Source organism: Acipenser ruthenus, chromosome 22 (genome assembly GCF_902713425.1).
Source record: "Acipenser ruthenus chromosome 22, fAciRut3.2 maternal haplotype, whole genome shotgun sequence".
In the NCBI taxonomy this organism is placed as follows: domain Eukaryota; kingdom Metazoa; phylum Chordata; class Actinopteri; order Acipenseriformes; family Acipenseridae; genus Acipenser; species Acipenser ruthenus.
The window spans coordinates 11,336,893-11,913,608 of NC_081210.1; the positions used below are offsets into that span (position 1 = coordinate 11,336,893).

At 40.0% G+C, this 576,716-nt stretch overlaps 2 protein-coding genes across 3 annotated transcripts; one reads left to right on the plus strand and one right to left on the minus strand.

Moving 5' to 3' along the window:
* Nucleotides 1-77,853: 77,853 nt before the first annotated feature.
* On the minus strand, nucleotides 77,854-82,614 carry LOC117431709 (transcription factor SOX-8-like). The gene is made up of 3 exons (XM_034052974.3): nucleotides 81,896-82,614; nucleotides 80,804-81,042; nucleotides 77,854-80,053 (listed from the first exon to the last, which is right to left on the minus strand). Exons 1-3 carry the CDS (start codon nucleotides 82,312-82,314, stop codon nucleotides 79,320-79,322), a joined length of 1,392 nt encoding a protein of 463 aa, XP_033908865.2. The 5' UTR covers nucleotides 82,315-82,614; the 3' UTR covers nucleotides 77,854-79,319.
* Nucleotides 82,615-88,786: 6,172 nt separating this feature from the next.
* Nucleotides 88,787-330,161, plus strand: lmf1 (lipase maturation factor 1). Of its 2 annotated transcripts, none has more exons than XM_034052850.3 (11): nucleotides 88,787-88,886; nucleotides 95,333-95,642; nucleotides 108,590-108,600; nucleotides 153,999-154,147; nucleotides 188,590-188,655; nucleotides 271,945-272,112; nucleotides 291,111-291,282; nucleotides 299,122-299,275; nucleotides 300,706-300,889; nucleotides 316,706-316,818; nucleotides 328,742-330,161. In XM_034052850.3, the coding sequence occupies exons 1-11, from the start codon at nucleotides 88,862-88,864 to the stop codon at nucleotides 328,914-328,916; spliced, it is 1,527 nt and encodes a 508-aa protein (XP_033908741.1). In that variant the 5' UTR covers nucleotides 88,787-88,861; the 3' UTR covers nucleotides 328,917-330,161. The 2 variants fall into 2 exon arrangements, with proteins under 2 accessions (XP_033908741.1, XP_033908740.3); XM_034052849.3 differs by lacking the exon at nucleotides 88,787-88,886 and adding an exon at nucleotides 89,702-89,942.
* The last annotated feature ends 246,555 nt before the right edge of the window (nucleotides 330,162-576,716 follow it).

Here is a 576,716-nt window from a genome sequence, read left to right on the forward strand (position 1 = left end):
TTCTCACATGTATTTTACAGGGAGGAATTTAACCCCCTCCCTGCCAATCCAAAACAAACAAGAATTCTAAGAAAAACAACAGTAAAAATAACAATAATAAACACAAATTATAGGAGCGCGCTGGCACCCCATCACAGTCTGGCTGATGTAACACCCACAAAATTAAAACATTTAAATACTTACCTGAAAGAATAATGTAATGCTTGTGAAATATCTGAATATTTTTTTTGTGTATACTAAAGTCCTGTAGTCTGGCAGGCAGCCTGTTGGTGGCGCCGTCTGAGGTAGACGGATATAGACTGGTGTTGTTGCTTGCTCTTCAGAACTTCACTGACCTCTGAAGCAAAAGCAGCAATACCAACTCTGTCTTTTATGGACTTATATCCAGATAATTAATCTGCGACGAGACTCGACAGTCTACGCAAGGACCCATAACACTGATCCTCACGGCAGGGGTTTCAGTTTAACAAATGATTCTCTGGTTTTATATGAGAGTTTGTCCAGATCAACAGGCATATTATCATTTAAGCAAATATAAAGTGTACTTTTCTACATTACATTGTTTAGCAGTCTTGCAACTACACTCTCCAAAATGACGACTTCCTGTTCCATCCTACCATCGAGTCGGCCCATCCTTGTGAAGGCGTACCACCAACCTTACTTAGCGCCCTTCCTGGTCGGGAGGTAGACTTGCAGCTCAGGCTCCTTCTCTCCTTGTCACAACCTGTAACACTGTAAAGACTTAATCTAAATTGTCCTTTTTTCAATACAATCTTATTTTTCTTCATTATGTTTTATTGTTGCTTTCAGTTATTATATATATAAAAAATACATAGAATGTCTTTGCTCTGGACTGCACCCACTTGGGACTCGGGCTGCGGCCCACAGTTTGGGAACCCATATTCTAACTATTTCTTCACTTGTTTGGCTTGATGGCAAGGGGCTCTGTCATCTTGGAAGTAGAAATCACTGTTGGGAATATGGTTCTGAGCCATAGGGAGGTGGTGTTCTTGGAGTGTTTTCAGGTACTAGTCCTTGTTCATAGCTATCCCCTTGGGTAGAACGTGTAGGGATCCTGTGCCTTTGGCAGAAAAGCATCCCCCAGATATGGACTGTTTCCGGATGCTTTGTCATTGGGACGGTACACCCTGGCTTGTATTTTTCTCCTTTGTGCCTTTGAACTCTTAATGAACCTCAGTTTCCAAAACAACTAAGGGGACTCGTGAGAGAAAATTACTTTGGCCCAACTTTGGTCCAGTTTGTATGTAGGACCAAAGTTCAGATGATCTCAGATGTTTTTCTTGTTCAGAAGGGGATTCTTAGCAGGCCTCCCTGACACCAAACCATTCTCCAAGAGACACCTTCTCATGGTGCGTGCAGACACCTCTCGCAGTAAGTGGACAATGCTCTCAAACTTGAACGGCATTGGTGATCCTGGGCATCCAGACCTGGGGGCAGCTTTACAGCTTCCAGTCTTCTTTTATTTCTGGATGATCCTAGATACTGTGCTTTGGCTGGCATAACCTCTGCTAAAACCTTCCTTATGAAGTGCAGTGATGGTCGAGCGTGTTACTGAGGAGGTATGGCTCTTCCCCATGGCTTGCTCTGAAGTTACAAAATCTATGTAAAAATCCTGCTTATACAGATTAAATCTACTCGTTACCACTTCTAATTGTCACCTTTTGATTACTTCTAATTGAGTAACACATGTCAAGATTTGAGACGTCTTTTAAGAAATTGTATGTTTTATGTTAGATTTCAAAATGTCAAATGAAATGTTTGTCAGTTTTCTGTTAAGTATATGGAAAACTAAAAAGTGCTATGTAATATAATATGCTAACGTGGCATTATTCAGCAGATTTCATTTGCTTTATGAAGCAAAATTAGATAATTTTAGGGTGATGTAAAACTTTTGGTCATAGCTGTAGAGTCACAAACCCACTCCGCTGTCAGAAAACAATCCGTTGAGCGAGAAGCAGACATCTGCAGGGCTGGCTTTTGCCCACCTGGAGTCTGGAGCTTGTTGACATCCATTGTCAGCTACTGGATGTAAAGAGGTGACTGGGTTGCTCGTGAGATCGGATGCCTACTGAGCTGTTGTGGCGACTGCTGTGGGGAGGGAACATTCTAAATTGAGGAGAAAATAAATGAGCACAAATTTAAAATAAACAAATTAAATAAAATAATAAAAACAAGCATGACCGAAAGAATTCTCTGCATATACTTGCGAGTTTCATATTCAATGCAGTCACAATAATGAAATGTGATTAGGCCAGATGTTGGACAGGTCTATTCAGTTGCTTGTTATGGTTATAGAATGTAAAAGAGATACAGCATGTTAGGCAATGAGCCCAATCCTTCAAGAGTTTAAAGGAAAGCAGGGAAAAGATTAGCCTGTTTTTACCTAAATGTGACATAACAACTGCCCGACCACGAACACAAATTACAGCAATTATCACAAATTTGAGCCTTTGATTACAGTAAACTGCAAGTATTATATTCTTTACCTGTCAGGAAGACAAGCAAGCTCTATGTTTCTACCACATGGACTTTTCTAATAGAATTTGAGGGGCGTGTATTTTTCCCTTCAAGGGCAAATCCGTCTCGTGTATTTCTTTACAGATTTCACCTGTTGCTGTTCAGTCACTTTTCTTTAAAGCTAAACATTAGGGAAAAACCTGGGCATGGCTTGTGGGAAATCCCTCAAGTGATTATAGTATTTCGAAGTTGTGGGAGGAATATTTTTTTTAAACTCAAATCCTGCAGACAACTGTGTACCGTGCAATGTTATTTGATACTGAAGCTGAAAGCAAACTGTGAAATTTCAATTGAGTGTTCTGTAAATTCTCTCTGAGAATCCTGGGGGCTTATTGGAAAAGGCCAAAAGACACAGAACCAATGTGTCCGCGGCTCAGGCCAGCATTACTGTGTAAGATAATGTTCCAACGCAACTGCATTTCTGTTTTTTTAAAGGAGAATATTTGAGGTAACATGTGTTTTTCTATACAAAATGATACCCTGTAGTTAGAAACTGGTTGATACAGTTCAGTAAGTTATTGCTTTTTTTAAGGGCTCTTTTTAAGGTTATTAAAAACTAAATTGCTGTTTATTTTTGTTACCGATTAGTTAATAAATGCTGTAGGGATAAGCAATTTCAAAGATGTTACAGTAGTAATGTTTAGCAAATCGAAATCAAGTTCGATTTTATTATACCTATATACTTTATTAATTTATAAATAGATTGATACATATTTATTAGGAATTGTTACAAAATGAACAACAATGTGTTAGTGTGCGAGTAAGCTGCTTGTTAACAATTACTATACAACAGTAGAACCGACTGCCCCTCTTACTTAATACAAGTCCTGTGATCCCCAGCACAGCTCAGACTCAATCCTGCAGTTGATCCACAGGCCTCCTTAGGTCCTGTCTGTCATTTCCATGAAACTATACTGGTACTTGAATTCAAATCTGAAAAATAACTGTGTCTTTGTTTAAAATGGTAAATCAAACTGTCACAAATGGCTTGTGACTGCATAGCATCAGGAATGAGACTCAGCTTTGTAATTTTGGGTGGGCCATGTCCTTCACTAAATTAACCTCCAACTCTTCCAACAAACCTCCATTTTATACCACGTGGCTGGGAATTGATTGATGACCAATTAGCCAACCAAGACCCAGCCACATTCCCCACGTGGATTTGGCAGGGATGAAATTAAAACAGCACAAATGAGTCTGCCTTATAATCATGCAGACCCTTCCTCACAAGACCTGCAACAGTATCAGGTGACAGTGCTTTTAAAAAAAAACAAAAAACAAAACGTAAATCGTCCTTTGTTATCCGGGTTTGTGAGGTATCCATGCCAGATTTGTGCTAACGCTTCACAATGCAGGGCACAGCAGAAGAGATTATACCATCGTACCTGGAAGAATGTATGTGGAGGGAAAGGTACAGCAGGAATTGTTAAGATGCCTTTATAAATATTCTGCATCTCATCACACAGCTGCGCATGGGGTGGGACCAGTGGTAGCAGGCAGAACAACCAGAGGAGAACGGACAGACCAGGGTGCCATTTAACCACCAAATGCTCTTTAAAAAAGCTGAGAGTTTAAGATATTTTTTAAAACTATTTATTTTCAGATTGGAATAGGGAAACACTGTAGTTCACGGAGAAGTAGCAGAGAGCGATCAGAATGTCGAGTTTTGAATGGATTTGAATACTTTTGCTTTTTTTCACTACTTTAATTAATCATTGGTGTCCTATTCAGACTCATTCATTATCTCATCTACACTTCAGTTTCCCAAAAGGTCAACATTTACATAAATCTCGTCAGTCATGTTTATAACAAGTTTATTACATGTTTTTTTAAAAAAAATGTATTTCAATACAGAGGATTTATAACTTTATTAATAAATGCATAACTCTTTTACAATACATATTTTAATAAATGTATACACATTTATATATTGTTGAACACTTTTTATGACAAGGGAGTAGAGATATTCTCAAACATCGCAATACTGAATATGTGAATTTAGCTTTCATCTGGATACCTGCAAGACACTGGAGCTGTCTAGGAAGGTGTTGCCATAGTAAGAAATCTGAAAAATGGTTTCTCCAAAGAGTAATGACTTTTACTGAGGTATTTGGCAGGACATTTTGGTTTTAAACAATATCACTTACCTTTCTCTTGTATCACACAATTTACCTTGACATTCACAGGATGTTTTTAATCACATTTCTCCTGCCAAATGACACTGTAAGCAGAGCCTGTCAGTCTCAGATTGAGGACCATTCAGAATGGAAAAGCCCTTCAGAATTATAGGGATTAAAAGCTTTTCTGGAACAGGTTCAAAAACTGCTGACAGAGCAAGACTAAACAGCATTATGGCAGCTGAAAGACCTTCACATGTGGTAGTCTTTTATTCCGCTGGGAGATCAGGTTTAACGGGGGGTGGGGGGGGGGGGGGTGGGGGGGGGGGTTGTTATGGTTGAATATGTAACGTGATTTTCAAGGGTTTGGATGCTTGTGAGCCAAGCAATTCAGTTACCGTGTTGAAGCAATTGCACTGATGTTCTTGTTATGGATTAGGAGCAGTGGCGGGCCATGACAAAGTCCAATACCCATCCAACCCCCCGTTCTGAATCTTTTTAGAGGTACCTGAGAATACTGTGGCTGTTGACAAGTGATTGCTTAACATGCTGTCGTAGTCAGAAATCACAGAAAGTAATTCCACAAGATTACCTCTATTTGAGGAAATGGTGTCTTCATTGTGCCCTCTGAATGCCAGTTCTTGCTTGCCAAGGTAAACAACAGAATCAATCAAGTGTTGCTCATTGTGATGTATTGTGTCCCTATGCTTCTGCTCCATCTAGTTGAATATGAATCCGGGTTTGTCTCAAAGTTTTCAGTGTAACAGTGGTTCACAAGTGACTTTGGGAAATCACATGTTTTTGTGCTGACTTCGTTAGACATCCCAGATTGCTGTAGACAAAAGACAGTTCCGGCAATGTTATTTTTAATTGATAGCTACCGGTAAGCCACGGATACCTTTCATACTTTGAATTTTGGAAGTGACGAGTATATCCCTTCCTTTCCTGTGTCAGTTCGGGTATCTGTGGTATACACCTCCCTTTTTTTTAACAATCTCCAATTTCTCTGAGAAAGTTCTTCTTGAAAATTGATTCATAACCAAATCAACTATGATGTCTCCATTGTCGGATGACATTTTAATTTAAAAAAATGTGTAAAAAGCAATTTGAAATATTACTTCGAAGTTCTTAATATAATTCTCAATTACGGTCTCTATAATAAACAATATCGCATGAAATTCAGCTATTCTTACACTGCTTATAATCATATTTATGTTCCGCCTCTGCTCACTAATGATTGGACAGCTGCAAAACCAAAGCAGATCTTTGACTTTCCCATTGGTTAAACTAACTCAAGACCTTCAACCGAGGCAGAGAATAACTTCAAATGTTTACGTCCCGCCTCCACTCACTTATGATTGGACTGCTGCGGAGAAAATGCAGGTCTTCTATTGGTTGATCACATCACAGGCCCTTCAGGAAAACATTACAGTATGTTTCGAAGCATATAAGCGAGCACTGTAACTTGATTGCTCTCGACAGTTTAGTTGGCGATGTCTGGGCAGCAGAGAATACCTTGAAAGCACTGACGGTACGCCACTGGTTAGGATCCAGTGTTGATCTTGTTTAAACAATGGCAAACCAACATGGAGAAAATAGACTTTTTAATTATAGTTGCTAAATCATTATCACATTCAATTCTACTTTGAAAAATGTGACAGGAATCCAGGATTTAAAGTTATTGATGATCCTTTCAATATTACAATAAATTCAGAAAAGACATTTGTATAAATTACATGTTTTTCTCCATGTAAACATGGAATTTCCTATTCTGAATGCTCACATAACGATAGCCATGTTGCTGTTATATGAATGTAGTTATTGTTTCACTGTTGTATATCAAGCCAAATGTACAATTGCCAATAAAGAAAGGGGTTTGTTCCTCATAAAACAGAAGGTCTATGATAATGGACTTCTTTATAAACACACGTGGAACTGTCTATTTTCAAAACTAATGGAAAGTGGGTGTATACAGCAATGTATATTGCACACAGTGTGACACGTGTGCAGCCCATAAAAGAGAACTGCTAATTGAGGCTTGCCGTAGTTCTAGGAGCAAGACTCAGCTCTCTACGCTAATCCTGTAGGTTCCTCAACCTATATAGTCCAGGCTCACCTTCCAATACTTGTTCTGCAAGCCTTTCTCCTCCACCTCCCCACCACCTCCTTAACAACTGTATCTCCCTTTGGGGGTCGGTGGTCCATCACCCGACCTTGGTGACCTCTGACCAAAATCGGAGGTCGCACTTCAAACAAGGGCGTCTACTATTGGTCCAGAAGGCAAGATCCTGGGCCGAAACAGTCAATCGTCCCACACTACACTTTACATCTTACAATGCTGAGTGTCAATCTTTGAACTAGCATTCATATTATAATACAAACACAAATAGCAGGGCCTGTTAACTACAGTGTGGCTCCCCACTAAAGGGAGAGCAATGTTCGAACAGGAGAGCCTGTTCCTGGCAGTCACGTATTTATTTATTTCCAACTTTAAATAATAATTAACTGCCCAGTACTGCTGAACCTACATCCATTAACTACTGATATGATAAACTGGTTTCTCTTCCCTACATTTATCTGATATCGAGTTGATCAGGACTAAAACAGGTGCTGCTGTGTTAGTTTGTTTTCTTTCAGTTCCCCATTCATCCTTCTTCCCTCTTTTTAACAGGTTCTTCACCATGTGCACAGCAGTTACCAATCACATGTTAGCATACTTTTCTCTGTAGTTTTTTCATTATTGTCTCATTTTAAACTAAAGAACAACCTAAAATGTGTTTCTTATAAAGCCAGTTTATTACTGATGAGCACGAACCTGAAGCCTAAATCAGAAACCTGAAATCAAACCGAATTTGGTGTATTTGGGAGCTTACTTATATTTGGGTGTTGAAACAACCCAGTTATTTATATTATGTTCTTAAACCATTTTTTAGTTTTTGTTGCATAAAAATCGAAACAAACCATTGCAAATCAAACAAAATCGTGGTATAAAAGGACTTCCCATAACACAGTTCAATACTTTTGTTCTAGTGATCTAATTCTTTTATCAGATTGCACAATATTTAAGACCAGAGCAACTAGTATTATACCACTAATTACATGGACACTGTGATGCAGAAGTTAGAAACTCTCTTCATAAAATATATACTTTAACCAGTACTTGAAGTGAAGGTTATTAAACAGTGCTCCCTCTCTACAGAGCACCCTTCACGGTCCTGCCTCACTTTTACCAGTGTCTCAGTTGCCAGCCTGTGGTCTGCAGCTTTCTTTCTCTACTCATGGTTAGTCTGTCTCAGTCTCTGTCCATAATGGAGTGTCCGAGTGCTCGCCTAAATGTCAGTCACATCTAGCCTGTGCAACCCCATCACACAATGAGACACCTGACCATTAACATGGTTCACCCAGAACTGGCAATAGTTTAGTTTATTAACCATGGCCAGAAAATAGCACAACAGTCAAAAAGATAAACAGCTTACTGAATGTCTAGAAAGAACACATCACTCAGGTCATTGTGCCATGGATGACAGGGAATGCAATCCAATGGTAGAAGGGCCAAGGGGTTATTTTTTCAAGGGGCTATTTTCTTACTCAAGGCAGTCGAACGTTAGGTACAAAGTATTTAGGTATAATACCTTATTGTGTTTTTCATTTGATAAATGACTATTACTCTGTTAGGGAACCTCAAACTTGCTTTCTTTCTAATTTCCTACATTCTCTTTTGTCAGTCTGGCATTACATTTGAATAAGAGTCTCTATTTTTTGAATAAGGGACATAAAAATGGAAACAATTTGAAATCCATTCTTCTCCCCTTGAATACATGGGAGACGTTTTTAAAAGGCATGTTTCCAGAATTGTTTACTCTATTAAATATAAAAAACATGTTTTTTTTTGTTTTTTTTTTTACTTTAGAATTCTAGTATGTGTTCTATGCACGGGATATACTGAAACTTTGACAAATCCTTAGAAATTAATACACCATCTATAATGTCTATTAAAATGCTGAAGTGATTTCCTCTGATTTTAAATGTATTACACACCCAGTATATTGCATTGGCTTTTATTAAATATTCCCCTGAAAATGACAAATATAACTAAACAGCATTTGGAGACGTATCCAAAGAAATATGTTGCTTACTTTCTTTGTTTGCTAGAAGCATGCAGTATCTGGAGCACATGAGGGGAAATGCATAGCTAGCATGTCTTTGTTGAGATGTTCTGGCATCATTGAATGGTTCTGTTAATGAACCATTTGTATGCAGAGGTCCCTAGTTATCTTGGGTGTCATACCAAATCAAATGACATGGGGTTTCTCAAAAAGTGCAGTCAACCAAAAACCTGACAACAGCTTAGCAGAGAATGGGCATTGCTCATTCATATACAGTGCCTTGCGAAAGTATTCGGCCCCCTTGAACTTTGCGACCTTTTGCCACATTTCAGGCTTCAAACATAAAGATATGAAACTGTAATTTTTTGTGAAGAATCAACAACAAGTGGGACACAATCATGAAGTGGAACGAAATTTATTGGATATTTCAAACTTTTTTAACAAATAAAAAACTGAAAAATTGGGCGTGCAAAATTATTCAGCCCCTTTAAGTTAATACTTTGTAGCGCCACCTTTTGCTGCGATTACAGCCTTAAGTCACTTGGGGTATGTCTCTATCAGTTTTGCACATCGAGAGACTGAAATTTTTTCCCATTCCTCCTTGCAAAACAGCTCGAGCTCAGTGAGGTTGGATGGAGAGCATTTGTGAACAGCAGTTTTCAGTTCTTTCCACAGATTCTCGATTGGATTCAGGTCTGGACTTTGACTTGGCCATTCTAACACCTGGATATGTTTATTTGTGAACCATTCCATTGTAGATTTTGCTTTATGTTTTGGATCATTGTCTTGTTGGAAGACAAATCTCCGTCCCAGTCTCAGGTCTTTTGCAGACTCCATCAGGTTTTCTTCCAGAATGGTCCTGTATTTGGCTCCATCCATCTTCCCATCAATTTTAACCATCTTCCCTGTCCCTGCTGAAGAAAAGCAGGCCCAAACCATGATGCTGCCACCACCATGTTTGACAGTGGGGATGGTGTGTTCAGGGTGATGAGCTGTGTTGCTTTTACGCCAAACATAACGTTTTGCATTGTTGCCAAAAAGTTCGATTTTGGTTTCATCTGACCAGAGCACCTTCTTCTACATGTTTGGTGTGTCTCCCAGGTGGCTTGTGGCAAACTGTAAACGACACTTTTTATGGATATCTTTAAGAAATGGCTTTCTTCTTGCCACTCTTCCATAAAGGCCAGATTTGTGCAGTATACGACTGATTGTTGTCCTATGGACAGAGTCTCCCACCTCAGCTGTAGATCTCTGCAGTTCATCCAGAGTGATCATGGGCCTCTTGGCTGCATCTCTGATCAGTCTTCTCCTTGTATGAGCTGAAAGTTTAGAGGGACGGCCAGGTCTTGGTAGATTTGCAGTGGTCTGATACTCCTTCCATTTCAATATTATCGCTTGCACAATGCTCCTTGGGATGTTTAAAGCTTGGGAAATCTTTTTGTATCCAAATCCGGCTTTAAACTTCTCCACAACAGTATCTCGGACCTGCCTGGTGTGTCCCTTGTTCTTCATGATGCTCTCTGCGCTTTAAACGGACCTCTGAGACTATCACAGTGCAGGTGCATTTATACGGAGACTTGATTACACACAGGTGGATTCTACCTTTTTGGTATCATCATTAGTCATTTAGGTCAACATTGGATCATTCAGAGATCCTCACTGAACTTCTGGAGAGAGTTTGCTGCACTGAAAGTAAAGGGGCTGAATAATTTTGCACGCCCAATTTTTCAGTTTTTTATTTGTTAAAAAAGTTTGAAATATCCAATAAATTTCGTTCCACTTCATGATTGTGTCCCACTTCTTGTTGATTCTTCACAAAAAATTACAGTTTCATATCTTTATGTTTGAAGCCTGAAATGTGGCAAAAGGTCGCAAAGTTCAAGGGGGCCGAATACTTTCGCAAGGCACTGTATACAGTATGCCGCATTCTGGAAGAACGGCAGTGTATTATACTCCCTCACAAACTGGAAAGATGTTTTTATCCTAAATAAGACAGCTAAGGGAATGTTAGTTTGCTCTAAAATATTGGCTGATGTTTGTCTTTTTACATCATGATTAAGGTTATATTTTTTTGTAATATGTAGTTCCCCCTAAAAAGTGACATTTCCAAAAAAGTAGTATACATATACATATCTTTTTTTATCAAAAACAAATACAACAAACTCTTGTCTTATTTACGCTCTACCTGTTACACCGCATTTAGGAACTTGGCAGCCAGTTTAGTTTGCTTTCAGTAAATGATTGAACAGACTGCATAGAGCTGCATTATTTCTTTAATAAATGTCTTCAATGAAAAAGACACCAGCTGCATCAAAGATTGGAAATATTTCTGCTAAAGATCGCTCTGTCCAGTTCAAGAAGTAGACATTTCACATGTCTGTTGTTGTTTTTATATTTATTTATGTTTTTATTTTGTTTTCACCGATGGTGAAAATAGAATCTCTATAGAAGCATTTAAATATTTAGGAACAATTGTTTTATAGAGAAAATTATCAATTTTGAATGGGAAAACACAATTTTTTTCTGCTTTAATGAATAATATGTTAAATCATTAAATATCTTGACATACCTATTTTTAAACCATGAAAGGCAATTAAATAAGCAAGTCCCTGGGTAAGAAATAATATCTGTTTCAAAACTCTCAACATATACCAGAATGCCATTTTAGTAAGTGGGATGGGAAGATTCATTCTAGATCGCAACTCATATCATTATATATAGTATGCTCATGAACCACCACATCTGCAGTTCTGCTGTCGAAATATATTTTTTAAAAATACATATGTCAACATTTCCAATGTCTTTTCTTCCCTCTTTACATATAGTTACTATGGCAATAATGGTCAACTAATCTTTAATTCCCCAGATCAGCTCCCACTGATTTAACTCTTTTGCCAAGAAAACACAGCAGCCTTGCCTTTTTAGCCTCTTGTTTGAAGGAGTTTAAAAATATTCAAAGTAGGCTTTTTGTACCTCTGGGCCTTGCATTTGGTTCCATAGCAACTGACAGTTCTCTTCAATAAAAGCCCCCCAGAATGAATGCGGCCTTCTCAGGGATATCATGCGACAGAGCCTGTGAAAGCCTTTTATTAAAAACCTTACTTCTAATGGGATAATTTTACATATCAGGTCACATAATCCCTTCCCATGATGCTCAGCCAGGAAATGAAAAGGGACCCAACCTGCAGATTTTTGTGTGAAGAGCCAGATTTTCAGAAGATGACAGGATTGATATGTTTGTCGCTGAGATTTTAAAAAGACAGTACTAGAACTAGCATGGACACTTAATGTATCTTAAGTTACAGTACACACAAGAGAATACTTTACAAAGGCAATGCTGAGCGAGCACTTTAAACCAATAGGCTGTTTACAGGGTTTATAGTTCAGAACTTAAAGGGATTTGAAGAGCTAACGTGACCTATTAGTGTCTTTAAGCATGGTGTTTGAATTACCCAATATCCAATGCTGAAGCAGGTGATGAAAAGCAGGAAGGGATGGAGGCCAGGTGCAGTTTGGAGACGAATGTAAAAAATACAGAGTTCCATTATCCAGTTATCTGTTTATTTAGTTTTGCTTGCAGGCCCCCAAGCAGGAATTTTATGAAAGCACACTACTAAAGTATTTTAGTTTCAGGTTGCTATTTGAAACTAGTATTAAAAGATTCTTAATTATGTTTTGATAGGGCTTCAAGAACAACGGAAATATATACCTATTAATGTTATTACATTTTATAAATATAAGGTTAGCCATTTAATCCTAGCTATAGCCTTTTAAAACTTTCCCACAGTTAAAGCATAGCAAAGTTTAATAAAGCATCGTGAAAGCACAAGTAAGCACTGAAAAGCACAGAGATATGTATATGTACTTCAGGCAGAAATACATAAATAAATAATAATAATAACAAAAAAATCCCTCTTTGACATTTGACACTCTGTGCAATGCCACTTTTTACAAAATGTTTTACAAATTAACCCCTGGGCATTATCAAATCAGTTTTTTTTTCATTTTACATTCTAAATTACTAAAGACTATATATTACAAAGACATTTTCCTAGGTTTAGCGGCAGCAAAGTTCTTTATCAAATCTGAGTATTCTAAATTCTTGGCAACTTCGATCTCGTTTGACAGTATGGCTAAATTTGACAATCTTTTTTGAGTCCTCGTTGAGCACCTGTCACTGGAATGATCTGTCGGCTCCTCTGTTTTCATGCATGTGCTGCAGCATTTTCACAGGACTCATACCTGCAAGGGGCCGACATGATGAGCTGCAGCCACAGCGTTAGGGGTGCAAATCATTTAGAAAATTGTTTTCAAAGTTTAGCACCAGAGAGCCTACTGTTGCTAAATTATCAACACCACCATCATATATATTACTTCTACTCTAAACTACATGAATACATTTTAGTTAATCATTCTTAATTTCTTCAATAACATCTTATCTTGTTTTTTTTTTCTTCAAAATTAAAAGTAAGGTAGAGTTACTGAGAACTTTGTTTTTTGGACTGGAATCTAAATTATGTTACTAGTAGCTGAAGATTTCTGTGGTGATCTAATATATTCAGATTAAAGTTTAATCAGTTATACTCGATATACTTTACAGGACAGGACATTTACCAATTTGTATTCATCTGTTAGAGCCTAAAATAGAGAAAAGATGCATTTACACATCTGTGTGTGTGTGTGTGTGTGGCAAAAGTATAACAAGAGTCTTTTCCATTTAAAGACGTCTATTGAGCATCATCTTGTTTTTCAAACAAGCATTAACTTGTTCCAACAGCAGCTCTCAGTAACACTGGAAGTTGCCATAAGGTTTTTTGTCACAAAAATAATTCAAAGTTGACGGCAGGAAGGGAATAGTGGCACAAGGTCATGAACGGATCCGAGAGCCCTCGGATCAGAATGAGAGGGTGATTCAATCTACAGCTATGGACAAATGTTTTTAATCACCTACAATTTTAGGACTGAGACATAATCTGAATATGAACATAATTTAGATATTTTATTTAACAACATGTAATCAAAGAAACTACAAAATGATATCGCAAAAGTCTACTGGAAGCCAAAATAGTATTGCAGTATTTCATGTTAAGTTTAGAAAATGCCACATTTTTCAATTTTTGTCAGTTTTTCTTTAAGTGTATAAGGATAACTACAAATCAGTATGTAATTTGTCAATAACTGTTGTCAATAAAACATCACACCAGTTTATTTGAATTTAACATTGGGGATCAGTTCCATTTAACATTAAGGGTTAAAAGCGTTGATTACTTGTATGCTTAAATCAAGTTGTGCTGCAGGTTCTTTTTATGTTTGTAAAGCTCTTATTAAATCTTTTGCAGTTGGCAGTAGGAGAAAGCAGTATTTCCAGTGCTTCGCTGGATAGGTCAGTTTTTTGTGCTCATTAATGATACTGCTAACTATTCTACTCACCAGCTGCACTGTGTATATACCACTTGTGAAGAATAGGCCTTCCCTGTCCCAGATAACACAACTCCAATTCCCAAGCAGATTCCGACAGTACCAGGAGAAAGATGACATGTAAATCTCTCCAAGGGTCAGGGTTCAAGCACATTGCATTTAATGAATGCCTAATAATCAGACAGGAAGTGCTAGTGTCACAACCCCTGCTTGTTTCACCTACTTCTCATCTTCCAAACAAGGCCTTGAACTCCCACATGGTGACATCATCATCAATTACATCATTCACGCTCACTGTCAATTTCTAATTTCCCCATGTGACCTCTGAATCGGCGGTTGCTATGCAGGTGTGTGGAGGAGGCCTTGTTTCAGGCTCCATGTCCTGATATCTGCTGTTTACTTTTTATCAGACTACGTGTCATTTTGTAAAAGTAAAAAAAGTCTTTTACTTTTAAAATAATAGGGGCTTTCCTTTAGCCTCTGAGCCTGTTTCTTTTTTTTTTATCTTTTTTTAAAAAAAATTATTTATTTATATATTATATATTTATTTATTATTTAGTCGTTGCCAATTATTTTACCTCGGTTTTCACCCCAATTTAGCATGCCCAATTATTATCTGTATCCTCGGCTCACCACTCTCAACCACCCTGCCAACTCGGGAAATGGAGGCTGGAACACGCGTCCTCCGAAACATGCTCCTGCCAAGCCGTCATTTTTCGCACTGCAGATCCACAGCAATGCCACCAGACCTATAGTGCCGGAGGTCAACACAGATCTGGCGGCTACACTGCAGAGCCACAGGTGCCCTATCGGCCACAGAGGTCGCTGATGCGCAGTGAGCCGTGGAATCCCCTGCCGACCTAAGCCCTCCCTACCCGGGTAGCGCTCAGCCAATTGTGCGCCGCCCCCTAGGAACTCCCGGTCATGGTTGGATGTGACATAGCCTGGATTCGAACCTGCGATCTCCAGGCTATAGGGCACATCCTGCACTCCTCGCGGAGCGCCTTTACTGGATGCACTACTCGTGAGCCCCTCTCAGCCTGTTTCATACATTTTCAAACCTTACGTCATCCTTTACAAGCTATACTGTGCTGCTATTGGCTAACATGCCCACACACTTCTATAACCTGCAATCACCCTCTGTCAATTTGCTGTATTTCTATTGGCTAACATGATTGATATAATTATAACCCATTTTGAGACTGGCCACCACTTTTAATTAGACATACTCTCGACATGTCTGTTACTAGAATGTTATATGGGTCCCGTGTGGCTACTCTCTTTGAAATCCATGTCCACTGCAGTACGCTAGTTGTTGCATATTTTTTCAATGAGCAATGGCTGATGGCGAAAACGTCACCAATTTTTTATCTCATATGTAGGGCGTCTGATTTTTGGATTTTACCTGATTTAATATGATTTCCCCCCCCCCCCCCGAATGCTTTTTTCAGCATTCGGGTTAAACCCAAAAACTCCCTGAATAGGCACATACTGTATATGAATAAACGCATGTGCAGTTGTCTTTGATTCAAATGCAGACAGACTTAAAGAATTGAATCTATTCAGTCTTGAACAAAGAAGACTACATGGCGATCTGATTCAAGCATTCAAAATTCTAAAAGGTATTGAGGGTCTGGAACACCCTGGGATCCTTCAAAAAGCTGATTGATGAGATTCTGGGATCAATAAGCTACTAGCAACCAAACAAGCAAGATGGGCTGAATGGCCTCCTCTCGTTTGTAAACTTTCTTATGTTCTTATGTTCTTAACAGAGCAGAACTGGCGCAGATGACGGTAAGCTGATTTACCTATTCGACAAATGTGGCTTCTTAGTGTAATATATATACACACTTTTTTCTTCCCAGTTATTTGTTTCAGGAGTGTGTGATTAAGCCAAAAACAGCATGGAGTAAAGTTGTTTAGTTTTCCCATATGTTCTGTGTGCAATTATACTTGCAACTCCACTACAAAATAAAACTTGATTGGAATGGAGAAATGCCTCCATATACAGTGTGTGTGTGTGTGTGTGTGAGAGAGAGAGAGAGAGAGAGAGAGAGAGAGGGGGAGAGAGATACATGTTGTCAAAAGTTTGCATACCCCAATGTGTGGAAATATACATATGTTGGGGATTTAAACTGTTGACGACAACGTTGTTGTCAACACTTTGTGCTTAAGCATTAGTTTATTTCTTCCTAAATAAAATCAGATTTCTACCCGAATATTTATTCTTTCTTGATATATATATACAGTAGATATATATATATATACAGTACTGTGCAAAAGTTTTAGGCAGGTGTGAAAAAATGCTGTAAAGTAAGAATGCTTTCAAAAATAGACATGTTAATAGTTTGTATTTATCAATTAACAAAACGCAAAGTGAGTGAACAGAAGAAAAATCTACATCAAATCAATATTTGGTGTGACCACCCTTTGCCTTCAAAACAGCATCAATTCTTCTAAGTACACTTGCACACAGTTTTTGAAGGAACTCGGCAGGTAGGTTGGCCCAAACATCTTGGAGAACTAACCACAGTTCTTCTGTGGATTTAGGCAGCCTCAGTTGCTTCTCTCTCTTCATGTAATCCCAGACAGACTCGATGATGTTGAGATCAGGGCTCTGTGGGGGCCATACCATCACTTCCAGGACTCCTTGTTCTTCTTTACGCTGAAGATAGTTCTTAATGACTTTCGCTGTATGTTTGGGGTCGTTGTCATGCTGCAGAATAAATTTGGGGCCAATCAGATGCCTCCCTGATGGTATTGCATGATGGATAAGTATCTACCTGTACTTCTCAGCATTGAGGAGACCATTAATTCTGACCAAATCCCAAACTCAATTTGCAGAAATGCAGCCCCAAACTTGCAAGGAACCTCCACCATGCTTCACTGTTGCCTGCAGACACTCATTCGTGTACCGCTCTCCAGCCCTTCGGCGAACAAACTGCCTTCTGCTACAGCCAAATATTTCAAATTTTGACTCATCAGTCCAAAGCACCTGCTGCCATTTTTCTGCACCCCAGTTCCTGTGTTTTCGTGCATAGTTGAGTCGCTTGGCCTTGTTTCCACGTTGGAGGTATGGCTTTTTGGCCGCAAGTCTTCCATGGAGACCACTTCTGACCAGACTTCTCCGGACAGTAGATGGGTGTACCAGGGTCCCACTGTTTTCTGCCAATTCTGAGCTGATGGCACTGCTGCACATCTTCCGATTGCGAAGGGAAGTAAGCATGATGTGTCTTTCATCTGCTGCAGTAAGTTTCCTTAGCCGACCACTGCGTCTACAGTCCTCAACGTTGCCTGTTTCTTTGTGATTCTTCAAAAGAGCTTGGACAGCACATCTGGAAACCCCTGTCTGCCTTGAAATTTCTGCCTGGGAGAGACCTTGCTGATGCAGCATAACTACCTTGTGTCTTGTTGCTGTGCTCAGTCTTGCCATGGTGTATGACTTTTGACAGTAAACTGTCTTCAGCAACCTCACCTTGTTAGCTGAGTTTGGCTGTTCCTCACCCAGTTTTATTCCTCCTACACAGCTGTTTCTGTTTCAATTAATGATTGTGTTTCAACCTACATATTGAATTGATGATCATTAGCACCTGTTTGGTATAATTGTTTAATCATACACCTGACTATATGCCTACAAAATCCCTGACTTTGTGCAAGTGTACCTAGAAGAATTGATGCTGTTTTGAAGGCAAAGGGTTGTCACACCAAATATGGATTTGATTTAGATTTTTCATCTGTTCACTCACTTTGCATTTAGTTAATTGATAAATATAATCTATTAACATGTCTATTTTTGAAAGCATTCTTACTTTACAGCATTTTTTCACACCTGCCTAAAACTTTTGCATAGTACTGTATATATACAAAAGCCACCCGATTTTTTCATTAAATAATTCTACCCGATTTTTAAAAAAGCATTCACCCGAATTTGGAAAAAAATTTCACCCGAAAATCAGATGCCCTACTCATATGCCATTTTCCTTGCTTTCAATCGAGGGAGAAAATATTAGTAAAAAAATGAAGGTCGTCTGAAGCCTAAACTAGAGCTTCTCAACAGGAAGGACTGAAACAAAATCTCCTTTTTAATTGCTCATGCTAAACAAAATGGTTGACTGCTAGTATTCAACAGCACAAGCTACTGACATTGTTTGCCAAAATTGCATGAGCTGGCATCTCTAAATTATAATAATAAGAGACATCCTACATATGACATATTAACTTATACAGTCCTTGAAAAAATAGAACTACATCTTAAATAGAATTTTCCCATGACTATGCATTTCCCATAGTTTACCCTGGTTTTCCATGTTTATTAATGTGTTTTACCTGACCGTGCTTGTCTTTACAATGTGTATTGCTTACCTATGCTTTATCATGCTTTCACTCTGCTTTTACTGTGGAGACTTGTATAAGGGTTCTAAAGTCCAATATCAGTTAAGAAGAAAACCTTGTGTTTACGAGTCGGCTGAAGTCAGATCCAAGTTTGTTGTTCGTTTTTTGATTAATGAAAAACAAACAACGAACTGGTTCTTCATTCGTTGTTCAGTTTTTGAATAACAAAAACGAACAAGGAACTGTTTTTTTTTTTCATTTTTCATTTTTCAGTTTTTGAATAAAGGTAAACAGTTGTTCATTTTCAGTTTTTTTTTTTTTTTTTTTTTTTTTTATAATTTTGGTAGTCGGCAATTATTTTTGATTATTTTCTAATTATTACTTAGGCTCAGCTCACCGCTTCCACCCCTGCGCTGACTCGGGAGAGGCAAAGATGAAAACACGCTGTCCTCCGAAGCTTCTTTTCACACTGCAGACTCACCATGCAGCCACCTCAGAGCTACAGCATCGGAGGACAATGCAGCTCTGAGCAGCTTACAGGCAAGCCCGCAGGCGCCCAGCCAGGCTACAGGGGATGCTGGTGCGCGGTGAGCCGACCTAAAGCCACCCCCCCAGGCCGCGCCCCCTGGGAACTCCCATCCACGGTCGGCAATGGAATAGGTTTTTTTTATTACCTCTCAAGTAAAACATGTCAGCCTCGGTTTTTGGGGTTGATGGCATCTGTTATTATTATTATTATTAGTAGTAGTAGTTTTTTTTTATATAACAAACAACTGTTTTATTGATTTCTCAGAGAACACTTGTGCTCTAGCTGCTCCAGATTTAGGACCAATCGGCCGTGGTCCTGCCCCATTCGGAAGCCAGGGCAGTGGGAGCAGCTGACCAATCCTCAGTGGCGGGCTGAGCACTCCAATCATCTGTGAAGGTCTCTGGGGCTGTGACTGGAACTCCTTTAGCTGGGGCTGCAGGCAGGAAGTCGAGATATCCACATATCTCAGAGGGAGGTTCGTGTTGCACAGCACGATCGTGGGGGATGAAGCGGCCAGCGAAGGTCGTGGCTCTGGATGCAGAAGCAAACTTCAGCACAGCTCTCTGCCCAGTGTTCCTGGAGGAGATACACACATGCCGGCTGGGTTTTTCAATCAATAGTAGTAGCAATATTTTTATTTAATTTTTTTTATATCCGTCCAGAAAAACTGTTCTTATTACATTTCTTTTACCTCGCCTTCTCCGATCAGCGGCTATGGACAAGTCAAAACCCCACTGATCTTAGCTAAGAGGCCAAGAAGCAATACACTTTATCTTAGTAGTAGTCCAATTAAAGAACATCTATGCAGTAATTCATGCATTAACTATTGCATTAATTTTGGATAATTCTGGAGAACACTGCCCTTCTTATGAGCTTCATCACCAGTGCATATCGTAGTGCAAATTAAAGCTGTCTCCACCTTGCACAGCAAACACCAATGACTGAGACTTTGAAGTCCAAACAAATAAAGCAGACACTTTATTTAACATTAGACACGTGTCTTTTCCACCCATTTAGGCAAAATATGATGTCCGTATTACCAAACATAACCTTTCGGTTTCTTATAGTGTAGCCTGCCTATTTTACAGAAGGCGTATTAATAATAATAATAATAATAATAATAATAATAATAATAATAATAATAATAATAATAATAAATGTTTGCCCCAACATGGATATTTGATTAGCTCATCCATATAGGGTTTTCACATTTTTCCTGCTTTTTTCTTTTCATCTTTTAGCAAATGATGGAATACTTTGTCAATACTAGCTTTTCCATAATTCTTGCAAAGCCCTGCCATTGAGTTGATGCAGAACATAGTTTTTAAAAAAGTGAATAAGTAAGCCCTCACTCAAGCTGTTGCATGGCAATTCAGCATGAATGCTGCACTTAACTTAAACAAACAAACTCGTTTTTTAGGAGCAACAATGTCAACCGTTTTTGTTTAAGTGAATTTTATTAACAACTGAGCTGGGACACATTTATTACAAGTGAGACAAAATAACTTCTTAATTTTAATTAAAGATAGTCAAAAACATTTCTTACTCTATTTATTCTTTTTTGACTAAAAAGTTATAGTTTACATTATTGTGTTTAAATAATTGTAAATCAGCTTTTGAAAAACAAACTGTTTTGTTGTTTGTTTTTTATTGTTCAAAAACTGCCAAACGAAAAACGAAAAAAGAACCAGTTCAGTCAGTGCTCACCTGCTCACTTACTTGCCTGCTGAAGAGCAGTATGCACTGCTGCCACTCCCTCCCGGCTCTGTCTCAGTTTCTCTCCCAGTCCCTCAATCACAAGTGCCATTTATAAATGCCTGACCCGTCCCAATGGGATTTGTCATTTCATTTGTAACCAGTTGTTTTTCTATTATTTGAGAGTTGAAAAATAAAAAACTGAAAATGAACCACTGTTTTCCTTTATTCAAAAACTGAACAATGAAAAATGAAAAAATAACCAGTTTGTTGTTCATTTTTCTTTATTCAAAAAACGGAACGACGAAAAACAAAAAACAAACTGGTTCGTTGTTCGGTTTTCAAAAATTGAAAAAAGAACCAGTTCGTACAACGAACTTGGATCAAACTTCAGCCTCTCATGTTTAAGTTACCTGCATTTACTAGCCAGTATAAACTCCTCAAATATATTTAATTGGAAACGTAGTTGTATTTCTGAAAGGATAAACCATCAGCTAATCAAATATGTAATCATTGAACCATATAAATACCCTCTTTCATCTATGGCCCTTATCGTTCAGTGTTTGTTTACTCTAGGGGGATAGATGGCCTTGGGTGCAAATTCTCCTGCCCGCTGGCATTAGTTTTCATCTAATTCATATATTTAATTTATTATAGTTTTGCCAGTGTAGCTCCAATGGGCAAGGCCATGGGCCAAATTCAAATAACGTAATCATTTACAGGCATGTTCATCTGTCAATTCAATAAACCATTCATTTAATTCCATTAGTGGTTGTCTCCTATATGTATATATATATATATATATATATATATATATATATATATATATATATATATATATATATATATATATGGAAGAAGGCTATATTTGCATCCTGAGCCATTCGAAAAAAAAGTGATAATGCCACAGTAGTGATGTCAAAAAGTGATAATTCCTCTAGAGGAAAATATACTTGAACTTTGACCCATTCGACTCCTCTAGACCATCACTTTCAATTCAAACACAAAATGTCTACTTTTCAATCACTCGACAACACCCACAGTACAGAAATGTTAAGCTGGTACATTCGTATCTCAGAGAAACTAATGGATAACGACGTAGAACGTCTGGACAGCACTGAAAAACACTATTTAAAAAACAAAAAGGAAAATGAAAAAAAACCCAGAACTGTACTGCTGAGCCTCATCTTCTTTAATATTAGCATCACAAGGGTATCATTATAAAAAATAATAGATGGGCCTCTTCAGTGAGTTACAGGAAAACAATTCCATCTCTGGCTTCTATGACAGTTTATAAATTACTCGACCGTCGTTATACATGCCAACAGTCCCTATATGGTCGGGACAGTCCCGATTTCCTAGCAAATGTCCAGTGTTCCGATGCATAAGAAGAAAGTCCCGATATTTACACATTGAAAAAAATTCATTTATTCTGCACAGTAGAGTTAGTGAAAACCACACCCTGTGCTCTTCATGCAGCTGACACATCTGCTGATCACTAACTTACCGGTATACCAGTGTAAGAATGCTTCATTGTGTCTGTGTTTACTGTCATGCTGGTCGTGCAGTGTTGAGTTGAGGGGATACGTCTATTATTATATGAGTGTTTTTTGCGTATGACCCCTCCCATGTGTGTGATGCATATATCCTCCCCCCCCCCCCCCCAGGGGACGAACGTCCCACTGAACAGTTTCCAATGTTGGCAAGTATGGAAACCTTGGATGAAATTATTTTCCTGTAACTCAATGAAGCCCATTTATTATTCTATATATATTTGATATAAATGTGATTATGACTAAACATTTCAGCAATTAGTTATTAAAGGAATGTAAATCACAAGCATGCTTTCAAAAACTATGAATCACTTTTCCCTTCCAACCCTAATCCTGTACTAATTACATTTCTGTGAAATGAAAGTAATACCCCACATTCTGAAGCTGCTGCTGCGGATTTTAAAACCACTGACCTTTGGCTGAGTCTAACTGGCATATTAATTGTATAATCCAAATTAAGGTGACTGTTTGGTGAAACAGATTACTTTTTCTTTTCTTTTGTTTCAAACTGTGACCCCCAAGTTAGTCCTAAAAATCATTTGTTATTGTCCCCGTCAAAAACATAATTGGGGAATGTATTGGGGCATAAATGACAGGCATAATTATAATTTGTTTATCCATGGCAATATGCCCATCCGTCTATGAGGACAGATTCCAATGCATTGCACTGCAGTGTTGCAATCACTGTGAAGTTAGGTAATCCAAGTCTTACTTGGACTATACTATGAAATGAATGCCACTATCATCCAATATAGCACAACATTAATATCCATAATACTGTAGCGTTTGCGGGAAAATGAAGCAGGCTCATACAGGTTTTGCAAGTTCTCGAATGCACGTTTTATTAAGCCAGGACTTTTGACACTTGACAGGTAAAAGCGTGTTGCTTCATCAGCCAGTGGTACAAATACAGCTGAGCAGTGTAGTGCTACTCAGACTGTGACAAAAAAGTCCAAAGCACACTGTTGCGGCCGTGTGCTACAGCCAGCAAAGTGCAGTCTCTGGTTTCTTTCCTGCCTGTTCTCCAATCTTTCTCTCAGTCCAACAGAAGCTCATTCGTTTCGGCAGCAGCCTGTTCGTCTCTCTCCTCCTCCCAGTAGCAGCAGCCCGTTACTTATCCCCACGTCCAGGGCACCCCCCCCCCCCCCCTGTGCACCAGCCACCAATCCTAAGCAGACATGGCTTCCCGCTCTCAATCCATTGATGGTTGCAACATCTCATCCCTTGGTTTGTGACAACAATGTTGCAACCGGATCCTGCTCGCGCGGTAGGCCAAGCTTCTGGTTGGTGGTGATTCTCCCGTCTCTGACGTCCCTGAACACCTGCTGCCATTGAACTGTTGACCATGGGTCACAGAACCTTCCCGACACGGTTACAGCAGACCCAGGATCGTTAAAATACTATGGTAAGTGGGCAAAACATTTACAATTGGCTGTATTTTTTTATTGAAAGCCTTGAAGTGTGGTACTAGTGGACTAGTGAATGTCTCTTCTCTACAGATTTTACATTTCAAACTTTAAGTTTATACCCTGTGATAGCGAGAGAAAGGATCGATGCTGTAAATCTCCCTCCCGATTAGAAAGGGCGCTGTGTAAGGGGGAAGGTAAGCTGCCTCCTAGATCTACTACCTCGGTGGTAGCTGGAAACCGGAAGATAACCATATTAGGAGGGACGCGTAGCTGCAAGTACTCAGGACGATTCCATTGCAGTCAGCTGCGGGGCAGCCCTCTATTGGAGAAACCAGGCGACGCGTTGACTGCAGGGAGGAGTTTGCTGGGTACAAAGGGGAAGCAGCTACATCAAAACCTCCCCTTGCGCTGAGGTAATGAAAGCGACCGGCCAGAGCCGATGTTTGTTTTGTATGTATTACGTGTTTATGTTTTGTCTGTTAATAGAGGAGCCGGAGGACAGGAGGCTGTAGCCAGCGAGCCAGCACTTACCCTAGCGCACGCCCCTCATCACACAGCACTACACTGCACAGCGCACGCACCACAAGCATCGGAGAAGAAGAGCACATTTTCATGCATGGAGGACTGTGGTTATCGGAGTGTCTGTTTATTTTCGTTTGTTTGAGTTTGGACCCTGGCGTGTTTTGCCCCAATTCCATCGCTGGTAGTGGGGCTATTTATTATTTTCCAGTGTGGATTATTTTTGTACTATTTCTGTTTTTTGATTAAAAGTTGATTATTTTTGGGAGACAACAGTCTGGACAGCATTCATCTCTTGCACTGCACCATTCATCATGTCACAGTTGGTGATCAGAAGAGGGACTCGGGATGGATGCTGCCGCATTAGGAGCAATATTGGAGGCGCAGGAGCGAAGACACCAGGAGGGAATGGCAACCATGATGGAGCGGATGCATACCATGTTCCTGGAAGCCAATCGGGGGGGACCGGCGACAGAACCAACGCCACCCTTACCGATGATAAGGGTGGTAAAGATGTCGCTGGAGGATGATCCTGAGGCCTATCTGGTAGCGCAATGGCCTCGGGATTGGTGGGCTACCCAGTTGGGGCCCAATTTGAGTGGGGAGGCCCAGGCAGCCTACCAAGCCTTAACCAATGAAGATGCCCTCAATTATGATAGAGTGAGGCAGGCCATTCTCCAGCGACTCGACATCACGGAGGAAACCCACCGTCGCCGGTTCCGGGAATACCAGCGACCCCCAGGACTGCGACCTCGCGTGGTGGCACAACAGCTGGTGGACCACGTGACCCGGTGGCTCTGCCCCGGCACCAATAGCGCAGAGCAGATCACCGAGCTCATTGCCATATAGGGGCCTGTATGAAGGGCTGCTACTAAGCACTTGTTTCTTTTCAAGAAAGAACAGCATGAAGTCTGTATCTTGTTTATTTTTGGTATTATTTGTTCATTTTCAATAGAAGTGCACGGCCCTGTGTCTGCTGTTCTTGTGGTTCCTGCTTGCCTGTCTGACCATCAGTCAACCTGTTACACAGTTCCTCATCCAAAACAGGTTACATTAACCTGAGGTGATAACCCTTTAATGCAAACATTGCTATTAGTTTCGCAGATTAAACATTAATTTCCGTTTACTTAGTTCTGCTAAACGACACTCTATATCAGTTATTTTCTATAAGGGTTTTTTTTTTTCTTAGAGAATTCCAATAAAGTTTGTTTTTGATATTTCTTGGTTCCTATTTTCTGATCCAGTTTGTAACTACCCTTTTTCCACACATGACACAGCATTCACTGAAGCCAAACGCTAACAAAAGAGATCAAGGCCCATTTACTCAAATACGTTTCCATGTGGAAAAACATGAATCTGGAATCAAATCCATCCAAATTTTGTCCCAAAGTGGTAATATTTACATATTACAAGATGTGCAATACTGTGGCAATGAGTCCTCATTTTAATTTCCATTAATCACCATTGTGACAAGGCAGAGGCCCTGCACACTGGGGAAGGTGTTTTGTATAATTGTTTAATTGTTGTATTGAGTCACGATGGGAATCACCTGGCACTAATTTAATGAGGGACACCTGCCTGGTAATTAGGCAGCTGTATAAACCAGGTCTGAGGCCTGAAGAAGAGACCTGTATGCAGACCGTATGAAGAGCTATGATAAGACTTGAAAAAGTATATGTGGGGTGGTGGGGTGGTGGGGGGTACCGGTAAACTGTTTCTGAGTTCAGCTGTGGTCCAGAGTTCTTCATTTTAACTAGAAGACGAGTGTTAAACATCCTGAAAGTGACAAAGCTTACCCCACTTTGTAACACCATGTAATTATTTCAAAATCTAACAGTAATTATATTTTAATCATTTATAGTTAGCTTGTTTTGAAAGACTTGGGGACTTCAGAAAGGAGACACCCAAAATGATTCCAAGAATAAAGCAAGTATTAGATATTGGAGGCAAGCCTCCCCGCTCTTCTTTGCATATAAGGTATAATGTATTTTGTTAAACTGTAGAAAATCAAGTTTGCACTGTGTGGGTCTGCTGCTACCTATTCTGCCAGCAAAGATGCCGGAGAGCCTTCCAGCTTGCTTGGTGATTTACATGTGACTCCTCTTCTAAACTGTCTTTTTGAATTTGCTTTTATCTGCTTATTTGGTTTGCTACTATCTTTTTTATTCACATGTTTTTGTATATTTATATATTTTTTTGGACGTAGTAACCCCCTGCAAAGAAGATATAGTAGAACCGGTCTATCTGTGCACTTCATACATTTACACAAATATCTGCAGAACCACTTATCCAATTAAAACCTGGTATTAACATTATTTAGCTTAATTTATTGGGAAAATGAGATCCTGGGGATAAATAGGAGTGTCTGTCAGTCTGGAAATCTGTATGTAACACTCACATTTGTGCATATGTTTAGAGAAGTGCGTATCTAATTGTAATGAAGCTAGATGACATTATTATCTTATTGAGAATATTGGATTCTGGGGGATATAGTGGGACATCTGTATGTCTGTTCATTCAGCCATCTGTATGTCACACTTTTCCATTACCTTTTCAATTGTGATGAAACATTTCATTGCTAATTCTTATTCTATTGTTTTCTGTAATGCTATATGTCATGGACATCAACTTTGTCATCATACTGATAGCTCTAATTTTGAATTTACAGCCGTGATTTTATGTTAATGACATAACATAAAATGTATTTGAAAATAAAAATGGTTATATTTAGTGTTTTAGGTTTTTTCTTAAGTAGATTGCTGGAAGATTCTCAGATTAGTCCATTTCTTTGCATGCTGTATTTTAAAGCCACCTCCATTATACCCAGCAGGACCTCGTGTTTTTTTTTTAAAAAGACCACACTTAATTTTGGAAGTTGCACACAGTTCAATATTTTAACAATATATTTATATCAAGGCCTCTCATTGGCACCATGTAGTCAATCGGTTTCAGCAGCCATCAAAACCATGTTTACTCTATACTCTAGGAAACATAAAAACATCAAGCATAAGGAAACATTGCAGCCAGCAAATCACAGTACTCAGCCTCACAAGGTGATAAACCTATTCAATGCAAAAACAAGTGTAAGTGGAGTGATTATATATGGTGATTTATAACACTAGAGGCTAGATGAGTGTGTCTCCAATCCAAACAGTTACTGGACCTCAAAATCAAAGTGAGCCTCATTAACTTCAAAAGACATGAAAAGATGTTTTTATAATGCCAGTGTTTGGATTGATATCAGCTAATAACCTCTCATCAACGGTCCTATTATAACTTTTGTACGCCAGAAATAAATCACAATGATGCTAAACTCAGCATTAGAGAAACACAGCCTCCTCACGCATCATCCTCAAACTTACCAACCCTCCTACATTTAAAGAACAAACCACGAATGGGGACACTTTACAAGGTGTCACTAATTACTGTGTATTTACATAGTAGTTACTTAGTAAATACATGTGTACTTACATATAATTACTATGTTATTACGCAGTTATAATGTACTTAATGCGTAATTTGTTTTTGCACGATATAACCCCTACCACCCTAACTCTAACTATATGCCTAACCCTTTTCTGATACAATTGTGTACTTAGATATATCATGCAAAAACATGTACACATTAAGCACATTATAACCATGCATAATAACATTGTAATTATGTGTAAATACACATGTATTTACTAAGTAACTACAAGATTTCTGCTTAAATGGGACACAACTCTGGGAGACGGTTCTTCCCAATGCTATTTATGTTATTTAATTAGGACGTCGCTTTGTTTAATTGGGATACAGTATTTTCAAATGATGAACTGAGATCACTTTTCTAAGCAAGACAGTTTCATGTAGCACAGTGCAGTGAGTATGTGATTACACTGTGACTTGCGTAAATTGCATAAACTCTTGAAGGAGCTGGAGTCTCCTGTGGTTTCTCAGGCTGCTGTTGCAAAGGAAGTTAGCGTGTCAACATTGCAGGTGCCTCGCTTTGTGATAAGATGTGATTGAATTATTTTTCATTTCATGTAGAAATAAAAAACAGTGATTAATTTTGTTTAGGAATAAAAAAAACAATTGGCTCGTATTTTAAATTATGCATTTAACATTTAATGGTAATGTGATGTGATTTCATTCTTTTTCTTTTCACTAAGGTCATCTCAAATGCCTCTCGTTTAATTGATACAGCCTCTTATTGGGGATATTTTTTACTTCTCCAGAGGCGACCCGATAAAGCGGTGCCGACTGTACAATGTAAAAAAACAGTAACAGAGACACTTAACATAGTGTACGCTCATGAATCAAAATATAATGAACACATATTAGATCCACATTTCCTAGATAATCATGACACCCACTTCATTCACAATCCTGTATTCAAAATGCTTGTGCATTATTCAGATGATGTAAATAAGCTATTACTGGCAACAAAATAACACAAAAACTGATTATATTTTGCAACAAATTCAAAGTCCACGGATAAATATTTCCTAAACTGCTTATTCGCTAAAATGAAACCACGTCAATATTTTCTTTTAAAATCCTTTTTTTAAAGATTTATTGTAGTTTAGTTTAAATCACTTCTAAAATAAAGAAAAGCTAAACAAAAATGGAACAAGCTGTAATTCCAACCAACAAAACAGGCTATCCCAGTCACGGCCATCCCAGGATAACCCAGCACTTTCAGAATAGAAAGGAACAGTCTCACATCATGGAATAAAACACCCTTTACTTGAATAGAAGACTGCGGGTCCATACGAGTTCAGCAACCTTATAGACAACTGTAATGCTCTCAGCAATATCTGTTTGCAGATAATACGCTTTATTAATCTCCTCAAAGATATAGTACACAGTCCCAGTGGCATAGCTAGGGGAGTGGTTTTAGGGGTTTGAAGCCCTTTGAATCTAAAGCCTGATTGGCACAGGACTAAAAATCACCACAAACCCGTGCAAACAATCCATCTCTTTTTATCCCAGATAATTTTCTCAGAGGTCCTCTGATTATTTTAAAGGACATCGGGACCTTCTGTAAAAATTAAAACTCAGACGTCCTCTGTCTTTTTACTCCTGTGCGAATCGACCATGTCAGTGTTATCTTACAGTTGATCCAGCATTTCCAGGGTATTCGCCTCAAAGCAATACCAGCCTTCACAATAAACCATAACATAATATTAAAATTGGTATGACCTGTCCTTAGATTCTACAGTTCAGTAAAACACAATGATTGGGCTTAACCAAATTGGGGAAGGGCAAAAATACAAAACACAAAATTTATGCTTTTTTAAAAAAAAAATATATATATTTTATTATTTTCTCCCAGTTTGGCATATCCAATTATTTTATTAGGCTCAGCTCACCACTACCACCCCCGCGCTGACTCGGGAGCGGCGAAGACGAGCACACGCTGTTCTCCGAAGCATGTGCAGTTAGCCGACCACTTTTTTTTCACACTGCACACTCACCGTGCATCCTCCTCAGAACTACAGCATCGGAGGACAACGCAGCTTGGGGCAGCTTACAGGTAAGCCCGCAGGTGCCCGGCCACTACAGGGGTCACTGGTGCACGGTGAGCCGAGGACACCCTTGCTTGGTGATTTACATGTGACTCCTCTTCATAATTGGCCAAGCGGATTCGAACCGGCGACCTCCAGGCTATGGGGCGCATCCTGCACTCCACTCGGACTGCCTTTACCAGATGCACCGCTCTGGAGCCCTCAAAATGTATGCTTTTACAGTGCATTTGAAGATATGTATAGAAATACATATCACTCTAACGACAAAATGGTTATTGTAGCCTTTGGAAAAGAAGGTACAAAATGAGTTCTTTAAACCTGGTTCATTGTTTACAAACCATGCACAAAAGCGCCTTCTCTGGCCACAACATGGCATTTCATTTTGAATTTGCTGACTTTCATTGATAAAAACGAATCCACGTCTGGGAGGTTACTAAACATCCTCTGCTTTTGACCAACTCTGAGGACACCAGTTTTTTAGCCCTGTGTGAATCATGCTTTAAATGGCTGTGTCACAAAGACTGCCGGAGTGGGTGGCGTCAGACCAGAAGCAGGAAATAAACAGACAGAGAGGTGTGGTTTGGTGAAGCTGAGCGAATGCTTTCGCTCAGCATTTAATAAACAGAACAGAAAATAAAAGGTTTGTAACAAACAAAACACAGGGCATGGCACTTGAGGCCAAAATAAATAGACAAACAAAACGAACTAAACAGTGCACAGACAGACGAACAAAACACGGTGAGCAGATTTAACTACTATTACTTTCCACAAATACCTCCGTCTCCAATCCCGTTCTCCACTCACCGAACACCCAACCCCGACTGAATGAAATGTGCATCTATATATACTGTTGTGCTGGGATTCAATTACTAATTAATTATTCACTTGAATCCCAGCACGTGAATTAATTCTGTGCAACCCCGTGCTCACATATTACATTTAACCAGCACGTGAAGTGACTTGTGCCCTCCTCGTGCCTAAATATAAATCTACCTTTTTAAATCACACGTGAAACACAGACCCGTTTATATCCCGTGTACCAATCTATACACCAACATTAACACACGCACGCAACATACAACACATAATATGCACACAGGGGCGGGACACATTTACATGACAAGTTTGCAATTAAAAGCAGGAGGATGGACTTGGAGATCTAACCTGTTATTTAATGTGTATGTTTGATAACTGCAGTAGTGGTAATAAATGTGATTGTAAGGTCAAACATCACGGTTCTTAATAGGGCGATTTCAAGTTCATTGCAAGTTCGGAGCGTAGTTAATTGTTATTTAGAGAAACATTTTTATAAATTATTGCCCATCTGAAAAAATCTCCACCTAAAACAAAATCCTGGCTATGCCACTGCACAGTCCTCCTCAAGCTTTGAGAAAGAACAATATTATACTAAATAGTTTGAACTAATTCAATGTAGGCTATATACTGTAGTTACTAATATACAGAATTGCTTTTAAGCAGTTTTCTTCTTCTTCCTGTTAACTCTGAGATGTAATTGCTTCACCTGCCAGAGCCTCTCCCACTAGCTAACTCCTTTGACAGTTTACTAATTGGTAGAATTGGCTAGCAGTATATTGTTTTGCAATTTGTTTGCTATTTTTTTCCTAGGGCCACTACTCATTTTGAGTACAAAGTATACCTATTAGCAGTGCCGACCACACTCCCCCGATGAGATTATTTTAATGTCATTGCTGTTATTCCTTTTAGTAAAAGCTTGCGCACAACAACTGCACATTCTTGGAATGTGAGGGGTAATTAACGGTAATATTTTTGCTCATGGTAAGAATGCAGGCATTCATTTTTCCTCTTAGCTGTAAATAAATTGGCCAGTTCGGGCCCCGTGGAATGCCCGGGCCTGGGACAAAAGTCCTTGTTGTAGCAGCCTGTGGGCGGCACTGCCTATCAGCATAAGAACAAATTAGAACAAATTAGATCTTGTATAAATGTGTTAAATCAATACATTTGTACAATTGGCTCTAAAGAAAAAAAAATATCCACAACTAGGCCGGAATTTTATAGATTTACAGTGAAGCCCGTTTACCATCACTGTTAATGTCCCCCTCCTCTTATTATTTTCTGTGGTTGGGGAGGATGGACATTCGGGCATACGCTGAGTCAGTTCTAATATTTGTACAGGCTTTAGTTAGTGACAGTAGTTTTCCAGAAGGGCTCCTCACTAGGAGGAGAGTGCACACCGCCCTTGTACAGCACACTTTAGTTTTATGTTTCTGTTTGCATGATTTTGTATGAGTCGTGTGAAGTATGTGTTGCCTGCTGCCATTGCTGGTTCCCTAGCAACCATGTAGTGCATGCTACTGCAAGCAGATTGCTACACACAGTAAAACCCTTCCAATGACATTTTCGATTTTCAGAATGTTTTTTTTTTTGCCAGATCATTGGTAGTCCTCATAAATAGTCCCCATTTTTGCTCAGTTCTTTTGAAGTTCAACAGCACAACAAAACACACAAAAATGCAGTTATATTAAAAGTGAGAGCTAAGAACTCTTTATTGTTTGTTGTTTTTGAAATGTTGAAATTTGGACACCTGAGACTCAGTAGCCTGCAGCTTTCTTGAGATAATGTTTTTTTTTTTAAATATAGTTCTTCTGGTAACCATCCTGCGGTAACCAGGGAAGCTGACAGAGTAATAAGATAAAAACATGTTTGTTTTATGATTACAAAAGATTTGAATACCTAACTGAGTACTGCAAACCCAAGCCACTGGTACCCGGGCGCTGTAACCTCAATTTGCACCATAATATTCTATCTGCAGTGTAAATCTTATCAGACATTACCGAAAGGTCAAGGATTATGTATATGTAACACATATTTGTATAACTGTCATTTATTAATCTACCTTCATTTTCATAATATAACGCACTCCCTGTGCACTTGTATGCATGACTGAGCAGTTTCACTTAACGTGTCATAAATAAGATGCACCCCTTGGCCCAGATGTATAAAACTTATCATCTCCTTATCATGCCACTAATAGTGTTTAACATGACAGTATTTCATTGGGTGGTTCATAAAAGCCATTTACAATTAAAAAACATCACTCATGATTCATGAAGCTGTATGGTGCTGTTAATTGACCCTTACCGGCATCATAATTAACATGTGCCTCAGACCAGGCGGAGAATGAGATGTGTCTTAACATCTAGCATCATTTCTGGTTTGGAAACATCTATTTAAGCCAGTAGTAACATCAATAGGAGGGAGATATATATAGTGCCTTGCAAAAGTATTCTGACCCCTGACCAATTCTCTCATATTACTGAATTACAAATGTTACATTGAAATTTCGTTCTGTTTGATATTTTATTTTAAAACACTGAAACTCAAAATCAATTATTGTAAGGTGACATTGGTTTTATGTTGGGAAATATTTTTAAGAAAAATAAAAAACTGAAATATCTTGCTTGCATAAGTATTCAACCCCTGTGCTGTGGAAGCTCCCAGTTTACACCGATGAAAGAAATTGCCCTAACGAGGACACAATTACCTTACCATTGGCCTCCACCTGTGAACCATTAAAGTTGCTGTCACATTTTCTGGATAAAAACCCCACTTTTAAAGGATCATTGGTCAAGCTGTGAATCTGAAGGAAAATGAAGACCAAAGAGCATTCTACAGAAGTTAGAGATAACGTAATACAAATGCATAGATTAGGGAAAGGGTACAAAATAATATCCAAGTGTTTGGCTATCCCAGTGAGCACAGTTGGATCAATAATCAGGAAGTGGAAGCTGCATCACACCACCTAGGCACTGCCAAGAAAAGGCTGTCCCTCAAAACTCAGCGCTCATACAAGAAGGAGACTTGTGAGAGAAGCCACAGAGAGGCCAACAATCAATGGCTGGGAGTGGAGTAATGGTGCACCAGTCAACCATATCAAGAGCTCTGCATAACACTGGCCTGTATGGGAGGGTGGCAAGAAAGAAGCCGTTACTCAAAAAGTACCATCTGAAAGCATGTCTGGAGTTTGCCAGAAAGCATGAGAGTGACCCAGCTGCGAAGTGGGAAAAGGTTTTGTGGTCAGATGAGACCAAGGTAGAGCTTTTTGGCCAAAACTCAAAGTGCTATGTGTGGTGCAAACCTAACACTGCCCATGCCTCAAGACACACCATCCCTACAGTGAAGTATGGTGGTGGCATGTGGCAAAGTGCCCCGCCCCTGTGTGCATTTGTGTGATCTGTGTTGTATGTTGGATGTTGCGTGTGTTAATGTCGGTGTATAGATTGGTACACGGGATATAAACGGGTCTGTGTTTCACGTGTATTTAAAAAGTGTAGATTTGTATTTAGGCACGAGGAGAGCACAAATCACTTCACGTGCTGGTTAAATGTAATATGTGAGCACGGGGTTGCACAGAATTAATTCACGTGCTGGGATTCAAGTGAATAATTAATTAGTAATTGAATCCCAGCACAATAGTATATATAGACGCACATTTCTTGCACTCAGGGTTGGGTGTTCGGAAGAGGAGAACGGGTGAGAGAGAGAGGAGAGTTAAAATCATTAGAATAATTATAAGTGTGTTGTACTCACCGTGTTTGTTTGTCTCCGTGCACCGTTTGTTAAGTGTTTAGTCGTTTTGTCTGTCTGTTTATTTTGGCGTCAAGTGCCGTGTCCTGTTTTGTATTCCATTGTTCAAACCTTTTATTTGTTAATAAACGCTGAGTGCAGCCATTGCACTCAGCTCATCATCACCACCGTCTGTGTTTGAATTCCTTCCTGCTTCCGGTCTGACGCCACCCACTCTGGCCGTCTTTGTGACACGTGGTGTCATCGTGGGATAGCCGCGCCTCCAAGCGTCAGACCAGGAGGGGTCTGGATTAAAAAAAAAAAGATTACAAATATTGTTTTGGGGGAAAAAAACAAAACAAAAAAAAAATCAATGGCAGAAGACGCCATCAAACTGCGGGGCTGGTTCCTGGAGAATGCTGGGCTGGAGGCCCAGTCTCTGCCCATAGTCGTCCGGGTCCTGTGGATGATGGACAGTGAGAGATGGGAGGCATATCAGCAGGAACACACCCCAAACACCTTGGAGGAGGGTGTGGAGTTTGTCCTCAACTACCTGGAGGCAACCATAAATGGAACAGCAGCCCAGGTAGCAGGACCACCAGCAGAGGAGTACCTGCTGTCCCCATCTCCACCAGCAGAGGGTGAGTACCTGCTGTCCCCATCTCCACCAGCAGAGGGTGAGTACCTGCTGTCCCCATCTCCACCAGCAGAGGGTGAATGCCTGCTGGTTTTGCCTCCACAGCCCAAATGGGAGGAGCCTGAGCATCCACAGCCCAAATGGGAGGAGCCCAAGCGGAAGGAGCCCGAATGTCCTACGCCTGAGTGGGAGGAGCCCGAATGTCCTACGCCTGAGTGGGAGGAGCCCGAACGTCCTACGCCTGAGTGGGAGGAGCCCGAACGTCCTACGCCTAAGTGGGAGGAGCCCGAACGTCCTACGCCTGAGTGGGAGGAGCCCGAACGTCCTACGCCTGAGTGGGAGGAGCCTGAACGTCCTACGCCTGAGTGGGGGGAGCCCGAACGTCCACAGCCCAACAGGGAGGAGTCGGGGCGTCCACAGCCCAACAGGGAGGAGTCGGGGCGTCCACAGCCCAACAGGGAGGAGTCGGGGCGTCCACAGCCCAACAGGGAGGAGTCGGGGCGTCCACAGCCCAAAAGGGAGGAGTCGGTGCGTCCACAGCCCAAAGGGAGGCAAGTCGGGGCTTCCACAGCCCTGGGACCCAAGCCACCAGCAGAGGGAAAATGCCTGCTGGTTCAGCCCCAAGAGCCAGAAGGGGAGGAGTTACAGGCTCAACCCCCTGAAAATTTTTGGGGGGGAGAAGGGCAGGATGCTGGTGTCCCCCAGCAGCCTCTCGCTATGCTGCTGAAGGCAGCATGGCGTGCACATGCCCAGCCGCCACAGCAGAGGGAGCCAGCACCGCCAGGAGCAGAGGAGCTGGAGCTGCCTCTACCTCCACCACCTCCAGGAGCAGAGGAGCAGGAGCTGCCTCTGCCTCCACCACCTCCAGGAGCAGAGGAGCAGGAGCTGCCTCTGCCTCCGCCACCACCACCGCAAGGAGCAGAGGAGCAGGAGCTGCCTCTGCCTCCGCCACCACCACCGCAAGGAGCAGAGGAGCTGGAGCTGCCTCTGCCTCCACCACCACCACCGCAAGGAGCAGAGGAGCTGGTGCTGCCTCTGCCTCCACCACCGCCAGGAGCAGAGGAGCTGGAGCTGCCTCTGCCTCCACCACCGCCAGGAGCAGAGGAGCTGGAGCTGCCTCTGCTGCCCGTACCTCCGCAGGGAGTACGGTGGCCGGAGCCCCAGAAAGGGGAGCTGCCGGCCACGAAGAAGGGGGAGGAGGTCTGGAGACCACTTTCCCCAGCAGCAGTTTCGCTGCAGGAGTTCTTGTGGCCGGAGCCCCACAGGAGGGAGCTGCCGGCTACGAAGAAGGGGGAGGTCGGGGGACCACCTGCCCCCGCAGCTTTTTCGCTGCAGGACGGGACCAACAGGCTGTCAGCCGTGCCACTACCGGCAGGGGTGCTGACAGCATTGCCAGCCAAGGGCCCACTGAAGCCTCCCTTCCCAGCCCGAGACTTTGTTCTGGACTGCTGGGTTTTTAAGGGGGGAGGTGGCCGTTGAGGCCATGTGTGCTGCGCACAAGGGGGGGTATATGTGGCAAAGTGCCCCGCCCCTGTGTGCATTTGTGTGATCTGTGTTGTATGTTGGATGTTGCGTGTGTTAATGTCGGTGTATAGATTGGTACACGGGATATAAACGGGTCTGTGTTTCACGTGTATTTAAAAAGTGTAGATTTGTATTTAGGCACGAGGAGAGCACAAATCACTTCACGTGCTGGTTAAATGTAATATGTGAGCACGGGGTTGCACAGAATTAATTCACGTGCTGGGATTCAAGTGAATAATTAATTAGTAATTGAATCCCAGCACAATAGTATATATAGACGCACATTTCTTGCACTCAGGGTTGGGTGTTCGGAAGAGGAGAACGGGTGAGAGAGAGAGGAGAGTTAAAATCATTAGAATAATTATAAGTGTGTTGTACTCACCGTGTTTGTTTGTCTCCGTGCACCGTTTGTTAAGTGTTTAGTCATTTTGTCTGTCTGTTTATTTTGGCGTCAAGTGCCGTGTCCTGTTTTGTATTCCATTGTTCAAACCTTTTATTTGTTAATAAACGCTGAGTGCAGCCATTGCACTCAGCTCATCATCACCACCGTCTGTGTTTGAATTCCTTCCTGCTTCCGGTCTGACGCCACCCACTCTGGCCGTCTTTGTGACATGGCAGCATCATGCTGTGGGGATGCTTCTCATCAGCAGGGACTGGGCATCTTGTTAAAATTGAAGGAAGAATGGATGGAGCAAAATACAGGGAAATACTGCAAGAGAACCTGCTTCAGTCCGCTAAAAAACTGAAGCTTGGGAGGAAATTCACCTTTCAGCAGGACAATGATCCCAAGCACAAGGCCAAAGCAACATTGGAGTGGTTCAAGAACATAAAGGTGAATGTCCTACAGAGGCCCAGTCAAAGTCCTGATCTCAATCCCATTGAGAATCTGTGGCACTATTTGAAAATTGCGGTCCACAAGCGTCGTCCAACCAACCTGAACAACCTGGAGCAAATCTGCCAAGAAGAATGGGCCAAAATCACTCCGACACTGTGTGCAAAGCTGGTACATACTTACCCCAAAAGACTTAAAGCTGTTATTGCAGCGAAAGGTGGCTCTACCAAATATTAATGTGTGGGGGTTGAATACTTATGCAAGCAAGATATTTCAGTTTTTTTTTTTCTTAAAAATATTTCCCAACATAAAACCAATGTCACCTTACAATAATTGATTTTGAGTTTCAGTGTTTTAAAATAAAATATCAAACAGAACGAAATTTAAATGTACCATTTGTAATTCAGTAGTATGAGAGAATTGGTCTGGGGTCTGAATACTTTTGCAAGGCACTGTATATATATATTTATATATTCATTCCTATATTGATCACTGTCCGTGTGCAGAAAGCAGGTAGTACTTAGCTTTACATATGTTTCATAGCATTGCATCTACTGAAGAGGCAGCTCAAATCATTTTCAAGTAAATTATATTTTATTACAAGTCCCCCAACACTACGTGTGTTTACTATTTATATTGAAAAATACATATTCGTGTCAAACAGGATCGTATTCTTGTAGGTTTAGTTAGATTAAGAAGCTGTATTTTAGTAACTACCAATACAACTGCAAGAAACATGTAGCATTTTCTAATCTAAATTCACTGTGAAACCGAGTAGTATTGTGTGACAGACAGGATTAATCAATCTAGCTGTATTTATTTATTTTAGTTTAAAAGAAGCTTTTTGTTTGTTAATGTGTACTGTATGAGAAACATGTGTGTAGATGTATTGTTATTGTATGTATTGTATTTGAATGAATTGTGCTGTTATTCGCAAACTGAGGAAATACAGTAGCAAATAAAAACATTTTTTTCGTCATTTAACAATGAATGGTATTTGAATGTAACTGTGCGGTTCTGTCTTTCTGTGCCATTTAAACATATCAGAGAAATAACATCACACCATCATGTTTTGCTGTGCCACACCACCAGCTAGCAGGGGTGGGGGGGGGTTGGTTGCTAGTCTGTCTAGGCTCACCAATCCTGGACATGCATTTGCATCCCCAGAATGCTGGCGGGAGATCTGGGGTCCAAATGGCATGCTGTGGCGGAGTGTCCCGCCCCTATTTATTATTATTTGTATTTTTGTTTAAAAGCGCCGCATCTTTTATTATTATATTTAAAAACCCCGTGAGGATGCATGGCTGATCAGCTACTGATTATTTAACTAGCTGACAGTCATGCATCCTTACCAAACGCACGCAGACTCTGGCCGAGGGGTAATAAGATAATTAACAACTAGTTAATCCCTCGGCCAGAGTATATAAACCTGCAGCTCTCTGCACTCGGGGTTGAGTGTAGAGAGGAGAGTACGGGGAGCGGAGAGAAGGAAGGACATTTAAAAACAATTGCTAAAACGTGCTGGAGTATCCAGCACGACACTTACTTGTTTGTTTGTTTATTCATTTGGCCCTTGTGCCTTTTTGTTTTGTGTTTTGTTTAAATCTTTTGTTTGTTAATAAATACGCTGAATGCAATTGCATTCAGCTTCACCCGCCCATCCACTGTTGTTTGGTTTCTGTACTTCCTGGTCCGTGACGTCATCACCACTGCGAGCCAGACTGTCACACATGCCCGGGATTGATTAAAGTGGATGGAGGGGGCGGGTTAATGCAAAGGAATAAATAGGAGTGCATACCTGAGTGCGAGGAGAGTTGTGAGAAGAGAAGACAAACAAAATAAAGACAGTCACCTGGCGGAGTGACGGAGTGACTGAACAAGAGATTTATTTCCGACTCTGTTGCCCTGATAATAGAATTAATTCACAGCTCTCTGTAGTTTAAAAGACATCCTTCATATTAGACATCATTAGATCATTTCCACCATCAATTTGACTGAAGAGATTTAATTCTGCCAGCCTGCAATGAAAACTGCGGCTTAATTTAAATGGGTTTGATATAAGATAAGGACAGTGCAGGTGGCAGATTGAAAGGTGATTAAATGCAGCTAATTAATAGTGTGCTAAAGAGTCCAAAAGTGCTTCACAACTTTGCAACCCTTAGTAAAACATAAATGCATCACATCTGTCAGGAGATTGCTGTTGATACATGTGTAACCACGCACTTGGTGCCAGCTTTTCCACCCAGGAGCTAAAGACATTTCAGCTGATTCATGAACCATAAGGACTTTATTTTCTGGAACAGCAAACATTTGCTAGCTATTTATTTTATCTGCACCATACAAAATGTGAAAGTTCTTAAAGCTAACATATCCCATTTTTGACAGCACACCGGACGCCTCTTTAAATGCACAGCTTTAAAACCTTTTAACACCTACTGTGGCTGCTTATGCCAGGAAATGTAACCTGTTCCAAATGCCCTAGATCACCCACAAATGCAAGCAGTCTATGGGCTGTGTTCATGACACTCGCCGTGGGTTTCAGCAATGTGCAAAACTCTTATCAGCTTTATATTATTTTAATGGCCTGCAAATTGTTATATTGCAGAGCAAGCTGAATTTTTTTTTACAAACCATCCTCAGTTGCAAAAATAGAAAAGCGTATTAGTATGTTCGGATTTCACTTTTTTCTTTATTTTTAGCTGATAGTTCTTAAAGAGCAAGTAGCTACAATGGTTTAAATAATGTACTGTGACAGGGTCTTGCTCGTGTCATGTGTGTGGGTAGCCACTGTTCAAGCAATACAGAGACAACTGAGGTGGAGTTGAAACGCCGGCACAGGCGCGCAGGATTTAGTAACAAAAACAGAAACGAAAGTAAAGGTGGTCATGTGACGTTACCAGCCATGGTAACGCACAGAGGACTGTGACAAAGAGAGAATGAATTCTTGTTTTAGATCTCCCTTCCGACCGGTGAGGGCTGTGGAGAGGAGGAACAGGCAGAGCCACGGTGCGCAACGTCATCAACCCAGACGGGGAGCGCTGTGGCAATCGCGCATTGGTCAACGGCGATTGCCCACGCTGCCCAATGGGAGCGGGACGGAGCGTACAAAAGGGGGCGTGGCCCGGGGCTCTGTTCCTTCTGGCAAGGTACGGTGAGAGACAGAGAGCGAGAAAGAGAGAAAACAGTGGCAACTCAAACGGAGTACAAATAAAGAGGGGAAAAGAAATAAGAAGGACGGTTGGTTGGCACAGAGGTTCCCTGTTAACCCCCTTGTTTTTATTTTACTTATTAGAGCACTAACGGGACGCTCGGGAGCGAGACGGGAGGAGCGAACCCGGAAGTGTTACGCTGGTCCCGCCCTGTTTTACCTCAGGGGAAGGAGGAAGGACGGACGATTGTTTTGTTTTGTTATTTTCCGTCCTCGTTGTTTTTGGTTCTTTTTTGTGAAGTTCTTTTTTCTCCCCCCCCCCCTGTTCCTTTTGCTTTGTGGTTGCCGGGTTACACATCGTTGTGTATCCCGGCTCCATTATTATTTCTATTGTGGCCAAATAAAGCCGGGCAGCAGTAAAAGTGAAAATCGAGACTGGTTTCTTTTATTTCCCTATCACCCACTCAGCTACCTGTCACACGTGGTGTCCAGAAGTGGGATGGACCCCGCTGCTTTATCAGCGATTTTGGAGGCGTTGGACAGCCGGAGGGAGGCTGAGGAACGGAGGAGGGAGGAGCGGTACACAGCCCTCATCGAAAGGGTCGGGATGGGGATGACGTCGGCGGCAACCGGCCCCGTGATGGTGGCCCCGAAGGCCCGGGCTCAGAAGATGACGGCGGAGGATGACCCCGAAGCCTACCTCGTAGCCTTCGAATGGCTGGCTACCACCGCAGCTTGGCCCCGGGAGTACTGGGCAAGCCAACTTGGCCCCTGCTTGATGGGAGAAGCGCAAGCAGCATACCGGGCCATGACTGATGAAGACGCCAGCCAGTACGAGTTGGTGAAGCAGGCTATCCTCCGCCGCCTTAATATCACGGGGGAGACCCACCGAGTCCGCTTCCGGGAGTTCCAGCGACCAGCAAACACCCGGCCCAGGGTGGTGGCCCAACGATTGTGCGACCACATGGCGCAATGGCTGAACCCCAGCCAGAAAACTGGGATCCAGATGGGGGAAGCCATTGTAATGGAACAATTTTGCCATGTGGTCGGGGCGGAGACGCAAGCGTGGATACGCCGGCACAATCCCACCACTCTGGAACAGGCCGTGGCCCTGGCGGAGAATTTTGAGGACTCCCTCGTGTCCGCCCGCACCACGTTGCTGGACTGCACCCCTCCCTCCTCTACTAAAGGACCACCACCGAACCTCGCTCCCGGACCACGACCCAGCAAATCACCAGCCCCGTCGGGTCATCCAGCCCCCTTACCGTGGAGGCAGAGGTTGGCCCCCAGCTGGGGTAGAATGGCTCCCCCTGCCCCGCTGACATACCAACAGCGGGACAGATACGTACCACCCTCACCCTCTGCCCCTCCAATCTGTTTCAGGTGCCAGCAGTCGGGACACATCGCGAGATACTGCCCGGCCGCTATGGAATGCGATGTGGCTGCGTGTCACCTGGCGTCTGAGACGGGTAAGAAATGGGGAAAGGGTCGGGAGGGCCCGTGTATTGTTGATGTGGCGCTGGGGAATGTGAGTACCCACGCATTAGTGGACACAGGGTGTGAGCAAACTCTGATTCGAACAGCTCTCCTTGGCGGTATGTCGTGGCAGCCACAAGGCCAGGTGGCGATCTCCTGTATCCATGGGGATACGGCGACATACCCCACTCTAAAAGTATATTTATCGGTAGGTCCGATAAAGCGCCACCTAGTAGTGGGGGTGGCCGAGAAGTTACCACACCCAGTTATTCTGGGTCGAGACTGGCCGCAATATAAAGATTTACTAAAAGTATCAGCAGCCTCGACCACACGTGTAAACCACGGAAAGGAAGTCATTGGTACCGTTTTTCCTTTCCACGCCGAACTGTTTTCTCCCCTTTTCCGTCCTAGGAAAACACGTAAGGAGAGACGGAAGGAAAAGTGGGAGGGCGCATCGATGAGACACGGCTGGGGACTGGCGGGGGAAGGTTCTGATGGTCCCAAACGAAGGGGGTGGGGACACAGTGTGACCGGGCGGGCGAGGTTACTGGACCCTCGAGGGCAGAGACTGCTCCAGCCCCCGTCGATATCCCGGACGTGTGGGCCTCAAGCGCGGACCTAGTGTGGGAGCAAAACAACGACCCCACACTGGTGCACGCTTGGGAACAGGTCCGGTCTATTGAGGGTAAGGATGTTGATGGCATTGGGGCGCTGGTATATCCTCATTTCGTTGTAGAGGGGCACTTGCTATATAGAGTAAACCCCGCCCCGGGCACAGGACAGCCTGTCAAACAGTTGATGGTTCCCCGTCCTGTCGACCAGAGGTCATGAGGCTGGCGCATGACGTCCCCTTTGCAGGACATCTTGGTGTTGACAAGACGAGGGACAGGATACTGGCTCGATTTTATTGGGCAGGGCTCTACACCGAGGTGGCGAAATATGTAGCTACCTGCCCGGACTGTCAGAGAGTAGCGCCGGGTCGAGTGCGCCCCGCCCCTTTGGTCCCACTGCCCATTGTCTCCATTCCCTTTGAACGCGTTGCAATGGACATAGTTGGGCCAGTGCTGCCTTCTGATTCCGGGTACACACACATATTAGTAATGGTGGATTATGCGACGCGGTACCCGGAAGCAGTTCCGCTGCGGTCCACTAGTGCCACTGCAATTGCGAAAGAGTTAAGTCAGATTATGGCTAGAGTAGGGATCCCAAAAGAAATATTAACTGATCATGGAACAAACTTTTTATCGAAAACGCTACAGCAAGTGTATAAAATTCTAAAAATACGTCCCATCAGGACATCGGTTTATCATCCCCAAACGGATGGACTGGTGGAACGTTTTAACCAAACTTTGAAGCAAATGTTGAGACGGTTTGTGAGTCAGGAGCAGAAACATTGGGCTACTCTTCTTCCTTATCTCCTCTTCGCAGTGAGAGAGGTGCCTCAGAGCTCAACGGGATTTTCCCCCTTTGAGCTGCTGTATGGCCGGCAGCCACGGGGCATCCTCGACCTGTTGAGAGAAGGTTGGGAAGAACACAAGGGCTCCTCTAAAAATGTAGTGCAGCATGTGCTCCTACTGCGGGATCGCCTCGATTTAATTGGTCGATTGGCTCAAGATAATCTTAGATCGGCTCAACATCGGCAACAGCAGCATTACAATACTAATGCACGAATTCGAACCTTTCGGCCAGGAGATAAAGTAATGCTGCTTCTTCCGTCATTGGAGTCGAAACTGTGTGCTAAATGGCAGGGGCCATATGAAGTGATACGGGCTGTAGGAGTAGTGAATTATGAAATTAGACAGCCCGATCGCCGTAATAAAACAGAAATTTATCACGTCAATTTATTAAAGCCCTGGAAGGCAAGGGAGGTCTTATTCATAGCCCCAGGCGAGGTGGAGGATGACTTAGGACCCTGTATAGAGGCCCCTAGCCCCAGCCAGATTTCAATGGGGGAACAGTTACTTCCAGATCAGCAAATAGAATTGCGTAAGTTGATCGGGAAATTTGGGGATGTGTTTTCTGATGTGCCCGGCAGAACTAACCTTACCAAATATGCTGTTATTACTCCGCCAGGGGTCACTGTTCGGGAGAGGCCCTACCGGATCCCAGAAAGCCGGCGGAGTGGCGTCCAGAACGAGGTGAGGGCGATGCTTGAACTTGGGGTCATTGAGCCTTCCAGAAGCGAGTGGTGCAGTCCCATCGTTATAGTGGCCAAAAAGGACGGCACTAATCGCTTCTGTGTTGATTTTCGAAAGGTCAATGCTATCGCCAAGTTCGACGCCTACCCCATGCCTCGGATCGACGAACTCCTCGACCGACTGGGAACGGCCAGGTTCATCTCAACTCTGGACCTGACGAAGGGATATTGGCAGATCCCTTTGACCCGTGATTCATGTGAAAAAAACGGCATTTTCAACTCCGGATGGGCTGTTCCATTTTAAAACCATGCCGTTTGGGCTACATGGTGCGCCCGCCGCCTTTCAGAGACTGATGGACGAGGTGTTACATCCCCATCGTGAGTATGCAGCAGCGTATATTGACGATGTGGTTATATATAGCTCCACCTGGAGAGAGCATGTAATTCGACTCACAGCCGTCCTTCAGTCTCTAAGGGCTGCCCGGCTGACAGCTAACCTGAGGAAATGTGCGTTTGCTAAATTAGAAACGCAGTATTTAGGATTTATCATGGGAAATGGACGGGTGAAACCTGTAGCCACCAAGGTCCAGGCTTTGGTGGATGCAGCTGTCCCCAAGACCAAGTCCCAGGTGAGGTCACTATTGGGATTGGCTGGTTATTACCGCCGCTTTATCCAAGAGTATGCCACCGTGGTCAATCCCCTGGTGGACCTCACTAAGAAATGTGCGCCAAATTTAATCAAGTGGTCAGAAGAGTGTCAGGGGGCATTTGAGACCATTAAACAAAAACTATGCCAGGCTCCTGCGCTGATAGCACCAGACTTTAGCAAGAGATTCCTCCTCCATACCGACGCGTCAGAAGTTGGTTTGGGGGCGGTCTTGTCCCAGAAAGTTAACGGGGTGGAACACCCCATTCTCTACATCAGCAAAAAAATGCTTCCTCGGGAGCGCAACTACTCGGTTGTGGAGAAGGAGTGTTTAGCCATTAAATGGGCAACTCACTCCCTCAGATATTACTTACTGGGACATTCATTTGATCTGGTCACGGACCACGCCCCACTCAGATGGTTAAGCACTATGAAGGATAGCAATGCTCGAATAACTCGGTGGTATTTGGCATTGCAGCCTTATATGTATCATATGGTGCATCGTGCGGGGAAAGATCACCAAAACGCAGATTATTTTTCCCGGGAGGGGGGAGTAATGGGGATGGTAGGTTTGGCCGAGTGTTCCTTCGGCTCCACTCTGAGCGGTGGGATATGTGACAAAGAGAGAATGAATTCTTGTTTTAGATCTCCCTTCCGACCGGTGAGGGCTGTGGAGAGGAGGAACAGGCAGAGCCACGGTGCGCAACGTCATCAACCCAGACGGGGAGCGCTGTGGCAATCGCGCATTGGTCAACGGCGATTGCCCACGCTGCCCAATGGGAGCGGGACGGAGCGTACAAAAGGGGGCGTGGCCCGGGGCTCTGTTCCTTCTGGCAAGGTACGGTGAGAGACAGAGAGAGAGAAAGAGAGAAAACAGTGGCAACTCAAACGGAGTACAAATAAAGAGGGGAAAAGAAATAAGAAGGACGGTTGGTTGGCACAGAGGTTCCCTGTTAACCCCCTTGTTTTTATTTTACTTATTAGAGCACTAACGGGACGCTCGGGAGCGAGACGCTCGGAGCGAACCCGGAAGTGCTACGCTGGTCCCGCCCTGTTTTACCTCAGGGGAAGGAGGAAGGACGGACGATTGTTTTGTTTTGTTATTTTCCGTCCTCGTTGTTTTTGGTTCTTTTTTGTGAAGTTCTTTTTTCTCCCCCCCCCTGTTCCTTTTGCTTTGTGGTTGCCGGGTTACACATCGTTGTGTATCCCGGCTCCATTATTATTTCTATTGTGGCCAAATAAAGCCGGGCAGCAGTAAAAGTGAAAATCTGTACAAAAGGCAAAATACAGTACAAAAACTACAAATAAAAGGTGCCACAGAGGGCGAGCGCGAGGCGTCCCGCTCCAGGATCCGGCTACACTATATAACCCTCGCTATATATCACATGGGATGACTATCCCCTAAACTAAGCTACTGATGAGCCGGTATTCATACAACGACTCCTGCTGCTTCATACGGCCTTGGCTGGGCATTGCCTTCACAAGCACTGCTTGCAGTCTCAGGGTTGCGTAGCGGTCGTTCCTGCAGCGCGACCCTCTCCTCCCGAGTATACGCCGCTCCCCTCTGGCATGGCGTTGCAGTCGCCCCGAGCCATCTCCCGCAGATGTTTTTGAACTGACGGACACTCTGTCAAGACCCGCCCACCTGCTGATTGAGGACCAGCACAGCCAATCACTTGCTGCCCTTCCCCTCAGCCAAACCTAGAAGGCAGCAAGTCTCAATCGAGCGCCCATCTGTAAACAATAATTCAATCATACAAATCAACTCCAAAACGATACACAATAAACCCATTTCCCCATACAAATTATACCAACACTAATTTACACATGTGCAGGGCAATCGCCCTGCTACACGTACCTGTAATTTTTATTTTTATTTGTTAACATCCTGACAACATTTTACACTTATTTAGTCTGTTTCAAAGCTCTTTTTGAAAATGTCTGCTCTAGTACACTGATAGTGTAAGGATTATTGCCCACATTGTCAAACAGGTAACACAGCAATAATGATCCATGATGTGGTATGGAACAGAAAAGCCAGAGCACTACTTATTATGTTTTTTTTAATACATTTTTTTTATCACGCTTCCTGCAATGATTTAGAAAACAGATCTCAAACCCTAGTGCACTAGAGCGGTCATTTGGAAAATACATCTAATATCGGGTTGGACCACCATTTACTCTGATCACGGACTTGACATGATGTGACTTTTAGGCTATCTGGTCCGGTGGTTAAAGAAAAGGTCTTGTAACCAGGAGGTCCCCAGTTCAAATCCCGGCTCACTTACTGACTCACTGTGTGACTCCGGAAGGTGTCATGAGGGATGTTAATCCATTCCGTCATTAATATTTCACACTCCACAAGCCTTTTTCTGCTGTCTGTCACAAACTTTGGCCACAGCTGTCTTTCGTGGCCACAAATTTCCCTTTGTTTTTCCCTAAACGTCCAATGTCTTGGAGCAGTCTAACCAACACGACTGTCCTTGCTGCTGTTGCACCTGCTCCAGCATACCTCTTTCCAATAGCGTTACGTGGCTTTTCCGCATTACTGGTAGACTGTTTGCAATTGTGCTATTCCCACAGCGCTGTAGGGATCACATGTCACATCACATGATTAACCTAATTTGCATCTCTATCAGGGAAATGCCAAAGCCAGGTTCTAATAATGTAGAGGCAGCATATAAATAGTGTTTAATAATATACAATACAGTGTTCTATAATGCTTTCAGTGTAATATTTGATTTTGGGTAGGTTTATAAATCAGTCCTGTGAATTTAGTTGCTAGATACTTCCATTCAAAATGAACCAGCATGTCAATGGTTCTGTGCTGAGCTCCAGCGTGGTACCAGGGTGGTAGAGATTCTAAGCGGTATTACACAAGTGTTCAGATATTTCTAGTTCAATTGCGTCAGAGATACCAGAGGCACAGTCCCTCTGGGGAGGGAGAGGGTTCTATTTCTAGTATTTTATCAAACTAAACTCCATTTCTAATCCGATTTTCGCTAGCCTCAATACAATTTAATGCAGCTTGTGTAAGTCAAAATGCATTACCTCTGCGCTTTGTTCTGTTCAGAAAGGTCAGTTTTAAACATTTCAAAGTTTTAAATTATTTTTACTATAGTGCCTTGGGCCCCCCACCCAGCTCTCCTCTCATGGTATTTCTATGGGATTACTGCATGGCTTGGTGCCCCCCTCCCAGCTCTCCACCCATGTTATTCCTATGGGATTACTGCATGGCTTGGTGCCCCCCTCCCAGCTCTCCACTCATGTTATTCCTATGGGATTACTGCATGGCTTGGTGTCCCCCTCCCAGCTCTCCACTCATGTTATTCCTATGTGATTACTGCATGGCTTGGTGCCCCCCTCCCAGCTCTCCACTCATGGTATACCTATGGGATTACTGCAGTGTCGTGGTGCCTTTTGGGCAGGCAGCTCCTCCTCTTGATCTTGGAGGGGGCAGCATACCACCATGTGCCCGAACTCCCCGCAGCCAAGGCACCAATCTTGATCCTCAAGGTAGCCAAGGTCTTCCAATCTGCATAGGGGCCCTTCTCTCGCTTTTGGTCAGGCAGCAGGTCCTCCCTTGTTTCCCTCAGCAGTGCCTTCAGTGGTTGCTGAGAGTTAACTGCTGATTGTCTTTATCCCCCGGGGGAGCTTCGCTCCTTCACCAGGGGATGCTACAGCGATGTCTTCTCCCCCAAACACTGCCCCAAACACTGCCCCAAACACTGCTGTTGCTGTTCTGGTCCATCATTTTTTCTTGCAGACCTGCTCTGGGTCACAAGGGGACACTATCCCAGGATATCTGTGGCAGGATAACATCACAACCCAGGCTGGGTAGGAAGCAGACCCAGAGGCGGAAAGATGCAGTTTAAAGTGCTAATGTGCACTTTTATTAACAAAGCAAATAAAATAAACAAAACAAAACATGGGAACAAATAAAAGGTTTGAACAAAACAAATCAGTTAACCCTTTCAGGACCAAGCGTTTTTCAGTGGGATGCTCCTCCAAGACCAGATGTTTTTCAGAGGGCCGCTCCCCCAGGACCAGACTTTTTCAGAGGGCTGCTCCCCCAGGACCAGACGTTTTTTAGAGGGACGCTCCCCCAGGACCAGACATGTTAAAACACATGAGACAGAATAAATGTTTTAATATAACTATGTCAAATACATTGGATTTACAGTGTTTTTCCGTGTCTTTTTTAAGTGTTACACGATCACGGTCCTAGAAGAGTTAAACAAGCTCTAAATAAACACACCCTTATTTGTTCAGGCTGCACAGTCGCCTTCACTAAAGTATCTCCGAACTCCATCAAACAAACTCTGGTTCCCTTTATATAGCATGTGGGGCTTGATTGATCTTCAATTGTTCAATTAAGGCCCCAGCCACATTCTCCACATGGATTCTGGCAGGGATGGAATTAACCCCATCCCTGCCAAACTTAAATACAAAATAATAACTCTTTTATTAACACACAACACACAATTTACATGGGCAGGGCTTCCGCTCTGCCACACTCATATTGAGAACAGACTGTATAGTCACATACCAGCTCCTACTGTAAGTATTATTAGAAAACTTCACAACATTCTTTTGGAACTAGAGTGTAACAAAGTTCATTAAAATGAATTATGATCCATTAAAAATGATTAAAATTGCTCTTTCAAAAGAGGAAATGTAAGTGCATGAACTCACAAGAAAAACAGCCTGTGGATTATGCGAAATTGTATGGTGATTCTTGAAATGCAGAGCACACCACATGTCTATGCTCATGCCACCACACTGACTTATGTGCTTGAAGACAGGCTCAAACTTCCCATTCAAGGCATTTACAAGGTTCAAGATCATGAATCCCAATGACTGGCCATTTGCAGGACTGCATGAATGTACAATGGAGTCATTGCTTTTAGGGTTTTACAGAGCTCTATCTGGCCTACAGCAAGGACCCCTGAATATTCTCTGTCATTTATGATTAATGGCTGATTTAATTATGTTTTAACAAGGATGAAACTGAGGCTCCACCACCAACAGCTTGAACAATTAGCTGCAGACAAGCTCCAAAGACATTTGTTGACCTCTGACTGCTTGGCTTTCAAATCTTCCCTACTTAAAGTGTGTCTAATTAGGAAGAATTGAACCCTTTCATAATTATATCACTGATTTCTTTCATATGATACAGTAATATCTTTATTATGCTATATTATATGACAGACCTGTCTGCCATTTACTTTAATTGTAATTTTTCTTATCTTGTGATAAACAGCTTAGATGTACAAACGTCATGAAGCATTTACTGACAGCTGTTATCAAATGACTGATGTGGCTGACATCAAACTCAGAGAAGAGGTAGCACTTATCTTTTCAAAACCAAGACCTTACAAAAAGGAAAGTAAAGGACTTGCTACATAATCCAGTAGCTCTAACTAGGAGCTGCATGTGCACTTGTAGATAACAGTCTCCTTTGCTGGTATGACATCCACCTGGAAGACTGTTACAACCTTGTCCACTTCATGCGTCCTGTAGTTTTAATATGCTTTCATTGTTAACCATACAGTTACCACCACCAATGCTGTGATTCAATCATGCTGCACAATGCAGCAGACACTTCTAGTCATTTCTAGGTGTAACTAAGATGAAGGTGTTTTATTTTTTATAATGAACATGGTTATAAAAGATTAATGCAGCAAAATTGTAAAAGCACAGATGAGTAAAAGCATAGTGAAATTGTGATACAGGTAAACATGGTATAAAAACATGGTGTGGCCCGGCAAATATGTGACATAAGCACACCAAATTACAATGGTAACTTTTTGCAACTTTTTATGAGGGACATAGTGAATGTTGTCTGCTAAGGGAAGTGTATACAAGTTGTATACAGGAATTGGATATACATTCTAGAACTAGAGTTATAGCATAGCTGTGTCAATTAAAAAGTATGTGATTCATTCATATCCACTAAAATTGCTCTTTTGCTTCATTTCCAACAGAGAAAATGTAAGTGAATGGGCCCACAACACCAAATGATATAGTGATATACAGTAGGGTCCATTTTTTGTTTTGCAAACACTATTGAACTATACCTGTGCCAGTTGCTCTATTTTTCAATATTTTTTCAATTTGCAGCTGCAGCTACTTTTTTGGGTAACAATATGTAACCAATATGAAACAGGTGGCTACTCCTCCCTGTGGCTTTATTAGACAGCAATTATCTATTTTCCTCACAGCTAAGTAAATGCATTTTCCTCTTTTATTTACCCAGTGGAATGCAGTTCAGCATTTGAGCAACTGAATTGAATATATATGAGCTGCATCTTGAAATGAACTCCTTTCCATAGCCAACAGCTGCTTTTACTTACCCAGCAACTGGTAAAATATGAGGTGCTTGAGATCCTGTCTGTTTTTGGTCTGGAAAATAACAGGGTCTTTATGATGGTGGCTATTGGGAAAATAATAATTTTTGTTCATATTATAACCACTGATTGGAAGTTTAAAATTAGGTGTGTGGCGTCATGTCTCTGCATTGATCACTATTGGTATTGCAGTTTACACCTTATTAGCTTGTCCTTATTATGATATACTTTATTCTTTTTACAGTACTGTTATAAATGGAAACACTTCATGGGCCCCGTGTCCGTAGCGACTAAGGGATTTAAGCATGCATAAGCTGTGTGTTTAGTCATTTAGACGGGTGACTTGTGTGTGCAAATTTCGAACGTGTAAGTTCAGGTGATTCCAAACATTTACTCATTAAAGTCATCCGTCTATTTTAAGTTATTCACAGCTAGTTAAATTAGCTGACATACGTCTACGTGGGATTGCCAAAGCATTTACATGTCTATTATTAGCTTTTAGGAATTTCCAAGTTACACCTGCTTCTACTTGGTGTAATTTTAGTAATGCTATTGTTTAAAAGATAGAAACTATACTACCCGATAGAAACTATACCACCTCACGGGTCTGGAGTGCCAGTGGAGAAGGGGTATGACTACAGGTTTCAAAAATAACACCTACATTGACACGTCTAAATCCAATGTTACCTGCAGGAGACAATTTAGTCATCTAGACTAGCATAAGTGATTTAGATGCTTAAACCCCTAATTAAACCCATAATGTCATTTATGAAAATCGGGCTATATCGCCCTGACTACACCTGCCTAAAAAATATAACTTTAGTCAATTTAGTCACATACGAAAAATAGGGCCCCTTATGTCCATATATTGTATGTAGGGTGTCACTTACTGTTAAGAGTTTTCCCATGCAGTTTGGACTGTGAAACATAGCTGAGGTTAAATGTCTCTTATAATAGGAGATCCTCTAAACATTACATTTAAGTTATAAATCACAGAAACGCATGTTAAACTTAAAATAGTATTTTATAAAGGTGAAAATTCTTTGCACTGGATGACATTTATACACAGGATAAGATGTACTGTCATTTTTTTATTTCTTGTACATGATTTATCGTTTGAATGTGTGGCTGCATGTTTTTGTGTGTGTGTGTTTCTACTGTGCAATGTCTAGTTTCTCTTGGTGGTCTGTTTCCTTTCCACTTTCTATAGTTCTTAAACAGCTTGAATTATGCCACACAAATGTAATGTTGATGACAATATTTCACAATTCCCACATAATTCAATGCAGTCTCAGTAGAATGACTTGCATCTAAAAAGGAATCCTCGTAACTTCAGACCAGGGATGTATGCCCATGATTAGATGTAGGTCTATGATCGTTATTGAGTTAATATAAAAAAGCTGAAAGTACTACTTTACCAAGCTAATGCAGATGCTGGGCTGCATACAGACGGATATAAAATATTCCTTCACATTTTTGACTAATATTCCTTTAAATGCAGCCCTTTGTGCGATTTTTAACCACAAAGAAACATTTACGATACTTATATATTTGTTCACATAAACACAAGATAGCTGAATAATTAATAACGAACCTTACTCTGAATGAATTGAACAATTCATAAAAAATAAAGTGAAGATAAAAAGGCTAGATGAAATTCCCTGTGAAGGGGATATAAAGGAGGTAGTTGTAGGTACGTACGTCACACTGCACAAAATTCTGCATACCTGGAAAACCTCTTATCCAATGGTCACTTGGTATCAAACTGATTTAACATAAGTTATGGAACATGTGTGGCAAAATGGGGGTTTCTTTGTCACTTTTGGGACCTTTTCCCCTGCTTTTCTGTGTAAAAGAGGTACTCAAACAACAGAGGGTTAAACAGGGTAGTATCTTTAAGTTTATTCATAAAATAAAACAAAGCAAACAAAAGCCTAACTCCAAGTTGGAGCACTTGTTAAACTTTAAAAGATCCCTGTCTCCCACTCGGATGGCTAAACCGTTTAGCAGTTCAACAAAACACTTTTTGTTTTAAACACCAGTCTGCACATTACCTTCTGCACACACAATGTATATTACCTAATTTAGGTAATTACCTGGTCTTCCAACAGGCCTTAGCCTTCACACAGAACAGGAGCAGGTGCCAATCATCCCAGCTATAATTTCAAACCCCAGGGTATTCTGAGGGATGTAGTCATGCTACCATGCTACCATGCTACCATCTCCAGGAGTATGTTTAAATTATCCTCCCCCTACTCTGCCACACTTGGTAGTAACATTATTTAGTTTCATTTATGGAAAATATCAGATTCTGGGGGATATAAGGGGTCTCTGTGTGTCCATACATGCATCCATCTCAATGTCACACTTACATTTCTGCATCTATCTCAAGAATGATTTATTAAATTGTCATAGCTGGCATGCTAGAATACTTTCTTGATTTTCCAATTAAGCAATGGAAGCCTGATCAGAGGGCATTACCATCTGTTAGTTGATCCTGCAAGGTAAGAGCACTACCGTCCAGACAAGCTCAGCTACCAGAGTAAAACCCGAGGGTTGTTATAATTAGCATCTGGTAAACAGTGGCATTATTGTTATTTTAAGTATTATAATTTACTTTTCAGTGTTTTGCTTTCCTTGCATTTCACTTCTTTAAAACAACATGTTCTACACTACCATGTGGGAGTTCTGAGGTTTCTACTGCTAAATAACAAAAGGAGTTTTTCAAAGCAATAACTGCAGCAAAGTTTAGATCATTTGTATACTTAATTTTTTGTTTTGTTTTATCACATGTGTAATTGTGATAAAAAAAAATAATCAATCCTCCTCTCTGAGCATCCAGGCTGTTGTGCTACAATTGTAAGAAGCATTTGCTTCCATATTTGTGAAATTGAAGTAAGATGCTTGCTTAAAAATGGCGCCAGTTGGATGTGGCGCTGCTGGCCTCTGAAGCCACACTAGATTTAGTGGTTGGTTTATTTCTGCTGTAATGAGTCTATAGACATCTGAAAGGCAGTTGTTTCCCCTTCCCATAGTTAGTCTGTCACTTCAAACTCCCCCCCTCCCAAAGCCACTACTGTCAGATGAAATAACAAACAGATACCGCCGCTGCTATTTTATTATTATATTCTGCAGTTCATTTTTTCAGGAGTTACTGCGATTTGGACATGCTGTTTGTATGCAGATCATGTGGAACCCTTATGTAAAGTTCAACTATGGAATGTTAGAATATTCTATCATTATTTTTGGAACATTTAAGAAGATCTTGGTCTGTCTTGCTGCAAGGTGTCGCTTTAAGTTGAGGCTAGGAGGTGCTGCAGAGATGTCAACACATAGATTGACTATTTAAAACATCAAATTATTTGACAGTGATATAAAGTTCAAATAAAACGCTGTTTCTAAAATAGAAAAAAGTTTATTTAAGCATGTAACACAAACAATAAAAACAATAAAGTAAAACATACATACTTCAATTAAAAGTTAACCCATTGTGTTATTATTTGTTTATTTAGCAGACGCCTTTATCCAAGGTGACTCACAGAGACTAGGGTGTGTGAACTGCAGAGTCACTTACAATTACGTCTCACCCGAAAGACAGAGCACAAGGAGGTTAAGTGACTTGTTTAGGGTCGCACAATGAGTCAGTGGCTGAGGTGAGATTTGAACCAGGGACCTCCTGGTTACAAGCCCCTTTTCTTTAACCACTGGACCACACAGCCTCCTATACAAGACCAGACATATAAACCATGTCTGGTCTTCTACCCTTTATTTACTCTAGATTACCCCTCCCTGGTCTTTTAGAAATATCACTTAGTTAGTTTGCAATAAAGTAAACCTGCGAGACAGAGGTTCCGCTGCATTATTTTTTTGTATACGAAATATAACGACAAACATGCAATTCCACCCCTTCCAGTCACTGTAGTATTACAATTTTATACAGTCCTTATATTTTACAATGCACACTCGATTTAAATGTTCTTCAAAGACTGAGACCTTAAATTCAGTCTACTAGATACATTCCTATTTACTCTTTAACAACCCAGTTTTGATCTGTGACTTTCTTAATTGTTTACATACTGTACTTCCACCCATTTGAGAACAAAGTCAATTTGCAAAGGCTTCTTTTGTTTCTCTTTTCCCTGTTATCTACTAATCATTGCATTTAAAAAATAAAATAAAACATTTAGGCCTATCCACATTTATTATAAACTTGACATCAAAACATATATTTTACTAGAAAGTATAGAACAATCCCACATAATCGCATAATATGTAACATATACAGTGCTTACCTAACGTGATGTAGGATCTTAATTTTCAATGCTGAAACTGGCATGCCTGGAAGCTGATCGCTGGATGAATTGATTTGCCACTGCGTTGAGATCAACCTCCCAAGAAAGGTGTGTGTGACCATGTAGCAACTTTACATGGTTCAATCTGGCTTGTCCCATGGTTGATCGAAGGTAGGTCTTAATCCTAAGAAGGGTTGAGAATGACCTTTCTGATGTACAAGAGGACATTGGGATCGTAAGTGCAATCTTTATCAGTCTGACCAGCTCCGGTAGTGGTGGTCGCAAATGTTCACCTTGCTCACAGCTCAGGAGTTTTACTGCATCCTCAAATGCTGACAGGTGAATGCCACATTCTTTTGCAAAGTCAATAAGCATATCGCAATGTAGTTGCAGTCAATCAGTGTCAAAGTCAGCCTTATAGAACTCTGCAATGTGATTGCTGCCGCATCCCCAGTAGCACACTTTTCAATGCTTGTCATGTGTTCCCACACAGCAGACTTGAACCTGTTGCACAGTCTATAACACTGTGGTAACTATGCTAGCAGAGTTCCTCAGGAGACTGAATTGAATGTGTCGACAAACTGGAGAGGAACCTTTCTAGGTCTTGGATGAGTGGGACTTTCCAAATCCAACAATTCTGCCTCAAGATTTATTTTCACCCAGAACTGATTAAATCTGTTGTGGTGCTGACTTTTACTACTTTTAAGCAAATTAATAGTTAACTCTGCTTGATGAAACTACATGTTACAACTTTGCAAGGCAGTATTTGCCGTTTCCACATGAGTAAAAGCAACTGGAGAGTGAAGTAAGTGCCAAACTTGTGGAGATGTACAGTGAATCCACTTGCTTTCCCTCCAGCATCACTTTTATCATGACTTGATAGATCTTCAGAAACCCGTTTCATTCATTGTAGTTGGAGACCACTGACTGCAGTGAAGATGCTCAGAGTGTCCATCTTGGAGACCACTGACTGCAGTGAAGATGCTCAGAGTGTCCATCTTGGAGACCACTGACTGCAGTGAAGATGCTCAGAGTGTCCATCTTGGAGACCACTGACTGCAGTGAAGATGCTAAGAGTGTCCATCTTGGAGACCACTGACTGCACTGAAGATGCAGTAAGGTGGAAAAAGGTGATTTGTATTTATACGGGATGACAGGGACAATGATACTAGTCCAAAATGTCTTCGGAATTGTGCCCATATCCTGAGGGAATGTACCACTAAGGGGTTAGTGATAAATTTGGAAGTGGATAGAGGAAGGGAAGAACACACCAGAGCGGGTAGAGATGATAGTTTGCAGGAGACTGCCTCTATTTGTAACCAAGCCGGACTATTCTGACGCGAGTTGGACTGAAACCAATATAATATATAATATAGCCGTTGGCTGACCAATAACAGAACTGGAAATTAGGCAAGGACAGACCACCCAATGTTTCTGGCCTTTGGAGATACGCCTTACGAATTTCTTTAAATAAAGGATGTAATAAACTGATCTAGTGTATTGAAAAATGCTTTTGGGATAAAAACTGGGATACACTGAAAAGGGTTTAAGAATTTGGGAAGGATATTCATTTTAGGCATTATGAGGTAATGTATAGAAATTAAAACAAAAACGTAAACTTGTAACTGTAACAGTGCTAGAATAAATAACAAATATAATACAATAGGGTCAGTAAATGTTTTTTTATTTATGAAAATATTTAAGCAACGTGGGAGCTAACGGATAGTGCATCCTACTTGCTCATTGCTCAGCAGCGCCCCCTCTTCGCTTCACTTTAGTAGAGCCGTTCAACGTCACTATGTTATGTACCCCTAACAACAAGCTTTGTCACATGATGTGTTATCAATAAAATATGAATAAAGCAGGAATCTGCTCAAATTCAGTCAAATTCAGATGTCAGCCCAACATCTGAATTTGACTTTTTTGGGGAAATTACAATTAGGATAAACCTGACTTGAGAGATCACTGCAATACGAAAAACAATCTAATCAGAATTTAAGATGGATTTAAATCAAACTTGAACTGATAAATAGCTATGAACACAACTGAAACTTCTTCAGTATAGACAGCAAGAAATATTGAGAAAGTGCCTTTTCAGTTTTTCTTTCATATTTTAGAAGACTAATGATTGATGTGACAGCAGTCAGTTGAAATAACCACTTAAATATGGAAAATTATTTTTTTTTAAACTATTAAGACGTTTTTTTTTTTTTTTTTTAACTAAGCCAGTATTTAATTACTACAGCATGGTCTCATACCAATAAGGTGTACAGTTAATCAAAATCGTATTAAAATTCATCAAAATCCCAAGGGGGGCTGAGCCCCCTTTTTTAAATTCCGGTGGGGGCTGGGGACCCCAAGCACCCCCGTAGTCGCCGGCTATGCGTTCTATGTCCCCACGTGTTGCTACAATTGTTTAAATAACGGACCTGTAATTTTTCTTTTCATTGTTAACAACATGTGGCAGTGAGTTCTTCAGTGGTGACGTCAGACCAGGGAAATGAAACCAAAAACACAAAACATTCAGGGTGAAACTGAAGCGCTATGACTGCGCTCAGAGCGTTTTATTAACAAGAAAACAGTTGAACAAAATACACAAAGAAAAGGGCACTCTGGCCAAAGTAAAACAAAACACAAACTATAAATACACTTTTAGTAAAATGAGTACCTTGGTTCGCTTACTGGTAGCATTCGCTCTCGTTCTCGATCTTACTCCTCTAAACTCTCTCTTCAATGCAGCTAGACTGCAGCTCTTTTATAGTTGTGACCGAGGGACTAACTGGCTAACAATTAACTTATTGTCCCTCGGTCACATTTTGCACGGGTTAACCAAGGATGTGTGACTGTCAGCTAAGTATATACTTGGTAGCTGATCAGTCACGCATTCCCATGAGGTAATTACAAAATAAAACAATACTACATACTTAACATGGTGGACGGCACCTCGCTCGTCCTGCATTTTAAAACATACATAATACAATAATAATATAGGCTTCTCGCCGGTCATACATAAATAATAATAATAATAATAATAATAATAATAATAATAATAATACATATTATGCACAGGGTCCCCATCACACAACCTGACAACTTTTTACACTTATAACTTTAAAGTCTGTTTCAAAGCTTTTTTCAAAATGTCTGCTCTAGTGCACTGGGGGTTGAGATCTGCCCTCTAAATCATTGCACTGTACTGATTTAAAAAAACCAAAAAACATATTAACAAGTGCTCAGGCTTTTCTGTTCCGTACCACATCATGGATCGTTATTGTTGTGTTACCTGTTTGACAATGTGGGTAATAATCCTTACACTATCAGTGCACTAGAGCAGCCATTTTGAAAAGAGCTTTGAAACAGACTTCAAAGTTATAACTGTAAATAGTTGTCAGGATGTTAACAATAAAAAGAACAATTAAGTAAGTTATTTAAACAGTTGTAGCAACACATGGGGACAGGTAACGCTATATTTTTCGGAACCCCACTACTTACTCTAACACAACTAGAATAAGAGATTATCTGTAAACACAACTAGAATGAGTAAAAGATTATCTGCTTTGAAATGAAAGTAAAATTTATGATTCAAAAGCCCATTGAGTTGTGTTTACAGATAATCTTACCATTCTAGTTGTGTTTACAGATAATCTCTTATTCTAGTTGTGTTGACAGATAATATCTTCCTCATTCTAGTTGTGTTGATAGATAATCTCTTACTCATTCTAGTTGTGTTTACAGATAATCTCTTACTCATTCTAGTTGTGTTTACAGATAATCTCTTACTCATTCTAGTTGTGTTTACAGGTAATCTCTTACTCGTCTAGTTGTGTTTATAGATAATCTTTTACTCATTCTAGTTGTGTTTATAGGTAATCTCTTACTCATTCTAGTTGTGTTGATAGATAATCTCTTACTCATTCTAGTTGTGTTTACAGATAATATCTTACTCAGTCTAGTTGTGTTTACAGATAATCTCTTACTCATTCTAGTTGTGTTTACAGATAATCTCTTACTCATTCTAGTTGTGTTTACAGATAATCTCTTACTCATTCTAGTTGTGTTTACAGATCATCTCTTACTCATTCTGGTTGTGTTTACAGATAATCTCTTACTCAGTCTAGTTGTGTTTACAGATAATCTCTTACTCATTCCAGTTGTGTTTACAGATAATCTCTTATTCTAGTTGTGTTGGGCCACCAGAGGGAGACAGGCTGCCATTCCCGCCTCCGCCACCAGAGGGAGATGGGCTGCCGTTCTCGCCTCCGCCACCAGAGGGAGACGGGCTGCCGTTCTCTCCTCCGCCACCAGAGGTGCCACTAGCGCTGCTTCTGCTGGAGGGTCCAGGTACCCTGCCAGCATTCGTGTGCTTTGAAGGTCCGAGGCCCCCGCCATTGAAGAAAGCTTGGGGGATCCGACCTCAACCCCGCCCACCACCGCCTGCTGAAATAGCCCACCCAAGGGACATAAGGGGACTCTTGGGTTCAAAGGGGGGGGGGGGGGAGTCTGGCCGATCGCGACCTGTGTACTTTGTACGTGGGGGGAGGTGTGTGGCAGATTAGGGCTCTGCCCTTGTAAATATTGGCAGGGATGAGGTTAAATTCTCCTCCCTGCCCAGGTTTATTGTGTGGGAATCATTAGCAATCAGTTAGCACCCAGCCACCCGACATAAAATGAGGCCTCAGCTCCTCAGTAGGGAGAGGTAGCTGTTTTTTTTTTTTGGAAATTTTGCAAATACAAATATCAATATCATTGTATACAAGCTAATTGCATATAATTGTTATTTATTGATACCACCCATAATTAAAATTCCATATACAAAAAAATGTTTAGAAACTATTAAAAACTATTAAATTATCCATAAAATTATAAATATTAATTAACAAAACTGTATACACAGCGGCAAATGATGGCAAGTGTGTTGGGAATTGGAACATATAATTGATTTCTGTCTGGATACTCATCAGGTAACATTTCCAATGATTACATTAGGGTTATTGTTGTGCAGACAATAACTGGTTGACTTTGCACATTTGCAGTAAAGGGACAACATTAAATAAACGGGCATGGATACAAAGTTTGGTTTTAGAAGAAAGGGAGGGAGAGCAAGATGAAAAGCATGAAGAAATGTTCCTCCCACATAGCATTGCAAGACCATGTGAATGCCCCATGCTATGTGAATTTCAATTAGGCAGGAGCTAAGTGTGGGTGAAGTGGGGTTTTTCTAAACTATTTGAATTACTGAAAACATCCAGCATATTTGAATTAGCCAGTTCAAGCCAGTTTTACAGTTATATCCTCTTGATAATGTGGCCTGGTTGAGCTGTGCTCTTTCTCGTTACTGTTTAGGCAATAGTTTTGAAGGGTTGATACTGTTTATTAGTGTTTTATATCACAGTTAATCTAATGGACAATAGCAGCTATATATATATATATATATATATATATATATATATATATATATATATATATATATATATATAATCACAATTACCTTTTTTACAGTCAAGGCATGATTCAATGGAAAAAATACAACTCATGCTATTACTTTCAACCACGTGAAGACAATTGAGACATCAATCTTCACCAAACGTTTATAATATAGTCCAGCGTTTTGATTGCATTTATCTATAGTCTGACAGACCTTTCAGGTCCTGTGCAGTTAGTATGTGATTATAAGGCAACTCTGTGTGTGGGCACTGCTTACCTTTGTATGATGTTTGGAACAGTGGGTCTTAATGAAATTACAGAAATACAAGCACATTTTGAGAAGTGTGTTAAAGTTCTTTCACCTGAGTTCTGGAGCTGCTCTTCAGTTCTAGTCGCCTGCCATAGATACATGGGTATGCTAGATCAGCCAAAGTCCCTTTATGGAAGTAAGAGACAGCACCATCTACTGATTTTTTCAGAAAGGAGTTTAAACATTGACACAGACATTTAAGAGCAGATAATATGTATGGTAACCTGAAATGAGATATCATCGTGCAAGCAGATAGAAGAGCAGATAATATGTATGGTAACCTGAAATGAGATATCATCGTGCAAGCAGATAGAAGAGCAGATAATATGTATGGTAACCTGAAATGAGATATCATCGTGCAAGCAGACAGAAGAGCAGATAATATGTATGGTAACCTGAAATGAGATATCATCGTGCAAGCTGACAGAAGAGCAGATAATATGTATGGTAACCTGAAATGAGATATCATCGTGCAAGCAGACAGAAGAGCAGATAATATGTATGGTAACCTGAAATGAGATATCATCGTGCAAGCAGACAGAAGAGCAGATAATATGTATGGTAACCTGAAATGAGATATCATCGTGCAAGCAGACAGAAAACACATTTGGCTCGATTTAATCAGGAGACTGAGCCTTAATTAGAGGTGAAATTACCCCTCCATTGTAAAATAAAAGACTCTTTCAATAATAACGATATGGGTGGTCTTCGATGTCACAGTTCTAACATAGACCAGAGAAGAGAATCAACTGCCATATATTAAATATTCAGGGAGCCAGTCCATGACAAATTCCACCATTCGATACCCGCTACTGAAGAACCTGGTAAATACATGTTGATTCTGTCTGGTCAGTTGTTTTCATTGGCGACTGCGGTGTGCTAACTGAGGAGACTGCAAATGCTTGACACAGTAGTTTATTTTAGAAAGAGCCTTCTAGAGGAAATAATTAAATAAGGGTGGAACAGCAGGCAGCAATGTGCTAATATTTACTATGGCGTGCCTAAAGCCAGAGTATGAGGGATTGTAGATCCTGCACAGGGGCTGTTTGATTTGTAAAGTTTCAGTCCTACAGAAGCCTGATACTTCGGCCATGACCACTGGGCTATCTGAGGCTGGGTTTCAGTCCTACAGAAGCCTGGTACTTTTGCCACGACCGCTGGGCTGACCTGGCTTGAATGTTAAAAGGATGAGTCTATCTATAAAAAATGTTGCCTGATAACGCTGGAATGCTATGCTTTCTGATTGGATTTTAGGCTCAGTTACTTTATACAGTAATATATAACTTTTTAAGGTCACCTCACAATTAGGGGTACCTTTTTAAAGTCCTGTTGTTTATATTGAAAGCAATATACCTTCAATATTAAGGCCACTGTCGTATTCACTATTAAGGTCACCCTGTGCAGCCTGTGCAGTCCCAAATGTATCAAGCATACACTACTGGTCAAAAGTTTTAGAACACCTCCATTTTTCCAGTTTTTATTGAAATTTCTGCAGTTTAATGTCTCAATGTACTCTGAAATTAAAGCATAGAACAAATAAACAATTGGAGATAAAAAAAGAAATCATGGAATCGTTTTGTTTAACAAAATTTAATCTAAATTTTTGACTCATCAAAGTAGCCACCTTTTGCAGATATAACAGCCGAACACACTCGTGGCATTCTTTCTACAATGGAAATCAAATATTGTTCGGAAAGTTCTTCCCAACACTGTTGCAGAAGTTCCCACAAATGTGTTGCACTTGTAGGTTGCTTTGCTTTCACCCTTCTGTCCAGTTCATCCCAAACCAGCTCGATGGGTTTTAAGTCTGGAGACTGTGCTGGCCATTCCATGATTTGAAGCCTACCGTCTTGTTCTTTTCTTCTAAGGTAGTTCTGACATAGCCTGGAGGTATGTTTTGGGTCATTATCTTGCTGTAGGATGAACCCCTGACCAACTAGGCGTATACCAGAGGGTATTGCATGGCGCAGCAAAATGCTGTGGTAGCAGTTTTGGTTCAGGGTGCCACTCACTCTGTGCAAGTCGTCGACTCTGGATCCAGCAAAAGAGCCCCAGACCATCACGCTTCCTCCTCCATGTTTGACAGTTGGTGTCACACACCGAGGAACCATCCTTTTGCCTACTCGACGGCGTACCAAAACCCTGCGTGATGAACCGAAGATTTCAAATTTTGATTCATCGGTCCATAAGACCTACTTCCAGTCTTCAGTAGTCCACTGGCGGTGCTTCATGGCCCAGGCAAGCCTCTTTTTCTTATTTTGCCATCTTAGCAATGGCTTTCTTACTGCCACTCGACCTGTCAAACCTGCAGCTCGAAGTCTTCTCTTCACAGTTGAAACTGAGACTTGCTTACTTCGACCAGTGTTAAGCTGTGCTTGAAGCTGTTGTCCTGTGAGCCGCCTATCACGCAAGCTGTTGACTCTCAGAAACTTGTCTTCTGATTCTGTTGTGGCTTTGGGTCTGCCAGACCTCTTCCTGTCAGAGTTTCCTCCAGTTTCCAAGTGCCTTTTGATGGTGTAGGAAAATGTACTCACTGACACCTTGGCTTTCTTTGCAATTTCTCTAAAGGAAAGACCTACACTTTTAAGGGTTATAATGGTCTGTCTGTCTTCCTTTGTTAATTGCCTTTTTCTCACCATTATGAGAGCAATATACTACTTCCTGGAGTACAATACTGTCCAAATAATGCTTAAGAGGGTGTAGTAACACAGTCTGTTCCAACACTGCTTTTATACAGACAAAGGGTTTGTAAGTAATCAACAAAAGTTGGGACACCTGTAGGAATTGTTAGCATCAACTGTCAAGGCTTAATTTACTTCCATTGCTGCAGAACAGCTGTAAGTTGTTAACCCATTACTTGTTCCCTGAAAAAGGCCTTTTTGTATAACTCTGAAATGTACATTATTTTTCAGTTTTTGGTAACCTAAACTTTATTTTTTTAACCTCTGGCAGTTTACCGCTTACCTTTGTACCATTTCAGGTTATTCACTGGACTCAAATTTCAATAAAAACTGGAAAAATGGGGGTGTTCTAAAACTTTTGACCGGTAGTGTATATATATATATATATATATATATATTATTTAATGTATCACGCATATATATATATATATATATATATATATATATATATATATATATATATATATATGCGTGATACATTAAATAATATATAGAGAAGAGGTGACAGCTCTCCTGGTTTTCAAACCTTTGCCAGCTGCTGCAAGGCCAACCCTGGGAAATTCCGCTGTGCCTGGATCTCCTCAGTTAGGCAAAAGGCACCCTCTGGCACTCAGAACTGGGCAGGCTCCAACTGTGTCCCCTGAATGGGACCGTCTGTCCACCTTAGGGCTCTCAGATGCAGTCATCAGTACAGTGCAGAATGCTAGGGCCTCCTCCACAAGGTCGTTACATGCCTACAAGTGGAGGTATTTTCAAAATTGGTGTAGAACCAGAGGTCATGACCCCATCTATTGCCCTATAGCAATTATTTAGTTTCTGCAAGATCTGCTAGAGGCGGGTAGGTCCCCCTCTATGCTGAAAGTGTACCTAGCAGCTATATCTGCATGCCATGTCCCCATTGACTCAGTTACCCGGGCGCTCATTTTCTGGTGACCCGTTTTCTAAAGGGTGCCCCGTTTGAGCCTATACATTCCACAGAGTTGAAATATCTCTCTATGAAGACAGTCTTTTTGTTAGCAATCACCTCCGCTAAGCAGGTTAGTGAGCTACAAGCTCTGTCAGTGCACAGTGTCTGTATGCGTATTTGGGATGATGGAAACGGTATTGTTATGCACGAACTCCGCTTTCCTCACCAAGATGGTTACGGTTTTCCACTTGAATCAGTCAGTGGAGCTAGATGTTTTCCATCTCTCTCCATTTTTTTCGGAGGAGGATCGGAGATGAAATGTCCTCTGTTCTGTTCAGGCACTGAGAGGCTATGTACATAGGACGAGAGCGCTGCGTCAGTCTAACCTGCTCTTCATCTGTCATGGTGAAAGGACCCTGAACTAAATACCTGACCTGTAGCAGGCATATCAAAAAAAGGAACTTTTCTGTCCTTTACATCCTTTTGATTTTTTTTTTTTTTTGTAGCGAGAGAAACAAACACTATGGACTTAACCGTTCTTGTCGGCTACATACAGCCACATTTGAATTTCCTTCAGTCTCCTGCCTTTTTTCTAAAATTCCAACACCCAAATGAAAAAGTTCAAGAGGCATACTGTGCACATTTGAGACTGGACAGGTTTTTAAATTGGCCCTAAAACTGAAATAAATGAATACGTAAATTGAGCCTGATTCATATATTTTATCCTGCAGACTGATGCCAGGAGTGAAATTCTCAACAAAAAAGTGCAGGTACAGCCAGTTGTAAACATTTTAAACAATTTGAGTGCCAATGAATAAATACCTAAGTCAAACAATGCACAATAGGGGCTAAAATACCCCTCAAATTTATTATGTAACAGGCACTACTACTACTAATGATGTTCTTGGCCATTTTAATCTCCATAGTATTCTCTGAAATCATCCCCATGCTTTCCAGACCCTGGGTATTTACCTACAACAGGACCTGGCCATGCCTATAATAATAGCCTTGGATTAGAACATATATCCCTGTTTCTTTTATTTATTTTGTACTTATTACTTATCTTACAATAATATGTCATTGAGGTTTCTGCACAAGAAACAAAGTGGCAAAGACACATTTTCATAAAGTAATATTGTTACTGTGGTTCACTCCTTTCTTTTTTTTTTTTAGATGTGCACGCAAGTGAAAACTCACATTTAACTTAAATAAACTCTTCAAAATATTTTAGAAAAGGGGCATTGTACAAAGAAAAAACACCTCACCGTTTAGGTTTTTGTTTATTACAGTCCTCATAACAGAAAATACTAGGATCACAACAAAACATAACGTTGATCACTATGTTTAACATGCACCTTGCAAGTTGGGCCAGTGTTTGAAAATCGTGAAGCACACCTACATCTGCATCCCAATTCCGACTCGCTTACCAAATCTGAAGCTGCAAATTTCTGTGGTAAATCGGTGCAAGGCAAAATGCGTTATGATAATTGTTTCTAATATTTCTCAACTATGTCATTTATGACGAACACTGACATGGATTTTTGCCTTCAGATTTATATGCAGCAATGTTTGTTTAGAATATTTCAGATAGTTTCTCCGCCACACTAAAGAAAATAATTATGATGTCATAATAATGATAATTACTGGGAGCCCTACGCTATAGTGTAATTTGCGTGTAGGTTAATCCAGGGTGATTAGCAGAGAATGAAACCCAGCACTTAGCAGAATTGAGCACAACTTACCTCCATTAAGAACAAGACTCTAGCATTACCACAAAAGACAAAACATTGTTGTTTTTTAGACTATATTTTTAATAATCTTTACTAGAAAAACAAAGATAGAAAAGGCATTTATCACATTTGAAATCCTGTGCAATTTGGCAGCTTCAGAAATACAATGCACCTGCTGAACACAGACGTGATAAATAAAACATGATGCTACTGGATTCACAGAGAATAAAGGTAATTAAAGTGGTTTTATCAGACAATCAGAATGGCAAGTGAATTTGAGTCAGGACCAGTCCATGTCTTGGTATTGAGTGTTATTTACACACCATTTCCCTTGCAAATCAGCTGTTGGTTCCCAGAGTCCCTTTTAGACAGCCAAGTACTCATTAAAAGAGATGAGCCTATGACTGGTACACTGCGTTTCTCCGGAACAATGAAGGAGCAGGGACAGTAAGCATTATTCACAAGTTCATCCTGTTTCATTATGTAATTAGACCATTTCCATTGCATTCTTCTTTTGCACTGCCTACCATTTCTTATGATATCGACAGAAATAGAAAATATACAAAATATTTAGTATAGGATATGCTTGTGATTTAGGAGATACCAAAAAGAGGCCAACTTCCCTATTTTTATCCTGAAAACACACGTCCATACTCTTTCCTAAGGCCATATACAATGGATCCCATGGCTTACCATTTTGGATCCCAGCCCTTTCAAGAGATAGGGTTTAGATTTTCTACATAGACCACAGCCAGTTTCAAGAAAATATATTACAACAAATGACACCATTATACCTGCAGGTACTTTAGATACATACAGTAGTCTCCGGCTAAGAGAACACCCCTCGGGAAGCAAACTACGTGCTTTAAGACGGAGTTGACCACCAGATACATGTCATAATGCACATGCATTAACATATGAAATGAACAGAATAAGTAAGAGAAAAGCAACAAGCAAGTGTATGTTAATAACTATAATAATAAAATAACAAACAAACTAAAGTTAATAAACTAACTGTCAAACTAAATTTTAAAAAATGCATCAGGAGTTCTAGATTAATCAGTGTGCCTCAAGACACCCTCGCGATGACAAGTCACATTTGAAAAGATTGAATAAACCATTTGAATTTAAGTTGAATGATATCAGGTTACAAAACAGTACTGTATCAATTGTGAACGAATCGTTGCCAGTGCCAAAAAGGTGTTCTTTTAAGCGAAGTTCCTGTTCTCTTAGACAAAGTGTTCTCTTAGGAGGTGCTCCTATAAACTGAGACGACTGTACCTTGTTTCTATGTATCTAATCAGCTTCAATCTACCTGATTGAGGAGTTTCTATATTTCTGCATGTAAACCAAGGTAGAATCAAGTTGGGGATTAAATGGGTTCAGATGCTTCACCTTGTGCCTCACATAGACACCCTGTTGTGCTATATACCAGAAGATAACATATTGCAGGATTTGAATTTTGAGTTTTTTTTTAACAGTTTCACTATTTTTTCCTGCTATTGTTTATTTTATTTTCTGCAAAGTGTTCTAATTTTCGATTTTCTAATGAAATTCGCAAATCATGTTGCATTCAAGTTTTCAGAGAGTTTTGTTTTTTTTAAAAAAGGCATTCGGTTTAACTGACAGGTGATTGTGGTTTGATACATTTGGGACTGCTGATAATGAAGGTGACTTTACATGGCTGTAGCTGGCACTGTAAAGAAGTGGCTTAATTACGAAGTGGTCTTTTTACTAGGTGACCCTAAAGTCAGGTTTTACTATCTGCTATTTCAGTTGTTTTTCTTAAATGACTTTAAGAGAATATAAACATGTCCAAAGTTTTACCGTTTTTTCAATTTGAATACAAAATATGAAGTATAAAAATCGACATAAAGAACTCCAACAGTTATACATGAAAATACACTGGTGAGCTTGTAATAATAAAGTTGCTCTTCCAGTTTAGGAATGAGGAAGAGGTCCATGTTGTCTGGGGGATTTTGCAAATTACCCTTTCAGTGAGCTGATTATGTAAAGAAGCAGCTACAGATCTGTGAAGACCAGCAGAAGTTTCTCATTTATACAAATGTCTATGTAAATAACACAGCGAGTGCAGCTGAATGACTAAACTAAATTAATACTAATAAAAAGGGTGTGAGAGACGACAGCATTCATTTTCCAAGGTTTTATTTAATGTGATGCTTGAAAGTTTATGGAAATATTGGAATTTGCATTTTTTTCTGATCCATTTAAATGAATTTATAAGGACAATTACATCATGCAAGCAGTTATATTCTTCAAGTTATAAAAGGCTAGATTCTGCACTGAAGTAGACCAGTGATTGATCTAAAAAAAACAGATCTAAATACTATCATACTAGTAAACATTTTTCATAGTTTTTATACATAGATTTTTTTTTTATTTGATCCCGTTGATTCACCTTTCACAAGAATAGGTGAACCAAAAATATTTCAAACAATGCACAGTTAAACAAAGCAGACGTATTTGTCCACAGTCATGTGCTCCCTTCCACTACCCAGCAGCAAGTATCTAGGTTTCTGCCAGAGTAACATTGTAGGAAAGAATACTCAACTGAATACACAGAAGTCCAGACTTTTCAGAAAGCCTCAGTTTATTTTCAGTAACATACATTGTTACCCCGTCCTCACATTCGGCTACATAAGACATAGATAGTCGATATATACATAATATAGTAAGAGTTCCCCGTCGGGCACCAATAGAGTAAGGATTATTGCCCTCATTGTCAAACAGGTAACACAGCAATAACGATCCATGATGTGGTACGGAACGGAAAAGCCTGAGCACTTGTTAATGTTTTTTGAATAATTTCGCTCTTCTGCAGTGATTTAGAAGACAGCTGCCAAACCCCAGTGTACTAGAGCACTAGGACATTTTAAAAAAAGCTTTGCAACAGACTTTAAAGTTCTAAGTGTAAAAAGTTGTCAGGATGTTAGCTTTTAGCAACACATGGGGACGTATAATGCTATATTTTACGGAACCCCACTACTCTTACTCTTTAAGGATAGTATAGTTGGTCACAATCAATACATTTCCAAATAAGACCATTTTGAGTGTAGGGAAGTGAAGAAGTTATCACACAGACTAAATACAGAGTATATGGAGTGTATTATCTGAAGCCCAGTCTCTCCATACACCATGTTGAGACATCAGGCATAGTACTTGCAGGTTTCTTCCTTCCTTAGAAACTGTGAGTAAAAACATGACTGCTGGAGGTCATTTGATATTCACAGAATGGTGTGATTTTATCATACTGAGATGATTGTGAAACACAATCTGGGTAATGTCCAAATCATGCACTGGATGAGTAATTGACTGTAAGGCAGAACACATGTGGCTGTCTTGTCAGTGTTTTCTTTCTTTTACATTTAAGAAGTATTTGGGAGCATGTGTTTGGGAGCATGTGTGTTTCAGGTTTACATTTTAAGAACATGACCAGTTTTGGAACCAGACGAGGTTTAGCTCATCCAAGCTCGTTTGGAACGAGACGAGGTTCAGACCATTCAAGCTTGTTTGGAGCAAGACGAGGTTTAGCTCATCCAAGCTCGTCCCTTCTTCGCACACCATTGGTGGCTATCAAGGAGATCTCGTTTCCTAGTGTTTTAGATGCGACTACTTTACCTGGTAGATTTACTCTCTTCGGTTCGAAACTTCTAATCAGCTTCCATTTATGCCTCTCATCCTACTAAAGTTTAACTAGCGACTTGGATTAACTTGGATTATACTTTTTAGGACTTTATACACAATTATGTTTCCTTCCTTTTTTCTACGATGAAGAGATTTAATTATTTTACCTGTCCTCGTAGCCCATGCCATAAATCCTGGGATCAGCCTAGTTCTCCTTCTCTGTACCTTCTCCAAATGCAATATTGTATTTTTTTGTCGTGAGGTTAACAAAATTGGACGCATTATTCTAGGTGGGGGCTTGAGAATGTAAATGACAATGCTTTAGTAAGGAAAGGGGGTGAGACATTAAAGCCTCCACCTTTGTTATATTTGCCAGCTCACTCCAGACAACAAAAAACAATACAATTTAGAGCCTTATTAAAACTTTACCAAATTGCCTGAGGGATTAGGAATGAGTGCCGTCACCATTGAGACTACAGGGAAAATAATTAGACATTTGTGTTGTACAACGTTAGTGACTCAGTTCATAATATCTGCAATTCCTGATATTTACATTTTTGAAGCCTGTAGTACGTATACCCCCCCCCATTTAATATCCAAGGATGTGGCTAACTATCAAACCATTTTAATACATTTAATACATTCCTACTTTAGTTTGTTTCATTTTACCGCACAAGTACACCAGGGTGCCAAAAACGTGTACAACTCAAGCCCATAAACTAGGATTTGTTTTTAGTTGCCTTTTGACTTTTATTGTATTGATTTAAAATAATGAACAAATTGCATTTTCATCAAAGGTTACCATGTTATTTTAAAGCTATTTTATTACATCACAGAAGGTGAAATACTGCATTGTAAGTCACCCTGGATAAGGCCGTCTGCTAAGAAATAAATAATAATAATAAAATAATACATCTCTTTTAAAAGTCTGTGTGTACCAGTATGCATTCTGATTTAAATAACAACAACAAACAACAGGCAGTATAATAAAGAGCATCGAGATAAAGGCCATTCCGGGACTGCATACACAATACAGAGTGTCCATTCCTTTATTATTCTTCAAGGCCTTGCTGAACAAGCAGGAGTTGAAATTCCACCTCCATGTGCATCTAACCAGCCATTCAGAACCCTTAATGACTTGTCAGTTGTATGCTCTGCCATTTTCTGTCCAATTAATTCTTTTATTGTATACCGGATAAAGGGAGACAAAGGGCCTTCCACGCAATAATGAATCATTCAAATTCAGCAGCTCTTCTCTTGTGCACTTGGCTTCGTCCCAGCGACACTGGCTGCTTTGCATTCATATGTGAGCAGTGTTTAGAATGTTCCCTACTGATACTGGGGCCAATACGTTCTCAAGAGGTTTAACTCTCTCTGGGTTCCAAGTAAGTGCTGTGTCTCTGAAGAGACGGAAACATTTTTAATACCATGGCCACACAAAATGCAGATATTATACCTTCCGCCCTCCACACTTTCTGACACCAGACAGATGTTTTATGTTAGTTCAAGCTGAGTAACCTTAAATAGAGGCTTTTATGCAGCTGTTATTATACTGTTACTCCATACAGATACCAACAGAGGGATATCAGGGGTCATTTTTTTCAGTTGTAATAATTTTAATTAACTTTTATTTATGCACAAAATTCAAACTTTAGTGCTGCGAAATGGTAAACAAATGGCTTGAGAGTTCTATCGAGATCTTGAGTTATATTACTGTGTTGCTTGTTTCTAGTTGAGAAAAATCAACAGGTGTTTTTTCTCCTTTAAAAAAAGTATTCATTATAAATCAAATGCTTTAAAAATTATAACCAGAGGTTATATGATAAAGTAAGGTAGATGTTTTGGCTAATGCCCTCACCACTGTCTTGACCAGCACACACATTGAAACGTTTCAGCTGCAGCCCAGGACATGATGGGGTAGCAGGAAGCAGCCTCTTCAATCTATAGAGTGGTACTTCAAAAATTTTCAAATCTAAAATTGCACCCAAGTTTGTTTCTTGTTCTTTTAAAAAGACTGGGTTCTATTCACAAAGCTAAAATGCATGACTTGTTTAAAGAATGTTTTTTCAAAGTCTGTTTTTAGGAGTACCAATATGTCTGATATCTTGACTAATAATAGTTTCATTAATAACAAAAAAGAACATTTTCATAAATTTCAAAATTAATTTTATTCTTAAAACCAGACTTTGAAAAAAGGGCCCTGTGACAGGCTGCTTGCGTGTGTATGCGTGCATTCACTGCTGAGTGACAGGCAGGAGATCGAGACGGAGGTTGAATTTTACAGGCTCGCAGGCGCACAGGTTTTATTTACAGACACAGACAGAACATACAGGAACCCATACGGCCTGGAGTACAAAAGGCAAAATAAAACACTGTACAAAAACTATAAAAGGGGCCATGAAAACGGCATGTGCTACTCCCTAATGTGTGGAGGTCCCACTTAGACACCTTGCTATACTTTTAAGAGAACCTGCAATCCCTGAACTAATATTCCATTTATTAACAAACACTGACTCTGGCGACTCATATGGTCGTTGGCGGTTTTGGTTTATTTATGTTCTGATCCAAGGTCTCTTTGTCTGGGTAACGTGGACGGTGTTCAGCCCATTGTCTTTGGCTTTGCAGCAGCCCTGAGGATAATAAACGGGACCTTTATATACCTGATGCCCTGCTGGAACACACCTACCTGCTAATTAAATTCCACAGCTGGTAATCACACACAGCAGGCAGGCTCTCCCAGGAGCGTCATGTATTAATAACAATAATTACATATATTTTACACAATACTGTTTACAATATATACACACACACAACCCACACTTCATGTGCAGGGCTCCTGCCCTGCCACAGGCCCATTAACATTGTGTCTTCTGCATTGAAGAGAACAGGATGGCAAACATGAAGCTGTTTTCATGTCATTAACAATAAATGAAATAGATACAATTCTAATAATAATGTGTGGCTACCTGCTAATATTAGCAGTAAATGCGAGTAAGCGTGTTACTAGGTTGTGCCATAACAAAACAAAACACTGTGCTTAACCCCCTTTGACTCGTGCAAATGACCTGAACTAGGTAGGTTATAGTGGTGCACTCAGGTTAGCCTTTACAGTAATAATTCGTCATCATAAAAACATTTCTGTGTGACGTCACTCTTTGATCCTTTGATTGATTCATTCAACGAATCTTCTAACTAGAAGTGGCCTTGTGGCTTTGAAGAGAAGGAAAGTGCGGGGCAGATATTGTTAATGAACAAATCCAGTTTTTGCTACGAACGTTAACAATACCAGTCAAAACAATTCAACACTTGGAAAAGCTTGCAATTTCAGTTTAGCACTTCATATTGCTCGCTAAAAGTAATTTAATCATACATTGGCAATAATGTAAAAAAAAAAAGTTTAATTACAAATTATGACCAAGCTTCTTTGTTTATAGCGTAACTCTGAACACAGTTCTGGGTTCCTACTGTCTTTGGTGGATAAAGCATGCTCGACAACAAAGGGTTTAAACAGGACGATACCTGTATGTTATTTCCGAGGTGTCTCTTATAGTTGGAATATGGCTTCTTTTAACAAACAATACAAAACAAAAATAAATCCTAGCTCCTGTTTTGGAGCACTAACTAAACTTAACAGGATCCCTAACTTTCAGTCAGACGCTAATCCAGTTTACTGGCTTTAAATATATATTGTAGCGTTTTCGTCAGGTTTATGAAGCAGGACTCACGGAGACAGTGTGGAACTCTCGGTCTCGAATTTTTATTTTAATAAACAGAGAATTCCTGTCAGGGGCCGGAATTCACGCCACTAGAACAACAAACCCTTCTTTATCCTCAATTGCTATCTCTCTCTCTAGTCGCTGTCACTCTCTCTCACTCCCCGTCTCTCCCCCCGCTGTCACTCATCCACCACCTTATATAACCTCCCCTCATCTCCCGCCACTGTCCGGCTCAACCAATCGACCCATGGTCTGCAGTCCCCCTTTTCCCGCTGCCAACTAACGGCGTGACCCGTTCCCCTTACAATACACATAACATAAAAGATAGACAAGACAAACGGGACAGACAACAAGTCCTGCAACAATACAATTGTCCGGGTCGTTACAATATTATAGAATGCGTCAGGTTCGAGTGAAACAGGACTCAGGAGACAAGGTAGGATAACGAATAATACCGGTTTATTATTCTGATTGAAACCGATAAAAACAACAAATCTCGGGTTGGGATTCACACAAAAATAAAAGTAAAAGAAATCTTAACTAGCTATCTCACTCTCTCAAAACCATTCCTTACATTATCACCCAACTCTCACGCTCTCGTTCCCACTCTCTAGACATACCCCTTTCTTTCAGCCTGTCACTCAGGTTCAAGTCTTTGCGCGGTCTGCCCCTCTTATATAACCTTGGTTGGGGTCCCGCCTACCACCCGGATCGACCAGTTAGATCCATTCCCTATGACCCTCCGGCTCCCGCCAATTGTTGACAGATCCGAAGAATGACTCTGGGGGTTCAGCCCTCAACAGCAGGCGAGACCTTCCCCCACACACATATTCTCTCCCCTTCCCTACTCTAATGGCGTGACCCATTCTCTCACAATGCATGTAACGGATAGGACAAGACAAACAAACGAGACAGACAAAGAGTCTTGCAATGATGCCATTGCCCGGGTCGTTAGAATATTATTCACAACTCACAAATTGAATATACTTTATACACCATATTCAGGTCTATACACAGACCCTTGCCTTCACAGACAGCTATTGTCTTTGAAACCTGTCCTTTTATACCTGCCTGGCTTGTTAAATTACAAAGAGGTGTAACTGACTACCATTCAATCAGTGTGCTTGGATAGCTATGGTATTTTGGGAGATGTAGTTTTTCATTCTTCGTTTAAACAGCAAGAACTACATTTATTTTATTCCACCCATCTCCATCAATTTCTTTCCTGGCTTTACTTAGGTCTTTATCTGTTTTAGGTTTGGCAAAACAATTAAAAACTTTACCACTTTTTAACGAGTACTTGAAAATAAACACTACACCGGTTCATCTTCCTGTTTTTTTTTTTTTTGCATTTTATTTGCATTTTCTAATGACACTTTCATGTTCTACACCTAAAAAACATCGTCAGTATCTTCACTAACAACAGACACGTTTGCATGTGTAAACGGGATTTCAAACTCAAACTCCGAGGAACTCATAACAATCTTAACAAGTAACAAAAAACAAATCCAATTCCCAAATTAACAATCAATTGAATATCATTATTGAACAAGTATCAATTGCGAATAAAAATTTTAAATGGCATTAACAAATCTATATGTTGAATTAGTAAGAAAATAATCTGCAGTTTCTCGTGCCAAACGGCACTCAAAACAGTGAATTATTTTTTTAAAGATTCAGCACTTATCGTTGTTTATCCCACACATAATGGTACAAGGTACAACATAATGCAAAAGTTTTGGTTTTTTTTTTTTAATTGGTGCACTCTTAAAGGAAATTCAAATGCACCAATGTACAAGTGAGGGAAGGGTTAATTTTTTTTTCATAGCGTTCAGGGTCCTGTCTTCCTGCAACTAACTGACAAAATAACAAATGGCCCGCTAGAGATGGACATCAGTTGTATTCTGCAGTTGTAGTCTTTGATCCATTAGAGCACTGTAAATCACCGACAGTGTCTACTTCAAAAGTCAAATATTCGTTCTGCAGTTCGCAGCAGCTGTCCTGTGTGGGCAAATAGACTGCAGGAAAAGTTTGTTATGAGACTGCATTGCATGTGTGGGCTCTGCTGTAATATGCTATGTGCTATATTGTTTTCAGCTTATCGGTATGTGTGGAGATGATATCGTTAAAATGTTATAATTAGGAGCTGGTGTAGAAACTGTGGTAAATTAGATAAATTGGCCTATAGATATGACAACGAGAGGTAAGCATTTGTAGCCGAAAGGTAAATAGCTTTAAATGTTCTCTCAACTCCTAGTACCATAAAGATTAATGAACAGTAAGCGATTCTAAATTATATATGCGTCTTTCATTATATGTATTGCAGTAATACTGTATATTGTAATGAACTGTATAGGGTTTTATTTAAATATTTTTTAACGTGGTATAAAGTTTAATACAGCGATATGTATACTATAATTATGGATTAGTAATATTACTCATGCAATAACGTTTGCACCACTTTCAATAAAAAGAGGTGCAAACTGTGCTTTAACATAATATAATCCGGACCCTAAAATATTTTGTTTTCACAATAAGGTAAATTCAATAACCAGGCTAATTTATAAAGTTACCTTCAGAAGCGACGTGTTCAATTTAGGATGTGCAGTATGAAGTAAGTTATTTAATATTTTTTGTCGCTTCAATATGGGCCTGGGCTTGTCACTGGCGCCTTTGGGGAGGTTGGCTCAGCTGCAAGAGGATGTTAGAAGAAGAAAAATAAAATATTAAAATCAAGGCGATCATTTCTTTTGCAGCTCATCTCAGAATCGGGACTGAGCAGGGGCTCATCATAACCTGCATGTCTTCAAATGCAGACGCCTGTCTGGCCTGTGATCCAAACTGCTCCAACATTCAACATTCATTGGATTGTTGCTCCAGTTTCTTAAGATATAACAAAGAAAGTAGACAAACATTTCGGCTTGTGTCTACATCAGTGACATCCCAATTTCATTTAGCAATAATGCATCTGAACTTTTTTTAATTAACCAAGTAATTTAATTTTTTTTACAGCCATCTCAAGATTATTATATTAATAAAGGTATTAAATAAAAAAAAATCTATGTCACAAATATACATTTAATTACTGTAAAATGATAAAAAGAATATATGAATTACATTTTCTAAATTTTTAAACCATTACATAATTGATATATGTAACTAAAGTAAATATAACAAATTGAATTTGTTTAATTTTAACCTCACCCACAACGCATTTCATTTTTATGTCAAAATAAAGCAATCGCTTCTATTTAGTTTCTATAATATCAGAACAAAGAGAGGATATGTGACAACTCCCAGTGGCATTTGTGAATTCTCAGAGGACCCCTGACCCTGTAGCCTTCGTTCAGGTCGCAGTAGGCAGGATGTCAAAAAGCTCCTTAACAGCATGGAATTGGGAGGACAGTAAGGGACTGTGCAGTGATGCATACAGCCTGGGGATGTCTCAATACCACACAGAAATGTACCAATAATACCAAAACTCAAACCCGTGCTGGGGCAGGGATATTTTTATTTGTTGTTTTGATTGAGATAAAGTCTAGATGCATTTATTTGCACCCCATGTAAAGGTTGCTTAAGCCAATGCAGCCCTCCCCCCAAAAAAATTTCCATCCACATCAAGTATTTAATATTCCCAGAGCAGGAGTGTTATTGCTAAGGGAATATTCCCGTGACAGGCTACCTTAAAACAAGGCATGCTGAAATAAATAGCTTTCGTAACCCTGGTATGATTTATTTAATTTTGAATATTTAATAAAATACATGTTTGCTATAAGGTGTGCTTTCAACACATGTGAGATAAGTATAGTAAACAGATGTGCACGACGGGTTAGATTGGAGGAATTCTTTTAGTAGCTGTAACATGTTTAAGGGCTCTATTTACAAAGCATTCCGAAATCTGCAGTGTATCATCCAGAACGCTTAATAGTGCCGAATGTTTACATACCTAAAGAAAGACTAGAAGTCTTTCTCAATGTACCTCTTTTAAAAATAATAATAATAATTTGCCATATACTGTTTCCTTTCCATGTGGTTCCTTCTGAGGTTTTTTAAATTTTAACCAGGCATAATTGTAATGAGCTGTTACAAGCTGATCTTAAGAAAAGACAAGATTAATGATTCAAGGTTTTTTTTTCCCATTTTTTTATTTTTCACAAAATTGGCTGCACAACATAGCAGTCCTTAGTGAGAATTGTATAAACACAGACTGGTAAAGTTACAGTTGATTTCGTTCAAACTTTATACAGAAAAATAGATTGCATAAAAACAAGTTTCTGGCATCCTTTATATAAAAAACAAACAAGAAAAATATCGGCAAAAATAATTTTAGGAAAAATGGGGAGTAGAAAAAATATTTTGGACTTGCATAATAAGTTGAAAGCACAAGCTAGCATTACATGAGTAAGACGTTATTATATGCTCAGCATACAATAGTAACAGTAGAAATATAACACATACATATATTAGTCTAAAACTAAGGCTTGTAGTCATAAAACATTAGCATGCCTTAAAGAACGCTGTAGTCCTATATGATTACCAGCATGCTAATGCTTCCTGAATACAGTGTTGTCTAACAATTTTGTGGAGTTTTAGTTTCACAGTTTCATGAACACCACCTGGTCCCTGCTTGCACTAATGTTGAAAAAAACCAGCTAAATTTGACTCTTTCATAAAATCTGTCTATCTTAGTAAAATAAACAGTCCTGGTTCCTATAGTGTGTAACAACTATTTGATTTAACACCTCACAGACCAGCTGGCCTGTCAATCTCAAGGAAGTGTTGTGCACTACCTTTCTATATCCACTTATGTTTCCAAATAAATACTTTTTAATGTGTCCAAATTCTGCTCAACATCTGGAAGTTTCTTTATTTGAATTATCTTGAAGGAATGTGCGGGCTGTAACTTTTATCAGCCATTATGAAGCCAAATCACTTGAAAGTGGTTTAGAAAAATACAGGATGACAAGTTTATAGAAAATTGTCCACTATTAAATGACATTAGATTTGATTTCACAACTCTATTTCTAACTCTGGTACTTCATTAATTAAGAGCGAAACAATAACATACATAAATACATATTTGAACAAACTCCAAAAATAAAAACCCTCAACTTCAGAAAATAGCATTTACAGTCAACCCTTGTTTCAAAGAAATGTCATGACAAATTAAATAGGTCGGTCCCCATTGTAGGTCTCCTTTTTACTGGAATTATGGTTAAATTGGGTAGCATATCGGTCCCAGTAACAAAAGTGTGCCTCTTTCCAGAGCACTGTAACCCTATATAAAAAAGTGTCATTCAAAGCGCTGAACTCATATAAATATTTATATTTGTTTAATATTTTTGCTAAGTCCTCACAGAGGATTAATACATTTGTCCTTCACAAACAACATTTCATAGCCTTTTCTTCACAGAAAAAACTGTTAATTTATCTTCATTAAAAGCACAGTCTAAGGATCGTGGGGTTTTACTTCACTATTTGCTGGTGTCCTTCTGTAATTAGGAGGCACTTAAGAAATTGGCACAGTTCCTTCATTAGTGCATGTAGCTGTGGAAGACTTGGAAGTCTAAGACTGAAGTAAAGAAGTGTCTCTCTAGGGCCGGCTAAGAGTTGTGTAAACTGGCTGGTCCCAGTTGGTTGTAGGGCTGTGAGCTGGTGGAATGGACAAGCTATTGAGGATAGGCGTTGTATATGGCCGACGAGAGGAATGGAAATATGGGTACTGGTAAAGACTAGAGGGGTACCCGGAATAGGGGTTGTAGTAATTGGAGCTTTGCAGGTCTGTGTAGTCACACTGAGAGCTGGAGAAGGACGAGGCTGTTGTAGCTGTCGTCGTACAGGCTTGGGCACTGTAAGAGCTGTACTCAGAATGGGAGGGAGAGCTGTGAGACTGCTCACTGTAGTGGCTTGGGCTTAGCTGTTCAGTTTTGATGTGTGGCCTCTGCTGGCCGACCTCGTTGCTTGAGGAAGATGAAGATGACGTGGTGCTTTTGTGGCTCCAAACCTGAGCTGGCCCCCCACTTCCACTGGAGTGGGTGTAGGAGGCACTGTAGGCCCCTGCGGAGGAGCTCTGCCCATGGCCGTGGTCTGAAGGTAGGGCTGCGTGGCCGTTCAGTGGCAAGTACTGGTCAAACTCGTGAACGTCAAAGGCCTCCATGTTGCTGATGACATCACTGCTGAGCTCTGAGATGTCCACGTTGCTGAAGTCGATGTTCTGGCGGCCGCTTTCGACAAGGCGCCGGCCCTCATGCTTCAGATCCTGTTTGTTTCCATGGTGAAGGTCTGTTTTAGGAGTGGTGGGTGGAGTTGGTGGGCCGTGGGTTTGACCTACATAAAAAGTAAAGATGTGTTTGTTTTTTTTTTGTCTAATGCAATGGTTTAAACATTCCTTATAATGTATTGGGTCTATGAAAACGGACAAAAAAATAAATAATTACCAGCCGAATATACTTTTTGAAAAAAAAGAGCTAATGAATTGTGCAAGCTAATCTAGTTTAGTAAATTATGCATTAAACATTTGACTTTTTACATTGGTACCAGTCATATGGAATTGCTGTTTAAATTATATTCCATATTTGAGACTGTAAAGTAAAACACACAAAAACAACTAAAACTACAGAACCCCATTAATAGACCCATATTAGAGCCAAACATTTATTAGCAGGGGACCACAACTTTAATAAATCTTTCTCCCTGCCAGTGCTGATGCTTATGCTAGGTGCCTATTCATTTTAACCAATTTAGTGGTCTGAAGGAGTCAAATGAATGCAGCTTTTGTCCACTGCATCGACAATTACAGCAGTCATGGTGTAGTCATAATTTTCCCATAGCTATTAAGCAAAACATTACGAGAAAAACAGTTTGTATGTTTCATATGATGTATGCAACCTATCCAACAAAAATAAAAAAAATAAATACAAAAGTGGTTTCAATCACTAAACTACAATATGAGTATATTGGCTAGTGTGAGAACTAGAACAAATTAAATTGGTGAGACTGTATAGCTTGTATTTTATTTGACCAATTGAATCGCTCCGTAATTTGAATTATTTGTCCTAGCGGTTGGTGTTTCTGTACCTGCATGTTCAGAGTGATGAAGCCCTTCTCCCAAGCCCCCCATCCCGGGCTCTGCCTTGTACAGCTGCCCGGCTGGGTGGTGGCTCAGTTCTGCTCCCGAATCGGAGTCGCTCTGCCCAGCCTTCACACTCTTTCTCCTCCTAGGTTGATATTTATAATCGGGGTGATCTTTCTTGTGCTGGACCCTCAGCCTCTCCGCTTCTTCCACAAAGGGGCGCTTCTCACTCTCGCTTAATAAACTGTTCAAAAAAAGCAACAAACAAATATGTATTACTTGTGATTTTAAACACTAAAATAAATAAGAAAAGTGAACCTTAAACATATTAAAGTTTCAAAAAGTGAACATAGTGTATTAATTTCTGGGACATTTCAATTAATTATACCCATTGTGCTGATATGAATAAAGATTTTGCACAAACCCAGACAGAATAGCATATGAAATTCCTGTACACTCCATTGTGTTGTAGAAAAGGATACTAAACCCAGAATATTCAAGTATAAGGCTGCTATAAAAGTGCCTTGCATCACATTTGCTTGTGGCTGTTCTGTTTCATTCTGACATTCTCACACTAAACACAACGCAAGGATTCAATTAAACGGGGCACACTTGGTCTTTTTTAAAACTGACTGTCCTATGCCTTTGATAATGTTAAAATTGATCTGCATTTTAATAAAGTAGCCCTTTAACTTATGTATGGATATTAGTCTATTTAAATAACTTTCTGTACTGTAGTTAGTGGTTATTTGGACAAAACAATCACAATTATTTAACTACAGAATCCACACATATACAGTAGCCTACAGTCAATAAGAACAGTCATATATTATATTTAAAAATAATAACAATATAAAAGCTCCATATTTGACATGGAGCGTACATGCAGAGAGTCAAATGGTAAAACCGCACAAATTACACTGTCTGTGCTTAATGTATGAGATTCTGTCATGCATAGAAAACTCAAGGAATATGTCATGGGAATTCAAAACTAGCTAGACAACAGTCTAGTCTACGTAGCAAGGTCAATCAATCGCAACAATGTATAGATAATTTGCACAATATCAGTGAAATAAGCTTAAATTTAATAAACTTACCGCCACAGTTTCCCGAGAGTCTTGCTGAGCTCTGCGTTGTGCAGATGCGGGTACTGGTCTGCCAGCTTCCTCCGGGCAGCTTGCGCCCACACCATGAAGGCATTCATCGGTCTCTTGACATGAGGTTTGTTTTTCAGGGATCCGTTTCCACGGACTGGCATTGGCACAAGGGACCAGTCATAGCCTTTGAGGACTTGGGATACCGCGTCTCGGATGCAGGCTGGGAAGCGGTCGTCTTCATCGCTGTCAAGTTTTTTCCCGATGCCAGGGAGGCTCTGGGGTCCGTGCCCGTCAGACCCCGTTGGCGAAGACGGGGCATCGGAATCCGAATCTTCTTGGGACAGGGAACTAATGGTCCCCGTGGGGCTGCAAGGTTGATCGGGGAGGGTTTTGTCCTGCTCCTCGGTCATGTTGAGCATTTGTTGTTGAAGCAAAATCCGAACGCGTGTAAAATATAAGATACTATCACTTCAGCACTAAAAATTAAAAAAAGTAATGATTACTACAGATTGATCAGATGCATATACCCAAGAACATTAGGGTACATATTTATTTTATTTCTGCAAACAAATGATAGTATTAAAATCAAAACAAACTCGATTCCAGTAAGTTCTAAACTTGGTTATATTTTGTCAGCTCCAGGCGTTTTAGCACAAACGTGAAACACTCCAATATAAAACTCTGATCCCTGCTCTTTGCTGTACTGCTGTTTTGACTCGATTACCAGCAACTTTCTTTAAGGATCCTCTGCTTTGCTCCACCCCAGCTGATCGGTCAAGCACATCTATTGTGCCTCATTGGTTCTAACATTATGTAGGCGTGGTATTCTGTTAAATAGCCCAAATTATGATAATGGTTTATTTTCTTCAGCAATAGAGTTTTAATACCGATACACTCGAGACGTTTTGAAAAAACAAAACAAACAAACAACAAAAAACCATAAAAACCCTGCTAATCCTCTAACTTTTGTCAGTCTTGAACCTTGGACTATAATGGAATGTATTGAGACGAGTTATATAAAACAAAAAACAGCTTCAGTTTTGAAACAGTTGGTATAGACTGAAGAAGGACTGCATGGTTTGCTACATTACTACTGTGTTTGTTTGCAGAGTATTCAATGGGTCAAAGAGTAATTAAATGTTACATTTTACATCTACTTTAATTTGTCTTTTTAGTAGCCTATTCTAATATATCCAATTTATTTCTAATGATGCAATACATCAACTGATCAATTGAAAATGAACGTAGTCTGGAGATAATATTTTTTCGATAAAGTTCAACTTGGAGCAAACACTGTAATAATATACAGTTCTAGAAACAATGAACGGGAGAGAAGTGGAGGGTTACTCGATTTGCCTGCATCGCGGCTGTGTTACTTACTCCTCCTCTCCGGACTTTGAGTTAAACCACACGGACTTTTTATAGTTAATTGACTACTGTATATGAACCTGTTTTAGAGCCGTATCACTAGTGGAATTCTAGCTGGTAAGAGACATTAACACATTGTAATAAACAGTGTCTGGAAATGGATTAACTGATTGAATGAGAAGCGTGAGCTCCTTGGCTGTCTGCATAATCAGGATTTATGCCTATAGCCGATTATTATACATGCGATTTGATATCTGTTCTTGTATGCTGTTTTTGTAGTAGATATTAATTCAATTAAAAAAAACGAAAAAAATGAATTGTGTTGTTGGTTGTGCTTTACAAAATGTAAATAAAATAAAATGACATTTGTTTAATCTATGTTCTAGGTGTATAATTAGCCAATATCCCTACAATTTAAATTAGGTTTTTATCAGACCAGTACCGGTGTAGGGTCAGAAAGTGGCGCATCATCAGAATGTGGTACTCGTCAGAAAATGGTACGATGTCAAAAAGTGCTACATTTGTATTCACCTTTTTTAATGCATGTGCCAGTTCATGTACCAGTTCTTTTTTTCGTTTTTCAGTATATACACTGATAGCAGTATAGCCTACAGTACAATGTTAAGCAAGAAAGTACTGAATAGGCTACTGATGTATGCTTGCTTTAAATATATGCATTTCAGAACCATTAGTTGTGTTCATAAGTTGCAACAGACCTCAACATTGCGTTAAAACAATATGCAGATTTAAGCACGTGGAATCTACCTTATTTCCAAATGTGTACATGTGGTTGTGTTCCCTCATTTAAACAGATGGATAGAAGCTATAATAATTGTATTACACGTATACCAAGGACTCAACATTGGATTTACGTTGGCTATAGCTCGATAATAAAGTGTGGAGATAAAATAGGTTTGCATTATAGCTATTCACTATAGGAATGTTACCATGTAAAGGTGAGCTATGTTAATATTTACAGTTGACCCCGGCTCTAATGGTATAAATGTGTAATTAAGTGCGACGAAGTGCCATTCCTTTATCATCAGGGAAGTCTGGTGGGTATGTTTCCTGACTCCCCTCACATGAGATTATGTCATAAACGTGACTGAGGCGAGTCATCGAAATTTGAAACCAAATCAAATGACCCTCCTTCTTGACTTTTTCTGGATCCTTCACTTTATGAAGCCTAATCAACATGGTGACGGCCCGCTGAACATCACTGCAGCCCAAAATACCAAAACATTAAGAAAACATCCGTACAATATTTCCATTACACACATTCACAATAATATACACCATAACGCCAAAGACGGTATCAGTTGTAAGTATTGTAATCGCGCTAGAGTATAGTACAAATATTGATGCATGCAATGCGTAACAAAAAAGGAAACATATACAGAATAGTAAAATGTTTGCAGAACTGCAGTATTCTCTACTGCATCCCTATGATAAAAACAAACAAACAGCAAAACATGTGTGGACTCCACTTGGAGAATTACTGGGAACTATTGCGTGTGGTTTGCAAGAAATAGAGTTAGGGAGTCTCCTCATCGGAATAAAAACAGCATGCCACTAATATATAAGAGGTATTTACCATTATTTCAAATTAAAAAATAAACACAAAAATAGTACTATTTCACACTGATTTTGACTTTTGTTTTAACAACGTTCGGTTCAATACACTTTTATAAAATGCTGTTATTTTTCAGTATAATAAAATAAAATAAATAATACAAATAAACACCTTTGTTGATACCATCCAAGACATGCAGGGGTAGAACAGTCAAGAAAATTGGCATGGCAAGGCATTTTACATTGATTTTATCTGACCATGAACACGTATTTAATTATTACAGAACTGTATTTCATTAATTCCTACTCTAATTGTGTTTAAAAATAACACGCTTGGATTTGTACCTGTAATACCTATTACATTGTTGTTGTTTTTTTCGATTGGTTACCATTCTTTAACTGTATTGAAAGGAAACACTGCATTATTCAGCGTCATGAGCGCGTTTTCTTTTCCCTTCTGCGCCGTCGTATTTCAGCTGTTACTGATAAGTGTGTTGGATCAATTGACTTTGCCTGGGACCGTATGGGAAAGGGACACCTGTGGGAACGGGGTATTAAAAAGATCCTTTTCATCAAAATTTCATTTATCTGTTTAGCAGATAAGCCCAGATTTACTGAAACAAAGCAGCGACTTGTATTTCTGAAACATTTTAATTATATTATTAAAGAAAAGCAATCAGAAAAAGTTTCAGATTATCTTAAACTGTACAGAAACGTCCGTTTTAGGGTTTTCAGTATGCTTTTCATAAAATAAACCTTTTTTATTATTTAACACAAAGCATGTGTCTCCCTCATAGTAAGAATTTTTGTAAAACTTAAAAAATAAAAGATTTTCAATCAGTCAGAAACGCATGTAGTAAAAATGTTTAACTTTAAAATAACTAATCGTTTAAACCTTAAAAATACACAAGTATACAAATTACATCAATATAACAAATTAAAATAAAACATTTAATACAAAAACAAACACACACACACACACACACACACACACACACACACACACATATATGCTATAGACTATGTTGTTTTAAACATGTCCATAATATGATGAGGAATAACCAACATAAACTCGACACAAAAAATGTCCATTATTCCGTTTAAGTAAATGATCGTACACATTGTTCTTAATGTGTTGATCTTGTTTGCGTGATTGAATGCTAAACATACAGTTTTAAAGGCAAAGCAGAACATTAACAATTGACTTTAAAAAACCAAAAACGGTGTAACAAGAAATACGCTATCAAGTTGGAGCAATTGCAAATACGTGAAGGCAAATATATTAAAAGCAATAATTTTCGTCAAAAGGTGCAGAATCTATACAAAAGGCAAATTCAAGGACTATATGTGATAGCTGAAGGTTTAAAATACCAGTGTGACTATCGCTTGCTCTGATAGTGATAGATTCCACAGCAAACTCCATTCGCAGCTGAAGGGGGAGCTGCGTGTATATGAAGTATCCATGCAGCTTTCTTCAAACTGCATACATATTATTATACGAACTGAACTAACAGTTTGAAGAAGAACCATAACACTAATTTTATGTTGCTAAGCGGTTTTACAAGTGGAAACCATTATTTGCAACACCTGTGAGAGAGCACTGTTGTTCACTGCCGCCTCTTATATGCAGGAATATATGAAAAGTAAGCAATACAAGATGAACAGCATTAACTCACAACATTTGACTTGCAATGTTATTTTAAAATGGTTACGTTTAAATATTTGACACGTGTTTTCTAGGCTCTGTCCAATTCAATTCCATTATTTACTTGTTTTGATAATAACACTTCAGTTAACTAAATAAATGCAATTTGGAAATTTCATTGGTGGAAATTGAAAAAAAAAAATCTCACAGGCACGTAGATCAAAAATTCATCATAATAATTTTCCACTATATTCTTGGCAAACTTTTAAGAGCGATAATAGTTTACGATACAGAAATATAAGTTGGACCTTCTTTTCCTTCTTTCTTTCTAAAACCCATATCCACAGAAAAAAGTTTCTAATAATAATAATAATAATAATAATAATAATAATAATAATAATAATAATACATACATACATACATACATACATACATACATACATACATACATACATACATACATATACGTTTAATGAATGGTTTTTTTTCTCTTAGTTGTAGCAAAGTTTATCGTAGGTGATAGTTAAAAACACAAAACAGCAACATTCCCAAAAAGCTGAATTTTAATTGAAGTTAAGGTGAAACATATTGCAAAAGTAGGCTATAGCACTTGAACGAGACGCTGCAGAAAGATCAAAGATTATTTTCGCTTACTACCTCGCGCGGCCGTATGCATAGTTGGACTTTATCATTTTTTTTTCTCTGCAGCTTCCTAAATCATTCATTCTCTTAGTCGAGGTGTTGCTGAATTTATTACAAAAATGTCATGAAGACCTGACAGAGGAAATCATTAGTCAGCATGCTACTTAGTTTCATCTTAATGGAGAAGCCTATAAAATATCAGAAGCCCTCGACAAATAAGGCATCTCTGTCACCTGCAATGCGCTATAGTATCATGTAGTTTTAAAATTACAATAATGGACGTGCGGAGGAGTTATCATAAAACAATATTATTAATATACTATTTGTAATTGACGTATTTAAAATATTCAAGTATCTTAACACCAGTAGCCTACATCTATGTATTTAATCTGATTTTAGTATTAAGTATAGGCAGCCTAGTACCTGCCCACAGACCGGTTTCACCTGTAGGCCTGTTTAACTCCCGTTCCAACATATCTGAACTTGCTCAAAATAACGTCTGTTTACCTGTCATACTTATTAACGCATACCAACAACAACAAAAAAAGTATGCATATATTTAAACTCACGCACATGTGTTAAATTAACACAGATGTATTTGATTAAATGAATCAAACATTTTGTCTTATATTAGGCGCATACGGCACATCATATTTTGTTTAATTTATTAAATGTTCGAATCAGCAGAAATTAGATTTAATGTGCATTTGCCGCGATTTTTTTTTTTAAACATACCATTTTACTGAGATTTAGATTTTTCCCGAGAGCACGGTGTCTGCACAGTCAGAATGTCATGCTTCTGTCAGGTATGTTATATTACCCTGATACTGTATTCTAAACTAGACTATAAAATCAATATTTAATTACAATATAGAAACGATAAACAAACCCAGCAACTGCTGGTGAGCTGGTGACCAACTAGATTTAGGAATTGAAACAAACAAACAAACAAACAAACAAACAACAAGAACAAAAAAACACATGGTCAATTGCAACGAACTAAAACAAAAATGGTATGTTGCAGTGTAGCATATTTAGTCCACTTGATGTGTTAACTGGTGGATTAAACAGGTTTAGTCGATTTGATTGGACTAGTTAGTACTGTACACCTGCTAATCCCGATTGCATCATACAGAAGTTAATCACCACAAACGGATCATCTGCTAAATGAGACTAAACAAGATCCCGATGGCATCGTACTGCGGATGATAACACTACCTTGTTCGCTTGCTCGACCTAAGCATTTACTGCTTAAAATGTTTTGCACAGACAGCTGTATTTCCCACTGAAATGACTAGCACTGTACACCTGAAAACTTTATTCCCTACATTGTTACGCAGATTTCTGTATCCCGATAGAATTCTGTATCCCCTTAGATTTGACGCCTGTGTAGATCAAGATCGTTATACTTCAACGCTTGATGTTTCTGAACAGTATTTACATGTAATAAAATTAAAATGTGTTTTAAAAGAAATACGGTTTTATAAGGTTACTTTTATCAATAGTTTTATGTATTGAGTAACGCAGGAGGGTGAGCGTACTGTAGAAGTCAGTGGTGTTAAATGTGCTGTTTTATTTTGCCACAGAATTAGTTTGGTCTTGTTTTCAGTATTTGTTGCAAACTGCAGCAGAACTCAGTGGCAGTGCTGCTTGAGATAAGCTACAGCGGGACTCCGGCACAGGAATATCGCGCATCCACGTCCAGCTTTGAAAAACTGGATCTGCACAGGCATGGAATCATGCGGGGATACAGAATTCTATGGGGTACAGAAATCTGCGTAACACCGTCAGATCCGTGAGAATAAAGTCTTGCACTACCGTTTTCAGTTTAACACAATAACATTTCAGTGAATATGCTTTAACTACGGATAGGTCCATTATAAAGCAATTCAGCTTTTCTCTGCCTATGTAGCAATGTTGTGTATGAGCTGCCAGTTTAAAATGTGCACAAAAGAACATGAAATGTATTTTTACTTAAATATGTTTGATGCAATACAAATGTCTTTCTTTTTGTACAGGGGTAGCTTTATGTATTTATCTGACAATGACTTCCGCATATCGGATTAGTAAAGAAGGGTTTATACAGCTATGGCCAAAAATTTTAGGATCTAAACTTATGGACATAATTTAGATATTTTATTTAACATCATGTAATCAAATAAACTACATGATTTTCTAGTCTGCATTTTAGTCAGCTTGATGTCATTAAATCACTGGCACGATCCAGATGACCCACTGTGACTGCCAGTTTATATACACTTTTTTGTTATTTACATTTGTTATTGATTTTCAATAAATAACATTACATCTTATATGAAGCTACTAACACAAATTCATTCACCAAAGATTTATTAAGTATACTGTATGTTAATGCATATAAAAACAAACCACCCCCAGTTCTTTCGCAGTACACATATTAATACATTATTTTGTAATATAGCGTTTAAGGACCCTATTCTCACTTGGGTTACGCATTATTTACGCGCTGAAAGCCCTAAATGCACAGCACGGTCGCTGCCAATCACAGCGTGCCTTGTGTATAAACTGCTGGCTTTAAAGCGGGGGTCTGGGCAGGCGCACTGAGTACAGTCAAAATGGCAGCTGCCATGCAGGACATGCAAAGCAATACAAATGAGACTTCCACGTTGAGAAAAAGGCGAGCGGGCTCACCTATACACAAACAAGACGGTAGCCTTAAAGAGACGGACAACGATGAAAAGAAAGTCAGATTGAAATGTGAAGAGAAATTTCACGTAATACAAACCGGAACGTTCTGGCTGACAAGGGTTGTGCTACTTAGGTGTACCGCTTTTATTTACTGTGAGTTGTGAACTTCATTACATTTTTATAACTTTGCCGTGCTAACCAAGGTACTAACGACAACGGTGGCAAATCCTGACTTGCAGGTTTTGTTGAAACTTCGTTGTATACAAACACGCATATGTGTTGCCTTGTTAGTGTGACTATCATCATGCAGTAGCTACACAGAACAAGTACGACACTCCGCAGGCAAGTGAAGTGCCCTGTGCTGTGTCCAATTCAAAACGTAATGGAATTTACAAGCAGTGCAGTATTGTCATGGGGCGCTATTTTAAAGAAATTAACCCATAGCTGCAAATACACTCACGTCATCATTTTCTGATTAACAGAACATGCAACATGAAACACTGCAACTAAGACTATGTACATGCCAAATCAAAATGTATTCCCCTCGGGTGTTTAAACATACGTGGTGAGTTCTGAGTCTTGCACAGGACGGTTAGAAGGTGGTGGGACAAAAAAAGAAACACCTGCAATATAGTCAATTTCAGTCCATTTGTAATGTGTCACTAATAAGACACAGGCCTGATGCTAGTAAGTGAGATACATTGAAGAATGCACAACAATGACAAAGACTTATGTGGGTCATGTAGAAACTTCTGGGAATTTCTGTCCTCATTGTTTGGAATTTGAGAAATGGTCACATCCCTCCTTGGATCCTTTTTATTTGACACATTATAAAGTTTAAGGTAGTAAATCTATTCTTACATATAATGTTTAAACCTTTTTTTTAGTTTCACATAGCTTGCATTTGCATTAAAAAGTAGACGACTTCGTAATCCCCTAAATAAAAAAGTATACAATTTGTGATAAGTAGATCAAGATAATATACAGTCAGCACTCACACATTCCACCCTATAACATTTTGACTTCAGTGACGGTTAAACGCGTGTGACGCATATCTGATTATTTCATTTTGGCTCGTTCCAACCCTTGTCTGTTATTCAGGGAACACAAAAAAGATACAATGTCAAAAATACATAGCTGAAAGGACTGCATTTTAAAATAAGTAGGCTCCCATTTAGATGTACTGTATTGGTTTTGTTGCTACAGTACTATATTTAACAGAATAAATATTTTAATTCAGAAAGATGATTCTGAAAATATCACTTGCCAAAAGATGACACATGGACTGTAATACAGTACATACTTTTAAATCCAGTATGTAAAATTCCCTGTTAATGACCCAACAGAAAAATGAAATCAAAATATTACCCATGCACAGAACTGTGTACAATGTAAAGGTTAATGCAATTTTGTCAGGTGAAACTGGAGGAAGCACTGTGTAACTGCACAATAAAAACTGACTGATTTGGCATGCAGAGAGAGGAAAAAAAACGCGGGCTGTGACGGATATTCAAATCAATTGTAATACTGAAGAGATAGGCTTTGTATCAGAAAACTGGTGACAGAGTCAGAAACCACGTGCGACGGGTAAATGCATTAATTTCTTATATATATAATGGGGATTGATTTTACTCTTAATACAACGGCGGTAAAAGGTGACTGATGTGTGTCTGGGTAACGGATAGCAAGTGCTAACTAATAATGATTAAAAAAAAATCAATACATTATAACATTTTTAGTAAAAACTCTGTAGTCTAGGAATTTTCAATTACAGTTTTTGTTTGTCAATTACTGAAGGTATGTTTTTTTTGTAAGCCGTAGTTCTAGGTGAGGCATAGTAATGCCGCAAGCGAAACTGTGCCGCAATGCGTCAAAATGAATAGAAGATATACTTTTGAGAAGTATCTTTCACACCACAAGCGAAGCGACAGGCGGCACTGGAGCGATGTGAAATAAATAGGATTGAATCCTATTTTTTTGCCATTTGTCTTGTGTCAACTAGGGCATTGAGCAATCAGAACAGCTTCAATGCACGTGGTCCAGCAGGGTGAAGCAGCATTCAGAGTGACAGTTGCCATTGAAAAAATACCCAGAGCTTTATGACAAAGGTCATCACAATTATAAATATACAGATTTGAAAGACAATATATGGGTCTGTATATACAGTAGATGCCGCTTATTAGCAACCTCTCGGTTCCCAGCAAAAAGTTATTAACTGAACGTTGTTATTAAGCGAAAAGCCACATTTTCAAGTGTATGTATATGGAAAAACGATGTATACTATAGTTGTAGAAACAGCGCACTGAAATACATGTCTTGGTTCATTACAATGTTAAAAAATAAACACGAAAACCACCAAAAATCAGAACAAACAACCGTTTACTAATACTACACTGATGTGTAAAACAAAAAAGTACACAGTACTGTATTGTACACATAGTACTACAACAACGTACTATCAGTATCCTTAAAAACAGTAAACACTCTTGGTGTTCAGGACTTGCATTTAATACAGAAGCATCATTTTAAAAGAAGTAGTCCAATGTTGTTTGTTTGTTTTTTTATGATTCACCCTTGACCATGCAATACGCAGCCTATGGTTGAAATGGAAACCCCAGTCCCACTTGCAGCCAGTTCACTTTGAATATCTTTGGCTGTCAATCTCGGATTGTTATTAACCTTCCTCACAATTCTTCTACTTGTTCTTGGTGAAATAACCTTCTTTCTTCCAGACCGAGGGAGCGTTGTGACAGTACCATGAGTCTTGTACTTCTTGATAATCGAAACAATAGCTGAAATTGGGACACTCAAATGCTTGGAAATCTTCTTGTATCCTTCTCCAGATTTATGACAATAAAGGTCTTCAGATAGCTCTTTACTTTTCCCATATTGACTTATTGGTAATGACAGTGATCATCCTATGCCTACCCTTTTATACTCTCTATGAATGTTCACCATACAATCCAGTATTTTCTAGACATTTCTAGAATTAGGTTCTGCATTATCATATTGAAATCTGTAGCACCTTGTAGACAATACTATCATAGCATCAAAAGGTATCAATACTTTTGAATGAGCATTTTGGGAGTTTTGTAAAAAAATTGCTGAAATAAATAATTGTAGTGCTGTTTGTAACCTTTTTTCCTCATCCACAAAAGCAAAACTTTTGCTACAAAAGATTTTTCCTAAAATCCTTTGTTTTTGAGAAATTGCTAGAAACTATAAGTTTCCACTGGGGTATGTAAACTTTTTTGACTACAACTATCTATATATTAGAGGTTGGCACGGGTACCCAAAAACCCGGGTAAAACAAAGGTTTTAAATTATCCAACACTACCTGGGTCTCTTTTTACTACCTGGGTTTCAATTTATTAATGTGAGAATTTAAAGTAAATGTCTAAACTCTCATGGCTCAATCGTAATGTACTGTGGGAATATAGTTTATTGGTGTCCAGTGCCCAATGTTAATCGCACATTAAAAACTACAAATCCCATAGCCTGCCAATTTCACTGATTTATCACTCCGATGTCTACTTGTTTCTAGACAGTTTAAAAACTTGTCAAACCAAGATGAGGAAAATAACAAATTATTTTCATGTGATTGGAGAGGTTTCAAAATCAAACTGCGATGAACAAAATTCTGATATGTCGTAGTCTTTACAGGAAAAGAGCAATGAAGGTATTATTATTATTATTATTATTTTGATATTTCCAGTGCTGAAAATGTTACACAAGTCTACAAATCTGAAGGGACTAAATGTACATGCACTATATAGTATTTAAATATGTATCATGCACTTAAAACATTAATTTGATATGTATGTATGTATATATGTATGTGTGTGTATATATATATATATATATATATATATATATATATATATATATATATATAAAATAATCACAGGGTAGCATACAGAACTATGGTAAGGTAAATGATATATGATATATTGGGTATTATTTGACATTGCTACAGAGTACTGAAATAACCTGCTTTAATAAGCTACACATTTTCATGGCATCATAACTCTTGTTACCGGTATTTCATCTTGGCATGACAAAGGAAGCACACATACTTACTCAGTAATGGTTCTTTTGTTAGCTGGTAGCCACAGATCTACCAGTAAAAGGAAGCAACTGCATCCCAGACAGAAGCTGTTTGTGTGAGGAAAACAATGCACTTTCACTAAAATAAAATAGCCTCATTAATGAGGGCCAGTGGTGGCTGAGGGAGATAGGAGAGAGTGAGATAAGGAGAGATTACATCTTTTTTTTTGTCAAGACTTCTTTATATTCCTATATTGTAGGTTGATTTTTAATCATAATCCTTCATAGGAATGAAAAGGTACAGCTAGTGGAATGAGTGCTGCAAGAGAAGCCAGGAGTCTTGGACCTAGAAAGATCAATGCTGAGCATGTGAAGGGTTTATTTGTGGTGCAAGTTGATGAGGTTTTGAGCCAGTGAAAAGGATTATTTTAGGAGGCCGTCAGATGACAGAATAATTGGTAAGAGTACTGTATTTTTAATGAGGCTTGAAGATGTTAAGCCATTTTCTTTTTGAAAGATGTGAAACCATTACAGCATTGGCAGTGTTTTCACTGGTGGCGTGGGCTCGTTTTTCTTTTGTATTTTTTTTTTCTTGCAGTATTATTTTAAAGCTTTTTGTTGTTTTTTGCAGATTTACTGTTTCTGGATGTCTAACCAAGATTGAATATGATCAATCATTGTTGGCAAACTCCTGTTATAAGATAACATGTAGTAGTCTTAGCTCTGTGCCAAATGTGGTAATTCTAGTGATTTAGTTTTTTTACTTAGAGTTTTAAATATGAAGGATGTAAATAATTGAGATGTCTTGTTTGAACTGCAGAAGGGAAGGCACTGAATAATAAAATCAAACACAATTTAGATTTATTTAAGTATGTCTAACGTGTCTAATTTCTACAAGAATGATGTATAATCAATTGATATTGTACAGTATATTTCATTAAAATATATTACAAATTGTCAACCAAAAACAGCAGCAGACAATACATATCAGTGGAACAAGATTGATTTGTAATTGTAAAAAAAACAACTAAGGTTTGCTATTGCACAGTGATGCTAGCTGGTAAAGTAAGAAAAAAAGGAAATGGATGTACCCTTTTTTAATGTCACAATGAAGTGTTAAATGTGTACTTTGCCACTAAACTATAATGGTTCAAGTTAATGCAATATAATAAAGTAACAGATCTCCCTCTATTCGGGCTGCTTCTCTGGATTACTAAAGACTAACATCACTTAGTAAGTACCTGTACACATGTTATAAGGTGACTTTTCAGGCTTTGCTATCTGTGTAATTCTCTGTAGTGATAATTGTCCTAAAGGGAGAACATTGAGTCTGTGATATGAAATCTCCAAGTACAGTAGGTAGTTCACTAGGCAATTTTTTCAGGGCAATTATTATGCAGTAATGAACATGTTGGCTGTTTGTTCAATTAATTCAGTAGATTCTGAGATATACTGTATAATTCCAAGTTCATTCTAATATCTTTTTCTTCCCACAGTTGTGGCTTTCTTGGTTGCCTATGACCAAAACAAGCAGCTGATTGGAGAGAAGGGGCTGCTGCCATGCAAGCAGTATTTGAAAAGTGTCAAACGCTATGTTGGTGGAAAGATCGACATGAAAGCCTTGAGCTACACTCCTACTGTCCTGTGGTTCCTTGACTGGTCTGACATGGATGCCAACCTGGACTGCATTGCCCTGCTGGGCCTAGGTCTCTCCGCCTTCGTACTGCTCACTGGATGTGCCAACATGATAATCATGAGCCTGCTATGGATTCTTTATCATTCCCTGGTCAGCGTTGGACAGATCTGGTAAGTGAATAAAACATGTTTGGGGGATTGGTGTGCAGTCATAGGAACATTTCCCTTTTAATATCTCCAGCTAGAAGATTCAACTTTGAGAAACTGGGGGGCAGCGCTTTACAGGGCCTACTGTATTTGGCATACTACTTTAATGCCTTTTATCAATGGAAACTTGGGTTCAAATCCAGCTCAGGTCGCAAGTGGACTTAGTTTGGTGGTCTCTGCTGAGCCCCCAGTGGACATTAGACCATTTCACAAAGCCACCACACAGCCAGATCTCACAATGGTCAGTTTCTGCTTCAAAGAGGCCAGGACTGGCTGGGGATATTAGGGTTGACAGAGGTGTGCTCAGAGCTGTGAGGGACAGCTCTCATGACACATGGCGACACCATGTCTGACTCTAGCCAGTGCCTTTCATGAGCACTGAATTCACAGTTGCCAATATAAATGTACAATAGAAGCATTTGAGTTAAACCATTACATATGCAATTACTGTAATTTACGACATTGTTTACATGTTCTTTGGTATAGGGTTCTTTGTTTTGGATGTTGTACAAAATATTGTACTAAATAACTGAAACATATTTGTTTTTAGCAGCCTGGGGTTTTTCATTAAAACATCAGTAAACTTAAGTGAATGAGCTGAGTGGAATTTTTTATTTTTTCATTCACGGCTTGCACATTATGTCTATGTTATTATTCAATTATAATGTATAATTAGGGCTTCTGATTTTCGTATTTAAATGATAAAACACCCCCGATTTGAAATTGGTGTATAGCCAATAAACACCGAAAAACACTGGAAATGGTTACTCAATTCACGTTGACTTCACCCCTTTCCCATTTAAAAAAAAAAAAATAAATAAATAAAATACCTTTCCTAGTGCAGCTGGGCAATGTCCCTCCTTCCTGACTTATGTCTCACTCCAAACGCGTCACGGCAAAGCGTCAGCGTCCAATGTAACATTGTTTATAGAATACTGTACAGAGGCTTTCACACCGGCCGCGTAGTGCAAAACAGACGTCTGAAAGTCTGACTGTGTTCCTATTTCTCTGTGCGCGTCCGGAGTAAATGTACTTATTTAATATATATATAAAATATATTAGAAATTTCAAGGCAGACAGGGGTTTCCAGATGTGCTGTCCAAGCTCTTTTGAAGAAGCACAAAGTAACGGGCAACGTTGAGGACCGTAGACGCAGTGGTCGGCCAAGGAAACTTACTGCAGCAGATGACACATCATGCTTACTTCCCTTCGCAATCGGAAGATTTCCAGCAGTGCCATCGGCTCAGAATTGGCAGAAAACAGTGGGACCCTGGTACACCCATCTACTGTCCGGAGAAGTCTGGTCAGAAGTGGCCTTCATGGAAGACTTGCGGCCAAAAAGCCATACCTCCGACGTGGAAACAAGGCCAAGCGACTCAGCTATGCACGAAAACACAGGAACTGGGGTGCAGAAAAATGGCAGCAGGTGCTCTGGACTGATGAGTCAAAATTTGAAATGTTTGGCTGTAGCAGAAGGCAGTTTGTTCGACGAAGGGCTGGAGAGCAGTACACAATGAGTGTCTGCAGGCAACAGTGAAGCATGGTGGAGGTTCCTTGCAAGTTTGGGGCTGCATTTCTGCAAATGGAGTTGGGGATTTGGTCATAATTAATGGTCTCCTCAATGCTGAGAAGTACAGGCAGATACTTATCCATCATGCAATACCATCAGGGAGGCATCCGATTGGCCCCAAATTTATTCTGCAGCATAACAACGACCCCAAACATACAGCAAAAGTCATTAGGAACTATCTTCAGCGTAAAGAATAACAATGAGTCCTGGAAGTGATGGTATGGCCCCCACAAAACCCTGATCTCAACATCATCGAGTCTGTCTGGGATTACATGAAGAGAGAGAAGCAACTGAGGCTGCCTAAATCCACAGAAGAACTGTGGTTAGTTCTGCAAGATGTTTGGGCCAACCTACCTGCCGAGTTCCTTCAAAAACTGTGTGCAAGTGTACCTAGAAGAATTGATGCTGTTTTGAAGGCAAAGGGTGGTCACACCAAATATGGATTTGATGAAGATTTTTCTTCTGTTTACTTAGCATTTTGTTAATTGATAAATATAAACTATTAACATGTCTATTTTTGAAAGCATTCTTACTTTACAGCATTTTTTCACACCTGCCTAAAATGTTTGCACAGTACTGTGTGTGTGTATATATATATATATATATATATATATATATATATATATATATATATATATATATATATAGTGTGTGTGTGTGTTAGAAACAGGAATCAGAAAAAGACATTCTGCAGTGTTTTTATTAACACGCTTGTAAAAGCTGCATAAATGGATTTCTTATCTCACAGTTCACTTTATTGTTTTAGTTTAATGTGTCGCTTATTTTTCAGTATGTTCTTTTATTGTCAGTGTGAACATGTACCTCAATGCAGCAGTATTTGCAGCGCTATGCATCCTCTGCCTCATCTGACCCACTTCTGCTATTTTTGCTTTTTGTATACTTGGAAACATTGAACACTGAACTGTACATCTTTGTTTCTAGCCATGATATGTCCTATAGTGTGTAGTTTCTGTGGGTAACTAAAGACCACCAGGTAAGTTGCATTGTGTGGTGCACACTACAGGGGTTCATGGCGCTGTGCTGGAAACCATTTGACTCTAGAAAGTTAGTTTTTGGCAGCCACAGCATTATTTTGGTCCCTCATGCAGAACTTTGTATTTTTGTGTCTGCTGTAAACAGAAGTTTTAAAATATCAAGTTTAAGCAAAAAATCTCCTTCAGAAGAGACTGCCTGTCTGCTGTACATTTCTGCTTCAACCTCAAATTGTAGTAAAGTACTTGTTTTATAGCAGAATACCCTTGTAGGACCTTCATTCCCAGCTGTGTTCTTCAGTAGATGCAGATGTTTCAGCATTTAGTAAGTTCTGTTGACGTGACAATCGGCCAAACGCATTTCTGAGTACACTGCAGTGACCTATATTTTGTTTTTAATTGCAGCATTATAGTGTATTATCCAGCAATACTGTATTGCTGCATTCATGAAGAATGCAATTATGAGGCTTAAATGATTACTGTAGAACTCTGTTTCTTGTGCTACCTCAGAAAATTTGAGCAGTGATTTAAATACAGTAATTGGGCATCTTTTCTCATACAAAGACTGAATCACTGTTTTTGGAATGTAAATTTAGCGGTAAGTTTTATTTTGGTTTACTGTAGTTATTTATTCACAGCCTCAAAACAAGGTAGATGTGAAGGTTTGCTTTAGAAATATTGGACTGCTTAGTGGATAAAGCTATCATTTATAAAAATTCCAAGATGCACTCTTTTTTGTAATAAAAATGAACCATAGAAAAAAATCAGTATTCAGTAGTAACCATAGCTACACTACAACCCAGATATTCAGTAAATCTTGGTACTGTTTTGGACCATGATTGTTTTCTGCTCACTACATGCTATAACGTTGACCGTTTGTGACCATGTCCAATTAAGCTTGTATGAGCAGATCATGCTGCCATATACCAAGCGTGGTGTGACTAACCTTGGTAACAATGGCCAAATTAACAAGGATGCAAAACATGACACAAGGATGGGGGGGGGGGCACTTGGTTACACAAGTGTCCCTCCCCTTCTCTGGTCATTTCTCACTTCTCCCTCTTCTGTGTAACTTATTATTTTGAGTTATAGATGAATGTTACCTTATAGATATAGGCTCAGGTTATCACTGAAAGCCATTTCTCACTGTTTACAAACTAATCCACCTGAGATGTTTGTTATGGAGATGGAACTATCCTATGGTATGTACTTTCAGTGCTGCTTAATTTCTCACTTCATTGAATTTTGCTAAAAATAACCACAGAATGAATTGCTCTGGAATCTTTGCATCTTTGTTTTTTAAGACCAGAACAGTGGGTCATCATAAATGTACAAAAGAGGTTAAGAGTTTAGTTAAAGTAATTTACATCAACCTACATTCAAAATTAAATGAAAAAAGGCAGAGCGCGGGGGGGTGGGGGGGCCTTCCTTCCTGTCCAGGAAGTTGGCTTTGGAACTTCCTGTCCTGACAATTGAGAGTATCCATTTCAAAGAGTGCTGGCCATCAGATTTACTTAATGTTACATGCCAAATGTGACAGATATTAGAGCTTAGTTGGATGCAATGTGATACCGGGTTTTAAAAGCAATGAGGGATAAATAATCCTAACAGACCACTTGCTTTTGGAATACTTCATATCTGCTGTTTCAGTTTTAACCAACAATCCAAACAGCTGATTATACACTAAATAGCTGCAACCCTGCAGTATTCTGGACGTTTTAAAAAAGAAAATTGTATTTAGAGATGTTAATAAGTGGGTCAATATATCAGTCCTGTGGGAACACAGCGGTAGGATTAATGTAGAGTAAATGAAAAGTGGTAATAAGACCTGTCGCTCTTTAGAGTAACATGGACCAGAATAGGTTTTAATGATCAAGCCCAGTTAACCTGCAAGACTTCCTATAGGGGCCATTCTGCCCTGGCTAAGAACACAAGAGGCTAGTTTTTATCAGTGCAGGGTTGAAAATTTCAGCCGTCCGGGTCGTGGTGATAGAGTAAATCACACACCCTGAAATGCCTTTTTTTTAATTAACAAAAAAGTCATTTAGGTTGTGAACTGTGCATTATATGCATAGTCATTTACAATAGCACATTGATTTAACATCTTATTCGCAGGATGGAGCACAAGGAGGTTAAGTGACTTTCTCAGGGTCGCACAGTGAGTCAGTCAGTGGTGGGATTCGAACTGGTGACTTTCTGGTTACAAGCCCTTGACTTTAACCACTGGATCACACCGCCCCCTTTCAACAGTATTCCTTAAAATCCTGATGGTAAACAATGTAAACTGAATCTGTTTTACCTGGGATAGTTGTGGCCAGCGGTCAGCACCACATCGAGTGGTGACGGACACTTTAAAAAAATAAATAAATAAATAAATAAATAAATAACAAAATGGAAGTCCTGTACAGTTCCGCGTGTGTGTGTGTGTGTTCACTGCCATGGAAACTGATGACTCTTGCCATGGACATGCGTGTCCGTGTACAGACAATTTGCTGACCCCTGGTTGTGGCTGCTAAGAAGGTGGAATAGACTAAATAAATTGTGTTGACTCAAAACTTTATTTAGGCACTCTACGACTTGACTGGCGAAAGATAACGTTGGTTTATTAGAGTTCACAAATAATTTCTGAGCTTGATACAGTAACCCTTTCACTTACTCGTTTGTTTAATTATTGAGCTTTTTGCTGCATTACAGCCCTTCTTTAAATATATTTTCTTTATTTTCACTGCATTTTGTTAATGTCGCATGTCCAACAAACAAACCTTATGTGTATTTTTATTGTTCGCTGTTCGTGTTCCAAATTTCTTGAGTGCAACTGTTCATTTTTTAAGCTACTCACACGCGATTGGTCATCATCGCAACTGTTGCAAGAAACTGGGGAGACCGTGCTGCTCTACACTTGTAAGCACTTACTTTACCCCAGTGAATTAACTACAAAACAAAGGATGCCAAATAGCAGTTCAAGTTAAACATTGTTTTGTTTATTCCCAAAATAAATAGTACATAAAGATGACACTGCATTTATTTTATTTATTTTTTCATTCCTTCCCATTGCCATTTCTTCACAGTAAACAGTGGCCATAGACACGTTTTCACAAGGTTTACTCGTGCCTTTTTGTAGCTGAACAAGCAAACGGAAATTGAAATTTAAACTTTAAATGCGTCAAATAAAACAAACGTGGAAATGGCATTGTAAAATGAAGGTAAAAAAAAAAAAAAACAGTTTTGCTTCTCATTTTATTATTACATTCCACATAAGAGTAATGGAGCTAATGCAGTTCCTTGTCGAAATGTATTTTTATTTATCCTTAAGCTCTACAAGAATGCAACCATATCTGTCATCTAAGCATTTGCTATGCCATCAGTACGGTTAACCAGACTATAGACTACTTTCATACTGGTCAGCACCTCATCAATATCGAGCATTGTAGTGCACAAATGACCTTTCTTATATATGTGTGTGTGTGTGTAATTAGTTGTCGTTAAGGCAAAAGCTTGGGGGGGAATTGTAGACGTTATTGCAAAGGGAGTATTTATTTATTTATTTATTTTTTAATTTTTTAATTTTTTTAAAATTTAGTCGTTGCCAATTATTTTTTATTATTTTCTCCCAATTTGGAATGGCCAATTATTTTATTACGGTCGGCTCACTGCTACCACCCCTGCGCTGACTCGGGAGGGCGAAGATGAACACACGCTGTCCTCTGAAGCGCATGCCGTCAAGCCGACCACTTTTTTTCACACTGCAGACTCACCATGCAGCCACCCAAGAGCTATAGCGTCGGAGGACAACGCAGCTCTTGGGCAGCTTACAGGCAAGCCTGCAGGCGCCCGGCCAGACTAAGGGGTCGCTGGTGCGCGGTGAGCCGAGGACACCCTGACCGACCTAACCCTCCCTTCCCCCGGGCGACGCTCGGCCAATTGTGCGCCGCCCCTTGGAAGCTCCTGTCCTTGCTTTTCAAAGGAATAGCCTGGATTCGAACTCGCGACTTGCAGGCTATAGAGCGCATCCTGCACTCACGTGGAGTGCCTTTACTGGATGTGCCACTCGGGAGCCCCCCAGGGAGTATTTTTAACATTAGTTAGATTACGTTTACAATTAGATATGATTAAAAGTCGAAGGTAGAGCACAGTCACGCTAAAGAATCAAGAAGTGCAGTTAACATATTTATTGACTAGTGAAATACAATTCAAAGCTGCTGCAGTATGTCCACTGTTATTTTCACAGAATAAACAATACACCGTTATATATCAAATACACTTTGCTCAACAACATGCACAATGCATAATAAACTACTGCTTTATCGTCAGTAGAATAATATTAACAATAATAATCACAATAACAGGCTGTGGCAAAGTGGCTTGCAGTACGCAGGTGTAGTGGTGATGTGATTACAAAACAGAAGACAGACAACAAAGTTCACGGTGCAAACAATAAGTTTATTTATAATCCCGGTCTGGTGACCGCAAAGAATAATCCCAGTCAGTACACAGCAATGTGTATTGAACTGATCCAAAACAACAGGTTACAGTCCCGAAAGAATAAACACATTAGAACACACACACAATCGCAAGTCCAGAGTTAGTGCTAAAGTGCTACAAACAGTACACTTAGACTTGACAAACAAACAAAACACTCACAGTTAATTCACAGTTCTCCTTTCTTGGTTCAGCTTTATCATAACAAAAGGGACAGATCACCTAGCCACGGAACATCATTTGACAGCTATTTTAGTTTCTGCCAAGCCTCTGTATTCTACAGTGGTCGTTGGGGAAAGGTTAGAATGATGGTAAATGAAACCACTTATCTGCGTTCAAGATTCTGTTTGTTGTGGTTACAAATCTCCAAACTGGAATCCTCAGCTGTATAATTACAAGCTCCATTTTTCAAGCAGAGGTGGGGAAAAAAAAAGAAAGCAACTCAGAGGAAGTTTTTCTCCTTTTGGGTATTTGATTGTAAGGACAGATGGAAGAGTTTTTATAATCGAAGAAACTCCAGCGTGCTTTGGTAATTGGAGAAATGTATTGCCTTCCAGTGTAGAACTTGTTTTATACAAACACAGACCCACACACTACCCATGTTGGGTGTACAACTTTTCACAGACTGGGCTTCATCTCCCTCCTGACCTGTGAGGGCGCTAAGCAGCGAAAGGAGAAGTCTTTGGACGGGCTGACCTGACAGTTCTTTCCCCGGGCCGGGACGTCGGTCAGTATGGAAGAAGCCGAGACTGTGTTGCAGGAACGTATTGACCCGGAAGGTAAACGACGTAACAGCTGCAGACAGTAGACAGCTGCACTCGTTTATCAAGGGGTCATGCGTGATAGCATAAAGGGAACAGAGAATCGCACATATTTTCCTTCGCTTGGTTCAGGAAACAAGGAACTGGAAGGGACCGGGAGAAACCCCTTTTAAAAACTGAAAAGAGTTTGTGAGTGTTTTGTCGTTGTTAGTAATTGTCTTTTGTTTTGTGAATTCACTAGACGGCTAACACATCTCCGGAGCTGTCGCCTTGGGCCAGCACTACCCAGAACAACACTCCACCACAGTCACTGTTAAATTGTTATCACCCACCACCAACACTACTGCACGCACCCGGACTAGTGACCGTGTATTGTATTATTGTGGGGCGGATAACGCATATTATTATTTGGGACTGTAACCCTGTTGTAGTTATTTACTCTGTGCTCTACACATTGCTGTGTATTGCCTGGTATTATTATTTGGTCACCAGACCTGGATACAATTAAAAACTATTCCAAACTGGATTATAACTCTCTGTGTTTCATTACTGCACTGCATCACCCCTGCACCTGCATATTTGCAACTGTTGTCACAGGAACATCAAGCTGCTTGGAGATGGTCTTGTAGCCTTTACCTTTACCATGCTTGTCTATTATTTTCTTTCTGATCTCCTCAGACAACTCTCTCCTTTGCTTTCTCTGGTCCATGTTCAGTGTGGCGTATACAACGATACCAAACAGCACAGTGACTACTTTTCTCCATTTAAATAGGCTGAATGACTGATTACAAGATTGGAGACATGTGTGATACTAATTAAATAAACTAATTAGTTTGAAATATCACTGTAATCCAATTATTTATTATCTTTTCTAAGGGGTACCAACAAATGTGTCCAGGCCATTTTCGAATATCTTTGTAGAATAAGCAATAATTCATCTCTTTTCACAGCTTCTTTGCTTTATTCTATGACATACCAAAGGCGTGCAAGTATACATGATAAAATAGCTTTTAATTTCATCACTTTTCAGGAGGAATGAAGCATTATTTCAATGAGCTGTAAGGGTACCAACAAATTTGAGCACGTCTGTACATTGACTCAGTGACCCATATTGAAAAAATGAAATTAAGTGATGGGAGTATAGATTCTTGGGCTACAGAGGCAGAAGTTATGGCAGCTGTAGACCTCCTAAATAGGCCCATACACGTATACATAGACTTAAAGAATAAGGACTGTTTTAAATACGAAGGCACAATAGAATATATTAAAAATAAGAACGATCCAATTAATCTTTTATACAATAATAACCATTTCTCAGTTATTGTATTTAAAGACAATGAAACCGGAAGAAAATCAACTGTGGCATAATTTAAGAAAGATAATCAAAATAAATCTAAAACAGTAAAAATAAACCATGTTAAAGTAAATAATAAAATGCAAAATAGAGAGTTAAACATGAATAGGACAGAGAATTCAAAACAAAGATAGGAGACCCAAAAATAGACATGGTACCAAATACACAAAAGATAAGACAGAAGACATAGTATTCAATTTATCAAGTAAAACTTTAACCACATCCCAAAAAGCGGTACTGAGTAAAGGACTTCAGTTTATACCGACTAAAAGATACATCGATAAAGATAAACTGGCCACTGAATTAAAGGAGTGGGAGAGACGCATGAGATTAGCAGAATATTTTTTCAATGAAAATATCTCTGATTCAGAGGGTAATTATGAGCATGGGATTAAGTTTAATAGTTCAAGCACATGGACTCCTCCGGATGGAAGAGATAAATGGTTAGATATCTATATTGAAGTAGTTAAACAAGAAATAATAGTAGGACTAAAGAAAAGATGTAAACTTAATTTAACCAATATTGAAGAACAAGCTATGACTGAGTTGTTAAATGATGATGATATAATGATAAGACCAGCAGATAAAGGCTCAGGAATAGTGATAATGAATACAGATGACTATATGAAATCTGTAGAATGTGAATTAAATAATACATATACATATGAAGATGTTAAAAGCAATAAGATCAATCAATCGGTAAAAGAGGTTAAGGAAATTGCGGAGAGACTATACAATAAAGGCATTATATCAAAAGAATTAAAAAAATACATGCTACATGCAGCCACATAATGCAAGAACAGGCCTAGCAAGAGGAAATCCTAAAATGCACAAAGAAAATCACCCTATGCGAATGATAGTCATTACAATTGATAATCCAACACACATAATAGCTGAAATAGCAGAAAAACAATTTAGGTCGCACGTTGAGAAATTACCAAGCTATGTTAAGGATACAACACAATTTTTAAAAAGACTTGAATCAATAAAACACAACCTTCCAGAGAATACAATTTTATTTTGCATGGATGTAAAATCCTTGTACCCAAGTGTCCCTCGTAAAGAAACTTTAGAAGCTTGTCAAAAAGCACTAGATAATAGACTAGATAAATCAATACCTACAGCAGAGGTACTGAACATGATCAACATAGTTTTAGAAAACAGTTATTTTACATTTGTTGATAAGAATTACAAACAAAATGATGGTACAGCAATAGGAGCTAAATTAGGAATGCATTTTGCCAGTACATACATGGGGAAATGGGAAGAACAATTACTTAGAAAATCGGAAAGAGAACCTTTAGAATACATTCGGTTTGTAGATTATATTTTTGGGGTTTGGACACATGGAGAAGAATCTCTTTTCCAGTTTCATAAAATGGCAAATGAAATACACAGTAATATTAAGGTGGACCTTCGATGGACAAGGAAAGAAATATAATTTTTAGATACCATAGTAAAACTTGAAGAAGGTTCAATTGAGACTGACCTCTTCTGTAAACCTACTGACATACACCAGTATTTACACATGTCCTCTGCACGTCCGATACACACTAAAAGGGCAATCCCAAAGGGTCTAGGAATAAGAATACGAAGAATATGCTCAAAAGAAAGTTACTATGTAAAACAAAGAAATGTATTAAAAACAAATCTTAAAAAAAGAGGATACAAAGAAAGAATTATAGAGATGGAGTTAAGAAAAGTGGATAAACTAAAAAGAGATGATCTACTAGATTATAAAAATAGAGATAAAAAGGTCAAAAGAGTCCCATTAATAATGACTTACTCTAAACTTTTGCCCAATATTTCTAAAATAGTTTGGAAACACTTGCGGATTCTACATAATTCAGAAAAATTTAAAAAAGTATTTCTTAAGGCCCCAGTTGTAGCATTCAAAAGAGAAGCTAATTTAGGTGATATTTTAGTTCACAGTAAACATAAAAGAATAATTGACAAAATAGGTTCTACATGTGCTCTAGTAGATGTAAAGTGTGTAAATACATAGACAATGTAAAAATATAATTAAACATAATAACACCACATATCCACTAAAAACTAATACCTACTGTAAAAATAGCAATGTTGTTTATGGAATAGCCTGTGAAAATTGTGATGAACTCAAATATGTTGGAGAGACTGGAACTACTTTATATAAAAGAATTCAGAACCACCTTTCATTAATTAGAAATAAAAAAATGAATGAACCAATAGTACAGCACTTCACCAGTCAGGGACATGACATAAATGATGTAAAGTTTGTAGTATTAGAACAGCTCAAATTAGACAATGCGACATATAGAAGAATAAAAGAAAGTAAATGGATAAATAGACTGAACACGATTATGCCAGCGGGACTCAACAGAAAAGAATGAACTAATTAACTTCAATAAATATATAACATTTAAATAAATAAACAAAATTCATTCAAAAGTTGTGCATGCTGATGCGCTGGGGAGGCCAAATCAAGACTGATCCTCAGAGCCAGCATTGCATGATATAATAAAAATATAAGTTTATATAAAGTAGTGTTAATTAGAATTAATACAGATTCAAAGATAGAAGTAAAAATGATGTCACAATATATAGAACACCATTACATCATGTAAGAATAAATCATGGATTTGAATGTAAACAATAACAAGTAGTTGTCATGCCGTCAAAAACCTATAAATACCTCCAATGTTTTGATTCAAACACAGGCTTCCTTGAGAAAGATATGTACAACATATTGAAACGTTGGGCAGCTGGCTCTTTGAGATATATATATATATAATTATAATATTGAAGGTTATATTCAAAATAAAAACATGTATTATAAAAGGCAGTCAAAATGACGCCTCTGGCAGTTCTAGTTGGGCAGGCTTATAACTTCCTTATTTTCATGATCCTGCCTTTCAAACGCCATCAGGGTATTTAATACATGTATTTAGGAAAAGTCATAAACGGACAACCACATGACTTTGAGACACGCAGAGGAATTTAAATTTGAAAACTTCCTTGGCTATTGTTAAGGTGGTATACGTGAATACAGTGTTGTAACAACCCCTGGTTTTGAGGCTCAAAGCAGGAGACGGAGATGGGATTCAGGTGCTAACAAAACTATTTTATTAATTAAACAGGGTCCGTGTTAGGGTCAGGACCACACCACAAAAACAATAAATCCTACCTCCTGTCTCTATCCTAAAAACTCACTTTTTCGCTCGCTCTATTCCACACACACAGGCTCCGGGACTCTATCAGTCCCCTCACACACAGAGAAGAGAGCAGACCACTGCTGTCATGGGGGAGGGCAGAGCAAGGGTGTCTAGATGACATGGTCCGCACCCAACAGCGGCTCTCACACACATACACACACACACCCACACTACCGAAACTAGTGGTATGGTCCCACCCCAGAACAATACAGATAACGAGAAGGCACAGGACCAGATGAAACAAGACAAACAAACGAGACAAAACAAAAGTCTTGCCGACCTGAACTGACTGGGTCGCTACAATATATTGAATTTATATTCAAGTACTTGAGTAATAAATTCATGCTCGAGTAATTATAATTATTTATAATTAAACTTGAGTACTCTAACCCACCCCTAATTCATGTGAAGCTTTTAAAAAATAGTTTTCAGCAAACACTTCCAATTGTGAAGTAGGAAAATAAACTGTGATGGTTGGGTTGTGCTTAAATTACTGGTGATGTATAATTTTTCAACCACACAAGAATTACTGACACTGTTTTTTGTTTTTTTCTCTTTCAGGTACTCCTTTGGTAAGTGAACACATTTAAAAAGTATCAAGGCTCGTTATGGGTAGGTTGTCTGGTATTTTATAACAAAGCATGTTGTTAGGCATACTTTAAATTATAGCAGCGCAAAATAGGTTAGTTTAAGGTTATGGACAGCACACAGTTTTCTGAAGATGGACAATAGTTTTTGTTGTTTTCAATGGTAACCATAATTAGATTTATAGAATTGGATCTACATGTTTCTACCAAAGCTGGTCTTAAACAGAGGGTACTGGGACTAGGTCTTGTTGATAGAGTGTTATACAGTTCTGATGCTTTTGTACATGTCTATACATGCTGCACCTGTAAGTGTTAGTGTACTGAAAATTCAGAAGACTTGTTCAAAGTCTGTTTTGCTAAAGGACATTGAGAAAAGTTTGATTTATTGAACTTCCCGTGGTTAGGGAGAAAAAACTGGCAGGGACTGTTTCTCCTCATCGCGCTACAGCAGAACGTACCGGCCATGAGCCTGGGGAGCTCATCTGGACACCTGCTGGGCTGGACTGGGCTCCAGAGGCCGGTAGACATCCGCTCTCAAATCCCTCATGTGAAGAGGCAGTTGGCCTGGTTGTAGGATAGGAGGACGCCCACTGACCTTCAGTCAACCTGAGCTGTTGTGGGAAATTGCTGTGGCGAGGGAACATAATTGGTCATTCTAAATCGAGGGTAAAATTATTGGGCACAAGAACTAACTGGTAATGTTTCACATCAAGTAACATAGTTATACAAATGGCTTTGTTTTAAGTTTTCAACATCACCATTTCATTAAGTAAAATGTTGCAAGTACAGTACTGGAGTAAATGCTTTATAAATTTTGCTCAAAGTCTTTGAATAGATTTTCAAGTTTAAAAAAAAATTATCTGTGGCTGTTTATCACTTTAAAAAAACAAATAAAGCTTTAGCAAATCGGTCCTGTGCAGGTCTTGACCCACCCGGTCGATATCGATAAGCAGATTGAGGCAGCACCTGTACAACTGTTATCTGTACACTACATTGCTTGCTTCTTGTAGTATGCCTGGGTTATATCCCTGTGAGACATGCAAGGCCAGTCTGCCTATTGGGGACAAGCACGGTAGGTGCTCTTACTACCTGGGGCCAGAGCACATCAAGGAGGCACTGGCTAATCGCAGCTTCTGCCAGTTTTGTGCCCCTTTTTCCCAGGGCACGCTTGAGAAACTGCTATCCTGCAGCTCTAAGGAGTGGTCTGCATCCCTTACTCCTGCTCAGCGCATTTCTTCATCACCATCTCTAGAGATGTATCTGCGTCTTTACCCGGGAGAGATAGATCTTTGCCTCCCAGGAATCAATCAACTATCCCTTCTGATTCTCCATAATAGGAGGCGGGGACCCGCTGGCAATAGATGCCTTGGCACACCAGTTGCCGAGGCAACTGTTATATACATTCCCACATTCCCACAGCTCGATGGCTTTGGTACACTCGCCCTTATGGTAATGGTTAGATTTCGTATTTGAAAGGGAATGTTAGGTTATTAGCATAACCCTGGTTCCCTGAAATGGAAATGTAACCATTAACCTTCAAGGTCTTTGCGTCCATAATTGCAGCAGGCTTGAAGGAAAAATGATGCTGAGATGGTGCATGCAGTCACTTTGATCCCTCGGGGGCAAGCCATGACTGCGTCACAGGTTCACTGAGCAGGTTTGGTATACAATATTCAGGTTTCGGGTCTTTACATTTCTTTACTAGGGAAGGAATTACACAGTAAAACTTATTACAAATATATAATAGAAATTGTGTACAGTAGTTGTCATAGTCTTTTATTTAACATGATTAAATTAAACCCTCAGTTGCTGTGATTGAATTAGATCACAGTACTGTACTGTAATCCAGTGAAACGTCTGCAATGACATGGGGCTACCTTAATCTCCAGCCATTTTTTGACGGTGATTAAACGTTTTAACAATAAGGTGGAAACATCAGGATTGTTGGTCCATAGCCCAGACTCAATTTCAGAGTCTAATCAAGCATTGCAGGACCAAGTTGAAAAGGTTAATGAAAAGAAAGTCTTCATGTATAGTATGAACCAGTGGAAACTGTTGAGAAGAGTCATCTGGTATCTATGATAAATCCAAATGAGGTCATACCGAATTGTGATAGAGGTACACTGAGTGGATGTCAGTACTAGTGAACTTAAGAAAAGTTTGGGAACGAGAAGAGGATCAACCTGGCTTAGCACAAATTTGCCCCTACTTAAGGCATCTCATTTATTGACTTGTTATGGTATCCAAAAGGGAATGTTGCTGGCTGATTACTACTGGATTTTGCTTAATTGTTCCAGATGTTTACTCGCATAATAGTAGCACCTATAATTAGCAAGTTTTGTAAACTGGCTTTGTCAATTTTAATTTTGGGCAGAAGCTCCTTTTGAATTTTCATGCATAAATGAACATAAAGGCTTCCAACAAATGCTTTGATGCTTTTTTTTTTTTTTTTTTTTTTTTAATTATTTTCAAAAGTGGGCCCATGTTTTGAATACAACAACCCAGCTGATCTGTGGAATGAAAATATCCCTTCCACATGTCTTTTGTTTTAAACACAGCTGTACTCTTCCTCTGTTACAAAAGAAACCAAACGGAAAATGTCTTGTGAAGCCGTTATTTCTGCAGTCTTTCAGGCAATAGTAGTAATATGTCTTTATTAAAATTTATTAAAAAGAACATTTCAGACTTCAGCTTAGAAGTATGAAGCAAACAATAAAAAAAGCACAAAATGTAAGCTATTTGAACAAATGTACTGCTTTTAACTATGTCAGGATTTTTTTGTTGGTAATGTGATGTTACATTTCTGTTTCTCACTTGAGAGTGTGGTAAAAATCTTTGCTTGGCCTTACTAAATCTATTTTTCAGACTGCCACTTAGTTGGGCTGGTGTCGCCCTTGAATGTTTGTGGCCCAAACACTTGACTCTGATGTTTCTAATCACAACACTACCTCCTGACAGCCGTTCCACATTAAATCCCTCTCTGGACCTTTCACCTTGGTCCTCCTTAATTCATTCTGTAAAAACAGCTTAATGAGGGGTTTACTGGCCCAATTGGAAGTTTTATTTAATCCTATTAGTGGGCTTGAGAGTGGGGAGTGGAGGGGGGTGGGGTTCCTGAAGGAAACAATTAGCCCAAGTGACTAAGAGTTTAGTTGGCCTTGAGCCAGTCTTTGGAAGTAAATCATTTCCAGATTCTATTTTGTTTTAGTCTGACAAATGCTTGTCTTGTTAGCTAGTATTTATGCCTTTGTACGTTCAGCAGTTGTTGTTGTCTACTGTTCTGTTTATCCACTGCTTCTTATGAGTAGCAAGGTAATTCTTCAGTAGTGTTTAATTTTGTATTTTATTAAGAATGGTGGTAATCGGAATGCAACGACAACAATACATTTTAGTAATTTGAATAACCTATACTTTAAAACGCTACAAAGAGTTACTGTGTCCAAGGCAACATTCAGAATATCTATAACTCGCATTATGTAAAGCACACATACTGTAACTCCTTTTAATTCAGTTGACTCAGTTGTTTAGAAAGTACTGCTCCAACATGAGCAAAAAGGTAAAAATTGGAAAATGAATGTTGGTTATATTATGCATAACCCAACTATTAAACAGCATGTTGCTTTCATGGTTAAACCTGATTTTACCACGACTGACCATTGCCAGACCATGTTTGGTATATGGCACTACATAAAGAAAGACCACCTAGTTTCAGAATATGGCTGTACTTAACCAGTGATTGTTATGCTCCGAGTACCACAATTATAAACTGCAATGGTACCATGATTACTGAAGATCTGGGAGGTGGCTGTCCGTATGTCAGACATTTTTACATGGATGGGCTATACAATGAATGTAGGATGGTGATGAGCTTTTTCATTATATAGATATCGGCAGTACAATTTTAGTATACAGAATGGTGGGGATATAAGCTACTAACAGCAACATCTTCCTCCGAGGAGCTTTTCTGCCTGAGCTAGATTATTTGTTGATCAATTATTCACTGTTTTGTGTGCCTGGAACAGTTTTAGCTCAGTCTGATGCTGCAGTGTGTGTTTAAATCTAAATGTTTTGTATGATCCAGTGCAGTGTCAGGTAGGATCCCACAATGGAGAGTTTTGGCTGCAGAGAGAATGGTCTTTCAGCTGCATCTTAAAGATGGGGCAGCCAGATCCCAGTATGATGAGAGCACTGATTAAACAAGTACCTGGAGTGGAATGTGCACAGCTGAATCATGAGCTCATTCCATTTAGTTTGTACATCCCATTAATCACTCTGTCAGTGGCAACATGCTGTAGTTTCTCGGAGCCTTGTTAACCGTTTAAGCACCCGCATACTTGGACAGTCAGAACTGAAAGGTTTTCTATAGAGATGTGGATTAATCGTGACCCATCTTTAACATTAACAACCCACTAGGTAATAAAGTGTTGTTTTTAAAGTGTTAAAGGGTACTGTGTTTCTAACTTTCCAGATAATTGCCGTTTCCCTAGATAGAAAATGTGTACTCGGGAATCCACAACTTAGACATGTAATGAGAGATCAAGAAGACAAAAAGGTCCAGTTCATGTGTGCTATACTAACTCTTTTGTCTTTAGAAGTTCAACATAATGATGCCTCCCGGTTTTTAAAGTGTCACTTTAATTATCTGGCTTGTTAAAATTATGGATTTACATATTTTCTTTATCAGTTTTTTTTTCCCCAAACTAAAAGGGGGTGCCATCACAAATGCCTTGATCCTGTATCTGGAAGGTTAGTAATGATAAAAAATGTATAAATAAATAATGATTATGTACTATTGTATTAATTATGATTATGCGTGATTCAAAATTTGTGTAAAGTCTTCAAATATACATTAGGCTGTTTTAGTCTGTGCCCCCTGTGGCCATGGAGAGAATCTATTAAATTACAACAGTAATTTAACATGTATTCCCTGGCCTAGTTTATACCAATCCCTACCAGTATATTCAATTTCATGAAAATCAAGAGAACTATTTAATTGACAAAAATATACAAACTGTTATAAAACCAAGGTCTCTTAAGCACTGTCAAGTTGTCGATTTAATTTCGTAACTGTTTTTGTTAATTCAAACCTGGAGTAAATGCTCTGGAAAAAATACTTTGTTACATAAGGAGATTGGTATTGGAATAGTTGTAGCGCTGGCACATGTATAGCGTGAGGTCTGTTCAGTTGATCTAATCAGTGGATTTAATGAACACCATCATTTTAAATCATTAATATTAACAGACATAAATAAACTGAATACTAACTGTGGTTGTTTGATTTTCATAACCTTGGGACCTTTTTATACATTTTTCAAACAGATTTAGATCCAACCATTCAGATCAATTGAATAGACCCACTGTAGTAACTTGGAAGAAGTCACTGCCATTGATATGTCAAATCTTTAGAAAAAAGTCAAGTTCTGTAGCAAAAGTTAAGTAAATGTGTGTCAAAACAGTGCGTATGTTCTCGTTATTTTTTTTAAATCCTTCTTTAAAACGATCAATACACAATGAAAGACACCATTCAGTTTAGCTGAGTGGAGCATGACAATTAAATTAAAATAGTGTTAAAGGATTAAAACAATACAGAGGGGCAACTGGTAAGGATCAGCAGAAGTTCTACATAGCCAATTTAATAACGGAATTTGGCTTTTTATGTCATTCAGCATTCTTTCATCAATACATGTATTAAATATTAATAAAGAATATGGCCACAACAATTAAATACAATATTGCAAAAAAAACCCAGTTTTAACTATCACTAGTTTTCAATTTCATTGGTTAATTACATTTCATACATTATTTTGGGCATAAATGAATTGAAGGCTATGTTGTAAAGCTGCATTTCTATTCAAACTAGAAATGGGAGTTTTTCTCAGAACATAAAAAAGCATCCTCGTTGGCATAATCAAAGGGAATGTCATATCAGATCATCATTATCAGTAAAATATTGAGCATACAGATTTACTCTGCAAATATGAAGTCACTACCTCAAGTGGTTTCTGAGATGCAAAGCACTGTGGCAGAGAATTACAGAGTACAGCTGTGTAGGAGTCCATTAGGTCCATACTATCCAGAAACCAAGGTAACAGGACCCCATTTTCGTGCTCATCTGGGGTCAGACATAAAGTTGGCTGCTGAAATGGTTAATGAGATATGAGCAGTGGCAGTTGAGGGGAGAGGTTTGCAAAAGCATACAAGCTGCCCTCACAGGGAGGCTTGGACTAGTATTAGTGCTATTATGAACTCAAACACTGTGATGAACTAAGCAGATTGTATGTGAAACAAGGTTCTAGCATTAGACAGTAATCGCTGAATTCCATAAGGTTTACATGACCCTTTTTAAATCTAGTAAAATAAATAAACTAAATAAGTTCCCAATACATTGGGTGCAACTTGGGGTATAATGGAGGTGCCTGTCCATCTATTCGTATGCCACTTTCACATATTCTGTATCTTGAGTACTGCTTGTCCGGTTGTAATGCAACTTGCTTGGTAAGCACAAGATACTGACAATCTGGGGATACTGTTATGGAAGCAACTGTCTGTTTGTATGGCAGACTTACATTTTTATATATTACTAAAGAACTATTTATCCAAATGTGATATAACTTGCATAGCACGTTATTTACCACAAGTTACCGTATTTCTTTGAATTTAAGACGCCTTAGAATTTAAGACTCAGCCCAAATTTCCCACCCTCATTTAGATGAAAAAATAAAACATCAAATAAATATGCATTTACAAAGATACAACCTCAGTTACGCATATGGAGGCAGTTTGCGGTCGTCTGCTAATACAGAGCATTACAGTTGTGCTGCTTCTCATTTCCAGTCGTGATCACTCACATCTGTTTTTCTCCCAATTTGTGAACTGTGGTATTGCTTGGCATGTCGAAAAATACGGGGGTCTGATCAGCATTTCTGATCTATCCAAGCTGTACTGTTTGTTAGAAACGCTGAAATTGTAAAAGCTTCTCTTTGAATTCATCAGGAAGCTAATGATGCTTCTTTGAAAATGGCTGCCTGCATGTCATGGATGAGTCAAGATCGGGCAGTAACATTTTGGTTCGTCTTTTCTCAGTAGTAAGTCACGTTGCTGCTTGTGTATTCAGGCAGTGACGTCTTTGTTCGTCTTTTCTCGGCAGTCAGCCACGTTGTGTACTCGGGTAGTCACGTCTTTTTTTGACGATTTTTAATACACACATCACTACTGTACTCGAATTTAAGACGTAGGCTATTTTTGAGAAGCAAAAAATTATTTAAATTCAGAGGAATACTGGACTGATAGTATCATAATTAGGGGGATGTATGTAGATGTATTGTGTACTTTATTGATATCATTATTTAAGCTTCATTTGAAATGGTTAAATAACACCAGTGACCCGAAGAGTTCTGAAATGCAGCCTGTACCATGTCCCTTTTCTGACGGCGCTTACCATCTGTTTGTTATTAAGTACCAAGCATTTATGTAACATTGCTTTACTTTGGTACGTATCCAAAAAAGTGTATTTTATATGCAACTACAGTATTATGTTATGCTTGTGTCTAATTCCAGCCCTATTCTCTTGGTCACAAAGGTGATGCCAATCAAAGTGTCTGTCATTTCATTGCGTCGTAATAATAAAAAAAAAAAAAAAAAACCAATAAGTACATATTAATTCCTTTAAGGGAGATTGAATCCCAGCCGTATATGTACAGTATGGTGACTGTTTATTATAAGTTTTTGATGTATTTCTGTAGTTTATCCAGTTTCTGACTGTACGTTTATTACATTTTTTTTTGCATTTTTGCATCATTTTTTTTAATCCTTTTCTGCCTTTGCAAAAATGAAAATAAGATACAATCTGGACTTCATGTCGATGTCCTGGTTTTGCCGGTTAGATGGAACAGCCGTTCTTGAGCGGTGAAGACTATTAACTACAGGTGACATACACAGTCTCACTGTCTTACAGCAACTGGAAACTCTTTTATAGTTTTATACACCGGTAAACATTTACTAATAATAATGCTTGTCTTAGGAGAGAATAAATCAAATCCTTAAGGACACACGTTTCCTACAGTCTGAAACTTATTGTTTGTCACTTTATAATGGACAAAATATGCAACCCCTAGGGGCTCCCGAGTGGCGCATCCAGTAAAAGCACTCGCTAGAGTGCAGGATGCACTCTATAGCCTGGACGTCGCGAGTTCGAGTCCAGGCTATTCCACAACCAACCGTGGACGGGAGCTTCCAGGGGGCGGCGCTCAATTGGCCGAGCGTCGCCCGGGGGGAGGGAGTGTTAGGTCGGCCAGGGTGTCCTCGGCTCACCACGCACCAGCGATCCCTGTAGTCTGGCCGGGCGCCTGCGGGCTTTCCTGTAAGCTGCCCAGAGCTGCGTTGTCCTCCGACGCTGTAGTTCTGAGGCGGCTGCACGATGAGTTCGCAGTGTGTAAAGAAGCGGGCGGCTGACGGCACACGCTTCGGAGGACAGCGTGTGTTCATCTTCGCCCCTCCTGAGTCAGCGCAGGGGTGGTAGCGGTGAGCTGAGCATAATAAAAATAATTGGGCATTTCAAATTGGGGAGAAAATAATAAAAACTAATTGGCAATGACTACATTTAAAAAAAAAAAATAAAAAAAAAATATGCAACCCCTCTTATTATATAAAGTAGACATGTTAGCCTCCTCATTCTTTAAAATCCTGGGAACTTGAAATGTTAATTTGAAACTGTACCACTTAAATGGTACCGCTTAAAGTCCTCGTTCACTGTTCGGCAGCACATGTTGATAAACAATGGCCGAGTTTCCATGTAGTTTAGAAACTCCAAATTGTGAAACATATTTAGCTATGTATATTTTTTATTCTTGGAGTTAATTTCAGATGCTATAGAACTTTGCTGTTCTTTTCAAAGAAAGGATATTGAAGGACATTCTGTAACTTTTGTTGCATTTCCCCAAACAGATTTAAGAATGGCATCTCGTGTCACCTGCTAATAAAAAGCAACCAAACAACTCTTGGTTTCATCTCTACGGGTTACTGTAGAACACTGCTTGGGTCTTGTACCTGTCTCTTTTGCAGTATCTATTGTATGTTAGACTTAATTAATCATTTCTAATCAGCATTTAAATACTGGTCTTCCATTTGGACTACTGTTAAACCATAAACCGATCCACCATTTTTTTGAGTTTAAAATGAACAGGGACTAAACAAATCTTGTTAGTTGTTAATCTATACAAATGTAAAGTATTTTTTAGTTTTTCATACCTAAAATGTTATTGTTTTTAAATGTATGTCAACAGTGTCTAAGTAGCAGGAATAACTGAATTAAGTAAAAATAATCAGATGTTTATCACAAATATTAACAAATTAAAAATTGTCATACTTTCTGTACTACTGAACTATGTAAAACAAAAATAAAATAATGCTAAGAAATGTACTAATATGAAAGACTACTTCAATGAAATGTTGGGGCTTATTTCTGGATTTAATAGGTGCGTAAATATGGGTATCTTGTAAGGTTTTGTTTGTAATACTGTTGGGATAATGTGCCAAAAGTTTAGCATCTTCATTAAAATCTTGCGGTGATCACATTGCCTGTCACATTTGAGTTTTATACACAACCTGTGTTTCTTTAAAGTAGTTCACTGCCCTGGGGGGCTAAAGTCAGCTGAAATCATCCTATCGTAATTGTTAGTGCAAGTAACTAATAATTACTTTTATGCAAGTGAGAAGGGATTTTTCCTTTTCTGTATGCACAGCAAAGTGAAATAAAGCATTGTAAAGCACATAGAGGTATGGCAAACCATATTAATAAACATGGCAAACCAAGGTAAATTATGTTTATGCATTGTATAACCGTAGGAAAAGCATGGGAAGACACAAGCACTTCTTTAATTATATCAGTATTATTCCAAACTTCTCTTGAAAACCAGCAGTTTTTGTAATAACTAAGGCTCTTTGTGATAGCAATCTGGAGTCCAAAACCATGTTAGATGTACATCATTGAAATACACATGATGCTTATCTGACCTTCTGGCAAATAAACAGAGGTACATTAATGAACGGTTGGAACTGCTGAACTGGGCTGTTTTAAGCTGGGATCAATAAAAGCAGAGAAGTACCTGAGGCAAGACATTATTGTTTGTTGCGGTGAAATGGTGCCATGAGGGACAGATGCATCCTTAGTAGTAACTGCTTCACTGTGACACAAGATACACACTTGTATACACCATTCTAGTGCATAGAAAGAAATAATTTGTTTTTATTGTTTAAAGGATCATAAACCTAACAAGCTGTTGTGTAGCAAATATCTCTGTGCCATTGTGACAGAGCAAACACGTAGTAATAGATCTTCAGTTGTATCTACCAGTGTTTCTGTGTGTGTGTGATTACTATAGCAAAGATCATACTAAAAGCGTTCTAATTACTTAAACCATAATATTGGTAAAGTTCTATTTCAACTCCAGTTATGTTGGTATAAATTAAACCCTTCTCCAAGGTCCCAAATATTTGAGCCAATAATTGGTTGAATTGCTGGTTTATTTTCTATGTGTAATATACCCTACCTAAATAAATTGGCATTTACTTAAATCAATATACAATATTTAAAACATGACTATTGTGTGTTTAGGGTATATTTGATACATTGCCTTCAGTGTCTCCAAACGTATAGCATATTAATTTAATGCAAAATTTGCACCTCAATTAAAAATACAACCAATAAATGGATTGCTTGTGGCAGGTTCAATATTATTGACACCCTGTGGTCTTCAATGAACATTGAAAATGAGCCCAGAAAGCAGTCTAATTCAAAACCTGTTTTCAGGTTTAAGCCTTTGTTAAACCAGTTTAAAGAGTAAGTAGCGGGGTTCTAAAAAATATAGCGTTATACGTCCCCACGTGTTGCTAGAACTGTTTAAATAACGTATCTGTACTTTCATTAAACTTAAGTTTTTAAAGTCTGTTTTGAAAGCTCATTTCAACATGTCAGCTCTAGTGAACTGGGGTTTGAGAGCAAGGGTGTGTCCTCTGATCAGTGTCGGAAGAGTGATTTACAAGAGCTCTGGCTTTTGGGTCGTATTGCTTCGTTACCTGTTTGGCAAACTGGGCAATGATGATTATTATAGTCGGTAGTGTAATGATTATTGCCAACATTGCCAAACTGCTACTGTAACACAGTTGTAGAAACACGTGGGCACGTAAAGCACTATTTTTCGGAACCTCGCAACTTACTCTAAGTGGAATTTTGTAATTGATCCCAAGAGGTATGTGAGTCATCATATGGAAAAAAAATGTTTATAAAAGCCACTATCACATTTTTATAGAAATAATCATGTTATCTATCTGTCTATCTGTCTATGATTGAGACACAATTCTTTCACCATTGCTTCTGACATTGATTAAAACACTGAATTGTGTACTGCTTTTAGAATGAAACACTCACCTATAGGTACCAAAACTGACTTGTGTTACTGAATAAGAAAGGTTAGTGGTCCAGAGTTTATCTATAAAAGTGAGTATAATTTAGATGTATTTTATTATACAGTTAAATAAACTGTTATTGCAAAAGTTTTGTACAGTTGGTTATTAGTTATCAACGTAGAAAATGATGTAAAACTTAGAAAAACTGTATGAACCCTGTATTTACGATATCTGATTGAGTTAAGCAGATATTGTATATGATTTTTGCGGCTGAGGTTTTATAAAATTAATATGTGAATTGGGCATACATGTAAAAGGTTTTATCAGGTTGAGTTTGTCAAAATGATCACTGGCCACTTTCACCCGTGTGTGTGTGTGTGTGTGTGTGTCTAATATGTATAGATAGATAGATAGCGCAGTTAACAAAAGCGAGTGTGTCCGTTGTAGGAAATGTCGACCAAGTGGCAAGCTTAGCTATTACACATATAACAAACTCCTTATCTGCTATGCTTACTTGGCTTTATAAACCTAAACCTTTTGAATCCCACACTGTTAACTCTATTTAGCTTTAGAGTTACTGACGGGACAGGAAAAAAAACTCCTGGCTTCTGAAATGTTCCAGTGCAGCATACCTGTGTCTCAGAGTGATAAAGAACTGTCAGCCATGGAATCATGGTAATCTATGGCACCAGATTATACACAGTTTCTTATCTGTGAGTAGTAGTGTTTGTTAAAAGTGCGGGTAGGGGATCTTTGAGCTTAGATTGTGCAACGCACACATCCTATATTATGCATAACTTATGTTAAACATTATTTGATGCATTTGAGTACCTTGATGAAAGAAATTGGTCTCTTTCATAACTGATAATCTTTAAAATCTTTACTATTCGTTCTGAACAAAAAAACAACAACTTTTTCTTCTTGTTCTTGTTCTTGTTCTTGTTCTTGTTCTTCTTCTTCTCATCATCATCATCATCATCGTCGTTAATATAATGTAGTAGCATGTCAACAACTAAAGGAAGTTAATAACCAGAAAAACATTCCTACTGGGAAATTCCCTCCAAATTACATTTTCATTCAAGGTGCCCATATTTGCATGATGTGGCAGTGTTTTTGTGTTTATCTAAGGGAGTAATGGCAGTTGGCTATTATACAGTTTTTTCTACTTATTTACAGATCTTACCAAACTGGATTTTAATTGTATCAGCATAACATACATTGTGTGATTCCTCCTCTCAAAAAGGGGAATGCCATTTTTTTTTGTATAAAACGGTTCAAGGTGAATCTATCCATGTCTATCTCTAACATAACAAGAACAGCAAGTATGTCTCACAGCAATTGTCGAACCTTACAATAAATCATATACTAGGCAAATAAATAGTAACACCACACAAATTATTTATTTCAACCACATAATAACTCCTTCATCAGCTGTTTAACTGTAGGGCCCAGCAATAATACAAAATTAAATATAGGAATTTACCTTTTTTTTTTTTTTTTTTTTTTAATATATCTCAAAGAAGTACAATCTACGAGACGACTCATTCAAAAAGCCAAGGTTTGGAGCACTTCCTTGAAACACCTAAATACAAAAAAGTTAAAAGTTTTCCATAGTGAGTTTGTCATAGTTTATACTATTGCTATAGTTCCAAACATATTTAAAAGTGTTCAGAAAATCATCAGCTGCTATCTCCAGACAGCACCCGTCCTTTCCCTCGCTCTTTTAAAGCAGACCTGAACTTCTCAAATTTTAGTCCTCAGTCCCTAATTTGACAGATATCCCATATAAAAATATTAGTCTGTACTAATTATATTTATTTGCTTCCTCTCCTGCTACTTTTGTTTTTACAAATAAAAACATAAACACATTCCACACATATCAAATAAGAATGTATCCTTTTTCACAAGAACTATATCTCAAATTGAGTGATTTGTAAAATAAATTGAGCATTGCTCCACAAGGATTACTGCGTTTTAAATCTACCCATTGTTTAAGATCCAAACAAATGAAATAGACAACTTATGTTTTCTTATTTCAGAAATCACTGGGTGGTGGTTTGTTATCCTGTGAATATTTACAATCTAAATTGTACAGTTTGCTGTAGAGCTTGTTATGGCAATATATCACCAAAACTGACATATATGAACAAAAAATGCTGCTAAACTCAATGCAGGTATGTTGGCAGCATTTACAGCAAGACTGTTACATTTTCAGTGAGCACTACTGTCTTTGCTCAGTCTTTTATAGCCTAGATGAACTGAAGGAACTGTTTTTGTTTTAATTATGAAGGATGTATTAATCATGTAAAAAAAATAAATAAGTAGAGCTTTTTATATTCAGTTTAAATTTTTCCAGTTTCCTGTGAAGTTTTTTTTTTTTATTAAGAAAGGATTGAAAATTAGTTAAAAGATGACCTACAGCTTTTTTAAAACCTGGGAATGTTGGGAGTTAAGTAGCCTTGCAGATAAGGCAGTATTGCTTGTGATTTATAAGATTATGTTCAACAGTTTGCATCTAGCTTTTTAAATAAATTGAGGTTTTCCTTTTGCCTCTATGAATTTTGTAAAAAAACAAAAAGATCATTTTACAGAGTTTGGCGTATTAGTTCCTTATTTCATATGTGTTGATAATATTGATCCTTTCAGACAAGATTCTACATCTAGATCTTACAAGTCAGTCACACAGCCCATTACGGATGTCACATTGTACAGTACTTCAATACTGTATGTGAAAATAAATACAAATTAAATACTATAGTAATCCTTTTAGAAATACTAAAATAAACTTTGGAGGCCATAGGAAGACAAACCAAGGTGTCCCTGGCTTACCCTCAATAAGTTGAGTCAATGACTAGCTCGAAAGTTGGGAGCAAGCTTTGCTCTCCAAAGGGGAGACTGGCAAATTAATAGATTAGCATGAGAAACAAAATATAGTTATTTGGCCTCTTGGGGGGTGTTAACACGGCCTCTAAGATTGGGAAGTGAACTTCACTTACTCCCAACTGCACTACCAATGCAAAGAACAGAGAAAATTGTTAGTTAGAAAAGAAAGTTAGTGATTTAATTACAAATATTTGATTAATTACAATTATTATATATCAATTAATTTACCACTCGGCAGAGTGGAAACACCCCCCCTTTTCTGTGAGAGGAAACCTCTGGTGGTCCTGGCAGAGAGATAGCCCCCACTCCAGGCATGCTAGCAATACTTTGTTTAGTGGAATAATGTGCTGATGTTGCTGCACCTATATAGATGAATGGGACAGTGCAATTGGGGAGGAAGGACAGCTTGGAATGAGCTGAAGAGAAACGATTGCGAATGTATGACTTTAGTTGAAAACCAGTTAGCTGAATAGAGGAGTGGGTAGAGGGAAAGGTTGAGCTGAGAGAGCCAGATGTCTGAATTGTGCAATCTGAAAATGAGAAAGAGCGTCAGCAGTGTTATTAGTGATACCAGGAAGGGCTTTCAAAATAAAGTTATTGGTAACTGAAATCCATACTGGTTGCATAATTAGACAGGAAGAGGAACAACCTTTATTAATAATATGAACAGTAGATTGATTATCACAAAAGATTAAAATAGATTTTTTTTCTGCTAAAATGGGCCCAAAAGATAGGCTGCAATGACGAAAGGAAATACTTCGAGTAAGACTGAATTTAAGCTGACGAGGAAAATTGATTTTTGGAGGCCAGACATCTGAGAACCATTCATTTGGAAAAATTCCGCAAAAATTGATCTGGTATTTTGGTCTTTGGAAACAGTCAAAATTGGCTTTAGAGGTGGCTCAGTTGACAAATCAATCTTGAGAAGGGAAACTTTTGGGATATATTTTTTGAATTCTGTTGCACCACATGGCCTTAATGAAGACTTTAAATATGGGTGTTTTTTGTAGAATGTATGTTTGTATGTATATATACCTCCTGTTTATTATTCAAGTTGCAGAGTAAAAGAATATCTAGTGGTATAAAAAGTTTTGTGTTGACGTACAGATTGAGTGTTTTAAATAATATAAAAGTAGTATGGTTTTTGCCTTTTGTTTTCGTTTCTGTACCTAATTACTTCTTATTTTCAGTTGTTTTTGATTGTTCTGATTGTCAATAGAAGGTTTGTGACGTAAAGGTCATTAATCACCTTTATTGAGTGTATAAAAAATGGGGTGTTCCTCTGTATCAAATTAAGTCTACTTTGTGAATATGTGAAGAGAAAAGCTCAAATTAAAAAATAAGCATAATGGAAATAATGTGTTGAAATAAATTATTTTAGGGAAGAATTGGTTGTCTTTTTCACTGGAATCAAACCAGTAGAAAAACCATTAGTAAGGCCAGAAATTCGATAATTAACAAAAAAAGATCGGGTGATATTGAAGAGCATCTGATAGAGCCGGGATGTTGATGGGGATAGAGGTGATTAGTAATGATGACTGGCTTTTAGATGGAAGAGGGCAGATGGAACGTGAATGAGCTTCGCCACAGAAACTGCACATATGTAAAAACAAACAAACAAAAAAAAAAAACTGCATTTTCTTGGGGAAGAATAGTTTGAGGCTGATGAGGAGGCTGTGTTTGGGCACAGAGAGGTAACAATGGGTGGTGGAAGCACAAACTCCACAAGCGTTAGCACGGAGACCACTGAAGAATCTATTAAAGAGATCAGGATCGGGTTGTGACCAATCAATCGGTGTATTGTCCAATGTTAACTGAGAAGCTGGTTTGGCTGAAAAGGCTGTATGATTGTACTGCCATATCTGACTCAGAGATTAAGCATGTTAAATATCCAGAGTCCAGTTCTTGTCGTTGGTGAGCATAAACTTCACAAAGGACATCGAGAAAAACAGAAAAAGCAAGCATGAATTCTCCAAGAGTGAGTTTTTTAGACAGCTGAGGATCCTGAGATTTTAGAGTAACACAGATCTCCACAGTCAACTACACTGTGATCCAGAAATTCTGAGGTTGCAATAAGAATGGAGACCAAATTAACATCTTTGCATTCAATAATATTGCGTCTCAGTTGAGAGAGAGAGTTGCGATGACCAACTGAAGCAGAAGAAGATCCTGAACTAGAGGCAGTTGCTAGAGTGAAGATTGGGAGCTCGAGGGCAGGTGTGGGCATGGCTGAAGCAGCGGGAGAGGCAAGTGCTGCTGCTGGTGTCCCTGATGAGGATGAAATTGCTGCTAGTTCCAAGTGAGTGATTCTGTTATCAAGCGAATCAAGGCAAGCAGATACTCTAGAATTGGAGGTGGAAAGAGGATGAATGAGTTGCTTGATATTGTTAAAAATCTGAAAACGTAAATCAGAGCAAGGATCAGCTGTAATTGAAAGCTGAGGGGTTGTGGTAACTGAATCAGAAGCGAATGGAGCCTGTACTGCGGGGATGGAGCGTGAACTGATCTCTGCTGTGCCTTTTCAGGGGGAAAAACAGGCTCGGCTGATGTGGAATTGCAGTATGAAATAAATAAAGCAGCCCAATCACTTCCTACTTCAATGGGCAATACTTTTTTAAACAGGGCTTTCACGAGTTTGTCGATGGGCCAATCTGTAAAAAAATTGCGCTACAGAATCATCCTGAGTTCTGATGCATTTAGAGCGACACAGAGGAATGGCAGAACTGGATAAGCAGTGATTGAAGCAGCAGCATTGTCAGATGGAGGAGAAGCGGGATGGGTGGATTTGTTTGAAAGATTTTTCGGTGGATTATTTGTAGGACGAAGACTGCCAGAAGAGAGAAATTCTTCATCTGAGTCAGATGAAAATGAAAGCTGCCTCGGGTAAGTAGTCATTTTATCCTGATTGAAAACAAAGATTTGTTTAAAGGTTGGTTCTGCAAGTCTGCATAGTAACCGCAAACAGAAAAGCAAGATGAGAATTAGGAAGCTGGCTATGGTTTAAATAGGGTGACTGACGGGTAATTAAAGGTTGACTGACAGATGTTTTAGCAGGATAACACAGGAGAGGAGTCCCGGCTCCAGCCCCGCGAAATACACCAGGGTTCTACTAATTTTGGACCAGGTGTTATTGTGGAGAGCCTGGGAGGATTAACATAAATCCATGCATTTATTTTAGTGCATGTCTGATGCAGATCCATTCTCTGCTTTAGTACTAACAAGAAGCTGTCCAGAAATCACTTACTTCAACTCCAGATGTAAAAATGAAACCCCTTCCCAGATACCAGATTTTTAAAATAATAATAATAATGTTTTCAAACCTGTAATTCCTATAAAATGTTCACATATGATTAATAAAACACAAATAAATGACCTTTACAATGAAAACAAAAACACTGCTAATAACAATACTAATCAGTAAACAGTAATTATCAAATAAAAATCAAACAACATCAAAACGTGTGCCATTATTGACTTGCTTTGTGCCATTTATTGAAATGTTCAATACAACAGAACCCGGGGTTGCCTTCGCAACCACTGCACATTTTTCTTGTGTCCTTTTGTTTTCATTTTCGTATGCAGACCCTGCACCTTTTTTGCAGTCTCTGCTTCCATTGTATTGGAGAGAGAGTCACAAATGCGTGTACACAGCTACTTTGCACAGGCATTGTGATGGATCTGGCTGTCGCAGACGCCTGCTTTATTGCCTGTACCGAGTGCTGTGTTTTGATTATTATTTATTTCTTAGCAGACGCTCTTATCCAGAGCGACTTACAATTGTTACAAGATATCACATTATATTTACATACAATTACCCATTTATACAGTTGGGTTTTTACTGGAGCAATCTAGGTAAAGTACCTTGCTCAAGGGTACAGCAGCAGTGTCTCCCACCGGGGACTGAACCCACGACCCTCCGCTCAAGAGTCCAGAGCCCTAACCACTACTCCACACTGCTGCCCTTTTGATAGTATTTCGTCACAGCACAGCTTCCCGTTTGCAGCTGACTTACCTGTAAAGTAGCTGCATGCTCTTTTGTTTGTACAGTTTGTACTGTTCTTGGCTCCACATCCTCTTCATCATCATCGCTGAGTCAGCATCACTGTCGCTGGTATCGAAATCCTCCGAACCAACTTCACTCCCATTGCTCATTATAGAAAGACCACGTACGTTGCCATGTTTAGCTTTTGCTAAAATCTATAGAAACTATAACTAAACAAGTAAAACTAAACGCCCACAGGTAGATTGGAATCACTACATGACATGCACTTGGATACAAATGTCCCCCGACTTTCATTACACATGCCACAGTACTAGCACTGCCTTAGAGAATGAAATCTGAAATGCTAGACTGAGAAACCGATCATAGAATAGAATGGGAAACTTGGTACTGTAAGTGGGTTTTCATTTGATGGACGTGCGTACGTCATGGTGTTGAAGTGGTTAAGGCACAATATTATATACTTAATAGTCTTAAGCAGGAATGCAGTAACCCCAAGGAGCCGTGTGTTACAGGAATCTCAAGGAGCCATGTGTTCCATGAACCCCAAGGGGCCTGAATGTACTCAAACAAGGTCAATTCTGTGTTCATTTTGGAAAGCAAGGCATGTGGCACCTGTGTAGATCCAGGCAATGCTGGACATCTGCGAGTGGGAAGGTCGGTTGCCATGGGGACAGGGTGGTCACATGTATCATGGCAGGAGGCGAGTCCAACCGAGAGGTCATTCAAGTGGGTGTCTAGGTTACTCAGGTCATTTCCTGTTCACCCTGAATATCTCACAAATGGTTTTAAACATGAATAGTTGCTGGCTCATAACATAAGACAATACAAGCGTTACTGTTTTACTTTTGGATACAATAACAGAAAGGATAACGCAATGGCATATCTGCGCCTAAGTTCCTTCTACAGCTCGACATCAAAATATAGTACTGGTATGTTCATTATCTATGGGGTTCAAAACCAATGTGCAATTGCTTAGTGCAGGCCAAAATCTTTTCAGCACTTTTTTGTTTTTTGTTTTAGTGTTTCTTTGAGAATCCTTCTCTGCTCTTTGTTTCTTTAGTGTATACGTCAGAAGAGCGGGTGGCCTGGCTTTACAGTACTTTACCCTTGAGGTTAAATGGAAACCATGAAAAGAGGGTAGTTCGTATACAGTAAACACACCACTGAAGATGTAGATGACTAAACAATATTCACTATTAGTTTACAATGACATTTTAAAGGATACAATTTATTAAGGTTTTGTTGCGGTATAGCCAAGCCTGTTGATTTCAGGCCTCCTACAGTACATGCATCTATCTTTTGTTACTAGTTGCTACAAGACTTAACACTATAGAAAAGCCATACTGAAATACATAATGCATTTATTTTTGGTAGCAATGCATTAATATACAAATTATTTGCATTGAAACTGTGTTTGTGGTCTTTTGAAACATTCAGTACAATAGTCTCTTGTATATTTATGCATCTGTTGTCAAAAGGTAAGTGCTTTAATCATTGGCCGAGGACTAGATTCAGTGTAAATATCAACAGACGTGAAGGTACATTCATTGTCATTACAAAGCTATTATCACATGCAACTTTTCGTGTTCAATCAGAATAACTTTCCATGTAGTTATTCCTTTGTTTTGTACCAGTAAATTATTAAACTAGGCTGTATTTCCAAGAAAAGTTTTACGTTCTTGAAGAATATTTTTTTAACCCTGTATATTTCAGATTTCATTTTGAAATGTCATGCTAAACACACTAACTAAAGATTTCATTTCAGTGTTGTATTTTTTGAAGAACTGGAGCTGAATACTCCCTCCTTAGGGGCCCTGTTTTGTTGTATCATTCTTGCATGCTAAACATGCATTGTTTTCAGCAATGCTAAATAAATCATGGATGCAGGTACAATTTTTGGTTACACAAAACATGCAACTAGTTTAGTGACTTATTCCTAAAGCATGTTTGAAATTGTAGATGTGGCTTACTTAAATTCAATATAATTTGTTCAACAAGTCTTGATCTTTGTCCTTATACTACTAAATCAAAACATTACTCTAAAATATGCTAAAAATTGTCACATGGAAAAAAAAAATATATATATATATACACTACCGGTCAAAAGTTTTAGAACACCTCCATTTTCCCAGTTTTTATTGAAATTTATGCAGTTTAATGTCTCAATGTACTCTGAAATTAAAGCATAGAACAAATAAACAATTGGAGATAAAAAAGAAATCATGGAATCGTTTTGTTTTTGACTCATCAAAGTAGCCACCTTTTGCAGATATAACAGCTGAACACACTCGTGGCATTCTTTCTACAATGGAAATCAAATATTGTTCGGAAAGCTCTTCCCAACACTGTTGCAGAAGTTCCCACAAATGTGTTGCACTTGTAGGTTGCTTTGCTTTCACCCTTCTGTCCAGTTCATCCCAAACCAGCTCGATGGGGTTTAAGTCTGGAGACTGTGCTGGCCATTCCATGATTTGAAGCCTACCGTCTTGTTCTTTTCTTCTAAGGTAGTTCTGACATAGCCTGGAGGTATGTTTTGGGTCATTATCTTGCTGTAGGATGAACCCCTGACCAACTAGGCGTATACCAGAGGGTATTGCATGGCGCTGCAAAATGCTGTGGTAGCAGTTTTGGTTCAGGGTGCCACTCACTCTGTGCAAGTCGCCGACTCTGGATCCAGCAAAAGAGCCCCAGACCATCACGCTTCCTGCTCCATGTTTGACAGTTGGTGTCACACACCGAGGAACCATCCTTTCGCCTACTCGACGGCGTACAAAAACCCTGCGTGATGAACCGAAGATTTCAAATTTTGATTCATCGGTCCATAAGACCTTCTTCCAGTCTTCAGTAGTCCACTGGAGGTGCTTCATGGCCCAGGCAAGCCTCTTTTTCTTATTTTGCCATCTTAGCAATGGCTTTCTTACTGCCACTCGACCTGTCAAACCTGCAGCTCGAAGTCTTCTCTTCACAGTTGAAACTGAGACTTGCTAACTTCGACCAGTGTTAAGCTGTGCTTGAAGCTGTTGTCCTGTGAGCCGCCTATCACGCAAGCTGTTGACTCTCAGAAACTTGTCTTCTGATTCTGTTGTGGCTTTGGGTCTGCCAGACCTCTTCCTGTCAGAGTTTCCTCCAGTTTCCAAGTGCCTTTTGATGGTGTAGGAAACTGTACTCACTGACACCTTGGCTTTCTTTGCAATTTCTCTAAAGGAAAGACCTACACTTTTAAGGGTTATAATGGTCTGTCTGTCTTCCTTTGTTAATTGCCTTTTTCTCGCCATTATGAGAGCAATATACTACTTCCTGCAGTACAATACTGTCCAAATAATGCTTAAGAGGGTGTAGTAACACAGTCTGTTCCAACACTGTTTTTATACAGACAGAGGGTTTGTAAGTAATCAACAAAAGTTGGGACACCTGTAGGAATTGTTAGCATCAACTGTCAAGGCTTAATTTACTTCCATTGCTGCAGAACAGCTGTAAGTTGTTAACCCATTACTTGTTCCCTGAAAAAGGCCTTTTTGTATAACTCTGAAATGTACATTATTTTTCAGTTTTTGGTAACCTAAACTTTTTTTTTTTAACCTCTGGCAGTTTACCGCTTACCTTTGTACCATTTCAGGTTATTCACTGGACTTGAACTGCTTAAATTTCAATAAAAACTGGAAAAATGGGGGTGTTCTAAAACTTTTGACCGGTAGTGTGTGTATATATATATATATATATAGTTTAAATAGTTATTTTTTTTAATTAGATCAAGTTGGAAAATTAAGTTTGTATGACATGTGTCAGCTAATTGGGTACCTAACATGAGTTTTTTTTTTTTTTTTTAATTTAATAATTTCCTTATTGGGGAACAAAAAATAATAACTGTTAGCCAGTTGTGTAACGTCCGTCGTGTTTTTTCATAAAAAAGTTGTATTGCGGCTAAAGATAGACACTTACATTTTTAAATGCAAAGCAGATTTGTGGCTACCAACAGCTTGGTAAATTAGCTTGCATTTTTGTCTGTTCTTAATACTGTGTTTTGCTGTGACGGACGTTACACTGCAAGTTGTAACATCCGTCAGATAGGGAACAAAGATTAAAGCATGACACCTAACAAGGTTATGTTGCCGTCTGGTGTTAAACTTTCTAAAAAGACTTTAAAACAAGTCATGTGACTTCACACCAGGTAGAAATATGGTGCAAGCATGGTTTATGGAGCCAGAAATTTAAGATAGTTTAAAATCAAATCCTTTTTTTTTTTTTTTTTTAATGGCACAATTGGCATACATTTATGGCTTTTGTAGAAGTTTGGGTGACTTAATTACTTCAGATTAATTAAATATTAAAATCAATAATAATGCATCTGCTGTAATATTCTTTGTAAATACTATCATTCTCAACTGAAGGCTCTTAGAGAATTTTGCAAACGTTTTATTTGGAAAATAAATTATTTATTTAAATGAAGTTCTCCACAGCAAGTATTTTTAAATGGCTATTCTAAAGCTTATGGTGTGTTTTTTTATTGCAGTAAATAGAATGGCAAAGTTAGCAGCAGAGAGAAAGGGACTATCTAGGGAAAGACTAAGAGCTAATCCTGAAAAACCTGCAGTTTACAAGAGTAAGGATAGAGAACGGAAATGATTGCAGAGAGCCCAGGCAGAAAGTATAGAGAAAAAAAAATGTGACAAGATTCCAGGAGATGCGACCTAAATATGTGCTTCCAATATCCGAGCTCCCCGACGACTCATATCTGTGGCATTATCAAGAAAATATAAATCTCATGTTGCAAACCATCACCCCAAAATGTTCCTGGATTTCCATGCAAATCATCAGCATTGATTGAGAACATTGTTTGTGACAGGAGTAATGAATAAGTTTAGTGAGTGTGATGTGTGCAAGAATGCCCAGCTACTGGACCGCGCGTTTTCATTAGAAGAGTGCGAAGCAGAAGAAGCGCAGTGGCATGCGTGGCAGCCAGTCCAGCAGGAAACCAGTGGTTGTTCCAGGATGTCAAAGGTTGTTAAGAATGGAACTTTGGCTGACCTCACCTTAGATCTTAGAGTCCCTGCCATGTTTCCTTGTTCATGATTTTACTAAAGAAGTAATGAGTAGGCACTTTGAACAACAAAAAGCAAACAGGTGATCTGCTGTTGTACAGGTGGACTTTGCAGAAATTTATACCAGAATAAAATTCAGAATGCATTCTTCTGTCGTAAGCAGGTGACTGTTTTCACAGCTGTTGCATGGATTGAGACGCGATACTACCATTCTGTATGCTTTCATCAGCGATTACCTTTCACACGACAAATACGCAGTCTCAATGTGTATTACTGCGATTTATTAAAGATCTCCAGCAACGCACACAAGGGCTTTTTTTCTCAGATGGGGCTGCATCACAATTTAAGCAAAAATGTAATTCTGCAAACAACATTAATCAAGGATGAATGGAGCCTTGAGCACCTGGGCTGTGTAAGGTTTGATTTATTCTTAAAAATAGTAAGTCTCGTCTTTCGGTAATTCCAGTCAAAATCATTTTATTCAGCAAAGCAAAGGTAATACAACAGTGATCACAGGTCTCAGCTGATGGTATTCTGAGCTGGTTTTAGAACCAGTTTTGATTTGTTTGTGTATGGTTTGTACATATGCTCAAAACAGCTTTTTAAGCAGAAACAGCTTATGCAAAAACAAAGATTTTATCATCTGTCCGATGTCACAGCTGCAGTCTCAGTTATGAAAAGCCAGTTACTCCCTACAAGGCCAGGGCAATACATAGGCAAGAGTTTTAAAAGCCTTACAGTTGGAACTTCTTTGCAAGCAGTCAAAAAAAGGATGCAGGTTTGTAATGTTGTTGAAGCTGACACCCTGGGATCCTTCAAGAAGCTACTTGATGAGATTTTGGGATCAGTAAGATACTAACAACCAAACAAGCAAGATGGGCTGAATGGCCTCCTCTCGTTTGTAAACTTTCTTATGTTTTTGGCGATGGGGTTGAGGGCTGTGTTAAGAACAGAGTATGGACTGCAGTTTGGGCAAAGAAAGCTATGGTGAACAATGCCAGTGCATTTGCTGAGTGTGCTGTACAGAAAGGCTCTGGCATAGTTTCCAACTACAGTTTGAAAAACTTCTAAATGTTGTGTGCTAGTAACATCCGTTACATATGGTTTCACCCAAAAACATAAATGGGAAACTTAACATGGTACAATTCTACACGCAGTGACTGAAGGGGATATAGTAAACTTAATGTGACTAACTTAAATGATCAAACTAAATGATAATTAATCTTTCTATACCGAGCATCTAAAGAAACTTATCACCTATTATAACACTTTTATTCTTGAAAAAAAAGGAATATAAATGATGGACATTGACAAAATGTTTTTGGTTTTTTTTTTAATCAATCGATCATTCATCCTTGACCATGGCACGCTTGAGTGACTATGACTGAAGCATATGCACTTAATCACCTAATTAGTGAGACAGTTGATTGGACACTGGATATGGAGTCCTTTCAGCTGTTGAATTGCAAGCTTGAATAAAAGCAATAAAGAAAATCGCAGAAAAAAAACAATATGCCACGTCTGTCAAAGTACAGCGCCTTCGTGCAATCGGTATGTTGGAGGCTGCACTAGGGCAACATACTGTGCCTCGCCGTCTTGGGTGCTCACAGCCAGCAATTTCAAACCCGGCGAGACGGTATAACCAGACACACTCTGTCAATGACAGGCCATGAACTGGGAGACCAAGAGTCACAACATCTGCCCAAGATCGACAGATTATTTTGCAGCATCTTCGTGATGTCAGTTGTTACTCAGCACAATAAAAAGTCACTGCACCTGCTCTAAAACAGAGTTTGTCATTTTTCGATCACATCTAGTGAATTTTATCCAAATATAAGTGATAAGTTTCTTTTGATGCTCAGTTTATATTAGTGTTCAATTCCATATAGGTGGCAAATGCTTCTAACAAACAAATCTAAACTCTCCTTTTCACTGAGTTTATTTAAGCAACTGAAAGCAATGAGCTATCTCTAAGAAGGTGCCAATGGGAGTAGGCTTGTCATACTGCACAGTCTGCAGTATACATGTATTTGCATGAACATAGCAACGCCTAGTTTATTTTGGAAATTTCTTGACACGTTCCTCAGGCTTTGTCGTGCTGAAAACTAGATTTTAGCAACCTAAATCAAAATAACAATGCAACACTGACTTTGTTCCACCTCAAACTGTACAGTATAGGTCACAGAAAAGCCAGTACAGATGCACAGTAGATAGGCTGATTAAAACATTGTTGTCATGTGAACAGTAAACAAGAAAGTTAAGTGCTTTGGAGTATTTTATGTAGGACTTTTTTTTGAAGATGAAGATACATAGTTTGCGTTGCTTGCGGTGTGCAATAGTTCATTTAAATTAGGTTTCTTTTCTTTTTTTCTCCATACTAGTCCAGTATGCATTGGCCCCTAAAAGAGGTGAATTTCACAGTGACCCCTCAATTTCCCATTTAAATTTATATACAGATGTGCTCAAATTTGTTGGTACCCTTACAGCTCATTGAAATAATGCTTCATTCCTCCTGAAAAGTGATGAAATTAAAAGCTATTTGATCATGTATACTTGCATGCCTTTGGTATGTCATAGAATAAAGCAAAGAAGCTGTGAAAAGAGATGAATTATTCTACAAAGATATTCTAAAATGACCTGGACACATTTGTTGGTACCCCTCAGAAAAGATAATAATTGGATTATAGTGATATTTCAAACTAATTAATTTCTTTAATTAGTATCACACATGTCTCCAATCTTGTAATCAGTCATTCAGCCTATTTAAATGGAGAAAAGTAGTCACTGTGCTGTTTGGTATCATTGTGTGCACCACACTGAACATGGACCAGAGAAAGCAAAGGAGAGAGTTGTCTGAGGAGATCAGAAAGAAAATAATAGACAAGCATGGTAAAGGCTACAAGACCATCTCCAAGCAGCTTGATGTTCCTGTGACAACAGTTGCAAATATTATTAAGAAGTTTAAGGTCCATGGAACTGTAGCCAACCTCCCTGGGCGCGGCCGCAAGTGGAAAATCGACCCCAGATTGAACAGAAGGATAGTGCGAATGGTAGAAAAAGAACCAAGGATAACTGCCAAAGAGATACAAGCTGAACTCCAAGGTGAAGGTACGTCAGTTTCTGATCGCACCATCCATCGCTTTTTGAGCGAAAGTGGGCTCCATGGAAGAAGACCCAGGAGGACTCCACTTTTGAAAGAAAAACATAAAAAAGCCAGACTGGAATTTGCTAAAATGCATATTGACAAGCCACAATCCTTCTGGGAGAATGTCCTTTGGACAGATGAGTCAAAACTGGAGCTTTTTGGCAAGTCACATCAGCTCTATGTTCACAGACGAAAAAATGAAGCTTTCAAAGAAAAGAACACCATACCTACAGTGAAACATGGAGGAGGCTTGGTTATGTTTTGGGGCTGCTTTGCTGCACCTGGCACAGGGTGCCTTGAATCTGTGCAGTGTCAGAAAGCTCTGTCTCAGTCGCAGGTCATGGGTCCTCCAACAGGATAATGACCCAAAACACACAGCTAAAAGCACCCAAGAATGGATAAGAACAAAACATTGGACTATTCTGAAGTGGCCTTCTATGAGTCCTGATCTGAATCCTATCGAACATCTATGGAAAGAGCTGAAACTTGCAGTCTGGAGAAGGCACCCATCAAACCTGAGACAACTGGAGCAGTTTGCTGAGGAAGAGTGGGCCAAACTACCTGTTAACAGGTGCAGAAGTCTCATTGAGAGCTACAGAAAACGTTTGATTGCAGTGATTGCCTCTAAAGGTTGTGCAACAAAATATTAGGTTAGCGGTCCCATCATTTTTGTCCATGCCATTTTCATTTGTTTTATTATTTACAATATTATGTTGAATAAAAAATCAAAAGCAAAGTCTGATTTTTATTAAATATGGAATAAACAATGGTGGATGCCAATTACTTTTGTCAGTTTCAAGTTATTTCAGAGAAAATTGTGCATTCTTCGTTTTTTGTGGAGGGGTACCAGCAAATTTGAGCACGTCTGCATATATATATAAACATATTGGAATATGTGTAACCAATTTTACTTTTTATGATGCACTACAACATCAATGTGAACGAGACCACATGTGTACAACTTGGAAATTGTTTGAAAGTAAAATAAAAAAAACTTAAAACAAGAAAGTCACTATTTTCATCTGCACTTCTGTCCCAGTCTATACTCACTCTTCTTAAGTGTCTATTTCTGATTCATTAACAAACACCATGAAGATTTTAAATGGATTTTGACATGCAGGTGAACGGAGCTGTGCGTTGTGCATTCTAGAATTTGAAATTCACTTATTTTTTGCAACACTGTATCCTGCAAATGTTGTATTGTATATCATTGACTGGCAGCATAGCCATGCATTAAGATAATGATCTGGAAAAACTGAAACCAGACACCCTTAAAATATGTGTGAAGATCCTGAGTCACATTACAGGGAACCAACTGAAGCCTGTAAGCATCATTACCTGAATTCACTTTATGTAAAATGAATGTGATGTATACAGATGGAAATGTGCCTCAAAATATTCTCAGATTGTGATTTTCTAGTTTCATTACAATAGGTTAAGTGGTTCTTGAGTAATGTGTGGCATACTGAAGGTACTTAAGAACCTCCAGTATACCCCAGGGAGGGATTATAACGACAGAAGTCGGTATACATTGCTTATGCACACAATATCATGGAAGGTTCCAAAATAATAACTTCACCATTAAATCATCAGTCAGGTTCTGCTGAATTTTATTGTATTTCTTTCATGAAATTGCTTCAGTCTTTTTTCAAGATGGAGTGTTCCCAGTCTCTATGCTTTTACTCTGGTGATGGCCTGTCGAATCCCCCCTGGCTTGAGCACTATGTCTGCATTGACTGATTTAATGTTATGTTAACTGTTAAGTCACCCTGCTGTTACTTAAGTGTGCTTTAATGACAACCCAAGAGGGCAATTAGGCCTGTTTTAATGTCTGGTAGTAAATCTGTCACAGTTTAGACTTTAGACACAGTGATTAATATCACATTCACAATGTTGTTGACTTCACTGTGTGTATTGCACTGTTATTTATTAAAGGTACACTATCCAGACTTATGGCAGACTCCGAGCAGTTCTCTGGGAGGAGGGGTAAAGGTGCACACCCCCTATTTAGGAAAAAGAGACAGCAGAACCAAGGCTGCAAGACAAGCATCCCAGCGTAACTCAAGGTCGATATGGTAATGGGAGGTACAGGTGTGTGCTGACTTCCAGTAGCAGCCCTGCAGATTTCTGGATAGAAATGTCCCTGGAAGCATCCATTGAGGCAACAGTATATCTGGTGGAATGAGCCTTTAGCCCCGTAGCAGGCTCCCTACCAGCCAACCTATATGGTTATTTGAATGCTTTGAAATGCTAGAAAACTGTAATAGTGCATTGAGACATGTCAATTACTTTCATACTTGCATTGAGATCAAAACTTGCATGCAAATATAGTTCTATTTTTGTAAAGTTGATGCGGTTCTGCAGCCTGAAGTGGGTGTGTATGTATTGAACTGTACATGTACATCCATGGCTGCAGCACGGGTGGACCATGATGATGGCTGTCTCTTGTGTCATCTGGAAAGAGCTGCATGTTCTATGTCTTACCTGATGATGGCAGTCTGTGGTTGCTTGTGTTGTCTGCTTCCTTTGGCTGCTTGTGTGGGGGTGGGAATGGCAAGTTAGGGTTAAAAACCCCAACGCCACATTTCCTTGCTTTTGTGGCGATGAGTTCAACCCTAACTGCTGCATTAACGTAGTTTTTTGCAATGAATATGAATATATACACATATCATCATCATCATCTTCAGCCTTTTCCAGTTCACTGCTTGATGAAGGCCTCCCCAAGATTCTTGTCTGTCTGCCTGTCTGCTGCGTCGTTGCTCCGACGTGTTTCCTAATTTCATCTTGCCATCTTCCTAGAGGTCGTCTTCTTGGTCGCTGTATATCTCTTGGGATCCAGTCTAGTATCTCCTTGGTCCAGCGATGGTCTGTTCCATTGCAGTTTTTTTGCTCTTATAACATTGCATACTTTTGTTTGCGCTCTTATCCATTCCTTTCTTTTCCTGTCTCCTCTTGTTATTCCCAGCATGCATCTTTCCATACTCCATTGAGTCGTTTGTAATTTTTGAGTTATTTTTGTGTTGAGGGTCCAGGTTTCATATCTGTAAGTTAACACTGGCAGCACGCACGCATTGGTCGATGACTTTCCTCTTCCTTTTCAGAACCATGCTTAATCTTCCAAAGGCACTCCAGCCTATTTTTGCACTTCTGTTGATTTCGCACATTTGGTTCTCCATTGCCGAAACTAACTGTCCTAAGTATACATAGTTATTGACTTCTCCAAGCTTGATCCCATTGACTTCAGTTGCCTATGGAGTGGTATATTTATTGAACATGACTTGTCTTCTTCAGGTTCATTTTGAAACCCGCTTTGATGTAGCCTTGTGTAGTTCTTGTATTCTTGTTTGTAATTCTTCTGGGCACGTTGTAAATATGAGGATGTCGTCAGCAAATCGTAGGTGATTCAAGTAGGCTCCATTGATCTTCAGCCCCTAATTTTCCCAATCCAGTGTTTTGAAAATGTCTTCCAGGGTGGCCATGAAGAGCTTTGGGGAAATTGTATCTCCTTGACGAACTTCTTTTTTTAATCTTGATTTTGTCACTGTTTTACTGTGGATGTTGCATTCTTATATATGGTGCTGAGCAAGTTTGATCAAGTATGTTTTCTCAATTCCTTTTTTCAGAGAGCTTAATACAGATCTTGTGTAAACAGAGTCAAAGGCTTTTTCATAGTCCGAAGAATCCCAAGCAAAGTGGTAGTTCGTACTCATTGCTGGTTTGAATCACTTGCCGTACAACTTGAAGATGATCCATTGTGCTAAATCCACTCCTGAATCCTGCTTGCTCATTTGATTGTGCCGAGTCAAAATTATTTTGAAGTCTGTTGGTGAGTATTTTGGTAAAATATTTTTAGATTTATAGGAAGTAAGCTAATAGGTCTGTAGTTCTTGAGGTCTTATTTATCTCCTTTCTTATGTGAAAGTATCACTGATGTGACGTTCTGGTCGTTTGGTACTTTCTTTTGCTTAATTCAATCTGTAAAATGCCAATCGTTATGGAGGGATATATATATATATATATATATATATATATATATATATATATATATATACACTACCGGTCAAAAGTTTTAGAACACCCCCATTTTTCCAGTTTTTATTGAAATTTAAGCAGTTCAAGTCCAGTGAATAACCTGAAATGTTACAAAGGTAAGCGGTAAACTGCCAGAGGTTAAAAAAAAAAGTTTAGGTTACCAAAAACTGAAAAATAATGTACATTCAGAGTTATACAAAAAGGCCTTTTTCAGGGAACAAGTAATGGGTTAACAACTTACAGCTGTTCTGCAGCAATGGAAGTAAATTAAGCCTTGAAAGTTGATGCTAACAATTCCTACAGGTGACCCAACTTTTGTTGATTACTTACAAACCCTCTGTCTGTATAAAAGCAGTGTTGGAACAGACTGTGTTACTACACCCTCTTAAGCATCATTTGGACAGTATTGTACTGCAGGAAGTAGTATATTGCTCTCATAATGGCGAGAAAAAGGCAATTAACAAAGGAAGACAGACAGACCATTATAACCCTTAAAAGTGTAGGTCTTTCCTTTAGAGAAATTGCAAAGAAAGCCAAGGTGTCAGTGAGTACATTTTCCTACACCATCAAAAGGCACTTGGAAACTGGAGGAAACTCTGACAGGAAGAGGTCTGGCAGACCCAAAGCCACAACAGAATCAGAAGACAAGTTTCTGAGAGTCAACAGCTTGCGTGATAGGTGGCTCACAGGACAACAGCTTCAAGCACAGCTTAACACTGGTCGAAGTAAGCAAGTCTCAGTTTCAACTGTGAAGAGAAGACTTCGAGCTGCAGGTTTGACAGGTCGAGTGGCAGTAAGAAAGCCATTGCTAAGATGGCAAAATAAGAAAAAGAGGCTTGCCTGGGCCATGAAGCACCGCCAATTGACTACTGAAGACTGGAAGAAGGTCTTATGGACCAATGAATCAAAATTTGAAATCTTCGGTTCATCACGCAGGGTTTTTGTACGCCGTCGAGTAGGCGAAAGGATGGTTCCTCGGTGTGTGACACCAACTGTCAAACATGGAGCAGGAAGTGTGATGGTCTGGGGCTCTTTTGCTGGATCCAGAGTCGGCGACTTGCACAGAGTGAGTGGCACCCTGAACCAAAACTGCTACCACAGCATTTCGCAGCGCCATGCAATACCCTCTGGTATACGCCTAGTTGGTCAGGGGTTCATCCTACAGCAAGATAATGACCCAAAACATACCTCCAGGCTATGTCAGAACTACCTTAGAAGAAAAGAACAAGACGGTAGGCTTCAAATCATGGAATGGCCAGCACAGTCTCCAGACTTAAACCCCATCGAGCTGGTTTTGGATGAACTGGACGGAAGGGTGAAAGCAAAGCAACCTACAAGTGCAACACATTTGTGGGAACTTCTGCAACAGTGTTGGGAAGAATTTTCCGAACAATATTTGATTTCCATTGTAGAAAGAATGCCACGAGTGTGTTTGGCTGTTATATCTGCAAAAGGTGGCTACTTTGATGAGTCAGAAATTTAGATTAAATTTTGTTAAACAAAACGATTCCATGATTTCTTTTTTATCTCATATTGTTTATTTGTTCTATGCTTTAATTTCAGAGTACATTGAGACATTAAACTGCGTAAATTTCAATAAAAACTGGAAAAATTGAGGTGTTCTAAAACTTTTGACCAGTAGTGTGTATATATATACAGACGTGCTCAAATTTGTTGGTACCCTTACAGCTCATTGAAATAATGCTTCATTCCTCCTGAAATGTGATGAAATTAAAAGCTATTTTATCATGTATACTTGCATGCCTTTGGTATGTCATAGAATAAAGCAAAGAAGCTGTGAAAAGAGATGAATTATTGCTTATTCTACAAAGGTATTCTAAAATGGCCTGGACACATTTGTTGGTACCCCTTAGAAAAGATAATAAATAATTGGATTATAATGATATTTCAAACTAATTAGTTTCTTTAATTAGTAACACACATGTCTCCAATCTTGTAGTCAGTCATTCAGCCTATTTAAATGGAGAAAAGTAGTCACTGTGCTGTTTGGTATCATTGTGTGCACCACACTGAACATGGACCAGAGAAAGCAAAGGAGAGAGTTGTCTGAGGAGATCAGAAAGAAAATAATAGACAAGCATGGTAAAGGTAAAGGCTACAAGACCATCTCCAAGCAGCTTGATGTTCCTGTGACAACAGTTGCAAATATTATTAAGAAGTTTAAGGTCCATGGAACTGTAGCCAGCCTCCCTGGGCGCGGCCGCAAGAGGAAAATTGACCCCAGATTGAACAGAAGGATAGTGCGAATGGTAGAAAAAGAACCAAGGATAACTGCCAAAGAGATACAAGCTGAACTCCAAGGTGAAGGTACGTCAGTTTCTGATCGCACCATCCGTCGCTTTTTGAGCGAAAGTGGGCTCCATGGAAGAAGACCCAGGAGGATTCCACTTTTGACAGAAAAACATAAGCCAGACTGGAACTTGCTAAAATGCATATTGACAAGCCACAATCCTTCTGGGAGAATGTCCTTTGGACAGATGAGTCAAAACTGTACCTTTTTGGCAAGTCACATCAGCTCTATGTTCACAGACGAAAAAATGAAGCTTTCAAAGAAAACAACACCATACCTACAGTGAAACATGGAGGAGGCTTGGTTATGTTTTGGGGCTGCTTTGCTGCGCCTGGCACAGGGTGCCTTGAATCTGTGCAGGGCACAATGAAATCTCAAGACTATCAAGGCATTCTGGAGCGAAACATACTGCCCAGTGTCAGAAAGCTCTGTCTCAGTCGCAGGTCATGGGTCCTCCAACAGGATAATGACCCAAAACACACAGCTAAAAGCACCCAAGAATGGATAAGAACAAAACATTGGACTATTCTGAAGTGGCCTTCTATGAGTCCTGCTCTGAATCCTATCGAACATCTATGGAAAGAGCTGAAACTTGCAGTCTGGAGAAGGCACCCATCAAACCTGAGACCGCTGGAGCAGTTTGCTGAGGAAGAGTGGGCCAAACTACCTGTTAACAGGTGCAGAAGTCTCATTGAGAGCTACAGAAAACGTTTGATTGCAGTGATTACCTCTAAAGGTTGTGCAACAAAATATTAGGTTAGCGGTCCCATCATTTTTGTCCATGCCTTTTTTATTTGTTTTATAATTTACAATATTATGTTGAATAAAAAATCAAAAGCAAAGTCTGATTTTTATTAAATATGGAATAAACAATGGTGGATGCCAATTACTTTTGTCAGTTTCAAGTTATTTCAGAGAAAATTGTGCATTCTTCATTTTTTGTGGAGGGGTACCAACAAATTTGAGCACGTCTGTATATAGTTTTCAAAACAGCATTTGAATGATGGACATTCTCTGGTCAAAGGTGTTGTGGAGTGATGAAACAAAAATATAGCTATTTGGTCACACTGATAGCCAGTTACATTTGGAGAAAGTGGTCAGGCGTACAAAGAAAAGAACACCATACCTACTGTCAAGCATGGAGGAGGTAATATCCTTCTATGGGGGTGTTTTTCCTCTAATGGCACAGGAAGTTTAGTTCCAGTACATGGGAAAATGGATTCCATAGCATACCAAAAGATATTGGCCAATCATCTGAAACCCTTCGCTACAAAACTTGGTTTAGAGCTTCCTCAAAAAAATCATGCCAAAAGCTCACCGACAAATATCCTAATCGTTTAAAAGAGGTTATTATTGCTAAAGGTGCCTCAACTAGCTATTAATTTCATTTTCCTTGTCAGGGTATGAATACTTTTGAATTAACATTTTTGGAGTTTTGCAAAAAAATTGCTACAAAAGATTTCCCCTAAAATTCTTTGTTTTCGAGAAATTTCTTGATTAATTTGACTACATTTGTGTGTGTGTGTGTGTGTGTGTGTATATATAGATAGATAGATAGCTATATTACACACTGTATATGTGTAGCCTAACAGACTTGTGTGTAGGCCTACTGTTTTTTATAACAATTTTAATAACCAATACACATACATTTAATACAATATGAATCTTACTTATAATGAATAACACAGTATAAAATACATATATCTTTACATAGTTGGCTTACCGTTAATAATCAAAGCTCACGTGTAACAGTGATAATTAATTTGCCTCCTTAAGCAACCTTCATATTATGTTTTATAGGATGTCAAATGGTTCATAACTAGGGATTAGCGCAGTAACAATTATTCAAATAATTCCCTCTCTGTCTGCAGTCACCAGTACTTAAAAAGATAACAATGTTCGCACCTGCTAAAATGTGAAAAATGTACCTGTTACTTTTTGTTGAACCGCATTGTTTAGTCCAATAAAATGTAATAATTTACAGAAATCAATGGTGTTGATAAGAGAGGCATTTTTTACATTTTACTAAACTGCTTGCATTACTGTGAAGTGGAATAAAGCCAGACAGATGAAATGACAGTGTTTGGTCCGGTAAGATGTTGTGATGTCGTAAAAATATTTACCCAGGTGCTTGTGAGAGAGATTGGGGGTTCATGTATAGAGGCTGTACGCCTTTAAGAAGAAAGGCGTGATGGGATATCAGCTGAACACTTGTCACCTTGTGTTTGTGTTATTGCTTACTTGTTTTATCATTTCTGTTTGTAATATTTTAAAAGCTTTGGCAACACCAGAGCGTCATGCCAATAAAGCTCATTTGAATTTGAATTTGAATTTGTCAGCTGACATACAAATGCTTAAGTGCAGAGGTGCTGGATTATTACACTGCGGTTTCATGCAACAGTTATGATGGTGACCAAATGTGTACGAGTATTGTTATGTAAAACAAATGGTTAAAACAAACAGTTGCATTCAAAAAATGTAGAACAGCGAACAACTAAAATAGACGTGCATTAACAAAATGCCCAAAAAACTATTTAAATGAAGCAATAAGCTCAGTAATTAAGCTAAAAAGGAAGTGAAAAGGTAACCTAAGTTATCTTTCCCCAGTCAAATCGTAGAGTGCCTAAATAAGCACGGTAATTTACTATAATAAAAAAACAGTAATGAAAAAGAAAATGTAGGACATAAAAAAGAGCAACCAGATATAATCACCGATAGACAACACATTATTCCAATTCTTTGTCATATTATATATTTAAGGTGTTTATTTTTCCATTAAAAGTGCTCCTGGCTATAATGTTCTGCCACCCGGCTGTACAGAATTCCTGGGGAGAACAATGGACTGGTTAATTAAATTGCATTAGTTTCATTATTTTGTAGGTTAAGGATTTTTACCAGTGCAGTAGTTTTTAATAAGTTTGAAGTGAAACTGAAATATTAATGGCTGCTTTAAATTTAAAGTAATATTTAACAAGAAATGTATTATGGTTGTATATGATTTGTAGTCGTAAATTGTTGTCCTTTCTTCAGTCAAGACGTTAGCTCATTGCAACCCAAATACAAGAATGTGCACACTTCAAATGCTGCTCCAGGATCATATTTATTTAGACACAACAAACATTTAGGTTTTACATATTCTGAGGTTGTATTTTTAAGGGGCTTTTCAGACAAAAGACAAAAAATAAATTCGATTATGTATTCATACAAACTAGAAACACGTATTCTTCATTCAAGAACCAGTTTATGAATTACATTGAGCTATGTTGTGCTTTTAGTCTTGTATCACATTACAAATGACACATACCTCTGTTACGATACAATATATCCTGATGAATTGTTGCACACCTACAGCAATGCAAACTCTACAGACCATCTGGCTCATTGAATCCTGCCCGAGCAGAGTCACAGGTATTCTAGGTCTCAAAGTGTGTGTGTGTGTGTGTTCTGGTTGTCCATCTTTATGAGGAGCTGTTATGATGTGCAATACATGCCGGAATGGCTTCTGCTTATTCAAAATCTTACCAGGCTAAAAGTCGAAACAGTTCAATTCTTCTGAAATACACAATTCAATGATTTAATACGCAACAAACATTTCTTACAAGAATGCAAGAAAACACTATTTAAAATCTAATCTGGGTTTTAAAATCAAAATCAGTACAATAAATGATATGACACAAATGTCATATCATGCCAAGGAACCTTAATGTGCTCTTATATAGAATATGAAATAACTGCTCAGCCAACAAAGCAAACATAAATAAATAAATAAGTAAGTAAATAAAAAACCATCATCAGTGCCGCTCTCCAATAGGGAAGGTGCAGCGTGGATGAAGGCATTGTTACTGGTAAGGTCAAAGTTCCAGAATCTGAAGACAGATAGAATCAAGAGTTCTGAGAAGTAGCATAGAATGAGATTATATAGGGCTGGGTTGGTAGTATATTGGAATTGGTTCTACGCTATTCATGAAGTTGCATGTAGAAGTAGAAAAAGGACAGAATTTTCCCAATAAGGTCACTGGCTTTGCACCTCTGGGACTAAGGACACATGCCAATATACATTTGGTTTGCATTGCAGACTGCCTTAATGAATCAAGGTGTTATCATGGGAAATATTTAATGTAAATTGATTTTTAATTAAGAAGTTACTTTTACTTATGAGTATAATGAAATAGTTTCTGTAGTTTTCAAGGTTCGAAATTAGCACCAGATTTGGTCTAGGACGTGTAAATTTCACATACTAGCATGTCTCCCTGGTGCATCTGTATTAAGTTGCTGTTGTAAAAATCAATTTTAAAGGACCTGGATAAGCCTGGTGTGTGATTTATTGCCATGTGTGTTGAAATACCATCAAAGACATTCATAATTTCCACATCATGTTGTTGAATATGTATCATATATTGATCATAGTTTTGTCTAACATTTTTTCTTTTCTTTTTTTTTTTTAATTTAGAGTGAACAATTATTTTATTTTGTCCCCCAATTTGGAATGTCCAGTTATGGTTTTTCTCCTCACCGCAGCGAGTCCCCACAGTGCAGACGTTCTGATAGCATGTGAGTGTCCTCTGATCTCACAAGCCTAAAGTTAGAATCGCTTTTATGCTGAGCAATCCAGAGCAGAGGTGGGTGGGCTACCGATCCTGGAGAACAGAGATCAGCCTTGCTTTTTATCCACTGAATGTGCTCGGTGTCTGGCCAGTAGGGTTTGCTGTTGCGTGATGAGGAAAAAGAGTCCCTGCTGGTTTCCCATCCCCACCCCGGGAGCGTCGGAGCCAATGTGACGCCCCCTTTGGAGCCCCTAGCAAAGTTCTGCCTCTTTGCACAGCCTGCACACGAACCGGCGCCGTCCAAGCTGTGTGACTCATCCTGTGCTCCCAGCGGCAGCACTTTAAGTGGATGAGCCATTTGGGGACCCCAATAACAATTTTTAATAGTTTTATAGATTTGGCAGTTTTGAAACCTGTTGCATCGCCTCTCTGTCGCTTCTGGTGTGTGATCATGTCGCTGCGAAACTATCCTGTCGTCCAATGAAAAATCACATGGCATCTGTGTGGCAGCCTTTACTGTAGTATGAAGTGTTTTAATCATCACACATGAAAACTGATATACTAATATAAAGAGTAAGTAGCAGGATTCCGAAAAAATACAGCGTTATATGTCCCCACATTTAACAGTAAAAAGAGAAATTACAGGTATGTTATTTAAGCAGTTGTAGCAACACGTGGGGACATGTAAAGCTATATTTTTTTGAAACCTCGCTACTTACTCATGATTGAGTTACACAAGGTTCGTACGGGGCTTGAAAAACCTTGATTTTCACTTGGTAATATTCAAGGCCTTGAAAAGCCTTAAATTTGATTGTTTTTTTAGATTGGCCTGGAAAAGCCTTGGAGATTTTGGAACTGTTGTTCCATAGTGTTTTATTTCGGCTGTAATGCAGGGTCCTCTTTAGGGGTTGGTGGCTTAATGTCACAGGCTGAGATCGTCACAGGACAGAATTTGGACATTCAACAACTAGTGAGCATGAACGGTATCTGAAACTAGGATACAGGAGGTACCTTGATTTGAAGGCGAAGGATTTTAAACCCAATGGACAATGTTTTAGATGATATCAGAACTTTGAGATTTTGCCAATTTTAATTCAGACCATGTCTAATGATTTGCTTAGATATTTGTATCTAGGCCTGTTTTGTATCTGAAGTAAAGTTGCGGTGATAGAGCCTTCTTATAAATATGCTTTAATAAAAATGTCTTGATTTAACAAAGTATGTTGTTTTACACCAGTAAAGCTACATGAAAGAAGATCGAAAATATGCCAGCATTTAAAGATTGTCCACCCAGACCTGATTTATTTATTTAGTAAGTAGAGGTTTTTAATTTACTACCATAACTATACAAGTTTTTTTTATTCAATAAAAAATAATTTCAGAAATCCCTGTGAGTCATCATATAAGCAATTATTACATGTATTTCTAGTTATGTTCCATCTGTTTTTGCATCAGATCCTTGAAAAATGAAAAGGAATTTTGATCTGTGTGAGCGTATGCCTTGATATCCTGTATTTAAAAATAAAAAAAAAACCTGCTGCTGCTACGGTTAATCATTACTTAGCCACTGTAACACGTGTCAGATGAGCATACCCTTCCAAAGTGAACGGGAGCTGTTGGCGCCCTTTTTTGTCGTTGCATTTTATCCACCACTTTGCTTCAGGAAGATTACAAAGAGCCCCTTTGTACGGGAATGCAGCTGCTGAAATCTGACTAGATCCAGCTGAAGAAAAAGGAGCAGGTGGGTCAACAACGTGACCCTCCATTCCCAGAAATATCAGGCTGCAGCCCTGGCCCAGGGGAGAGCTTCCTGCAAGCTGACGCTTTAGATTCAAAGATGAATCCATGGTATTGGGAGAATCAAGTGGGCTTGCTTGCTTTGATTTACACACCAAATGTTGACCAACAGGAATAGAAACCTCAAAGTATGCACCATATTCACAAAGCATTCACCACAAGGGATGCGAACCAGACAGATGCCATGAGTGGTCTGATCCAAATCTATGGAAGTCCGGTACAGATCTGGTATACCTAAGGAATACTGATCCAAGCAGTGGTCCATCTTAAATATCATTTAATAGCTTTTTTCTTTGTAGCTTTTAAAATGGAGGAATACACGCAATTACATGGCTTTTTTTTTTAAATGAGATGTGGTTAAGGGCCGGGAGGCATCATATTACACCTGGCTTAGTTAAGTTTCATTGGTGGGGCAAAAAGTGCAAATGACAGGTTGGTTGAAGATTGGAAGGGGAGAAGCACTTAACCATGGTTAAAGTTGAATACTGGCACTGCTGTCCATTGAGTGGCATTAACAACAGTGTTAACATTAAATGAGGATCATTAACTACAGACAGACCCTGACACAGTTTGTGTTTGCATTGCTTGTCTAGTTACCACCACGCTGGTGGAACTGTCTGTATCAGTTTAAGTTGACTTTTCATTCATGTTCCAAACATCAAACATGTCTGTTGATTTCTTTTTTAGCTTTATTAGAAAGTTGGTTCCTTGCCAGAGGGTTCAAAGGGTTTCTTGCAGGACAAGTCTAATTTGCATGTCTTTTAAATAATCACAACTGACATTTTATACTTAATAATAACAAGTTTATTGACAGTACAGTTATGTCCTTCATGCATACATTTCAAATGACAGAGCATTAGAAAAGCTGTATGAAATAAAACAAATGAGCAGTACACTACACTGGGATCTTCTGGGGATAAACTGATGTAGGTTACACTGCGTGTTTATCTCAGTACGTGTTTTGAGAGATGTTACTTTGTATTAGTATTATTATTGGGATTCTAGCTATTTCTTATTTGACTCGCTGTCAAGTTAGCTGTCAAGCATTTGAATTGTTGTCTGAAAACTGGGTTAGATTTGATGGGAGAATCCTGCTTGAATAAACAGTCATGATTGCATTACTTTTGGAGATCATCTTGCTGTAAAAATACAAATGGGAAAGTTTTGTGTTGGTGAATATTGCTATTCTTTATGGCAATAAATATCATTTTTGGAAAGCCCTAAATATGCAGTGAAACCTTTTATAAAATGTCAACAACAGACTGGTATCCCTTATAAAGGTTTACCCTGGTAAATTTCCACAATATTTTTGCAGTTTCCTCATGTTTTACCATGATTTCCCCATGGTTGTACCTTGCATTTACTATAGATTTACCATGGTGTCAAGATGTGAGTGGTGTGGGAATAATGGAATGTCCAAACAGCGGGTGTATTTTCAAATAACTGGCCGTTTTTAATAATAAAGAACCCACCCTTAATACCAGTAGTGGAATGAGGGTAAAACAGCAGGTTTACATTCCCTAAACAAAAAGATTTCACAAAACAAATAATGTACAATCATCCACCAGTGCACAGGAAAGTGCCGCACGAAAGGTGAGTTTTCTGTTGTGCTGTGCAGGGGTAGTGATGCTTCCGGGGTTGGTGCTGGCTCCGTGGCTGCAGCTCCTAAGCTTCTACTAGTGTGCTACACAATAACAACAAACAAAAACACAGTGCTCGGGCGCGGTAGTACTTTCAGCATAAGGTACTGCCAAACTCCTCCCTGTGATCAGCCCGCCACCACGCTGTATCCAATCGTATCCAACAATAGATTTGTTTAGCAGTATTGCAACTACGTTCTTTCTCCAAGGTGGCCAACTTCCAGTTCCATCCTACCATCGAGTCGGGCCATCTCTGTGAAAGCGTACCACCAATCTTACTTGGCGCCCTTCCTGGTCGAGAGGTAGACTTGCAGCTCAGATTCCTTGTCTCCTCGTCATACATGGGTTGCTATGTTTTTAAATGTGCTTTACCATACCTTTCTGGGTTTTGCAGTGTTTACCTGTCTTACCATGCTTTCACTATACTTTATTACACTTTGCTATGCGTTTATTATGGGGAACTTCTATCACCAGAATGGACATCAGCTCGTCATATTATGATTATTATCACACTCTGGTTATTTTATATAGGCTAGTAATGTATTATATCAGTGAACACAGTTTGGTAATTTCTGTTGTGTAAATCTCTTTTATAGAGTAATTTACATGTGCTGTATATATGAATGTATGTATTTATTATTTCAATATATTCTTGTATGGGAAGTTATAGTTAAGGCAAACACTATAGTATACAATTGTTGGAGGTTCTATTTTACAGTTATTTAAAATCTGAAGGACTCCATAATCCTGACCACAGAAACGGAGTGTGATTTCCATATGAAAAGTTCAGCAACAGTAGCGCTCTTGTGTAAGTGACAGTAGTTATCAGCATTATCTAATGATATGCATAACTAGCACACTGCCTAAGGGGCTAGATGATTCACCTATCGCTGACTGCATCAGCTCTAAACAATAGAAGAGGCAGGCACAAATGAGTTGCCACTGGCAGATTGACACACAATCCTAATGGGTTAAAGTACGCCTAGTGACTGGAAAACAGTATACTTTGTTGTGAAAGACAGGGCTCTCTGAGCTGTGAAAACTGAAGTGTCTTAGTAAAACCATAGCACTGCTGTGCATTCCAGAATGCTGTATGTGAGGCTGTTGACAGCTAAAAACATGGTTTTAATGTTCAGTTCTATGTCCCGTTCTATTGTTTTAAACAATTTGGTTACATGCCCACAACAATTCTGGCAGTTACTGGAAAACGTTTCCTGAACATTAGTTACAGTTTAAAAAAAACTGAATATTTTTATTGGGTTAACTGTTCAGATCATGTAAATGAAGAGAAACCTATATTCTGATTTCCAAAAACAGCATTTTTCAGAAAACTCAAACTCCTGTTCATGAATTAACTAATACATTTTGCATTAACACCATTTTCCCCAAAGCAGAAAACACCAAATAGTTTTAAAGAACTCCTTCGGAGTAAAAAGCTTTGAAAACAACCCCCTAAATGACCCAGTATTTTTGAAGCCAACCCTGTTTGTCTCCTAAAATCAGCACTGCACACTATATAGTACACTTTATAAATAGCTTAAGTGTTTCTCTTCTCTGTGTCATATAGATCAAATGTAATTGAATACTAGGCTTTTAACATTTCCTGTATTACTGTATATTTTTATGTCTAAAACCTGTAATGCACTCTGGCCTGTTTGCGTGCACAATAGGGCAGAAAACACACTGGGTACAACAGCAATGAATGTTCCCACCTCTGGCCTTCAGTACTATAAAATAAAAAAAATAAAAAACAGTAAAATGACTGTTTTGAGAAGCACCTTTTCAATCTTGTCAAAGAGCAGCAATTGCGCTTGACTTCATTTGGAAACTACCTAGAAGACTTGTTCCCCCTCTGTTGAATAGCTGTGGTTTAGTACCTTGAAGTCACTGTATCGAAGGAGAGCAGTCACCTGAGGAATTTGGGAAGTTTGCTACTGAGCATGTCTGTGACAACCCACGCTGTGACATACAAACTCAAAAAAAAGTTAAAACAATATGTAATACAATTATGTACAGTATGCTGGCAGCATTAGGTATTTAAAAACTGTATGTAACCTTTTTTTTCTAGAGCACCATGGCATTTGAGGATTGTTCTGGGTATAATTTCACACACTGACCTAATTTACAAATAATAATGTGCTGGATGTTACATTTGGATCGAATGGTTCCCTTTATCATAGATAAACACTACTACATTTCAACTATTACTGACTGTACAGTGTCCTGCTGTTGTCGTGCCAGGACGTGGTAGTTTGCATTGATAAATTAACACCTCATCGTACGTTGTACTAGGTGTGATAAGATCGGGTGAAAAGAGTCTAAATTTGATTATTCAAAATATAGCCGCTCTCCCTTTTCCCAGTAACTTCTCCCTAGTGGTATTAATAATCAACCAGGTTGTTTTGAATTCAAAATAAAATGCAAAGTACTATTTGCATGCATCTCTCTTCGCTGTCATTGCAATATGTTTTTGAGAAATCCACATGACATACCGGAGTGTGCAAGTTTAATAATTGACCAGACTTTTTTCATCAGCAGGTATATATTAACAAAGTCATTTTTTTAAAAAATGTTCAATGAATGGATTTGCCAGTGTTGTGTGAAGCACTGCCATTAGAACATAAGAACATAAGAAAGTTTACAAACGAGAGGAGGCCATTCAGCCCATCTTGCTCGTTTGGTTGTTAGTAGCTTATTGATCCCAGAATCTCATCAAGCAGCTTCTTGAAGCTTCATTACGTATTCTGACCCGTCACTGAGATGAGGTAAAAGCTCTATGCCCAGGGATACAGACGAGCATGGCTCTTTTACATAGTGGTTAACATGCTAACTTGTTGTTTCCCATGCAGTGTGAGGGCCCAAGGACAATAAGCCAAATACTAGAAGTACCCTATAAAAGTTTACCAGCGTCAGTTTACCCAGTAATTTTGCTCATGCTTGCTTGTGCTTTACCATGCTTTCACTGTGCTTCATTACACTTTGCTATGTTTTTATTGTGGCAAACTTGGTTAAAAATATACAGATAAGTGTTACCAAGGTTACAGAAAGGAAGGTTAAGAAACTTCAACCTGAACTTCATGTTTGACATATAGGGTCAAACTGTTCTCTATATACAGTATTTATGTGTTTGAATTGTGAGATTGTGAGTACTTGGTCATTCTTGCAGGCTGGCTGTTCATCCACAATGGCACTCACATAATCACACTTTCTATAAACCTTAGCTATAAGTATAGACAAGCACATGTCTGTCTACACAGTATTGTATTAAGATATTGCAACCAGTATGTTGGGAACTTATAATTTATATAAAAGTAATCCTATAAATGATCACATGCATATATTTAAAGAGGAGACGATAACATATTCAGTGATACAAAGATATTTAGTAACGAAGTGACCTTGGTTAGGTATAGCAGGTTTTTTAAAATTTAGTCATCAGCAATGGTTTTTACCCCGGTTTTCTCCCCAGTTTGGAATGCCCAATTATTATTTTTATCCCGGTTCTCCGCTGCAACCCCCCGGCGACTCATGAAACGGAGGCTGAAACACGCATCCACCGATTAAAGTGCAGATCCACAGCGACAACACAGATCTGAATGGCTCTACTGCAGACCTGCAGGTGCCCTATCAGCCACAGGGGTCGCTGGTGTGCAGTGAACCTTGGATTGCCCTGCTGACCTAAGCCCTCCCTACCCGGGCGGCGCTTGGCCAATTGTGCGCCGCCCCATAGGAACCCCCGGTCACAGTCGGCAATGACATAACCTGGATTTGAACCTGCAATCTCCAGGCTATCCTGGATTCCACGCGAAGCGCCTTTACTGGATGCGCCACTCGGGAGCCCCCCCAAATACCTGTTTAAGAGAATGTACATCACAGGCTTTAACTATACTGCATTTTGAATGTTGCTAATTCAATTTTGAAGATATGTTTCTGTTATTGAAAGTATCAAAATCTAGGTCATGGTAATGGGTATATCCTTAGACCTGCTTTGACAAATTGGATTTTAACTCATGCAAAGTAACGGGAGTGTAAATGATGCAGCTGTAGTGAACTTATGTGCGTGGTTTACAATATTACAGGGGAGAACGTGAAAGTCAAATCATGCTACAGTACCGTAGCAACCTGCTTGAGGCTTCAGCGTTTTAAAACAATCCATTACCAAAGACAATGACTGCTAAACCAATACATATGAAAAGACTCATTGTAGTAATGCAAATTAAATATACCATGGACCTACCATTGATTTAACTACTATTAATAATGACTGTTGACATACATTATTTAGCGGTTCAAGTGCTTGTGATACTATATATTTTTACTTGTATTAATCTGGCTAATGGCCAACTCAATAATATTACTGCACTAACATGAGAACTTGATTCTGACCCAGATCTTTCATACCATTCAGTCCTGCAGAGACCATTGGGCCTGACTTTGTTTTGTGAGGCGGATTACAGCACTAACATGAGAGCACCACTCATTTCACTTCAGCAAATCCAGATTCAAAACCAGGTGTCCAAAGATTTTATTTCAAACACCTACCTCGGATTTGGTTATATATCATTTCCATGTCCTTTGTTTTTCAGGCTGGGAGTCCCAGCTCCTGGAAACAGGATTCCTGGGAATCTTCCTGTGTCCGCTGTGGAGCCTGCGGACTGTCCCTCGGAACACGCCACCCTCCCGCATCGTCATCTGGGCTTTCCGCTGGCTCATTTTCCGTATCATGCTTGGAGCGGTAAGGGACTACACAGCTTATGATAAATTACTTTGGAATACATTATACATACACTGTACACTTGGTACTGGGCCCCATTGACAATGATTAAGGCAACATTCTAAAAGTTTAAGACAAGATTTAACATTTTAAACTCTAAAACAATAGGTAACACCTATAGTGCTGTGTTTTGCCTGTTGCTTATATTAATGGTTTGTACAGCAGGCCTCCTGCTTTGAAGGGCGACCAGTTGTTATCTCACTTTGTTTTTATGAACAGTTAAATTATTAAGCACATTTGTAACAACAAACAGCACAGCAATTATTTCAACCTGGCACACCTGCAAAATGGGGAGACAGAAAAAAAGGCAGAGGGCTTGGGGTTCCCTTAAGCCTCCAGCAACAGTAGAATCTTATTATTGTATTCTGGTCTGAGAATCTATCAAATACACAAACTGTAAAGCAGTAGGAAGCCTCTAGTAAAGATACATCCCATTGATACACCACTAATATACCATGCAAATGTTATTGTCGTTTAACACATTATTATTATTATTATTATTATTATTATAATCATTATTATTATTATTATTACAGTGCTCCCTCGCTATAACGTGGGTCACGGGGGACACACACAATATGAGCGTTGTAACCGAAGAGCGTTATAAACGGGGGAGGGGGTGGGGGGGCGCCGCGGGACACATAACACACATCTGACTAAAATACAAAATAAAATAACTCCCTCTCTATATTGCACATATATGAAGCAAAAATGAAACTTTCCATGAATTAACCATGCATAAAGCACCATGTAACCAACGCTATATTTTTTACCAAAAAAACAAAAAGGTAACATTCCCACTCGTGGATCATTTTAATTAGCAGTTTTTAAACCTGGCTAAACGGCGGTCGGGAGTTCAGTTCGAAGCGACAGACAAGCAAACCAAGTGCGAGAAGAAGAGCGGGTCAGGCGAGAGGAAGAGGGAATGGGCTCGCCCCAGGTTCGGCTGCCGGAGCGGGGCTGAAGCTCCTCTTTTAGCAAAAAAAGTAAGTACATTAGGAAAGATATAACCACGTAATAGGCCGAATATTTATTTAGTTATAAAACAAATGCTGAATAAGATGTCAATAAGATGTTATAAAGTGCCAGCGCAGCTTTTCTTCAGTTCAGATACTGTATCAAAAGGGAGAGACAGAAACGGAATTTAGACTGAGAAGTTGTTTACAGTTTGAACAACACCGGTACTGTATTTACTGTAGAAATATTGCATGAATCACTAGTATAGGGAATTGAGGGACATGCTGTAGGAGCGTTATATTAGAGGTGCGTTATATCAGAGGTGCCTTATAGCGAGAGCACTGTATTATTATTATTATTATTATTATTATTATTATTATTATTATTATTATTATTATCGATAACTAAAAGGCAATAACAACGTATGCTTACAATGCTACAAGCTAAATTTGCCAAACAAAATGTTTGAATCCTAACCATTATTTAAATGAAAAACTTAAAGCTGAGTGACGGTGTACTGTCCGTACGTACACAGAATTGTCATACTGTATGCACAGTCTTTGACTATAATCTGTATAAAATACATTTTCCAGCAGAAAGACATTGCCAGTACAAAATCTATTTTCCCTGCCGTTGATGAAAAATGATAGTTAATTGTGCTTTAAAGTTGAAGTATATAAGCAATAAGACCCTCCACATCGGGCATTACCAGGCATTATACGACCGTTTGGTTGTAATAGCGCCCCCGACTTCGTCTCGGGCCCCATGACGCAAGTCGTATAATGCCTGGTAATGCCCTCTGTGTCGGGTCTTATATATAAACATCAGTGTACTTCTTCAGCTGTTTATAAACAAAAGTTTATATATATATCATTTTTCTTTTTCACTTTGAAATTTTGAGGAGGAACTCCCTCCACTGCTTTAGACCTGGTTTCACAAATTGGAAACACCTGTACTGATGCCCACTTAAATACCAGTATTATCAGACCTCAGGTATTCAATACGTTGTTCCAGGCAATTTATCTACAGTACTTGTTTGTAACTAGCTTTCTTTAAGTCTGCTTCATCTGGTAGCAGTGCTATTTGTTTAGCCACTGAGGCTAAACTTCATATTATTCTCTCTGTCAATCTTCATTAAAATTATGTGGATAGTTTGGTACAGTTAGTAAAAATTGTCACAAAAGGTCATTTTAAACCATGTGCGTTATTAGAGAGAGATGCTCACAAAAATTATAAACCTTAGTGGAATTCTTTTAAAGCTTTAGGAATAGCGCCCATTCTCTAATCACGGTTTCAAGTAAAATGCTATGCACACCCATTTTTCCCAGGCTACTGAAATGAGGATGAATAAGTGCTACTAATCAAGTACTGCTCAACCCAGCTGCTCCCCACATGGATGTCTGCATCTCACACATGCCTTTTAACAATAAAACACTACTGCATACCAACGTGCCCTAAGAGGGGGTTATTTTCTGTCGCCAACGGCCGAGACAGGCAGGAAATAACCAGTCCCCAAAATCAGTTAAAGATGTGAAAATGCAGTCAGTGGGGGTAACTAGTGATTCCCCATCAAGTACGAAATGTGACCATTACCCAATGGGTATTTATCTCCTAAAGACCCAGAACCTGAATAATATATCAAAGCTGCTCGTCAGAGACTGTGATGCAGTCATGCCCGGCCCCGAGGGCATATAAGGACTGCACACACACATCTCGTCATAATTTTTCCTTTCACAGGACTGAACCTAGAAGGAGAGCCATGGACAGATGAGTACTTGTTACTTTTCATCTGCTTCTATATTTCACAAATTGTGTATTACACAAATTAATACAATAAATATTTACGTTGTTTAGTTTTAGTTATTCACAATTTTTTTGCGCATAGCCTGTTTGTGATGTCCCGCAGCGGCCTTGTGCCCTGCATGAAGCCAGCAGCTATTGTCGCCCCTTCCTAGGGATCAATCAACTTCAGTCAGCTAACTTGTGCTCTCATTATTATTATTATTATTATTATTATTATTATTATTATTTATTAATAATAATAATAATAATAATAATAATAATAATAATAATAATAATAATGCTTTTGGGGTAAAATGAAGAACCTGCCCAGTCATCCTGCATTGTGGTTTATTCATGGATACCAGGATATTAATCAAGCAAAGGGTCTGAGTTTTGCAGTGATGCACACATGCAGCTTTCTAAGTGTTTTAATGACTGGATCACATTGTGTTGTCTTTTTTTTGCATCACTTCGCAAATAAAGAATGCCATTTTGAAAAACAAATAAATCGGTCCTCTACACAAAAAGAATGTACTACACATCCCAGGTACTTGTAATTGCTTGTCCAGTATTATATACATTATGTGAAGGACTTTTAGTCCTACTCTCCTCTCTTGTTGACTGTTTGGAATGGGTATTAGAAAGAGAAAGGCGCCTTTCGACCTGTACTACTGCAGGTTCATATGTACTGTAGTGAGAGCAATGCTTCGTACCAAGACTAATCCATAGTAACCCATGGTACCAGAGAGCCTGCAAGTACAATAGGTAGATCTTATTATTGTACCTAAGTCTTAAATCCTATATAGTACACGTTGGGGTCTGTTCAGTTGATCTAAACCATGGCAGATCTGAATACTCTTTATCGTTTTACATATTGAATTATGACCAGCCTTGTCATTTTACCTACTTTTAAAGACATACATTAAAGAGATAAACAAACTGTTATCAATGTTGTTGCTTTTTATTTTAATGATTTAAACGATGGAGATATTTACATCAATTGGAATAGATCACATTTACTAAAGTACCAATTTCAAATTCAGCACAGAGAGTAGGATATAGGGCAGAAATCTACAGTAGTAGTTTTGTGTGCAGAGACGAATAAAATACATGGAATACATTACTGGGTATTAATTACAGTGAAAAGTAAAACCCATAACTCTATAAGTTTGGGCACATGGTATGCTAGAAAATGAGAAAAAGAAAGGCAAACAAGTGTCATTTGTCAAAAGTGCCATGCAGCACCTTGAATAATGTTTTATACCGTAAATGTAAGAACATAAGAAAGTTTACAAATGAGAGGAGGCCATTCGGCCCATCTTGCTCGTTTGGTCGTTAGTAGCTTATTGATCCCAGAATCTCATCAAGCAGCTTCTTGAAGGATCCCAGGGTGTCAGCTTCAACAACATTACTACGGAGTTGGTTCCAGACTCCCACAATTCTCTGTGTAAAAAAAAAAAAAAAAAGTGCCTCCTATTTTCTGTTCTGAATGCCCCTTTATCTAACCTCCATTTGTGACCCCTGGTCCTTCTTTTTTCAGGTCGAAAAAGTCCCCATTGTCAATACCTTTTAGAATTTTGATTGCTTGAATCAGATCGCCGCGTCGTCGTCTTTGTTCAAGACTGAATAAATTCAATTTTTTTAGACTGTTTGCATATTACCTGCCTTTTAAACCCAGGATAATTCTGGTCGCTCTTCTTTTGTACTCTTTCTAGAGCAGCAATATTCTTTTTGTAGCGAGATGACCAGAACTGAGCACAATATTTTAGATGAGGTCTTACTAATGCATTGTACAGTTTTAACATTACTTCCCTTGATTTAAATTCATAGCTTTTCACTATATATCCAAGCATTTTGTTGGCCTTTTTATAGCTTCCCCACATTGTCTAGGTGAAGACATTGCTGAGTCAACATAAACTCCTAGATCTTTTTCATAGGTTCCTTTTTCAATTTCAGTATCTCCCATATGGAATTTATAATGTATATTTGTATTGCCTGTGTGCAGCACCTTACACTTTTCTCTATTAAATGTAATTTGCCATATGTCTGCCCAGTTCTGAATCTTGTCTAGATCATTTTGAATGACCTTTGCTGCTGCAACGGTGTTTACCACTCCCCCTATTTTTGTGTCATCTGCAAATTTAACAAGTTTGCTTACTATAACAGAATCTACGTCATTAATGTAGATTAGGAATAGCAGATGGCCTAATACTGATCCCTGTGGTACTCCACTGGTTACCTCGTTCCATTTTGAGGCTTCTCCTCTAATCAGTAATCAGTCTCCGTTTTTGTGGATCGGTATTAGGTTTGCAATTCTCCAGTCTGTCGGTACAACCCCTGTGTCAAGAGACTGTTGCATGATCTTGGCTAGCAGTTTGTTAATACCTTCTTTCTTTTCTTTGAGTACTATTGGGAGGATCTCATCTGGCCCAGGGGATTTGTTTAAGAGCTCCTAGTCCCTTTAACACTTCTGCCTCTGTTATGCTAAAATTATTTAAAACTTGATTTTGCGCCTCTAGTACTACATTTTTGACAAATAGCCATCCTTTTTCTGTGGATGTTTTCTCTATTTTACTCCAATCTACTTCTCTTCTCTGTTTCATTCCTTCATAGATTGCCTTTTTAAAATTGTAAACCTTAGCTTTAGTCATTACTTTTGGGGTTTTTAAAAGCACTTCAAATGAGACCATGCTGTGATCTGAGTTTGCCAGTGGTTCTCTGACCTCTGTTTTAGTTATTCTGTCTTCCTTATTTGAAAAGACTAAATCAAGGCATGCCTCCCCTCTAGTCGGTGTCTTGACAAATTGCATCAGGAAGCAGTCATTTGTCATTTCTACCATTTCAATTTCGGCTGTCATGCTCCCCACCGGGTTTTCCCATTTTATACGGGGGAAGTTGAAATCCCACATTAGTATGACTTCTCCTTTGCTACATGCATTTCTAATGTCATTATATAACAGATTATTTTCCTTGGTGTCTGAATTTGGTGGTCTATAGCATGCCCCTATTATTATGCCCTTTGAATTTTTTTCCCATTATTCTGACCCATATTAATTCTGCATTGTTTTTTTCTTCCAGATTTAACACCTGGGCTTCAAGACTATAATTTATGTATAGCGCTACCCCGCCGCCTCTTCTGTCTCCATCACTCTCAGATAACCAAGTTTCTGTAACACCTATCACATCATAGTTACTTGTTAGTGCAGTAGCTTCAAGTTCTAACATTTTGTTTTTGAGACTTCTTGCATTTAGATAAATACATTTAATGGCTATCTTACCCGAGTTGTTGCCCTTGTTTTGATGTAGTCTCTCTCCTGTTTTTTTGTTGATTTCTGCCCCCTTCCTTTTCAATTTAAATGCTTCTGAATCTCCTTGAGGATCCTTTCTCTGAGTAGATTGGTTCCCTTTTTATTTACGTGCAGTCCGTCCCGCCTATATAGATAGCCCTTGTTGTAGAATGTGGTCCAGTGTTCAAGGAAGGTGAAGCCGTTCTGTGTGCACCACGATTTCAGCCACGCATTTAGATTATTTATTTCCAGCTGTCCATATGGTCCTTTGCAAGGTGCTGGCAGTATCCCAGAAAATACCAGAGTTTTGGTCTTGTCTTTTAATTTCCTTCCTAGCTCTCTGAATTTGTTTTGCAGGGATCTTGGTCTGTCTCTTCCAATGTTGTTTGTACTGATGTGGACGACTACTACCGGGTCATCTCCTGTTCGTTCTAGGAGCCTGTCCACGTTCTCAGTGATGTGCATAACAAAGACTCCCGGAAGGCAGCACACTGTTGTAGTAAGGGGGTCCGGACTGCGCACTGAACTTGCTGTGTTTCTCAATATGGCGTCCCCAACAAACATGACCTCCCTTTTTTTTTTTGCTGCCTGGCCAGCACTGTTAGTGGGGTCCTGGATGTTGTTCCTTTTGTTCTCTTGATGCTGGATTTGATCATCTAAATTTTGAAGTGGGACAAATTTGTTTGATGTTTTGATTTCTGGTGGTTGTGTTTGACTACGTTTCTTTTTTTCCCTGTCTCTGCCTATCTGGACCCAGCTGTTTCGACCCTCTTCTATCTCCCTGGTGGCTTTCTGTCTGTTAGGGGCTCAAATAATGTAAATAAGTTGGACAGCTTGTCTGCCTTTTTTTATTGTTTCTGTGGTTGAGTCTGCCAAACAGGGCTCCTATGCTGCCCAAAACGTTTTTTCAATTAAGACTGTATGGGACCAGAATGGTTTACATGTGAGAAATCCGGTGCCAAGAATATAATTTCCTTAAGTGCTTGCAATTGTAAAAAAAAAATCAAAACTTGTTCTCGAGTGGAAACACAAGCGCATGTCCACGAGGCTCATGCAGTTTCAATGTCGGCCTCGTAACCGCGACCACTCGCCGCCCCACAGGATTCGTTGTGACTAGAGAATCACGTGTCTCGCAAGCCAGCATACATGCTAAAGCTATAATAACACAAAGATCAAGGACATTAAATGACATGTTTCAAACACAGGGGTCAGGACTCTTTCCCATTGGGCGCCACTGTAATGATTTGGTATTTCAGCCCATTTAATTGAATGGAAAACCAACTGCAAATCATACGGTTCAAAGACAAAGAAGTCACAATTGGTAGCAAGCTGTGTAGCTGAGAAGTAAGTACATGTTTTCTGCTGGTGTCAGTATTATTAACTTATCAGCCACAAGGAAGAGAGTCATTCCACTTAGCAATACAGAGCAGTCGTTCCCGACCCAGTACAGGGGTCTGACTGACTGACTTAGAGTTTCAGTGGACCGGTTGTATATAATGATACCTGGATTTATTTTAAGTGAAATATGCCACCCCTCCCCCATTTACATGAATTATTTTTAATTTTGCATGTGTATTTTTCTATTAAATCTTTAACAGCACTGAATTAAGAATATGTTAAGCACAGAATAACTACGTACATCAACATTTTGTGCTTTCTGCAGCAATATAAAATTAAAATAATCTTGTATAGTGATATATACAATAATTTGATAAATATATACATATTTCCTATAAAAAGCTGTATTTAACTGACTAATGACAAATTGTGAAAGAGGGAAGCCAGTTGTACCACATACCTTCTACAACGGTAACTCTAATTCGGTTTGGAATATATGGACTTAAAATCACAGGAAGAAAAATACAAACGTGTCCAATGTTTTGAACGTCCTATTTTCTTTCAGCGTTATCCATCGTGTGTGTCAGTGGGAGGCTTGAGCTTGTTTAAGACCAGTCTTCTTCACTACTCCCGACGGTAATTCTGTACATCTGGCATCTAAATAATACTGTATGTAGCTCATCAGTGTTCATGTGAAGATGATGAGCACATTTACAAGTAAGGATCATATTTCAAGAATGCTTGGATTTTTTTCTTTCATGATGTATGTGCTACTTTGAGCTAATTTGGACAGATTTCCGATTCCCCATTTGACTCCCACTGCAGAGCAGCCAGCTTGTATCCTTTGTTAGACACCCGAAAAAAGAAACAAAAAAAAACATTCCATATGGAACTTTAAGTTGTAGTCAAAAATAAAATAAAAACACTGAAAGGAGGAAGGCACACTTTAGCGCAACTGAATTTATAAAGGTATGTGAACTTTAACTTTCACAGGCATAGTCAATGGCAAGCAAAACTGACAACAATAAATGAATCGCCTAAATCAAAAATCACAGTACGATTATAAGTCTGCAAGGCCATTGCGAGTGAAGTGTTTTGTTTAGTGTACTGCAGAGCAACTGGAAGATCATCAATTAATTGATAAAATTAACGTTGGTGAAAAATAAACCTTTTAAAAGGTTCATGGTCACTATAAATATATGACCCCCTCTCTCTTAACGCTTGGTCACACCTTATTGCCTCCATTTGGTTTAACCCACGCCAGGGACAAATCCACACATAATTTAAACCATTGAGGCCAGAGAGTATAATGTAACAGGAATGTTAACCAAACAACAATTACTAGTAATTGTGATTTATTAAAAGGTATTATGTAATTTAGCATTATTTCATGTTACGACCCAAACCCTGCACTGGAAAACCAGAAAAAATGACAGCGAATTACTCTTCTAATTATTCTGTAATTCCTGTTTGCTTGAGTTTGAGTCATTCTGAGTTTGTGTTTCACCTCAGTTTGTTGGTTTTCTAAACCTCTAGCCATCCTGAAACACGAGCAGCTCTCAGCCTCAGGTACTGTTGTTAAACTAAAGGTGGGAAGGTCATTCGCAAACGGCTAATCCCAGAGAGCAGAGATTTTTGATTGATGGGCACTTTGACGTCACAGCCTGCAAGCTCAGCAGCCGAACACTTGTATCTTTCCTTCTTCTGTGGGGCGACCCAAATGACAGCCATGCAAAAGTTAGTTTAACGCATGAATCCAAGGTTTCCTCTTGCAAGCGTGACGGTGCACCTGTTTGAGTGCAGGGCCCCGGGAGTATCACACTAACCCTGGGGGAGCTGCTACGTGTCTTTGTAGACACAGCAAGGATTTCTTCCCATCTTGTGTGTTCTACTTTAAGAAATAGTTTTTCTGATGGTACAGTACTTTTTCAGTTTGGACACCAGCTTCCACTTCCTTTGTTTAAAACCTGCTTACGATATATTCATTAGTTACACTAAAAAATAAATTGGAACGGCTTCTTTGTCAATGTATTTTATGTGACATTGACAAAGTATTTATATTCTTACAAAGACTTTCTGTTGGAATATTTTTTCTAATTTTATAACAGTATATACAATACAGCTCTATTATATTATCCCAACTATTTGGAACCAGAGGATGTTCAAGAAATCAAGTTGTTCAGATAATCAAATGATTATTGCAAATTACTTTTCCTGTCCATAAACCTCCAAAGGTGTTTTAATTCCTTTCACTTTAAATGAACAACATAGAGAGGGCCGGTTAGCACATTTTGTCTGCGCGTAGGTTACAAATTCGCTTACACATTTTAAAGCCATTTAAAAAACTATATGGAGCACTAGCGGTATACTGTTAAAAGGGAATGCAGTAGTCTGGGACGAGGAATCCTGTGGCTACCACAGTTCATATCGTGGTTGTCTACCATGTGTACATAATTCAGTTTCCCATTTGAAAGAAAGTGAAACTTTAGTCGCCTAAGGAAGTTCAAAAAGGCATGGCTTGGGAAGCCACTTCAAAAATGGTAGCTTGTTTACCCCGAGTGGTTCAGTTCCATGTTTTATGACCCTTTTTACTAATTAAACCTGCACTAATGCAAGCCAGCACACCCTGCATTACTTTGTCATATTCTGCTAAATTAGTTCCTTCTGTGCTTTTTTTAAGGTCTTATTTTGAATTTCCCTTAAAAGTCTTCTCAATTTTAAATTGAATTAAAACTGCTGTTTCAGCAATTGTAATGTTTTGTGCGTGCTCCTTTTTATATATTCAAGATGGTAAAAGGATGACATTCTTAATCTGTTGATGGGAATTTACGCTGCTAAACCACAAATGCAGTTCTGTAAGAAGTAAAAAAAAAAAAAACATTAGCTGGCTAATTAACATTACACTGTATCGTAGTGTTTGTGTTTAATCTGTGAAATATAATAAAAGTAAAATTGACTTCTCATGACCCAGTGTGATAGCAATTACTGCTATTGAATCACCTTTGTATTGCATTGTGGCAATTGAGATATTAAAATGTGTGTAATGGTCTTAAACACACGTGTCTGGGTACAAGATGTTTTAACTAGGGATTGGAGTACTAATATGACTTCTAATTGGTTGATTTCAGCATTGCTTGCAGAGACAGGTAGCAGAACTGCCATTGTCATTTTTCCAGCAACATAAGGCAAGATAATTGTGACCGTGCGCTTTCAGAATATAGACAAGCCCTGTGGGTGTTGAACTTAATAGCAGCTTGGCATCCAACTTTTTAGCCATTTGAGGTCTCTCTATGTATTAATGCAGGGAGCATTTAACTTTATTTCTCAGCCTCATGAAATGAAAACTATTGCATTCTATAAGTAGAATAAACAGTTTGGATTGCATCATTTATTTATTTATTTATTTATTTGCAAAAAATTATTAGTGTTTTGTAACAACCTTAGCATTTATTTTAGAATTGCAGCTTGTTCAAAATCTATAAACACACAAGTTATTTTTATCACAGCAGTTTTTTTTCTTTTTTTTTTTTTTTATTTATTTGTTGTTGTTTTTAGTCCTTTATTAAGATAGCAGCACCATAAGTAAAACCTAACTCTAGGATAAGTTGCTTGTGTTAATAAACCGCTAATAATGCGTTTATTTGATTTTCCTCTTCAAAATACAGCCTTTGTTTTTAATAAAATGGCAATATATATTTGCCTAATTGCACATTCATGTTGTATTATTAGTTTTAAAAGAAAAAAAAATAATAAAACAAGGAATAAGGCTACGTTGGGTAAGTTAATGTAATAGATTCCAACAAGGTTTAAATGTTTATCATCAGCTTATAATGTATGTCCTGTTAGACTTCTTCTGTTTCCTTTATTACCAGTAAACAATATGCATGAGAATAAAGTTTCATACATTCAGTTATCTGAAACAGATTACTGATCAACATGTCAAGTACAGTTATTTATCTGTATGGTCTTTTATTTTCCTTCATTCACTGAAATGTAAACAGTGAAAAAAGTGTGCATTGTGAAGAATAGTTTGTGTTTTTTAAACAGTTTAAAGTGGTATCACTAAGTAGATCAGCCTCTGGCAAACAATAAGGTTTAAAACTACATATTATATACAAAGTAGAAGACTGAAGGCATGTTTTATAAAACATTTAAAACCTGTTGTACTGTCTTGTATCTGAGGACTAGGACCACAAACCACTGTATATGTGTACACTGCAACAGTGAGGAGAACTGATTTCATGACCTGAAATTTTGTACTAAATACAGAAATATAAAGACGCTCTGTGACTGCCTCTCTACTGCCCAAAAAAAAAACCAAAATAAAGCACAGACCAGTTACTCATCTCAGTCCCAATCTCACAGATTTAGATTTTCAAGTTATTAATTACATACAAAAGAAAAAACATATTGTTCCTATTTAGTTTGGGTTTTGGCTACTTAATGTTCTTCCATTTCAGGCTCTGGCAGTCAGCCACGAGATTGCATCAAGCAAAAGGTGTTAACCACTTCAACTCCAGATGTAAAAATGAAACCCCTTCCTAGGTACCAGATTTTGAAAATAATAATGTTTTCAGACCTGTAATTGCTATAAAATGTTAACATATGATGAATAAAACACAAATAAATGACCTAAACTGTGTTTTCATTAACCCTTTATGCTCCTGTTTACTACATACCCATGTTCAATATAGAGATAAAAACATGTTTTTTTTTAACAATGAAAACAAAAACACTGCTAATAACAATAATAATCAGTAAACAGTAATTATCAAATAAAAATCAAACATCAAAACGTGTGCCATTATCAACTAGCTCTGTGCCATTTATTGAAATGTTCAATATAACAGAAGCTGGGGTTGCCTTCGCAACCACTGCACATTTTTCTTGCGTCTTTTCTTTTGTTTTCATTTTCGTAGCTGACTGAACCTTTTTTGCGGTCTCTGCTTCCATTGTGTTGGAGGGATAGTCACAAATGCGTGTACACAGCTACTTTGCGCCGGAATTGTGATGGATCTGGCTGGTGCAGACGCCTGCTTTATTGCCTTGTACCCAGTGCTGTGTTTTGATAGTATTTCATCACAGCACTGCCATTTCAAACCAAACAGCTTCCCGTTTGCAGCTGGCTTACCTGCATGCTCTTCTGTTTGTACAGTTTTTACTGTTCTTGGCTCCAAATCCTCTTCATTATCATCACTGAGTGATAGATAAGTCAGCATCACTGTCGCTGGTATCTAAATCCTCCAAACCAACTTCACTCCTGTTGCTCATTATAGAAAGACAACGTACGTTGCCATGTTTAGCTTTCGCTGAAACTATATATACTTGTAACAGCTGAATGGCTTCCCACAATATATCTGAGTCTTCTAAACGCCCACAGGTAGATTGGAATCGCTACCAGACACGCAATTGGATACAAATGTCACCTGACCCTCCCCTGACTTTGCTAGACTAAAAAAACGATCAAAATAGAATGGGAAACTTGACGTACACATGTACGGCATGGTACTGTAAGTGGGTTTTCATGTGACGTATGTGTGTACGTAATGGTGTTGAAGTTGTTAAGTAGTTAAATGCAGTGCTTCTCAAACAAGCATCCAATATGCACTCATACTCCAGGGCTTGGGACTCGTCCTGAAGGACTCCCAGCAAGCGCTCCAAGAGCGACTCACAATCAAGGCACTTGCAGTTAGCCTGGCTTGACATTGAAAATAATGATTCATTGCTAGCTTTAAATATCACAGGGGTGAGGTACGTGTAGCAAGCTTCAAGCTCTATAAACCTTTAACTTGGAGAGGCTGCTGTATCAAATAAAGACCTGCCCCATAGAAATGCCTGCTGACAGACGCGAATAATCAAATAACCATCAGGGTTACCTCAGATCCTTCAAAGCTCGAATTGTTTGCTGTTTTTTAACGTGTTGTCTTTGCTTTTTGGAACATCATTTTCCAACTTACAGGATGCATTGGAAAGGTTTTCTTCATTGTTGAATGGTCAATCACAACAGTTTTAAAGTTAAATCACTGGTCACATTGCACTAATTATTACTATTACTTTTTTACTGGAGTTATGTTCTTCCACATTATCTAAAACATCACAGTAAATCACAGTCACTTAGTATTACATTTTGCATTCAACCTTTGCAATAATAAAGAAAACTACTAAATATATACTGTATATAAATAAATGAGATTAATAGCAAAATGAACTAATAGTTCTCCATGCAGTTGGATTCTGACAGTGTACATTTATTGCCAGTTCAACAGCTTCAGTGGAAGTAACCATCGAGAATAGCAAAAGTTGTGGTGATTGTCTACTTGGATATTGTTTTTAGAAATATGTAGAGAATATCATGAAATACAAAAAAATGTGTTCAGTGGATCACATGGCTGAATATATGATGTTGTAATTTCATTTGCATTTTCTAGTTTCTTTTTTTTCTACAGCAGCAACAGTTTCTGCCTCTGTAGCCCAGGTCTCTATGCCACCTACCTAATTTAATTTTCTTGATGTGTTCTTTTATAATCCTCATCAAGGTAACATTGTGCTCAGCAATGGAGTTGGCATTATTTCATGTTTTTCCATATGTTCATGTTTTTGGAAACATGCTTTGTATTTATGCTTTTTTGACAATTTAATTATAATAACATAGGTTTCCTTTTGAGTTTGAGCGTAACCCAGATCATATACATATTTACAAGAAATAGATGACAAATAATAGTTGCCAAAATAGTGAAATATGTAGACCTAAAAAAAAAAAAAAGAATTGTAGAAGTTATTAATGGGTTTTCAACATAACACCATAGGTAATTCATGGTAAAAATAACTAACTAGTACTGTAGCTTTTGTTTGATACCAGATGTTAGTTTTTTAAAGTGATACCTACTCTTTTGTAGACACATTTTTGGAAGTTATGTGTAGAGATGCCTTTGACAATAAAAAGTATCTATAAAGTTGTTCAATAAAGGCTGCTATTTTTACTGTTTAAGGCAGCACAGTTGTGTTACCATGGCTACTGATAACGAATGCGGTTTATTTAATTACTTATATGTTTTCAGTTGAGGTAAACAGCCTTCAATGAGAAATTTTAACTAAAACAGTTTTGGTTAGCCAAAGCCGGCTATAAATTTATTTGAGGGAGTATTTTACAGACATTAACTGAAATAATAACAATACTAGGTTAAAAAAAGTCTTTGAATAACTAACAACTTGTCAGCATCAGTATTACTGCTACATTATAACCATGTGTAAAAACGCTGTGCTAGCGGACTCAGCGACTTATCAGTGATACGTTGACAGCTAAAACTAGCTTCAGGCACATTTGTGGATATCTAATTTGCAGTTCTTTGGTTAACCCTTATTTTATTTTAGTGTTTCAGGATTACCATAGCTCCAGTAAAAAAAAATATATATTCATAACAAAAAAATGATTTATATGCCACAGTAGACAACAGTATGTATATGTCTGAGAAAAATTGGAACAACATTTATTTTCTCTCTCTCTCTCTCTCTCTCTCTCTCTCTCTCTCTGGCAGAATACACAGAATAGCTGCCTGTTACAGCTCTTTAAGGGTGCTCATGGTAATGAAGTTCCAGGAACTTGTGGGCTGATGGCACCCTAATTTGGGTCTCCTGTGCATGAGCCCTCTGCAAGCCTGGTTCAACAGCAGGGTTTTCCAGCCCTTGTTGAATCACGACCGCCTATTGACAGTGTCTCGCCACGGTCTAAAGTCACGCTCTTGGTGGAAACAGCCTGCTCATCTGTGCTTTGGCGTAGCGCTGGGCAGTGTCACCAGAAGGGAGATTGTCACCACTGACACAGCCAAACTGGGCTGGGGCGCTGTGTGGAATGGCAGGGGGGTTCAGGGGGTGTGGAACCCCCCTTGGCATGGTCACCACATAAATGTTTTGGAACTGCAGGCAGTTTACCTAGCCTTGCAGCAATTGTTGCAGAAGGCTTGAAGGGAGGCATGTGCTTGTCTGTGCAGACAACAACAGTGGTGGCTTACATCAACCACAAAGACGGCCTCAGGTCGCCCAATCTCCATCGCGTGGCCCATAAACTTTTGCTCTGGGCACACAAGAACCTACTCTCACTGCGGGCAGTACATCTGCCCAGGGTGAAAATACTGGGCAGTGGACCTCTCAAGGAGGGTCCCAGCACCTCTGAGTGGAGGTGAACCCCGAGGTGGTAGCCTTATTTGGGAGAGCAGATATAGATCTCTTACCCACCAGGAATCAACCCACTGTCCCCTCTAGCTCTCCATAATAGGAGGCGGGGACCTGCTGCCGGTAGATGCTTTGGCACACCAGTGGCCGAGGCTTCTGTTATACACCTTCCCACTGCTCGCCATGCTCCCACTGTGTCTGGAGAAAATCAGGCAGGACCCGGCCAAGGTGCTCCTAGTAGCCCCTTATTGGCCCAGGAGACTGGTTATCAACTCTGTTGCAGCTACTGAGGCGCCAGTCGTGGAGACTGCCCAAGTGCCGTAACCTGCTGAGTCAGGCACGGAGGACCTTATGGCATACCGACCCATCAAGCCTGTAGCTCTGGGTTTGGCCCCTGAATGGCTGCATGTGAGCCGTCTGGGTCTGTCCAGTAGGGTTATTGACACCTTACAAAATGCCAGAGCAGCAGCCACACGTTCCCAGTATGGGTACAAGTGGAGCATCTTACAGACATGGTGTCTGCCTCGTGGGTTCGACCCCACGACTTGTCCTGTGGCAGTAATACTGCCATTTTTGCAGGACCTGTTTGATGAAAGGAAACCCCCTCCGTGTACATTAAAGGTTTATCTGGCATTCATTCATCTTTCCATGTCAAAATGTACTCAGTTTTTCCAGGAGCTCAGCTTCCCAGTGGGGCTAATTTTTGAAAGGGGTTCAGTGGCTATGGCCAACTATGATGGACATTGTTCCTCGCTGGAGGTTAAACATCGTGCTCAATTCACTTGTGAAGCCTCCATTTGAGCCCATGCATTCAGCTGAGCTGAAATATTATTGCTCAAGCAACTGTTTGCTTATCACCTTCGCAAAGCGGGTGAGTGAGATGCAGGCTTTCTCCTTAGCAAAAGCCTGTTCATTTTTTACAGAGGTCAGAGCAAGCATTACGCGCCATATCAATCCTACCTTTTGCCAAACACTATCTCGGCATTCCATGTCAACCAATCTGTGGAATTGGAGGCTTCCTTCCAGTCTGTCAGGGAGCTGCAACTCCATAGGCTCTGCCCAGTGCCGGCACTGGCATACTATGTTAACGGGGCGAAAAGTTGGAGGCAGTACAAGCAATGTTTTGTCTGCTCTGGGACGAAGTCCAATGGTCAAGCCCTGTCTAAGCACAGGTTGTGCAAATGAATAGCAGACACAGGCAGGACTGCCTGTGAGCTGACCAACTTGCCTCCTCCAGAAAGCTCACTGCCCATTCCTTCAGGGGCATGGCAACTTTATTCCAGGGTGCATCTGTCAGTGACATTTGCAATGTAGCGGTGTGGGCTACTCCCCATACCTTCACTAGGTTCTACAGATTTAGGATCCTCAAAACCTTGGTTTTGGAACTGGAGTGTTAAGGGTGGCTTCTGAGTTGACCCTTATAACACAGACATAGAGAGGCAAGTTTCTCCATCAATTTTCTAGCTCTAGCTACTTGTTACTGGGGTTCTGTATGGTAACGCACAAGGCAGCCTCGGCTTCCTTGTAGCATTCCGGTCATGCGGCAATCTTGTCCTTGTGACGGCTTGGGTATACACCCATTCGGTAATGGCTACATTTCATACTTGAAAGGGAATGTTAGGATACTATCATAACCCTGGTTCCCTGAAATAGAAAAGTAACCATTAACCATTAACCAGTTTCTTTTTGTCCTCAGGGGTGGGACATGACAGCGTCACAGGCTCTGCGATCAGCTTTGATATATCTTATTTAGGTTTCAGGTTACTTTTTTAAGAGGTAAATACCCATACGGTAATGGTTACATTTTTATTCCGAGGAACCAGGGTTATGATAATAACCTAACGTTCTTTAGCCACATGAATCTCTCCATTGTGACTTGTAGCTTGCTGCAGTGTATCCTAAAGTGTCCTCATCTAGCTCTCTACATGACCAAGGACCTGAGGCCATGAGCAATGCATTTAGTGCGCTGAATCCTTTGGGGCCACCTACCTTTGGAACAATTGGCTTGACCACAATAAACCTGGTGTTTGAATTCAGGCGCTGGTTTTGGCCTCTGATATTTCACCGGTCTAGCTTTGTTTGGAAATTGTGAGAAGACAAAGCTATCTCTGTTCCTAACTGTGTGGATAGCTGCAGGACAAACAAATGGAGCTAGTTGTGAAATTCAATTTCTGGGGAATATAGAATGTCCCCAACATGCTCTTTAATTAAAATGGCTTGGTATTGTTTACAGTATATAAAACAAGTGTATATATATAAAAAAAAAAACCTATATAGCCAATTTTAGATTTAAACGCCAACCCATTTTTAATACCACAACTGAGCAACAAAAACTGATCCAGCATGCTCTAAATAGTTGCATTCTATATGATTTTCATCACTGTAATGGCATACAATTGGTGTTTTTTTATATGGGTTGATGTGAGCAACATTCCTATTCTTGTACAAAAACAATGAAGATGTACGTGTCCCCCCCTTGTGATAGCTTAGTGGACTGTATTTTGGAGTATTTTCTGGCCAGTGCGGGTACAACATGGTTATAGTTAAAATAACTAAATAGCCCCCATCAGCTCACCAAGTAAAGGAACTACCACGTGGAATGGGGGCGAGTGTGCAATTCGGAGCTTGCGGTGCAAATCCTGGTTAGACAGAGTTGCTGGTTGCTGGGGACACAATTGCCTTTGAACTTCAGCTGGCAAGGGAGAAAAAGGGGCTGTTTGGTTTGTCTCACCATGTCACAGTGACCCCTACTGGTCCAGATTGAGATCAGACAGGCCTGGTGTTGTCTCCAGGGCTCCGCTACACAGGTTCTCCTGTTTAAGTCCTCCTGAAATCGTTAAGTGGGTTGTAGTGATGAGTTTACATGATTGGTCACTCCTAATTATTAAAATTAAATTAAATAAATAAGGAAATTGCAAAAGTATATTTGAGACTATTGGTTTTCAAATGAGAAAGACTGCAAACTATTGTCAAAAATGTTTTAAGAATCTGGCTCAGATACAGGGTAGCCGGATAGGATGGAGTTTCCAATTATAAACAAATAACCTTTAGAAACGAAATACTTTAATGAAGTTACCCCGCATTCCTGGCTCTCAAACCATCCTATACTTTTTAAGCCACTTACCTGCATGGTGCTATTTTAAAATGAAATCCCTGATACATTTTTAAAAATAAAATGATAAAATGTAATTGTCCATGATTAAATCAGCTAAAAATGAAGTACACTATTTACTCAAGTACAAGAAATATTTCAACATGGCACTGCAACTAAAGGACACAAACATGTTTTTCTTCTCTGCTAAAAAGGGGCAAGTACAACATAAACATCCTTGCTTCTTGAATTAACTGTATAACTTCATATGCACTTAGATACATAATCTACATAGCTTTTTAAGCAGAACAAGCTTCACATAACATGAATGTTAAGTTTTCTTTTTACTGGTGTTGTAATATGTGTCGCCAATGCAAAAATGTTGTCAACTGGTTTTTGGGGTCTGTTTACTGGTGCCTGTTACACATACCTCTCCCTTTGTCAATATTTATTTATGAATGTGCTATGATGTCGGTCTGTAAAGAACTGATGTGTGAGAAGGACGTTAACAATCGGATCAAATAAAAGTGCCTGGATAAATGGTAAATAGTAAGTGGAACTCCTGTTTCATGCAACAAGAGTGATGGTGACCAAATGTGTGTGAATATTGTTGTGTAAAAATGTAGCTTGCCACAAGAACTTAAAATAAAGATTCTAAATAATTATTATAAAGGATTGAAATGCAGCAAAAAGGCAAAAAAACGAAGTAAACAGAAGCTTAAAGTTTTCTTCATGAACTCCAATAAACCTACACTGTCTTTCGCCAGTCAAATTGCAGAGGGCCTAATTTAAGTTTTGAGTGAACACAACAGATTTTTTTCATCTGTCGCATCATCTCTAGCAGCCACATCTATCCCAGATGTAATAGATCTGGTTATTGTTTACCATCAGGAGTTTGACGATGATTTAATTGCGCAGCAGCTTCCCTAGTTAGATGATTAACTGATTTCTCTTCAGCAAAAAAGAAGGCACAGCAATTCAATACTTTACCATATTGAAAAACAGTAACTTTATCTTGAGTGTCGTACTAAAGCAGGGTCAGCTGTTGCAGCTGACAATTTGAAGAACAGTGGTAGCAGAAAGTATAGAAATACTTATGACTGTAATTATGAAGTGTACACCTACAAGTACACCGATAGCTAGAGCAATGCGCTTCTGCTGAAAAATCGAAATATAAATGTGTTCAGTTAATTGCAGTCATCAGCTATGTAGATTAACCATTCAGCAAAATGAGGCAACAAACAGGTGAATACAGGCATTAAGTTACTGTTTTAGTGTCACTTTTGTATTTTAAGCAGTTGAATATGGTAGCAACTAACTTGCTCCTGAAGTGGTATTCAACAATTGCATTTGGCAGCACATTTTTTTGGACTAGGAGCCACTGGTTCCCAAGACGAAAAGTTTGTCTGGAGCCCTGTTCTGTGAACTATATCTTGCCTTTTAGCTTGTTTGTGTTTTAAATACACAGCCAAGCTTACGTTATAAGTAATAATAAGTGGCAGTTGTTACAAATGATTGTTGATACTTAGGCACTTTCAGTAGATGATTATTAGATGGAAATTACTTTTTCAACTATCAATTATCAGATACAAATGATCATGTTTAACTCATTACTTGCAACTTTCTCCTAAGTTCTTTCTCTCTCACACGCTCTTTCTTTTTTTTCTGTGATTCGTCGGCTCACAATAGAGGGATTGGCTCAGGATCAACACGTCTCAGTAGCAGGGGCACTAACCCTTTTTAGGTGTCTGCTACAAGATTATTGATGTTTGATAAGATTTCTCAGTACAATACTGTTATCAGGATAGTTTCATGGTAACTATTGTTCCAACCCCAAACTACACTATAAGGTAAACTGCGAGTCTTCAAACAGCATTGCCTATTTATGTATTGTGAAGGTCATAATTCCAGTTTGTTTTCCAACTAGTTTTTTAGGTGGACACCACATGAGGAAAAAGTTGTTGTGTTTTAATTCTCATTGCTTACTTAAATAAAATGTAAAATGCCTTTTATTGGAACAATATATTTTTTTTTATAGTGGTGTAGCAAGGAAATTGTAATTTTTGCTCTGTGGCACTGAAACGGTTAAAAAAGTAAATTTGTACAAGAAATAAATGCAACAGTAGTACCCATGGAAAACTGTCAATAAAACAACTGAGTGGGATCTTATTGTGGGAAATTGCATTTTAGATAGGCTGCATCTTATTTGGAAAAATGCTTAACAGGACTCTTTCATTAGCTCTAATGAAATACATGAAAGTATGTAGCATCCTCTGATAAACAGCAAAAGTAACAGATATATGTGTTATTCCCATCAATGTGTATTCCCCCATCATGGGTAATATGGAGAGTAATTGTTCTAATTTGTTTTATTACATTAGCATGGGTTGACTGGAAGAAAGCAGTCCTTTCTTTAGTGCCTTTCTTCTTACGCATATGGGAAGACATAGACAAGTCAGGCCTGTGACTCTTGAGTGCCAGGACTTCATGAGAATGTGGAGGAGATGATTTCCAAAACACCCTGACCTTTCACCTCCCAGCAGCAGCCCCAATCTGCAGCATTCTCCTGCTTGTCGCTTTTTGAACCCCCCTTTTGTCTTCCTTTGGCAGGGTGACTACATGTTGCCTCCGGTAGACCAAATGGCATAGAACCATTACTGCCAAGTTCCTTTTAGTAAATAAAGTAAATAAAAAGAATAGATTCAAATGAGTTTAATAGACTCTCAAATTACTTTAATTATATGTGATATGTGCAAAAGTAAGAACTACCAGATTCTCCTTATATAGAAAATGAAGCACACATTTGTATAGTCTAATAATTTACAGAAACAGAAGAATAGCATCATTTCCACCAGTTTGACTGTTATCAGTACATTCTGGAACCATTCTTGCAGCAGGTTAACCGTTGATACTGTATGTGTGTCTAGTGAAGTGCTTAGATAAAAATAATCATACTATTCTGTCATTCTAAAATCCTGTTCACTACCAACCATTCATTAGGACACATATAATATGGCTTTAGGTCACTAGCCGTTCTGTGTATCTGCTTTGACCCAGCCTGTCTGTACCACTTTCCCCATCCATTTTCCACCAAAAAAAAATCATGAAAGGCAGCTTTGTTCGTCAATGCTAAAAAAGAGGAGCAATCCGTGGAAAATCTGACATCTGCATTGTAAAAAAAAAAAAAAAAAAAACAGTTAATAGATTAGGAGGAATATAATTAACTCTTTTGAAGGATATTTTACATTTCCAAGCTTTTCATATTGAATTATGTCCTGAATTATTCTTATCATTTCAACATTGTCTTGCTTTTATCACTGGGAATGTTAAAGGAACTCAATGTCATGAAATCTTGAAAGGTTAATCTGATTATGTGCATTGGAATTACATGTATATCTGTCAGTATTGAAATGAATTGCCTTCTTTTTTCCTGTTAAAAATGTATGGAAACAGAATCATGGTTACATTTAAATAGGCACCCAGATAAAGTTATTAGTGAGCTTATTTACTAGATTCTCATTTAAAAAATGTAGAGTTGGATGATAATACATTTTACAATTATCGATTTATCGTCTAAAATTATCACAACAATTGATAAGACGATCATCTTAAACCATGTTTAGCTCCCATTAATTGCGACCTTATCCCTCGTTAGTAGTTTGTCTTCCACGCTCTCTTTGTTTTTATGCTTGTTGCCTTTTTTTAAATATAGCCACACTCCTAGGGCCCGTTACACAAAATGTCTTAAATGCTTTTAAGATCACTTATTGGACTTAGACTTAAAATTTAAGCCCAAAATAAATAAGACCTGTTGCACAAAAAGTCTTAATTTGAACCTGATCTTAAATGTAAGTCATTTTTTTAAGCCTCCCCTCACCAGGCTTAAATAGGAAAAAAAAGTATCTGTTGCTATAGAAGCCAACATGGCAGCACCATTGATAGCTTTTGCTGAATTTTTAAATGAAATGGCATTTCGAAGGGAAAGAGTATTTAAGGACATACACAATCCCGTAGAGAATGTAAATAACATTGTAGTTTTTGAAAGACTGCGTTTCCACAACGAGGACGTATTAACTTTAGTGGAAATGTTAACAGTTGACTTGGAGCCTGCAGCTAACACCGCAGTCATTCAAGTTTGTGTGGCAGTTTGTTTCTATGCCACTGGAAGTTTTTAAAATGTTGTTGGAGACTTCACGGGGATCCACAAATCGTCAACCAGCAGGATTAAAAAGCTGCAGTGGTAGTATCTGATTCATTTAATCCTATTTATGAATGTTTTCTGCACAACCACCCACCTCACCCTTGTCCAAGAGACATACACTATTGTAAACAAGTCAAACTTTGATACATGTATAAGGACTTAGTTTTAACAGTTAAACTAATCTGTATGTTTTGTTTTTTTTTTGCCCAGCTGAGGTCAACACAAACGTTAAAAAAATGCGCATGAAGCTTTTCACAAAATATAAACAAACTAAACATTTCAGTAAAAAACTGGGCTGTGAAAGTTATCTAAGTTACTTTTTTTTTTTTTTTTTTTTAATGAACTTCATTCCCTACTTGTCTGTAGTCACGTAACAGCCACACACACACATACGATGCTGTTACACAAAGTCATGATAAAAAATCTGATTTAAGAATACAATATTTTCAAGCACTGTATAACTCACGTTGATGGATAGATCATTGCAATAACAAGGATGCTACGATAATGTATATATGATTTCACTGCACGGTTCTACACAAAAAAAAATAAGTTGAAGTTTATGTATGTATTTATTGTATGTATTTACCTTAACCAAGTTAATACTGTTAAAATTAAGTGATTTCCAGATTTTTTTTAATTTAATTTATTTCACAAGACCTCCACTAGAACAGTGGGACTTTGAATATAAGAATACTAACGATTTGAATATATTTTAATTAAACGGTTTTGAAAATATTTGCACTAACTTAACTTATTTTTAATTTACCTGCTGTATTATCACTGTCATAATAAATCCCATCAATATCAAGTATTAAAGGAAAGTTTTTTCAAAAGAGCCGCCTACAGTTTCTGGTTTCTTTTTTTAATATTCTTTTTTGGCCTCAGCCAGCAGATTTTTCAGTTTGGGTTGATGGCATTTACCCCTTCAGTAATTTCTTTGCCAGGCTTGATTTTTGTCTGAATTTTTTAATGAGACCCCTAACCTCCCCAATATTGTTTCTTTTTTAATAATTGCTTCTCGTACAATTGCCAATTTTTCTTCGCTAAAATTAATTTTCTTCACTTTGCGCACACGCTTTTTTTTCAAACTCAGAAAAATAAGACGATCTTCGTTGCTTAGGAACAGTAGCTTAAGACCAGTCTTCCATAAGACCTACGAAGTTTTGCTTTGTGCAACAGACTTATCTCAAGGTCTTACGTTACACCAATTCTTCTGGACTTAAACTAAGTCTTAGACTTAAGACTTTTTTTTGTGCAACGGGCCCCTGTTCTCTTCCAAATTAGAGTGGTGTGGGGGGGTCTGAATTAATGATCCAATGCCTAATTCAATGTATAAATAAACATATCCATTGTCTACCACAAGCTACTGACCATTCCTGCTTGGCTTCAGTGTCCAGACTAAGACACGGTTTCCTGTCATCACAGAATGTGTGCAAGTACAGTACCAGAACAGAGTGGCGTGGTTACAGTTTTATCGTTTAACCTTCAGCCAACCTGTTGAAAGTGACAATTGGGGTTATTGTTTCTGTGATTCCCCTTTGGCTATGAAAATCTGAGTAAACATGTTTACAGTGTAAACCGTCCGGTCTGGTGGTTCTGTAACGAACCTGCATACATAATCACAGTGTTCATCACAGCAGTAAAAAGTAGTATTACATTTCAGAATGTAAAAAACAAGGGTTCTATGAAACAATCTAGCCTCCTAGTTATGCATGTAGATTTTTTGATAAAAATAACAGACTGATTTTTTTTAATCAGATTGTGTGCTTTGAACACAAAAGTTCCTAAAAAAAAAAAAAAAAAAAAAGTGTTTTTCTTTCATTGTTTTTAAATATGCACAGTAAGTTGTTTCAAAAGTATGAGTTAGAAGCTGGGTCTAATGTCAATGGTCACAACTGTATTAGGAAACTAGCTTAATACAATTGATATTTAGTCAAAAGAACAGTGGGACATACTGCATGTTGATTTTTCAACTGTAATCCATAAACTTTCGTAGTATGGTTTCTGCGCTTGAAAACTGTGTGGGAAAAATTAGCCCTTTTAGAATGGCCTTTGCACATAATCTTCAGTGGCAATCCAAAAGATAAAATGGCCATCAGTGTTGAACAAGTGATCAGAATGATATATCATTCTGATTCAATGAACAGTTAGCAATTATGATAAAACCACACATTAATTATTTTCAACTATAGTATTTTAAATACAATTAAAATTAACAAAATGAAAGAGCAATACAGAACTGTGACCAGCCTGTTAGGCAGACCAGCAGGAGTCACGTGCAATTAAGCTATATTATCGACTTAACAAAATAATGAAACTCGAAACTAACAAGCAGGTCCCCTATATCTTACACTAGAGTTGGATCTCTACCCTTCAACTTCTTAAGTATTGCACTGTTTGTAGGAGCATGCAGTATATGAAGCAGAGTTTCATGAGCTGACCCTTCAGCCACACTTTCATCACTGAGCTGCAAGAGGCCTTTTATATATCCAGCAGGTGGATTAATTTAGTCACAAACTGATTGTCCAACGAATCACCGCTGCAGATTCCCCAATTGCAGACAATGGCTGGAATGCAGGGAACAAAAAGGACCATTTGCATGCAGGAATAATGGTTTCAACCCTCTTTACAGAAGATATTTTTGTTGGGTCTTCATCTTGCCACATTAATTTGTTTAATCTGTAACAGAAATCTGTAATACTTTTTAACGACTTGATTATGTAAACACAGAAATTATGTTTTTGTGGATTATTTATATTGTTTCTGTCCCTTTCACGTAATTCGCTATTATTTATTTTGTATTTTTTTCTGCACACACAGTTTTTTAAACATCAATTAACCCTTCCCAGTTTTTATTTTGTAGACTAAAAAGATTATATTATTTAAATCTGTCTTCATACTCAGTGGTGGCCAATAAGTGGATTGCAAGATACTTTGTATTTTGATAGCACATCTTTTGGCAAATCTTGAGCATAATATCAATATCTGTAAGTTTTGAATAGGGCAGATTCCAGTGTAGGCTGATTCTGGTTCAGTAGATGTCATCTTAAAATAATCTTTTGTATGAAAAAATGGTCTATTTTTATTTTTTTTATTTATTTTCTTAAATCCATAACAATAATAATATAACATGCATTGCTGGTGGATCACATGTCATTAAGTCCAGCCCAATTGCCCCTCTCTGAAACTTCTGAAGTGAAAACCTACTAGCCCCTCTGACTGTGTCTCATTGTCTTATAACCTGCAATAATGAGGGCTATTCCGAGGACAAATTATTACAACTAAAGGTAATCTGTGGATGAATGACACAATATTTTTTATACACTAAAGTTTGTGGGATAAAAATATACAATAGCTCCTGGAACTGGGTTTGACATTTTGTTGCAACAAATTTAAAATAACAAAACGACGACTTCTTAGCACTAGCTATTTTAACTGCTACCTTTAAAAAAAAAAAAAAACAGACTATGTGACTTGCAGCAACGGTACCAGGATATCTGTAGCGTTACTAATGTGCATAACATGATAGCGTTGTATTTGAAAAGATTTGCATATCCTAAAAAAGATCCTCAGTAAAATAAAAAGGGGACCAGTAATTATTAATTAACTAGGTAGCTTTCCTTTTAAGGGTCCAGGGAAATGTAATGGTTTCATGGTAACAGATAACAGTTTTGTTGCCTTTATAACCTTAAGTGGCATCAGCCATTTTGTAGTTTATTTTTTCTCTTAACTACTTTACCAAGAAACAGGAGTCACCTGCTAAATAATCGACTACAGTGACAGTTCTAGCAGGGTCCAATAAGTAAAGAAAATGTCAACCTGTTTGTTTTGCTTTGTTCTGGATCTTATTCACAAAACAACTTAGAAAGTTGCTTTATAGATGTTTAATTGTATATCACAATGCTATTTATTTTATATTAGAAGTTTTAATAAAGGGCCACCCTTCCTCAGCATTGCATAACACAATTTTTTTTTTTTTTTGTTACATAATTTTATTTAACCCAAAGTTTTGCATGTCTCATGTTTTCATGTTTTTCAGATTATCCTAACTAACAGATGATTTGAAGATTTACCTGATGGCTGCTTTGCATAAAGCCACTACATGTGGTCTAAGTTTTAAACGAATACTGTACATTGTGATATTCCATGTTCTGCACCTTAGAACCTCTGGGGTTAATCAGATAGTGGTTAGCACAAGTGTCACTGAATCGGGATCATAGAGTTTCTGCAGACTGAGAAACATTTCAAATTGAGTTAAATGATGTGTTTTAAAGTCCCTTAACCAACCCCATATATTGTTTCCCAACCAGCAAGGTGCTTAAAATTGTTTATTAAAAATAATCAGTATAAGCATATACAATTCTAAAACTAACCAGACTCCTGTGTTCATGTTTTACATTGTAATAAGTGCAATTGGGAGTAAAAAGCTTTGAAAATCCAGCTCTAAATGTTGCAAAGAGCAATAATGGTCTATGGAAAGATCAATTAAAATACCCAATAAGAGACACATCAATCAAACCACAGTATAGCGGCAGTAAATTGCAGTCTGAAAGACCAAATAACAAAACAAACAGTGACTGCAGCAATTTTAAATAGTTTTTATTATGTTTGTACTTTAAAGAAAAAAAAGGATAAGGATAGTGTTAAAGTTAAATGACTATTGGTAAAAATGACCATTTGTCAACAGTGCCTTGAGTAGGGTTGTCACCTTTTCCACAGACCAAACCAGGACATATTTCTCAGTCAGCCAAGGTCTATCAAAACTGCAGTATACTGTAATACAGTTTAACACCACCAGATCTCGATACAAATCAATAATCATGCCTTATACACAGTATTGAGCTCTTAATATTTTAGCAATTGAACTTGCAAGCCAGGAAAACAGTATATATGTCATGGTACGTTAGTGCCTAATCTTTCTTGAGACAAGTAGCTGTGGTGATCAGTAACGCCGTGGCAAATCAATGCAATTTCTGAAGCGACGATGTCTACCTTTTTTTTTATTACTAATTTTTCCAGACAGTGACTGGATTTCTGAGCCTGAAAAGCCTGTTTGTGACGGTCAGAACTGTTTTAGAGCCATTGTGTCATGGCAAATTTTACCTCCTCCCCCCCCATAATAAATTTTAACAAATGTTATTAACAGAAGTTAAAAACTACGACACCACTGGCCATGTGTCTGTAAAAAGATACAAAAGAAATCAAAATGTATGCAAATTTGTTTTGGGTTTTTCACTGTTACTAATGGCTACCACTAAATATGCAATGCATATTATACATACACGCATATATATGGTTTAATTTAATTACCATTATATATCATAAGTAAACCATATTTTACTGTACTATTTAATCAGGTCAATGTAATGTAAAACATTATTCAAATGCTGGAGGCACAGTATTATTTATTTATTTCTTAGCAGATGCCCTTACCCAGGGCGAAAGTAGAATGTACAGATCAGTACTAAACAGTACATTTCTAACAGTGCCTGGACAAATATCTGAATATTCAAACGAATATTTTGTTTTATATAGTTTGTTGTTCTGTTCTGTGGAATGTAATAAACGAAAACCAAAACGGTGAGGTATTTTCCCCCTTTGCTTTACAACGCCATTTCCACATTTTGTTTTATTTGAAGTGTTTAAAGTTAAATTTCAGTTCTCTTTCAATTCTAAGACGAGCACCAAAACATTACTTATGGGGATATGCCTTCCTATTGGTAGGTATTCACTGAGCTCTTTATATCGGAGCTGCCGATAGGCCCCTTCCTGGGGTGACGTCCTCGGTCCCGCCTACCAGTTTTGTATTTCTACTTTTAATTTAAAAAACATTCAAATACATGTTTACTTAATTAAATGTGTCTGCTGAAACAGTGTCTCATTTACAGTAAGTGGTTATAGCATCTACAATGTCACTACAACAACCTGAGAACAGCAAAGAAGAAGGCCTTCTAAAAATGAGTTATCGTTCTTATACGTCCCTTCAATTTTAAGATATCAGTAATTGGAAAGGATTACTAACTGCAGTACACTTTAACGATAGGCATTTGCTGACTCTCAGTTTTAAAACTTAGCTACGGTTTGCATCATGAATTCCAGATTTCGTAAATCCATTGATGGAAATGTCCTGTCTGCTTTACGTTTTTTTAAGCAGATTGGCTTCATCACTCACTGCATTCTCATATTCACAACTGACACATTCTTTACCTTGTCCGGCGTGCGCTTCTTTAACCTGGGCTGCATACCACCAGTCTGTCAGACAGCGGGATCGCACACTGTATGCCACACTCTGATTGCTGGAAGTATTATTGTCAATCCAATCTAAACCGCCAATAAAGCCAAAATAAATTCCACTCCAAAATGTCCCGTTATAGGGTATGTCAAAGAAAATATTAAAGGAAGGTTGGTGTTTCTTATGCGTTTCACTTAAAACCAGACATTAGGGCGTCCGGTTTTGTTAATTCCTGCCACCCAGACAAAGATGGCAATTCCCTGACTGTCCGGGTCAAACCCAGACAGATGGCAACCCTAGCCTTGAGTGGTTCTTCTAGCAGTGTAGCCTTTGTGCAGTAATTCATTTGAACGGTTGTGTTATTGTTTAAATACAAAGCATTACCATTTCGAATGTACTACATATACTGTAGCTATCTTTAAACATTGTAATCATCTGTCATTTAGCATAAATAGATGAACTATGCACATTTCTGAGAGAAATACAAAGACATTCCAGTCATTAATATAGCTTGCTGTTTCTTACATTACTTTTATTTCTTAATTCAAAGGGAGTTCAAATGTAGTGCTACAGGTAGTGTTTGCTTTCTAACATTCAATACAAATGTAAAGAGAATTAATTTAATATGTTGGATTTTCCATGCTATAGCAATAACATTTATATTCCTCTATTTAAATGTATGCAATTTGAATGTCTCTTTAAATGCATGCATTTTGAATGACTGTTTAAATGCATACAGTTTGTAAGTTTTCAAAATCAGACAAGCTGTGATTTGTAAAATTGCTTCCATTGGAAATCGTATTACAGTTTATATACAGTGTATATATATATATATATATATATATATATATATATATATATATATATATATATATATATATATATATATATATATAGTATATATTTATTTTTTAATCTTATAAAACTGCTGTAGTAAGAAACAATTTTGCTTGCTGGAGCAGTCAGTTAATGTTCTTATTCGGTTTGGTGGTAAATACATGACGATAAAATAACAATGTGCTAGCATAGAAGAAATAACAGTCACAGTTATCTAACTACTGTATCTTTTGTATTTAATGAAAAGGAGGTCAATTACCCCTGGGTGAATACGTCAGCAGGATTATTATAGAGTTCATTAAACAGCCCCCATGGTCAAAGTGAAAGGGTACATCTTAATCAGGAGAGAGTAGACTGGATTATACAGAGTTTAATCAGGAGAGAGTAGACTGGATTCTACAGTTTAATCAGGAGAGAATAGACTGGATTCTACAGAGTTTAATCAGGAGGGAGCAGACTGGATTCTACAGTAATCAGGAGGGAGTAGACTGGATTCTACAGTTTAATCAGGAGGGAGTAGACTGGATTCTACAGTTTAATCAGGAGGGAGTAGACTGGATTCTACAGTTTAATCAGGAGAGAGTAGACTGGATTCTACAGAGTTTAATCAGGAGGGAGTAGACTGGATTCTACAGTTTAATCGGGAGGGAGTAGACTGGATTCTACTGTTTAATTAGGAGGGAGTAGACTGGATTCCACAGCTCTGGGGTCTGGGGGTTGTAATAAGACTAATATACATGTAATATGTGTCACAGTGTTACATTAGAGCACGGCAGCAGAGCGGAAGGTAATGCTGATAATCTCTTTTAACGTAACAGCATTTTTTCCGCACCCTGCTCACCGAGCCGTTGAATGGGCTGCCAGCCTGCATCCTGTGAGATATCCCAAGGCTCCGGGACACTGGCAGCTCAGCTCCATCCATTCATACTGGATATCAAAGTCTGTACACTTTCCAAGCACCCAAAGTATCAAGGAAAGGGTTCGCATTGAGTGTGCTCTCATTGGTTCGCCTTAATTGTCAATTGAATGCTAATGTATATCTGATTGTAGTGCATTTGCTTAACCTGGTGCTGATTAGCCCTTTTAAGTTTGGTTTTAATTCACCTAATACAATAGACAAAGTTGATGTGGGTGTGTTTTTTTTCATTGTGATGCCTTATAAATAACGTCTTAATCAAATCACATTAATATTTTTTAAAAATTTCAAATTCTCACTGTTTATTGTGTGCATTTTAAATGTCACCCCCCCACCCAGAAAAAGGTTACTTGAATTGAGTCCGTTGTTCAGTACTGTGTGGCTAGTACAACATTAAAAGTATCTAGTAGATGCCGGATATTAGCAACCCTGATAAAGACAACTTTTGGTTATTAACAACATTTTCCCAGGAACCAATCCCGTCTCATAGACTTTAATGTTAATGGAATTCTGATGTTAGCAACTGCATGCCGCTTAGTGACAACTTTATTACTAGGTGCCAGTGCTACAGAGCGCACTTGCATGATTTATGTGCATACTTCATGCAGGTTTTAAAACACACTGACTTAGCAACTGCATATTTCTGGCAGACTGAGGCATAATCGTGGCTTTGAAACTGGCTACGAAGCTGCACGCAAAATTGAGATAGATTTACAGCGGGAGGTAGTACATTGAAAAAGCAGACAACATTGGACAATTTCTTATTTTAAAAGTGTGTTCTTTAGAATTGATTGTAAGTACAACACATATTTTTATGTTTGCTTTACTCATTGTAAGGACAATTGTAGTACATTGTTGTGTTGTACTAATTAAGCCTACTTCCTTTTTTTGGTTTTACACGCGTGAAGTAAGCAGTTCTATGTTTGGGTATTTCGTGTTTATCATTTTCATTTTTTAACACTGTAACATCTGGACGCCAAAAAAAAACTTTTATAAGTATTGTAGGAAGTATGAACTTTTTCTGTTATGTATTTATGTTATTTATGTAGTTACTTATGCAGTATCCGCAATATTTAAACAAAATATATAAAGTCGTATTTACTATCCAGCCCCGCTTATTTTCTTGACTGATTCATATATTAAATATATACTGCAGACTCAGCCATGGTGGAAAATGAAATGCCCTGTCAGTAACAATAGTCTTCCCTCATGTCAATAATTTTCCACTATAGCCCTCCTCTCCAATCCATATTTACGAGAGCGAGAGAGAGATTCAATCTACATCTACAATGACACATTAGTAGTGCAAGGATAGTGTATTAGCTGGGGATCCAGTAATGTGGTGTGTAGGTTGAGCAGGTTCAGTGCATAGTAGGAAAATTAGATGAAGATATCTACAAGTGCAGTCTAAAGAAGTGGGTCTTGAGGTAGCAGAAGGCAGTGAGAGACGGAGCAGCCCTGATGTTCTCCAGTAGCTGGTTCCACCACAGGATAGAGAGTAGAGGGGGTGCAGGGAGACACAAGTAATTGTAGGTAAGAGAGGGCAATTGTAGGCAAGAACATGGGGTCTTGAATTGAATGCAAGCAGATATAAGTAGCCAGTGGAGGGTGTGAAGCAGAGGAGTAGCATGAGAGTAGCGAGGTTGGGAGAATACAAGACGAGCAGCAGAATTTTGAATGAGCTGAAGGGGGCGGATAGCCGAAGCAAGGAGACCCAAGGAGAGAGTTACAGTAGTCCAATCTGGAGAGTACAAGAGCTTGAACCAGGAGTTTGGTAGAATAAGTAGTAAGAAAAGGACGGATTCGGTCGAGTTTGCCAAGAAAGAAGCGGCAAGTGCATGTCAGGGAAGAGATGTGTTGAGAAGAGAGGGAGGGGTCAAGAGTAACACCTAGGTTTTTAGCAGATGGAGATAGAGTGATAGTTGGGGGATAATAAGATTGAGGGGTCAGAGGAGGGAGAGGAAGTTGGAGGAAAGTAGAAGTCCGATTTAGAGAGGTTGAGGTGGTGGAAATGCATCTAAATTGAGAACCGAGAGGCATTCTGAGATGTGGGAGTCTGGAAGGAGAGGAAGATCTGGGCATCATCAGCATAAAGGTGGTAGGAGAAGGCAAAAGAGGAGATGGAATACCCAGTGAGCGGGTGTAGACTGAGAAGAGGTGTCCCAGGACAGATCCTTGAGGTACACCTGTAGAAAGGTGGTGAGGAGACACTTGTTTTTCTCTTAAATGGGAATACATGACAGACAGGAGTAATCACTAATGCACGCACATACACAGGGTCCTCATAATTGCGTAATACCTCACACCGTGTCTGAGAGATTAAAACGATCTGAGTTTATTGGATTATAGTCAAATGCAATACTAAACTCCTATAAAGGCATGTGCTAAAAGTTGGTGTGCTGAAGACTGGTGAAAAATCAAGTTATCGTGTTCACAATGTGGAGTCAGCAGACGAATGGACATGATTAGCGAATAAAGGTCCCCATTTTTATTAGGGTAATAACATGATAATTTTTTATTCTTGACTTTTATCATGTAGAGTTCAGAGAATGGGCTGTATAAAGCATTCCTGGTTCTCAGCAAGGCTATCGGGTTATTATGAGAAGCAGGGATGAAGTCACTCTGGGGTGTGTGAGCCTCACAGCTGGAGCTCTCGCCTGAGCGGGTAGCATTCTGTAATTTTAGATTCAAGGCTGGGTCTCGAGCAGGTCAGTAGACCCAGACTGAGGAAGACCTTCTTTGGTCTCTGATTTTGTGATTGTAATCAGACCCCCTTTTTCCATACTTCAGAGGCGCCTGTATATGTGTGTGTATGAGTGTGTGATTGCGAGCAGGGTTGCATACCTCCAGGCTGCTCTGATCCAGTTGCATAGCTACCTGCCTGCGCTCTCATTGCAGCCCAGGTGTCTTGCTTGCTGTGGGCCGCTGATTCCCTTTTTTTCTAGTTTCTCTTGTGATGAAGAAACTTGATAGTTTGATATAAACCCCTTGCATAGTTCACTGACTTGGACATTTCATACTATATTGCCTAGTCTTCAGCTTGTTAGCTTTTTGCTTACTTGAAGTTGATTTTACCCTTACTAAAAAGCTATTTTACAACATGTAGCATTTTTTTTTAAATAGTCTTATTATTACCAAAGTGTGGCATGTAGAATTTCTGTTTGTCTGCATGATACTAAAAATACAAGCAACCTGTACTGTAGCTTCTATACTTCTATTTGGTAAAACTTGTAAGCTGAAGTAGAAAACATTCAGCTACTGCTTCATCGCTGCATGTGTATCATAAACAGTGTATCAAGACATTACATTTTCTAAGTTGTGTAAAAATATGACACATCTGTGGAATATTACATTTCGAAGCCAAAACAAAAACACGACATTTGAACCAACAAAGGAATTCTGCAGTGTGAAGGTAGGGTAGGAACATGACTTTCTAAATATGTAATGCAAAGATGTAGAAAAGACCAAGTCCCACCAGCATTGTGTTACCCTGTTATTACTGATGGCATGATAAGCAGTTCTCCAGTATGGACAGTGTATTTGTGTGCAAAGGAAATGAATTGCTTCTCTTTCTTGTGTTTTTTGGGCAGGGGCTGATAAAACTCAGAGGGGACCGCTGCTGGAGAGATCTGACCTGCATGGACTATCATTACGAGGTACGTTTACTGGGACCTGCTTCCTGTCCTGGCCCCTGCCTTATAATTAAAGCTTGGACCCTGAAGAGGTCGGGTGCTTCGCACTACAAGCAAATGTCCCACTGGTAGGAAGTTGAATACCATTTCTTAGTAACCACGAGGAATGTGGAGATGGCTGTTTCTGATAAAGAGTTTATTTAAAAATGTTCACTGAAAAAAAAAAAAAAAAAACAAGATGCAAACTGCTTCTTCACAAAGGTGTCCCAGGGGGAAGGCAGGAGCAAGTTACAGTTACATACAAGCATGTATTATTCATTTCGCATCACACGCAATGACAAGGCAGGTTCAAATGATCAAGCAACAGTCTCTTAAAATGATAAAGTGACACCGTGGATCTGAGTTTTATGTGTAGTGTATTCTAGCAAAAGATTTCCTTCCAATAGTACTTCTCACTGTTGGTATTTTCAAGTATTTAGTATCTGTGACATTTCTTAAAGAATAAACCCAATTCAACTCCTGGAACAGACTACTGAGATGGACAGGCAGTTTACTGTTGGCCCCTTTTAAAACGCATCTGGTTTCAGTGGAAAGCCCTTCTGTGCTCAGGTGACAAGTTTAACCTGGTGTACAGAGTGCAGGGGTGTTCTGGAACACACTGAAGAATACATCTACAAATCCTGTTCAACATTGGCTCTACTTTCTTTAACATCACTGTACAGCAGTTAAAGTGCCTGTTATTGGCAGTTCCAGAAGAGGTCACCCCCTTTGAGGCCCCTGCATTTACAGCACCTTTTAGCTGAACCCTCTGAAGATGGTTTTATAGAAGCCCACATGGTGTAAATGATTCTCAAATTTGGTTCATTCATGGCCATGTTGAGTGGTAATTGTACTGTATATCACTATTAAAATTTAGCACCGTAACAAGCCCATTAAAAAAAACTATGGCAATAAGCAGTCCTGTCAGCAGTGAATCCTGGAGCTATATTTATCAGATGTGAGTATGCACAAATTTCATTCTAAACTGTGCGTATGCACAGTCTAACAGAAAGTGTGAGATTTATCAACATGCAACGTTGCGTGGAAATGTTCGTCGACTCACGCACACTCTGGACCGTGTGTACGTTTGTTTCCTTGTGTTAGAATGATGGTACTGCAAGAAAAAAATCTTTCCCCTGTTATTCAGGATAAAGATACACCATCACTGCATAATGAATAACAATTGCGTATATAGCTTGCTCTTAATTGTACTGTAATTCTTTATGTGTATTTTGTCTACAACTGTTAGTCACCCTAGGTAAGGGCATCTGCTAAGAAATAAATAATAATAATAGCTGAAATTTGACGTGTATATATAATTAGCCTAATATTATAATTATTATCCACGCAGTGGTATCAATATTGATTATCACCACCATGTGTATTACAAGCTAAATAGAAAACAATGCTGCTGTTGTTGTTGTTGTTAGTCCTTTCTGTCATGCATTGTGAATTGCAAAGTAATATAATAAGAAATAGACATGCAGCCTATTAACATGTAAACATTTTCACTATAAATTCACAGAATAATTGTAAACCGCTTGAAAATGGCAAGATACCGCTTTCCCAAGGAAGACCTACTGGAATTGTGCGATATGTTGGGACCTAGGCTACACAGACCAACCAAGCGCACTCATCCCATTCCTGCACATATACAAGTCCTGTCTACTCTTGGCTTTTTGACCATTGGTACCTTTCAAAGACAGACTGAAGACATGGGGCATTTCACAACCCTCTTTAGTGCACTGATGCCAGTGTTTTGGACTCCCATCATTGCCCTTTGTCGTCAGTACATTCAGTTTCCTTATACCGGCGGACAGCAGATTGAAATAAAAAGGGATTTTCTTTAATTGCTGGGTTCCCCAATAACATTGGTGCTATAGACTGCACCCAAATAGCAATTAAAGCACCGACATTGAATTAATTTTATTTTGTGAACAGGAGACACTACCACTCAATTATGTGATGCCCGACTCTACTAAATGCTGTGGCTAAATGGCCAGGCAGAACCCACGATTAATTTATTCTTCCAAACAGCAGTGTGGGCACTCGCAGAGAAAACAAACTATACTGCTATAGTTGAGTATTTTGGTGTACACAGGGAAACTGCTTATTATAGTATTTGCAGTTAACAAGCACTGTCATTATTGGAATTAATATAATTAGACTATTAATTAGCAGGAAGTGCCAACATGTATTAAAGCAGAAATCATGCCTAAATCGAATGTGGCAATCGGCCCCACAGCAGAAAACCTGAAAGGAGTTCTTTATCTGCTCGTCTCTGATCAGCTCTTTGATGTCCGTTTCAACCCCAACAAGACTCTGTTTGTGCTCTGGCTCCAGGCACTATCATGCTGTTGATTACAGCAAGACATGGCAGGAATTTCAGATCCGCCTTTGAAAGAATCACAGCCTGGCGCATCTGATATTCACAAGAGTTATTTGCACCAGACAGCGGGAAGGTCGTTCTCAAAAATCATTTATTTTAATGCTTCTCTTTCAGAATCAAAAGTACTGTTTTGTACAAAATAGGCGAATGAAGAAAAATTGTCGAGGAACAACATTGTTTGTCGTAAAAGCAAATCTTATCGCTTCTGAACTGTTCAAAGGGGCCACACTTGCTTTATAATAGGGTCCAGTGATCCCCAATAAAGATATAAAAGAGCTCTGATAGTGAACAGACTGGGGTGGGGGTGGGGGTGGGGGGGGGGGGGGGGGGGCGGGACAGGGTCAATTAACCCTTGCTCCTCACTCAAGAGCTAATCAGCCCTATTGTCTCTACAGCAACTACAGCACTGACTGTAGCATTTTATGACCCTGTCTGCAATTACAAACTCATTATGTGGCAATTATTTTCAAGAGGAAGGAAAAGGATCTGGCTGTGTCATCATTGCTCTCCTGACAGGTTTTATAGGAGCAGCAAAGGTTACTGAAGAGGTTAATAAAGAGCCAGGCCTATCTGTGTTGTGGCCTAGCCCAGCTTTACTCCTGTTCCACCTGTCTGTCAGTGTATGTTCCTTTAATCTATCTTGAAAGGGTGCAAGCTATATTATTTGTTTATTTAGCAGACGCCTTTATCCAAGGATACCTACAGAGACTTGGGTGTGTGAACTATGCAATAGCTGCAGAGTCACTTACAACAACGTCTCACATGAAAGACGGAGCACAAGGAGGTTAAGTGACTTGCTCAAGGTCACACAGTGAGTGAGCCGGGATTTGAAACGGGGACCTCCTGGTTACAAGCCCTTTTCTTTAATCGCTGGACCACACAGCCTCCTACAAAGAGAAGTGATTGTAAGAGATATCATGGAGGCCTTCACTGAAATTTGAATATAGGGACGTTTGGAATAGGATTGGGTCTTTAGAAGGTGCTACTGCACTTCATAGAACTTTTAAAAGAGCTTAATAGTGAAACAGGTATTTCTGAAAGCATATTATATAGCGTAACTCAAGCACACACTTTCCTACTTGATTTATTTTGAGGTTGTATACCTTATACCTGATTTGTTGAATATAGAAAGATATGTGCATGTAAAGCAGAGACACACAGGAGCTAAGGTTGCTTTTTAAAATGGTTAAATCTGTACTTCCAGAGATGAGGTAAGATACGTTTACCAGGTAGGAATTTATTTTCATGAATAAAATGACAAATGCAAGACTCTTGATGAGACCGATATGAGGAGTCTGAGATTCCATACCAAATTAAGGTTACAATGAAGGCAAAACAGCTTGTAACAACTATGTTGTAAAGTACTGAAACCACAAATCGAAGGGTATTTCAGAAAGATCAAAGACCAGAATTAGCTCAATTTAGAAGCTTCATATAAGTATTTGCGTAACTGTTTGACCACACAGCTAACTCAGCTTATAATAGGACATTAAAAACAGAGTAAAAAAGACTGCTAATAGAAAATAATGTAACTAAGCACATTATAAAGTATTGCAGGAGGGCAAATAACCAGATACATCAACAAACAGGAAAAGTGCAAGAATTGTTACACTGCTGAATTAATGCAACAGTACGAAATGTACCTCTGGATAAGAACATAAGAAAGGTTCTGGAACCAGAAGAGTCCGTTCGACTCAGCGAGGCTTGGCCCATTCACACCACACTATGCTAGGCTTCCCTCCATTGTTAGATAAATAGAAGACTGTACAGTTCAATAGGGTCCATTCACACCAGGTTGAAGAGACACACACCACATTGCAGCAAAACCTAGTATCAAAACAAACCTTTTGGAGCAACAAGTTGCTGTAAGGAGTGATGCACAATAGTTCTGTCAGAGTGAGACCGATGTGAATTATCTGAGGCAAATAACAGGAGAAAATCAAAACATCTGGCCATTATCGACAAGAGTAAAATAATTTGACAAACATGAAAAGGTATACTTACCAATGTGATACTTAGTTTATCTATATTTTAAATGAATTAGCTCTACAGTAAAAACAGGCAGCATCAGACAGCTTTGCATTTCTTGGTCACTTAAGGTATAACATGGTATTATGTAAGGATTCTGAAATGCCACGGTCTAACAGTGAACGTGTATGATATCCACTTGGTTTGGTTATGGAGCCATATGCTAAGCATATAGGTCTGCAACATGTTTTTAAAACAATACCAATGCGTGGGTATTACAGAGTGCACCTCTACATCATAACACAGTGTAGCGTGCAGCAGTGCGACTTGTTCATTAGTTGTTAGGGTCTGCTTTACAGAGAATGTTTCATGTTTCTGTAATGAATGCACTCAAGTCCAGGTTTGAAGGTATGGTTCTTGTCCATATTCTTTTGCAATCAAACCTTACATGTTATGTTTACAGCCGAAGGTGCTGATAAGTCACAAGCTGTAGTCTTGGCATCTAAATATGATTTAACACATGATGTCTGATCTTCCCAGTAAAAGTTTGTCATGTTTGTGTGTAGTCTTGCCAAGTGTTTTTAATAGAACATGAGTTATAAAACACTGTTTAATATGAGAAACTGGGGCATACTGTACATCATTTTCTAAAATTTGATCAAATACACTTAAAAACAAATTTCTATGATTTAATATTTGAAGCACATACCTACTTGAAAGAACAGAACAAGTAAAACATTTCTAAAAAGGAAAGCGTGACCTCAATGTTATAAACTAGAACAGACAAATTTGTTTTGTCTATTTACCTATCTTTACAATAAGAGCTTTCTGCCTCCTCATCAGTTCGAAATATGTGAAGATACACGGGAGAAGTGCTAATGTAATGGGAGAATGGGGCCTATCCTGTTTCTATCAAATACCAATACATTTATTAAAATAGTGACTGGAACTTCAGTATTTTTGGATGAAAGATAAACTATACTGATGACTGTCTTTTAGCGCCACACTTTCAAACAGGGCTCAGGTTTCAGACACAAACTGATTGTTTGTTAGTATTGAAATGTTTTTTAAAATAACACTTACATACTGCACCTGTAGCCTTTCTTTTATGTAACAACAGAAACAACCACTGGAATCTATTTAGTTAATGTTTCTGTTCACCCAGGGCCGGAGTAAAGGATGTGGGGGCCCTGCACTAACCCATATCTTGGGGGCCCTGCACTAACCCACATTTTGGGGGCCCTATGCATATTATGACAAATGGTGTTATTGGCATATTGGTTAATCCAGCCCTGTGCGGAGGACCTATACCAAGCCATATCACTGTTCCACAACAACCAGGGTACTCAAGGTATGAGGCTTGTTAAACTATTTATGCCTTTATTGCCTTGTACCATACGACAGAAATCACATGCGAGTGATAATTAAATCTCACTGTTGTTAATGATCATTTTAATTAACATTCAAACATCTGTGGGAACATAGAACACAAAATGATGCGATATGGATCACAGACATAAAAAAAAAAAAAGCTTCAGTCCCAGGCAGTAAAGTACAAAAGCATTAGCAAGTGCATAATATAACATCCACTGAGGTTAATGAGTACTTTTTATTTTTTTTTAAACAGCAAATAGAGAGAGAAAATGCACTGACATCATCGAAATCAACATAAAATTTATTCAAGCACTTTACAATAGCTTGTGAAACAGTGTTGTAATTAGCAGCCTGTAGGTAAAGTGTATCTGCAAGGACAGCTTACAGTTCTAGTACGTCAGATGCATGTTCATCATTTAGAACTTGCAAAACAAATACAATGTGTAACACATACTGATCTTGGGCATTAGTCGTCTTGTCAGTGACCACTGACAAGCAACCAGACTGTTTTACTAATTTCACCATTTGCTACACTCAGTCTGAAGAATTTACAAACTTTTGGTTGTCCAGTTTTTCAAGAGGGATATTTGCACAAGCAAACGCCTCTGTCAGGTCAAAATGTTATGTGTTTCGTGCTTCACGGTTTTCAGTGGACTTTTGGAATATGGAAGTCGCTGTTTTTTGTTTCTTTGCAAGTAAAGCAGTCGCGGTACTGCTCTGGATTTCCGCCTTTCTCTTTCGGTGAATACTTAATCTAAATGCTTGTGTGACACTGATGGCTTGTGGTGACGTCAGGCCAGGAAATGAACACAGACAGTCAAGACTGCGAGGTATAAATGAAATGCGCTGTTGCGCAGATTTATTGTAAAATAAAAAGTTTAAACAAAACGGAAACACTTTACAGAAACAAAAAGGCACGGTGGCCAAAACAAACAGACACTAAACAAACACTAACCAAACCCTAAATAAAACGAGCTTGATTTCAGTTTCTCTTTAACTCCCTGAACACACCAACCTTGTGTCACCTGTGATCACTCTATTTATACACCTGTGGCTGGAGCCTTAATTAATCATTTATTCAATTCACAGCTCTAGCCACATTCCCACGTGTTTTTGCAGGGAGGATTAACTGCCTCCCTGTCACCCAGTATTCCACAAACACACACACCCATCCCTGTGCTCACAAACCTTTTTAATCTGCATGTAAAGTGATTGTGCAATCCTTGTGCCTAAATACAAATATACATTTTAAATACTAACAGTCCCACACCCCGTGCACCAATACATATACACAATAACATACCACATACAATATAAAACACAAAAATACGCACAGAGGCAGGGCACCCCGCTACAGCCTGTCAACAGACGATTTTCAGTGGTGATCTACAGTAACGTTGCAGGACGTACAGAAGAGCCTACCTCCAGCTCCTGCTGGATATTGCTTTACGTGATCTGCTGCAGACACATTTTTAGCCTTTTTTTAGAGACATCCATTTTCTTGTTTACAGTGTGTAGTATTTTAATTTCCAGCCTAGATTGCATATACTGTAGTCACATGACTTAATCACTGCACAGCACTATGTGCATGGCGAATAGTACATGTAGGCACACAGCAAAGCTATACAGTTTTGTTCATGTGATTTCTTATGAAATACAAATAAAAATTTATTTTTATTTCTTAAGATTCGTGGTATTGGGCTAATTTCACGATTTCCTCACATTCCTTTAAATCAAGATTTACACAGGGCCTTAGCTAGTATATATTCAATAGCAGCAGAATTATATATGTAGCAAAACAAAAACAAACCTGTTTGTAGATCCCTTCTACGGACCAGTAGTAGCATTGCATTCAATAGAACAAAATAATCTAGTTTAACAAAAAAGGAAATAACTTTTCTGACTGTCCTTTACTTGTTTGAAACAAAAAAGTTTTGGTTAGCTATAAAGGGAGAGAAACAAAAGCTATGCACTTAAACCCTTCTTACCGGCTGCAGAAGGGAAGCCTCCCGCATTATACATGTTTACCTAATTAACCCCTAATTAAAAAAGAAAAGTTTCTGAAATGTAGAGGCATACTGTGCACATTTGAGACAGGATAGGTTTTTAAATTGGCCCTAAAACTGAAATAAATGAATGCGTAAATTGAGCCTGATTCATACATTTTATCCTGCAGACTGGTGCCTCTGACATAGGACTAGGGACAGATCTCTCCCAGGAGGTAGAGGGCGTGGAGCATTTGGTATTGTACATTAGCAGGAAGCTGCTTGCGTGAGAGACTCAGAGCAGGTATGCTGTAATCGAGAAGGCATGCCTAGCTGTCATAAAACGAAAGAAAATGAATTAAAAGCAAGCTCCTGTGCTCCTCTCTTCCTGTGTGTGTGGGCCCAGCCGCCCACATGCAGTTTTTGTAAAATGTCCCAAAAATGGCAACCTCGAGAGCCCTCCGCTATCGCGTAATTTGTGTATAGGTTACACCGGCCCTGTGTTCACCAGACATAGCAATCAGTTAAGTGTTGAACCATGTAAATTGGTATATAGAACTTAATTGGATTCATTATTTTCAACACCATATATTGTCATTTTATAAAAGTGTTACATCATAAGTGTTAAATGTTTAGAAAAATTATCAGAAATGTGCTAGTTTTAAAAAATGTTAGAAATATGTTAGTTTTAGTAGTAACTATACAGTGTAAGGCTGTTTGTTTAATATTCAGTATTTATTTATTCATAGTCTGTTCCATATACACACTGATGTTATACACATGTCGTCTTCTGCACGTTAATATTGTATATTGGAGTTCATCTTGTTATGCGTCATCGTACTGGTTACCAAAATAACAAATATGTTGAAGTTTAAACTCAAAGTTTAAACGTGGGTATTAAACAGTATGACATCTCTCATTTTAGAAAAACTAAAGAAACTCAACTAAACTGTCAGAAACGCTGTTGTGGTAATTAGCTATCCAGTAAACTCCAGAGTAAAGCAATACAATGGAACCTGTGGCGTTTCTCTGTGGGACTGTTTTTTTTTTTTTTCGTTCTTAATGTTGTGGATCACTGACTGCAGTGCCTGTTACATTTGTACCAGACCTTTCAGTGTACTTGCAGTGTTGTTGTTGGCACAGATGGCAAGTTGGCATTATTTCACTTGCAATTTCCACAATTTCCAAGAAGTGTAGCAATAATCAGAAATATTTTCTAATTTACAAAAATTGTAGTCCAAGTTATTAGGGGCTTAGATTGTAATGGCAAAAAACAGATGCCAAATAAACCTTGAAATACATGTCATGTACATAGGTCAGGTGACGTCAGGGCCAAAAGACAGTGGCGCATTTAAAAATAAATAAACAAAAGGTTTAAACAAAACACAAACACTTTTTCAAAACACAAAACAAAACGGCGCTTTGGCCAAAATAAATAGAACGGAACATGGAACCAAACAAGTGTCGTGCTGGTGTATAACTAGCATGCGTAGCAATTGTTTATATTTTAATAAGCTTTACCTCCCGACCCTAGTTTCCGCCTCCAAACACTCTCTCTCCGTGCAGCCAGAGCTGCAGGTCTTTTGCATTATGGACGAGGGATTAACTGGCTATTGATTATCTTATTAACCACTCTGCCATAGTTTGCACGAGTTTAATAAATCTGTGTGACTGTCAGCTAATTAAATAATTACTAGTAGACAGTCATGCAGTCTCACGGCTTTTTGTCTGCCCTGTATTTAAAATAATAATACAAATACAAAATAATACAAAACATAATATGCACAGGGGCGGCTTGTATCCTGTCACAATATTCTTTGCAAAAAACTTTGTTAATGCATCAGTTAGGCTTGATATTAAAATGACAAAAGTAGGATAGTGTGATGTTAGGGTTTTTAACTCTAACTCTGCATTGCCTCACCCCCCCCCCCCCTTACAAGCAGTGGAAGGGACAAGGCAACACAAGCAACCACAGACAGCCATCATCAGCTAAGACAACAGCATACAACTCTCTGCAGATAACACAAGAGACATCCGTCGTCATGGTCCACTAGGTGTGTTGGGGGGTCTGTATATTTGGGCACTGCTTATGCATGTCTAGTAGGAGACAGATGCATAATAGTGGCACCAACATCACACTGTCCCTCTATGAATTCCAATGCCGACCACTGCCTAGTGTGGCATCCACATGTTTGATGTGTGATATCCACATGTTTGATGTGTGATAGTTTGTTGGGTGGGGGGTGGTGAACTGCATCAGGGTAACATGAGGGGAAGTGTATATGTATGGTAAATCATGAGACACGGGTGTATGAGAGAAGGACTACCAATTGTGCTGTAATATGAACCTGTCCTAGCATAACTTTCTGTTGTATAGAATTGCAGATGTTCAATGGCATAATAGTCTTTTGCAAGGGAGGAAGGGGTGATGGGCCAGCAGTAGCATTCATAGTAACATGGATAGGGGGAATGGGAGCATTTTGAGAACATGACACCCATGCAACAGCTTTGTGACACAATGATATTGTTACCTGTAAAAATGAAAGTGTATGAGGTACACTGTTATGAAACTGTGTTTACATGGGCGAGTGGAATGTGCTGTGTCATGTCGGTTACTAATCAGCAGGAGGCGATTAGGAAGGAGTCAGCTGACTAAGCAGTGTTCATCAGAAATATGGAATTTTTTGGATTCATAGTGAATGAAAATAATGAACATGCGACTGGATTTCTTTGTTTTTGTGTACGACAGCCACAAAACTGGTACATCTCTGCAAAAGCACAGGTGCACAAAAGGAATAGAGAGATTGGTAGATATATCTCTGTGAGAATGTGACAGCGTGATAGTCAGTAGATAAAGGACAAACACTTGCAGGTTCGTGTCGGGTTGCAGGTCTTATTAAAGCGGGTCGGGTTGGGTCATGTAGGAGCGGGTCCGGGTCGGAAGCGGGTCATAAAAATCTGATCCGCGCAGGACTCTGGTTTAGATACAGTTTCAACACAGTATATTTGTGCTATTCATAAGAGTAGGTAAAGATGGGCAGACAGACTCCATACACCCCCATATTCTGATACTCTTAATAAAGAATATTGGAACCAAGTTCAGTCAGTGAAGTAGTTATCTAGGTACAGTTTTGCGCTTTTTCACTATCTGTATCTCAAAAGCAGCACAAGTGACTGGAAAGCTACTGTCCACATCTACCCCTATAAAATTAATTATATATATATATATATATATATATATATATATATATATATATATATATATATATATATATATATATATATATATATATATATAAAGGGCTGCTCCGATTAACAGATTAATCGGACCGATTAATCAACTAAATAGTTCATTGCAGATTAATTTATTTACAATTTAATCGGGCAGTTTTTTTCTTTAAACTCCATTTCCCAGCATCCCCTGCTAAGAAAGAATGCACGCGAGAAGTCTTGTCAGTTTGTATCTGGCTTGTTGTTGTTACACACACTTCCTACATTTTCTGCAACGTCCAGAACGATCCTCAATGTCTGCTGCCGTCATTTTAAAACTGTGTTGGTGAAAAGGGAGTTTTTATATTTAAGTTGGATGTACAAAGTTCATTTCAACAGAGTTGACTGTGCAGAGCAGCATTTATTTTTCATGATTCCTTCATTTGGCCTGGCATGGTTTCAGGCGAGTAAATGTCTTACTAGTGTCACAAGCTGCGACTATAATGTTTTGTTTTATTGATGTTAGTACTGTTAATATTACATTACTGCTCAAGTTGCATACCGGTTTTTACTAGTTTATATTGTGAAACATGGGTAGGAGAGTTGTTTTAACCGATGTTTACCTGTTTCACGTTCCTGAAAAGTGTTTTTATTTTTCTGCCAAAAACCCGGAAGCCCTAAATATAATATAAAAAATAAATAATATAAAGGTTCAAAGATGTAAATGTATAATATTATTAGGTAAAATTTAAGAAGATTCATCCAGGGTTAAATGCTTGTCAAAAGCTAATTTAACTCCCATGTTACCAAATGCAATAGGGCAATCACAGGTACCAAAATATCATTTGTTTTCTACAGGGCTATAACCTACAGGGCTTTCCTTAAACTAAATGCTATGTAAAAGTAATTCCCATTTTGGTTAATGCTCAAACTGTACCTACGCAACTGAAATACAGGGTGAACCTTTGTGTTTGCAGAATGGCTTTGTATGTAACCGAGAACTGGGAAGTGAAACTTAAAGGTGGGAACGACCAGGTCACTAGGGTCAACGCTCCTGCTGTAGACCATGGCGTTTCAGAATCCATACATGTTGTACCTCCATCCTACCATGGTGCACCTCAACAGTGCCATGGGATATTTTAAACAGCAGATATGATTTTTCCTTTATCCCACATGCCACGTATCCAAAGTGTATGGCCACGTTTTCAATATAAAACATGATTTAAACATACTAAAGAGGCTGACATATTGTTTAATAGGAGTTTTGGCTGTGAGGGAAGATTGATCCAATTGCAACAAAGAGGAAACAAGAATCTCGCGCAGTCAAGCTGTGTTTTATAAATTACTGTTAATATCCTGGCTGTTTTTCTCCTTGTAATTATATGCAGACAGGAGTGATTATAAATGAAGATTTATGGTGCAAATGTTTTGCATTATAGTAAACCCCTCTGGGGAACAGCAATGTGGTTTGAAAAGCACTAATCCTGTGCAGCGATGTATTCCACTTTGCCATGTACTAATCTAAAGCCAATACAGTCAAGTCCCATGTGGAAGACGAAGTGGGCTGACTGTCAATTATATCTGGATCGTTCTAAAGTCATTTGCAATCTCTGTCTCACAACTCGGCCAGGAGATTCCCCAAACTATTCCTTCTGTTAACTGTACGTGTCTGCTTCACAATATCCTGATCCAGTCGCAGGAAAACAGTCACAATATGTTCACACAAAGAAAAAAAAACATACAACTAATTTAAACCAACAAATGAAATACCTTTTATACAAGGCTTGGAGAAAAAGTTTAGCTAGGACACATAAATTTATGTAAAAGGATACATCACACTAATTCAACTAATTTGTCAGGCTTTTTTTAATCCCAATTCAAGGGTGTATAGTCACGGCTACAGAAAATGTAGTTTACTGTTCTAGTTTATACTCTTACACTCTTTGATAGTAATACTGGACAGGAGCTAATTTATTTGACTCTGTCCAGCGTAGAAACAAGCATTGGTACTGTGTAGTTAGATTCTATAACAATGTTCTCACTTCTAGAATGTAAATGTAGTCATATCATCTATTTGGTATGATTTCAAGCTATAGGACCAGATCTCTATTATTGAAAAAGCTCTCAGATGTATGAATGCTCCTGGCTGCTGAGTGTTCTGTTTAGTTTACAGTACCATATGCGTTGAGTTAATGACGCAGAGGGTTTTTAAAAGCTGAAAAAGCAATTCCATGCCTACTTTTCAACTTTCACAAATAAAACTGGCACTTGGCCAGCCACTCAGTTTCATCACTCTAATTTAATAATAGCTACTTCCTTAATCATCATGCAAAACAAATTGTAATCATTAGCACTTACTGAGTGGCACACAGAACGCATTTAAACCAGTAATTAGGTTGTTGTTTGGGGTGCTTAAGTTTAATTGTGCAATGTTCGTGGAGAGACCAAATGTACTCCTCACTTTGGTCTGTAATCAATTAGGCAGTAATGTTCTCCACAGGGTGACTATGAAGCAATAATACTGGCTGGGAGAGGGGTGCCAAGGTGTTGCCAAAGCCTGCATCATCGGGCGCCTGGATTCTGTTCTTCTGGAGCCAATACCCAGCTTAAATATATACAAAATGAAGCTTTCTGCAGTTCCTGCTGGCCAGTATTGGTGACTAGAGAACCATAGGAAAAGTTTAATTGCATTTCTCTAATAATGTCAACAGTTTTTTCAATCAGCATATATAATCTGGTAACAGTAAATTCATTTGAGATGGGGCCCCTCACTTCCATTAAATTTACATCTGTTGCCACCAGATGCATCAATACATCCACATCTGTGTATTGTCTCTGAATTTTTGTAGTGCTGCTAGGTATTTACACATTCTGTAATTCTTGTTGAGTACATGACACTAAGATCTGTTGAACGTCTACATTTATGAAAATGTCAAGTAGACAAATGTTTTGGCTCATGTTTCATCAGTTTTAGAATGTAGTTTTACCTTAGAATTTTGATTGAATGTTTTAAAGTTAGAGATTAGTTTCTCAGTTGCCCCAGTGCTGTAGTTTGGGACATTGCTATGTGTGACACGGTATATCCTGTATAGAAAAGTGTTCTCATAAAACTCACCTGGATTTTAATCCAGCTCAGTGAAATTAGTTTGGTGGTTTAGCCTTCAGTTGATAAAACCAACACAATTGTTTGTCTCTGGTTGGCTACATTAATTGTAGATCTATGATTCCAACTCCATGGCCATAGATCAGCAAACCCCTAAAAAGTGGGAGTTAACTAAAGCAACTTCCCAGAACATTTTCAGTCTGGGCTCCCCTTCCAACCACACGTAGAGGGGTCTACCGGTGTCTTTCTTTGTATGTGGGGGAAGAAAAAAACAACACAGGCTTGTTAGTGAGCCAGAGCTCCTGCTGCTTGAACCAAGGTCACTGGGCTAAGTGACCTCATAAATCTCTCATGTAAAAGTGGTGCCATAAACTTAGTTACCCACAATTTAATGTCAATGGTGTAGAATAGTAGAAATACATGAAATTATATTAAGTCAGTATATTACCCATGAACATCAAAATACATATAAATGCCAAATATGTTTTTTAAAAGGACAAATGAAGATAAATAGCTTAGAGGATAATTTTCCTTGAAGAACAGCATAACCCTATTTAGTGTTTTTAAATTACACAAAAAAGCATGCCATTTTAAGAGAGATATCCATGTACTGTAAATATCTATAGTTTCCTAAACCTAGAAACCTCAGGTGACTGGGAATCCAATCATATAGTGGTAGAGTGTTAATAGCAGTTTCCTTGGAAATGTGAGTATAGTCCCAGCATTCCTTTGTTTTCTGTAGGGTTCATTCAGGGTGCGTGAAAGCTTCCTGTTGGATTCCCCTGCTCATGTCTCTGGTCTCGTTGCTGGACACCCACCCACGTGCCACCTGCCTGTCGCATTTCTTTAAGAGCGGTCCTCTGCTGTTAATCCGGTTAATCCCTTCAATTACTGGCATTTAATCTGCTTTTTCCAATGACCCTGCTAAAGATTTTTATCCCAGTGACCGGTGGTGGAATATTCTGGAACCATTGTTAACACTCAAAACCCTTGATTAAGTCTGGAGGGTTTGGATGATATTCATATAGAAACGTCATTCGGATCCACATGTAATAAAAAACTTAACTTGTGCTCCAAGGTTTTTAAAGAAACAGGCTGCTTATTTGACCTACTGTATTACAGTACACATTAAATGCATCATTCATCTAGGAATGTGTATGTAGAAATGTAGAAATTATTTTCAAAGCAAGTTTTTAAGCTATTTTTGACTTACATTTTGTTACACTGGGCCAATAAAGAGTGTACCCAAGAAAGTTATCAAACCGTAAAAAAGAGCTGAGAAATTGAATTTAGGAACTTGCAAGTAATCTTTTAGGTTTGGATTTGTAATGTTACCCAGTTATTTCATTCCTTTTTAAGTGTGCATGATGTCTATTTTATATGTTTGCCTATCACTCAGTTTCTATTGAATCATATATGTATGTGCAGTACAAGTGGCACCCCCATGAACCCTGATGGATATTGATTTCAATCTGCAGTCCCTGTAAATATGCACCACTATTCTGATGACTTAAGAGAAATGGCAGTTTGTGAGAAGCAAACAAAATCATCAAAGAAAGAAAGGGAGGAAATAATTAAAATGCAGAGGGCAAAGATAAATTAGGAATCAAAATGAGTCTGGGAGGCGAGAGAGAAAAAGCAAAATAAAGGGGAAAGTTAAGTGAGCTGTTTGTATTTTATTTTTATTATTATTTTTTATTTATTTCAGCTGTTAAATTTGAGTGTGTTAAAGTGAGACACTGGAAAGATTGGAGACCTTTCTGGTGCTGGCAGACGTGACGGGTGACAACGTGACCCCCATTGCTTTTCATTTCCTTTATTAACCCTTTGCAGTCCTTCACAGGTCCATAGTCGGTTTTTCTCTGAAAAAAAGTTGAGAAAAGCTTTCAATGGCCGAGAGAAGCAGTACGCGTTGTCCCTTCACCACAGACATAACACAAACATAAACAACCAAGGTGGCTGCTTCCGTATACCAGCACTCAAAGAAAATTGCGGACATCTGCCAAGCTTTTATGTTATAGGAATAAAATAATGACTTGGATAGCATTAATGAGGAGTAGAATAATCGAGCCATCAGGGGATGAAGTACGACTTAGCAGAGGTATGTGATAAATACAGCGAACAAGGGATGTAATGCTATTTTTTATATAAAATAATTTGGACCTGACGAGCCTGACACATGCAGAATAAATGAACCGCAAAGGTTAAACCCACATTCCTGTCCATTTCCTTTATTAATTATCGCTGTCCTTTATCAGAGAACAGGCCTTGGTGATAGCTCACCTGGTTTACATCAGCAGGTTTAGCTGGGCAATACAAGTTTCCCACATTAAACCCTAATTTCATATTTTAAAATTGTTTATGAAAGTTATGCAAAAATGCTGCCTTTGCGCATTGCATTTATCTAAAAGCCTGTTTAAAGCAGCTGCAGAACTACATATTTTCTAGTTGAAAACCCCAGTTTCAATCTCAGTCGGTCATCACACAGAGAAATATTGAAACTTGCATTACATTTTACAAAACAAAGTCCACTTGTTTTGCCAAAAATGACCTTGTAGATGCAACGCTTAAATGAAAGGGTTTGTGAATTATTGAGGCTGTCTTAAGGTTGGACATCCTGCACACATATGAATCAACCCTGACCTGCATTGACTACCCTTTACTGGAGAACAAAGATCAATACATTGTACACAGCTTTTAAGCTCAAGACCACCAATGCTGATCTGTGCATTGGGTTGGTTATAATTGTGTATCAGGGATACAACTACTAAAGACAAGGAAGCAGCTTCAGCTGTAGGGATATTCAAATGCCCTCCACTGTGAAAATGAATGAATAAATAACCCTTAAGATCTCTGTGGGCTTTAGGTTCATTTTTAAGGCATTGAAAAGTACTTTGTCAAAGCGTTTGTTACTGAATTGAAGTTCCTTTTAGTATTTCTCAGAATTTAGATCCAACACCCACACCTCAGCCTACAGACTTGAATACCTAATCACTATGTGATGTTGAAAAATATATGAGCACCGATGGGCATTCTTGGAATCTGCAATGTCTGATATCTTTGTATGGAATGTCTTTACGTTAATATAGTAACCTGGTTTGGGTTGCTCTGTATGAATGGTGACGCTGTTGTATGTATACATCCCCAGGACACTTGTGGAAATTAAATATTTCCTCTGGAATTCTTTGCCAAAGTACAGGTAGTGGACAAAAAATGGAAACACCAATGTAAAGTCACTTAATAGGGCATTGGGCCACTATAGTATCCTACTCTGTGGAGTTCTTGGCGGACCGTTTTTGATGAAACTGGCTGCTCGCGCCCCAGGTTGAAATTTGCAGTCATTTGATCTGCAGTTGCTCACCTGTTTTGGCTTGCACTTCGAGTTAATGCACGGATATTACGATCCTGGAGTATGCGCTTCCGCCCACTGTTGCCCTTTGCTGAAGATGTCTTTCCCTCGGAGTTCCATGCCGACATCACCTTAGACACCGTTGCTCGTAAAACATCAGCAGGTTGAGCTGTCTTGGTCACTGAAGCTCCTGCCAAACGCGCCCCAACAATCACCCCTCTTTCAAAGTCACTGAGGTCTCCTCTTGCAGCCATGCTAGCCATAATTATAGGCAACCAGGCCTGTCCAGCATTTTTATACATGACCCTTAGCATGCTGGGATGTTATTTGCTTAATTAACGCATGAGCCACACCTGTGTGGAAGCCCTTGCTTTCAATATACTTGGTGTCCCTCATTTACCCAGGTGTTTCTATTTCTTTGTACACTACCTGTATGTCTAAAATATTTTTCACCAACTTTCTTCTGCAGAATAGAGCTTTATTCACATGAAATCATGGAGGACCTTTGAACTGTTAATCTAGTCACACTGTATGAAGATCTCTGAATAGATTGTGAAGAGCTGTATGAAGATCCACTCATTACTCTGCACAGATTGTGAAGAGCTGTATGAAGATCCACTCATTGTTCTGCACAGATAGTGAAGAGAGCTGTATAAAGATCCACTCATTGCTCTTCACAGATTGTGAAGAGAGCTGTATGAAGATCCAGTCATTGCTCTGGACAGATTGTGAAGAGCTGTATGAAGATCCAGTTATTGCTCTGCACAGATTGTTGAGAGAGCTATATGGAGATCCACTCATTGCTCTGCACAGATTGTTGAGAGAGCTGTATGGAGATCCACTCATTGCTCTGCACAGATTGTGAAGAGATGTATGAAGATCTACTCATTGCTCTGCACAGATTATTGAGAGCTGTATGAAGATCCACGCATTGCTCTGCAAAGCTCGTAGCAATCCGCTCAGAATGCTAGTTTAGGAACTTAAGAGTGTTGTGGCCAAATATTCTTAAATTTAAATTATTCCAAAATTATCTACTTAAGTCTAAAAGTCTTGCCTAGTGTACCAAATTTAAAATGTTTCCCTATCAAGTACAAAATGTAACCATTACCTAATCCTTGACCTTTTATCCTTAAAAACCATGAAAACCTGAATAGATGTTTCAAAGCTGCACACAGCGACTGTGACGCAGTTTGCCCACCCCCTACATCGTCATCATTTTTCCTTTCACTGACCTGAGGGAATCTACACACAGATAAGTATCACTTTTATCTAATTTCGCTTTTGTTTTACACTTAGTGCGATTTAATTATGTGATTTTAGTAATTACTGATTACACGTTTGTGCACTCAGCTGTGACTTTTCATTAGTCCCTTAGCGGACTTGTGCCCTGCACAAGGCCGTCCCTTCCCCGGGACCAAACACCTTAAGTCAGCTACTGTATTGAGCACCCAGGTGTCCGTGGTACAGCCGGCCTCTGCTAAAGCCACAGGGGGTTTTCAAGCTGCTTGCAGTTTTTCCCTCAGTGTCTTGTTGCCACATTAAACGTGCTTGCAGAATTAGTGTGAAGACTGTTAGGGCTTTCCCCTGGTTAGCCAAGAGCATTATATAGGTAGGCATATACACCCTATATTCGCTTTCATGGTAACTATAGGTCCAAGACCTGCTCCTGTTCCCGCCAGTACTTTTGTACAACGAACAAGGTTACCTCCTCCTTACTGTTCGCAGTCCTTCCCGCAGTGTCTCGCTGCCGCTTTGGTTCCTCCTTCCAATAATACTACTAAGGCTGTCAGGCTGACAGCAGGCTCCTCCAGTCTTAGGGCTGTGTTGGCTAACCAGAAGCTATAAAGGTGGGAATCCCTCTATTTTGCTTCTTTGGTAACTGTAGGTCGCTGATCTACCACCGTTCTGAGTGAACGAGGTTACCGTAATGGTTGTGTACCGTGCACCATACCATACCGTGTGCACCGTACCTTGCATACCGTGCTTACCTTGCCTTGGGCACCGTATTGTATCATGTGAGCAGTACCGTGTGCGCAGTACTGTGCCCGTGCACCGTACTGTGTGTACCATGCATTGTGCACTGTACCGTACCATGTGCACCGTACCATGTGTACCATGAACCATGCACCATACAGTACCGTTTGCACCGTGCAGTACCATGTGCACCGTACCATGAGTATCGTGCACTGTGCAAGCACCATATAGTGTGTACTGTGCAAAAAGTTTCTTCTGTACAGTACTGTACTAGTGCATAGGCACCATGCAAACAGTTAAAAGTAACAAAGGCTAAAACTGTACTATTCTAGTCTAATATCAGCGATCTGGTCACTGTGACTAGTGCGGTTTGACATATTACAGTGGTTGCATTGCTGCTTGCGCTGTTCAAGCCTTCCTTCCTATACTATGCCGGGGTTTCACTCTTGCGATGTCTGCAATGTGGGTCTCCCCATGGAGGACAGGCACAGCAGATGCGCTTCCTGTTTGGGTCCAGAGCATGCTAAGGAGGCACTCACCAACCACAACTCTTGTGAGTTCTGTGCATCTTTTTCTAAGTGCACGCTGGAGAAGCGAGTGTCTCGCAGCTGTGTAGAGTGATCTTCGTCCATTCCATCTGGACAAGGATCTCCCCTCAGAGAGGATTGTATCCTCCCGAGGACTCTGTGCCAAGAGAGAGCAGTAGATCTTCATGTAGGAGACCGCCTTCATGGTCTTCCTCATCTTCTTCCTCTTCTCCTTCTTCTCCTGCTTCTCCTAAGAGGAGGAAAAAGAGCCACAGTCTTATATCAGTGAGCTCTGAGCAGCTGGATAAACTCTGGGAGACAGTCTTCAAACAGGGCACTATATTAGCGGAGCTACAGTGCGAGCACACTGCTTCACCTCTTCCCTCTATGCCTTCAGAGCAGTAGAGAGTAGTACAAGCAGAATGGCAGTAAGAAGATCTGCTGTCTATAGTTGCCTCAGATGACATGGCCGATCCTGAGTTCCCCTGAGGAGGGAGACTCAGGTAGCACAATGCCAGTAATGCAGATGTCATTATCAGCAGAGCTTATGCTGCTGATTAAGGTCCCATGACCTGTAGATGACCAGCGGAAACAGTCTCAGGTGTCTCCTCCAGTACACCCAGAGTTCCGAGTACTGCCATTCGGCTTGTCTCTAGCTTCCGTGTCTTTTCAAAGTGCATGGAAGCTATTCTGGCCCTTTGAGACTCGGAGGCATCAGAGTACTCAATTACTTTGACGACTAGCTCATTTGTGCTCAGTCTGCAGTGCAGGCAGTGGCTCACACGGAATTCATCCCCAACCAGCTTCTGTCAGTGAATCGTGCAAAGAGCCAGCTCACACCCTCGCTGACAGCCTCCTTTTTGGGAGTACATCTGGATTTCAGGTCCATGCTGTCCAGTGCAGAGAATAGCCGCTTGTTTGAACCTTTTTCAGCTCAACAAAAAGCTCACAGTAGTAATGTTTCAGAGGCTTCTTGATGGCAGCAGCTTCCCAGACCCTTCCTTTGGGTCTTCTGCATATGCAGGCTCTCCAAGCCTCGTTCAACAGTAGGGTTTTTCAGCCTGCATTGAGTCCAGGCTGCCTGTTGACATTGTGTCGGCACTGTCTGCAGGCGCTATCCTGGTGGACACAGCCTGCTCACCTGCACTTAGGCGTAGTGCTGGCCAGTGTAACCAGAGGGGAGGTTATCACCACGGATGCATCCAGCCACGGCTGGGGTGCCGTGTGGAACAGCAGAGGAGCGCGAGCAGTATGGAAACCCCCGTGGCAGGGTTGCCATATAAATATTTTGGAGTTGCAGGCAGTGTTTCTAGCCTTGCAGAATTGTTTACAGGAGGTGCAAGGGAGACACGTTCTCCGGACAGCAGCCTATATAAACCACCAGGGCGGCCTCAGGTCCCCCAGTCTCCATCGTTTGGCCCGCAGGCTGTTGCTTTGGGCGCACCATCACCTCCTCTCGCTGCGAGCAGTACATATGCCGGGGGTGACGAATTGGGTGGCAGACCTCCTTTCAAAGGGAGTCATTATGGCATCCTGACCCATTGAGCTTGCAGCTCTGGGTCTGGCCCCTGAACAGGTACATTTGAGCCATCTGGGGTTATCAAATAGGGTCATAGACACCCTACAGAATGCCAGAGCGGCTTCCACGCATTCCCAGTATGGTTCATGGTATTTAAGGAAAAATATCCATTAGGTAATGGTTACATTTCTATTTCAGGGAACCATGGTTATGATGACCTAACATGTTCACCTTTTCCATCCTAAAATATGTTGATTGGCAGCTTCTCATCACTGCTTTTGTTTCAATCTCTAAACCTTCTCCTCCTGCACCCCAGAGTAATGTGTTTCCTTTGGCAGGGATTATTATCTTTAAACCCTTTCATAAATAACTGACATTGGGGTTTAATAAACTATTCACCTTCCCAAAGCCTTTGAAGTCATTCACTAAATAACAAAGTCAAAGATGACAGGCCGTACATCAAACAAGGTCATTTATTACTTTCAAAGGCAGAGTTTTCACTTCAACTTGTTAACTACGTCTTTTGTCTAGGTGTTTTTTGTGTGTGAGCAACCATTTGAGATACAAAATGGTGGCTATTCATACAACAAAGCAGTTTTTTTCAAAGCAGGCTGCTGGTGCAAGTCAGGGAGGGTCATAGAAAAGATCTACCAAACTCTAACTCCCTCCAAGAATAAAACACTAAATCCATTTTCTGTGATTGCTTAGTTGGTCAGTTTATGAATATTAAGCAAGCATCTTCACCTTTAAACAGTTTATGTTGTAATACTTCAGTTAAATTATAATGAAGAGTATGCATTATATTTTGGGACAGAATTATAGCCAACATGTCCATTTATTTATTTATTTGCATTATAGCTTTCTTGTTTGGTTCTAAAAGCTTTATAAAGCTAAGTATTTAACACCTTGGTGGGTTATCTTGTATAAAGCTATATAATGTTGGGTGAACTAAAGTAAGATTTTTAGAACACCCTAGATCAGTGCTGTCCAACCTTTTTCAATGTAGGGTCCACCTTGGTGTTTGGATTTTTTCCACGGACCACTTGTCACGATTTTTTTCACAACCGCATTTTGAAACTACTTTTTATGTGTATCTGTATACGCACCTTATCATGTTACCTTAACTGGTTACTAAAAGACACTTAAAGGTTGTTTGATACATTTCATAAATTACACTGTTGTGGTATAAAATCTTTTAGGTTAGAAATAACAATGGTTTACAAGAAGTAAATATTAAACTTACCTGAAGGGGGAGGTGCCTGATCGCTGTTGTGCCGGAACTGTGTGCGTGTAAAGAAAGTTTAGTTCGCAGCTTTGCGCCGCGGTAACTGTTTGTGTCTATTGTAAGAAATAGGTGCACATATTCCTTACAATGGCATGACGATGTTGTCGGCTTGTCAGTTAAAGTAAGCGTCCCCAAATTGTTTGCTAAGCCATTATAATAAAATGTTTGTAATATTTGAACTTACCGTTCTCACTATGATAAATCTACAAGTCAGTGGGACCATCGGGGGTGAAAATGTTGGGAGGTGCGCGCACGGTTATAATGAGCTGTTATTGTTTATTGTTGATATTGTGAATTTACATGTGGGTTAAAACAAATGTATGCATTTGAGCATTTTTATATGTTAAGGCCAAATAGGGCTCTATGTATATTTAAATGTAGTTAAGTGACCATTTATATTGTATTAGTCCAGAGGAGGAGCTAATAGAAACAGGTATAAGTACCTGGGTTTTGGCTCATTTAGGAGGAGAAATAAAGAGAGTGAGGTGCGCTCTGACTGTGTACACTTTGTGAGTAGATAAGTGCTCTGTGTTGGGAAATCTGTGTGAAACAGCCCGGTATTTTTTTCTTTGCTTTGCTTTGAATATTGAGAATTTCTTTTTTTTGATGTGGATTTCTTTTTCTTTAGTGTTTTGATTTGTTATTCCACTGGAGGCCTCTAATAAAAAACACTTTTTGGCATTTCAAAACTCGTCTTCTGATTGTGTCGTGCACCCTGCATAACCACTTGACCCATGATACATTACAGTAGCTATCTTAATGAGATTCCTGGGCTTCAATCTTCACTACCAGGTCAGCAAGGAATGTTGTCATTTTGCGCATTGAAAGCTGCTGATGGCAAAGTTCCTGTTTTTTGTTTAATTCTTTTTTTTACATTCTGAATGCTTGTAGATAAACAACGTCTCAAGTTTGCAGGTTTAAAAGTTTTGTTTGACAAAACCTTCTGACAAATAATGCACTGGGGCTTGGGTCATCATCGAATCCAGTAAATGTAAATACGTGCTAGTCCCCGCAACCATTACCTCGTGTAGCAAATTAATCTATCCATTTCTAACACAACTTATTGCATTCACTGAATCGCAAACTCGATCTACATATAAAAAACACTGGAATACAAAGATGAGGTGGCTGGGAAGCAATTTAAAAATGTTTTGCAGTCTGTCCCGGATGTTACTTACCACTTCTGGTGGGCTGTGATGTGTAAATTAAAGGGGATTGGCAGCACTAAGTCGATAGGATTTATAGCATTTTGGTTAAATATGACAACATCAAGAACAGACTGTACACATTATTTCCAGAAGTAGTGTTAATAGAATTTCCTTTTTGGCATATAGTCTTGTGAGATTTTAAACCTGGCTGAATAAACCCATATAATAACATGGAGCTGAAATCATTCACACTACTGTACAGTTCACAAGTCAAGCTACAAATATAGCCTCTTTTTGCTTCACATTAACTTAAGTTACTATATGCAGCTAACCTCTCCAGAAATGTATGGAAATAATAGGTATATTCCTATATCCCTAGAAACACTGTAGAACATATTTTATATTTTTGAAAATGAAAAGTACCAAAACTGTGGTTTTAATGTTTTTTTTTTTAATTGAGTCATTCCAACCAAGTTAGGAATATATATATATATATATATATATATATATATATATATATATATATATATATATATATATATATATAATATTATATATGATGCTGGCTAAATACAAATGTGCCTTCATAATGTGTGAGTTATTTAGTTAGTATTTGTTTCACATTAAAAAGCTGTTTACTTGACGGTAAGAGCTGACAATTCCTAAAAAGATGGGAAATTGTCAGGTAAGGACGTCACTGCGCACTTACCTGGCCCCATGTTCTGACAAGGCTTTCTAGGACACACTGCCTAACTGGTTGGTACAGTAGGTGAGTTCACTTCAGACATGTGTAGTCACCACTGGGCAGGGCGGGTCAACCGTGGTTGTTTTCATGTTGTCATAGAATTAAATGTGAATTGGAAAAGCTAATTAGAATAGTTAAAATATTAACACAGCTGGAGTGAGACAAGTTATTTATTGTGTACTTTTTTTCCAAGTATACACTTCTTTTTTTTTTTTTTTTGTTTTTGTTTTTGTTTATGAAGGACACAAAAACATGTGTTTGATATGCTGGAAACGAAATGTGATGTATGTGTGGCATAGTAATGTACAGAAACACTAAAGGTACATGGTGTAAAAATTTTAATGGGAGGCTACTATCTCGTGAACACGACATATCTTGTGTGCACAACTTACTATAAACGAGATAGTAAGTCATGTGAACGATATAGTAGCCTCCCTTTTTAATTTACACCATGTCCCTTTAGCAGTTATGTAGTAATGAGACCATTGAAAGGAGACAAATAATATGTTAAACAAGCATTTTCCAACCAACCAATCCATGAACTTTATAGATCTTTCTTATCCATTCATGACAGTGACTCTTCTAAACTTCTAAAGGATATGTATTAGGCTGTTTCAGAGAATCCTCAGCAGCCCACTGACCTGCCCAGTGGTGACTGCACATGTTGTCTGAAGTGAACCCACCTACTGTACCAGTGAAGCAGTGTGTGCTGGAAAGCCTTGTCAGAGCATGGGTCAGGTAAGGGCGCAGTGGCGGCCTTACCTGACAATTTTCTGTCTTTTTCGGAATTGTCAGCTCTTACCGTCAAGTAAAACATAGTTTTGTGAGTTTAATATCCATTCTTTTTTTCCGAGGAAGGCTTATTTTAAAACATGATATTTATATGCAATGGAAAGTAGATCTCTCCATTTAGATTATAGTCCTCTCTATATATCTTAAAAGGAAGTTTTTGGTTTGCTATGTATTTTTTTATTTGTGGTGCAACTCTTATTTTTTGTATATGAAAACTTATCTACTATTATAACAAACATTCCCATGTAGGACCACATTTTAAATACCTTATACACATATACATAGACTTCGCATACATAAAGCAAGGTCTTATTATTATCATTTTTTGTAACTTAAAAACAACCGCACGGATTTTCACGAAACTTGGAAAATTATCCGTCATACGGACACGGAGCATATAAAGCAGAGAAAACATACTCCTCAAAATCGAGTTTAAACAAGGCTCTTATCTAATGTATCACTTACAAACGCACCCGTAATAAAAAAAAAAAACAGATAAAGGGGAAAAATGCAGACTACATATATATCTTACAATTATATATCACGTGGTTAAAGCTGTTTGCTGTGTTGCTTAGTAATAGTTAATAGATTGTGTAGAAATGTTTTTTGCAGGAACTGCATAACCAAATTTTGGGAGTTGGTTTGCGGACAACCTGGAGTTTACAGCGGACCACAGGATGGGAACCACTGCCCTAGATAGATCTGAGCACAATCATTTGCGAGCACACTTTGAGCTGACTCGCCGTAATACAAAAACCCCTTCTAGTCTGAATTCCTTTTTAATTGAATATTAATACTGTGTGAAAACACTGAATTCTTTGGGTGCTCTTCTACTGATCTAGACAAGGCTTATCTTGCTGCAGTGTCCTCGGCAGTGGTTGTTAATGTTATTATAAATCATCATTTTGGGCTTGGTGTGGCTCTCATTATTGGAGTGTATTGGGATGCTTACAACTCCGCCAGCACTGTTTCAGGATTCCAAAGCTCTGAAGACATCTTCTAAGCACTGAACTCAAAACCTGAGGGCTGGGCCCATTTGTTTGTAATTGACAGTTCTTGTAAAATGTCTAGCTTGTTTTTTCTTATAGTGTACATACTTTAAAATCATATTACATGCTCTTATAGACTAAAGGAACCAAAAGAGGCTGTTTCCATACCGTGCCATACCAGCTGCAAGGATAGGCGGAACAGAATGCTGAAAACGGAAGCTGATGATCAGCCATCTTACATTCCCTTAAGGCAGTCAAATGTCAACTTTTGACAAAATGCTTTGTTAGAGCCTTTCACTCGCAATCAATGTGTTGCATTGTCCTGCACTTCAGTTGCGTGCTTAAATACATTCAACAATTTGAAGCATTAATATTGATGTATTGACACACAAAAGCACAGCTGTAACACACACAATCTCATATCTATTCTTTTAATTATTATTTATTATCTTCCTACATGAAGCAGTAAGGGGATATGGAGAAAATGCAGTGTTGTAATTTATGCTTCTTTAAAAAATCAAAATATCAATGATTATACCAAATAACCATCCAGTGGAGACCATCCTACATTTGGGGACACTATGTGAACGCTATCCCATTGCATGTCCTTGTGTCTTTTCAGAAACCTGTGCTTCGGCAATTGCAAGCTGTTTGTTCAGGAGTTCTAATTTTCCTTTTTTCAAACCAATTATTTCACAGCGTTGAGGTTTTTGTTGCAAAAGTCCTTCAAGATTTCTGTTGATTTTACCTAGTATGTCAAGTTTACGCTATTCAAGATCCATTAACTCCTGGCTGCATCCACAGATGTTTTTACGAATACCCTGATGTAGTTTCTTCGGGTGTTACATTATTTACATTGACATCTTCTTCTGATGGTGTTCGATCCACATGTTCTTTACTCACGTTTTCTGAAACTGGGGCTAATGTGGCTGTAGCAGGAAATTCCTATCCGAAAACATCAATGCTTCCAGGAATGCCAAGCACAGCTGTAGACCCCAATATAAACACGCCCTTTTGTTCTTCTACAATTTCTTGCTAACCTCACTGGCTTCCCGGAGGAACAGTGTTTGAAACTTTTACTTCCTTTGCAATTTCTTCCCACTTCTTTCTTGTTTGATTTGTTATGTTATTTTTTAGTTTACAGACTAATATATCATTGTTTATTTCTACTTAAATTATTAATATTTCTACCTCAAATTCAGTAAATATCTATTTTTTTTCACTTCTTTACCTGCATTTTCAGCAAGTGGTGCATTTTATTGTTTGATTTACAATAAAACTCTCATTTATATATACATAATTAGTTTTGGAGGTTTTCCCAACGAATCCCTGCAGAACCTCTCAAAGCCTAACGATGGGAAACGCATGTCAAGAGAGACTGGAAGCAGCTGCACGTTCATTGTGACAATGGTGGGGTTTCCATGGGAAAAATAAAAACAAGTCTCACCTTTTTCTCATGCAATGGTTAAATTTAAACCGCAAGTGCAGCCTGCCACATTTGGCCACCAAAAATATATAATAAAGAAAGCAAGGGAAACCAAACAAAAACCTAGACATTGCTTTACACAGTCAAAAAAAAATACATTCCAGAAGAATACTATCCATGTATTATTTGCTAAACATTTGTTAATTGCATAAATAATTATTAAAAACATATTATAAACATACATATACAGTAGTCTCCGGCTAAGAGAACACCCCTTGGAAAGCAAGTGAAGTGTTCTCTTAGACAGAGTTGACCACCAGACACAATATGAATGAATGAATGAATAAATAAATAAATAAATAAATATGTATTACTTGTCATGACGCACGTGCATCAAGCAATAGGCAAGTGTATGTTAATAAACTATAATAATAAAGTAACAGACAGATTAACGTTAATAAACTGTCAAACTAAATTAACACAGCACCTTTACACACGTTAAGAAAATGCAGCTGCAGCACTAGATTAAATATGAATACATATATAGTATTCAAGACATGACCAAAATTATTTAACAGAACGGTGAAACAATTCACCAGAACGGGAAACACCAGATTGCGGTTCTGATTCAGTTTTTTTTTTCAGGAGCTCGAACAATTTCCAACTTTGTAGTGATAGCGATGAGGTGCACTCATGGAAATGAGAATACATTCTGGAAAGATTGAATAAACCAATCCATGCGCTTCAAGACACTCTTCACGATGAGTCAGTTTTGAAAAATTGAATAAAGCATCTCAATTTCACCACAAGGTTGTTCTCTCGGCCGAAGTGTTCTCTTAGGAGGTGTTCCTATACGCAGAGACTACTGTATACTAAATACAAGTTTTCCTACAGAACTGTAGCTGCAGCAACTGATCCTTATGGTAGTCTAAGAACAGAGCTAAATCCAGCAATTTAAGTAAGTGATAAGTGACAAATTATCCAGTGAAAATGTTTAGTACAGTACATTTTCAAAATACTGGTGGTAAATGTACAATAGGCTACCCTACTCGCTCCCATTTCCCACACATAATTTCTCAGTAATTGCTGATCCACACAGGCTTTTTTGTAACTTGCTTGAACTTTGTTACGTAAATCTTGCAGCAAGCTGATGTTAAGCCCTGTATTTGTCTTTTTGAACAGATTTGTGAAACCAATTTTTTCTTTTTCATGTTTTTGTTCGTCTAAAACAAATATTGCTCAGTGAATTAGGTTTAATTTAAAAATGTTACTTTACCCTAATAGGCGGTCGCTTAAGCCTGGTACTGTCAGTAGCCCGCAGCAATATACAGGAGACTACTGGTACCAATTCCCAGCTATGCTAATTTTAATACATTTTTGGGGTACAAATGTGACACTTCTGTCCTTGGTTGGTACTTAAGGCTAGTGTACAATGAATTGCATCTTTTTGCCAAGGGACAGAAAAGTCTAGGCTTAAGGCAATCAGTGATCCAATGACCAAACAGGAAGTGTAAAGGATGAAACAAATAATCTTTCTGTGCTTTGCAGGGCTTCGTAATTTTATTATTATTATTATTTTAATTAATCAATTAATGTATTTATTTATTTATTTATTTATTTATTTATTTATTTATTTATTTATTAGCAGACGCCCTTATCCAGGGCGATTTATAGTTGTTACAAAATATCACAGTACAAAGTATCACATTATAAAATGTCACATTACAGTTAAGAGCAGTTATAAAGTACAGTAAACAATTACATTTAAGAGCGAGTTCAACTAAGAGCAGTACACTTACAGTAAAAATGTTTCCTTATAAGAGCAAATGCCATTAAGAGCATTCAGTAAGTACTATACATGGATAAGAACAATTTCAAATAAGAGCAAATACAGAAAAACATGAACACAGATACCTTTAACAGTAAAATCAAGTACAAGGTACAGAAAATAGTTATAATTAAGAGCAGCAGTAGAATACAGCAAAATATGGAGCAGTTCAGTGCAAGTACAAGATGATGCAAGTACTGGTACAATTGGGTGACATATAGTCCATTATATTTATTTGATTGCAGTGGGCTGCATTTTCTTTTATTTGCAGTGCTTCAGTATTTGTTATTACCTTGCTTATAAACAACTAAACTATAAAGCACAGTCATTTTATAAGTCAAATTGCAATCATTTAAAATAACAAAAATTTAAATAAATGGTGTCACATAAAAAAAAAAAAAACACTGAAGAGGTCTCTAAACCCCTCGTATGCTTATTTCTTCCTAATTGGTCAAAGAAGCTTGCCAGTGCTACTTCCAACAGATCTAATGTTAATAAATAATTGCTTGTTAGGGCCTTTACTTATAGTAGAAAGTTGAGTGAGGAGACGATTTACCCACCCTTGTAAAGTCGTACAATGTTTTAGACGTGCACTAACTATAGCGTGAGTTATGTGTGTGCTACGTCACATAAGTCATGACAGTGGAGTAAGAATAGAGTGAGTTTCTAAACTGGGTGGAAACGTGGCCAATGATTGTGAGCTCCAAGTACTACTATTATCAGGAACCAGTTAGAAACAGTGGAGACACAGAGGGTAGGGGAGTGTATGAAATGAGTTACCAAGCCACTTTGATGCTGTCATTGAGTTGACCTGACTAGACAAAGATCTTGGATCAATCAGCTACTGGAAACCAGAGGCACTGATGGGCTGAGGTACATTTTATATTTAGGTATAAGACAAAACATTTTATTGTGTATACATCCACAGTGTAATATAGTCCCAAATTTAATTGAATTGAATTCATTGTTCGAGTATTAAATAAATTGCTTATGTTCGTTTATTGTGAATGTCTGCTTCGAAAGTGGTATCTCACTAGAAACTAGATAGGGCAGCAGTGTGGAGTAGTGGTTAGGGCTCTGGACTCTTGACCAGAGGATTATGGGTTCAATCCCCGGTGGAGGATACTGCTGCTGTACCCTTGAGCAAGGTACTTTACCTAGATTGCTCCAGTAAAAACCCAACTGTATAAATGGGTAATTGTATGTAAAAATAATGTGATATCTTGTAACAATTGTAAGTCGCCCTGGATAAGGGTGTCTGCTAAGAAATAAATAATAATAATAATAATAATAATAATAATAATAATAATAGAGGACTGAGCACAAGCTGTGATGATGAGCGGAGTTTCAAATATCACTAAGGAAGTAAGGGGAGCAGCTGCGATGGAGACTGAAGCCGGATCTTGAGGCGAGTTTGTGAACTCGTTATATGCTAGGCACACATATTCTAGTACGTTTTCATCCTTTTGGATCTCAAAAGATGTTTTTGTTAGTTGTCCAAGTCGTGCCAGATTAAGCTGACGATTGAACCAGACTGTACGCACCAATGCGACCGTGGTGTCAGGGGATAATAGTGACTCAGTTTCCAGCAGACACTTCATATCCAGGCCGGTAATTCGGGGGGTGGGGGGGTCTAGCCTTGTCTTTACCTGCTTTTCTAAGAGTTTTCCTGACTGACAAGAATATATTATTGCTGGTTTTAAACTCGCTGTCAGCAGAGATGTTAAAACTTCTACTGTTAAAATATATATTTAGTCCAGCTCAGCGTTACAAAACTGGAGACGGAATGCACTGGCATAAAATTCCCTCAATGTTGTTGAGATTTTTTGGACTTATTTCCTTACAATGAATGTCCATATTTGTTTCTTTAAGTACATTAACCAGCCAATGCTGTAGTTTTTTTGTGTTTTTTCAATCTTTGTTTTCTTCTATTTCATTTAGCTGTTCCTCATCTAGTGTTGTGTCTACTCTTACTGGTGCACTTCTTATTTTTCTACTTTTTTTCTTCAGAAGGACTGCTGTTTTCACTCAGAAAGTTGGTGTTCTAAAAGTTATGTGCAGTTTCATCCCCAAATATATTAAAGGAAATAGGTGAAATGTCACTCATTTTTGTCTGTGGTTTTGTAACTAATAACAAATAAAATGGCAGTTTGTCATGGAATTTATAATGTAGTGGTGCGTAGTGATTTATTCAGTGTGAAGCGGCTCATTAGTATGCAAGCCATGCTATACGCTATATATACGCACGTTCATGTGATGCTGTTTTACCAATCAGAGGTTGTTATTTTTCCAAGTTGTGTTTATATATAATATATATATATATATATATATATATATATTATTTATTTATTTATTTTTTAAATTAATAAATCTCTGGATATTATTATTATTATTATTATTATTATGATTATTATTATTATTAATTTCTTAGCAGACGCCCTTATCCAGGGCGACTTACAATTGTTACAAGATATCACATTATTTTTTACATACAATTACCCATTTATACAGCTGGGTTTATACTGGAGCAATCTAGGTAAAGTACCTTGCTCAAGGGTAGAGCAGCAGTGTCCTCCACCGGGGATTGAACCCTTGACCTTCCGGGCAAGAGTATAGAGCCCTAACCACCACTCCACACTGCTGCATATGTATATGTCTGGCAGCAGTGTATACGGGTTCTGCAGATCCCAGGGTTAACCCAAGTTTATGCTTCACTGCTCGCTCTGAAGTTGTGTGTTGCTGTCTGACCTTTTGTCCGAGAATATCAATTACTTTCTGGTCCTATTATTCCTAAAAACCTGCAGACTTACCCACTCACAATAGGGGACTTTGTGTTTTATTAAATTAATTTCTGGGCTTGGGTTTCAAATCAGTAGCAAGGAAAAACTGATTTACATTCATGGCAACGGTTTCCCGTCTCCCCAAACTATTGTAAAACATATTAAAGCAGGGTCAGCATACATTTAAATGATACTGTGACACCAGATAGGGTCTGATGTCAGTCTGTATCCTGTTCTGCATAGTTAAGCTATACTGGTGTGCTTGTTTAGCTCAAACCTATTGCATTCACTAAGAGTTAAAAGCTAACTAGGATTTTCAATTGTAGAAAAAAAGAACTTGTTGATATTGATATTAACATGTTGATATTCGTTTTAAAATTGTATTGCATTTTCAGATATTCTTTCATTTTGAATCTGCTGAAAATTGTATAATTAGTACCGTATTACAGCAAAGAAAAAGACAAGGATATAAACACTCTTCTGTGCCACAGAATGTGTTGTTATTATAAACCTCACTGATTGTCTCCAAGGGGATATTTTTCCACGTGTAGCTGTCTCTAAGAGCTAACCAGACTAGAATCACGACACTCGCTGTAAACAGACACATACATTTAAAACAACGTCAGGGATCCAGACCAAAATGTAGCAAAAAAAAAAACATTTTGAAAATTGCTTCATACACAAAAACATTTGTTTGGTTACAATAGCATAATGCCTTCTGCAGCCGTCATTACTGGTAGATAAATGACCTTGCCTTCTGCTCTGGACACTTAACAGGTAATCACCTTAATTTATGCCCGAGTTTCCGCTGCATGATATATTTAATTAATTTATAAATTCAGTGTGAATATGAACTTGGTCATTTTATATTATTTTTTCATTTAAGGTCTAAAAGTTAATTGATTTATTTTATACCAGTGTTTATTTTTTATTAAAGCCTAAAGTGACTATGATTGTCAAAGTCATTCATGTGTGTACACTGCATGAAGTTACAGGTGGTCATTATCCCCTGTCATTTCAAGCTGCATGCTTTACTGTATATGGGACGGAGTTTCCAATGTAAAGCAAGGCCGTGCACTACTGTGAGTGGCTATGGGTAACAATCATTTCAGAATGATTCATGATTCGGAATGGAGCAATGTTACTGAATTGTTTTTGAAAGATTCTGAGCTCCAGTCGAGCTGACAGGCTGTGATTGGCTGATTTGGCAGTTGTGGTTACTTTTGTAGGTGCAAAGTATTGATTGGCTGTTTTTGTTGGATAATAAAATAAATTTGGACCAATTGTGTCTTTGTTTAACATGTGCTGTCCAATAGATGTGAACTGAGCTTTCATTATGGCAAGTAAAAATTAAAAAAGCTGGTGCTTGTGTGGATTGATTTTAAGTTTGATTCACAGTTGATGTTGTGATGATCCAGTGGGCATCTTCTGTCTGATAGAAGCCTGCTAGAGCTGGAAGTGGATTGGCTGATGGTACTGGATTGTTTTCTAATCCCGGTTATTCTTACTTTTTGTTACACATCTCTCATTGTTTACAGCTGTCAATCAAATGTGGTAGACAGCACCGTCAACCGCCAGTTAGTTCAACCAATGACTGAATAAGACTTTCTCACAAAATAAACGATTGTAGATGTAATATGTGTGGTTTTATTTATTATGCTAGGTGGACATTCTGTTATATATGATTTGTAATCCAGACTCCCTCAAAGCCATTCTTCACCCACACAGCAGCAAGAGGTGTTGAATTTACCGCAGAAATAGCAGCAATTAAATTGAGCGCAGCACACAGGTGAATACCTAGAACGATTACCAGTCCCTTTACAAGTTAAATAAAACAACTGAGGCCCATTCAAGGGAAATAAATGCATTTTAAAGGAGGGCACACCACTAGTTTTAAGACCTTAAATTACATAACTGACTATAACATACAGGAGAAATGGAATAAACCCTTACTCTCCTACAGCACTAGTACACACTATGGCACTAATACAATGGACCCGCCCTTTGGTTATCTTTTTTTTTTTTTTTTTTTAATCCAACAAATAAGATCCTGTGTTCGGATTATTGGTGAAGCACCTGAAACACAAAGGAGTGCTGATAGCATTCTGTTAGTACTCGAGTGATTATCCTGCAAATCAGGCTTATAAAGAAACAGGGCAGTAGCTGCTATAGGAATGGGTTTTTAATTGGTGTTTTTCTACCATGAAAAACACCAGGTGGGTTTAATTTTAACTGACAGAGAGACTGGAGTAGTGAGTGTCTATAGGGAGTTAGGGTCACCGCAGGCTTCATTATGTCAGTGGCAATCCCTGTAAAACGAGGTAAGACAATAAGAGTTCACCGAAGCTTGGCCTTGTTAAGTGGTACCCTGCATGCATACCTTTTGGCTCCCAATTGTAAATGTTGCAGTTAACATCACTGAGGGCATTGGTGCTCTTAATTGTCCATGTGGATTTCCTTGCTGTTTTTAAACTCTTGACAGGTAGGGTGTATTTTTTTCCAGTAAAACAAGGCCTTTTCACATACTATCCTCTTTGTATGCACCCACAGTACATCAACAGCAAAGGAACATACATACACTCTCCATCTGCTTTTTTGGTGGATGTCATTCCATGAGAAATCACCCCCAAAAAGTTTGATTTTAAATCCTACCGTCTCAGATTTACACCAAACTTGGTTCTTAGGGTTGTTTCAGGCCAACACGCTCAAATTACCATTTTTATATCAGGTCAAGGGGTGAAAAGTTATAGAGAGGTCAAAATGTGGTTGATGGGTACCCCCCCTTAACGTTAACCAACCTTTTTTTTACTCAAAGACAGTTTGTGCTGCAGAATTGTGGGAGGTGTCATTTTATTGGAAATCGCACGGCAAATCAAAAAAAAAAAAAAAAAAAAGTGAAAGAAAACAAAAGCAAGTTACACCTTGACAAAGTTTTTGACCTTTGACCTTGGATTGAAACCCCAAAATTAAAAATCTAAAAAAATGACCAAGAAAAGGTCAAGGTCTCGGCTCCGTCTGTGCACAATTTCAGGAAGGTAATATTTCTAAGAAACCTGAATCAGGTGACATGAGAAAATTAATCACATATAATTAGTGAGAAAAAAGTCAGCACCTTTTATTCCAGGGGAACAATTACTTTTATGTGACATGGAGATGTTACTAGCACTGCTATCATAGTAATGAAGTGTGGAAGATGTTAATCAAAGTTTTGCACTCAAATCAGAATGTGAGAACTTCCCATTGATATAGAGCAGTGGTTTTACAGGTACACACCCGCAGGTGTTCTTTATGACGATATGATTCTTCAATCACACCATCGTAATGTATCAATCTGTTTGTACCACTGAAATCACAGAGAAATTAGAGATGAGAAATTATGATGCAGGGCTCCAGTCTAAAATGGTTTCAAACGTGACAACAGGTACAAAAATGCGGACTCTCTTCCTTTTAAAAGCATGTGTCGATATTTATGAATATATGACATGACGTTGGTCTGTATAAAAAAACAAAACAAAAAAAACCTTATCACATGTTTTAATAAACTGAAGCGTGAGAAGGACACTAACAATTTGATTGAATGCAAATACTTGTAAGTGCAGAGAGGTATTAACACTAGCAGAATATAGGAGCCCCAGTTTCTTGCAACAGTTGTGACGGTGACCAAACGTGCATGACTCGGAGAAGCTGGGTTTGGCCCAAAATCCACCGGTAGAGGCTTCTATTGCCGCTCTGGTACAGAGGCCTAAACTAGCATTCCTGATCAAGGATGCTAGCTGCCCTAACAAGCAGTGTCGGGTCTCGGAGGTGATTCTCTGGGGTGCTTACTCAGCCAGTGCGTTCACCACAAGGCTGGGTAATTACAACAGCATACTGGTAGCCTACCAGACCTGTTTATTGAAGGCTCTCTCCGAGAGTCACAGACCCTGACCACAGCAGCTAGAGGAGCTGCGCCTGGTGAACAAAAACCTGCTCTATGTCTTCAAATTGAACAGGCAGGCTGTGAGCAGGAACCTGGCTGCCTTTATAGCAGCAAGAAGGCAGCTTTGGCTTTCCCAGGTGCGCGTGCCTGATGTGGATAAAGCACTACTGTTAGATGCCCCCATTGCACCAGGCATACCTTTGATCCTGCGTGGATGAGATGCTACTGTGCGCGGGAATCCACAAAGGAGCTGGTGCGTCTGCTTCCCAAGCGACCACCCAAGGTGCACAAACCAGTGGCAAACTGTTGCCTAAGGCCCCAATAGCCTCATATCCCAGCATAGCTGGCTGCAACTACGGCCAGAGGTGGTTTTCATAACCGGCAAAAACACCAGGCTAAGCCACAAGCTCAGCAGCAGCCCTAGGAGCTTGCTGCTACAAGCCCTAGGCCCCTTTTTAGGGAGCCACTTGGAGTATTGGCGTCAGTGCATCACGGACATCTACTGTTCAGACCAGCTATTGTCTGCAATTCAGGCACAGTCCACCTCCCTTTAGGGGGGATGTGGCCGATGGCAACCATGTGTGCTACGCACATGAGAGGAGATATGTGGCAGGGTGGCAGGGAGGGAGTTAAATTCCTCCCTGCAAAAACCCTTGGGAATATGGCTGGAGCCGTGAATTAAATAAGTGACAAATGATTAAGTAAGGCTCCAGCCACAGGTATATAAATAGGGTGATCATGGGTGTTAGTGGAGAGTTTGGTGATGGTGAACGGATGGTGAGGGCTAGTGTGGGGTTTGTTGTTTTTGTAGTGTGTGCTTAACTGCATCGTTTCTGGTCTCCGAGTGTCTTTGCCGACGCACCCCGTCAAATTCCCTGAAATAGAAATGTAACCATTAATCTTCAAGGTAGCTGCATCCATTATTGCAGCAGACTTGAAGGAAAAATGATGCTGTGATCTGTGCGTGCAGTCCTTATATGCCCTCGGGGGCGGGCATGACTGCATCACAGGCACTGCGTGCAGCTTTGATATATCTATTCAGGTTTTTATTCAGAGAAATTTAATTCCTTGAAGAAAACTGCATTTACTATGCTTTCAGCATTTGGATCCACTTACCTGTGTGAGCAGGTATTTTCACACATGAAGTCTATTCTCTGCCCCTCTCTGAGTCAATTAATAACCAATAGTTCTGAAGCCTGTGTGCAGCTCAAACTATCCAAATATGTGCCAGAAATTAGAAATCTTATCAAGGAAAAGCATGGGCAAGGCTTGCACTAACTGGTAAGTTTGACATTTAATTGTAATTTATAATTGGTGCATTTTAAATGCATTTAAAAGTAGAATGGTATTATAATTAATATTTATACACATGTCATTTAGATTTTTTTAAATGAGTGTAAATACTTTTTTTATATAAGAACCGTAGTCACACACACACACACACACACACACACACACACACACACACACATATTTTATATATATATATATAATGTGTGTATATATATATATAATGTATATAGGAACATCTACCCTCTAATTAGTTCGAAGAAATAAGATCTGGCACGTCGCATTTGAAAAGTTGCCGACCCCTGGTCTGCAGTATCAAAGGCAGCACTTAGATCTAGAAGAATAAAAACGGATGGAAAGCCAGAGTCAGTGCTTATCAGCAGATCGTTCACAACTCTGACAAGGGCCGTCTCGGTGCTATGTGCAGCCCGAAAATCTGACTGAAACTTCTCGAATATACCATTAAGAGTTAGACATTTTTTTAATTGAATTGCAACAACACTCTCTAGAACTTTATCTAAGTGATAGGTTGGAGATTGGCCTATAGTTATTGAGGACTTTAGGGTCCAAATTGTGTTTCTTAAGCATAGGCTTTACCACAGCTACCTTAAGTGCTGATGGATCTATACTGGAGGAAAGTGAACCATTTATCATTTTTAAAATGTGGGTATTAATAACACCAAGAACATCTTTTAATAGTTTGTAGGGATAGGGTAAAGACAGCATGTAATAGCTGTCATATGTTGAACTAGCTCTGTCAGTTCCTGTAAGGTAATTATAGAAAAAAAAACCCATAGTAGCCTTAATAGGTGTAGTTGGTAAAATTGTGCTGGAGTCCTCCTTAATAGAAGGTGTCTGTGGAATATCATTTCTTATGTCTAGTATTTTATTTTTAAAGAAATGTAAGAAGTCATTGCAGCTGTGAGAGGAGCCAATGTCAAGGGTAGGACTATTAGGGGAAGGATTAATTAATTTATCTAGAGTAGTAAAGTAAATCCTAGGATTATTTTATTTGTTTCAATTAAATTAGAATAATATTATGATCTAGCCAATGCCAGAGCCTTCCTATATTTAACCAGGTGGCCCTTCCATGCGATGTAATGAACATGCAGTTTAGATTCCTGCCATCTCCGTTCTAGTTTACGACCCTCACATTTCATCTTGAGTTGTATCATTAAACCACAGTGAGCTTTTTTTAAATACACTCTCCAAGTTGTGATTGGCGCTACAGTTTCTAAGATACCAATAGTCAAGGTGGTGCTGTAGGTATTAACCAGCTCATCTACTAATAAGGACTCAGAGAGTGGTAATGAGCTCAATACATCAGAAAGCTTAACAGCAGTTGAAGAATTAATTACCCGGGATTTAAATGTACGATTATGCGTAGGACCTTTGTCATGCAGGATATAATCTAATGAATCCAGTAGCCAAGCAGTTAGAATCAGGATCAGTGTCAACATGAAGGTTAAAATCACCCAATAAAAGAATCCTATCTTATTTGACTGTCGATATAGATAGCAGATTCCCAAATTCAGTCAGAAATAGCGGGTTTGATTTAGGTGGTCGATAAATAATTACAATATGAATAGGTAGTGGACTGTTTAATGTCAAGGTTAAAACTTCAAATTATGAATAACCTTCAACAATTTCCTGTTTGATTCTAAGTTCACTACAGAAAACTTCACTTTGTAAAAATGCTTTTCATAAAACCAGGAGATTTGCATATTGCAAGCTGCCACATCCAACACACAGACCATTTAAAATACACAGACTGAGTAACTCTGTCCTTTTAAAGATGACTGCATACAACACGCACTTGCTGTATTATTCTGTACATGTATGTATCTACATGGATCTTGCTATTTCTTCAACAAGAACAAGCTTTAAACAGTTTTTGTATTATTAATTGCTTTATAAAACAAAAAAAACTAAAATCCTAAATAATTTAATGTCATAAGATCCTGACAGCTCCTAATGGATTGGTCACGGGTAACCATGCATAGCTATATTTCTGTGACGAATACAAGGCTTCTTTGTTGACCCTGCCTTTGGTCTATCCATCCCAGCACTGCACATGCATTAGCTGAGGGTATGACTGTGCCCCTTCCCTATTCTGTGGCTTGGAGAGCACCATGAACAGCCCATTCCTAGTATCTCATCAAACTCTGTGTTCCCCGTGCATTTCATTTGATCTGACTTGTAATTATGTTGCTGGCTCTTCATAAAAACATTGGATGACTGCAGGGCTTCGGTTTGAAACTTTTGTTTTGTCTAAGTGGTTTGTGTAATATATTGCTCTGGATGCTAAAGTCTTAGGAGGATGCTGATTAATCTTTGCAAAAACAAACACAAAAAAGTTTGAGAATATCCTGGAGTTAATTTGCTTTGTTTGAGGGTGTTCCCTTTCAAGTACGAAATGTAACCATTACCGTATGGGTAATTAGCTCCTAAAGACACCGAAACCTGAATAGATATATTGAAGCTGCTTGCAGAGCCTGTGACGCAGTCATGGACCGCCCTAGAGTGCAGTACCATGTATTGTATCAATGCGTTACCATTGTGGCCCATGATTTTCATATAGCAATGACTGATTGGGATGGATGATGCCCAGTTCTGTTTCTGAGGTGCTACATACCAAACGCTTCCTGGAAAGGGTTAGCACTAGAACCACCATGTCATTTTGACAGCCTTTTACAATACATGTTTTTATTTTGAATATAACCTTCAATATTATTTTTATATATATATTATCTGTTATCTTTACTGGACCTGACAGCCATCAATTCCTTCGTTTTGTACAAGGAATGCACCAGGGAAAATATCAGTAGGATTTCATCTTGAAGCTAGCCACAGTGTTTCATCATAAAGCTTTCTTTTGAAAGAGAAGGAGATCTAAAATGTAAAGATAAAATAAATTAAAGTTGTATGCATTTATCTTTTAAAGGACAATGTAACTCAGTTTAAAACAAAACATTTTCAAGCTAGCCAGGCTCCGGCCAAGAGCTTGCCCCTGGAGACTGGAGAGCTGCAGCAGTGTGCTGGACAGGAAACTCCATGGCCACCGGCTCGGGGAGCAGGCCTTCACGCAGTACACCGTCCATGTAAGCAGTAAGCACACTCGCTGTATTAGACAGGCGAGTTGCCTGTGCCTCTGTTGCATACTCCCGCTTGAGATGCATTTTCGTCACCTTAAATTGAGGGTTCGGGCACGCCGGGTCTCTAGCCAACCCACCCACCGGTGGGGCCTTAACTAGGGCCACGATGGTGGATCTACCGGGGGGAACCCCGCTAGGCAAGCTTATCCACGCCTTCTAAGGAGGCAAGCGGTGCAGCCTGTTTTAGCACGCTAGGACCCGAGGCCGGACAATCCCAGGAGGAGCGTACCTCCTCCATGAAGGCTAGAAAGGCTGGGAACTTCTGAGGGCGAGGAGCCATCGCCTGCGTCCGGAAAACGGACCGGCATGGTTCTGTCGCTGGCATCCAGGGGACCTGCAGGAAAGCTGCAGCGCGTCCCATAAGTGCCGAAACCGAGCTGGACAATGGGGGGGGGGGCACTGGCTAACGAGGCTACCTCGATGCCAGGTTTGTCCTCAGCAGGGGTCTCGCTCACCTGCATGTCAGAGGAGAAGGAGGCCCCCTCCCCAGAGGCCGCTATGGAGAGCGTATCCTCTTGCAGCAGCTGAGACGCCTCTTCCCATCCACCCTGAAGTCCCCTGGGGGGAGGGGGGGGTATGGCAATTGGGGCTGCAACGGGGCCTGGGCTGCCGGCGACTGTTTAGCCAAGAGGTGGGCGGGCCTACGCAGCCGGCAGGGTCTATTCGACAGCAGGGATGCGGCAAGGCCTAGTCCCGTGGAGGAACTGTGTACTCTCAGAAAGAATAGACAACCACTCGCAGATGACTGCACAGGCAGTCGCTCACTCACGACAGAGATACAAAGAGTGGTCTCCCACACAAGCGAGGAGGCCACTGAAAGGCAGAAAGGCAGAAAGGCAAAAAGGCTTGGTCTTTTTCAAAGTCGTTGATTCTGGGAAAGTGACGAGCCAGCTTTCAGCACGAATGCAAGGGAAATACAATCGACTCGAGAAGCTCTTTTCTATCAACATGCTCAGCTCAACACAGAGGTCTTACCGTACCGTCTTGAGAAGGAAAAAGAGAAATGGCTTCCTTTGGATGGTAGTTTTAACCTCTCGGTGGGCCGGACCGAGTGCATCATCCCAGGAAGGGGCCTATTGGCAGCTCTGTTATAGAGAGCTCAGCAATACCTACCCAATGGGCAGGCATATCCCATACGTAATGTCATTGGTGGTCGTCTTCGAATTGAAAGGGAACCACAGTTTTAGTACTTTTCATTTTCAACAAGGAATATGCCTATTTCCATGTTTTATGTTTTTAGAGAGGTTAGCTGCATATAGTAATAGACTTTAATGTGAAGCAAAAAGAGGCTATGTTTGTTGCTTGACTTGTGAACTGTACCGTAGTATTTCATGTTATTATATGGGTTTATTCAGCCAGGTTTAATATCTCACAAGACTAGATGCCAAAAGGAAATTCTTTTAAGACTACTTCTGGAAACACTCTCCAATCATTACATTTTTCAAATTGCTTCCCACCCACCTCGTTTTCGTATTCCAGTGTGTTTTTATATGTACATCGACCAAAAGCCCCAGTGCATTATTTGTCAGGTTCCAGGTTTTGTCAAACGAAAACTTACACCTGCAAAAGTGAGACAGCATTTATCTACAAAGCATTCATAATGTGAAAAAAATTGCTTTTTTAAACAAAAGAAACAGGAACTTTCAATGCGCAAAATGACAACATTCCTTGATGAACTGGTAGTGAAGATTCAAGCCCAGTGATCTCTAAGTTGGGTATGTTATATAAATATTTTACTTTCTACATGTATTTATACATATAAGCCTACAAATTAGTTTCAAAATCATGCTGTTGTGAAAAAATGTATGGCAAGTGGTCCATGGGACAAATCCAAACACCAAGGTGGTCCTATATTGAAAAAGGTTGGGCACCACTGGTTTAGACCATACCAGGAAATGTTAGATATTTCAGAGAAATTAAAGGTGTAAGACTGAATATATTGTTCAGCAGACTGAATGAATTTTGCAGCTCTGTAGCAACTCAGGATTAAACATCTCCCAGCGTGCTATGCAATTACCGATTTATATATTTTCTTATTAAATATCCCTTTGGGGGCTCCCGAGTGGCGCATCCAGTAAAAACACTCGCTAGAGTACAGGATGTGCTCTATAGCCTGGACATCGCCGGTTCGAGTCCAGGCTATTCCACAGCTGACCGTGGACGGGAGCTCCCAGGGGGCGGCGCTCAATTGGCCGAGCGTCGTCCGGGGGGAGGGAGGGTTAGGTCGGCCAGGGTGTCCTCGGCTCACCGCGCACCAGCGACCCCTGTAGTCTGGCCGGGCGCCTGCTGGCTTGCCTGTAAGTTGCCCAGAGCTGCGTTGTCCTCCGACGCTGTAGTTCTGAGGCGGCTGCACAGTGAGTCTGCAGAGTGTAAAGAAGCGGGCGGCTGACGGCACACGCTTCGAAGGACAGCGTGTGTTCATCTTCGCCCCTCCCAAGTCAGCGCAGGGGTGGTAGCGGTGAGCTGAGCCTGAAAATAATTGGGCATTTCAAATTGGGGAGAAAATAATAAAAAAACTAATTGGCAACGACTACATTTAAAAAATATATATATATATCCCTTTGTGTTATATAAGGTGAGTCATCTCTATGTATTATCTTAAGATGTTAAATGTTGATAGTAACAAACACTTAGATTATACCAGGAATTTATGTACTTGCACAGATACGCATTTACAATACCAGGACTATGTAAATGTATATGGATGCAATTGAGTATTGACAGCCCTTGAAATATAAAACAGATAGTATTGAAACAGTGAAAATTATTTGTTGCCTTTGATGCATAATTTTTATTAAAACAAACAATCATGTTATGGCTTTTAAAAGAAGCATATTGTTCACATGAAATACAAGTGAAACGCTGCAGGAAATTATGTCTTTAAAGCAATTAAAGTTGTTTTATGCATGAGATACAGTTAAAGTAAACTTTATTCCTTGAATAAGTACCGTCCTTGAGCTATTTTTATGTGAAAGACCTGGAATTAATACTGCAAAGAGTAAAGACTGTTGATCTTCTGGCAAATTATAAATAATGGAATTTTGTGAAATTAATTTACATATAACATTAAAAAAAAAAAAAACCTTCAAGCACATGTTTGCACTGAGGTCGCACCTGAGGATTTACAGTAACGTACTGAGGCTTCAGATCTTTGACCATTGGGGAGAGGATTTGGATCTGTTCAAACTTCTTTTTTTATATTCATCCTTCATTTGGTCATCGTTTGACATTGTTTCCCCTTATAAAAGTTTGAAAATTCACTTTTTTTTATTCCATTAAGAAAAAGGGAAAGCAAATACTGATTTGTAAAAAAAAGGATTCACAAATCAAATTGCATTCTGCGTTTTTGCAGACTTACCTGTAATGTTAGATCGACGCCAAAATCCCATGGGACCACCAGGTATTTTTGTTTACGTTTAAGTATAAACCATTCAAATTGGCAAAATGAGTTTAATGTTTGGGATTTTCAGGTACAGTAGTGTCTGTAATTTAGATTTTTTTTTTTGTGCGTATGAAATCAAACCACTGTAACTGAAAAACTTGGCAAATTAGTGATTGTCTAATTTAATTGATGACTTTAATAGTCCACACTCCTGCAATTAATTTAAAAGAGAAAAGGAACACATAGCCAAGATGGTAAAATGCATGAGACTTTTTAGAAGTTGTTTAAGATGCCTAATTAAAACACAAATAGGTCTAACATTTTCAAACAATTGCCTATTGTTTCTTTATGACGGATTACTGACTGAAAATTGAAATTCTCACACCCAGAGTTTTTCACGCAGGCAGGTAAATAAAGGATATAAATGCCAAATCTTGAGGTGTCTAATAAATGTGGCCACTACTGTATTTAATACTGTGTTTCCATTACACTTTTATTTTTGCAGAATAGTTATTTTGTTTTCACCATTTTATTTTTACTTAATGTAGCAAATGTATTTTACCATATCCCTAACAAAGGTTTGTGCACTGTGCTGAACTTGCTATCCAGTAGGGATGTTATCTTCCCCATAGAACAGGGGATGGCTGCTCCCATCTTAATGCAGGATACCAGATGAGTGTTCATCTAATCTATACAACATGCTGACAAGTAATAACAATCCACTGGGTATGAACCATGACAGACTGCACAGTGGGGAGCCTTGAGTTCTGAGCCCCAGAGACAGGTTTAGCTGCCTTATATAAGGAAGACCCCTGGGAACACAACAACAAGCTTTTGTGATGGGGGGGGGACTTAATCAGCTTAGCATGGAGAGAGCTGAAACAGTGGACAGAAGGACACACGTCTGTCTGTCTTCTAGCTGCGTCCCCCTTCAAAATGACTGGCATCTGACATGATCCCCCAGTCTAATACTAATTCTAAAAAATGATCAAATATTTAAATCTAGATTTGTATTGTTAAACATAAAGCAAAACAGACCTTGTATGTATATGATCTTTAAGATCTTTACCCACAACATCAAATATCGATAGACTATTGCCAACAAAGCCATCACAGTCCACTTATTAAATTAATCAAAACAATCTTTTTAATAATTTCAAGCTGACTGAATAGTCTGTATATGGTTTCATAAATCTATCTGCAGTGATCCTGTCAATGCAGGAACCAAGACTATTACAACAGATCACCCATACATAGAGCAAGGTGGGAACAAAGAACTCCTTGTTCTTTGGACAGTGGCATGAGATTCTCTCATCTGTCCTTTACCTTTGACTGCAGTGAGACTTAATGGGTTAAAAACAACAGCTGAGGAAATAAAATGCTGGAACAGGAGGTCATAAAGGGCAACACATCTCAGAATCTCAGCTCCACGTGTTCAGGAATCCCCCCAGCCCTTTACAGTCCTTTTGTGAGATCTGTTAAACAGGGGAGCCCTCCAACTTCTAACCTGCTTTCAAGTTGACCTCTTTCCAATGTCTATTTTTATTTTATGATGTAAATAAGGGGGTCAATCAGTAACCTAGGTGAAAAGCCTGCAGCATCACAGAGTACAGCACTATTTGATACATTCAATCACATATATTTCATTATAGTTAACCTAGAGAATATTTTAAATGGTGCAGGGCCATTGGAAACAGTTGAAAATTAAGTGAATACAGAGGACAGAGGGTAGGAGACACATCTTTACACAGAGGGTATAGAATGGCTTACCCAGCCGTGTTGTTGATAATGGTTCATTGGGATCCTTTAGGACCTGATAATGTTTTGAGATCAACCAGCCACTAGGAACCGGACAAGTACTGATGGACCGAATGGCCTCCCCTCGTTTGGAAATTTTCTTGTGTGGAGCTTTTGAAATGTCCCAGACCAGCTGTAATACCCATGTTTAAATAGCAAGTAAGATGTGCCTCATCACTACTCCCAGTGTTTCATCAGCCTTCGGTATTGGGTACTGAAGCAGTAACCAAGGGATATCACCCCTGCCTTCACCAGCTGGTGCACGGGAGTATTAGCTCCATTATTTGAATCAAGACTGTTTTTATTTAAATTAAATTCACTGACTCCAATATAACTCAATAAGTCATTTGTAACGTACGGCTTTGTTTCTTCAGATTTCACCTTTTATGAGGGTGCCTGAAGAAATTTCAAAAATCTGCAGTTCGTCTGTCACACAGACCATATAAATTATTATGGTAGCTACTCCAGTTATATTAAGCCTCTTGCAAGATGTTAATTAGACCCGATGTGTTAGTTGAGGCATTAGAAATAAAATCAGTAGAGAGTAGACTTGCTGACATCTGAGACACATGTTGTGTTTCTGTAACAGGTGTGTAGGTTGGCACACATGTTCCAACCCATACCAGGACGGCTACCCTCTTTGATGCTTCCATGAACAACAATCACAATCTGTTCCAAAGCACTGCAAACTATAGTATTATTCAGCAGCCCTGGACACACGCGGTATGGACATCTTCCCAACCCCTGTTTGTTAACTTTGCATAAGAAAATAAAAATCCCTGTAATATAAGACTAAAACCAAGTTGGAGCCAAAATTAAGCTTCAGTTTTGCAATCACAAGTCTCAGGGCCCGATAAAGAAATGTCTTTTGTATCTGTAAAGTAAATGTTATCATAATTTCCATTTTAAATACCAGATGTGTGTTCTCTTGTTTCTTAAGATAATTAGACGAGGGTCACTGGCTGCCTAAGTGACCCAGGGAACATATTGTATTGAGACATCTGTGTCCACTATGACAACTGCATATAGTGTAATTCATGGCTGATGGTTTGTAGTGGCACTAGGGGCAAAGGGATTCACAAATCAGTTTTCCCACAAAAATGCCCAAAAAGGCATGAATTCTCAGCTACATTGTACTGTAAGTCTCATGTCTGAATACTGTAAATGTTGCAGGGCTAGCTCTTATTGTTTTAAGAGTGTTGTCTTGTGCATTCTTTGTATGTAAAGCACGTTACGCTGAATGCAATTAGAGGTTGTAAGTTAAAAAGCCGGTAAAAATTTGATTGAAAACTTTTTTTCTAACTGAGAAATATCTACAGCTTGCCTTGTGGCTCGTGTATTTTGGATATAGGCTACTGTAACTGTTCTTAACTTAAGTCATTGGTGGATCCATAACTATATTTTTAACTCAATGGGGCAGTTTCCATGGAAAAAGGAGACATTCTCCTTCCAGAAACAAATATCCTAATTAATATTAAAACACAGGAGGGTATATTTAAATGTTTCTGTCTGACTTCCAATTAGGCCTTGCATGACTACTGATGCAAGGCCTACAAAAAAAATAATAATAATGTAATTGTATGTAAAAATAATGTGATATCAATTGTAAGCTGCCCTGGATAAGGGTGCCTGCTAAGAAATAAATAATAATAATAATACTGATATTATACAGCTTTCTTGAACTGGGTTTCCACTAACTTGTTATGTTGTGTTGCAGCACTGCCATTGCAGCCTGCCTCATTTGGCCACCAAAAACAATGTAATAAAAAAGCACAGGGGAAGAAAAGCAAAGACACAGCATTACACAAATAATAATGATAGTAGTAAGAAGAAGAACAACAACAACAACAACAACATTATTCCATAAGAAAGCGCTGTGTACTATCGTTGTGTTAATTGCTAAACAATGTTTTTTTACTGCATATATTATTATTATTATTATTATTATTATTATTATTATTATTATTATTATTATTATTAATTATTGATTTATCCAAAACGACTCACAGAGACTAGGGGGTGAACTATGCATCAACAAATGCTGCTGCAGAGTCACTTACAATAGGAGCTTGGTTTTATGACTCAACCAAAGTATATATACACGTACATATATAATATGTACAAGTTTTCCTACAGAACCGCAGCTTCAACAAACCTGATCCTTATAGTCCACGAATGGAGCTAAAATACCAGCACTTCAGGTTTATGATATAAAATTATCCAGTCAAAATGTTTAATACAGTAAATCTTTTTCATATTGGTAGTTCATCTACAGTAGGCTACCCTACTCGCCTGTATTTCCCACTACACATTATTCATATAATAATAATAATAATAATAATAATAATAATAATAATAATAATAATAATAATAATAATAATAAAATACCTAAATCTGAATTCCGCAGTGACAGTGTACGGCTGTCACCAGTAGAATGTGATTATATATATTTTTGGTTCTTGTATATTTGTAGTCCATACAAGTTTAACACATTTCTCAGTAGTAATAATCCACTGAAACTTTCTGGAACTTCGTTATGTAGTAAGTCTTGCAACAGCGATGTTAAGCCTCGTATTTCTTTTTATTGCTAAGTGACAGAACAGTCTAGCCTAAAGCAATCAGCTATCCAATGACCAATCACGAAGATAACAAAAGGAAATGTAGAAGATGAAAACATATCTTTCTGTACTTTGCAAGGGGCTTCGTTAGGTATATATTTCTTTATTGCAAAAGGTATTTTTGTTTATTTGTAGTAGCTTCAGTATTTCAGTAACCTTATGAGTCAAATGGCAATAATCTGAAATGTTGAATAAATTGTGTCATATTAAAAAATGAAATAAGAAAAAAACACTGAATGAAGAGGTCTCTAAACCCTTTGTACTGTATGCTTATTTTTTCCTATTTGGTCAAAGAAGCTTGCCAGGGCTACTACCAGCAAATCTCAGATAATAAAGGATTGCTTTGTAAGGTATTTACAAGAGGTTACATCACAAAAGGGATTTTCACTGCTGAAGTCTCATAAGCATAAGGTACGACTCCGGACATGTTTCCACAGAAAAAAATGTTTTTGGTCAGTTGTATGTTTTTGGAAAATCGCCGCCTTCTCAGCGTAGAAGGCGATTTTCCCGCCCATCGTACAATGTTTTAGATGCGCTCTTCCTATAACGTGTGGAATGTGTGTGGTATGTGCGCGCTACGTCACATAAATTATGACTTTCTAAAAACCCAGCCAATGTCAGCTGTTTACATTTTCTCGCTGGCATTTATATTACCAGTATGGGAAGGAATTGTATGTTCAGAATTTTATAACGTTATTTGTGCACAAGATCACACTCCACAGGTTTAAGGTGTAGTTGCTAGTGACTAATACTTTGCAAAATATGTTGCATATATTGGGATTAGGGTCATTGGCAAATGTGGTTTTTTACCTTGTTCCCTTTCAAGTACGTAATGTAACCAAAACCGAATGGGACATATCTCTTATAGCCCGAATTACCTGAGCACTTATATCAAAGCTGCTCCTTTAAGAGCCTCATATGCGTCAGATGTCGTCTCCGTCCCCAGGAGATAAATACAACTGTCACATAGGGGTCATTTTCCTTTCAGCCTGCCTGAGAAAGGAATGAGCTCTGACTTATAGTCAAAAACGAGGATATAAGTTGATATATTCACTTTTTTCCCCTCATTTCAAATGGGAAATAATTTTGCTTTAATTTTAAGCATTTCTTTCTTAGCCTAGGTTCTGGTTAAGTTTAAATTTAATCAGATTAAATTTAAAAAAAGAGTGCGATGGGAGGGCGACAAAATTTTGTTTGCCTAGGACGGCAAAAATCCTTGCACAGGCCCTGGGTCTGGCACCCTGTCTGAATGCCACGCTTACTCACAGTGTCTCGTCACTGTATGGAGGCACGCTTCTAGTGAAACAAGCTCAGTAGAAAAATTCAACATAAGTCTAAGACTTTTGCACAGCAGTGCATTTCAGTAGAAAATTGAACATCATTACGAGGCACGGCTTCTTTAAGGCTCTAAATGTAATTATTTTTCAGCACTAGGTGGCTTTTTCTCTTTTCCATGGTGATGTAAGAGCATACAGTGGAAAAAAGCTGTTCTCTATTTCTCAAATTTGCATGCATAGTTATAGACTGATTTGCATATATTGGCAGCACAATGGTGAGACTGTCCACTGACGATGGCATGATGCCTTTATCACCTCTGACAAAAGCAATTAGCCATGAATGGTGGCAATGTTGATATTAATCACTACCTTGACTTGCCTTCATTGCCAGCTGTTTTTGAAATAAAATATGGGTCTCTGTAACGCCTAATCATCATTAGTTGGCTTCCTCTGTGGAAACTTTACTTAATGCAGGTTGTAAACTGTGCAGTGTTTTAAGTGTCTGGAAGTATGGTACAAGTGGCTGGAAATCATCCTATATTTTACACAGCACCCTATACTATATTGTATATGATATATAGTTAAAAAAAAAAAAAGAATTACCAAACAGTATAGCAGGATCTTAATGGGATGTAAACTCCATTGGATACATGTAATCTGATACAAACTATGTGATACAAAGAAAATTCAGATGGCTGTACCACATCAGTATCACAGTCTACTGTGTATTATACACAAAATGCAGATGTGTGTATCACATCTAGATCATGTTCTTCTATATATTATACAGACATTTCAGATGGCTGTATCACATCAATATCAAGGTCTACTATATATTATAAAGACATTTCAGATGGCTGAATCACATTAATATCAGGGTCTACTATATACCGGATTCTGCTCAATCAATGCTCCGGTTTGAACGACCCCCCCTCCCCCTCCCCTTTTTTACATTTTAGCTGAAAGTAACATTTTCACCATTAATTTCCAGTTTTTAATAACCTGAAAAATGCCTGAGGGGATGAGGGGAATGTCGCTGCTCACGTGAATAGAAAACACTGCCTGGAAGTAGTTGCACTGTACATTAATGATTCAGACAAGTGCTTGCATCATCAGTGATGAAGGTTCAGATGACGAAGATGTGGAGTTCGGCGGTTCAGAATAGATTATACAGACTGTAGTCTGATTGATTCAGCTTTCCTGTTTTGCTACAATCCATATTTTGGATTTATTTTTTAAGTTTTTTAGACACTGCAAGAGCTTGTAACTTTTGTATTGGACATTTTAATGCTAAAGTGCTACTTTGGATGTTAATTTATTATTTCATGTTTTTTCTCAGTAGACACTAATTTCTAACTTGCTGAGATTATGTAAAGACCTTTATTTTAGTGGACTGAATATTTCACATGTTTATATATTTTTTAAATGTATCGACTTTTATTCTTGCATTTTTCACGTACAAATGTGTTTTTTCATGATGTGGTTTTGCACTGGACACTGCAGCTTAATGTTTAATGTTTGTTTTCTGAATAGATTTGAAATGACAAAACAGTGGACATACTGCAACAGCTTTGAATTGTATTTCACCAGTCAATAAATATGTTAACTGCACTTCTTGATTCTTTAGCGTGCCTAATTGTAAACGTAATCTAATGTTAAATACTCCCTCTGCAATAATGCCTGTAATTTCACACCTGCCCGAGTCAACCAAATTTATAAACTGGCTGAGGTGTAGTTATGTAAAATGTTGGCTGTATAATACTCTGCTCTCAATACTAATAAAAAGTGTTTTTAATAAATTATTGGAAACACATGCAGTGGATTGGAACGTGTTGCTATCTACTGTAGTGTCAGGGTGATTGGATTTGACTGAAGTAAGTATGTGTTGATCTTAGCTGATTTGGAATTTGCTGAGGCTTGTAATAGATTATTTTAGCAAACTGTCTAAATGTGTTTAACAAATGAGACGATCAATGTACAAAAAGGATAGACATATTCTGGACATGGTTATTTTCTGGTTCTCAGCCCTGAACAATAGCACAGCAAGTTTTTTTTTTTTGTTTTGTTTGTTATCACAGCGTCTCCTGTTTTAAGAGATACTTCTACAAAAAATGACTATCTTTCTTATTCATGGAGTGCATCTTTAAATGCCTGCTGAAAGTTATGCTGTTCCCATAGACCAGCATCAAATGAACCCTGTAACAATACACACTTCATATACACATCTTCCACTTCACAACCACAAATCATCCACAGAGCCACTTTACAAACCATTCTAATATAGATGTCATTCCCCTTACCTCATATACACGTCTACCACAGTAATAGCACAGTAAGGTGTAATCATTGTAAAGCACAGAGAGGTATGGTAAAGCATATTAAAAACGTAAATGCACAGTAGAACCATAGGAAAAGCATGGGAAAACTGCAAAAATACAGTGCAGAAATACTGTGGTAAACTTTTGTAAGGATCAGTGCATTTATACCCGCAGGGTGCTCTGTCTTTGTACCCATGTCCAATTAGGAATCACAGGTAATGATTCCCAAGCAGGAAACATGTGATGGTTCTATGTGGGATTGCAAATGTATTCTTTCCATTACACAATCTATAGAACGCAAATGAATACAGAGGTCAGCAAGCACTTACCATGTCAGTATTAATAGAAGTACCATTACTTTGCACTTTGTCTTGTTTGCTACATATGTCATGATAAATGCTGTTTAGGGGTGAGTCCACGGTATAGACCAAGCGCTTGTGAAAATGTACAGTTGCCCACACACCAAGTGTTTCATGTTTTACATTTGATTTGACATCATCTGGCCGACATCATCAAAAAGGCGTCAATCACAGGTCCCTAGTCGTTTTTTCTCCGGAAAAAGCAGAGAAAGGCTTTCCGTGGCCGAGAGAAGCCGGATAAAAACAGAGGCGGATCTGAGCAATACACATAGTCCCTTCACCACAGACATAACGCGGACATAAACAAACAAGATAGCTTCTTCCGCATCCTCAAAGAAAATTGTGACTTTGCCAAGCTTTTTGAGATGTTATAGTAATAAATAATGACTTGGGGTGTAGCAGGGCTGAAGCCTGTCCCTGTAAATAGTATAGTTTTGTTAGTAAAGGAAATATATTTGCTTTAAAAATGTATAGTTTAAAGGTTTTTCAAAAACAAAGTGTGTGCTAGATATGACAGGGCTGGGAGGTTAGACTTCCCTCCCTGCCTAATTGAAGTTTAGTGTGCAGCAGGTGGCCAGGTGTCAATTGAATAATCAATTAACCCTAGTCACCTGCCTTTAAAGAGGGTCTGAAAATCAGTTATCCAATTGTAATGAATCTTGTGAAATGATTCTTTAGCACACTGATACTATTAATCTGGGGATATGTACTGTACGTATGTATAGTATGTCACATTTACATTTTTATGTATAATAAAATATACCACTAGAAAGCCCTGCAACTTACTTGGTGTTCCATGTTGTCAATGGTTTTATTGAGGAGAATGTCCTGATCATTTTCTAGTGCAGTATACATGTTGCGGTATGTACTGGCACACAGGAGTTTTGAATTGGATTGTTTTGTGAGGCTGTGGATTAGTGAATTATGTGTGGTTGACAGTTGACTCTGTCTCAGATGTATGCAGACATCTGCCAACTTAAACTGTGAGTTCTGCATTTACTAATAGATTGTATCGACCATTAGACTATTTCAATTGGTGCTCATTAAATCGTTCTTATCTGGAGACCTGGAAGATTTTATTGAGGTTTCTTGCAGTGATCAATTGGAAGCAGCAGTTGTTGTTAATTCTGCCAAAAAAACAGACCAGATATAAACACACAAGGAAGTGAGGGCTATTTCATGCTATAGTATCGCATGCTGATTTTACAAAATTCTAGTCACAATGTTTATGGTCGGTACTGTATATTGTGAAAGCAGGGACTACATAGAGATTCAAGGCTTTGGAATGCTTCCGCTGAGCGGCCTCGTGATAAAGGGTAGAATTGGAAGAGGGCTCTCGTCACGCTGGAGCCTTGCTGGGAAGAGACGTTGCCTCCAAGGCTGGTTGTCCCGGCAACCCCGAGATACCCTGAAAACACATAATGATGTCCGGCTCGCTAAGCATGTCGACAGAAAGAGGAAGGAAACGGCAAGGTGTTAGTTTGGAACGTGATCTCTGTGAGTGAGAGCAGGCCACGTCCCGAATTCGATTAAGGGGATTAGAGTAGAGTCTAATCCTGCTGAATGGAAGTAGAGTGTTTAGTTGCACACTGATACACAGTATGGCCGGGGGTCCCCTCTAACTCGTGTGGTGAGAACCTCCATCAAAGGAGGCTCGCGGGTGTTGAGTCCAACCCGAGGTCGTGGAAGTGAGTCTCGCTACCCCCCAAAAGATGGACCCCCGGCTCCCCGCAGAACCCCACACCCGTGGGACGAACAAAGACGTGCCGCGCATCACGTATACTAGAATGAAAAACATACACGGTAGAGTAGTAAGTGGAATTAGACTACATGATTTTATACCTGCCGCTCAGTGGAGAGGAAAAAAACCCTTTGTTGGGAGGAAACCTCTGGTCCACGTGGTCAGATAGCCCCCACTCCAGGCATGCTAACTATTTGGTGTGCTGTGGTGATGTCAGAGACTGATGAACAAATGTAACCCTCTACTGCTGACGATGTCCAGCGCCCCATGTTCTTTATAAGATGTTGATTGACATTAGCTTTAGGTGCTGAGGTGGCTGCTCCCATTGTGAAAGAGCGAGGAGTATAAAATTGAGATGGTAGCTCTGCTCCAGAGATGAAGGTGGCAGGTGGGTTGAGAACCAGTGCCTGGTTACCACTGAGCGTGAACTGTCGATGAACAGAGGATCTGATGGGAGGAAAGGTTTCTTCCGGGAGATGTACCTTGACATGGATGTATATGGGCATATCATGTAGTTAACTTTGGAAAGTTGGATGAATTGTCCTTGGCACAACTGATCTGTTTTGGAGGCGCGAAGGAAGATAATGAAGTTGGAGTCAGGTACTAGGCAAATATCACTGGAATGGATGCCGAGGGAAGGGAAGCTGGAGACTGATGGAACAGTAAATTCGGTACATCTCAGGAATCTGAAGAAGGCGGTAAAGCATAGGGTTTCCATCAGTAGATCTTCGAAAGGGGAAAAACAACCTTTCTGGAGGATCAGAATCAGAGAGAAGAGGTGGTGTGATGATATAGGTAGCTGAGATGTGGAAACGGGCTGAAGTTTTTGCTATCCCTCTAAGCATCAGCTGGATTGCTGGGATTGATAATAGGGTCAGAGATGGTATGGACACGAGGCGATAGTGATATTGGATGCCGGAAATGTCTTGATGATTGCTGGTGTGAGGTTTAGGGAGTCTCTTCCGTGGACTATAAAAGCTAAAATCCAGTCCTGGTTAAACAGAATGGGTTGAATTGGATTTTGGGCGCAGAAGGTTGAGAAGGCAGACCAAGCTGTGGAGTATGAAGATTTTGTAGATGTCGCCAAGGTGGCTGCCATGTAACTCCGAGCAGATTGAAGCAGGTTGGAGATAGTTATGTTTATTTGAATATCATGTCCTGGAATTGGGGGATTTGAAGAGGTTCTGCTGCTGCTTCTGGAACTAGTTGACAGAATCTTGGGACCTGGAGACGAGAAAGAGCATCAGCTGCGTTATTGTGAATACCTGGCAGGTAAGGAGTAGTGGTTAGGGCTCTGGACTCTTGACCGGAGGGTCATGGGGTCGGTCCCAGGTGGGGGACACTGCTGCTGTACCCTTGAGCAAGGTACTTAACCAAGATTGCTCCAGTAAAAACCCAACTGTATAAATGGGTAATTGTATGTAAAAATAATGTGATATCTTGTAACAATTGTAATTTGCCCTGGATAAGGGTGTCTGCTAAGAAATTAATAATAATAATAATGGGCTTCAATAATTAAATTGTTTGAAACGGAGATCCAAATAAGCAGGCAGAGTAAGTGCATGGTGAAAGGGGAGGATGATCTGCCTTTGTTGATGATGTGGATTGTTGATTTGTTGTCACTGTAGAATAAAATAGACTTCCTTGACCACTGGTGATCCAGATATGTGCGGCTGCGACGATAGGGTATATCTCTAATAAAGCCGAGGCTTTAAGGTGGGGAGATAAATCCCGTCTCGGAGGGCCATTTGCTTGAAAACCATTCGGATCTTAGATAGCCTCTAAAGCCTATAAATGAAGCATCAGTGAACAAGGATAGATTGTGTGGGGCTGAAATTAGGTCGTCGTGGGATAGGGACAGCCCGTTCCAATGGTGGATCAGTGTCGACCACATTTTTATGTCCTTTCTTGATTCTTCGGAATGTTGATGTAGGAATTGAGTTTTTTTTTTTTACTGTAGTTTAAAGAGCTAGGAGGCAAGAAATGAAGGTTGTGCCCTGCGGGATGATTCGGATGGCGTAGTTGAAATGGCCGAGGAGAGACAGCAGATCTCATTTCCTAATTGTTGTAGAGATTTGGAAGCTATCTATTATTATTATTATTATTTATTTCTTAGCAGACGCCCTTATCCAGGGCGACTTACAATTGTTACAAGATATCACATTATTTTTACATACAATTACCCATTTATACAGTTGGGTTTTTACTGGAGCAATCTAGGTAAAGTACCTTGCTCAAGGGTACAACAGCAGTGTCCCCGACCGGGGATTGAACCCACGACCCTCCGGTCAAGAGTCCAGAGCCCTAACCGCTACTCCACACTGCTGCCCATCTATGAGTAGGTGGATGTGTTCTAGTTTAGCAGGAGGCAGTCAGGTTTCAAATTTTAAAGTAGTATTATTATTATTATTATTTATTTCTTAGCAGACACCCTTATCCAGGGCGACTTACAATTGTTCCAAGATATCACATTATTTTTTACATACAATTAACCATTTATACAATTGGGTTTTTTACTGGCGCAATCTAGGTAAAGTACCTTGCTCAAGGGTACAGCAGCAGTGTCCCCCCTCCTTGGATTGAACCCACGACCCTCCGGTCAAGAGTCCTAACCACTACTCTACACTGCTGCCCTAGTGTAATGCCTAGAAATTGAGTGGCCTGATTGTTTTCTCTTTTGACAGAACACTCCTAGTGTTGAAAAAAAATTATTTGAGCCTGAATAACTTTAAATGCGTCTGTAATGTCGGCTTTTGCTAGCCAGAATCCATGGCCTGCTATCTTGATGCTTTTGATGGCGCCGGCGATTGTGATGTATTGAAGAGAACATTGTTCGTGAGAGATCAATGAATTAATGCTGCTTGTGAACTTCCTTCGAGGGGCTGAAAGGTCGATAATCAGCCTCTTTTTAACTGAGACCTTGCAAGTAGGTTGTTGCAGATGAAAGATGAGGAGGGAATGATAGATAGGTCGGTGGCTAGGTTGTATGTTTGATTGACAGCTGTGAGGACTGGGGTTGAGAGACCAGAAGTAGAGGCGGCTGGGGCTGGAGTTGCAGAGGCAGGGATAATGGCGGCTCTAGCTGGAGTTGCAACCTGATTCTCCAGTTTGTCGAGCCTGGTGTTGATGGTTACGATCGCTTCTATGACTGGTTGTATCAATCCTTTTAATGTCTTTGAATATCTCCTGGTGCAGACTGTAAATGGGATCGGATTTTGCAGGACTTGACGGTTGTAGTGCTTCGCTGTATGCTGGAATGGCATCCATGGGAACAGAGTGGCATTTACTTTTGCTGGAATTTACCTGACTGCTGGCTGCCAAGCGAGGAGGTATCAATAATGCCAGTTGATCGTTTCCTGCTTGGAATGGTTAATCCTTTTTCAAAGAGAGGTTTGAGGATTTTTGCAATCAGCCAGTCCTTGTAATGAAGAAGTTCGGGGGCTGAGCTGCGGCGCGTGGATCATTAAGGTTGCTGAGCTGGGGAGTGGATCGCTGGCTGGATGGCTGCGGTTGAGGGACCTGGCTGCTGACTGTAAGGATCTGGCTGGTAGACATGATAGCAGCTCTTTTTTACTATGGAATGGTAATTAGAGAAGTCTTGCTGTGTCCTGTTCGAGAACTGAAACACTTAGACAAGGAGGTGCTTGTGTTTTGGCTTTAAGTAGGTGGGTTAGGTGATTAACGTATAGGGTGTTAATGTATAAATCAAATGTGTTAATTGATTAATAGGGTATAGCTGAAGCCCCTGCTTCCATCCCCCCGAACTTTGCCTAAAGGCTTACATTAAATGTGAACCACTTAACCATGGGAGTATAATAAACCTATTGTAGGCCCAAGAATTATACAACTTCACATAAAAAATGTCCAGTCGGTATGGACACAGTAGATTAAAAAAAAAAAAGATGTTTCCCAAAACTGTACAGATATGGCATATTCATTACAGATTCAATAAAAGTATATTTTGACTTGATTCCACATGCAATTCAACCTCATTCAGTATAAATTGGCTAGACTAAAAAAAGAAAAAACTGCCAAGTTAGTGCTTGATACTGTAGGTGTCAAGGTGTCTGGTTATATATTATATTTAAATATTTGAATGAAACTATATTAAATCAACTTTTCATTGAAATAGTTTTACCTTTCGGTGAGTATGTCTTTAATTTTTGGTATGTACTGTTTTTTTTAAATGTAGCTACTTGAATGCAGCGTATCTTGGTAAACAATAAGTAAGGTTTTAATCGCACAAACAACAACACACGCATTGGAATTCAGTAGCATCAGATATTTTAGATGGCTGTCCCCTCCACTCTCACCTGCAGTCACCCACGATTTCATCCTTATTCCCCAGCGATACAAAGTCACATCAGCAGCACTAATAGTCATGTGTTGAGCTGTGGAAGGGAATTCTACTCTATATTCAGTGACCCTTAACCCTCGAACCTCCCTTGTCTAAAGGATTGCTGGCATTGTAGCATTTCTTAAACAGATAGACAAGTTCCATTGTGTCTTAGCATTATGTAATATGTATTTTATTTCCAGTAATGATGGACTTTGATATTAGAACCCCTTAAAATGGGTATTTATGTGTCTATGTAAGCTAATTTAACTTACACAGTAGAATGATATCCCTGAACTTCACTCTGGGTAAGCACCCCATAACATGATACAGTGAGTGTCAACTGCTTTTCTGTCTTTCACCCTTTTCACCAAAATCGATTAGTCCCATAATTTAGCTTTTCTTATGTCAGTATAAAGGGTTTTCTACTCTCATGTGTGAATAAATGGGGTGAAAGGAGGTCCTTTTGCATGTTATAAGACGAGCTGCTACTGGAGCAACGCTCACATGCCCTGTCCTTAACATAGGTTAGTGCTGCTTGAGCAACAATCACGTGCCCTGTCCTCAACACAGTTAATCTTCTGTTTCAGAACAAAGTTCCCTTGAGTTCTTTACATAGCTCCTAATGGACCCCTGAAATTGTGTAGCCCTAAGGCATTTAACATTATGCACTACTGCATAGCTTCGTACTGTGCTCCTGTCATTATTGGAGACGTTGTATTACATGATGTGTGAGGTACAAATTGTACATAATAAAATATACAAAGTCGTAATCCAATGCAATCTCAATACATTGATTGAAAATCAATTGGAATGATTTTCAGCTGTGTTTCTGATTTTAGTCATCTCCCCTCCTATACTCGTCTTCAAATAACCTTTCAGGGGCTTTCACTCACTCACAAGTCAACTATAAAAAACCTTTTCTAGTGGAATGATGCAATTACAGTAATGTTATTACATGATACCCTATTTTTATCTCAGATATATCTACCGTAACTCTCTCTAATATTTTAATATTGTTACAGTTTCTATCATTAAATATATGCACAAAAGTGGACTTATAATGCTTCACCTGAAAGATGCCGGCTTACTTAATAAATTAACATAAACATGTAATAGTTTATAACAATAGGTTAATATATTAACAGCAGTATGGAGTAGTGGTTAGGGCTCTGGATTCTTGACAGGAGGGTCGTGGGTTCAATCCCAGGTGGTGGACACTGCTGCTGTACCGTTGAGCAAGGTACTTTACCTAGATTGCTCCAGTAAAAACCCAACTGTATAAACGGGTAATTGTATGTAAAAAATAATGTGTAAAAAATAATGTAATTTGTATGTAAAAAAAATGAATAAATAATATGATATCTTGTAACAATTGTAAGTCGCCCTGGACAAGGGCGTCTGCTAAGAAATAAATATTAATAATAATAATATTGGTTTAAAACATTTTAATCTTATTCCAGGTAATGTATGTGCAATGTGTTTCGAACATGTGACTGTACGCTCACAATCTTACTGTGTTCAGCACTTAGATATATGACCTCAAGTTTTTATTTTAAATACATTTTTAACACATCAGATCTAAACAATGAAATGAAGAAAGATATGTGTGCTACAGTAGCAGTACTGTTGTTGAAGGGGTTGGTACTGATGTTGTTTGTTAGAACGTCCAATGCTGCCCCCTGTAGGAATTGTGATATTGACTGGTTAGCCTGTATCTCTCAGAGAATTCATTTACTCCATTTATTGTCATTCCTTTTTCCTCTTTAACTCTTTAAAGTCAGCCCTTTCAGTGCGTTTTTGTCAGGCACCGTAATAGCCAGCCTTCTGGCTGAGGTCTCGTTTGAAAGAGCAGGCTTGGGGCTTTCCAAAGACGTACGTGTCCGGATCAAATGTTCCTAGACAAAACACTACAATTCACTAAAGTCAAGGGTTCAGTCACATGACAGGACTCGGCTCCGTAAGTTTAGTTTCATGCCTTTAACTCGATCGCTTCAAAAGACAGCCTTCTGGGATCGGTCTCTTTTAAAAGCACAGGCGTGGGAGCCTTCACGTCCCCAGACTTGAATCCCATCGAGATGTTGTGGATTGACTTGAAGGCTGCTGTTGCAAAAAGGAAACCAAAGTCGGTTGCAGAACTCAAAGCTGTATGTGTTGAAGAATGGGCAAAAATATCTCCAGAAAGATGCCAGGAACTGGTTTCAAAATACAAAAATAGACTGCAAGCTGTAAAGGAAGCAAAGGATGGGCACACAAAATACTAATGTACGGGTGCCCAAATACTTTTGTCAAAGTATGAAATTAGTTATTTGTTATGTTATTTTTCATTTTATGCATGTTATTTAATAATGTTTTATTATAAAGCTTAATCTCTAATTTATATCTTACAATAAACAGAACAGTTAGAAATGATAGAAATCACTTTCTTTGTGGTTTTTCTAATTTTTTTTAACTGCCCAAATACTTTTGTGTGCGACTATGTTTTTATTGTTTTTAGACTTGTTGACCTCCTAATGGATTTTGAAATTATTTTTCAAGAAGTCTGTAATTGTATGTCTACACATACTGAATCAACATGGGCAACTAAAATATATTGCTATCTAGTACACACTGGATTACTCTGATGTAGGTAATTGCTGAAATGTTTGTCAGCTCAGCTTGATCCTAGTACTGTACCCACATGACTACATTCACCAGAGACCTGTCTTGGAACCATTGCAGAAATACTTTTCTTGAGCTTAAAATGATAGAACAAGCGTCCTACCCAGTTGTTTTGTTTTAGTAAATGGAAACCATTGGGAGTGCTGCTGCATTTGTGGGACACATCTCGCTTATTATTTTTTTTTTTTTAGTTAAATTTAATCATTTAATGACTGATTTCACAGACCTTGATTCAAGGTAACATTAGTTAGTGTTCGTAGTCAAAGATTCGTGTTAACTGGGGCCTTTGAAATCAGAAGGGGTTTAACCAGATGCTGACTGTCCAAAAAAAACTAAAATGGTAAAAAAAATCTTAAAAATACTAGAAAAAGAATGGAAAGGTCCTCTGGACTGTTTATAGTTGGGAAAACCAATCATACAGATGGTAAAGCTCACAAGAAACAGATCCCATGGGCAGTCACTAATTAAGCAAGTGGCTTGGTGTTAAGGAGTTATATTACTCAATTAGATTTGTCAATTGTCCAAATTCAGGAACTAAGAAGAGGGTCCAGACTTATTTTGTTACGGAGTTACGGACTGTTACAAATAACTGTTTAGTTCTGAAATAATGGAAAGGCTTGGATTAAAATGGGTTGAGTAATTGTGGCTAAGCAGTGGGCAACTCAAATCTTGCTGCAGATCACATGCTAGGGATCTATCATAGCTGACACTCCAAAGGCCCACATCGAATGTGGAATCACATACAGGACATGACATATATGACACCTTGCTGTGCTGTCTGTGTACATCTCTCTTGCTGCCTTTTCTTGCCAGGAACCCCTTAAAATTAGATGTATATTTCAAGAGTTCTATCCTGGTTAAATCAATACATTTGAATGTACAGGGTATATATTTTGTTTTCAGGTGTTTATTTTGGGTTCATCTTGAACAGCTGTATTAAATAAGCACTATGGTACATGTGAAGATTGGGAAAGTCCAGTGTCATATATCTCATAGAAATCCTGTGTCTTTGGTCCCTTAAGTATCTTTTACTGATACTGAGCTGCCTGGTAAACACTGTATTGGAAAAACATCATCATCATCATCCCAGTCCCAATATAAACACTGGCAGACTTTTTCCAACCTACATCATCAAAATCAGATTGTTAAGCAATGGCTGACGCTCCCTTCCCTTCTCCACAGCAATGATTGCAGTGTCATCAGAACACATCAGTTTGCTAGGAGACAGCAAATGTGTTTGTTGTTATTTATTAACACTTGCATTGTAATTATTGCATATGTAATTACTGGTATTGTACATAGTACTGGTTACAACCCAATACTATAAGTACATATGACTTATCACTATAGTCCTATTAATGTATTTTTTTTTTTTTTGTACATTCATTTTCAAATGCAGTATTAAAGTACAGTACTGTAGAAAATATCACAACACAGGGGTACCTGGGTGGCTTACCTGGTAAAGGGACAAGGGTATGGTCCCGTACCGGCCAGGTGCACAGTGAGCTGAAGCAGGCCCCTGCTGGGCTGGCCTTTGTCCCCAGGGGCCGGTAGCTCACACAAGGGTGTGGTGTGCAGGGTCCAAGCACAAAGTGAGCTGAAGCAGACCCTGCTGGGCTGGCCTGTGTCCTCAGGGGCCGGTAGCTCACCGATATCCGCTGTCAAGTATACAGAAGAATAAAGAAAATATCACAGTACAAAATATCATAACACTTACTAAATAAAAATGTTAAAATCAGTGCAAGATACTCAGAAAACAGAAACAATCTGGTTAAATGTTGAAAATCAGAAAAACCAGAAATGATGTCGGAGTCTGAAGTATGAACCAACTATAAGACATTTAAAACTCTGTTACTCTTGTGTTAGATTTAATCAGAAAGGTAATGTCGATAGAGCCTGTGTTTAATAAGCTACCCCTCAGTACTGTGAGGTGTAGAAAGCGCTTGTCACTGTGCCAAGCCACAGCACTGAATAAGCACTTTGTTTCCATACCTGTATACATTATGGAAAAAGAGGTCATGCAGCTGTCATTACCATGTTGACTCAATAAAATTGGATCCTCAGTAAGCAACTTGTACTGCTGCAGCTAGTTGTGGATTTGTCTTAAATGGAAATATAGAACAAGATGTTTACAGTAATTTTCCAGGATTTTTATAAAACTGCAGTGGATTAATACTTACTATTTATTAAATTGTTCAAAGCATGGATAATGAAGTTTTGGGATCCATTCAGGATATGGCTGTAAAATTGCTAAACAATGTCTCATTTGAGCAAAGGGTATATATTCATCATTTCATTCACACTAATGGCTGGGGAACTTAATAAATAGTGTCTTATCATTTAATATTTACATTTTTCTAGCAATTAATGGTTGACTGAGTTAGTCCAAGATTAGTACTAACAATGTATTTTAAAGGAGTAACCAAGTGATAAGTAACCAAAGCTTTAAAATACATGTTGTTGTTGTTTTTTTTTTTTTTTTTTTTTACGAATTAACAACAATATCACTTGTTTCAGAATGAGTAGATTTTTCAAATGCAGCACTCAAGATTCCTGGTGCTAATTACTTCCTGTGATGTAGGTAACCCAGTCTGATTGCAATATCAAAATCAAACAAACAAGCAAGAGATATTCGGCACAAGAAAAAGAGGCACAGTGATAATGCTGCCAGTGTTAAAAAGAGGCACAGTGATAATGCTGTGTGGCAGGATGGCTCGCAGTGGTGAGGTGTGGTGACGTCACGGACCAGGAAGTACAGAAACCAAAACAGTGGATGGGCGGGTGAAGCTGAATGCTACGGCACTCAGCTGAATTTATTAACAAACAAAACAAATGATTTTAACAAAACAACAAAACAAAAGGGCACGAGGGCCAAACGAATCAGACAGACAAACAAGTAAGTGTCATGCTGGCTAATCCAGCACGTTTTAGCAATTGTTATTTTAAAGTCTGTCTCCTCTCTATCTCCCCGTACCTCCTCTCTGTACACCCAACCTGCAGCACGGACAGCTGCAGGTTCTTATACTCTGGCCGAGGGGTTAACTAGCTGTTAATTACCTTATTACCCCTCGGCCACAGTCTGCACGCGTTTGGTAAGGATGCGTGACTGTCAGCTAGTTAAATAACACTATGTAACACAATTTTTGTTCCTAGGTACTAAGTGTCATTTCCTAATTGCTTATGCCTCAAAAGTATAGAAAATGGCTATTATTCCCCACAAACTTTGCTTTTGTGACCAGGACAGTGATATTTTGAAATGTACCTATTTCCAATGAGAAAACGGGCGAATTTGTGTCTTTTCGTTCACATAAAATCAGAAAAAAACAACATATGAATCCAAATTAACATGTATTTATACTACAGTAATACAAAAATGACTACAAAAGATTTAGAAGTGAGTAGTTTTTTGAGATTTACGATTATACTGTAAATCACTTTCACGAATCAGCCCCCAAATGTAATCTCCCATCATGTTCTCGTTATACTGTCCTTGGTAGCGGCGTTCAAAGTCCAGTATATCCTGGTGGAAGCGCTCGCCTTGCTCCTCCGAGTACGCTCCCATGTTCTCCTTGAATTTATCAAGATGAGCATCAAGGATATGGACTTTGAGGGACATCCTACAGCCCATTGTGCCATAGTTCTTCACCAGAGTCTCAACCAGCTTCACATAGTTTTCTGCCTTGTGATTGCCCAGGAAGCCCCGAACCACTGCAACAAAGCTGTTCCATGCTGCTTTCTCCTTACTAGTGAGCTTCTTGGGGAATTCATTGCACTCCAGGATCTTCTTTATCTGTGGTCCGACGAAGACACCGGCTTTGACCTTTGCCTCAGACAGCTTAGGGAAGAAGTCTTGAAGGTACTTGAAGGCTGCCGACTCCTTATCTAGAGTTCTGACAAATTGTTTCATAAGGCCCAATTTGATGTGCAGTGGTGGCATCAGCACCTTCCGGGGGTCCACCAGTGGCTCCCACTTGACATTGTTCCTCCCCACAGAGAACTCGATCCGCTGTGGCCAGTCCCGCCTGTGGTATTGCGCCTTGGTGTCCCTGCTGTCCCAAAGGCAAAGATAGCAGGGAAACTTGGTAAAACCGCCTTGGAGACCCATCAGGAATGCCACCATTTTGAAGTCTCCTATGACCTCCCAGCCGTACTCATCATACTTCAAGGCGTCCAGCAAGTCTTGGTGCTGTTGTAATCCTCTTTGAGGTGCACCGAGTGAGCCGGGGAAGAGACGGGTACTTGTTACCATTATAGAGCAGCTATTTATATTACTGGAAAGTTCTAGAAAGGTCTAGAAGTTACTCCAAGTTTACTCAGCACTGAATCTATCTGGAATGTTCTGGAAAATAGGTGAATTTCAAAATATCACTGTCCTGGTCACAAAAGCAAAGTTTGTGGGTGTCACAAAGACGGCCGGAGTGGGTGGCGTCAGACCAGAAACAGGAACACAAACGACAGAGAGATGTGGTTTGGTATAAGCTGGGCGCGTGATCGCGCTCAGCATTTACCAAACCACATCTCTCTGTCGTTTGTGTTCCTGTTTCTGGTCTGACGCCACCCACTCCGGCCGTCTTTGTGACACGTGGTCGTCAGAAGTAGGAGATGGACTACGCAACACTGTCGGCGCTGCTGGAGCAGCTGGACAGCAGACGGGAGGGGGAGGAAAGACGGAGAGAGGAGAGGTACACCGCGTTGATCGAGAGGGTCGGGCTGGCAATACCTCCCACAGCATCAGCGGAACGCGGCTTCATAGCGCCCAAAGCCAGGACGCATAAAATGACGGCGGATGATGATCCAGAGGCATACCTGGTGGCATTTGAGCGGCTGGCTACCACCGCGTCATGGCCCCGACAGTTCTGGGCAAGCCAGCTGGGACCCTGCCTGATTGGGGAAGCGCAGGCAGCATACCAGGCAATGGGGGATGACGACGCCGCTCAATATGACCTGGTAAAGCTGGCTATTCTCCGCCGTCTGAATATTACGGAGGAAACGCACAGAGTGAGGTTCAGGGAGTACAGGAGGTCCCCGAACGTACGCCCCAGGGTGGTCGCGCAGAAGCTCTGTGACCACATGATACACTGGCTCACCCCGGCGCTAAAAACAACTGCCCAGATGGGGGAGGCCATCGTTATCGAGCAGTTTTGTCATGTGGTCGGCGCCGAGACCCAAGGATGGATACGGCGCCACAACCCCGACACCCTGGAACAGGCAGTCAAACTCGCTGAGGACTTCGAGGACTCCCTGGTATCCGCCCAGACCGGGCTACTCACCCCGCTACCTCAACGGAGCAGCCGAGCCCCACCTCCTCTCTCTGCTCCATCAGCCCCACCACCAGGACCGGGTCAACGACCTCCGAGAGCACCAACCCCAATGGGCGACCTTGCCTCCTCTTCATGGAGACCAAGGTTGGCCCCCAGCGGGGGTAGAGGTGCTGCCCCTGCCCCGTTGCCATACCAGCAGCGGGACAGACCATTTAATACTGTGCCCTCCTTTCCCCCTACCTGTTTTAGGTGCCGCCAGCCGGGACATCAGGCTAGGTCATGCCCATCTGCGATGGAGTGTGACGTGGCCGTCTGTAATCTGGCATCTGAAGCGGGTAAGCGAGGGAAAAATGGTCGGGAGGGGCCTTGTATTGTTAAGGTGATTTTTGGAAATGTGAAGACCCATGCATTAGTGGACACAGGGTGTGGTCAGACCTTAATTAGAGCATCTCTCTTGGGCGGTATGGTGTGGCAGCCACAAGGTCAGGTGGCGATCTCCTGTATCCATGGAGACACGGCAACATACCCCACAGTAAAAGCATGTTTATCGGTCGGTCCGATGAAACGTTCCCTGGTAGTTGGGGTAGCGGAAAGGTTACCACATCCCATTATTCTGGGTCGGGACTGGCCCAACTATAAAGATTTATTGAAATTAAGAGCAGTCCCGGCCATACACGCAAATGTGGCAGAAAAAGTAGAAGGGGAAATAATTGGTAATGTTTTTCCCTTTCAAGCGGAAATGTTCTCTTCCCTGTTCCGGCCGAAAAAAACAAACAAAGAGAGAAGGCTGCGGAAATGGGAGGGAGCGTTAATGAGACAAGGCTGGGGGCTGGTGGGAGCCTGTTATAACGGTGAAAAACGTCAGTCGAAGGGGGTCGGAACGCAGTGTGACCGAGAGGGCGAGGTTACTGGGCCATCAAGGGCAGATGTTACTCCTGCCCCGCTCAATATACCGGACATGTGGCACTCGAATGTGAACCTAGTGTGGGAGCAGGACAATGACCCATCACTGGTGCACATTCGGGGACAGGTCCGGTCCATTGAAGGTAAGGATGTTGAAGGCGCTGGGGCACTAGTATTTCCACACTTCATTATCAAGGGGCAATTACTATATAGGGTAAACCTGGCCGCGGGCACAGGACATCCTGTAACACAATTATTGGTTCCCCCGTCTTGTCGGCTGGAGGTCATGAGGCTGGCGCATGATATCCCTTTTGCGGGGCACCTCGGAGTTGACAAGACAAGGGAACGGATATTGGCTCGATTCTTTTGGCCAGGTGTTTATAAAGAAGTGTCGAAATATGTAGCCACATGCCCAGACTGCCAGAGAGTAGCGCCGGGTCGAGTGCGCCCCGCCCCTTTGGTCCCACTGCCGATTATTTCCACCCCCTTTGAACGCATCGCAGTGGACATAGTCGGCCCTTTGCTACCTTCTGACTCCGGGTATACGCATATATTAGTGGTGGTAGATTACGCAACGCGATACCCAGAGGCAGTTCCATTGAGGTCCACTAGTGCTGCTGCGATAGCCAAAGAACTAGTGCAGATTATGGCAAGAGTAGGGATCCCCAACGAGATATTGACTGATCATGGAACTAATTTCTTGTCAAATACGCTACGGTATATAAATTACTAAAAATACGTCCCATCAGAACGTCGGTTTACCATCCACAGACGGACGGTTTGGTGGAACGTTTTAATCAGACTCTAAAGGCGATGCTGAGACGATTTGTGAATCAGGAGCAAAAACATTGGGCATCGCTCCTTCCCTACCTCCTTTTTGCAGTGAGAGAGGTGCCGCAGAGTTCGACAGGGTTCTCCCCCTTCGAGCTCTTGTACGGCCGACAGCCTCGCGGCATCCTCGATCTGTTGAGAGAGGGGTGGGAGGAGCACAAAGGCTCGTCCAAAAATGTAGTGCAGCATGTGCTCCTACTGAGAGATCGCCTAGATTTGGTCGGTCGTTTGGCCCAAGACAATCTCAGATCGGCTCAGCATCGACAACAGCAGCATTACAATCAAAATGCATTAATCCGAACTTTTCGACCTGGAGACAAGGTAATGCTGCTACTTCCCTCAGCGGAATCCAAACTATGTGCTAAATGGCAAGGGCCATATGAGGTGATTCGGGCTATAGGAAAGGTGAATTACGAAATTAAACAGCCCGATCGCCGTAACAAAAAAGAAATTTATCACATAAATTTATTAAAGCCCTGGCAGGCAAGAGAGGTGTTATTTATAGCCCCAGGCAATATAGAGGATGATTTAGGGCCCGAGCTAGAACCCTCTAGCACAAAGAACATTTCGATGGGGGAACAGTTACTTCCTGATCAGCAACGTGAACTACGCAGGTTAATTGAGGAATTTAGCGATGTTTTTTCTAACACGCCCGGTAGAACTAACCTCGCTGAATATGACATTATCTCTCCCCCAGGTGTCACAGTGCGAGAGAGACCTTACCGGGTCCCGGAAAGTCGACGGAGTGGCGTTCGCAAAGAGGTATGGGACATGCTCAAACTTGGGGTGATTGAGCCTTCCAGGAGCGAGTGGTGCAGTCCAATTGTGATAGTGGCCAAAAAGGACGGCACCAACCGCTTCTGCGTTGATTTCCGCAAGGTAAACGCTATTGCCAAGTTTGATGCGTATCCCATGCCTCGGGTCGACGAACTCCTAGATAGACTGGGGACGGCGAGGTTCATCTCCACTCTGGATCTGACGAAAGGATATTGGCAGATCCCGTTAACTCGTAGGTCTAGAGAGAAAACCGCATTTCCGACACCAGAGGGGCTGTTTCATTTTACAACCATGCCGTTTGGGTTACATGGTGCGCCTGCTGCCTTCCAGAGACTGATGGACCAGGTTTTACACCCACATCGTGAATATGCGGCAGCGTATATTGATGATGTGGTCATTTACAGCTCCACCTGGCGAGAGCATTTGGCTAGGATCACAGCCGTCCTTCAGTCTCTAAGGGCAGCCCGGCTGACAGCTAACTTGCGAAAATGTGCGTTTGCCAAAAGAGAAACACAATATTTGGGATTTGTAATGGGGAATGGCAGGGTGAAACCTGTTGTCTCCAAGGTCCAGGCCTTGGTAGACGCGGCAATCCCCAAAACCAAGGCTCAAGTGTGGTCGCTACTGGGGTTAGCCGGTTATTACCGCCGCTTTATCCCCGAGTATGCCACAGTGGTTAATCCCTTAGTTGACCTCACCAAAAAGAGCGCACCAAATTTAATTAAATGGTCAGAAGAATGTCAGGGGGCGTTTAATACTGTTAAGCAGAGACTTTGCCAGGCCCCTGCTCTCATCACTCCAGACTTCACTAAGAGATTCATCCTCCACACCGATGCTTCGGATGTCGGTTTGGGTGCAGTCCTGTCTCAAATGGTAGGCGGAGTAGAACACCCTGTTTTGTACATAAGTAAAAAAATGCTCCCTCGGGAGCGCAACTACTCCGTCGTCGAAAAAGAGTGTTTGGCCATGAAATGGGCTACTCACTCTTTAAGATACTACCTGCTGGGACACTCATTTGATCTTGTCACTGACCACGCCCCACTCAAGTGGTTAAGCACAATGAAGGACAGCAATGCCCGGATAACTCGGTGGTATCTGGCATTGCAGCCCTTCATGTACCATATGGTACACCGTGCAGGGAAAGACCACCAAAATGCGGATTATTTTTCCCGGGAGGGGGGAGTAATGGGAAAGGTAGGGTTAGCCGAGTGTTCCTTCGGCTCCACTCTGAGCGGTGGGATATGTGACAGAGATCGAATGAGTCTTAGTGTTAGATCTCCCTCTCGACCTGTGAGAGCACGGTATACGAGGAACAGAGTACCCTTAATGAAATGGCACGACAATTTATTCCGTAGGGTAGATGGAAGTCGGTCAGTTCGGAAGGGGGCGGAGCCATGGCACCCGAGCTCAGTGACCCAGACGGTAAGCGGCGTGGCATCCGAGGACTGGAGGAGCGGATGCGCTCGTTAACCTCGGGGTCATGGGCGAGGGTATAAATAGGGGGCATGGCTTGAGTGATCTGTTCCTTTGCATATGGTTAAAACATATAACCGAGAAGGAGCCCGAAACGTGAACGCGACCGTGAGTGTTTTGTGTCTGTGTCCTAACACTGTGTGTCTTGTGTGTTGTTGTCTCACTAAGATTACTGAGCACGATCCGGAGCTGCAGCCGCAGGCCAGCGAAAACCCGGACTTCACCACTCACCTGTCTCACTTTCGGAACTGTCTCTGTGTTTGCACCTTTTAACACTTGTATCACGCACTGTCTTTGTGTTCGTGTTTAGTGTGGGTGTCGGAACGGGACTTTGGGGTTGCGGGTCAAACCCGTAGGATTACAATTAGAAGTGATACACGCCGCTGTATCACTTCCAGCACTATTATTATTTACAGGTTTTGCCTTGAGGCTCTGGACATTTATTAAATTAAATAAACACCCTTGCACCTGTACCAACGTCTGTCTGTGTGATTATTCTACACTGCACTCACCTGCACGTCATTACCACTTTGCCACAGTGGGGAATAATAGCCATTTTCTATACTTTTGAGGCATAAGCAATTAGGAAATAACACTTACTACCCAGGAACCAAAAAAAAAAAAAAATTGTTACACGGTGTAATCAGTAGCTCATCAGCCACGCATCCTCACGGGTTTTTAAATATAAATATAAAAAACAATAACAAAAGACGCAGTGCTTTTATCCGTGCCGCAAACAAATACAAATAATAATAAATAGGGGCGGGACACTCCGCCACATGCTGCCAGCAAGAGGCACAGTGATAATGCTGCCAGTGTTAAAGACACACAGTGATAATGCTGCCAATGTTAAAAAGAGGCACAGTGATAATGCTGCCAATGTTAAAAAGAGGCACAGTGATAATGCTGCCAATGTTAAAAAGAGGCACAGTGATAATGCTGCCAGTGTTAAAAAGAGGCACAGTGATAATGCTGCCAGTGTTAAAAAGACACACAGTGATAATGCTGCCAGTGTTAAAAAGAGGCACAGTGATAATGCTGCCAGTGTTAGACACACAGTGATAATGCTGCCAATGTTAAAGAGGTAACCTCCATTCGCAATCCTTTAAGATTAGTCACTAATGTACAGTTGTTTGCGACACAAAATAACAACATAACTCTTGAATTGAATGAGGATAAATATTGGGTGTATCTTCATCTCTCCATGCCAGATTAAACCCAAAGTAGTCTGTCTGCGAGTCACGCTTTACTTAGCTCTACAATCCCAAATATTTGGATGGACAGAGGGTTCAGACAGGCAATAAATCCATCACCTAATTATTCATATTTCAGCTGGGATTACAAAATATCACACAAACACACACACACTCACATCAGAAGTAATTATCTGTCTATCCAATTGATTTTGACAATATAAGAAGTTGAATTACCTTCTAACTCTACATTAGCAGTGGGTGTAGAGCAGGGGCACCTCGATTTTAGCTTATGTGGTGCAGAGGGGTACTTGCTTTGGCCCTGGAGTGTTTCAAGGATGTGACTTGTTTAATTGTGTGATATGTGTGTATTATTTTTTTTAAACGTGTTGGGTGTTAAAACATGTCTCACTACAGTAACACCCTTAAAGACGTTTACTCTGGTAAATTTTGCATGGTGATTTTGCAGTTTGCCATGCTTTGCCTATGATTTACTATACTTTTCTGCGATTTGCAATGCTTGCCTGCGCTTTACAATACTGTGCTATGTTTTTACCATGTAATACCTCTGTAAACTTTTATGATGGTATGTATTATATCATCATTGACATTCATTATACTATCCATTAAGAACATGCAGTTGTACAGTTCATATAACTAAGTAGGTAACCCTTCTGTTGAGTTGACTATTGTCCCAACCACAGCGTCTGTCTCTGTTTGAAGTGATGCCCCTTCTGAGTGACTTGAAGCTGGAGATGAGGACCTGATAGGAAGAAAATATCAAAACTAGTCAACATTGTATAACATATGATCCATAAGATGGCAAAATGGCGTTTTTATTCATACTGTAAAATAAGTATATATTTAACATAATAGACTCTCCTAAAGCTAGTAGGTTTAACAGGAAGCAAAATACCTCTCACATGCTGTATATACTTGCCTGTTGGATAAAAAAAAAAGCAACAAAAACTCAGAAGCCAAACAGTAGCCAAAGTACCCAAGGGATATTTCCTGCTCAAGAGACCGGCACACACCTACCACAACACTGTGGCCATTGAGTAAGAACATGCCAGGGTCGTACAGCTTGAGGGACATGGAATTGGTCTCTGGAATTCAGGAGTGTTTTTTATACACGCTGTTGTGTAGGCCCTCTTCTCCCTCAGTTCGTCTGTAAGTCAAACCTGGGGATGTTTATTTTTTTACAGGACTTGTGGTCACGTCTGGTGCCGTTTATATGGCGCTGGTTATGCAAGTCTCCCTCAAGAGACTTAGCCCCAGTCCTCAAAACCCACAGGCCAGCCTGGACTGCTTCATCCTTTACTGTAAAACAACAGATTGCTTTTAATGGAATTCTGCATCACAGCTTAACCCTTTAAGGGTGCATAGTGGTGTCAGCTTCAGGAGAGAGTAACCCTATACCATAGATTCACACAAAGATTATTTGACTGAATTGTGATGGTAGATAGTACAGCAGAAAAAAAGATAGAGAGAAATGTTGCTTTAGTGCAAAAATGAGATAGATTTTCAGAACTATTCAAACTCGACCTGTCAACTTTTTCAAGGTACGAAACAACTACATGTACAGTTACTACAGGGAAGGCAGCTTTATGGAATGGATGGCAGTGAAAAACTTATGCAGTCAGCAGTCACTTATCCAACCCTATAAAATTTGGACTTCAGTGATGGTTAAACGCATGTGACATATATCTGATTATTTCATTTTGGCCCGTTCCAACCCTTGTATCTTTTTTGTGTTCCCTGAAAAACGGACACTATCAAAAATACATATCTGAAAGGACTGTGTTTTAAAATAAGTAGGCTTCCATTTAGATGTACTGTATTGGTTTTGTTGGTACAGTAGTATATTTTTAACAGAAGTAGTATTTTATCCCAGTATCTAAAACTGTTTAATGATTAACTGTTACATTACCCTAGCTTTTCTCGTTTGCTTTGTTTCGGCTGCATTTTCGTCAAGTGAAACTGGAGGAAGCGCTGTGTAACTGCACAATATAAGACAGACTGATTTGGTATTAGAGAGATTTTCAGATAAATTGTATATTCAGATAGATTGTAGAGATGGGCTTTGTATCAGAAAACCGGTGATGGAGTCAGAAAACACGTGTGACGGTTAAGTGCATTAAGTTGTTACATATATATAATGGGGATTGATTTTATTCTTAATACAAGGGCTGTAAAATGCGACTGACGTGTATCTGGGTAACGGATATCCGAGTGCTGACTGGAGTAGATAGGGAGTTATTCTTCCCTGTCTGAACTACAGCAAGTCTATATATTACATGTGATGACCAGTGTGTAGAGAGTCTTCGAAGAACCACACACATTATTCTGACACGCAGTCCTGTGGCACCATTATTGATTTGGAAACTGATCCATGAATGAAAGTAATGCATATTACTGGGCCGATAGCATTTAGTAAGGTATTTAACATGTAGTTATCTTTGTGGTCCATTTAGTTACATCATTATTTTATGTATTTCAGGGATTTTAAATAGGTACTGTAGGCCACATTGCTTAAAGAGGAATTAATAGCAGGGACTGCACAGTTTAGATTTTATGTCAGTACCTTTTACTAGCTTGTACAGTAGTTTTGCACTGACAGGGCTAATGCTGTTTCCAAATGCTTCATTGTAAGACCAAGTAGCTAACTGCTTGCAGTAGTTGTCAACCATGACAATCCCTACCCTACAGGAAAGGTTACATTCTCATTTTCATTGACATTACAGAAACCGTGCCTAGCTTGCTGATTCAGTGTTTTACGGATTGGACTTTAGACTTGTAATGCATATTCTACCTGAGTTTCCTGGGTTTGAGCTCCCAAGGTACTGAAGCATGGATGTCTCTGTACCTGGAATAAGCCACCTCCAACCCAATTAACTTTTTTATTTTCAAAAGTCCAGCTTTAAAGTAATTGCACCAGGACATACATCGATCCCAAGTCTGTGTCCAAAATCTTCATGGTGACTTAAGTTGTTCATCATGGAAAGATCTTATCTCATAAGATATGCCTTATGAGACAGATTGTACATGTATGCTGAGCTGAGATAAAACTTTGTAGCAAGGCGGAAATCTCAGCATGAAGTGCCTTCTGTTTTGCAAAGACATTCCTTGAGGTGTTGTGCCATCAGCTGTGTGAAGCAGAGAAGAGCAGTGTGGTCTGTTAAATTCTGTGTCAGTTACACAAGGTTTAGGCTTTATGTCTTTGTATTATCTTATATTAGTGTACTACACTGTATTATGTTTGCTGCCAGTCCCTGCAGATCCTTTATACTATTAGAAAGAAACTGCAATTTAAAGCTTCACATATGTTCCCAGGGAGTTCAGTATGAAATGGCAGAATTCACATATATGAAGTAAAAATACACACTGTACATCTGAGGTTTTCTTGACTCCTCTGGGGAGTGTGGTGCGGCATAGAGTCGCTAGTAAATTGCCAACATTTTCTGGTTAGCCTGGCATACAGTCAAACACACAACACATTGGGGTGGGCTGCTGTCTTCAAGCAGGCAGATTCAGTGTGTGTTTCACAGAAGCATCACTAGACTGGTCGAGGGAAGCCGTCCCTGCTCAAGGCCTACCTGTACAGTGCAGGTCTACTCTTACAGTGCAGGTCTACCCGTACAGTGCAGGTCTACTCTTACAGTGCAGGTCTACTCTTACAGTGCAGGTCTACCCGTACAGTGCAGGTCTACTCTTACAGTGCAGGTCTACTCTTACAGTGCAGGTCTACAGCCCCTGTGGGAGTTGATTGGTTTGTAATCACTTATGCAGCAGGTATTAGGATCCCTCTTGATGTCATCTTAAATCATATGTGTGACAAAGGGAGTTTAAGTTTCAGGTGTGATCCCAGTACCTGCTGCACAGGGAGCGAATCTACAACGTGGTAGCTGTGGGTTAAATAGAATAAACTAAAACTAACAAACCTACAAAAACAAATAGATTTTTTTAATGTCAGTTTTAAAGCCTGGGTTATTACCTCTTTTGATGCCATGTTATAAATATATATTTTATATTTGGTCAAAATCCATGGCGGGATAAAAACTAGGGCATTGGCAAGAGTGTATTTAGTAATATTTTATTCATATTAAATCACTACTGTCAGCCCCATTCATGAAAAACCTGTCCTTGAAACCGAAGTACAGTGCCCAAAACTAAAGATTTACCTAACTTGTTTAGACAGTTTTGGCTGACATGTTTTAATCACATCAATTAGGGTCACTTAAAATACATCTGTATTTCTGAAAACACAAACTGTTTGGATATGCACACACAACGTCCCAAGATCAATAATTTCTAACATTGCAGGTCAGGAATCAGCGTAGGTATTATGATTCCTGTGAGATACATTTCATAGCACGTGGAATTGGTTAGAGTCGCAGAACAGCGGACTATTTGCACACTATCAGAGTTCAGGGTCTTTTACTGTTCTCAGAGGGGACAGAATTAGCCTTTATGAGACAAAAACACAGCAGCTGCAAATCTGCGGGTACGAAATCCACCACTAAAAGGCACACCCACACTCCAGATTCAGGCTTTGTTTCTCTTGCTTAATGCTCTCCCTTTTTTAACTTAACATTGTGGTATTTTACCAGCCATGAATTGCACTATAGACCCAAGATTTCTGAGCTACCTTAGAACTGGTATAACATTAAAGTTACTTAGATTTGACTTACTAATTGAATAATACACAGATCAAGTTTTCAAACAGCATTTTAACTTCTATAGAGCAGTGATTCTCAACCTTAGTGTTTGAGGACCACGAACAGCATGGGATCAAAAATACATGTACTTATATCGTTAAGATTAAATAGTACAACAGTGTTGGTAAATTGCATTATACTTACATTTGTAGCAGTGATAGAAGAATTTTAGCATGAAAAAATATTTCTAAAACTTTGGTACAGATGAAAATTAAAAAAAAGGATTAATGTTAGGAGGCTGATTGTATTATGTGTCGCAGACAAAATCTCATGGGGGTGTGGACATGGGAAAATGTAACATAGTAAAGTAAGCAGGAGTCAACTATATAAACTTCTTGTGCCTCATGGTTGGAAATAATTTTAAAAACTAGTCCAAGGCAGTCCCATCCTTGAGATTCACACTCTGTTCTGCAGTATTTCTTGAGATTCACACTCTGTTCTGCAGTATTTCTTGAGATCCATACTCTGTTCTGCAGTATTTCTTGAGATTCTCACTGTCTGTTCTGCAGTATTTCTTGAGATTCTCACTGTCTGTTCTGCAGTATTTCTTGAGATTCTCACTCTGTTTCTGCAGTATTTCTTGAGATTCTCACTATCTGTTCTGCAGTATTTGTGGAATCAATGGAATCTATGTGGACAATGACAGCTTGAGACACAGATGTGCATGCAGATAGAGTGGGGACGACTCGTTGTGTTTTGATGTTTTCTAGCCGTGGTGCCAGAGATGAGCCTGACAACACCACTGCCATAGGCCAAGCAAGACCTGTCCTAGCAGAGCAAAACCTCAAAGCACCATTCCCACTTAGAAAATGCAGTGCTTGGAGTATTTCTGATTTTCATATATACTTTTCTCTCACAATGTTTAATTAGTACAATAGCTACAGGTTGAGGTCTCAAGATACATTGAATATTCCCAGGATAAGAACATACCTGTGTGTACTGTCACTCAATTTTAAAAACCTAATTAATAATGAATCTTAATGTATTCTTAGATATTTTTTTGAAAAATTTTGTACTGTATGTGCATTTGGATCTTTACCTAGAGAAGGAGATGTGACACCTCTCTTTCCTACTTTCACCTGAAGAAGAGACCTCTGAAGTCTTGAAAGCTTGCGATTAATTATTGTTTAGTTAGTCCAATAAAAGGTATCACTTCTTCTTCTCGGTCTCTCATCTCTGGACTGATACGGCTACCATTTCATCTATCAACAATCTTTACCTATAAACTCATGGCAAAAGGTAACATATAACAGTAGAAACATAAAGAAAGTATGCAAACATTTGTGATTTTACTGGCATCTTTACACCAGTTGTGGCAGCTACTCTGGTTTTCATGAATTGCTCAGCATTGGTCCGTGGCTTTTCACTGTACCAGTGTCAGATACCTCTTTATATTCCATAGATATAGATATCAGTCCAGAGTATCTGCTACCAATCACATATTGTGGAAAGGTATTCCAGGTCTTTTCTCATCCTTGTTAACATTGTATTTTACTATAAAACACCATTTGAATTATTACTATTAGTATTGCTATAGTTTAATGAAGCATTGTTGCAGGTCAAGTCTACTTTCAAGACTATAATGCACCCATCCACTGTGCTAGACCCAGGTAGTGAATATGGCTGCTCATTGCGCAATGTACTATACTAAGCAATACAACAGCTTTACTGTTTGTCCTTCATCTCTAAAACTGATAGTGTCACACTGAGAGGATATTGAGGTTTTTCAGTAAATGTATCCCATTTTAGTAGAAAAGGCTCCAAGCCCTGTCAGTGCTAAGGAATTCCCCCCAGTGTATGCAATGTTTAAATATCTATGTGGTACAAAACAAATAAATAAACAGCTTGCGGGAGCTTCTGGGGTATACTCTCTGACATCCAAAATGTGGTTACTGTAGCTGAAGGGTATTTTGTTTTCTCATTTTAACCTAGCATTGCCACAGAAAAACAGATAAAACTAGTCCAAGTACAGTATTGAGTGTAATTACCAGGCCTGGTGTGAGTAAAGGCATTAGCAACATGCTGAGTCCTTTCTGAAACTCCAGTGAAGATTACAAAAATAACAAGAGCAATGAAGTGAAAGTTAAATGGACTGCAACTAGTTTAGATTCACTTTACCAGTTTTAGTAAAATATTACTATGTACATTATGTATGTACATTTTATCAAGTCACTGGAAATACTTCCCATTTTCAGGAATTTATATATACATTTTTAATTTAACTCGCATCTCAATGCATTCTGTTACTTGTAATCCAGCATCTTATATGGGAAAGAGACAAGTAAAAATGGAATACTGAGGGATGAGAAAATCTGATCTGTCCCAGTAAACACATTGGACATAGGTGCAGTAAACCACTGCCCAGTTTGACACTATTGACATTCTGTGAGTGACCCTGAAGGATATCCCTGCTTTATGCTGTGGCAGTAATTGTGATTTATTTTAATTAAATTGACCTCTGGGGGGGTATCTGTCCTCATTGAACTTTCACAACTTTGTTTTGACGTTATTCTTAAGCCCCTTTAAACCAAGAAAAAGAAACATTCGCTCTGTCCCTGTAGCCCTCAAAGGCAATCCATCCATTGCAACCAGCTGCTGTGCTGCTTCCATACCAATTAGTTACTATCAGGAAATACCTTCGGAAGCATTTCACACTATGCACCTTTCTGACTTAGGAAGTACTCAGTCTATGACCTCCCCTGCCTAGCGGACATGCACTTGGCACAGGCTGCCTGACCCCTTGGCTCTCCTCTTCCTGTCCCAGTGTCACAGGAAGGAAGGAAGGATGCGGTCTTCTGTCCTCAGGGGCGGCTGTTTGCTCCATCCCAAATACAGAAAGGGCTTTATTAATTCCAGGCTTCGCTTGCTTGCGAGACATTAGAGAACATTGTGGATGTGGGGAACCCTAACCTCGTTTCTTGCCATGCATACCAGGACAATGGTGTACTTCTGTTTTGTTTGCACTAGTGATTTAGTTACAAATAATTCAAAGATGTGTTGGGTGTTGGACAATTTAGTTTTCATTCTGAATTTGTTTACTTTTTAGCAGTTGTGCTTGGGGCAGAGTTGTTATGGATGATTTTAAGCATTTTTTTTGTGTTTTCCCTAATTGTGCGCATCTAAATATTGTCTGGTGGGTAGAGTGGTTCAGGCATCCCTGGTAGTTACCAGACTGAGCATGGGGGACAAGCAACAAGCCAGCAAACAAACAAAAACATATGAGGAACAAATACATAAGCAGCAATTACACCCAGTAACACATCTGCAGCAGTCTTTTCTCCGGAACAGCCCATAGTGTCATCACAGGTCAAGATCCTTGTAAAACATTAGCAGCTTGTGTATGCTTAGATATGGAAGCACCTTCCAATTGAGCGCCTGTGCAAAATGAGTGTGTGTGAATTGTGTCAAAGTATGTGCTACAAGTGTTTGTTTTTTTTGTGTGTCCTCCAAGTATCTTTAAGCAATGTGCTGGGTAGTGAATTCACTTTTATACCTGGATCCTCTAGTCAAAGCTGGCTTGTTTTCACTGAAATGGTGCATTTTATTTGTTGGTTTGTCAAACTGCAGAATACAAGCAAGTCAAATAATAAGGCTTTACATTAATACAATGTAGGATAACATATTAAGAATTGCAGCCCTTCAACACAGTAAGAAGAAACAGTTAAAAATAATAGAAATATAACCATTACCGAATGGGTATTTACCTCCTAAAGACCCGAAAACTGAATAAGATATATCAAAGCTGCTCAGCCGAGCCTGTGATGCAGTCATGGCCACCCCCGAAGGTATAAAGGACTGTGTGCACAGACCTCAGCGTCATTTTTACATTCCTATTTCGTGGAACCAGGGTTATGATAATAACCTAATGTTCCCTTCCAAGTACGAAATGTAACCATTACCGAATGGGTCAGTATACCCAATCCATCGCAATGGCAGATTGCCGCACGACCGGAATGCTACAAGGCTAAGCCGAGATTGCCTTGTGCATTACCATTAGGAACCCCAGTAGCTAGGGCAAAAAAATTGAGGGAGAAACTCACTATGCCTGTGTTGTAAGGGACGACTCAGAAGCCGCCCTTAACACACTAGTTCCGAAACCAGGGTTTTGAGGATCCACGACATAAGTCTGTAGAACCTAGTAAAGGCCCACACTGCTGCATTGCAAATGTCCTTGCACCCTGGAATAAAGCCCATGAAGTTGCCATTCCCCTGGTGGAATGGGCAGTGAGTTTCTCTGGAGGGGGCAAGTTGGCTCGCTCATAGGCAGTCCATTTGGACAGCCTCTGCTTAGGGCTTGACCATGGGACTTTGCCCCATAGCAGACAAAAAAGTGTTTGGACTGCCTCCAACTTTTCGTCCTGTCAACATAATACGCTAGGTTCCGCACTGGACAGAGCATTTGCAGCTGCTGCTCTCTGTTAGACTGGAAATGAGGTGGATGGAAGGCCTCCAATTCCACAGACTGTTTGACATGAAATGCCGAGATAGTCTTTGGGGAAAAAAGTAGGATTGGCACGGAAGGTAACCATTGTCCTGGCTTATGCACAAATTAAGCAGGTCTTTGCAATTGAGAATGCCTGCATCTCACACTCCCGCTTTGCAGAGGTGATTGCAAGCAAGAAAGCTGCTTTGAGCGACAAGAATTTCAGCTCAGCTGAATGCAAGGGCTCAAATGGAGGCTTCAAACATCAAGTTAAGCCTCCAGAGAGGAACAATATCCTTCATAGGCAGCTGAAGCTGCCAAGATCCTTTCAAAAATTGCCCCACCAGGAAGTGAGCTTGGAGCGCGTAAAAGCTTCTCTGTCATTTTGCAGAGTGTCAATAACCCTATTGGACAGACCCAGACGGCTTGATGGCTTGTGATGCCATAAGGTCTTCCATGCCTGACTGAGCTGGTCGTGGCGCTTGGGCAGGCTCCATGGCTGGCTGCTCAGGAGCTGCATCAGGGCAGAAAACCAGAGCCTCCTGGCCCAATAAGAGGCTACTAAAAGCACCTTAGCCCGGTCCTGCCTGATTTTCTCCAGACTCCAGCACTTGGAGAAATGTGCACAAAACTTGCAGAAACTGTGGTTCACTAGTGCCTCCTTGGAGTGCTCTGGCCCCAGGCAGGAAGAGCATCTGTCATGCTTACCCTCAATAGGCAGACTGGCCTTGCATGTCTCGCAGGGATAAAACCTGTGCATGATGCCAGGAGCAATGCAGTGTACAGTATACACAGTATGTACAGGTGCTGCCTCAGTCTGCTTAAAGACAGCAATGGGGCTGTTGAAGACCTTATGTAAGCACCTGTACGGTACGGGTCCACTGGTTCACAGTACCGCGGGTAGCACTGTACAGGGATGCCACCCTGTGCAAGCTACTGGCAAAACCACTCAGTCAGTACTCAAATGAGACTGAGGGAAGCCTGCTTGTTAGAAAGAACTAAAAGCCCTTGTATGGTGATGCAAAAGCTGTCACCAAAAATTCATCAAGATGCTGTGGTAGAGATTGCAAGCAACTACAACCAAAGCAACCTCTTGGTCCTGCGCAGCACTGCTGAACCCAGCAGCTGCTTTCACTACACTTGCCGGGAAGGGAGCGAAGTAAGGTTGGTGGTACGCTTTCACAGGGATGAGCTGACTCAATGGTAGGACAGAACCAGAAGTCTGTGGATTGTACTGTAAATATTATTGTGGTGAAAATAAAACACCTTACCACATCATGCACATCCGGCGCCTCCTTAAGACTCACCTCTTCAAACAGCACCTGTAGAACTCCTCTGTTGTATCCTGGGACACTATCACCCTTCATTTAAATATGCTTTATTTTGCTCTTATCTGCCCCCTATTTTACTGCATTTAATCCTGTACCTCAGAATATTGTAATCTGCCAAGTGTTTAATCTGTAGTATTTTGTACTTAATCATATCCTGATGTAACTATCACTATTTAATCATATCCTGATGTAACTTTCACTATTATCTGCTGTATTATTGAATTGTGGTTTGTCACACTTGAGAATTATTGTATTTCTTGCTCTTATTGTATGACTTATATTGTAACACTTGAATGTATTTGTATTTGCTTGCGATTGTAAATCGCCCTGGATAAGGGCGTCTGCTAAGAAATAAATAATAATAATAATAATAATAAAAGGCTGTAGTGCACAAATACTCGTAATTATTAAAACTAATACAGCAATTTTTTTTTAATATCACATATAATGTGTAAAAACAAAATAAATGCAAACATCTCTGAATAGGCTCTCTGTCACAGGCTCGACTGAGCAGCTTTGATATATCTTATTCAGGTTTCAGGTCTTTAGGAGGTAAATTTTGTTCTTGAAAGGCAACGTGCAGAGACATAAATGTGGAGAGAACTAGTAAACTAACTATATGTACTGGAATACATTACTTGCAGAATTGTGGAGCAGTAATTCATCTTTGTGAATAGGTAAATACGAAGGACACTGTATGTTGAATCATTCTGTCCTTGGTTTGTGGCGTAAACACCCAAAACGGTATATACAGTAAGTCATCCTATCTTAATAACGCTGTACATTATAGATACAGTGTAACAGTTTAATACTATATGACTGAGGAGGGTACTATGTGTTGAACTTCGGATGAGATGTAGAAATTAGGTCCTATTGTAAGTGACACTGCAACATCATTTGTGATGCATAGTTCACCCCTAGTCTCTGTAAGATGCTTTGGATAAAAGCGTCTGCTAAATGACTAATTAATAATAACAATTAATTTAATAACACCAAATTAAATGGGGATGCTCAGATTCAAAGACTTCCCTTTCTTTACCTACAGCTATTAGCCCAAAGCTTCCCACTGAGGTGCTTACTGTTATGTCAATATGACCATTTGTTCTTTGTTGTGTTCCAGACACAGCCAGTGCCCAATCCCATGGCTTACTACATGCATCGATCCCCATGGTGGTTCCACAGCTTTGAGACCTTGTTTAATCACGTCATCGAGCTCATCGTTCCATTCTTCATTTTCATGGGGCGTCGTATGTGTGCAGTCAATGGTCTTCTTCAGATTCTATTTCAGGTAAGAGAAGTTTCTTCTTCAAATGAGAGCTGTGTTGACACTTGGTATTCTCGGTTTACTTGGGACTATTATGTTTCTACCTGTTAACATACAGTGTACCATACAGAATGTGTAATTCCTGGAAGTAAATATGTTCATATTAACAAAACATTTTAGGTTTTCGTGGTTGACTGCCGTGTCACTTTTGACAACCTAATCTATTAAACCAACCTTAGGCCTTTCTGAAACTTATACAACACTAGCCTCCAACAGGTCCTGGTTTTAATAACAAATTGAACAGTAGGATTGTTTTTAGCAACATCTTTTTTGTGTTCCCAACATGTTCTTACTGTATGATCTAAATCTCTAATCTACTACCAGCAAATTAACCATAGAATTGCAATACTTCAACCCAAAACTTGAAACAATCAAGAGGCTGGGTTTGATCTGAAATGAAGATTAAAGCTGTTCCAGACACAGTGATATTTAGAATATGTCAGATCTGAGTGCAGGGTGACAATCTGTCATGGATTAGGAGATAATTACTCAGAAAGCTCTGCAATCTGTAATAGTAAATGCAGACATTCCTTGTAGGAGAAAGACTGGAAAATAATAACTAACAACAGTATGTGCAAATGTATCCCAAGTAAATCTTTGTTTGTAATCATTTTGCAGTTAGTCCGGTAGGTCTATGGCCACTTGTGTAAACACAGCAATCTGCTTCATTCCCACTCATTAGTCTTCGGGTGTTATGAAATGGATGCAGGGGAAGGAAATAGTGTGTTAGAATGGGCAGTACAATCTCATAAATCTACAATCTGCACCACAAGTTAAAGGGTATTTCACAGGGTTTGCATTTGGTATAACAGCTCCCAGGATTAAAACTGGTTGGATACATCGAGTGCTTCTGTGACTCTGTATCCTGGAGCTTTTACAATGCAAAAACACCCCCTGTTTTTATTGCTCATTTATCACCCTGTAATTTTGTATTGTTCAGTTTAATTAACAAGTTCCCCTTTGCACTCTCCAGCACAAGCTGCTGTTAATCACAGCTGCAAGATCTGTTCATGTCAGTGTGCACTTTATGTGTTTAATTCTGTTCCTTTTTTTGTGAAAATGGAAATAATTTACATTTTAGAAACATGGTTAAACATCAAAGCCCCTAGTTTAAAGATACACTGAGAAGTCTAGGAAAATATGTCACCACTTTGAGGAATTATGGTTTTCATATGGGCTGTGAATGCATTTTAGTGCTTATGTAGTCAGATAAATAGAAACAATGGACCTGACATTTTTATAATTGTTTGTGCCAAAGAAGATGTTTCTTTACTTGGCTTTTCCATGAAAAATGAGACAAGTTCTAACTCTGCAGTTTTCAAGATCATTGAGTCTAAAATGAAAAAATACTCAAAGTAATACTGGATTTTGCCTAAGTAGTGGTTTTACACAAACCAAACCCCCAAACCACACAAGAAAAAACTAAACCACCCTAAATTGCAAATACGGGAAGAAGAAAAAAAAATGCAAAGGCTCTCGATTTATAACGCACCTCGGATATAACGCTCCTACAGCATGTCCCCCAATTCCCTATGCAAGTGATTCATGCAATATTTCTACAGTAAATACAGTACCGGTGTTGTTCAAACTGTAAACCACTTCTCAGTCTAACTTGTTTCCATCTCTCCCTTTTTGAAACAGTATCTGAACTGAACTGCGCTGGCACTTTATAACACAGACATCTTATCCAGTGTTCATTTTATAACGAAATACATATTACGTGATACTACTTTCATAATACATGAACCTGACATTTTAAATGCAGCAATCTAGTAAAGTTACAAAAAAAAAAAAAAAAAAACAGTCGCTAAGGTATTAGCAGATTAGAAAAATGGTGTTGTGTAATTTATAAAATGATTTCTGAGTCTACTTTTTTGGTGAAGTGTGTACTTGTTTGGATGTTCCAGTGCTCAGGGAGGTCATACCCGATACTAACGTTGTAATGTTTTCATTTTGACAGTGTGTCACGTTTCATACTGAAAACTTATCATGATTCTTTGATCTGTATTTTCGGTCGTACAGTTCATCACAGTCATTGCTTTACCATAATTGACTGAACACTGTGAAATCGCTCAGCAAATCGTACAGATCGGTCTTTGGGTGAAACCAAAATGATGCAGGGGAGTTCCATGAACAAGAAGTTCAGCTAGTGTATGCCCAGTCACCAAGACCACAGGCACCTCCAGCTGAGCGAATGCTGAGGATGCAGTGGACTAGGGGTTTGGTAAGGTCACGTGTAGGTCTGTTATCTGGCACATCTCTGCCTGTGCTGTGCGAAATACAGCTGCCTGCTGCATGTCAATATCCTGCTCACCCTTCCACTTGCAAAAACCAGGCTGGTTATGTGTGGCTTTCTGTACAATTGCTCATAAAGTTTAGCCTATAAATTGAGAAATCAATCAATAGAAAGATGTGAAGGATGGTTAATAGAATGTTTTTGAAGAATCGTTTTAAATCCTAAGTTGCCCTGGATAAGGGCGTCTGCTAATAAGTAAATAATAATAATTATTATTTTACAGTAATTACATACAACGCCTAACTGACTCATAATTATAATCTATATTTGAATTGCACTGTAGAAGTCCTTTGGGCATCATTCAGACTCCTACCGAGAGGTTTATGTGCAGGCCTGCTTTCTGTCAGCTGTAAACTCAGCATACAGCATTGGCAGTCACTAATTAAAAACACATTTTTACATTAGTTGGAAGAATTTATTACAGTAATTTGTTATAATACTAGCTACCTGATTTCTAGTGTTTCCCTATCAAGTATGAAATGTAACCATTACCTCATGGGCATTTTTTCTGTTTTTCACAGAAACGTAGTTGCTGGGCTCAGCAGTCCTGCACTTGACCGAGTGTGCTCTTCAGGTTATGCTGCTTGCAGTCTCTTCCACAGTGTCTCGTTGCCACACTAGTTCTGCTTGCAGAGCTCTAACAGCAGGCTTTCCTCAGTTTTCAGACTGTTGGTTAGCCAGATGCGCTATAGGTGGGCATCCCTATAGACTGCTTCAGTGGTAACGGTAGGTCCAGACCTACTTCCGTTCTCACCGGTACACTGTACAACGAATGAGGTTACCATTCTGATTCACTAGCAGTCCCTGGGCTCAGCTCTGCTTCGGGTCTGGTTGCTTGCAGTCCTTCTCGCAGTGTTTCATTGCCGCTCTGGTCTCTGCTTGCAGTGCCATTGCGAAGGTTGTCAGGGCTCTGACAGCAGGCTTCCCGCAGTCTTAGGACAGTGTCAGTTTGCCTGAAGCTATATAGGTGGGCACAGACCTACCTCGCTCCCAACCCGGTACACATAATGAACAGTGAGTCAGGTTAACGCACCAGTACTGTACCGTGTGCACCATACCTAGGGCACCGTACCATGTGTACCATACCGAGTCTACCGTACTCTGTTCAACTTGGGTTTATCACCGTTCAGACTCGGTTTAAACACTGTTGCTGCTGGAGGAGACGCAACCTAGAATGGCAATGGCAATGGCGGCGGCGGCGGGGTGGGGGTCGGGGTGGGGGTGGGGGTGGGGGGGGTGGGGGGCGGTCACAGGGGATGTGTAACCCCCATTGCGCACTAGCACACCTGTTACAGGCACCGAACCGGTATCAAACCGACCCCGTACCATTGCGGTATCGTCTGGGTTCCGACCTGCTACCGACCGGTGTTATGTCACCAGTCTGGTACCAGGCATGCCTTGTTGACAGTCCAGTTGCTGTCTTCAGCAAGCTGAGGCAGCAACTGTACATTCTTACTGTACATTGCTTGCTATTTGCATAATGCCTGGGTCTGTCCAATAGGGTTATTGACACCCTACAAAATACCAGAGCAGCGTCCACACATTCCCAGTATGGGTACAAGTGAGCCGTTTTTCAGATGTGGTGTCTGCCTCATGGGTTCGACCCCACGACTTGTCCCATGGCAGTTGTACTGCAATTTTTGCAGGACCTGTTTGACAAGGGGAAATCTCCCTTTACTTTAAAGGTCTATCTGGCAGCTATTTCAGCTTGCCATGTCAAAATTGACTTGGTCTCCCCAGAAGCTCACTTTCTGACGGGACAACTTTTGAAAGGAGCTTTGCAGCTTCAGCCGCCTATGAAGGATATTGTTCCTCACCGGAGGCTTAATGTGGTGCTGGATGCACTTACAAAGCCTCCATTTGAGCCCTTGCATTCAGCTGAGCTGAAATATTTTTAGAGAGGCCAGGACAAAGGTCACGCTCCGTACCAACCCTGCCTTTTTGCCGAAGACGATCTCAGCATGTCATGTCAACCAGTCTGTGGAATTGGAGGCTTTCCATCCACCTCCTTTCCACTGACAGCGAGGGACAGCTCCATACGCTCTGCCCAGTGCGGACCCTGGCGTACTAAGTTGACAGGACGAAAAGTTGGAGGCAGTCCAAACTATTTTTTTCAGCTATAGCAGACATAGTTAGGACTGCCTATGATCTGGCCAACTTGCCCCCTCCAGAAAAGCTTACTGCCCATTCCACCTGGACTTTATTCCAGGGTTCATCTGTCAAGGACACATGCAATGCAGCGGTGTGGGCTACTCCCCATACCTTTACAAGGTTCTACAGACAGTAGTAGATCCTCAAAATCCTGGCTTTGGAACTAGAGTGTTAAAGGCAGCGTCCCAGTCAACCATTACAACACATGCATAGAGGTGAGTTTTCCCTCAATTTTTTAGCCCTAGCTACTTGTTGCTGGGGTTACGTAACGTAACGCACAAGGCAGTTTTGGCTTAGCCTTGTAGCATTCCGGTTGTGCGGCAATCTTGCCCTTGTGATGGCTTGGGTATACTTACCCATACGGTAATGGTTACATTTAGTACTTTAAAGGGAACGTTGGTTTATTATCATAACCCTGGTTCCCTGAAATATAAATGTAACCAGTAACCTTCAAGGTCGCTGCATCCATGATTACAGCAGGCTTGAAGGAAAAATGATGCTGAGATCTGCGTGGGCAGGCCTTTATACCTTCGTGGGCGGGCATGACTGCGTCACAGGCTCAGCTGAGTGGCTTTGGTATAGAATATTCAGGTTTCAGGGTCTTTAGGAGGTAAACACCCATGCGGTAATGGTTACATTTCTATTTCAGGGAACCAGTTCTCTGCAGCATAACTTAAACTCAGAGGAGAAATAGCCTCTGCAGTGTGATGATCTGTACAGTGCCTTGCGAAAGTATTCGGCCCCCTTGAACTTTGTGACCTTTTGCCACATTTCAGGCTTCAAACATAAAGATATGAAACTGTAATTTTTTGTGAAGAATCAACAACAAGTGGGACACAATCATGAAGTGGAACGAAATTTATTGGATATTTCAAACTTTTTTAACAAATAAAAAACTGAAAAATTGGGCGTGCAAAATTATTCAGCCCCCTTAAGTTAATACTTTGTAGCGCCACCTTTTGCTGCGATTACAGCTGTAAGTCGCTTGGGGTATGTCTCTAGCAGTTTTGCACATCGAGAGACTGAAATTTTTGCCCATTCCTCCTTGCAAAACAGCTCGAGCTCAGTGAGGTTGGATGGAGAGCATTTGTGAACAGCAGTTTTCAGTTCTTTCCACAGATTCTCGATTGGATTCAGGTCTGGTCTTTGACTTGGCCATTCTAACACCTGGATATGTTTATTTGTGAACCATTCCATTGTAGATTTTGCTTTATGTTTTGGATCATTGTCTTGTTGGAAGACAAATCTCCGTCCCAGTCTCAGGTCTTTTGCAGACTCCATCAGGTTTTCTTCCAGAATGGTCCCGTATTTGGCTCCATCCATCTTCCCATGAATTTTAACCATCTCCCCTGTCCCTGCTGAAGAAAAGCAGGCCCAAACCATGATGCTGCCACCACCATGTTTGACAGTGGGGATGGTGTGTTCAGGGTGATGAGCTGTGTTGCTTTTACGCCAAACATAACGTTTTGCATTGTTGCCAAAAAGTTTGATTTTGGTTTCATCTGACACAAGGAGCACCTTCTTCCACATGTTTGGTGTGTCTCCCAGGTGGCTTGTGGCAAACTGTAAATGACACTTTTTATGGATATCTTTAAGAAATGGCTTTCTTCTTGCCACTCTTCCATAAAGGCCAGATTTGTGCAGTATACGACTGATTGTTGTCCTATGGACAGAGTCTCCCACCGCAGCTGTAGATCTCTGCAGTTCATCCAGAGTGATCATGGGCCTCTTGGCTGCATCTCTGATCAGTCTTCTCCTTGTATGAGCTGAAAGTTTAGAGGGACGGCCAGGTCTTGGTAGATTTGCAGTGGTCTGATACTCCTTCCATTTCAATATTATCGCTTGCACAGTGCTCCTTGTGATGTTTAAAGCTTGGGAAATCTTTTTGTATCCAAATCCGGCTTTAAACTTCTCCACAACAGTATCTCGGACCTGCCTGGTGTGTTCCTTGTTCTTCATGATGCTCTTTGCGCTTTAAACGGACCTCTGAGACCTATCACAGTGCAGGTGCATTTATACGGAGACTTGATTACACACAGGTGGATTCTATTTATCATCATTAGTCATTTAGGTCAACATTGGATCATTCAGAGATCCTCACTGAACTTCTGGAGAGAGTTTGCTGCACTGAAAGTAAAGGGGCTGAATAATTTTGCACGCCCAATTTTTCAGTTTTTTATTTGTTAAAAAAGTTTATAATATCCAATAAATTTCGTTCCACTTCATGATTGTGTCCCACTTGTTGTTGATTCTTCACAAAAAATTACAGTTTCATATCTTTATGTTTGAAGCCTGAAATGTGGCAAAAGGTCGCAAAGTTCAAGGGGGCCGAATACTTTCGCAAGGCACTGTACAGATCAGCCACGATCACATTTCAATACTGTCCTGGGAGCAGGTCATCTGAAGGCATCACAGCTGTTCAAGGATTATTTCCATAGCTAAAGTGTCCAGACTTTTCAGGTTCATCAGTAATCAGATTTTTTTTTTTTCTTTAATTTATATTGTAGAATGTCAAAGGGTTGCCAAGCTGCTGATTCCTGGCCTCTGGGATCAGTTAGCTGTTAGAACTCACTATTGATGGGCCAAATGCACACATGTACTTCTGTTTTCAAGTTGATAAGCAGGAGCTCTGATAAGAATATCAGACTTGAATCTATAGGTTAAATATTTGTACAATATAAAATCAACAGTTTATGGAATTACAGCAAAATGCAACACGGAAGGTCTACAGGAGTCTATGATTAAAGTTTGGAGAGGATTCATGAAAATTCAAGGCAGTTATCATGTTTACCACGTAAAGCGTGGCAGACGGACATGATCAGTCATCATCTACAGCTATGGCCAGAAGTTTTGCATCACTGTATAGAATTAACACATTTTGCTTCATAAAGGTGAATGAAACCTGCTGAAAAATGTTATGTTAACATATTGAATTACATACCCTTTTCTAGTTTTCCATATACTTCAAGAAAAACTGACAAAAATTGAAATATGTGACATATTGAAATTTAACATGAAATACTGTTGTAGTACTATTATGGCTTCCAGTAGAATTTTGCAATATAATTTTGTAATTTCTTTGATTACATGTTGTTAAATAAAATATCTACATTATGTTCATATAGTTTAAAAAAAAGCTTTTGGCCATAGCTGTATATTTTGAATTAGGACTTTAAAAGCAGTATGGGATATTTCCAATTGAATGTCTTTTTGGTCCCATTGAACTTGTGTTTAAACTGCTTAATGTGTACAAGGAGTTTTGTCCCAAGGTGTTCACATTATGAGAAGTATTCTGTATTAATCCCACCTGTTATCCCTTTATACATATTCAGCCTCAGAAGCACACAGAGTCAAGTTACCTCACCACGAGACATCTGGATCTAATGGCACAATCCCTAGAACTCTCCCACAGATCCTTCTCTTTTAAATTTCACCCATCTGACCTATCTTTATTAGATTAGGAACCATGTCTGTTGTGGCTGGTCTCCTTTGTTGTTTAGATGCTTTCTGAATACCGATTTGTGAAGTTATGAAACAATGTGGTTTTTCTGTAGAGCCTCAAGGGTTCAGGTGGCACAACATAACTTAGCCTTAACAGCCAGTGAAAGATACAGGCAGCCAGTGGACATTGTCTCTGTTTGTCATGGCTTTATCTCTATTCCTGTGGGTTTTGGTGCTCTGAAACCTACCTCAAAGTACAGTACTTAAAGGCATACATATAAACATGGTTGCTAAGCTCAAGACAAGCTGCAAACTTCATGTTACATAAGACAGCACTAAAATGTCATGCATAAATACACATTATAAATGAAAAAGTATGTAAGTGACATTCATACCCTTCACTGGCTTTGAATACAAAATGAGAGCCACCAGTATAATAACATCATAAATCACCATTACCTACATCCATTGTATGCATGTAAAAATGTAAGTTTGACTCAGACAGACCATTTACCCGCAGATTTTGATACATTGAATAACGAAAGAACATCCTTAGCAACATCCTTAGCACAACTGGATAAGCGATTCTCTACATATTTGAAAAAAAAGGCACAGGCAGCCTCCATCTACCCATATATTCTTAAATTCTCAAAACGTGTTCTAAAAGGTCCTGTCAAACAAGTGGTTCTCTAGTTATAGTGTGGCAGACAAAGATAGGCGCCTCCACTGTACTCCTGTCGACAGGGATATGCAGAGTTTAGCTTTCCAAAATGTACACAATCAGGCTCAAAAGGGAAACGTGTGCAGAACAGAAACTTTTTAAGTTGATCCAGATTTGCTTATTGGGTTGTCAAAAAGGAGTTTATGCCAAACTTATTTTTAAATGTTGAATGTAAATATGTGGTTTCTTAATAAACACAACTGAACCAAACCAGAGTATTTACTGTGAATGCTTCTTTTATTGTTTCAACAGTCTCATTTTGACATATGATTGGCAGCAAGTGTGCAGGCACGTACAGTGTGACCTCAGAGCATTGAAACAGGCTGTGCAAGAAGTGAGCTTCAGAACTCAGAGCATTGCAACAGGCTGTGCAAGAAGTGAGCTTCAGAACTCAGAGCATTGCAACAGGCTGTGCAAGAAGTGAGCTTCAGAACTCAGAGCTTTCTGTTTATTTTATAAGGTGCAGGAGGGGCATGGTGGATACTGTACATTCACTACCAGTTAATAAAAAGCATACTATATGAGCTGCCTTTTTATAATAGTTTTGCCTGAGCGCCTTTCTGCTCAGCTGCTTGATAAGGTATTGTTTTTGATGACTGCTGTGAATGGGATCTGTTTTTAGCTGTTGTTTTTTGTTACAATTACAATTTACTTTTATAGGCTAAGGAGTGTGTCTATCACAGTTACCTTGCATTGTGTTTGTGTCAAAGATGTGTGAGCCAAAGGCAATTGTTTGTCTATTTGAAATACATGCAAGTGATGACACTGTCATACTGAAGACCTATTATCCCTGTTATATTGCATCATGGATCTTGCAAAAGAAAGTACTGATAAAGCTTATTTTGGAATATTTCTCAAAACTGTGATCAAACGCAGCCTCTGATTGAGACATAAAATGTAGTACTCTTTCTATTCAAGTTAAAACAATAATCGGTAAACGCAATATCATTGATATTTTTGTGTGTGTGTGTTTATTATATTGTACTTTGGTAATTGTCAATGTTGTCAAACCCTACTTATACCCTCTATACTCATTATTAAAGGGTTAACATATAGAACATAATAAAACAAAAATCACATCACAACAGACTAATGTTTTACAACTGCTATTCTGAACCCACAGTCACAGATTCCTGTGTGCCAAACGGAGGTTATTTTTTTAGCCTTGTGTATGTCATTTTCAAAAAGACAGCGGTTTCTGTTTCGCCTTTTCATCAGTCTAGTATGTTAGCACAGTTTTAGAAATGTTGGAGGCCGTTTCAGAGTGATTCATTAAAGGCAAAGTCATCTGGACATAATTTCCCAGACAAAGCTTGGATGTGAGCGTGGGAGGGTGTTGGAGCACTTGGGGGGAATGTCTTCTATGAGTTATTATTCATATTGTTCTTATTAGATTAAATAATACTGCAGGTATGTGAGCTTGGTTTTCCTTGTATACAAATGTAAAATCATTTGAGGCCCTACTTTAGTGGTGACAGGCCTACAGTGAATACCCTACCATTATAACAGTATGTCCCAGCAAAAAAGATAATTCAGTTGGGTCAACTGTGTGTGTTTGTCTCTTTAGACTAGAGGGATAGAAAGAGGTGCCAGCCTATCTGTCTTTGTGTTTGGAAAGACAGTGTGTCACACTATTTTATATCTAGAGAATCACTTAAAAAACACTTATAAAAAGTTATGATTCATTCCTATTCTACTTCCAATGAATAATTATATTTTTAGGCATCAAGACAAAGCTGTTCATGTATCTCAATTTGTCTTTTATCAATATCATGGTCTTTAGTGCAGTTTCCCACTTTACAGTTTTCAAGTCTAAAAACGCACTTTATAAAATGGCTTTCTTATCGTAGTGGGTTTTAATGGAACTTTAAAATGGCTGCTTTTGTGTTATTATGTGTATACATTATGGCAGTTGTATGTGTGACATGCTATACAAATGTATTGTGGTTTGTTCATTTTCTCTGCTATGTACTGTAGAGTGCTTTGTGATACTTTTGTATAAAAAGCACTATATACATGCAATAAATAAATAAATAAATAAATAACCTCCTCCTGTTAAGTTGTTAGAGTGATGAAGAAGGTAAAGAATCATTGGATTGCTATGTGCAAGACCAGCTCCTAGTCATCAACAGCTCGGGTGAGGTTTATATCCCATGAAAGTGGCTCATGTGGATTCACCACTTTGCCCATGACATATAAAAAGAAACTTAATATTCCAAGGTTAACCTAAAAAAACAAAGGCAGGGTGGCAGCTACTTGGCAGTGACAAGTATGTTAAGGAGATGTTGGCAGTAAGTGTGAGTGATTCTAAATGTCTTGTGTTCTTTGTGTCACATTAATGTTTCTGTACTTGTGTTACAGCACCTGGGTGCTCTTTTCTGGGACTTGCGATGAAGGACAAGAACAGTAATCATAAACTGAAAAGCGGTGTAGTTCTGCCTGGTTTATATTAGGTTTATCTAAACAGGAAATCAAAACGCCTTCGAAAAGGCCGGAACATGAGTAGCATGAAGGGTTTTTTCAAAAGCTATTATTTGGAATATCAATTGACAGTATTAAATTATTCTTAGCATTAAAGTGACTGTTGTGTAAATAGTTGTTCAAATTAAAACATACAGTATGCGGTAGTTTTTTCCAAATTAACTGAGGGACCTGGTTATGAACATTAACTGTTATTTACTATAATAATCCCTCCATCTCAGATTTGATCCACTTGTAAGACTTTTCTCCTTGTACACGCTAGTAGTAACGGTGTACTATCACAACCTATTAAAATGTTGTGTTACAGTAGATTTTGTTATGATTCACTGCTGTTGGAACGACTTATAGTTATACATAGAAGCTTTCCATCAGTATAGCAGAGAGAGCATAGTGGGGTTCTCTGTGTGTCACACCTGGTAAAGGAAAAGACGCATGGTGTGCTGATTGAATCATACATATATACAGTATAATATAAATTTGAATCCTGGTCTGACCTTCAAGCACAGTTTTGCATCCGGGTCTGTGCTGCTAATCACAGGTTTGCATCCTCGCTGTGCTGCTAGCACAGGTTTGCATCCTCGCTGTGCTGCTGGTCTTCATGCACAGGTTTGCATCCTTGCTGTGCTGCTGGTCTTCAAGCACAGGTTTGCATCCTCGCTGTGCTGCTAGCACAGGTTTGCATCCTCGCTGTGCTGCTGGTCTTCAAGCACAGGTTTGCATCCTCGCTGTGCTGCTGGTCTTCAAGCACAGGTTTGCATCCTCGCTATGCTGCTAGCACAGGTTTGCATCCTCGCTGTGCTGCTTGCACAGGTTTACATCCTTGCTGTGCTGCTGGTCTTCAAGCACAGGTTTGCATCCTCGCTGTGCTGCTAGCACAGGTTTGCATCCTCGCTGTGCTGCTGGTCTTCAAGCACAGGTTTGCATCCTCGCTGTGCTGCTAATCACAGGTTTGCATCCTCGCTGTGCTGCTGGTCTTCAAGCACAGGTTGGCATCCTCGTCTCTGCTGCCGATCTTTGCTGGGGATTCCATAGGAATTCTTGCAGGGACTGTTTCTACTCATCGCGCTACAGCATACCCTACTGCCAGGAACCCAGTGAACTCAAGCAGACACCTGCAGGGCTGGGCTTTGTCCTTCAGAGACCTGATCTGTTGTGGGGAATTGCCAAGACTAGTTCTAAATATAATCGAGTGTGCGAGCAGTGGTGATTTATTTTTCAAGTGTAATGAACCAAGATAAATTGAAATATAAATTAATGGGTGAAAGTGTTCTCTCCGTTTGCACCATTTTAAGACATTTTTCAAGTCACGTAACTTATTCGTGAATTAAAAACGACAATAGTTTCATCTTACTTTTAAAAGGCACATAGCTGAAATCTTAAGGTAATTAAATGTTTGCTTACACTCTCCCCATCGTTTTGCACACTGTCATCCCTTGTAAAGCTATAAAATATTGTACCTGATTCGAAGTGTGAAGAATATTTATAGTAAAAAATATAAATATTTTAAAGCTAGCAAGAAATGACTTGGTTACACTACCAGCAGTTACATTATTGTTTTAAGTTATTTTATTATGGGCAGACTTTGACCTCTAACTCAGTGGACCATATTTAGAAGCAAGCACAAAGGCAAAGACACAATTTCTTAGAACAATAACACCATTTTAATGGTATAAAACAAGAAACAACTCTTGACTGGTCCTTCATTGTTTTATTCAGCAAAAGAAAAATTATTTGCATTTGTTCCAGAATTAAGTCTTTTTTAATATAGTACACCAGTGCTTCTGCCATGGCAAGTATTTTGAACGGCCTTACTTGGGGAATAATTACTTTCAAAACAACAGTACTTGTTTGTATTTGTTTGTTTAATACTTTCCTTTAGTAAACTACATGTGGGAATTCTAGGTGTAGCACTGTGCAGAGATGCCATTGGTACTGGTTTTGCCATTTAGTGTTACTTGCATGTATTTGCAATTAATGCGTGCTCAGTAAGTACATATTGAACATTTTATGCTGGAAAACCTGCCCAATTTTGTAGGTTTGCAATTAATAAAACCATAACTTCATAACAGCAAGGTTTGCTTGGTTTCTTAGAACTTAACTGTAAAAAAAAATATATATACATTAGCCTCTCTATGCTCGGCAGTTAGTCCGTCAGTTTGCCCCCCTAATTTTTAACAAAGTTAGGTGCCTATGATTGTGATACAAAATTATACTGCTTCTGACATTGATTAAAACAATGAATTGTTGTACTGCTTTTAGAATGAAACACTCACCTATAGGTAACAAAACTGAATAAGAAAAGTTACTAGTCCAGAGCTATGCTCAGTGAGTATAATTTAGATTGTTGTTATTATACAATTAAATAAACTCTTAATGTAAAAGCTTTATTTTTTACAGTTGGTTATTAGTTATCAACATTGAAAAATGTCAAACTCCTTAAATTAGGTCTTTGAAAATGGTTCTTTAAAAAGTTTTTGAAATTTGTATCAGATCTGTATGAACCCAGTATTTACGACATGTGATTGAGTTAAGCAGAGATTGTATGTGATTTTTGCAGCTGAGGTTTTATAAAATTAATATTATATGAATTGAGCATACATGTAAAAGGTTTGATCAGTAACATTTTGAAAACGATGTTTGTTAACTAGCCTTGTGTGATTTATTAGGTTAATCCATCTGGCAAAATGAGTTGTAAGTGAAGTCATTTCTGAATTTCTTTTTCTACAGTAAAGTTCAAATTTGCTTCTGAAAAAGGGTCCAAAATGGCTCAGAATGCATCTGAGAGCTGTACAACCCCAGAGCTTCGGGGGGTCTATGTGGACCCCCTGGCCAAAAGATTGGTTTTGCCCCAGTAGTTTGTCAAAACGATCATTGGCCACTTTCACCCATGTAAATTATAATTCAAGACATTCATTTCCTCGTATATTACACTTAAAAACAAATTCTTAAATATGGAAAATTAATTAGTTGGTGACACCAACTTCAAATGAACACATGCAAAAAAAAAAGCACATCCACAGAACACACTTCCATACACAGGGAAGGAGAAGAATCAATTAAGCATATCAGTTTACCAAACTCTGACAGACTTGCTCTTAATAACTTTCTTTTAGTTCAGTGTGCGCCAAACTCCATTCTAGTTCGCAGAGGTAAATTGGAAAGTATGAACTATTAGCAGAACAATGCCTGAAAATATACCACATGAATATTAATCATGGTCCTTAAACCCACACCCAAACAAATCACAGTCACAGCGTTGAAACAGCTTGTTGAAGAGCTCGTTGAAAGCTGTAGTATACAGGCATATCATGAGTTCACCACTGTTTTTGTATGCAGGAATTATAAGCATTACAGTCCTACTGCAAACAATGTAGAAGACAGACCAAGTCAAATGTGTAAGATTTCACTGAATAAACTAATTTGGTGCATTGAGTTGTATTTAAATGTAGTTAAATCTCTGAACTTTTTTTAGTGAGTTTAATTTGTGTTTCTAAAAGCTGGAATGATTGAACATTCATACTCACTTGTAGACCTTGCTCTAACCTTGTGCTAACCAGGTAATTTATTATTTCATAAGGCGAAAGAGAGCAGCGACCAGTGTTGTGTGATACACTGCAGATGCAGATTTTGTCGTCTGTACAAGAGATGAGATGAGCTCATCGGCTACTCTGAAGCGCATTCTTACAGGATGAAAGGTTGCTCTGAGCCAGGGTCGCTTCACTTGGTGTCATGACTAGGTATTGCAATGCTTGGCATTAGCACTGGAAGAACTGCATAATAAGATCAACAGCTCACCACCAATATCAGCAATAGCTGCACACAGAGAATGACATTCCTCCGTCCAGGAGATCAACCAACTTATTAAGACTAAGATTTGTCTGGGACAGTTGGATGCTGCTCGAGATTGGAGAATGCAGGCAGATGTTGGCCAGCACCTTATTTTCCCAACCGAGATTGCTACAACTACCCTTCGATCTGACATTGTCCTGTGGTCAGTCTCAGCACGCCTTGTTCTCCTGGTGGAACTAATAGGGTCATGGGAGGATTCCATGCATGAGGCATACTAGAGGAAGAAACTGGTATGCTGTGTTAACCACTGAGGTGGAACAGCGGGGGTGGAGAGTCCAGGTTTATCCAGTAGAGGTGGGTTATCAGGGATTCGTCTCACACTCCATGAGCCGGCTTCTCAGAGATACTGGCTTCAGTGGACAGGACTTGCACCGTTGAAGGCTCTATCCGAGGAGGCAGAGAGAAGTAGCAACCGGTTGCGAAAGAAGGGTCTGATTGGAGACCTCAAATGAGAGGTGATAGAGGAAGTTCAGTGGATGGCTAAGGTAAGTTAACTGGGCTGGGCTTGGGTGAGGGACGGAGGGGTGCTGGGATGCTAGCATCACTGTTAAGCCTTCCTGGGGTGTTTTGGGCTAGTTGACGAAACACAGAAGACAAGAAGTTACCTGATGGCCCCTGTGAAGTCCCCCACCCAGTCCATTCCAGACAGTTGCCAGGCTGAGGCTGTATGGAGGCCACACTTTGGTTGATTCCTGGAGCCAGCATTGCTGCCGTTGTGTGTGCTGATGTGCCAGGGAGGCTGCAAATAGGCTGATCCCTGGAGCCAGCATTACACTTCAACCATGAACGCCGGGCCAATAGGAAATCCATATTACCTGGCGGAAGAAAAGCGCTGAAGGCTCATATATTATAGCGAAGATACGTCTTGTTTGGTGCCCACAAATACTATCTAATTTTATCTTGGCGAAAGCCAAGTCCAGGAAGTAAATAACAGTTACTCTCATGTAATAAAAACCAAGCTGTATAACCACAAATGTAGACAAGCCTGACCTAGGTCTTCAATTTAAGTAATTAAAGTACTCATTTGGAAAGAACTGAGAGAGCCACAAATGGTCTACAGGTCACATTTTTGTGAGCTGGAAAACTCTGAGCAACAGTAATTTATTATAGTGTTAATTTATATCCTGGAATTAAGGGTTAGTCAGGCAATTTTTCAAAATGTTATTTTAAGGAAAAACGCAAAAACAGTTCCCTATCAAATACGAAATGTAACCATTACTGTATGGGTGTTTAACTCCTAAAGACCCTGAATCTGAGTAGATGTATCAAAGCTGCAAGCAGTGCCTGTGACACAGTCATGCCCGCTCCCGAGGGCATATAAGGACTTCTTTCAGAGGACTGAAACCTGACGGGAGAGCCATAAACATATGAATATTAGTTGTTTGTATATGCATATTGTACTCACTATTTGAATATTACACTAATTAATGAGAATTATTGTTGTTGAATGAGTTTACTTATTATACGTCATTTTTTGCACACAGTCTGTTGTCCGTTTGAAGCCGACGGCTCCTCGCCCCTTCCCAGGGACCAAGCAACTTGAGCCTGATGACTTGTGCTCTCCCCCAGGCTGCTTAGCTCTGGCTAGAGCACCTGCCCAGGGTGATAAACTGGGCGGTGGACCGCCTCTCAAGGGGAGTTCCCAGCACCTTATTGGAGGCTTCACCCTGAGGTGGTGAACATCATCTGGGACAGGTTCAGGAGAGCAGAGGTAGATCTCTTTGCCTCCCAGGAATCGACCCACTGTCCCCTTTGGTTCTCAGGAGCCGGGGACCCGCTGGCGATAGATGCCTTCGCACATCAGTAGCCAAGGCTACTGTTATATGTCCTCCCACCTCTTGCAATGCTCCCACAGTGTCTGGAGAAAATCATACAGGACTGGGCAAGGGTGCTATTAGTTGCCCCTTATTGACGCAAAAGACTGGTTTTCAGCCCTGATACAGAGGCCAGCCAAGGAGACAGCCTAAGTGTCGCGACCTGCTCAGTCAAAGCCTACAGCTCTGTGTTTTAACCCTGAACGGCTGCATTTAAGCCATCTAAGTCTGGCTAATAGGGTCATTGACACGCTGCAAAAAATGCCAGAGCAGCTGCTTGCAATTGCCTCCGCAAAGCAGGTGAGTGAGATGCAGGCATTTCAATTGCAAAAACCTGCTTGATTTTTGCAGAAGCCAGGACAAGGGTTATGCTTCGTACCAGTCCTGCTTTTTTTGTTGAAAAATATCTCTGCATTTTATGTCAACCAGTCTGTGGAATTGGAGGCGTTCCAACCACCTCCTTTCCAATCTGACAGGGAGCAGCAGCTCCATACGCTTTGCCCTGTGCGGGCACTAGCATATTATGTTGACAGGATGAAAAGTTGGAGGCAGTTTTTTGTCTGTTATGGGGCGAACAGACACAGTCAGGACTGTCTATCCCAAAAAAATCAATGCCCACTCCACCAGAACCATGGCAACTTCATGGGTTTTATTCCAGGGTGCATCTGTCAAGGACATTTGCAATGCAGCGGAGTGGGACAGTACACTGGGTTCTTATTTGATATCATTAGTGCCTCGCTTTTATGTAGGACGCAGAGTATAACAGCAACTAAACATTGTGTGTTATACAAGCACCTTTTTCCCCCACTGTGCACATGTTACTTTTAATCAAAAAGTGAGGCTCTGGTGCCCCTGATTCGTATGTTTCGGAATGTTAACTACTTGTAGTAATTTGTGCATCCTTGGTCGCTGGGATAAAGTATATTAAGGTTTTATTTCCATAGCTAAAATAGGTCTCAGACCAGTTTGCAGCCTTTGTTTTTGAGTACAGCAAGTAGAGCCCATAAAAGTGTATTATAGTAAAAGCATAGCAAAGTGTGATAGAGCATAGTGAAAGCATTGTAAAGCATACTGTAGGTAAGCATTGTACAGAATAACAAGGTATGGAAAGCATATTAATAAACACGGCAAACCAAGTTAAACAGGTTAACCATGGGAAAAGCATGAAAACCATATGGTACCAGTAGTACCAATAGCATTCTATTTATATTGAAATGCAATCGAGAAAGAGAAAGCATGTTACATGCAGGGATGTGTATTTGTATAGGATGTATATGATGTATATTTGTATATGATGAATGTGCAGGTAACAGACATACAGAACTGATAACAGGACTTAACACTAATGTGAAAGATAATATGCATCATTGTACTGTATAGGTAAAACATAGATAACAAAGGTTTCACAGAATTAATTGTTTTATTTATTATAATGCGTTCAACAAATTAAAAAAAAAATATATATATTCAAATATTTTCTCAGCACCCTTTGAAGGCTACCTCTTACACAAAGATCCTATTCTTATGTCAGTATACACATACACTGAGGTTAATTCAATGCAGAAGGCTGCTATTGTGGCAAGTGTTTCCAATACCCAGCAGCCAGGCTGGTGACAAGTGTGTGCCTTGCTTCAGTAATTAAGTGTTTGTGCCTCTGGAGACAGAAACAACTATTGCTGAACCTTGTTTTCTAGTCACAGTCACCGTAGAAATGCCTGGCTTCCCATTTTACTTTATTAGATTACTTAAGTTAAATATCCATGTTTAAGGGGAAAGCAATATAGGAATCACTGTGAAACAGGCACAATTACTGAACGTGTACTTTATAGCCTTACTCAATTAAATAAGTCACACCTTAGCAATACAGCACAGTGGAAATGGGGTTCAATGGACTAGTCGCTTACGATTTTCCATAAGTCTAAAACCAGTCGAATTGTCCAGTCCTGCTATCCTAAAACCTCTGCATACATGTATCCAAGTATAAATACTCATTGGCTAACCAAATCCTTGCTATACAGGAACGTATCACTGCTACTGACAGACTGGCCAGTACAGTTTTTATTATTATTATTTACAGGTCACTTACTCTTTAAACATGGGATCAATATAGTACCACACTGCTATTACCCATCCTTGCAAAATGACATGATGATCACTGTCTAGAGGGAATTCAAGTTTTAGTGTTTCAGTTTTCGGTTGTATCTTACAGGTGGTTCTTATTGTGAGTGGAAATCTGAGTTTCCTCAACTGGCTGACCATTGTCCCCAGTATTGCCTGCTTTGACGATGCGAGTCTGGGATTCCTCTTCCGTTCTGGACAAGGAGGGGTTAAACACCAGGTAGAGAAGGTTCAGTCCGAAGGGAAACCCGCGACAACCTGGGGTAGGTGCTTGACTTTATCAACTGGGCATGCATATATATATATATATATATATATATATATATATATATATATATATATATATATATATACACATATTCATTTAGACAAGGTTAACAGCATTTTTTTTTTTCATATGACATTAATATGACATTTTTAAAATAGTTATAGAACAGTACAACACACTACAATGCAACATAGGCTAGGCTTCTATAGTGTCTTAGAAACCACCTCAGTGCTATTTGTTTTTCTTTTTGATTATATATATATTATATATTAAAGCACACATTTCACTAGTTAAACAGGAGGAGTATGCAAGGTAGTGATAATCTATTATAAAAAGAAAACAGATAAATTAATGCACCTCAAGATTTGTATTTCATCTGTTATTTGTACTGATAAAACAAGGAAGACGTTACTTGGATCATGGTAACGTTATAGCTAGTCTGAATTTCGATAAAATAATAATTATCTACCTATTATATGTTCATTTTTAGCCTGGGTGAAACCAGGGTTAACATTGTAACAAAATAATCTCCAACAGATTCAATTAGCATTTTATATTTGCATTTAATCAGGTCATTGCCTGTTGTTCTTATAAAATCGTAATGTTTTTAATAGTTATTTAATTGTACTTTTGGTCTATAAAATATACTTCATACCTTTAAATTGTAGCCACGTTGTTCTGTACTGTAGGTATTTGTACTCCACTGTCCAATACGATTTGCATTGTGGGCCTCACGCGTATCTACAAACCATGAAAGATACTATAATGTACGTGTTAAAAAAACTAACAGCGGTAATTATGTACATGTTCACTTAGGGTCGGTCATATAGTGCAGCGTAAGTTATCAGAAAACTGCTACTGCATAAAAAAAACTAGTAGCAAATTAGGAGTTTTGGGTAGCAACATGCTACCAAATATACTGTACATTAACTTTGAGCCTTGATAATATATACAATCTATATAAAAAAATCACTACACAACATTTTCAGGAAGGTGGGTACTGTTTAAGCGAGGCATTTCAGAATGACGTGCTTGCCTTTTTTCTGTCCTATGAGATTCTGGCTCGCTCTAAAATAGCACAACACGTTTTTTGTCCTAGATGGCTTTCCATAGAGACCGCTATGAGTGCATGCTCATAATTGGGTTTGTTTACTTTTTGCTGTCTAAAACTTTTAAATAGAGCGTCTGTGTTGATTCTGTGTTTTTTATGTAGGTTAATCTCACATATCACACAGAGCTCTTTTTCATCTGACATTTTTTTAAACTGTCGCGCAAATTCTGGTGACTTGGTAAATAAGTGCAAGGTATTTTTGTCATTTGTAGCGAATATGAACATCTGATTTTTGTATCCGAATACATGTAAAAAAAAATATTCCTTTCGAATATCTGGATATTTGTCCCAGCAATATATATATATATATATATATATATATATATATATATATATATATATATATATATTACAAAGGAACATAGCTTTCTTTTGGGGAAAAAAAATAAAAAAATTCTGAATTCCTAGCACTTAAGACCGTGGATGTCAATGTTTGATTTAACCCTGCAGACACACATCGGGAAGAACCCACCAGGCCACAGAGTCTTGGCAGTGAGTAAAATAACTTTATAGTAAGGCTAAGGATAATTCATTAGTTGCTAATATTACCTTCTAGGCCAAAGACTATAAATAAATGGGTGGCTAGAGAGAAAGAGTGTAGTAAAAGCAGAAGCATGGTTTATTTAGCTCTGTGTAATTGGCCTCTGTAGACAAACTAACAGTTTCAATTTATATGGTGGTTCTTTATATTAATTGGGCATTAAAATGCTTTGGAATTGTTGTTTTAGAGAACCAACCCGCTACCTGTGCACTAGGGCCTACTTAATCACAGGTCCTTGTTTGTTTATAGTTTAGAAGTTTTGGCTCATAGTATTAGTTAGTAATAAAAATAAATAATATAAAACAAAACTGAGGGGTGCTGCGTTCTATTTTTAGGAACATGGTACCAAGTACAATTTCAGATACCACCCTGTGACGGGGTGCCCGTCCCCTTATTAATGTATATATTATTGTGTTGTTTTTGTTATGATTTATTTATATGTGTGTATTTGTTTCTGTTATTATTATGATTTTGTTATGTATCGCCAGGAAAGGGATTAAAAATCTTTCCTGCTAGAAATAAATGTGAGAATGTGGCTGGAGCCTTAGTTAGGTAATTGTTAATTATTGATTAATTGGGCTCCAGCCACAGACAATAAAAGCCTGTAGAAATCCTTTGTCTGGGTGGAGTATGTTGGAGAGAGAAACCTACCTATTTGTCCACAAAGGTACACATTGTGTTTATTTTTTATTTATATTTTGTGGAGACCTTTACTTTGGCCTTTGTGCCTTTTATTTTGTGTTGGAGAAGTTTATTTATTATTTTTTGTTATTTTTTTAAAAATAAATAACAGCGCAGCAGCACAGTTTTTCCCCGCACTACTTGTGTTTTTTTTAGTACTTCTTCCTGGTCTGATGTCACCCTCACAAGCCAGCCTGTCACGCACCCTTATAAAAGCTTCCCATAGTAGAAGCATACCAAAGTGTAATAACTCATAGTGAATGCATGCACTGCAAAGACCAGGTATGGTAAAGCCTATTAAAAACATACCAAACCAAGGTAAAGTATGGCAAATGCATAGTATAAGTATGGGAAAAGCATGGTGAAACGGCAAACATACCACAAAAAAATACTGCGGTAAACTTGTATAAGGGCATTGAGGAAGAGAACACAACCTACATTTGTTTCTTAACTTTTGTTTTTATAAATCAGCCTCTTTCCGTGGTCACTATGAAGGTACAGTATGCAGCCATGACCACATGAAGTTCACCCTGTGTGTGATGTAACATGATTATGTATGTTCTCATTTATTCTGTATATGATTAGCATTCATATCTACTGTATTAATAGTCGCAGTAGTTAATATACATGTTTTATTGTTACAGTAACTAGGTTGCTTTTCATAAAATGTATCCTCTTTAGACCACGAACAGTATACTGTACAAAACAAAATGCATGCCTAATGCACAAGTTCAGCAAAGTTCATTGTCTTATGAAGCAGTGTACTATATATCTGAAACAAAAACACATTAGAAATGTGAAAAAACGCCAAGTTATCAAAAGTGCCCAGCCATTTAATGTGGAGATATAGTGGAGTTAGAAGAAACAATTGGGGCAACCTTGGCCAGCACCAAGCAAATAGGCACAATTGTAAAAGCAGTGGGGGTCAAGGTTGCCCCAGTTGTTTCTACTAACTTGGCTTGTTGGGGCCCGTGCGCGTGGTCGCTTGGGCCCGTGCGCGTGGTAGTACGGTGGAAGTATTGTTTGGCGAGCTGCTGGGACCCCGCACGGTGTCGCTTGGGCCCGTGTGCGCGGTGGTACGGTGGCAGGTATCGTTTGGCGAGCTACTGGGACCCTGCACGGTGTCGCTTGGGCCCGTGCGCGCGGTGGTACGGTAGAAGTATTATTTGGCGAGCTGCTGGGACCCCGCACGGTGTCGCTTGGGCCCGTGCGCGCAGTGGTACGGTGGAAGTATTGTTTGGCAAGCTGCTGGGACCCCGCACGGTGTCGCTTGGGCCTGTGCGCGCGGTGGTACGGTGGAAGTATCGTTTGGCGAGCTGCTGGGACCCCGCACGGTGTCGCTTGGGCCCGTGCGCGCGGTAGTACGGTGGAAGTATCGTTTGGCGAGCTGCTGGGACCCCACACGGTAACGCTTGGGCCCGTGCGCGCGGTAGTACGGTGGAAGTATCGTTTGGCAAGCTGCTGGGACCCCGCACGGTGTCGCTTGGGCCCGTGCGCACGGTGGTACGGTGGAAGTATCGTTTGGCGAGCTGCTGGGACCCCGCACGGTGTCGCTTGGGCCCGTGTGCGCGGTGGTACGGTGGAAGTATCGTTTGGCGAGCTGCTGGGACCCCGCACGGTGTCGCTTGGGCCCGTGTGCGCGGTGGGAAGGTGGCAGGTATCGTTTGGCGAGCTGCTGGGACCCCGCACGGTGTCGCTTGGGCCCGTGCGCGCAGTAGTACGGTGGAAGTATTGTTTGGCGAGCTGCTGGGACCCCGCACGGTGTCGCTTGGGCCCGTGCGCGCAGTAGTACGGTGGAAGTATTGTTTGGCGAGCTGCTGGGACCCCGCACGAAAAACACAAACCAAGTTAGTAGAAACTATTGGGCCAACCTTGACCCCCACCACTTTTACAATTGTGCCTATTTGTGCCTAGTCATGTGATTTCATAAAAATAAGTGTTTGTTATTTGAGTTGAGTTAAAATTGCCCAAATTGATTAAGAATCTGTATAAATAGCCATTCAAAAATACATGATTTTAATTAACGCAAGAACAGCGAAAGATACGACCATGCCTCGCTTGACTAATGAAGGTCGCCTAGTTGCTATCGGCATGTGTAACAGGGGAGATCTGGACTGACTGTCTGGCACATCCGTATTACTGCAGGTAGAGGGCAGCAGTCTCGTGGGATCCGCCTGTCGGCCATGGCGATGACACGGAGAGGTGGGGAAGAGTGTGTGTGTGCTTTCCCTCTCTCTGAGTGGCTGAGGGGCGGGCCTTGGGAGACTGCTCAGCCCATTAGAACTGGCTTGGTTATGCGCTCGGGTGGCCGGGTTGGGGAAAGTACAGTGTCGCTGGCAGAAGAGGCCAGCGTGAAATAAGGAGCAGGCGAGCCCGACTGAGGGGACAGCCTTCTGTAAAAATAATTTACAAAATAAAAGAAATAATTACCTACCCGAGGGGATGTGTATAGATATACGGGGAACCATGGCCAACCCCAGTGTATAAGCACAGCGGAGTGTAGGACGGAGACCCGTGCTGACCGGCTTAGCGGCAGTGGGGGCACTGCATAAGCAGCACTTTTGTTTGTAGTTTTATTACTGTGTTTTACTTTCCCTTTTTCTTTCGCCTTCTGTTTTCATTATTACTTTTGAGCACTTGAAGGTGCACGGAGTTGGATACCTGTGTTGGTAACCCCGTGGTCCTGGTTTACTGTCGGCAGTATCCAGACCACGGACAACAGCGCCCTCTGCGGGCTAAAGTAAATAAAACAATTAATAAGAAAAATAATTAAATCTGGGCACCTGTGCGGTGTTTCCAAATAAAATCTTCTGTCTCCCGTGACAGTGAATACCCTCACCCTTCCACAGCATGATTGAAGGTGGCCTGTCTGTGAGAGAAGTTGCCCAGAGAATGAGATGTTTGCTAGGAAGACAAATAGGAAAGAAAGAGCCACTGAATTTACAGTGCTGAGAAAAAGTTTGTGAACCCCAATGATAATTATGGAAATTCCATAGTTTTACCATAGCCTTCTTGAATCAATGTCCAATAAATATCCAAAAGTGTTTATATTAACCAATTCCATGTCTTTTGAAACAAAATGATGTATGAATTAGACAAACAATAAGTAATTAAGATTCAGGGTATGTGAAAAAGTAAGTGGACCCCTGGTTTTATCAGCTCAATTAAGGGGATAATTAGAATCATGTGTTTAAATATTATTATTATTATTATTTATTTCTTAGCAGACGCCCTTATCCAGGGCGACTTACAATTGTTACAAGATATCACACTATTTTTACATACAATTACCCATTCATACAGTTGGGTTTTTACCGGAGCAATCTAGGTAAAGTACCTTGCTCAAGGGTACAGCAGCAGTGTCGTCCCCCCCCATCTGGGATTGAACCCACGACCCTCCGGTCAAGAGTCCAGAGCCCTGACCACTACTCCACACTACTGCCCATCTGCCAAATAATTAGGTAGATCTTCAGGGGTGAGTTTGGGAGGCCCCATCCTATATACAGATCAGACCAAACTTTGTGAGTTTGGTCTTCACCATAGAGGTGTGTGGAAACACATCATGCCACAATCAAAATAAATCTCTGAGAATAAACAGTTATTGATGCTCATCAGTCTAGAAAGGGTTACAAAACCATTTCTAAGGATTTAGGGCTCCACCAATCCACTGTCAGACAGATGGAGAAAGTTCAAGACCACAGTGACACTACCCAGGAGTGGTCATCCTACCAAAATCTCTCCAAGAACAAACCGGAAAATCATCAAGGAAGTCACAAAGAACCCCAGAGTAACATCCAAGGATCTGCAGGCCACTCTTGTCTTGGCTAATGTGAGTGTTCATGACTCAACTATCAGAAAAAGACTGAACAAGAATGGTGTTCATGGAAGAATAGCCAGAAGGAAACAACTGCTCTCTAAAAAGAACATTGCTGCCCGTCTGAAGTTCGCCAAAGAGCACATAGATGATCCACAAGACTTCTGGAACAATGTTCTCTGGACAGACGAGTCAAAGGTAGAACTTTTTGGCCTCAATGAGAAACGTTATGTTTGGCGAAAACCAAACACTGCGTTCGAACAGAAGAACCTCATCCCAACCGTCAAGCATGGTGTTGGGAGTGTCATGGTTTGGGGCTGCTTTGCTGCCTCAGGACCTGGCCCTGGCTTGCCATCATTGACACAACCGTGAATTCTGCATTGTATCAGAAGATTCTAGAGGAGAATGTCAGGCCATCCGTCCGTGAGCTGAAGCTGAACCGAAAGTGGGTCATGCAGCAAGACAATGATCCTAAACACACAAGCAGATCTACGAAAGATCCACAAAAGGCTGCAGAAAAAGAAATTCCGCGTTTTAGAATGGCCTAGTCAAAATCCGGACCTAAACCCCATCGAAATGTTGTGGCAGGACCTGAAGCGAGCTGTCCATGCAAGGAAGCCCTCAAATGTCACCGAGTTGAAGCAGTTCTGTAAGGAGGAATGGGCCAAAATTCCTCAAAACCGATGTGAGAGACTGACCAACAGTTACAGGAAATGCTTAGTTGAAGTCATTGCTGCTCAAGGGGGTGCCACAAGTTATTGAATCTAAAGGTTCACATACTTTTTCACACATGGATATTGAATGTTGAGTCATTTGTGGATAAATAAATGTTGAAAAAGTATTGTGTTTTTGTGTGATTTGTTTAATCAGGTAATCTTTATCTATTATTAGGACTTAGATTAAGATCTAATAACATTTTAGGTTTGAAATATGTGAAATATGTGAAAATCCTAAGGGGTTCACAAACCTTTTCTCGGCACTGTCTGCCTGCGCTTTTGGTCTCCATTCTGTCGTGTGTGTTTTTAAACTAGTATTTTAAAGGCATTGGGGTTTTAGAGTAGTGCTGGAGATGGGCTGTATTGGTTTTATTGTTGTTAATTATTTGTGAGCCCTGCTCCATGCAGGTATTGAGCCGTACTGCCCTTTAGTTTTAAATTGTAATTCTGTGTTTAGTTATTGTTTTAATTAACAGGCAGTGCAAACCCTTTTGCGCCGATACCCTGAAAACACGTAAACTATCCTTGCTGTATAGAGAGTCTGGCAGTTCTCACGCTTCACTGATAAACTTGCCGTGTTTCTCTCAATTATATGTTATACCTATGAAGATTTAGCAGGATTTAAGTCTTTTAAAATCTTAAAAGTTCTTGGCACAGTTAACCTGAACCAATACTGCAAGCACAGCACAAAAACCAGACCAGAGGACACAGCTGGAAATTAATTGGAAATAGACAGAGGACAGTTTAGTTGTGAGGGTATGGAAAGGGGTTACCTAGTCATATTGTTGATGCTGAGTCACTGGCATCCTTAAAGACCCAATCAGCCACTATACTAGGACTGGACAAGCACAGATGGGCCGAATGGACTATTTTCATTCCTAAATGTTCTTATATTCTTATAGATACTGTATAGTAGCCTCTGATATCAATGTGATGTAACCATCAGAAAATGTTTTTATTTATTTTTCAAGGCATGCAAATCCGTCGAGTGGCAAACATCTCTGTGGGTCTCCTGATAGTCTGCCTCAGCATGCCTGTAGTGCTGAACCTGGTGAGCTCCCAGCAAATCATGAACACGTCCTTCAATCCCTTAAGAATAGTCAACACATATGGAGCGTTTGGAAGGTATCGTGCTCTTGGTTATTCATTCAGTTTTACTAACAATTTGTCAATGCTCTAAGCATGACTCACTATTCTGTAATAGTGCCTGGTATGTCATACGGCAGAGCTATGCTTTGATTGAATACACTCTTCTCAAAAGCCAAATGGTTAAGATGAACAATTCCAATTCCCCTTAATAAACAGGAATCTTGGGCATGGATACTGAGTTAAAGTAAACAGGAAGTTAAACCGGAGCCATTAGAACTGGCACCTCATTGATGTCAGGTGAACTCATCTGGAGTTACAATTCTTAGGAATTAGTCTTGCGACTGACCAGTTGCTATTACTTTTCACTTTGGGGAATTACAAAAAATGTAATATGTCTCTCTTTAAGGCGATATGTGAAACCTGCCAAAAGAAATTCAATAAAGCACGTTATTGATGTTTTTTGTATTTCCTCCCATTTAGTCTATCGCCAATAAAGAAAGAAAAATGCTGCTTATATTGAATGCATGATTTATGTGGAATTTGACAGATTTCAATTCGCACAGCAGAAAACATTTTTTATTATGAGTCTGATATCTCAGATTTACTGTGTGTTATTTTACTACCGGGCAGTTAAGCATGACCCATCATTTATCCATTTCACAGTTGTTGGCTAGGTTGAAGGCCCTGGAAACCTTCTTGCGGTTACATGCCAAAAGAGAAAAAGATTTCAGAGCTGCTTAATTCTGGTGTTCTATTTAAAGAAGTCACAGATCTGTCTATAATATTTTTGCAGGGGAATATCAGACAGTCTGTCTGCTAGGGAGATGCCAAGGGCTGTGTTAATCCTATGTGCAGGGCTGTAAGGTTTCTAATGCATAAGCCTGGGTGAGGTATTTACAGTGGAACTATGCAAAGTACTGGCACTGTGATAAAGGTGTACATTCCGTCCATATGTGAATGTGTCACATAGACACATTTGGTGGTTTTTTTTTACCCTGGGGTCAATCGGAGCTCAGCCCTGTGATACGGATAGATTTCCATACCCAGGGAATACAAGAGCATTTAAACACACAATTATAAATTAGACGCCACTGACTAGCTTGTTGGGATGCTGAGGAAGAGTAAACCATAAACTTAGAATTAGTTATGCACATATTAATTACTATATGCACCTGTAAACATTTTTTAAATGTATCCTTTTTTAACTTTAATTATAAAAAATGTAGGTGAATTTAAATAATTTACATTCTTGACGTTTTTCAATAGAGTGGTGAAACTGAATAATGCTAACAGCAAGCCCCAAAAAAGTAGGTATCCTATCTTTTTGATTCTGTTTTTAATTATTATAGATTCCATGCTCTTAGTTTTGTTTTGCACTTGGGGCCCCATCACCATGACTATGCTTCAGTATGCACTTATAAAGGAAATCAAGCTGAATTTTAGCTGTTGTTTTGTGTCTTCACCAGCATCACTAAAGAACGTACCGAAGTTGTCATCCAAGGAACGTTAAGTGCCGACCCCAGTGACCCGGGTGCCTTATGGGAAGAATATGAGTTCAAGTGCAAGCCAGGGGATCTGAGGAGGAGGCCGTGCCTTATATCACCTTATCATTATCGACTGGATTGGCTAATGTGGTTTGCCGCATTTCAGGCAAGTGCTGTAAAACAGAAACACTTTTAACAGTGTAACTCAATAGCCCTGTGGGAAAGGCTGGCGGGTTGACGAAGTCCCCAGGCATGTGTGCTGCGCTTCCCTGCTGTCAGTACCTCGACAATCATGCTTCATATTAGTGCCACACAGCGAAAACCTGGTCAATGTCACTGGTCATACACAGCAGTTAATCAAACCCAGTGTACATTTATCAAGATTGAGAGTGTTGACTTTTTCTGATTTTCCTCGTTACAGAAAATGAAAAGGGCTTTCTAGAACGTTGGTTTTAGGATGGGATGGCATTTCTCTGTGACCATAAAGTGTGGAACAAAAAATACAAGCGATAAATCTCAAGGGAAGTTAAGAGTCAAAGCAGAAGGAAAACTTTCTTACTACTCATTATCCTTTTGGAAGAACCTCCTGTACGCTATATCGGGTGCACTGCAAACAAAAACATGATAGTTACTTCAACTGTACATGCATAATTGAAACGGTAATTAATTATGTGAAATATCTTTACATAAAATAATTACATTTCACTCAAGAACAATACAACCTTAAATGTACTGTAAGACAGCAGGGAGGGGGTTAATTTCCTCCCTGCAGAAAAACATGTGAAAATGCACTCCCAGGGCAATTGTTAATTGATTTATTGTTTAATTATCCCCTGCATCTGGGCAGCAATTGTAAATTAGTACCAGGTGCAGGGTATAAGAGAAGAACAGTTACTTAGTTCGAGGCTGCTGAGTAGAAGGAGGCAGAAGAGGTGCTCTGCTTCCGAGCAGTCGAGAAAAAGGTGGATGCAGTTTAAACCGGTGAGGTTTTGTTTTGTTGTTCTCTGTTTGGTGGGGAAACAGCTTAGCCGTCCCACTTATAGTCAGGGTGTTCCGGAGAGTTTAGTTAGTGCTCGTAAAGAGCTAGGTGTTTGTTTTGTGTTTGTTTCATTTTTGTGAATTTAAAATAGCGCGTCAGCGCATAAAAATCCATTCCTGTGTGTGTTGGGTCAGTTTTTAAAGGGGCAACGAACCCGAGTGGAAGCAGCTCGGTTACAGTACTTATTTAAAAAAACGGTTTATTATTAAAACATATTTGTAAAAACTGTTGTTCCTTATGCTCATACATTACAGTAAGAATTACTGGAATAGATTTCTAAATGTCTTCAAATGCATGTCCATAAATAAATCATGCAGAAACTATGAACAACCCAACTATTAGTGTGTTAATATTGGTAAGGTAGAAAAACAGTATGCAGCATCTGCTTGTTTCCATTACCAAGTGCTACATGCTCAGTATGAAATTCAGATATTGGTTTCTGCTAGTTTGTAGTGACAGGCCTATTTTCCAGCAGCTCAGCATTTGGCATTCAACCATAATTTCTGCGGTTTTTATTGCTTTCAGGCAGCATGTAGTCAGTGTGCACTTCTGAGTAAACTGCAGGTGTAGCTTTCAGGCAGCAAAGTAAAATATGTTCTATTATTACAACACTTCTTGGCTTAATCTACTAAAATGGCAGAAAGGGTGTAATGGGACTTTATATTTCCTTATGATAATACTTTAGCATGGCAACTGGCATGCTTCCATCTGTGCTAGGTTTCAGAAGCCAGTTTGGTATACAGTGTAAGGTTTCATGAACTGCATTTAAATTACATCAACACAGTGTTGTATTTTAATGTGAAATAATATAGTATGAGCAACATCCTGGTTCAAAGTTCACTCCTTGGACAGTTCAACCTGCTTAAAGCAAAATTACTGACATTGCTGGTAAGCTGTTCAGCATCTCCAAATAAAGACAAACCACTGTTTATAAAACTGTTCAAACTGGATCATTTATTAGGCCCATCTATTGAATACAGCAATTAGTTTCAATTAATTACCTGTCAGACAGTTGATGACAAATAATTGCACACAAAGTCATAAATGACTCATTCTTCAATAGATACTACTGTTCAAGGAAGGGATATATTTTCCTCTGTCGTCCTCCACATTTTTTAAACATGGCAACCTAGTTTTGAAAAGCAGACAAAGGAGAACTGATATAAAAGTATTGAGTGTTGATTGGCTAGTAGTGACTAAAATACAGAATGATAAAGACTTAGTGTTACTTTCCCTGGCCTCCTGCTTTGTTGTGTGTGTGTTCCTGCAATATGTTTTTCAATATAATTACGCCCCTGTGCACTTGTGCCGGAGCAAGCAGGTAGGATCCTGGCAAAGACGACGGGCAGATGAACCAGTCAAAATGCAGAACTTTGTGAGTCGGGAACAAATGGAATGTTTCTTATTGAACAGGTTGGATTGAAGCAGTCGATGCTGTCAAATCAGAAGCCATTTATAATGAGAAGACCTGATGCATAACTGATTTGAAAGTGAAATAACTGGTCAAAACTGATTTATGACCAGTGATATATTAATAAAAATATCGAAACAATCACGATTATGTTCAAAAAGATACTGCAGGAATACGTACAACAAAGCAGAAAGCTAGGGAAAATAATTTTAACAAACAGATTGCTCAGTATGGTAATGTTCTCTTCCAGGAAAGAAGACATATATTTAGAGGTTGTGGTGCGTGACTTGCCTTGTCATACTTATTTTGAATGCAGTTCAGTTTCTTTCTAGTTTGCTGTAGATAGTCCATGACTGGCAGGCTACAGAATGTACTAAAAGTTACTTAATCTGGATCAGTGACCCCCCTGAGTTGTAGTAGGAATCCTTGCATTGTGTCTTCACAGTAGTCTACAGGGTGAGTGCATGCACCGGTCTGCTTTATTGCATCAATATTGTAAATATATTAGACTGCACTGATGAATGTTCTGGTGAAACCGGTAATGCAGACAAGGACTTTGGGCCTCGTGATGAAGCTTGAATATCTAGGTTAGGTTTAGAAATGAGCATTGCAGCCGAGACCTACACTATTACAAAGTCTATAGAAAGCCTTTGTAAGCATATCACGTTTTAATGGGCCTTTTCAAAACATGCCCAGGAATTTTTAAGCGCTTCCTTATTTTTTATTTTTTTTCCTAAACATAGATCTTTTAAAGCGACGCTATAGCAGTAAACATTCTATTACATTACCCTTTGGTTTCTTTAGTATTTCTTTTCTGTGATGGCAACAGGATCAAACCAATGTACCTTTATTATCGGTAAAACCTGGTCAAATGAATGGAAAGACTTTGTGCACAACCATTTGTTGGACTCACAGTACTAAAATGTATAATTATATAAAAAAGTAAGAGTATTGTTGGTGAATATTCCAGGACTAGAAGTATTAAGGGGCGCATAAGGCGCATGTTAACACACACACACACCTTAAAAATAAGGTGTTGGGTTGATTAGCATCTGCTGAATATGCCTAATGCATTGTAATGTGTAAAAATGATGTGGAAAGATAGCACTAATGAGGGGAATGGTATGCACATGGTATTTACTAAACCGTGCTAACCATAAGGTGCACTTTAATCACTTAGTAGCACTGATGGAAAGCAGGTGTTATGAGCTGAGACCCTTGTAAAAAGCTGCCTTTCAGCACAAGTTATTTTTTCTGATCATGAAGGCAGTTCTTGCTAACAGAGAAATGTGGCGTTTTCAAATGAGAGAGGATGGAAGGATCATTGCCCAAAGGAGAGTGATACCCAGAATTTTCAACAGTTACTTTCAGAACTGTACCGAATGTGATGTATGTCAATGGCATTGCCATGCAAGCTGTGAGTGACCAATCACTTCAAAAATTTTAGGACGTGTGTGGGAGGGTTTAGTGTTTGAAATACTGTAAAGTCATAAATATTTGCGACCAAAATATTTGGTGAAACACACCTATAAAACCTATTATGCCCCAGAAATGTTGGCGACCTGTTGCAATATACGAAGTATATATTGTTAGTGGAATTTGATATTCGTGCCAAAAATGTTGTGTTTTTTTTTCATACGCGAAAAACTCATAATAAAAGGCTTGCAAATATTTATGGCTTTACAGTATGTGAATGGTGTACCAAACATTCCAGCTATAAACACTGACCTATAAGATATTTCTCCTTTTTGTTTTGTCTGGAATTCAATTACTGTCTGGAAACTGTAGCTAATCATTCATCACACCCTGTGTCGTGGTGTGAGTTGAGCAGATCGAGATTGCTATAACACTGAAGGAATCAAATTACTTTTTGAAAAAATGATTGATTATTTAATAAATAGATCTTTTTTACATCTACATTTTTGTATTTTGTACAGCTCCTTTTGAGTGTTCAGAGGTCAGAGTTATTTTCAGAATTGTAATCTTTTTTTTAATTTTATTTTTGGTGTGATGCTTGTGCCACTTGTGTGATACTTTCTTATATTTGCCAACACTGTCACAGTTCATTTCAGAGCTTTGGTAGCTCTGTCAAATATATTTACTACTCTACATGTAATTAATTCCCTATATCACTCATTCTAATATTACTTTTTATTTGTGAAATAATTGTTATATATTTGCCAACACTATCCTAGTGATTTTCAGAATTTTTGTGGCTGTCAGATAAATGTGTGATTGTTCATTTAATTCCCACTACTAGTTCTAATAAATGCATCTCATTTTTTATTATACATTTTTGTTAATATTGTCATCCCCCAGTGATGCCACTGAGGAAGAGGATTCCCCCTCTTCCACGGAAGAGCCTGTTAGAACTCCAGAAAGTGAGTCTGAGGAACAGCCTGCATGCCCCAGGAGGCCAAGGGAGTATGTACCAGTGTACAATGGGACCACATGCCCGTGCCCACAAATGGAAAGAAACAAGTGTCCCAGAACTGAAAAAGCAGGAAAAGAACGGGTGCAAAGAAAGGCATACGTAAAGACAGCCACTTGAAGTGCCCCTCAAACCCAGGTCTGCCATGATGAGTGCTTTGAACTGTGTCATTCAAAGCTTGAATTTGGAAGTAAGACACAGCATATCTATCTGGCCTGTCCCTCAGTTAATCTCCCCATCACTTATACCACAAGTGGCTTGAATTACATCTGGTACGGCATGGAAATATCCTTCCAGCGGTGACAGTGGGTTTTGGGAGGTGTGACAGGCAAGAACCCAATATACTAAATATACATGTTTGGTATCCGTGTAAACCTTAGAACCTGCAGAACGTGGACATCTACATTTGCAGTTTATGTGTCTAGCTTTTGTGGCACAACATTGGGAGTAAATATGAAGTTTTTTTGATTTTTGCATATTGTTTTTTGTATGGTTAACATCAATATTTGGCCCTTTAGAGCAAGAAAAGCTTTGAAAAAGTATAAAATGTGCTAGTTTTTGTAAAGCACTTTTTGAAATGAGCACAATATTTTACAGTTATCTTGCCAATTTGAAGTTTTCAACTTAGAATAAGCCTTATAATGTGAGGTGGTAATCCTTAATTTTGAAAATAAAAATTGGGCTTGTTATACTCTATGCATTGCAATAGGGGTTAAAGTTCACCTCATGTTTGAGTCTAGTACCATTGTAATCCTCACAATCTACAGTTTCAGAATGTATATAGTTTTCCAGCTTCCTTTGATACAGTATGTGCAGAGGGGTCAGAAAATAGAGAACAAAGGCACTTACTAACAGTTTAAATTCAAATTGTCCTCAGCAACACAGTGTGACTGTACACAGGGAACATCCGAAATAATGCCAGACAATATTTCAACATCAGATTGTTCAGAAACTGATAAGGAGATGGAATTTGTGGCTGAATTTGACTTTCCCACTCAACAGTGTGTAGATGATTGTGCATGTGTTGTCAAGAAATGCAAATGAAAACCAAATACGAAGGATGAAAAAATGCAATGTTTTTTTTTTAGGTCGGTTCATCTTCAAAGACCTCATTCCGAAAGGAAATACATCGGTTCTGAATCTCATTAGCTAGTTTATTTGATACGTGTCCATTCTGCAAACATTCCGAATCAGCTGGAGCTATATCTGAGACTGTGGGGACGTATATTGAAACAACACAGTGCTGCTATAATTGTGGGTAGGCCCCTTCATTAGCTGGAAATGAGAACAGCTCCGTCTTGGGTTTTCTTTTCTCGGCAACCATTTACACAGCACAGACGTGTTTTTTTTTTTTGTTTTTTTTTATTGAATGCAACAATCATAATAATACAACATGAGAAGAAAACATGTACAGTGGGACAGATGTCTATTACATCAAACAAAAGCAGGTACAAGTTCTTTCCTTATGGAACATTAGACAGACCATGACTGTCACATAGACTAGTGTGTTTCCATACTGAAGTAATATAGCTTATACAACGCTTCATTGGGCCTGCACTGGTACGTTTCAGAGCGCATGTGAGGGTACATGCAGAAGTCATGTTTTTTGGCTAAGAAGAGATGCTCGAGAACAGTGAGTTTTGACATAGCATTGTGGCATTATGCAGATGTTTGGCCGCATATGGATTATTATACAATGACCAAATACATTTGGAACAGCAAGGTGGGATAGTTTTATGTTTTATTTTTCATGTAGTGCTGATGTACCTTTTAACCGGTGGTATCTCAATCAGTTGACCAGATATGCCCACAAAAACAAACAATATATAGTTTTCCTATGTTTCCTTTAGAGACTTGTGAGAAATTTGACTTTGAAATGATTGTCCCAAATTCAAGAAAACCCTCCAGCACTGAGGGTTCTAAAAGCCCTAGCAGTGAAATGATTAAAATACAGCCATATATTCTACTATACGTTAAAGATCATATTACGTTAGCGCTGTGTTCATGAGTTTGAAGGTTCGTTCGCTAGCCAGGAATTCGAAGGTAGGTCTAAACCTTCATTCGCCATCTCGACAACAAAGCATTGTATAGTGTAAGCTGTATTGAAAGAAATGACTCAAACCCTCTGCTGTTTGGGGTTTTTTTGTTAAATGTCCATACAACAAAAAAAAAATTGAATGCAAACTGTGCAAGAGACTGTTGATGTATCATGGAGGCACAACAAAAATCCGAGATCACTTGACAAGCATAAGTTCATATTATTATTAGTAGTAGTAGTAGTAGTAGTAGTAGTAGTAGTAGTAGTAGTAGTAGTAGTAGTAAAATGTGACTGACCGATAACCTGCATGGAACGGTGTTAAATAAAACTTTGTTTTGCCCAAGTCAGCTGCAGTGCTTTTAATTGGCTGCAATGCAAGCTTACTGTATATGTCGCAAGCAGCATCAATTATGTGTACGTAAACAACATGCATTTTATTTAAATTATAAAAACATGATTACTGTTCTATATAACGTATTTTTAAACTACATGTGAATTACGTCACCAGTATATTATGCAAATTAGTAACATGGAAGGTTCCAACCTTTGTTCGGTAATGTGATCCAAACCTTCAAAGGTCAAAATGTACCTTTCGTTACAGCCCTATATTACATAGTTAACTTAAACAGTTGTTCAATACTTAGTCGCCTAGACAATTAACACAAAATAGATCATGGTCCTATACAGATGTTCAGAATGAGCTGGAGAGGTTTGTGGCACATGTGTGTAATCTATTGCTTCCAACACCTTGGGGAAACCAGAAATGCAATGGAAATTTGTTTTCAAGGTTTGTAAGTACACCCTGCTTTTAGTGAAAATTAGGTACTTGGATGCATTGAGCACAACTGGCAACTCATGAGAAAAAGTGGACTGAGAAATGCCAGCAACAATTGCGACTGTTTAAAACGTGCTTTCAAAAGTCCTTAGCAAATTGATGCAATTGGAAGTGTTGCAATTGTCGGCAGCTTTAGTACATTTTTAGAAAAGCAAACAATGAAGGTATGAAACAGAGACTAACAGAAGTAGATTGGAGTAAAATAGAGAAAACATCCACAGAAAAAGGATGGCTGTTTTTTAAAAATGCAGTACTAGAGGCGCAAAACAATTACATCCCAAAAGTAGACAAATCTAAATCTAAAACAAAATGGCCAAAATGGTTTAATAGATCAATTTAAAAAAATATTCAGCGAAAAAGGGCATTTTTCAGAGCGTTTAAAAGGGACCAAAAACATAGTACACAGAAAGAGTACTTGGAACTGCAAATACGTCAAATAGGAAGTTAGAAAGGCCAAGAGAGAGATAGAAATCAATATTGCTAAGGGGGCTAAAACCAATTCCAAAATGTTTTTCCAATATTATAACAGCAAGAGAACATTCAAAGAGGAGGTTAAATGTCTAAGAGACACAAATGGCAAAATCATAGATGAAGAAAAAAAATAGCACATATATTAAATGATTACTTTTCACAGGTTTTTACAAAGGAGGACACGGACAACATGCCCCACATGTTGACCTGTTCCTATCGAATTTTAAATAACTTTAGCATAACAGAGGCAGAAGTGTTAAAGGGACTAGGAGCTCTTAAAATAAACAAATCCTCTGGGCCGGATGAGATCCTCCCAATAGTACTCAAAGAAATGAAAGAAGTTATTTACAAACCGCTAACCAAGATCATGTAACAGTCTCTTGACACGGGTTGTACCGACAGACTGGAAAATTGCAAACGTAATACCGATCCACAAAAAGGGAGACAAAAACGAACCAGGTAACTACAGACCAATAAGCCTGACTTCTATTATATGTAAACTTATGGAAACTATAATAAAATCTAAAATGGAAAATTACCTATGTGGTAACAATATCCTGGGAGACAGTCAGCATGGTTTTAGGAAAGGGAGATCGTGTCTAACTAACCTGCTTGACTTTTTTGAGGATGCAACATTGACAATGGATAATTGCAAAGCATACGACATGGTTTATTTAGATTTCCAGAAAGCTTTTGACAAAGTCCTGCATAAAAGATTAATTCTCAAACTGAACTCAGTAGGGATTCAAGGAAATGCATGCACATGGATTAGGGAGTGGTTAACATGTAGGAAACAGAAAGTACTGATTAGAGGAGAAACCTCAAAATGGAGCGAGGTAACCAGTGGTGTACCACAGGGATCAGTATTAGGTCCTCTGCTATTCCTAATCTACATTAATGATTTAGATTCTGGTATAGTAAGCAAACTTGTTAAATTTGCAGACGATACAAAAATAGGAGGAGTGGCAAACACTGTTGCAGCAGCAAAGGTCATTCAAAATGATCTAGACAGCATTCAGAACTGGGCAGACACATGGCAAATGACATTTAATAGAGGAAAGTGTGATGTATTGCATGCAGGTAATAAAAATGTGCATTATAAATATCATATGGGGGATACTGAAATTAAAGAAGGGAACTATGAAAAAGACCTAGTAGTTTATGTTGACTCAGAAATGTCTTCATCTAGACAATGTGGGGAAGCTATAAAAAGGCAAACAAGATGCACGGATATATTGTGAGAAGTGTTGAATTTAAATCAAGGGAAGTAATGTTGAAACTTTACAATGCATTAGTAAGACCTCACCTAGAATAGTGTGTTCAGTTCTGGTCACCTCGTTATAAAAAGGATATTGCTGCTCTAGAAAGAGTGCAAAGAAGAGCAACCAGAATTATCCTGGGTTTAAAAGGCATGTCGTATGCAGACAGGCTAAAAGAATTGAATCTATTCAGTCTTGAACAAAAACGACTACATGGCGATCTGATTCAAACATTCAAAATCCTAAAAGGTATAGACAATGTCGACCCAGTGGACTTTTTTGACCTGAAAAAAGAAACAAGGACCAGGGGTCACAAACGGAGATTAGATAAAGGGGCATTCAGAACAGAAAATAGGAGGCACTTTTTTACACAGAGAATTGAGGCTCTGGAACCAACTCCCCGGTAATGTTGTTGAAGCTGACACCCTGGGATCCTTCAAGAAGCTGCTTGATGGGATTCTGGGATCAATAAGCTACTAACAACCAAACGAGCAAGATGGGCTGAATGGCTTCCTCTCGTTTGTAAACTTTCTTATGTTCTTACATCTTATTATAATAGAACTCTGATTTGCACACCCCATTTTTGCAAATTTATGCAGGAACTCCCCGTAAGTTGAAATAATGTCTATGGCTATTATTCAGTTATTATTATTATTATTATTATTATTATTATTATTATTATTATTATTATTAATTAGTCATTTAGCAGATGCTTTTATCCAAAGCGACTTACAGAGACTAGGGGATGAATTATGCATCAACAATTGCTGCTGCAGAGTCACTTACAATAGGACCTCAGTTTACGTCTCATCTGAAGGACACATTACATACAGTAGCAACAGTATATTATTATTATTATTATTATTATTATTTATTTCTTAGCAGACGCCCTTATCCAGGGCGACTTACAATCGTAAGCAAATACATTTCAAGTGTTACAATACAAGTAATACAATAAGAGCAAGAAATACAATAACTTTTGTTCAAGCAAAGTACAAGTGTGACAAACCACAATTCAATAATACAGCAGATAATAGTGATAGTTACATCAGGATATGATTAAATAGTGATAGTTACATCAGGATGTGATTAAATACAAAGTACTACAGGTTAAACACTTGGCAGATTACAGTATTCTGAAGTACAGGATTAAATGCAGTAAAATAGGGGGCAGATAAGAGCAAAATAAAGCACATTTACATGAAGGGTGATAGTGTCCCAGGATACAAACAGAGGAGTTCTACAGGTGCTCTTTGAAGAGGTGAGTCTTGAGGAGGCGCCAGAATGTGGTCAGGGACTGGGCAGTCCTGACATCTGTAGGAAGGTCATTCCACCACTGCGGAGCAAGGGTGGAGAAGGAGCGGGCTCTGGAGGCAGGGGAGCGTAGCGGAGGTAGAGCTAGTCTTCTAGTGCAGGCGGAGCGGAGAGGTCGAGTGGGGGTGTAGGGAGAGATGAGGGTCTGGAGGTAGCTGGGTGCAGTCTGGTCAAGGCATCTGTAGGCTAGTACAAGAGTCTTGAACTGGATCCGAGCGGTGATCGGGAGCCAGTGGAGCGAGCGGAGTAGTGGAGTAGCGTGGGCGAAGCGAGGCAGAGAGAACACCAGGCGGGCAGCAGAGTTCTGGATGAGCTGGAGCAGACGGGTGGCGGACGCAGGGAGGCCAGCCAGGAGGGAGTTGCAGTAGTCTAGGCGGGAAAGTACCAGGACCTGGACCAGGAGCTGGGTAGTATATACACGCTTTCCTACCAAATAATTTGCAGTCAGTGTATAAGTGCTTTTTTTTCTTTTGATTTTTTATTTTAAAATATGTAACTCCCTCAGTAGTACACTTTAATGTTTGTTAACAGCAGCTGTCTGTATTTAATATAAAACGAATTAGTTACAAAACACATATTTCATATCCAAAGACTTGGGTATTAATGGGCGTCCTCCTTCTGCAAGGGAAACAAAATCTGGTCATGCGCAGCGCAAGGGGAAAACAGTCTGGGCATGAGCAGTACACAAAGTAGGAAAATTTGACAGCTAGTATAAATTGGCATCGGTCTTAAACGGTAACATTTTGTAATCGACACGGTTTTGCTATTGTATTGACATTTATTTTTAGGTTCAAAACTGTAAGGGTGAGCACAGCAAGTTAACAGCAGAGTAATTAGGTTGTCTTAGCACCGTAAACAGTACTTAGTTAGTTGCTCTTAAACAGTACCTCTGATGATACACATTTAAAATGTAATATTTAATAGCATAACATAGGAAATATAAAATGGACATTATGTCATACCAAATACAATGATAGACTGTACAAGTGTAAATGACACAAAACGTACAGAAAATACATAGATGTTTGTACTTTTATTATTTAAAGAAACACTAACCAAATGCACAGTAAAACGTGTCTAATCCTAGCCCTCTATATACCGTCATTCTGTATTGGGTCCTGACCAAATCCCTATTGAAATTAATTGAGTGATGCCCTCTAGAATTCCAAACCTGCCGATTTATGGAATCCAGATTGTCTGTCACAAACCAATGTGAACCTGACTGTATGGTCAGAAGTCAAGTCCTGTGGTTTATTTTTTTTAAAAGTTTAACAATCAAGTATCAATTGTGTAAATACACACATATCCCGTGGGTATGAGAGTAAAATTGAAATGGACGCAATCCTTGAATTACAGGGTATACCTGAACAGCACTCCTATATACTGCTGCATGCTACACATTCTGTAATAATAGGGTGGGCGAACAGAGCGTGATCGTGTTCATCCCCTATGGGAAGGCCTGTCTGTGCTGCAGCAGTTTTGAAATCAATGTAAGATTATCCCAGTAATCATTGTAAAACGTATACATACATTAATATAACTTTTTGTCTGCTACACATCTGTCCTAAAATATTTAAGTGTGGTTTTATGTTTAACAGAGCTCTATAGTCGCTACAAACCGTAAAATATAACTAAACCTGGGCAGCAGTGTGGAGTAATGGTTAGGGCTCTGGACTCTTGACCGGAGGGTTGTGGGTTCAATCCCCAGTGGGGGACACTGCTGCTGTACCCTTGAGCAAGGTACTTTACCTAGATTGCTCCAGTAAAAACCCAACTGTATAAATGGATAATTGTATGTAAAAATAATGTGATATCTGTATAATGTGAAATAATATGATATCTTGTAACAATTGTAAGTCGCCCTGGATAAGGGCGTCTGCTAAGAAATAAATAATAATAATAATAATAAACCTGTTATATTAATAGTATAATAATTTCACCAAATATAGTATCAATCTCACAAAATATCGTTCTTTTGATTGTACTGTTCACCGAAATTACATTCAGCACAAAAAAATCAAATTTTTCTAAGTAGTTTTTATGATCTAACAGTTTGTTTTTCAGACAAGCGTCAGTCAATTTTGGGACTTACCCACAGCGTTGTGTCTCCCTATTTTGACCTCTCTGCATGGTCCACTTCATATTACACTTACAAAATGCTTTTAAATCAACATTATGCGCTGTCTGCAGACCTGATTTGACAGTGACTCAGACACGCAAAACATTAAAGAAAAAACAGAATTTCCAAGCACTGACTCAGATATATAATATATCCGTGTGTGTGTGTGTGTGTGTGTGTGTGTGTGTGTGTGTGTGTTTGTGTGGGTATATATATATATATAATCAGCCTTTTTCAATCCACTGCTGGATGAAGGCCTCCCCAAGATTCTTCCACAAAAGCCTGTCTGCTGTGTCCCTCATCCACGTTGCTCCGGCGTGTTTCCTAATTTCATCTTGCCATCTTCCTGGAGGTGGTCTTCTTGGTCGCTTTATATCTCTTGGGATCCAGTCTAGTATCTCCTTGGTCGAGCGAAGGTCTGTTCTTCTTGCCATATGTCCGGCCCACTGCCATTGCAGTTTTTTCGCTCTTATAATAACATTGCATACTTTTGTTGCGCACTTATCCATTCCTTCCTTTTCCTGTCTCTTCTTGTTATTCCCAGCATGCATCTTTCCATACTCTCTTGAGTGGTTTGTAATTTTTGAGTCATTTTTGCATTGAGGGTCCAATGCAAAAAACTAGACCCAAACAACTAAGCAATATAATCCAAGTTCCCTTAAGCATCCAGAAGCTGTTTCTCATTTTCTAACATTTAAATGTTTTTTCTCTTAAAAAAAAATAAAATAGGAGCTAATTAAAGGGTGGTCAAAACCCTTTGAAAATATGCCTCTAAGAAACTAACAATTAAAGAATAATTGTCAGTGTTTGTCAGAGAATATCATTCCAAAATGACAGTTTATAATAAAACATCAGTGTCATTGTTTATGTTATCAATATATCTGGTAGTATGTTATACATAGGTTAGGCTGTTAAATATACATCTTATCCTAATTACATTTTGTCTGTTCAGTTTGGAACAGCAGTTGTATTGATGCATGGAACAGAATTTTGTGTGTATATATATATTTCACAGTTCACTGCTCCTCACATTGTAATTAGTATGTTTCCATTGTCTCACTTCCCTTCATGATTTCCATTTCTTCAAGTAACAAAAATAGCTTAAAAAACAATTTCCAATAAAAGTCCTATGGGCACTCTGTGCATTGTTATAAACACTTCAAATTAAAACGTACTATTCCCCGGGCGCAGTAACGTGGCAGCTACACAGCGCTGTGCCTTTGCAGCGGGTCCTCTGCTGTTTTATAATGAAATACATTTAAAAAATATTCCCTGTAATCTACAGTATGGCAGGATTTCTAAAGTAACACTTTACAGCAGTGAGGTGTCATGTGGCCTTGCAGCTGGAACACAAGGTGCACTACAGCAGGGCTGACTTCAGAGAGTGCAGGGAGCTACACCACATACTGACTGTGCCATGTATCCAAATACAAACTACTGGCATGCTCTAGCCTTATAATGTTTCTAAATGCATTTATGATTATTAAACATATTTAAGGTGTTTAGTCAACGTTATTTTTATAGTTGGCAGATTTTTATAGTAGTTATTTTATTTAATTTAGATTTGATTTTCAAAAATGATGTTCCATTAAAGCTAACTTAACGATAAAACCAGTTACACTTATTGTTAATCCTTTGGAACCCCTACACTTTTGTATATGTACCATATACTTATACTGCAATTTGCTTAAGTTAAAGAAACTATGCGCTACCAGAGGAGGCCATCGGCCCATCTAAGCTTGTCTGGTTCCTAGCAGCGGATTGATCTCAGAACTTTGTCAAGTTCGGTCTTAAAGGATCTAAGTGTTTCTGTGTTGACAACATGACTAGATAGCCCATTCCGTCTCCTCACCACAGGAATGGTCTCCTTCCCTCAGTTTATCACCACTTAATTTCCTGCTGTGGCCTCTGTTCCTGGTTTCTGTGCTGTGCTTAAAGTAATGGACGGGGTTAACTACAGTATGTCAACGTTTTAAGATTTTAAATACTTCACTCATGACCCCCCTGATTCGTCTTTGTTCCAGTTTTAAAAAATTCAGTTTGTAGTAGCTCAGTCCTTTAAGCCTTGTAATTAGTCTGGTTGCTCTTCATTGGACTCTCTCCAGGGCCACAATGTCCCTCTGGTGCTGTGGTGACCAGGATTGGACACAGTATTCCAAGTTCGGTCTCATCAGTGCATTACACAACCTCTTCATAACCTCTTGCACTCTACATTTTTGAGTATATGCCCAAGCATTCTGTTTGCCTTTCTGATTGCTTCCCTGCACCCTGTGGTTGCTGACAGCGATGAATCTACTTCAACACCAGGGTCTTTCTCTTGGATATGCGTGCTAGGTCTATCTCCCCATTGAATTTACTTTGCACGTCTCTGCCCGGTTCTGGAAATCTTTTTGGACTTCCTGGGTGGCCGTAAGCGTGTCTGCCACTCCCCAAGCCTGGTGTCATCTACACATTTGACAAGTTTGTTAATTATTGCACCAGGAAGCATGCTAATTAGCAAGTACTCTTTTTTTTTTGTATTGCTTTGGTGCAAGACTATTATGTGAACTTGACAATAGCCATATTTATTGTTTATTAAGTTGGTATTATGCTAAGATTAATAAGAAGTTAGTAATATATATTAACAATCTAACCAAATACTATAAGACAGCCCCACCAAACACTGTTAATTTACCTTAACTTCAAATATTGAACTGGCCTTGGCTGATAAATATGACTTTCTATCCTAGATAGTAAATGATAAATAGCACATACTGTTCTAAGAAATGTCAGTTTTACATTGTTATAAAATTAGATGTATTTTGTGTTGAAACTCTGGTCTCATTTTATATCCAAGTTTCGCTCTACTGAAGATAGCGAAGGATCCCATATGCCTCCCTACATGTGGGTTGTGCTACTCAGGGTTCCTAATCTGTTCCTGAATGCAAGGCTTCCTGGAAGCATGGTGATTTAGGGTGAATGAAGCCTCCGAGTGCCCCAGAGGGAGAGTGACAGGTATGAAGACGATGTTACCAGGGGCACAGCTGTATTCACGTCTGGCTTTTTTTTTTTTTTCTCCCGTCCAGACCTACGAGCAAAATGAATGGGTGATCCACTTGGCTGGAAAGCTGCTGGCTAATGATACTCTTACTTTATCACTGATGGCACACAATCCATTCGAAGGCAGAGAACCCCCAAGGTAAGTCAGATAACAGCAAACCACCCAGTTAACCCGGCGAGGCTAGGACGGTGCTTACTGCTGGCACCGTTTCAAAAACCTTGAAACTTTTAGAGAAAGAGATAACCCCCAGGTCACAAGCGCCAGTAAATTGTATTACATGAACATTTCCTGTTTTCTGGATTGCAAAGCCTTATTCTCTTAAAGGGAACCTGGCCCCATTTATATTTAGTCATATAAAATGGACTGTTAGAATGCTGCATGCTGATTGGTCCGTCAGTGTTCTAAGCCGTTACGGGCAGCAGTGTGGAGTAATGGTTAGGGCTCTGGACTCTTGCACAGAGGGTTGTGGGTTCAATCCCAGGTGGGGACACTGCTGCTGTACCCTTGAGCAAGGTACTTTACCTAGATTGCTCCAGTGAAAACCCAACTGTATAAATGGGTAATTGTATGTAAAAAATAATGTGTAAAATAATGTGTATAAAAGTAATGTAATTGTATGTAAAAATAATGTGATATCGTATAACAATTGTAAGTCGCCCTGGATAAGGGCATCTGCTAAGAAATAAATAATAATAATAATAATAATAATATCTAGCACAATGTCATGATTAGGAACTACTTAGGAACAAAGGCAAATCACTGCACCTGTGCTAACCATGTATCACTGCGCAACCAAAATCAAAGAAAACACCTGTCAAAATACCTACTGTCATGGAAGATACTGAAGACATCAAGGTGTCTTATCACATATTTCAGTTTATATTAATTTGCACTACGAACCAGTTTGCTGTTTTAAACAAGACACTGTTTTGGTATTTTATTTTGTAGTACATACCAGTCATTTTCTTTAACTTCGGTCCAGTTGTCAGATATTCAGTTTTATTTTCCTCCTTTTAGTTTGTATCGGGCGTCGTTTTGTGAAACTGACTTTCACTGACTGAATATTTTAATATTACTACATGTGATGTCTTAACCATCTGACTCTCACCTTTCTTCACTCTCCTTTACTACCGTGCACTCACAGGTACAAAAAAATTAATACCACAAAACAAACTAATTGGGATGTTAAATGCTTAAATTACTGGCTTTCTGGGGAAAAAAATCTATTTGACTTTAAATTAATTACTCAGTAATTAATAATCTTTATCCCAACAAAGCAAAACAAAGCACCTTAAACTCTTGAGCTGTTTGGTATATGCTACAATGAATTACCTAGCAACAGTGTTACGTAGAATATGCAGGAATCCAGGCACCTCACAGATAAACAACTAATCAATGTTTTTTGTTTTTTTTATAGTCATTTAAAGTCACGTCTAGCAAGGTTTTTATAGTTGTTCAGTCTTTATTAAAAAAAAAAAAAAAGAACATTTTTTACTTGAATATTATTTTTTAGTTAATAGGGACTATTTTCTGTTGTGGAAGGTTGTAGCTCAAAATGTTAATATATCTTTAGAAACTATATAGACCTCTCCTTTTGTATAAAATGTTTATAAATCAGTTTTATAAAAGCAATAAGGCACTTGAGAGCATGGGTTGTGCTGGATATTGTCACTTCTTGGTTGGTTGCAGGCACTCGACTACGTCTCATGCCTAACAATGCAGAAGTGACAATATCCAGCACAACCCGTGCCCTCTCGTGCCTTATTGTTGTTGCCTTTTTTATATATATACACTACCGGTCAAAAGTTTTAGAACACCTCCATTTTTCATTGAAATTTACGCAGTTTAATGTCTCAATGTACTCTGAAATTAAAGCATAGAACAAATAAACAATTGGAAATAAAAAATAAATCATGGAATCGTTTTGTTTAACAAAATTTAATCTAAATTTTTGACTCATCAAAGTAGCCACCTTTTGCAGATATAACAGCCGAACACACTCGTGGCATTCTTTCTACAATGGAAATCAAATATTGTTCGGAAAGTTCTTCCCAACACTGTTGCAGAAGTTCCCACAAATGTGTTGCACTTTGCTTTCACCCTTCTGTCCAGTTCATCCCAAACCAGCTCGATGGGGTTTAAGTCTGGAGACTGTGCTGGCCATGCCATGATTTGAAGCCTACCGTCTTGTTCTTTTCTTCTAAGGTAGTTTTGACATAGCCTGGAGGTATGTTTTGGGTCATTATCTTGCTGTAGGATGAACCCCTGACCAACTAGGCATATACCAGAGGGTATTGCATGGCGCTGCAAAATGCTGTGGTAGCAGTTTTGGTTCAGGGTGCCACTCACTCTGTGCAAGTCGTCGACTCTGGATCCAGCAAAAGAGCCCCAGACCATCACGCTTCCTCCTCCATGTTTGACAGTTGGTGTCACACACCGAGGAACCATCCTTTCACCTACTCGACGGCGTACAAAAACCCTGCGTGATGAACCGAAGATTTCAAATTTTGATTCATTGGTCCATAAGACCTTCTTCCAGTCTTCAGTAGTCAATTGGCGGTGCTTCATTGCCCAGGCAAGCCTCTTTTTCTTATTTTGCCATCTTAGCAATGGCTTTCTTACTGCCACTTGACCTGTCAAACCTGCAGCTCGAAGTCTTCTCTTCACAGTTGAAACTGAGACTTGCTTACTTCGACCAGTGTTAAGCTGTGCTTGAAGCTGTTGTCCTGTGAGCCGCCTATCACGCAAGCTGTTGACTCTCAGAAACTTGTCTTCTGATTCTGTTGTGGCTTTGGGTCTGCCAGACCTCTTCCTGTCAGAGTTTCCTCCAGTTTCCAAGTGCCTTTTGATGGTGTAGGAAACTGTACTCACTGACACCTTGGCTTTCTTTGCAATTTCTCTAAAGGAAAGACTTTTAAGGGTTATAATGGTCTGTCTGTCTTCCTTTGTTAATTGCCTTTTTCTCGCCATTATGAGAGCAATATACTACTTCCTGCAGTACAATACTGTCCAAATAATGCTTAAGAGGGTGTAGTAACACAGTCTGTTCGAACACTGCTTTTATACAGACAGAGGGTTTGTAAGTAATCAACAAAAGTTGGGACACCTGTAGGAATTGTTAGCATCAACTTTCAAGGCTTAATTTACTTCCATTGCTGCAGAACAGCTGTAAGTTGTTAACCCATTACTTGTTCCCTGAAAAAGGCCTTTTTGTATAACTCTGAAATGTACATTATTTTTCACAGTGCTCCCTCGCTATAAGGCTCTCTGTTATAACGCACCTCTGATATAACGCTCCTACAGCATGTCCCTCAATTCCCTATACTGGTGATTCATTCAATATTTCTACAGTAAATACAGTACTGGTGGTGTTCAAACTGTAAACAACTTCTCAGTCTAACTTCCGTTTCTGTCTCTTTTTTCTTTTTTTTTTTTTTTTTTAAAGTCGTTGCCAATTTTTTACCCCTGTTTTTCTCCCCAATTGTGTATGCCCAATTATTATCTGTATCCTCGGCTCATCGCTCGCAACCCCCCTGCCGACTCGGCGGCTGGAACACGTGTCCTCCCAAACGTGCTTCTGCCAATCTGATATTTTTTGCACTGCGGATCCACAGCGAGGCCACCAGACCTATAGTGCCGGAGGCCACAGGGGTCGCTGATGCACGATGAGCCGTGGATTCCTCTGCCGACCTAAGCCCTCCCTACCCAGGTGACGCTCGGCCAATTGTGCGTTGCGCTCTAGGAACCCCTGGTCACGGTCGGCTGTGACATAGCCTGGATTTGAACCTGCGATCTACAGGCTATAGGGCACATCCTGCACTCCACGCGGAGTGCTTTAACTGGATGCGCCACTCAGGAGCCCCCCTGTCTCTCTCTTTTGATACAGTATCTGAATTGAAGAAAAGCTGCGCTGGCACTTTATAGCACAGACAGGTTATTCAACATTTGTTTTATAACTAAATAAATGTTAGGCCTGTTAGATGGTTATCTTTCCTAATGTATTTACTTTTTTGCTGTGATAGGAGCTTCAGCTTTCTCTGGCAGCCAAACCTGGGGCAAGCCCATTCCCACTTCCCCTTGCCCGACGCGCTCTCCTTCTCGCACTTGGTTTGCTTGTCTGTCGCTTCGAACTGAACTCCCAACCAAAACTGTTAATTAAAACCTTTTTTTTTTTTTTTGGTAAAAAATACAGTGTTGATTATATGGTGCATGGTTAATTCACAGAAAATTACATTTTTGCTTCAGTATATGTGCATTATAGAGAGGGAGTAATTTTATTTTGTATTTTAGTCAGATATGTGTTGTTATGTGTCCTGCAGCACCCCCGACCCCCTCCCCCGTTTATAACGCTCTTCGGTTATAACAGTGATATTGTGTGTCCCCCGAGACCCTCGTTATATCGAGGGAGCACTGTTTGTATATATATATATATATATATATATATATATATATATATATATATATACAGTCGACTCCACATAATTGATCGCGTGACCTACAACGTAGCAAAACAATATTTGGTGGAAGTATGCACAGTATTCGGCCGATTGCTGACAAAACAACTGTAAAAAACTGTCAAGACTCTCAACAGTTTGCTTCCATGAACTTTTTATGGGGGTGCTACCACACTTCCGGAGGCAGCAGTGTGAGGCACCTCCCTTACATTGCAGAAAAGGGACATTTCGTTGCCTGTCCGTCTCAGATTTCAGAAAAGATATATATATATATATTACTGCTGGGACAAATGTCCGAATATTCGAGCAAATATTTTTCGACGTATTCAGATACAACATTCGGATGTTCGTATTTGCTGGAAATTCCAAAAATACCTTGCACTTGCCAAAAGTTGTGCTACAGTTTGAAACCTGGCAAATGAAAAAGAGCTGTGTGATACGCAAGATTAATTTATTTAAAAAAACATAGGATCAACACAGTAGCTCTTGAGCCTCTATTTAAAAGTTTTAGACAGCAAAAAGTAAACAAACCAGATTATGCGCAAATGCATAGTGCTCTCTATGGAAAGCTATCTGGGTCAAAAAAGCATTGTGCTGCTTTAGAGCAAATGAGAATTTCATGACAGAAAAAAGGTAAATACATCTTTCTGAAATACCTCACTTAAACCGTGCCCAACTTGCTGTAAATGTTGTGTAGTGCTTTTTATATAGATATATTATATTTTTGGTTGCAACTTTGTTATGTGGAATGTAATAGATGAGAACCAAAAGGGTGAGTCTTTTTCCCCTTCATTTTACAACGCCATTTCCACGTTTGTTTTATTTGAAGTGATGAAAGTTAAATTTCAGTTTTTGTTTGTTTTTGTTCATCTACAATAAGGCACAAGTATACCTCATGTTATTACTTTGTGAGAACATGTCTGTGGCCACTGTTTACTGTGAAGAAACGGCAATGGCAAGGAATTAAGAAAAAAAAAGTATAAAATACGGCAGAGGTTTCGCTAGCCTTTAAGAATGTGCATTTGTAAAAAGCATACCATCTCAAAATCTGCGTTTTCAACCATAACATCTCCATATTGCATCAAGATAGTTATATTATTTTCCAGTGTAACGATTTCAGATTAACAAAGTTAACATGCAAAACAGTACACTGTATAAATAATGGTTGTAGAAATAGACATAAAGACAAGCTTACCATGAAATGTTTTCTTTTGAAAATCCCCCCTTCACAACGTAAAAATCAGTGTTGTAGAACATTTACCAGTGTCTCTGCAGGTAGCTGTCAACATCATAACTATTTACAGTTGTGTTGTTTAAAAGTTCTTTAAATTGTCCTTTTAGCACCCAAGTCAAAAAATGACTTGTGCTCTTTCCAAATCAAAGTCTTAATAATTCTCAGGAGCTTCCATTGAAATTTGTCATGTTTTAGATGATCCTCATGTAAACGAGAGTGTCTGCTGGTCTGCACTCTGTTCTGACAGCTAAAACCCCATTCTGCTGGTACACAAGATACAGGTATCGTAATTACTTGGGTCTTATTCAGGTATTGATTTAAGTGCATGATACATATTTAAATACTATATAGTACACATGCATTTAGTCCCTTCAGATCTGTAGACATGTGTAACCTTTTTCAGTACTGGAAACATTGAAGTAATAATAATAAAACATCTCGGTTTAAATACAGTTATTAATGTTAAATGTGCTTCATGCTGCAGGATTCTTTGCAACACCTATTGACCATATTCTGCTTTTGTTGTTGTTGTTGTTGTTGTGAACATGGCTGTTCTGTTTAGTTTTAAACGAATGCAGTAGTACAGCACTGCTATTATGTTATGGATTGTCGCAATAGCTACCGTAAATTGAGGCAGCTGGGTTTTGACGGCAGTTGTACAAGAGTTTGTGGGACATAAGCATCTGTTTGGTTGTAACAATAAAGTGCTGTTCCTGATCACTAAATTCTGTCTTGTGAATACATAACAATGGCATCCAAGCAAAGCATTGGGTGGAATTTCTTTACCAAGCAGGAGGAATCGGAATTTGCAAACTCTGCCAAGTAAATATTTCATTCAAAGGAGGAAGCACACTTACTTAATGTGCTCCACATTATTTTATTTTATTTTTATTTATTTGCGTATTTATTTTTGAATAAAGGCTACTTATTTGATATTTTTGGTAAGAAACTATATCTGCGCAATAACTGTAGATAAAGCATTCCGTACTGGAAGCCACACGGTTATTATTACTGACATAAACCCAACAGGTATGTTATGTTGTTTTGTTTCTGATTTAGTTCCTGAGAAGAATAGTCGCTGCAGTTATTATTATTGAGGTGTACCTGCCGCTCGCTGTGTTATTGTTTTCTGTAAAACATTGATATCCTGTCAGTTAAGAAAAGGCTTCATGCAAAAGCTTGTTTTAACTTTGTCTTTATTATGCCGGCCAGAGACCCATGCATTGTCATATTGTCGATACCTAGGTAATAAAAAGAGACCTGGGTCGGGTAATTTAAAACCCGACGGGTACCCGGGTCTGTGAATCCAGTCATTAGATTTCTTTGTTATTAGCCACTGTGCCAATATAATTAAAAAGAGTTGATATTTTTCTAACTTATGTAAAAAGTAAAATATGAGCAAGCAAGCATTTTCAAAAGCACAAGCCAATTTAAACTAAAACACAATACATATTTGTCCATTTAAAAAAAATCAATTTAATTTAGATTTACAAAGTGCACTAGATTGAGATCTTATGTTCAAATGCAACCTGTTGACAGACAATGGGAAGTGTCTATCAAAACAAGCAAGCAGCTGCAGTTTTATGTCAATTGACGTCCAATGTCTGTGCTGGTAGGATTTGTATGGACACATGTATCTATCAATGCAAGAGAGACATGCAATACAATGCACGTATGCACATCTAGGTAAACAAAGTAAAATTCCAGACTTTTACATGTAACAGTATTTTCAAGGAGAAACATAGCGTTGACCCAAGTCACTGTTTCAGAACAAAAGCTAGTTTCATCCATAACTTAAAGCAAACACTGAACCATAACATATATTAGTACCAGTACTTAAAAAAGCTAATAAAATCATAACACACAAAAGACATCAATCTTACTTTATTGCTAAGTGACTTAGTGCGGCAAGAGAGCTGACAGTAGAAAGCACTTTTTAGATAAGGGGTAAATGAATAACTGGAAGCTTTACCAGGTAAAGTTACAACAGCTAAATAAACTAGGCATGTAAAAGATAAACAACATTATTAACCCTACAGCAAATGCTGTTCTAGTGAGACAGACAGACAGACAGATAGAGACAGAGCTATGTAAGCACTGGCCAAACTGGGATTAAAACACACACCCAAGTGGTTACTGGTAGTCTGACATACAAACAACATTAACAAAAGCCAGAAGTGTGGTGTGGGATATTACAATTTTAATAAACCACCCTTTCTACCGCTAACATTACCTTGATTTACAGCTAAAGTAGGAAACAGTATAGAGATATCTACAGATAAAATAATAATGTTTTGGTTTATTTTACCTCCCTCCTGCCCCAGCAGGTCATTAATTCTGACATAAAACACAGTTCCTGTTTTTCCCTCCAAAACTCCCAGCTGTTGCCTGGGAGACAGCTGCTCCCGCTCTGGAACTAATTACAGCTGTCTAAGAGATTTAAGCACTGAATGTAGCAATGCGAATATAGCTACTAATTTTAACACATTCGGCTGTGGATGTCATAATACGCTGATATATAACAGAATGGTGAAGGTGTCGGGGGTGCAGCTGTTGCTGAGCATCTGGAAGGGCAGCTATGCGGTCCCCACAATGACAGCATCACTAAATTAACACTTTCCTCTGAACATTGCAAAGCAAATACAGCTGAGTACCTCTGTGAAGGGTTAATTGGCATACGTGCTTCAGGTTTAAAGATTGCTGTATTCCTCCTCTGATTTCTGGACAATTACATAAAACACAATTTAATCCAAAACATGTGTTCTTTGCATACATTTTCATTATAGCCGGCAACACTTAGAAAATGCAAAAGTCTAAACCGTGCAGCCCTAGCTCTTATTAAAGCCAGGTCGACATCCTTGCATTGTTGAAACGCTGTTTGCTGTAGTTTGGCGCGGACGCTGCAGTAGAACAGGGCTCTATTTTTGACGGAGAAACTTACTCTGTACTTGAATAGTTGTTGTCCAGGTTGACTGCTATTTCTTTTTTTTAATCATTTGAAAAATATATATATACATGTATTTTCAACAAAAGAAAAATTGAAACAAATCTAACTATGATACCATGAGAGGCAAAAAGAAAATATATAAAACAATCACACAAACATAAATTAGATTATATTCCAAAATACTGTATCTTTTCCCCCTGTGCAGCCACAGTCAACCCCCGAGCTGCGATCACAGGCAATATCTGTTGGTCTTAACTTGGTTATACGAAATATAGCCATTACCGTATACGTATTTACCTCCTAAAGACCCGAATCCTGAAAATTGTATACCAAAGCTGCTCAACGAGCCTGTGATGCAGTCATGGCCTGCCCCCGAGGCACAAAAGGACTGCCCTCAGAAGTCTTTCCTTTCAAGACTGACCTGAGAGTCGGAGAGCCTTGTTCAAATAAGTACTTGATGCTTCTGTATATATATTTTACATTTATTGTGTTTTTACACAAATTCTATGTAATAGTAAACTAATCGCTGCAATAGTTTTTACTAATTACGCGTATTGTGTGCACTACAGCCTGTTGCTTGTTATGTTCCGTTGCGGCCTTATGCCCCCTGCGATGCCCCCTGCTCGAGTCGCTCCTTCCCAGGGATCCAGCAACATAAGTCGACTGACTTTGTGCTCAACCCCCAGGCTGCATGGCTCCGACTGGAGCTTATATTATTTCTCATTTTTGCTCTTTAGCACAATACAAGACGTTTTATATTATTTCTGTAATTGTTAAATTACTGTTTTTATTAGACAAAATGTTTTCTCTTGTGTGCATTTTCAGGTCTGTCTACAACGTGGTGCTGAGCACACATGCAACAAGAGCAGCTGCTGGGCTTAGCAGCACTGCGCAGGACCAAGATACTCGCTTTGGTTGTGATTGGTGGCAATAGTACCGAGGCCACGGACCTGCTCACGACCCAGTACCATACCGGTACCAAATGGGGACCGAGGTTACCACACCGGTCCCGGCGACTTCCCTGTGTCGTCACCAAACCAACCCGACCCGGTGCTAAAGTCAACAAACTGGTACTGAACCAACCTAGTACCATACCGTACAGACCCAGTGCTAAAGTCACTGAATTGGTACCAATGCAATACCGACCCGGTTTTGACACGGTACCAACCTAGTGGTATGGTCACTGAACCAGTACCGACCCGCTCAGTGCAAAAAACACTGAACCGGTACTGAACTGGCCTGGTGCCAACCATGTTCCGAACCAGTACTGCACCAGTCCTGAACCAGTACCGACCCGGTATTAAATAGGTACCGTCCAAGTACCGATCCGCTTCCAGTCCACTACAGACCGGTGCTCAAGTCACCGATCTGGTATCAAACCAGTCCCGCTCGGGCTTTGACCTGCCCTGTCGATATCTGTAAGCAGATTGAGGCAGCACCTGTACAACTGTCTGTACACTGCATTGCTTGCTCCTTGTATCATGCCCGGGTTCTATCCCTGTGAGACGTGCAAGCCAAAGCATGCCAAGGAGGCACTGGCTAATCGCATTTGGGAGCGGTTCGGGAGAGCAGATAGATCTCTTCGCCTCCCAGGAATCAACCCACTCTCCCCTCTGGTTCTCCATAATAGAAGGCAGAGACCCACTGGCAATAGATGCCTTGGAACACTAGTGACTCACCCTGCTCCCACTATCTGGAGAAAATCAGGCAGAACCGGGTCAAGGTTCTCCTAGTAGTCCCTTATTGACCCAGGCCTGATGCAGCTCTTAGGCGGCCAGCTGTGGAGACTGCCAAAGCACCACAACCTGCTCAGTCAGGCACGGGGGCCTGCAGCTCTGAGTCTGGCCCCTGAATAGCTGCATTTGAGCTGTCTGGGGCTTTCTAATAGGGTCATTGACACCCTGCAGAATGCCAAAGCACCGTCCACATGTTCCCAGTACAGGTACAAGTGTGGTGTCTTTTTGATGTGTTGTCGGCCACGTGGGTTTGACGTTTTTGACAAGGGGAGATCCCCCTCCACATTAAAGATGGAGCTAAAGGGAGGCTAAACGTGGTGCTAAATGAACTCATGAAGCCACCATTTGAACCCCTGTATTCAGCTGAGCTGAAATCTTTATCTCTCAAAGGGACTCGCTATCACCTCAGAAAGCAGGTGAGTGAGATGCACGCATTCTCAATAGCGAAAGCCTGCTTAATTTTTACAGAGGCCAGGACAAAGGTCACGCTCCATACCAATCTGGCCTTTTTGCCGAAGACTATCTCAGCATTTCATGTCAACCAGTCTGTGGAATTGGAGGCTTTCCATCCACCTCCTTTCCAGTCTGACAGAGAGTGACAGCTCCATACGCTCTGCCCAGTTTGGGTCCTGGCGTACTACCTTGACAGGACGAAAATTTGGAGGCAGTCCGAACATTTTTTTTTTGTTGTCTGGTATGGGGCGAAGTCCCGTCCAAATGGAAAGCAGACACGGTCGGGACTGCCTATGAGCTGGCCAACACACTACCCATTCCAGTAGGTGCATGGCAACTTTGTGGACTTTATTCCAGGGGACATCTGTCAAGGATATATGCACTGTGGCGATATCGGCTACTCCCCATACCTTTACTAGGTTCTAAAGGCTGAATGTCGTGGATCCTCAAAACCCTGTTAAGGTAGGCTTCCCAGTCGACCCTTACAGCACAGGCATAGAGGTGAGTTTTTCCCTCAGTTTCTTCACCCTAGCTGCTTAGGTTACTGGGGTTCTGTATGGTAATGCACAAGGCAGCCTCTTTGCTTAGCCTTGTAGCATTCCAGTCATTCTGCAATCTTGCCCTTGCGATGGCTTTGGTACACTCACCCATACGGTAATGGTTAAATTTCTTACTTGAAAGGGAACGTTAGGTTATTATTATAACCCTGGTTCCCTGAAATAGAAATGTAAACATTAACCTTCAAGGTCACTGCGTCCATGATTGCAGTAGGCTTGAAGGGAAAATTACGCTGAGATCTGTGAGTGCAATTCTTTTGTGCCCTCGGGGGCATCACAGGCTCGCTGAGCAGCTTTGGTATACAATTTTCAGGTTTCAGGTCTTTAGGAGGTAAATACCCATACGGTAATGGTTACGTTTCTATTTCAGGGAATCAGGGTTGTTAACCTAACGTTAGGTCTGATGTGGCGGGGGCGGGTGGTAATACTTGCTAGTTATAAGTCACGGAGTGGTGATCGAATTATCACATAGTAGAAAAAGAGAATTAGACACAGTGCTGTCATTGCAAGCCAGCCAGGGGGAACAGTGGGAAGTTTTCCATTGAGGGGCATTCCCAAAATGCATGGACACTGGTGGTCAGCCACTCCTTTATTCAGCCAGTTGGCAGATTTGTGGGCAGTTTGGATGCTAACCATTTGGTTGTTGACCCAGCTTCACAACATACTCTTGTCTTTTGCAGGTGGGTGAGAGGAGAGCACTTCAGGTATAAATTCAGCGCCCCTGGCGGGAACCATGCGGCCGAGGGAAAGTGGTGGATTCGCAGGAGGATCGGACCCTACTTTCCACCTGTCAACTCGTCAGGGCTCAGGAAGTACTTTGAGGCACGAGACTGGCCCCATCCCGACTCTGAATGAAATTAAATAGCGCGGGGCAAAGACCAAAAGAAGCACACAAAGATTCCACCACACATACTGCTGCACATTTCAATGTGTTTTTTTCCTTTTTAGAATTTTGAATCTTCAAGCCATTGAAAAAGACTTCTAGTCAAAACGTTAGCCGTTGCATTTGTTTATTTTACTATTTCTTTCTTAATTTAAAATCAGACCTAAAAAAAATGATACAGCGTCACTACCATTTAAATGTACTGGAGTTTTAAGACCTTGTATTTCATTCTGTCAGTGACATCTGTTTTTCATGGTCCCCTCTTAACAAGCTGGTATGTGCTAGTACATGTGGCCCCTGTACTGAGAATGTGTTCACACGAGCCAGTAAGCAGTTCTTTGTAAAATTGTACCAATCACATTCACAAGTATAAAACAAAATACTTATTACAAAACCTAAAAGCACATTAAGTAAAAAAAGTATACATACATGGAAAAAAACTTGTTCTTACTTCAACACTATCTTGGGGAGATTTGATGGGTAGCCGAACTAAGGAAATTGCAATGCAGTTTGAATTTCATAGACACATCATTTCTTGCACTTAGGTAAGGACATGTTACTAAATGTCCTCCCGAAAATGTCAGCAGTGCAAAATATCTGTCCGAGATTCTGGATTTGCTACCTTGAAACCCTTCAGTCTGAGTTATAGATTACTGCATTTTATAAAGAGGGAAAAAAGGTGCTTTATACTTGTAAGATTGCAATCCTTAATACTATTACCTGAAAAGAACCAAGTACTTACTGTAGTGCTCAGGTAAGCATACAGGGTTTTCATTCTCCATCATTAAAGACACTCTCTATTATTAAGAATGCACATGTTATATGCAGAAATTATGTTGCATTGTGTCCATACAGCTCCAGTCCAGGCCCAGAATAAAAGGATTTTATACAATATCTATGCTATATATTAACATAAACAGCTCCTTTTGCACCAGCATGCCCTGGTGCAAAAGGAGATACGATGAATGTAATATTGCATTGTTGAATGCCCAAGTATGTAATTGCGGTTAATTTTCGTTAAGCCGTGTGAGCAGAGCCTGATCTACAGCTGTGCTGGGCCGGCCCTTTCTTTAACTAATAGAACAGTACAGTATGTTCTCAGCTCTGCGAAGCTAAGGGATTTAACAATAGTACTTAGTTTGCACTCTGTCTTGTTTAGTGTTTTGATCGCCACATGTTTATCTAGACAACTGTCCAATAAAAAACAACAACAAATAGTGTGTGTGGATTCAGAGTTTTATTTTACCAAGCAGTAACATTATGTAACAAAGTTGTTATTTTATTTTAAAGGTGTTATGCAGTGAAAACAGCTTAATAAAATCACTAGGTGATTCAAATCAACAGCGTATTGATTTCCATTACATGAAAGTAGGTGTTAAAACTTCATGCTGGACTCTGCTTTCGCCAAGATAAGCACCAACTAAGACATAGCTTATTTTACTGTAAACTAATGTGACCCCTCTGCGTTTCCTTCGATCTGATGATGTAGATATCCTTCTGTCTGGTGTTGATGGCTAAAGTGTAATGTTGGCTCCGGGGATCAGCCTATTTTGCCTCCCTGGCGCATCAGCACACAACGGCTGCAATGCTGGTTCCAGGGATCAACCACAGTGCGGCCTCCCTAGCGCATCATCATGACAATTGTCTGGACTGAGCTGAGTAGAGTACTTCTCTGGGGTTTTCAAATGGGCACCTTCATTCCTTGGTGTTTCGTCGACTAGTCCACGATACCTTAAGAGGACTCAACTGTGATTCTGGCGTCTCAGCATCACCCCCCTCTGCCCCCCACTCAGCTAAGCCCAGCTTACTTAACTTCCTTTCCATCAACATTGCTTTCTTTCTACTGTGCTTGAGGTCCCCAACCAGAATCTTTTCGTCTCAACCACAGCCAGTTGCTGCTCCTCTGCTGCTTCAGATAAGTTATTCACTATGCATTGTAACTCTTGACCACTGAATCCGATTTCTCTCAGAAACGGGGTTGTGGAGTGTGTCCCAAATCCTCGACAACCCACCTCCACTGGGTAAACCTGGACTCTCCATCCTCGCTGTTCCGCTTCAGCAGCTAGTTGAGCAAACTGAAGTTTCTTCCTTTCATACGCCTCATCCACATCATCCTCCCATGGCACTGTTAACTCTACCAGGTGAACAAGGCAGGCCGAAGGTTAGTGGTGGCAATCTCAGGTGGGAAAATAAGCCATTGTCCAACATCTGCCAGCAGTCTCTAGCAGATTCCAGTTGTTCTAGACAACGTTTCTTGGTTGTTGCTCCCCTGGATGGAGGAATGTTGTTCTTCGTGTGTCATATATTACTGGCATTGGTGGCAACCTGTTGGTCATGCTGCGCTTGTCTTCCAGTGCTAAGGCCAAACATTGCAGCACCTGGTCATGACACCAAGTAAACCATCCTTGGCTAAGACCCATCTTACATCCTGTCAAAATGTGTCTTAATGTAGCTGGCAATGAATACAAAGGACACCACGGAGCCTCTCCTACCCATAGATTAAGGTTCTGTGGTGATGGGAGAACATCATATGTTGACCTGATGAGGAAACTGATCTGTCCAATTGTCCATAGATCTCACCAGCTGATCTTGCGTTGTTCCACACTCTCCCATCTCGTCTATTCTCCCTGCTTGGCCTGGGAAACTGCCTTTATGCACCTCATCCTCTCCTCCTGCTTTTGCACGTCGTTGACTACCAACTTCCTCCGTTGAGCTGGGGCTGCTTTGAGCCATGTAGTAGGAGCTGAATTGAGACCAAGGCCTCCTCTTCCATGATGTACTTGCCTCATGACATCACTAATACAAAGGGCAGCCTTCCACAGCTTCCTTTGCCATCCGCTTTCTTCCAGTTTTCAACACAGGTGCTGCCCCCCTCACACATTCATCGTGTGACTCTACCAATGTATCGTGGGTTATTCATTCATGTCAGTATTAGTGAGATAAGTTGATGTCTTATACCATATGCTTTTTAAAATTCTCAAGTTTGTTATTGTTACTGTTCAGATGGATGCAGCAAAACATATGTCTGTTGATCAAGCCAGTGAATGCCGACCAGCTGCGGACGAAAATCCAGAGCAACATTTCATGCAAGAGACTGAACAAGACCAATCTAACATGGAAACAACCCATCAGAGATCTGAAAAAAAAACTATTGATGCAGCTAATGCATGACACATCTTCTGTTTGCCATCAAGGAGCTGTGAACACGCGCAATATCTTAAGGCTCTGAACCTGCAGTGGAGGCTGTCTGGATCCTACATCTGTCTCTACTCTCCGAGCTTCCACTCTTGCCACCTTTTCCAGCACATCCATGCCTGCTTTCCTGTCCACTGCTCCTCCTAAGCTGGCACAATCATGCCACATGCAGCAGCATCCAGCTGATGTTCACCTAACCGCTCTGCCTCAGCGCCGCCTAACAGCGCAGCCACGCAGAGCGCAGCTTCCAAAATCTTCATTCACGTCAGGCTCCCAGCTAGCCTCAGCATTCAAGTCAGGCTCCCAGCTAGCCTCAGCATTCAAGTCAGGCTTCCAGCTAGTCTCAGCATTCACAGTAACCTCCCAGCTAGCTTCAGCATTCACGTCAGGCTCCCAGATAGCCTCAGCATTCACAGTAACCTCCCAGCTAGTCTCAGCAGTCACGTCAGGCTCCCAGCCAGCCTCAGCAGTCACGTCAGGCTCCCAGCCAGCCTCAGCATCCAATCCTGACTCCCTCTACCATAGGCCAAGTCGGTGGCTCCGCCCCACCTATGAAGCGGCCTCCTTCTCCAGCACAGCCTCACAGTCAGTAGTTGCAAAGCATTTACCAGTGCTCGCAAGCAGCAGCCACTCTGCCTCACCTTTCAACCCTGCTCATTAAACCTGCCCAGCCGCGCAGCACACAGCCACACTCCATCTTGGGCTATCTATATTCCACGAGGATTGCATAGCGGCGGCACATCTCGCTTTGTTCACGGACACTTCTCATCTAGGCTATGGGGCAATCCTGGCCAATCAATGGTTTTTCAGCCAATGGCCCCCTGAAATAGCAATTCTATCACTGGAACAGAAATCCACTGCATTATTGGAATTATACCCAATAGTTGCTGCTGCTTTCATCTGGTGCAGATCATGGTCGAGAAAATCAGTTCTGTTCTATAGCGACAATTCAGCCACGGTCCAAATAATCAATAAAGGCCGATCTTCAGTACCATTCATCATGAAATTACTGCGAAAACTCATATGGCCATCTGTGTCAAACAATTTCTTAATTCAAGCCAGGCATGTGTCCGGTTCCTCTAATAACGTTACCGATGCTCTCCCGTTTGCAGATCTCCAAATTCCACCAGATCATGCCAGCAGCATCGCCTCTCCCTCTGCAACCTCCTCCCTTCCGTTACCTCATCATGGATTAAATTAATCTCTTTCCAGTTTACTTCTCGCTGCTCAGGGCTACGTGACAGCAGCTCTGGCTCCAGCAACCAACTCATCATACAGAACAGCATGGAATTCATACGGCACAGTTAAACCACAATGGGATCCTGGCATGCGTCGTGCACCTCCGGGACATCCTCCAGCTGTCACCCACTACCATTAGATCATATCTGTCTGGGATTCAACACCATTACCGACTCCAGTGCATCGCAGCGCCCACCCTCCTTTCACTGCCTGCAGTCAGCATGACTCCCCGTGGAATCGAGAAGTCTCTCCCACCTACTTCTCCTATCAGGACGCCGATCACCATGGACACCCTCCTTAAGATTATTTCCATCCTCCATAACGGATGCTCTAATCCAGCAGATGACATCGTAATGGAAGCAATCTGTATAACTGCCGCCTTCGGGTTTCTAAGATGCACAGAGTTCACGGTCGCATCCTTTTCCAGCTTCCCAGCTTCAGGAATCAGAGCGAGCAACCTCTCCTGCAATAAAGACAAGCACTTCCTGCTGTTTTTGAGGACATCAAAAACCAATCAACTTCATTCTGGACATTGTATTCAATTATCAAAGATTAACTCTCCCCTTTGCCCTTACAGTTGTCTGGCAAAACTCATCACTCTCAAGAAACCCAGTCAGTCAGATCCGCTGTTTACCGACTGCTCAAGAAACATTGTCACTAGGAACTGGTTTTCATCTCATCTGTCCTCTCTCATAACTAAAGCAGGTCTGCCACAGCAATTCTTCACTCCTCACTCCTTTAGAATCAGAGCTGCAACTTCAGCTGCCAGAGCAGGACTAAATCAACATATTATTAAAACTTTAGGTCGCTGGACTTAATCAGCAGTTGAGACGTACATTCGAACATCAGCATCAGACATTATTTCAGTGCAGCAATCCCTAGCTAGCTTGCCCGGAGTAGGGGCACCCTCTCCACCGGTACTACCAGAGGTTTCCACCTTAAAAAAGAAAATATGTTTTTTCTTCTCTGCGGATGGCTTTCTTCTAGGTTGTCTTACTAATCTTGCTATGTCCTGTTTGTCTTATATAGTGTTGTGCAGGGCACAGTCTTCTTTCCCCTCACAGGTGTGGGACTTACTAGCGGGGAGCTGGGGGTCCATTCTCTGGGGGGGGGGGGGGGGTATTGATCACTTCCACTAGGTTCTCAGGCATCTGCCATTCAAGCTGTCTAGCCAGCGGGACCCCCAGCCACAATCGTTATTATTTATTTCTTAGCAGACGCCCTTATCCAGGGCGACTTAGAATTGTTACAAGATATAACATTATTTTTACATACAATTACCCATTTATACAGGTGGGTTTTTACTGGAGCAATCTAGGTAAAGTACCTTGCTCAAGGGTACAGCAGCAGTGTTCCCCACCTGTGATTGAACCCATGACCCTCCGGTCAAGAGTCCAGAGCCCTAATCACTACTCCACACTGCTGCCCTCTTACATTTCGCATTATGTGTGCTATTCTGCTATTTCCATCTATACTGGACCTTTAGTTCCTCTACTCTCTCAAACTTTGTAATTATGATTACATATCATGATTCTTGAATCCGTATTTTTGTTCACGTTTTCTGAGATTTTGTTTGATATCTATGTTTAAAATATTTGATTAAATCCATTAGACCTGAGTGTTGTCTTTCTTTTGTGCATCAGTGTGTATATATATATATATATATATATATATATATATATATATATATATATATATATATATATATATATACAGTACTGTGCAAAAGTTTTAGGCAGGTGTGAAAAAATGCTGTAAAGTTAGAATGCTTTCAAAAATAGACATGTTAATAGTTTATATTTGTCAATTAACAAAATGCAAAGTGAGTGAACAGAAGAAAAATCAAATCCATATTTGGTGTGACCACCCATTGCCTTCAAAACAGCATCAATTCTTCTAAGTACACTTGCACACAGTTTTTGAAGGAACTCGGCAGGTAGGTTGGCCCAAACATCTTGGAGAACTAACCACAGTTCTTCTGTGGATTTAGGCAGCCTCAGTTGCTTCTCTCTCTTCATGTAATCCCAGACAGACTCGATGATGTTGAGATCAGGGCTCTGTGGGGGCCATACCATCACTTCCAGGACTCCTTGTTCTTCTTTACGCTGAAGATAGTTCTTAATGACTTTCGCCAAATATTTCAAATTTTGACTCATCAGTCCAGAGCACCTGCTGCCATTTTTCTGCACCCCAGTTCCTGTGTTTTCGTGCATAGTTGAGTCGCTTGGCCTTGTTTCCACGTCAGAGGTATGGCTTTTTGGCCACAAGTCTTCCATGAAGGCCACTTCTGACCAGACTTCTCCGGACAGTAGATGGGTGTACCAGGGTCCCACTGTTTTCTGCCAATTCTGAGCTGATGGCACTGCTGGACATCTTCCGATTGCGAAGGGAAGTAAGCATGATGTGTCTTTCATCTGCTGCAGTAAGTTTCCTTGGCCGACCACTGCGTCTACGGTCCTCAACGTTGCCCGTTTCTTTGTGCTTCAAAAGAGCTTGGACAGCACATCTGGAAACCCCTGTCTGCCTTGAAATTTCTGCCTGGGAGAGACCTTGCTGATGCAGTATAACTACCTTGTGTCTTGTTGCTGTGCTCAGTCTTGCCATGGTGTATGACTTTTGACAGTAAACTGTCTTCAGCAACCTCATCTTGTTAGCTGAGTTTGGCTGTTCCTCACCCAGTTTTATTCCTCCTACACAGCTGTTTCTCTTTCAGTTAATGATTGTGTTTCAACCTACATATTGAATTGATGATCATTAGCACCTGTTTGGCATAATTGTTTAATCATATACCTGACTATATGCCTACAAAATCCCTGACTTTGTCCAAGTGTACCTAGAAGAATTGATGCTGTTTTGAAGGCAAAGGGTGGTCACACCAAATATGGATTTGATTTAGATTTTTCTTCTGTTCACTCACTTTGCATTTAGTTAATTGATAAATATAATCTATTAACATGTCTATTTTTGAAAGCATTCTTACTTTACAGCATTTTTTCACACCTGCCTAAAACTTTTGCACAGTACTGTATGTAGTAGGAAATATAGGTGCCGGCACTACAGAGATGTTTCAGTCCATTTAACCAGACACGAGGTGCTTCGTCCCAGGAAAAGTTAAATAGGAAACACATCTTAGATGTTGCCACCGCCGAAGAGAAAAGACGGCAACTTCCGCAAAATAAAAGTCTATATCCCAAACACTGACACGTTAATGCTCCCCTGTTCGCCGCTCCCATCAGTGTAAATTGATTGATTTGGAGAAGCTGAGCACCTGCTATAAATAGTCATGATTTCATCCATTCGAGAAACTGATTTGTCCATTGTGAAGTGAACCCGGGTTTGTTTGGAGTGGAGGCTGAACGCGCAGCCAGCAGGAGTAAAGGAATTGGACCCTGATTTGATATCTATGTTTAAAATATTTGATTAAATAAATTAGACCTGAGTGTGATTGCATCAGTATATTTATTTTAAATTACAGAAGTTTAAGTTTTAAGTTGCAGCTAGTCAACTTATTTGACTACTTTTTGCTATTTACTTAAAACAACTATTCAAGACAAATTAATAATCAATCTACCCTTTCTACAATATAAGAGGATCACATGAGAATGGCAATTAATTAGAAGCATAGAGGAGAATAGAACGTTTTTGCTAAATCAACTACAATTCATTTAAACAGGATGCTAGTGCATGGAAATGGCTGGGGCTAGTTCTCCAGCTACACTCAGCAGTTTTCTAAGGTCTGTTAGAATCACAACTCTCTGTTACTGGAGAATAAGCAATAGTGAGCCAGAAAGCAGGAACCGCAATAAATTATATATGTATATATATGTGTATGCTGGTCAGCCGTGGTATACAGTATCAGCCAGCAAGCCATGATTCCATTTGTGAAGTATGCAGCATCTCTCTCAATATCAACCTCTTCTACTTTTTTTCACAATATTCAGTTTCCTTTGAAGAACATACGAGGCAGTCTCTGCAAAAACACTTATCTCAAACAGACTGTTTTACTGGGTCCAGAAGGAAGGCGCTGCAAACGCACACAGTTGCAATCTCATATTTTTGTGTTTTGTCCCATATTTGGTCCCTGAAGTCACCATAGTGAGTATATATATAGTCTACCAGGAAAGCGGAAGTATTCCAGGCGAATTTTGATAATTTTCTAAACAGCGACAGCATGTCTATAAAAATACTGATCTTCCTTCCCTCTCCCCCTGCTCAGTGGAAAGGGGGGGGGGGGGTTGTGTTTATAAAGAAATAATACAGATCCTCTGATCACTGCAGGCTACAAATCATGTGTGAGATGATCTGAAGGGCAGTATGGATTTAAGACGCTTTGGGACTTTTTACTAAATCCCAAACTCCTGCATGCCAGTTTTCTCAGCAGGGATCTCCACTGCAGCAGACCAAACTCTGCTATGTATATATGTGTAGTTGTAGTAAAAAAAAATGACATACCTCAATAGAAATTCATAATTTCTAGACATTTCTTCAACAAATAATTACAGGCAAAAATCTTTTGTAGCAAAAGTTTTGCTTTTGTGGATGAGGAAACAAAGTTACAAGAAGTAGATATCTACAATTATTTATTTAAGCATTTCTTTTTGCAAAACTCTAAATATGCTATTCATACCCTGGCAAGGATGAAATTAATCTCTAGTTGAGGCACCTTTAGCAATAATAACCTCTGTTAAACGATTAGCATATTTGTCAATGAGCTTTTGCCATGATTCTTTAGTGATTTTTGACCATTCTTCAACGCAAAATTGTTCCAGTTCATTCAAATTCCGAGGACTTCTCTTTTGCACAGCCTTCTTCAACTCATACCAAAGATTCTCAATCAGATTTAGATTGGGACTTTGATTAAGCCATTCCAGAACCTTGATTTTATTCTTCTTTAACAATTAGAAGTAGTTTTTAATGTGTGTTTTGGATCGGTGTCGTGTTGGAATGTCAATTTGTGCTTTAAACCAAGTTTTGTAGTCTAGGGTTTCAGATGATTGGCCAATATCTTTTGGTATGGTATGCAATCCACTTTATCATGCATTGGAACTAAATTTCCTTTGCCATTAGAGGAAAAACAGCCCCGTAGAAGGATATTACCAACTCCATGCTTGACAGTAGGTATGGTGTTTTTTTTCTTTGTACGCCTCACCAGACTTTCTCCAAACGTAATGACTATCAGCATGACCAAATAGCTCGATTTTTATTTCTTCACTCCATAAAACCTTTGACCAGAACTCATATCCATTATTCAAATGTTGTTTTGCAAACTTTAAGCTATTGTCCTGTGACGTTTTCCTAAGAGTGGCTTTTTCCTTGGCCTGCGACCATTGAGACCTTCACCATGCAATACTCGACCTATGGTTGAAATGGAAACCCCAGTCCCACTTGCAGCCATTTCACTTTGAATATCTGGCAGTCAATTTCGGATTGTCATTAACCTTCCTCACAATTCTTCTACTTGTTCTTGGTGAAAGAACCTTCTTTCTTCCAGACCGAGGGAGCGTTGTGACAGTACCATGAGTCTTGTTCTTCATGATAATAGTAACAGTAGTTGAAATTGGGATACTCAAATGCTTGGAAATCTTCTTGTATCCTTCTCCAGCTTTATGACAATAAATAATTTTCTGCCTAAGGTCTTCAGATAGCTCTTTATTTTTTCCCATTTTGGCTTATTGGTAATGACAGCAATCATCCTATGCCTAACCCTTTTATACTCTCTAAGAATGTTCACCTACAATCCAGCATTTTCTTGACGTTTCTGGAATTAGGTTCTGCATTATCATATTGAAATTTCTAGCACCTCGTAGATAACACTATCATAGCAAGGGTATGAATACTTTTGAATTAGTATTTTTTTAGTTTTGCTTAAATAAATAATTTTTTCCTCATCCACAAAAGCAAAACCTTTTCTACAAAACATTTTTCCTAAAAAATTTTTTTTTTGGAGAAATTTCTAGAAATTATAAATTTCCATTGGGGTATGTAAACTTTTGGCTACAACTCTGTGTGTGTGTGTATATATATCACAAATGGAGAGTGTGTGTAAATATATATATATACACACAATGATCTTTGAACTTTCGATCTACCAAAAGCCCATGACCTACACAAAAGATCAAGACAGATTTCCTGATCAAGGTGGAATAAACAGTACTATTATTATTATTATTATTATTTATTTCTTAGCAGACGCCCTTATCCAGGGCGACTTACAATCGTAAGCAAAAACATTTCAAGCGTTACAATACAAGTAATACAATAAGAGCAAGAAATACAATAACTTTTGTTCAAGTAAAGTACAAGTTTGACAAACCACAATTCAATAATACAGCAGGTAATAGTGATAGTTACATCAGGATATGATTAAATAGTGATAGTTACATCAGGATGTGATTAAATACAAAGTACTACAGGTTAAAAACTTGGCAGATTACAGTATTCTGAAGTACAGGATTAAATGCAGTAAAATAGGGGCTGATAAGAGCAAAATAAAGCACATTTACATGAAGGGTGATAGTGTCCCAGGATACAAACAGAGGAGTTCTACAGGTGCTCTTTGAAGAGGTGAGTCTTAAGGAGGCGCCGGAATGTGGTCAGGGACTGGGCAGTCCTGACATCTGTAGGAAGGTCATTCCACCACTGCGGAGCAAGGGTGGAGAAGGAGCGGGCTTTGGAGGCAGGGGAGCGTAGCGGTGGTAGAGCTAGTCTTCTAGTGCAGGCGGAGCGGAGAGGTCGAGTGGGGGTGTAGGGAGAGATGAGGGTCTGGAGGTAGCTGGGTGCAGACTGGTCAAGGCATCTGTAGGCTAGTACAAGAGTCTTGAACTGGATGCGAGCGGTGATCGGGAGCCAGTGGAGCGAGCGGAGTAGTGGAGTAGCGTGGGCGAAGCGAGGCAGAGAGAACACCAGGCGGGCAGCAGAGTTCTGGATGAGCTGGAGCGGACGGGTGGCAGACGCAGGGAGGCCAGCCAGGAGGGAGTTGCAGTAGTCTAGGCGGGAGAGTACCAGGGCCTGGACCAGGAGCTGGGTAGCATAGTTGGTGAGGAAGGGTCGGATTCTTCGGATGTTGCTCAGGAAGAATCGGCAAGTGCGTGCCAGAGTGGAGATGTGCTGGGAATAAGAGAGGCAGGGGTCCAGGGTGACTCCAAGGTTCTTAGCTGAGGAAGAGGGAGAGAGTGTGGTAGATTCCAGAGGAACAGAGATGGAGAGATCAGAGGAGGGGGAGGAGGAGGGAAAGAAAAGGAGGTCAGATTTAGAGAGGTTGAGTTTGAGGTGATGCGAGTGCATCCAGGAGGAAATAGCAGACAGACAGGTAGAGATACGGGAGGAGATGGTGGAGTCAGAGGTGGGGAAAGAGAGGAAAATCTGAGCATCATCAGCATAGAAATGGTATGAGAAACCATAGGATGCGATGAGGGGGCCCAGGGAGCGGGTGTAGAGAGAGAACAGGAGAGGACCCAAGACTGACCCTTGGGGGACTCCAGTTAAGAGAGGGTGAGGTGTGGAGGTTGCTCCACGCCAGGTTACCTGGTAAGTGCGGTTGGAGAGGTAGGAGGAGAACCAGGCCAGAGCAGTGCCAGAGATCCCCAGGTCAGCAAGAGATTATAGTAGAATAGAGTGATCAACAGTGTCAAAGGCAGCAGAGAGGTCGAGGAGAATTAGGACAGAGGAGAGAGAGGCAGCTCGGGCACATTTAAGTGAGTTGGTGACAGACAGGAGGGCGGTTTCAGTAGAGTGAGCAGAGCGGAAGCCAGATTGGAGAGGGTCAAGCAGAGAGTGGTTGGACAGGAAAGCAGAGAGCTGGCGGTGTACAGTCCGCTCGAGGGTTTTGGAGAGGAAGGGTAGGAGGGAGACAGGACGGTAGCTCTGGAGGGAGGTGGGGTCAAGGGTAGGTTTTTTGAGGAGGGGAGTGATCGAGGCTTTTTTGAAGGCAGAGGGGAAGATACCAGAAAGTAGAGAGGTGTTGAGGAGGGAGGAGATGAAGGGGAGTAGAGCAGGAGCAGCAGCTTGAAAGAGGTGAGTGGGGAGGGGGTCCAAGGCACACGTGGTGGGTTTGTGACCCTGGAGCAGGGAGGAGAGGTCAGAGTCTGAGAGGGGCAAGAAGGTGGAGAAGGAGGGTGAGTTAGTAGGGGTTGCAGTGGGTGTAGGAGTTGGAGTGGGAGGGGGTGCGGGGGAGGGAGAGGTGTTAAAGAGTTTGCGGATATCTGAAATTTTAGAAGAGAAATTTCAGAAGGCTATCAGGGGAGATAGCCAAAAGATGATGTCACTTTCGAAGTGGAATAGAGCAGGAGGTCCTGGGAGACAGTCATATCCTGGGAGACAGTCAGCATGGTTTTAGGAAAGGGAGATCGTATCTAACTAACCTGCTTGACTTTTTTGAGGATGCAACATTGACAATGGATAATTGCAAAGCATACGACATGGTTTATTTAGATTTCCAGAAAGCTTTTGACAAAGTCCCGCATAAAAGATCAATTCTCAAACTGAACACAGTAGGGATTCAAGGAAATGCATGCACATGGATTAGGGAGTGGTTAACATGTAGAAAACAGAAAGTACTGATTAGAGGAGAAACCTCAAAATGGAGCGAGGTAACCAGTGGTGTACCACAGGGATCAGTATTAGGTCCTCTGCTATTCCTAATCTACATTAATGATTTAGATTCTGGTATAGAAAGCAAACTTGTTAAATTTGCAGACGACACAAAAATAGGAGGAGTGGCAAACACTGTTGCAGCAGCAAAGGTCATTCAAAATGATCTAGACAGCATTCAGAACTGGGCAGACACATGGCAAATGACATTTAATAAAGAAAAGTGTGAAGTATTGCATGCAGGCAATAAAAATGTGCATTATAAATATCATATGGGAGATACTGAAATTGAAGAAGGGAACTTTGAAAAAGACCTAGTAGTTTATGTTGACTCAGAAATGTCTTCATCTAGACAATGTGGGGAAGCTATAAAAAAGGCCAACAAGATGCTCGGATATATTGTGAGAAGTGTTGAATTTAAATCAAGGGAAGTAATGTTGAAACTTTACAATGCATTAGTAAGACCTCACCTAGAATATTGTGTTCAGTTCTGGTCACCTTGTTACAAAAAGGATATTGCTGCTCTAGAAAGAGTGCAAAGAAGAGCAACCAGAATTATCTCGGGTTTAAAAGGCATGTCGTATGCAGACAGGCTAAAAGAATTGAATCTATTCAGTCTTGAACAAAAACGACTACGCGGCGATCTGATTCAAACATTCAAAATCCTAAAAGGTATAGACAATGTCGACCCTGGGGACTTTTTTGACCTGAAAAAAGAAACAAGGACCAGGGGTCACAAATGGAGATTAGATAAAGGGGCATTCAGAACAGAAAATAGGAGGCACTTTTTTACACAGAGAATTGTGAGGGTCTGGAACCAACTCCCCAGTAATGTTGTTGAAGCTGAAACCCTGGGATCCTTCAAGAAGCTGCTTGATGAGATTCTGGGATCAATAAGCTACTAACAACCAAACGAGCAAGATGTGCTGAATGGCCTCCTCTCGTTTATAAACTTTCTTATGTTCTTATCTTTTTATGTCACAGAATATTTTTTGTTCTGGTCATAAGTCAGTAGTAATGTAGTAATGCCAAAAGAATATTGACAAACATGTTGACTACAAGACTTTATGAATACATATATTCAAATATGTATTTTCATTTTAAAAACAGGATATCCGGTACTAGTCTAGGTTAAAGAAGTCTATTTGCACTTCTTGGGTCTCCTGAAAGGTGACATTGTCCCACTCCTTCACTGGCTTCTTTCCTGTCAATAACCAGTCAGCTGCTTCCCTTACTGTCTGACATGCTTTCAGCCAGTAACACGGTTTGACCCAGAGACACTGAAATGACCAAGAAGTAAAACAGCAACAGACTTCCTGGAAGGCAATGCACGCAAACTGAGAACTTCCTTTAATCTATTGTTGTACCAGATGTCTGTTTTAAAATGAAAATACATGTTTCCTAAAACATGTGTCCCTTTAAAAACGGACCTATCTAGCTAATGGAAGTGCAAAATGGGTAAGATGTATGGATTTGTATTTATTTCTTTATTTTAGCTACAATTACTTTAAGTTAATCAGGTTTATTGTGCCAGAAACAAATTAATATGAACTTAATTTAAATAGGTCCACTTGAACAGTTCTCAGTTTACAAAAATCACTGTATCAAAGTCAGTTATGTAGTATGAGGATGCATTTCAATTGTTCTATAACACATAACGCAAGACAAAATTCAGTACAGGAAATACAGTATTTATAAGTAAAAAAATAAAAAAAGACACTTCAATTTTAGGAACCTTGCAGACCACTCCACAGCCAAGTCAAACGCTATAAAAAAGTAGCTTTTTGTAAACCTGCAGTGCGATCCAATAGTTTAATATGTTTTCATATTAATTGATAGCAAGGGATAGTTTGTGGGCTTGCCAAGGACACTGGCTCCCTGCTCTGTTGTTTTGTCTAGCACACTCTGGTAAGTAATCCAGGTGTAAAAGTGAAGTTAGAGCCCAAAAAACCTCAACAGTAAACTTGGATCCAAGCCCTAGTAGAATGGTCACTGTATGATATGCAGTGTGAAATTAACTCCAAAACAACGACGACATGGAGAAAAAAAGATGCTGATGAATTGAGTATAAAAATCACACCTACAATTTGGTTGCAGCTACAGTACGTCCCTCAACACATCTTATGTGGGATACAGTTTGCTTTACCATACACTGATTTTATTCATTCAGAGGTAAAAGCATCCTATTAAATTATTACAGCTTGCATCCTAATGTGAAACTAGTGACATACTTATCCTATCTTTGGGCATCTTCCATGTGGTAATGCCCCTAATGGTGCTTCCTGATTGGTGAATGAAAGTTCTGAGGTTTCCAGTGTCTTAGAATCCATGATGGAGTTATGGATGTGAATGCACAGTGCTGCAGTGTTTTCTTTGAACAACAACACCAACTGCAAACATTAATATGCATTGTGGTTCCCTTTCAAGTACGAAATGTAACCATTACCTAATGGGATATAACCTCTTAAAGCCCGAATTATTTGAGCACTATCAAAGCTGCTCCTTTAGGTGCCCTGTATGCTCCAGAAGTCGTCTCCGGCTAAATATGATAAATATGAATGACGCATAAGGCTCAGTGCCATTTTCTCTTTCAGCCTGTCTGAGGTAGGAGTGAGCTCTGACTTTAAATCATAAAAACGGAGATAAGTTGATTAATTCACTTTTTCTGTCTTATTTTATATTTTGAAATAATTTAGCTTTTTTAGCGATAATTCTTCTTTTTAGCTTAGGTTGCAGCTAAGTTCATGTTCTCTCCCTTGCTTAGTGATGTCATTGATAAGGTCATATGTGATGTCAAGTGTAATGGGAAACATACAGATAAGGGTGCAGAGTTAAGATTGCGTGGCTACCTTAACTTGCAATTTCCTAACTGTTTGGACTTTTGCAACCAAACCTTAACAAAGTTTTTGCCATTGAATATAATATATATATATATATATACTGTGTATATATCAATGGCAAAAACTTTGTTAAAGTAACGTTAAGATTTGCTCTAAGATTTGAGCTGCTCTCTTGACAGACGTGGCATATTGTTTTTTTTCTGTGATTTTCTTTATTGCTTTTATTCAAGCTTGCAATTCAACAGCTGAAATCGCTCCACATCCAGAGTCCAATCAACTGTCTCACTAATTAGGTGATTAAGTGCATATGCTTCAGTCATAGTCACTCAAGCGTGTCATGGTCAAGGATGAATGATCGAGTGATTCAAAAGAAACCAAAAACATTTCGTCAACGTCCATCATTTATATACCTTTTTTTTCCCAAAAATAAATGTGTTATAATAGTGATAAGTTTCTTTTGATGCTCAGTATATATATATATATATATATGTGTGTGTGTGTGTGTGTGTGTGTAAGGTATAAACCACAACGGGCTGTGCGGTTCCCATGATATATACCATATAAAGTGATTTATACTGCTTATAACATGGCTAACTGTCATTTGGGGGTTGAAAAGTAATTCAAATAATTAAATCACATTTTAAATTAAGACAAAACCAGAACATTTTATTGAGTATACATCTGCAAGTGTAATATAGTCCCAAATTTAATTTTATTCATTGTTTGTTTATTAAAAATAAATTGCACATGTCTGTTTATTGTGAATTTCTGCATCGAAAGTGGCATCTCACTAGAAACTAGAGGACTGAACACATGCTGATGATGGGCAGAGTTTCAAATAACACTGAGGAAGTAAGGGGAAAAGCTGCTATGGATGCTGAAGCTGTAGCTGGAGGTGAGTTTGTGTACTCGTTATATGCGAGGCACACATATTCAAGTCCATTTTCATCCTTTTGGATCTCAGATGTTTTTGTTAGTTGTCGGACACCCTCACATTCTAATTGTGCCAGATTAAGTTGAAGATCAAACCAGACCTACACACCAATCCGACCGCGGTGTCAGGGGACAGTGCCTCAGTTTCCCGCAGACGCTTCAAATCCAGGCCGGTAATTCAGGGGGTGGTGTCTGGCTCTGACTTTACCTGCTTTTCTAAAAGTTTTCATGAGTGACAGGAATACATTCTTGTTGGTTTTAAACTCGCTGTCAGCAGAGATATTAAAACTTCTACTGTTAAAATATCTATTTAGTCCAGCTCAGCGTTACAAAACTAGAGACTGAATACTTATCCCCAGTTGAACTTCTTGCACAGTCCCTTATGTTGTTGAGATTTAGTTTTGGACTTATTTCCTTAAAATGAATGTCCATATTTTTTTCTTTAAACCAGTTTTTAAGTACATTAACAGCCCATGCTGTAGTTTTTTTTTTTTTTGTGTGTTTTTTCAATCTTTGTTTTCTTCTTTTTCATTTAGCTGTTCTGTTATGTGTCTGCTCTTGACAGTTGCTGGTGCACTTATTTTGTATTTTTTTTTTCAGGTGGACTGCTGACTTCACTCAGAAAGTTGGTGTTGTACCAGTTGTCTGGAGTTTCATCCCCAAATATATTAAAGGAAATAGGTGGAATGTCACTCATTTTCGGCAGTGGTTTTGTAACTAATAACAAATAAAATGGCAGTTTATCATGGAATTTATAATGTAGTGGTTATTCAGTGTGAAGTGGCTCATTAATATGCAAACCATGGTATACGCGATATATACGCATGTGTCATGTGATGCTGTTTAACCAATCAGAGGCTGTTATTTTTCCAAGCCATATATATATTGCAACTAGACTGCAACTCCCTCTGGTTCGTTGCCCCTTTAAAAACCGACCCAAGACACAGAAATTGATTTTTTTCTGCGCTGACAGGCTATTTTTAATAAATACAATAAAATAAACAAAATAAACACCTAGCTCCATCGGAGCACTAACTAAACTTTCGGGAACACCCTGACTACAAGTGGGACGGCTAAGCCGTTTTCCCACCAAACAAAACACAACAAAACAAAACACACACAGGTTTTCACTCCAAAAGGTTTCACACTACCATTTCCTTTTTTTCGCCTGCACGCACTTGCAAGCGGGCTCTTCACACAGCAGCCCCAAGTACACTGGCTGCTTTCTTTTTATACCTGGCAGCTGGCCTTAATTTGCAATAACAAGGCCAACTGCCAGAACAATTAACAAATGAAAATTAACCAAACTAATAAAACAATTAAACCAAACAAAAATGTGCCTACGCACATGTTTTTCTGCAGGGAGGATTTAACCCCCTCCCTGCTGTCTTACAATATATATATATATATATATATATATATATATATATATATATATATATATATAAATATTTCCACTTCTCTCCTGTTTGTTTGCCCCTTTAATAACGTAGACACGACGACACACAGACTGACAGTTAAGCGCTTTTACGTGCACTTTTAATTTCAAAATAAACAAAAACAAACAAAAGCCTAACTCCTTTTCGGAGCACTTAATAAACACTTAATAAAAATCCCTACATTAACCTAACTGGATGGATACGCCATTTACCAGTTAACAAAAAACAAACACTTGTGACCATCGACAAGGTTCAAACAGAAACACACAGTTTAGTTTTACACAGTGCTCTCTATTGACTTGCTCGGCAGCAGCAGGGCACACAGCTTCCTGCTTCCTTCAACTCAGTAGCCTCCAATGAATGATCTGTGGGGTTTTATTTTCCCACAGAACAGGCACAGGCAGCTGGCACCAATTTACAATAATCTACCAACTGCCAAAACAATTGACACACATTTGCATATGTTTGCCAGGGAGGATGGGAGGATTTTAACCCCTTCCCTGCCCTGCTACAATTACATCACGTAAGAATAAATCATGGATCGGAATATAAACAATAACAAGTAGTTGTCATGCTGTCAAAAACCTATAAATACCTCCAATGTTTTGACTCAAACACATGCTCCCTTGAGAAAGAGATGTACAACATATCAAAACGTTGGGCAGCTGGCTCTTCGAGCTAAAATATATTGTTGTGTTTTATACATAATATAATCCTACAAAGGAATGGAGGAAGTGAGAGGTGGACTGGAGTACTACACCAATCCAGGAGGGCGAGACAGGCGGGTAATAAACTGAAGAGACTGATGGCACAGAGAGCTAAGTATAGGTCTCATCAAAACTTTATAGATAATTGTACAGATAATGCAGTTCCAAGCAGTTTAAACATGAAGTGGAAAGATTCAATGTAAATCAGATATTGAAAGAGAGAGTTATCTGGAGTTTCATCCCCAAATATATTAAAGGAAATAGGTGGAATGTCACTCATTTTCGGCAGTGGTTTTGTAACTAATAACAAATAAAATGGCAGTTTGTCATGGAATTTATAATGTGATGCTGTTTAACTAATCAGAGGCTGTTATTTTTCCAAGCCATGTTATATATATATATATATATATATATATATATATATATATATATATATATATATATATATATATATATATATATATATATGTATATATATAGTGAAAGATTTCCACTTCTCAATTTAATTTAATATATAAACAGGAGAAAAGTGAAATTCTAGATGGCATACTGGCATACCATGTCATCACAGACTGTGATACAACAAATCAGTTCACAGGCATTGTTCCAACAAAGCCCTCACCTTCTTAATCAGGTAGGCGAGGATGAAGTGCCTGTTCCTGACAAAGTTTTGCAGTCTGTATAAACCAAGAAAAGCAAATTCCAGAGTGCCAACCACCCTAACATGTACTATTAGGGTCTAGTCTATCTAAAAAAAAAATGGTTTGCAGCTTTTACCCTCGGATGTGAACGAATGTCTTATAGGAGGTACTATCTCAATTTGGTCCCCTGACTACAAGGAAGACGTGCTGATACGTACAGACAACACCACAGTGGTGGCTTATATCCACCACCAGGGGGGTTTCCGGTCTTTTTGGTCTCAATCGTGTTGCACAGGAGCTTTTGCTATGGGCTTATGAGCACTTGTTTTCAGAAAAAGCAGATCACTTGCCAGGAGTGAGGAATTGGGCTGCGGCGACCCAGGAGTCCACCCATTGTCCCCACTGGTATTCCTTAGTGGAGAGCGGTCATCTGCTCGGCATACATGCGTTGGCCCACAGATGACCCAGGACTCTGTGCTTTCCCACCATTGCCACTGCTTCCACTGTGTGTGGAGAAGGTCAGGCCTGTTTGTTCTTAGTAGCCCCAAAGTGGCCCAGGAGAACAGTCACTGGTACAGCTCCTGTTTGGTCAGCCCAGCCGTGAGAGCTGCCGGCCTGTCGCGACCTGCTGAGCCAGGCGCGGGGGACTCTGTGGCACCCAGATCCAACAGCTCTGCTGCTTTGGGTCTGGCCCCTGAGCGGAGACATTTGAGCTGTCTCGGGTTATCTGACAAAGTCATTGAGATGCTTCAGAATGTCAGAGCAGTGTCTACACACTCCCAGTATGGCTATAAATGGGGTGTATTCCTGACGTGGTCATTCACGTGAACTAGACCCCACGACTTGTCCCATGGCGGATATACTGTAATTTTTGCAGGACCTTTTTGATGAAGGGAAATCTCCTTCCATGCTTAATGTCTACCTATCAGCTATCTCAGCTTGCCATATTAAAATTGACTCAGCCTCCCCAGGAACACACTTCCTGGTGGGACAGTTTACATCCGCTAAACAGGTAGGTGAAATGCAAGCATTTTCAATAGCGAAAGCCTGTTTGTTTTTTGCGGCGGCTAGAACTAAAGTAATCTCCGCACTAATCCTGCTTTTCTCCCTAAAAGCATTTCTGCTTTCCATATCAACCAGTCAGTGGTATTGAAGGCCTTCCATCCACCTCATTTCCAGTCTGACAGGGAGAGAAAGTTCCATACGCTAGTGCCCTAACCGGGCAGAGCGTATTATGTTGACCACACTCAGAGTAGGTGGCAATCAGTGCAATTGTTTATTTGCTGTGTCTAAGTTCTACTGACAAGCCCTGTCTAAACAGCGGCCGTCAAGGTGGATTGCAGACATGGTCAGGATTGCATACGATCTAGCCAACCTGCCCCCACCAGAAAATGTCACTGGTCACGCCACAAAAGGCCTTGCAACCTGCTGGGTGTTATTCCAAGGCGCATCTGTCGCATACGTTTGCAATGCTGCAGTATGGGCCACACCTCATACTTTTACCAGGTTCTACCTACTGAATGTCGTAGATCAGCAGAACCCTGGTTTTGGGACCAGAGTGTTAAGAGCAGCCACTCATTCTGCTTTTTAACACATTTTTATTATGTTCCTATGACAGAGATCGAATGATTCTTGGTGTTAGATCTCCCTCTCGACCTGTGAGGGCACTGTGTAAAAGGAACAGAGTACCCTTAACTAAATGGCACGACAATTTATTCCGCAGGGGCGGTGGAGGTCGGTCATTTAGGAAAGGGGCGAAGCTACGGTATCCAAACTCAGTGACCCAGACGGTAAACGGTGTGGCATCTGAGTATTGGAGGAGCGGACCTAACCGTTAACCTAGGGGTCATGAGCGAGGATATAAATAGGGGTCATAGCGGACGTGATCTGTTCCTTTTGTGAATGGTTAGGAAAGAACCTGAAATGAGTCCCTGCATGTAATAACCGTGAGTGTTCTGTTAGTCTGTCTTGTAAACGTTGTTTGTTTGCTTCGTTTTTCTAAAAGATTACTAACACGATCCGGAGCTGTAGCCACAGGCCAGCATTAAACCCGGACACCAGCACTTCTCTTTCCACTGAGAACTCTTTTCACCACAAGCACTTAAATCATGCACCGTAGGAACTGTGTCTGTGTCTTTGTGTTTTGTGTGGGTGATAAAACTGGACTTTTTGGTTGCGGGTCAAACCCGTGGGATTTTACAAAACCAAAGTGATACACGCTGCTGTAATCACTTCCAGCATTATTATTTACAGGTGTTTTGCCTTAAGGCTCTGGACATTGTAGTAATTTATCAATAAACACCCTTGCACCTGTTAGTAATTGTCTGTGTGATTTGTACCTGCACTGCACTCACCTGTATCCACTCACCACTTTGCCACAGTTCCACTTTAAGTTTTGGAGTAGTTAGCCATACTCCCTTGTTTTGCACTTCTGGTGTTCAATGCAGAGGTTACTCTGTGTAACCTTGCAGCATATACACTGCATGAGGGTCCTCCCTCACTGTACTATGGACTATATGCCATGGGCCCTCAATCGGTCTTTTGCCAGAATGCTATAGGCAGTTATCTTCCTTTTAAGCACATCTGCCGGTGCTGCTAGTCCTTCACTTGGGACGGCTTGGGTATTCTATCCCATTAGCTAATGATTACATTTTGTACTTGAAAGGGAATGCTAGATTATCATAACCCTGTTTCCCTGAAATAGAAATGTAACCATTACCCTTCACATTTGTGCGTACACTGCAACGCAGCAGGCCTGAAAAGAAAATGGTGCTGTGACCTTAGCCGTAACGACTCTCATCTCCTTCTCAGAAAACTCTCAGGACTTTGCTGCCCTTCCTCTGACATTTTTTTTTGGTTTGTATTTTCGTGCTCCTCGAAAGCAACTACTGCTCTCTGTAATCCTAACTATGCAAGTGCGACCGCTAAACAGACCGATGCGTTCATTGAGACCCTCATTATCATAATTACAGATCATTATTTGTGCATGTTGAGTAATTTGCATTGCTCTTAAGCTTACATAGGGTGCAGTGCAAAATAATTGCCTGGCCGCTATTATTTGCACTGCGCCTATACTTACATCACCCCCCAAGTGTTTTACCAGGTGGGCCACTCATGGACCCCCATATAGGAGCATTAATATGCAGTGCTATTACCTGTAGATAATTGACCCCCAGGTCAGGACACAGCTAATCTAGCAGGTAATGACCGCTGTGTTGGACAGTAATGCTTAATTAGCAACAGAACTCTTAAGCCGCGATAGAGAAATTACAGCAGTAAGTTAAACTATATGATAAAAGCCTTGAAAAAGGGTTTAAATAATAATTATAGCCTAATGTTTGAAGTTGCATAATACAATCCCACAGTAATTACAGCAATAATTACTTTGCTCTAATAAAACAGTTAAATCTTTGAACACTATATCCCACCATTGAAAAGTGTATAGGAAAAATAACAAAACGCATGTGGGAGCAGAGGAATGATTGACAGTGCAAAACAGGTAACATTTATAGAATTGTATTAGCTACAATATGGCGGAAATAAATCAAAAATAGGTTCAAACTAAGGAAAGAGATGCTGTTTCCTACAGCCTGCCAGTGCCCACAGGATCAATAGGGTTCAAAGAAATTGTCAAGGGCAAGCCTGGGGTCTGTGGAGTAAATGAGAAAAGACCGACAATAAAATGAAAAGGTTTGTGTGCTTTAAAAAATAAACGTTTCTGGATAGCATCTCGTAATGATTAAGATTGACTGACATGTCTCCCAGGCAGTGTGCTCAATCAATGTCAATCCTTAATATTTATTTGAAATTCCTATTGGCTTTCAACCTGCAGGTCACAGTTAATGGAACACAGACGCATGTTTAATTCCTACCTGACGTGCTTGTCCCTGGTTCTGCTTAATAAACAGCTTGTCTTCAGGTTCTATTTGGATCCAAGATACACTTGGCTAACTTTACTGAACTCAGGAGCAAGTCGGGCTAAATCAATATGGTGTAGTTTGTTCCACTATGGATATAACAACATGGTTTTAACAGATTTTATTTAATGCCATTTACTATACTGTTGATGAATTTCAAGCAGCTATCGGATCATAAATTTAAGTTGATATATTTAATCATTAAGAAAAGAAATATAGCAGAAGAAATTAACTATCAGGTTGATTTTATTAACCTTTTTATTAAATAGTTTGGAAAGATTTATTCGCAGAACACAAACTACTGTGGTAAAGATAGCTGATGCTTTTGGGATCCTGTTTTTTTATTAATATTATTATTGTATCAGCTAGATTTGTTGGATGTTTATTATTGATGAAATGAAAGAACAAGGATACCAAAAATCAATACAATAAAAGTGAAGGCAAGTTTAAAGTAGTTATGACTGTCTGCAGTCAAAATAGCCCTGGACAGGCCAAAGGCATTTATGTAACACAATTTTTGTTCCTGGGTAGTAAGTGTTATTTCCTAATTGCTTATGCCTCAAAAGTATAGAAAATGGCTATTATTCCCCACAAACTTTGCTTTAGTGACCAGGACAGTGATATTTTGAAATTTACCTATTTCCAATGAGAAAACGGGAGAATTTGTGTCTTTTCGTTCACATAAAGTCAGAAAAAAACTACATATGAATCCAAATTAACATGTATTTATACTAAAGTAATACAAAAATAACTACAAAAGATTTAGAAGTGAGTAGTTTTTCAAGATTTACGATTATACTGTAAATCACTTTCACGAATCAGCCCCCAAATGTAGTCTCCCATCATGTTCTCGTTATACTGTCCTTGGTAGCGGCGTTCAAAGTCCAGTATATCCTGGTGGAAGCGCTCGCCTTGCTCCTCCGAGTACGCTCCCATGTTCTCCTTGAATTTATCAAGATGAGCATCAAGGATATGGATTTTGAGGGACATCCTACAGCCCATTGTGCCGTAGTTCTTCACCAGAGTCTCAACCAGCTCCACATAGTTTTCGGCCTTGTGATTGCCCATAAAGCCCCGAACCACTGCGACAAAGCTGTTCCAAGCCGCTTTGTCCTTACTAGTGAGCTTCTTGGGGAATTCATTGCACTCCAGGATCTTCTTTATCTGTGGTCCGACGAAGACACCGGCTTTGGCCTTTGCCTCAGACAGCTTAGGGAAGAAGTCTTGAAGGTACTTGAAGGCTGCCGACTCCTTATCTAGAGCTCTGACAAATTGTTTCATAAGGCCCAATTTGATGTGCAGTGGTGCCATCAGCACCTTCCGGGGGTCCACCAGTGGCTCCCACTTGACGTTGTTCCTCCCCACAGAGAACTCGGTCCGCTGTGGCCAGTCCCGCCTGTGGTAGTGCGCCTTGGTGTCCCTGCTGTCCCAAAGGCAAAGATAGCAGGGAAACTTGGTAAAACCGCCTTGGAGACCCATCAGGAATGCCACCATTGCAGCCTCTTGATGCCATCTCAGAAAAATGCAGATATGTATCCACTTAGGCAGCTGGAACTAAACTGAACTGGTGGGCTTAAGGCCCCTGTATTTATACTACTATTTATATTACTGGAAAGTTCTAGAAGTTACTCCAAGTTTACTCAGCACTGAATCTATCTGGAATGTTCTGGAAAATAGGTACATTTCAAAATATCACTGTCCTGGTCACAAAAGCAAAGTTTGTGGGGAATAATAGCCATTTTCTATACTTTTCAGGCATAAGCAATTAGGAAATAACACTTACTACTCAGGAACCAAAAAAAATCATAATTTGTTACACAGTGTTATTATTATTTGTTTATTTAGCAGATGCTTTTATCCAATGCGACTTACAGAGACTAGGGTGTGTGAACTATGCATCAGCTGCAGAGTCACTTACAACTACGTCTCACCCAAAAGACAGAGCACAAGGAGGTTAAGTGACTTGCTCAGGATCACACAATGAGTCAGTGGCTGAGGTGGGATTTGAACCGGGGACCTCCTGGTTACAAGCCCTTTTCTTTAACCACTGGACCACACAGCCTCCTAGGCATGACATTAGTGACATGAAAAATTATCATTAGACATACTAGAGATGACACGTGTTCAGTTTGTAATTTGTATGTAACCATTTAATATTGTGCATGTTTTCCTAGGCTTGATTGGATAATTTCAGTAAGTAAGTAAATAAATAAATAAATAAATAAATAAAATAGTGCCATAGTGCCAGAAGACTAACCAATATACCTCCATTACAGATATTAAGGCAGCCAGAAAAATGCCAGATTGGGTTTGTATGAGCTCAGATAACTGGAGTCAGCGCAGCAAGTCGCTCTGCAGAGTGTTCCGTCCCACATGCCTGCCAGGATCATCAAGCTCAACTACCCTCATCTACAGTATTTTGACATTTTAAGCACTAGTTAATATTAAATCCAAAACGAAACGTGGCTGCTTTGGTGTTGTAGAGTATAGCACAGAATAAATGATCAGGTGCTACGTATGATAAAACAGGTCATTTTGATATTATTATTATTAGTATTGTTGTTGTTGTTGTTGTTAATAATAATAATAATAATAATAATAATAATAATAATAATAATCATCATGAAATTCATTGCAGGCCTTTTTAGAAACCATTCCAACTACACCCCACGGCTCAATATCTAACAAGGCTAGACAACTTCTGGTCAGGCCCACTCACTTTTCTTAATATTTTCCTCAGGGGCCTCTTAAGAACCTCTTTTGTGTAAAGCTAGCTCCAATTGGGAACACACTTTATCACGTGGAGAACATTACTCTTTCATTTCCTATTGTTATGTTAATCCATGCCTGTGATTGTAAAACTATCAAATTGACCTAGACAAAATAGTGAAGCATTTTTAGACAATGATTTATATTTCTCTATGAAAAAAACATGATGCAAACACGAAAAGGAAACTTGCATGTTTTGAAACAAAGAAAAATGATAAAAAAAAAAATGTTTCATGAACACCTACCGCTAAATAAATGAAAACATGTTTTTTTGTATGAATATATATTTCATTTATACAAGTGAATAAATAGACCTGAAATAGGTCAATGACAAACACCTCACGATAATATACCAATCACAGGGTATAGCAAATACTTTTTGGTACATCTTAAGAAAGCTACCATTAGAAGCACCAAACAAAGCATGTTTAACAGTTAAAGTTCGGATAATACAGTGTATTCTTCTCGTCCCAATTACCCGCTTTGCAGCTCTGCAGTATATAACTCAACATACTGTATATACAGTATGATGTATACGAGCAATCCAAATAAATACTGCTCCACTCCACTTTCTGCATACATTAATATGTTGCGATACCTTTATACACCAGTGTATTAACTTGCCAAAACCATTCGCTTTGTCAGCAATTGCAACACAATGGATTTGAAACCCATATTGTGCATTGGTACTGATACAGTGGCACACTATCTAGTACTGTGTGGATAACCAATGTGTATTGCTTTGCATTGTTGTACTATTCTACCAGGGGCTGGCTCCTGTCACTGATGCTGCGTTTGTGGTTCATGTACCTTTTGCATTGTCGTGGAGGGGTTACTCTTCATTAATGGTCAATTGACCTAAACACTGCATGTGTTTTGTAAAAGAAGTGTGTTTTTAATGGGTTTAAAGGAGTTTGTTGCATAATTTAAATCTGCAAAGTGATTACTCAAGCCATTGGAAGTAGCCAAACTTTCCCCTTTTTACCAAATAATGATGGATAATTGTGTCATGAGAAGCCTGCCAATGCAGTCTCCAGATATCTGAACTGTGCATTACACCCTCACATCTAAGTGCTTTGGGCTATGCGTTCCATGTGATTGCAGTAACACATGTACTTTGGCACATTCAAAACTCACTCGGAGATGTGCTCTTTCAAGAATTCTCTCAAATCCCATCCCTTTGGATGTATTCCAGATGCTTCCTACTTATACTCCATTTGACTGCAGGGGATTTATTTTCACTTTACGCAACTCCAAAGATGTATCGGTAAATACAAATAAAGAAAAAGATGTAAAGAGCACCAAAGAAAAAAAAATAAAAACACATTTATATAATATAGGCATACAGTATGTGTTACTAGAGCATACAAAATAGTATAACATAGATCAAATCAGAAAATCGATCAAAATCAGCCTGTTGAAGTATTTATGCATGTGCCATGTCAAATTGTACAGTAACAAATGCTACTTTTGGTGGTCAGTTGGGTTCTGAATAAAGAAGTTGAACTTATTGGATCCTCTATTTTAGGAAAGATTGATAATGTACTTGTTAATGCAGAGAGCCAGGAGGGCACACGCACATGAATAGAAAAACAAGCTTTGAGATTGAATTTAGAACATATACTTCATGATACAACAGTCTCCACGAATAGGAACACCTCCTAAGAGAACACTTCCCCTAAGGGAACACCCTTGTGGAGAAACAGATTTTTCCCATTGTAAATGCTCTGGCTAAAGGAACAAGAACTTCGCTTAAAAGAACACCTTCTTGGCACCGATAGTGATTCGTTTACCATGGATACAGTACTGTTTTGTAAAAAAAGAAAAAAGCGACTTGTCATCACGCGAATATCTTGAGGGACACTGATTGGTGTATTAAATATTTCCAGAACCTCCGTCATACCATTTAATTGTTTTGTGTTCTGATTTCCTTGAGTGCACCTCATTGCTACAAAATGGCATGTAAACAAACGGCAAAATGCCGTGCTGTTTCTCTTGCTACACAAAGTTGGAAATTGTTCAAACTCTTGAAAAAAACCTGAACACAAGTCGCCGAGCAATTTGGTGTTTCCCATTCTGGTGAGTTGCTTTACCATTCTGTTAAATAATGTGCATGTCTTGTATATTGCTGCAGCATTTTGTAACGTGTGTAGGGGTGCTGTGTTCATTTAGTTTGACAGTTTATTTATTAACGTTAAGATAACCCTAATTAACAGCCATTATTTTACCCTCTTCCATTGTGATAGACCAGCCAGCTAATTTCATAATACATTTGACTGTGTTGTTTTGCTTTAGTTTTATTAACATTACTTTTTCTATTACTTTATTATCTGAAACAAAAACACATTGGAATTGTGAAAAAACGCCAAGTTATCAAAAGTGCCCAGCCATTTAAAGTGGAGATATCAAAAACACAAGCCAAGTTTCAAGAAACCATTGGGGCAACCTTGGCCAGCACTAAGCAAATAGGAACAACTATAAAACTGATGGGGGCCAAGGCTGCCCCAATTGTTTCTTGAACAATTGTATCAGAAACAATTGGGGCAACTTTGACCCCCACCGCTTTTACAGTTGTGCATATTTGCCTTTTGATACGTTAGAAGACGTTAGAAGAAACAATTGAGGAAACCTTGGCCCCCATCGGTTTTACAATTGTGCCTATTTGCTTTGTGCTGGGCAAGGTGGTGTTTTTTCACATTTCCAATGTGTTTTTGTTTCAGATATCACTACTTTTTTCACTTAATGGATAATAACACACACACATTACGGGAATAGCAAAATTGTTCAACCTACATTGAGGAAATGTATTGCCGTTTGGCTATGGTAAATGTAAATTGTTGAAAGGGTTAAGATGTGAATCTGTGTAGCGTAGTGGTTATGTAGTTGGAGTGAAAGTATGACGAGTTAGGGTTCAAATCCTACACACACACAATATGTATGTTCAATGAAAGTGTCATTCATATCAACTACATTTTTTGACATTAAAATGTGTTTGTTATACATAAATAAAATACATTTAATTTTTTTTTAAAGTTTGCAATGAAACCCTGTGTGGGAAACGAACCCAAGACATGCTTCCAATGCAGACACCCTAGCTTTCACACCGCAAAGTTTGTCCTTCCATTTGACAACATTTGCAAGTAATATAGCAGTAAAGTTCCAGTTTTTAACAAGTAACGAGACAAACAAGAATTTGTAAATAATGATTCACTATGTAACACAATTTTTGTTCTTGGGTAGTAAGTGTTATTTCCTAATTGCTTATGCCTCAAAAGTATAGAAAATGGCTATTATTCCCCACAAACTTTGCTTTTGTGACCAGGACAGTGATATTTTGAAATTTACCTATTTCCAATGAGAAAACGGGAGAATTTGTGTCTTTTCGTTCACATAAAGTCAGAAAAAAACAACATATGAATCCAAATTAACATGTATTTATACTAAACTAATACAAAAATGACTACAAAAGATTTAGAAGTGAGTAGTTTTTCAAGATTTACGATTATACTGTAAACCACTTTCACGAATCAGCCCCCAAATGTAGTCTCCCATCATGTTCTCGTTATACTGTCCTTGGTAGCGGCGTTCAAAGTCCAGTATATCCTGGTGGAAGTGCTCACCTTGCTCCTCCGAGTACGCTCCCATGTTCTCCTTGAATTCATCAAGATGAGCATCAAGGATATGGATTTTGAGGGAGATCTTACAGCCCATTGTGCCGTAGTTCTTCACCAGAGTCTCAACCAGCTCCACATAGTTTTCGGCCTTGTGATTGCCCATGAAGCCCCGAACCACTGCGACAAAGCTGTTCCAAGCCGCTTTCTCCTTACTAGTGAGCTTCTTGGGGAATTCATTGCACTCCAGGATCTTCTTTATCTTTGCCTCAGACAGCTTAGGGAAGAAGTCTTGAAGGTACTTGAAGGCTGCCGACTCCTTATCTAGAGCTCTGACAAATTGTTTCATAAGGCCCAATTTGATGTGCAGTGGTGCCATCAGTACCTTCCGGGGGTCCACCAGTGGCTCCCACTTGACGTTGTTCCTCCCCACAGAGAACTCGGTCTGCTGTGGCCAGTCCCGCCTGTGGTAGTGCGCCTTGGTGTCCCTGCTGTCCCAAAGGCAAAGATAGCAGGGAAACTTGGTAAAACCGCCTTGGAGACCCATCAGGAATGCCACCATTTTGAAGTCTCCTATGACCTCCCAGCCGTACTCATCATACTTTAAGGCGTCCAGCAAGGTCTTGATGCTGTTGTAATCCTCTTTGAGGTGCACCGAGTGAGCCAGGGGAAGAGACGGGTACTTGTTACCATTATGGAGCAGCACGGCTTTGAGGCTCCTGGATGAGCTGTCAATGAAGAGGCGCCACTCATTCTGGTTACAGGCGATTCCGATTGCCTCGAACAGACTGGTCACATTGTGGCAGAAGCAGAGCCCATCTTGACGGGTGAAGAAGCTGGAAAAAGGTTGGTGACGCTTCCTCTGATCTGCAACTTGCACACTTTTATCCAACAAGTTCCACTGCTTGAGCCTAGACATAAAAAGCTCGGCATTGGACTTGGTGAGACCAAGATCTCTAATCAAGTCGTTGAGGTCTTTTTGGTTGGGGTAGTATGGGTTTCTCTCCTCAGCTCCACCTCTGAAATTGTCATCTGGATCTACAACGTCTTCCTCGCTCTCTGACTTGCTGCTCTCTTCTAAAGACGGCTGCTCTCTCTCCGGAGGAGTGGGTACGGGGAGCTCATGGCAGTGTGGCACCGGGGCGATGGATGACGGAAGGTCCGGATACGTGATAGCAGGTGCATTCTTGCCAGTCTGACGTTTGGAAGGGTCCACCATGCAGAAGTAGCAGTTGCTTGAGTGGTCAGTGGGTTCCCAACAAATTCTTGGGATAGCGAACTTCATGGCTCTCTTTTCCCCTCTGTACCATCCTACAAAAATACATTTATTTCACCCATGACTAATGTGTAAGAGATTCTCGCAACATTTTTCATATATGATATATTTTTTCAATAACATTGAAAATTGTAAAACATTTTAAAATTAAAAACTTTTACAATTTTAAAAATTTTAACAAATTTTATAACATAAAATTCCAAGCAACAATTGTCCATCTTACCTTCGAGTTTTTTTGCAGTGCTCGTAGGTGAAATGAGGTGCCCAGGGTTTGTCTTGATCCCCGACAGGTATGCCGAAATATGCCTTGTAGGCCTCACACATCTTAGCAGATGCTTCCATGGAGTACTTTTTCGCTCTTGTCTTGATAAATTGGCCGCAGACATAGCAAAATGCGTCTGCCGGATGCTTGCAGCCTCTTGATGCCATCTCAGAAAAATGCAGATATGTATCCACTTAGGCAGCTGGAACTAAACTGAACTGGTGGGCTTAAGGCCCCTGTATTTATACTACTATTTATATTACTGGAAAGTTCTAGAAAGTTCTGGTCACAAAAGCAAAGTTTGTGGGGAATAATAGCCATTTTCTATACTTTTGAGGCATAAGCAATTAGGAAATAACACTTACCACCCAGGAACCAAAAAAAAAAAAAAAAAAAAAAATTGTTACATGATGTTATGTATTATCCCGATTGTATTGAAAGCTTTCATCTGATTTTGCAAACTATCATAATAATCTTGATCCGTTCATTTAATATGTTATTATAATGTTTAGGAAGTAGTACTCATGGAGACGGTGTTGAAATCTCAAAATGTTTGTTTTATTTGAAACTACAGAGAATTCCTGTCAGGGGCCGGAATTCATGGCACCAAAATAATAACCCTACGTTTTAGTCTTGGCACTTTCACTGCATATTCTCTCGTCACAGCTCACATGTTCGCTCAGTCGCACCCACAGTTTCTCATTCAAGTTCAGCGCTGGACTGTCTCCAGTCCCCAGGCTCATGCACCCCATTATTATAAAAATATATGAAAGCATAATAACCTTTATGTACAAAAATCTTCACTAATATACAATTGAACAAGAACTGTTGAGTATTTATTTTCGTTCCATACAGTATTAAATGGTAGTGTTTATATTATAGTGAAAAATAAATAAATATCAAGATAAATAAATAAAGAAATACATGTATATGTATTCATTTATTTCAATATTTATTAATGTATTTATTTATTTATGTTTTACTTTTACCAAATATATAGGCTATCCTTCAACATATAGCTAATTCTCAGAAATTAACATTCCTTTTTGTCCAGTGGGGACAACAAATAGCATTACTCTCATCAACCAGTATCGAAAGGAAACCGTACTTCCTTGTGCCAATAGGGACCACAATGAGCATTACACTGACAGGAAACCAAAATTTTTCAGAGATCAAGATCAGAATCTCAGAATGATGATGAAGATGAATAATGACTCAAAAATATAGCAAAATCACAAGAATTCTCAGTTGGCTGACTTCATCTTTCAAAATACTGCTTGTCTCAACTAATCATGTAACACTGATGACAGTAACACAACACGCTTGCAAACTGAAGGTTATAGTTTCATATCCCACGCATGCCAGACCTTTTTTTATATTTATGTAAAAAATATACATTTTTTGCAGGCAAATATTCAATTTTAAAACAGAAATAAATCATTTAATATAAATGATACAGATGTCAAAATAAATGTGTTCCCTAGTATATTTCCATGTTGACAAAACAAGCTAATTGTCATTAAACTTGGATGTCCTGTAGTATACAGATGCGTGGATAAATGTGCCTGGGGGAGAAGGAGGAGAAGGACATTTTACCTTACTTTGTCGGCTTATTTCTCTTACTGTATGGCTGGTATTGCCTTTTGTATTTATTGATTGATTGATTCATATTGTGTCTGGTGGCTAACTCCGTCTTAGAACACTTTGCTTGCTTCCCGAGAGGTGGTCTCTTAGACAGAGACTATTGTATCAGCATAAAAAGGAGACGCATGCATAACAGAGCTCCGCTTTGGTCGATCCAAAGTATAAATCAAGGGGATTAAAGGTTATTGAATCTCACATTACCACCTTGTTTCCCAGCAGTTTTTAACCTGTATAATAATTTCAGTCAGAAAACTATTTACTCTACAGTAATAGCAACTGCACAGTTACACCTGTCTTATTACAAAAATAAAAAAAATACAGTCACCATGAAATGGTGGTTTACTGAATGCCTGAGAAGCTTTTAAGCTTCCTAAACATCCATCAAGAATGAAAAATCGTTTTATTACTTATCAGTATTAAAGCTTCACATTTAGACACGCATTATTAAACATGTTCTGGTTTGTTTTCCTGTCTACTTGCATTTGTATAATGCTTACAATAATTCTGAATTATTTTTTCTTTTTGCAATTACTCAAATATTGTGTTTAAATGTGAGTTACCTTGGTTCATAGTCTATTGTATTGCTGGTAATACAATAATGCTGAACACTATATGGGGATGGTGCATACTTATGTTAAGACACTTAGGGAACAAATATCAGATCAATTTTCTTATTTAAAAGATAAAGGTTGAGGTATACATAGGTAAAGTTTTTAAAATCTTAAAAGGAGTTGACATAGTTAACCCAAACCATTACTTTAAGCGCAGTACAGAAAACAAGACACAGTTGAAATTAAGTGGAGATTTAGGTTTAGGACAGTGTGTGGTGAGCGTACGGAATGGGCAACCAAGTCATGTTGAACCTTTAAAACCCATCTTGACACAGTTCAGAGATCAACCAGCTACTAGGAACCAGATGAGCTTAGGTGGGCCAAATGGCCTCCTCTTGTTCTTAAATGTTCTTATGTCCTGTGTAAGGTCAGCACTAAGAAAACAGAAAGGATGTACATTCAAAAGCAACACTAGGGTTAAATAGCTGAAGCTAAAAGAGCCCGACAGTGAAGCAAGACTTCTAAGCCTCAAATCCCAAGTTTGGCAAAGCTTTCTATATTTCTGTCTGTGCCATTTGGAATAAGGATTATCCTGGTGAAATAAAAAAATGAAAAAAAAAAAAAAAACAGTGGTCTGCACTTTTATTATTTCCACCTGCTGCATTTCCCTGTGAGGTTAGAGATTCAAAACGCATCATTACAGATGCTCCTTGGCTTGAAAAATAAGAGACAAAACAACAACTACTGCCCGTTATCTCGAGGGGATTTCAAACTCCTACTATTTTTCTCTCTCCTGTTCACCGAATGTGAACTGCGGGCAAACCTTGAGATTTAACAAAAAACCTTAGCACAATGTTCTTTACAGGCTCTGGTCAGGAAAAATAACACAAAAGTAACCAGATATTCCCAATGTGGAGAATAGTATTTATTTTACATTTAAATATGAAATATGTGAATTTTATATTAGCCTATTTTTAAAATGGAACCAGTTGTGATGGCCTGGCTTGGGCAGAGCTGACTAGTCACAACTGATGTTTACACAGCCTTACCAAGACAAACAAAATGAAGGCATGCTGTAGTAGCATCATATAGATCATTTAGAAACAAAACTTTCAGAAGCTTTGACCTTGAGTGGGATAAAAGCTTGTATCTTATGACACCCTTTTTTCTATATATTTTATAATACACAATTAAATAAGAATAATGAAACCGTATAGATAATCTATGACATTCTCATCTGGTGCAAACACTCCGATATAAAGACATTTCATATGCTGCTAACCATGCTCCTCTCCCAGATCTCTCATTGAAAATCTGTATTACTCAAATTAAAAAATAAATCAAAACAAATATTTACACAAAAAGTAAAATACATCCTTATTACAAAACTATTCTGTTTTAATAATTTTAATACACATTTTGTAAAAATTCAATGATGGATAGTTATTTAAAAAAAACATTTTTTAAATAACACAACAGATAATAAATAATAATAATAATAATAATAATAATAATAAAAATAATAATTAAGTTACAGGAAATCTTTTTCTTTTTTCAACCTAGTTGTTCAAGTTAAGGTTTAGGTGTTTTGTGCAAAACAAATTGCATGATAGCACAATATATTTTAAATGTTTAAGTTTCTCCATTGCTAAGATCAAAACAAGGGGTTTAAAGCCACGGTACACTTTTTCCCGAGAATAATGTCTCTGTGAACTTCACAACACAATAATTCCCTGGCTGGTTTATATCATAAAGCAGCATTACTACTACACACTATATGTTAATGTAAAAAAAATAAATTATGAATTATAATAATATTGCGCAAAATGGTTAATGTTTGAAATACTCACAAATTCTACTGGCAAATTCTAGAATTAACTGCATTGTCCTAGTTCTAATCTTAAAAGTAACTCACAATCATGTTTTATAAAACGCTGCCAGACAGTAACATTTTTATCTTAAACAGATAAGCAAAACCTCCTACAGGAATAAACCCAAGTGCTATCATATCAGAGCAAGAGGAAAATCAACAGCCAACAAAACTGAATACTCTCCAATCTTCATACATCTTAAACAAGCCAATGTTTCATTCACAGCCCTGCGGAAACTCTCCCCGTAATCAGGCAAGGTCATCCCCGTAGGCTCTCAATGGGATTTATACCTGGTAATTGGGCTGCCTAAAGGGTGTAAGAAGGGACACTGAGATAGCACTGGTACCCATCTCCATTAGGAAAGATACTTCTGACACTTATCCTTGGCCTAGCAACAGCCGCTTCAAAATTGGTAGACTGTTTCATGCAGGATACCTTCATAACCTTGTCAACAATAAGGCACTGTACCTGAAAATCCACTATACTGACATACAGTAGAGTGATACTTTGGAGTTACTTAAATAACATTTGTGAGTTGCTACATAAGCTTCAGGTTGAATATATAATAATCAACAATCAGCATGAAGTTTTAACATCTACTCTCGTGTAATGGAAATCATTTATATATATATATATATATATATATATATATATATATATATATATATATATATATATATATATATATATATATATATATGTATCTTGCTTTCGCACATTTCCAAATGACATTGCTAAACATGCAGAGCTTGATCTAAGGAAAGTAATTCTCCGAATGAAGCCTTTTAATTTTAAATATAATGTTGTAGATCTCCTCCTAGTGGCTGATGAGTTCATGCTTCTGCTATCAGTATAAGACACATACTCACAGTACCTCTCAACTGCAGAGCTTGCTCATGACTTTCACCCTATGCGGCTCGTGTCCAGCCCTTGCCTTTTCTTTCAATTTAATGAGCTGAGCCGAGCTGAGATGCCAGTTGATTACAATACATGGTGTTGAGTTTTGGTAATGTACTTTGGCATGTATATAAGTTGAAGAAGGTGTGACTGAGATATTATACATTTAGCAGAGACTGGCAGTGCTTAACCATGGTAAACGATGGCAAAATCCAGGCTACCACGTACATAGTTCATGTCTGTAACATGATTGAAACAAGCTGCAAAGGGTTTAAACATGGTGCTAATATCTGTGGTGTCATCAGAGTTCATATTGCAATAAATCTCTCTCATGAGTAGTTCAACTACAATGTAGGTGGCAATATTCCCAAATAAATGATGCTCGGTTCCCATTTGATTAGGTGCACGAGGTGACATCATGGCTCTAATAAACCCATGTAGCTTGGTGAGGGTCCAAGTTAACCCGACTTGGCTTGCGTGGTACATTTTTAAACATGACATGTAATTATCTCTCGACCCAGTAGCGTCTGCAGTAGCGCCAGCAGGTAATATTTCAGCCACCAGGCAATGTGTGTGACTGTTAAGCTCATACAGGCTCACAGCTGGAAGTAGTTTACATAAATATTAGATAGTACCAAATCCAATAGACTTTCTCTTTAAACATGCTGGAGGGTCTGAGGTAAATAAGGGTAGAAGACAGATTCTGTAATCACGGTGGAGGGGAAATAGCATGCCAGTAAAGTCTGTGAACCCCTTTTACTGGGACATCAGCTACTAAATTGAGTTATAGCATGTATGTCTGGCACACTTTACTAGCTTCAAGTCAATTGATTGACATACAATCTTATACCAGGGGTAGGATTCATACAATTGGAAGTTAGGTGAACTCTGTCTTCAACTGGCAGTTAGCTGAACTCCGATTTTTCATCAAGTGTGAAGACAACCTGTGTACTACTGCCTAGCCTTGTGTAAAATTGGTGCAGTACAAATTGTGTGCCTACAGCTCAAGGTGATGTCTTCAGTTATAGACAGCTGATCAGAACGCATAGATAAACTAAATCATGACATAAAATATACCAGTTTTTACCATGCTGCATTCTCCATGTCGTATGATTGATATCACCTGCTTTATTAAAAAAAGCATACACCTGAGGCACCATATGGAATTTCATTCAACTGCAAAACGGTGACATCACAGCCAGCTACCTCAGTCACTAAACAGTATTCTCAACCATTTTCCTTTTTCTTTTTTTTTTTAATAAAAATGACACCTCTGAGAATTTGACAGCATCAGGAAATATTCTTGCATTGTCTGGCCCCTGTTTTTAGCGGTAATCCAGGGTAACCACAGATAGGTGTTTGCTGCTATCCAGGGTGATTCCCGAGGGCTGTAAAATTATAGATGATGACATGCAAAAGATAATGACATGCAGATGTGTCTCATACTAGCAGGGTATATATTGATCAAATCAAAACATTGTTTTTATTTTTGTGGTTTTACACAGACTTTATGATTCAGATATCATTAATAGTCTACTATTTTTTTTTTTTTTTAGGTATCAGCTGTATAATGTTTATATTATTCATTTATAAAGAATATGAAAGAAAAATATTTCTACCATATTGACAGTACATATACTAACTTCACTTTTCTAGAGCCATTCACCAATTTACTGCACACATGATATGTAAGTCATTGTGTAACAATAACAATCAATTTCATGTATCAACAACTAGTACAACATTGTAACGCTAAAAGCTTTCCTGCAAAAAATAAATAAATAATTGTAAATAACATTGATCATCCAGAGCTATCTGAGTCATTCACACTATTGGATGATTTTATCTTATCTTTATATCTTCAAGAACTATAGGGCTGGATTGACTCCATGACATGCGGTCATCAATTGACTGACTGTGCTGATTAGAGAAGCTAATTAAATCATAGGAAGAAAAAATGACCATTGAGCAATAAAGGCAGAATAAATACTGGCAAAATCTGAGCCAATACATTTAGTTTATGAATAGCATCATAAATAAGGTTTGATAAAATACTGTGCCAGTAAAATAAGGTCACAAAGCTTTGTGACTCCAACCCCTTGCACTTTATGATATGATGATAACAAGTAAATAAAACACTTATGCTGTACAACATAACTTTAATCATATAGCGTACTGTACGAATTACACTGTAGAAAAGTGATTAAAAATTAAATACATTGTAGCATGATACGACAGAGGTGATGTAACGCTATCTTTTCTTGTAAAAACTCTGGTGTTTAAATTACATTCACTGCAATACACGGCAGATAAAACAGCAAACAAGCGGTGAAACAGTAGCAGGAAGGTAACAGTTCCGGACTCTGACTGAGATGCACCAGTAAAAACGCCTGCACACATTTACAGTTATACATGGCTGGAGTAGCAGTGAGCCAAACACCTGCATAGGATAGCATTAACAAGTATGCTGCACCAGCTGGGCTCAACGCCAACTCTCTTAGATTCAAGGTTTTGCACCATGTTCTCTTTGATCTCAGTATTGCGGCATTCCAGCGTGCTGTGTGTTTAGCACTACTGAAATAAGGTGCTAGAGCTGCATCAAGATTCTCTGTTCCAGCAGGACAATCCTCTCACAGCCCAAGTTATATTACTGTCCTGTCTAGACTTGTCTCCAATAAAAGTGTATGGTTTTAACTTTTTAATTCTTTATGAACAGCATTAATCATAATTCCCCAGATACTGACACACACACAGTGCACAACTTGCGGCCTACAAAATAAAAATACCCACGAGCCAAGTAGTGTTTTTCCCCTTGCTGGCACTGTGCTGGGAGCCAGAGGCTATGTAAGAGGGGCTAAGTGTAAACAATGGAGGGTACTGTGGAGCAGTAAACAGATGATTAATAACTGTTAACATTTCAACAGGAAAGGATTTCTACAAACAAAGGAGACGATAAGCTAATGCAGAGGCATGAGTCAGTCCACTGGCTAAAAACTAGTCTGACTAATATTACTACTGGGACTTTGTTTTATTTGTTAATGTTAATAATAATAATAATAATAATAATAATAATAATAATAATAATAATAATAATAATCTGAAATAAAAAATGAAATAACTTATTGCCCGGGCAAACCGCGGTCTGCCCACTACTTCTCGGGCCAAGTCCGAATCACTCCCTCTGTTCTTTCATTTCTGTTCTGAGTGACTGGTAGACCTTCAGAACAAGGAATTATCATGAGAAAGCCCATTGACACTTATGTAGTACCATCGGCAACAGCCGGATAGGAATCGAGATATATAAAACCAGCGTCACACTTCAGAACAATATTACCCACAACATTGGAACAAAAATTAACATGAGAAACCCCACTGACACATACGTATAAAAAGGACAGTGTTATTAATAACGTAATAATAACCAATAATAATAATGAGTTGTATTGAACTGTCCAATCAGAGAGATCGATGCAGTTACTAGGTGGAACATGAATAATTAGCTGATTCACATTTGACAGTGTTTGACAAGCAAACTAAGAAGAGTTGGAGAGTGTACTCAGCAGAGTGACTGAGAGTGTATGTTAATTATGTAATACATAGCTAGATTTTAATCATTTATTTAAAATAAATTAGCCTGATATATCTCATTAAGTATTTTATATAGTCATGTCATCAATAAAAATACATTTTTAAATATATGCCTATTTTCTGAAACCAGACTTCCTGTGTAGTTTTTATGAATGTGATGAGTGAGTGACCCTATTACAGTGAACACCCTGATATAACAAACATTTCTCCAGGTCCCATGGGGTTTGTTATAATGAAGTTAGCCTATATTAGTGCTGGGTCAAATATCCGAATATTCGAACGAATATTTTTTTACATGTATTTGGATACAAAAATCAAATGTTCGTATTCACTACAAAAAATACCTTGCACTTATTTACCACCTCAATTTGAGCGACAGTTTAAAAAAATGGCAAATGAAAAAGAGCTCTGTGTGATATGTGAGATTAATATATATAAAAACACAGAATCAACACAGCAGCTCTTGAGCCTCTATTTAAAAGTTTTAGATCACAAAAAGTAAACAAACCGGATTATGGGCACTCATAATGATTTCTATGGAAAGCCGTCTGGGACAAAAACGTGTTTTTCTGCGTGAGCCAGAATCTCATGGGACAGACAAAAAGGTAAGCAAGCCATTCTGAAATGCTTTGCTTAAATAGTACCCAACTTCCTGAAAATGTTGTGTAGTGATTTTTATATAGAAAGGACAAGTTCTGCAAGTTTCAGAAGAATATTGGTTGCAGGTTATTTTACTGTCCGTTAAAGTGCTTAAGTGCTTGTAAACCATCACTGTTGGGGATAACTGTGTAGAGGCTTTCGATATCCACTGTGAATAGAATGAGATTTTCACTGTTTCTATGTCAGACAAAATTATCTTGTTTTTGCAAAAATATGTACATATGCAGGCAGAGATACTACACTGGGTCTGTGTGACAGAGAGTGAAGCTGTAAATCTCCCTCCTGACCAGAAAAGGCGCTGTGTAAGGGTGGTTGTACGTTTTTCCCTCGACTGACAGAGTCGATGGTAGGTGGAGACCGGAAGTCAGGCATCTTGAGGAAGATGCGTAACTGCAAGTGCTCTGAACAACTCCACTGTGATCAGATACGGGTCAGGCAGCGATTGGATAAACCATGGCACCAAGCTGATTGCAGGGAGGAGTTCAAGAGTACAAAGGGGATGCAGTTGCGTGAGTACAGCCCTTGCACTAGTGATGAAACCTGAGCCGGAGCATTGTGGTTTTTGGTTGTGTTGTTAAGTGTTGTTTGTCTTGCAGAGGAGGATCAGGAGCCAGGCGCTTCAGCCACAGAGCCAGCACCCCACCTAGCACACTACCTTCACCACTGCACAGCACAGACATGAACCACGTCCTGCACCAGAAAAGCACAGTTTTTCGTGCATGGAGGATCGTGGTTACCGGAGTGTGGAACTTTGATTGTAGGAGCTGAAACCCATTTCGCCTTACCCTATACCATTGTTGGTATAGGGTTGGAGTATTATTGTTTTTTCATTATTGGAATTATTATTTAAAGAAAAGAGTGAAATAAAGAATTAATGTTTTGCCCTACAAAACCTTGTCTGGACAGTGTCCTTTTTATCCACGCACTACTCACCTCCTCACAGTCTGAAAATGTCATCAAGAAACTTTGAAATTATTACATGTATCAAGCTTGCGAAATCAACATGGACCAAGACTAGACTTACCAACCACATTAATTTCATGGCTGTTTAAAGGAAAACATCATTCTAGTTTCAGAATGAACTTCCACCCCAACACCAACCACGGGATACCACAGGCAAGTGCAATCCACTTTATTTAAATACAAATACAAAAACATATTATGAGACAGACTATTCATTGTTATCAAGAAAAAATACTTGATAAAGAAATTATAACTTTAAAAACATCCTTAAAGATCTGTTGGATAACAAAGATTTGTACTACAAACCTCGACGCCTTAGTCACTTGCTAAATGCAGATAATTATGACTTCATGAAAATAAGTAAAGATAAGAAATGGATTATACTCAAGGAAGAAAATAAGACATTAAAAACTACTTTAACCGATCACAATGTTATGCAACAAAGAACACAACCACGCAAAACTTTTGTTACAATCCCGAAAAATTTAGCATTTACTACCGCTGAACACTCAGTTTTATCCAAAGGTCTCGCATTTGTGCCCGTAAAGAAGTTAACTGATAAATTTGCAGTCCTCAATGACACACAACATTTCTTTTGCCGCATGCATTTACACGCCCACTTTCAAGCAGATACAGATGAAAATGAAGCAACCTGGGCATGTTACGCTTTATCTAAATTAAATGCAACTGGGTTCAACTAATGTTATAAAAGGTTAATCATTAAAGGATGTTTACTTTCATTTATAAGTAAAAGTATTGACTCAAGCATAAAAAAATCAATGTGAGACACAAGGAAAAGATAACCTACAGAGAATAACATATACATTAATGATTTTATACAAGATGTGTTTACGCATAATATAAAGTTTGGTTTTAAAAAAGGCTTGTTGAGTAAATCAGTATGCTTGTGCCCTGTCTTGTTCAAAAGCCCACACTTTCTTGTTTAATAGATTATAAAAACTGGCCAATGATTTTTACAATAAGCCTTTATCATTGAAGAGTGAGAAATGTAACCGTTTTACACTATAATTTATGACAAGTTTTTGGAAAGTATACAGTTTTCATCTACCAGTAAAATTAAATCAAGCGAACCCATCAACCAATGAATCTTCACAAAGCTTTAACTAATGACTTTGATGTGCATGAATCTTGGCTTTTATAAAATAAACCAACAACAATCTAGAACAGTTTCATGAATATTCAATTTAGTTGCAAAATTACCAAATATCATTCTGAATTTCCTGTGAATTTGTCTCTTGTCACAGCAAATGCTGTCATCTAAATAGGCCATTATTTGTTTACCTGCAGATCTCAATTTTTTCACTAAAGGTCTAACAATTTTAGCATACATATAAGGGGCAGAAGAAAGCCCAACGCTAAAACAACGAATGCAAAATATTTAATCACCCCCCTGATAGGACTAGAAAAACACAAAAACTTTATATGTTCTTTGAATATGTCAATGTGATGGTAACCTGACCAACAAATCATTTATAGTTTTGTCAACAAATTCTGCATTTTTGATTGCTGGTATGGTGTTATTGGAACACTTTATGAGGTGGGACCACATAAAAGGGCATCATATAACCAGGTTTTATAACATTGATTACAATTTCTGATGGTTTATCCCAAAATCCAAAGTATTTCAAAAGTCTCCCTCTAACAAAGATAGCTTCATGTTTTGTTCGTGCTCATAATAAGTCAACAAAGCTGGGTTGTAATTATTAAAGAATTGATCGAGACCTGCCTGATTCCACTGTTGGTTGTCCAGCGCAAGTTTCCACCCGATGTCCTGGCTTGAAGCACTTGAAGCACATGTCATCCATTCCTGGAACTCTCCTTCTGGGTCAGGATTCTGGATATGACATGGTAGCGGTAGCAGGCAATGAAATTGGATTACCGCCTCCGCTTTTGTTGAGTAACTCTCTGGTTCTTTTCGATCTAGCCTTTCGTTTACGACCCGCTGCCTTCTCAGCTATGTAAATCTTCTTATTGTCTGCGGATTATTCTGCCAAAGATTTGTCCTCATATTCTTGCACTGTAGCCCAGCCAATTCTGATTTATCTGCCATCTTGATGTTTTTCTGTATGTTATCGATCCGCTCAATTCCATGTTGAAGGCTTTCTATTACATCATGTAAGTTTTTCAATTTTGTCTCTGATACTGTCATTAAAATGAAACAGCTGTTCAGTGCCTTTATGTTTAAAGAATACATGTCCTTTTTTAAAGAATTTTATCACTGTGTGCATCTGAATCTCCTTTCAGGGCACCCACTCGCTGATTGACATATGTTTTCAATTGTTTTCGCTTTCTCTAAACATCTTTTGCATTTTCTCAAAGGAGTTAATTGGGGAGAAGCCAAAGCTGAAATGTCCAGTTTAGGCACTTGAGCCTGAAGACACTGTGAATTGAAGCGGGGAGGCTTGCATGATGTATATCATTGAAAAAAGACAACAAAATCGGAAAGACAGACCTGAGGGTGCCCTGCTAGCTTTAGACGACTGACCCGAACCCCTCATTCTTGAGCCTAATAAACCCCTAACAATTAACTGCTTCACGCACACCTGGTGCAATGCGATTCAGAACCGTCAATAAACATATTTACTGTGATTTGTGACTGATGTATTTTATGTGTTTTTTTTTATTCTAAAAAAAAATATTTGAAAAAGTAAAAAATGTATCTATCTGTCATCTATGTGCACTTAACAAGCTATTGGAGAGGGAGCTGAGTTGTCGGGCAGATCACGTCTGAAATCACAATGATACCTCTGGGCTGTAAATCTCCTGAATTGAAATATGTTATCTCATTCAAGAGACAGTTATGCTTCTGAACAACCCCGATGATTAATATTGTTTTATATTCAGGATTAATGGCTGTGATTATGTTGTGTCTGCTTCTTCGGAGCGAATGAAATGTTTTATTTCTGGCCGGGAGGGACATCAAGCTGAAAACTGTAGAAGGGGTGATAGGAACACAGTCAGTGAATGAGAAGAGGAGGAGCAGTGAGAGAGAAAGGGCTAAAGAGCAGATGAGCCAGGAAGCTGGACTGCCGGGTCCTTGGACCGAGACTGCAGCGTGTGTCAGTGAGAGATCTGGAGAGACCTCACAGATCAATGAAGGAGAAGAGTTGAGCAGTGAGAGGGAAGGGGCTAAAGAGCAGACATGCCAGGAAGCTGGACCGTCAGGTTCTCAGGCTGAGACAGCGGTGCGTGTCAGAGAGATCTGAAGAGACCTCACAGATCAGTGAGCAAACCCATGGCACAGACTGCAGCAGCTGGTTCACAAAAAACTGTCCGACATTATTATTATTTTATTATTATTATTTATTTCTTAGCAGACGCCCTTATCCAGGGCGACTTACAATTGTTACAAGATATCACATTATTTTTACATACAATTACCCATTTATACAGTTGGGTTTTTACTAGAGCAATCTAGGTAAAGTAACTTGCTCAAGGGTACAGCAGCAGTGTCCCCCACCTGGGATTGAACCCATGACCCTCCGGTCAAGAGACCAGAGCCCTAACCATTACTCCACACTGCTTGACATCATCAAAGAGACGTAACGCACAGGTCTGTAGTCATTTTTTTTTCTCCGGAAAAAGGCGAGAACACCATTCAATGGCCGAGGGAGAGCAATAGGAGCCGAGAGAAGCCGGGAAAAAAAGGGGGGCGGATCTGAGCAATACACATAGACCCGGCACCACAGAGATAACACGGCCATAAACAAACAAGATAGCTGCTTCCGCATCCAGCGCTCAAAGAATATCACTGACATTTGCAGAGCTTTTTGAGATGTTATAGTAATAAAATAATGACTTGGATCGCATTATTGAGGAGTTTAGTGATAAACGAGTGATCAGGAGATGATTTATCAGTATGCACGACTATGAAGAAAGAGGTATGTGAAAAATACAGCAAACAAGGGGTGGGGTGGGGCTGGAGATGCAGCACTGAGTGTCCTGTTGATATGCAGTGCCTTTTAAATGTACCCTTTTGTGTTTGTTTTATTGTTATAATTTAATGTAGTTTGGCAGAGATGATGTTTGATTCTCGTCTCTGCCAGACTACATCTCATGAGAATGCGTGGTCGGCAGCTAATGATTTATTGACAGATTGGCTGTCGACCACACATATGAGAAAACACGTGCACAACGTGGTCGAGGGATAAACTAGGTAATTGATGGCCAGTTAATCCCTCGACCACGATATAAAAACCAGCAGCTTTTGCTGACTGGGGTTGGGTGTTTAGGGAGTAAGAATGAGAGAGAGAGGAAAGATAAAGAAAAAAACAATTGCTACACATGCTGTCTGTTTATTTTGGCCAACGCGCCGTTTTGTTTTTGTACAGTGTTTTTTTGTTCTGTTTTTTTAAACATTTTATTTTTTATTTAATAAATGCGCGAGCAGCGCTTCAGCCTGCAGTATTAGTGTCTGTCTCTTCTTGGTCTGATGTCACCACCAAGCCATCCTGCCACAAACCCTGAGATGACAGATCAATGCCCCTTCTGCTCTGAGAGAGAGAGAGACTGTTTTTCACTGTTACATGTTCAGTAAAAGACTAGATCCTTTGTTCATTCTGCTAGATGGCCTTTTTATCAGAACTGAATTTCTTGTTCACAAAAACTGCTTTTATCTTTGGTGTTGAGTACACAAAAAGTAAAAAGTACAAGAACCAGCTGGCTAGCCATCTTAAAAAATAGAAAAAGTCAAGTTAAGAAGAGGTCTATCAAGAGGTGGTCAAAGTTTTCAAGATATTGGTGGTTACTCAAATAACTGTTGAATTTAAGTTTTATAAATTGATGCATGACCTGCTTAGTTTTTAACTGCTGTGGTGTGTGAATGGAGAGCTCTGTGAGGTGGGGCATGAGCAAGAAGAACTTTGTTTAAATCTGTAAATTAATTTATTTTTGTATTTCTTGTGAAATAATGTGATTTTCTTTTCGTAAATGTTTACAACATGTTTTCTGATATATATATTTTTTTAATTAAAATATTTTTAAAAACTAAAAAACGGTTTATCTGTCTATCTATCTATCTATCTATTTATCTACCTATCTATCTATCTATCAATCAATCAATCAGGACAGCTGAAATACGACCCCATCAGGAAATTCACTTTCCCCAAAGCCGATCTGAAAATCCACTTTTGAAATGGAAATAAATAAATAAATCAGATGCCCTCTCTCTATATGGCTTTTACAGTTTTATATAAGATTTATAATTGAGTGTTTAAAGTTGTAGATGAATATACGAATTACAATACAGTATGTCCCTTTAAAGTATATTTCTCTTCATACAGGATCGTCTTCAGTTTCATACAATATTAATGCATAAATAAATAAATCAGATGGTTTGATGATTGTATTTAAACGTATAGGCATGCAATATACCTATTTAATCATTAAACTTTTTTTTTTGTTGTTGTTGTTTTTTCTCCCAAAAGTAGCCTAGTTTGACATACTTGGGGCTACCTGAGACTAATTCAAACTCAGATTGGTAATTGAAAGTAGTCTCACTTTGACATTGCATTTACAGTATTACACAAGAGAAATAAATCTCAGGCAAGTTAAGGTTGAACCATTACAGAAATACAAAACAACTGTCCACACAGTCATCTCACGCTCCACTCCAACACCCCAAACCTCCAACACAGTCAACACCCAAATAAATAAAAAAAAAAATAGATTAGCACATAACCCTCAATTACAATAATTACAAACACATTATTAATTTATCTTCTGCCACAAACACACCACCTCCCCAACTGCCCAGATTATTTGAAACAGCTCTAGCTGCTACATCAATTTATAGGAAGTGAAATCTGCTTTGATTCTTGCTGTCACCAACTCTTTAAAAACAGGCACCCCATTCATTTTATTTTTCCTACTCTTTAAAATGGCCATTTTTGCCTGACCTAGTAGAAAATCAGCCAACTGACATATTTCTGTTCCCTTTGGTGTACTTCATCCCATAAATAAAGTTCAAACCCAATGCGTTGAACAAATCATTTAGTTCCTCAAACAAAGGCTGTAACCGAGGACAAAACAGAAAGTAATGCAATACTGTCTCCCCTTTCAAGCAAAATGGACAGTTATCATACACCTCTGGTTGAATGGTGGAGAGAAAGGAGTTTGTGGCCACATTGGTGTGCAATACTGTAAATCATCTACTCTTTTTGGTATTGGTAGTCTATACAGATTCCTCCATGCAGGTTTTGAGGGATTTCTCTACTTGCAGCCTCTCTTGCCAGTGTGCATAACACATGCCCTTTAGACTTTGGAAATGCAGCACTTTCACACATGCCCTACACATATCCTTTAGCCTCCCTGCAAAGCAAATGAAAGTAAAAGCCAGTGTTCTTCAGAGCAGAGGTTCAGGAGTGTACAGCAGTCTCTGTAGCAACTGGAGTTGAAATGCTGCTACTCTGCTCTTTATGTTCATCAAACGCATGCCCCCTTCCTACATGCAAGTATAGCACACCCTGCTTTATCCAATGCAGACCATCCCTAAAACTTCTAACAGCAGAGATGGAGGGGGGTCTCCACACATTAGTCTGTGCTAAAGCATGGGCGTGACCAAGTTATTGATAAGTAACCCTCTGCCTCTGTAGGAGAGCTTGGTTAGAAGCAATCCCAGTTTTCTAGTCTGCCTTTTACCTGTTTCTAAACTCTGTCTCAGTTTTCTTTCTCTATTACCTACCCTCCCAGGTAGACTCTCATGTACCTGAAAACCTCCTGATTCCATTTTAGCCCTGGTGGTAAATCTGGTGGTCAGCTGCCCTCCCAGTCCCCAATCAGAAATGCTTTTAGCTCAGTTTGCCCTAGCTGAGGACACTCTTTCAAACACCCTCAAACTCCCTACTATTGTTTGAATCTTGTTTGTTATTAACACAGCAAGGTCATATGCATAGGCCACCACCTTTCAGGCTCCATCGTCACATTTGGGATGGACAGCCCAATCAATATCGTTCTCAATTTTAACATTAGGGGTTCAAATGAAAGACAGTACAACATTCCTGATAGAGAACAGCCCCGGCAAATTCCCCTCTGGACCTTAAAAGGAGAGCACAGCCCACTGTGCTCGCCACTGATTTTGAGTACACTAAACATTTTACTATAGAGGAACTTAATTTTTCCCAACTTAACTACATCAAATACTTGTAGTCTACCTGGTCAAAAGCTTTCTCTTGATCAAGGGAAAGCAGACCAGCTTTAAAACCAAAGAGCTTGGAGGCTGATATTAAATTTTGAATAAAAAAAAAAATATTATCAAATATTGATCTGCCGGGTACACAGTACGTTTGATCTGAATGCACAATACAGCTCATTACTTTGGTCAGTCTGTTCGCCAACGCCTTCGACAGGATCTTGTAGTCGGATCAAAGAAGACATACAGGTCTACAGTTCTTGATGTTACACAAATCCCCTTTCTGTGTACAGCTCTGAATAGAACCCCACAGCGTGCCCCCTGATTGGCTCAGGTTCACACAACAGCTGCTGTTCAACGGCAATATATTACTTTACTCTGAGACACTTTTTTTTACAAAGCTAAGAAATACTGAGTCAGAGCATTCATCTGAGAAAGACTGAGAAACCATGAGTGTACCAGTGCTCCCTGTACCCGTGATTCCAGCAGATCAGCCAAACTACTCTTTTTAAGCTTCAGGTCTTGGTAAAGCCTGTCGGTATATCTGGACTCCAGAGCCCTATCGAGTTCAGTAATATCCTCCTCCAGCTATCTCATTGCCTCACTAGTGCTCTTGGTAGTATTTTTAGTGTACTGCTGGCAGAATAGTCAGGTCTGAACGTTACTCACATCCCATCATTACCTTACTGCTAAAAATGACCCTTTCTGCAGCCGCCATCATTCCCAAAAGAATTTAAAACATTTTAAAAAATGACTGTCTTTTAAAAGTTTAGTATTAAAATGCCAATGAGAAGAATAGACATGTTAGGTAGGAATAATCATGTTCAAACTATGGTCAGCTAGACCTGTGGGGTGAATAGTACATGTAGTAAAATAATTTAAATGATGTTTAAAAACATACAAATGTATTATAACAGGTGAGACCTTAGGAACTGGGAAAATGTTAATTGATTGGGCTATAAATATGTGCATAGCACATGCCATTGCTAAGGGAGCTTTCTATTGGGTCTTTACTGAGGCAGTCCTTGAGGTGATGTTTCTGTGCAGGTGTGTTTCCCCGGGGTTCTGGTGTGTCTACCTGTTATGGTAATGTCCAAGTCTGAGAAATGGACTGAGCTGAAAAGAAAAACTAAAGAGAAGATTGCTCAGAACCGGTCTGCAACAAAACGCACAGTAGGACCATCCAGACAGGTGGATCTGACCAGCCTGGAAAAGAACAACTGGAAGGTGTGCAGGACGTCATTGACACTACAAGATGCCGGACAGACTGCCCGATGCAAGCAATAGCAACTTAATCTTTTATTTATTTATTTATTTATTTATTTATTTATTTATTATTTATTTATTTAAACCTTTATTTAACCAGGTAGGTTAATTGAGAACAAATGATCATTTGCAATGACGACCTGGCCAAGAGGCGAACAGTGTTAAAGCATGACAAAGTGCACAAAACATGAAAGAAAACAGACAAATAATTAAACAAATGCACGTACATCACAGATAAAATCAAATCCGACAGGTACAGGAGTCAGTCAACAGTGAGCCAAGCTGGTCATTAAAAACACCCTCAGAAATAAAGGCAGTTTTAGCTTGAGTTGTAATTCATTCCACTCATGAGCTGTAGCATACTGAAATGAATTACGCCCAGCAGCAGTGGACACTCTGGGAACATCCAAATTAATAAAAGCAGCAGTAGTGAACATCCAAATTAATAAAAGCGTTAAATCGCAAATTATAAAAAGAGATCTTTAACAAATTTCTCAGATAAAATGACGATTTCCCAATCAGTGTTTTATGTATTAGTCTATACCAATGAATCTTCTATTTCTTCTTTTTTCTTTCATATGGCATTTTGGACTGCAACATATTACAGATCGACATCCAGATTTGAAAGCCAATCGAGTGCATCAGGAGTAGCAGCATGTAGAGACTCTAGGTTGCCCTTGTAAGATCTAATTGGGCATATGTTGAAAATGTGATGCACGGTCTGAGGTGTGCCGCAATCACAATCTGGACTCTCTTTAACTTTCCATTTGTAGAGTAGGTCTCCACATTTTCCCTGCAGTGTCCGGATTTGGTTCAGGAGGACCAAGTCTTTCTCGGCAGATCGAATCCCGGCTGAAGGGCTGTGGGGTCGCCAATGATGTTCTTCTGTGTCAAGTCGGTGTTTTCCCAGGCTTCCTACCATAATTCTTTTGTGTCCTTATTTCCCTCGTGCAGACTCTAAGCATGGCTTTCTGGATTTGAACCTGTATGGTGGTGGCATTAATTTATCGTTGTTAATCGGGAGGTCTGGGTTTTCAATCGTTTTGTGGTACTCCTTTATGCATGTCGCATCGCGGCAGAGCTGCGGCAATGTATTATGCTTTGCGATGCGATTTTATAGGATTAGCCGATCGATGTTTGCTAGGACCGGTAGCCAAAGTAGTGACATGCTATGTCTCTTGGAGCATAGCAACGCTAAATTTCTTTTGTGTTATGTATTCAAAAAGAACTGCTCTCTTTGCTGCATCTCTGCCCCCGTTTATATTTAAAGTTCCTACATTAAGAGTCTGCATTGTAGGGTTAAAAGAAGAACATTTTTTGTAAGATTATACATCATTGTTACTGTTGAAGAGAGACCTGCACTTTGCTTATTACATTTTTCAATATTTATTTTTTCTATGACTACTGCAGTACTACTACTTCCATGACTACTGCGGTACTACTGCGTTGCGTCTAACTTGCTGTGCAGAATTTACAAACAATTTCAAATTAGGAAAATGCTCGATCACACTAATCCATCTTTTTCCTTTAACTAATTGTAAGAACGCCCGAATGCTTTCAGCATTGTACCCCCGCTCGCTTGCTATGCTGTGTGTCTGAGCGCAGTCCGCTCTCGTAGACACCTCGCTGTCTGATTCATCAGCACGAGACAGCCTCAGAGACCATCAGACTCAAACAAATTCGATTGGAGCTCTTCAGTCTCTCTCACCCCTACTTTGTCTGCAGTGCTATGGGTCGAGGGGACAGCTGCCTGGCTCTCCGGCTCTGCTGTACTCCCACTCACCCCGGCGATTTCTTCACTCTCGCTTTCCAGTATTCCCTGCAGTCCACTTGCAGTTCTTCGATATGTGCCCCTCATGTCCACATTTAAAACATTTTATGAGTTCAGAAGAGGCAAAGACTTAATTGGATTTAATTAGGCATTTTTGCCACTGATCAAGACAAAAAAACTCCATAATCTCAAAGTGAAAAATAAAATCCGCAAATTGTTCTAAATTAATTACAAATATAAAACAGAAAATAATTGATTGCATAAGTATTCACCCCCTTTGCTATGACACACCTAAATAAGCTCTGGTGCAACCAATTGTCTTTAGAAGTCACATTATTAGTTAAATGGAGTCCACCTGTGTGCAATTAAGGTGTATCACATGATTTCAGGTTAAATACACCTGTCTCTGGGAGGTCCCACAGTTGGTTAGTACATTTCCTAACAAAAACTACATCATGATGACGAAGGGAACATTCAAAGCAAATCCGGAATAAGGTTCTTCAAAAGCACCTATCAGGGGTAGGATATAAGAACATTTCCAAGGCATTGAATATCCCCAGAGCACAGTAAAGTCCATTATTAAGAAATGGAGAGAATATGGCACAACTGTGAATCTGTCTAGAACAGGCCGTCCTCAAAAGCTGAGTATCAGGGCGAGAAGGGCACTAGTCAGGGAGGCCACCAAGAGGCCTATGGCAACTCTAAAGGAGTTACAGTCTTCCATGGCTGAGCTGGGAGACACTGTGCGTACGGCAACAATAGCCCGGGTGCTTCACAAAACTGGCCTTTATGGGAAAGTGTCAAAAAGAAAGCCATTGTTAAAAAAAAACTCACATCAAATCTCAGCTAGAGTTTGCCAGAAGGCATGTGGGAGACTCTGAGACCAAGTAGAAAAAGATTCTATGGTCTGATGAGACCAAAATAGAGCTAACGCTAAGACCTATGTTTGGCACAAGCCTAACACCGCACATCATCCTGAGAACACCATCCCTACCATGAAGCATGGTGGTGGCAGCATCATGCTATGGTTTATGCTTCTCTGCGTCAGGGTCTGGAAAGCTCGTGAAGATAGAGGGCAAAATGGATGAAGCAAATTACAGAGAAATCCTGGAGGAAAACCTGCTGACGTCTGCAAAAGACCTGGGACTTGGGAGAAGATTCATCTTTCAGCAGGACAACGACCCCAAACATACAGCCAAAGCCACACTGGAGTGGCTTAAAAACAAAAAAATCAATGTCCTGGAGTGGCCCAGTCAAAGCCCCGACCTCAATCCTATTGAGAATATGTCGAAAGAGTTGAAAATTGCTGTTCACCAGTCCCCATCCAACTTGACGGAGCTTGAGCAATTTTGCAAAGAAGAATGGGCAAAAATTGCAGTGTCCAGATGTGCAAAGCTGGTAGAGACTTATCCAAATAGACTCATGGCTGTAATTACTGCCAAAGGTGCCTCTACCAAATATTGACTCGAGGGGGTGAATACTTATGCAATCAACTATTTTCTGTTTTGTATTTGTAATTAATTTAGAACAATTTGTAGATTTTATTTTTCACTTTGACATTATGGACTTTTTTGGTGTTGATCAGTGGCAAAAACTTCTAATTAAATCCATTTTGATTCCATGTTGTAACACAATAAAATGTGGAAAAGTCCAAGGGGGGGTGAATACTTTTGAGAGCCACTGTATAATTGACATTATCTGTCCATGATGGCTCAGCTCTCTCATTATGAGTTCATTGTTTAGAAAAGGAGGGATATTAGAAATTATTATTTTTCCTAGTGGGAACCGCAAGACGCAGGACAGAAATTAAAACTTTGTCAATTACTAAACCCTGCTGGACAGTTTCCTGAACTATTTTCTCACGACTCAGGAACACCACAACAGACTTGTTCATGCGTGAAGATGACTTTATTCTCACACCTGATTTTTTCCAAGTTCGACCACCACCAATACAATTTTTATGCAATTTCTCCGTGTCAGATTTTTTTCGAAAATGGGACTTGATCCCCTAGGGACCCCCCAGGTTTTGGCCATAGCGGGTAGAAAAAAAATGTACGCCTTTGATCTGAAACCGAGCCCACTAAGCAGACATCTTGAAAATAACTCTGAGAGAGACTTTAAATTTATAAGTGTAAGAAATTACAGGTACGTTATTTAAATGGTAGCAACATGTGGGGACGTATAATGCTATATTTTTCAGAACCCCGCTACTTCCTCTTCAATGTCATGGGGTTCCTCTGTCAGGGTGCTTAATGTCATTGGTTAGGGAAATGAAATGAATACATAAAGAGTTGATGGCAGGTTGACATTTATCTCAATAAAATAAAATCCTATTCTTCACCATCCTGTTTAAAATTCTACTGCTTTTTTTTCAGTGACTGAAATAGCTGTCCTTTTTTCCTCTGGTGAAGACTATGTGCAGCTGTGCTGGTAGCGGAGGTGCCATCTGCATTGACAGAGCAGGCATAAGAAAGAGCACAGCTGCGGTGCTGGGTACGGGGCACCAGAACAGATCATTCATCACTAGGATACTCAGAGGAGACTGTCGGGGAGATGCCAGAGACTGCAGACACATACGCACCCGGGACAACACAAAGCACATTAACAACAAACCCTTTATTATATTTAGACTGAAAGATTTAAAAGTTAACAGTTTCCATTTTTTTTAACTGCAAAATAGTTTTTAGCAATGTATTATTTCCCTGTAAAGTATATTACACAGAATATACAGAAATATATCTCCTTCGGTCGTACGATAAAAATGTTTATCTGAACTCTGTGGGATAAGAGAAGTTTCCTTGCCTACCATGTATGGTTTATAAACTATAGCACAGATGTACAATGTAACTTGGTACAATTATACATGCAGTGACCGACTTTATTTTAGCAGTCGTCATCCTTTTTTTCCTGTATACTGTATGTAAGGGAATGTTGATCTGTTTGTGATTCTTTAAGTGGACAGATTAGGAAATATTTCAGTGTTTCTGTCAGTGTGAACTCCAAAGGAACAGGTGCTTTACCTTTTGAATCGAAAGAGCATGCATTAACCCTTCGTTGTGAATTCCTGTACACGCAGGGTTATCTGGCACTTGTTAGGCACGTCCCATGGAATCCACACAAATACTTTTCAAGAGGTTTAATCAAGCAATAATACCCGACACACAGTGAATTACCAGCAAATACAGAGCGGTTTTATGCAGTCACAGCTGAGCCAGACCTGTGTATTATCTCTGGTAATTCCAGATGTGAGGGTTCTGTTGGGATTATACAGCATGACAATAAAGATGCTGCTGGATGGAATACCTGCTCTCTTTATTTGATCATTTGCAATCCTAGTGTCACTGATCATTCTCTGTTTTCCCCTTGCCTTGAGGATGGTCAATGGGTCAGTTTAGGTCACCAATTGACGGCAATTGACACTAAACATGAGTCACATGTTCTTGTTTTGGTAACCAAAAAAAAAAACACTTTATGGAACCCAGTTGAATATTCAACAACTGCACTCTTACTTATAATACTTATATAATACTAATAGTGTGAGGAATGGCATTTAAGAAAATGTGGTTCACATTTGTATGTAGTAGAATACCCAACATCATTCCATGAATCATGTTAGTAACTAATGATCAATTAGAACAAACTAAACGTAGAGTGCTAACTGGATGATCCTGTGGGTCACTGCAGAGGACAGTATTAATTAGAGACTGCAGGATAGTTTCAATTGCAATGAACTAACATTTGTTTCCAATTGGTTCTAAGATAGTACAGAGCTGGGGATGATCTGCAGATAGTACCATACTGACTAGTATTCAACAAAGTACAGAACAAAGGACTCAATTCTCAAGTTGATTTGTTTTTGATGTATAACTTCAAAATACTCTAAGTAAAACTATACCAATATTCTGGAGAAGGTACTAGAAATGTTTGTCTAATTGACTTAGTTTCCTATAGTTTTACCTTAGATTTGTTTTTACATTCAATAGTTGCAGTACTATTAAAAGGTTTTAAATTTATTTTGGATATTGTACCAGGATGAAACATTGCAAGCAATCTAGCAGATAACTAAAAAGATACATTCCTGATGTATTCTTTGTGACAGACAAATATTTCTATTCTGACTACAAAGAGATTTACCAATGAGCTCATATACATATACCATATAGTAAATTGCATGTATAGATACAAGGCAAACCCTTGATCAGATACAGTGATGTTCCACACATGCAATTTGTTTTGTATGTTGTTTAGTTGGGCTGCATTTGAAAGTGTCAGTCATGCCTGAATGTTGGCGGGCTCAGAATAGCGGTTACAGAGCAACAGCAGCTGCAGTCGTCACCTGTTGGGGTGAGGGCCGTCACAGCTGTGCCCGACCTTTCAACTAAACCGGATTAGAAAAACAAAAGCCCAGCACTTGTGCTTGGAATACCAATACACACTAATACAAAATCACAGTTTTTCTGATGTTTGCTTGTAGAGTATGCATTAAATAGAACCAGCTTGATTAGTTATCACATTATATAGTATTGTAAATATCTGTATCAATGTTTTGTGAATAGAGTTTGATTTAAACAATAAGCAGTTTGCTTAGCGATATAATGTATTTGCGGTGCAGTACAGTACCTAATGTATATGTGTGGCAGGGTGGAAGACCTGCATGTGCACAGGTGTGGGTGTGTGTGGTGAAATTGGGTTGGCAGGGAGGGGGTTAAATTCCTCCGTGCAGTTTTCTTGTCTCTGAGTCTGCCTTCCTGATAGAAACAACCTTGCCAGTGACGCTACCCTGTCACACGTGGTGTAAGAGGTGGGATTTGAACCCACGCCTCCATTCAGAGACCAGAAAGCTGCAGTGAAGCGCTAGTGCACACGTTTAATTCACAATTATAACAGCAAACAAAGACAGTACACTAAACAAAACAAATTAACAAGCAAAAATGCACAAGGGCCAAAACAAAAGGTCTACATAAACACAGCAACACAAACCTCCACCTCTATCACCAACATTAACTCTAATATTAACACCCGTGATCACCCTTTTTATACCCTGTGACTGCAGCCTAATTAATATCCCATTATTCAATGTACGGCTCCAGACATTTTCCCACGTGTTTCTGCAAGGATGAATTTAACCCGCTCTCTGCCAACCCAATTTGACCACACACACCTACACTTCTGCACCGGCATGGCTTCCACTATGCCACAATATCTCACAGTGAAAATCAAAAGATCCAGTCACTAACTTTAAATGGCATAACATAAAATAAGTAATGGAAATCTAGCAACATGAGTGGTATATTGATCTTCTAGGATAGCTCCAGCATCACTATAGGTTACTTTGAGTTTTTTAACCCACAATTTTACGTCACTTTTCTTTAATGGCTACATGACTACGAGTACCAGAATGCACTGTGAACAGAGTTAAAGACATGTGTACTGTTATATAAAGCGCCTTACATTTCCATTTAAGTTTCCCCTTAAGTGTTCCTTGATTTTAAGTGTTGGCTCAAAGGGACTTAACACATTTAGGTTAATACTCTAGATAAGTGAAAAAAGTGTAATATAGAATATACAATTATGCATTATAAAGTATAGCACAGACAGGAAACTTAACATGGTACAATTATACATGCAGTGACTGAAATGAACAGAAAGATACAAGCAGATATCCACCTCACTTGAGAGAGGTCAGGTGTCTCTAAATTATTATTCAAGGAAGTGGTATGATAATGAGTAAGGCATTTATTGCTTATAAATATGTTGGTAATGCAGGAGTGGGTTCGTTTTTTCTACATTTTACCTCAAAAAAAGTTTTTTGTAAGGACTTGGTATCCCTTAAACTACTTACACTGACTCAGTTTTTAGGTGGGATGGACATGTGTCAAAACAGCAAATAGTGACGCCGCCCTCCCAGAACCCACACTGCCTGATATCATATAGTGAAGCCCCTCCCAGAACCCACCATGTCACACACTGCCTGATAACATATAGTGAAGCCCCTCCCAGAACCCACCCTGTCACACACTGCCTGATATCATATAGTGAAGTCCCTCCCAGAACCCACCATGTGACACACTGCCTGATATCATATAGTGAAGCCCCTCCCAGAACCCACCATGTGACACACTGCCTGATATCATATAGTGAAGCCCCTCCCAGAACCCACCCTGTCACACACTGCCTGATATCATATAGTGAAGTCCCTCCCAGAACCCACCATGTGACACACTGCCTGATATCATATAGTGAAGCCCCTCCCAGAACCCACCATGTGACACACTGCCTGATATCATATAGTGAAGCCCCTCCCAGAACCCACCATGTGACACACTGCCTGATATTTGCCCAAGCCGGCCTCTCTATTTATAGAGCCTGTATAAAATGACCAAGCAACAGAGGCCACTTGTTCAGTCTAGACAGTTTCCAGAGGTTTACCTTGGGACACGTAGAAATAAACTGAAGGGCTTGCTATAGAAATGTTTAGGATATGCTGCCCTGATTTTCCAAAAACAGTCTGATGACAGCTGCGATCTCAGCTGATATATTTCAGGCAGTTCATGACTGTCTCTTTGATGCACAGTGCTCTCTGTGTTAGTCCTGGCTGGTTTGTCTCTGTGATGCACAGTGCTCTCTGTGTTAGTCCTGGTTGGCTTCTCTCTGTGATGCACAGTGCTCTCTTTGTTAGTCCTGGTTGGCTTCTCTCTGTGATGCACAGTGCTCTCTGTGTTAGTCCTGGTTGGCTTGTCTCTGTGATGCACAGTGCTCTCTGTGTTAGTCCTGGTTGGCTTGTCTCTGTGATGCACAGTGCTCTCTTTGTTAGTCCTGGTTGGCTTGTCTCTGTGATGCACAGTGCTCTCTGTGTTAGTCCTGGTTGGTTTGTCTCTGTGATGCACAGTGCTCTCTGTGTTAGTCCTGGTTGGCTTGTCTCTGTGATGCACAGTGCTCTCTGTGTTAGTCCTGGTTGGCTTGTCTCTGTGATGCACAGTGCTCTCTGTGTTAGTCCTGGTTGGCTTGTCTCTGTGATGCACAGTGCTCTCTGTGTTAGTCCTGGTTGGTTTGTCTCTGTGATGCACAGTGCTCTCTTTGTTAGTCCTGGTTGGCTTGTCTCTGTGATGCACAGTGCTCTCTGTGTTAGTCCTGGTTGGCTTGTCTCTGTGATGCACAGTGCTCTCTGTGTTAGTCCTGGTTGGCTTGTCTCTGTGATGCACAGTGCTCTCTGTGTTAGTCCTGGTTGGCTTGCTGGTTCTTTTGCACTATTAGGAATCAAATGTATTTCAAAACTCTAATGTTGGTAAAACTGTAACGGTTGGCTATGTGGGGTGCCAGGTAAATATTTAATCTACCACCATTAACATACATTTTCACCAAAACCGTCACTAGGACACAGTAGTAAACCCAAGTTAATCAAGTTACCCCTACTACACCCTATTTTGCATCAGGTAAAAATCACAACTACAGAAATATAGAGCACCTTATTGATCCCCACAAAAGAAAATGAAAGAAGAAAGCTGATATTGCAGTGTAACATTTATTGAACCAATTCCCCACGCACTCAGAAGCTATAATCAAATTATCCCCCCCCCCCCACACACACACACACAGAGGTAAGTATAAATATATTCTAGTTCATAGAAAACATTCTTTCCCAACAATTAATGTTTCTAAAACTCATGGATATTTTATCAGCACATTTTAGTGACACTGACCGCTAAATATGTTACAACATTTCTTTCTCTGCAATTCCTGTATTTTCAACAGACAGTTATAACTTTTACTTCAAAATTAAAATATATATAATTAAGTTATAAGTTAGCTAACCACCAGCCATTTAATATTGCATTCAGAAGCAGTATAGCATAAGCCCAGTCAGATGCAATGCATTGCATGTAAAAAGAGTTCATATAAACAAACAGTTTAACAACCATCCCATTTTCTCTTCTCTTTTACCCATTAATAAGTATTTGCATTGATTTAAACCACAGAATATACTATAGAAACTTAACTTAATAAAATACATTAGCCAAAATTATGTGTCTTCACACACGCAAGAGCAGGTTAGTAAATAAAACAGTAACAAAGAGAGAGAGGCAAAAACATCAAACACACAGTTGAAGCACATATAGCATAGCAGTGAGTTGCATTAAACATATAAAAAGAGCATTGTTATTGTAGCTAATATAAAACACAGTAGTCTTGGGCAATCCAGTAGATTAATAATTAATCCCCTGCATATGTTCTCCCAATCAGTCATTATTTTACTCAGCGGCAGCTTCTTTTAGCTTAAAACAAAACAGACCATAGTTCCTTGTTTAATCCTCGCCAAAGTCAAGACATTATAATCCAAATTGCAATTAGGAAGTTTAGCACAACGCAACCAATTAATTTTCAAATAGGGAGAAAAATAAATAGAACAGCGTTTGAAGTTTTTACAGTTCCAGTCGTTGGCTTTCTCCATATCAGCTACCGCTCACAACTCCAACGCGGCAAGGATATCCATATTAATCCAATTATTAATAAATACTAAGATTCAAATACGGCACTCTTCAGAATGGATCAAAAAACAAACAAAAGAAAAACAATATGCTGTCTGTCTCGCCATGTGCACGGCCATGACAGTTTAACACTAGAACCGCCAAGGCAGTCATCTTGACGGTTTTCACATTTAAAATTTAAATTACTCTGTGTGTGTTAACACTAGAAGCGCTGGAATTTCTAACTACCTAGAAGCGCCTGTGGAAGTGAACAATGTTAAACATAGACTTGTGTCTGGAAAAAAATTGTATACATGATAGAAAGAATGTGTACAATAGGTCTCTTATTTCTTCAGAATGTTCTAGCTGTCACATCTGTAACTGCAAGTTGCTAAGAAACTAGATAAACATTTTGCTTGCTTCTTCATTTTTCTTACACAACGCAAAGTACTAGCCACTGCTGATAGAAATACAAGGTTACTATAAAAAGCTTATTAACATGTGATTGGTACAAGTAGAATACTTGTAAAGACTTGATTAGTTACTGCCTTATGTAAAATCATGCCTGTTTAGCTATATAAACTCTTTGTTTCTGCCTGCGAGCAGAGAACTCATGGGTTACTAGAAGAACTTATATTTGGTTGCCTTCTGATTGTCTCTCCCTGCAATTGCTGGAATGTTAATAAAGTGCATTGAAGAACTTTTGATCTAAATTTAGACTGAAGTGTTTATTCTTCCACAGCGCCAAACCGGTCATTTTAACCGGTAGCTTTTTAAACAGCTGTAATATGATAATGAAAGACAAACAATTGTATAAAACTCAAGTTTTATTTATGAACATCAAAGCAAACATTTGCATAGCAAAAACACCATATTTAAATGGAAAACAAAACATAAAACATAAAAAGGAGCAGTACAAAACAAGAAAAACTCAAATAAAACATAAATAAACATTTCACTAGTAACTATTTTGTAACAGATCTCTGTACATACGAAATTGTATAAATGTTTCATTTATTTGTAAAAATATCAAATAGAATGCACTACTTCAAAACATAAATAACTATAATACAATAAACTATTTACATTTTTTTGTTTAGCCTACATACCAGGCAGCTTTCTAACCTGTACAGTCCATACAAAATACACGCTTCTCCACTTTCCCTGAGCATTTACCGCACACTGCCCTTCCACAACCGACGCAGGCATCCAAAATGTTGTTGTCGTTGCATTTTGCAACCTGGCACTGTTTCCTCTTTCGTGTGGGTGCAGCGGCTGCAGCACTGCCAGAAGGGGTATCTGTCGCTGCCCTTTTCTGATCCATATGTGCTTGCCGACGCTCCATGGCTAACTGCAAGATGAAGTCCCTCCTGTTACAGTTTTCCCTGGTACATTCCTTGTACAAAACATACACATTGATGGCTGTCAGGTCCAAAATGTTATAAAATACAGACACAGGCCACCGACGAGATCCGCCTTTGACTGAATACTGTCGTGCCGTCTGGTTCATCACATCCACACCGAACTTTGTGGCATTGTAGTATTCCACTCTCAGGCTTTTTTTCACCATCAGTTCCGATTGCCACTATTTTGTGCATAGAGCTGAGAATGAATCTGCAATGCTATACACAGGGGGGTACCTCTGACTCAGAGAGACGTATTTTCCCAGTACTCAATGAATTATTATTTTTATTTGTTTATTTAGCAGACGCCTTTATCCAAGGCGACTTACAGAGACTAGGGTGTGTGAACTATGCATCAGCTGCAGATTCACTTACAATTACGTCTCACCTGAAAGACGGAGCACAAGGAGGTTAAGTGACTTGCTCAGGGTCACACGATGAGTCATTGGCTGAGGTGGCTGAGGTGGGATTTGAACCGGGGACCTCCTGGTTACAAGCCCCTTTCTTTAACCACTGGACCACACAGCCTCCTGTGTGGTCCAGTGGTTAAAGAAAGAATGTAGACAGGTAGACGCCACTTGATCACGGGACTGATTGTATTGAAAAGTGCAGGTGATTTTATTGAAATTGACAGGCAGGATTATAGGCTATATTTGATAAATAAATATGTATTGAAATAACCGGTTAAAATGACCGGTTTTGGCGCTTCTAGGAAAACATGCTTATAATTATCAATTTCTTGCGAATATGCGCCTCAAACGCTGTCAGTATATTTAATACATATATTTAGGAAAAGTCACGAACGGGCATGTGCAGTATATTCCCGAACGAAGAGTAATTTAAATTTGAAAACCCAAAACAGTCAAATTGACTGGCTTGGTGCTTCTAGTGTTAAAGATGCGTGGTTGTCTGTTCTTGACTTTTCTTAAATACATGTATTAAATACACTGATGCCGTTTGAAAGTCAGAATATCAAAAATAAAAAAAGATATAAGCATTTCTATCTAGAACCGCCAAAAGCTGTCATTTTGACTGCTTATTACAATACATGCTTTTAATTAACCTACAATACACTATTTTTTATATGTATACAAGCCAGGTTGTTATCTCTACCTCCGCTGAGTTTACAGCCGTATGTATTTGAATAGAATATTGCTCTTAAAGTCTAGATATGTGTTATCCAAATATCTATTGTAATCCTATCAATTCCTTGTAGAACTGCCGTCTGGCTGTCTATGTGAGCATATATAGTCTGCTGTCTTATAATATTACTATTACAAGAATTTTTCGAGAAATCTTGAAATTTTTGCGTTTTGATTTGAGAGCAACTACAGATATATTTGCCTTGGCATCAGAAATTTGGAACGACTTCATTGAAAACAGCATTGCCTGCTTCTTGGGTGGGAACATTGTAATAAGAGTGATTTGTACAGTTTGATTTGAAGATTGTATTTTGTTTTGAGTTGTCTTTTTTGGGATGGGTTTATACAGGCAGAAATAAGCATTAGGCGGCTTATGCACTGATTGAGCTAAATTGCTGTGAGATGATTTTTAATAAACGGTTTTGCTTCATTCTTGTACTTCCGTTTCTATCTTTTGCTACTTGCCATACCCCTCTCCAAGATTAAAAGAACCTGTGAGAATCCTACCAATTAATTTAGTTCTCTCTTTTGAGTGGCGTATGCGGTACAATGTTTAGTTATTTAGATAGCGTCCTAGCCCGGGGTGTTACAACTTTTCCTGGCGTAGTCGACAGGGTCTAGGAAATTGTGAGGGTCCGTGTTGTGGAGTAGCTTAAGATGGAGGGAGAATGTAGAGAAGATGCTGCCCCCACTCCAGTTTGTATGCTTTGTTTGTGTAAAGGTGGGTCATTGAAGTTTAAGGGCAGGGGTTCTGATGTAACGCTGCTTGAATGAAAGGCCAACTTACGGAATACTTTCAGAATATATAGGATCCCTGCGATTTATCAAAAAGATCTGATCTTGAGCAGTTTGGATGGGGAGGCTGAGACAAGTACTGATATTGCCAGATGAAGAACCTAGCACAGTTGACCAAATGATTACTGTGTTAGATGAGTTATATGGGAGTAGGGTCCTGGCCTCGGTTATTCGTGCCTTGTGCTTCAATTGCAAGCAAGATCCCAAGGAGAGTGTTTGTGAGTTTACATTGTGGACAGTGGATCCTCGTGGACTAAGGTACATTGGTGTGCTACTTCGTGATCTGTTTGTGGATGGGTTGCGGGATCCAGTGCTCAAGCGAGAGCTTCTTACTCAAGTCCTCCTGAGAGAACATGTGTCTTTTGCAGGCATGAAGCAGGAAGTGACCCTACGGATGGAAGCATATGGAGAAGAAGCGACTGTGCTGCAGTCTCTCCTTTGAGCCGAAATTGGAGCCCTCAACCTACAACAGTTGAAGCAGGATCTCTGAGAAGAGCTGATAAATAGGGTAAAAGGCAGATCACTAACCTGTTAGGGATTTGTCATGGGCACTACGGTTCTAGGAAGGTGAGGGGGTCCCAGAGTGGCTCATCCAGTTAAAGCACTACTGATGAATCATAGAGCTCGGACAGTGCCAGTTCGCGTATGGGCTGTGCAAAGAGGCTGAACTTTGCTGGGGACTCAGAAGGGGGTGTCACATTGGCTCTGACGCTCCCGGGTTGGGGGATGGTAAACCAGCAGGGATTCCTTCTCCTCATCGCACATCAGCGATCCCTATTGGCCAGACACCTAGCACATCTTTTTGATAAATTGCAGGGATCCTTTATATTCTGAAAGTACTCCGTAAGTCAGTGAATAAAAAGCAGGGCGATTCTGGCTTTAGGCTTGTGAGATCGGAGGACGCTCACATGCCCTCAGAACGTCTGTGCTGTGTGGGGACCCGCTGCGATGAGGAGAAAAAACATAATTGGACTTTCCAAATTGGGGGAAAAATACATAAAAATAATAATTGGTCACTAAATTATATATTTTTTTAATTTAGAGGAAGGTGGACGCCTATTTGGAGCTCCCTGCCAGATGCTTGTGTTAATTATGTACCCACAGGTCCCGTGCCACAGCAGGGACGACGCTCTTGGTCCCCGGGAGGCCCACTGGATGCTAGGAATTGGAGGCCAGACAGTCTTGGTAGGCAGGAGAGGCCCGCGTGCTGGCAATATACAACGCTATTGCCCACAGCGAGAAAAACTTCAAGAAGCTCCACATCCACAGTCCTCGGGCCCCAATGCTGGAGTACAGGTAGTGGACAGCGTGGAGGGAGGCCAACTGTCAGAGACAGCTGCCATTATAGGTGAGAGCCTGTGACTGGATGTGAGTGGTGTGGTAAGGAAGGGAATGTCCAGACAGTAGTTGATTTGTAAAACGTCCGTGTTTAATTGAAAGCAATAAATAATAAAGCCGCCCCTCTACCAGCGATGCCCTCCAAACCGGGGATGTGCTGCGTGTCTTGTGCAGTGCAGCGAGCGTAGTGCTCAGGGGTTTGTGCTGGCTCTGTGGCGGCAGCTCCTGTCTCCTAATCCTCCTCTGCAATACAAGATAAAACAAAAACAAAATAAACAGCACTGTGACTTGTTATTCTCTCACGCAGCTGCGTCCACTTTGTACTACCAAACCCCTCCCTGTGATCAGCCCGGCAGCACGGTCCATCCAATTACTGCCTGTTCCGCAGCTGACCACAATGGAGTTGTTTAGCAAACTCGCAGCTATGTGCTTTCTCCAAAATGGCTGACTTCCGGTTGCCACTTACAATCGAGTCGGCCCATCTATGGGAAAGCATACCACCAACCTTACACAGTGCCATTTCTGGTTGGGAGGGTGATTTGCAGCTCAGATTCCTTCTCTCTGTCACAGTGCCCGACTGTGTTGATTGGATTGAAAAATGTGTTCCTTTTAGACACAGGCTCTCCGGTGACTATGTTAGCCGAAGGTGTGTTTAACCAGCTGTTTGGTCATGGAGGGATGCAGCTACAAGATCCTTCTGCCTGGTTGGCCTTGAGAGCTGTGAACAGTCTGAGCATCCCCTATACTGGCTATGTGGAGCTGGATGTCCAAGTAAGAAAGATACAACTACCTAAACGTGGCATCGTTATTGTTAAGGATCACTGCCTCTCGCGAGCACCTGGACTGTTGGGCATGAACATTAAGGACCGGGATTGTGTTAACACAATCATACTGAAATGGGCTTTTAGGACTGCGATCGTGTAAACACGATAAAAAAATACAGTTTGTTTTGATGACTTACAGGGCCACCGTACTTTGTAGTACAGGCTTGGAACACATATCATTGGATAGGGGAGGGACTGGTTCACTTCCTGATACTATACCACGTTGGAAGCTGGCATCATTCATGAGAGCAAGAGTCCATGGGCAGCCCCTGTTGTGCTGGTGAAAATAAAGGTGGCACCTTAGGCTTTGTGTAGATTATCGGAAACTGAATGCTTTAACACCCAAAGACGCTTTCCCTTTGCCTAGAATAGAAGAGTCGCTCACTATGTTGCATAAGGCACATTTCTTTTCCTCTCTGGATCTTGCCAGCGGATATTAGCAGGTGCAAGTGTGTTCGGAGGATCGAGCGAAGACTGCCTTTACCACTATGATGGGCCTATATGAATTCGACAGTATACCATTTGCAATGCTCCTGCAACATTTCAACGCCTCATGTAGTGTTGCCTGGTTGAGCAAAATTTTGAAACTCTTCTGATTTACCTTGACGATGTTATTGTGTTTGTCAGTGACTTTTCTTTGCACTTGCAGAACCTTTGTTTTTCAGTGACTGGCTCAGTATGGCTTGAAGTTGAAACCTATCAAATGTCATCTTTTTCAGAGGCAGATGCAGTATCTTGGCCACATTGTCTCAGAGGTGGGGGTTGCCCCTGATCCAGAGAAGGTTTCAGGTAGTGAGTAACTGGCCCCAGCCCAAGTCAGTAACAGGGCTTTACAGATATTACTGCCGTTTCATTCAGGGTTTTACACAAATGGCAGCACCTCTCCACGAGTTGCTGGTTGGAGTCCCGAAGAATGTGAAGAACACGATGCTGTGATCTTGGACCCCCCTGTGCAAAGCAGGCTTACACCAGCAGAAGGGTTCTTTAATTGATGCCACAGTCTTAGCCTTTGCAGACTTTTCTTTGCCTTTCATTCTTTACACAGATGCAAGCAACCGAGGGTTGGGAGCAGTGTTGACACAGGACCAAGGAGGTAAGCAGAGGGTATTTGCATATGCGAGTTGCTTTGTGCAGTGTATCATAGTGACACTGTATGGGATAATCTTTCATAACTGCAACTGTTGCACCGCAAATCAGACATGTTGTCTTGTTGTCAAAATTATTCAATGCAAAAATAATCATCTGGCTAACGATTTTGGAATCTTCAGTGTTCCGCCTCCACCTTTCGCTTCCATGACATCTCCAACTACTTTTTTGTTACTGATTTTAAATTTGGCACAAAGTAAAATAAATAGTTTAAACAAGCCTTCGCTTCACTACCCTAATCAAAATTATGTGTACTGCGTGCTTGAGGAAACTGATCCTGTGTGCTATTTGATTTCAAGTTAGTTCTCTGATTTCCCCTCCCACAATTTAAAGATAATGACAAACAGCCATTACATGAAAACAAAGCATGCAAAAGCATGTTGGCCACCATAAAAGTTAAATTGGCTACCAGGTTTTGAAAGCTAGTGGCCAAATGGCCACCAGCATACAAAGTGAATTGTCCCACCTTGACTGAACCTTACCCCAGAAAAAGTTCAACGTGACCTCTCCAGGAGATTATCCTGATTAACCAGTTGAAAGTGGATTATATACATACTCTGCCCCCCTGTTTTGGTGTTGTAAATGTTGTTGTCAGCCCCCTCTCCCCTCTGGCCGCTCCCCTGTGGGCTGAATGAATGGCTGTATGAGGAATACAGTTCTTTTGGACCAGCTGTTCATGAGTTCATCTCCTGGAAAGCCCTCCGCCCAGCTGTTGTTAGCTACTTTATTTGCAGCCCTGGTTCTACGTAGAGATTAACAGAATTGAATGCATGTCACCAAATGTCAGGTGCTTGCGTGCTTCCATAAACCACCTTCTGTGTCTGTACCCCTCCTCCCTCCCCTCTCCTCAGTCAGAACTTGCACAAGGTGCCCCACCTTGGCACAACCTCAGTGTTAAACCATCGGGGAAGGCTGGCACAGCTCAGGGTAGGGCTGAGGGTTCAGTTCAGTGTAGGATTGATGGTTCAGCTCAGTGTAGGGCTGAGGGTTCAGCTCAGTGTAGGGCTGAGGGTTTAGTTCAGTGTAGGGCTGAGGGTTCAGCTCAGTGTAGGGCTGAGGGTTCAGTTCAGGGTAGGGTTGATGGTTCAGCTCAGTGTAGGGCTGAGGGTTCAGCTCAGTGTAGGGCTGAGGGTTTAGTTCAGTGTAGGGCTGAGGGTTCAGCTCAGTGTAGGGCTGAGGGTTCAGCTCAGTGTAGGGCTGAGTGTTCAGTTCAGCGTAGGGCTGAGGGTTTAGTTCAGTGTAGGGCTGAGGGTTCAGCTCAGTGTAGGGCTGAGGGTTCAGTTCAGGGTAGGATTGATGGTTCAGCTCAGTATAGGGCTGAGGGTTCAGCTCAGTGTAGGGCTGAGGGTTTAGTTCAGTGTAGGGCTGAGGGTTCAGCTCAGTGTAGGGCTGAGGGTTCAGTTCAGGGTAGGGTTGACGGTTCAGCTCAGTGTAGGGCTGAGGGTTCAGTTTAGTGTAGGGATGAGGGTTTAGCTCAGGGTGGGGCTGAGGGTTCAGTTCAGTCTAGGGTTGACAGTTCAGCTCATTGTAGGGCTGAGGGTTTAGTTCAGTGTAGGGCTGAGGATTCAGCTCAGTGTAGGGCTGAGGGTTCAGTTCAATGTAGGACAGGGTTCAGCTCAGTGTAGGACAGGGTTCAGTTCAGTGTAGGGCTGAGGGTTCACAAAGGAAAGCCGTGATGACAGTGAGGCCACATGCAGTCCAGCCTCCACAGGGGGGACCAAAGGGAGCGCCAGACTTTATTGACCACAGCTATTGAAATGTGAAGAGGCCACCAGATTACAGCACACTCTGTAAACACTCACTCCTGGGAAAGTGGATGAGTGAATCCCTGACATTGTTAAAATGCAGCCTTATCATGTTCTTCAGGCATACAGGTCATCAAAACAAGAGGTTTATCAAAACACTAACAGACTAGGCTGGGGGAGCCATGGTGACCAGCAGTGCGGTGGATGTGTCAAAACGAAAAGAACATTTTCTGCAGTTGTGCTGGTTTTACAGTAACTGAGACACACATGGCCTCATTAAAACAGTAATATAGGAATACTGTCACCAATATGACTCCTTTGTATGAGTGGGACTGGCAGCAGGAGGCTTATTGCAATAGAACCAGAAGAAAAATATAATAATAATAATAATAATAATAATAATAATAATAATAATAATAATAATAATAATACCAATAATACCAATAATAGGTCCCACCAATAATAGGTCCCCCTTGCACAGTTAACAGGGTTTACTGCTGTTTGAGTATCAGTCCCAGTATCTCCTATTGTTCATGTTCAGTTTTAAATCCAGCATAAATCAGCCCAGGCTGACTTCTATAGCACATATGAATATCTGCAGAGGTGCCGTCACGGATAAAAGTGGGGAGGTGTGACAGAGTGAAGGTATTTGAACTGTAAATCTCCCTCCCCCAGAAATACACTGTGTAAGGCTGGTTGTGTGCTTTCCCCTTTCTAATTTAAATTAACCACTGTTTAAGAAAAAAGCATGTTAATACACATCAGCGCCACATCGGCACACAGAGGACATTTTAAAAAAAATTGGCAGCTTTATTTTTTCAGAGTAAAAGTACAGGGGCCAAACTATATACTTGCCCCCCCGCCCACGTTGGAAAAGTGCAGGCCCACCAGGCCTCTGTGGTGGTGGCGCCCCTGAATATCAGCCACCTTGAATAGAGCTCATTTGATAACCAAATGTGCTGCCAGTGATCTATTAAGGTGTTATCCCGGAAATAAATGACTAAATGTTAAAACAAATTCCAAGCATAAAGTGTACAGCAATGCTAACAGCTCACAAGAAGAACACAGCAGGTCAAAATGTCTTATCTTCCCTGACCAAATAATCTTCAATAGCAGAGCTTCTTTATTAAGGGGCAATGGCAGAATGGTATCACAATGTTAACACTGAAAATGCTGCTTATGGAATGAACTAACACATACTGCTAGTATACTGCAGTGCCTTGGTCCCATAATCAGTACCAGTATTATAGTAATGTAAGAATGTGGCATGAAAAGAAATTCACTTTGCATTAATTAAATATATTCATACCTAATTACTGTACATTCAGATTCCTGACACTTATAATGCTAAACATGTAAGGAGATGAGAGTTAACCTATCCATTTCTGACACATTTGTGCAAACACACACACTCACCCACATGCACTTATGCACACACCAGCCCCCCAAACACACACTCACTCATCGCAAGACTCCTGAGCAGCATTCCAAAAAGAGCAGCTGTTGTACAAACAAATAAAGGAGGCTGCACAAGAAGCAGTAACTTCTAGGCATGTGTAATATGAAGGCAGCTTTCCTTTATTCAGCTTTGAACACTATGGGCCCGCATGTGATCCTAGAGAAGGTATTGCAGCCATTATATGGTTATAGGTGCTGCGTGGTTTGAAGGCTGCAATCACATATTTCAAACTAATCTTCTCACAGAGCAAAGGCAGGGTATTGAAAACACTTACAAGTAACTCAAGTTAAAATTATGTATTATTTATTTTAATTACATAAAAAACTCAGTGTGTTCAAAGAAGAAACTTGCATTAAGGTTAAATTGTATAATCGCAGACTAGTCCTAATGCAATGCATTACAATGACAGCTAATTCATCTCATTTGCTTGGAGGCTCAGTTTATAATCACACCTTCTGAAGACAGTTGTGTGTGACAAGTCTTTGCTTCTTTACTCTGAGGCGTTCCTTCTGGTGTGACACATGACTCTCATACCCCCTCGCTTCTTCCTTTCAAGTTTGTGTTGTTCTATAAAGCAGGGAACATTAGGGCAGAAACTGGATCCCAACAGGTGTGGCTGAAATGGAACTCATACAGGGCTTAACTGTATAATGTTATTATGATTATTGTCACAATGAATTAAAAAATAATAATGACATTTTCTTTTATCTGTGCCGAACAGCAGCTGAGTCAAAGGACTCAACTTATCTGTTCTTTAGAACCATACAAAATGCTTTACATTTTTAGAAACCTATGATAGAAGATGTCCATTTCCCCAAATAAAGCCTGTTATGACGTCTAGTGAATTATGTTTTGGATCAAACTTGAAGATGTTCTCCATTAAGGGCAATCAGGTTTATTTCAGTACTTAACCGTTAGACATTGCTCCCCTGCAATCCCATACTTACCTGTAATAGTCTTTTCAGGTGCTATTTAGAGTGGATTTTTAAATCTTACCTTTGGCCTAGAATCGATCAATTGGCGCTAAAATGTTCCACATGGCATGTCTTAATGAAATTTATAATTAAAGTTCGGGAGGAGGGTCAGACACCAATCTCCGCGTCACCAAATTGAATCATTCAATTTACACATTAGTTAAGATTGTTAGCACTATAAATACCCTCTTCACTTACCTCTCAGTTGCGTTTTGATTTCATCGTAAATGCATGCATCATGGTCTACATTCTGGATTATTCTGTTTCGGCGGAGCCGAGATCCACTCAACCAGTTCAACCAGTCCTTCCCGGGCCAACTCCACGACAACTTCGGTCGGCGGTATTACCACTCCAAACTTCTCTGCCCAGATGTCTGCTTCTCCTGTCTGCCTTGGCTCCTGCCTGGCCACTCTTTCCTCCGCAACTCCTGACATCAGAGACTGGATGATCTCCCGGCTCCAGCTTCGTAGCAACAACATCCCATTCAAATCTACAGCACATAAGGATGATTTGTTTACTTTATTTCTCTTCACTCTGCAGCATCCTTCCCATCGCAGGCGCTATGACGTCAGCACAGATCGTTGCTATACAGCTCGCCCCTAGTCAAAGCGCGTCTACATCCGGAAAACTCCAAAGGCGGGACCACAGCACATGTCAATCAAAGGCTCATTCAGCAGTTCCTGTGCATTCTGGCTCCAACTATAACCTTTCAGGTTACCTCCCCTCACTGCAGGCGTCCAGCAGGCCCCTGCAGTGACCTTGCTGGCCACTATGGGCGTCCAGCAGGCCCCCATAGTGCTCCCTTCTCTGTCAAATGGTTTTCTTCCAGCTGCGGGCTTCAACAGGGCCCCGCAGCCCCCTTCTATTCCTTACCTCAAACGGTTGCCCAGCAGGGCCCCGCTTTTCTGTTCACCCTTCCGCCCTTCCCAGCGGTCCTCCAAACGTAACCTTTTAGGTTACCCTCCCCTCACTGCAGGCGTCCAGCAGGCCCCTGCAGTGACCTCCCTGGCCACTATGGGTGTCCAGCGTGTTTTGGTGGTGTTTGGCAGGGATGGGGTTAATTTCCTATCCCTGCCAAAATACATGTGAGAATGTGGCTAGAGCTAAATTGAATAATTGATGATAATTGAGGAGAGAAAACTCCTTTGTTTAGAGAGTTTTGGGGTGAGTGTTCCTGTGTTCGTGTGTTCCTGTGTGTATATTACTGTGTGTTATTGTTTGTAAATGTTCAGTGAAGGCACTCCTCAGCCCGGACAGTACTTTGTGTTTGTTTAAACCTTTATTTTGGCCTGTGTGCCTTTTTGTTTTGTATTTGGTATTTTTTGTTTGTTTATTAAAATTGCGCAGCAGCGTTTAAACTGCAGTTTTCTTGCCTCTGAGTCTCTTTCCCTGCCAATAACACCTGAGCCCACAACGATGTCCTGTCACACAAAGATATATGCGGGCAATTCACAAATTGCCTGCTGACTTTGGGCAAAGCAGAGTCTGAATCACTCAATCTATTCTTTCATTCCTGTTTTGAGTGCCAAGCACATCTTCGGCATTTCGGCAATAAAAATATATTTTATTTAACCGGGCATTGTTGGGCACTCCTAGATCTGTCCGGGCAAAACCCAGAATTAAAGATCTTTCTGATTCATTTCGTACTTTGCCCGGGCAATTCGCAAATTTCCCAGTTATGGGGTTTGCCTGTAACATATATATACACACATACTTCAATAGAAAGAGTCCACGCATTCTAAAAACAGTTGAGCTAGAGGGATATAATCCATGACATATGCCCTTAGAATCTTTGTACCCGCATCACAACAACAAATCAAACAAGATCACTCCATCAGCTATTAACAACATGTTGTTTAAAGTACATTTCAACCATTTTAATAAGATGTCAATTGAGGACCGTCAGCGAAGAGCAACGCAAAACTTGGTCACACAGTCTGTCGGCAGCAGGAAAAGTTAATTTGCTGTCTTCATCAAGCTCTTCCAAAGGTCACACTGCTTCTATTGTCCAATTACAAGGCAACTTTCCCAGCAGCATTTGTAATAACTGCTTGATATCTGGAAATATTCTAATCAATTACGAAGGAAAAAACTAATTATTATTATTATTATTATTATTATTATTATTATTATTATAACAGAACAAAATGTTTTTCCAATCTTTGTCCTCAGTTTATTTTCACAGAAGCATTTTTAATAACTGCACAATAATAATAATAATAATAATAATAATAATAATCTTTTTTTCACAATCTTTTGTTCTCTGTCTATTCAAATAAAAGTATACAGTTTTAAAAAACGCTGTTTTGTACACTAATTTTACAGAGAAGATCATTGTCATGGAGGACTATATTTATAGAATGTTCATTTTAGAGTGCTTATGTGGAAGGATACTTAATAAAAAAAGGACAACCTAAATAAATTCAGTTAAAATCAATAAAACTATAGTTAATTGTGCTGTAAAGTTGAAGTATATAAGCAATAAGACCCTCCACATCGGGCATTACCAGGCATTATACGACCGTTTGGTTGTAATAGCGTCCCCGACTTCGTCTCGGGCCCCATGACGCAAGTCGTATAATGCCTGGTAATGCCCTCTGTTTCATTTCATATATATATATATATATATATATATATCCTTTTTATTGTTCCCAAGTATTATCCTAATTGCATGATTTTTTTCTGCAATATTTTCTGCACTATTATTATTTGTTTTAAATGTAAAAAAGTTTTAAATAATAACGTGTGTTGGGAAGTAACATATTGCATGTAATGCATTACTGTAATCTGATTACATTTTTCAGTAACTTGTAACTTTAATATTTCCTTTTTCAAACAGGTAACTAAATGTGATAACGGATTCCATTTTATGTAAAAAAAATATATATAAAAATAGCAGTTACTTTTTGTTACATTTTTTAAAAATGAGTATGGTAAAGTCAGACAAGTGCTTCAACAGAGCAAGTATACCTTTCATGTCACAGGAATGCACTTTTCATTTACAATCAACAGGGACCTCTTGTGGTCATTCTGAAGAACTACAACTACTCTGGCTTGGCATAACAGCTGAGCTGAAATTGGTATTGTCTGCTTTCCTCAAGGCACATTTCAGGTGTTTACACACAGTTATCCCCCGATATTTCCTGCCGGCTGTCCAGTGTCAGCCCGCGTTCACCAGCGTGAAATTGGGACAGTAATTGGCACAGACATCTGTCTTGTCTAAATCCAGGTCCAACTGCTTTCAGTCTCTTCCACCTGCTAACCTCATTTTCCCTCCACTTTTTTTTAACTTAACAGTCTCAGCAATGGTTGTGCAAAGTACAAGATAAATAGACCTATTAAGGGCATGGCTGATGCATCATGTGGTTGTTAGGATTGAAATTCTCATGTTCCTAAAAACTGTTTGAGGCTTTTTACGTTTATTATGTTGTTTCAAAGCATCTAAGCAACCTACAGCAAGAGAGTCCTTAAGCATTCATTAACTGTAATATTACCAACCACCTGGACGAGGGACCTCTCTACTGCAGAATATAAAACAGCACGCTGAAATGCTGCACACTTTCTCTTTTTTGGTATAAATATATATTGTTATAAACAAAGGGGCCATGGTACCGAGTCCTGTTTGATCAATGGCTAGTCAGGTTTAACCTGGTTATTTGAGAGAGCAGAGGTCAGATGTTTTTCCAAGATTTTAGTTTTTTTCCTGTTAATTTGTGCTAGAACCTGTTCTGCTTAGCTGTTTCATGGGGACCATGTTTCCACTGTAACACTTCTGCAAATTTAGAGATAGACAACTTGGTTACATGACTTGAGTTATATGGTACTGCTTTGGAAAAAAAGAGATTCAATTGACTGTTCCACAGTTTTACCCAGTTTTCGATACTTATGCCCGGTGATATTTTGGATGTACTATACAGTAGCTGGAATGCAATTTATAAAAGATACTGGGGTATGATTCAAATACACTGTCAACCACATGAAAATCTCCGAACCATTGCTCATTAGGATTTGTGGTGCTTAACTTGTGTTGCAATGCAGGACAGGAAAGGAAATTACTTTTGAAATTAATTTCTAGACTATCCTGGACTTTTGTTTTTAAATGATGTCCATCCCCTTTCCTGTTGCTGCGTTTGATGACATTGCCATCTCTCGGAAATGAGAAGCTGCTAAATGATGAAGGAAACAGAAACTGTGCCAAAATGCACAAAGTTCAAAAAGTATTTGGTCAGGAGGATGTTGCCTTTTTTATTTTGTAAGTCACAAACACAAGTTTATGACTTACAGAGCTACCATGTTCGTTACATTTACTCCTCCTGGTCTAAATCATGTGCATACTGTCAGCTACCATGTTCATTACATTTACTCCTGGTTTAAATTATGTTCTGGAGTCTAGGCAAACTCTTGCGTATTGTAATGGGATGCTCCTAGCAGCTGAGGTTTGGTATTGACATCAGAATTAAACACATTGCAGCTTGGCTGCAGATCTAGCTCTTTGTTGACTGGTAGGTGGCCATGAGGTTCACGGTTCATTTCCAGCCCCTGCTGTCCCATTTAATGCATTGGGCTGAGATTATATATATATATTACCGAAATGAAATGACCTATTTAACCACTAGGGGAGGTGTGTTACCCATTGGTCGCCACTCTAAGGTACTTTTCGGAGGGTGAGTTCTTAATACTAATTAATATAGTTCTGCACAGAAGATAGAGGCTGTTTACCTTATAAAACTTTATCATTTGGAATTTGCATGGTAATTTTGCATGTTTTTCATGCTTTTCCGTGGTTATACTATGCATGTACCATAGTTCTCTGGGCTTTACATTGCTTACCTACTGTGGCAGGGCTGAGACCCTGCATATGAGAAAGTGTTTTTTTTGTTTAGTTTACACATAATTACAACATTATTATGCATAGATACAATGTACTAAAAATGTACCTATTTTTGAACAAGATATGTACACTGTTTTGTTAGGAGGTGTCGGGTTTAAAAAATACAATAAAACAACACACACATCCATTTATAGTGCTCATTGTATTTTAAATGTATAAATAATTGCACTGAAATAACACTAATGTTTTTTTTGTGTAGCCTACACATTACATTATGAACAAAAATATTAATCTGTACAGTAAGCCTATACAGTATACAGTGCAGTAGTAAAATCAAATGAACACCTAGCGCACTTTCTTTTTACTTTAGCCTGTATGCTACCGATATGGTAACACAAAATAAATCATGCTGCTGCATTGCACACATTGATGTACAATGCAAATAAAAGATTATTTTAAATTGAAACAAAATGATTATTATTATTATTATTATTATTATTATTATTATTATTATTATTATTATTATTATTATTATTAACTTGGCAGCCTAGACAATTAACACAAAATATATCATGGTGCCGCATTGACAAGTTATGATACAGGAGAACAGTCAATTCTCATTAATACGAATTTCAAAGGACCAGCAACAGATTTTGCATTATACCACTAATTCATATTATCATTAGTAGCCTATAAGCCAAATGTATACTGTCCATTTTTATTTAAGTGCTATATTATGCTCAATTACAAGCCACCCGCACATTAATAGACTAGGTGTGTTTCCTTTTCCTATAAAGATGTTCAGAATGAGCTGGAGGGGTTAGCGGCACATGTGTGCAGTCTATTGCTCCCAACACTCTGGGGAAACCAGAAATGTCATAGAAATTTGTTTTCAAGGCTCGTAAGTACAACCTGCTTTTAGGAAAAAATAGGTATTTGTCAACGTCACCTCCGCGTCTCTGTCCAGGCTGTCAGCGAATAACCCACACCCCCTATGACACCTATGCCTCACCATGTACCTTATTACACTTTGCTGTGCTTTTACTATGTTACACTTTTAGAAGGGGAACAGCAAGCTAACGACAGAGAGCATCAGATTGGAACAACTACCTACACTGTCAATGACCTCAGATGAATGGAGTTTAACTGCACTGCTTTTTAAATAATCACAAATGTTTCAAAAGAACAAACATCAAAATGACAAGGCGGATGTCATGTAAAAATGACTGCAGGCTTATGTAAAACCCATGTCTGCCATTGCTTTGAGGTTATAAAACCTGAATTTCATGCCTCATTTCTTAAGATGTTACTTGTTATTCTAAGATTTTTTTTTATTTTAAATTAGGCAGGAAGTTTTTTAGAAAACCACAAGCTTTTTGAATTCATTTATACCAAGCATTCTGCGGTTCTTGGAGCTGAGTTGAATATACTTTTATGAGAGACAGCATGAAAGGATGTATCAGGTTACTGGAACAATACAGACAGTTGGTATTGTTTTAAATATTTTCATGGTCAAAAGATTTAAAAGAGATCACAATGTTTGTGCCAAACTACCTGACTTAAACTTGTTTTATCATTTAGTCCACTAAAGATTTTTTCATGATCAAAAAGTATTTATCAATATAATTTATATTAATGGTCACACAAAGTGCATGTAAAATAGATAGTACAGTATCCACTACTTACACCGTACAGCGTTATTTCGGGCAGCTGTTTACATAGACAAATAACGTTTGCCATTCCCTTTGATTTCAATAACAAAGGCATAATTTATACTGTGTTAAGCACGTCATATATATTGGGCAAACTCAGCTGTTTGGATCACGTTATGTGCCATTCACATAGATTTAAATAACAAACTGAATCCTAGTCAACAATCTCCCTCCCGACCTGTGAGGGCGCTGTATAACAGGAACGGTGTGCCTCGTACTGGATGGTTCGGCAGTTCATTCCAGGGTCAGTCGGAAGCCGGCCATCCAGGAAGGATACCAGAAGTCATCGCCCTAGTACGGTAAGTGATGTGTCAGTCATGGATTGAAGGAGACGTGATTAAACTAGCTATCAGAGGGGGCGTGACTAAGGGTATTTCAGGGGATGTGACAATGCAATCTGTTCCTTTGTTATAGTTACGAAAGGACCTGTAAAGGAGTGAAGTGAAAAAGAACAGCGAGTGTTTTGTGTTGTTTTGTTTTGTCGTATTAACTAATATTTGTTTGCCATTATTAGACGGCTAATCTATCTGGGAGCTGCCGCTACAAAGCCAGTATTAAACTCGGACTGCATTGCACCATTGTTCACTATAAACTTGCATTGCACCACCTGCACAAAGAGTGATTGTGTCTGTATGTGTGTGTGTTTTGTTTAGTGTCTTATTATTTTGGGACTGAACCCTGTGGTTTAACGATACACATTGGTGTGTAGAGCCAATTATTATTATTTATCAGCCAGTAAAGAGCTGTTTAACCGTGAACTGTGTTGTTTCAAATCATTCCTGAGCACTGCATCACCTCTACACCTGCGCACTGCAAACTACTTTGCCACACAAATGCACTGCTTATACTGTAGTAATTGCTTTTACTGATTCACCAATCAACTGTTTTCACCTCGTTACCTTGCCATTCACATATATTTCATTACAAAAGGCAGCACTTTACTGTAGTAAAAGCTTGACAGATCGATCAATCAGCTGTTTGCACCTCATTACTGAGCGATTACCCCTCTACTGTACCTTGGCTATTTAATCCCTGTACGCAGTGTCGGGTTTACAGTTTGAAAAAACAGCACTGACTGCAACAGCAAGTATGGCTGGAAAGAGAAAAGCAATGCGCATCAGCATGAAAATTCAATGTAAATAAAATGTCTCTGTTAGATGCCGTCCATACTTGCAAAAAAAGATTGTCCAGATGTGTATCACAGAGTTCTTCGCTGGAAACAATTTGCAGTAATGTAGCCTACCTGTTCTGTACATTTCTGCACTTGCATTACTTTTTTGTACTTACTTTTTTATTTTATACATCTTTTTTTATTAGTGTAATGAGTCTTAATAAAGATTTTTAACTGCATATACACTTGTTTGTTTTGATTACTGTACTGGTGATCAGGGGACATTTTGAATGTCAGGTTATTGTGTGGGAGTTTATACCGTCCATCTCTAATCTAAGCGGTGGTGACTGTACCTATAGCTATGGAAAACTACAAAGTTGTATGTAATTCAGTATGTTAACATAACATTATTCAGCAGGTTTCATTTGACTTTATGAAGCAAAATTATTTAATTCTATAGGGTGATGCAACACTTTTCACCATAACTCTATGGGGTATAAACAGTGATGGATCCTAATACCATTGTCCTAAACTGTATTTTTCACAAACCTTGTTTCACTATATTTGTATTGGATTTGTAGTATGAATAAGCAGGTGGGTGGCAGGGCAAAAGCCATGCCAGTGGAATTACGGGTGGAATGTGTCCATTGCCTAATTAGGTAATTGAGTGCTAATTGGGGAATGGCCACATGTATAAAGAGATACAGAAATAAAACTTTATTTGGTGGTGCTTGAAGGAGAAGCCTGTGAAGGTGATGCTCAGCCTGACATTAGTAAGTCTTTGTATTGTATATATATTTTCCTTGTTGTGTTTTGTTTAGTCTTTATTTTGGCCCTAGTGCCCTATTTGTTTGTGTCTTTGTTCTCTAGCGCTTAAACTGCAGTTAATCTGAGTCTCCCTTCTTGATGGTCAAGTCTTGGGCCACAGCACTATCCTGCTACAGCGTGCATAAATCATGAGTGAAAAAAAAAACCCAGCCGTATTAATACAGTTACGGAGCCCCAGTATTTAGATCTGGCACTGTTTAGATCATAAAAATAGACCCCAATGTCTTATAAATACTGAACTGCATTGGCTCAGCTTATTATAACTTTAAATACCTGGATTGGGACAAAACAGCCAGTACAAATAAAGCCTGCCCATTGTTACAACTTCCTGAAGACATCAATTGAAAGTATTACAGTCATCAACCTACTACAGCAGCATTTCAATTAATATGCTTTACAGTTATGGTGTTACAAAAACTGCTCATATGTACATTTAAGGTGCATTACAAGAAGTCTGTGTCAGGGGTCGTACAGTGTTAGGGTACTTCTGAGGTTGTGTGGACAGTTTGATCAAAGCTTGTGTGCAACCACTGTTTAATATGATCTTTCAAATGCTTTTAAATACAGTATGGACCTTTTTATCGCTTTGTTCTGTATAGCGCAGAAACAAACATGATACGGTTGTTTTCATCCAACAGTGAGCCTGATATTGTTAGCAACTATTTGACGTTTTTCTTTTCATAACTGGAATAAACAAACATACCAATTCTTCTATCTAAACGAGGCCCACTATGAATGTCTATCAGTATAATGCATTTTGGAATGAAATACTGTAGTTAATGCATTTTGTGGATTGGCAGTAGGATAATAAATAACAACAGCAACAACTTTTGGTTTTGGGACAGCCCAGGGCAACAAGCAGCAATTCCAATTGTAATGACACCTTCAGAGCCTGGTCTAATCATGTTGACTCTGCTGGAGTTCCCTGTGGCCCTCTGGTTTTCCAGTCAGTGAGTATGTCAAGGGTAGAGAAGTGAATTGGATGGGTAGATGTTACAGAACCAGTAGATTGGGTTACTGGTTAATGTAACAGATTTCCATTACACGAGAGTAGATGTTAAAACTTCATGCTGATTTGAACTCGGCTCTCACCAAGATAAGCACCAACTAAGACGTAGCTTTACAGTAAACTAATGTGATCCATATGTGTCTCCACCCATTTACGTTTCCTTCCATATGATGATGCAGACATCCTTCAGTCTGGTGTTTATATCAAATTTTTTTTGAAAAGTTACAACAAATATTAATAGTTTATTAGTTTGAGCCAACAAGGTTATGGTTTCTTTATGATTAATGAAGTAAGACATAACCCCTGTTATTGTGGCCCTTGACTCCAGAAAATGCTGGCCAATAACCAGCAAATGGGACATACATGGCTATCCCGGAATTTAAACTCATTAACTAAACAAGATCTTGAACCTGCATGATCATTTAAAAATCAGCACAACCACCTCGGCCCTGCTGGAATGTAATGGGCTTCCCATCAGGATTTCCATTTGTGAATCTTATTTTCAGGGGGATCCGTTAAAGTTTCCCGGGGGGAGCTGTAGAAAACAGCTGGATTGCCAAAAGAATAATGCAACGGAAACATAAAAATATCATTAATCTTGTAGGAATCTTTGTAACACTAAAAGTCATAATCTGAAAGAATGTGCTGTCCTTCCTGAATAGTTCCTGTCAGTAAAAATCCTATATTAAAATGTTTAAGGGTTTTAGTACTTCCCAACAGTCCCATTAAAAGAGAAATACTGCATTTACTAGAAGTACTGGAGACATAATCAAGTGTCTGGTCAGTCGCTTTGGTGCACTTCTCTTTCCTTGTTAACATGTATTATTGAAGGGTCACCTCATACTCATTGACTCATTTACTTAAAGTATTTCAACACTACTAATAGATAGATTACTAATGGCATAGAGACTGAGGCATGGAGACGGAACTGCTTCCTCACCCCTCTTAAAAGAAAGGATGGCTGCTCAAGTCCAGAACAGGCTTGAGGCATAGAGACTGAACTCTTCTCTCATTCCCTATGAGGAAAGGTGGCCGTATCCAGTCGGGGAAGGCCTAAGGCATTGAGATGGAACTGCTCCCTCACCACTCTAAATGAAAGAATGGTCCCTCCGGTCCATGGCAAGCTTGAGGCATGGATACTGAATTGCTCCCTCATCCCTTTAGAGAAAGTGTGCTCCCTTCAGTCCAGGGCAGACTTTAGGCATGGAGATTGAATTGCTCCCTCATCCCTTTAGAGAAAGGGTGCTCCCTCCAGTCCAAGGCAGACTTGATGCATGGAGACTGAACTGCTCCCTCATCCCTTTAGAGAAAGGGTGCTCCCTCCAGTCCAAGGCAGACTTGATGCATGGAGACTGAACTGCTCCCTCATCCCTTTAGAGAAAAGGTGCTCCCTCCAGTCCAGGGCAGGCTTGAGGCATGGAGACTGAACTGCTCCCTCATCCCCTAAGAGAAAGGATGGTCTCTCCATTCCAGGGCAGGTTTCCTGGGAATCTAGTCCCTTTCATTTATTTCAATTAAATACAAATAGTTCTGCACATTGGCGTGTATAAAAAATGTAAAAATGAAGCCCTTAATTTGAAAATGTATCTTTTACTTGAATGGTCCATTGCGGATCTTGGGTTTCCACAGTAAATACTTTCATCTTAAAAACAGCAGGTGCAAACGAATGGAAACTCCATGATGCTCAGGAGTTCAGATACCAAGGCTTTAGAAACTCCCAGAGAAATAATAAAGGCAGTTTTTAAAGCAGCACTTTTCAACATCTTTTAAAATGTTCCTGAAGCCTCACAGTCATCATTCGGCAGCCTCTCCACCTGGGGGTTTCTCTATCTGAAAGCTGTTCTCACTTCTGACAATAGAAACAAAATTAATAACAAACATTAGCATGTTAAAATATATATTTTTTAAAACATAGGTACTTGTGCACCATCTGTCAGCTGTTATCCCACTCTGCCACCATATGTGATCTGGATGGCTGCAGGGGTGACGTCAGACCAGGGAAATGAAACCAAAACAAGTAATATATATATAAGGGCGCTCAAAAGAAAAGGTAAGCATGGTTCTGAGTTTGTCACAATGACAGTGGCCAAGGAGGACAGAGTGAGGAATCTAAAGTTTACAGACCAGGAGCTAAATGTATTAGCAGAAGAAGTGGTGGGGAATTATGAAAGACTTTTTGGTGCTGAATCAGCGAGAACATTAACTACAATGAAACGTTAAGGACAAAATAAATGCGCTCCGTAGGAGGAGGGCGGGGCTCTTGTCCCAAATCACAGCGTCCTGCGAGACAGTCAAAGCAGAGAAAGTAATTGTTAATGGAACATTTATGTTTAATTCTGCAAATCTGATTTATTTTGTAATATTAATCAAAAGTCAGCAAAGCACTCGCTCAGTCAATTAAAAGTTCACTATTTACATTTCAAAAGGTGTTTGGCGAAACGTCATTTTTTTAACATTAGATGCTGTTTGATTGCTTGTATTTATGACTGCACCTCAACTCGCGCTCTGTGTACATTCATTTACTGGACATTTACAGTTTATTTTGTATATTTTAAAGTTATATTAACATAGCCGAAAGTGTTGCATATACACCTGCCTTGTAATTTTCTCATATCCCTGACTGTCTGAGGATGTACGAATACATTGTAACATTGGAACTCGAGTCGCTATTGAAACAATCTTTAAAAATGAAACAAACTTTTGCTGGAAATAAGAGTCGTTTAAAATGGTATGTGTTGGCTGCCAAAAAAGTAACAAGCAGACAAAACACATTATTTAAATACAACCTTGAATGACATATTCAGCAACATTTTTGAATTTTGTAAACCTTTAAAATGTATGTTGACACAGTAGTGTGGAGTAGTGGTTAGGGCTCTGGACTCTTGACCGGAGGGTTGTGGGTTCAATCCCCAGTGGGGGACACTGCTGTTGTACCCTTGAGCAAGGTACTTTACCTAGATTGCTTCAGTAAAAACCCAACTGTATAAAAATGGGTAATTGTATGTAAAAATAATGTGATATCTTGTAACAATTGTAAGTCGCCCTGGATAAGGGCGTCTGCTAAGAAATAAATAATAATAATAATTAATTACAATCACTGTGTAATTTCCATAGACTATTTTGCTGCTTTTAATCCCAAAATATTAAACTCAGTGTCCTTGTCGCATACAACGCAAACAGACTCACTCGTTCATTTTTACATTTAAATATTCTTCGTGTGCTGCATACACTTTAGGGAGATACTCTCATCTGAGTGTGTCACTGTTAGGCACGGATACACAAGTCAGGATTTTTTTTTTCATCAAAAAACTTCATAATATTTCATTTTATTTTTTAAGCTGCCTGCCTCTGACTCGCATGTTACGTCATTGTACAGTATAAGGAATTCACCAATCATGAAGCTGGTATTTGTTTGACCCTTTTGCGCTAGTAACCAAATGCACGCATTGACGCCGGACCGTCTACTGCGACTGTAACGCTGCTGAAATTAACAGGATAGGTGAAGAGTAATGTAAAGTACTGAAAGTACTGAAAATAAAATGCATATTTGTATAGGTAGGCAGTCAAATACACGATTTCTGTGACATTCGTGATATCATGAATTTTCCGGGGCCCTACATACAAGGCTAGTATGATCTGTGCTCAATCTGTATCTAGTTATTACCCCCCAGCCCCCCAGCCCTCCAGCCCCCCCAGCCCCTCCAGCCCCCCCAGCCCCAGTAACGTCTGCCTGGTCCAAAATACTCTCTCACTGACTCTTCTTTTCCCTCTCCTGTGCAGCTCTTCTGCTGGTTCTGTGACACTGCCTGGTTTCAATAAGTGGTACTTTTAACACACAGTGAGGCACCTAGTAAAATTAGCATCCTTAAGTAAATATGGTTTGCATATCAAATGCCTCCCTTGTGGTATTTTGTGACGTGATTTGCATACATTTCCACACATTAACATTATTCATTATATTTAAATGACTCAAACGCGGTACTTTTCCACACGCTTTTTTCCATGCGGTAGGTTGCCTGCCACTGGTTAGTGAATACAGCAGGTGTGCAAAGCATGCAGTAAAGGGGCTTACTGCATGCAAAACACGGTACCGCTGTTTAGTGAATGAGGGCCTATATGTGGTAAGTTAGAAAATAAACCAGTTTATCTTTAATTGTTCATTTAAATACTGTGTTTCGGCTGTGCAGATGTTTGATATGCCGTGCTTGAATAAAGCTTTTGAGGTATCTGATAGTTTGTCTTTCATTTTAATATTGAGGTTGTTTAAAATGTAACCGCCATAATGACTGCTGGTGGCGGTTCTAGTGTTAACTTGGCAGCCTAGACAATTTACACAAAATAAGTCAACGAGAGCTTTACACAAAAATACATTTATACATAATATCAAGCAAATGACAAAAAACTAGGTAAAAAAGTCTAAAGCCAAGATATAAAACCATTCCCGGAACTGAAAGCACTGCCTCCAGCTGACTTCACCCAGAGCCTCTATGGGCTGCCAGGAGCCCAGCATGCTGAGATCACACAATATGAGATGGGGCAGGGAGGGAAGAGAGTCCAACCCCAGATAGTGCAAAATCTTAACAACATTTATAAAACCAACTGGAAAATCCAATGCCTTTAACTCTACCTGGTTGTTTCCCCCACAGGTGCTATATAGTGATATAGTGCCCCCTTTTCAGCATCCCAAAATACATGAAAATACAGTGGAATGAAGTCCACATCAGGTTAATAAGTTTTAGGACACCAACATATTTTGGGAGTGTCATTCAGACTATAATTCTGTTAGAAAGTAAATTTATTTTTGCATATTTATTTCTTAAAAAGCAGAACCATTCCAATTATTTTCATTTCTGATTTCATCCAGCTACTGTCTGTTACCTAAAATAAACACGCAGTGTTGCATACTGCTCTTCTAATTTTCCACAGGGGAATCCAAATGATTATTGTGCCGTGTTTCGCAATGTATCATTTTTCAAAGCAACTGCGTCAGAAGGAAATGCTAGAAGTCTACAGTTATTGGTATTTCATGAACCCTGGTGACTATTGCAACTGCAGGCTCAGTTTATAAATAGTGTTGAAAGATCCTGTAACTGACAGCATGTCTGGTTTTGAAATTACTGCTCCTACGTGCTGAGGGTATTGTAAATTGTGGAGTGTATAAGGACTCTGTTCTTTTCACCAGTTCTCAGCTTAATAAGAAGATAAAAGGGGGATGTCTGCAAATCCTTGAAGTCTTTACACCCCATGCCTGTGGGGACACTCTTAAAATGTAAAGGTGCTTGGCAAGTTAAAGTAATAAATCACACCTGATCATAAACCTGAATTGGCACTGACTGACAGCAAGACTAGTTGAGACTCTAGTTATAGAGTTCTTCTTACTAAACATACAGTTTGGTATTTAGTGATGCTAGGCTGTAGTTAACCCCGACTATGCCCATTTGTATACTAAAATAGAATTTCTTAGAAATGATTGATCACATTTTTCCATAGTTAGCTTTCTGTGTATAGTCACTGGAAATAAATCGCAAACACTGCTAATCCATAGCAGGGCGTTGTTCTCCACCGCCCCTGGTGCACATGCGCAGTGTGAGTTCCAAGGTCTCTGACAAGAAGGTGAAGTTTTCAGTGGGGTCTGGGGTGATGGATTCACTGCCCTAGCTCTAGGCTGCGGTCGTTACCTAGGAAACGATAACTGGCGGACAACTGTAGCCTTGCGCCGCCGTTGGGCTGATTTGTACCAGTAGACTTACACTGACCGAAAATGAGCGATCAACAGACACAGCACTCAGCAGGGGACAGGCAGAGGCAACATAGAGTGAAACTGCTCTGCTTACCTTTGAATTTTAACATGTATTCCTTTTCTGATGTAAAAAAGCCCTTTGCCTTTCTCCTTTAATGCATATACAATAAAAGTGTTGTGCGGTGGCATATTTTTCTTTTTGTTCTGCTTACTCTTGAAATATTGATTGATGAGACGTAGCCTCAATTCTCTTCCTTGTTGGCACTGTCACCCTGGGGGCGAATGGTGTTGATGGGCTGAATGGCCTCTTCTCGTTACCAAACTTTTCTTAAGTTTCTATATTTATTTTATAATTAAAATGAATTTGTTTTTTAGTATTAAGGGTACAGACATTTGAGAATACTTTTGTTCAATCACTTACTGTTTTACAATTATTTTCCATGTTATTGGACTGTGATGGGGTGCAGCCTATTTTGTGGTGTTTTTGTGTTTTTGTATTGTTTAGAGTGGATATGAGTGAGTTTGGGGTGTGGTCCAGTGAATTTGTGTGAGGAATGTGTGGAATGTGCCTGGGCTAATGAGGTGCGAATTGCCCAATTAGCCCAGGCACCTGTATAAAAGGGAGTGGTTGGGTATGTTAGTGGGTGAGTGTTTGGAACAGTGAAAAGACGTGTGTGAGAGAGTGAGTGATTCTTTCTGTATAGCTTATGTTTAAAGCCTGATTTTGTGTTCATCTTTTTTGGTTGGCCACCGTGCCTTTTTATTTGTGTTTTGTTAATTAAAATATTTTAATTAACACAACCACTCCCTTTTATACAGGTGCTTGGGCTAATTGGGCAATTCGCACCTCATTAGCCCAGGCACATTCCACACATTCCTCACACAAATTCACTGGACCACACCCCAAACTCACTCATATCCACTCTAAACAATACAAAAACACAAAACCACCACAAAATAGGCTGCACCCCATCACATGGACTTTGAAACAAAGGTACATTTTTCAGATGTCATCCGATGCATAGAACAGGTGGCTTAGTTCAGAAGTTACAAAATGACTTTTTATATGGTTCCTGGCTATGATATTAGTGTTTGTGACTACGTTATGTGGAGTGTCTCTTATCATTCCTCACCTTTTGAGCAGACAGAACCTGTCCTCTCGACCCAACTGTACAAGATCATGTCTCTTCTGTAATAAGAGAAAGCAAACACAGAGCGTATTAACTTCCAGAAAATGTGCCTTTTGGCTTTAAAATAAGGAACATTATGATCTACAGTACATTAGCCATATACAAAACTGACAGCGAAATCAGTATTCTAATTGTATGTAGTAATTGTAGTAATATATATATATATATATGATTAAATCCATACTGGGATGCCAATTCTATTTCTTAAGAGGGGCCTCTTTTTCTTAGGGTAGAGCCCCCCGATATTTTGAACCCTGCATATCATCAGATGTAGTTTTACCACATTTATAAACACAGAACTCGATCTGAAAATAAAGTTTAGACACACACTAACCTCTCCCTTAAACACTGAGACCTGGGTGTAATTCTAACTGTTAGTAATTTATTCATAATGACATATTAATCTGTTTGATTTAAAATAAATTGCTACCAAATGTTGAAGCATATACTACAGCCATCTACAAAGAATGAGATCATTTGAAGTGATGAATGATGGTCTGAAACCAGGATCTACAGCTTCCCCTACAAAAACCAACTTTTCACTTGTGTTTGTCCTGGAACGCCGGAGTTAGTTTCCGTTTAAAGCAAAAGAAAAAGTAAAAAGAAAGTATTTAACAATAATATTTACAAGATTTTCAATGGCTCATATAATTTTCAGTATCGGTAAATTTCTCTTGGCCCTTTCTCCACGTTTCTACTTCTTTAATGAAAATGTACTGGTTGCTAAGGAAATATAGAATTCATCGGGGGTGTTACTAGAACAACTGTCTAGGCATTATGCAAATGCTATTATATTAGTCACTAAGGAGAGTGCGAATAAGCCAGAGTTCAATAAAAACATATCCAAACATCACACAAGATTTGTGTTAATAAGGGGCGTTGCCACCCACTGAACCCTGGAAAGTTGATCATTCAGTAGGCGAGTCATTTATAATTTATTTTGCAGTCAAAACTATTTTCAGTTAAAGTGAGTGCATGGTTGGGCTCAGGGGACTAGGGTGCAGAATACTCTTTGAAGACTGAAGAGGAAGAAAACATTCTGTTATTTAGTGTGATTAAAATAATTAGAATATACCTGCAATAAATAAAACATTTACAAATACTAAAATGATCTATGGCTTGATTTACATGCAGTTTAGAGAATCCAAATGATCTCTCCATTGCAGTGAGAATGTGACGTAGCACACACATATGCACATTTCTCACGCTATAACAAGTACGTGGTCAATACTTGGTATGACTAAAAAAGGACGGGTAAATTGCCTTCTCACTCTAAATAAACAAATTGACCAAAAAAAAAAAAAACCTGTACCATATGTTCACGAGACCAATAGTGAACAATAACTAAAGGCCGGACCAAGCATTTCTTTATGACCAACTGAGATCGTCTGAAAGTAGCCCTGGAAAGCTCTTTGACCAAATAGGAAAAAATAAGCATACAGTGCAAGGGGTCTAGAGCCCTCTTCATTCAGTGTTTTTTTAGGTGACACCATTTATTTATCGTTCAAATTCTTACTATTTGCAGGCGACTCATTGTTATTTTTTTATAAGCAAGGTTATTAAAATACTGCAGCTACTACAAAGTAAAAAAAGCAGCCCTTTGCAAAAATAATAAATAACAAAGACCTATGCAAAGCATAGAAAGATATCTATTGTTTATCCTTTACACTTTTGTGTAAGGACAAAAAAAAGTCACATTTGTACCGCCAAATGTACTAAATTAGCCTAGCTGGGAATTCATGACGGTAGTCTCCTATATTATTAAATTAGCCAAGCTGGGAATTCATGCCAGTGGTCTCCTTCATTATTCAATTAACCAAGCTGGGAATTCGTGCCAGTGGTCTCCTATATTATTAAATAAGCCTATCTTGATCTCCGTCTTGACTCGGCGAAACGCAGCAAATCCCAGTGCCTCCATGTGTAACAGGGGAGTGATGATGTGTGGGTGTTTGCTGCTTGATTGACAGGAGACCGAGACTGGAAGGTTGGGATTGACACTGTGGTGTACTGGGTGGGATCTACTATCCCGAAACTAACTCCCTGTCCCTCAGGCAGTTCACCCAACCCAGTAAAACTAGTATTTTCAGTTTCTTATATAGATTTACTTCCCTCTATGTATGTATGTGTGTATGTGTGTATGAAATCAAGCTCATGGACTGACAGAGGCACAGATATGGCTATTTACAGGCTGGGTTTTTTTTTGCAGTCATACAGTGCCCTCTTCTGGTATACATTGTCATGGTTTTAAAATAGATTTCAATATTATCTACATTTTCTTCAAACATTAACCATCAAAATATGCTTTTATTTCCTCCAACAAAAACTGACAGCAGCCTTTGTTTCTGCTTTGTTCAACCAACAACAGCTTGTACAACAGAGATTTTAACAGTCAGTTCATTATGCATCTTACTCCAGGGATTTTCATGAAAAAACTTTTAAAACGCATGTATTTAGTATTGCAGTGTCAATTAGGCCTATCCTGAAATGTATTAGTCCATGGTGAAATGCTCGTAAAAATAATAATTACCATGCAAATTCACAAAAACCATAGCATTTGGGACATCACATTTTGCATTTGACCTGTCTTTAAAAAGAGCTTCCTGAGTTGTGACTCTCAGATTACCCAGGGCAGGTACAGTACAGGACTTAACCCCTCCTCTTACCCAGGGCAGGTACAGTACAGGACTTAACCCCTCCTCTTACCCAGGGCAGGTACAGTACAGGACTTAACCCCTCCTCTTACCCAGGGCAGGTACAGTACAGGACTAAACCCCTCCTCTTACCCAGGGCAGATACAGTACAGGACTTAACCCCTCCTCTTACCCAGGCCAGATACAGTACAGGACTTAACCCCTCCTCTTACCCAGGGCAGATACAGTACAGGACTTAACCCCTCCTCTTACCCAGGGCAGATACAGTACAGGACTTAACCCCTCCTCTTACCCAGGGCAGATACAGTACAGGACTTAACCCCTCCTCTGACCCAGGGCAAGTACAGTACAGGACTTAACCCCTCCTCTTACCCAGGGCAGGTACAGTACAGGACTTAACCTCTCCTCTTATTGCTAGGGTAGAGGCTGGGTGCAAACCAGCGACCACACACACACTGTAAACTGGCGTCTTCATGACTTTGAAAAAGAGCCTGTTTGTCTCAAATGTGGTTATAGAGCTTTTAACCTAATCTCACCAACAAGAGTCAGAATCCATAACTGCAGTGTATTACATAACAGTTCCTATTACACAGGCAACTCCACAAGTGTAAGATATACAATTCTAAACTAAACAAAAATTTGATTCCAGCTGAAATAAATAAAAAAAAAACTGGCTGGTAGTTTGCAAATGAAGGTTTGAAGATGGAAGACAAGGTTCAGAGATGAACTAGCCTGCATAGTCCAGGCAGTCACCTACCGAGGAGCTTCTCTCAGTAAATATGGGCTACATTACTTTCCCCAAACAGTTAGTGGCAGGGTCTGTAAGATCATTTAAGAGGCTTTAATTTAAATCACTAAAATATCCCTATCTCTCCAAATTATTCCAACATAGTTTTTAAAACTGTAATGTCCACTATTTCCACTAGATGTCCTTGTATGAACATGCAGTGATGCGGAAAATATTACTACAACAGCATGGAATTCAGTGTTTCCAACATATTTCCTAAATCCAAAAGTTATCACTAAGTTATTATCACCCTGGTTAAGAAATACAACAAGCTGCCACAAAAAACAGATTCTTAATCTTGCCCACATGACACTGCAATTGCACTCAGATGAAAAGCTTACGAGTTTTGGGTGCAGTTTTCTCATGGGAGCCATACAGCCCTGTCATCAAATCTCTGCTCCTTCATTAAGTATGTACTCTTCCCCTGCATTCTTGCAAGGCTCTGCATGCAAAAGCTGAAGCGTGTCTCCCATATTTGCTATATTTCTTATACCTCAATACTTGAAAATACAAATAGGGGCTTTGCAAAGACCCTGTAAAAGTTTACCACAGTAAAAGCATAGCAAAATGCAATAAAGCATAGTGAAAGCACGGTAAAGCATACATTAGCATAGTAAAAGAATAGCAAGGTATGGTAAAGCATAAGCATGGCAAACCAGGGTAAACTATAGTAAATGCATAGTATAACCATGGAGAAAGTATGGTAAAACTGCGCAAATACAGTGCAAAAATATTTTTCTAAGGGGAATCATGTACAGCTATAGACAAAAGTTTTGAATCACCCTACAGAATTACTAAATGTGGCTTCATAAATTCGAATGAAACCTGCTTAATGATGCTACGTTAACATATTGAATTACATACGGCTTTGTAGTTTTCCATATACTGTACGAAAAAACTGAGAAAAGTGTGACATTTTGAAATCTAACATGAAGTACTGTACTACTTTTATGGCTTCCCGGTAGACTTTTGTGATATCATTTTGTAGTTTATTTGATTATATGATATTAAATATCTAAATGATGTTATATATATATATATATATATATATATATATATATATATATATATATATATACAGTACTGTGCAAAAGTTTTAGGCAGGTGTGAAAAAATGTTGTAAAGTAAGAATGCTTTAAAAAATAAACATGTTAATAGATTATATTTATCAATTAACAAAATGCAAAGTGAGTGAACAGAAGAAAAATCTAAATCAAATCCATATTTGGTGTGACCACCCTTTGCCTTCAAAACAGCATCAATTCTTCTAGGTACACTTGCACAAAGTCAGGGATTTTGTAGGCATATAGTCAGGTGTATGATTAAACAATTATACCAAACAGGTGCTAATGATCATCAATTCAATATGTAGGTTGAAACACAATCATTAACTGAAACAGAAACAGCTGTGTAGGAGGAATAAAATTGGGTGAGGAACAGCCAAACTCAGCTAACAAGGTGAGGTTGCTGAAGACAGTTTACTGTCAAAAGTCATACACCATGGCAAGACTGAGCACAGCAACAAGACACAAGGTAGTTATACTGCATCAGCAAGGTCTCTCCCAGGTAGAAATTTCAAGGCAGACAGGGGTTTCCAGATGTGCTGTCCAAGCTCTTTTGAAGAAGCACAAAGAAACGGGCAACGTTGAGGACCGTAGACGCAGTGGTAGGCCAAGGAAACTTACTGCAGCAGATGAAAGACACATCATGCTTACTTCCCTTCGCAATCGGAAGATGTCCAGCAGTGCCATCAGCTCAGAATTGGCAGAAAACAGTGGGACCCTGGTACACCCATCTACTGTCCGGAGAAGTCTGGTCAGAAGTGGCCTTCATGGAAGACTTGCGGCCAAAAAGCCATATCTCCGACGTGGAAACAAGGCCAAGCGACTCAACTATGCACGAAAACACAGGAACTGGGGTGCAGAAAAATGGCAGCAGGTGCTCTGGACTGATGAGTCAAAATTTGAAATATTTGGCTGTAGCAGAAGGCAGTTTGTTCGCCGAAGGGCTAGAGAGCGGTACACGAATGAGTGTCTGCAGGCAACAGTGAAGCATGGTGGAGGTTCCTTGCAAGTTTGGGGCTGCATTTCTGCAAATGGAGTTGGGGATTTGGTCAGAATTAATGGTCTCCGCAATGCTGAGAAGTACAGGCAGATACTTATCCATCATGCAATATCATCAAGGAGGCATCTGATTGGCCCCAAATTTATTCTGCAGCATGACAACGACCCCAAACATACAGCGAAAGTCATTAAGAACTATCTTCAGCGTAAAGAATAACAAGGAGTCCTGGAAGTGATGGTATGGCCCCCACAGAGCCCTGATCTCAACATCATCGAGTCTGTCTGGGATTACATGAAGAGAGAGAAGCAACTGAGGCTGCCTAAATCCACAGAAGAACTGTGGTTAGTTCTCCAAGATGTTTGGGCCAACCTACCTGCCGAGTTCCTTCAAAAACTGTGTGCAAGTGTACTTAGAAGAATTGATGCTGTTTTGAAGGCAAAGGGTGGTCACACCAAATATTGATTTGATGTAGATTTTTCTTCTGTTCACTCACTTTGCATTTTGTTAATTGATAAATATAAACTATTAACATGTCTATTTTTGAAAGCATTCTTACTTTACAGCATTTTTTCACACCTGCCTAAAACTTTTGCACAGTACTGTATATTTTTTTTAATTATGTCTCAATACAATTCTAGGTGATGCAAAACATTTGGCCATAGCTGTACAATGGAGTATGTATCATTCCTCACCTACAGCTATGGCCAGATGTTTTCCATAAGATGTAACTTTCACCACCAAATGGTATGTGTGGCAGGCTGGCTTGCAGTGGTGAGGTGTGGTGACGTCACGGACCAGGAAGTAACAGAACCAAAACAGTGGATGGGCGGGTGAAGCTGAATGCTACTGCGCTCAGCGTATTTAATAAATAAATAAACAAAACAAAAGATTTAAACAATCAACAAAACACAAAACAAAAAGGCACAAGGGCCAAATGAGTAAACAAATACTGTTTAGCAGTCGTTTTTAAATCTAGTTTTTTCTCTCCTCGCTCTCTCCGCTCCCAGTACTCTCCTCTGTACACTCACCTCTGCAGCACGGACAGCTGCAGGTTCTTATACTCTGGCCGAGGGGTTAACTAGCTGTTAATTATCTTATTACCCCTCGGCCACAGTCTGCACGCATTTGGTAAGGATGCGCGACTGTCAGCTAGTTAAATAATCAGTAGCTGATCAGCCACGCATCCTAACAGGGTTTTTAAATTATAAATATAAAAAACAATACCAAAAGACGCGGTGCTTTTATCCGCGCCGCAAACAAATACAAATAATAATAAATAGGGGTGGGACACTCCGCCACAGTATGCTAATAATGAATAGTATGCACAGGTATTTCCTAAATACAGTATAAAAACCACAACCAATGTTAACAGGGCTCGTTTATTTCCTTCCATGCTACAACGTTTCTATGCTAGCCTTAAATCAAAAGGTAAATGAAGTAGTCATTTCCAAATCAGAAGCAGGTCAATCATTTCCAGAGGCTTATTATACAAACTAAGGGGTTTCACTGCTCCTTACCATCTCTGAATGGTTTACTTAACGCTAAATTAATTAATCAAATTTAGATTGGGAGATTACTGCCAAAGGGGGACAGCTGAGCTGCCCTTCTGTCAGCTAAAAGCCAAACAGTATCTACTTTAATTCCAAAAGTGGTGAAATAATTAAATAAAGAAGACTTTCTGGAGTGCTTCACCAAAGCCTATTTTTGAAGGGATACATTAAATTATTTTTGTGCACAGCACGCTGCGAATTGCATTTGAGACAAGTGTGAGTGGGGAGGCGGGATTTTGTGTCAGAAATAGAGTGCGTGAGACTGCTGTTGACCCCAGCTAAACATTGAGAATGGCATTAAACATTACTGCAAAAGACTAACTTGTTAATGATCTGTAGGTTTTTAACAAGTTAGTAAAGTACAGTGCTTTGGTACGACTGTTTTTTGTTGTCGCTCTGTTCTGCAGTTTGTGAAAAAAAATCTATTTGCTACTTCTTTTGGCCAAAAATAAAATAACAGTAAAGTCTACTATTCTTTTCTAGGCCACAAGATAATGGATTGTATTTTTATGGCACTGTGGCAAAGTGGTTAACTGTGTGCAGGTGTAGGAATGCAGTAGTGATCAATGAACAGACAGACAGCGATAATCCAGGTGCAATTATATTTTATTTTGTAATTCAATTGGTCTGATGACCCAAATACAGTAAATAATAACAATGTTAACAGGCAATACAGCAGCATGTATTGCTCTGTTTTAATCCGTGGGTTGGTCCCGAAATAATAGTCCCGATCTTAAACACCCACACGTAACACAAAACACAAACACAAGTCCACAGTGCGTGCTAAAGTGCTTGTGGTGTAAATACAGTTATTTGTGAAACAAAGGGCAGTGATGTCTGGGTACCATCTAATAATAACAAACAGTATATTCTTTAGACACGACAATAAACAAACAAAACACTCACGATAATAGCACACATCTTTCCTTCCGGTTCAGCTTAACCATAACAAGGAACAGATCACTTCACTACGCCCCCTTTTGTACCGTCAGTCATGATCCCTTGGTTAACTAGTGCAACCGCTCCTCCAATCCGCAGCTGCCACGTCGTTTCCCTTCCGGGTCGATGATTTAGTGTACTGTAGCCCCGCCCCCTTTCTAGAGGACCGACTTGCTTCTAACCCTGTGAATGAATTGTCTGGCCATCCAGTCCAGGGCACTCTGTTCGCTTTACACAGCGCCTTCGCAGGTTGGGAGAGAGATTTATCATCAAGAATCATTTTGTCTCTGTCACAGGCATGGATCATTTGTGCAGCAGTTATAAATACATTTGAAAACATTTTTACATTATTTAAAAATGATCTGCTGGTGATCTTGCTGGAGTGAAAATAAGGTGAATTGAAATAAGATTTAAATTGTTTGTCCAAAAAAGATGTAAAATACAGTACATGAAACAGAGAACTGACTTGGAAAATAACAAGGCAGCCATTATGAATTAAGCATGAACAATATAAAGTCATATTATTAAAAACATTTTGAATGCTAATGCAATCAAATTAATAAAATGTTTTTGTTGGCAAACCATGAATAATACAAACATAACATTTTGAGACATGTAGGAAGTAGGATCAATGATAATGGGCAGCATTCACCTAAAATGTTAAAGGAAATGTGCAGGTGAAGACAAGAATCTCTTAACTTCCCACGCCTTCACAGGTTTTACAACATCCACTTGGGCTGCACTGTTCCAATGTGATTGCACATTCCTGAAATGAACAATTGCCATCTGCATGAGCAGCACAACAGTAACATAGTATCTCTTTAGATTAGAGCCTCTTAATGCAGATGCGTGTGCCTAAATGCCTCTTGAAGCAAGACAAGTTACATCTGTCTTTTAACTTACACAGCATGTTAAACCCTGGTACCCTCATAGGAGAATGTGGCAGGGCGAAAGCCCTACATGTAAATAGTGTTTGTGAGTATGTGGGTGTTGGGAGTATAGGGTTGGCAGGGAGGGGGTTAAATATCCTCCCTGCAATAAAACATATAAGAATGTGGCTGGAGTCTTAATTGAATGATTAAAGGTTAATTAGACTCCAGCCACACGGTGCTTAAGGAGGGGAACATCCTTTGTTTGGTAGGTGGTGTTTGAGAGGAGTGTTGGTGAGCTGTTTGTTCCTGTAAATATTAGAAAGTGGTCAATGAAGGCAAATGCCCAGCCTGACAGCAGAATTGTTTTTGTTTAAACTTTTATTTTGGCCCTTGTGCCTGTTTAGTCTATTAAAAGTGTACAACAGTGCTTAAACTGCAGCTATTCCTGACTCTGAGTCTCATTCTTGATGCTATCCTGCCACAGATAACAACTGAGAAGTACTCTTGATATAATCTGTTTTTATCTTCAAAAAGAAAATGCATTCATCGCATTCGTTCTGCAGAGGAGGAAAACAAATATTTTGAAAAAGAGAGAACATGGAACAATATGTATTTTGATTTGATGAACATATGTCTCATAAACTGATCATATTCAACATGTGCCATAGGGATTAAGTTGCACAAACTAAAACCACTGCTGATGTTGCTAATCCACCACTCCCAAAAAGAATCCACTGCTGATGTTGCTAATTTGTAAGGAAATGCAAAATGAATGATATACATTTGAACACACTCATACAGAAATATTAAAAAGATGTCACTAAAATAGTTTGACAAAACATATGTAGTTGCTCTTATCATGAATTTGCTGTTACATATTTACGCATGCCAAAAATGTATTTTATCACAAGTTATCATTTGGTAATTTAATAATGTAACTGCTAGTGGCAATCAATACATGGGGCTGTCCTATTCCAATAGGGAAGTCAAGTTTAATGAATCAGCCCATGAATTGAATAGAAAGGCAAGCACTGGATGAAAACCGCAAATAATATGGTTCAGAGACGAATGTCTTACTATTCAACTAAAGAGCAAGCTCTGTAGTCATGAAATAAGTATGTGTCTTATGCGGATGCCAGTGTTATTAACTCATCATCCCCCAGGATTCGTTGTGACTTTATAGCATCACGTGTCTCGCAAGCCGGCATACATAATAAAGCAAAAAAAAAGGGACATTCAATGACCTGTTTCAAACACAGGGGTCAGGACTCTCCCATTGGGCGCCTCTGTAATGCATTTGTAATTCTGCCCATTGAATTGAATGGAAAGGCAAAGACTTGACGTGGACCCCAAAGCATACGGTTCAAAGACAAGCATCTTCATTCAAACTCATCAGTTGCTAAGAGGAGATTTATTACACAAGGAAACAGGGTAATTATATTTATTAAACGGGTTCAAAGCATTTACTGTCTCCCTAAAGGAACTCGAGGAAGCTTTTGAATCCCTACCCCTTTCCCTCTGTGAATACTTGAATGGATTTACTGATCAATGTTGTGTCAGGTCAGATATTTCATATTTTAAAGATCTTAAAAGGACACCCACAACTTTAAACCAAGAAAGTGTCCCTGAGGCAAAGGAAGGATTTTTTCAGCTGCCACATCTTTGTATATGTAAGACAATCTTGGTTGACAGCATTTCATTTTACTGTGTCTGTGGCCCCACATTTCAAAAGACATTGCCTTATTTGCTTTGAGTGGTCAGCAATTTCCTACAAATCTGCAAATCTTAAGCTTCCTATATGGAGCACTTGGATAACTTTGAAGAAAATGCTGATGTCATTTCATAAATCTACGAGTTTATTAAAAGGGACATATACTGCCTTTGGCACAGGAGTGTAACACTGTTTTTGGTACATTAGCTCAATATTCCTAAATAACTTGTTGTAGCAAACCAGGCTCACTTAAACACAGTCAAATAATGTTGTAATGATGTATGAACAGAGAAGTTATTGACCACGATTTTAAAGGTTTTACTAATTTTTATCATTTCTTTTTTTTTTTTTACCAGTGCAAATAGTCACTGTACTTTGGACATAATTGGTAGGCTGTAACAATGTATTACCTCTGAATAGATTACTTGTTTACTTGTTTATTTTAAATTTGTATACTGCACTTTTCATATATTCTTTTTCTGTAAAAATCAAACTGCTTACTTATATGTTTTTTGTACACAAAGGTATTGTGAGTTGTATTGCAAGACAGTACTAGTTTTTCTGTAAACAGTAATCATCCAAGTCCAAGGCATTACATTTCAATGATTTCCCCCCCTGCTGCAGCAAAATAGATTGATATTTCATGATTTCCAAGAAAGAAAAGTATTACCATTGGATTTCTGTCGTTCCATCTGGGTTTTACATTTCTTATTTTCTCATGTAACAGGGCAATGTTCACATGAAGACACTAAAACCTCTTGAACTACAGTACAGAAACTAAATAATATAACAACTTTGTATCTAAAAAAAAAAGCTTCATACAGTACTTTATGCAGTTTTCCAATACTTTTCCCATGGTTTTTAAAGATGCTTTACCATGCCTGTCTGGGCTTTACTACATTTGCCTATGCTTTACCATGGGTTTACTGTGCTTTATTACTGAATCTGGGAGTAACTGTTCCCCCATTGGAATGTCTCTAGGGGCCTCTAGACAGTGGCCTAAATCACCCTCTACTTCACTTGGAGCTATAAATAAGGCCTCCTTTGCCTGTAAGGGCATCAACAAATTAACATGGTAAATTTAGCATTCATTTCGGCATTCGGGCTGCTTTCCTATAGCCCGAATCACCTCATATGGCCCCTGCCATTTAGCACACAAGTTTCGATTCCGACGTGGGAAGGAGCAACAGTATTTGGTCTCCTGGCCAGTGCTGAGCCATGCTTCACTGCAGGTGGGAGGAGCCTTTGTGCTCCTCCCACCCCTCTCTCACCAGATCGAGGATGCCACGAGGCTGTCAGTCGTACAAGAGCTCGAAGGGGAAGAACCCTGTCAAACTCTGCGGCACCTCTCTCACTGCAAAAAGGAGGTAGGGAAGAAGTGTTGCTTAATGTTTTTGCTCTTGAATTACAAAACGTCTCAGCATCTGCTTTAAAGTCTGATTAAAATGTTCCACCAAACCGTCTGTCTGTGGATGATAAACAGAGGTTCGGATGGGACATATTTTGAGTATTTTGTATACTTACTGTAATCTTTGAGACAAGAAGTTGGTTCCATGATCAGTCAATATCTCTTTGGGGATCCCTACTCTGGCTGTAATCTGCACTAGTTCTTTTGCTATCGCAGATGCACTTGTAGACCTCAATGGAACTGCTTCCGGGTATCGCGATGCATAATCTACCACCTCTAATATATGCATATACTTGGAATCAGAAGGTGGCAAAGGGCCTACAATGTCCATTGCAATGCGTTCAAAGGGGGTGGAAATACTTGGCGGTGGAACTAAAGGGGCATACCAACCCCTTTTGTTTGGTGTTTGCTACCATCAGTGTTCTCCCACCAGACCCCAGCCTCATCTGATTGATACTCCCTCCCATTTTTCGATTCGTCTCTCTCTTTTTGTTTTTCTAGAACCAAAAATGGTGGAAAACATTATTATTTGTTTATTTAGCAGACACCTTTATCCAAGGCGACTTACTGAGACTAGGGTGTGTGAACTATGCATCAGCTGCAGAGTCACTTACAACTACGTCTCATCCGAAAGACGGAGCACAAGGAGGTTAAGTGACTTGCTCAGGGTCACACAATGAGTCAGTGGCTGAGGTGGGATTTGAACTGGGGACCTCCTGGTTACAAGCCCCTTTTCTTTAACAACTGGACCAGCCTCCTATGAAAACATATCAGTTATAAAGGGGAAAATCTCACCAATTGGTTCCCCTTTCTCTTTTTCTGCCACGTTTACATGTGTGACCGGAGCTGTCATTAATTTCACCAATTCCTTATATTTTGACCAGTCCCGGCCCAGAATTACTGGGTGTGGTAGCCTTTCCACCACCCCTACTACCAGGTGACATTTGATCGGTCACACCGATAAATATACTTTTAGCACAAGGTATGTCGTCGTGTCTCCATGGATACAGGAGATAGCCATCTGACCTTATGGCTACCACGACACACCGCCCAAGAGAGCCATTCGAATTAAGGTCTGCTCACACCCTGTGCCCACTAATGTGCAGGTTTTCACTTTACCTCTGACCACATCAACAATACAAGGCCCCTCCCGACCATTTCCCCATCGCTTACCTGCTTCTGATGCCAAATAACATGCCGCCACGTCACACTCCATTGCCAATGGGCATGACCTGGCAAGGTGTCCTGGCTGTTGGCACATAAAAACAAATAGGAGGGGCAAAGGTTACATATCTGTCCCATTGCTAATAAAGCAATGGGGCAGGGGCAGCAGATCTACCCCAGCTGGGGGCCAAACGTGGCCTCCATGATGGGGAGGTAAGGTTGCCAATTGGGGTCGGCGGTCTAGGACGTCTTGGTCCGGTCCCAGGTAGTGGTGGAACTGGGAGAGGAGGTGGTGCTCGGCTGCTCTGTGGTAAGGGAGCAGTGAGTAGGCCGGTCTTGGCGGAGATCAAGGAGTCCTCGAAATCCTCGGCCAGTTTCATGGCAGCTTCCAGGGTGTCGGGATTGTGGCACCGTATCCATGCCTGGGTTTTGGCGCCGACCACATGGCAAAACTGTTCGGTGACACTATAAAATATTGTTTCTTTCTTGTTTTATTAAGAACTTAGGGGTCAGTTCATAAAAGTACTTGCCGACTGTTCACTAAAAACAAAATCACTAAAAACTAACAAAAGTCGACCATGCTGATATTCATGAAATGATCTGTGCAGACTGGCGACTGGCAATTTATGAATGGGCATATAGTAGAGTTGCCAACTGTGTCATGGGGGACTATGATTTCTTTTGTGTTGTATTTTTTTATTAGGTTGATATTATAAGTTGTGTTTTTTATTGTATTATTCATTATTGTTGTTCACTGTTTGGTTTGTGTATAGAACACATGGAGGGGAGTTGCTTCACAACAAGGACACTAAATAATCTGATTCAGATTGAGTACAGGTGCGGGGAGGAAATCCTTATATAAGCAGTCGAAAGGAGAATTGAGAGAGAGCCGAGATGGAGTCGAGACAGAGTTGAGGGAGAGAAAATAAACGAGAGGAGGAGAAAAAGAGAGCAAACAAAAGTGGCATGAGTTGAGAGGTGGTCAGACAGGAACAGAGGTGCCTGAATCAGCGCTTGGATAGCCGCAATTAGAAGCAGCGAGCAGAAGCAAGAGATGGGGGGTGCCAGAGAGAAGAGACCAGGATAATAATAATCACAAATGAAAAATGGAAGCAAAGCAGTTAACTTTGCAACGGTTAAGACACCTTGCTAAAGAAGAATTAAGTATATAATAATTTAATTAGACCTGTGTTTTACCACACAATTATCTTTATTTTCTAGTATCTTTATTTTCTAGTCTTTAATTTTCTGCACTGAACACCCTGCTGATAGAATCACTAATTGCACCAATAAGTAGTTGACTGTGTATTGGTTGAAGCACTTTATTAAAGAAGAAATTAAGTAAATTGTATTTTAATTATATTTGTGTTTTACTGCACAAGTATATATATTTTCTTGTCTGTCCTGTGCACCCTGCTGATGAGTTGCTAACTGCACTAATAAGTAGTTGACTTTGTATATTTGTAGTGGTTGAAGCATTTTAAGAAAGTTAAGAAAATTGTATTTTAGTTACACTTGTGTATGGTTGCAGAAGTATATTTAATCCTTGCTCTATCATATGTACCCGGCTTATCGAATCTTTAACCCTTTGCGGTCCATTCTATCATCACGTCTCAGTCGCGTCAGGTCCAATTTATTTTCACACGCACAGTTTATTTTAGACACGCTGTTTAAAAGTATTGTTTTTTCACAGTAAAACAGGTTTAACCCTTAGCGGTCCTATTTTGGACCTGGTCCGACATTGCAATTATTCCTATCTGGTCCAATGTTGGACCCTGTCCGACATCATCAAAAAGACGCAAAAAACGGGTTTCTAGTCGATTTTTCTCTGGAAAAAGCTGAGAAAACCATTCAATGGCCTAGTGGGAGCGACAGGAGCCGAGACAAGCCGAAAAAAAAAATAACAAAGGGCGTATCTCATGAATAGTCATACTTGCCCCTGGCATCAGATAATGGCGGCCATAAGGAAACAAGCTGGCTGCTACTGCATCAGTGCTCAGAGAATATCACAGACATTTGAAGAGCTTTTTTCAGATGTTATAGTAATAAAATAATGACTTGGATCTCATTATTGAGGCGTTTGGTAATAAAACGAGTGATCAAGAGATGATTGATTGGTATGTACGACTATTATTATTATTATTTATTTCTTAGCATATGTGAAAGCTATAGCGAACAAAAGGGTGGAGCTGGGCTGGAGATGCCTAGTGAGTGCTTTGTTAATATGCAGGGCCTTTTAAACCCGTTTGACTGTGGAAAAAAATACTTTTAAACAGCGCGTCTAAAATTAACCATCAGGGTCCAGTATAAATCTTCTATGCAACCCACTTTTTCTCATTTTTCATATAAAAAGCAACACACCATTTTAATTTGAATACGCAGTTAGACAGTAAAAATGGGAGCCAACTCCTTGACCGCAATATATCCGAATCCGCAGTATAGCGATGGGCGATATAACGAGGGGTGGGTGTACATCATTTATTTAAGCATAGTGCCTGTTACATTAGACCTTTTTGTATCATTTTACCATAGCACATTTTTTAAACCATTTTTTATAACATCATCCCATCAAAATTTCAAGATTTTTAGGATATCTTGAAACAAAACTCTGTCCCTACAGCAGATACTGCATAATGTAATATTTCTTAATGCTTGTCATTTAAGGTTTAACTTGTGTTATATTTCAGTACATGAGTGATAAATGCAGAGGGTACAACTCTTTCAGTATTTTCAGCTTCCTTGTTTTATAGTGAATTAGTTATAGTTTATCAGTTACTTTGTATTAAACTTATTGTGTACCAATATCTATACATTTTATCAGTATTTATTCTGGCACTCACAATTGTCTCAATTTTTTAAATGTTTACACCCAGCTGCGCATATGAGTACCTGCACTTTTTTTGTTGAGAATTTCACCCCTAAACGTATATATACAACTTTTTTACAAATACAAAAACTAATACAAAAACCAGGTATAGTTCTCTGTTTCATAATTTAACCTAAAAAATAAATATTAAAATTAAGTATTAAGTATTAAAACTTAATTTCTACTTGTCACATGGCTGGCTGAGTGGTGACGTCAGAACCAGGAAATGAACAACACAGACAGGATGGATGAAATGGTAAATGCGCTTGCTTGCGCCGGTTTATTGTAAATAAAAGGTTTGAACAAAACACAACACAGGACACGGCGCCTGCGGCCAAAATAAATAGACAAACAAAACGGACTAACACTTAAACAAACAGTGGACTAACAGACAAACAAACACGGTGAGTAAGAATAAACAAACAAACAAGTATCGTGCTGGTCCTATCAGCACGCAATAGCAATTATTATTATTATTATGATTTTACTTTATTTTTCTCCTCCTCTCTCTCCCGTTCACTACTCACCAAACACCCAACCTCGCGTGAGTAAAATGTGAATCTATTGTTGTGCCGGGATTCAATTACTAATTAATTATTCACTTGAATCCCAGCACGTTAACTAATTCTGTGCAACCCTGTGCTCACATACTATTACATACTTTAAATCCCTGTGCCTAAATACAATTATACATTTTAAACACTCGTGCTCATTACCCGCATTATACCCCATGTACCAACTACAATACACCAACATAAACACACCATACACAACATATAAAACACAAATGCACAGGTGGGGCACATTCCTACATTTCTCTTCTAGACCAGTTATACAGGTCTATCTAAAACACATGACCTTATGTTCCTTCAAATTGGATTTAGAAGCGTCCAATGTGTGAACAATTTTTATTCTATATTACACTAAATATACAATTACAAATATACGGCACTAAATATACAATTAATTAAATTACCAGTTACAAATTATACAGGCCGTACTCTACTGTTGCAACAAAGCAAGAGAAATTAATTGTTTGTTGATTGTTCGAACTCAAGTGTTCTGATGTATTTGTGCTAGATAAAAACGTTAGCACTGATGAGAGTTTGAAGGGTTTGTTAGAATGCTACAGTTGTAAACACATTCTTTTTATTTTGTTATTTAAATTGTATTGAAATAATATGTTTCTGTTTTTCATAATAACAATAAAAAAGTGTGTATTTTTAAAAGTATAGCAAAAATTGTTTTGAAAACTGTCCAAATTGCTTATTTGAGGGCTAAGAATGAAACATCTGCCAAAAAAATAAAAAATGATTTTGACATGGAAATGACCAAAATAAGTGGACAGCTGGGTGGTTAATTAAAGCGTTCTATAGTGAGTGAGTTAGAGTACTTTAAACAAAACTATTACTGGAATACTTAATTTACTACTCGAGTACTCGAAAAATGCATTTAATATCCAGGGCTCTCTTTATTCAAGATAACAGTTTGGACAGATACATTGGCATTCTTAAAGAAGATACAACAAAATGCACAAAAAGACAAAGGTTATATTCAGTACTTAACGTAGTACTTGATTGTATGTCACATTGGAATTTAAAAATAAAGTGTGTGGGGAGCTTATGTACAGTCTGTTCACAGTAGCATTGAATTGGTACTAACATGGTGTTAGTCATTGAAGCCATGAATGCAATTCAGTTTACTTCTCACTGCAAATGTGATAATAATGCAGAATGACAACAGTGTGTGACTGGTTTATTATTATTGTTATTATTTTGTATCTAGATCATTACATTTATTTGCAGTATTAATGTAAAACAATCTTGCTCCTTACACAATTGGCCCAGGGCAGTGAAAATGAATGTATTAATATCCCATGAATGAATATTTTCTTCACCCTAAAGTGTCACCCTAATGAAGAAAAGTAATAAACGGATAGTAGGATAAAAAGACCAAAGAAGGTATGAATGCTTCATACCACACAAAAAAAAAAAAATTAGAAGCTCCTCCCTTGATGTCAAGTGCCAGTGTAGTGTTTAGCTGTTCTGTGACTCCTCCCTCAGATGTGGGAAATCAGTCTGCTTTCAATTCCCAAATGACATTTTATCTCGAAAATGTTACTATAAATGGGAATGTTCAATGTAATGTTTATGGCAAATAAAGTACAAAATATATGTATTCAGGGACTATTTTTTTCAGTGGAAGGACACATAATACATTTCTAATCTTTTCCTTAAAGCTAGTTTGTGTAATTATTTTTTTTTAAAAAATGTAGCCATTTTATAAGCGAAATAACCCACTCCAGGGTGTGCAGTAAGACAATTCTTACTGTACTTCCTGGTGGGTTATTTCTTACATAGCCCAAATTATCTGAGCACTTATGTCAAAGTTGCTCCTTTAAAAGCTCTAGGATTTTGTTGCCACAGGTCCAGGGCCCATTCTATCAGGCCCACCTGGATTACTGCCGATCATGCACTACAGACACCTGGGTGCTTACCACCACCAGGGCCGGCTACTCTCTGCAGTTTCGTTTCGGCCCTCCTCCCTTTCAGGGCATGATCATAACAACAGTCATGAACCCTCAAGACACTATTTTAATGTCTCAGGAGGTAATGACTTCAATTGTTCACCCTCTTAAAGTAAGAGAAGGGTTTCACTCCAAGTATTTCCTGGTGCCGAAACGGGATGGTGGTCTTAGACCTATCCTTGACCTCCAACATTTCAATCTGTACTAAACGAAGATTTAAGATGCGGACAATGCAACAGCTGCTGCAGTCAGTCAGACCAGGAGACTGGTTCACTATGGTGGACCTCAAGGATGCCTACTTTCACATCCTTGTAACACCCGGCCACAAGAACTACTTGTGGTTTGCCTAAATTAACATTAACGTTTTTAATATTTCCAACTAATTGGTTACCAAGAATGTGTTATTTTTTCCAGTTTACAGAATGTAATTTAAATGAGCAGAGAGTTATTTTCCAGCACAGGACAGCTGCCATCAATATATTACAAAGGGAGATAGCTGAGATTTTTGTAAAAATGTAAGTTTTTAAAACATAAAACCCTACAAAAATTTGATTAAATTGTCTGTTGTGTGTCAATGTTAAAGTTCTGCAGAACCCAATTCATCAACTATTGCCCTGAATTGCAATATTGTTTGATGGGTGGTACTTTTACATGGGAAAAATGTAGTTTCTCCACACAGTTTAAAGCTCCAGTTCAAATGAAGGTTCCATTTTGTTCCAAAAGTTTATTTTGTTTGTTCATTATTCCAAATGTGTTCACTGTTTTCTATATATAGTGCCACTGATTTTCCAGGTTTTATTTTCCTGTATTTATGTAAAACAATCTGACATCATTTAATCCAAGTAGACTTTATTTAAAGGGGAAAAAAGCTCTTAAATAGTTTCCTTTGGGATTTAGTAGTCTACCATTTATAGTGCTTTAATTTCAGTGGTTTTCTTAGCTATGAAATTTCAGTTGTGCCAAACTAGAAAACCTAGCCTGCAGTCTGCTGGAGGCTTCACTTTTGTCCCATTATGAAATTCCTTCTAGAGTCACAACAGCTGGATAAATCACCACGAATGCATGCTACCTAGTGAGGTCAGGCTTTAAATTTAGGAACTATTGGTATGCACATCTTTTACTTCCTTTCAGAAATAACAGCACATTTGGGGTTTTCCTTCCTTTAACCTGAAATTTGGATTCTATTATTATTATTATTATTATTATTATTTATTTCTTAGCAGACGCCCTTATCCAGGGCGACTTACAATCGTAAGCAAAAACATTTCAAGCGTTACAATACAAGTAATACAATAAGAGCAAGAAATACAATAACTTTTGTTCAAGTAAAGTACAAGTTTGACAAACCACAATTCAATAATACAGTAGGTAATAGTGATAGTTACATCAGGATATGATTAAATAGTGATAGTTACATCAGGATGTGATTAAATACAAAGTACTACAGGTTAAAAACTTGGCAGATTACAGTATTCTGAAGTACAGGATTAAATGCAGTAAAATAGGGGCTGATAAGAGCAAAATAAAGCACATTTACATGAAGGGTGATAGTGTCCCAGGATACAAACAGAGGAGTTCTACAGGTGCTCTTTGAAGAGGTGAGTCTTAAGGAGGCGCCGGAATGTGGTCAGGGACTGGGCAGTCCTGACATCTGTAGGAAGGTGTGGCAATGTGCCCCGTCCCTGTGTGCATTTGTATGTTGCGTGCGTGTGTTAATGTTGGTGTATAGATTGGTACACGGGATATAAACGGGTCTGTGTTTCACGTATATTTAAAAAGTGTAGATTTGTATGTAGGCACGAGGAGGGCACAAATCACTTCACGTGCTGGTTAAATGTAATATGTGAGCACGGGGTTGCACAGAATTAATTCACGTGCTGGGATTCAAGTGAATAATTAATTAGTAATTGAATCCCAGCACAACAGTATAAATAGGCACATTTTTAGTCAGTCAGGGTTGGGTGTTCGGAAGAGGAGAACGGGTGAGAGAGAGAGAGGAGAGTTAAAATAAGTAAATCAGTAAAAACGTAAAGATAAGTTTGTTTGTACTCACCGTGTCTGTCTGTCTGTCCGTGCACCGTTTGTTTAGTGTTAGTCCGTTTTGTTTGTCTGTTTATTTTGGCGCAAGTGCCGTGTCCCGTGTTTTTGTCTGTTAAACCCTTTTATTTTCTGTGCTGTTTTATTAAATGCTGAGCGAAACCATTCGCTCAGCTCCACCAAACTCCAAGTCTCTGTCTGTTTACTCCCTGCTTCTGGTCTGACGCCACCCACTCCGGCCGTCTTTGTGACACGTGGTGTCATCGTGGGATAGCCGCGCCTCCAAGCGTCAGACCAGGAGGGGTTTTGTTTAAAAAAAAAAAAAATATATATATATATATATATATATAATGGCAGAAGACGCCACAAAATGGCGGGACTGGTTCCTAGAGAATGCTGGGCTGGAGGCCCAGGCTCTGCCCATAGTCGTTCGGGCCCTGTGGATGATGGACAGTGAGAGATGGGAGGCCTATCAGCAGGAACACACCCCAAACACCTTGGAGGAAGGTGTGGAGTTTCTCCTCAGCTACCTGGAGGCAACGATAAACGGAACAGCAGCCCAGGTAGCAGGACCACCAGCAGAGGAGTACCTGCTGTCCCCATCTCCACCAGCAGAGGGTGAATGCCTGCTGGTTTTGCCTCCACAGCCCAAGCGGGAGACAGATAAAGAGGTGAAGGACAGGGAGGAGGAGTGCCACCTAAGGGCCAGGCATCCACGGCGATGTAACAAGCCATCGTCGGGGTGCCTCCTCTGCGACCAGGATAACCTGTTTGCCCACTGTCCCTTCCGCAGTTATGGGGAGGAGCCTGAGCGTCCACAGCCCAAGCGGGAGGAGCCTGAGCGTCCACAGCCCAAGCGGGAGGAGCCTGAGCGTCCACAGCCCAAGCGGGAGGAGCCTGAGCGTCCACAGCCCAAGCGGGAGGAGCCTGAGCGTCCACAGCCCAAATGGGAGGAGCCTGAGCGTCCACAGCCCAAATGGGAGGAGCCTGAGCGTCCACAGCCCAAGCGGGAGGAGCCCGAACGTCCTACGCCTGAGTGGGAGGAGCCCGAACGTCCTACGCCTGAGTGGGAGGAGCCCGAACGTCCTACGCCTGAGTGGGAGGAGCCCGAACGTCCTACGCCTGAGTGGGGGGAGCCCGAACGTCCACAGCCCAAAAGGGAGGAGTCGGTGCGTCCACAGCCCAAAAGGGAGGAGTCGGTGCGTCCACAGCCCAAAAGGGAGGAGTCGGTGCGTCCACAGCCCAAAAGGGAGGAGTCGGTGCATCCACAGCCCAAAAAGAGGGAAGTCGGGGCTTCCACAGCCGTAGGACCCAAGCGGCCAGCAGAGGGAGAATGCCTGCTGGTCCCACCTCCACCAGCAGAGGGTGAATACCTGCTGGTGCCGTCCCAAGAGCCAGAAGGGGAGGAGTTACAGGCTCAACCCCCTGAAAATTTTTGGGGGGGAGAAGGGCAGGATGCTGGTGTCCCCCAGCAGCCTCTAGCTATGCTGCTGAAGGCAGCACGGCGCGCACATGCCCAGCCGCCACAGCAGAGGGAGCCAGCACCGCCACAGCCTCCCTCTGAGTGGCCAGCATCAGCCCCATCGCCTCTACCTCCGCCACCTCCACCGCAGTGGGAGGACTGCTTGCCCCTCCCACCTCCACCAGCAGAGGGTGAATACCTGCTGGTCCCACCTCCACCAGCAGAGGGTGAATGCCTGCTGGCTCCACCACCACCAGGAGCAGAGGAGCTGGAGCTGCCTCTGCCTCCGCCACCGCCCGGAGCAGAGGAGCAGGAGCTGCCTCTGCTGCCCGTACCTCCGCAGGGAGTACGGTGGCCGGAGCCCCAGAAAGGGGAGCTGCCGGCCACGAAGAAGGGGGAGGAGGTCTGGAGACCACCAACCCCAGCAGCAGTTTCGCTGCCGGAGATCGTGGGGGAGGTCAGGAGACCTGCTCCCACTGCAGCAGTTTCGCTGCCGGAGATCGTGGGGGAGGTCAGGAGACCTGCTCCCACTGCAGCAGTTTCGCTGCCGGCAGTACTGTGGTCGGAGCCCCACCAAAGGGAGCTACCGGCTACAAAGAAGGGGGACGAGGTCTGGAGACCACTTTCCCCAGCAGCAGTTTCGCTGCAGGAGTTCTTGTGGCCGGAGCCCCACAGGAGGGAGCTGCCGGCTACGAAGAAGGGGGAGGTCGGGGGACCACCTGCCCCCGCAGCTTTTTCGCTGCAGGACGGGACCAACAGGCTGTCAGCCGTGCCACTACCGGCAGGGGTGCTGACAGCATGGCCAGCCATGGGCCCACTGAAGCCTCCCTTCCCAGCCCGAGACTTTGTCCTGGACTGCTGGATTTTTAAGGGGGGAGGTGGCCGTTGAGGCCATGTGTGCTGCGCACAAGGGGGGGTATATGTGGCAATGTGCCCCGTCCCTGTGTGCATTTGTATGTTGCGTGCGTGTGTTAATGTTGGTGTATAGATTGGTACACGGGATATAAACGGGTCTGTGTTTCACGTATATTTAAAAAGTGTAGATTTGTATGTAGGCACGAGGAGGGCACAAATCACTTCACGTGCTGATTAAATGTAATATGTGAGCACGGGGTTGCACAGAATTAATTCACGTGCTGGGATTCAAGTGAATAATTAATTAGTAATTGAATCCCAGCACAACAGTATAAATAGGCACATTTTTAGTCAGTCAGGGTTGGGTGTTCGGAAGAGGAGAACGGGTGAGAGAGAGAGAGGAGAGTTAAAATAAGTAAATCAGTAAAAACGTAAAGATAAGTTTGTTTGTACTCACCGTGTCTGTCTGTCTGTCCGTGCACCGTTTGTTTAGTGTTAGTCCGTTTTGTTTGTCTGTTTATTTTGGCGCAAGTGCCGTGTCCTGTTTTGTGTACTGTTTAAAACCTTTTATTTGTTATTAAACGCTGAGTGCAGCCATTGCACTCAGCTCATCACCATCACCATCTCTGTGTATTCCTTTTCTGGTCTGACGCCACCCACTCTGGCCGTCTTTGTGACAGAAGGTCATTCCACCACTGCGGAGCAAGGGTGGAGAAGGAGCGGGCTTTGGAGGCAGGGGAGCGTAGCGGTGGTAGAGCTAGTCTTCTATGCTACTGGGTAGTGGTATGTATCAGTCTTTATAAGGTTATGTGTACAATGTGTACTGCTCTGTATATTTAATTCACAGGGTAGTCCCAAACAAAGTACACGGTATTCAAAACACATACACAATACAAATACACAGTCACCAGTCCTCCGTGAGTGCAGTAGTGCTCGTGGTGCATATTATCGTGCTTCAAGTGCAGTGATGATCCGGGTACGTGCTGGCCTCCGGCGACAGCTCCGGAATGTGTTAGCCGTCTAATAACAAGAAGTAACAATTAGACAAATAAACAAAACACTCACGATACAGCAAAAAACAGCGATACAGCACAAAACGGGTCCTTCCAAATTTTAAAGCTATAACCAAAACGAAGGAACAACTCATGACCCCTTGGTCAACGGCTGCAGCCGCTCCTCCAATCCATGGCTGCCACATCATTTCCCTTCCAAGTCGATGAGCCAGTGCACCCAAGCCAGGCCAACCAGTCCAAGGTATTCTGTTCCCGTTACTTAGCGCCCTCACAGGTCGGGAGGGAGATTTACTACCAAGAATCACAGTATTTCTGTCACAAGCTGGCATACAGTAAGAGAAATAAGTTGCCAAAGTAAGGTAAAAATGTCCTTTTTCTCCCCTTTATTTCTGGATTTATGCAGACCCCGGAGAATAAAATAAACAACTGCTAAGTATCGTGCAACAAAACACAAAACAAAGCCAATGCGCCTTTTTGTTTTGTGTTCTGTTTGTTTAAATCTTTTGTTTTATGATTTAAGAAATACGCTGAGCGCAGTAGCATTCAGCTTCACCCGCCCATCCACTGTTTTGGTTCTGTTACTTCCTGGTCCGTGACATCACCACACCTCACCACTGCAAGCCATCCTGCCACATATGATGTAATGTGTGGGACAAACAACGCCTCCAACAGCCGGGCCAGGAAAGGAAAGGACTTTTTTTTTTCGAATAGTGGTTTTTGTGTTTTGAAAGAAAAAAAAAATAAAATGGGAAGAAGCGGCAGGAGAAAACAGCAACAGCAGCAGGAGGCGCATCGAGAGCAGCGCGGGCCCGGTCACAGGTCCCATCGCGTCTCTACTACGCCGGATGTTTGCCTTGCCTGTCTGGATAAGGAAGGGTGGTGCTTCCTGTGTGGCGAGGTCAGGTATCTTCAACTCAGCCAGAGCCATGCATGGCAGGAGATGGAGGAGCCTGAGCGTCCGGCGTCAGGGGGAGAGGTCCTGTTGGCTAAGAGGCCGACGAGTTCACTCTCCTCTGAGGAAATCTGGCGCTGGCTGGTGGAGCCTGGGAGGAATGCTGAAGAGGCCCTCCCCGATGTGATCAACCTCCTGTGGGCCAGAGATGGAGAGCGATGGGAAGCCTGGGAAAAGCAACACTGCCCAGTGTCCCTCCCGGAGGTTGCAGACATGGTAATCCACTACCTGGCTGCAGATATGGCAGGGCTACCGCTATCTCCAGCTCCATCGGGAAAAGCCCCGCCACTGCCATCTCGAGCGCCAGAGAAAGAGGAGCCATCACTGCCATTTCCAGCGCCAGAGGGAGAGGAGTCATCGCTGCCGTCTCCAGCGCCAGAGGGAGAGGAGCCATCGCTGCCATCTCCAGCGCCAGCGGGAGAGGAGCCATTGCTGCCGTCTCCAGCGTTAGAGGGAGAGGAGCCATCGCTGCCATCTCCAGCGCCAGAGGGAGAGGAGCCATCGCTGCCGTCTCCAGCGCCAGAGGGAGAGGAGCCATCGCTGCCATCTCCAGCGCCAGCGGGAGAGGAGCCATTGCTGCCGTCTCCAGCGCCAGAGGGAGAGGAGTCATCGCTGCCATCTCCAGCGCCAGAGGGAGAGGAGCCATTGCTGCCGTCTCCAACGCCAGAGGGAGAGGAGCCACTGCTGCCGTCTCCATTGCCAGAGGGAGAGGAGCCATTGCTGCCATCTCCAGCGTTAGAGGGAGAGGTCCCATCGCTGACATCTCCAATGCCAGAGGGTGAGGAGCCGTCGCCACTGTTCCAGCACTAGGAGCAGAGCAGCAGGAGTTGCCTCTGTCTCCACCACCACCAGGGGCAGAGCAGCAGGAGCTGCCTCTGTCTCCACCACCGCTAGGGGCAGAGCAGCAGGAGCTGCCTCTGCCTCCGCCACCTCCACCAGCAGAGGGTGAATACCTGCTGATTCCGTCTCAAGTGCTGTAGGAGGACTGCTTACCGCTCCCAGCTCCACCAGCAGAGGGTGAATTCCTGCTGGTTCCGCCTCAACCGCAGTGGGAGGATTGCTTGCCCCTCCCACCTCCACCAGCAGAGGGTGAATACCTGCTGGTTCCGCCTCAACCGCCGTGGGAGGACTGCTTGCCTCTCCCACCTCCACCAGCAGAGGGTGAATACCTGCTGGTTCCGCCTCAACCGCCGTGGGAGGACTGCTTGCCCCTCCCACCTCCACCAGCAGAGGGTGAATACCTGCTGGTTCCACCTCCACCAGCAGAGGGTGAATACCTGCTGGTTCCACCTCCACCAGCAGAGAGTGAATACCTGCTGGTTCCACCTCCACCGTCATGGGAAGGACGGCTCCTGCCTCGCCTCCCGAGGGTCCGCTGCTGCCGTCGCCTCCCGAGGGTCCGCTGCTGCTTTCACCTCCCGAGGGTCCGTTGCTGCTGCTGCCGTCGCCTCCTGAGGGTCCACTGCTGCTGCCGTCGCCTCCCGAGGGTCCGCTGGTGATTCTGTCGCCTCCCGAGGGTCCGCCGCTGCTGCCGTTGCCTCCGGAGGGTCCTGCTTCACCTGGGGTCGCTACCAGTCCTGCTATGCGGCAGGAAATACTGTGGCTGGAGCCCCATGAAGGGGAGCTGCCGGCCACGAAGAAGGGGGGGAGGTCAGGAGACCAGCTCCCCCCGCAGCAATTTCGCTGCAGGAGAAAGGGTGGCCGGAGCCCCATGGAGGGAACTGCCGGCCATGAAGAAGGGGGGGCAGGTCTGGAGACCACCCCCAAAATTTCCTTGGCCGGAGGAGCCGGCCTGTGCGTTGTCCACCGGGACGCTACAGTTGTTGGGGTGGGAGGAGGACATCCCGCCATGGCCGCCCCTGGAGACACCTTGCTTCCCCTATTCCTGGGCCGGAACTTTAGGGACTAAATGGGGGGGTGGCCGAAAAGGCCATGTGTGCTGCGCACAAGGGGGGGCATGTGTGGCGGAGTGTCCCGACCCTATATATTTATTTATTATTATTTGTATTTTTGTTTGCGGCGCAGTTCAAAGCGCCGCGTATTTGTTGTTGTTTTTATATTTTAAAAACCTTGTGAGGATGTGTGGCTGATCAGCTACTGATTATTTAACTAGCTGACAGTCACGCATCCTTACTAAACTCGTGCAGACTGTGGCCGAGGGGTAATAAGATAATTAACAGCTAGTTAACCCCTCGGCCAGAGTATAAGAACCTGCAGCTGTCCATGCTGCGAGGAGAGTGTACAGAGGAGAGTACGGGGAGCAGAGAGAGCGAGGAGAATAAAATAAACAACTGCTAAGTATCGTGCTGGGTTAAAACCAGCACGCTTATTTGTTTCTATTTGTTTGGCCAACGCGCCTTTTTGTTTTGTGTTTTGTTGTTTGTTTAAATCTTTTGTTTTGTTTTATGATTTAATAAATACGCTGAGTGCAGTAGCATTCAGCTTCACCCGCCCATCCACTGTTTTGTTTCTGATACTTCCTGGTCCGTGACGTCACCACACCTCACCACTGCAAGCCATCCTGCCACATACACATACAGAAATATGGAAATTTAACGTGCCTGTCAAAGTTGTTTTTAGCAACGTAAAACCACTCTCACTCACACATACATGCTGACAACCCACTACCCCACAGCTGCAGACACTCTCATAAGCCAATACAACAATAACAACAATTAAGCAAAACAACCATCTCAAACAATAACTGAACATGACAACAATAAAAGGGCAATAAAACAACAACTATTAAAAATCTATTAAAAATATTTACAGAATTAACGTTTTCTACAAAATAGTTCCCCAATCCCAGTGTCCTTTGCGCAGGCTTCACACAGCCTCCTGCCGGCGGTGCAGTGTGCAGTTCTGAGATGTCACCTCACACAGCCTCCTGCTGGCGGCGCGGTGTGCAGTCCTGAGATGTCACCTCACACAGCCTCCTGCTGGCGGCGCGGTGTGCAGTCCTGAGATGTCACCTCACGCAGCCTACTGCTGGCGGCGCGGTGTGCAGACCTGAGATGTCACCTCACACAGCCTCCTGCTGGCGGCGCGGTGTGCAGTCCTGAGATGTCACCTCACACAGCCTCCTGCTGGCGGCGCGGTGTGCAGTCCTGAGATGTCACCTCACACAGCCTCCTGCTGGCAGCGTGGTGTGCAGTCCTGAGATGTCACCTCACACAGCCTCCTGCTGGCGGCGCGGTGTGCAGTCCTGAGATGTCACCTCACACAGCCTCCTGCTGGTGGCGCGGTGTGCAGTCCTGAGATGTCACCTCACACAGCATTCTGCTGGCGGCGCGGTGTGCAGTCCTGAGATGTCGCCTCACACAGCCTCCTGCTGGCGGCGCGGTGTGCAGTCCTGAGATGTCACCTCACACAGCCTCCTGCTGGCGGCGCGGTGTGCAGTCCTGAGATGTCGCCTCACACAGCTTCTGGCTGGTTTTTATTTTTATCCAGGTCTGGTGACCAAATAATAATCCCCGGCAATACACAACAATGTGTAGTGCACAGAGTATATAACAACAGGGTTACAGTCCAAAATAATAAACACTAATATCCGTCCCACGATATACTAACACGGTCACCAGTCCTGGGTGCGTGCATTAGTGCTCATGGTAGGTGATACAGTTTATTTCGTGACAGTGGTGAAGTGCTGTTCCGGCTTTGTGCTGGCCCAAGGTGACAGCTCCGGAATCGTGTTAGCTGTCTGATGATTCCCAAACAAGACAATTACTAACAGACAGAACAAACAAACAAAAAACACTCACAATACTGTTACAGTTCTTTGGGGTCTCTCACCATCCTTCTAGGTTTAAAAACCACAAACGAAGCGAAGGAACTGTCGCAAGTGACGCTGAATCAGCTAGGCTGGTCAGTAAAACATTGACACCTTTTGCATGGAGGATCTCAGTAGCTAAGGCTCATGGTTCATAAATTGATTCAAATTCAGTTGTATTGTGTCGGCCAACTGATGATGTGAGGCAGAACAGTAATTGGATACCAGAAAATATGAATAACAGTGAGTTTTGGCCTTCCTCTGTATTCTGGATGGAGGGCGTACCTCGCAAAGTGACTTTGTGCGAGCAGAAGGAAATGTATAGCCACAATGTGTACAGATCCAGAACTATTGTACAGGGTGCAGAATTAACCCTGGCACATAAATTAAAACATAATCCTCTTGTTATGTGTGCATGTAATATGTGCCAAAGCAAATCATCAGTGACTGGGCCCAAACTTTGTCCGGCCTGCAGTCATTTGGCTAAACACTGTAGAATCTTGTTTGAATGCAATGATTCTACAGGAATTTCTTTCTCTCATTTAACCCTTTGCGGTCCATTGTCGGACTGGGTCCGACATTGCAATTATTCCTCACAGGTCCTTTGTCGGACTGGGTCCGACATCATTATAGCAACGCAATAAACGGGTGTCTAGTCATTTTTTCTCCGGAAAAAGACGAGAAAACCATTCAATTGCCGAGTGGGAGCGACAGGAGCCGAGACAAGTCGAAAAAATAAATAAATAAATAAAAAGGCGTATCTCATGAATAGTCATACATGGTATCAGGTATCAGATAACGGGGGCGGTCGTAAGTAAACAAGTTGGCTGACTGAATTAGCGCACAGAAAACACGGACATTTGCAGAGCTTTTTTGAGATGTTATAGTAATAAAATAATTACTTGGATCGCATTATTGAGGAGTTTGGTGATAAAACAAGTGATCCGGAGATGATCGATGGGTATGTACGACTATTATTATTATTATTATTTATTTCTTACATAGGTGAACGCTATAGCAAACGAAAGGGTGGGGCGGGGCTGGAGAGGCCTAGTGAGTGCTTTATTGATATGCAGGGCCATTTAAACCCGTTTGACTGTGGAAAAAAATACTTTTAAACAGCGCGTCTAATTAGACCAGGCGTGCCTGACGCGCAATTAATAAATGGACCGCAAAGGGTTAAATGTAGACCCAAACGATATTAAGAGGATTGAATGCATGAATTGTGAAGGAGGTCACTTAGTGAAATGGGCACATCTAGGTAAATTGGAATGTGTAGAAGGTGTCCCAGCTAAACGTGTCCAAGTATCTTATAGGAACGAAGTGAAGAAGATGGCATCTCACACCTGTGATGCTAAACTTTGGATAAAGGGGCCTGTGGTCGTTTTCGTGGAACCAACCAGAGCTGAACCCGGCACAGAAGTTGAATCCTGCTGGGAACGTGGGGATATGCTGGACATGGACTAGGCAATTTCAAATATGGAATGTACTTTGATATATATTAATGAAGTGTTGGAAGGGTTTTTGAAGGAAGGATAGAGAGAGAATATCCTTGCACCACCAGTAGATGGCTCTCTTGCTCCATGAAACAGATCAGTCTACATATGGTTCTAATTAAACATTTAGCAATCTGAGAATTTTTAAAATATATATAAGTAACGATTTACCGCTTGTATATCTTATCTTCAGAAAGCATGACGCTTGATAAAAAGTACCATTCCGGCAAAAAGTGAACATTAATAACACCGACAAATTTATGTTATCCAAAAACAAGATAAAAAAGGAATTCTATACAACAATAAATTAACATTAAAACTGAACAGCCAAGGTCTTAAGAAGAAAGCCTGTCTCGGCTGGATTTTGTATGAACAGAGAAAAAGGTCAAGCCTAGTTCAATCATTATAAAAAATATAAGAGTCAAATGCAGTTATACTGGCCTGTATTTGGATTTAAATCCTAAGAGGGATTCACCAAAGAAATAAAGTAATATTATAAATTCTAGGAGCAACTGATAAACTGAGGTGAATTAATTGCAAGATTATCTTATAATGAAACAGGTTCAGTGCTAATTGACACTGTTTATAGTTCATAATAGTTATTTCATAAGATTAATAATATGTTTTAAGTATTTGCTATAATGAGAAAACATATTATTTAAAACTGACAAGTATTATTGCTTGTTCATGACTTTGCTATAGTGATAAGAAGATTAAAAGCTGGAGCAGTATTCGATTTAATTAAATGGGAAAATGGTACAAGCTTATTTCTCCTTCTATTGAACAACAAGACCTCTAGACATTATGATATCCATTGAATTATAGAATATAAAAGGTGTTGTGTTATGTTTTTGTGTTAAGTTTGTAATAATATACTATAATGTACCTTGTTGTTAATCCACTATACTGTTGTCTAATGATGGTAAATGGAATCCTTATAATGTGGTTCTGTGAAACTGCTGCATTGCGAGGGGAGCCTCTCTTCTTATCAGATGGCCTGTAGAAGGAGGGGGGGGGGGGGGGTCTTCTTACATTCCACTCCAGTAAAAGCTGCAAGTCTCATAGATTGGGGAGTGTTAAGGTTTATGGAGTTAGTGGTCTTGCACAGACTCTGACCTTTAAAGTAAGAATGCTTTCAAAAATAGACATGTTAATAGATTATATTTATCAATGAACTAAATGCAAAGTGAGTGAACAGAAATCTAAATCAAATCCATATTTGGTGTGACCACCCTTTGCCTTCAAAACAGCATCAATTCTTCTAGGTACACTTACACAAAGTCAGGGATTTTGTAGGCATATAGGTGTATGATTAAACAATTATACCAAACAGGTGCTAATGATCATCAATTGTATCAATATGTAGGTTGAAACACAATCATTAACTGAAACAGAAACAGCTGTGTAGGAGGAATAAAACTGGGTGAGGAACAGCCAAACTCAGCTAACAAGGTGAGGTTGCTGAAGACAGTTTACTGTCAAAAGTCATACACCATGGCAAGACTGAGCACAGCAACAAGACACAAGGTAGTTGTACTGCATCAGCAAGGTCTCTCCCAGGCAGAAATTTCAAGGCAGACAGGGGTTTCCAGATGTGCTGTCCAAGCTCTTTTGAAGAAGCACAAAGAAACGGGCAACGCTGAGGACCGTAGACGCAGTGGTTGGCCAAGGAATGCTTACTTCCCTTCACAATCGGAAGATGTCCAGCAGTGCCATCAGCTCAGAATTGGCAAAAAACAGTGGGACCCTGGTACACCTATCTACTGTCCGGAGAAGTCTGGTCAGAAGTGGCCTTCATGGAAGACTTGCGGCCAAAAAGCCATACCTCCGACGTGGAAACAAGGCCAAGCGACTCAACTATGCACGAAAACACAGGAACTGGGGTGCAGAAAAATGGCAGCAGGTGCTCTGGACTGATGAGTCAAAATTTGAAATATTTGGCTGTAGCAGAAGGCAGTTTGTTCGCCGAAGGGCTGGAGAGCGGTACACGAATGAGTGTCTGCAGGCAACACTGAAGCATGGTGGAGGTTCCTTGCAAGTTTGGGGCTGCATTTCTGCAAATGGAGTTGGGGATTTTGTCAGAATTAATGGTCTCCTCAATGCTGAGAAGTACAGGCAGATACTTATCCATCATGCAATACCATCAGGGAGGCATCTGATTGGCCCCAAATTTATTCTGCAACATGACAACGACCCCAAACGTACAGCAAAAGTCATTAAGAACTATCTCCAGCGTAAAGAAGAACAAAGGGTCCTGGAAGTGATGGTATGGCCCCCACAGAGCCCTGATCTCAACATCATCGAGTCTGTCTGGGATTACATGAAGAGAGAGAAGCAACTGAGGCTGCCTAAATCCACAGAAGAACTGTGGTTAGTTCTCCAAGATGTTTGGGCCAACCTACCTGCCGAGTTCCTTCAAAAACTGTGTGCAAGTGTACTTAGAAGAATTGATGCTGTTTTGAAGGCAAAGGGTGGTCACACCAAATATGGATTTGATGTAGATTTTTCTTCTGTTCACTCACTTTGCATTTTGTTAATTGATCAATATAAACTATTAACATTGAAAGCAGTCTTACTTTACAGCATTTTTTCACACCTGCCTAAAACTTTTGCACAGTACTGTATATACATGTATTAAAGTGTTAACGTGGATATCTGTTAAGACTGCCCAGTGTGTCTGTCAGCTGGGGATACGATGTAGCCTGTAGCTACTCTATCCAATATTTAACCGTTAATAAACCGAACGAGTACTAATCATACTCCGATTTGGGTCCAGAGCACGAACTATACCCCACTAGGAGTAATAACATCTCTGTCCTCCTAACGTCTCCCCTGAGATAAGAGTGTGTGCTGAGCAAATAAAAAGAGTACGTAAGAAATCTGAACACGCGGATTTTGTGACAGAACCGATTTACGATTCTCCGTCCCCCTTATATGCTGTCACGCATGACCCCTTGGTAAACGAATGCAGCTGCCTTTACAATCTGCGGCTGCTACATTGTTTTCCTTCCGGATCAATACGTTCTTGCAACGGAGTCTTGCCTTCTTCCAGACTGACCGACTTCCCGACCCGGGGAAAGAACTGTCAGGCCATCCTGTCAAAAGAACCCGGTCGTCACAGGTCGGGAGGGAGATTTACAGCCAAGATTCATTATATTTCTGTCACACTGCCTCAGTGAAAAGGACATTCCATTCCCTTCATCTGCCTGCAAAGAAAAGTTATTTCTCTCTACCTGTCTTCAAACAACTCACATCATGATTCCAGTCACTCCTGCAATGATGTGATCACAAATCGCCACTCTCACTAGAAAAGCTACTATTATCAATACAACAAGCCGGAATAATACAACCAGTGAAGCTAGTAGGCATCCAACAGGCCCTTGCAGATCACCTCCCGGCCCCTGGGAACCCCAGTGTCTCAGGCATCCATTCATCCAATGTGGGTGAACAGATGGCCCCCACAGTCAACAGTACAACCTCGCTTCACCAGTTGTGGGTCTCACAAGCCATTTCTCTCAACTCTGCAGCGGGCGTCCAGCAGGCCCCTGCTGTTAACTTTCCTGTAAAAACACTCTCCTCCATTCACTCTCCTCACCAATAATCTTCCCCTGGGAGTCCAACAGGCCTCCGCAGGTTTTTCAGCTTCACCCTATTCTCCTCCCACTGTATCTTCTGCTTTCCATCAGCTCCGCTGTTCTACTGCCTCCCCCTGATAACACTCTATTCTTCAATCCAAGGCCTGTCTCTCTCTCTTCTCAAATATCTTCGCAAATATCAACGTAGTGTTTGCGCATCATAACATTAGTAACAGAACAGTCGATTGCGGAGAACTCTCCGTCACAAATCCACACACATTTAAAAATGATCACTATTTCCGAGTTCATCACTGCATTTAATCATTACAGCAACGTAATGTGTGAAGTTTTACCCTGACAGGCGCCATGAATTAGACGATTACATCTAAATTATCCTTGACCTTCTGTTCGTTTTGGTGGGACTACATTTTACGATTATCACAAAGCTTTCAGCTTTCTTCAACAGTGGAATCAGCGCTTGTATTGGAGTGCTGTAGATCAGGATTTATTTACCGTTTCTTCAGTGATTTACATGCTCTTTCCTGTTCCATATGTGACTCATCTGCTCACTCTACCATAACATGCTCCCAGACCACTTCTTTTTCTTTGTCACCTTCAGTTACAAACGTACCTAACCCTTAAATGAATACTTCTTCTATTTCTTTGCTCCCTCCCGTTACAAAGATAGCCATGGCTGTCCCATTATATTTTCAGGGAGTCAGCAAGTCTGTAATAATTTTAACAACAGAGCTTGTTCGTTTTCTTGCAATTCCGTCACATCGGCAGCCATTGTGGAGATGCTCGCTCCCAAACCGTATGCCCGTCGACCCAAATCTTCAGGCACGACTCAAAAATACAACCCCCCCCCCCCCAAAGCAAAGTTACAAAATGACTGCAGAAAATTCCACTCAACCTCAGTTAATACTCCAAAAAAAAAATCATATTAAGAACAGATCACATTGAAGGCTACATGAACCAGATTTCAGATGCACTTTCTCATTTTCAATCTTAGAAATTCAGATTCTTAGCTCCAGAACCCTTTTCAGACCTAACATTTCTGTAAATCATTTTAAATCAAATCGTTTTCTTTATTATGTGTGGATACTGAGTTGTGTTTTCCTTTATTATTATTATTATTATTATTATTATTATTATTATTATTATTATTATTATTATTATTGTTTCACTGTTTGGATTGATTAAGAACACTTTATTCTGATTTGCGTGAACAAGTTATGATTTTTGAGATGTTGTTTTGTTTCCACCCAGAGCACACACAATCAGGAGTGTTGTTAGTGATGGGGACGCTAATGAGCTCATTCAGATTGCCTACAGGTGCGGCCAATTGAACTAGGGCTTATAAACACTGCCTATAGAGAGCAGAGGAAGGCAGAAGCCGCAGCGACAGCGCTGGAAGGAAAGCAAAGGCAGAGAAGCAATAGCAGCAGCTGTGGTGCTGGAAAGAAAGCGGGACGAAGAAAGACCCTGAAAAACAGAGGATCAGATAAAAAGACAACCCTGAGACCAGAGCGTGAGACATGGAATCCATGCTGGAATTAAAAACAGAGGCAGGTTGAAGCGCCAGAGAGATCAAAGGGGAATAGCTGATATTACAGTGACCAGAGCACCTGTGAAAGGGGCATGTTTGGGTTTGGCAGAGAATGAGTGGAACTAGTATTTGTGAAGTTAAGCAAACTGGAGTTATTTTGCACAAGTTATTAAGTGTAGTACCTTCTGCTTGCTGTATTATTTAGATGTAGCAATGCATCTTCTCTATCTATAAATGTATTAGATGGATAGTAGCTGTCTAACTAATGTCTGCTTTTAATTAAATTATTCAGTCGGCTGATAATCTATTGTGTATTTTAAGCTTTTTTTAGTGAAATAAATCTTTGTCTACTTTCTATTAGTATTTTTGCTTTGATAGTTTATTGTGTGTTAATTATATAAATAATACAGTAGGGTTTGAGTACTTTGTTAAAGGCATTGCCCTTTTTAAGGGACAAATAGTTTTCTTGATATTAGAATAAAAACCAGAAGTGATTATAAGGATTTTAACTGCACTATTTTGCCTCTTGATCTTTGATTTAGAGTATTTGGAAGACCACAGCCACTCGAGTGCTACAGACAGCGCTGTGACTATTGTTGGTGTCCTGCATGATGGGAATTGCCCATCCTCGACCAGAGCTTAGTTGGGGTGGACTTTTGTGGCACCAACTGAAAATTATACACGGCTGAACTGTCATAGCTTGTTGGTTGGGCTCAGTGGCGCAGTGGTGCCCACTGCTGTGGGTTAGGCAAATTATTATTAAATTGTGGAGTAGGGAATTGGAACCACGTCCATCACTGATGACTCGGCCAGGGGGAATTGGACAGTAGATTTTTAGCATATTTGTTAATTTATTTATTTATATTTTGATTGTGTCTGTATTACAAACAAACTTCATTAGTGCCTCGATAATAATAAATATTATGAATTACTTATCTGGTTGTCTTGTCTGGTGTGTTCTGCAGCTGTTCTCCTTTGTGGATGCCTTGAACTTGTGTGACCAAAGAAAGTGGGTTAAACTTATAAAATTATAAATATTGTCCTGTTGCTATTAGCACAGGACTGGCGTAGTCGGACTACATTTTATAGTGCCCAAGGGTACTAGACCGGACCATTTGATTGGTCGTGGTGTCGTGTCATATCTTTTTAACAAGCTTCTTCCATTAAAGTGGTCACATCAGGCATTCAATTTTCATGAGCATCTGTCCGAATACATCTGATGAGATTTGATACATGCTAAACATCAAGTTCAGTTTGATACATTTCACCCGCTTTCCACAAAGAATGACACTTTGTATCAAATATAAACCAATGAACATAAACTGCTAAATAAGCACTATATTCCTGTGAATGTCAAAAGTAGAAATATGTAGTAAAGTTTGAATTATGTTTACACAGATAATCACGAATAAACTAAAATAAAACGGGGCGGCGTCTCGCTATCATCTCGGCAAATTTATCAACACCAGCCTGTATTTGTAAGTCTAATGTTTTTGCTTTTTGGGTTATCTCGCAATAACCAAAGACCGCTCAATCTCTCATCCCCAGTAGCTGTATGCAGGTATGTTTTGACCCCTTTCATGCACAAAAAGAACCTTTCATTTGCCGAACTGATACCAACATTTGCTTACTGCGAAAATCTGTTGGAAAAAGAAATCCATTGATTTTCATTTATAGCAATTGCCTAATCATTTCTTTACATATAAATGCATATTTCAGCAATGTAACATTTTAAGTAATCTTTGGTTCCCCTAGCCCCGCTCTCGCTGATTCTCAAATGTCTTTACTTCTCAAAAGGTTCCAACGTACTGAAACTGTCACATCAAAGCCTTGTTTGCCCATTACAATAGATATACTTATTCGCTGCATACACACTCTTTATTCCGGTTATCATTCTAACATTTTAGATACAACTCCTTAAAGCTTTATTTTTCCTGGTTCTTAAGACGTTCAGAAGTCACTGCTTCCTCTTGCCATTTCAACTCTCTCATTCATCCATGAATCATCAACTTATCTATTCTCTCAAATGATACTCTGACCTTCCTTTTAAAAAAGAGCAAAACCAATCAAGAAAGGAAAGGCTCCTTGATTTATTATTTCAAAGTAAATTCAATAAGTCCTTATGAATCCCTCTCTTTCATCAAATTTGTCTGTCACAAGGTGCTTCCAGTTCAGATCCCCTGTTTGTAAACGAAAATGGAACTATCGCCACCCACCGCTGACTTATCTTTCACCTCCGCCAGATCCTGTTCAGATCCGGGTTTCCAGCAGAGAGCTACTCAGGTCCTTTTTTTTGAATAGGAGCAGCTTCATCTGACTCACATTGCAGAATTCCAGATCACCTCATCAAACAATTCGGCTGGTGGTCATCAGAAGCATATCAATTATATATTAGAAGTGATGTCAACGTCCTTAAAAAGGCTTTCGGTCAATTCAATACTTAAATCTATCCTGTGGCATTGGGACCTGCTCGGTTCATTTGGGGGTCTCCTGCCTCGTCCAAATAGCCAGGTAGTGGTCCCTCAAACCAAGCAGGTTTGATGCCAAATTGTTTCCAGTCAACCTTCACATACTTCGCATTCTTTGCATTTGCATAATCAGAAATAAAATCTTAACTCTTATTCTGTGTCATGGGGTTTGTCCTGAACTACTGAATTTAAATTATATAAGATTAGCAATATGTTTTAATATAGCATACTGCTGCTAAAACTTCTTAAAATTAAATCATATTCCCATGTGTCTTAAAAAATATTTCTGAAATATACTGTTAGATCAATATTTTACACTACTGACCTTTTGCCAGCAATGCTTTAGAAAGTATTGTGTGATGTAGAGTTTAATAATTAATCCACTATGCTAATGTTATTTACTTTGCAAAATTGTACCACTTTGAACCTAAATAACTTTTTTCTTCAAGGATGTTTAAATTAATTTAAACATTAAATCGCATAACCCCATGTATAAATATATGTATGCACACCATCTTTCAGTGAAAGTTGCAATTAAATTACAGGAAACTTGCAAATAAAATGTATAACATGTAATACCCTAAATCTTTAAAAAGTACTTTTTAACCATAAGTTTTCACCTCTGGACCCTTTTAAAAGCTTCCTATAGCAAAAGTACAGGAAAGTGTAATAGTGAAAGCATGGTAAAGCACAGATAAGCACTGTAAAGCCCAGAGACATACAGTATGGTTGTAAAAAAAAAAAAAAACTTAACTTAGTGAACCCTGGTAAACTATGGGAAATGTGTAGTATAAACATGGGAAAAGCAAGGAAAAACTATGGCAAGCTTTTCTAAGGGTAAAGTGATTAGAAGGCAGGTTATTTTCCTAAATAGAATCTGTATAGTGACATAAAATACCAAGTATCACTCCAGCAGCCTTTTTTGTGGAATCAGTGACATTTACATTGTAAGTAAAGTGGAACTTTTAAACCTCTTACGCCCTCTAGTCCCGCCGGCGGAACACGGAACTGCACGTAAATATTATATTTCATAACTCATTTTTAATATTATTACAAAAACAAAAGAGAAAAAAAGCTGACTCGATATCAAAATCGTTGTTTTCCTACCGTCAAACAGCGAAGGAATTTTTCGAATCCGTCATTTCACCGCTGAGATATCCCATTCGCAATGTGTCTAGTACCCCCATGCATTCAAAACAAAAGCAATCGACTAGCTTGCGTTTTGCTGCTCTGGTCTTACAACCTTGATGACGGTAAAGTCTCCCTGATCACGTTGTAGGGGAGGTCACAAGCTTTCCATTCATACCTTTACTTTGTTTGTAGCCCAATCCATCACAGAGTAATCGATGTGCAAACAAACACGGCCACCTCTTGAATGAGATAAGGGAAACAAAAAAAAAAGCCTTTCAAAGGCAAATGCATGTGGCAATGGATAGCATGTGAGGTGCCAGAAGATAACATCCCTTTTAGAACTTAGTGTATCAATTGACAAAGATTTACACAATGTTTATTTTTGGAGAGGTTTGGGGACCCTTGAGCTTAGCTTTGTAAAAACTGTAGAATTTGGACTCTGAAATCTGACTCTTTTCATATGCTACAAGTTGAATAAATGACTATAGAACATAAAAAAATGAAAAGCGTTTGTTGTTTTTTATGTATTTTTTCTGGATATCTCCTTCCAGTGTGGTACTGAGTAAGACTTTTATCACACCTGAGGTTTTAGTCTTGATGCCCAAGGGGTTACCTTGAATTCAAGCCCTGAACCATGCCTGTGCTGTCTATACTTTGGAAGATATTGTGATTTATTTAAGGGCACAGCCCCCCAGGCGGAAATTGTCTGTGAGGGGCTGGGGTTTTGACAGGTTAAAGACAAAAAAAACATCCAGAATTGTTTACTAAAGAGATACTTGAAAAGCCAACAAAAAACTAACATAAACCAGAAAAGTAGAATTTAATAAAAGACAAGTAAAGGTGCAGTGTCAGCTGTTTTGCCGTGTGTACTTTATCATTTCAAGTCTATAGGGGGAAAAAAACTAGGCTTGAATTTCCCCTGATAAATCATATTCTACATGGATTATCCTATTTAGAGCCAGTCTTGGGTACAAGTTAATATGTACACAGTTCACTTGTTTTTATAATGTTAGGACAAATTGTAGCACTTGGGCCTATGTTTATTTGGGTCAAGAGGAATGTAGAAATGGTCATTAGTTAAAAGAAACTGCATATTTTTAAAATATGTTTCAGTTGTAACAATTAAGTCATCCCTATGAAAAGTAACATGTGCCTGTCAAAGAATATTTGTCAGTTAAAGGTAGAACAAAAAATACACTTTTTGTCACTGGATCAAGTGTTTTTATTGGTTGGGTGGCATGTTCTCATTTATAATTCTGGTTGGATAAATAAGTAATTACTGTTAGATTTCCATATGCACAACTTGCTAATGGATCACGGTCTGAACTTGGAAATATCTGTTATATCTTTAACCTTTGTTTTATGTTCAGCTACAGATTGGGCTGTAGACTGCAGAGAGAACCGGACTGGGATGAGATTGAGTTTCGCAGATTGGTTTCATGGTGCAGATGGAAAATGGGCTTGAAGAGTGCTTCTTTTGTCTGTCTGCCATCTGCTGTTGGAGCTACGGAGGTTTACAATAGAGTTCATGTAAGCAGTTCTTTGTGTGAATGCTCCATGCATAGTTATCTTAGTATAAATCTCATAGGCAAGTGCTACCGGTAATGTTAATAAGTAATACAAAAATAAAACAGAATAAACAGAAAAAAATGAAGAAAACAAGCAAGAAGTGTCAGTCCCTTTCCAGCTAATGCATACATAACCTAAACCATTTCCTCGACAGTCTCGTTCTTTCCTCAGGAATGAAGCCCTTGTTGGTGTGCTGTTTTATGTTACCTGGTAACAAGTCATGACTTTTGGCAACTTTGTGACTTCTGAGTGTATCAAGAACACCTGATGGCCTGGCACATTGGCCTGGCACTCCCTTTATACCAGTTTACCATGGGATTTTTGCACAGTATTTTTGCACTTTTACCTGCTTTTTCCATGGTAATACCATGTATTAACCATCATTTACCCTGGTTTACCATGTTAATTAATTATTATTATTATTATTATTTATTTCTTAGCAGACGCCCTTATCCAGGGCGACTTACAATCGTAAGCAAAAACATTTCAAGCGTAAGTAAAGTACAAGTTTGACAAACCACAATTCAATAATACAGCAGGTAATAGTGATAGTTACATCAGGATATGATTAAATAGTGATAGTTACATCAGGATGTGATTAAATACAAAGTACTACAGGTTAAAAACTTGGCAGATTACAGTATTCTGAAGTACAGGATTAAATGCAGTAAAATAGGGGCTGATAAGAGCAAAATAAAGCACATTTACATGAAGGGTGATAGTGTCCCAGGATACAAACAGAGGAGTTCTACAGGTGCTCTTTGAAGAGGTGAGTCTTAAGGAGGCGCCGGAATGTGGTCAGGGACTGGGCAGTCCTGACATCTGTAGGAAGGTCATTCCACCACTGCGGAGCAAGGGTGGAGAAGGAGCGGGCTTTGGAGGCAGGGGAGCGTAGCGGTGGTAGAGCTAGTCTTCTAGTGCAGGCGGAGCGGAGAGGTCGAGTGGGGGTGTAGGGAGAGATGAGGGTCTGGAGGTAGCTGGGTGCAGACTGGTCAAGGCATCTGTAGGCTAGTACAAGAGTCTTGAACTGGATGCGAGCGGTGATCGGGAGCCAGTGGAGCGAGCGGAGTAGTGGAGTAGCGTGGGCGAAGCGAGGCAGAGAGAACACCAGGCGGGCAGCAGAGTTCTGGATGAGCTGGAGCGGACGGGTGGCGGACGCAGGGAGGCCAGCCAGGAGGGAGTTGCAGTAGTCTAGGCGGGAGAGTACCAGGGCCTGGACCAGGAGCTGGGTAGCATAGTTGGTGAGGAAGGGTCGGATTCTTCGGATGTTGCTCAGGAAGAATCGGCAAGTGCGTGCCAGAGTGGAGATGTGCTGGGAATAAGAGAGGCAGGGGTCCAGGGTGACTCCAAGGTTCTTAGCTGAGGAAGAGGGAGAGAGTGTGGTAGATTCCAGAGGAACAGAGGAGGGGGAGGAGGAGGGAAAGAAAAGGAGGTCAGATTTAGAGAGGTTGAGTTTGAGGTGATGCGAGTGCATCCAGGAGGAAATAGCAGACAGACAGGTAGAGATACGGGAGGAGATGGTGGAGTCAGAGGTGGGGAAGGAGAGGAAAATCTGAGCATCATCAGCATAGAAATGGTATGAGAAACCATAGGATGCGATGAGGGGGCCCAGGGAGTGGGTGTAGAGAGAGAACAGGAGAGGACCCAAGACTGACCCTTGGGGGACTCCAGTTAAGAGAGGGTGAGGTGTGGAGGTTGCTCCACGCCAGGTTACCTGGTAAGTGCGGTTGGAGAGGTAGGAGGAGAACCAGGCCAGAGCAGTGCCAGAGATCCCCAGGTCAGCAAGAGATGATAGTAGAATAGAGTGATCAACAGTGTCAAAGGCAGCAGAGAGGTCGAGGAGAATTAGGACAGAGGAGAGAGAGGCAGCTCGGGCACATTTAAGTGAGTTGGTGACAGACAGGAGGGCGGTTTCAGTGGAGTGAGCAGAGCGGAAGCCAGATTTGAGAGGGTCAAGCAGAGAGTGGTTGGACAGGAAAGCAGAGAGCTGGCGGTGTACAGTCCGCTCGAGGGTTTTGGAGAGGAAGGGTAGGAGGGAGACAGGACTCTGGAGGGAGGTGGGGTCGAGGGTAGGTTTTTTGAGGAGGGGAGTGATCGAAGCTTTTTTGAAGGCAGAGGGGAAGAGACCAGAAAGTAGAGAGGTGTTGAGGAGGGAGGAGATGAAGGGGAGTAGAGCAGGAGCAGCAGCTTGAAAGAGGTGAGTGGGGAGGGGGTCCAAGGCACACGTGGTGGGTTTGTGACCCTGGAGCAGGGAGGAGAGGTCAGAGTCTGAGAGGGGCAAGAAGGTGGAGAAGGAGGGTGAGTTAGTAGGGGTTGCAGTGGGTGTAGGAGTTGGAGCGGGAGGGGGTGCGGGGGAGGGAGAGGTGTTAAAGAGTTTGCGGATATCTGAAATTTTAGAAGAGAAGAAGGAGGCAAAGTCATCAGGGGAGAAGAGGAGGGAGGAGGAGGGGGGGGGTTTAGGAGGGAGGAGAAGGTAGAGAATAGTTTACGTGGGTTGTTAGTGGAGGCTTGGATTACAGATTGGAAATAAGCACATTTAGCAGAGGAGAGAGTAGAGGAGAAGGAGGAGAGGAGAGTGTGGTAAAGGTCTAGGGCAGCAGGGAGTTTGGCTCTCTTCCATTTCTTTTCAGCAGATCGCAGTGTGATTCTTGCCGAGCGGAGCGCAGAGAAGAGCCAGGGATGGGGAGGGGAGGGGCGAGCAGGACGGGAGGTGAGGGGACAGAGGGAGTCGAGGGAGGAGGTGAGTGAGAAGAAGAGGGTGGAGGTAGCAGAGTCTACGGAGAGTTGTGAGAAGGAGTCGATAGGAGGGAGGTGAGAGAAAGCAGTGGAGGCAAAAACAGAGGGGGAGAGAGAGCGGAGGTTACGGCGAGAGGTGACAGTGGGGGTAGGAGGAGCAGGGAGAGGGGGGAGAGACAGAGAAAAAGAGATGAATTTATACGCTTTACCATACCTCACTGTTCTTTACATTGCTTTGCTATGCTTTACCATGCTTTTACTGTGCTTTATTACGCTTTACTATGCTAAGCAATTCACATACAACAGGTCAGGAGAACTGAAGGTCAGTGGGCATCCTCCAACCCCATGACTAAGCACCGCAACCAATGTGACGCTTCCTCTGTCAAACTCTGGTGTGTACAAAACTATGTTTAGGAATATAATTGGGAGAAAAACCTGGGGTCTTATAATTGGACACTTTACATTTGTTTATAAGTGATGTATAACATGTAGAACCCTTGTGTATTTCGGGGGGCTGAGCTGGGACTCCTTCCCTGTGTTATCCCACTAAAACATCTGTCAATCAACATTTAATAACCTGTCAGTCACCCTATTTAAACCACAGCCAGCTTCCTAATTCTCATCTAACTTTTCAGTTTCCTCCATCCTCCCTTCCTCCTCCACTTTGCTGTGTCACCTCTGCAACGGCTCAGGGGGCAAGCGAAGCTCACTTCCCGACCTTAGAGGCCAACTACGTCGCTTTGCCCTATGAGAGGAAGGTTCCACGCTGGCCAGAGGGGACCCCTGGCCAAATAACAACTATATTTCGTTTTCCATTCTCATGCTAATCTATTCATTTGCACCCATGCCAAAACCCGCTCCTGACTTTCAAGCTAGTCATTTGATTCAACTTATCGAAGGTGGCTCTTATGGCTGGGGAGGGAGACCCCTGGCCCTCTTTATGTGTTTATTTCTTATTCTCTTTTCCAGTGCTTTTGTTCTCCCTGCGTGTAGATCGTGAGGCTCTCCACGCGGCCTCGGAGCGTCAGCTGAGTCTGACCTGTCTTGACTAGACGACACAGTACGCCAGGGACATTTGTCCTCCTATCCTTCCTTAGTTTCCCCTTGGGGGAAGCCGATCACTTCTGGCCTTGGAGGGCGGTTCTCCGAGTAGTCAAGGGGAAACCCCTATTCTACTAGTAGTCCCTTTATGAAGGCCTGGCTCCTGCCTCGTGAATTAATACTACTATGATGTAGGTTGTAGGTGTGCGCGAATACAGATCCTGTCTAACATCTCGACACTTTGTATTCTAATTGGTCGTTACCATGGGATTCAAACCTCTTGTTGGCTAAACGGAGTATTGAAATCCAGTACATAGAATACGTTTGGCTTGTAGAAGGGCTCTGGGGGTTGTAGTACTGTTTGCAGTAACTGGAAAAACTGCTTTCCCATAAACAGTAACCAAGAATTGCATAACAGACAAAACAGTAAATGTGATAAACATCAGGGTCTGGAGCTGCAATGAACAGGGGGATCCCGTGAGGAAACTGCATGAGGCCCCAGCGCGGCTTTCGATCCCTCCAGAGAAAGCTTCAAGACTGAGGGAGCTGCAAGGGGGAAAACACCCTTGCATGAGAATTCACTTGATGTGGGGAAAGTCTGTGAATTTGTCTACGAGATCCAAGAGATTGAGTGGCATGATAGTCTCGTCAATTCTGTCACATAAAGGATATTATGTGACTGCTAGCATTCCAAACCTTTGAAAGCCCAGCTGATACCTTTAGGTAAAGATACACAGGGTCGAATGCACCAACGTGGATTAACCACTAACCCAGATTAAATCAAGGATTGTATTTTAATCATGTTGCACAAAACTTTAAACCAGGTTTTATATTTAATCCTTGTTTAAAATTAACCCAAGGTCAAACATTTCTTAAACATAAAAGATTAAAATATAATCACATTGCACCACTAATTTGAATCCAGGTTTACACCCTTAGAGGTGGTTTAAACTTGAACATGGCAGCATACCTTAACAGAATGCACCTTTTCTGTAAAACAAAGAACCGCACAATCGGTCGCAATTTGGAGAACATGAAATGCTAGTCAGGGCAAATCTCACCTGAGGAATATATAGTAAAACACATTAGTCACAAACAAACAAGCTATAAGCATGCTTAGTTGAAGTAGTAGAAGAAGAAGAAGAAGAAGAAGAACCTGGTTTTACACTGTGTAGCCTATATTGTATATTTCAGTCAATGCCAACAGTTGTGTATCCTGTGTATGTATCATTGTACAATTACAAATGTATTTTTTTAAAAAAACAATACAAAATAGTATGCGGCAAGTATATACCTGTACGCAGGGGTTCATGAGTGCCGATCGCAGCAGATCCAAGATCCTGTACCTTTTTGTCTGACAGGTGAGAATTATATAGTTTGCAATGAACCGGATGAAAAAAAAAAAATTATGTTGCAAAAAAAAACCTCCATGTACATAACATGTACAAAAATAAGGTTTCCTATTCCATGAATTGGTGTTTTGTAACAGTATATTTTAGGATGTGGCATTAATGGGTAAGAAAATTACTAGTTTTGTTTCTCAACCCAAAACGGCGACACACTAAAATACTAGTGTTTGTCGCTCCTGTTCATCAGATTATTTGCCACTGGTATTGTTCAGACCTGAAGATTATATTAACCACCTAGCTGCTTATCCCGCGATTTCCACATGGAGCGCATGCAAGTCCCGTGAGAATAGCGTGCAGGGGGTTATGTGTGCATCTGTAAAGTTTAACACGTCTTTTTGACAGGCTTCAGTTAATAAATAAGTTGACAATAGAGTAAAGTTGTCTGCAGTATTGTTTTTCACTGGCAGATGGCAGCAGTCCCTAAGAAATGTGCTTGACAGACCGGGTCTTCTGTACATACACAGTTGAGAATGAAAAATGGATGCCTGTGTCTATCTAAAGAGAATGAAATGAGGGTATTTATTTATTTGTTACAGGTTGTAAGGAAACCTTGTCAGGATTAGTGCTGGTCAAAATCACCTATTAATTTATTCTACCTACACTTCACAGATAATAATCCATAGAAGAGAGCTATACACCTGTGCCTAGATACAGTATATGATGTAACTGAAAATTCATGACTCAAGTTTTCTGATGTATATGTGCTAGATACAGACGTTAGCATTGATGAGGGTTTGAAGTGTGTCTTCTTTGAAATCTATCACGCAAAGAATAATTTCTGAAAAGTGATATACCTGCACAAGTATTATAATGTTATTATATTGCTGCCATTGGAAAAAAAATAATGTTTGTGATCTATAATATAATGCTACAATTGTAAACACATTATTGTTATTTTGTTATTTAAGTTCTATTGAAATACTGTATTTCCTATTTTCATAACAACAATAAAAAAGTGTGTATGTTAAAAAATATAGCAAACATTGTTTTGGAATGTCGACATTACTTATTTGAGGCCTGAAAATGAAAAATCTGAAAAAAAAACCCAAAAAAACAAAAAAACATTTTTAACATGGAAATTGCCCAAATAAAGGGGCAGCTGGGTGGTTAAAACAGGGCTAGGCAAAGGTCGGCAGGCAGCTACGGACACCAGCAATAAGGCATGAAACCCACAAGCAGATGGGAACTTGAAGCGCATAAAGCTACTGTAAATCAAGGGCAGTGGAATATGGTAGAAGAAATGCTATCTCTCTTCCTTAATTATAAGAATCGTTACCTTTGTATTTACAAATTAACCCCTGCATGTACAGGTGTCAATAACTAACAAACTTTAGTGGCCTTAAATTAATGCTCATTCCAAATGTATTGTCTCCAATAAATTAATACTTTCCGTAACTTTGTAGCTCTTCTGTCGAAACATCATAATAACATAATAACATCATATATTACATTTTTCCACTTTAGGTAGCATCTAAACACTTTCACACCAAAATAAATATTTGAAAGTTTACGCAAAGTAAAACAAAGCTATTCTTACAGTTTTGATATTCAGAATGAATGCGGGACAACACGGTCATCGGGTTAAGGGTTGTAGGAAAGCCGCAGGCTACATGCGGGGCCTATGTTGTCGCTTTTTGATAATTCATTTAAAACATCATCGGAGCAGTGAAATAGTATGTAATGAGTAAAATTAATATAATTGAATGTTTTCTTATGCTTGAACTCTTCTTTTTTTGTTTACATTTGCTTATACATTTAATAAATTTGCTAAATACAGGGTATATAAATAATAAGAACATAATAACATAAGAAAGTTTACAAACGAGAGGAGGCCATTCAGCCCATCTTGCTCATTTGGTTGTTATTGCTTATTGATTGATTGATTATTGATTGATCCCAGAATCTCATCAAGCAGCTTCTTGAAGGATCCCAGGGTGTCAGCTTCAACAACATTACTGGGGAGTTGGTTCCAGACCCTCACAATTCTCTGTGTAAAAAAGTGCCTCCTATTTTCTGTTCTGAATGCCCCTTTAGCTAATCTCCATTTGTGACCCCTGGTCCTTGTTTCTTTTTTCGACATTGTCTATACCTTTTAGGATTTTGAATGTTTGAATCAGATCGCCGCGTAGTCTTCTTTGTTCAAGACTGAATAGATTCAATTCTTTTAGACTGTCTGCATACGACATGCCTTTTAAATCCGGGATAAATCTGGTTGCTCTTCTTTGCACTCTTTCTAGAGCAGCAATATCCTTTTTGTAACGAGGTGACCAGAACTGAACACAATATTCTAGGTGAGGTCTTACTAATGCATTGTAAAGTTTTAACATTACTTCCCTTGATTTAAATTCAACACTTCTCACAATATATCCGAGCATCTTGTTGGCCTTTTTTATAGCTTCCCCACATTGTCTAGATGAAGACATTTCTGATTCAACATAAACTACTAGGTCTTTTTCATAGTTCCCTTCTTCAATTTCAGTATCTCCCATATGATATATATAATGCACATTTTTATTGCCTGCATGCAATACTTTACACTTTTTCTCTATTTAATGTCATTTGCCATGTGTCTGCCCAGTTCTGAATGCTGTCTAGATCATTTTGAATGACCTTTGCTGCTGCAACAGTGTTTGCCACTCCTCCTATTTTTGTGTCGTCTGCAAATTTAACAAGTTTGCTTACTATACCAGAATCTAAATCATTAATGTAGATTAGGAATAGCAGAGGACCTAATACTGATCCCTGTGGTACACCACTGGTTACCTCGCTCCATTTTGAGGTTTCTCCTCTAATCAGTACTTTCTGTTTTCTACATGTTAACCACTCCCTAACCCATGTGCATGCATTTCCTTGAATCCCTACTGTGTTCAGTTTGAGGATTGATCTTTTATGCAGGACTTTGTCAAAAGCTGTCTGGAAATCTAAATAAACCATGTCATATGCTTTGCAATTATCCATTGTCAATGTTGCATCCTCAAAAAAGTCAAGCAGGTTAGTTAGACACGATCTCCCTTTCCTAAAACCATGCTGACTGTCTCCCAGGATATTGTTACCATATAGGTCATTTTCCATTTTGGATCTTATTATAGTTTCCATAAGTTTACATATAATAGAAGTCAGGCTTATTGGTCTGTAGTTACCTGGTTCGGTTTTGTCTCCCTTTTTGTGGATCGGTATTACGTTTGCAATTTTCCAGTCTGTCGGTACAACCCCTGTGTCAAGAGACTGTTGCATGATCTTGGTTAGCGGTTTGTAAATAACTTCTTTCATTTCTTTGAATACTATTGGGAGGATCTCATCCTGCCCAGGGGATTTGTTTATTTTAAGAGCTCCTAGTCCCTTTAACACTTCTGCCTCTGTTATGCTAAAGTTGACTGATCGCTAATCAGAAATCTAGGATTACCTGCTTTATCCAAGATTTGATTACAATTTTTGTGGTGCAATGTAACTGTGATTAGAAATAATCCCAGATCAACTAACCCTAGATTAGCATTGAACTGAGTTTTATTTAATCCACGTTGGTGCATTCGACCCACGGTCTATTAACCAGGGTATTACATGTTGACATACCTATTTTAGAGTCTGTGTCTTCTTTTTGTTTAAAAGACACTGCATCCCACAATGAAAAGTGCACTCTACTTCATTAGAAAGCTGTTTGGTACTGTGACAAAGAGAGCGTGAACTCTTGTTTTAGAGATGGGGCAGCAGTGTGGAGTAGTGGTTAGGGCTCTGGACTCTTGACCGGAGGGTTGTGGGTTCAATCCCCAGTAGGGGACACTGCTGTTGTACCCTTGAGCAAGGTACTTTACCTAGATTGCTCCAGTAAAAACCCAACTGTATAAATGGGTAATTGTATGTAAAAATAATGTGATATCTGTATAATGTGAAATAATGTATAATGTGATATCTTGTAACAATTGTAAGTCGCCCTGGATAAGGGCGTCTGCTAAGAAATAAATAATAATAATAATAATAATAATAGATCACCCTCCCGACCGGTGAGGGCGCTGGGTAAGAGGAGCAGGCGGAGCCGCGGTGCGCAACGTCACAGACCCGGTCGGGAAGCGCGGTGGCAATCACGCATTGGCTGACGGCAGTTACCCTCGCTGACCAATGGGGACGGGACGGGGCGTACAAAAGGGGGCGTGGCCCGGGGTTCTGTTCCTTCTGGCAAGGTACAGTGCATGAGTGAGAGACAGAGAGAGAGAGAAAGAGCGAGAGAAACTAGCAGGGAATTGAAAGACGGGTCGTTTTGTGGTTGGAACTTTCCTGCTAACCCATTTACTATTTGTGTATTTTTAGAGCACTAATAGGACGCTCCGGGAACATGTTGGAGGAGCGACAACCCGGAAGTGCTGAGTTTATTACCCCGTGTGTTTCCTGTTCCTGGATATTTACAAAAGAAGACGGACTTTGTTTTGTTGTTGATTTATTTGGGACTGCAACCCCGTTTCTCTTTATTTTGTCGGGTTACACATTGTTGTGTACCCCGGCTTCCCCGTTGTTTGTTGAATTATTATTTATTGGAGTGCGTTATTGGTTACCTGTGAAAAAAAAAACAAGCGCTTGATCAGAAGACTGGACTGGGGTCTGTTATTGCTACACTACACTACGTTCATCCTGTCACACGTGGTGTCATCGTGGGATGGATCCAGCTACGTTGGCAGCGGTCCTGGAGGCTTTGGACAGCCGAAGAGAGGCCGAGGAACGGAGGAGGGAGGAGCGCTACACAGCCCTCATCAAGAGGGTCGGGATGGGAATGACGTTGGCAGCGCCAGCGGGGCCAGTGATGGTGGCCCCGAAGGCTCGGGCTCAGAAAATGACGGCGGAGGATGACTCGGAAGCCTATCTCGTGGCGTTTGAGCGACTGGCCACAGCTGCAGCGTGGCCCCGAGTACTGGGCGAGCCAACTGGGCCCCTGCTTAATTGGGGAAGCGCAAGCGGTGTACCAGGCCATGACGGACGTCGACGCTGCCCAGTACGACCTGGTGAAAGAGGATATCCTCCGCCGTCTTAACATCACGGGGGAGACCCACCGGGTCAGGTTCCGGGAGTTCCGGCGGCCACCAAACACCCGGCCCAGGGTGGTGGCGCAGCGGTTGTGCGACCACATGGCACAATGGCTGAACCCCAGCCAGAAAACTGGGGTCCAGATGGGGGAGGCCATTGTTATGGAGCAGTTCTGCCATGTGGTCGGGGCTGAAACGCAGGCCTGGATCCGCCGGCACAACTCCACTACCCTGGACCAGGCCGTGGCGTTGGCTGAAAATTTTGAGGACGCCCTCATGTCCGCCCAAACCACCCTGCTGAACTGCCCCTCTCCCTCCGTTGCCAAACCACCATCAAACCCCCCCGGACCAAGACCTGCTAGACCACCGACCCCATTGGGCCAGCCGGCCCCCTTACCATGGCGGCAGAGGTTGGCCCCCAGCTGGGGTAGAATGGTTTCCCCCGCCCCGCTGTCATACCAACAGCGGGACAGATATGTACTGCCCTTGCCCTCTGCCCCACCAGTCTGTTTTAGGTGCCAGCAGCCGGGACACATCGCCAGGTACTGCCCGGCAGCCATGGAGTGCGACGTGGCTGCGTGTCACCTGGCATCGGAGACAGGTAAGAAATGGGGAAATGGTCGGGAGGGCCCGTGTATGGTTGATGTTATGCTGGGGAAGGTGAAAACCCACGCGTTAGTGGACACCAGGTGTGAGCAAACTTTGATTCGGACAGCTCTCCTCGGCGGTGTGTCGTGGCAGCCACAAGGACAGGTGGCGATCTCCTGTATCCATGGAGACACGGCGACATACCCCACTCTAAAAGTATACTTATCGGTAGGTCCGATAAAGCGCCACCTGGTAGTGGGGGTGGCCGAAAAGTTACCACACCCGATTATTCTGGGTCGAGACTGGCCACAATATAAGGATTTAGTAAAAGTATCGGCAGCCTCGACCACACGTGTAGACACGGCAGACCCCCGGGGAAAGGAAGTAATTGGCACTATTTTTCCTTTCCGTGCAGAACTGTTTTCTCCACTTTTTCGTCCTAGGAAAACACACAAGGAGAGTCGGAGGGAAAAGTGGGAAGGCGTATTGATCCGACACGGTTGGGGCCTGGCGGGGGAAGGGTCTGATGGTCCCAAACGGCAATCGAAGGGGGTGGGAACGCAGTGTGACCGGGCGGGCGAGGTTACTGGACCCTTGAGGGTGGAGACTGCTCCAGCCCCTGTCAATATCCCGGATGTGTGGGCCTCAAGCGCGGACCTAGTGTGGGAGCAGAACAACGACCCCACACTGTTGCACGCTTGGGAACAGGTTCGGTCTATTGAGGGTAAGGATGTTGATGGCATCGGGACGCTGGTATATCCCCACTTTGTTGTAGAGGGGCACTTGCTATATAGGGTAAATCTAGCCCCGGGCACAGGACAGCCTGTCATACAGTTGATGGTTCCCCCGTCCTGTCGACCAGAGGTCATGAGCCTGGCGCATGACGTTCCCTTTGCAGGACACCTTGGTGTTGACAAGACGAGGGACCTAATACTGGATTGATTTTATTGGGTAGGACTCTACACCGAGGTGGCAAAATATGTAGCTACCTGCCCAGAATGCCAGAGAGTAGCGCCGGGTCGAGTGCGCCCCGCCCCTTTGGTCCCACTGCCTATTGTCTCCACTCCCTTCGAACGCGTTGCAATGGACATAGTTGGGCCAGTGCTGCCTTCTGATTCCGGGTACACGCACATATTAGTGATGGTGGATTATGCAACGCGGTACCCAGAAGCAGTTCTTTTGCGGTCCACTAGTGCCACTGGAATTGCGAAAGAGTTGAGTCAGATTATGGCTAGAGTAGGGATTCCCAAAAGAAATATTAACTGATCACGGAATGAACTTTTTATCAAAAACGCTACAGCAGGTATACAAAATTCTAAAGATACGTCCCATCAGGACGTCTGTTTATCATCCCCAAACGGACGGTCTGGTGGAGCGTTTTAACCAAACATTGAAGCAAATGTTGAGACGGTTTGTGAGTCAAGAGCAGAAACATTGGGCTACTCTTCTTCCTTACCTACTCTTTGCTGTGAGAGAGGTGCCTCAGAGCTCAACGGGATTTTCCCCCTTTGAGTTGTTATATGGTCGGCAGCCACGGGGCATCCTCGACCTGTTGAGAGAAGGTTGGGAAGAACACAAGGGCTCCTCTAAAAATGTAGTGCAGCATGTGCTCCTACTACGGGATCGGCTTGATTTAATTGGTCCATTGGCTCAAGACAATCTTATATTGGCTCAACATCGGCAACAGCAGCATTACAATTCTAATGCACGAATTCGAACCTTTCGACCAGGAGATAAAGTAATGCTGCTTCTTCCGTCATTGATACGGGCCATAGGACTAGTTAATTATGAAATTAGGCAACCCGATCGCCGAAATAAAATGGAAATTTACCACGTCAACTTATTAAAGCCCTTGAAGGCAAGGGAGGTCTTATTCATAGCCCCAGGCGAGATGGAGGATGACCTAGGACCCTGCATAGAGGCCCCTAGCCCCAGTCAGATTTCAATGGGGGAACAGTTACTTCCGGATCAGCAGGTGGAATTGCGTAAGTTGATTGGGAAATTTGGGAATGTGTTTTCTGAAGTGCCCGGCAGAACTAACCTTACCGAATATGCTGTTATTACTCCACCAGGGATCACTGTTCGGGAGAGGCCCTACTGGATCCCAGAAAGCCGGCGGAGTGGCGTCCAGAATGAGGTGAGGGCGATGCTTGAACTTGGGGTCATTGAGCCTTCCAGAAGCGAGTGGTGCAGTCCCATTGTTATAGTGGCTAAGAAGGACGGCACTAATTGCTTCTGTGTGGACTTTCGAAAGGTCAATGCTATTGCCAAGTTCGACGCCTACCCCATGCCTCGGATCGACGAACTCCTCGACTGACTGGGGACGGCCAGGTTTATCTCAACTTTGGACCTGACGAAGGGATATTGGCAGATCCCGTTGACCCGCAATTCATGTGAGAAAACGGCATTTTCAACTCCGGACGGACTGTTCCATTTTAAAACCATGCCGTTTAGGCTACATGGTGTGCCCGCTGCCTTTCAGAGACTGATGGACGAGGTGTTACATCCCCATCGTGAGTATGCAGCAGCGTATATTGACGATGTGGTTATATATAGCTCCACCTGGAGAGAGCATGTAATTCGACTCACAGCCGTCCTTCAGTCTCTAAGGGCTGCCCGGCTGACAGCCAACCTGAGGAAATGTGCGTTTGCTAAATTAGAGACCCAGTACCTAGGATTTATCATGGGAAACAGACGGGTGAAACCCGTGGCCACCAAGGTCCAGGCTTTGGTGGACGCGGCGGTCCCCAGAACCAAGTCCCAGGTGAGGTCACTATTGGGATTGGCTGGTTATTACCGCCGCTTTATCCCCGAGTATGCCACCGTGGTCAATCCCCTAGTAGACCTCACTAAGAAGTGTGCGCCAAATTTAGTTAAGTGGTCAGCGGAGTGTCAGGGAGCGTTTGAGACCATTAAACAAAAATTGTGCCAGGCTCCTGCGCTAATTTCACCAGATTTTAGCAAGAGATTCCTCCTCCATACTGACGCGTCAGAGGTTGGTTTGGGGGTGGTCTTGTCCCAGAAAGTTAACGGGGTGGAGCACCCCATTCTCTACATCAGTAAAAAAATGCTTCCTCGGGAGCGCAATTACTCGGTTGTGGAGAAGGAGTGCCTGGCCATTAAATGGGCTACCCACTCCCTCAGATATTATTTACTGGGACATACATTTGATCTGGTCACGGACCACGCCCCACTCAGATGGTTAAGCACCATGAAGGATAGCAATGCTCGAATAACTCGGTGGTATTTGGCATTGCAGCCTTACATGTATCATATGGTACATCGTGCAGGGAAAGATCACCAAAATGTGGATTATTTTTCCCGGGAGGGGGGAGTAATGGGAATGGTAGATTTGGCCGAGTGTTCCTTCGGCTCCACTCTGAGCGGTGGGATATGTGACAAAGAGAGAGTGAACTCTCTCTCTTTGTGAGGAGGAGCAGGCGGAGCCGCGGTGCGCAACGTCACAGACCCGGTCGGGAAGCGCGGTGGCAATCACGCATTGGCTGACGGCGGTTGCCCTCGCTGACCAATGGGGACGGGACGGGGTGTACAAAAGGGGCCGTGGCCCGGGGTTCTGTTCCTTCTGGCAAGGTACAGTGCATGAGTGAGAGACAGAGAGAGAGAGAAAGAGCGAGAGAAACTAGCAGGGAATTGAAAGACGGGTCGTTTTGTGGTTGGAACTTTCCTGCTAACCCATTTACTATTTGTGTATTTTTAGAGCACTAACAGGACGCTCCGGGAACATGTTGGAGGACCGACAACCCGGAAGTGCTGAGTTTATTACCCCATGTGTTTCCTGTTCCTGGATATTTACAAAAGAAGACAGACTTTGTTTTGTTGTTGATTTATTTGGGACTGCAACCCCGTTTCTCTTTATTTTGTCGGGTTACACATTGTTGTGTACCCCGGCTTCCCCATTGTTTGTTGAATTATTATTTATTGGAGTGCGTTATTGGTTACCTGTGAAAAAAAAACAAGCGCTTGATCAGAAGGCTGGACTGGGGTCTGTTATTGCTACACTACACTACGTTCATCCTGTCACAGGTACATAACAATAAGCTACAAGAGCCTTCCACATTGTGTAAAAATGATACATGTATATAAAAAAAGCCTGGGACACTATGCCTTTAATAGCAAATGAGGAATTTTATATTAATGATAGATAATTAGGAATCTATGCTTAAATCTTAAAAGATATGAGAGACCAAGCGCCTGTTCCAGAGTACTTCATTCATTTTCTTTTGCTTCCACACTAGTGTAATTTTAACAAAATCCTTCAAATGGCACTTTCCAAAGGGGGCACCTTGGCAATGGTTACCATGGTTACCCTCTTTGCTTTCCTCAGGGTAATGTGATTCTGATATCTTTGAACTAGACAAGGGCCTGTGTTAATGCACTGCACTTAGAGTATGTTTGGTGCAGAGCTGTTTGGTACTCTACTGAAATAATATTTAGGTTTATTCCGTTTTTGCACCGGTATAGACTCCTCAATTTCGATGGTGGCTGTAAGGTTGTGTGATCGGGCAGCTGGTGTTTGGAACAGAAAGGCACCAGGAGACAAGGTTAAAGTGTGAACTTGAGAAGTTTATTAAAGTGCTGAATGCCACACGAACATTGCGCTTTGTCCAGACCAGTTTTCAAGTAAATAAATAAATACAACAGTGCAGTGAAATGCATGAAGACCTTAAACAAAACAAGCACCAGGTTTAAAATACAAGACCAGGATACTCAAGTGTCCTATACTTTAATTCCTAAAGCATTTGCAGGAACACTGCTACCTGCTGTTTCCTTCTAGAGATCCCCTCTTTAAATGAGCCACCCTTTCCTATATATAGAGGCTGGCTATATCACCACATCCCTGGACTGGTCCATTATAAAATACAAGCAAAACATTATTATCATGTGCAGATTGCTTTCACAATACTTAAACTTCCTACAGTTCTCTGGCAGCATTAACATTACAATAGTCAACATTTTTCCCATTTGCATAACCCACTCTACACAATTAGTTATTCATTTAGAGCTAGCGTGCCCGTGTCAGTGCGCACGCCCCCTTGATGGCCGCTCCTATTATCAACATGCCCACGAGCACCCCTGCTCTGGATACGAACCGAATGGTAAGTATTTTAAAATTAAATTAATTATGCTAAAACAACAGCATTTCAATGCAGGCAGTACTGGGCATTATTTTACACAATATGTGCACCTATTATGTGAAATAGTTTCCAGCATGCCATGCCAGCTGAGTTACTAACATTGTTTGTATTTCTTTTTACAGGCCATCAGCATCCCGACTCCCCGGATGCCCAGAACAACACGGTCCCTCTCCCCCACTTAGGTAAGTAAACAACAGGTATTATTATAATTCATGTTTCTTTTAACATGTGTACAGAATTTAAAGGGTCAGTATCGTAGCGTGCACGGGGGAAGGCAGCAGCAGGGCTGGTAGGTGTCGTAATCACACACAAAGACATAAGCCCGATGTACAGCGGTATCGGCGCTATGGTTTAGTGCGAGAGGTCCCGGGTTCGCGTCCGCCCTCCGCCTGTGTGTGGATTGCATCACCCTGTGTGTGCGCCTGCCTGCGGGAACCAAGATCGCTACATTGGTGTCAGAAGTGGACACAGGTACCCCAGTACACACTCGTCGGACTGTAGCCTGGTTAGTAAGTTCGGGGCGGACTTGAGGCTGGTAGGGGAGAGTGTAGCGTGCACGGGGGAAGGCAGCAGTAGGGCTGGTGGGTGACATAATCACACACAAAGACATAAGCCCGATATACACTCCTTGCAAAGGAGCCGGCTCCTTTGTACAGCGGTATTGGCACTATGCTTTAGTGCAAGAGGTCCCAGGTTCACACCTGCTCTCTGCCTGTGTGTGGATTGCCTTGCCCTGTGTGTGCGCCTGCCTGCAGGAACCAAGATCGCTACAGTATACATAGTAAAATGCATGGCAGGTTTAAAACAGTTAGTGTTCCGTGGTAGTGATGGACAATGGACTCTGCTCCATCACAATGGTTTAGGGAACTTAAAGGGAACATTTATAGGTCTTAAGGTTGAACAAAAAAAAAGTTTACCATCATTGCATGCATGTTTTCCCTTACACCGATGTATTGCATTGCTTTTTGGCTGCAATTTGAAAATGAATACGATAATGCATGGCCCTGCTCTTGTTGTGTAATAGCTTCTCAGCCTTAGAACATTGGAAGACTGGGCTGAGCCAACACGAATACCCAGCATAGAGTGAAAACAAATATTTGAATGTCAAGTTGTTTAAATTTACGAGTCAAGAAGTTGGAGACTATGGCTGGAATTACCCTACATACAGTACATACAGAAATACAGTAGTGTGCACATTTATTAGGACACCTCACTTAGAAGTTTCAGATGTCTAATTAAAGCATAAAGTGGTCTAACATTTTCACAAATGAGTGCCTATTGTTTCTATATCACTGATTACTGACCGAAAATTGAAATTCTCAGGGCCCAAAGTCATGGGGCGGCCCAAAGTGAAAAGGTGTTTTTTTTTTTTTTTTCTTTAAACAGATACGGAATTGCGCGCAAACTGGAAGAACTTCACTCACTGACATTTCAGGTCAGTCTGTTTCATTTTGCTTGAATACAGCAAATAATGTCTCTTTCAGGGGCAGCAAAGTATAAACACGAGAAATGGGAAGAAGAATACAAGCGGCAAAGAGGGGCATTAGAAAGGAGGAGGCTGTGTGGTCCAGTGGTTAAAGAAAAGAGCTTATAACCAGGAGGTCCCCGGTTCAAATCCCACCTCAGCCACTGACTTAGTGTTTGATTCTGAGCAAGTCACTTAACCTCCTTGTGCTCCGTCTTTCGGGTGAGACGTAATTGTAAGTGACTCTGCAGCTAATGCATAGTTCACACACCCTAGTCTCTATTAGTCGCCTTGGATAAAGGCGTCTGCTAAATAAACAAATAATAATAGAAATATTTTAACAAGTCGGTGCTGAAAGCCCCATACTGCCAAAAACATTATAATTATAATTATAATTACATTTCTTAGCAGACGCCCTTATCCAGGGCGACTTACAATTGTTACATGATATCACATTATTTTTACATACAATTACCCATTTATACAGCTGGGTTTTTACTGGAGCAATCTAGGTAAAGTACCTTGCTCAAGGGTACAGCAGCAGTGTCCCCCCACCTAGGATTGAACCCACGACCCTCCGGTCAGGAGTCCAGAACCCTAACCACTACTCCACACTGCTGCCCATTATCCCGAACCTGGAGAAAGATAATTGAAAAACACCTCCGATCAACAGTAAAACAAGGAAAGCTCAATAAATTGTGCAGAATTTATTTCTATCATTCAATATTTTCCCAGTACTATTTTCCAGTTTCAATATTTTGACCAAAATGCTGTTTTATTTTGACTCTGACATTGTAATTAGCAGCACAGCGAGCTCAGGAGACATCGTCCAGCTTGCAATGCTTTTTTGTTATTGGAAATATGCTGCATAGCCTAGGTGGAATTTATGCAGTAGAAAGTGACTGACTTGAAGGATCTTAGATGGGATCTGGGAGCTGATGAAAACTGGCACAAAATTGCGCTCTTGTATATACCTATCGGAGAGCCACGTTTCCTACACTTGCCAAGTTTGCCATTAATATGTTGGTCACACAGTACTGCAGAATTAGAACAAGATTTTTTCTCAGATAAACCTTGTAAAAACAGACATTAGAAATCAATTGTCTCCAGACATTCTGAATGGAATTCTGACTATCAAGACTGCTGTTTAAACAGCACCAGCTTCAGACCAACGATCCAGTCTGCAAATATGTCCATGTGTGACCTTAAGAAGTAAATAAGACACAAAGAAATGTAAGTACACAAAACTAGCCTATTTTATAATATATTTTATTTATTGGTTCTATTTTTTTAAATGATGTCAGTAAAAATAAAGTGTCAGTAAAAAAGAAAAGCCCACTGTAAATCTGTATATCAGTAAAAACAAAATGACAAGGTTGGCAACCCCCTGATTTCACTACATGACATGTGCAGGAGTGTTTGTTTATTTAATATATATTTTTGTGGACTGTGGGGGACCTACAGTTAGTGGACAAAAGTTTGAACACCCCCCCTATATAGAAGTATCAGGTTATTTAAACTGGATAACAATCAACATGGTGCTGTTGTCCATATTTGAACTGTTGTAGTTTTATTCAGTAAATCTGGAAAGGTGATTATCAAGCTGCGCTATGGGATTTGACGTAGGCTTTGGGTTTATCAAAATTTATTTTGAAATGTACTTAGCACACACCTTCAATTAAACTGGCAGATTCAGTAGGTTGTTCAGCAGTTGTTCAGTTCAGAGCAGTGCGTGAAACTTTCGTCAGAATTAATAACTAGAATTCGGCATAATTTACCGTTTCTGATCAAAACCATCTATATAATAACTTAAAAACGAAATTGCAAATTGGTGGAGCGTGAGTTAAGCTAATATATACATATATATTAGTGTATATTTGTTGTCATTCATATAAGATAGGGGCCCAGAATTGTATGTTTGCTTAGGGCCCCATGATGGGTTAATCTGGCCCTGCATGCAGGAATGTATATAAAGGATATAAATGACAAATCTTGAGGTGTTCTAATAAATGTGCACACTACTTTAGCTGCCTCTGTTAAATGTCAAACATATTTATTATTGCACTGTACACATTATGCTGTTGAAGCAAGTTACCATTACTGTATACAGTAGTATATGTTTTCCTACAGAGAGAACACTAACAACAGATATGTACAGACAGCAGTGTGCATAGTAATATGGTTTTGTAACAGTGCAGTATTGGGGGTGTGGGTATTCACTGATTGACAGGCAGGAGATCGAGACAGAGGTTGCAGTTGTCAGGCGCGCAGGTTTTATTTACAATGACACACTCATGTAGTGAATTATATATATATACCTTATGAGTTATATATATATATATATATATATATATATATATATATATATATATAATTATATATACCTTATGAGTTCCACGTCATGCTGAACCAGAATTCCCTTAAAAGTAATCGACATTCACACAAAATGTCAGAAATATAAATCAGTACTTTATTTAAGAATAAAGAGGGTGCACAACTCCCTGTGTTGTTACTGTGATATTCTGCAATAAATATGCTGAAAAAAAATCAGACTGCATCCAGTTGTTTGATTTCTTCAACTCGTCATTCAAAGCGGAGACAAGTTGCTATTGTGGTTACTGTATTGCTACTGACAGCAAACACTATTTTTTTTTTTTCACTTGATTTGCTATACTAAATTTAAATAGATAGATAGGACAGCTAGGAAGCAGAATTAGCCTACACTGACAGGCAACATTCAGAGGGTGTGTACAAGAACAGAGATTTTCTTTTCTCAAGCAGAAAAAAGGTAAAATACATGAATATTGTATTTATGTATTTTCGGGCAGATTGATTTGGAACAGTGATTAAACATAGTTTGAAAGATAACATTAGAGGTCCTTTACCAGAGATTAAAGCCTTCGTATTGACCAATTAGGTTACCCCTTTAAGGACCAGGATCATGTTAACACGACCATACTGAAGTGGGCTTCTAGGTCCATGATCGTGTAAACATGATAAAAAAAAACACACTTTGTTTTGATGACTTACAGGGCCACTGTACTTTGCAGTACAGGCGTGAAACACATATCATTGGATAGGGGAGGGACTGACGTTCACTTACTGATAGTTTTTTGTTCGTGTGACGTCACTGAGAGGGGTATTTAGTGTTTAAAGGGTGGAGAAAGTTTTGGAAGTGCGGAGAGAAAAGACAACGCAGCCTGCTTCAAACTTGTAAGGTAAGAAAGATGGAAAAACGCTGTAAATCCAATGTATTTGACAAAGTTATATTAGAACATTTATTCTGTGTCATTGAATTGACAACAGAACTGGCAGAAGGCACAGGTGTTGTTGTCCATCCATCAACAGTCCAAAGCACCTTTGACCATTGTTCTATAGTACAATTTCTGTGTTCTTGTGCATATTTTAGCCTTTAAGTCTTGTTCCCCTTTCTCAACAGAGGTATTCTTACTGCAACACATCCTTTAAGTCCTGATTTCAAGAGTTGAGTTCATGGACAACGACACCTGTACCTTCTGCCAGTTCTGTTGTCAATTCAACACTTGTCTTCTTTCTATTCCTTAAGGATAATATCTTCAAGTATTGCTCATCCTTGTTAGACAGCTTTTTGGGTCTTCCAGTCCTGGGTTTGTCAATTACAGGTGATGTTTATCTGTACTTGTTGATTATGCTTCGGATACCACACCTTGAAAATCGAGTGATGTGAGCTATTTCACTCAATGTTTTTCTTTCTTTATGCAAGTCAAGGTTGTTATAATAGTAGAAAATACTAGTGGAGGCTTTGAGTAAATTTTGCACAGCAGTGTGTATCTGTTCGGGAATATACAGTGACGCTGGCAGAAGACGCCAGTGTAAAACAAGGACCAGGCAAGCCCTGTGAGTGCGTGAGTGTGTCTACTGTTTACCAGTATTGGTATTCCTGTGGCCCTGTGTACTGTTGGCGGTACCCAGGCCACAAACAACAGCGCCCTCTGCGGGCTAAAAGACAAAATAGCCCAAAATAATAAAACTGGGCACCAGTGCGGTGTTTCCAAATAAAACTTCTGTCTCCCGTGTGTGTCAGTAAATTGCCCACCACCCTTCCACAACAACATTTATAAATATCAAGAAACAATTGGATATAAGCAGATACTATTCAATAAACTAAAGTTATCAGGTACTTTTTTCCTTATTACTGATAATAATGGAATGATATTGTTTTATTTATAAATATATTATTTTGAGAAAATAATTGAGAGTAGTGTCCATTATTGCTTATAGACCCTGAGAATAAACATGTATTATGTCATTGCAATCACTGAGGTGAGACAATGTCTTGTAATTTGCCCAAGCATCAATATTTTTCAATAAAACTTTCAGGAAGTATTGCTCAGGTCATCGAATAACACATTGTTATACATGTATCTCTAAGCAGAATACATCATAAAACATGCTTTACATAAAAGTTAAAAAAATATATTGTGTTGGAAAAAAAAGTGAAAAGTTTGTATGATTTCTGAAGTACTTTATAAAGGACACCATTTCCAAGATGCTACTGTAAAAAAAATTGATTTTTAGGTAATTTTTATAGGTAGTGAGTCAAATACAGCCAAAAAACACCTGATCCGGGGGGAGCATCCCACTGAAAAATGCTTGGTCCTGAAAGGGTTAAAGGAAATATCCGATCCATTTTCTATTTTCTGTTACATTAGCCAAGGATAAATGGCTTTAGTTGTGCCTTTTCTTAAGCAGCATAGGAGGCATTAAGTCATGTGAAAAAGTGTATGTTTTTAATGCAAAATCCAGTTAAGGTTTACTTTTCTGTAGCTGTACAATTACACCTTTGAGTGTTCATTTTAAACAATGCTGTTAATTAGATCTGCCACAGTTCTGACCAACTGAAAATACCCCCTAGTATGAAATGGCAATGTGATCCATTACATCCCCTTAAGCCTTAGAATCAGCCACCAAGATACAAAGAAGAAGCTGTGTTCTTAAATGATTGTAGGTGCTGACACCTGTATGCCTACTGAAGAATTACCCTGGTAGAAGCTTTCATTAGGGCTTTTATTGAGCTCTGATAGATGACCTTTCCTGAATGACAGACCTTAAGTATTTATGTGCAATCCGTTCACAAACACAATGAAGGAAACCTCCCAAGGCTTGCCATTTTACTCCATCAAACAAGCCTAAAGGTGCTGTGGAATACCACAACCATGTTGGGAAATAAGCTTTTGTAATTAATCAGTGTAACAGGTTTACTAATCCCATGATAGTGCTGGTTAAACAAACAACTCTGTATTGCTCTGATTACTCTTTTGCAATTTACTTGGGAATAGACGTCACTGAACACTGCAGTGTCCAGAAACTGTTTAATTTCACTCTGAACTACAATTCATCACAACCACAGTGAAAGAGACCCAACAAAAAATGTATTTATGCTAATGTGTTTAACAAAACAGCATTCCAGCCAGCTAGCTGTCAGAGTGACAGAGAATTAGATGCTGTAATTTGCATCATAATTGAGGTCAGTGCGATGTGGGGTTTGGTTAATTTGTCATTGCATCATTAGAGGGCATTATCTGTCTGAAACTGGAATTGCACAGATTATTTCTGAAATAGTGTTTCCCCAGCAGGAAACTCATGTTTGAAGACTTATTTGAAATAAATACTTTGTAAACTGAGTCAAATATTTAATTAACGTTTAGTGTATATTTAAATGTTTCATCGCTGATGATGACATTATAAATGTATATACTTTCATATATACTTGTCTGGTGTTCTCCCAACCCCACTACTCTCCACTGGCTACCTATCTCCGCTCGCATCCAATTTAAGACCCTTGCTCTTGCCTATCACTCTGTTCATCATACTGCCCCTTCGTATCTCCAGCCCCTTCCTCTTTCTCTTCCCTCGTCCCCCTGTGGTGGAACCAGCTACCGGTTATCCTCAGGACTGTTCAGTCTTTTACTGCTTCCCATCGGCTTCTCAAAACTCACTTATTGTTCAACCTTTATTTGTAAATTCCTATGTATAATAATAATAATAATAATAATAATAATAATATACTTACCTAAATATGCCCTCTAAGTAACAAGACCATTCCGGAAGTAATCAGATTTGTTTTAATAAATGCATATTTAGATGATAACAGTCTCATTTATTACATTGTAGGGGTTCATAGTTGTTTGTTCTCTGAGTAAGACTGAGAGTCACAAACATGGCATATTTACACATCACAGTATAAAGAGAAACCCCTACAACTGCTTGAGATAAACAATGTTGCATTTAAAATGCTATTTAAAAGCACATTCATGGTATTGTAAACAGAGATTAATAAAGCTAATGTAAAAACTGTATTATTTGTTTATATAAAAAATTCCAGGATACTGACCAAGTTGCACTTCACACCTGATATTCAGGATCCCAGTCATTCCGTTTTGTTCTCAGTGTCTAATTTACATGTTACTATCTCACAAGTAAGAGCACGTGTTTGAGTCTTCTGTATTCTGCGCAGTGGTTCAGAGGCACGTTTGATGTTTATATGGGTATTGATTTTTGTTCTTCCACCAGATAAATTACTGTTACCTCACGGTTTTCATATTTTTGAACAGATGATTGACTACAGTCAGAGTACAAAGTGTGCCTTGGTTTGTTTCTGCTAAAACTAAGACTAAGAGAGGCAAGGCTTTTTTAGCACCATAACCCTAATGAGCCCGAGAGCCCCTTGTCCAGCTCACTGCAGCACACCACTACTATTTTAAAGAAAAAGCAAGGAACTGCCTCTGGCAGTGCCGCAGACCACTCATCACTGGACTTTGGGGAAAACATTGTTGGGAGGGCTGATGCTAGTTTGTTACATATGTGTGTTTTGAGCACATTGGAAGCCTGCTGCCTTATCAATTGGGTTGGTAGGCTGTCTGAAATCAGTATGCACTTCATTTAAGTGGCCCATTCCAGTGTGCTGAAAAAGTGTTAAAAGGGAATTTTAATTTGAAGATTTTAATCTGTGTGTTTGTATCCTTTTAAATTGTTACTTTTTCCCCTTATTTGAATAAACTGCTGTAAATGTTAGTTTGGTTTTCTCTGGATTATTTTTCCACCCTGTCTTGCTATACTCTGAACATTTCAAGAAATGATTATTTCATGTTTTGTTCAGTGCCATGGCGTAGACTGGCTACAGACACTGTATTATGAATAAAGCCTTTGTGTCTTAAATCTTTTAAGCCCCATTTTTTGTACGCCCCCTGCCTGTGTGTTTTCCTGCAGTAGCACCCATATGGACAGTAATATCTCTTTGCATGCTCTCACTGTGTTTTAAGACTGCGCCCAATGAGCTTCAATGTCCACAACTTTATTATTCAATTTAGACTCCTTCCATTTCATAAACTACTGAAAAGATGTAGTGTATTGTGGCATAGGGGTTGATTTGATCAACCTAAACTCCACTAATATACAATACAGCACCTTACACTATACCCTACAGCACCTTACACTATACTCTATAGCACCCTACACTATATTCTACATCACCCTACACTACACCCGACAGCACCCTACACGATACTCTACAGCACCCTACACTACATTATACCCTACAACTCCCTACACTACACTATACCCCACACTACACTATACCCCACAGCAACCTACACTATACTCTACAGTACCCTACACTATACCCTACAGCACCCTACACTATACTCTGCACCACCCTACACTACACTATACTCTACAGCACCCTACACTACACTATACCCCACTGCACCCTACACTATACTCTACAGCACCCTACACTACACTATACCCTGCAGCACCCTGCACTATACCCTACATTACACTATACTCTACAGCACCCTACACTACACCATACCCTACAGCACCCTAGACTATACCCTGCACTACACCCTACAGCACTTTACACTATACCCTACATTACACTATACCCTACAGCACCCTACACTATACTCTACAGCACCCTACACTACACTACACCCCACAGCACCCTACACTATACCCCACAGCACAATACACTATACCCTACAGCACTCTACATTATACCTAGGGCTTGAAGTTTTCGGGTTTTATTTTTAATCACATGACATCCCTTTAAACTTATTTTGAGCCAATTCTGTTTCCTAATTACAAAACAATGTCACTTTACCTTCATATCTTGACTGAGCCTGATTCTGGCTTAATTTTTATTTCAAACAGACGTGACAAATTACGTTAATTGCTCATCGCTGATCCTAATTGCTTTTCATGCTTGCAGTCACCTGGTTTATCATTGTGCTTTTGTTGTTTTCACTCGTTGAACACAGTTGTCCTGACATATTTTATTTTAAGCATAAAATACCCGGTACAGAGTGTACACTGATAGCAAGTCCATCATTTAAAATCTCCTTGCTTTTTAGCACTGAAAAAATTATCTTAAACCCAGTCTTTAATTAGTAGTTTTCTCTTTATTAGAATGCACATACAACTTAACAACTATTAATTAACATTTAATACTGACCTACGTATATCCAGAGGGAGGTAGAGATTTGGAAAATACAAACTGAAATGTTAAAGCCCTAACTATGCCCTACACTTATAAAACACAGCTTTCAATATAACTATATTGTAAAAGACAATATATGTAAATATTTCAGCCCCTTTTTTAAAGGCATGTGGCCAGGGTTAATTGATAACACTATGTAACACAATTTTTGTTCCTGGGTAGTAAGTGTTATTTCCTAATTGTTTATGCCTCAAAAGTATAGAAAATGGCTATTATTCCCCACAAACTTTGCTTTTGTGACCAGGACAGTGATATTTTGAAATTTACCTATTTCCAATGAGAAAACGGGCGAATTTGTGTCTTTTCGTTCACATAAAGTCAGAAAAAAACAACATATGAATCCAAATTAACATGTATTTATACTAAAGTAATACAAAAATGACTACAAAAGATTTAGAAGTGAATAGTTTTTCGAGATTTACGATTATACTGTAAATCACTTTCACGAATCAGCCCCCAAATGTAATCTCCCATCATGTTCTCGTTATACTGTCCTTGGTAGCGGCGTTCAAAGTCCAGTATATCCTGGTCGAAGCGCTCGCCTTGCTCCGAGTACGCTCCCATGTTCTCCTTGAATTTATCAAGATGAGCATCAAGGATATGGACTTTGAAGGACATCCTACAGCCCATTGTGCCGTAGTTCTTCACCAGAGTCTCAACCAGCTCCACATAGTTTTCGGCTTTGTGATTGCCCAGGAAGCCCCGAACCACTGCAACAAAGCTGTTCCAAGCCGCTTTCTCCTTACTAGTGAGCTTCTTGGGGAATTCATTGCACTCCAGGATCTTCTTTATCTGTGGTCCGACGAAGACACCGGCTTTGACCTTTGCCTCAGACAGCTTGTCCCTGCTGTCCCAAAGGCAAAGATAGCAGGGAAACTTGGTAAAACCGCCTTGGAGACCCATCAGGAATGCCACCATTTTGAAGTCTCCTGTGACCTTGATGCCATCTCAGAAAAATGCAGATATGTATCCACTTAGGCAGCTGGAACTAAACTGAACTGGTTGGCTTAAGGCCCCTGTATTTATACTACTATTTATATTACTGGAAAGTTCTAGAAAGTTCTAGAAGTTACTCCAAGTTTACTCAGCACTGAATCTATCTGGAATGTTCTGGAAAATAGGTAAATTTCAAAATATCACTGTTCTGGTCACAAAAGCAAAGTTTGTGAGGAATAGCCATTTTCTATGCTTTTGAGGCATAAGCAATTAGGAAATAATACTTACTACCCAGGAACCAAAAAAAAAAAAAAATTGTTACACGGTGTAATCAGTTAGTCAATCAACACCTGGCCACATGCTGCACATGGATTTCATTTAGGCAGGTAGGTAATTCCAAACTCCCTGCCCTGCCATATCTAGCACAAACTCAATTTCCAAATTACACACATTTATTTTCAAACCAATAAAAAAACACACTATTTACAAGTGCAGGGCTTCACACAATCCCAATAATCAAAAGCTACACTTAAGCTTAATCATTACCATTAGACACAGTAATGAGACCATAGTTATTAACAGTTATCAGTTATCAATTTCTGGGAGAAGCATCGGACACAGCGCTGGAGGATCTTTATGCTTCTCGAATGCATCTCCAAGTGCTGCTGTTTTGTACAGTTTTTACATCCCTTTGCACACAAAGCTTAGTTACTGTCTCATCTCTGTGTCAGCAACATTTCGACCAGACAACTCCTGCTGGCACCAGGTCAGGTGAGGTCAGTTTTATTGACACTTTCTCAGGCCATAACAGTCTTTACCTGATAGCAGCCATATAACAGCATACTTTGCACAGTTGCACTCAGATTCATAGCTTTGTACTTGTAATCTTTTTATTAACTCTTTCCAAAGGTACAGAATTGCTCTGCATAACTACAATACTTCCTGTACAGCACCAACACAATAAACCAAGTACAAAATCAAAGACAAAGGCAAAATGTCAGACAGGAATAAAACTATTGCAACAAATAACAAACTTTCAGGGAGCAGTTTATTGGTAGTTTATAATATTTATAAACAAATACTGTATTCCTCTTTTAAAAGAGGACCTATAAATAGCAATGGAAGTGCATAGAGGGGACCGATAAGTGTGTATTTTGTATTGGTTTGTTTTTTCACTCATCCAAATTATAATAACTTTCTGGTTATTTATATTGACCATCAAGGTACTTGAAATTAAAAGGGTATAGCTTGACTGTACAGTAATTTACTCTGAACGAAATGATGTTTTCTGTTATTTTTGGTGTCATATTAAACAGCTGAGATGATACGGTACAGTATATTTTCAACCTTGTATTATTTACAGCACTCTGGATTAGAGGCGTCCAGGCTGGCTGCGGCTAGAATGCACTAAATTCAATTTGTCACATCCAGGCGACTACAGTTTGAAACAACCAACATAACCCATAATATTGTTGTTGGTGTAACTCAAGGCATGAACTTACTCACTGAAAGCTATATAAATATCCACAGCAGGTGGCAACTGGGATCTCTGTCCAGAAAAACAGCAGGTGCGTCTTGTAGCCATGCACATCATCACGATGCAGCTCACGCTCTGCCCCGAAGTCTCAATGCACTTTTGTGCTGGTACACTGAGCCCCTGTGATTTCCCTTCCTGACACTGTCCCGTACAGTGTAGTTCCTGTGTGGTGGAGCCTGACACAAGGATCTTTCTGTTCTGAAATAGGATGAGGAGAACTCTTTGAGTAATCAGCTGAATGGCAGTTGAACAGATCAGGCTTGTCAGTTGTTGGGTAGTGGCATCTTTATCAGCCCGGTACCTTGTTTGAGCTTATTTGCGATGGCATCATCTAGCTTTTAAGTTGACAGTACAATAAAATATATGACAAGTGCAATTTATCTGCCATTCACTTTATGTATATTTGGATTCCAAATCCTGGTGTCCTGCAATAACTGGACAACGCAGCACAGCAGCCTGTCACCAAATGACAGATTTGGTTGAAGTAAGACTCATTATTGACTTTTTATAAAAACTCAGGACAATGCTCCTGGTACTGACCTGTACCCAGATAAGAATGTAATCGTCTTCTCATGGGGAAACGGCTGGTAGATGGGAAATGCAAAACATTGATATAGCCTAGCCGTGGACCTTTCAAATAAAATAATTTCATGAAAGAAATGTAACCACGTGTTTAGAAACGGTATATCAGGCTCCACCCTTCAAGATCACTTTCTTGGCTGCAGTCAACCCAGTAAGAAACAGACGTTCTGACATTCTGGGAATATAGAGTTGCGAGTCATCTGCCAAAAGGAGCACTCAAGGACACAGCGGCACCTGAACAGCAATCATCCCAGACACCACTGAAACTAAATATTTCCAAAGGACCTGGACCCTGGGGTATTCCCAAAATATATGAAGATAGGTGTCAACTACATCCTGGGTGCACCCCTGGCAGAGGATGCCAATTCTCATGTGGTATTTTCTAAGAGGGGTCGCATAAGCTGTATGGGCAAATTTAAAATGCATTAGCTGGTGTGCCAGATTTTTGGAGGATGTGAAAATATTGTCTAATTCTCTATTCCATATGCTGGTGACCGGTAGGGGGTCCTTTTTATGAAGAACAAAATGATTATATAGTGCAGAGACCAATCCTCTATTTGGAATATCGGGGAAAACAATTGAGCCAGGGGGTGAGTGAGCAAAGCTGAGTTCCAAGGGTCACCGTAAGCCTGAAGGGATGAGCGTAGCCTGAAATACAAAAAGAGTGAGAATCCAGGGAGTGTCTCTTGAAGGTCCTGGAATGTGTGTAGGTGTGACGGGGTGCCCTACCCTTGTGCATATTTCTGTATTATTATGATATGTATTATTATTATTATATGTTGTATTTGTATGCGGGCAGACAAAGCCGTCCGTCCGTATTGTTGTTATTGGAGACCAGCGAAAAAGCCAGTCTCAATGTGTAACGAGCATGAATGGGGTTAAATTCCCCATTCAGATAAAACTGTGGGAATGTGGCTGGAGCCTTAAGGTAATTAAGGCTCCAGCCACAGAATATAAAAGACCCACTCCAGGCTCATTAAAGGGAGAGAGGAGTTTAGAGGAGTTTGTGAATGAGAGCAAATGCTACACAAAACAGCGAACAAAAAGGTACTCGTTATTCAGGAAGACTGTGATTATTTGAGTTAGTTTTGGTTTGGCCCATGTGCCCTTTCTTTTGTGAATTTTGTATTTTGTTTGAATCTTTATTTTTGCTATATTGTATAAATATACTGCACCGGCAGTTTCAGCCCTGTATCTTTTGTTTTGTCCTGGTTCCTGAACCTGACGTCACCACCCACACACACCACTCTAGCCATAATCATTGAAAATGGCATTTAAAACAGATCTTTTTATAAGTCCAGGGTGGGTAGACAAAGGGTTGAGAGCCTGTTAACAGAAATAGGTTGTTCCAGATAGGGGAAAGTTTATGTTATTTAGTATTAGTGCCGAGAACGTTATTGACCTTTCTCCATGTCTCCAGCGTGTTAGCAATAATAGAACCCATAGGTAGGGAGACATAACGCTGCTTAAGGCCACTAAAGGCAAGATCTTGGAGTTTAATTGGTTTTGCTATGTTGGCCTCAATAGGTATCAGGTAATTCAGGATCAAGCCAGGTTTTGAGAATTCTGAGTTGGAAAGCCCAATAGTACAATTTAAAGTTTGATAGTGCCAATCCGCCAAATGCTTTTGGACGATGCAATGTCGCCAGCTTGATTCTAGGACACTTGCTGTGCCAGATCAATTTAGAGCATATTGAGTTAATATCTTCGATATATCCAGAGGGGGGGAGGCAGGGATAGCATAGAAAACAAAAAAGTTATACGAGGGAGAACATTCATCTTTCTGACCGATATTCTGCCACGTAAAGTAATCTGCAGCTGAGCTTACCTATTTAGATTGGATTTGATTTTATTCAAAGTTTTTGTAAAATTCTCTTTACGTATAGTTTTAAGATTAGTATGAATCTTGTTTCCCAGATAAGTAAAGCCAGATGTCTGGAGCTGGAGAGGGATGTGCAGCTGTAATAGGGTCGTGTTGGCTACTGAGTTTAAGGGAATTAACACTGATTTGAACCAGTTGATTTTATAGCCAGAAAGAGTACCGAAATAGTCAAAAAGTTCCAGCACACAGGGAATCCAGTTGGATATATCACAAAGAAATAAAAATACATCATCTGCATACAAGGAGATGTGGTGTTTGGAGCCCTCTACATCAATGGGAGCAATATTACTACTCTGCCTGACAGCCTGCACAAGGGGTTCTAGAGAAAGAGCAAACAGTAACAGGGAGAGGGGGCACCCTTGCCTAGTACCTCTGCTAAGAGTGAACTGTGATGATCTGACCAACCCAGTCTGTACACAGGCAGTCGGATTATTATACAGAGTGCGGATAACAAACCCAAAACGATCAAGAACCGTCCACAAGTAATTCCATTCTACTCTGTCAAAGGCCTTCTCTGCATCCAAGGAGAAAACCGCACAAGACACCTGTTGTTGAGAAGCAGGTTCAATTATATGCAAGAGACGACATAAAGTGTTCGGAAGCTAGCTGGCCCTTCATATAGCATGTATGGCCCTGATGAATTAATTCACCAATGCAGGAATCAAAACGTTTGGATATCACTGTAGTGCATTGTTTCATGTCTGACTTCAAAAGTGACAAAGGTCTATAACTAGCGTAAATCAAATGGATCTTTCCTTTTTTTAGAAGGAGAGATATTAGTGCAGATTTCTGGTCCCTGTAAAAAGCCCCAATCTGAACCGAATGATTGATAGAGTTCAGGATTAGAAGGCCAACCTAGTTCCAAATCGCCAGAAGTAGTTCAGGAGACTTGCTTTTCTGCAAAGAGCAAGCCGTCTCCCTCATTTCCTCCAATAATATTGGAGCATCCTAAAGTGCAGCCCTTTTGTCTGTCTCTAGTTCATTCACTTGTTTATTTCATATTTGTTCAAGGGCAGTGAACACACAATGCTGCAGGTCAATGAAAAAGTCAGAGGTAAGAATCAGAATCAATGAAGTACTGCATGTACTGATGATGGAATTACTACCAGGAATGGACCACTTTCCTCTGTACTGTGTTCGAAGTTAAAACCAAGCACAGAATTAGCCAGAGTTAAAATTCCTTTTTCAAACCAGACAGGTGTGTACAGTAGTACGGCAATATTTTTTTTCCTGTTTTTTGTTTACATTCACCCTTCTCTAAAGAAACTACAGCACAGTCTATCTAAATTCTGGCTCTTGTAGTTTACTCTGTGAAAACTGGTGTACAAATTAAAATCATAATTCCAGTTTTTACATAAAGGCTAATTTAAAAACTATAGTAAAGCAACATTTAATAGCACAATCTCAACTTGCTTTTTTGTAATAAACAATCCAATACCGCTGCAAGGCAATATAGCACTGTAATGGGTCAACAGAGGCTGCCCAGGGAAGCCCCTCTTTTGTAAAGCAATGTGTATGTAAAGTACAGTCTGCACTTGTGTGGTGAGAGACATCCTATTGATACTTAGACATGTACTTCCACTGCAGTACAGTCTTGTTTGCGATTTACCTTATTCGAATCGTTTTTAAAAAGGGTCTCTTAAACAAAAATGTGATAGAATGTTGGCTTCAATCACATCTGAACTCGCTATACTCAAAGGAAAAACAGGCAGGACTGTGGCGTTCTTTCTCGCTGCTGTAGCTATCATGTGTTCACACATGGCTTACAACAGCAATAATACCCTCAAAATTGGTCCATTTCTGGTATTTAATGACAAAGAGAAATGATCACATCAGAAATTACAAAAAGCTATACTACTGTATTGAACACCTTGATAATCGTGTTAATATGAACAAGATGGAGCCTTAATTAAAGCACATGGGGCTGTAGTATTGTGAATTTGGATAACCTTCTGACTGATATTATAGTATCAAAAGAGAATAACTGATTAAATCCTCTCAAATAGCACATGAGTGTGTGCGTATGTGTGTGTGTGTGGTGTGTGTGTGCCAGTGTGTGTGCGTGTGCGCCTTTAAGAATCCAGATGGCTGTAATGTTATTGTGATTTTTTTGTTTTACTAAGTCCCTTGGGTATAATCTCCGCTTAATTTTAAATGTTAGCTTGCGAGGTTCGGGGGGCGTGAAGCTGGGGGGGCTGCTAATCTCTAATCTTTCAATTGTCTAATCTCCAATTAATTAGTTCTATTTACTATTTAAGACCTGATCACCTGCACCTTTCTGTCTAGTGTTTCGTTTTTTTAGCAAACGCTTAGACGCCGTCGTTTCGTGCTTCACCTCTAATATCTAAACTTCGTTGCCTCGCTCACGCAGGTCGTTTCTCTGCACATCGCTGCCAAGATATTATCAATCATTTTCTTACCTGCTCAGGTGATCTTTCTTTTCAGTCAGCTTCTCTTTTCGGCTCCAAGAGCTCCAACGTCGTTACTCTTTCCTGTTCCATCCGGTCTCCACCTCGGCTTCATAGCCGTCCAAACCGCAGCTTCAATACTCAACTTGTCTGCAACTTTATCAGAAAGTCTGGTCCTCCGTTAAACTTCCAAGCTCCTTCGACATGACATCGACATTCCCGTTGTCTGCGATTGCCTTACCTTAGCTCTATTTAATTATACCACGAAGTTTTGTCGGCTTAATCCTTCTTTACTCCTCGCTTGCAATCCGACGCCCCTCCCCCCGCTCCCACTGAGCCAGCACAATTAGTACCGTTTCATCAGAACATCCTGCCCTGGACCTCCATCAGCTACGTTCAACATTTTAAAGACGTATCCAGCCCATTCTAAACTCAATTTGTAACTAGTGGCGGCTCGTGACTCGACTGGTCACAACATTCTCCAACTCCACTATTGTACTGTAAGTTTTCCACCGGCGCCTCACAGACTATGGTTACCACGGCAACGCCCTTATTGAGTGACTGCGGGGAGTGGTAAGTTGTCATGGTGACCAGGCAGCTTCATCAGGCTCTGCGTGCTCTGCGCCTCAGCACCGCAATCTTCCGGCTTCCTGTTGCTGCACTTTCACAACTGGCAGAGACGAATTCAACGCGCCGAACCATAACATCTAAATATTGCGTTAACTTATTTCCATTCATGACTATCTGTCCTAAACATGTCTAGAATATTTATTATACAAATCTAAAGGAATAAGCAAATGTTGTTCTACATAGACAAGGATTTTAATCGTAATAACTTCTTAGATTATACCCTGATTCACTCAGGTCAATGATGTAATTCCAATCATAACCTCTGGATGGCAGTATAATGCTACAAGCTCTCTCTCTATACATTAAACCAGTTTGGTTTCGCTGCAAAGCTCGGACACTACAGCTTTTCTATCTATTCCCGCAGTTCTCACTCGGATGGATTCTCGGGAGTTCCCATCCTGCCTCATCCTCAGTCTATCTATATCAAATGACATTCTTCAATTTCAACTCTTACCCCCCTCCCCCCACCCCTTTTGAGGCGGACTGCTCCTGACCAAATCTATAGATATTTCAACAGCCTCAGAGCAGTGGATTCTTCATCCTCTTAGGTTCTACAGCAGCCTCAGCTCTATGTATTCTCCATCTCTGGCTTCATCTAAATCAGTTTAACTCACAGTCCAATATCCACCGCATTCAGCAGATGTCTGTGCTCTACAGCAGATCATCACACTACCGATGGCAATCCACCATTCACTATTACAGATCCCTGCTTCAGCAGATATCGGCGTTCTGCAGCAGACCACCACGCTCTACCAATGGCAGTCCACCATTCACAATAACAGATCACTGCTTCAGCAGATCTCTCTCTACAGCAGACCACCGCTCATTATTGACAGCACTTCTTTGTTTACTTCCTCAGATCTCTGCACCATCCAGCAGATCCCATCCTCTACTGTTAATTGCTCCTCCCTGCAGCAGATCTCTGCTCCCTCTTCAGATCTACACACTGTTCTAGCATGCAAGTTGCTTTAGTTCAGTCTAAATCTGGACCTGCACTACTCCAGATCTTCCAACGCTTTCCTCCAATACGCAGATCGTGGAAGCATTCCGCAGTCAAGGCTAATGCTAATCCCCATCTAATCAAAAATATGAGGTGCTTGTCTTTCTCAGCAATCTATTCATATGTCCACACATCCTCTCAAATATTACAGCATTAATACATGGTGAGAGACGTGGTGAGACTGGAAATCTGTCTTGTTTATGAGTTAAGGAGTTCCACTCTAGGAGAATAACTGGAGTTGTGAAACCCAGTCTCTCAATGTGAGTTCACCTTTTCCATTTCAAGCAGACATGATAGTAGCAGACCACAGATCGATCCCGTATTCACTGACACATAGGATAGTCAACATCTCATCTCTGCCCTCCATTCCAGTAAATGGAGCACAAAGCGTGCTGAGCTTCCCCAGCAGTCGATTTACACATGTTCGTCGGTTCCAGCTGCTACCTCAACTGTCAGTTCCAGCTCCCCTTCGGCCTCCACTTTTAGTGTTCAAGTTCCGTCGACTGGTCCCGTCTGCTGCGTGCCCCCCCCCCCCCCCCCCGATTCACCAGCTGTCATTTGACTGAATCATCCTCTCAGTAACCTCCTTCAATCTGCTCAGCATTTCGTATCTGCAGCTCTCTCCCTCCTTCGACAGCTTCATATTGTACAGCCTGGTCAGTGTTTTAAACATTCTGTGCCAGAATCTGATTCATCCTATTCCTTCAAATCAAACCAGATCATGGCTTTCATCGTCCAGCTAGGGATTTTTCTTCCCACCATTCTCTCCATACCAGTAGTTTGTCTGACTCTTTCCGGAATCTTCAAAGTCGTCCCCCCCCCCCCCCCCCCCCCTGCTGCACCTTCCAGCCTGCCTATATCAACAGACATTCTCCATTCATTTATCTCTACTCTTTGGAAAGTTTGCTTGTCCCCTTACGAAGATCTCCTCATGGAGACCATCTGCCTAACAGCTGATTCTTAAGAGCCTTCCCTTCTGCCTCACCTTCCCGCTGTCCGCATCAATGACCATTCTCAGTTTGCTCATTCTACTCTTCTGAAACGCCGCTTCTCCCCATACAAGGATCTACCTATGGAGATCATCTGCATCTGAGCCCTCTTCGGTCTCCTTAGGAGCTCAGAATTCACAGTTCTAATTTACGCCATCATTCAGTTGTGTACCTCCAGACGGATCCATTTCAGCGCCGTCAGTTAATTCAGCTGTCAAGCAGATTCCCCTATCTGCCCCTTATTTTCAACGTCAAGGTATCTCATCTGCTTCTCGGCCGCCTTCGGCTTCCTCAGAAGCTCAGACTTCACAGTTCCCTCAGCTTCAAGCTTCCCTGCAGCGACGAAGATCTCCTAATCAGCCAACCTCTCCACCCTCCTTTCTAGAGCAGGCCTCCTTCCTCAGCTGTATTCTCCCCATTCATTTCGTATAGGTGCAGCTACCTCCGCTGCGAGAGCCAACATCAACCACAGTCTGATCAAGACCATGGGCCGCTGGTCCTCTTCCGCAGTAGACTATTACGTCCATTCATCTCCCTTCGTTATAGCAGCAGCCCATTTTAAAATTGCTAGCATGCCCGGAGTGGGGGCTACCTGTTCGCCGGGGCCACCTGAGGTTTTCCCCTAAATTCGCTTCGAGGGGTTTTTTCCTCTCCACTGAGCGGCAGGTATACACATAGTCAAGTATACACAGTCACATCCCATTAACAAATTTACTAATCCCCCTTTGTTCGTCCTTCTGGTCTTTTGTTTGTTTGTTTATGTTATGCGTTGGCATGTTCTGTCTTGTTTGTCTCACGGTGTGGGAATTTTCGTAGGTGCCGGGGGTCCATCCTTTGGGGGGCAAGTGAGGCTCACTTCCCCGACCTCAGGGCTAGGCAGCCGCCTCCCTTAACTTCAGGGGTTCTCACCGCGTGAGTCAGAGCGGACCCCCGGCCAAACTCTGTCCTGTCGCAGCTCCTGCGCTCATCTCACTCGAGGCTCTCTTCTATTCTGCCTCTCTTCAGGACGTGGTCACTCGTGCCGAGTCCTATACTAACCTCAATGCTCTGTCCTTATTTTCAGGTCCCAGGCAGCGTGATGTCTCGGCCAATCAGGGGTTTTACGAGCGCCCCTTACATAAGCCTCAAATGCTGGGTACCTCTCTCATCTCCTCCCGAGGGGTGGCTTTTCAAGTCTAACCCTCATATGTGTTTTCAGGTTGCCGGGTCTTCCGCCCCTGGGATGTCGACAGCGTCGGCCCCAGTCGACGACCTCTTTTCTATCCCGTTTCAGGTCGCCGGGTCCTCCGCCCCTGGGATGTCGACAGCGTCGGCCCCAGTCGACGACCTCTTTTCTATCCCGTTTCCGGTTGCCGGGTCCTCCGCCCCTGGGATGTCGACAGCGTTGGCCCCAGTCGACGACCTCTTTTCTATCCTTTCCGGTTGCCGGGTCCTCCGCCCCTGGGATGTCGACAGCGTCGGCCCCAGTCGGTGACCACATTCTGTCCTACTAACTGCTCCTTGCTGCTTCTTCTGCCTTATCTTTCCCCCCCAGCTCACGCCCAGTGAATTAGGGCTAAAACAAACCAAGGGATTTCCTTAATGAAGTATTTTAGTTGTATTTGTTTGTCCCTGAAATTATTCAGATATACTAAAGCAGGTAGCGAATTAAACTTATTTTGATGAAGGGTAACTAAACCTTGATTTTGTGAGCTTGGGAATTAATTAAAACAGATTTATTGTACTGTATATAAGTCAAGTTCACATCTGTTTGAATGATTCAATCTACAGGAGTCCCACATACTTGTCCAGCTGAACTGATTTAGGAACATTCTGAGTTGTTTGGCAGAAGATAATTTGCAGTCATGCCATCGTCACACTGAATCATCAAGGTAATTGGGAGGAAATGGCATACTCCCGTCATCTGGATAATGCAAAATAAAATAAAAGCAATTAACACTTAACCAAGAGAAATAAGTATGTCAGTGGCATTACATTACCGGGGCTGTACATATACAATTTGAGTGGTAACACTCTACACTAAGAGGCAGACCAAATCAAACCCCGATCACTCTTGCAGAAGAGTTTAATCGCTATGTCGCATTTTATTTATCACAAAACCAAAACTAGCCATTTCCAATCCGCGAAAGGGGCAGAGATAAGTTTAGCAGGAGTAGGAGGGACCACCGAAAGCAACATCTAAACAGCTGTTGACCAATCCCCAGCCGATATTTGTGACCTTTTTAAGGGGCGGTATTTATTTATTTCTTAGCAGACGCCCTTATCCAGGGCGACTTACAATATTTACAAGATATCACATTATACATTATTTCACATTATACAGATATCACATTATTTTTACATACAATTACTTATTTATACAGTTGGGTTTTTACTGGAGCAATCTAGGTAAAGTACCTTGCTCAAGGGTACAGCAGCAGTGTCCTCCACTGGGGATTGAACCCACAACCCTCCGGTCAAGAGTCCAGAGCCCTAACCACTACTCTACACTGCTGCCCTAACATGCGAACAGGCAGGCGAAGACAGCCAGATCAGAAAAATAATTAAATAAAGAAAAATCTGTGTTGTACTACTGTTTGAATATCAGTGAATGCTATTACATACAACTAATATGACTAGTAATAATAATACAAATATGTTTATTAATAATAATAATAATAATAATAATAATAATAATAATAATAATAATAATAATAATAACTAAATTATAACTCTTGATTGAGTGTTTTTAAAGTTACAGATACATTTAAAATGAAGTATAGTTGTTCCTGCTGTGCACACTGTTTCATTTGCTTAAAAATCCATAAACTATTTGCATGCTTCTCCGGTAACACTTTACATTAAGTGTCTCGAATTACTGTGTATTTACATAGTAGATGGTAAATACATGTGTACTTACAATGTTATTATGCATAGTTACAATGTACTTAATGTGTCAATCCTAACCCCCCAACCCTAGCTCTAAACCAAGCCTAACCGTTTTCTGATACAATTGTGTACTTACATACATGTATAGCGTGCAAAAAGATGTACTTATGTTCACCACCCAGCTGCTTATCCCGCGATTTCCACGTGGAGCACATGCGAGTCCAAATTTGTCACTCCCATGAGAATAGCGTGCAGGAGGTTATATGTGCATCTGCAAAGTTTAACACGTCTTTTTAATGTGCTTCAATGAAAAAATAAGAACACTGTATTGTAAAAGTGTATGCAGTTTTATTTTTTACTGGCAGATGGCAGCAGTATACTAGAATGAAAAACATACATGATAGAGTAGTTAGTGAAATTAGACTATATGATTTTATACCTGCCGCTCAGTGGAGAGGAAAAAAACCCTTTGTTGGGAGGAAACCTCTGGTCCAGGTGGTCAGATAGCCCCCACTATGGGCATGCTAACTATTTGATGTGCTACGGTGATGTCAGCTGGGGGGGCGGTGGCGTGCGGCGATCCCGACGGTAGGAAGTTAAAGCTGAGGCTGTGATGTGGAATGGCTGTGAAGGAGCACTCTCCGCAGGTGTTCGCTCATAGACTGCTGAAAATCCTGTTTAACAGGTCTAGATTTCCGTAACTTACTGACGGCTCCATGACATGAAACCTCCACTGGTCCAATTCGTGGTGAGAGTAAATGGAGCAATGTAACAAAGCAAGCCTGCTTTATTTAAAATCAGTCCATCAATTATCTGCAATTCTGTAACTGATTATATAGTGCTGAAAAACAAAAAGTTTACTCTTTTTCACTAGCCAGATTGTAAGAATACATACTTGTTCAAAAATAATGGATTGCTGGAAGCTCTATACAATAAAAGAAGCACCAGGAAATGGGACTAGTATAAAATAATAATCCTGTATTTATTGAGAAGTGTAAAAGCGGATATTAATAATCAATATATATAAAATGACTGCATGCTTAGAGACAAGATCAACAGCAATCACTATTAATAATTAAGACATGTTACCTAGCTAGAGACAATAAGGCTGCATATAAAATCAATTTACTACAATTAACACAAATATATAAAACTATCTAACAATGCACACTGCAAACAATAAAGCAAATCCTTTAAATCAATTTAGAAATACACGCAACAAACAATAAAGTGAATCATTCAAACTAACACAATACCAAATCAAAACACTCATTAATATAAAAAACATAAGTGAATCTACAAACATGTAGCCAATAGATAAGAATCAGATCTATTGAATCAATATAGGCTAATATGTACAATTAAGGTCGGTGTTAGATAATACAAGCTCCAATAGTTAATATGGTTAATAGTTATCTCTAAATCACAGCAAATATTAATAATTGCAGTAATTAAAAGTTCCCCTCACAATACAAAATCCCACCCCATAATACATACAATCAATTAAAAGAAACAGAGTTAAAAAGCATTTAAAAACTTCCCTTGGATCATTGGTCGGAAGGCCCCCCCCCCCCCAAAAAAAGTCTTGGTCCCAGTCCTCCTTAAACTGAAGGTATACCCCACCCTCTGACGTCTTTTTGTGGCTCTGCCTCTGGCATTCAGGTTTTCCTCAGTTCCAGGTTTAACACATGCATGGCTATCTCAGACAGCTTCAGCATCCAGTTATTTCCGACTACCATCAAAAATATTTTCAATGTTAACTTTGTGGCAGCAGTGTGGAGTAGTGGTTAGGGCTCTGGACTCTTGACCGGAGGGTTGTGTGTTCAATCCCTGGTAGGGGACACTGCTGCTGTATTCTTGAGCAAGGTACTTTACCTAGATTGCTCCAGTAAAAACCCAACTGTATAAATGGGTAATTGTATGTAAAAAAAAAAAAAAAAAAAATTGTAAGTTGCCCTGGATAAGGGTGTCTGCTAAGAAATAAATAATAATTATCTGTTTTTGTTCTGGTATTGCGGTTAATCAGTGTCTGGCAAATGTTTTCAGTTTCCAACAGCATTTTCAGCTGAGACTCAAGAGGTAAATATGTGTATTTTGTGGCAGGGACAGGCTTAAAAGCCTCCCTGCCAGCCTAAATTGTTTAATTTGGGTTAATTGTTTAATTAGTAATTGATAATCATTTTATTGTTTTGGCGGTTGGCCTCATTATTATTAAATTAGAGCCAGCTGTCTATACCTGTTTCTCTGGGGTATATAAACCCAATAGTTAGTTCATTCAGGGCTGCTGCTGTGTGCCGTATTCTGTGTAAAAAGGTACTGTGTGAACCTTCTGTGTGTTTTGGTATTTTATGCCAGGTAAACAGCTTAGCTGTCTTGCACGTTAGTCAGGGAACCCTAAATTACTTAATTGGACTAATGAATTGCTTATTAGAAGCTTAATTGGTCCAATTAATCAATTCAACCTGGTAGATCAGATAATGTAACACCTGTAATGCTATGTTTCAATATGAAGGACAATATAAGAGTAAAATATATGGAATTTCACATCCATCATGCAAAGGTGTATCACCATTTTCAAGAAGTATATGTATAAATGATGCATACCATCTGAAGCGCTTCCGTTTCCTCACTATTTAAAGAGTCAGTGACATGACATTTAAATTGTTTCACTGGTTTCCGATGAAGATTCAGCTAAAGTCTGAGGGACTTCTGTTTCTATTCCTGTTGGAATTACGGTTGATTTACCTGTAACACCTGTCCCTTGAAAAGAACAAGTCTCATAATGTACATCATTTACATTAGACTCTGGGGTAGGAGACAGATTTAGTATCTTTGTGATTTCTGTCCTTTATTTCTCCTGTGGATACTTCCAGTGATGTTGGCTCATGTTCAGAAAATTCCCTGGGTTCCCTCTGTTAAAGACGAATAAAGGTAATCACCATCAAGATGTGGAACTACTAAAACCTCTCTAATGTTATTCACACAAACCAGATACATAGAAATTCCTAGACTTTGTATTGTCTGTCTCTCTATAATTAAGCAACAATATTAATTTAGCAAAGGTGAAACACAGTGAGTTTAGTTGCAATTTTAAAACCCTGTACATTCTCAGTATCCCAGGAATTATGGGGCCATTTGGTAGCTTTAAGTCACATGTTTCCCAAAATTCATACAAAGAAAATCTACATTAACGTGTAAAACTAATAAAGTTATAATTCATTTAAATTCAATATTGTACTAGGTCTACAACTTTGTTGAAGTTAGAATTAAATTAAATAAAGTTTAATAAAACTGAAGTTCGGGAGGAGACACGGCCCCTACACATTATGTCATCTAATTGTAACCTATCAAAATATACCAATACCCATGTAACTCATCCCTCCATCTCCCCATCTCTGCCAGGAACTCATCCTAATTACAATCACTATGAGGGGGTCGCCTGCCTCATCCAAACGGCCAAGTAGTGGTCCCTCAAACCAAGCAGGTTTGAAGCCAAATTGTTTTTTCAAGTCAACCTTCACATACCTTGCATTCTTTTCATTTGCATTATCATAAATATAATCTTTAAACCTATATTCTGTGTCGAGGGGGGCAGGGGGGTGGGGGTTGTCCTGAAACTACTGAACAGTAATTACCGCTGTCTCCAAGGTACATTGCAGGGGATCACCTTTCAGTTCTGCAGATACACTCTCCCTGCCTGCCTGTCAGTTCTGCGTGTGAGGTGATTACATCACTGTTGGGGAGGGGCGTGAATGAATGGATTCTAGGTGAACATTCTTAGAGAGTATAAAAGAGTTTGGCATAGGATGATTGCTGTCATTACCAATAAGTCAATTTTGGAAAAAGTAAAGAGCTATCTGAAGACCTTAGGCAGAACATTATTTAGTGTCATAAACCTGGAGAAGTTAGTTAATACGGGATTGTGAAAAGGTGAACTCACATTCAGAGATTTGGGTTTCATAACTCCAGTCATTCTCCTAATAGTGGAACTCCTTTACTCATAATCAAGACAGATTTCCAGTCTCGTACCACGTCTCTCCCTATGTATTAATATTTGTAGTATTTGAAAGGATGAGCAGACATATGACTAGATTGCTGAGGAAGTCAAGCGGAAATGGCTGCCATGATCTGAATATTGGAGGAAAGCTGGAGAGTTGGAAGCTCTGGAGGGGGGCAGTTGCAGATCTAAATGGTAAACTAAAGCAACTTTTGCCTGTTGCAACTGTGAGCAGATCTGAAGAGGGAGCCAAGATCAGCTGTAGTGAGAAGCGATTAAGAGTATAGGGCAGGATCTGCTGAACAGTGCAGAGATCTGAGGAAGTAAACAGTGTAGTGCTGTAATTTACGTGCAGTGGCCCAGCTGTAGAGAGTGGAGATCTGCTGAAGCACTTAGCTGTAATAGTGAATGGTGAACTGCCATTGGTAGTGTGCAGCGGCCTGCTGTAGAGAGCAGAGATCTGCTGAATGCAGTGGATATTGGTCTTTGAGTATTAAGGCAGTTTAGATGGCGCCGAAGATGGGGCTGCCTTCGGGCAGAGATGAAGAATGTATAGATCTGAGGCCGCTGCAGAACCTGAGAGGATGAAGAATGCGCTGCTCTGAGGCTGCTGTGAAACCTATTGATTTGATCAGGAGCAGTCTATGAGTGTATTGTCCATTGCGGAGAAGGAGAGTGCCTTGCCTGAAACGTTGATAATCGTAGGACATGGTTTCCGTATCTGCTAGGTGGCTCACATCGAATGAAAATTAACTTCCGAAGTAAAATTGATCCTGATTTGAAAATACATGACTTTCGCAGTGAAAGAGGACCCGCTAAAATATATAGAACTTGTGGTGTTATACTGCCATCTAGAGGTTATGAGTAGAATAAAACCGTTGACTTTAGAAAGTGATGCAGGATAGAATATTTGATTATTGTGATTAATAACCCTCGCGATTGGAGACTGTGTGGTCCAGTGGTTAAAGAAAAGGGCTTGTAACCAGGAGGTCCCCGGTTCAAATCCCACCTCAGTCACTGACTCATTGTGTGACCCTGAGCAAGTCACTTAACCTCCTTGTGCTCCGTCTTTCAGGTGAGACGTAATTGTAAGTGACTCTGCAGCTGATGCATAGTTCACACACCCTAGTCTCTGCAAGTCGCCTTGGATAAAGGCGTCTGCTAAATAAACAAATAATAATAATAATAATAATTGGAATGTTTATCCTACAACCTAAACCAACTACTGGCAAACATCAGGACTGCACTGTCTCTGACCAACTTTTCACACTACTTGTAAATTTTTACTGTACCTTACTGTATTGAACTATACATTTCTTTGTATAGCACTGTGTACTGCAGTATTTCATTACATTTATTTGTATAGTACTGTAGTATGTCATTTCAATACATTTCTTTGTGTAGCACTGTGTACTGCAGTATTTCATTGCATTTCTTTGTATAGCACTGTGTAGTGCAGTATTTCATTGCATTTCTTGCACTGTGTACTGCAGTATTTCATTGCATTTCTTGTGCTGTGTACTGCAGTATTTCATTGCATTTCTTGCACTGTGTACTGCAGTATTTCATTGCATTTCTTGCACTGTGTACTGCAGTATTTCATTGCATTTCTTGTGCTGTGTACTGCAGTATTTCATTGCATTTCTTTGGATAGCACTGTTTATTGCAGTACTTCATTGCATTGCTTTGCATAGCACCGTTTATTGTAGTATTTCATTGCATTGCTTTGTATAGCACTGTGTACTGCAGTAAGTCATTTAATCAAATGTCTTTGTCTATATTGCATTACAACTGATTTTATAAAATGGTTTATATTTATATCACTGTAACATAGTAAGTTGCCTTGGATGAAGGGATTTGCCAAATTATTGAAATATATTAGATTTTTTATTGTGTAGGTGCAACCCAGGAGAGAAAAGATCCAACATTTGAAGAGCAATGAATGAAAAATAAATGAGCTGCAATACAAGTCTCACCAAATAACCCAAACATAACCCGCTGAGGAGGAGAGTTTATTTATTTATTTATTTATTTATTTATTTATTTATTTATTTATCACCTCTCGTTGGGTGTGACAAGGAAGGTGATAGTTGCAGACCCATCACTCAGCTTGACTTCTGTCTTTTCCATGATAAAGCTAGAGAGGGCTTATCCAGGTACAAAGCCCCCTCTTTTTTTAACTTAGTAGTCGCTACCACCCCTGCACTGACTTGGGAGGGGCATAGACGAACACACGCTGTCCTCTGAAGCGTGTGCCGTTAGCTGCCGCTTTTTTACACACTGCAGACTCACCATGCAGCCACCCAGATCTTCAGTGTCGGAGGACAACGCAGCTCCGGGCAGCTTACAGGCAAGCCCGCAGGCGCCCGGCCAGACCAAAGGACGATGACCAGACTATAGGGAGCATCCTGCACTCTACGCAACTGCTTTTACTGGATGCGCCACTTGGGGTTTGTATAGAGGCTTGCTTTAACCTTATTTGTCTGACCAGTAATTCCAAATGTTATTAAAACCACCAGATTCTCAAGGAACACTACATATTTTATTAGGAAATATCTACATAAATGTATCTTGCTAACACTTGCCAGTTACTTTGGGAATTTACATGAGTGTTCTCATGTCACATACAGCTCCATCATAGCTATAATGACAAATTAACACAAATTAACACCTTAGATACTGACTTTTATTATGAATGTGTTTCAGCAATTGCAGTTTTATAAAATATGTTTTTGTAGTCCTGTTTGAAACTATTTTCACTGTTATTCACACATCCAGCCCAGGTGGCGCTGTTGCGTTCACTAATACTGCATGTAGTTCTCCACACTCTTCTTGCACTTGGTAGTGCTCTTATATTGTTTTGAGGACGGGTCTGCTCCAGACCCTTTTAGGGTCTGTGCCGGATGCGCAGACTTTTCGCTTAGCGGATGTGTGACCTCTGTTGTCAGATCCGGCTGAGGTCACGCAGTTTGCCGAACTTGGACAGGGTATGCGCACAGACTCGTGTCATTTGACGTAGAGCTTGCGCAGACTCTCAAAAGTCTGCGCGACATGAACACACCCTCTGATTCCTGCAGGTAACAGCTTGGGCTGTGATGCTTTTCTGCCACACACCTTATTACCAATATAAGCAAGCATGGAATGTTTTATGAATTCAATAATTTACTTCCAAATCTATAGTAAGCTAAACAAGTTAACTCTCTAAACAAACAAAAATAAAAAAAAAACACACAACAATGTTTTTTTTTTTTTAAACTGTTGTCCATCATGGCATACTGACTTTTTGACCTTCTTAACAAATTGATATTGCCCTGACATCAGGACACGAGGTTGGAATATTTAGCTGCTTTAATTCTGAGCTCCACCTGTCAGGTTTGCAGGATCAGGTTTCCAGTTTTGAAATGCAATCATCCTGGTAAACAATACGATGAATTCACGGTTCACAGAGTCCTTTCTCAAATTAATCAGGAGAGTAGATCGCTTTACCTTTGTCTGCACAGACACTGATAGCATTATTGGCTTTTTTATTATTAATCTTGACTCTTAGCTATTAGTAATTCAAGATAATTGTTTTGTAATGGAATACAGGCACATTTTTGAGCAAGCATGAGTTTAGTAGTAGGCTACTTCTTTCCCCCTTGCTGACAGTGTAATGGGCTTCTTCCGATAACTAAGTTGCGTTCCAATAAAAAAATAAATAAACAACCCTATTTTCCACTTTATAATTTTGGTCTAACTGGTTTTTGCAACTTATTTATTTTAAATACATTTTTAAACGTTATCCTGGTATTGTAATCTGATTCAGTTAGTCTGTTTTAATTGTGGTTGTCACACAAGTCTTCCATTCAGGTCGTGATTGATTTCGCTCAAATACTGATACAATATTATCTTTCTTAGTAATGCTTAGTTATATCCACTAATAATAATAATATAATTTAGTTTGGGCAATAAGAAGAAAATAAGAGCAGTTCAATATTTCAAATACTTTAACCTGAGAAAATATTGACACATTTGTTTTAATCATCATACAAAAGCTGTAACCCAAGGCTGCTAAGATATGTTATGTTACAATTCCAACTGGGATCCCTACTGTCAAGCAGATACATCCATCTTTATGTGTGACAGCAAAGGCATGAGCATGTGGTATTCAATGGATAGCTGTTGCTTCTAAAATATGTGTCTTCTTTATCCCATACTGTTTTGACTTGTGATTTTGTAGGCCTAACAGTAGGATAGACAAAAACAAAGTAAAACATAACCCCCCAAAAATCCTATTTATCTTTTTTTTTACACCTGGCAACTTCATGGCAACTTTTTCTGACAATGTATTATGAAACATAGTTCAAACTGCAATATCAGAGCAGTTCTGATTTGAGCTGAAAAATGTCCCATACAATTCTGTTTGAAAAAACGGCTAGGGATGTTACATGGTCTTTAGAGGTTCGAATCTATCAGTAAGAAAAAGAAAACTATCAAAAAATACCTAGAGTTGAATGGATGTTTTTTCCTTTCAGTGGAAATGGTTCAAATTGCACCTTAATGGAATAGAGCTTTGGAAAACGTCCCAGTGTTTGAAAGTGAAGGAAAAAAGAACTGCAAGCATCTGTCTGGCTAATTGAAAACTCTAAGGAGAACACAAGTTTAACATCATACCCCACAAATCCCCATCAATTGTATTTTAATTATTCATCAGAACAATTTCTTATAATTAGATTAATGTCGTGGAGACAGCAGACTATAATAACACTATCCATCTATCTTGGTCTGAAATCTCCATGGGGTGTAATTCTCAGTAGCCCTTCAGTACATGTTTCATAGAGTTACTATCCACTGCATTGTCAGTTTTTACCCAAATCAAGGGGGCATGACAACAAAAGAAGAAGCATATAACATTTTCCTGTATTCCATTACAAAACATTAATCTTGAATTTCTAATAGAAAATGGTCACGATTAATAAAATAAACAGATACATTAATACATACATTCAGTGGCAGGATTTCCATGCAGCTTAGAACATTGAGAGTCTCTCTCCACAGTCACTATTTATGTAAGGTAGCACGCACATACCACGCACAATAGGGTGTGTGCTTCTAAACCAAACTAGGGGTGGTACATAGAGCCATTATCTGTATCTGTATCTGTATTCGTGCCCATGCTATTAGTATTCATATTTGTATTAGTTTATGAATTCGGGTATGTATTCATCAAACCGGAAGTGGGCTGGGGCAAACCCGGATGTTGTTTAAAACTCAGGTTTTTTTACACTTATTTACACTATATAAATGTCCTGAGTGACAAAACAATGCAACAATGTGCAGTTTTCTAGAGTTTTAGTCAAGTTACCAGGGGGGAAAATACAGCAAAAGCGATCTTGTTTTACAATCAACACTTCTACAAGAGTTTAATTAAGAAATGAGGTTGGCTCAAAACAAACTTAAAGGGACATTACGTCATTAAAAATAAAAACCGAAAACGAAGAGCCCTAACTATAAGCAATGGAACCACAATAACCACTAACAACAGAGTGTAATGAAAGAAAGACAATGCAGAAAGGCGATGTTTTTTAATCGTTTGTTTACTTTAAATTGAACAATAATGAAAATAGATCAGTGGCGTGCCGTCAGGACCATCAAGGTATTCTCTGCTGACCAGACAGTGCCAAGTAAACCGTCAGTCAAATGACATTACGTTGCCTCACTCATTTACGTACAGTGTGCTTGCTTATACTATGAAACATACTACTCTAATTATTATTTGTTCATTTGTCTGACGCCTTTATCCAAGATGACTTACAGGGTTTACTAAAGGTTTTTTTAAGAGTCTAGGGGATGTGATCAGCCAATCAGACAGACAACGACCAGGCGCTAGAAAAAAAAAAACAGTTGAGGGTATTCTCCGTTTCAGTTGAATGACTTGACTGAGTTTAACCAATAGGCAAGTCGAAGGATGTCCTTTTTTTTTTTTTAGACAAGCGACCAATCAGGAGTGAGCAGAGGCGGGCCATAAATCTCCCAGGGTATTCTCTGCCTCACTTGACAGCTGACCAATCATTAGTGAGCAACCCCAACACATGAATATTCCTTGGTTAGCACTGCAGTTAGGAGGATAGCTGGATTTGCATGATATTACTTATAAATATACATTGATAAATACAAATACCTTTACATCATCTACTTATTTTGAATTTTAATTTACACTAAAATAAAAAACAAATGTGAGAAAACGGAGACATCATAGTCGATTTGGTTACAAATACTTTTTCAAGGAGAACTTTCTCTGAAAATTGGAGATTGTTAAAAAAGGGAGATGTACACCACAGATCCCCAAGCTGACACGGAAAGGGAAAGGATATACTTATGAAAGGTATCTGTGGCTTATAGGTAGCTGCCACTTAAAAAAAGGATGGGGGTCGTCGGCGGGAGGGTGGGGTGTCGACGACTGTGCTACCCCAGTCCATTTTGTCACGGCACGCCACTGAAATAGATACACAATATTTTATGTGCAATCATTTCCACAAATGCATTGTTCCCACGTGCAAACCAATATCTCTCCATACATGCAAGCAAAATCCACAATAATACATGTACATACTTAACTGTGCAGTTCTGTCCACATTTTAAGGCACTTTTCTACAAAGATCTACTAAAACAATGGAACTATTTACAGTAACCATTAACAACAACAAAGTGGAATGAACGATACTGCAATTGTTTTTGTCAAACGATTATAATGCAATGAAGAGAAAGCAGCACCAACATCAAACAAAAGATGCAATCAAGACTTTTTATTATACACTAAAAGAACTACAGTATTAGAACATCGTAAGAAATTATTAGTTTAACTTATTATTTACAATAGTCTTATCTCACAATCAGACAGCAAGTGAAACGTAGCGATCAAAACGTAGTAATCAAAATGATTTAATAAAAAAAAACTGCAATAAATTTACTGAGGCAAGCGTAGGCAAAGCAGAGAAACGCTGCCTTTTTTAATAAATATAAATAATTGCGATTGTGGGGTGGAAAAAACGGCACTGCGAGCTACACTATGCTAAAGAAATACCACATGGAGTGACTGCAAGCTCTAAACACAGGCAGTCACAGAGCTGCCATAACTGTATTAAACAAACAAAAAAATGTTTTTTAAAATAAACACTTTTCTAAAATCTCAACCCTCAGTGAGACAGCGTTTTTCCTCTTTCACACAGCCTGCAGTGCAGCTCCTAACTGGAGCCTAGTGCTGCAACCGTGCACAATACACAGAGACAATCGTCTTGCAAGGCTGTTTACAAAAATATTCAATTATATTTTCGAAACGTTTAAAAAAACTTCAAAATTCCTACCCCCTCTAAAAAATATATATTTTATTTAAATTATGACAACACAAGTCCTTTTTCTCAGCTTAGTACCGTTATTTGCTGTCAGCAGACCCAATTGGCAGTAACTCTGACATGCAAAACATAAAAAAAGTTATTTAAATATTTTGAGGCGGTATTTTTTATCAAACAATTGATAAAAAAGTACATAATTGGTTAGTGCTGTGTGTCAGGAAGACATCCCTCTTTGAATGATGTTCCTATCCTGAGAGGTTTTATGATGAGATATAGGGGTTGGATTAAGTGACGCACACTGGAGGTTTGACCTGCCTCATGTCAAGTTCAGCCCAGTCTCTGCTCTGAAACAATGCTAGAGTGCAAGTAGGATTGTTAGCATTGAGAAGGTGTCAAACAGTAGGGGAAGCAGCAATTTGCTTTTTGTGCAGAATTAGAAATTGATCTTAACGACAAAAATACAGATAAATCACGTTTAATCGATTTAACAATGTGATGCGTGACACATAGCTTTTCCAGCAGAAGTACCAAGGACTGATCTGTAAATGTTGCAGTCTAGAACATCTTAAATCGTAACTCTGGTCTCAATATTAGAAATTTGGAGGAATAACATTATTTCAAACGCTGGAGCTGAAGCCAATCGTCTTCTTTCATAGCTCCCAAGTCAAATGGATAACGTGCTCTTCCTCAGAAGCAATCGGTTGCTTCTGAGGAACAAGCAGCCTGTTTTTCAGACCAGATGGTCTTCACCTCATTGCCGAGAGCAAAAAGAACATCTTTAACTTCATTTGTAATTTTTACTTCATCATTATTTTAAATCTTTTTAATTAATTAATTTATTAATTAATTAATTAATTAATTAAAGTTTTATTTTACGGGCGTTTAGAACTGCTACCTTTGTATTTATTTATTTTACTTTTTATTTCACTCCCATGTCACATGAAAAAGCACTATTTTCATTAAGTTGTGTAGAAAATGAGCTACGATTTCACACGTTTTTTTTAACAGTGTAAATAGTTAAAGTATATTATATTTATTAAGTATCCTAAAACTACAATATGTAGGGCCTATATCAAAGCCTCCAGGCTTTTATTAACTCCTATTTTTTAAAGGAGAAAAAGTCATGTTAAAAAATGAGAAACAAAGCTTGAGAGATTCTTAAATTACTTGATTGCTTGATTCTAGTTTTGTAAAATTAATATGCGTTTTACTTCTTTAAAAAAATAGGAGTTAATTTAAGATTAGTCTAAACTTTGAAAACAGGGCCCATTTTGCCATGTTATACTTCATTCTTCCTAAGCATTGTTGTTCGATTACGATTTTGAATAAAGGAATTCCACATAATTTCAACATTTAATTGTTAGTAGCATTACATATTTACCAGGCATGGATTGTGCGACAGGTAAAAAGAAGAGCTGGACCATACAGTATGAAGAGCAGATGGTGTGAAAAGGTATGTTTGGTATGGTTTTTTTTTTTTTTTTTTTTTTACAAGCACGCCGTCCGCTGACTGTTTCAAATTAGAGCCTCTGTCCTCTCGGCAAACACAATGTTTGTGGCATGCATATGTTCCGTGATCAAGCTAAAGGGCTTTCATTGGGCAAAATCAAATTAAACTACACAGTCTGTATTCCGAAAAAAAAAACAAAACGTGAAATTGCCAGGTAAGGCTTTCCAGCACACACTGCTTCACTGGTACAGTAGGTGGGTTCACTTCAGACAATATGTGTAGGAACCACTGGGCAGGTCAGGTGAGGTCTAAAACCAGAACGACCATATATATATTGTGGCGTTCTTGGTTACTGAAGGCAGGCGCATCACACAGGGTGAGGCAATCCACACACAGGTGGAGGGTGGGCGCGAACCAAGGACCTCTCTCACTAAAGCATAGGCTCTTTTGCAAGGAGCGTATATCGGGCTTATGTCTTCGTGTGTGATTATGTCACCTACCAGCCCTGCTGCTGCCTTCCCCCATGCACGCTACAATATATATATATATATATATATATATATATATATATATATATATATAATTTTTAATCAGATTATTCTGCCTTTACCAGGCATCCTGGGAAACTGGGATTGTCACATTTTTCAGCATTCATTTTTTGTCACAGTAAAATTATAGTCGTCACGGACCAAGCGTTTTTCAGTGGGATGCTCCCCCAGGACCAGTTTTTTTTGGCTGTATTTGACTCTCTTCCTATAAAAAAATCACAACAAAATCTATTTTGTACAGTAGCATCTTGAAATTCTCTGGGGAACGTTATTAAGTACTTCAGAAGCCTTGTTTTTTATATACTATTATGTATTCTGCTTAGTGTTTTCAAAGACCTGAGGGACCTTACAATACTTCTTGAAAAATATTGATGTTTTGACAAATTACAAGACATACTTCCCCCTGAGTGATTTTATGAATTTAGGCCTATTGTTAAAAACAAACCCAACACATGGTTTAGAACAGAACATTTATTTAAAAAATAAATAATACTGAGAACACCTTTATTATATAAAATGAATCACTGTCAGAAAATTCTGATTCACCAGAATCAGGACGCCAGTATGTCTGCCAACAATGATCTAATCGTCTTGCAATCCTGAAATTAAATTCTGTAGAGTGGAAACATTTATATTATTGTGTGGAAATCAATTTCTGTGAATAAACAGTGAACATAGGAGTGTGTCATTAAAAAAAAAAAAAAAATGTTCAAGGGACAAAATAATATAAAAATATACTTGACCGTCTTAAAAACTTTTACTTGCCCCCTCACCGTCCCACAAAACACACACATACACACACACACACACGCATACATTTTATGATTTTGCTTTTATTAAACCATGAATTCAATCAATTTGTGATTCATAATCATTTTGCTTTATGAAATTAAATAAAGAAAATGTAATTCTGTCCAAACATACTTGCCAAAACTAATTTTTGTGTATGACTGTGACAGGATGAACGTAGTGTGGTGTAAAATGACAGACTCCAGTCCAGTTTTACAATTAAGCGCCTGGTTTTTATTTTCCTTTACCCAAGCAACCAAAACGCGCTCCAAACAAATAATAATAATAGATTAAATAAACAATAGGGAAGCCGGGATACACAACAATGTGTAACCCGACAAAATAACAAGAAACGGGGGGTTGCAGTCCCAAAATAAACCAACAACAAAACAATAGTCCGTCTTCTTTGTGTAGTCCAAGCACGGGGAAAAACACGGGGTAATAAAACTCAGCACTTCCAGGTTGTCGCTCCTCCACCGTATTCCCAGAGCGTCCCGTTAGTGCTCTAAAAATACAAAGAGTAGATGGGTTAGCAGGACAGTTCAATCCACAAAACGTCCCGTCCTTTAATTCCCTTCCTCTGTTTCTCTATTAGTTAGTTTTAGTTTCAGTTTCTCTCTCTCTCTCTCTCTCTCTCTCTCTCTCTCTCTCTCTCTCTCACACGCACTGTACCTTGCCAGAAGGAACAGAACCCCGGGCCACGCCCCCTTTGGTACGCCCCGTCCCGTCCCCATTGGTCAGCGAGGGCAACCGCTGTCAGCCAATGCGTGATTGCCACCGTGCTTCCCGACCGGGTCTGTGACGTTGCGCACCGCGGCTCCGCCTGCTCCTCCGCCTGCTCCTCCGCCCCAGTGCCCTCACCGGTCGGGAGGGAGATCTAAAACAAGAGTTCACTCTCTCTTTGTCACATATCTCACTGCTCAGAGTGGAGCCGAAGGAACACTCGGCCAAATCTACCATTCCCATTACTCCCCCCTCCCGGGAAAAATAATCTGCATTTTGGTGATCTTTCCCTGCACGATGTACCATACGATACATATAAGGCTGCAATGCCAAATACCACAGAGTTATTCGGGCATTGCTATCCTTCATGGTGCTTAACCATCTGAGTGGGGCGTGGTCCGTGACTAGATCAAATGAATGTCCCAGTAAGTAATACCTGAGGCTGTAAGTCGATTTACATTATCTCTCCAGGTGGAGCTATATATAACCACATCGTCAATATACGCTGCTGCATACTCACGATGGGGATGTAACACCTCGTCCATCAGTCTCTGAAAGGCGGCGGGCGCACCATGTAGCCCAAATGGCATGGTTTTAAAATGGAACAGCCCATCCGGAGTTGAAAATGCAGTCTTTTCACATGAATCGCGGGGCAAAGGGATCTGCCAATATCCCTTCGTCAGGTCCAGAGTTGAGATAAACCTGGCCGTCCCCAGTCGGTTGAGGAGTCTGTCGATCCGAGGCATGGGGTACGCGTCGAACTTGGCGATAGCATTGACCTTTCGAAAGTTGACACAGAAGCGATTAGTGCCGTCCTTTTTGGCCACTATAACGATGGGACTGCACCACTCGCTTCTGGAAGGCTCAATGACCCCAAGTTCAAGCATCGCCCTCAACTCGTTCTGGACGCCACTCCGCCGGCTTTCTGTTATCCGGTAAGGCCTCTCCCAAACAGTGATCCCTGGCAGAGTAATAACAGCATATTCGGTAAGGTTAGTTCTGCCGGGCACGTCAGAAAACACATCCCCAAATTTCCCAATCAACACATGCAATTCTACCTGCTGATCCGGAAGTAACTGTTCCCCCATTGAAATCTGGCTGGGGCTAGGGGCCTCTATGCAGGGTCCTAAGTCATCCTCCAGCTCGCCTGGGGCTATGAATAAGACCTCCCTTGCCTTCCAGGGCTTTAATAAGTTGACATGATAAATTTCTGTTTTATTTCAGCGATCGGGCTGCCTAATTTCATAATTTACTAGTCCTACTGCCCGTATCACTTCGTATGGCCCCTGCCATTTAGCACACAGTTTTGACTCCAATGACGGAAGAAGCAGCATTATTTTATCTCCTGGCCGAAAGGTTCGAATTCGTGCATTAGAATTGTAATGCTGCTGTTGCCGATTTTGAGCCAATCTAAGATTGTCTTGAGCCAATCGACCAATTAAATCAAGCCGATCCCGTAGTAGGAGCACATGCTGCACTACATTTTTAGAGGAGCTTTTGTATTCTTCCCAACCCTCTCTCAACAGGTCGAGGATGCCCCATGGCTGCCGGCCATACAACAGCTCAAAGGGGGAAAATCCCGTTGAGCTCTGAGGCACCTCTCTCACTGCGAAGAGAAGGTAAGGAAGAAGAGTAGCCCAATGTTTCCGCTCCTGACTCACAAACCGTCTCAACATTTGCTTCAATGTTTGGTTAAAACATTCCACCAATCCATCCGTTTGGGGATGATAAACAGACGTACTGATGGGATGTATTTTTAGGATTTTGTACACCTGCTGTAGCGTTTTTGACAAAAAGTTAGTTCCGTGATCAGTTAATATTTCTTTGGGAATCCCTACTCTAGCCATAATCTGACTCAATTCTTTCGCAATTGCAGTGGCACTAGTGGACCGCAACGGAACTGCTTCCAGGTACCGTGTTGCATAATCCACCATCACTAATATGTGCGTGTACCCGGAATCAGAAGGCAGCACTGGCCCAACTATGTCCATTGCAACGCGTTCGAAGGGAGTGGAGATAATAGGCAGTGGGACCAAAGGGGCGGGGCGCACTCGACCCGGTGCTACTCTCTGGCATTCCGGGCAGGTAGCTACATATTTCGCCACCTCGGTGTAGAGTCCTGCCCAATAAAATCGAGCCAGTATTCAGTCCCTCGTCTTGTCAACACCAAGGTGTCCTGCAAAGGGAACGTCATGCGCCAGCCTCATGACCTCTGGTCGACAAGACGGGGGAACCATCAACTGTTTGACAGGCTGTCCTGTGCCCAGGGCTAGGTTTACCCTATATAGTAAGTGCCCCTCTACAAAAAAATGAGGATATACCAGCGTCCCGATGCCGTCAACATCCTTACCCTCAATAGACCGAACCTGTTCCCAAGCGTGCACCAGTGTGGGGACGTTCTTCTGCTCCCACACTAGGTCCGCGCTTGAGGCCCACACGTCCGGGATATTGACAGGGGCTGGAGCAGTCTCTACCCTCGAGGGTCCAGAAACCTCGCCCGCCCGGTCACACTGTGTTCCCACCCCCTTCGATTGGCGTTTGGGACCATCAGAACCTTCCCCCGCCAGACCCCAACCGTGTCGGATCGATGCACCTTCCCACTTTTCCCTCCGTCTCTCCTTGTGTGTTTTCCTAGGACGAAAAAGTGGAGAAAACAGTTCTGCATGAAAAGGAAAAATGGTGCCAATTACTTTCTTTCCCCGGGGGTCTGCCGTGTCTACACATGTGGTCGAGGCTGCCGATGCTTTTACTAAATCCTTATATTGTGGCCAGTCTCGACCCAGAATAATCGGGTGTGGTAACTTTTCGGCCACTTCCCCATTTCTTACCTGTCTTACCGACCATTTCCCCATTTCTTACCTGTCTCCGATGCCAGGTGACACGCAGCCACGTCGCACTCCATGGTTGCCGGGCAGTACCTGGCGATGTGTCCCGGCTGCTGGCACCTAAAACAGACTGGTGGGGCAGAGGGCAAGGGCGGTACATATTTGTCCCGCTGTTGGTATGACAGTGGGGCGGGGGAAACTATTCTACCCCAGCTGGGGGCCAACCTCTGCCGCCATGGTAAGGGGGCCGGATGGCCCAATGGGGTCGGTGATCTGTCAGGTCTTGGTCCGGGGGGTTTGATGGTGGTTTGGCAACGGAGGGAGAGGGGTAGTTCAGCAGGGTGGTGTGGGCGGACATGAGGGCGTCCTCAAAATTTTCGGCCAACGTCACGGCCTGGTCCAGGGTAGTGGTGTTGTGCTGGCGAATCCAGGCTTGCGTTTCAGCCCCAACCACATGGCAGAACTGCTCCATAACAATGGCTTCCCCCATCTGGACCCCGGTTTTCTGGCTGGGGTTCAGCCATTGTGCCATGTGGTCGCACAACCGCTGCGCCACCACCCTGGGCCGGGTGTTTGGTGTCCGCCGGATCTCCCGGAACCTGACCCGGTGGGTCTCCCCCGTGATGTTAAGACGGCGGAGGATATCCTCTTTCACCAGGTCGTACTGGGCAGCGTCGACGCCCGTCATGGCCCAGTACGCCGCTTGCGCTTCCCCAATTAAGCAGGGGCCCAGTTGGCTCGCCCAGTACTCCCGGGGCCACGCTGCGGTGGCGGCCAGCCGCTCAAATGCCACGAGATAGGCTTCCGGGTCATCCTCCGCCGTCATCTTCTGGGCCCGGGCCTTCGGGGCCACCATCACGGGCCCTGCTGACGCTGCCGACGACATCACCATCCCGACCCTCTCGATGAGGGCTGTGTAGCGCTCCTCCCTCCTCCGTTCCTCGGCCTCCCTTCGGCTGTCCAAAGCCTCCAGGACCGCCACCAACGTAGCTGGATCCATCCCACGATGACACCACGTGTGACAGGATGAACGTAGTGTGGTGTAAAATGTCAGACTCCAGTCCAGTTTTACAATTAAGCGCCTGGTTTTTATTTTCCTTTACCCAAGCAACCAAAATGCGCTCCAAACAAATAATAATAATAGATTAAATAAACAATAGGGAAGCCGGGATACACAACAATATTTAACCCGACAAAATAACAAGAAACGGGGGGTTGCAGTCCTAAAATAAACCAACAACAAAACAATAGTCCGTCTTCTTTGTGTAGTCCAAGCACGGGGGAAAAACACGGGGTAATAAAACTCAGCACTTCCGGGTTGTCGCTCCTCCACCGTATTCCCGGAGCGTCCCGTTATTGCTCTAAAAATACAAAGAGTAGATGGGTTAGCAGGACAGTTCAATCCACAAAACGTCCCGTCCTTTAATTCCCTTCCTCTGTTTCTCTATTAGTTAGTTTTAGTTTCAGTTTCTCTCTCTCTCTCTCTCTCTCTCTCTCTCTCTCTCTCTCACACGCACTGTACCTTGCCAGAAGGAACAGAACCCCGGGCCACGCCCCCTTTGGTACGCCCCGTCCCGTCCCCATTGGTCAGCGAGGGCAACCGCTGTCAGCCAATGCGTGATTGCCACCGCGCTTCCCGACCGAGTCTGTGACGTTGCGCACCGCGGCTCCGCCTGCTCCTCCTCCCCAGTGCCCTCACCGGTTGGAAGGGAGATCTCTCTTTGTCATAATGACACAACAAAAATAATAATTCAATTAAAAAGATTCAAACTATGTCCAACTTCATGCACCAGGCCAATAGAGATACCTTTTATTATGAGGTCCAGCATTTCAGTATCTTAGGTTTCGGTTTCAATTACCATTTATACCATGATTTTAAAGCGCAGCATTACTGGAGAGCATACTAAATTGCTTTACGTTACTGTGACAGGGTCTCATGTCACGTGCATGGGTCACCTCTGCTTAAGCAACACAGAGAGACATTGGGGGGTGGAGCTGAAATGCCGGCACAGGCGCGCAGGATTTATTAATACAAAACAGAAACGAAATAAAGATGGTCATGTGACGTTACCAGCCATCTGTCACTTTACAAACACACTATCACTTGATAATGTTGGCCAATCAAAGTCTGATTTATTGTGGCAGTTGCTGGGCGTAGTAACTACTAGCTTGATCAAAAACTAAATTGAAATACACGAAAATATAATATTTTTAGTGGATGAGGAATGGAGAAAACATAAATCAGTTTATGAATATTAAAAAAAAAACTGAATGTTTTGAAGTATACAAAAAGCAAAAATAGCAGAAGTGGGTCAAATGAGGCAGAGGATGCATAGCGCTGCAAATACTGCTGCATTGAGGTACACGTTCGCGCTGACAATAAAAGAACATACTGAGAAATAAGCGACACATTAAACTAAAACAAGAAAAATGAACTGAGAGACAAGCAATCCATTTATGTGGCTTTTACACACACTTTAATTAAAAGAAAGCACAGAATGACTGTGTGAATGAGTTTGTCAGAGCGCTGCGCTTTGCTGGACAGCCACTATTTATTGCAGAGAGGTATGTATTGGTGACTAGTGTGACAGTACTGTTTGTCCATCAGCTAAAACACTGCCCAACGCCGACAATCTTATTCGTAAATATATGACAGAAAATGATGATGCTTTAGTAGGTAAACTTATATGGAATGCATTGATGTAAATTTTTTATGCGTCTCCCGATGGCTTGCACCATCCAGTTCTGTCAATTTTCTTTTCTTTTGATTTCAAGGCGAATAAACCTGGCTTGTTTTGTGCTGATGTCATGTTCATACCTTCTGTAAGTACTATTTCCGTCAGCACAGCGATTGCCCAAACGTTCGCCAAGTACCAGTTAACTTGGGGAAAAAGTGGCTTTGACTTGCTCAGATTCTGCTCATCATACATGCCAGGGACATTAAAATTTTTTACCGATGTTTAAATTAAAAACAATTTTTTTCCAATTTTATCGCTATTTTAAATATGTAAAAAAAAAAAAGCTCTGACAAATTCCCAGATTTATTTTTTAAAGATAAAAAACAAAAACGCGGAACACTAGGTATATTTCATCATAGAGAGAAAACGTTATTCTCTTAATAATCTTCAGATTCTCAGCTGTTTAGAAAGGTATAATACGGTCAGTGCTTGAATCCCCCCAAAAAATGCCTGAATGCACTATATAATTTCAACAACTGCAATTAATAATGAACTAAAGCCCAATTCGCACAGGACAAAAAATCACCACATAAACAGGTGGTTTCGGAATTTTTACCGACATAAGTGAAATTTAGTCCCGTGTGAACTGTCCATTTTTTTCCTGTCCCAAATAATTCTCAAGCGGTGCTCTAATTTATTTTACAGGACATCGGGACCATCTGCATAATTTCAAACTAAGGCGTCCTGTGTCTTTTTGCCCCGTGCAAATCGACCGTTAGTGTTGTTAGAATTGATACATATTTCTGGGGTATTCGCCTCAAAGCAACACCAGACTTTACAATAAACCTTAACATAATATGAAAATTGATACAATCTGTCCCAAGATTCTACAGTTCACTAAAACGCAACGATTGGGCATAAGCAAATAGGGGATCGGGGGAAAATACAAAACATAATGGCCGACTATTAAAAAATGGATGCTTTGAACGGTGCATTTGAAGATATGTAGTAAAATACATATCACTCAATGGATATTCTAGCCTTTGGAAAAGACGGTACACACGGTTCCCTGCATGCACAAAAGAGCCTTCTCTAGCCTCAACATCGCATTTCATTTTTAATTTACCGACTCTTCTTGATGAAAACGAATCCACGTTTGGGAGGTTACTAGATGTTCGACGCTTTTAACCAACTCTGAGGGCACCTGTGCAAATCATGCTTACATACTGTAGAAGCTGTTCATCCGAACAGGTTGGGGGGGACATAGAAATGGTTGGTAATAATATGTTTACAAAAAACAGCAATACATGTACATATATTGTACACTAGAGGTTTATTAAAAGAAATTAGCGTTTTTCTCATAGCCCCAAACACTGTGTTTCCTGAGTGTTGGACTGTATATAACGTCACTCTACAAACACATCTGACAGCGGTACTGAAACGTTCCATGCAAGCACAATAAATGTAAAACTGATTCAAACAATGGATAAGATGACCAGATTTTTAAGTCCTTAAACTGGGACAGTATGGACATATTGTGAATAACTTCCAAGCTACAGGGAAGCTCTAGGGTTTTTATTTTCACTTTAGCAATGTTTGATCTAATATCATATTGAAAGTGAATGCAGAGACTCATGGTGATATTCAGAGTGGAATCTTTTTACTTTCAAAAACGTTTTTTTATGAATAAATGATCTTATTGCCTTTGTAATTCCATTGCTACACAATTAGTATAGTTATCACATTACACAGTAGCAATTCAATAATCTTAAATTCTGATATTCTATTTTATTGCTGATTACTGCTGCAAATCTAGTCCCTTTTCTGCATAAGAAACTTCATCTTCTCTCTTTGATTTTCACTTTCCATCTCTCTCTCTCTCTCTGCTATCCTCCAGTGTCCAATCTGCAAACCAAGCCCTTCCTGTATGAAAATATTACATATTTCTATTTATTAAATTGTTACTTCAGAGAATCTATTTTTTTCAAAATATTAAATTTCTTACCGTTTTAATATGACATGGTATTTGTTCTGTATTTTTTTCTATTGCAGTTTCTGCTTGGATCATTAGTGTGCCGTGATTAATTGATAGTGTAAAACAGGATTTTTTGCGGCAAACTTAATTTTGCTGATGGCCTTCAGGTCCATTTTTGCTGAAATAAATGTTTGCGATTCTTTTTCTTTTAGTGTACGGCACATGTATAAATAATATATTTCACGCCACGTTAATTTCGCAGATTTATAATAAACGCAAAATTAGCAAACATTTCTTGCTCGCGAAATGTTCTTGTTTTACAGTACGAGGATTTTTTTTTCAGCCACGTTCTACTATTAAACTATTACTATTAAAGGTGATGAAATGTGTTAAATATCTTTTGACTGTGTGCAATAAATGAAGCCCACTGCATCACCCATAAACTTTCCCCCCTTTTAACAGATAATCAGCTTTTTTGAGTTTTGTTTAGAATCTGCCCTGACTGCAGAAACAGGAATTTCCTTCTGAAGTAGTTATTAAGTCTGGTAAATAGTAATCCAGGTAGGCAAACCATTTAAGTTTCTCTGAATAGGTGTATTTCAAAAGCCCTCCCTTTAACATGCTGGAGGATATCACTTAAACAGACAGGAACCTGAATTAGATAACTACGCATTTTACAAAAGCTAATTTTCTTTGCTGATCTTGGCTGAAATTTAATTTATTTACCACTGGGTCGACATTGTCAATACCTTTTAGAATTCTGAATGCTTGACTCAGATCACCGCATAGTCTTCTTTGTTCAACACTGAATAGATTTAATTATTTTAGCCTGTCTGCATATGACATGCCTTTTAAACCAGGAACAATTCTGGTTGCTCTTCTTTGCACTCTTTCCAGTGCAGCAAATAAACTTTTTGTAACGAGGTGACCAGAACTGAACACAATATTCTAGATGAGGTCTTACTAATGCATTGTAAAGTTTTACCATTATTTCCCTTGACTTAAATTCAACACTTTTCACTATATCTGAGCATTTTGTTGTCCTTATTTATAGCTTCCCCACATTGTCCAGATGAAGACATTTCTGAGTCAACATAAACTCCTAGATCTTTTTCATAGATTCCTTCTTCAATTTCAGTGTCTGCCATATGGTATTTATAATGTAACATGACAGCATTGATTTCCGCAATTGTTGCCTATAGCTACGCACAAAGCAAAGTCATTGGCATGCAAATATAGAAATGTCATGGATGAAGAGAATAATTCCAACACAATACAATGGTACCTATATGAGCCGTTATTGTTAGACTAACCTCTTCAGGCAGTGAGAGTGATGATTCAGGATAGCCGCCAGTTCGTTTTACCAGCAGTCAGTGGATAAACCTGCCCACAATTGTCTGTGATTGGTTGCAAATATAAATGTTGACACTTCAGACAATTAATATCAATGTTTATTTTAGAAAGAATTTACCGTTTTTTTCTATCTTTATTTTTCAATTCAAGCAGTGAATGGGTGAAATCTATCTTAATGCTTAAAAAAAGCTTTTTATGCCATTAAAAAATGTCTCATTTAGAGAAACCACTTTATCATATTCAACATGCAACAAAACCATGGTTATCAACATTCTAATTGAAATAACGTTTGGTCACAGCCGAGCTATACCTTGTAAAGATAAACATCCTACACAAATGAAAAAATAGTCTCAAATAAACCGTAAGTAGTTTTTATACTTAATGTCCGCTCTGAATGGCTGGGGGTCTCTGTCAGTCATTTCAGTGGTCCATTATTATTATTATTATTATTATTTATTTCTTAGCAGACGCCCTTATCCAGGGCGACTTACAATTGTTACAAGATATCACATTATACAGATATCACATTATTTTTACATACAATTACCCATTTATACAGTTGGGTTTTTACTGGAGCAATCTAGGTAAAGTACCTTGCTCAAGGGTACAACAGCAGTGTCCCCCACTGGGGATTGAACCCACAACCCTCCGGGTAAGAGTCCAGAGCCCTAACCACTACTCCACACTGCTGCCCTTGAGTACTGTAGTTTCACCCTGTTCTGACAGATCTCGTTGACAGAAGCATTCTAACTCTCATTTGTTTAAATTAATGTCAATCATCAAGATCTGCACTTTCATTTGCCATCTACAGCGCCTGTCATTCAAAGCGCCTGCTTTGAAATTAGCGGGTTAAGGTGTACATAAGCTTTTGTTTCTGCATGCTGCTGAAAACTTTCTCCACCCTTTTAAAATGTAAATGTCCCTCTCAAAGACGCAGAAAAAAAAAAAAAAAAAATCAGGGAGTGAGTGAAATTCAATCCCCTATCCAATGATATGAGTTTCCAACCTGTACAGCAAAGTATGGTGGCCCAGTAAGTCAACACAATGAAGCATGTTTATCGTGTTTTCCTGATCAAAGGCCCAGAAAGACACTTCAGTATGATTGTGTTACTCCATCACGGTCCTTAAAGGGTTACTGAGATACAAGGGATCATATTTTGGCACATTTCCAAGCCTTACTTGTTCTGTGTTAAAATATTTCTCATATCATGCAATATTAATCTCCATCACTGTCACTTCCACTCTCTGACACCCTTTTTCTGTTTGGGTAAATTAGTACAGTTTGTGCAACCACACAGATCTCTCCATGGAAGATTTGTTCTCCTACAAGAACACCTGTGTTTTGGGGGTTCTATTTAACTTAGGAGGCAATAGCGAGAATGTCCTGTGCAATGGAAAGCACTTTCTTTTCTTGTGTTTCAGTCACTTGAACACACCCACCTATCACTAGTTCATGTGCTATACCAGTGCACCAACTAATAAATTGAAAAAAATGGGATATTATGATAAAGTAGAACATAAATGTAGCATATAACTGGAGGCAACATTATTTCATTCAACCCATCTGAATAAATAAGTTTGCTTACAGTAATACTAAACTTAACAATTTATTTTCATATTCACTAGAGCATCTGCATTACAAAACTTCCCACAGCTGTTACACAGTTTGGGGAAAACAGAAAAAATAATGACTACCTAATACATGGAAAAATGCAATTCAATGAAAACTGTGGTTTTTTAAAGCTTGAAGCCTTTCTACAGAACTGTAAACATTCCCTAATCTTTACATAAAATAAAAGTGATGTAAAATTAAATACCTGCCTGTCTGTGGTCAGGTTTGCTCTGCCTGGTATGAATCTTTTATAGCAGCAACAAGAATGTGTGCAGCGTTTTAATTTTGTCATGAGCAGAGGTAATGTATGAACATCAAGACATTTCTTCTTTTTTATTCTTCTGCAGTATACTGTACTGGGTTGGGAGGCAACGGAATTTAAAAAAAAACACAGATAGACACATTTCACAACAAAATAATAATATATATTTTATCACAGCTGAATAAATCAGAATTATATGTACTTAATGTCCAGTCAGCAACACCTCCATAATACACATTATTTTAAACTAATAAGAATGGGATTTATTATCAAAGCATTTGCAGTCTTTCAAGTTACTTTCTAGTTAGTTTTCCATACCAAATAAACTAAAATGGCTGTGAACACAGGTAATATCCTTATCCATGTATTTGTCATTAAAAACACACAAATACTGTACTGTACGACAAAACACTTTACGTACTTTGTGTAGTTATCAGAGCAGGACGTGTGGCATTGAAGCTCTGCTGCGATTATGTCCACTCCACGAATCTTCCTTAGTACATTTTCATCGCAGATTTACCCTGTGCAATCTTGAAGTTCAGCGGCTCGTCGCTGGTTTGACAGCAGTGTAGTTTTACTATATTTCTTTTACCACTTCTGTCGGTCTCCCATTTCGACTTCCCACAGAAAACACATTCGTTCTGGAAGAGGTTGCCTTGAGAAATGTTCACACAACCTTTTTAATGAAGGGTTCTCTAGCTGGGCAAACACTGGTTACAGTCTTGATTCTTTGTGTTACGTTTTCGAGCCCTTGCAATCACAGTTTTATTAGTGAATCTGCCAATGAAATCCTGCATTAACTTTTAGAGGCTTTACGTTCGCACTGGTCACAGAAACAACGTGAATTGCACAAAAAAAAAACTGTTGTAGTGAAGCATCAATGGGTGGTGCCATGTTGTTTATTATTTTCATGCGCTAGTTGCATGAAATAATTGGCCTGTGATTGGTTCTTTTGACTTAATCACCAAAACAAATAACCTGACAGTACTGTTACACATAGGAACTAGTCCCTCTGTTTAAAGTATGTTTTACATTTTATGTGCAAGCTAATTGAGGGGACACCGCAAAATTCACCTCTTTAAGGGGCCAATGATAAAAAAGAAACCTTGTTTAAATGAACTACTGCACAACGCAAGTGACGCAAACTACGTATTTTGCTCCTGTAGATAATCTTTTTTTATTCCTTCGCCGTCCTGTGTGCATTGCACTTAGGCAAAAAAACAACAAAAAAAACACACTTAGACAAAGAACATTTACAAACAAAATACTCGGTTAACATTAACAGATTGGTTACTATACCTTGAGTTTGATACAATAACACTGTTTTTTGAAAATCCTGCCCTATGTGCTGTAAGTGTCACAAGAAGGGTTTTTATACTGTAATGTGTCGCTTCACACAGGCACTCGATAATGTGGACCAAGCTGAAGACTTTGAGGAAGATTTTGTTTTTCTGGGTGAAGTAGCAAAAACAACAGCAACAGAAAGGTCTGAATAGATATTTCTGAACAGAAAATGCTTAGAATTAAAGTTTGACATTGGGGAAGAAGCTTAAGCAAGACAAAGACAGAGAGCTGATGCAACCCAGTAAAGTGCTCTTTGGATCCAGGAAAAATATCCTGGAGGTTCAATAATGCTTCAGGGGAACACTAGCTGTGAAGAATGATGCCTCAAAGCAGGAAATATGTGATTTCTGGACTGTCGTAAGCACTGAGGGCTACAGGCAATTGACGCGCTATACCATTTATACAGAATACATGAAGTACAAGGTGTACAACATCATTTCCCTGTCTGCTACCCAGCTGTTTTCAAATGACTAGGCAAGCTAGAAAAACCATATTGGATTGAACTAGAACCTGGAGCCACACTATATGCACTGACCATGCTGTGCAGAGTTCCAATTCCAATGAGGAATAAAGTCAGAGACGAACTGGACAGAATAGTAAGTATGGATGTTATATCAAAAAAGTGACACAGCCTGCGGAATGGTGTGCAGGGATTGCGGTGGTGCCCAAAGTAAACGGGTAATATACAATTCTGTGTTGACCTCACTCGCCTTAACAAGTGGATGCGCCGAGAACACCAAATCTTACCTGCAATAGATCAGACACTAGCATTGCTAACAGATGTCAAAGTTGTTGCTAAACTTGATGCTCGTTCCGGTTTCTGGCAAATACCCTTAGCCAGTGATTTGTCCCTCCTCACTTTACCCCATTTGACCTCTACTGCTTTAACCATCTAGCCTTCATCCTCTTGTCTGCTCCTGAACACTATCAGCAGAGGATGCCACAAATGCTGGAAGGATTTGGGGTAGTGCTGTGCTATGCTGTTGATGTGTTGGTGTATGGTCATGACAGACAGGAACACGACAACAGACTGCATCAAGTTCTTAAGAGGTTTGAACAAATGGGACGTTGAAGGAAAGGTGCAAGTTCATAAAAAAGACCAAATCTCACAGACTAGAACCAGACCAGACTAAGGTCAAAGCCTGAATCAGCCTGTGGCGGATATTCGTGGAGTCATGGGAATGGCAAATTATCTTATAAACTTTGCTACACCTTGCTTTCTTTAACCAGCTCCTCAAATAGCTACTGAGCAAGAAGAACAAATAGTGTTGGGTAGACACACAGCATCAAGCATTTCAACAGCTCAAGGCAGAGCTCAGCTCTCCAAAGTCCTTGCCCAGTACCTGCCAAAAGCTGAGACAAGAGTTGTGACTAATACATCCTCATGCGGTCTGGGAGCCGTATTGACCCAGAAAAAACCTGATCATAGCTGGCAACCATTATATACATTTTAAGAGGCTTGACTGAGGCAGAGAAACAATATGCTCAAATTGAGAAGGAGGCAGTAGCTGTTACATGGGCATGTGAGTGTCTAACTTCATATGCACTATGGCTAATGTTTATTTTGATAACTGACCACCAGCCATTAATAGCACTCTTGGCCTCAAGAGAGTTAGACAAGCTACCTCCAAGAATACTGCGGTTTAGATGAAATCATACATGTTCCAGGGAAGACTCCAACTCCAAAGAAGTACAGCTAGTGAAGGAGGTCCAAGTCTTCAGCAATGCCAAATCAAGCAGTATTTCCAGCTACAGAACATGACCAGACATGCCAATGGGTGATCCAATATTGTCAGCAGGGTTTCAGGACAAAAGGTCTGGATTACAGCAGAGCAATCTTTAGATCAGTGGTCCAGTGTGCGGAGACCCCACCGTCGTACCTAGTACAAATTCCAGGTGGGCTGTTCTGGTGGAATCTCCATCCAACAGATCTGTCTGCTAACGCTGCTACACCTACTGCACAGCAGATGATTCCAGAACCTTCCTGTGGGAGTACAGGCAGTCTGTCTGAGTGAAAATATGCAAAAAGCTGTGAAAATGTTAATAGATATCTGTGGAGTGTTCTGCAAAGCATCTTATGTGTTTAGTATTTGTATTAATACAAATGTAAATCAAGTAAACAGTCATATAAAACAATTTATGGGTTAAGCACTAACAATTTAATATAGCAAGTATTTTTTGTCAGTAAAATGTTTAGAAAGTCAAACAAAAACATCACATCACACATGCAAATTCTTATTGGACCACATTTTAAAAGCCTTAACTCGTCTTTAATTAACTTCTACTTTTTGTAGGAGACAAAACATCTTTTAATTTAACAAAACTACCGAAATTACCGAACAATTAATTTCTATATTTCAGGTCACTTTAGCAGTCTATTTATGATAAATATAATGATGATGCAGCTACAGATTTGACAAATCTGTGGAAGATTGCGAATTCCATGAGAGCCTGTAGATTCTGCAATTTTTGAGGAATTATGTTACACGCATATTTGGAATGCCTCTAGTTATGACACTGCCCATTGTATGAGGTCAGGAAGACATTCCAAACCCCCACAAAGATTAGACCTGTGCTGGACTGTTTGGCCTAACATGGTGTGGCAGGGCAGAAGCCCTGCCTGTGTAATATGTGGGTGTGTGTGGGGGGAATATTGGGTTGGCAGGGAGGGGGTTAAATTCCTCCTTCCACGTGGGACTGTGGCTGGGGCCATAATTGAATGATTCATGATTAATTCAGCTCCAGCCACAGGTGTATAAAAAGGGAAATCATGTCAGTGTGACAGGGCAGAGGCCCTGCACATGGGTTGTGTTGAGTTGGCAGGGAAGTCCACGCAAGAATGTGGCTGGAGTGAATAATTGAATAATTGATGATTAATTAGGCTCCAGCCACAGCTGCATATAAGCAGCTAGAAATCCTTTGCTTGAGAGAGGGAGTTTGGGTGAGTAACCTGTGCGCTGTGGCTAAATTGTGTATTAGTCAGTGAAGGTGAATGCCCAACCTGAGGAGTGTTTTAAACCTTTTGTTTTGGCCCTTGTGCTTTTTCCTTTGTTCATTTGGTAAATAAAAGTGAAGCACAGCACTGTAAACTGCCCCAAATAAACAAACTATCCATGAGCGCAACTTTCAATCGGGGCTCCCTGACACGCAGAACAAGGCTCTGAACTTTGAAAATTTGAAGACCCGCAGCCTGCAATTGGCTTGAACAGAGATACCGTTTTTGGGAGAATAGCGTGCAGGCACTTATATGTGCATCTGCAAAGTTTAACACGTCTTTTTAACATGTTTCAAAGAAAAAATAAGAAAACTGTATGTAAAAGTGTATGCACTTTTGTTTTTTACTGGCAGATGGCAGCAGTCCCTAAGAAATGTGCTTGACAGACATGGTCATCTGTATATACACAGCTGAGAGTGAAAAATGGATGCCTGTGTATCTACAAAGAATAAAACGAGGAGATTTCTTTATTTATTTGTTGGTGTTACAGGTTGTAAGGAAGCCCTGTCAGGTTTGGTACTGGTCAAAACAATCTATTTATTTATTGTACCTACACTTCACAGTTAATAATTCATATAACAGCGCTATACACCCATGCCTGAAACTGAGGAAGATGCTGTATATGACGTGATTGAAAATTTGCGTCGCAAGTTTTCTGATGTATATGTGCTAGATAAAGACGTTAGCTTTGATAAGGGTTTGAAGTGCGTCTGCTTTGAAATCTATCACACAGAAAATAATTTTTAAAAAGTGATATGCTTGCACAAGTATTATAATGTTATTATAATGCTGCCATTGGAAAAAAAAATTGTTGTGATCTATATTATAATGCTACAATTGTAAACACATTGTTATTTTGTTATTTAAGTGCTATTGAAATACTGTATTTCTGTTGATCATAATCACAATAAAATTATTATTATTATTATTATTATTATTATATATTTCTAAAAAGTGTGAATTTAAAAATTATATAACAAAAATTGTTTTGAAAACTGTCTGAATTGCTTATTTGAGGGCTAAGAATGAAAAATCTGCAATAAAAGAAAGCATTTTTAACATGGAAATTGCCAAAATAAATGGACAGCTGGGTGGTTAAAGTAGAATTAACCTTTTGATTGAGGTAGAATGTAAGAAAAGTATTATTGCTTTCAATTCATGCTTTGAGTCAATGAACGCTACAGTAACTGTTATTTGTATGTGATTTATACAAATTGATGTGGGTTTTACAAGGCAATTATCATTCTGCATTTAAAGTTAGAATCCAAATTAGCTGTCTTGGTAGTAGATAATTCTCGTAAGGTTGTCTGGACAGAAAGAGCATTTTTATCTTGCAAGAGTGAGAATTGCCTTCTGAACCAAAATATATATATGAGACTAGTTTAATGATTCTTTGATTATGAGATATTAACAAAAGTAAATATTTGTGTTACTAACGTTACCCCAGTTAAGACTAACCTTCGTCTCAAGTAACTGTCAGGAATGTAACCTTTAAAGGAATCTGCCACAGATTGTTCTGGATTGCTAATCAGCTAGCGGGAGTGGGGTGTCGTTGTTTATGTTTTCCTTTCTGTACTGCTTAGTTTAGTCAATTCTTCCTTTCTGTATTACTTTAGTTAAGTTGTTGCACCTTTATTTTTCCTTTATTTAGTTTTATTTCTCATAAAACTGTTCCTTTGTATTCACTAGAAGCGGTGTCCAGTCTGATTATTTCAATATAGGTTGGTCCTACATGACTTTGAATTCAAATAAGGTATATGATTACACCTTAAACTAGTCCTATATATATATAACTCGCACACTACGTAATTGAAGGATATAGGTACAGCAGTTTTGTTTGTCTCGTTTGTTTCAACCATTTATTTAGGCCACTGCACCTATTTGTTTTGTGTGTCATTTTTGTAAATAAGGTTCTTGTGTCTGAGTCCCACTCCCTGACCGAAACAGCCTTGCCAGTGACACTACCCTGTCACACATGTTCAGGGAGGTTGGGGAGTTTTGGGGAAGTTTGTTGTTTTCTAAGGACTTTAGGTAAAGCCATTGATATGTAATTTTACCTCAACCTTGTTGCACTTTATCCAATATATTTTGAGATATGGGTCTCTATTTTTATCCCATAATTATCCAGTGAATGTGTGCCAGTGTTCCACAGACTATGATGCAGATGATTACATTTTAATGCAATAAAAGGACACTCTGTATTTAAATGTAAAATGCTCTGCTCTGTATGTGCAACAACAGTATTATACTGCACGGGAGTGTTAAAAAAGTAAAAGGTGTATACTATGTCAGTGCTTGAACAAAATAAATGTGAATGTATGTCATATTTCCTGTTTAGAATGTAAATCAATTTATTTTCTGCATCAGGAGTCACGGAAGACCAAATTCTTGAAATGGGGGTTTCAATTAGACAAAACAAAAAAAAAAAAACATCATGCATGCCCCTGGCTGACAAGTGCAACAATTAAATCTATTTTAAAGTGAATTGGGACTGAAGTGTTCCTGTAAAACATGCTCTTATACTGGGACTCTCATGCAAAAAGTGGGAATGGTGATGATCTTCAAACCTAAAACCTAAAAGATTTCAACTGATTTAAAAGCACAAAATGCATTCACTGTAAAAATAATAGACAGCCGGGTACCGAGTCGCTAAAGTTCAGGATTTATGATCGAGTGCTCACTGGATTGAATATATTGGCTGGAGGCCCATAGGGAGCATTTATTTATAGGGGTAAAATTGATTTTAAAAATATATCTTTGTATACTGTGCTCTCAGTGGAGTGGGGTTAGTGCCTTTACACATGCTGTTTTTTAGAACCTCTGCAGAGATCATGGATCAGTTAAGTACAGATCTTGTTGGATCGACTACTTTCTTAGGTGGTCGGCAAGATTATTTGATAGGCTGGAGTACACAGCAATGTTAATCATGTGTGTATGGAATGCTTTAGTATGCTTTGACAACTAGTATTAACTTTTGTTATATGCAGAGTTAATTAGAGCTGTAATTAAGCAGTATACAGTTCAGCCAAATATATATTGTTTTCTTTTTTCCCCATGTGCTAATCACTGTGCTATTCTTGTCATTGAACCCTGAATTTCCAAGAACTCAGAGGACAAGCAAGCTGAAGGAGCAAAATCACCCAACCAAATTACCAGTGCTGTCACAGCTACTGCAACAATGCATCTGAATGTCAGCATATTAAAAAATAACCATTACATATATAATAGCCCCAAGGCTTTTGAACAGTGGCAAAGAAAAGGCTTACCATTAGTCAACACATTCCTGAGGATAGTCACGGTTTCCTAAATGGAAAACACTGCTATGTTAAAGCCGCAATGTCCCACAATAATAATCCGTTTTATAGTGAAACAGATTCACTCAATGTGTTTGCCCTTCCATGGTTTCTGTGCACTCTGCCATCATACAACAGACCCTGTTTACAGTCCAGTTTGTTTTATGTGTATGTGTCCCCTCTTGTGTCACAGTCTAACGTAAAAAGATATGTTCTTGCCAATACTCTCAGCAGTAGATTATAATCTGCTAGTAAAGCTGTGACCAGCTATACTTTATGTATAATACAATGGCATTAAAGTAATATTCCAATGGTATTTTGCAACATACCGGTGATTGACTTCATCCTTTTCTAGAGTAAGGTAGAATTTCTATGTTATTCCCCAATATAATTCTTAAACAGACACCGATTATTCAGTGTTTTTTTTCCCTTTCTGTCTGGTTGTCATTTTGATTAGCAATGCTAGCAAATTCTAAACAACAGAAACCCTCAAACTCTCACTGCCAGTAGACAGCATCTAATAAATGCCCAGCTGTGTTTTAGTCTTGCTAGTCTTTGACTGTGGACGTCTCGATTCACAGCATGACCTGCTAGTATTTTCCTGTCACTGATACCAACTTGGGGGCAAAAGCTTTTTTCACTTCTGTTCAAAGTGTTTGCATATTGTCTTCCTTGAAACCATTGCATAATTGAAATTCACATTTCAAATGAAAGGCTTATATTTCATTATTGTTATCTAATAGGTACTGGGAGGAGAACGGCTGACTTTTGGCACGCGGCTGCCACCACGTAGAACATACATGATTATTTTTATTATTATTTATTTGGCAGACACCTTTATCAAATGACATGACAACCATGACTACAACAGTAGCCTGCACCAATCAGTTACTTTACAAACTAGCAGATAACATCAGATGGCCACGTATGCAGTTGAAGCCCACCAAGTCAAAAAGCATTTCCATCGTCCAAGGCAAAGTAGTGGATGTGTTCTATATTGATGGTGAGGCCATTCCAACAGTCAGAAAAGCCTGTAAAGAGTCTTGGGAGGGGGTACGATGGGGATTTAAAGGACACAGTCCAAGTGGGAGAGGTTTGACAGCAGGCAGTGCAAGGGCTGAAGAGGATTGACAGTAGTGCACTACCGGGCAAGCTTAAAGTCTGGTGCTTTCAGTTTGGTCTTCTTTCAAGGTTGCCATAGCAGTTGAGAGACTGGAAGCCTTGATTAGTTTATACATAAGGAAATGGCTGGGAGTTCCATGACCCCTTAGCAGGGTAGCACTATGGAAAAGGGAAACTGCAGCTGCCAGTCTCAGCTCTAACTGAGGAATTCAAGTGCGCTAAGGTTCGGCTGGAAATTGAATCATGTGACGAGTGTGTAAAGGAGGCAGCACCCATACTGGGAACTGGAAGAAAGTGTGCAGCAAAGGATGCGGTAGAAGATAAAAAGGCTGCCCTTCATATCAATGATATCAAGGGGCAAGGACAACAGGGAAGAGGAGGCCTTGTTTCAGCTGCACAGAGCAGCTCTCCACTTATCTGCAAGCTAATTTATGGGCAGGAGTACATCGAATGACAAGGCCAAGGATGTAGTGTAAAATATGTATAATGTAGTAGTGTTGTCTAGTCTGTGTTTAATAAATAATCTATCACGTGTATTAAGATCAACAGCTCGCCACTAATATCGGCAATTCGTCTTGCATTCCATGGCCCAGCTTCTCTGATATACTGGATTCAGTGGACAGGAATTGCAGTGTTGAAGGCTCTATCCAAGGAGGCAGAGAAAAGTAGCAACTGGTTCTAGTTGAGGAGGAAAAAGGCAGATTGGGGATCTCAAAAGAGAGGTGATGGAAGAAGTTAACATTACTGAAAAGGAATGGATGGCTAAGGTAAGTAAACTGGACTGGGTTGGGTGGGGGATGGAGTGGAGTGGTGCTGAGATGCCAGCATCACTGTTGTTCCTTCCTGAGGTGTCGTGGGCTCGTCGAAGAAACACCGAAGACGGGAAGTGCCCACCTGATGACCCCTGCAATGTGCCCCACCCAGCCCATTCCAAACGGTTGACTGAGGCGCTCAGGAGGCCGCACTTTAGTTGATCACTGGAGCCAGCATCACCGCCGTTGTGTGTGCTGATGCACCAGGGAGGCCGGAAATAGGCTGATCCTTGGAGCCAGCATTACACTTCAGCCATCAACACCAAGCCAATAGGAAATCCACATTACCTGGAGGAAAAGCACAGGAGGATCATATATTACAGCGATCTTGGTTAAAGCTGGATCTAATATTAGCATGAAATGAGTAACAGATACTCTAATATAATATAAATCATGCCAGTGACTCCAGCTTCCAGCGTCAATGTTTTGTTTCATTTGCTTCTGAAACGCTAATAAGAAGATGCTGGGAAATGCATTTCAAAGCTTTATGTAAATCTAAGAAAAAAGAATGTGACCCAAAACTAATTTTACCACTGAGGACATTGAGACAAAGCGTTCGTCAAAGAATTATTCTTTTTTCTATATATTGTCTGTTTTTATATTTATGGATTTCAGCTAAATGTGGCAGCAATAACAAGTTTAAAAGATGGGATATTTGATTAGAAAACAAAATCACTAATTAATATTGTTTCTGGTCCAGAAAAAAAACCAATAGTGAACTGTAATCCTGTACACCATCTTCTGTACATCACCTGGAATAACACTACTAGTACATCACCATACATATATTTTTTATTCAGTGACAGCTGCAGCATCACACATTGCATCTTGTTAATACTGTACCACCTAACCTTCAATATCTGTGAAACACAATGTGGAAATCCTGCCTCAAACATCATCATAATAGTAATAATAAATTGATTTACTTACCACAACATGCATACCCGCTAGCCAATCCTTCCTCCAAAATTGCGTTTAACATCACTATCGTTTGTTTATTTATTTATTTATTTTCAATGTTATTGAATATTGTTAAATATTCATTATATAACAGTTAATTTTGAAACTCCAAAGAAGCGAAAACTACATACAGTCAGTTTTCTTCAATGTGCACAATTTATTTATGAGCTGTTTGCCAGGAAGCCTGTCGTCCTGCTCTGGATACAAGGCAGCGCATTTTTTTGTTTTTGTTTTTGTTTGTTTATACAGTGAATACACAGAGGGGTGTACTTACAAAGCATTTTCAAAACTGAGTCGCTGGTAGGATGGGACCAGCAAATCAGATGCTGGTTAACATGAGCAGGTAAAGAAAAGCACGCCCACTGCTTGTCTGTGGCAGAAATACTGTAAATAGCAAGGCAGCGCATTCGGTGCAGTTTCGTTGATAGACTTAAATAATGTTATTAACTATGCGCGTTACAAAAATGTAATTATTGAATCGATTATCCAGTATTTACATCGATGTACTATATATAAAGAGGAATGGAATTAATCGAAAAATCGATTTTCGATTTAATTGTAGCAGCCCTACAATTGATACCAGTTAATCCATTCGTGTAGCTCAATCAGAACTGAGAAACACGTTCATAGTAAAATTGGTTTAATTTACGTTTTTTTTTACTTCTGTGAAACCACTAAATGGGCTTTTAGATTGCAAGTCTTTTTCATTTAAATGACGAAGCGACTCATCTTTATTATTTTAAATACAGTTACTCGTCATAATGATTGTAGTAGTGTGTCCAGCAAAACGCTTTATTTTTATTATAGTTTTAATAAAGATTACATGTGGCGATCTCGTATGTACGTGAAAAATGAAGGCTTGGCCTATTTAAAAGCCCATTAAGTTGTTGGACAGAAAAAAACAAATTATATGAAATTAATTACTAAATTAAGACCTATATATAAATAAATGTGTAAAAACTGAAGCAATAAATATGAAAAAATAACAGCATCGGCAGTACGATAATGGTCTGTTTTGATTAGAGGGTGAGCATTAATTGCATTATTACAGAAATGTTATGCAGTCTAATTAATTAAACTAAAATCCAAATCGCTCATTTATCCTACTTACTGTATATAAGAGACAAGAACTAGTTATGTTTACACCAAGCTGACTTTTATTACAAGTACAGTAGCACAAGAATCAATATTCCTTTAAATATATATATATATATATATATATATATATATATATATATATATATATATATATATATATATATATATATATATATATATCATTTAATAATTGCAGTAGTTTGTACTTATCTGACTGACATCAGTAAAAAAAAAAAAAAAGACCAAAAAATAAACATAAAATGGAAGAAATCTTCTGTTTAAAAAAAAAAAAAAAAGAAAAAAAATGTATTAACATCGCTCGAGTCTCAATATAGCAAAATAAATAAATAAATAAATAAGATTTGGAATCTGGCTCAACAACAGACGTTAAAGTTGAATCCACAATTGAAACTGATTGCATGTTATTTGCGATCGTCTCAATAATCAACCGTGTTATGTTTTCAGCCCGAATTTTATTGCATTTCCTAACATTGCACTTGCATGTCTAGGCCCCACCTCCTCCACGCTAGATCCAGCTTCAAGTAGAAGCAGACTAGTCACGTGACCAAAAGCATGCTGGCCATTAGGAGGTGAATATCCAATGACAATGATGCCATGTGACACAGGTAGGAAGTAATACAAAAAAAACCCCAAAAAACTGAGTAGCCGTTATTTGCAGACACCCACTTTTTAATATTTGACCTGCACATTTTTGACAACATTTAAACGTTTAAACTCTAAACGATTTACACCCTTACTTGTAAGTATACAGTTTAATCAGTAAGCATTGAACTGAAGTTCCATGTATCTTGTATGTTCCATGTATGCTTTTAAAACTATAAATTAACGGTAAAGTATGTTGCTGAACCATAGAAATTTCCAATAATGGTGTGATAAAGAAAGAAAGGATCAATGCTGTAAATCTCCCTACCGACCAGAAAGGGCGCTGTGTAAGGATGGTGGTATGCTGCCTCCTAGATCGGCTACCTTGGCGGCAGGTGGAAACCGGAAAATGACCATATTAGGGGGAGCACGTAGTTGCACGTACCCGGAAAGACTCTATTGCAATCGGCTGCTGGATGGCCCTCTATTGGAGAAACCAATAGAAAACGCCACCTTGTGCTGAGAACATAACCTACGGCCAGAGTGTTTGTTTGTTTTGTTCCATGCTGTTTGTTTTGTGTTTTGTAGAGGAGGATTTAGGAGCCAGGGGCTGCAGCCACGGAGCCAGCCTCACCTCACGACACCAGCACTCACCACTACCCCGCTGATTGAAGAGCACACTTTCATCCACGGAACTGTGGATTGGGGATTAATTGTAGTTGTTATTGTTTTGTTTGTGGCCTGCAAGCCAGCCGTGTTCCCCCCGATACCATCGATGGTAGAGGGGCGGTCCTTTTTGTTCCTTTAAATAAACACCAACGTTTTTAGGAGTACAACACTGTTTGGACCTTCACTTTGTTCACCACAACACTCACACCTGTCACAAATGGTGACAAGGAAAATGCTTTTTTTCTGATACATAATAGAGGTTAATAAATTGAAGGATACAAATATAAATGTCAGTGATACAAACTGGCATGCACGGCTAGGTGTTTGAGTTTCATAACCTTCATACAAAAAAAGGATGCACAACGGTGTGCTGACAATGACGATGTATATGAGTTGAATATGGTTAGACTGTGGACCCGTATATAAAGCAGAATCTGGCAATGGGTTGCCCATGTAAATAGTTATAATTAAACAAATGGCATGTCATAAATAGCATATTACCATAGAGTTTGCGTAAAGCTCAAAGAGGATTTGAGTAGGATTTTGCTCATTGCCACAAAGAAGGGGCTAATTAGGTAGGCGAGATGGTTAGAAGCATGGGGAGGTTATAGAACAGAACTACAAAACAATTTAACATCATGGAAATTAGCTCTGTTGCTTTGCTGGTCCTTCTTTGAGGATTATCTCCATGGTGACAGCTCTTTATATAGCCACAGCTTTCCGTCTTGTTGTTCCTCCATCTCTAAACAGACCTAGCTGTTTTGGAAAGAGGATAAGATGGCTATTGAAATATTATTTTTGTGACATATGTTACATATTTTTGACCTTGTTAGCTATCCTGTAATTGAGTATGTTACCCAGGTTCCAGGTATAGCAGCCCTCCCTGTGTACCCATGGAAAGCTGTGACTGTAATGTCACACAGAGGGCTTCTTAGCATTTACTTGTGACTGGAAATGTGTTTTAGCGGTCTGACAGGCAAAACACTTTGGGTAAATGCAACAAAAACAAAATCACAGTTATAAAATAAATACAAATATGGCAGTTGAACCATGATGCAATTCACAGACCAAAGCCCCTTTCACACTAGCATGCTCTACCCGGGTCAGAACCTACCCGGGTCGGGACCCGGTGTCATGTGGGTTGGGTATGCGATTTCACACTGCTTTTCATAAAGCAGGGTTGACCTGGGTGACAGAAGTACACAGCTTGTTACATGATCCTTCTATTGTCCCACTGCCTACTGTACAGTACAGGTCACAGAAAAGCAAGTACAGGTGCACTGATAGGCTGATTAAAACATTGTTGTCATGTGAACAGTTAACAAGAAAGTTAACCGCTTTGGAGTATTTTTTTTGTTTTTAAATGTTATTTGTCTAAGGATGTTTTTTTTTGCTTAAGTGCACACAGGACGGCGAAGGAATAAAAACAAAAGCCTATCTACAGAATGAAGATATGTAGTCAGCGTCGCTTGCGGTATACAATAGTTCATTTAAATTAGGTTTCTTTTTTTTCTCTATGTACTTGTCCGGTATGCATTGGCCCCGAAAGAGGTGAATTTTGTGGAGACCCCTCAATTTCCCAATTTCCGCGAAATCGCAAATTAGGTAGAACCCTAATTATCATAATTGCGGATCATTATTTGTGCATGTTGAGTAATTTGCATTGCTCTTAAGCTTACATAGGGTGCAGTGCAAAATAATTGCCTGGCCGCAATGCAATTTGAATTTTGCATCCGCAATTATTTGCACTGTGCAATACTTACATCTACCCCATAGTGTCTAAATAGGAGAGTAAAATACTCAATGACCCAAAACCATGTCTGGTGGTGACTGCTAATATAGCTATAGTGCTTATTGATAACTGACGCCAGTTTCCATTTGTTCATTCATGTTACAAAAGCTTGTACTGCTTCTCACCTCTGGCAGCCTTCTTGCCTCTAATGCACAACCAAGCACAGGTCAGTTTGTACTTCTGCAAGCCTCTGATCATCTTACAGCCTGGTAATCCCTGGGATCATAAACATGCTGCTCTTCCAATAACTCGTTCTAAATCACAGTATTTACTTTCAAATACATGTACAACTGAATCTTCTATACGTTAATATGTTGTGTGTAGGATGGCTCTTATTGTATGCCATCTCATGCAGTTTGACCACAAAGTGAAGCTGAGCGAAATGACGTCTCTTATACAATGAGACACACTACACACGACGTACTGTATTAACTTATTAGAAATCACACAAATTAAGACTGTACTCAGGAATAGCTTTAAAACAAAAAGTATATCTTTTTTTTGTCAAAGATAACTTTTATCCCCATCTGCCTGCCCTGATCGTGAAATGGTTCAGCCTAGAATCAGCTGCCACAGTTAATGCATGCAGGCCTACAGGTACAGGTGTCTTGGTAGAATTTGTGCTTGTAGCATTAAAGTATTAAACAGCTTTTTCCTTGTTCAGATTGTAGTGATTTCATTTCTTGCTTTTCTGCAAATTCTGAAATATTGTCTTAAAGATACCAGGCATGTGTGTGTGTTTTTTTTGTATTGATTTTTGAACACTGGAATTAAGTGGGGAGGCAGGTAAATGGCAGAGGTCTTGGGGTCCCCTTGAGCCCCCAACAGCAGTACAGTCTTATTATTATATTCTGACACTTTTTTATATTATTTATTTATTTATTTATTTATTTATTTATGTATTTATTTTTTAGCCAGACACCTTTATCCAAGGTGACTTACAGGTGGTACAGGGTGTTACTGTACAGGGTTACAATGCAAGATTAATATTTAAATACAGTATAGTTTACAGAAAGTGCAAATAATACTAATAAAATATGAACTATAATGCAACAAGTTAGGATTACAACAAGTTATATCTACAATGGCATATTAGTAGTGCGAGGATAGTGCATCAGCTGAGGGTCCAGTAATGTGGAGCGTAAGTCAGGCAAGTCCAGTGCATAGTAGTGGGGGTAGATCAAGAGATCTACAAGTGCAGTCTAAACAGGTTTTAACCCAATTCGGCTGCTAAACGCATTTTCTCCACTTGCAAACAGAGAAAAGAAAAACAGCAGCTCATCATAGTTTATTCTAATATACTTAACTGTTACACACTGCCAGCGTATATTTAAAAAGGCACTGTATACAACATTGATACAGCATTTGATTTCAAGACCATGTCACTAACATACTTTGCATACAACACTTTTTATACAAAGTTGTTAGGCAGGAGAAAGGCAGAAACAAATCAAGCACATCCTATCGACTTAATTTGCTAAACTTAAATAAATGACCAACACAATAATGGAGCAGTCTAGGGGCAGCAGTGTGGAGTAGTGGTTAGGGCTCTGGACTCATTTTTCGCACTGCAGATCTGCCACCAGACCTATAGTGCCGGAGGACAACACAGATCTGGCGGCTCCACTGCAGAACCACAGGCGCCCTATCGGCCACAGGGGTCTTTTTCTTCAATTTTTTTTTTTTCAAGCAACATATGAGCCTTCTCTAGTCCATAAACAGCATTTCATATTGCATTGGTCCCATGTATTAAGTTCCTTTCAGTAGTTAGCCTCCATCCTGCTACATTGGTGTCATGTCTTGGATTTCATAAATTGGCTGCAGCCGATTACCAAGGTTAAAGGGGGGAAGAGTGTAACAGGAAGTGTTGTGTGGTGCACTGCTGATACGGATTATGCCCCCTGTCGGTGAGTAAGATGAGGTTAAAAGCTCTATACCCATGAATGTAGATTAACTCTTTTGCATAGTGGTTAAGATGCTCGCTTGTGGTGTGCGAGGTCACCGGTTCGTGTCCTGGTTTTTATTGGTTTTATTTATTTTGAAAATGACTGACAAGTAGGTTTTTTCTAGGCAGAACAAATATACTGTATCTACAACCAAAGAGAGCGCAATGATTACATCTGTCACCTTTCATACACTGGCATTTTATCTCAAGTATAAACAGCAGCCACAGTACTGAGGGAGATGGCTGTGGGCATTTAATCTGCAGAACCAACAGACTGAATAAATGAGTGGGCAGGGGATTGTACACCTCCTCTGCACTATATGCATTCCCTTTGGAAGAACGACACAATATGTTCCAATGTCAATCTTAACTCAGTGGGTTTCTATTCCGTTCTTAATGACACAGGGCTACAGCTCAGTTATTAAAAAGAACACATTCTAAAGAAAGAGACAACTGAAAAAGTACAGTAAATCAGGGTTTAAAAAATTGGTTTTACGTATTTAATTAAAATTTAGAGTGTCCATGTATTTATATTATCCTATTTTGTATGTTCTCTCACCAAAGCAAGTTCCAGAAACAGTTCAGAATGTGTCCTCCGGGGGCACCCGAGTGGCGCATCCAGTAAAAGCACTTGCATAGAGTGCAGGATGCGCCCTATAGTCTGGACGTTGTCGGTTCGAGTCCAGGCTACTCCTTTGCCAATTGGCCGAGCGCTCCCCAGGGGGAGGGAGGGTTAGGTCGGCCAGGGTGTCCTCGGCTCACCGCGTACCAGCGACCCCTGTAGTCTGGCCGGGCGCCTGCGGGCTTGCCTGTAAGCTGCCCACAGCTGCGTTGTCCTCCAACGCTGTAGCTCTGGGTGGCTGCATGGTGAGTCTGCAGTGTGAAAAAAAGCGGTAGGCTGACGGCACACGCTTCGGAGCTCGTCTTCGCCGCTCCCTAGTCAGTACCGGGGTGGTGGCGGTGAGCTGAGCTAAACAAAAACAAAAAAAACTAATTGGCGACTACTAAAAAAAAAAAAAGGGTCCTCCATTCTCACTGCCAAGCCAATAGCCTCTTTACACCCATAGAGCACAAAGGCCAGCTTTGCTGGATCCGCGTCAGCTCAACAAGGGCCTGAACAATAGGGCCCACTGGAACACATCGGATAAAGCAAAGCCAAGTGTTGCTTACAGCTACACAGCACTGTGACCAGGATGACTTGGTGGTGACGTCAGACCAGGAAATGGACAAACACAGGACTGCGAGGTGAAGCGATGATGAGCGTATTTATTATAAATGAAATATTTAGACAAAGCAAACAATATTTTGAACACACAAAACAAAATGGCACGTTGGCCAAAACAAATAACAACTACTGATAGAACAAAACACTAAATGAAACAAGTACCGTGCCAGTTTTAAAGCCAGCATGAGCAGCAATTGCTATTTTAATCTCAGTTCTTACTTTTCTCGTTCTTCCTCCCTGAACACCCAACCCTGATTGAGAGATTTCCACCACTTTATTGCAGCTGTGCCTGGGCTCGATTACTTGTTAATCATTCAATCAGGCCCATGCACAGTCTGCAGGTGAACTGCTTTGGCAGGGAATACAATCTTTCCTTGCCGACCTAAAACACCTGTGCACCAATACATACATGCATTTAAATCATAAAACAGACTATACAAAATAATACTAAATACACACAAGGACGGGATGTACCCCATCACAGACACTTTGGAACTTTCTCTCTAAATCCAGTATCAACAGCCAACTTTCTCTTTAAATCTAATCAACAGCCAACTTTACCTCTGAAATACTTAAATGTTGATGGATCAACTAAGAGATGGATCAAACAAGAGACTTGCTGCATTCAAATTGACAATGTGTTCAAACTAATGTACTTCCACTCTTCCAGTCACAAAGAGAATTAATAACTGTGTAATTACTGGTTTCTGAGCATGTCAGATTCAACAAAGACTTGTAATATTGGATCTGTGCACCAGTGACCACAGGCCAGTGGCTAACCTGCTGACCCTGCAATAGCAAAGTCAAGCACCAAGCTACACCTGATAGGAGGATATAGCTTCTAATGGCAGGCATTCATCTCCGGCGTGTCAGGCAGCCAGATGAAAGATAAACAGAGATAAAAAGGACTAGGGGACAAACTTAAAAGGAGATACAACTGAGGTTGACATTGTTGTTATTTGCTCTTATCAACATATACAACAGAGTCACTGAGCGGCCATTTATCATGTTCAAGTTCTCTTGGTTTTTTGAATATGCAGATATTTTAAAGAAAGCTCTATTGTGATGAAAAAATAATGTATAATGCATTTTGAGTTGAAATCCTTTCTCATTAAAAAAAAAAAAATTCTTTCACAAAGACAACCCAGGAATGTTTATTCCATAGGCCTGCATTTACACTTTGAAACAGACAAAAGGCTAACATTCCAGTTGGAGACATCACCGTTTCAAACTGATTTCATATTCCACAAAGAGGGTGATCCTCTTTCACACCCTCGCTGGTAAGAGAGAGGCAGGATGAAATATTTCTCTTGTTGCAAATGTTGCATCTCCAATGCCCCACTGACTCAGACTGGAAACATTCATTTAGCAATAAACATCTTTTGATGGCCACACGTGGGTCCACACCAGGACTTATTTGCCATGGTGTCAATTTAGGGGCTGGACACAGAATTAAAAAAATACACCCTGAAAACAACAATAATAATAACATGTTTATATGATTGGCTAAGTCACAGGTATTCCTAACTTATGTGGATAATATAAGCTGTACATTTTCCTGAAGAGGACTTGAAGTTTCCATACGGGATGCTAAAATGTCACTATTTTCTGTCTATGTTACCACTGTAACCAGCACCTCTACGTTGTAAGTGCCAGGAACTGTTCATCAACCTGCTAAAAACGTTTTGTTAAAACCAGGAGAAAAAGACTGCACAACAAAGGCACGATTCCTCTGCTTCTTCACGGCAGGTGTAAATGCTGGGCTTCCCTCTGCACATCCCTCCAGACCAGACCACAGAACAAGTGTAGCAGGGTTTGCTTTCTTCTTTACAAGACTGTGTTATTTCTTCAAAAGAAGCTTTTGCACATCCTTCCAGACCACAAAGGAAGGTAACTATATCATTTATAGAATTCATGATGCATAGGTCAGGATTGTAGTGTTTAAGTGCTTGTGATGATATTTGTTGTCTAAACATGTGTAGGTGATGTTTCTGAAAGTATTGCTCATATCTAGTAGTGTTTTTTTTTTTTTTGCAAAGTATGTATCTTCTAAATAATTTTTTTTTTAACTCTGTAAGTAGTCCATTCTTTTTCTTTATCTGTTTTCTTTATCAAGCATTTAGTGGAACCTAAGCATAAATATTGTTAAATTGAGCCATTCTAAAATTCCAATATCTCACATGTTTTAAGTATAAATATTCACAACTAGGTATGAACGATTCTGCTAAAATAAGAATCTATAGTGGACCAAATAAAACCCTAGACATAAAACATAATACATGTGCCTCACACTATTGATGAAAAGTTGCTAGTACCTCATCACTACATGTATTCTAATTGGCTCCAATTAGACCATGTGGCTTACAGCACATAGTTGCCATGCAGAATTAACAAAATAGTGTGACAAGTTCCATGCTGGTTTTATTATTTAGGTCTGCCACTGTAGATCATTAAAATAGACCCAAGTGTCTGATCAATACAGTCTTTTAAATGTTTGCTATTGTGCAAAATAGACATGTAATGCAGTTACAAGTCTATAAGAGTCCAAGAAGTTTTAAGAACTTAATAAAAGTCATGTAAAACATACAGCAGTGTGCAAATGTATTAGAACACCCCACTGCTTCTGTAGTTTTCATTTGTTGTGCATATGAAATCAAACCACTGTAACTGAAAATCTTGGAAAATTGTCAAAATAGGCAAATTAGTGACTGTCTAATTAAATTAATGACTTTAATAGGCCACATGCGCAATTATTAAAAATAGTAAGAGAAATGGAACACAGAGCCACACATGATAAAATGCATGAGACTTTTTAGAAGTTGTTTAAGGTGGCAATTAAAGCACACAGTGGTCTTGTTTCTATATCACTCACTACTGAACCTGAGGTTTTCATGCAGGTAGACATATAAAGGATATCAATGACAAATCTTGAGGTGTTCTTATAAATTTGCACACTACTGTACAAAAGTGCTGTTTTCAGAAAACAAATGTTCCAATTTAGTTTTCTACCAAACGTTTTTTTACAAAAAACAACGACAACATCTAAATAGCCATGTGAATGTCCACTGCAGTCTACCAAAAGCATAGCAACATTTATTTAAAGCATAGACAAATTAAAGACTGAACTTATTTGAATTGGACACAATGTAGCATTCATAGCACCATAAAAAAGGCAATGTAACTAAGTGCATAATCAATCAAAATGCACATAACATTCATACTGCATAAATATTCATGACATGTTTCTATAACACTTCCTACAAACCAGACATATTTTGAATGCTGTGTGACTGGTATCCATTAAGACTTTACATTAATTCTTGAGCTCTATTAAATAATATAATTTTTGCTAAATTATAGACTTATGCGTACTTGTATGTTATGCTGATTTTAAAAGTGATTATGATGTATATTATTATTTAGCCATTCTAAAGGTGTTTTAAATGCTATAATCCAGGCCTGGCAATGGAACGTGAAACAAGTAATGTGATTGGTCGAGCAAGGTTCCAGTTTATAGTGGATGGATATGGACAGTTGGAGCCTTGTCACATATTCAAAATAACTGCGCTGCCTCACAGAATTTAAAGTATCAGTAGCCATCTTGCTTACAGTTACAGATGCACAGCTGTAAGTATGAAACTGAGTGACCAATTACCTGCATAAAATCCTAAATGTAGTAAGTAAACATGCTGATTTGAATGAAGAATGATTAAATGAACTGAAAGATAGCAAATAAATAAATAAAAATTGCTGTCTTTATGCTCACCTACCCTGACATTGTCACTTCAGATAATGTGTTTTTAGCGGTTTGTAAATGCGATAGAAAAACACAAAAAGACAGCTCTGCACATTATCCACCCCTCCCTGACACATACCTTGAAAAATTACTGTAATCCAAGACGTTGTTGTATTTATTTTTATTCACGTCTGATCTGCTCAAACAGGTCTGCACTGTCAGTGACAGGGAAAAAAAATAACTCAGTGCCGCCTCAACTCCGTCCCCTGGTTTATCTTTTCAATGGCAATGTCCACAAAATCAAAAATACAGATGTACTTTCTTTTGCATGCTCCAATCAAATTAATTTACTCAGTTTAACTTAGTGTGTAGTTCAAAGTTTTGAATGGAGAAATTATGTTACTGCACTGACGAAGGCCAGTGGCTGCAACGTGTCTGCATGAATTCGCTTCATTGTTTTTTGTTTGTTGTTTTTTCATAAACCTACCCTCGAATCCCACCTCCCTCCAGAGCTACCGTCCTGTCTCCCTTCTACCCTTCCTCTCCAAAACCCTCGAGTGGATTGTATACTGCCAGCTCTCTGCTTTCCTGTCCAACCACTCTCTGCTCGACCCTCTCCAATCTGGCTTCCGCTCTGCTCACTCCAATGAAACCGCCCTCCTGTCTGTCACCAACTCACTAAAGTGTGCCCGAGCTGCCTCTCTCTCCTCTGTCCTAATTCTCCTCGACCTCTCTGCTGCCTTTGACACTGTTGATCACTCTATTTTACTATCATCTCTCGCTGACCTGGGGATCTCTGGCACTGCTCTGGCCTGGTTCTCCTCCTACCTCTCCAACCGCACTTACCAGGTAACCTGGCGTGGAGCCACCTCCACAGCTCGCCCTCTCTTAACAGGAGTCCCCCAAGGGTCAGTCTTGGGTCCTCTCCTGTTCTCTCTCTATACCCGCTCCCTGGGCCCCCTCATCGCATCCTATGGTTTCTCATACCATTTCTATGCTGATGTGTGTCGGAGTGTCCCGCCCCTATTTATTATTATTTGTATTTTTGTTTGCGGCGCGGATAAAAGCGCTGTGTCTTATTATTATATTTAAAAACCCCTTGAGGATGCTTGGCTGATCAGCTACTGATTATTTAACTAGCTGACAGTCATGCATCCTTACCAAACGCGTGCAGACTCTGGCCGAGGGGTAATAAGATAATTAACAACTAGTTAATCCCTCGGCCAGAGTATATAAACCTGCAGCTCTCTGCACTCAGGGAAGCGTAGAGAGGAGAGTAAGGGAGAGCGGCGAGAGAGAGCGCGAGAGCATATAAAATTAACAATTGCTATATTTAAAAAAATATACTTGTTTCTATTTGTTTGGCCATCGCGCCTTTTTGTTTTGTGTTTTGTGTTTTGTTTAAATCTTTTGTTTCTGTTTATTTACTTAATAAATCCAAGCTGAGCGCAATAGCATTCAGCTTCACCCGCCCATCCACTGTTTTGGTTTGAGTTACTTCCTGGTCCGTGACGTCATCAACCTCACCCTTCAGGCAGGTGAGGCAGACGTCCAGCGTGGTAAGGACTCGCTGCGCCTCCTGCTGCTGTTGTTGTTGCTGCTGCTGCTGCTGCTGCTTTCTCCTCCGGCTACTTTTCCCCATTATTTTTTTATTTTTTTCAAAAAAACACACAAAAAACACTTTGAAAAAAACAAAAAAAAACATCCTTTTCCTTCCTGGTCCGACTGTTGGAAGCGTTTGTTTTGTCCCACGCAGGACACCATATGTGACAGTCTGGCTCGCAGTGGACTCGCCTGGATGCACCCGCATCACCTCAAACTCAACCTCTCTAAATCTAACCTCCTTTTCTTTCCCTCCTCCTCCTCCTCCCCCTCCTCTGATCTCTCTGTCTGTTCCTCTGGAATCTACCACTCTCTCTCCCTCTTCCTCCGCTAAGAACCTCAGAGTCATCCTGGACCCCTGCCTCTCTTATTCCCAGCACATCTCCACTCTGGCACGCACTCGCCGATTCTTCCTGAGCAACATCCGAAGAATCCGACTCTTCCTCACCAACTACGCCACCCAGCTCCTGGTCCAGGCCTTGGTACTCTCCCGCCTAGACTACTGCAACTCCCTCCTGGCTGGCCTCCCTGTGTCCGCCACCCGTCCGCTCCAGCTCATCCAGAACTACGCTGCCCGTCTGGTGTTCTCTCTGCCTCGTTTCTCCCACGCAACTCCACTACTCCGCTCACTCCACTAGCTCCCGATCACCGCTCACATCCAGTTCAAGACTCTTGTACTAGCCTACAGATGCCTTGACCAGACTGCACCCAGCTACCTCCAGACCCTCATCTCTCCCTACACCCCCACTCGACCTCTCCTCTCTGCCTGCACTAGAAGACTGGCTGTACCTCCTCTAAGCTCCCCTGCCTCCAGAGCCCACTCCTTCTCCACCCTCGCTCCGCAGTGGTGGAATGACCTTCCTACAGATGTCAGGACTGCCCAGTCCCTGACCACATTCCGGCGCCTCCTTAAGACTCACCTCTTCAGACAACACCTGTAGAACTCCTCTCTTTTTCCCCTGGGACACTTATCACCCTTCCTTACATGTGCTTTACTTGCTCTTATCTGCCCCCTATTTTACTGCATTTAATCCTGTACTTCAGAGTACTGTAATCTGCCAAGTGTTTAATCTGTAGTATTTTGTATTTAATCATATCCTGATGTAACTATCACTGACACTGTTATCTGCTGTATTATTGAATTGTATTTTGTCACACTTGTACTTGCTTGAACCAAAGTCATTGTATTTATCTTGCTCTTAATTGTATTATTACTTGTACTGTGATACTTGAAATGTATTTGCTTACGATTGTAAGTCACCCTGGATAACAGTGTCTGCTAAGAAATAAATAATAATAATAATAATAATAATAATAATAATAATAATAATAATAATAATAATAATAATAATAAGCTTAACAGCAGATACCTGGTGAGTGCTTGACTTTTTACAACATTCTGTATATTTACTTGAGCCTATAGCACACCGTCAATACAAGAACATTGCTCTTTTAGCGTGCTCATATTTTTTCAAAGTTATAAATGGGACTGGTTTATTGGCGTAAGAATATTTAATAAAAAAAAAAAATCATTTTTTGCCCTAAATATGATTTATGCTTTTTTTCTTCTTCAAATCCACTGTTTTACCTGGATTATAAATGCAATAAGGCCCTTCAGTGTGTCCATATACGTCAAATATACAGACTTCTCAGAGGTTGGAGGCACTCAACTTTGTCTCGTGCCGCACAACGCCCCGTGGCATTTGTATATTCAAAGTATACAGACACCCTGTCGGGCCTTATTGCATACTTATACAATGGCAAGAAAAAATCCTGAGCTCTGATTGGTCAGCCTTGCACTAGACCTGTGATGTTATCCCAGCATAACATCATAGATCTAGTAACGGCAACCTCCTCACTGAAAACCTAGACAAACATATCAATCCACCACAACTGTCAATAACACAGAATAAATTACACAATTCCTTAAGTGAATTTTACCTTAAACAACATGACAACTGTGGAAACCTCGTTTGGCTAAGATCCTTAAACACAGAGCAGCCAGGAGATCAGACGACACCTCTCAATGAAAGAGAATTAAAAAAAAAGACACCTGGAGATCGACTGAGGGACTAGACAAGATAGAATCTGACAGAAATGAAGCATCCACGAAACGAGAAACCAACTGGGCAGTTAAAGTTTTTTTTATGACTGTGAGTGAGAGCAACACAAACTCTCACTCACAGTCATAAAAAAAACTTGAAAACTGTCACGATAGAACACCTTAATACAGTTCTACGACAATTTTATGCCTTTGTCAGAAATAGCTCCAGAGAGACGTATGGCACAAGCAGCTAAGTGGGGCTCAGAGTGGGCTTAAACAGACACTTAGATACTATTAGAATGTCATAGTTAATACTTTACTACAGTTGTAAATGGAAAACAGGAACTATTTTATAAGGTGGAATGTTATTTACACATTTGTCTAATTAAAATGACTTTTAAACATATGAAATGAGTCTTATTTGCTATTTGTTTTACAGTGTGAGCCATTGTATAATAGGAATACTGCACTCCAGGTTGTGTGTTGTGCTCGGATAACATCACTTCTTGGGTGTCGAACACCTGAGGCATACAATTATAAAGGTGTTATACATGGTATTGTATATTGCGACCAACATGTGGAAGGCTTTATAACTATTTATAGCTATTTTGATTTTTAACCTTGTTTTTAACTAACAAAGCTATAGATTTAGAAAGTACACATTGCTGGTAGAGTATTTAATGTGCTCTAGGGCAGTCTTGGAAGGTATGTGACCAGCTGGATTTGATTATTGTATCCCAGTAAGTACACTGCAAAATTACAGCGCACATTTTTTTATCTGCTCTTTGTCCAGGCCACATCAGATTAGTTTTTTGTTATTATCATTTCTGATTGTGCATTACATTTCAAATCAACTCCCATTGACAGAGAAATCTGGAATTCCTCTGCAGGACTGAATTCACAGAAAGAAAATGTTCCCAAGGACAGCAACAGAGTGATTTGCCTAATACAGTGCTCTATTGCACCTCTGGGGTGATCAGAAAATCTGTTTGTTTTAATCAAGACTATTGGGGTGAGTATGGTACATCCTTGAATTCTGATCTAGGCCTATGTTGTAATGACTGGCTGTGTGGCTGTAATTCTTTTCATTCGGTTTGTGAATAAAATGTATGACATTGTTTTAAGCCCATTTTTACGGAGTTTGTGCATGCAGCGTGTGGTGTTTTAGTGCTGCTCCCCGAAATAGAAGAACGTAGCACAAAGGGAACTCTTTTATTATTGAATTGGCTTAATTTACTAAATTTTACTCTCCCACAGTGGGAATGATGTAGTTGGACTACAAATTAATTTTCCTTTCTATTGACTTGCATTAGGCGGTCAATTACTAGCCACCACTTGTCCGCCTGGTAGTAGTGGGTGTGACAAAGTGACCCTAATCACAGAAATCTTCAACACTGGTTAAAAAATCTCTTTCCACTCAAACAATTCACTGGTAGATCCATGGTCCTACCCACAATTAAAGACTGGTAGATCCATGGTCCTAACCACAATTCAATTCATTGGTAGATCCATGGTCCTACCCACAATTCAATTCACTGGTAGATCCATGGTACTACCCACAATTCAATTCACTGGTAGATCCATGGTCCTACCCACAATTCAATTCACTGGTAGATCCATGGCCATACCCACAATTAAAGACTGGTAGATCCATGGCCATACCCACAATTAAAGACTGGTAGATCCATGGTCCTACCCACAATTCAATTCACTGGTAGATCCATGGTCCTACCCACAATTAAAGTGATTGTAGCTGACAAAATAATTCCATACATCTTACCTGTTCTGCAATTCCATTAACTATACAGGTATGAAATGTGCAGTTTTGAAAGAAACATGTGTTATAGCAAACCTCTGGTACTACACTAGGTTAAATAGCATGTCCAGTTCACATGCCTTTTCTAGGCAATCTGTTAATGATTTCTTTAATCTAGAGCAGTACCAGATACCGTGTTTTAAAAATGTGTTTCTTTCAAAACTGCACACTTGAACCAAATATAATGAATGGATGGGCATGGAGGAGAAAATGTATGGAACTATTTTGTTAGCTAGAATGCCTTAGCTAATTCCTTCACTGGTGTTAACTTTATCAACACAGGCATTACGACAACACTGGTCTACATCCATTAACACTGACTTTCTCTTCAACTTTGCAGAGTTGAGTCTCAAATACAGGATGTCCTGCCATTTGGAAAGCCTCTGAGACAGGACACATCTCGTGTTTCTGTTGCTTGCCTGTTGTCGGCCTTGTGAACGGAAGTAATAGCAGAGCATCGGCTCAGATGTCCAGATGCCTATTAATGTATTTTTATATCACAGATAGGGGTCACAGATAGGGTTCACAGACCCATGGGCTGAGTCCCATTGGATATGCTTTGCAACCAGATATATATAAGCTTTGCTTAACTAAAACAACTAGGGCTTGTGAAATAGAAACATGGAGAATGCATGCTGTCATGATTCAAACAGAAGACAGGAAGTCCTCACCTGCAATCTTTTAAACTTTATGTTTTTAGTTTTTGGGAACACTGTTTTACTTGCTGCTAACCCTTATAAAAGTTTACCGTTGTAAAAGTACAGCTTGTAAAGCATAGATAAGCAAAGGACAGGTAAAACATGGCAAACCTTGGTAAACTATGGGGAATGCATACTTTACCATGGGAAACTGTAAAATGACCACATAATTGTACCGTGGAACTATAATGCTCGAAGCCGCAGGTTTGTGAACGTCATATTTATTTACATCGTCGAGTTGGATTTGTTTGAATTTTAGGAAGTCAGAAAATACTAAAAGTTTTTATGACGATTTTAGTGTTTGCAGCATCTTTGTTTTGTAGTGTATTATTGTTCTGTTGTCCGCCATTTTGCTTTGTTTTGAGACGAGAAGAAGGACATTCAGCATGATGACGTAATTTGAGGGAGTTTGTAAAAACTCTATTTTTGGTCATGTGATGAGGTTTTAACTATTTCATATTAAAACCTATATTTCATAAATCTGACAATTTTAGGGTACAAGGGGACACCCAGAGTCTTTTTCTGGTTTGGTGAACAAATATAAATCTGTTCCTGTTATAGGGATTTGAAATTTGAGTTCTGAGCATGCTCAGTACAGCTAAGCAGTTAGATATTTGATCTCGTAAAAGGAATTGGCCTCACGACAAAATATCCTTTCACTTGAGGCTCTAATCTTCTTTCATCAGAAAAAAAATCTTTGTGAGGCGGACATTTTGCTTTCAGTTTAAAAAAATAAAAAAAATAAAACTACCTGAAAATCATATATTTAGTAAACCATGACGTCTGTATTAGGGGTGTTCCCGAATACAAATTCGTATTAGGATGTGCACGAATAATGGTCTTCTTGGCAGGGATACATAAGAACATAAGAACGTTTACAAACGAATGAAGGTCATTCAGCCCATCTTGCTCGTTTGGTTGTTAGTAGCTTATTGATCCCAGAATCTCATCAAGCAGCTTCTTGAAGGATCCCAGGATGTCAGCTTCAACAACATTACTGGGGAGTTGGTTCCATACCCTCACAATTCTCTGTGTAAAAAAGTGCCTCCTATTTTCTGTTCTGAATGCCCCTTTATCTAATCTCCATTTGTGACCCCTGGTCCTTTTTTCTTTTTTCAGGTCGAAAAAGTCCCCTGGGTTGACATTGTCAATACCTTTTAGAATTTTGACTGAACAGATTCAATTCTTTTAGCCTGTCTGCATACGACATGCCTTTTAAACCCGGGATAACTCTGGTTGCTCTTCTTTGCACTCTTTCTAGAGCAGCAATATCCTTTTTGTAATGAGGTGACCAGAACTGAACACAATATTCTAGGTAAGGTCTTACTAATGCATTGTAAAGTTTCAACATTACTTCCCTTGATTTAAATTCAACACTTCTCACAATATATCCGAGCATCTTGTTGGCCTTTTTTATAGCTTCCCCACATTGTCTAGATGAAGACATTTCTGAGTCAACATAAATTCCTAGGTCTTTTTCATAGATTCCTTCTTCAATTTCAGTATCTCCCATATTATATTTATAATGCACATTTTTATTGCCTGCGTGCAATACTTTACACTTTTCTCTATTAAATGTCATTTGCCATGTGTCTACCCAGTTCTGAATGCTGTCTAGATCATTTTGAATGACCTTTGCTGCTGCAACAGTGTTTGCCACTCCTCCTATTTTTGTGTCGTCTGCAAATTTAACAAGTTTGCTTACTATACCAGAATCTAAATCATTAATATAGATTAGGAATAGCAGAGGACCTAATCCTGATCCCTGCGGTACACCACTGGTTACCTCGCTCCATTTTGAGGTTTCTCCTCTAATCAGTAATTTCTGTTTCCACTCCCTAATCCATGTGCATGCATTTCCTTGAATCACTACTGAGAATTCATCTTTTAAGCTTTTTGGAAATCTAAATAAACCATGTTTTATGCTTTGCAATTATCCATTCTCGATGTTGCATCCTCAAACAAATCAAGCAGGTTAGTTAGATACGATCTCCCTTTCCTAAAACCATGCTGACTGTCTCCCAGGATATTGTTACCATATAGGTAATTTTCCATTTTAGATCTTATTATAGTTTCCATAAGTTTACATATAATAGAAGTCAGGCTTATTGGTCTGTAGTTACCTCGTTCGGTTTTGTCTCCCTTTTTGTGGATCGGTATTACGTTTGCAATTTTCCAGTCTGTCGGTACAAGTCGAGTGGTGACATCAGACCAGAAGAAGGGACAACAAAAACAAAAGGTACGGTGCAGTGGTGCGGGCGCCGTTTTATTTAAAGAGAACCAAAAATAAATAAAACATTTAAACAAAAAAAACACTTGCTCACAGAGCAAAATGAAAGGTTTAAACAAAATAAAGTCACGAACACAAAACCAATAGGTCAGGCTGGGCTATAGCCTTCACTGTACCTATATCTGCTTTAATTTGCTCTCGCTTTCGCTCTCGCTCTTGCTCTTGCTCTTGCTCTTGCTCTTGCTCTCTCCGCACCTACAACACCCACCACGAGCTAGAGAGCTGCAGGCTTTTTATAACAGGTGACCATCTACCGATTAGCAACAAAATTAATCATTTAATTAATTCGGGAGATGGCCACCTTCTGCACGAGTTTTTCCCCTACTCCTGGCAGAGGACGAGCACCGATCTCGCCTCTGCCAGGACACGTTTTAAATATAAACAAAACAATAACACGACGGCGCTTCGGCATCATAAATATAATACAATAAAAATAATACAAAATAAATACACAATACACTGCACAGGGGCGGAGGGGACTCCGTTCTTAAAATAAACAAAACAATGTACAGGGCTGCTCGCCCTGTTACATACCAATACATTGATGACATTTTCTTTGTGTGGACTGGTTCCAAAGACAAACTTTATGAATTTGTAGAATGGTTAAATAATTTAATTAACATCTTTAAAATGTACATGTAATACTAATCAATGCTCAATTGACTTCCTGGATGTAACTGTGAAAGTGTGGAGGATCTTTGAATACCACGATATACAGAAAAACTATAGATATAAATACTTTATTACATGCGAAGAGTTTTCACCCAACTCACTCAATTTAAAACAAGCACTTCCATTAAGCTAAATGTATAGAGTACGTAGATTCTGTAATCAAGAAAAAGACTGTGGGGGCTCCCAAGTGGCGCATCCAGTAAAAGCACTCGCTAGAGTGCAGGATGCGCTCTATAGCCTGGACGTCACCGGTTCGATTCCAGGCTATTCCACAGCAGACCGTGGATGGGAGCTCCCAGGGGGCGGCGCTCAATTGGCCAAACGTCATCCGGGAGGAGGGAGGGTTAGGTGGGACAGGGTGTCCTCGGCTCACCCGGCACCAGCAACCCCTGTAGTCTGGCCGGGCGCCTGCGGGCTTGCCTGTAAGCTGCCCAGAGCTGCGCTGTTCTCCGACGCTGTAGCTCTGAGGCGGCTGCACGGTGAGTCTGCAGAGTGTAAAGAAGCGGGCGGCTGACGGCACACGCTTCGGAGGACAGCATGTGTTCATCTTCACCCCTCCTGAGTCAGCGCAGGGGTGGTAGCGGTGAGCTGAGACTAAAATAATTGGGCATTTCAAATTGGGGAGAAAATATAAAAACTAATTGGCAACAACAACATTTTTAAATAAAAAAAACCAAAAAAACACTGTGAACAGAAATTATTAGACATGAATAATCACTTTTACAACAAGGTTATCCTGATAAATGGCTTAATGACCTTTTAAAACCTTGTGGTAAGCTTAAAAAGACCTTTCAGTATTTTTCCCCACTACATATAATCCTCATAGTCGTGCTCTACAAGAGATTGTGAGTAAACATTGGGATATCTTATCTACAGTCATACGTTTGGGTTCTACATTCAAATATCCTCCACTCTTTTCTTTTAAAAGGGATAAAAATATAAAAATGTTGTGGTTAAAGCAGACCATGTTGTTCCCCCTCCCCCCTTCTTTATTCTTCTTCCAGGATGCTATCCCTGTTTAGACTGTGCTCAGTGTAACACACTGTGTAAAACAGATTTTACACATCCTTTAAAAATTATTAGCATCTCTGCTAATTGAGTAATTATACATACTTAAAAAGGTCCCAGTATAGTGTGGACCTTTTTTGGATTTCTTGATTTTATCTTTTTTTTTTGTGTTCTCACGAAAAAAGCAGCTGTTCTGGTGAAATTTTGTCTTGAGGTGGATCTTCTTTCGTGAGGTTCTTTCGTTCTCATGAAAAAAATAAGTACCTGCCTTATATTTCAAGTTAGAAAGACAAGAGACCCCTTATTTTGTTCATCTGCTCTCCCTCTACTGGAATATGGAACAGGTTTTTTTTTTTTTCCAGTGAAAACTGAAAAAAAAAAAAAAAAAAAAAAACATTAACCGCAGCTGGGTCCTTGGCTAATAAAAGCATTATAGTGTAGCGACAGGGCGGCCATGCAGAAGTAGACCATGGACAATGAACTACTGATTGACTTGGGGAGGGAAGGGGGGTGGGAGAACCTAGGGGCCCGTGCACTCCACTTATAAGGGATCCTGTTAGAACAGAGTTCCATTTACAACGTATTGAGGAGGCATGTCCCTGCCAAACAACATGGATTTTAACACTAGAACCGACATGCGGGTCAATTTGACCCATTTTGGATTCATTATTATTATTATTTATTTTTTAGCAGACGCCCTTATCCAGGGCGACTTACAATTGTTACAAGATATCACATTATTTTTTACATACAATTACCCATTTATACAGTTGGGTTTTTACTGGAGCAATCTAGGTAAAGTACCTTGCTCAAGGGTTCAGCAGTAGTGTCCCCACCTGGGATTGAACCCACAACCCTCCGGTCAAGAGTCCAGAGCCCTAACCACTACTCCACACTGCTGCACACTGCTGATTTAAAATGTTAATTACTCTTCCGTTGTAAATTGTATGTGTATGACCATTTTTGACTTTTCCTAAATATATGAATGTCAAAGGGTGGCTTTGTGAATGACGTCAGACCAGAAGGCAGTACACAGACACAATGGTGAGGAGTGAAACTGAGACGCAATGGCAGCGTTCAGAAGGTTTATTGAAACAAATAAAAGTTTTAAACAGAAAACAGGACACGGCACTTGCGGCCAAAATAAACAGACAAACAAAACGGACTAACACTAAACAATGGACGGACAGACAAACAAACACGGTGAGTAAAATAAACAAACAAGTATCGTGCTGGTCCTACCAGCACGCAGTAGCAATTGTTTTCTCTCACCCATTCTCCACTCACCGAACACACAACCCGAGTGAATGAAATGTGCATCTATATATAGAATTGTGCTGGGATTCAATTACCAATTAATTATTCACTTGAATCCCAGCACGTGAATTAATCTGTGAAAACCCTGTGATCACATATTAAAGTACTTTAAATGCACGTGAAGTGAAGTGCAATCCCTGTGCCTAAATACAATTATATATTTTAAATAACTCGTGCTACACACACCCATTTATATCCTGTGCAGCCATATCTATACACCAACATTAACACACCACACGCAACATATAACACAAACATACACAAAGGGGCATGGCCCATTGCTACATATATTGCCCCTTGTGCGCAGCACACATGGCCTCAATGGCCACCTCCCCCCTTAAAATCCCCAAAGTCCAGAGCCAAGAACAGGGACTTCAAGGGGTTCATGGGCGGCAATGTCGCCAGTAGCCAGGCTGCTACTGGCAATGCTGTCAGCGTAACTGCTGACAGCTCCAAGGCTGACTCCTTCAGCCAGGGCAGTCCTGGCAGCGGAAAAGCTGTGGGGGCAGGTGGTCCCCCAACCTCCCCCTTCTTCGTAGTAGGCAGATCCCCCCCATGGGGCTCCAGCCACAGCACTTCCTGCAGCGCAAGTACTGCAATGGGAGCAGGTCTCCTGACCTCCCCCACGATCTCCGGCAGCGAAACCGCTGCTAGGGTTGGTGGTCTCCGGACCTCCTCCCCCTTCTTCGTGGCCGGCAGCTCCCCATGGTGGGGTTCCGGCCACCATACTTTCTGCTGCCCTGCAGGGCCGGCAGCGACAACAGCCGATGCAGAGCAACAGGCAGCCCCAAGCAATGCGGAGCAATGCGGAGCAACAGGCAGCCCCAGGCGATGCGGAGCAATAGGCAGCCTCCGGCAAAGCAGAGCAATAAGCAGCCCCGGGCAATGCAGAGCAACAGGCAGCCCCAGGCGATGCAAAGCAACAGGCATCCTTGGGCGAAGCGAGGCTGGCGGTGACGTGAAGGCATCCCCAGGCGGTGACGTGAAGGCATCCCTGGGCGATGGCAACCGCAGCTGCAGCTCCTCTTGTGGTGGAGGTGGGAGCAGCAAGCAGTCCTCCCATGTTGGGGAAGGCGGAACCAGCAGGTATTTACCCTCTGCTGGTGGAGGTGGCGGAGGCAGAGGCAGCTCCTGCTGCTGTGCTCCTGGAGGTGGTGGAGGCAGAGGCAGCTTCTGCTGCTCTCCTCCTGGTGGAAGCAGTTGAGATGGTGGAGGCAGAGGCAGCTCCTGTTGCTCTGCTCCTGCCGGTGGAGGTGGCGGAGGCAGAGGCACCTCCTGCTGCTCTGCTTCTTGTGGTGGAGACAGAGGCAGCTCCTGCTGCTCTGCTCTTGGAGGTGGCGGAGGTAGAGGCAGCTCCTGCTGCTCTGCTCCTGGATGTGGCAGAGGCAGAGACAGCTCCTGCTGCTCTGCTCCTGGCGGTGGAGGTGGAAGCAGCATGTAGTCTTCTTCCTCTGCTGGTTGTGATGGGGACAGCAGGCATTCTTCCTCTGCTGGTTGTGATGGGGACAGCAGGCATTCTTCTTCTGCTGGTTGTGATGGGAACAGCAGGCATTCTTCCTCTGCTGGTTGTGATGGGGACAGCAGGCATTCTTCCTCTGCTGGTTGTGATGGGGACAGCAGGCAGTCTTCCTCTGCTGGTTGTGATGGGGACAGCAGGCAGTCTTCCTCTGCTGGTTGTGATGGGGGCAGCAGGTATGCCTCCTTTGCTGGTTGTGATGGTGGAGGCAGAGGCAGCTCCGGCTCCTCTCCTCGTGATGGTGACGGTGGGGGAAGTGATACCAGCAGGCATTCACCCTCTGCTGGTGGAAGTGGAGACAGCAGGCATTTTCCCTCTGCTGGTGGAAGTGGGGACAGCAGGCATTCTTGCTCTGCTGGTGGAGGTGGGAACAGCTGCCCCTCGGGCTTTGGATTCCCGCGGTCCCCCTGTCTGGGCGCTGGACGCTTGCGGTCCCCCCTTCTGGGTGCTTGAAGCTCGCAGTCCCCCCGTCTGGGCAGCCGTCTCTCCAGCCTTCCATTTCCCTTGTTTTTCTGTTTGTTTTTGATTTTTTTTGTACAGTACCCTTTCTGGTCTGAGTCTTGGGGGCACTGTTATCCCCCTCTGACACCACGTGTCACAGGGTGGCTTTGTCAATGACTTCAGGCCAGAAAGCAGTACGCAGACACAGTGGTGAGGAGTGAAACTGAGACGCAATGGCAGCGTTCAGAAGGTTTATTGAAACAAATAAAAGTTTTAAACAGAAAACAGGACACAGCACTTGCAGCCAAAATAAACAGACAAACAAAACGGACTAACACTAAACAATGTACGGACAGACAAACAGACATGGTGAGTAAAATAAACAAACAAGTATCGTGCTGGTCCTACCAGCACGCAGTAGCAATTGTTTTCTCTCATCCGTTCTCCACTCACCGAACACACAACCCCGAGTGAATAAAATGTGCATCTATATATAGAATTGTGCTGGGATTCAATTACCATTATTCACTGGAATCCCAGCACGTGAACTAATCTGTGAAAACCCCGTGTTCACATCTTAAAGTACTTTTAATGCACGTGAAGTGAAGTGCAATTCCTGTGCCTAAATACAATTATATATTTTAAATAACTTGTGCTACACACACCCATTTATATCCCATGCAGCCATATCTATACACCAACATTAACACACCACATGCAACATATAACACAAACATACACAAAGGGGCGGGGCCCATCGCCACAATGAATTAAATATCATGACAGCGTTTGATAGCCAGAATCGCAAAAATTATAAAATTATAAACAGTTCTACCTAGGACCGCCACTTGGGTCAATTTGACCCATGCATTACAATACGTGTCTTTTTTTTAATATAATGTAAGATATTTTTTTTTGTAAATGCAGCAAACAAGACACGCCTCCTCCTCCTCCTAGCAAACGTGTTTTTTTTTATTGCAAGCCTTTGTAGACTGACTACGAGACAGAGATTGCTATGATTGTGGATTTGTCAATTGCACCAAGATGCTAACTCATTGAAAGCCTATTTGCTTTATTTCTCAATGTACCTGGGAGACAGCAATCCTTTGTTTTCTTCCAGAAATGCAACTGGAAATATATCAGAAGGAAATATTTAATCTTGAAAGTAGTCATTTTGATTGAAATATGGCAAGCTGCACTCAGATGCATAAATGACAGGTAGGATAACTTGTGTGTCTAATATGAAACGTATGTTATATATTCTTTTTTATATTACTTTTAGAAAAAAAAAATATTTACAGGTTTCTATGTACCAGTTTACACAATAATGTTCAAGGAAACTGAAAATGACGCGTATGCTCCATAGAGTACAATGCAGCCGTCATACCGGAAGTAGTTATATTTTCTTTTTATGTAGTATTAGAAAGAATGATTTCAGTTCTACGGTTTTGTGTGTACATATACCCATTTACACCTGTAGACGGGTATGTGTACATACACGTTTGAAATGTATGTTTTATTATATTTTTTCACTGTTTGTAGTCGTGTTGTATATGCGCTCATTTTGAAAATAAAGCCTTTTATGTTTAATTTTCCATTTAATGCGGTGTTTCTGTGATGCAAATGTTAGATATGATCTTCATAAATAAGTTATTTGAGTTGTATCCGATTGCGTGTCTTTCATTTTCAAAACGGAACAGTTTAAAAATGTATGGATCAAAGTGACCCACATTGACTTCAGGACAAGTTCTATTTCGCCACCGAGCTCACTTTCGGTTGCCACAGTAGCCAGAGAATATTTGACTCCTTGTCAGAAACCCTCTGCTGGATTCTTCTCAACACTTACCACGTTCGATTCCTCCATCTGAGGGACGATTACCCAGCTCAAGACCCTCTTCTCCTCAGTCGGTGTCCCTTTTTCAGAAGAGAAAACCATCGGCCCCGTCCACTCTCTGGAACTCCTCGACATTACCCTCGATACTGTGAAATTCAAAGCCAGCCTGCCTCCTTCCACACTCCAACATATTCTCTCTCATCAACAACTTCCAGATCTCTTCTTCTATTAAGAAGTGTGACCTTCTGTCTCTCCTTAGTCATTTTAAATGTTGCCATTCGCATCATTCCTCAGGGCAGAACATTTATCTCACGTCTTCTAGCTCTGTCATCTACTATTAAGAACCTGAATTCTCACGTTAAGATCTCACCTGAGGCCAGGAAAGACATAAAGATGTTGGTCAATCTCCTTGCTTACTGGAACGGTCTATATTTTATGATGACTTCATTTCAGCTCATCATGATCTTGCCCTCTTCACTGATGCCTCATCTATCGGATTCGGCGGGTTCCTGGCATCAGAATGGTTCTCCAGCACCTGGCCCCCCAAAATTCAGCTTCTGCTCCCTCAAGAGAAATCCACTGCTCTCCTGGAAATCTATCCAATCATGGCAGCCGCTCTCCTCTGGGGTCACCAGTGGTCAAATAAATCAATCCTTTTCTTCAGTGATAACAAACCCACAGTGCATATCATTAACGAAGGATCATTATCCCCTCTCATCATGCATCTGCTTTATCTTCTCATCTGAACTTCTGTCTCTCTTAACTTCTCAATCCAAGCCCACCACCTTCCTGGTACCCACAATAACACTGCTGATGCTCTCTTGCCTGCATATATCCAAGTTCTGTCAGCTGGTCCTGTGTGCTTCCGCAGCCCCCCTCCAGACTCCCCAGTTTCACCAGCTGCTTTTCGACTAAATCCTACTCTCAGTAACCTTCTTCAATCTGCTCAGCATTACATGTCTGAAGCCCTCACCCCTTCTTCAAGAGCTTCCTATTCTACAGCCTGGTCAGCGTTTTCTACTTTCTGTTCCCAGTATCAGATTCATCCTGTTCCCTTCAATCAAAACTGGATCCTGGCTCTCATCGTCCACGCCAGGGATTCTCTCCATCTTGCCCCAGCTTCCATTAAATCTTACATTTCCGGGATCCAATATCACTCCTGTATCATGTCTGTGCCTTCTCCCTCCATTCTCTCCATACCAGCAGTTCGTGTGACCCTCCGTAGGATACTTAAGAGCTTTCCCTCTGCCTCACCCTCTCACCTGCCTGTATCAATGGACATTCTCCATTCACTCATCTTTACTCTTTGGAAAGGCTGCTTTTCCCCCTACAAGGATTTACATATGGAGACCATCTGCCTCTCAGCCTTCTTCAGTTTCCTCAGAAGCTCCGAATTCACAGTTTCTTCTGCTTCTAGTTTTCCCACGGCAGGTATTTGTTTCTGTGACCTTTCTTCTATTTCAGATGCCTACTTCATCATTCGGCTCTGTACCTCCAAGACGGATACATTTTGGCGTGGTCAGTTCATTCAGCTGTCAAGGATCGAGTCCCCTATCTGCCCTTTCTCTTCAATGTCAAGGTATCTTTCCAGCAGGAAACCCTGCCTGACCCTCTGTTCATTGATTCATCAATCTCTATCATCACTCATCACTGGTTCTCAACCCACCTCTCCACCCTCGTTTCCAGAGCAGTCTCCCTCTTCTGCCCTACACCCCCCCATTTATTCCGTATAGGTGCAGCCACCTGCACCGCGAGTGCCAACATCAATCTCAGCCTGATCAAGAACATGGGGCACTGGTCCTCTTCCGCGGTGGATTCTTATATTCGTTCATCCTCCTCTGATAATCACAGCCCATTTTAAAATCGTTAGTATGCCTGGAGTGGGGCTTCCTGTCTGCCAGGGCCACCAGAGGTTTTCTCCTAACCAGCCTCAAGGGTTTTTTTCCTCTCCACTGAGCGGTGGGTATACACATAGTTACACCTTACTAAAATTCCTAATCATCCCTCTGTTTGTCCCGTGTATTTCTGGTCTTGTGCCTATGTTAGGCATTGGCATGTGCTGTCTGTTGTTTGTCTCACGATGCGGGTGATTTTGCAAGGAGCTTCCTCTCACGAGGGATGGCTCCTTGAATCATTAACCTTCGTATGTGTTTTTGGTCGTTGGTCCTTCTAGCCCCTGGGATGTGTCGGCATCCGCCGCCCTCAGTCAGTGACCACTTTCTATCCTAATCTCCAGGTCCGGGCCTGTTGGTCTGCTTCAGCCCGTTTCTCTATCCTAAGTCCGGTCCTTCCTAGAGGCACCCTGTCCTACTAACTGCTCTTTTGTGCTTCCTCTATCCTATCCTTACATGCCCCAGCTCATGCCACGTGAACCCCCTGAAAATACATTTTACTCTCTGAGTGTTAAAATTAGAGGGAAGTTACTCCCAGACCCCAAACCTTATCTGGAGCGCTGACTACATATACCGAGCATCAAAAGAAACGTATCACTTATATTTGGATAAAATTTACTAGATGTGACTGAAAAATGACAAACTCTGTTTTAGAGCAGGTACAGTGACTTTTTATTGTGCTGATTAACAATTGACATCACGAAGATGCTGCAAAATGATCTGTCGATCTTGGGCAGGTGTTGTGACTCTTGGTCTCCCAGTTCGTGGCCTGTCGTTGACAGAGTGTGTCTGGTTATACCGTCTCGCCAGGTTTGAAATTGCTGGCTGTGAGCACCCAAGATGACAAGCCACAGTACGCTGCCCTAGTCCAGCCTCCAACATGCCGATTGCACGAAGGTGCTGCTCTCTTGACAGACATGGCATATTATTTTTTTCTGTGACTTTATTGGTTTTATTCAGCTTGCAATTCAACAGCTGAAATCACTCCATATCCAGTGTCCAGTCAACTGCCTCACTAATTAGGTGAGTAAGTGCATATGCTTCAGTCATAGTCAAGCGTGTCATGGTCAAGGATGAGTGATTAAAAAGAAACCAAAAACATTTTGTCAATGTCCATCATTTATAAACCTTTTTTTTCGAAAATAAACGTTTTATAATAGTGATAAGTTTCTTTTGATGCACGGCATATGATGTACTGCTTGAAACTTTTTGTTTAAACAAAATCGCCACAATGCACAAACAGCGTACCCAAATCGCTGTGCAAATCTATTCATGTTCCACATCGAACAATCTGAACGTGTCGGAGTCTGTCTGCCTCACAAAATTCCACCTTAACTAACGGATGGTCAAAACTCAGTATTTTTTAAAAAAATACAAGCTTTTGAGATATTAATTTGTTAAGTTTGTTCATAGAATTACACCGTGTAACAAATTATTATTTTTTTTGTTCCTGGGTAGTAAGTGTTATTTCCTAATTGCTAATGCCTCAAAAGTATAGAAAATGGCTATTATTCCCCACAAACTTTGCTTTTGTGACCAGGACAGTGATATTTTGAAATTTACCTATTTTCCAGAACATTCCAGATAGATTCAGTGCTGAGTAAACTTGGAGTAACTTCTAGAACTTTCCAGTAATATAAATAGTCGTATAAATACAGGGGCCTTTAGCCCACCAGTTCAGTTTAGTTCCAGCTGCCTAAGTGGATACATATCTGCATTTTTCTGAGATGGCATCAAGAGGCTGCAATGGTGGCATTCCTGATGGGTCTCCAAGGCGGTTTTACCAAGTTTCCCTGCTATCTTTGCCTTTGGGACAGCAGGGACACCAAGGCGCACTACCACAGGCGGGATAGGCCACAGCGGACCGAGTTCTCTGTGGGGAGGAACAACGTCAAGTGGGAGCCACTGGTGGACCCCTGGAAGGTGCTGATGCCACCACTGCACATCAAATTGGACCTTATGAAACAATTTGTCAGAGTTCTAGATAAGGAGTCGGCAGCCAAGTACCTTCAAGACTTCTTCCCTAAGCTGTCTAAGGCAAAGGTCAAAGCCGGTGTCTTCGTCGGACCACAGATAAAGAAGATCCTGGAGTGCAATGAATTCCCCAAGAAGCTCACTAGTAAGGAGAAAGTGGCTTGGAACAGCTTTGTCGCAGTGGTTCGGGGCTTCCTGGGCAATCACAAGGCCGAAAACTATGTGGAGCTGGTTGAGACTCTGGTGAAGAACTACGGCACAATGGGCTGTAGGATGTCCCTCAAAGTCCATATCCTTGATGCTCATCTTGATAAATTCAAGGAGAACATGGGAGCGTACTCAGAGGAGCAAGGCGAGCGCTTCCACCAGGATATACTGGACTTTGAACGCCGCTACCAAGGACAGTATAACGAGAACATGATGGGAGACTACATTTGGGGGCTGATTCGTGAAAGTGATTTACAGTATAATTGTAAATCTCGAAAAACTACTCACTTCTAAATCTTTTGTAGTCATTTTTGTATTACTTTAGTATAAATACATGTTAATTTGGATTCATATGTTGTTTTTTTCTGACTTTCTGTTTTCTCATTGGAAATAGGTAAATTTCAAAATATCACTGTCTGGTCACAAAAGCAAAGTTTGTGGGGAATAATAGCCATTTTCTATACTTTTGAGGCATAAGCAATTAGGAAATAACACTTACTACCCAGGAACAAAAATTGTGTTACATAGTGTTATATTTTTGCTTGGGCTAGGTTTTGACATGCACATGTTTTTTTGTTTTTTTTTATAGAAACGTTTCCATACTAACATTTGTACTTGATAACGTAAATTAAAAAATCCAATTGATGCCTATGATATGATTAATATGTTTTGTGACTAATTTGAAGCTATTGATGTGTTTCAATATTAACTAAATCTAGTTCTTAATCAAATTGATTCATCTTGTTCATCTGAGTCAGGAGTACCAACAGTAACACAAATACACATTGCCTTAAAGAGCATTATATTGTATGTTTTACCAGTAATATTTTTTAATCATCTTGGAAAAGATACTGAACAAAAATGGGCGTTGTAGAACTGGTCTTTGTGAAGTGCGATTTTCTGAACTCTGTACTATAAGATATGAAAATTGTATCTTAATTGTGAATTTAAAAAAAAAAAAAGACTAATGGTGGTTGTTTTATTAGCCATAAGAAGGGATATGTTGATGCTTACAAAACAGGCCACAACAGCCAACGCATGAGTTTCACTTCATTTGCGCTGCTAATACTATTGACTTCTTGTACATTTTGTTTCATTTATAGCTCACACGGAATACCTGCTACTTACTATCACAGTGGCACACCTACTGTACCCTTGCACAACACACTTTCATAAGAGTTCAATAGAAACAAGAGGCACTCATTTGTGAAAATATGAGACCATCTTTTGCTTAAATTAGGCATTGTAAACCACTTGTAAAAAGTTCCCTTTCTCTTACTATTTTAAATTGCATGTGTGGCCTATTAAAGTCATCAATTAAATTAGTGTGATTAGTAGAGATGGGTACAAAGCCTCACCCGCTTCAACTCGTTTCAAACCATTAGAAGCAAACAGTGTTGTTCAATTGGTTCGCATGAAGCAATACATCACGTGACACAAACGCTAACAGTTCTACGGCTCCTCTGAAGCTGCAGACGCTCGAGGTATTCAGTCACGCACACTCACGGAGTAAAATCTTGCTGACGGTGTCGTAAGTGCACTATCGAAACGTTTTGATGGTATATTTACAATAGAAGACACAAACCACTAATACAACGCTTATATATATATATATATATATATATATATATATATATATATATATATATATATATATATATTGTGAACTGGTGAAGTCCACGTAAGTATGAGATGTGTACGTAGTGCCTGTTTTGGTGCAGAAGAACGTGACAGAGACCCAGGTCCAAGGAGATTTCGGTTTTAATGATTTTCCTTTTCCTCTTATATTCTACAAATGAACACACAGAAGTTCCAATTATCAAGACAAATAATAACACAACTCAAATAAACACAGTCCAGGACTTTTTGTGGAACGAAACCCTCAGGTAAGAGATGGCTTGCTGTATCCAAGTTTCTTTGTTGGTGGCTTGGTATTGTGGCTTCTTTCTCTTTTCCAGGTTGTCGCGGACATCCACCAGATGGCGCTGTGGAGTTGAGGTAGTCCCCGTCCTACTCACAGGTTTGTAATCCCGACGGCCCCGGAAGCCTGTTTGCGGTATAGTGCGGCCACAACACCCGGCCAACCTTTCGTAAAGGTAAGTAATAACACTGCTGTGTAGAATAGAATTAATACAGGTGAAAAACAGTGAGCACTTGAGCGTTCTCTAACTCTCGCCTCTCTTTTGTTGCAGGTTCCACTGTTCCCCGGACATACAATAAAGTTGTTTTCATTTAAATCACCCTTTCTGTGTCCCTGCGTAATTTGTACACAACTCTTCCAGCCGAACACAGTTCTCCTGGGTTAATCACTTGCCCAGTTCGTGGGCTTTTGATACAGTCTTTAAGCACTCTGTTTACATACACACAAGTCCCGTACTTCCATATCAACAGTACAACACAGCGTACTCACTCTACAGCGGTCAGTGTTCTCTGAGTTGCTCCGATGCAGGGAAGCCTGTAGTCCGCCGTGTTGTTTCCAAGGTAAAACCACCGTGCACAGTCCCGCTGTCGAAACAATGATTGTCTCCGACTGGTGACAAAGGTAGTCCGCAAGGTTGCTTCAATGGAATGTCCCACTACGCTGTACTGTTTTAGAAACGAGTGCTACAATTGTATTCCTCTGATTTACCACTGGTTAATTTCCCAATTTCGCTCCCAATGCCGCTGCCCACTTTCGTCTGGGTTAGGTACTCTCCCGTCCCACGGCTCGTGTGTGCACCTGTTCTCGCTCACCCCTCTAGCTGATTCCCGCAGCTTTTTAAAGCTACCGCTGTTACCCGTCATGCACGGTATGTTTGCCCCGTTGTTGGGAATTGTAGTTCCTAGTCGTTCTGTGTCTCTAACCCCTTTGACACTCTTAATTTCACACATCCCTTTCCTCAGCTCTAACCTACTGGTTTGAGCGACTTTATCACCCCAGCAGTGTACCCTCGATAACCCATCGGCATTTGCATTTTGACTACCCCTACGATGTTCAATTTCAAACCTGTAGGGCTGTAATGTTAAAAACCACCTTGTTACCCTAGCATTCCGCTCCTTGTTCTCTTTCATCCATTTAAGGGGGGAATGGTCCACAACCAACAGAAACTTCCTACCCAATAGGTAATACTTAAGTGATTCTATCGCCCACTTCACTGCCAAGCACTCTTTCTCCACCACTGCATACCGTCTTTCTCTCGGCAGCATTTTCCTACTCAGATACATCAGGGGGTGTTCTACTCCATCCTTCATTTGTGACAGGACTGCCCCTAATCCAACATCCGATGCGTCTGTCTGAACAATAAACCTTTTTGAAAAATCTGGCACCGCTAACACTGGTTCGTTACACAAGATTTTTATAACTGTCTGAAATGCTGTCTCTGCTGCTGCGCTCCACTTGACTTTCACTGGAGCCGATTTCTTTGTTAAATCCGATAAGGGTGCCGTAATAGTGGAGAACTCCGGCACAAACCTCCTATAATACCCTGCCAAACCTAAAAACGCCCTCACTTGTTTTTTGGTTTGCGGGGTGGGCCAGTTTTTTATTGCGTCTATTTTATTAACCTGTGGTTTAATTTTTCCTCCCCCTACTACATACCCCAGATACTTCGCCTCTTTTAAACCGACAAAGCATTTCTCTGGGTTCGCTGTTAACCCTGCTTCTCTTAAACTATTCAGTACTGCCTCTACCTTCTGTACATGCCCTTCCCACGATTCTGAATATATTACAATGTCGTCTATATAGGCCGAAGCGTATTCTACGTGTGGTCTTAAAACTTTGTCCATTAAGCGCTGAAATGTTGCCGGTGCCCCATGAAGCCCAAAAGGCATCACTTTATACTGAAACAGACCCCACGGAGTAGCAAACGCTGTTTTTTCTCGGGATTCTGGAGTTAACGGGATCTGCCAGTATCCCTTGGTGAGGTCTAGGGTGGTTAAGTATTCTGCCTTTCCGAGTTTCTCTATCAGCTCATCTACCCGGGGCATAGGGTATGCATCGAACTTCGATACATTATTTAGCTGTCGAAAATCATTGCAAAATCGCCATGTACCGTTTGGCTTTGCAATCATAACTATGGGACTACTCCATGGACTGTAAGATTCTTCGATTACGTCCAGTTCTTGCATCAATGTGATCTCTTTCCTAATGTCTATTTTTTTCGCTTCAGGTATACGGTACGGTCGAAGTGTGACTTTAACACCGGGTGGGGTTATGATATGATGGTGTATGACACTAGTTCGGCCGGGCGTCTTGGACAACACATCTTGGTTACGCCGTACCATCTGATGTATTTCCTCTTTCTGCTCCGGCTCTAACTCGGGGTTGATATTGATAGATTCTGTTTGATTCTCTTCCCCTATGTGTACTTCATTTATGGACGGCGTTGAGCTACCGTGAGTTGAGTCGATCTCTACCGTTAATGCTTCTCTGTCTACCCACGGTTTTAACAGGTTAATATGATATATCTGTTCCTTTTTCCGTTTATCGAATTGGTGTACCTTATAGTTTACCTCGCCTACCTGTTCAATAATTTCATATGGTCCTTGCCAGTGAGTGAACAGTTTGCTCTCGGGTGTGGGCACTAGCACCATAACCCGATCGCCTGGGTTAAACTGTCGCAATTTAGCTGTTTTGTTATATTGTCGTGCTTGTCGTTGTTGTGCTTGCTGAAGGTGGCTAGTTACAATGGGTGTGACCCTATCTATCCTGTTCTGCATTTGGATGACGTGATCAATTACATTCTTACCTAGGGTGTTCTGTTCCTCCCACGTCTCCTTGGCAATGTCTAGAATTCCCCGGGGTTGGCGTCCATATAGTAGCTCAAAGGGGGAGAAACCTGTAGAAGACTGGGGCACTTCCCGAACAGCAAACATTAGGTAAGGTAGCAACAAGTCCCAGTCCTTCCCATCTTTGGCGATTACTTTTCGGAGCATAGATTTTAGGGTTTTATTAAATCGCTCAACCAGTCCGTCCGTCTGAGGATGGTAAACTGACGTTCGAATTGGTTTAATTTTCAGCAGAATGCACAATTCTTTCATCAATCTACTCGTAAATGGGGTCCCTTGGTCTGTAAGGACCTCCTTGGGTATTCCCACTCTTGAAAACACTTGAAGTAACTCTTTTGCAATGGTTTTAGAGGCCATATTTCGTAAGGGAATCGCTTCTGGGTACCTGGTAGCGTAATCTACAATCACAAGAACATACTCATGCCCTCGAGCAGACTTATTTAGGGGTCCTATCAAATCCATGGCCACCCGCTCGAACGGGACTTCAATGATAGGCATGGATTGGAGGGGAGCTCTAAAATGTGATTTGGGACTGGCTTTCTGACACTTAGGGCAGGATTTACAAAAGTTTTCCACCATCTTGTTAATACCGACCCAATAAAACCGTTGGCAAATCCTTTGTAACGTTTTCTCACTACCTAAGTGTGCTCCAAACAAATGATTGTGGGCTAACCTTAAGACTGTCAGACGATATGCTTGGGGCACCAAGAGCTGCTCCACCTGTGAGCCATTAACCATAGTAATGCGATACAGTAAATCATTCTTAATAATGAAGTGTTCCCTAGGATTCACAACAGCACCCTCTACTGGCACCCCATTCACCGATATAACCCTGTCCCGGATATTTACTAAGGTACTGTCTTGGGCTTGTTCCCTTCCGAAATTCTGGGCTGAGGGTTGAAAAGGTTCATACCAGTTTTCTGTTTCATCCCTCTCCCCTATATCCATTATTTCCTCCTCCGTGGTATCCATAATATCACTGATGGTACACTGGGTGCCTGTTTCTCTCCTTTGTTCCCCCACTAGGACTGGTGCACCTTGCGGTCCATACCCCTTTTCTAGCCGTCTTTGTCGTCGCGACTTATAAATCTTGCTGGGTCTCGTTCCTTCAAACAGGCTGCTGTCGGTAAAGGGAAATAAGGTTAATAGACTCTCAGGGGTGGTATTGCCCTCCTCAGTGTTTAACTCAGGAGGACTCAATTTCCCGTTAATGTCCACCAGGGATTTAAACCTGGGATAATCTCTGCCCAGGATTACTGAGTGCGGCAAACTTTTAACCACGCCCACTCTCATGCTACACACGTGGTCTTGGTAAGTTATATCAACCCGAGCAGTGGGGTAAGGTTTAGTATCGCCATGTATACACATAATCCCTGTACTGAGATCATAATTCAATCGGAAAGTAGGTACCAAATTGGACACTACCAAGGTAATTGCACTGCCTGTATCAATGAGAGCCATGACCTCACGTCCATTTACTTCTACTGGGGCGAGGTAGGGCGCCCCTCTTTCTATTTTCCCTGGAACTATTATACTACCACACAAATAATCCCCCATATTACACTGCATAGGCTCGCCTTGTGTGCAAAACCTGGCTATATGACCCACTTGATTACACTTATAACAGCGGTAAAAAGAATAATCGATCCCCTCCCGGCTGCTGTTGACCCCCTGTCCCTTCACCACAGGTACTCGCTCTTCATTTCCTGTGGACTGCGGCTTACTCCTCGGGTCTAGGACACGTGGTCTCCAACTGTCTGGTCTGGTCGTCACTTTATGACCCGAGGCCCCAGGGCGCACTAGCTCTTCAGCCGCTAGTTGGCGCTCTACTAAGGCAATGAAGTCGTCCAATGTGCTAGGGTTCCCCTGGCCAACCCATTTCCTCATCGTTGGGGGTAGTGCCCTGAGATAACGATCCATTACCAACCATTCCACGACCGTGTGACTGTTGTTCACTTCGGGTTTTAACCATCTATTGGCCAGATGGACCAAATCGAACAGCTGGGACCTGGGAGGTAAGGACCCGCTGTAACTCCAGCTGTGGTACTTTTGTGCTCGGAGAGCAGTAGTAATCCCGGCCCGGGCCAGGATTTCAGCCTTGAGTACATCGTAATTGTTGGCCTTCTCGGTGGCCAAATCAAAGTATGCTTTCTGGGCATCTCCAATTAAAAAGGTTGATAATATACCGGCCCACTGCACCCGTGGCCAGCCTTCTCTAATTGCCGTCCTTTCAAAGGCCAGGAGATATGCTTCAATGTCATCGCCGTTGGTCATTTTATTCAATACGTGCGTTGACCGTATAGAAGCGGTGGCCGCCGAGGGAGCCGGAGTGCTCACCAGTTCTTCCATCCGTTGCAAAATGGCTACCCTTTCCTTCTTTGCTTCCTGTATCTGCTCGTTCTGCAACCGGTTGGTTTCCTGTTGGATGGCTGCGAGGTTCTGTTGTGCGGCCGTGGCATTCATGATCACACGGACCAGGGCTTCTAAATCAGCCATTTTCTGCAATCAGGTAACAGACAGGTGGGTGCTGTAATGGATACTACAGGCTTAACACATCCCACTTCTGACACCAAATGTGAACTGGTGAAGTCCACGTAAGTATGAGATGTGTACGTAGTGCCTGTTTTGGTGCAGAAGAACGTGACAGAGACCCAGGTCCAAGGAGATTTCGGTTTTAATGATTTTCCTTTTCCTCTTATATTCTACAAATGAACACACAGAAGTTCCAATTATCAAGACAAATAATAACACAACTCAAATAAACACAGTCCAGGACTTTTTGTGGAACGAAACCCTCAGGTAAGAGATGGCTTGCTGTATCCAAGTTTCTTTGTTGGTGGCTTGGTATTGTGGCTTCTTTCTCTTTTCCAGGTTGTCACGGACATCCACCAGATGGCGCTGTGGAGTTGTGGTAGTCCCCGTCCTACTCACAGGTTTGTAATCCCGACGGCCCCGGAAGCCTGTTTGCGGTATAGTGCGGCCACAACACCCGGCCAACCTTTCGTAAAGGTAAGTAATAACACTGCTGTGTAGAATAGAATTAATACAGGTGAAAAACAGTGAGCACTTGAGCGTTCTCTAACTCTCGCCTCTCTTTTGTTGCAGGTTCCACTGTTCCCCGGACATACAATAAAGTTGTTTTCATTTAAATCACCCTTTCTGTGTCCCTGCGTAATTTGTACACAACTCTTCCAGCCGAACACAGTTCTCCTGGGTTAATCACTTGCCCAGTTCGTGGGCTTTTGATACAGTCTTTAAGCACTCTGTTTACATACACACAAGTCCCGTACTTCCATATCAACAGTACAACACAGCGTACTCACTCTACAGCGGTCAGTGTTCTCTGAGTTGCTCCGATGCAGGGAAGCCTGTAGTCCGCCGTGTTGTTTCCAAGGTAAAACCACCGTGCACAGTCCCGCTGTCGAAACAATGATTGTCTCCGACTGGTGACAAAGGTAGTCCGCAAGGTTGCTTCAATGGAATGTCCCACTACGCTGTACCGTTTTAGAAACGAGTGCTACAATTGTATTCCTCTGATTTACCACTGGTTAATTTCCCAATTTCGCTCCCAATGCCGCTGCCCACTTTCGTCTGGGTTAGGTACTCTCCCGTCCCACGGCTCGTGTGTGCACCTGTTCTCGCTCACCCCTCTAGCTGATTCCCGCAGCTTTTTAAAGCTACCGCTGTTACCCGTCATGCACGGTATGTTTGCCCCGTTGTTGGGAATTGTAGTTCCTAGTCGTTCTGTGTCTCTAACCCCTTTGACACTCTTAATTTCACAATATATATATATATATATATATATATATATATATATATATATATATGCTGGCTACTACTATGTGAAATTGGCGGAGTTTAATTATTGTTCATTATTATAAAAATAAATGTAATGATTATTTAAGATGTTTTCCAGAAATAATTGTTAATAAAATATCTTTTCAAACCTTTGTCAAAGAAGTCTTGAATTCAATATTATTTCATACATCAACAAAATAAATATAATTTATAAATATCAAATTGCTATACTATTGAAAAAACACCATTACACCTTAAAGCACCATATGTTGTTGATGTTTGTGTTATTACTGTGGGATCCGTGGCGGCTCTATGAGTTTAGTGCGAGGAAGTAATCAACCTCAATCCAGAGGCCCGGGTTTGCGTCCGCCAAGTCATATATGTAATATGCTTTTTTTTTTTATATAAAAATATATATGGATGTACTGTATATGTAGAAATCTTTGCATTCAAGTATGTTTTACTGAAATGTAATAAAATAAACATTATTATTATGTTATGTTTCTATATATTATGCACTTTAAAAACACTTTTAAAAAAAAATGTCCAATAGGCTTTAATTGACTTGGGGTTACGCTTCAAGTATGTTGTATGCTTAAAAATAATCTAGCCATCCGAGAGACACCGATGAGACACTGAACAAATGACCCATTAATGCTATGCCTAATACTAGAATGCCTATGAGTTTTGGAGAGGGGCTTCAACTGATTCAACTACGTTAGTGCGGAGCTTCAAATCATTCACGAGGTTCATTGCTTCATTGAGGCTTCAAATCATACACGGGGTTCATTGCCTCATGAGGCTTCAAATCGCTCACAGGAGCTCATTGAGGCTTCGGATCAGTCACATGATTCAGTGATTCACTACTTCAGGTGATTCAAATGACCACTGCTTCATGTGAAGCAAACAAATGACTTAACCCGCCTCGAATCATCTGAAGCAAACAGTGTTCCGCATGAAGCAACACATCACGTGATCTGACTGAACCAGAATCAATACAATGCTTCGTTGAAATATAGCCTAGATTACTCCTGGAAGGAAGCATTTATTATTTCTTTCTCTTTTTTTCAATTTGTTTATTTATAAAAATATCAGCAAATATGATTCTTTTAGTTTTGCATTTTGGAAAATGTAATTATTATTTTTTTAAATCTAAAACAAGTTCTCTACACGCACACTTCCTCACAGGAGCAGGGATTCGATCCTGCGCTTGACAAGCATTTCTAATTACACGACTTACTAACTTGTTGCGCCACCGGGAAACTGGCTAACAAATGAAATATCAAATATTTTACTTGTTTCAACACTAATTTCCTGGCCGAGTACATCTGAGGTCAGATATGCCTACCTTTCTAAAGCAACATTATCGTGTATTCGATTGTACAACAATTTTACATTTCAAGTATGATAATGCGTATGCGTGACTGGCTTTTTTGTTGGGTAATCACATGTGTGGTTGATATATAACCAGATAACAGAGAAATTATAAAATGTAACTTCATTTTGTAAGTCACAAATGACACTGACAGAGCCTGTAAAAAGCATGCTTTACAGTGTCTTTTGTGTACATTAGGCTACAGATCATTATTTCTAAACGCCAAGTTCCAGGCAATAGCAGCCTGTGTGTAACTCGTATGTTCAAGTTCAAGTATGTTCAATGACGCCGCTCTACCAATAGATGTCACTATGGAGCACGAAGCGCTTCAAGTGATTCGGCTCAGTGAATCTTTCATGAAGCAAATGTTTCAGTGGTTCAAGAGGCTTCATTTTTCCCACCACTAGTGATTAGTGAGGATTTTACTTGCTTTTAAGATTTGTTTTCCCTTTCAAGCAGACCCAGACACAGAAATTGAAGTTTTCAAGCACTTTCGTGCCATTTTTATTATTTAACAGAAATAAAAGGAAATAAGAAATCAAAACTAAAAAACTTAACTCCCACATGGAGTACTAACTAAACTTTTTCCCATGGATCTAACAAAAATCAGACGGCTAAACCGTTTACTGATTAAAAAAAGAAAAAAAAACAAATTTACAAGCACACACAAAAAGGTTTACACGCTATATTTTTCTTAGGAACCACACAGGTCTATCCACAATGACAATGTCAACCTCTTACCTTCTTACAGACTGCAGACTGTCTAAAACAACCATTTGGCCCTGTTTAAATAGCTGCCTGCTAATTACAGGCAGGGGTTACTAATTAATTAATTAAATAAAATAATTACACCTGTGGCTGTAGGGACAGAAATTAACCCTATCCTTGCCAACCACCAACACATTTTCTTCAGGCAGGAATTTGCCCTGCCACATTAGACAATTGCTAATGTGTCTATATCAGGGGCAGGCAACCTTGGCTCTTCCAATTCATTCCACTCCAGGACTTTGTTCCAACCAGACCTTTAATTATTTAATTGACCCTGTTGGAGGTCAATTAAATAATGAAAACTGGATTGGAAGATCCAGGGTTGCCTAACCCTGTTCTATATTGACAGTTTTCCAAGATTTTCAGTTAGAGTCGTTTGATTTCATAAGCACAGCAAATCAAAACTACAGAAGCAATGAGTTGCACTTGCCCTTGCTTGCCTCTGTCAAAGAAACCACAATATGACCCGAGTCATTGACATTAAAAACATGGCAGAATATTAACTCTACAACAAAGTACCAGCTAAGAAAACCCATTGAAAAATGATTTAAGAATTTGCATAAAATATTTTCTTTTCAATATTTAAAAAGCATCAAAGCATTAATTCATTTAAAACATCCAGATAAACACTCCATACACATCAATGAAAAGAATCTGAATGCTAGAAAAAGTAGTAGGTATATTTTCAACCTCCAGTCTTTAATTAATTATTCATATATATATATATATATATATATGTATATATATATATATATATATATATATATATATATATATATATATATATATATATATATATATATATACAGTATATATAAAAAACATAAACAAATGAAAGCTGTGTTGGCATGGTTACATATCTGCACAGGTTGGTAAACCTATTAGCCCATGAGATTGCTCCCTCTGTTCTTGACATTTTGTAAACTATTTTATATGCAATTAAATAAGCAAATATAGTAATTAAAGGACATTTATATACTCTGTAAAATAAATGATCAAAATGCCCTCTGTGTTTGTATTCAAGTAAAAGCTCCCGCATAATACTGCACTGCAGCTGGTTTTGTGTTTCCATAATAGCTCTTGCATTTCAACATAGTAAACTGGTGAGAACCAGCAACACTAAGTAATCGGTTTGTTCTGTGATGCTTCCAGTATATTATTATTTATTTCTTAGCAGACGCCTTTATCCAGGGCGACTTACAATTGTTACAAGATATCACATTTTATATACAATTACACATTTATACAGTTGGGTTTTTACTGGAGCAATCTAGGTAAAGTACCTTGCTCAAGGGTACAACAGCAGTGTCCCCCACCTGGGATTGAACCCACGACCCTCCGGTCAAGACTCCAGAGCCCTAACCACTACTCCACACTGCTGGCCATACCTTGTTAATAAGTGCAATGTTCCAATCAGCACATCAGTACATAAATAATGTATATATCAGAAAGGAGACAACCACCAATGGAATGAAATTAATCTCCCCGATGCCTTGATTAAATGTGGAGAACGTTCTGTATGCTCCAGAAGTAGCATCGATGATTCTGAAAAAATGTCTTGGGTAGTTGCCGAAGGAATCCAGCATGGAGTAAACACAGCAGAGAGAAGAGATAGGCGATAGGATTAATGAATCAAGTCCTGGGGACCATTGTTCCCTCCAGGGTGAAGAAAGGGGATCCTACAGACTGCAGCAAGATGCATTGACAGGTAGCTAGAAAAAGCAGAAAAAGGACAATAATAGGATTAGTACAATATAAATAAACATGAACCCCCTTCTTTCATTAATTTTTTCATGAAATCATATTTTTTTAAATTATTACTTTCTTTATGCTTTAAAATGTAAGCAATACATGACCTGAGATTGAAGCTTAAGGTCTCCGATGCAGAGGTCTGAGGGTGGATCAAGGGACTGGTTCGGCATATACTGAATGGGAAGAAGCATCCGAAGCGCAGTGTGTTGACGAGGAACTCCTTTGTGATAGGTGGTTTGGAAGATGAAAGTTGGGATCAGATCTTTGAATATCCTGCAGCGACATCTGTATCCGAGGTAGCAAGTTAAAGGGGCAACATTAACTGTGAGTAACGAAGGGATATTGTTGACTTGATCAGTAACGGTATAGTAGAGACATGATTGCATGAATAAGTGAGAGTAATTGATTCTATAGTAACATTTCTCGGTTGTTGATGTGACCGAGCATGATTGAACTGTGATTACAGTATGCAGCCTGACTGAAGTATAATACAGAATCTGATAATAATTGCCACTCTGTATTATAGGATGCTCGAGTGCTTTGGAAAACTAATTAGCCATTAGGTTGGACGCTGAATCCAATAGGTGTTTGATTCCTACATAATGAGATCCTTGAAAATTGGGCATGAAAACGGTAGGTGGACACGTGATGAGCCAGTACAGGCCGCAGAGCAAGCCCCGCTTGGGAGGCTGGAAAGCTAGTAATTATTGTCATGGTAGATGCACAAGCTTCAAAGGAAATTGAAGTAAGAGTTACTGTTTTGAAATGGTTAGTTGATCTTGAAGATTGGAGAGTGAGTGAGTGAGTGAGTGAGTGATGGATACATTCAAGCAAAATTATCATTTAGAGATACCTCAAATTGCATTTTAAGATATCTTGAAATATTTTAAGATACCCCTAAATCATTTCAAGATATCTCAAATTGAATTACAGATATCTTTAATTGTGGTTAGCGCTGCTGCCTCATAGCGCCATGGTCCTAGGTTCAAATCTGGCCTAGGCTACTGTCTGTGTGGAGTTTGCATGTTCTCCCCGTGTTTGGTTGGGTTTTCTCCGGGTACTCCGGTTCCCTCCCACAGTCCAAAGACATGCTGTCCAGGTTGATTGGTCACTCTAAATTGCCCTCGGTGTGAGTGAGTGTGTGTGTGTGGTGCCCTGTGATGGACTGGCGAACCGTCCAGGGTGTAGTCTCGCCTTGCGCCCTGTGTGTACCGGGTTAGGCTCTGGCTCACCACAACCCTGTAAAGGAGTAAGCAGTTAATGATGATGGATGGATGGAATTAGAGATATCTAAAAATGAAATAAATATATCTCAAATTGATTTACAGATATCTTTAAAATATTATCATTTTTTCCTGATTCACGACTTCGGTTTGAGCCTGTTATTTTACGCATGCCTCACTGGAGTAGATTCAACTAGCTGATCGTATGTAAAACTTCCTGTTTAAACATTTATGGGCTTTTAGTTACTTTAAAATAAAGCACCTTAAAATATAAAATAAACCAAAAAAATGTATTTATTAATAGTCTGTATTAAATAACAATGGCAATAAATACATTTTGTTTTGGTTTCATTTATATTTTAAGGTGCTTTATTTTAAACTTCACATTAATAATGGAAGGGAAACATGGAAACAAATCATTGTAGAGTTCTTAAACACAAACTGAAATCTTTTCTTCTCAGTAATTGATTATGTAGTGCATAGACATACGACAAAAAGTATTTACATAGCCTACTGTATGTACTGTACTTTTTTCCCTTTACACTAAACTAAAATATACACAGACTCAAAACAAAAGTTTTCTGCAATATTCTTAAATTAAAAGCACTGAAAGCATAGGGAAGCATGGTTAGGGTCCAGACGAGTACAAACATGGTAAACGAGAATTATCATGCAAATTTGCCATGGTAAACTTCCATATATAGAAACAAGCTTAGTTTTATTTATGCTTTCCGTTTTTGGGGACCCTGTTTTTTAGATCTATGTTTTGGTTTGTTTTCACTGTGCCCAGGGTCTGCGCTACATTTAACACATCACATTCAGTTTGTCCTGTTTTTTTATTTTCTCCGGCTTTCTTTTTTATAATCCTCCTAAGGTCATGCCATTTTTTCAATGTCAAGTGTCTGTTGCTTACAGTGTACCAGTGAATTTATTTTGTTAGTTATTTCTTTACATGTTTCT

What these genes read in the sequence shown, in the direction of transcription:
- LOC117431709 (XM_034052974.3), bottom strand. Translation starts at nt 82,314, where the DNA reads ATGCTCAACATGACCGAGGAGCAGGACAAAACCCTCCCCGATCAACCT. An exon ending in ACTCTCGGGAAACTGTGGCG is followed by an intron (nt 81,043 to 81,895) that starts GTAAGTTTATTA and finishes TTTTTTGAACAG; the next exon opens with TTTATTAAGCGAGAGTGAGA. An exon ending in TCATCACTCTGAACATGCAG is followed by an intron (nt 80,054 to 80,803) that starts GTACAGAAACAC and finishes CTTTTTATGTAG; the next exon opens with GTCAAACCCACGGCCCACCA.
- lmf1 (XM_034052849.3), top strand. Translation starts at nt 89,717, where the DNA reads ATGGCAGCTGCCATGCAGGACATGCAAAGCAATACAAATGAGACTTCC. An exon ending in GTGTACCGCTTTTATTTACT is followed by an intron (nt 89,943 to 95,332) that starts GTGAGTTGTGAA and finishes TTCTTCCCACAG; the next exon opens with TTGTGGCTTTCTTGGTTGCC. An exon ending in TCCGTATCATGCTTGGAGCG is followed by an intron (nt 154,148 to 188,589) that starts GTAAGGGACTAC and finishes TTTTTTGGGCAG; the next exon opens with GGGCTGATAAAACTCAGAGG.